A 460,920-nucleotide genomic window follows, 5' to 3' on the forward strand; every position below is an offset into this window, starting at 1 on the left:
GACATTCTAAAACAGCGTATTACATGAATAATATGCCGGGGGGGGGTGTTAAGTTTAATTTGTGGGAAATCACGGCCAACGCAGTATTTCCTGGCGATTGTGGACAATGTCATTTTTTTCAGTTTCCACAAAAACTGCCAAACCACATATTAAGTAGATCCCTATCTATAACCTTGTTATAGTGAAAATGCTCAGGGAAAGTTACAAATATTTGGACAGTTAGATAGGAAAAAGTATGGGAATCCCAGTGATAAACCATTTGTAGACACGTATAAGATAGGTCAAAGTCAGGCACAGGGACAGAAACCATTAAGTTGGTGTTAATATACTGATGATTCTCTGGTTATTATTATTCAGCACTAATTGTTGATCCCTGAATTATTAAGAGTAATATAGTAGTTTACCTGGTTAATGAGCTATAAATTAAGCTTAACAAAATCCCTAACCTAAGAACTCTTACATATGCCTCTGCAGCAACATGCATAATGAATTCTTCAGGTCAGATCAATGTAAATGGTCACAAGGATCAAAGAAAAATCTCCAGAATCCTGTCCCTCTGCTATCTGATTTTCAGGCGAGGGATTTAACAGTAATACCTAGCTCTTAGAGCTCTTTTCTTCAGCAGATTTCAAAGTACTTTACACAGGAGGTCAGCATTATTACACATAACACATTTTGTAGATGGGGAAACCACGGCCCTGAGAGGTTAAGTGAATTACCCAAAATGAACCAGGACTAATGGTAGGGCCAGAAATAGAATCCAGGTGTTTTGGGTTCCGGTCCAGTTCTCTCTCTGCAAGAGGACAGTTCTAATACCATCACTCTTTGGGGCCTCTTACACTACATGTAAAGAACTGTTAATCCTTTTTCATGACCTCATACACATCACAGTCTCAGCTGTGCTTACAGTCCAGTGCAGGACATCCTGTGGCTGTCCTTATAGGGAGAGAAGCTAGGGATGCCGTGAGATACAAGGAAGGCATCTCAGTGCTTCCCTGTGGTTTATAGGAGAAAAATATTACAAAATTAAGTAATTTCATAAACATAGATTGGGCTACCTTCCTGGATACACCCACCAGGGAGGTATTTGCCCCAGCCCTAGAATCCTTAGTTCTTCCCTGAAGCAATGTTTTCACAGTAACTGTACAAAACTACAGTCCAGCTTCAGCAACTGAAATCTTACATCCTGCTCCTTGGAATTTCTCCAGAACTTCTCTTCATCCTTCTTGCCCATGTATTCCCTGACCTTTTGATGTCCTCATCCTTTCAGCATGAGAATGTTTCTTATTGCTTCTACTACACACTGAAAAGAGAGTTTAATAATCAGGCCTTTTTCTATTCTATTCTAGCTATGATTCTAAATCAAACCCTGTTTCTCTATTGCTTAGTGTTACATCTTCTGCTTTTGCCCCAGGAGATGCCTCACAGATTAACATGTCACTATAAATTTTTTGGGTTTGTGGGCCACGATTCCCGGGTAGTGCTTGGGAAACGGCTGCAGTTGCGTGTTGAGTGGGGCACTGGGTAGCGACACTAACCCAGACACGCTCAGGGATGCCAGGTGTAAGAGAGAGGGAGAAAGAGCACGATACTGAGACAAATAGTATGTGAGGAAAATTTATAAGTTTACTTACAAGCCAACCAGATGATTAACGAGTTGAAGTAAGTTGATGAATACAGGAACTAATTACAAGGACTATTTACAGTAGCAGGCGGACACAGACGTGTTGCGAGTAGAAAAACGAACAAATGATGGGTAGCGGCAAGTGACAAGTAAGGCGTAGTCGTGAAAGTTGACTGCAGCCGAAAGTAATAACAATACAAGTATGATGCCTAGTTGGGCAACACACAGGGCGTTCCGGATTGCGTGCGGTCTAACTGTAAGTAAGCTATAGCAGCCTATGCTAGAAATCTAGCTAGAAGCCTAGGGGTCTGTCCAGGCAGCAAGACAGGTGATCAGGCTGTCTTTTTGATCTGATCCCAAGGACCGGAGTCTGGGAGCATCTGCGGACCCACGCCGAGGCATGCAGTCCCCTTTATAGACTCCCTAGCCAATCAGGTTCCCCCCCCCCGATAGGACACTCTGGAGGCCTCAGCATGCTGGTCCAGCCAGTCACGCTCTAGAGGTGACTCCTGACTGGTTAGGCTATAAGCGATCACGCACTGTCCGCATGATGGTGCATATTAAGGTCACATTCCTCTGCCACTGCGTCACCGAATGTCACTCACAGGTAGTCGTGTCACTTAACGCCTCAAACAACAATCTGGTGGAGTCACATCACCTCCAGACAGGGTTTTACTGTTTTTCCCCCATCTTTTGTATAATGTGTTTCTCCAATGATTAATACTGCTTGCCATTCCAAGTGGTCTCAGAGACTGAAAATGTCACTTGTAAGACAGTGACCTGTGGGACCTAAACGCCTCCAGCATTCCAGGAAGAGGAGGTTGTAGTAGAGATATCTATAGTGTGGATATGTGTTATAGTACTTAGCTGTAGTGGGAAGGGATGATATGTAAGAAGAGGGCAGGAGAGCTGATGCTGATAAGAAGATAGGAAGCTCAGTTTAAAGTATGGTAGATATGTATCAGCTATGACAGGATGGCAAATGAAACAGCATAGATCTGATGGCTAGTCACTGTCTACATAACCTGTTTACTGCAGTTGCCTAATTAGCTCCACAGTAAACCTCTCAGTGTCTACATGTACAGTGCTATTAGGACAGAGTAAACTAATTAACTCCACCCTAAGTTAGTGTGTATAAACACAAGTACTATCTTATGGCAGAGTTTTTTACTTGGCAGCAATGCTCATGTAGATGCTTACAGGGCTGGCTGGGGCACAAGGTTGCTTCAGTGCAGGGGCCACCTGCTGGCTAACGCCGCACTGAAGCACCCTCATGCCCCAGCCAGCCCCTCCACAGCACACTGAGCCAGGTCAGAGCAGCCCTCGGGTCCCCCTGCCAGCTGGGACTGCTCCAACTTGGCTCAATGTGCTGCAGTTCCAGGTGCACATTCTAATGTGGTGCCCAGGAGGAATAAACTCCAGCATGATATGCAGTGGAGTTTATTGCTGCACATTAATTGCATTTGTTGATGCACCCAGTGTCACTCATTGACTGTAATAGTGGCTGACATCATTGCTGCCTCAGTGGATCCCTTGGTTCACAGGAGTAATTTTGAACTAAGTTAACACACTGCAATGTTTTGGGGCAGTTGCACTCTTATTTCTGATGTCTCAGCCGCAAAGAAAATGGAATCTGCAGTTGCTGTGTGTATCTCTCTCCCCTCTAAGAGTGGAAATATTCAATTATGAGCCAAATTCAGCCCTGGAATTGAGTCACTGAAACCAAGAGGATCTGCACACCTTTGGCTTACTATGATCAGACAGAGAAAGAGCCTCAGACTTTGAAATGGTTTTATAAATGGCAAGAATTTTTCACAGGAAGAATTGCTGGTGCAAAGAGACCCAGAAAACTGTAGATGTATGATAGCGAGGAGTATCCTTGACTGTTCCACACTGCTAAAGAATTCTAAAAAACTTTGGAACATCGCTCTCTGTTGAGATAAAAAATAAAAGCAGCAAATAGGACAGTTGCAGCCTTCATTCAGAATAGTGAGGCAAACAGAATCCTCCTTGAACTTTTCTTTCTTTAACTTTCCTGACAAACAGGAGGAGATGGGACAGATCAAAAGAAACAGGAAATAGTGCAATATTTCTGTCTCTCCACAGTGCCCCTCTTATCTTCAGGCATTGCCCTGCTGGACAGCACCAACAGGGGTTGAAAAAACTGTTGTTTCAGATGCATCACAGGAGCCAGCGTTTAAAGTTCAATCACATGTTTGCTTATTCTGGGAAATGCCATCCTTGCAGGAAGTCTCTCTGCAAGTAGCCAAAAGGAGTGCAGTGTGTCAGTGTAGTGCATATTGATGGTAGTCACTCAGCATCCTGCCAGACAAACACTTCAGGTCATTGAGGAATTGAAGCAGCTGGCCCAGGATTTGTATGGCACAAAGCCCCACTCCATCAGCAAATCACTCTAAACAACAAACAACCTAATGAGATACTTCCACCCACACAGCTACTCGGTACATGGCTTATGATTGTAGAGATCAAAGAAGCACCAATGTGTTCTGAAGGTCATTAGCAGGGCAATCAATAGGTGGAAGGTGAGGCAGCTACAGACCCAGAGTGACACTGCCTCTTTCAGAAAAATTCCTTGTTGTTTTGCACATCCTGGAATACCTATGTAGCCCCTACTCCTTCTGACTTTCATTCTGGGGACAGAACTTTTTCATAGTGAAACTGATGTGATATGATATGATACAAGAGCCAGAATATAAAATAATAATCGGATAGGGGCAACTAACTCAGGAAATGATAGGAAGTAAGCATATATTAAAACTAGGGGAGTCTGACAAATGCTAAATCTAAGGAAAATGCAATTTTTTCCCGTGTTTTCCAATTAAATCAGAGAACACAGCTGAAAGGGATACTCTGTCACTGGAAAAAGAAGAGAGAAAGATTTCTGGTGAGAGAATGTTGATGTTTAAATTGAAAGAGATTCAGTGAAGTAAGGACCAATAGGTAAAATACCACATGACCTCTCTCAACTGCACTGGTACCAATTTGAAATAGACCATGAAGATAAGCTTCAAAGAGATTTTCTAGATATTCAGAAAAGATAACAAAAAGTTTGCAGAAAACTTCAATGGATGATATGCAGATTTGTGTACACAGAATGCTTTGATAAAGTAGCATGGGCTGGCAAATAAAGGTCACCCTTGAATCCAGGCTGATTTTAGATTAGACTGGTATGTTAGAGTCAAACATTCTATTCAGAGAATAGAAAACTAGAAAGGACACCGATTATTTAACCTGGCCTTCTGGTTAATACAGTCCAAGAGACTGCCCCAGCTTAATGTCTGTTTGAACAAGAGAATAGCTTTAAAAAAAAAACAACATTTGACTTAAAAGTTGCTGTTGATGAAGTACTCACTACAGCCCTTACTATATTGTTCTAATGGTTAATATGCCTCACTTAAAAACCTGCTCCTGATTTCTAGTCTGAATTTTTCTAGTTTCAGCTTCCACCTATTGTTATATCTCTGCTAGGTTGAAAAGCCTTCTAGTATCAAATTCCTAGTCCTCATTCAAGTACTTACAGAACAAGTCAACTCCTAACCTTCTGTTTGAATGTAAGAGTAGGGAAGCTCAATCAATTTAGTAGATCAAAGGCATATTTTTTAAATCAAGTAATCATTCTTTTGCCTCTTTTCTGAACCTTCTCCTGGCTGTCAACATCATTCTTGAATTGTGGACACTAGAACTGGACACAGTATTCCCCTAGTAGTTACAATTTTATTAAATAGACAGGCAGTACAACCTCCCAGCTCATACTTGATATTTTCCTGTTCATTCATACAAGGATCAGTTTAGCCCTTTGAGGCAAAATATTCCACTGGGAAGCAGTGATCAGCTAAATATGACCCCCAAGTCTTTTGCAGTCATTGTTTCCCAGGATAAACCATTGTGTAAGTGTAAATATGGCCCGCATTCTTTGTTTCTAAATGTATGCCTTTACATTTGGTAAGTGCTCGTGTCTAGCTTGCCAAGCAATCCACTCTATGCTAGCATTGTTTTCTTCATTCTTTACCGCTACCCTAAGTTGTGTGTCATCTGCAAGTCCTGTTCATTAATGTTTTTATGTTTTTTTCCAAAGATCATTAATCAAATGTTAAATAGTGGTCTCTGCACTACCCAATTAGAAACACGGGTGCTCGAAGATTACCAGTTTGCAATTATATTTTGAGACTTATCAGCAGGTCAAGTATTCATCTATTTAATGTGCACCAGGTTGACTTTGTATCATTCTGTTTTCATAATCAAAATGCTGTGTGGCACCATGTCAAATCCTTTGCAAAAGTCTATTAAACTGATGCTATGCTTTTATCAACCAAATGCATAATCTCATGAGAAAGACATATCAGGTTAATTTAGAAAGATCCATTTTCCATAAACCTATGACAGTTGGTATTAATTATATTACCCTCCTTTAATTCTTTATTATTTGAGCCCTATATCAGCTGTTCTGCTGTTTTGCCCACAATTGATAACAGGCTGATAGGCCTATAATTACACAGGTCATCCCATTTACTCTTTCACACAGCCATAGAAAGAAGAGACCTCAGACTTTTTTCTTTTTTTGACACAAGGAAAATGATACTGCAGTTGTGCTGCTTTGCTTCCCACTTTCTCAGCAGGATTCCCCCTCTGCCAAGAGGTTACTTATTATCCTTCAGGGTGAAATTTCCAGTATTGCCACTGGGAGACACTATTTCATTGAATTTGGACTGAACTTGTCCTTTCCTTGCTGCCACCAATAATAGAGTAGAATTGAACCTTTCAGCTGATGTGAACAAACTGCTTCCAGTTGCTTATAACAACACCAGAGCAATTTCTCCTTCAAAATAAACTAGAAACTAAATGTGGTTCTGTAATACAATAGAAAAAAAAGCCTTGCAGATCTCTTCAAGCATGGCAGGAGGGAATGAAAATACATGATTAGATGTTTAAAATTATTGAAGGCATAAAAGTAATTTATTTATTACAATCCCTCATTTTTACTGTTATGTACTTGATTTTTACATCCCTTTCTGCATCCTTTTGCCTTATTTTATGTATCTTTAGTTAGTTTATTCCAATGTTTCATTAATGTATTTACTGATTTTTTTTTTGACGTGTTGAATAAGTCAAATATTATTTTAAGAAAGAATGCAAGCCTTTGTTTTGCCCCCAATTTATAAACTTCAAGTGATTTACAGGTGTGTGTTAGCAACAGGTGATATTCATTTGGGGGATTTTACATCCCTTGTTTTATATCTAATAAAACAAGTGTAGATCTTATGGAAACTATTTATTTATTTCCAACCCTATCATCCATAATTGTGCAATTTTTTCTTGACATCAAGATGTGTTTGGTCTGTTTGGAACCTTTATATTCCACTGATACTCAAGGGAGCCTCCAAAACTTATGCCTCCTCTGTAAGGTTCACAGGATAATAGAAGTTGGAGATGGAAAAGACCTGTTAGGTCATCAAGTCCACCCTCTGACAAATTGGGATTTCTCCCTGTACTATATCTCGTCTAAGTTTGGGTCATTACTGTATAACTTTTCCCTCTAAGGGTTATTTATTTATAAACTGTAGTAAATAGAAGATAGAATGGCAAGCATGCCTTTTTTTGCCCATGCTTTCAAAATCTCAAGCAATAATTTCTAGGTGAAACTGATGAATTTCTTCTTACCTCTATCATGAGAAATTAAGTGAGGTGGCAATCGACCTCTATGGAACTCTTTCCAGTTGTCATTTGCTGTACAAATGAGATAGGAAGAGTTTTCCTTGAAGGCTCAGAGATGTGCACTGAAACTAAAGAAGAAAATACCGTGCATTTTTTTCCTCTCTCTGAAATGCTGAAAACCTGATCCCTCACACATTTTTGTGATCAGTCTGACTCTGATTTGAAGTCAAGAGAACTACTCATATCAGCAAGGATGGCTCACCTCTTAAGCTTTTGTAGGATCAGGCCTTGAGTCTCTGCAGCTGCCTTTCAGCTCAAGTAATCAAATCTTCCTATGCAAAGCTTCAGCCTTGAACCAGGAAGAGGGAGCTCAGGATTAGAGATATAAACCTGCGGTTCATTCTCACACTGATTTTGAAGATAGTGAGGAAGTTAGGTCTGTTTACATAAGTAAGGATGCAGAAACAGGCTTGGTGTTATTCACCTACCTTGCAAATTGCTATACATCTTGTGCCTATGAAAACAGGAGCATCTTATATTTGTGCACTTACTTAAGCTGTATACTCTTTATGCCAAGGACTGGCATTTTGTTCTATGTTTGTACAGGACCTAGCATGGTGGGATTCCAATCTAGGACTAGGGCTTCTAAGTACTATAGTAATAGGAATAACATCTACTAAGGTATTGATTATACTGATCAGTCATTTCCCTGCAATGATTTTCTTATTGTGATAGTTTAGAGAGTTTTTTCTAAGTAGTAGGTTGAGTAACAGACTCTAAATTTACATTTTTGAAGCATGCAATATTTTCATTGCAACACCACAGTATCCTGCATTGTCGCACTCAGACATATCCTTAAAGCATTGTGTTATTCTTTATGGAAAAGAGGACTATGAGTTGTCATGGGTTGTATTCCAAACTCTACCACTCACCTACTTTCATTATAGACAAAGTACTGGTACTTCCTCTACTTAAGATTACTATTTATCAGATATCTTTTATAGTAATTATTTGAAAAGTAACATTTCAAGAGACTTTGAGATCCTTTCATCAAAGGTGCTATAGACATGCAAATGAATTATTATTATTATTGAAACACTTCCTTAAAACATTGCTTTTCATGTACCCTTAGTTTAGGCCATAGTCATGCATCTTGGATTCAGAGTTTTCATCCTCTTAAGAGCATATTACTGGAGCTTTGTAATCATAACAATATGTTGGCTACCTCTTCAAGAATACTTTCTAAGAGATCTGGCAAATAATTCATATCAAACACTTCTAGGAATTTTGATTCTCTTTTTGTTTGTGAATAGTTTGCAAATAAAAATTGCAAACTTTTTAAAATGCATTCATTATTTAAAATTATTTGCAATTGTTTGCTGTGACTAAGTCTTGGTCTGCAGATCATTTGGGACAAGTTCATTTTACATATTCACATATTAACCTGTGTTGATTCATTCTATAACTCCTACAGTATTATTTCTGTTCTCTGATTGAATTATTTATAAAAGCAACCAACAGTGCAGATCTTGAAGTATAGAATTCAGTGTAAAATTCATAAATTGACATGTGTACTGTGGTTCATTGGTTGTACAACTTGAAGTTCACACTTGGCAAATGTTCAAATTTCAAATGTGTTTTTCATGATTATTCCCACTATTAAAGCTCATTCACTATTCATGGGAAGAGAGCAGAGAAGGCACTTAAACATTGTCAAAGGAAATTTGTTTAAAAATTGTAATGAATATCCAGGGAAACTGTGCTGCAGTACTCACCTGTATGCAGGGGTGCTCAGAGTCTTATTCATAGGCACCTTTCATTGCAAGTATTGAATAGTTCTGTTATGACTTCATATTACAGTTACTATGGGCATCTATACACATGGTCTGGGGTGGGGGGGATGTGCTTTAATTAGAATGGCTTTAAAAGCTGCTCTAATTAAAGCACCCTCAGTGTCACTTGTATTCAGCATCCTGTGCTTCAAAATGGCGGCAGGGTTGATCGTGAGCCACAGATTCTTTGACAGACTCCACAGGTGGTGGTTAAAGGAAGCATTCAATGAGCTATAGTTGAAGTGCCCTTGCCCTCATTTTGAATTGTGGGGACACTGAATACACATGATACGGAGGCTGCTGGAGCACACTAATTAGCACACTCCAGCAGACTTGCAGCAGACTTGATTAATCGAGTCTGCTCCAACACGTGCTAATTAGCACACGTCAGAGCAGAGTTCTATCACGTGTATAGGTGCCCTATACCACCTTTATTTGTGGCATCTCCCAATTGGTTCCGAGCGACTTGTGATAGGAGTTGGATCCCCACACAATTACCTCTTTGTCATTTGTGAGACTACTTGAGCATGGAAGTGTTGATTATTCAAGACCAGCTGCCGTGGACAGGGCATTGTGGGCACATGTCTGATGTACGTTTACCAAAACAACTGCTACGCTCCCAACTCAGCCAAGGAGAAAGAATATGTGAATGCCAAAGGAAACACTTCAAGAACGCACTCAAGACAAACTTTAAGAAATGTGTTATTGACACTGTAAATTGGGAAAAACTGGCCCAGGACAGGGCGACGTGGTGATGCCTTGTGAGAAAAGGTACATCTTACTTTGAGAAAAACTGTCTTGCCTAGGAGACAGAAAAATGATAGAAATCAAAGGAAAGAAAACAAGACTGAGACATCCATGGTTTGACCCTTCCTTTAACCACCACTTGTGGAATCTGTCAAAGAATCTGTGGCTCATGATGGACCTCCTTAGCCATCAACAGACTCATCCACAACTCCTCAACCGTGAGCGATTGCTGACAATTAATTGAAAGCACCTATTTGATGTGACAGCAGCTGCCAGTTTTAGATGTGGTAAAAGGGTGTTCAAGTGAGGGAGCTCAGCTCATCCTTCTGTACTACAGCAGACTGACTGCTGTCACACCTCCTGGCTCCAAGAAGCCTCACTACTCCCGCACCTATTGCCTCCAGAGATCAGACCCTCTACCTGGTGCTGAGAAGATCCCACATCATCATTAGGTGGGGAATAAAAAGAAGCAGCTATTTTATGTCCCATCTGCTTCCACTGGGACTCCTGGCCTTGTTCCTCCTCCTCCTCTACACATTTGACTGGGATCAAGGCATTTTTTCTCCCAGGCCTTTCATCCACTGAGATTTCAGAGTAGAGAGAAGATGATCAGTGCCTATTCCTTGTTAGTACTCTGGTCCCCAGTGATTTAACACAACCACCCAAGAACTGCTTAACAATAGCTACCAAAATGCTTAAGATCTTCTCCTCCCCTGACATATTTTAATCAATGGTAGCAGGCATTAGGGTGGAGTAACAACCATGACTAAGCAGTCCTCTGATTCTGCAGTTTGATGTATACCTATGACAGCTTTATGCAGCTTCTTTTCACAGGCCTTACTGGCCTTCCATAAGTGCTGTTCTTATACTTTAACCTACTTCCTGAGACAGCATGAAGGAGGAGCCTTTGAAATGGAGGTGAGAAAAGAAAAAAGTAGTTTCCGGACAACAGCCAGGACTTTATGCCTTAATTTACAGAGTTATATAAATGTAGACAGAAAATTGATTCTAGGGCCATTGGAAAAGAATAATATGAGTTGCAGCAGTTTTTCTAAAAGCAAGTTCCAGCAGCCATGGTATAAGTGCTCACAATATTACTCTTTGCTTACTACAGTTTCTGAATGAAGAAAAACTATTAAAATGCAGACTATAAACTTTGTGTTGTAGTTAAATGGCTCAGCACTTAATGTGTCATCTCTTATTATGCCAGTGCCTGGGAGTTAAAGTTATGTTAGCAGCTGCATGTTTTTGAGGAGATGATAACTCCAAAAAAGAATTTGCTGTGTCATTCAACTAGCATTTTTTAAAATCCATTTACTCATACAATCAGAGCTCAGATGCGAGTGCTTTTCAGCAAGGTCTTGCTTCTTAGCCAAGTTTACAACTGATCTGACTAAGGCAAAAGAAGGTCAAATGACTTGCCTGAGGTCACAGGCTGATGGAGTGGCTCAGCCAGGATTTGAGCCAAGAATCCATCTTCTTGGCTCATCATCCTTGGCTGTTAATATCGGACTTCATTTCCCTCTCTTGGTACCATGAACAGAAAGTGTAATGCCTTTATAGGATGTTGAAAGAATTTGATGCAGTCTGCAATCCAAAATAAAAGGTCTGATGGGTTAAGAAAGAGTTAAAAGAAGCCAAGCTATGAAGAGAGAAACTGACAAAAGGGAAGAAATGAAATCTCAAGAGTGACTCAGTTCCTAACTCATCTCCCTTGAATAAGGGCTTTTTGGGGCCTGACATCATTTGTGCAGTGCTGTATCCCTATAACGACAGGGGAAGATTTTTTCGCTTAAAAAAAAATAGAAAAAAATGAACCAGACCAACTCTTCATAACCATTCTCCCGTGTCCATGGAGGTGCCATTAACAAGTTTCATTACTAGGCATTCCACCTGGCAGTGCCTGCCCCCTGAATCCCACTACAAAGAAAACATGCTTGGGCACAATGTCACCCACACCATCACCACTCCTGTCTCTGGAGACCCAGATCTGCAGGGAGCAGGGGATGGGCAAAGTACCACAGACCTGGTTGAGTACCTAACAGGAGCCAGGAAAGCCCTTCCATGTATGCATCTCAGGGGAATGCTTTGATCTTATATTTTAACTTTAGAGGAGCCCACTGGTTGTAACCACAGTTCCCAAGATAGTGTATGGCAAGTGTAAGAGGTGAACAAGGTAGCAGTGCCTAGTGTCATACTGGGAATGGTTTCTTTGCAAGACCTGGAAATGGTGCTGCTTTTTAAATGGGAAGCTGATATGCCTGAGGAATTGATGGGCCCACCAAAGAAGTAGCCTCCAAGTACATCCCCCTACCCCTGACAAACAAGCCAATTGAGCATTCTTTGTTTTAGGATTTGTTGGGTAATCTCCTCTTTCATACTTGTTTTTTGGTCTTGCTTTCTTTTGCCTTGGCCTTACTTCCACTTTGTGGAAATGAGGGTTGTGCTGCTGGGGAAATGTTGAGCCAATCAATGGGTGTGATAGACAGTGGCCCAGGTGTTAGACTGGAACAATGAAGCTGCAGGTAAGATTTCTCCTTGGGGCTTGAGATATCAGGAAGATCTCTCCCATCCTCCTGATTGATCTCTTGTCTGGTCAGTTCCTCTTTGGAATTTAATATCCAAAGAGCCCTGGGGCTCTTCAGCCTGGAAAAGCGCAGGCTCAGGGGTGATCTGATGGCCACCTACAAGTTTATCAGGGGTGACCACCAGTATCTGGGGGAACGTTTGTTCACCAGAGCGCCCCAAGGGATGATGAGGTCGAATGGTCACAAACTACTACAAGACCATTTCAGGCTGGACATAAAGAAGAATTTCTTTACTGTCCGAGCCCCCAAGGTCTGGAACAGCCTGCCACCGGAGGTGGTTCAAGCGCCTTCATTGAACACCTTCAAGAGCAAACTGGATGCTTATGTTGCTGGGATCCTATGACCCCAGCTGACTTCCTGCCCTTTGGGCGGGGGGCTGGACTCGATGATCTTCCGAGGTCCCTTCCAGCCCTAATGTCTATGAAATCTATGAAATCTATGAAATATCCCTTTTCCATGTCTTCTGTTTCCCTTCTCCCTCCATCTATAGATTTCTGCTTCTCTGTTAGTTTCTTCCCCCTCCAGTCTCCCACTAATTTCTTCCCATATGTCAGATAACTTAACAAATATTACAATTACAAGATGCCAGACTGTGGAGGAAACTGGAAATCCATGGTTGTTGCAGCAGGTTGACTATAAAAATGGCTTTATTTGTACTGCATTTCAGATGCTGGGGTTGACAATTTCATTTCTAAAACTACTTATGCTCTGAAAAGTCAATAACAACTTTTCCATTATTTCCTTACTTGAATTTTTTCTTTTGGTCTGTATTTTTTCAAGTCAACATCTTCTTCTATTGGGTACTGATTTCAGGCAATGCAAGTGCAAAGTGCAAGGATTCTTCTTGTAAGGAGATGCTAATTTTCTGTTTATTAACACACATCTATTTTCCTGTTCCCACTGATAAATTCTTTCCTGCCAGGCCTATCTTTTCTCTTAGTTATCCATCAGTACGACCTGTAGCTGAACATTTTATCTGGGCACCAACTCACCTTGGGGGACCCCACTGAAAATGCATCTCAGGACTCTTGTCAGACCAAAGGATTGCTCACCTGGGAGCGGCTACTGCTCTGGATCCTGCTCTTGGAATGCACTCAGTAGCATCAGGGAAGAAGAACAGCCATCTACCCTGCTCCTGCAGCAGGAACAGGTGACATACTAACCTGGGACAGAGGTGAATGTATTTGACTGTAGCTTCATTTTGTTCATTTCCTTGACTGGGAAACTGCCCCAACTACTCCAGGGTTTGACCATATTGTGGCAAGTCCATTTTCTGAATTGCCACAACATGAAAAAAACAACCCAGATGTTCTTGAAAGCATCAAAATGTTAGAATATGTGGATATCTGTTGGATTCACTTTATCATTCCCCACCGCTGTAATAATGAAATACTAGACTAAGCTTCTTAGGGATGCACTGGAGTCTCTTTCAGTGGCTATTTATAAGAGGTAGGACAAACATCTGCTGTAAATATATTTGATCTTGCCTCAGAACAGCCTGTTGGACTCGATCTCTTGAGGTCCCGCCCAATTCTGGGTTGCTGTGATTCTATATTATTGCCACAATATTAAGCAATACTAGGAGAGGTTCGTGGTGATGTACAGTAACAACAACAAAAGAATGGCAGCATAAGTGTGGCCATTTGTGGGGAAAATGTGAAACTATAATACTCATAACTCAGATATCTGGGAAAGAAGATAAGCAGTTATATACTCCAGTGCTCTAGCCAGCAGCAAGTCCTGACACTCTTATTTCTTCATCTCCTCTGCACTCCTACTTACTTCTTTTGGGACTTTAAAGGACTTGTATGCTTACTTTTATGAACGTTGATCTTGCAAAGTCCGCATTCACACCTGCCCAAAAGGAGCATCAGAGGCTGTGGTTAACGATCAAGTCTACTCCACCTGCTAAGGTGTTGTTATTAATTCTACTTCTTAACAGAAGGAAACAAACCCATGCATGACATCTCCTGTGTTAGAATTCCCATCCTAACAGCCCAGGCCAGCTGCTTTGAATTATAGTATTTAATGCTATAATGTGTGCATCTCTGTAGGAAGAAACATAAGCGATCCAGACAAAGACAGATCACCCTTCCCGCTCTCTCTGAGCTAGAACCTGCCTGCATCTCAGCAAGTCCTTCTCCTAGAAGCCCAGCAGGTTATTTGTTTCTTGTTGGTTAATTGGCAAAGTAACAACCACACCTGCCCAGCAAGCACACTGATTTATCTCTTGCAGATCTTGCAAAAATTTGTGGAGAAAACAAAGCTTGAGGTTGGGTACTGTCAGTTTTAGGGGTTTCTCCCTTAAGTCTCAAAATGTCAGTACTATATGTGATGACTAAGCCTAGTTAAAACCTCTCTATTTACCCAACAGTTCATTTGGGGCAAAAGGCAAAATGTTGATCTCTCACCCCTGAGGATAGGTTGCATGGATGCAACAAAGACTAAGCATCTCTTTTCAGCCATTAAGATGAAGGTCATATACTGGTAATAAAGGTTAACCATCATTGTTCTCTCACTCCCTCTTACATAAAGCTACATTCTTTAAAAGAGCAGATTCTTCATCCACAGTTTGGGCATGCTTAGACCTAATGATTTTGGTTCAGAGTCCCATCTAGTAGATGTGTAATGTGAATACAGGAAAAAGAACTGTAATGACATTGTGTCAGCAGCCTTAATTATTTTATTATACAGTTAGAGTACTGAGCTACATAGACAGGGGCTTGTTGATATTTCCAATGGGTTACAATTTTTGCCCTTGTAAGATATTATTTCTTATTATTTTAATGGTCCTATTGATTTTAAGGCAATTGAGAACAACTTAGAGTTGGCTATTGGGATTGTGACATCAAAAGTTATCTAGATAGTTCTCATGGAGGGGACTTTGATTTATTTGCATTTTTCAACCTTATTGGTTAAAATGCTATAAAAGTCATCAAGTGTTCACTTATACTTTCAGAAGTCATATTTCACAGCAGAGATACAATCTTAATCAAATGAATGAAATATAGCCCTATGGTTTTACAAGGGATGTGATATATATATGACTGTTTTCTAATCCAAATGATATTTTTGCTAAATTTGTTAAACAGATACCCACTAGCTCTTATGGGGATAATTTTAGCTAAAGGGATGTTATTTTGGTACATATTTCACAGTTTATATAGAAGCAGATGATCACCTTCCCACAAGAACCTTCAAATGCCACATTCAGCACATCTCAGTGTAATTGCATGAAGTATTTAAGCAACTGACAATATGGAATATATTTCTCCCACTGACCATCTCACTAATGCCATCATCTGTGCTTTTTCTTATTTCTTTCTCCTCTGTGATATACAGTATAGGTTGTGATTGGTGGCAGTTATGACTGCAACAGCAACTGTCCTATAAGAAAGAGAGCTGTATAAATGTAGTTTCATAGTTGCTAGGGTCAGTAGGGACCTGAACAGATCATCTAACCTGACTCCCTGCCACAGGCAGGAATGAATGCTGGGTTCACAAGACCCCAGACAGGTGATCATCCAACCTCCTCTTGAATTTGCCCAAGGTAGGAGCGAGGACCACTTCCCTGGGAAGTTGGTTCCAGTTTTTGGCCACCCAAACTGTAAAATATTGCCTTCTGAATGGACTTAGGAGGAATGAGGAAGCTTTCCTAATGGGCAGTAGTCTTCCAGGTCTTCATTGCTCTGTAAGTACCTGGTCCAGCCTGTTGGACTCAATACAAAGACTCCTTCCATAGGGTTTGAAATAAGCCCTAAATGCAGAGTAAAGACACAGCTGCTTATTTTTAATTGAAAAGACTGAACAGACAAAAGCTCTAGTGCCTGGTTTCCATTATACCCAGTGAACCTTTTGAGTTTGTCTGTTCATTGGTGGGCAGTATTCACCAGGCCTGACTTGCTAATTATAAAGTGCCTCAGCTTCTCCCTTGCAGGGGTGTAGGTTGTAGCCGTGTTGGTCTAAGGACATAGGCAGGTGTAGTCAGCTTCACTCTAGCAGGGGTCAGCATATCATTACTGATTTACTGATTCTTCCCAATAATCCTTCATTTGACTTGTGATGGTCTTTAAGGGTTAGAGGACAAACTTTATTTGTTTCAACCAATCAGAAACTACTTTGGACATAGCAATACTTTAAAAAAGTGCTAGAACTTTCAGTATGTTGTCATCCTTGTTTTCTTCTGAGACTTTGTGCCTGTTTTCCATTTCTGTTCAATGTGCCCGTTTATCTCCTCCCTATAATAAAGGGCTATGTGTAAGGTATCCTTAGGATTTGCAGGATTTAATTAGAATGGATTTATGCTGATTAGAGTTGATGGGATTGAAATGCCGTGTAGTTATTAATTTCCTTGTTTTAATTTTGCTACTTAGTCATATGCTACCAAAAATATCCTAGGAAAGACTTTTCCCTTGTAGAATGGCAAAATTGATAAATAAATGCTTCACAGTATAGTTCATTTTAAAAACTATGTACAATAAACTATTGACTTTTCAAACTTTACATATGAATACCGATTAGTAAAACACAATTTTTTTTAAGCTGACTTTTAAAATAAAGCATTTTTGTGGGAGTTCCTATTAACATTTTCTTGTTTTTTCCATTACATTTTCAAAAATGTAATTTCACTAACATCTGAAAATTGTAAATTTTTTTTTAAATGTCCTGATTAGTGATTTGCCGTTCTGTAGCACCTGCAGGGCAGGCACATTTTCTGAAGTCCTATACAACAATTGATCAAACCACACAGTCCCTCTTTAGAGGAGATACAGATGTGTACAGCACATATGTAAAGGGGGCTTGTAGGCTTGTTTCTGCACAGCAGCCCCATGAATCTGTATCTGGTTTAATCCCAGTTTTAACTGGGGCATTTCTTTTCCTCTTGCTGGCACTAGGAAGTGTACATCATCATCACTTGGTCCCACTGTATGTGGTGAGAAGGAAGAGCTGACCATGGTACTAGTGTCTGCCTTCTTTTGTGGTTACTGTCTGAGGTGGCAGCTTCAAGTGTTGGGAACTTATGTACGTTTCTTATGGGGGACTGCTGAATCAGCATATCTCAGCCACATTAGCTCTGCCCCACTCAAAGACCAGTGCTTGCTGTGTCCTCTTGTGGCCTGTTACAGAATCATAGAAAATTAGGGTTGGAAGGGACTTCAGGAAATTATCTAGTCCAACCATCTAGCTCAAAGCAGGACTGCCCCAACTAGATCATTCCAGCCAAGGCTTTGTCCAGCTGGGTCTTAAAAACCTCCAAGGGCAGAGATTCCATCACCTCTCTGGGTAACCTGTTCCAGTGCTTTACTACCCTCCTAGTGAGAGAGTTTTCCCTAATTGTAACTTCAACTTCCCTTGCTGCAACTTGAGACCACTGCTCCTTGGTCTGTCATCTGCCACTCTTAAGATCAGTGTAGATCCATCCTCCATTACACTTCAGGTAGATAAAGGGTGCTATTATATACCCCTCAGTCTTCTCTTCTCCAAACTAAATAAGCCCAGTTCCATCAGAAGTCATGTGCCCCATCCCCCTAACCATTTTCATTGTCCTCTGCTGGACTCTCTCCAATTTGTTTACATCCTTTCTGTAGTGGGGACCCAAAACTGGACACAGGACTCCAGATGTGGCCTCCCCAGTGTCAGATAGAGGGGAAGAATCACTTCCCTCAATCTGCTGGTAACACTCCTACGAATGCAGCCCAGTATGCCATTAGCCTTCTTGGCAACAAGGACACGCTGCTGGCTCCTATTCAGCTTATTGTCCACTGTCGCCCCCAGTTCCTTTCTGCAGAGCTGCTGCTTAACCAGCCAGTCTCCACCCTCTACCAGTGCATTGGATTGTTCCTAAGCGCAGGACTTGCATCCTAAGTGTGGAGGGTAAGATGACTGGTATGTTCTGCAGACTGGCCAAAGACAGGCCTTGCCAAACAAACTGTCCTTTAAAGGTACTTCCAGGGTACAGGAAAGGTACAATGGGCATCACCCCACTTGTTCTGTTGTGAGAGAGAAACCTAGTTTTTAAAGCCATCAATACAGGAATTTTCAGTGGAAAAAATAGCTGCCATTGACCTATGTGACATTGCTATCAATTATGTGTCTCATGTGCTGCTTTTTATATATTTTTTTTTTATTAAAAGGGGGTTCTTCTCCTCTTAGTACACATGCATCTCCCTTGTTAATGTTAATAAGAACTTAGGCATGCCAGGTTGATTTTCCATCTATTTTGGTATCCTTCTCTGACACTGGCCAATGTCATACACTGCAAACAATGGCACAATTCCACTCTTCCTCTGCCAAAATGCACCTGGAAACACTAGCATCTTTTATGCAGATCTAGACTTTTTAAGAATCCCCTAATCACCAGTCCTACCTCAGTTGATTTTTAATGTCCCTCTAGAGCCCATAAAAGTTGCAGGCATGTGGGGGCAGACTATAAGCCTGATCCAAAGTCCATTAACATTAATGGAAATATTCCCATTTACATCAGTAGGCTTTGAAACAGACCATACCCTCTTGAACATCTATTCAAATTAGATTACTAGTTCCTGTACTGAATATGTATTAATATTTACATTTTTTCTAGCATTATGCTGAGTCGATATTTTTTTCTTTTTCCCTAGCTGTCTAGCATCTGTAAAGGGAAGAGACTGATAATTTAGCATACATCTCCCTGGGTACTGTAAGACCATGTTTAAAATAAAGGTAAGTGAACATTGTGTTTAGAGATGGACCTAAACCAGGAACAAATCTAGGCACCTTTATGCTTTGGGGAAATTCAGTGCTGCCTCCCTGTTTTGTAGGTTGAACACCACCTTGTCACTGAATCCTAGAAATGCTGGGTTTACAATTCCAAAGCAAGACACAATCCTGCTCACCCTTGTCAGGTAAATCTACCAGGGAAGTCAAGAATGGAGTGCGCAGGATCAGGATCTGATTAAGGATGGATTGTCTACAGTGCCTAAATCTAATATATTTTTATTTGATTTGGATGTTTTGTATCAGTAGAAGGTAGCTGGGCGTAAAAAGAGGCCAGCACTATTATTCAACATTATTAATGATGTTGTCTCCTGGTAGATTCTCAAAAACTAGAAAACTAATAAATTTTACATATTGAAAACAATCACAGATATATCAAACAAATATATAAATTCTTTAAAGTATTTAATATGTGTTAAGAGGACAGAATGATAAATTCAATATTGAAAACCAATATCAAGTTTACAATTACATGCCATTTATCATCACTGATTGCATAGACAGCATCTTATTGCGGGGAACAAAGTGATTCATAAACTGAAACCCTGAATAGTTCTATAAAAACAAGGAAAAATTCCTGCTTACATCTTGGAAGTCGTGTTTTTCTTTTCTACCATTATTGTTCAGAAAAATTGTACATGCTTAATTTCTTGAGTTTTAATGTTAAATATGCAATACTTTTGTGAGAGGTAAAGCTGTCTCTTACAAAAAAGAATATGATTCAATAGTATGTATTTTTTCTCAGACCTGATTCTCGTTTTCTGAAAAAAGAAATGGCATATGGAAAAAGTGGAAGTAGAAAAGAGGCTAGTTCTGAGTTGCACAGGTGGAAGCGAGCGAACAGAAGCATCAGTGTATTTAACTAAGGTGATTTGACTGAAGGAAAGTTTGTACTAAGGATGCCTTTTTATTTAGCAGGTCTGCTTCCTGGGAAAAATCTTGGACCCAATGAAGACAGCAGCACTGGGATTTCACTGCCTGTGTAGACTGTAAGTCAGCTATATTACTTCTAGCTCCTATAATCCTAGGAGAGCTCTGGAAGAGGGAACCGAATTCTTTTCTAGCTTGTATTTGATCAGCAGAATTATTAAGTAGTTTCCTGTTGCAAAACCACTGTTGCAACCTCATTTTCTTCAGATTCTGCTCTCAGTGACACCAACTTGAGGACTAGCCAGGCGTAACCAAGGCGTATTTCAGAACACCTATGACTGAGAACAGACCTTTGTAACTGGTTCTGATTCAGAGGTCAGAAAGAGCCTGACTTGACTTTCAGATCCTAGGTTGACTTCATAGGTGGGCTGTGTTGAGCCAGCACTAGAAGATGGAATTGCAGCATCATTTTTATTGTAAATTGTGCCTGTTTAATGTGGAGTATTGAAATGTAGTTAATGTGAGGCTGTACAGTGCTACTGTATTTCCACGTCCCTTTCTAGAGTAGTATTGCTCCCTGAGTAGGCTCTAACATAACGAGAGTTTAAACCGCGCCTAGTCAGAAGCACTGAAACTTACTAAAGCATGAGTGCCCAAAGTGTGGCCCATCGGCCAGATGCGGCCCACCACCCATGACTGCCCCTTTGAAATGGCCTCCCAGGCACGACACTTTGGAAACGCCCATACTAAACTCTCTAATTGTAGGCTTATCTCAGAAAGGGCAGAAGCTGACATTGAAAGAATAAAAGAATAACTCACAATAATAGATGAGTGGGATTTTGTCCCAGTAAGACCAGGACAGGCCTTTCCAGCATGGAAAAAAGAGAAAGCTATACATTTAGGGCGCAGTGTAATATCTGTTACTGATGCCAAGAATGCCACAGACTACTACAACTTCACAGAGTATCCCCAGCTACTTGCTGGAGTCAAAACACTGTGGAAACGACAATGGAGCACCACAGCTCTTTGTTGGCTACACAGATGAGAAGGCTTAAGACATCCACTTGCAAGTGTCTGGCCTAAATTATGTTCAGTAAACTTCAGGTGTTTCAGAGAAGTCAGCGGAATACAGAGCTGTTAATGTGGAAGATCTGGAAAGCCAGCTCTGTTCTGCTGCTGGGCAGCCATGGCAGTGAGCTGCTGGTCAAAGCCAGCGCAATCAGTCCAGAGCAGCTGGAGTTTTTAATACCCTTATGCAAATAATAATAATAAAAAAGGAATTAACTTGGATCTATTTGTTCAAGAAATTAAGTTCAAAACTTAATCGATATTCAATTGTATTAAATATTGAAAATAAGCTAACAGAGAAAGGTGGCAGCTGATGTATTATTGATGCTGCTGCTGTTGCTGAAGAAGTTTCTAAAAACTGGTGGAAGGAACAAGCAGGTGGGGGAAGTTCTCAGCCGCTCCCCCGGCTCCTGCCCCTGCCCCTGCCCATGTAAGCAGCGATAGGGAGGAAAGGAAAGTAGCCTAGAGCTGGGGGGGCAGCAGCAGTGCCTGCCAGCACCACCCTGGCCTGGGCTCGGCTGGGACGAGACACACGAGCCTCGGAGCCGGGAGGAGGTGGGAGCGCGGGGACCAGAAGTTGTGCGGTGGTGGGAGCTCGCAGCCAGCCCGGCCCGCTCCGCTCCGCTCCGCCGCCTCGTCCTTGCCGGGCGCTGGGCTCGCTCCCGGCGCAGGGCCAAGGGCGCCGGCAGCGAGTCCGCCGCGCCACAGCCCGCCCGGAGCCGCAAAGTCGCGGCCGAGCCCCGGGCTGCAGCGGGCAGGGCGGGCCCGATCCCGGTCCCGGGCGCCTGCTGCACGGCTGAGGCGGGCATCGGGCCCAGTGCTGCCCCCCGCCGCCCAGAACCGGACGGCGGGCGGGCAGCCAGGGTTGCGATTAGGAGACCGCGGGGTCACGGGGCGGATGACCCTTCCCGGCCCCTCGGAGAAGTTTGCAGGGGGAGGGGGCGGCCGAGCCGGGCCCGGCGCTGCTCCGAGGACCGCGAGGCTCCGCAGCCCCCGCCCCGTCCCTCCCCCGGGGCTGCGGGGAGGCGGGTTTAAGGCGGGTCGCGTGGCCGCGGCAACTTTCCCAACACAGCCGAAGAGGCGCCTGGAGTGCCCGGCAGCGGCTCCGGCTCCATCCCCGGCCCCGCCGCAGCTAGCGCTCGGCCGCCTCCTTCTCCGGCCGCTCCACGCTGGCTCCGCCGCAGCCCGGCCGCCGGCGGGAAGGCTCCGGCGCCCGAGGTAGGTAGGTAGGTAGATAGATGTCTTTTCCCCCCCGGGGACCCCTCTGCCTGCGCTCGCTGAGCTGCCTCCCGGCTCCTTCCCCGGCCGCGGGAGGCTCCCCCGGCTCCCGCCGCGCCCCTCGGGGGCTCGGCCCGGGCAGGGCACAGCCCTGGCACCTCCTCCCTGGTCCTGCAGCCCCCCGGCGCCGTCCCTCCGAGCAGCTCCCCTGCAGGGGGGAGCCCGCTACCCCTTCCCGGCGGCTGCGCCGCGGCGCCTTCTCCCTGTTCTGCTCGGCCGCGGGCTGCGGGAAGGCAGGGGCCAGTCCGCACGGCCGGCCGCGGACACGTTCACGCGCGGCTGCGGGATGCACTCCTTGTCCGCCGCCAACTTGCAGGGGATCCTGGAGGCTTCGGGCTGTTGCACTTGGTTCTCATTGGGTCTCTGTTCCGCAGGGGCAGCCGGGGAGCAGGTCACAAAGTCTGATGCTTAAACGTTTTCCGGGGACGTTGTGTTGAGAAAGTTTCTGGCCGTTCTTCCCAATAAAGCACCTGCCTTGCTCCTCCTCAGATCATTGGGAGGCAGCTCTTTTTGCTTATTCAAACTTTCATCCTTTTCATCCAGAAAACAGATGGCTGCAGCAGTTAATTGAGCTGTAGTGGAGATGTTTTATGCTGCGGTCCTCGAAAGCACTCAAACGAACTTGGCTTGTTTTACTCTAATAAAAACAAGTAGAACTTTAAAAAAAAAAAAAGAGAGACGTACAAACCAAGAAGCTGCTACTTCTTCCCATGGATGGTGCTTGGGGTGAGAGCAAGCTTTCCCACTTAGAAATGGCCAGCTGACCAGTGGTTGCTTTGCTTGAGTAATGTGTCATGCTTTAGATGTTTTCCACCAGACTTCATCATTAAGCAAATGGGTTAGGCAAAATTATAATCTGGCCATTATAATAGAAATGTGAATGCACCTCCAACCATTGCTTGTACAGACCATTTGTCTATACTGTGATCACAGTTCATTCAAGCCTTTTGAGTCTGTAAAATCATTCCTAATTCCATGCTACTACAGAGCATGTGCCTGGTTATTGTTTTCCAAACCATGTGATTTGAGCTACTATTTTAAATATAATATTTATGATCCTGCTCTGGTTGTTCAGCTTGGAGAAGTGCTGCAGACTATTGCATACTAAAATGCTGCTATATAATTACTACTTTTGGCAGTGCTGTTGTGGAAATCTCTGGGGCAGGGATTGTAATGGAGTGTTTATACAGTTCACAGTTACTTTATATGAAAGCTGTAAGCTCTTTTCTTGCAGAAGCAAGCAGGAAACCTGCAAAGGTGGTGGGGTGGGGGCACATTCGCACGCATTATACACACCTCATGAAGAGTTGCAGAGTGCTCTCAGCACCACAGTAAAGGTGGGGTTCTCTCCCCCAAGCTATCAGCCGTAACAGGTTGAGTTTAGACTGCTTCTGTCTGGTCTGCTGGGGATGGGGATAAACTTTTCTGCACAGGTGTGCTGATGGGAAAGCATGGGGCTCATGGCACTGTTTCCTTAATTTGTGCAGGCACACAGTAGCAGTCTTAGTCTGGTTCGGATCCAAAGCCCATTTCTGTTGCTGAGAGTTCAGTGCAGTCTGTGCATCAAACTTTGCCTCTGGCCCTGGGTGAATTTTGTGCCACGTGTAACTGACAAATGATCAGAACTAAATAGCATGAAACACCTGAAACCATGGAAATAGTCATTGCCATGAGCAAATGAGTTATCCCTTGGGGGAAGGACTGCTTGAATGTTAATGAAAAGCTTGAAAAAAGAACTAACGGGTTAACAGCACCAATGTCATACTTGGTGCTGCTCCTTGTACAGATCCGATAACCTCGCTAAATCCTATACGCTAAGAAGAGAAGCATGAAAGAGCTGGTAGAAAAGTGAAAGAGAACCTCTCAAAACAGACAAACTGCAAATAGAACCTGCTTTATAAAACGCAAGCCAAAACCTGCTCTGTGATGCTTCCATTGAACACAGCGCACCTTGTCAGCATGCATTGCCAGGAAGGGTTTAAAAAATGCGATGATGATTTTAGAAATTAAAGATTATGTGCCAGCCCTGTACAGCTACAGTGATTTACGGGAGCTGAGAATCTGGGCTAGCATCTCCAAAACAATGGCTGCAGTATAAAGAGAATCACAGTTACTCAGCCTAATGGACCAATACAAAATTCAGAATTCCGTGGGAGTTGTATGATGAAAATAAGTGCGTGCAAATGATAGACTCATGCACTACAGGCAGTTTCTCCTCTCTGGCTACTAGATGTATAGGGAGAGTATTGAAATGTACATGAATCCTTCTTCCTGGAACAAAGCAGTGCAAGAGTACTGTCAGCACTCTGCCTGTTCACAAAAAATGCAACAGGGAGGCAGCAAGAGCCTGTGCAACTCTCACAAGATTGCAAACAAGATCGAAGTCTAATTTGTGGCCCTAGCAATCTTTCTTTACTATTAGAATTAGCACCGAGAAAATGAACCTTAGATACAGCCAGAGCAGAGAGGCTGGCAGCTGAATGAGCAGCGAGGCTGAGCTGCACGTGTTACTAGACATGGGCCCTTTCAGAATAGAGGTGGGTCACAGGGGCTGGAAGTATGGAGGAGCTAGCTTTGGCCCTGCCGCCTCCTGAGCTTCATGCTTGAGGGCTGTCAACGGAATATGTTTTCCAAGTGCTAACCGTGACTCTGAAAACAGTTTCAAAGATTAAAAAAGGATTGCAGAATTTCTTCTGTCGGGAATATGACAGCCTGACGTTGGGTCAGATTTGAGAGTGGCGAAGCTTGACAAATCTCTCTCTCTAGCTCATTGATAAACCAAATTAGATTTGGGAGTGAGTTGCAAAGGTCAGATCTGGATTGGAATTCCCCTGAAGGGCAGCAATTCTTGGATTTCATGTTGGGATCTAGACTTTTGCCAACTCACAGCTTTATTGCAAGTCTTGTTCAATTTTGCGTTTTTCATAAATCTCCAACTTCTGCATTGCTGTGACTAAGTAAGAAGCACAGCTTGCATTTAAAAAAGGTCTTGTGGGGAAAAGCTGGAAAGCAGAAGCCCTTAAAAGGTTCAGAACCAGAAGGCAAATTGAAAGAACTCAAACTATATAGTCGGAAAGGTGAAGTATGCTTTTAAAGCCAATGCAGTCAGATAATTGTTGGAAACCAGGGAGTACTCCATAAAGTGACCAATAAAAACAAGGCATTCAAAATCATGAAAGATTTGGCATGCTCATTTTAATAAATCTCTTTTCGAATAGTAAATGCCAGAGTTTTTGATATTGCTTTTCCTTCCCCACCAGTGTAAATCAGGAGCACATGGTGCACTGATGTAAAACCCAAGCAAGTGAAAGTAGAGTCAGGCTCTATATCTCAGTTGTAAAATCTGCCAAGTGAAAGAAGCATGAATGATTTGGAAGTAGTCAACTGGCATATGGTACCATTATGATAACACCATGTACATGGTACCTTCCAGTTTGATATACAACTTTTCTAAAAGGATTTTAAAGAGAAAATATTGTAATGTCATTTAGGAGCCCACAAACAGTTGAATCAAGAGACTGATTTGCTCTAGAGCCCGGTAGTAGGCTATGGAACTGATGGGTGACTTTATTGGGCTGAAATGTAGAATGAGCTGTCCATCAATGCCTGAGGCCTAGGAGATGAGTGCTCATGCCCTTGCAGTTACGTTCTTTATCCAGAGCAGAGTGTTACCTCCTTTTGTACACCATGGAAGTCCAGTGAAGTCATGGGATTGCATGGGCTGTAGAATGTGGCCTCTGTAAAGAGTCCAGCATCAAGCCCTTTGTTAGCAGTCTCAGCAGAGAGGTTGAGGATGGTAGAGAGACAGAGACTGAATTATGATTTTGCTGTGTCGGGGAAACCTCTCAATTCAGACTGAAACAGACTCATTGACATGCAATCTCATTTGTGGTTCTCAAGTAGCAGTAAAATCATAAATACTCGTAGAAGCAGAAGACCTGTCAAGGCAGAATATGGCAGTATTTCAGTATTCAAAGGGTTTTATCTACTTGCTACAGCTCGCTTAGCTTCTATTAAAGAATTAAAACAATGGACCGGTATGTGGATTATTATACCATAAATTATACTTTTGTTTGCCTTCATTTAAATGTAAAAGCTATAAATATCACTTTAAAGAAGTGCTTGTGATTAATTTGCAACTGTATTTAACCTCTTCTTGTAGAAATGAGTAAGGCAAATCAAAATCATTAAAGTTTCAACACCTACCATTTTTCAAACTCAGTAAAAGTGTCTAATGTTGCACTATCCTTTTTTCCACTTTAATTTCCTTTTTTCTGTACATTTCAGATAGGCATTTTATCAAGCAAAAAAGGCCAATCACTCATTTTATAGATACACTTTAAGTATCACAAAAGTTACCTCTTGTAGAAAGCAATGCATAATAAATTCTCTAAAGCACCATGTGAACAGTCATCCATTGAAATTTTAGGGAAGAATGTGCTTTAAGGCAGCATTTCCTTTATAAAGGGTTTTATAGATTTCCCCCCCCCCGGCATAGATGCTTTTGGAATAACTTCTGTAGTGTGTGTATTTACACAGCAGTTGCCCATCAGTGTTTTTGTTTTGGAATGAAGAAGGGTGAGTGAGGCTTCTAAACTGCCACATAAGAAATAATCATTCATACGTTCCTAACAATTATCTCAAACTGAACTGTAGTTTAAACTGGATTGGTGTTGGCAAACTTTTGACATTAAGCTAGGTAGAACTTTGCACTTGCATGTATACTAGCTAAATGCCCATCAAGAATGTTGGGGGGGGCGGGGCTGGGGGACTGGGATGGAGTGCTGTCACCTGACACCCCATGCTGCCACTGTTTTGCCTCTTGCAAGGAGTGGTGAGGAGGCTCCCCCACCCTCTGTCCAGTCCTTGGTGTTGGTTGCAGGGAAAGGGGTGGGGGAGGCGAGGTCAGCAGCACCTCTGCCCAGTCCTCAGCGTGGCTTTGGAATGGTGGTGCTCCCTCATGCTTGGAGCACTCTGATTAGCTGTTTCCATCAGCCAATCAGAGTGCAAATAAAGCATTACAGACAGACAGACAGACTTAGGCATTTTATAATATTAGAATGCATGCGTTATATATATATATATAAGCTGTGAGTTGGCAGAAGTCTAGATGCCAACATGAAATCCAATATATTATATTATTTAAATTTTCAAGCATTTCAGTGTGCTTTAGTTTACAACTATGTAAAAGTTTACAACTATGTAAAAGCCAAAGAGCAGCAAAGAAAAAGTTAGCATGAAGGCTATGTTTGTTCACCCAGTTACTGTTAAAATTAATGTAATATGAAATTCTGCTGTAACATATACACTTAAAAGGAGATAGGCCTGTGAAAAAACTGTTTTACAGGTACATTCTCTTTATTGTTAAAATATGGATCTTCACTTAACAGATTCAGTAACTATTGTTTGCAGAGTGAGGTGTTTACACTTTTTAACTAAAGGCTTGAAGTCATTGTGCAGTTTCCCTGAATAAGGATACCAAGCTCTAACCTTAAGGACACTGTGTAAAGATAGGACTGTGGAACTTGTGTATCATTCAGACTTGTTATGTAAAATATTGTTTCGAGGGGAGAAGTACAGTATCAGCAGTTACTGATTAGAAATACTAGACATTGCTTTTTTCAGAAGGCTGCAAAAATCCTGAATAATAAGTACCCCAATAAACCAACCTTCTGTAGCTGGATAACTATAATTTATAGTGAGAGGCTCTTTTGGTTGGATTCTTCTGTGCCATTAGAACTATCATTAATTATGTATTAAGTGTTTGAAAGGAAAGACATCAGTAGCCTATAGGATATATTTGCATAGTAATTGAGGATTGATTAGACACAATATCTATAGTGAGGGCTACTGGGAATAAGTCTTGAGGAATTTACAGCAGTGGTAAATTATATTTACAAAACGGTGCCTGATGGTAAATAATGATGGTCAGAAATACAGAAAGAATTTTTATGTAAGAAGAGAATTACTGTAATGAGACCATTCTGCTGTAGGAGTAGATGCTGTTCCTTGTGTCTTAGTATTAGACTCTAAACTCTTGGTTGGGGGGGGAGGGGCGCAGAAATAATGTCTTCCCATAGACAATGAGGATCTCTGGGTGCATCTAACCACAAATGATAACAAACAGGCTGGATCCTCAATTGGGACCTGCTGAAAGTCTAGTCCAGTAGCAATATTTGCCATCAGGTGTTTGTTGTCCAGATATTAGCAAAAGGTTTACTTATTTACTTGAATACAAGATAAGGTTTTCCTTCCCAATTTGCATAGGGGAAAAAGTCCTCTATATTATAGTTACATGCAACAAAATCTCACTAAATACATTGTCTGCCATTAAACTGGTGCCAGAACGAGCATGTGCTCAGAAATGGAAACCAGCTATGAAGCTGATTTAAATGCAGTCAGTGGTGAGCAGGACTACAAAACGCGTGACCCACATTGGGCAAACCTGCTGGTGGAAACCCTACCACAAAAAAAAAAACAAACGAATAGAAATTTTTTGTGTTCCAAGCCAAATCAGCCAAATCAAGTCGAAATGTGTGAGTCAGTCCAGAACCACAAGTGGTCCTACAACTGGCAAACATCTTCCACCCCCACCAGGGGCTTCAGATATTTCTAAAATCGTTTGGCAGGCATCCTACGTGCAGGCCCAAGCCTGGAGGCTTGGATTCCTTCAAGTTTTGCCTGCCCTCAGCCATATGGGTGCAGGAGCAAATTAAGGAAGAGGCTCCCATTTCCATAAAATGGGCTTTAAGCCCTAATACCTCAGCGGGTACTAAATACCTACCACAATACCTACCACAAAAATGGGTTAGTATAGCCCATCTGAATAAGACATCTAGTACTGCTCATTAAGTGCAGTCCCCCCTCACTACCGAGTTTGTCAAGTCATGGTGAGCCACAGTATTGCATACAGTGTGCCCAGAATCCCTCTGTTGCCCCCTTTCAGCCTTTCACACATGATTTGTGTGGCCCTGCCTTCCATAAGGTGAAGCTGGACCAAGTTGCCTTATGCCTCATCTCCATATACGTTTTGGAGCATCCTAGAACTTGTGATAAGAACACATGATTCTAGTCATGAATGAGGGCTAATTAGCACATGGAGCCTTTGTTTGGGGGCAGGGGGGTATCTGAAGTACACGGTGGGGTCAGTGTGGCTTGAAATGCTGTTGACTCTGGTGGGGCCCAGCCCAATGAATTATGTGGTAAATCATGAGCCTTTGACTTTGGACTAATATGATGTATAGCTGGTATTACAGATAAGTAGGTGCTAGTGTGCTGCTCAAAACTGTTTATGCAGTACCTGTACTAAAACTTGCAGCCGTTTCAAAAAAGGTGACGTCTTAATTCTGGATGAGTAAGTGTATGGGTACAGTATGCAAATTGCTACAGCCATGTTTACTTTTAAGGTTATTGTTTTAAAATTTGCTCTTCATTTTGTGTGCTCGGGGAGAGGTAGGGTCTGACAGTAAAGAGAGAGGGAGGGGGCTGACAGGAGAAAAAGTTAGCAGGAAGCAGAGAGCAAAGGGGCTCCATGAGCCATGAGACTTATTTTCTCTGCTGTAGCAGTGGGAGTGGGACAAATTCAAGGCAAACCTCCAATGATTAGATTCTATACCTGGAAAATAATAACAAATTTATACATTTTCCATAGATAGAATCTAATTATTGGGAGGTCATCTTAAAATCATGGCTGTCTTCTATTTGAGTAAATATGATAGTAACAAAATCCTAGTGAGCTCTGGGGGCAATTTTAACAATGGACATGGAAAGATTTGTCCATGCTAATGTACAAAATTTGAAGCAGTCTTTCTTCTCTCTCTCCCATGCATGTTTTATCATTGTGATTAATAAAAAACCAGGGGAGAAAAGAGGATGAATAAATGGGATTTGATGTGTGATAAAGGGCAACCCAGAAGTTGCTGAGTAAAATAAGAATGGGGAAGGTGAAAAATCAGTTCTTTTCTGGCTGTTCAAAACCCTTTTGTCTGACACAGAGAGATATTTAGTTCGATGCTACATTGATTAACTTCCTGCATCTAATATTCAATGGTTTTGAGATAATCCAGGGATTTATCCTTTTCTTGGCTCCTGTGTTGTTCTCTGTTCTTCCTCATTTGGCTCTTTTCCTCTCTCAAGCTGCCCAACATTTCTAAGGGTGAAGTTTTCAAGCTGAAAGGTTTCATAATGTGGTGATCTCCAAGACCGCTTGAAGGCCTGTGTTCATTCTGTACTGTCTGAGGCTAAGTTTAGGCTACTCCTTCCTACATGGGAGTGCCAAGAAGAAGGGGACAGAGCAAGGAGCATGCACCTCTTTGTGTGAAGCTGTGCAGTTCCCAAAAGTCTGTAGCATTCAGCAGCTGCAGGATTTCTGCAGCCAGAGTGGTGCAGGAGGTTTCTGGGACGGGTCACGTGGTCAAGGAAGGGGGAAGGCAGAAGGTCAGTGCATTACAGTATAGATGCTGCTGCTGCTTACCCCTGCTGCCCTATGACTTGTTCAGTTTACTTCAGTTCCTGGTGGGAATAGGAGGCTCACTCATCATTGCCTTAAGTTCTGTGGCATGAATGTGCACGCATAGATACTCTGACATGGAATAGATCCTGAATTTAATTTGCTACCATCTGGGTTACAGGATATACTAAAGAAAATACTACGGAATTGGGCACTCAGGTTGAGGAAGGGGTGTTGCCCACTGGCTGCAGCAGAGGACTGAGGATCAGCAGTCCTGGGTTTTGTTCTCTGACCCTGCTGTGGCCTTGCTGTGACTATAAGCCCTTGAACAATCATATTGTTTGTCTACATGCCGTACTCCCGTTGCCTTCAATGGGTGCTTGAGGTACCTGCTGTACATAGGAGCTTTATATTAAGGTTTCATAGTTTGCAAAAATGCTTTGTCAGGAAAGATACTATATTTGAAGGGGCCCATTCTTGGGTCCAGCTGAGGTAGGTTTGAAGTAGCATCCAAGAAGGGGAAGAAGATGCATCCTGATGCTGCTGCTCCACTCCCTTGATTCTGAGACTGATAGCTTTGCTATAACTTGAAGTATCCTAAAGGGTTGCTCTGAGTTCCACCACCATGAACCATTACCTTGGTCCGGGGTAGTCTGAAAATACTGCTCTCTCCCTTTAGCCCCACCATTAATACAATTAACACTAGCCCTGTTACGATTGTTACAACTTGAGGATCTGGCTTTTAATGTACAGATCATTTACGTTTGAAACACTGGATGTGGGACTGGTTCTGGTGCCAAAGAAAGGTGTAGAATAAAGCAGCAAGAGTAATAGTGATTGGTCTCGGGAGCGTGAGTTATGAAACCAGTTAAAGGAGTTGGGCTTAATCCTGGAAGAGAGGAGTTTACAGAAGGACCCATAAAACTTTTGAAAGGATGATAAAGCTTGTCAGTAGAGATGCATCTTTATGCACTTCAAAACTAGAAGACAGCATCTAAAAATATACTGGGATAAATTAAGTACTTGAGCAGCACCATAATAGGGAAAAGGGAATAAACACATCCAGCATCTTTGTGAGCACTATATTCACTTAATGAAGTAATTAAAAAATAAAATCCTTCTGTCACTGCTGTTGTTTTGATTCTGTTGTCGAGAGGCAGCATTGCAGGGTTGTAGACATTGTGTTCACTTCAGCTGTCATCATATGACCCTTTCTTACAGGCGAGTCATTTCTGTACTTTAAAATAAGCATTCTGTATATTCTGGCTGGCTTGCATACCTCTTCCTTACTACAGTGCACTGAAGAAAATAGCAATAGTTTATGTCAACTGTTTAATTCCTGCATAAAAGTTCTGTAGGAGAAATCACATAAGCTTGGGTGTGCAAAAAATCACATTTAGTAGGCAATATTGTAAACTACAAGCTAAGCTTTGTGTGCACGAGAGTTGGAGCATCTGTTCCAATGAATTGTTCAGGGCTGCAGTGCAAGAAGAGTGCAGTCAAAAAAAAAAAAAAATCTGTCATTTCAGTTCAATTCTGAAGCCAGGGTGGGAGATATTTCATTACAAGTGCATCTGACACCAAATTAGAACAATTGATTCTCCCAAAGAGCAAGCAGGGCATGTAGAAATGCCCATATTTTACATTAGTTACCACTGCTACTTAATCGAGTACTTTATTTCATCCTGTTGTGGTATATCTCATTTCCTGGACATCCACATTGCAAGAACAAAAATGCAAAAAGCCCTCTATAATAGGTTTCCTGTCATCCCTGTCCACATCGAAGCAAGAAGTGTTACACAAACAAGTGCTCTCTGATGTTGTTGTTAGTTATCTGAAAGTTCGTTGTGGACAGTGAGAGCCTCCCTCTGCACCTCTAGCGTGAACCACTCCAGGACATGTTTCTTGGAACTGAGGTCAGGTAGTTTACCTCATGCCTTCATAATGTACCGCTGTTTATCTAACTTAGTGCCATGTTCCTGCAACTCTTGTGTCAATCTTCTACATCCTGACAGCCTTTGCAGAGACTAGGATGCTGTTCTGTGTTGACCACTAATGAAGAGTAGATAAACGATCCATGCAACATGCATTCTCAGCCTCACTGCATCAGAGATGCCACCTTTAACATTCCCAGGCTCTGTCTGCTATAGGAATCAAGTTTGAAGTGTGAGTGGTAGACGTCTGGGGCAAAGATGGTGTCTTTGTGTCTTTGCGCAGTACTTAATTCAGTGGGGCCCTGAGTCCGCTTCAGGCACCTTGGCACTCTGGTCATTTTAACACTAAATGGGCCAGTGCTTCATTGTGATCAATCTAGTACCAAAGAGGAAAGACGTTTATATGAGTCAGACACTTGACAGGGAAATGAGATGTGAGGGTTATTCTTGGCTCTGCCACCAGTTTCCTATATGATCTTAGGCATGTCCCTTGCTTCTTCCTATACCACTAAGATGTGACTGCTAATGGTACCTTATTTCATATGGCTGTTTCAAGTTTTACCTTACCTGTATAGTGCTCCATGATCCTATGAAAAGTGCTTATTAGTTCCATATATGTCCTGTGATTATTCAGTCTTATACTAATTGTAGACGAGTTTACTACTGCTCATTTCTCTTCAGGGTTTATGGAGCTGATTTTCCTGCTGGTTGCTAGTAAGTCGAGATCCAACTAGTTCCATTTCATTTTATTGCTATATTTTGTGCAATTGGATGATTATAGTTCCTCTGTAGATTTGATTATATATCAGCATTCTAATCCAATTGGTGTCTGCTTCAAAATAAAACCGAATGTATGAGCAAACTTTTATTGTTTGATGAACTCATATTGGACTTCTATTCCCATAGATATCATTTCTAATCAAGCAGAGTTCTGAGTAAAGATTGTTGGGAGCAGCAGAAACATCATTCAAAGAAGCTATTAAATGTTAGGTCATCCACGTCAGCATTGATTCAACCTGGATTTAAACCACAGTAAGTTATGAACACAAACACACATTATTTAATTATTCTTTATTTAAACTGCTGCTCACTGAGAGAGTTGTATATCTCTTTTTCGTGAGGGGCTTATGGAGTTTAATTTTTCAAATCTCAGTGTCTGAACTTGGGCATCTGAATATTGGGTTTAGTCCATTTTGCAAATGCTGATATAAGCAACCTGGTGAGGATTTAGATGCCTAACGGAATGATCAAAAGCCCATTGATGTCAAGTTATGGGAATCTCTCTGAGATTTAATAGGTTTTGGATCAAGCCTTAAAGGAGGATTTGTGTCTTAAGAGGGGCCCAAGTTTGTAAACTGGACTTGAGACTCTTATTCACTTGAACTTCAGTTCTTTAGGATTCAGTTTGGTGTCCTAAGTTTCCAAACCTGTTGATTTTAAAATGAAATGCATCACTTAAAGTCTTGCATGCATTTCTAAGTATGTAAAATTTGGAAGAGTCAGTGGTCTGTATTTCCTTAGTTTCACCACTTCCCAAAGGCATATGCCCAGGTAATCATTTTCAACATAGCAAGACATTGAACTTGCTGAGGTGCTCTTTGGACTTACCCACCTGCTCTCCTAAAGCTTCTTCTCAAATATAGTAGACAAGTCCTAAATAATTCAACTGCAAAATGGTGGGGAGCAGTAAAATATACAGCTGTTCTATGCCAAGATACAATAATGCATTAAAATTAATCAATTTTCCCCTGCTGAGGGACAATCATTTAGGAAACATTTTAATTGCCAAAACTGAATAATAGGATCAGTATTCTTGAGAAGGTTGGATTCACCCTACTGAGCACTGGAGAATCCTCTTTGCAGGAGCCTGCAAAAACATTGTTGTTTTCAAAGCACTACCTTCAATCATAATGCTTCTAGGGAGAAATTTGATTTTTCAGTGCAGCTCTTAAGTAAAATGTCGAGTGGACAGCAGGCAGATGCATTAACTCTTCTGGGCAGTAGGCAAGACTTTGCATGCAACCTGAAATTAGAAATGTTTCTTTTAGAAGTGATTTTTGTTCTGTGCTGCTTTTATAATCAAAACACTTAAGGTCAGATCTTCAAACTGCACTATTTGGCTGCAGCTACAGTATTTTGCCTCTGAATGGCTGGAAGAACATAGTAATTGCTGGACTGGCATACCAGTTTAGGCTAAAAGATGCACTGTCTAATCTTCAGTAGCTTCAAAAGATCCTATAAAGACCAAATGTGCCAATAGCAGAAGTTCCTTTCTAATCTCAGGAGCTGATTGGGTAACCTGTGCTCCAAAGCCTTTAGGTTTGCTCTGAAGCATATAGGTTTATATTGCTTGCTTTTTCCTACTTACTAGAACTGTGACTGTTCTGATAACCTGTAATTGCATGTCCATAACGCACACAAACCGGTATGAATAATCTGCCTGCATTTGTCTGTGGGATGGGGGGGCACACGGGTGCAGAATCATGCCTATTGATCTCTGTCTTAACTGGACTCCCCCCCAAGTTAAGTCATTAAAACACTGAACAGGGAGGAACAGAAGACTCCCAAGAACAGGACAGCAACAGGTTTTCTGGCATATATTTATGTGCATGGGCAGGTAGGTTTTAGACTTGAAATACACATTTATGATTGCACTCTTGTGTTCTAGTTTAGCTTTTTTCCCCACTCGATTGCAACAAGTGCAAAGATTATAGTAGAACAAGAGTGGTCCAGCTGTGTCATAGATTCATAGATGTTAGGGTCGGAAGGGACCTCAATAGATCATCGAGTCTGACCCCCTGCATAAGCAGGAAAGAGTACTGGGTCTAGATGACCCCAGCTAGATGCTCATCTAACCTCCTCTTGAAGACCCCCAGGGTAGGGGAGAGCACCACCTCCCTTGGGAGCCCGTTCCAGACCTTGGCCACTCGAACTGTGAAGAAGTTCTTCCTAATGTCCAGTCTAAATCTGCTCTCTGCTAGCTTGTGGCCATTGTTTCTTGTAACCCATGGGGGCGCCTTGGTGAATAAATACTCACCAATCCCCTTCTGTGCCCCCGTGATGAACTTATAGGCAGCCACAAGGTCGCCTCTCAGCCGTCTCTTGTGGAGGCTGAAAAGGTCCAGTTTCTCTAGTCTCTCCTCGTAGGGCTTGGTCTGTAGGCCCTTAACCATACGAGTGGCCCTTCTCTGGACCCTCTCCAGGTTATCCACATCCCTCTTGAATTGTGGCGCCCAGAATTGCACGCAGTACTCCAACTGCGGTCTGACCAGCGCCCGATAGAGGGGAAGTATCACCTCCTTGGACCTATTCGTCATGCATCTGCTGATGCACGATAAAGTGCCATTGGCTTTTCTGATGGCTTCGTCACACTGCTGACTCATGTTCATCTTGGAGTCCACTAGGACTCCAAGATCCCTCTCCACCTCTGTGCCACCCAGCAGGTCATTCCCTAAGCTGTAGGTGTGTTGGACATTTTTCCTCCCTAGGTGCAGCACTTTGCATTTCTCCTTGTTGAACTGCATCCTGTTGTTTTCTGCCCACTTGTCCAACCTGTCCAGGTCTGCTTGCAGCTGTTCCCTGCCCTTCGGCATGTCCACTTCTCCCCATAGCTTTGTGTCATCTGCAAACTTGGACAGAGTACACTTCACTCCCTCGTCCAAGTCGCTGATGAAGATGTTAAAGAGTATTGGTCCAAGGAGTGAGCCCTGCGGGACCCCACTGCCCACACCCTTCCAGGTCGAAACCGACCCATCCACCACAACTCTGGGTGCGACCCTCTAGCCAATTCGCCACCCACCAGACTGTGTAGTCATCCAAGTCACAGCCTCTTAACTTGTTCGCCAGTATGGGGTGGGATACCGTATCGAAGGCCTTCCTGAAGTCTAAGTATACGACATCCACCCCTCCTCCTGTGTCCAGGCATTTCGTAACCTGGTTATAAAAAGAGACTAGATTGGTCAGGCACGATCTGCCTGCCACGAACCCGTGCTGGTTTCTCCTCAGCATAATTTGTCCTGCCGGGCTCTCGCAAATGTGAGCCTTGATAATCTTTTTCAAAGACTTTGCCAAGGTTGGAGGCGAGACTGACTGGCCTATAGTTGCCCGGGTCCTCCTTCCTCCCCTTCTTGAAAATGGGGACTACATTGGCCCTTTTCCAGTCGTCTGGGACTTGGCCTGTGCGCCACGAGTGTTCAAATATTCCCGCCAGTGGCTCTGCAATGATGTTGGCCAGTGCCTTCAGCACCCTTGGATGGAGCTCATCCGGGCCTGCCGACTTAAAGGCATCCAGTTCTTCCAAGTGACTCTGCACCATCTCGGGGTCTACGCATGGAAGTCTGGCGCCTTGCTGCTGCCTCTCTACAACCCCAGTGAGAGACTTGTCGTGCCCCTCGCTTAGGAACACTGAGGCAAAGAACTCTTTGAGGAGTTCAGCCTTGTCCCCCCTGTCCGTCACCAGTTGTTTCTGCCCATTTAGCATGTGTGCCCCAAGTGGCAGACATGTATGTGGCACACAGCAGATGGGGGAGTGGACTAGCTGCGCAGCAGCAGAAAGCAGAGCAGCAAATTGGTCAGGGGAAAGGGATCAGAATGGCACTCGGGGATAGTGAAGGTCTAACTTGTGACATGCCTGCCAAAAAAAGGATGACCCCAATTGTACTGGAGAATTCCAGACGTACAATCGTAGCAGCCACACTGCATGTTTGCTTTCATATAGAAAGCAGAATCTGTCCAGAGATGTGTTCTTTTGTTGCCAAGGAAGGGGAGAAAAATCTCATGGTTTCCATGGATCTATTTTAACTTTCATTTCAAAACTGTGTCCGTGATTTGGTAAAGCACTTAGATAAGCCTTGAAATGTAAGCACGTGCTGAAATCCCCTTGAGGTCCGAGTTAAAGATAAGCATGTGCTTAAGTGCTTTGTTGACTCCAAGCCCAAGTACTAGATTCTGAACAAGTTTGTGTAGAGCATCCATTGATGTGGGGCTTTAACATTTGCTAAAAAGTGAGTCCCTCAGTGCTGTGCTGAATCAGCACTGCAGTTTAAAAAAAATAAAATAGATCCATTGAGAATGAGGTAAGGTGTTATGCTGACTAGAGCAAGGAAGACAAGTTGAACATCCTAATTTAAAAGTCTCTACAAACTTGTGGAGTGAACAAAGTACCTAGAATGAGTCTTACAGCCCTGTAGTTCCTGTTTTGGAGCTATTGAAGAAGAATTTCTGAAAAATTAAGCTACGTTAATAGACACATTCTTTTATACATTAGTAATTATTTTATCAGACACCTACATTATTTTTCTTTCTTGAAGCAGTTTTTATTGGTACTGAAAATCGCTGTAGGATAAGTGAAACCAAGCTAATTGAGATTCATAAATCCACTTTTTAACAAGCACAATTAGGAATAGTTATTAGAGACCAGCTTGAAAACATCAGGGATAAAAATTTATCATAGGAGGCTTTTTATACAGTTTGAAACATTGTTTGATACCAAAATCTAAATTAGATCACCAGAGAAATGAACCTGCTATTTAAAATCTAATTTGTACACAGAAAGTTAATTCTGAGTATTCCTGTTGATAAAATTTTTATTATTTGATCTTGTTAAGCTGCCTATTTTTTAATGAAAGCCTGATTTATACAGTGTTTCTCCTATCAATTAAAATATGAGAAGTAGCTACTTGAGTATACTGACTGTGTATTTGTGTCCAGTGACTGTGTAATAGACCTTAGCATGAGTCAATTCTATTATCTAAATTATGGTTTCAAATGTAGAGCAGCATATTGGGCCAGATTTAAAGAGAGGCTCATTAGGTTTAGTGAATTTTGGATCAGACCTGTTAGGCAATATTTTCCAAAATGCCTAAGTGACTTAGGAGCCTACATGTTAGATTTTCAATTCTACTAAAGCACCTAATGATGCAGATGGGCACCTGTGATTGTCTGTTACTTTTATGTGATTTTTTTTTTTTTCCCTAGTGCAGTTCTCACAATATGCAAGAAGAGTAAATACCTAACTCCCTAATGCTTAAGTTTTTGTATTAAAAAGAATTGACCTTTTTTGGTTATTTCTTTAATGGGGAAAAACTGTGATAGTTACCAAGAGATTATTCATATTTTTATTGCCCCAAAGAAACCACTCTAAGTTAAATTCTTATGTTAATGAAGTCTAATATTCTGTAGTGCTTTGCAAGAGTGGAAACCTTGCTATTTAATAATCCTTCAGAAATGTTTGGTAGATTTTTCACATTTACTTTGTTGCAATGCAGACTTTATTTTGGAAGTGCTGTTGCAACAATGAAAAAATGCTTTTAGCTTAATTGAACTGAGTGTCTTAAAAGAGCAGCTCATCAGTCAACTTTGAGTTTGTTCGTTTCAGTTATGGTTAATTGTATTTTCCTTCAGGGTTTAGCCAAATCAATGCAAATCATAGAAGGTATTTTTTAAGGACACAGATAAACAATTGTCAGCCGTAATAAACCAGCTGTGAACAATAAAAAGGTCTTATTTTGTAAACACATGCATCACTGAAGTCAGATGAGTTGCATCTGGGATGAATTTGTCCCCAAATGTAATTATCAAATTAGGCTGTGCATTCAGAGAACTAGCAACATACTTGGATATGGAAGTAGTCACGACTGCATTCCTGATTGATGTCAGCTGAATTTTGTTTCCTAATTTGTCTATTAGACCTAACAAAACATAGGTGAAATCAAAGGATGTGGTCCAGGGGTCAAACTCTTTTTTCAGTCGTATCCATGCAGTTTGTTTGGTTTGATGGGGTTGCATGGGTGAAAAAGGAGAGAATAGGTCATGAGCTCTTTTCTGCTGTGCCTTGGTTAGTAGTGAAGGCAAGGCAGCATAGTAGAACTGATAGGTGACAAAGTGGGGCTCTGTGTACCCCTTTATTTCAGAGCCTTGCCTTCTCAAACTGCAATGCCTAGTTAGAGGGCCTGTGGGATTGTTGATATTTATTAGAAAGAAAGGATGTGTGTTTTATCCCTTTTCCCCAGCCTTTGGATATTGCTTGTCATTGTGGAGCCTAATTCAGTGCCTGTCAGACTCCTGGGGAATCTTTCCACTGATGCCAGTGGGACTGAATAATGGTTTAGCTTGTGAGCTCCATGGGGCAGGGATTCCATCTGGTGGGCAATAGGCTGTATGAAGCTTCGGGTGATGATTCGATTTGGTGGCCAAATCTCAAAATCCAGATCAAATCGGGGGAACCAATTAAAAGGTCCAAATTGATTTGAAGCTCTTCAGATCCATTCGGAAAAGATTTGGAGAGCTTTGGTGATTTGGGCAGTCCCTGCCTGCTGCAGCAGGGAGCTGGACCCAGGCTTCAAGCTGGTAAGTAGGGGGCAGAGGAGGGGGGGCTGGAGAAAGGGGGGGAACCCCTGCCAGGCCCCATCGCCCGCCTGCCCCAGCTCCCAGCCCTTTTAAGGAAAAAAAAAACAAAAAACCCCACTCACTGGCTGCTGCCTGGTGGGGGGGGGGGTGATCCCTACTGCCCCACGCTGTATGGGGGGGCTCTGTCATGAACCCCCTGCTCTCCCAGCCCCCCTCATGGCTGCCCCATGTGCCCAAGATCCCAGCCCTTTAAGGAAAAAAACCCAACTTCCTCCTCACCCCTGACTCACTGGCTTCTGCAGTGGCCTTGGGGCTTCTGGGGGCTCATGGCAGAGCCCCCCCATGTGGCATGGGGCAGCAGGGATCACCTCCCTGCTGGGCAGGAGCCAGTGAGTAGGGAATTTTTTTGGTGTTTTTTTTTTTTTTAAGGGCTGGGACCTAGGGTTGGGCAGGGCAGCCATGGTGGGGGGGTTTGGAGAGCTGGGGGGTGGGGTGGGATTGGGAGACTCGTGACAGAGCTCCCCATGCAGCATGGGGCAGTGGGGAGCAGCGGGAATCGCCCCCCCCCAGTAGCCAGTGAGTGGGGAGCTGGGGGGGGCAGCCATTGCCAGGACTGGGAGAGTGGGTGGGGTTTGAGCCTGGGTGATTCGCAGATTCGGCTGAATTGATTCGGGACAGTGAATCGAATCACTGTCCCCCAAATCAGCCAAATCTGAATCCAAAGCGAATATTAGTCACTTTGCACAGGCCTAGTGGGCACCATTTTACTTCCCTGAAAAATAACAGGACGTTTAGGCAGGCTTTGTGACACAGCTTTATGCTCTGCAGTCTAAAAGTAAGTTGCCAAACCTTAAAAGGTAGAAAGCAGGGTAGACCTGTCACCTATGAAGGCTTATGCCTTTCTGAACAAGTTAGTCTCTAAGGTGCCAGCCTGCTCTGTCTTTTGCCTAACTTCAGACTAACATGGATAACTCTCTCTCTCAAACCCTTAAAAGACGCTATCTGTATTCCAGTTGGAAAGGTATCAGACTTGGTGCAGGAATCTCTGGGTGAAATGCTGAGGTCTGTGGTGTTCATGAGGCCAGAGCATGCTATCAGAAGAGCCATGAGAGAGAAGAGATCTACCAAACCCCTGGTGTGCTTGTGCTGAAGGGATGGACTCTATGAATTCTGTGGTGTATGCAGCATGTCTGTTGTATCGCTGGTCACTGCTTTCTCCACTTCCATCTTAGTACACAGGGAAGCAGTCTCCACTCTGTTAGTGTTTGTTCCTAAATGCCCCCGCCCCTGCAGCATTCAGCCAGTAATTAGTGGGCAGGAATAAAACTATCTCCACCTGCTGCCTCTTTCACTCTAGAGGATGAGGAAAGGAACAGAAAGAAAGCTTCCTCTGTGTCTCTTAGCAGCGCAGGCCAGTCAGCTCTAAGCTGCTCTCGTTTGGGCTTCTGGGACAGGAGTTGGTCTCCTCTTTATGCTGCATTTCTCCATCTCGTGTATAAATCAAGCAAACCCAGAGTGGATTGATGTACTCCGTCTGAGGCAGAGGTCAGGGCAGGGCATGGCACAGTAAAACTTTTTGGGTGACTTGCCAACTTCCTTAGGCCAAATCCTCCTCTTAGTGCCTAATAAACTGGGTCACCCAGGAATGGGCACGATATTTTTATTTGCCAGATATAATTAAACTGATGTTTAGTCAGGCCAAAGTGCTTTATTTGCAATTAATTATCTTTAGCTCTTATGTTTATATTAGCTGTTAGAAGAGACAGAGCTCCATGCAACCTGGGGGCATCTCGTACTAGCTGAAGAGGACCGATGTTCTGATGAGAACGGGGAGTTTGATGTTTCCTTGTGGAGTCCTGTGAACATAGAGAAGGATTGGGGTGGTTTATGTTTCAGTTTTTGTAGGAAGTCTGTTGTGTCTTGGACAAAACTTGGTCTTTGGGTGACAAGAGGTTTTAGGACAGATTTGATGAAACCTGATATTTTCTCAGTTAGGGTTCCATGGTTGGATATTATAGGTCTGCCTGGGTTCCGTTGTTTGTGGACTTTAGGGAGCGTGTAAAAAGTCCTTGGATTTGGTAGTGGCAGGATCAAGTTCTGTAGTTTTTCTTGTAGTTCAGATGGAAATGTGATGATGGTTTTGAGTTTTAAGGTGAAAAGGGGAGTTCCTCTAGTTTTTCATAGTAGGTGGTGTCAGAGTTGCCCGTTGGCTGCTTTTCTGTAGTCTTCATAGCTGAGGATAACTATAGCTCCTCCTCCTTTTATCTCCTGGTTTTATTACTATTTGGTGGTTGGATCTTGGAGAGTCTATGGCTCTTCTCTCAGAGAAGGAGAGGTTGTTATGGTGGTGTTCTGTTGATGATTTCATTGTTCATTCTTTCTCCAAAGCAGTGGACAAAATTCAAACCTCGACTGCTATATTGACTGAGAGGTGTCCAATCTGACATTTTTTTTTAATTTTTTGGTGTTAGTCTTTTCCTTGATGTTGTCACAGGGTGAAGTGGTGTTGAAAGTGGATTTGTTTTGGTTGTGGAAATACTCCTTGAGACGGAGGTGTCAGAAAAATTCTTCTAGTTCTCCACTTTGTAGTACCTTCTTAGGGTATTTTTCCAGACAGAAATTAAGGCCTTTAGAGAGGCCTTCCTTGGGAAGGCTGAATGAAAAACAGATCTTGCCCTAAGCCTGGCCGGGCAGGGGCTTGGGTATATTTTCAGCAGGTTGAATTCGAGGGGCATGGATCGCCATGCGAGTTCGTTCAAGGGTAAGCTGCGTTTGTTTGGGTGGATTAAAGTGGAAGGAGGGTGGACAGACTTGAATCAACAAGGCTTGGACCCTTTCAGCATTCATGACCAATATCCTGAATGTTGCCCAGAAGTGAACTAGCAGCAAGTGGATTGTGCAGAGCAAAGCATATGCACAACATAGTCTCCTTGTTCTGACCTCTCTGTACACAGCAGGTAGTCAGCGGCTGGTGTTTGAGGGGGCGGGGGGGCAGGCGGCTTTCCAGACATCCCCTTGGATAGCAGCAGCTGAATTTTGAGGTGCAAAGGAGGTAGCTTATACTAAGACGCATGGTCATTCCAGAGCTACTTCTGCCCACTGCCATTTTCTGTGCACCCAGGTGCAGTGAGGAGCTTAATGGGACTTCAAGATGGTGCACTGCTTTCATGAGTGTTCACAGAGCAGGCAGTCAGCATAACCTCTGCCATAAGTTAAAAAGCGTGTTTCCCTCTCGTGACCATCATTGTATCAGACTGAACTTGAAACGTATGGTTTACTTTCTAGTGCTTCTGCCGTTGAGAGCAGGAGGAAGAATCTTGGGGTTTGTTGAAAACTGCAGGGCTAGGTGTTGTTAACATAGAAGACGTTTCAGTTCATCCCAGTATATGCTCAGGAAGCTAAAAACGTCTCTCATGTACTGGTGTAGATCAGCCATGATCCTATTCAGTTTAATATATTTGCTCTGGATTACACTGCTGCTATTGAGAGCAGAATCCATCCCGTGATCAGATATTACTGATGCATTCTCAGTCTAGCTGAAATAAGTTGGTAATATGATGTTATCAGCTGTATTTTTAAATGCAAAAACTTTGCTAAATTAGATGGCTTCTAGCTAAATATCTGCCACAAGCATTCTCCCCTCCATTGCTGTGTTTCTATGTTTGGAGGGAGTCCTGTTGTTTCTATGTTTGGAGGGAGTCCTATGACCACTTGTATAGAATACAACTTCCCTGTCATTAGCCTGCTGTGTTGGTAATGGAACTTACAGCTTTGATTTCAACTATGTAGGCATATTTCCACAGAGCCAGCTGAGACCTCTTCCAGTTCACCCAGTGGAAGGAACTTGAGAGGGGCATGTATCTTGAGTATTTACACTGTTGCTGAAATACGGGCAAACAAGTAGATTTCTAAGACTGCTTCTATTGCCTAGTTCATGTCATACTAATGGGAATGGGTTCAAGGGGGCCCGTTTACTACTGGATTGCTTGCACTCCTAAGTACTGAGGGATCTATCAAACTTGCACTTGACTTGTTAAAAACATTTGCTTTCTTCCTTCTGAGGTTGTAGCAGAGTTGATAAAAATTAATAACCATCAGTTTATGTAGCACCTTTATATTCCCAATGAATCCCAAAGTGTACTACAGTTTATATCCTGATGACATACCTAGATTGCTCCATCTTTTCAGATTCCTTGGTGGAACAACTCTTCAACAGCATACAGCAGCAATGTGCAAGTAGCACAAGTAGAAGTGGTAGAGGATGAAACCACAGAGGACATTTAAATAGGTTAAATGTGTTTATTGTAGCAGGTAATGAGACTGCAGTGACTTGCAACTTCTCTTGTCTGTTTCCCAAACTTCTGCTGTGTATTTTGGTTAAAGATGATACAGGATATCCTGTCTCAAATGGATTATAAGGTCTGTGTGAGAAGTAGTTGTCCTCATCGTTCTTCTTGCAGCCTCTTTTCATGTTAGTAACATCTCGGTCCAAGGACTGGACAGACATAACTTTGCTTAGCTTAGAAGGCAACAGAGGCCGACTTCCCCTGTCATAGGACTGCAAGCTTGAGTGAGATGTGCTCAGCCTATCTGCCAGAAGATCCTGTCACTAAGGAGTGTACTTCCAAGAATATTCATCTTATTAATTGTTTAAAGCCTAGATCTGGCCTTTCTTTCTTCCCCGTGGCCTGTTCTCTTGCTTTTCATGTGCTAATGCCCTCATGCTGCCTGTCATTCACTTTTCTTTCTTGGTTTGTGCACAACTGAATGGATGCTCCCCCTTGTGACTTGAACCTGGTTTGGCAGCCCTGGAAGAATTAGCCCAGGGAAGGTGGTGGTGGACACCGTTTCTCAGTTTGCTCAGTTCATTTGAATGTCAGATTGCTGTTGCTTTCTGGCAGCAGAAAATGGGCACAGGAGACAAGAGCCCCCTTCAGGATTAGGGGCCTGGTTCTTTCAATTGAAATGTCTTTAAGCCAGCACGGTAGGGGAGAAGAGCAAAGTGAGCATTAATGCATCTGCTCTATTTATGAACTAGCTGGAGCTGCAGTTTATTGACCATTCAAATTGCTTTTGGTGTAAGATTTCAGGTGGAAACATTTCATTACTGAAGATCTTGCTTCTCTTTGGAGCTATGTTTTGGGGGGGGGGGGGGGGGTTTCCTGGTACTGCTTCCATTTTATTGTGAACTTCATCTGAATAATCAAATTCAGTGCAGTATAAGAAGTACAATCTCCTCTTGATGTGACCAAGTTTATATGTATAATTCCTTTTAATGCATTGGTACATCAGGAAGAAAATATGCCTCTTGGGGCTCTCAAAGCTTCAGCTTAAATACAAAAACTACATTTCTGCAGCAGATGTACACCCATGCAACCACTGAGAGGATACTGCAAGCCATGTTTTAAAGCCCTGCAAAATGGGGGATGTACCATGGATCATGAAAACCCTTATGTTGTGGTGCACCAGTAGTATAAATGTGGGGCTTTGACTTCACAAAGAGTGCACAAGCATTTGACACTCTCTACCTGTTGCATTGGCCTCTGAAAATAGGACATAACTTGCAGAGGCAATTTGCAATGAATTATCTTGTACTATCATCTGAAGCCTTGGGGGAACTTCGGAGAATTAAGAACCACTTCATAGTGAAATCCTCCATTGAGAACTATGTCAGGTGAAACTTGAAGAAAATTACATCCTCTGTTCACTTGACTCTGAACATGGGAGTTAAGATTGGGATGTATAGTTACTTTAAAGGCATTTCAAAGCAGACTTTTCATTATTTGATCAATTTCCCTAATGGCTTTGGAGATTATACATTTATTTTTTAAATTTTAATTTCTGTTTTCAAACTTGGAGAGAATCCTTTTTCTAACCAAATAAGAAAAAAAAAAGTTCAATTGCTCACTGTATGTTTGTGGATAAAAGCATTCATTATAAATGTAGTTCCACGTTCTATTTGTCTGTATAGAAAATGTAATTTTTTCTATGAGGACAATGAAATTTTCTGATGCATTTTATGCTGCTCTAATGGAAGTGAATTAATGTTTGTATTGTTGTGACAGTCTGTTTTGTTAAAAAGAAAATGGGTAAATTGAAGTTGAGCTGCTTTAAGAACATCTGGAATGTCGATGCTCAAATCAACTCTTTTTAGAGCTCTGGGACCATATTTAACATGCCAAGAGATAGAGGTAGTTGTGGGGGTTGCCATAAATTCATGGCTTTTGCTAAGAGTATAGCAAAATCAAAGAAAAAGCAAAGCACACAAGGGCCTATCTAAATAAAATTATGATATCAAGGGACCTTGCAATAAAACTGGGAAGTAACCAAGCTGTTTTCAGATGGCAAAAAAAAAGAAAAATGAAATTGGGGATACAAACATGGGATGAAATGGAATTCAGTCCATAAATATAATTAATTGATATAGGGTACTTTATGGTAGACATAAAACCAGAAAACGGGAATGACATGAGGGTTGCCAGAGGTTGCATTAGCCAACATATTTTAGGACATTTATAACTGTGATTGTTTTCTTCTCATATTGCCTATTAAGTGTGAGAAAATTGGGGGTCAGATCCTTAGCTGGTTAAAATCTAATTTACTGAAGCTGAAGATTGGGCCATTTGTTTATGGGGAAACAGATCTTGAGTGTAAGGAGCACGAGTGTTTAAAGGACACGGAGAGAAAGTGAATACAGGAGTTAGAATGTGTGGGTGGGTGAGGCATTTCCTGGCTTGAGCTGGCTTTGATTGCATAGTAACAGAAATCACTGGGGGGGTTAATTGTGGCAGCTCATCACAGCTAAAACTCTATCAGTCGGTATTTTCATTAAACAAATACTCACCTTTAATACATTTGAGTGGCACAGTGTGTTTACTTGCAGCAGTTTCCATCCATATCTTTATCAGCCTCTGTTTTTAGCTTCCTTGACTGCACACTGCAAGAGCCTCATTGTGTTCTGAGAAATGGGGGAGGATAATAAATGTTACTTTTGTGTAATTTACATGGAAGCAGGTGGTTTTGCAATTTTTCTGGTTAACTTGCATAAAACTCAAGGTTACATGGGGTGTAATTTGTTCATGAATAGAGACATTAGTCGCCTCATTGAAATGCTCAGGCAGAGAGAGTGGACTGCTTGCAAACTTTAGCTAATGTTAACTTTTATTAGAACTTTCCTCATTTCTCCTCTTTTTTTCTTTGGCAGCTACACTTTTTTTTTTATTGTATCTCACACTGCTTATGATTGTGGGCATTATAACTGACAACTTCTTTTTGTCAACTGATTTGCATAATGTACCATGTTGAACTACCACTAGCTCTTTTTTTATGGGTCTCTCCCCCCCGTTTTTAATTTCATGAATGGGTATTAGGTCATTTTATCTTCCTACAATATGCAGGGAGAAACTAACTTGATTAATTATATTAACCAATAATAACTTGTAGAGTATAATAACATTTATCTTGAAACTTCCACACTCATTTTTTTGTAATAAAGTGTCCTTTCACTGGCACCGTATTTTAGTAAAACAGAAAGAAAATGCAGAAAGTAATACAAATTAAATAGCTTTCTTATTCTTTTACTGCTTAAACATTATACAGTAGGGCTCACTAGTTAGAACAGGTGAAATCAATGTCACAAAGATCAATATTTTTCTATCACTTTAAAGGTCCCTCTGTTTAATATTTTAGCATAGGAATGAAGTGAGTGTATCTTAATGGCCATCTTGGGTATGAGATTGGGAATGCTAGTAGCATCTTTCATATACTAGGTGTGCATGGTGTTTACACTTTAAAGCTGCCTGCTGTGTATGAAGTGGGGGGGGGGGGGGGGGCGGGCTCCTAGCTGCTGGAAGAAAAAGCTCATCATAGCTCAGGATATATAGAGCAACTTGCATGATTGTATATGAACTTTGTTTAAATATCTGGTAAATTATATGGGTTTTTTGGAGTGCTGCATTTGCTTTGAATTTCCTCTGAATGAATATGTAAGCTCAGGTCCAAACATATCTGTGGTGTAACTCTCTTGACTTTACAAATATACAGCAGGGATGAATTTGGCTTGATATGTCTAAGTTTATCTAACTTAATTCTCACTGTTCTTGTATTGTACAACATCAGCATAAATGAATGCTTATTGGACGAAGCAAAAAGCTAGCATATATTTATTCATAGGCATTGCCTTAACCTGCTGCAGCATCTGTGATTTAGTCTCAAAATATTTCTAATATAATTGCCCTTGCAGGGTGAACATGTGCAAACCACAGGTAGATTTGCACTCGCATAAGGAAATGGTATTATTTTCATCCTCCTAATCTGATATGTTTATTAGCAAGAAGCTTTGAAAGTCATTGTCTTCAGTCAAGTCCTTCTTGTGGCTCCTCTATATTTTAGTTAAATATTTCATTGCAAAAGCACAAGGGTGTTAATAGAATGCAGCCAAGAAATTGCTTTCTAGCTTACTTAACAGTGTTTCTTTACTCTGACAATGTAGGCACATTATTTACCTTACTTTTAATCACCTATCTATTTGAAATCAAGTTCTGCAAACAGAGGACGTTAAGGGCCAGATTTTGAGGGATAAACTTCTGTTGTTCCAGGTACAGTTTACACGACAAATAATTTTGTGTGCACTGAATTACAAGTGCAGATACTAGTAGTGCAGATCAACCGTAACTAGCTTGTTGATGGATACAAATAGATATTACTTGTCTAATTATTAATATTTCCTGTGGCAAATTGCAGGTGGGAAGATACAAGTTTAGTTATTTCTCGGAACAACATACTTTTCATTAAAAGGGAAACCAATTTAAAACTCTGCCCTTTAAATTAGGCAGGTTGAAGAAGACTAAGTTTGATTTCCTGAGTCTGTCATGTACCACTTAGTAGAGAAAAAGGATATAAAAATTTTAGCTCGGGTTTTTCTGCACAGGAAAACTATATTAGAAGATTTATGTAATGTTCAAGGCTTGCTTGCATTTTGAGCCTTATGCAGAGATTGATAAATAACTAAAGGAAATGTGCAGACCAAGGTAAATTGAATGACTTGGTGCTGGGCTGCACATACCAAAATCTTTTGTAATTTGCAACTCCTATGTATTAAAAGAGAGAGAAATAAAAGCCTTTCCTCTTTTGTGTAATCATTTCTCTGAGGATGAGAAGTAACAAAAAAAAATGCCAGGTGGCTGGGACACCTTTTTCAAGTCATTGACTCTAAGACCGTAAATGATGATCTTTTGAAGAACTCTTCTCTGTTGCATTGGGGTATTGTTTCAAATCTGAAGTTGCCCCTATAGACCTTGTTAAATCATTTCAGATCAAGGCAAGAATATTTCTGAAGTGTATGTCACAGAGCTCTCTTCAAGTGCTGGTATGAGCTTGAAATGATGGTCTTGCTGCAGGCTGCTGTCAATGACTACTTTGTTTGAAGTAACTACCCATAAAATATCAACCTTTGGTCCTTTCCTGTGTACCAGGTTAATGTAGAGCAAAGTCTTCCAAGAGATACCTTTAAGGTTATAACTTTTCCTTTTTACCAGAGCCTCAAGCTTCCCAGTTATGTATGAAAAATGTATTTATAAAAACTCTGCAAAGAATTAAGCACCGAACACTGTACAGGCATACTGAGAGCCTGCTCCTGTCTTGGAGAACTTACACTCCTCTGATGGGCTTTGTTATTCTGTATCCCTGAGAAATGGATCCCTGGAACATAGCATAAGACATGTAGAACTTATTATGAAGGCTGAGCAGGATTTGCCTGGTTAAACTGGTCCTTTGCTTTTCATGCTCTTGATGGAATGTCATTCAATATCAGACCTTCATTCAGTTCACTGCACAGCAAAGATTGCACTAAGCCGCTTCCAAGCATCTTTTCTTCCCCAGGGCAAATGTACCACATTCTGTAGTGCTGGCAAAGGGACTTGCTTTATCTGCCCACCTTCCTAGCTAGCAGTCACTGCTTGTCTTACCCTCTGCTGGCTTCTGTTCTGTCTGAGTCATGGCCACTTCTCTCTTTACTTTTTGCGTTGGAGACACTGAAACAATATCCAAGGGCCAGCACCTCAGCTGCCATATGTTGGTGTAGATGCACTGGTTTCAATTTTCCCCAGCTGGAGCTCTGACTCCCTGACATCAAGGAAGCTGTCAACATCCAAAGGCTAAAGATCTGGCCCATTGACTTCAGTAGAGAGATGCTGAGGTCTGGTCCCAAATATGCCATGTTCCTTGATAGCTTACGTAACATCACACCAGGCTTTAGGCTGTCCCAAGCCAGTGTAGGAAGCTGCATCAGACCCTGAAGATTTCTTCGTGTAAATGTACAGCTGTTGGAGGACACTTTATTTGCAAGAGCTGACAGCTGAGTCACCTGAATACAACTTTTAGCCTTGGTCTCATTGCAGTCCCATTTCTGAATCGTCGCCCTTGTACTGTGAACACAGAAAACTTCTGGCCAGCCAGGCTCTACTTAGTGGCACTGTTGATTCCAAACTGCACACAGTTCCTGTGATCTGTTCCATGAGTAGGCTGAGACCTGCTGGGATTGCCTCATAGGTGACTATGGAGTGGGTGCTTCCATGTCACTGTGGAAGGCAAAGATGGCTCTGAAGGTTTGTCTCTTTCTAGGAAGAAGCAGAGGCCACCCAAGTGCAGTGCAACGTGTGATGTATGTTGGTATCTGTTGTAATGAGCTCTTTTTTTTTTTTTTTTGTTCTGATGGTGCTGCTCTGTTGGGTTGACACCTAGACTCCTGTGTACAGGAGAACCAGGGTGAAAAGGCCTCTTTCCTTTCATAAGCTGGTACAGTTCACTTTCCCCAGCAGTTCAGTGATTACATATTTCAGTAGTCTGGCCTCCTCCTCAAATCATTCCTTTTAACAGTTTAAGTTATTTGCCAGCTTCTTGGAAAATGCTCTGTACTTGGTCCTGGTCAACATTCAGCCGGTTACTCCCTGAGATGCATAATAAACTCTAGTTGAAATAGGTGTCTTGTCGCTTTCCACTATCCTCTCTGCAAAAATTGTTAAAGCTGCTGTGCGTGGCGCCCCCCCCCCCCCAAGGTTCTTGTACAAAAAGAGAGAAACTGATGATTTTCAGCTGCCAGAAAATCCAGTGGAAAGCCTTGATTTTTGGCTTGCCCATTAGAAGGGACCATGGACAGCTCCTCCAGTGTCCAGTTACACTCCAGTGCCTGGAAGGTAGACTTGTTGCACAGCACTGATCTTTCCCTTTTTGGAGAGGGAGGAGCCAGGTTATGCTTGAGAGACAATGAAAAATTATAGTTCAGTATTTGATGCACAACTCTGGTATTAATGGTGGCTTTAGCATTCAAGAGCTAGTGATAGCAGATTAAAAGCTTTCTGTTGCATCCCTGATGTAATCTTAATGAGCAAAGTATAATTGAAAAAATATACAAAGCTTATCAATGCCTTTCTCATGCTTTTAATTCTTTTAAAAATGTCAAGCATGGTGTCCTAGATTTTCCAACTTTGGTGGGGACTCTTGTTCATGAGTAACCTTGTCTGTCTTCTGATTAACTTTGCCCGTACACTTCAGTTCTAGCTTCCTACTATAGAGCTATAAATCCCCAGCCTTGCTTGTGGACAAGAACAGATGATTCAGTACCATCTAGTGAATTAATGTAAAATCAGGCACAACTTGCAATACAAAGGCAGCCTTGTTGATTATGCTGTCCAAAGACATGAGGCAGGAAATAGGAAGACACAGTGCTAGGCATTTACTTCCCAAATGAACAACTTTGATCTTGATAATCTTTTGTATGTTTTCTTTTATAAGTTGTCATTGGGCTTCTCTGACTGCCACGTCACCACGGAGTTGCTTTGTATGCACCATGCCCTCTGTGAACACTTCCTTGTTTAGATAGCTAAGCAAAGCCAGGGTGAGAAGCTTTGGAAAAGCTTCAGTGACTCACTCGCATCATGAGTTTGTTATTGCTTGAGTAAATCTTTTAGGATGGAACTCCAGAGAAAATTTTCCCTTATTTAAAATGCTCCCTGGTGTCACCTTCATGCCATCTGTAACTGGTTTCTCTTTAGGCCCTGGGAATGGATCCAAAAGTTTGCCAGATACAGAATTGTTCCTCAATGTATTTTGGCATTTGTTGTGATTTACCATGTTGTAGAATGTCCTCGGGTAGCATCCAGGAACCTAGCACTGGGCTGTGATATTGTACTTTTTGCCTGAGAACTCAAAGTGCTTTACAAAAAATCTCCATGTGAAAGGTGGAAGAAACAGAGGCAAACACAGGGGAGTGATTTGTATGAGTTTACATAGTGACTTAATCTCCTAACTAGGTCAAATGACCTGGCTGCTCTTACAAGAAGCTGAGGACACCTAGAGAAAGTGCTTGTTCCAGTCCAGTCCACTCCACACCCCTAACGCCAGTTCTGATCAACAGGCCACTAATGTAATGTACCTTGATTATGGATCGCTTGCATATTTGTGGGTCTCTTCCTCCATCAGTCCTCAATTTGCCCCATTGTAGCTTTTAAGTGGTACCTTAAAATGCACCCGAGTGCCATGAAAGTCTGTGCTCTTTTGCTGTATGAGCCTTTATAGCATTGCCTTACTGATGCCATGTGTTGATCCAACCATGCAGGCTAGTTTCACAGAACTGTCACTTGAATTCCTCTTCACCTTTGTTTGCTCTTCCTTGCTTGGATAGAATAGCTTCCAGGAATGAGTCTTCACTGCTCATTAATGTTGCAAGTCTGGCATTATCCCTTTCATAAGCATAGTAAGTTTTTAGGGCCAAGATACCTGTTGAGATGTTGCACAAAATCTCTCTTCAGTAAGGACTGACAGACCCACCACCCTAACTGCTTTCAAGTACTTCCTTAAAACATTCCTTTGCCATGATGCCTTCATATCACTGCCACATGGTACTGACTAGGCTGGTGGCCAGCTGTGACTGCTGAGACCATTGTGCAACTGCTCGCTTATACAGACATGCTTGTCTTTATTGTTCCCCTGTCCTCCCAAGTGTCGGCTTATCCAGCTGTTGCAGATTGTCAAAATCCGAGCTGGTGAGCAATCTGGGGCAGGGACTGTTTTTTGTGTTCCTCGTTTCTACAGAGCCTTTCACAGTCTTCCCTCAATACTGTTGGGAATGTAGTAATAATGGCAGCGAGTGTTGGGGTTTTATCATGTACATTTAAAGTGACAGAACCCATACAGAAATGGTGCATTTGTAAAAATACATTGCAGTCCACTGACTAGTAGCTACCCCTGTTGCTTTTTTCTGCCAGCAGCACAGTGCCTGTGTAACAAAAGGAATTGCAAACCAGGAAATTGCCAGCCTCTGAGACGTAACATCAGTTTCCTCTTTCCTTTTGTTAAGACGAGTTTGTCTTGCTAAGAAAGGGCTGATATTAGCACTTGGTTTTAGGCATAATATTATCATCCTGGCTTAAATGGGTTTTTTTTTTTTTGTTTTGTTTTTTTTTTTTGCTCCTTGTTACAAATCAGCTTCTATCCCATTTTTGCACTATATTTTTTTTAACAGTAAATGTGATGCTGTTTCTGGGATCCTTTGGGGTGTAAATCCAAGTGTTAAGAATCAATGAAGCTTAATTAGTAATGATTTATGAGTGAGTGATTGTTAGACTGTAGTCATTAGAATTACAAACAGTCAGAGTTGGCAGGAAGGTATAACCATTCAGTTTGCAAAGGCAATTTAGACCTGTTGCACTGTATATAGCTTTATTTAGTTTAACTGTAAAGTGAATCAAGTACCTCAAAACTAGTAATGCAAAATATTTCCCTTGCACAAATAATGTCTCTGTAGTCTCACATCTAGGCTAAATCTGCTTTCATTTGCCTGAAGGCAACCTGGAGTGGTGCAGCTGACTTCAAGAGAGTTAGTCTGGATTTACCCTCATGCAGTTGGAATCAGAAACTGGCCTCTTCTTACAGGCAGCAAACTCTTGAGTTTGCTATGCATCACATTCTGTCACATTCTGCTAATTTAATGACTAGTTCTCCTCTGGGGAGCACCAGATCACTCATTGTGAAGGAGGGTAGTAGTATCTGGCCCTTTATTTTTGACAGGCCAGAAAAGTGTATGTATGATATACATGCAATTACATGTTGTTATCTTATTTTAAGTGCATAACGCAGCCTCAGTGATGTAATAGTCACCCTACAAATAGTGTGTCTGCAGATAAAGCTTGATGATGGTACATAGCTATAAAACACAGCTCTTCCCTTTCATCATGTCATGAAGGAAGAAGAATGCACACTTCCAAAGAAAACCCCTTTCTTCCAGCATGACATAACCCCTTTCTTAGTTGAAAGTGTAGTGCCGCGAGTTGAATTGCATGCTATTTAATCTTTACTAGAAGCAGCACTATTTAGCCTTTGGCTCTCTTTAGGAGAGTAGGAACTAGCGAACAAAAACAAACAAAAATACATGAATGTCTTTCTAATACAGATAGCTATTAATGGGCTCCAACTCAGGCCAAGCTTTTACTCAATAGCACAGCAGTTTTTTATATACCAACAGAGGGCTTTTTGCTCTTTGTGGCATCATGCTTTCCTGCTTATAAACAAGAAAAGAAATAAAGCTTGTGTTCACTTGATGAAACCTAAAGTGACTCTCTTTAAACAGAGTACTCTTGCCCTCACAGTGGGTTGTGCAGCTAAGCCTTCCTAATTGAGTAGGGGTTGCCAAGTGGAGCCTTGTTTGAGAAAACTATAGGTTCCCCGAATGGGATATATATATATTCTTTTTCTTTCATCCTTTTGTCATGGAAATTGTCTGTATTCTTCATCAGAGATGTTCTGATGGAGGGTCATTTTCAATGCCCAGCTGTTCAGACCTTAGGATATAAATGGGTAGAAAGAAAAAAAGGCTGACCTTATTGTTAAAACACTGAACTGGGGCTTGGGAGGTTTCGGTATGGCTCAGCTGACACTGAGTTATTTGGGGGGGGGGGGAGTTGTGTGTTTTTTGTTTTTGTTTCGTGTTTTGTTTTGTTTTGTTTTTTTTGTCACAGCACCTATCCCTATGCAAACCCCAGACTGGACCCCTTAAGAGCCGTGTCAATAAATATTAATTTAGGACAGGAAGGTGATCCATTCCACAAGGTTTAGTAATTGTACCAAAAATTCAGGAAGTGAACATGGTTCAAGTATTTACTTTAATCAAAAGTCTGCAGCCTTCCCTGAGCTGCCTATGTGGAAAATGTGGCTAGTAAAGCGACCAAAACGCTGGCTTGCATCCATAGATGCTTCTCAAGCAAATCCCGGGACGTCATTCTCCCCCTGTACTCGGGTTTAGTGAGGCCGCAGCTGGAGTACTGCATCCAGTTTTGGGCTCCACAATTCAAAAAGGATGTGGAGAAGCTTGAGAGAGTCCAGAGAAGAGCCACGTGCATGATCAGAGGTCAGGGAAGCAGACCCTACGATGACAGGCTGAGAGCCCTGGGGCTCTTTAGCCTGGAAAAGCGCAGGCTCAGGGGTGATCTGATGGCCACCTACAAGTTTATCAGGGGTGACCACCAGTATCTGGGGGAACGTTTGTTCACCAGAGCGCCCCAAGGGATGACGAGGTCGAATGGTCATTAACTACTACAAGATCGTTTCAGGCTGGACATAAGGAAGAATTTCTTTACTGTCCGAGCCCCCAAGGTCTGGAACAGCCTGCCGCCGGAGGTGGTTCAAGCGCCTTCATTGAACACCTTCAAGATGAAACTGGATGCTTATCTTGCTGGGATCCTATGACCCCAGCTGACTTCCTGCCCTTTGGGCGGGGGGCTGGACTCGATGATCTTCCGAGGTCCCTTCCAGCCCTAATGTCTATGAAATCTATGAAAATTGGAAATGCCAGTTCTGCCATCTCTCTGATTGAATGTACTCTGTGACAGCTATGTAGCTCTCACCAGTCGGGAGAAGAGTAGCCCTTTCCAGTAGCTTAGTGAGGAACAGAGTTCTCACCTCTGCTCCTCCTACCTTCCAAAGAAAAAGAAGAGAGGTTATGAAATGAAAAGGGAGAATTTAGAATGATTTGTTTCTTTTTCTAAATAATAATAAAAACTGCAGGGAGAAAACTAGGGAGTTGATTCCAAGAAAAAAAGAATAGACAGTGCTGACAAAAAAGAAAAACAAAATTGAGATGACTCACAGACTCAAACATGCACATCATGTTTTTTAGTATTATCAATTAAGCTGTTTGTTGTGTACTGTACCTACAAGTATAGTATGTCATATGGAAAGAATTAGTTCAGTAAGAGATGCATTGACAATTTTAAAAGCTTCCTTTTGGCATTTCTGATTTCTCATATGTGTTGTGCAGCAGCAGAGAGCACTTTTTTGGGGAGGGGGGGGTGGTTGTTTTTTTTTTCACTGCTTTTGGCTCTGAAGAAGTAGATTATCAGTAAAATTTTTCGTACACACTGAAGTTGCTTTTGAAAATGGGACTTACACTGACAAATCATGTAGGCATTTCTGAAAATTACACACGTTTTGAAAACTTCTGTAATGTTTTCCTGTCTTGTCTCAAAAATAATTTGTCTTAAAGACTTCAAATGAAAGGTATTTGAGAGACATTCAGTACTGGGACACATTTGGGGCTGGATAAAGTATATCTACTAGCATGCTTTTCTCTGCTCTGTTCTGTTCAGGTTCTTTATTCTAGACCTTGCTTTGGTATTGAGGTCCACTGGGCTTTGATGCCAGACCACTTTCAAATATTTGAGTTTCTTTTAGCTTTCACCTGATCTCTGAACTTTCTGATTTCTAGTTTCTGGTATTTAATCCTCTTCTATTTGGAAACAGTTTTTCTAAGGCTTCATAACTAAATTGGTCATGTGTACTACTGAACTTAACTCCAACTTAAAGTTGTTTCCTTTTCTCTGGCACTTTTTTTGCTCCAAATCAAACTGGCTTTATATATGTATAGCTCAAATCTTGCAAAGTGATCACTCGATATTTGCACTGGTTTCTCTTTACTTGTCTTTCATTTTTTAAATCTTTCCACATGTTTGTATTGACATTGCTGCCAACAGGTGATTGGGGAACTAGCATAAGCTTAGAAACAGTGGGTTGGAAATTGCTGCTGCTTTTTGCCTAGATCTCCCATCCCAGTCCGTGAGAGTCGTGCCTGCAGGTAAAAGGAGGGCTACTGGACAGCTTCTTCCAGGTCTTGAATGGCTCTTGGCTAGCTGTGACCTTTTTCTTATTGTTGTGGTGTGATAGCTTCGTTCCTTGGAGCCCTCCAGGTGGTCAGGGAAGCAAGAGCTGAGGTTTCTTCTGAACCAGGAATGTTTAGCTTGCCAGGTCATATGTTAAACAAGATCTCCAGTAAGAGCTTAGTTGGTTACATAGTGAGGTTGGGGAATCATCATCCTTTAAAAAAAAAAATAAATCAAAAAACAAATCTAAAGATTAGGTTACACAAACACTTGAATGATTGAACGAGATGGCTTAGGCAGTAATGGTTCTGCCTTGAGCAGGGAGATGTATTTAGGTCACTTCCTGAGGTCCCTTCTAGCATTATTTTTCTATGATTTTTATGATGCCATGTGGTGGTGAACCTTAACCTTTACCTTTCCAAAGGGTTTTTTTTTGTTTTTTTTTTTACTTAAGATACCTTTACCCGCAAAAAGCTTGCCAGAAACATACTGGCCAGAGTCAACCTCGTTAGCTAAGGCTGATGGCAACCATGGATCCTTGCTGCATGTGTCTGAAGGGATCAGGCACTGGACTTACAGAGCCCATCTGTACTTAGATTGCTAGATTTTCTTTCCTTGAATGTTTAATATCTGGAGTTGCTTGGCTGGCAGGGAAGGCGCTGCCTTTTCTGCTGGTGCTGCTCTATGTGGATCTATTTTTACTTCCCGGTTACATCGTCCATCTAGCCAGGAGTGGTGCTGGTGTTGGAGTTTCACTTCCTCTCAGGTGCTGTGTTCATACTGTACTCAAAAACAAATTGAAATGAATGGCTGGCTGCTGGTGAGGCTGCTTCTGTGTGGCATGAGGGTGGGGATTTGCCACACGACCTATAATATTCTGAGGCACCCTTATGAATATCAGCTCTTGGTTTCCAACCATGAATCCCCTTCAGCGGTCTTTCCTTTGAAATCTGGTTCTGAACATTGTTGCTTGTCAGACGATGGCAAGAATTCATGCCTATTTCAGATGTTGTGAGGCAAAGTCAGGAAAACAGCAAGCCACTGAACATCAAAAGCTGCTAAACTTGTTTGTGGGGATTGTCTGGAGATTGGTGCATGTGTGGGTTATTTTAGAATTGGAGGTGGGCAAACTGTGTGTGCACGTCTAATCCTCTACGTAGGAGGTGTTGGGCCTCGGGTGCATTGGCACAGCTGCCATTAATATGCTCTCTTACTCCTCTTCAAAGCTTACCTGGACCTTGGCCCAGATGGGTAGGAACACATAGATATGGTCTGTCTCTCCAGGTAGTGAAGGCAAAAGGAGCAGGTGAGAAATAGGCAGAGCTAATCCTTCCAGACTAGCAGGTAAATTGGGGTAGGGGAGCACAGAGGAAAGGATTAATGTGGTTGTATGGATCAGCAGCAAATTATTCTCCTCCAAAGCATGGTGAAAAGCAGGGAGGACTTGTATTTCTTTGAAGCCAGATTCAGTCCGTGCAGCTCTCCTGGGGAAATGTACCTACTGCCGATCTCCAGTTCATTCCCCTTGCAAATAAGTGTGGCCCAGATCCTGCTAAGACCTTGTAAGATCTGGCCTGAAAACTCTGTGAACAGAGTCGTCTCAAAACCCTTACAAAGCGCACATAATTCAGTGTTGATGAGAAATGTATAAGACTGAATGCACACAATGCACCCTCCCCCCATGCTAGAGCTGGACGAGAGGAATCCAATTCTCCTTCACCACATCGACTAAAGTGGGCAGCGTTTTTTAAATGAACGGGTGGGTTTTTTCCCCCTAAGCCTTGTAAATAAATGACATTTAATCCTTGGTGCATTAGACCTTGTCTGAAGCTGTTCTATAAGCATTTATAATAAATTAATTAAAGTGGACATTTTTAAACCAATCAATTTTGATGTAATTATGGTGTTGGGGGTTGCTACTCAGCAGACAGAGCTATGAATTTTAAGCAGGTTTTGTTTTATTTAAATCAAATACCCCTACCTTAAGATGACATGGAGATCATCTTTGTGGTTTTCTTTATAAGGGAGAGAAATTCTTTTGAAATATTTCTTCTTCAGTCCCATTCAAGTTCTGTCTGTTTGGTGAAGAAGTGGGTACCAAGCTGTCTGCTAAATTTTCTATTGTGTGTTGTCCACGGGGTGTGGAACAGTACTTTTATCCTGTGGTTCTTTGGAGCTTTTCTTACAAGGTTAGGGGAGGTGGGATTCCTACTACAGCATCAGTCACTGCAATTCTACTCTTAACATTCTTACAATCAGCTCAGTAGCCTACAGGTTGAAGTAACCTCAAACTCTATTAAAGAGAATTGTGGGCTGCATTTTGCATATTGCTTTCCATTGTGTATAAAGAGTATCTTAAAGGCTTGATCGATAGCCAACTGAAGTCAATGGAAAAACTCCCACTGCTTTCAGTGGGCTTTGGATATGGTACTTAATGACTTATATTCTTCTCCTCCAAACCTTGATTATGTTGGATTGGGCATCAGAGAGGATTATCAGTCTGACACTATATGCATACAAGGCAAAATCTCATTACATTTGAAAACGGGTGTTCTTAGGTTAATGACTTTTCAGTAATTAGTCCCCCAAGTTTTTTGTTGTTGCTTTTTTTTGTGTGCAATTTTCTGTTTCATTTTTGTGTGTGCATGTGTGACCAGATTGCAAAAACGGCCATTGGCTAAACTGGCTAAGAAAAGATTACAGATTGTATGTCATAGTCAGCAGCAAAGTCTCCTGACACAAGACGACAGTCTGAAAACATCTGAAGGGCTAGGGCTCTTTCTGAGACGGGAGAAAAAGAGTACAACAGGACATCCTACTGTTTTGAGTTGAACTGGATCCTGCAGGGCTTGTGAAGGCTGAGCTGCTTGCTAGAGTCATCCAGATCTTTTCCAAAGGAAGTCAGTCTAAAGGGCACGAATGCTTCTTTGAAGGAGACTTGGGAAAGGAAATAGACCGACCAGTGATAAAAGAAAAATAGAGCTAAATCTGATAGATCGATACAAAATATTATTCAAATACCATTTAAAAATCCATTAAGTTCTGTTCTATTAAGCAGATAGTTAATATTATTATTTAAATGATTAACAAGTTGCTGCCCAGCATACGTACCAGATGTTGAATAATTTAGCTTTGTAAGGCTTGGTAGCTCGTCCTGCTACAGTCAGTGAAGGCGAAGAAAGAAAAGTGGGCAACGCATTCAGAATGATAAATTTCCTCAACACAGGCACCTGCTGCCCATACTCAGGACTATTGAATAGTGTACAAGCAGCGACCTAATTCCACTAATAAACTGTCAATGGAACTCATGCTGTGAAGTCCATTCAAGCATGCTGATGCCTTGACAGAGACCTCAGATGAGAGAGAGAGCAGTATAAAGACAGGAGGGATTTATTTTAGATTGTGACATTTTAGTAGAAAAACTTCAGGAAATGGAAAGGCTTTTCACATGCTCACTCTTTCTTACCCCCCTCCCCCTTATCCCCCCCATCTTTTCCTGGAACTTTGAATCACTTCAAACCTTTTCTTTCCTCCCCTCTTTACTTTACTTGAGGAAGGAAAAAAACTACCCCGTCCATTTCAGACAGTAGGGCTGTGTGGAGCTTTGGGTACTGATTCGATTCGGAAAAGATTTGGCCTGATTTGGCTGCCAAATCTCTGATCCTGAATGGAATTAGGAGACCAATAAAAAGGTCCGAATTAATTTGAAGCTCTCTGAATAGATTCGGAAAAGATTTGGAGATCTTCAGAGATCCAGGTAGTCCCCGTGCGCTGCCGCAGGGAGCTGGACCCAGACGCTATGCTGGTAAGTAGAGGGGGGGCTGGAGTAGGGGGAAGGGGGCCATGGGGGGATCCCTGCCAGGTCCCATTCCCTGCTTGCTCCTCCAGGCCCGCCACCCAGCCCCAGCTCCTGGTTCTTTAAATAAATAAATAAATAAATAAATAAATATTTTTAATAATAATAAAGCCCCCACTCACTGGCTGCTCCAGCAGCCTTGTGGCTTCTGGGGGCTCATGGCAGACCCCCCCCATGCACTTGGAGGCAGTGGGGATTGCCCCCTGCCTGACAGGAGCCGGTGAGTCTGGGGCTTAAGAGCTGGGGCCGGGCGGGGCAGCCATTGATGGGGCTGGGAGAGCAGGCAGAAGATGGGGCCTGTCCGATTTGGAGATTTGGCAGTGTCCAAGTCACCCAATCAGATTTGGCCAAATTGATTTGGGACAGTGATTCAAATCACTGAATTGAATCGCTGTCCCCTGAATCGGCTGAATCCAAAGCAAATACTAGCTGCCTTGCGCAGGCCTATCAGACAGCAATTTATGCACAGCTGGGATTTGTAGTTTTTCCCTCCTTTACAGGTCAGATTAAATATTTTCAAGTGCTTTGGGGGTGGGTGGGGAGAGAATGCCACTTGAAAGCAGGCATGTTGTTGCCACACAGGCTGCAGTGCTCTGAGGACCTGGCATTTAGGATCCCAGAAAGAGTAGCAAAGAACTTCCCTATAGGGAAAGATGCTCCCTTCTCTTGCTGAATAACAGTAAGTGGAGATGATGGATGCAGTCTTGGTCATGATGGAAATAGCTATATTTGTGTTCTCTTCTACTGGGACAGAACATGTGTTACAGGATACCCAGATCCCTCCTTCCTGGCAGCCTACTGGACAAACCAACCCCCCCACCCCCCATCTATGACATTGTGACAGAATTGGTCATACTATGGGACTCTTTCTTCCTGGCAGTGTGGGCCCAGGCAAAAGACTTTTTATTCCAAATGCAAAAAAAGTCCTGTTGGAGAGGATTTCTACTGTTCAGCCCTATTAAGAATTAGTTTAAACACCAAGCTGCTTTCTGCCAGGAGAACAGTGTTTTCAGATAACAAACCCTGCCCTCTTTCTTCTGCTTAAACCAGATCACTTCCTTGCTGAAGATCTCCCCTCCACCCCCAAACAACGTAGTGTTTTTAATCCACAGATTTCAAATTTAAATTCTTTTATTACAAATGACTGTCCCTTTCATTTGAAACAGCTTCTCGTATCCTGTCCTTACTATTCGTTTGGATCCCACTTCTCATCAAAACCCACTTCCTTTAGGAAGCATCCACTATGTGCTGTTTTACTTCTCTTTTTTTCTTGTATCATCTATCCATGTGTTCTTGGAAAGCAACACACATATAGTACTCAGTAAATATTTACTAACACTTTTATTAAATAGCTGTCTTGCTGAAGTTCATAAAACCGTGGCACTCATATTGGAGTTTATGGACCAATAATGGTCTACAAGGCCATTGTCAGTGGTCTGTTGATCACTGCTACCCATTAGAAGTTTGACGAGAAGAGAATGTGGTGGCTTGCAAGAAATGTTGAGAGTTGACAGTGGTCTCTTGGAATCTCTATGCTGCATGGACCAATCTTGGTGTTTGTGTGGAGTCCAGGGAAAGATCTAGCACAGCACAGCATCTTCTGTACAAATACTGCTCAAGCCCTTCCTTCCTTGAAACAAACCCTTGGTTAGACCAGGACTCTAAGAGTATGCATGCACTGAGTCTCATATCTTTCCAATTATCTGTGCGTGAACAGCTGCAGGTGGTGACATCACAGATGCAGCCAGAGCCCAGAAGAGCTGGGATTTCTGAAAGGAGAAATAAAAAGGGTCCGTTTCCAAGATTTGTTGACTACGTGGAGAATCTCACCGGCAGGACCTGGACCCTCATCCATAGGAGAGGAAGGGAGATGCTGCTGTGCCCTTTGAGTAATGGCTGTACCTATAACTAAGGGTATATCTATGCTGCTAGTTAGAGCTACTACCCTCAAGCTGATACAGGCTAACCATCTGTGCTGAAAACCTTATGTTCAGCTCCTAGCAGCAGTCCAGCTAAAGCTTTGCTCTGCTGAACCTCAAGGCCTGAGGTTGAGTTACTCCTTAGGCTGCCCCTGTCTGCAGTGTTTGGAACTCACCTGGGCATTGGATGCTTGAAGCATAGGCAGTCCAACAGCGGTGACCTCCCAAATCCCAGGTTCCTGACTCCTGGACGTTCTGCCTCCCATGTCACATCTTGGTTTTCTGTTATTAGAGTGGAGCATAGCAGGTGAGATGAGTAGTGGTCAAATTACAGATTAGGGACTATTTAGAGAAGCTGGACATGTACAAGTCCATTGGGCTAGATGAGATGCATCCAAGGGTGCTGAGGGATTTGGCCAATGAGATTGCCGAGCTGCTGGCCATTATCTTTGAACACTTGGCAATTGGGAGAGGTCCTGGATGATTGGAAAAGGGCAAATGTGCCCATCTTTCAGAAAGGGAAGGAGGAGGATCCAGGGAACTGCAGGCCAGTCAGCCTCACCTCAGTCCCTGGAAACATCATGGAGCAGATCTTCAAGGAAGGCATTTCTAAGCACTTGGAGGAAAAGGAGGTGATTTAGGAACAGTCAGCATGGATTCACCAAGGGCAAATCATGCCTGACCAACCTGATTGCCTTCTATGACAAGATGACTGGCTCTGTAGATGCAGAGAGAGTAGTGGATGTGATGTGCCTTGATTTTTAGCAAGGCTTTTGATACAGTCTCCCACAACCTCACAAACAAGCTAAGGAAGTATGGGTTGGATGAATGGACTGGAAGGTGAATAGAAAACTAGCTGGATTGTCAGGATTAAAGGGTAGTAATCAATGGCTTGATGTCTAGGCGGCAGCCAGTCTCAAATGGAGTGCCCCAGGGTTTGGTCCTGGGGCTGGTTTTGTTCAGTATATTCATCAACAACCTGGAACATTGGGATGGAGTGCACCCTCAGCAAGTTTGCAGATGACACCAAGCTGGGGGGGAGTAATTAATACACTGGAGGGTAGGACTAGGATGCACAGAGACCTAGACTAATTGGAGGATTGGACCAAAAGATATGAGGTTTGGTAAAGAGAAATGCAAAGTCCTGTGGTTAGGACAGAACAATCCCCTGCAATGGTACAGGCTGGGGGCTGACTGGCTGGGCAGCAGCTCTGCAGAAAAGGACCTGAGGGTTGCAGTGGACAGTAAACTGAATATGAGCCAGCAGTGTGCCCTTGTTGCCAGGAAGACTAATGGCATATTGGGCTGCATTAGTAGGAGCATTCCCAGAAGATTGAGGAAAGTGACTGTTCCCTTGTATTCAGTGCTGATGCGCCCACATCTGGAGTACCATCCCCTCCTCCCCTCCACTATGAAAAGGATGTGGACAAACTGGAGAGAGTCCAGCAGAAGGCAATGAAAATGGGTAGGGGGCTAGGGGACATGACTTCTGAGGAGAGGTTGAGAAACTGGGCTTATTTAATCTGGAGAAGGGAAGACTGAGGGGGGATTTAATCGCAGCCCTCAACTACCTGAAGGGGTGTTCAAAAGGAGATGGAGATGGACTCTTCTCAGCAGTGCCAGATGACAGAACAAGGAGCAATGGGTTCAAGTTGCAGCAAGGGAAACTGAGGTTAGATATTAGGGAAAACTCTCTCACATGGAGGGTAGTAAAGCACTGGAACAGGTTACTGGGAGAGGTGGTGGAATCTCCACCCTTGCAGGTTTTTAAGACCTGGCTAGATGACAAAGCCTTGGGTGGGATGATCTAGTTGGGGGTGATCCTGCTTTGAGCAGGGTGTTGGACTAGATGACCTCTGGAGGTCCCTTCCAACTCCAATTTTCTATGACTTGAACTGATTCCTAGAAGGGCTCTATAAGCATGTGGGTATGCCTGCCCCCCCTGCAGATAGGTTGTGTCCTCTTAGGAGCTCCTCAGTGAGTCCAGAACCCCACCATAGCACAAACAGGGCCCCTTGCCCAAACAGCTAAACAAATGAGCAAAATGAAAACCACTTGCCTTTTACAAGACAGCAGGTCCTTCCTAGAAGCAAGCTTATGTGGGTTCAGTCTGTCTCCTGGCCACAAATGCTCCTTCCCCATCTTGAGCTGCTTGTTCTTTCCTCCCCTTGAGCTTTCAACTCCCATCTAATCATCCACAGCTGGGCTTCTACCCCACGATTGTCTGCCTCCCTTAACAGGATGATCTAGCCCTTTACAGGCTCCACTCAAGGAACAGGAAGCAACATGTACAGTGGCCTCAAAGTAAAATATAAACAGGGAGGGGAATGGCTTGTGTAGGTCAGGATGGTGAAGGATGAGCCTCAAAGTTGACCCAAAATATCAATGTAGACGTATCCCATATGACATTTTAAAACCAAAAATGGTGAGAAACTGGAAAAACTCATTTTACTATGCAACATGCTAGAGGATAAAACAAGCCAAGATGGTCTGCAGATTTCAAAAGGAATGACTTTTGCTTGGGGTGGGAGACACGAATTGGAGCAAGGAGGGCAGAGTAACTGGTCTGCCTATAGCTCTGTTTCTCTTGGTGGAACAGTTTTACAATGATTCACTAATAAACTAAGGCTCAGTGATATTCAGCTCTGTGCAGTATTTTAGAACAGGCTTGGGCCTGTATGTAGGACCGAGGGCCCAGTCTTGCATTCCCTGCACCAACCAAACACACCAGTTACTTCAAGATCTACAGGCTGCCTGTCTAAGGATGTCTAAGATGCACTAAAAGGCACTTTGTGATTGGATTTTTCTAGGTCTGTTTTAAAACCCAGATTTTGAAGTTGTGAAGAGTGACAGGATCCCACCGCTATATAATCATTTATGGATCAGATAATGATTTTCTTCTGTGCCCCAATGACATCTCTGGACCCAGGGGAATCCAGGCGCTTTTGTCAAATATTGCTGATACACCCACTTATGTCTGCCAATGCTGATCAAAGAGCGCTGCCTTATTTATATGCAGTCTAATTGTTCCATGTGCAAAGGAGCTGAGCAAGAATCTTTGTTCAGGAGAACTTGCCTGAAAGTTCCTTGTCACCTGTTCTCAGCAACAATGAAGTGGGAAATAATGCACAATAAAGAGAAGCGGTTCAGTTCCTGGAGTTTTTTTAATTTCTATATGTTTCTACTGGGGCAGGACACTACAGAAAATCCATTTATATATAGGGATAAAGAAGTAGCCAGTTCTTGTTTGGTTGGGGGTTGAGAAATTTTCAAGTGCTTGTTAGAGAATCTTTTCAGATATTGTATTAAAATGTTGGGCATAAAGAAATTCTAGAAAGACATGTAACATTAGTTCATTTTTTTCTGTTTAGCAATCTAGTTCCTGTTTGCTACCTCATAAATTTTTTTAACTCCTCATGCATGCCTGAAAAGAGAGTACTTTTAGTTTTGAAAGTTAGATGCCCCATTCCCATCCTCCAAAGATGATTCAGGAATTGTGAACACAGAACTGTACACCAACCACATGCATACATAACAATGGCATTCTCTTACCATATTTAAGTGTCATAACATACGTAATTAAATTGTGGCCATTCAGACAGCTTAACTAGAGCATCTTCATGCAACGATGCCTAGAATTTAGTTTTCCAAATAAACTCAGTGTGTCATTGATGGCCAGAGAGGATCAATAGAATGGAAATTGCTTACAGTTTCCCCTAAAGTGTTGCAAATGATTACTGCTCTCACATTTTCACTCTGTAGTCTTTTCTCTGCCAGGGAAGGCACATGTCCATTCCAGGCACATACAGTTTTAGGAAGCAGAAAAATGAAAACTACAAACTCTGTTCAGAGATCAGACCTTCTCTTTCCTGTGTAATGCCTTGGGTCCCAGAACTCTAAAGTACTGGGCTGCTTTATTTCCAAAAAAGTCAGTGGACGCTCGGTACCTCCTTAGAGGTGTGCAGAACCTTGTAGGATCGGAACATTGCTCTTCAAGTATTGTTCAGCATTGTAAATTGTGCGCAGACTGCCTGCACCACACCAAAAGTGTATGTATGGGTAAGCCTGTATGCACATGCGCATATTTTGGTCTCTGATTGTGGAGCTGCCCTCCCACTTGGTTTCCTCAAATGTATCAGTACAGATTTAGGACTGCTGTAAACCAAACAAGCTGCCAGCAGCTTCTAGCTGCACAGTGTCCTGGATACTTCCTTTCCTTGGTCCCTGGGAAGAAGCAGATGTATGATGCCTTTACACTGATGGACAGTTCCCTGCACAATGAGAGCCCTCCCCAGGCTGATCTACTGGTTTTAAGGAAGCTGTAGGCTGGGATGGGTGCAAAGCTGTTCTCCCAGTTGCAAAAATGAGGACTGGAATATATGGGGCACTTCTTTGAGGGCTACTCTAGCCATAGTGTTGCACAGCCCATGCCAAATCAATGCTTGGCAGGTGCTAAGCAAGTCCAAATGGAGCAGAAGCAGGTGACAGTCAGTCATTCTGCTGCAGAGCACTAAGAGGTCCTGGCAGATGAGCGGGTCTTGGCGGGGCAGCAGCTAGCCTCTTGGGACATAGTCTCCTGGCAAAGCAGCCTGACTTGACTTAGCATTAATGGAAGTTACTCACTGGCTTCAAATGGAGATCATCCATTGCACATCACTTGGCAGTCTTTCCAGGCTTCCCTCCCCCAGGTTCTATTCCATATGCCACGCAGAGTTGTGTGGTGTTTGGTTTGTACCCACGCAAACTACAAACTCAACAAAGCTGTGAGTGATGATGCTTAGGCCAACACTGGTACCTTGCTTTGGAATAGAAGCTGCAGCACTAATCAAATAGATTATGCTTTCAAGGTTGAGTCACTCATTGTATTCACGTGATGCAAATGAGCAACTTCCATTAATGTTAGGCAAGTTGTATGCCCGTGGAGATGAAACTGGACTCCAGCATTTGATGACTCCATCCTACCGCAACCCATAAATGCACGCAGTTATTCCTGTATCCATCTAGGAGTGAAACCTCCTATTACCCTTCTCAAGTGGGTTTAGTTTAATTATTGTCAGGGTTTGAGTTCACTGGAGTTTTTATGTATTTAGAAAGTTTTCCTGTCCCTTTGGTCTGTGACAGTCTTCAGTCTCTCTCTGGTTTCCATTTGGTGGCCTATCTCTGTATCTGATCCATGGTTACTCACTTTCTAGCTCTAATGACTTGCTTTATGGAAGCTACATTTTGCGTGTTTCCATTCTGGGCTGTTGCTCTCTCCATCTAGCTGATTTAGATGCATCTACACTTCCCAGGTTCAGTCAGTAGCTTGAACTCAGAGTGGAATACTGTATACTTATGACCCATAATCCTTCCCAGGCTCTAGGATAGTCTCTTTTCAGTGAAACATAGGGGTGGAGAGTCTCACTGGTTGTCTCTTCCTTACGTAGGTCTTCATCCTGGTGAATTTCACCTTATCATCCTGCTGAAAGCACAGGGGAAAACTTCCAACGGCATATTATAGATCAGATTTGTTTGGCGCTTTCCTAGTATCAGCCTGTGTATGTAGAGTCCCTGTGGTTCCACCATCTGTGAGACCTTTTCAGCCCCTGAATGCTACCAGAGGGTTTAGTGAAGGATCCTGGATTTGGCTGGTCCAGTGCCCTGGCTGTAACATGTTGTGCTGCAAAGTACAAGACCTGAGGTCAGGAGCAGCCTCATTTCCCCAGAGTTGTGGAGTTCAGACCTATTGAAGAAGTGATGCTTTTGGGCACTGGGAGGGAAGCAGAGGCAAAGAGGTGCCAGCTGGCACTGTTCTTTCAATCTTCCTGCTGTCCAGCTAATGGAGCAGTATTTACACTGTTCCACCCTCTTGGCTGAAGATAATGCAGTGAAATAGTGCTGTGTGCATGTGTTTTGTGCATGTAATGTAGAACAGAAGAATGTGGTACTTGGGCCCTGGTGTTGGGAAGGTTATTCTCTTGCTTTCCTTTGTGGTGAAGAGAGTTTGCAATGAGACTCTAATGTGGGGTTATTTGACATAATAGGGAGACCTGGGTGCTTTGCTTTTACATTTTACAGATTCTTTGAGGACAGTCGGAGTACATGCTGTAGCAAAGTGTCTGAAGACATGAAAAAACATTATCATATAATTAGGCTGCCAGTGTCACAGCAATGTAATAAAAATCCTTAAGAAATGTAATGAATGCATGTGTACAATTACTATTTTTTTACGTCACAACATTTTAGCCATTTAAATGTAGGCTCTTTTAAATAACAAAAACAGTTAGCCTGCTGTAACTGATCTCTTGCCAACTCTTTTTTCCCGTTTAATTTATTTTTGAGTTATGCGCATAAAAAAAAAAAAAGTGAAAAAAATCCCTAAAAGTAACTATTCTTAGCAAGGAAAGCAGCATATGCAGTAATTGCCTTCCCTATGTTTAATTTTTTTTTCTTTCCTCCCACAGTCCTGAGGTTCATGAAGCCTTGAAATTTTTTTTATTCATTGCCTTCACAAGCATTGGCTGACTGGCTCCCTAATGTTTACTAATATCCCTTAAATTCAGATGGAGGCAGCCTTTGCTAAGTCGCATATCTCTTGATGAGGAGATTCGGTATTCTGACAGGCCCATCTTTTTGGTGAGTGACATCCTGGGCATGAAATGAAGCCCCTGTTATGTCTCCAGCATGGTAACATTCATCCTTAAGAAGGGAATTCAAGGTATCTGCTGTGAAAGCAGAAGCAGTAATCTCAGCCATAGCACTAACACAGCCATAGACCCTCAGCATTTAGGCCCTGTTCAATCAGGGGTTTAGCCACTTGCCTAAAATTTAAACATTTTACCAATCTCCCTGGCCTCAATTCTCTGCTGACGCACTTACAGTAAGATATGTCATAAAGGACCTGCCTTCGCTGTGGCTTTGTTTGGGGTTATGGTTATTCACAAAAGTTTGTGTAGATACAAATAACAGTTCCCATCTACCAGTTACTGGCTTGTGGCTAGATTCTTGCCCAAGGCTGGGTATTGGACTGGGAGCCTGTAAAGCCGAAGTGAAGCTCTGGGCATGTCTCCCTGGAAAGTGCTGAGCAGGCATATGGGGCCGCATACCCCAAACGTACGTGGACATCTCAGGCATGTCTGGTCCCCAGCTACTTGGCAAACAGGATGTTCTTGGCTGCAAACTTTGCTCGGGAGGTTCATTGCTTAGTTTCATTGTGTACCCTGCGGCATACCCTCTAGCTGGCAGGGTTCCTTCAGTAGAGGACATATCTGCTAACATTGCACCCGTCTTGTGCTACCCCAGGCAAAATCCAATTCTTACATTTTAAGAACCCATGGTAGAATTATTGACTATGTGACACAAGAGAAGAAGGATTGTTGTGCATATTAAACAGGGAATGAGTGATTGCTGAATGCATGATGTAAAAGGAGAATCTGCACAAAATTAAATACAAACTTTCACTGGAAAATAACTATTATCTATAACATATATTACAGGATTGACATATAGTAAATTGTATACCAGTGACTGCCTGTGCTTAATTTTCTTGTAATTTCTGGCCAACACATTAACTGTCTCCTCCTCAGCCTTGACTAAGTGGCAAAGCTTCCCCCACAATGTCAAGTATTTTGCTTCCCACTGATATGAGAGGAGAGAGAGATCCCCAAAAAATAATTAATTGTTTCGAGAAAAACATGAATAAACTCGTGAGATCCAGGATTTTCTTTCAGGCTCAAGGTTCTCTCACTGTTCATAAACCTCTTGAGCTTTGCTGTCATGGTTTATGACATCAGTCGAACTGCTGGGTTGAATTATAGTAGTGTTCCATTCGACGCTACTGGATTTACAAGGCACATATAGTAAGCAAAAAAAAAAAAATGTTTAAGCAGTGCTCCAAGTTAATTTAATGAAAACTTGTTGCTGATGTACAGCACAGGCCAAATTCTAGCCTCTGATACCTGTCAAACTCCCACTGGAGTCAGTGGAACTTGCGCACTTGAAGCTATGGGTAGAACTTGGCCATCAATGCTTTAGAAGACAGGAAACACTTTTAGGAACTGATTTTTTTTTTTTAGCCCAGCCCTTTGCAAAGGCCTATGGCAAGAGCTTTGAGAAGTGTGCTTAGTTCTAGAGGCAAATTATTTATTTTTCTTTTCCACACCAAGATTGTGCTTAGCACTGTACAAACAGCAAATAGAACTTTAAGGCTTGAATCACGTTGATACAGGAGTCCCTGTGCATTGGTCTGGCAGTGCAGCGGGGCTTGAAAGAGGAAGCGAACCTACTACTCGCATGGGGTCTCCTCGCAATGCTAGAGTGGTGTAAAGAGACCTTGGTGTCAATGAGAATTGCTCCTTCAGGGGCAATGCGGAATCAGACCAGGATGAACAAGGAGGCTGGTAGAGAGTAGGTAGCTTGGATTTAGAAGGGGCTGCTGATAGCGCTTGTACTGACATAGGTTTCACATTTGAGTGGCTCACGAATGAAATGTTTCCAGGAAGGATTTGAAAGAGGAGAGAGCTGACCTCTAGAATGCAGGTCATTGCTGATAAGGGACAGGGAGTGCATGGGAGCACAGTGCTGAGAGTGGGAGAAAGAAATCAAGGGAGCAGAGTGAGACGTGACCATGAACCAGAGCAGAAACTGAGATGGGAGAAGTTGTTAAAACAGAACAAAGCGGGAGGGAGGGAGCAGCTTGGGTAGCCAGGACCTTTATGTCAGAGAACCTGGAAATTTGCATCACGGCTTGTCATTATTACTTTGTGACCTTATGGATCTTAATGTTATCCATCTGTTATTGGTGAAGTCTCCTATGTGTCATGTCACTAATAGAGGAGCTTATTCAGCAAGAGTGCTTGACCTGTAATCAATGGCTGAGATTGGAGATTGTAAATTAAACAACATTTGACTAGCCCTTGGATCTAGTACTGTATAAGTGAGAATTCAAGCCATGGCATCTTATGAATAATGTAATAATAGCCAGGGACCAACGACCAAGCAGAAATGCACGGAATGGAAAGCAGTACAGTGGGCGGATTACTCCATGACATTACGAAGGGCATGGGATGGGCACGGTGGTGATGTCTGACAGATTGGAGGTTTCCTGAATGCTTGTAGTGGGATGCATGCTTTTTTATTAGAATTAGAAACATTGCTGGGTTCAGCAGTGCCAAAGAAGAAAGTGCATTTTATCTGTGGGGCTGATGGGGAGACTGAAAGCTGCAGAGGTCTGTTTCTGAGCAGTGTTAAATGTAAAGTTTGTCCCAGTTCCATGGATTTGCCCTGGACATTGAGTGCTAATGCAAGACAACAGCAAACAGGCGTGAGGACTCTCTGAGTTAACTGATTGCGGTGTTTTTAAAATCCTCCTAGGCTGTGTTACATCTTTGTGTCAATTTGAAAGTTAAAGGAGTGAGCACTGTAATTTAGACCAAGCATTTCACCTAATGTAACCTATATAGTGGGGAGTGTCTTCTAGAATCTAGATGTCTATTTTTTATGTTTTGAGACCTACATTTTCATTCAAAAAGAATGAACTGACCTGGTAGCCAGTCTTCATGCTGATGTGTGCTCAGCTTATGTTCTGCTGAGACACAATATAGGGGCTGGCAGGCAGACAGCAGAGGGAGCTAGCTCCAGGTAACAAACTGACCTCACCGTGTAGATAGAGGCTTAGACAAGCTTCCATAATTTGGGGGGGATGGGGAAGCAGTGCTGGTGGCCAGTGCATATAGGTGTGATCCATCTCCTAGGTATGGTCTATTCTTGTATATCAGAACCAGACCATTCTTAACACTTCTGGATGCCTGGGGATATTTTACAGAAAGAACTTCAGCTTTCCAAACTGTCAAGGCTGATCCCTAGATGGCTATAAGCTTTATCGTAGCCTCCGCAGCCCCTCCTGTGGATGATCCCGTGTCTCTAAGTGATTTAAAATCAAGACAAATAAAGCCCCTTGTTTGGGATCTAGTTTTAGAACTGCCATGTGTTTTACTCCAGAAGCAGCATCTGTTTAAGTTGGAACAAAACCTCTGCAAAGGGCATTGATTTACTGCCTGTATACTCTCAGCCTCCGCCCGTGCTTTTCTTGGTCCTGGTGAGTGCCCCCAACTTTAATTCATGGCTTTGGCTTTGTAAAAGCCTTTTTGGCAGAGGTTGCTGAGGGGATATGCTGAATTGTCACATGCCTTGAATGCTAAGGCCACCTCCCCTACACCACTTCTTAGCAAGTGCTAGCTTCCACAAAGCATTCCATGAGCACCAGGTTGCACGTTCTCACTCCACTGCCTCTGGCTTGTGGACTTTCTCAGGTGGGGTCTCTATACCTGCATCTTCCCTGGTATCACCAAACGCAGCAATATCACCTGGTATCTCCTTTGCCAGCTCTGTATGGTCAGACATCAAGAGTCTGGCCTTAGAAGCCATGAGCCTGGCCTGAAGTTGTAAGATTTTTATAAATAATGAAAATAGGGGTCTTTTTATAGGTCTCCTGCTGCTGGAAATGGCCAAGAGCCACATTTCTCAAGCTTTTTCTCAGGAATGACAAGGACTAGAAGTCACTTGTTCAAAAGTACACTCTGAGATTTTCATGCAGACCGTTAACTTTAGTTGGTGGCCTGTAGAGAAAAGCCTCAGCTACTGCTAGACTCTGGCTGGAAACATTACTGATTTATTTTAACATTATAAAAGTATAAAAAAATACGGTGTAATCCCCAAGCAGTCAGATAACATGATGCTGGGCATGGTATCCAACTGCAGGAGGACAGAATAGACTAGCACTGCTGCAGTAAGCAAAACTGGGAGGTGAACCACATGTAGTGACTTGGAGGTAGATGCCATCTGCAGTGAGGTATAGAGAGGAGCTGGTAGGACCGTCTATTGTTGCCCCACAGTGAAATATCCATCCCACTCATGCATCAGAATGAAATATCTCACTTTGCAACCACCTCCAACCCCTTTGGAATTGCTTTCTTGATAGCAAAACCTCCACATTTGCACAATAACTATTATAAAAGAATATAATGTACTGATATCAGGCAGTTGGTAGCAGATTTTATTAACTTTAATGTCACTTTTAAGACATTTTTCTAACTGAAATATAATGTATGTTTGAGAGGGTCAGAAGTCCACTGTCTTCCCACCCTTCCTGTAGGCAAGTGTTTTGGTTTTGTTTGTTTTTAATTTTGGGGTGTTTTTTTTTATCTTTTCACATTAATTATTAAATAATTGCTCCTAGGAGACTTAAAGAAACTATGTTGAGTATTTGCTACTTCAAGTAATAATACTTACTTAACCACCTCACAGGTATGTTATGAGGATTAATGAATGTTTGCACAGCACTAGGAAAATACTGTATAAATCACAGTATGTGGGCTAAACGGTATGATTATGTGGCAGTTTTCAATGCGCAGTGCCTACAGTCTGTGGTGTGAGTCTGTTGCTGCCTTTTGCTTTACGCTGGGTAACTAGCGGCACATTTTGACCAAATGCTGGAGCCAGGACTTCATCTTCACAGAAACACCACGTGCTGGAAAAACATAGCTACCTCTTGGTGCTGCAGAGCCTTATCATCTGTACCCTGCTTATCATCTGTCCCTTTTGCAAAACTTAAAACAATTATCTGTGGCTTTTGCACCCTGACATTAGATTACTACAGCATGCTCCGCAGGGGGAGACCATTTGGAAGCTGCAGAATGTTGATGGCCTGCTTAATAACTTGTTTCAGCCCCCTCTGTATCGGGCACCTGTAATCTGCACATTTCAAGGAGCACTCAAATGTTCATTTTAAATTGTAAACCTTGTGATGGGCCAGTGGCAAGCAGCACCTTTGATCTCATTCCTTCCAAGCTACAGGCCTTACCTGCACTCTTCCCAAAGAGCTCCATAGCTCACCCCACTATGGTCTGACTCAGCAGGTTGCAGTGCCTCCTATGCATGCTGTCCTGCCCCGGGTGGTTACAGGGTGATGGTGCTTCTTGTCTTTGGTAAGTCCCTTGTGAGTTCACCCAAGGTGACCAGTTTCAGTACGTTTTACCACTTTGCCAGCTGGAACCTCCTAGCTCAGTTGCTTCCAAGCATGCAAGCCTCCCTGTTTTTCCAGCTATGTTAATATGACTGGCCTATAGCAGCTGTTGACTCCAAGATCCTTCTTTTCAGGGCAGTGGCTGATATGAGTGACTCAACACAGACATGGTGTCTATTTGCAGCAAGCAGGGGAAGCTTATTAACTCCACCTCTGGGGCTGGCCTGCAGTTACAGCTGGTTGGGGGTAATCTGAAGAAACTCTTCTGGTTTTTTGGGGTGTTTTTTTTCTTTCAATTTGTCAAAAATTTTCTCAGGTCCCAAACTGAGTTCCTTGACCTGAGCAGACCGAGACCCCATAATATCCACTTACTGTACTCAGCTGGGATATGGCAGACCTGGGGTCAAATCCCTGATTCGGGTATCTCCCACCTTGTTGGTGAGTCCTGACCACTGGACTATGGAGCCAGGCTCTCTCTTGCTCTCGTACAATGGCTATCCATTTATGCGAAGTGGAACAGCTCCCACAAAGCAGGTTTAGAGTTGCACACACCAGAATAGACCCTGGGTTGTTGGTAATCCCTATGTCTCTGTCTGTCTCTCTATCTTGCTTGCTCTCTCTGGTTTCTTATAAGAAAATTCCAAAGATCACAGGACCTTTTTTTCTTTTTTTTTTTTTTTAATCTGGAAACTTTCATGGGCCAAGGAAACCATTTCTGGCCCAGCTCTGCATCCCCCAACCCTGTGAACCCCAAGTGAATTGTAACTGAGCCCTGCTCTTTCAGGCATGTGCTGCAGATCCTCTGCCTCTTGCTTCACAGTTGTGGTGCTTGCCCTGCCTGTTTTGGTATCTCTTCCCCAAAAGCAGTTGTCCTCTTTTTCCACTCTAGGCTAGGCATTTTTGTTGTTTATTTACAGCTTAGTGTTCACTGGTCTTCATCTCCAGTCTTGGAAAACGAGGCTCCTCACCCTGGCTGGAGATGGGCAGGCAAGGATTTCCCATGACCACTTCTCCCATTGTTTCTCTTATGGACCTTGGTGTTTCCCTGTGGGGTACAGGTTATCTCTGACTTGGTTTGTTCACATCTTGCTCCCCCTACCAGCTTCCTTTGATTTAACTCCACACAGTCATCCAGAATAGTATCAAGCTGCTAACATGGGACACAATTGGCTCGATGGTCGCACCCAGAGAGTGGTGGTGGATGGGTCATTTTTGACCTGGAGGGATGTAGGCAGTGGAGTTCCCCAGGGCTCAGTCCTTGGGCCTGTGCTATTCAACATCTTTATCAGCGACTTGGAGGTGGGCGTGGAAAGCATGCTGTCCAAATTCACTGATGACACAAAGATGTGGGGAGAAGTGGGCACACTGGAGGGGAGGGACAGAATCCAATTAGATCAAGACGGGTTACAGAGGTGGGTGGATGAGGATAGGATGGAATTCGATGCAGACAAGTGCAAGGTGCTGCATCTAGGGAGAAGGAACCTGCAACACAACTATAGGCAGGGGAGCACCCTTCTTAACAACACAGTGGCTGAAAGGGATCTTGTAGTCATTGTTGACTCCAGGATGGATATGAGCCGCCAATGCAAGGAAGCAGTCAGTAAGGCTAACTGCACCTTGTCATGCATCTACAGATGCATCACAAGTAGGTCCAGGGAGGTGATCCTTCCCCTCTATGGGCTCTGGTCAGGCTGCAGTTGGTGTACTGTGTCCAGTTCTGAGCACCGCACTTCAAGAGGGATGTGGCTAAACTTGAGAGGGTCCAGAGGAGGGCCACTCGCATGGTCAGGGGGCAGCAAGGCAGGCCCTATGAGGAGAGGCTAAAGGGCCACAAGAGAAGACTGAGAGGGCATCTGATGGCTGTCTATAAACTCACCAGAGGGGACCATGGGAAAATAGATGAGGCTCTGTTCCCCTGGACACCACCTGGGATAAGAAGGAATAATGGCCACAAATTGATTGAGAGTAGGTTCAGGCTGGACATCAGGAGACATTATTTTATGGTTAGGGCTGCCAGGCTCTGGAATGGGTTTCCAAGGGAGGTGGTGCTCTCCCCTACCCTGGGGGTCTTCAAGAGGAGGTTGGATAGATATCTGGCTGGGGTATTATGATCCCAGCACTCATTCCTGCCCAAGGGAGGGGGTCGGACTTGATAATCTGTTCAGGTCCCTTCTTACCCTAGAAATTATGAAACTATCTAATATTTATACAGGAGGATACAGATACCTCCCTTTGTTCTCCACAGCCTGAACTGGTCCAAGACCTAGGTACCTGAACAATTTGCTTTGTAGCACCACTGCAGATATGAATACCAGAGGAGTCTTGTTTTAGCCGAGGTAGAATTAGCTCCCCTTGCTTTGGTAGCCAGAGCTGGGAGTTGTAAGCCTTCCAGGCACGCTGCAAGGCCTGCATTTTTGGAAGCATTTGGTGAGTCTGAACTGGGGTGTAGAAGTTATTATATAGTGATTACTTGCATAGCTTGTGGTAATGTAATAATAGCAGTTCAATTAATAGGATAAGATCTTAATTGGTTGTGTAGAATATTGTCTTTTTAATCTATGCAAAGCACCAAGGGTAACTTGAGAGGTATATACAAATCTAAATGGTAATGCCTGGGCTAGCTGCAGACTTAGTCACAAATATCCAGCATGGCATCCACTTTTCAGCTAAGGGTGAGAGTGTTGGTGGTGCATGTTACCACCAAGGGGAGGTGGGAAAGGCCCAGTTTCCAAAAACAGAGGCACATAAAGCTGAAATTGCACATAAAGCTGAAAAGCACGTATTGCCAATGCGGCCAAGGCCAGGGACCTCCAGAGTTGAAAGCACAAGTTTCCCTAGCTTGCGTTGCAGAGCTGGGTTTTGTACAGAGCAGCAGTTAGGTTCACATTGTCTGACACAGAAGGGGACAAGAAACACGTACAGACCAAGGTATTTTGCTGCATGATTGCATGTGCAATTGCCACACACATGTGCACCACTCAGGTGTGCATGCTTTCAAATTAATTGAGTTTTAACTAATCGCTTGCAACATACCTAGACTCAATTTGCATGAGCAATTACAGTAATGCTGCAGGCTATCTGAGATGCCCTTTGGCACACAGTGCAAGCTTCTACCTTCTGAGAATGTGTTCCTTAAAGATGGCATTTTAGCTCATTTGGGGCCTCACTTTCCCAGGAAATAATTAAGCTTAATAAGCCTTAGAGTAGACAACTACAGGAAAATATAACATGACTCTATCCTTCATGACACCTTGTTTGGTTTTCCGCTTAGGTTGTGACATAATGGTGTGCTGAGGTGCTGGGATAATAAAAATGTACATGTTACATCAACACCAAAGTGACATCCCATAAGCAGAGGGGTATAGTAATATTTATTTTCCTAGTTTGGAGTGTCGTTATTCCCTTTTAGATTTGCATCAGCCAAATGCATTGGGGAGTGGTAATGAATTCTGCAGTAGGGCTTTCATGTGAGTTCTGGGTAGTTTTGCTATTCTTATCAGTAGTGCCTAATGCTAGGTATTGTACTAAGATGAAGGAAGGTGGAGCCTAGAAGACAAAATGAGTGCACAGAGAGGCAGCATTCAAGTGGATGTGGCCAGTGGAATATACAGCATTGGAGTCTCCAACTTCTTAACTGTTGTTGCTTTTTTGTTATTTTTGTATGATATATCCTTTGTCTCCAAGCACTGCTGCTGTCTCACTATAACTGGTCATTTAGTATGGTGTAGGGGCCCAAGTAGAACTGAGCCTTCCAGAGAAGCCTGCAAGAAAATAGAGCGGTAGTTTTGTAGATCAGCTCGGGACATCCTATGCATGAGGGCAACTTGGGGAAGGCCTGTGGTGGGAGAAGCAAATGAACTGGGCCAGGAGGCTGCTGGGATCAGGAATGGAGTTGTGGAGATGTTCTGTCACGAGAGCAAGGATAACAGGCTCAATGCTCTGAAGCTGGTAGAGGGATAATGTGGTTTAATGTTTCAGAGAGGGGTTTCACTAGGAAAATAAAATGGTGCTTCAGCGAGAGCCTGAATCCAACTTGTTGCTAATGAAATGGGTTTCCTGTTCCAGCTTGTTGTATCGAGGACATGATACTGTGAACAGCCAGCATGCTTCTCTCACCCAGCATTGCCTCTCCTGTCAAGCACAGCTCCTTTGCAGTGCTCCAGGGCTAAGCCAGCATGGATGTTTCTTTGTTCCCTTTCTTCAAACCTCTTGGGCTCTTCACTTCCCGCGTTGTATGTGGCCTAAGAATAAACAGAATACTGCAGTGTACAGAGGCAGAGAGCACTTATTTAATCGTCTTGAGCACATGTTCCCTGAGCTAGAGAAACATTCTGTCTTCATTCTGTTTTCCACCTCTGCCTTTTTATTAGGAAAGAGGACTGCTGCATCTTTAATGCACTACTTTACAACCTTTTATGTAGAAAGATTAACAAAAAGGAACCGCACTTAATTTAAGATGACAACTTAGGTTTGCTTCTGGATTCTTTTTTGGCAGGCGTTCTCTTAGTAAATTACATTTGACAACCTGAAATAAATTCTAACCAAGATTTATGCCTGCGTTTGCTCGCAGGGCTCCGGTTCATCAGATTGTGTGGTTAAAAAGCTATGAAAAGTAACAACTAATTTAAAAATTTATTTTTAGGCAACCTACACGGGATATTCATGCAAACACTTAGTTTAAGAGAAAATGGCTTTCTGATCATGGGGAAGTAATTTTTCAGTTGATGATACAGTTAGTTACAGGCATTTCTGTTGGGGGGGGGAAACAAAATGTTACAAAAAACTAAGAAATGAGTCATAATGATACACTTGTTGTTGTGACTTAAGAAAAAAGGTTTAAAAACACAACCAAGGACATAGCATCTTTGAAAGTTTTCCCAAAGGAGAAGTCAATGTTAGCCGAGATTGCCAGAATTTACTTTAGCTATTACTATGGATGAATAATTATGTTCAATTCAGCCAGTGATATGGGTTCACAGCAGGTTAATTGGTAATAATGGGTTTCATTCCAAACAGTGAGGAATGATATTTCAACAAAAAAAAGTGCTCTGAGAGCTGGAGATGTCCTTGCTTTCAGTGCTACATATTTATAGTATTGTGTGTAGGATAGCAATGTTCTTGTTTCTATGGAATTCAGTTGCTCTCAGTTGCTCATGGATATCGCGTGAGGACACCGCAGGCTCTAAAAGCATCTGTTTGTGCAGCCTGATCCTGTATTTTGCCATCAAAAAATAGGCTTCCGTAGACCTCGATAGTGATGGTAACACTAGGGGAAGTGCAGCGACGGTAATATCAGCAAAGGAGCAAGACCCTGACCCCTCAGTTCCATCAGTGTAAAACCCAAGTCAATCGTATTCACATTATTTGGTCTGGGGCAGGGACTGTCTGGGTGGGCATTTGCACGTGTGTGCCCAGTACCTTGCAAAATGGGGACACAATCCCCAACTAATGCACATATTCATTCATGCTGCCATGTTTATCATTTATTGCTGGAATCAAGAGGTGTGAGCTTGCGCTGGTATAGCTGAGAGCAGAGTTTGGTCCCTGAGCAAAGCATCTCCTAGGAAATTGGCATGCTAACCTGTTGGGTAGGAAATGGAAATCTCTGTGGGTGACGTTCTCCCTTACAGAGGGACCGTGCAGGGCCCCTGTGCCTGTTCAGTCCCATTTCAGTGTTGCATGGGCCTTGGCACAAGAGTGGATCTCAGCCTAAGGGAACCGGCATGTTTTCCCTTCCTCTCAGCATTCTAGTCTTGCTGCCTGGGGTCTCATTTCTGTACCGGGAGATGCTGATGGCTCTCTCTGTCAGGAGCTCTCCAGATTGCAATGTGTAAATCTTAAGGGTTTGTTTTTTTTTAAAACAATAATTTAGTCTTTTCATTGCACCTGTTCTTGAGGGGGAGGGGGCAGAAAAGAAATCCTGAACATGCAGAGCCAGAAGCAGCTCAATCCAGCTCATACCATCAGATTTATAGTAGAATCAGTCAATATGAAGAGAAGTTGGAAATGCATTAAAAGGGCATTGTCAAGGTTGACTGGGCCAGTTTTTTTTATCCTCCATCCTCCCCCAATTTTTTTTTTTTTTTTTGGTTGTTGTTTTGAAATATCTGGGAAAGTGAAGGGTTGTCAAGTGCCCAGATCCCCCTCCCCCATCTCGCTGACCCAGCCACAGCAGTCTGACAGGAGCAGGGTCTGTGATGGCCATGAAGGGTGGTGAATACACGCAGGCATGCATTGTTCTGTCCCTAGTAGACTTCAGACTTCTGACCCGATGGGGGATTGAAATGAATAGGGTTATTTGCATGTGTACTGCCACAGTTGCCATAAATCCAGTGCTCCTGGTTTGTTTGTTTGGTGAGTTGCCCAGATAAAGAGCTTGGGGCTTTTGTCCATCCATCTGTCAGACCTCTCTCTTTTTATAAAATACTCATCACCACATTTTGCTTTGCTGCAGCCCTTGTTTTATAGGCCTGGTAATTTTTTGTTCACAAGCAGGGGGTTTTAGAAGTGAATTTTAAAGCTTATTATAAAGAGCAACAGTAGAAGAAGGAAGTATAGCGACATCACTGTGATTTTTTTAACCAGTCCAGTTGATAAAATTTGGTCTCATTATATGAAAAGCAGGTAGGTGTTAGCTTCAGCTTGCATATAGCTGGATAGTGCCTGCTGGAGGGAGGTCCCAGAAGGGGTGTGACTTGTGGGTACTTCAAACAGCAGAGAACAATAATGCATCATCTAGTCTTACTTACTGGCCAAGGCAGGATTGGTTCCTAGGCTGCATTTTCCTGTGTGTTTGTCTACTGATTGTGGTTCTGCCGTCTCCCTTTGGGAGGTTGTCCCTCTGGGTCTCGGGAAGTTTTCTGTCTGAACTCTCCCTTCTGGAACTTCATCTAATTCCTCCCAGCTAGACCTCTGGCCGGCCACTGTGATTCCTCTCACTTCCTGGTATTTACATACTTCATACATGAATAGACTTTTATTAGCTATCCATAATATAACGTTAAGAAGACTGGCTTGGATAATTGACCATCTCCTCTTTGTTTTCTCTGCAGGTAGCACCAATGAAGCTCATGCTGATTGAGTCTTACAAGCACCAGGGTCTCTGCTGTCTCCTGCTAACAAGTGGACCCAATATACAGTGCAGGCTTTGCTTACTCAGGGGAACAGATTGTACCCATAGAAAGTCAGGGGCACAGAAGGGGCTAGACTTTCCTTTCCTGCTCCCTCCTTGTGGCACAGTGTAGTTTTTTGAGACCCGGGGGCAGTGTTGGGTGTTGTACAAAAGAGCCTGTTTGCCCTGGGCAGTTATTGGCTGTGTGGTGTGGGAGGAGCTAGTGCCAATGTTCTCAGGGGTCCTTTTGGACCAGGTGTCCATTACACAGTTACTGATTGCAGGGGACTGGCCTGGGTGAACCAGGTGACTACTTCCAGTTCTGTGCTTCTCTGATGCACATCTCTAGCTCAGCTCTGTGGACCTCAAAGGCTGTGGAGCACCTTAATGCTTGTGAGCAGAACTGGGCCCACAGACTTCAGGGTAATGGAGCTTTAGAAATCTTGTACATGCCATGCTGGAGCTGTCTTGGGTAGCAGCTCACAGTGTATCAGAACCAGTTCCTCCCATAGCGAGCATCTTGGGTAAAGTAGCTTCTGCTCCAGGGTCTGTCTCAAGCTGTACTGACCTGTGGCAACAGCTTCTGTCCCCTGAGCTTGTCACTTGTGTGACTATGTAGTACACACACTACATGACAGTTAGGTGGCTACAGCACTGTTTTTTGGGAGCAGCACATGCAAATTCAGACCTTCAAAATGGAGGGGCCCGATCCTGGTTTCACTCACACCCATGTCATTTCTGCTTTGGTGTCTGGGATGACTTGGGTCTCATAGTGGTGTAACCCGGAGCAGAAGGTGCCAAGCCTGGGTGGGCCACTGCTGCTGCCCACCTACGCCCAGTTAATTTCTCCCCAGATGCTTGCTTGGGGCCAGATCCTCTGCTGATAGAAAGCAGCATCATTCCCTTGAGGTCAGGTCAAGCTCAAATTGACTCAAGCAGTTTGTCTGCCTTTAATATTGATCAGGCTGTCCTGTGGCACTCTAAATTAGGGCTAAGCCTGGTCCTCTAAAAGCCACTTTTGAAATCACCAGTACCTCCTAAATTTGGCTTGGTTTTAAATTGAAAATTTTCTTTACCAAGTTGAAGTTTTTTCTTTTCAAGTTTTAAGTGTTTGCAATGAGTTTTTCAGCATTAGCTGCTGTGTGGAGTTGGATAAGGGTCAGAGACAAGAGACAAGAATGATTAGAAGCCTGGAAAAGCTCTCGTATTAAGAGATGCTTGAAAAGATTGGGATTGTTTACCTTGGAAGAGGTGACTGAAAGGGGACATGAAAAAGGTGGGCTCAATAATGAATGGTCTGGAGAATGTAGATCAGGAACTTCTGTTCTGTTTGAATTTTGCTGCTTGTTCCTTTGTTCTTGTGCTGAAAGACAAAAGCAGCAAGTTTGCAAGTGATGAAAGGAAATGTGTTTTCACCTAACGTACAGTTAGTCAGTGGAACTTGCTGCTGCAAAGTATGGCCGAGGCAACATGGGTAACAGGGTTCAAAAATGGATTGGGCCTTTATTTAAACTATGAGAATTTCCAGTGTTATGAAGGTATGAACTGACAAATGATGAGGGGACCGAAGGGCCTAACACTTGTATCGCTACCAGCAGGTAGGATATAAGCTGTTTCAGTGTAGCTGCTACATCCACATGCTTACTTGCATCACTATAGAGTCAGGCAGTTATCGTAACAGCTGATGTGTGCTCCTGTTTGACAGCTCCCCCTTCCCTTTTACAGCTGTTAGAATGTGCTGGTATGCATGTCCATCATCTAAGGCCAACTTGTGGCACATGGGCAGCCTCTGTGTGGAGCAGGAAGCAGATCAGGGAGGGGACAGGCAGCATGGCAGCAGAGATGGCAGGAAGCAGAAAGCAGAGCAGGAGATCAGAGCAGGAAGCAGAAAGAGCCCAATCAGATCAGTCAGGGGAAGGGGGGATTAGAGTGGCACTTGGGGGAGGAGCGCTAATCTGTGGCATGCTGCCTAAAAGGGTTGGCCTGCGCTGTTCAAAGATACTCTAAGATAGTCCTTCATAACATCCATCAAATCAAGCTAAATTAGAGAGGAACTTTACTTGTGGGCAGGGTCTTCCGTAACTGCTTTCTTCAAGCACACATGTTCATTAGTGGATCCAGGCACAGGGTGGGGATGGGTGCAGCCCCTTCCCCCCACTTCAGCTGTACAGGACACATGCAGTGATTTCTGAGCTCACTGTCTGGTCAGCATCGGCTCCTACCAGAGCTCTGTGTGAGCTCTGAGCTCGGCAGCTGATCAGGGCAGAGGAGAATGCTGCTGCTGTTTGCTCTTCTCCCTCCCTCCCTCCTTCCCCACTAAATTTGGTAGCGTGGGGAAGAGAGAGATGAGCAGTGGAAGCTGCTCTCTTCCCCTGGGTTTGAGAGCCAGCCAAAAGCAGGGGTTTGGGCCAGGCCCAGCATAGAGAGTTCACATGCAGCACAGCTGAAGAGGGGGCAGTCGCACCCTGCACCCCCTCTGGATCTACCCCTAGGCATGGCTGTTAGCCAGTATCTTCAAAAAGAGACCAGACAGACTTGGCCATTGGTCTCATCTGCTCTGGCAGTTCCTCTGTACTTGTGTTCACATGGCATTTGCAATATAGCAAATTCTCAAGTGCAATAATGAGCTGTTTATTTGGTTTCTCTGCAGCCATGTAATAAGTTTGGTGTATTAAGAAAAACTTCTGATGCTTCTGGGCATGGACCCCAGGAATTAGATTCTTGTGAATAGATTCCTAAAGTTAACCATGTACTTTTACCCAGACTCAAGGTGACGATGCATTAGTGTAAAATCAACTCGTTGATTTTTTTATTATGCTTAAAGTAGTGGAAATGGTATTGATTGATAAGATGTAATGATATTCATAGTATTAACTCCTGTTGCTTATATGTTTTCATGAGCATAACTCAGATAAATGAGGAGATGTATGTACAGTGGCAATATATTAATGCTGTAATAGTACAGATACCTGCTTCCCATTTGTGTAACCTTTATATGCCCCTTGAATTCCTCGAGTTGATCCTCATATGAGGGGTGGGGGAAAGCTGCAGGAACCTGAAAAAAACACTTCCCTGGTTACTGCTTGCTAAGTCTGTTCAATGATCCACATGTTTCATAAACCCTAGTTCAAGGATGTAATTTGCTCCTGTTGTCTGTCACCTAGGAAACTGAACCGCTGCCTGACACCAATAAGCTTTCTGGGTATTTTTTTTTTCATTCTAGGTAGGTTTTGCTACCACATCCCATCCCTTGTTCCCCCATCAGTGCAAGAATACTGCAGAGCCTGTCCCAAACAAGCAGTTTGTTTCTTCTCTGGCATCCCCTGCCCATGAAACGGGTCTTATTCACAGAGGGCTAGAATAGATTATGTGTGGCTAGAATTTGTTGCTCTGCTAACTTTGACTTCTGTGGAAGGGAGGTGGTGTGAACTCCCCTGCATCTGTCAGCCCGACCTTGTCACTTATGCTGGTGTACACCAGGAAGAGAGGAGCTCCATTGAAGTCAGTGCTGTATAACCAGTGGATGTGAGGCAGGGAGGAAGTGGGCCAGTAGGCTCCAGTGATTTAGGTAGCTAGTGTTCCTCATCAGCCATGGGCCACAGATGAAGCTAGCAAGAACTGAGGGTTGACTATAAAGTCATTCTTTGGGTAGTTCAGTGATTCTCCACCAGGGTGCCATGGCACCCTAGGGTCATTGAGATCCTTCAAGGGTGCTACAGGGTGCCACATAATGTTGGCAATGCTCTGTGTGCAAATAAGGTTACCTTCCAGCCATCTTTCACAAGACAAACCTGGAATTTTGAAACAGGAATAAAAACAGTCTGACCTGCTGTGGTCCTTTGGAGTTATTTGCAGTAGAAAAGTTGCACTATTATTTTTTTATAGTAAAAAAAAAAAAAGAAAAAAAGTGAAAACTAAGCTGGCATTTTCCAAGGGGTGTCTCAAGTCTGTGGAGGTGTGCCTAGAATCTATCAGGGGGTGTCTTGAGTATAAAAAGGTTGAGAACCACCCGCTCATATTGACACCAACCTGGCAAAAGTCTCTAGCGGATTCCTCCCATACAGTTTTACAGATGCTAGGGCTGCGTGTATGGCATGTAGTTCAGGAAATATACCTTGGGGAGGATGTTTTAAAACTGCAGGTTAGCTTTTAAAAACATGGTGGCAAGAAAGCAATCTGTAAACCAGAATACAGAAACATGAAATGCTTACTGTAACACCTACCTTTAATTTGAAAGGAATTAGTCTTCCTGCATTCTTGGGAAGTCTGCATCAGCCATCCCTATGGAGTATGTCTCTTGACCTCATGGTCAGCAGCATTTGTCAGAAGAATACTTGCATGCTACCAGAATGGTTAATCAGAACATTTTTTGGGGCCTTCAGAAACAGCTGGTGTCTGGTTGGACTTTTGGTGTCAGTGTTTCAAAGCTTGAGGGCCAAGATTTTCAAAAGTAGCAATTGATTTCAGATCCCTTGCCTTTTGGACTCCCAACTAAATACTTCTTCAGGGGACCTGATGTTTCAGAGGGTGGGTGGTCACCCCTTTCTGGAAACCCATCCTTGCAAAGATTTATCACATTAGGTATCAGACATCACTAGAGGGAATTTTGGCTCCATACTTCTGGAATGCATGGGGAGTGTGTGTGCACTTTGAGCATAGGAAATGGCAGTTTAATTTGAAATGTTTGCCATTTGTTGTCTTTTTTTTTCTTGGCACTAGTTAAGCAAATGCAGTGCTTACAAAGGCACAAGAAAAGTATGAAGAGAACATATGTTATACAGTACTTACAATTTGAAAGCTATTGAGAATTGCTGACCAGTAGACCTTTAATTTTAAAATAAAAATCCTACTGTGGTTTTCACATGAAAGTCATGAAAGCTGCATTTAGGACACTTTTGACACCTGGAGAAAAGTGTTTTTTGGCACGAGCCTGGTAATTTTTAGCTGTGTGCTTTTAGTCCGTATTTCCTTATTTTAGTCATTAGTGGTAGGCAGTACAAGTAATTATTTGGTTAAGATTGGTTTCCTGTGTTTTTGTGCAGGATCCCGTCTCTTTACCTGTGGCGTTAAAATTTTGTACCTCTTCCCATTTAAAAAAAAACAAAAAACCACACACACTTCAACCTTCCCTTATGAAATGCATCTGAAAGGTCGACACTGTTCCCACTGATTTCCCTGGCTCAGCTGGGAGCTGATTAAAGCTGCCAGCTATGGCTTGTCAGTTTTGTCAGAGACAACTATATAAACTCTTTGTTATTCACTTTGCTGTATATTATAAATATATTTATCTTCTTCTGTCAGGCATTGACAGGACAGGTGCTAGAGGAGCAGCGAGGCACTGGCGTTAAATGCTCTAACAATGTCATTAGTTAGTAAGTCACACCATAAAGCATGCACAGAATATTCAGGAAACTCCCTAAGGCTCTTCTCTGAGGAGCTGAGCTGAAGGGACTGAGGGGAAGTAATACTCACCGAGTCTCTTTTGCCCTGGCATTATTTATTTTTAAGAGAGTGAGCCCAGAGCTTGTCGTCAAAGCTTGTACAGGCTCTCCCTATTTCCTTGTAATGAGAGCCAGCCTTGGTGTTAACGCTCTTGCGAGGCTGCTGACATCGTTAGCAGTAGTGGATCCGGGAGACTCGGTGTGTAACACCCAACGGAGCAACTCTCGTGCTTGGTACAGTGCATACTAAGGTTTGGGCCTGTTCTGTGTGCTGGGATTCCTCATTCTGGCTCCTACTCCAGTATTAACCCAGAGTAACTTCTCCCATTTCAGGGGAGCTAGTCCTGATTTAGCGTTGTCACGAGCAAAGGATTCTGGCCCTCTAGCTCTTAGTTTGGTCAGGAATCCAAACTTTGCGGAGAGGCCTCTTGCTAAATGTGAGCAGCTGCTGGGCAAGGTGGGTGAAGGCTCCTAATATAAAACACGTTTGCTCGCAGCAAGGAGCCCGAGGGGAAAGCCATAAAATAGTGAGTGAAGGAGAAAGCTTGTCAAAAGCAATACTTTCTTCTACCATGGTGAGGGCAGATCCTGCTCCCCTTGAAGTTTTGCTGTTGACTTTTGTGGGAGTTGGATCAAGTCCCTAATGTGATAGGATAATTTACAGTCGGTTGCTAATTGGCAGAAAGGAGCAGCTTGAATTTGAGGTACTGTGAATGGCTTTGGTAACTGAGAGGGAAGCTGGGGTATGGGAATCTCACAGCAAATTAGCTAGAGGGGATATAAAATAAAACACTTTGATTTTATGTATAAATAAATGAAATAAAAAGTTTGAGGCATAAACTTTTGTAGCAGGCTTGCTTTTCAGAGTTTGGGTTGAGTCCCAGGCTTGAGATTTTGCTGTTTTGATTGGAGGAGCCCATCCGTCAATCAGGAGGCAGCAAGCCGAGGTAAGTCATGCCCCTTTCCTGAGGGGAGGGGGAGAGGAGCTCCTTCCTGGACCTGATTGTAGACTGCAACACTCAGGTCTGGAAGACTGCAGGGGTGGAGCCCTGAAGAGTGTAAAAGGAGCTGCGTGCCCAGCACCAGGAAGATGCATCTGGGACAGAGAAGAGTGGGGCTTAGAAGAGCTCAGGAGAGCTGCTCAGCAGGGCGAAGCGGTAGCCTGGAAGTGCCCCTGAAGACTTCCATTGGCAGGGAACAGTGGATGGCTCCAGCAGCTAGGCTGTCAGTGCTCAGGCTGGTGCATAGAGCAGGATCTTTGGAGTGCTTGGGCGGCTCATGTCCCCAACCCCCAGCATGAGGCTGGGAGCTTGGTGCAAGAGACACTGCACGGAGGGTCTGGGAGAGGACCGAGCCTGGGGCTGCGCGAGGTGGCCTGGGCCTCCAACCCATAGCACAATGTTTAGTCCAGGGAGCCAGACGGTGCTCGGGCTGCTGAGCCAGCAGACAGGGCTGAGCCAGAGGCCCCAGAAGCCCTGCATAGCAGAGCCCTGTTCCAGGGGACAGTGACTCCCAGAAGCCCACTGTAGGTGAGAGAGCAGCTTGGTGCAGAGGACGAGGGCCACCTTCCAGGCCTGGGTGCCATGAGTTGCAGAGGAAAAGGATTCCCAAAGGGGAGCGGGAGTCCTCCCTGGTTAGTTAAGGGCTCCTGAAAGTGGAGGTCCCACTGGGAGTCCCCCCCTGAAGTTACCAGCTTCCTTGAAGGGCTTGGGGAAGGCATTGGGGTTTCCCCTTGGAATTAAGTTTTTATCTTTGAGGTTTTTGTGCACAGCAGAACAGAGCTCTTGGAAAGTGTAGCCCAGGTGTACTCGGGTATATGCTCCCCTTCTCAATTGAAGGGAATTGTTAGCTGGCAGGTGTGCTGTGGGGGAACTGCAGACCGCTCAGTTTCCCTCTGTCCCTATAGAACCAGGCCAGGACAGTCAGGAGACTTAACTATAGACAAATTTATTTACATTAACTTATCGCAAGGAAAAGAAACATGGATACAAACGTGTACTATATCTATATGTATACATATGATATCTAAACAAATAACATAAACAGTACCCTCTGGGTAAATGCTATAAAACCTTATACCAGTGCTCCAGATACAAGTAAGTCGTAGGTAAGTATCTGATCTGAAATGGATAAACCCCAAAATAAACATAGATAGCCAACAGATAAACTATAGATAAGTATAGGTGAACAAAAGCCACAAATACAAATAAACAACAGGTGAAATAATAGCAACAGGGGGTCCCAGCAGAGCCCTAGGACTTTACTCATCTATTAATTTACAAACATGAGAGTTCACAAAATATGAGGCATGACATCACACCACTTACGGGAGGGTCTTTGAATACATAACTTGTTGGCAGTGCTGTTTTCACTCCCTTCAGATAAATTCAGGGTTTTTTTGCTAGGGAAGCAGATCATGAGGTGGTAGGTAGATTGCTTGTGCAGAGAAGAGTGAATCCTGCTCATTTCGCTCATGGGCGAATAAGACAGTGCCCCTCCTAGGTAAGCAGGGTTCAGCTAAAGAAATGCCTTTGCTCTGTGGTTCATGTGGGGACCTTTTAAATGGATCTTGCAAAAGCCAGTTGGAAGTGGTTGTTGTGTTGTGCAGAAGCTTGTGTTGTAAGGATGCTGATCCTTTAGCATCTGGATATTGAATGAAGATGACCTCTGTTAGACACCTAAGCACTAAGTGATTTCTGAACAGTGTCTAGCAGCTGGTGTAAAATGAACTAAAAAACTCACCTGAGTACGAGAGAAAAGCAGTAAGAGACCCCAGTACAATTTGGGAGGAAGTGTGAGCAAATTGCTGTTTACACCTTCTCTAGTCTCAGCAAACAAAGGGTGGCAGGCTGATGGAAGATGGTTGGAGGGTAACTTTATTTCTGACTGTAGCGGGTTTTGAAGCACTTGCTTTTGGTAGTTAACTCCACTCAGTGGACATTCGTGCAGCAGAAGGTGAATGGTCTATTAATCTAAAAGCAAATGGCACATTTAGTGATTTTAAGTTAGACACAGGTGCACGAGCTGTATGGTGCCAGGGACAGAGAGATTAGTTTGGAAATTAAAACCTCAAGATGTAGAAGGTAAACAAGTAAAATTCAGGGCTTACCATGGTCAGTTTGTCCCCGCTAAGAAACAAAAAGACAACTTTTCTAAGAAGTACTGGATTTTACTTTAGTAAACTTACCCTGGAATAAGGATGGACACATGACCAGCTTTCTTAAGCCAGCTGCCCAGGATAGGTGCCGTTATGGTGTCTGGCCTGTAGCTGCTGGGGAGCAGAATGTGCCTTGAACAAATGGCAAATTTGATTAAATTGACTAGGAAATAGATGAATTTGAGTAGTGGAGCTGATGTATAGCTGGCATGGCACTTACACCAGCATATAGTTACTTGTCACTTTCCAAGGGCCAATGTTACCGTAAAGTCCACTGGCTTACACTGTTCTAAGGCAGCGTACTTTGCTTTGTCTACTTTTACAATGGAATAGAGTCAGTTTACTCTGGAGTAACACTGCCATGTGTCTGCATCATAAATGTATGAATAAAGAACAGATTGGAAAAGATACGGTTTACATCGGGTTAAACACATGTCAAAAGCATGGACTCATTCAGAGGATGCTTTTGGTGGAAGGGCAAGGGACTAAAATAATTGGAGAAGAGCTTGTGGATGTTGTCCAGGGGATAGGGCATCTCTCAGATCTAAAAAAGCTCAGGTGTTTCAGGATTCATGTTCCTAAGGCTCTTATGCTGTAAGGAAGAGGCTAGTGATGGAGATGGATCAGCTCGTTGCTCTGAGAATGGTAGAGCAAGTAGAAGAACCATTAAACATGCACGTTTACTGGTCATTTTAGGGAAAAGAGGCAGATCCCTGCCATTAAATAAATATATTAAAAGGGAATGTTTTTCTTTGTAGACAAAGGAAGCCTTTTTGTTTCCAAGAGATGACAGATACCAAATTTTGTATATCTATCTGCTTGATAAGTCAATAGTGTTCCATTTTTCTTAGGAAAACACAAGCACTTCTGTGGACATTCAGCATATTCTTTGGGAGATCCTTCCCTTGGAGTCCCATTTGTATTGCATTCATGTCAAGATGTGTTGCAAAGATGTCCAGTAGAAGTAGGATGGAAATCTTAATAAATAATATGAGAAGCAGCAGAGGTTAATTAAAGAGGCCCTGATTTTGAGAACCTATGACAGTAAGAAATTAAAAGAGAACCTATGAAAACTAAGAGCAAAAAAATGCATCATCTTATGATGGAATAGTTAAAACTGGAGGCCAGTTGCTTATGCATGATGGGCACGAACCAAAATCTCTGCCATTTTACTCAATTAGAGAACAAGGCTTTCCCCTTTATCAATGTGTATAAAAATGTATGAAACTAATTAAAGCTGTTGGCACAGGGTGGCTAGGACAGCATCCTCTGTGGCAGATGGGCCCTGGGGCAGCTGTGGCACCCCTTAGGGCCACCCTAATCCTGCCTACACTCCCGGTCATCTGTGTTACCTACCAGCCATGCCTTGATGTTCCTTTGATGTTAATTAGAAGGCTGCCCCCAAGTCCCAGGGTGCCCTTATTTTGCCTGACCTGACTGGACCCCGTGGTTGTTAGGTCCTCTGCCCATTGGCCAAAACTACACAGTTCTCCATGGGTGCCTCTCTCTGCCCTGGTGGACCTACTGGTACCTGGCTGACACTGAGCCAGTAGGCTATACCTATGGCCCAAATGGCCCTAATTTAAGTGTTAGGGCTCTTAAACATGCCCTCCTGCTGCCCCTCAGCCACACCCAGGCGTCACATGTGTCACTTGGTCACCACTTGTCTTTCTGTATAGATTTTGGCTGCCTTAGCCTTGGCCTACTCTGCCTATCAACTGGTAGCCTAGGCTTGTTGGCTCTGGCTTGGCCGTTTCAGTCTCAACTTTTTGTTGGCCCCAACTTTTGTTGGCCTCTGGGCTCGGGCTCTGGCTCTCAGCCTCAGCCTGCTTCTACCTTGTGCCTCCTGCCCCTAGCAGGGCTCAAAACCTGGTATGCCCCCAGGCACCCCTGTGCTGTCCTTGCCACCCTTACAGCCGCATCTAGACCTCTGGTATAAAGTAGAACAAAAATGCAAGCAGCCACTTTAAACTCAAACTCCCAAAGTCCTCCCCTCTGGATCATCAGGCCATTGCCAAGCAACCTCCCTGCTCTCTGGCTCTCTCAGCCCTGGGAGTCCTTGCCATAACCTTCAGCTCCCACTTCCCATCAGCTTGTGCTGGCAGGAGTTCCTCTCCCTGGAGAGTTTAAGGCTGTACTGCCTGCTATGCCTCAGGGGCCCAGTCTTATATCCCCTGGGCTTCTCCCCTGCTGATCAGGTGCTCTCCTGACCGACCACAGGTGTGCCCCCTCGGCCTCCAGGGTAGCTTACTGTTATTCCTCTGGCTAAACTGTAGCAGGGCCCTTGCTACCTAACCAAGAGTGCTGCCCTATTGTCCTAGCTAGGCAGCTATCCCCACAATAGGCACTTGCACTTTATGGGCCCCTGGCTGCCTACTCCCCAGCAGCTAGCCCAGACCCTGCTATCTTACTCTCACCTGGGGATATTCCTGGTCTGGCTTCTCTCTTCAAGTAACAGGAGCCCCTGGCTCCCTGATCCACTTTCCAGACCTTGTTAGCAGTTTAGGGGGCTGGGGTGGCGTGGACGCTAAGGCACATGGTTGACAGCCCAGAGGCTGCACGTTCAAGACCATAGCAGAAGCACTCATGGCCAGGCCTGTCAGATGCCAACAAATCTGTGAATTCTGCTAAATACCTTGTCGCAAGGGCATGAAAAAGGAAACGTTATTGGTTTAAGGCAGAGCCCTGAATGCTAGGTGGGATTTTGTTTAAAAGTACCAGGCTAGCAATCCTTAAGGGGTTAAATAAACAGTGCTAAAAAGAATACATGCAGGTAATTTAGGAATGGAAAGATGTACGAGAAGGCCTGAAGGTGTTTTATATTGGCCTTAAATGAATGGTGACATTGACAGAGCTGTTAAGGCTTGTTGCATATGCCAAAAACACAGGCCACATCAAGCGGAAGAGCTTGTGTTGGTAACCAAGGAAAAATTGGCTCCCTGGAGCTAGGGGACAGATTTGCTTATATTAGGTGGGAAAAAAAGACCATTATGTATTTGTCCTAGAGACTATTAATCTTGCTTCTCTGAGTGTCTGTGTAGAACAGGGGTGGGTAGTTATTTGGGCTGGAAGGCCACTTAAGGAGTTTTGTTGAGCTGTTGCAGGTCGGGTTGGCACCTCTCCCCAGCCTGCAACAGCTCCCCAAAACTCCCCGGGCACTTTTACACATGCACTGGAATTCCGGTGCATTGGAGCAGCCTCTGCGCTCATATATAGGCACCCCCTAAAAATGTTAAATTACTAGACTGGTCTGGGGGTGCTGGATGGATCAGGTGGGCAAGGTCTTAATGGAGACTAGCTTGGGACCCTCACAGGCGGGGTGTGCTGAGCCGGGCTGATGGGATGGGGCTGCAGGCAGGTGGGGAAGCGGTGTCTGGGAGCGGGATGGGCAGGTGGGGCTGGGGCTGGGATTGTGGGGTGGTGACAATGCGGGGCTGGGGCAGAGCCATGATCTGCTCCTAGCGCAGCCCTGCACTGTTACTGCCCCGCAATCCTGGCCCTGCTCCCCATCCACTGATGGGCCCCATCCCATCCCACCCAGCTGAGTACACCCTGGTTGTGGGGGTCCTGGGCTGGTCTCCATGGAGACCCTGCCCGCCTGCTCCATCTGGCACCTCTGGCAGTGGGTACAGAATGGACAGGCCAGGGTTCCTGGGCAGCAGGGCCAGGGCTGGGATCGGCAGTGGCAATGACCTGGCATCAGCAGCCAGGAGACATTGCTGGGGCTGTTGGGAAGTGGAGTTCAGCCACTGTGCTCCCCAGCCCCACCATGTGCCCAGGGGCAGCAGGACCGGCTGCACATGTCGCAAACTGAGCTGCCCCCCTGTGCCTGGGCAGGGGCTGAGGGATATGCTGTGGGCTAGATAAAATCCCTTAGTGGGTCGGATGTGGCCTGTGGGCTGTATTTTGCCCACTCCTGGTGTAGAAGATATTCCAGCAAAACAGGCAATCCATGTATATTATATATATTTTTTGCACATGTTATAGAACTGTTAAATTACAGAATGTTGCCGATGAAGCATGGGCTTTCACGTGCTGGCATTGCATTCAACAGAAAACCAAGACAAGAATGCTGGCACTGTCAGAGTAACTGAGACTTGCAGAAATGTAGAGGGAGAGAGAAGGCAAGAAAACAAAACCAGCAAAGCAAACCTCAGTGTGCCTGGAGTCCTGGAAGCTGTGATAACTTAATGAAAGTGATGCAGTTCATATCTACAGTGGGCTCACAAGTGATGACTTGAAGTTGTCACTTCAGACAGAGGCATACAGTGAAGGATTTGGGAAAGGAGGAAGGCCTTTTCTTAGCTATGGAAGACCTCCATATCCTAGAAAAGAGGAACAGTGCTGTGTAACTAATTTACCAAGAGGGACCAGAGAGGTAACAGCCAGAGCAGGCTGAGATGGGTGAGAACATGGCACCACCATCAGCATAGCAGTGTGGGGATCCACAAGTTCATAAGGTACCTTGGAGATTAACCAGTTGCATGTTGTGGGCTGACATTTTGTATTCTGTTAAAGCCGATAACCATTGATTTGCTTGGCTCAGAAAGGAAGATGTGGGGAACTGTACCTAGAAGAGGCCTTAGCCTCTTAGTCAGACCCAGTTAAGTAACTCGGAAGCTCTTCTCATGATTGCATGGAGTTGAGACTTGAATGTAGCAGACCTTTCCAAGACGCTGTCATCACAGTGATGGAAAACGTAGCGTGCAGCTTGCTGGAATCCTCTGAAGGCAGGACATGATTGCTTTTTAGTAGTAGCTTGGGGAGTTTAAACCCTGCTGAGTCACTGTGGTCCTTCAAGTAAGGCCAGTAGGAGAGTTGATCATTAACTTTAATTCAGAGGCAATCAAAAATCCATAAGGGCTCTATCTTGATTTCACTGAAGTTGGCAATAGGCAGAGCAGTCCCTAAACATTAATATTGTATGTACAAATAGCATCCATTTACTTCCAGCCAGTGCCAGATATTTTGTGGCTAAAGCTATGGAGACAGCAGCCTGTCACTTCTTCTAAAGGGGCATTTTCTAGGCTTCAAGCCACAGTGTTCACATATTCTGAAAATACTGTAGTCCCATCAGAAAACCATTTGTGCGTGTACTTGCCAACCACCCCAAACACCTTTTGAAAAATGTACCAAATAAGTTGGCATGCACCTTGCTGTCAAAGCAACAATGAACAATTAGTGCCTGATGGACTCCCAAAAGAGAAACCTTCAGAGAGGCCCATTGTCAAGATGAGGGCAATTGTTGGACTCAAAACTTTGAGAGTCATTTCTGAAGTTGCTTTCTTTGAGTCATAAACTTTATTTCTGTTTGCTCCTAATATATGTGTTTACATGCACCTGTGGGGAGTTTGTGTATGTACAGACACTGGAAAATGCAGAAGTCTAAATAGACAGGCACCCTGTGAAGGTGAAGCATTGGCATCCATGTCACTACTCTGCTTGAATCAGGTCAGGGTCTTGGACCTGGATCCTCCAGATGACTCAAGGTCTTGGACCTGGATCCCCTAGATGATGGTCTTGACTGCCAGGTTGTTGGCAGGGATGAGTGGGGAGGTCTCCCTCTCCCTTTGCAAGCTCTTGGCTACCTTCCAGTATGGAATTGAAACGTTTTGAAAATTTTGAAATCTTTCACTGGAGAGATTTGCCTTTTCATGATCCATGAAGGAATAGGACATAAAGGATGCTGTAAAAGGAACAGGGACTCTGGTGAGTAGGTAACGACAAAATAGCAGATGTCCTACTACAGGGAGTTTTATCCTACAATTTAATTCCTCCTCTGCAGAATAATAGTCTGTAGACATTTGTCACTGGCTCCTTTCCTTTTATTTCTCACAGGCACTGGACAGACAGGACTATTTTAGGATTTTCTTTAGGTTTCCTGCCAAACTCTCCTACTTTTAGACTTGACTGGGATTCTTTTTTTTGTAATGTGCAATAAATTGAAACCAGTGTTGATATACAGTACTTCCACAGAGCCTATATTGTATTTTGCTTTCATAGTTTGAAGACATGGTTTTTAGTTATGCTTAGCCTCACAAGCAACATAAATTTAATGGTTTTAACAAATTCCCTCATGGACATTTTCATCAGCAAAACTGATGTTTACAAGTTTGAACATGCTGCTCAGTATAAAGACAATCTGTTGAAAGAAGAGGGAATTGGGAGATAGGAAGGCAAACAGAGGATTTCTTCCAGGTCATGTCTGAATGATGGTACAGATGCCTGCATATTTGTGGAAGACTTTCGTTTCCAGTTATAATCAATATTTGACATCAGTTTAATCATGGGGAAAAAATAAGCTGGGAAAGTCAAATTTCCCTTAGGAAAAAAACAAGTGGGAAAAGCAGTTCATCGGTGATCTGCATCTAATCCAAGCTAGTGCTTCAATTACCTCAACTGCCATTCATTTATTTGTCCCTGTTTCGTCTCTCTGGCATTATGCCTGATGATTTTGCTGTGTAATGTCTGCGTTAAGCCAAAGGAGCTCACGTGTGTGGATTTGGTACCTTCAGTTCAGTGCAGGGCTTTGGTTAGAGGGAGAGTTAACCTCGAGTCGCAGCCCCCAGAATTACCGTTATGTCTTCAGCAACGTAACACACAGGCATTTAAACACACTGGCGCTCCTGTCACTGAGATTTACTTGGGAGCATAGCTCCTTGCAGGCATATTTGGTTTGCTGCTTAGACAGGGTTTCACTCTAGGTAGATGCTGTGTTGGACCAAGCACCTAGTCCTATGGTGGAAGCTTGTATGTCTCACTGTGGGTCAGCCTTAAGCTTTGAGATGAATAACTGGACAAACACTTTCTCCACCTTTCTAATAGCCTGTGCTGCTACCAGTGCCTTTGCTAGGGCTTGTGTGTATGCAGAGGTGCCAGGACGCAAGACTCTGCCTCTCCTCTCTAGCCCCGTGGGAGCAGAGAGAGTTGTGTTCAGTGCTAGATCCTGCTCTCATTAAGGCTGCCTCCTGTCTGCTCCTCTGGCTTGGAGCCTGCCCAAGACTTGCTGGGACTGAAAGCAGAAGTTAGGTAGGTACTCCTTATCCTCCAGCTCCTTTTTAAGGTGCAGGACTCACCAGCAGTGTCTTTTATTTTGAATTTTGCTTATGCAAGGGTTTCTTTATACATATAAGAGGCCCCTGAAGGAGTGGTGGCCACACAGAGCAGCAGCATAGCACGGGGTGACAAGTGGAGCTATGTAGCCTGTTGTTCATGTTTGAAGCACACACCGTAAGCCTGTCATCCTCTCTGCTCTCCTACTTGGGTACTCTTGAACTAGCTGGGATGGACTTTATGGATGATCCTCATATGCAAAAATGGGAATTATGGCAGCACTAAATTAAAGTTAACAGCACACACCATCTTTATGATGATGAGTCAGAGGCAGCCTAATATAGTGCCTGTGAATCTGAGGATTACTTACAGCCCAGATGTTTACAGGAAATGCAACAGCAATGTGAGACAGCCAGTCTTTTCCCGATGAAGTCTCTGCCTTGGTGGAATGGTTGGGTCTTTCTTGGTGAGTGTCCTCTAGACCACGTCTCAGAACTGATCATTCAGCGTAGAACAGTCAGAAATTGGGAATAGTTCAGTTGCAAAAATAAGCAATAGTTCAGGTGTTAAACTACTGAGGTGGAAAATTGCTCTGACAGTTATGTTGTTGATCTATCTTTTAGTAGGACTTAAACTATCATTTACTTCAAATACATCAGCTGATAACTTGCTTCCTGGCACATGATAACCTATGTTGTAATCACTTACATTGCTCTATACGTGTGCTGTAAAACAACGAATTATGCAAACTACCTGGAGAGCTTTGTTCTGTGGTTATCACACTAATTGCATCTCAGTACAGGAGCTGTTCTCTGTCTATATATTGCAATCCCTTATATTTGCCATAGTATATAACGAACTTTGAAGACCTTCCTTTCAGTTGTATGCCTATATTTTTGCTTATACACTTGCCATCAGATAGAAAAATGGAAGAATAGGCTGAAAACCTTGTGGCTTCTGTCTTCATTTTCTGGATTTGGTGATGAAGGAAATTAAAATAGAACGTTTTGGTAGCTCAGACCTTCCAGTTCAGAACCTGCCTTTTAGTTATAGCTTGCCTTAGTCTGAGGTGAAGGGCTACTTTCAGGGCTGCTTTTGAAGTTATGGTAGTGCAAGAGTGATGTTGGAGCTGTGATGGTACAGAAATGATGAGAGGCAAGGGTTTCTTAGGGTGACCTCTTTTAGTGGACCACTAAGTAACTGAGATAAAGTTAGACATGCTTTCAAATGCAAGACGTTCTTTGTCATGTCTCTGTTTAACTTTAGAGTTACACGTATATTTGTAGCCTGGAACACTTTTGTTTCCTTTGAGATGGAAACATCAAGGAGAGCTTTGCAGAGCTAAAATTCTTATCTATCTGCTGCTATTTGTGGGACCTGATGCTCCAAATTTTAAGTCGACTAGTAAATTGTACTGTGTGCATCGGTGGTGTTCATTTTGGAATGTACAAACATGCCACCTGGTACACAGAAAAGGGCTTTAGGGCCTAGTTATTAAGCATTGTCAACTTGGATAGGTCATATGTGGGTCAACTTGGATAGGGTATGCGAGTGCAAAAAATGATGGTTCAGTTGCATACATGTAGTTCTCTGGTAGCCTAGGGAAATAGAATTAGATCGCTTTCCATATCTGCAGGAAATGCATCATTTTTTAGATTAGGAAAGGGGCTCTTTTTTCTTCCCTATTTGTGTTCAAGTCTCCTTAATCCATTAGGACAGGGGTTCCCAAAGTTCTTATGCTGTGGCCCAGCAAACTGCGTCCCAGGAGTCGCAGCCAACTGTGGCCAAAATTTCCGGCCAGAAGACGGGTAAGGATACCCCCAGCCCCTGGGTAGGCAGGGTTGACCAACCCCTGCGCTGCCATGGGCCATGCAGAAGGAACCGCGGCCTCTCCGCCCAGGTCTATGGGGCCGTGGTTTGCCACTCTGCAGCCGCTTCTGGTCCAGCAGTCGACCTGCCACGGCCCGGCACCAGGCCACAGCCCAGGGATTGAGAACCCTTGCATTAGGATGATTCGAGTCCATGATATTTTCCTAAGATCACGGTGGAGCTCAGGTGAAGTACCTGGCATTACCTGAAGATTGGAAGAAGGCCAGTGTGGTACCCATCTTCAAGAAAGGGCGGAAAGTAGATCCCGGGAATTACAGGCCAATCAGTTTGACCTCAATCCTTGGTAAGATTCTGGAGAAAATTATCAAGGAGACCCTTCTGGATAAGCTGGCTGAGGGCAACATCCTGAGGGATAGCCAGCACGGGTTTGTTACGGGTAGGTATTGCCTGACCAATCTCATCTCCTTCTGTGACCAGGGGACCTATCACCTGGACAAGGAAGAAGAGATTGACGTCATATATCCGGACTTTAAAAAAGCTTTTGATCTGGTGTCCCATGACCTCCTGATGGAAAAATTGGCCAACTGTGGCCTTGGCTTCACCACAGTCCGATGGCTGGATAAATGAGTCTGAGGTCAGACCCAGGGAGTAGTGGTCGATGGTAGCAAATCATCATGGCACTCCGTGACCAGTGGCGTCCCCCAAGGCTCTGTCCTTGGACCAGTTCTTTTTAACATCTTTATCAACGATGTGGACATTGGTGTCAGAAAAGCACTGGCTACGTTCACCAATGACACTAAACTTTGGGGCATAGCGTCCACACCTGAGAACAGGCTAGTGATCCAGGCTGACTTGGATAAACTTAGTAAGTGGGTGGATACAAACCTGATGATGTTCAATATTGATAAATGTAAGGTACTCCACCTCGGGGGGGGGGGGGGGGTGGCAGGGTAGGAACCTGCAGCACACTTATAGGCTCGGCAGTGCTATGCTTGCTAGCACCATGGCTGAAAGAGACTTAGTGGCCATGATTGACCACAAGATGAACATGAGCCACCAATGCGATGTTGCAGCTGGTAAAGCAAACAATACTCTGGCTTGCATCCATAGATGCTTCTCAGGTAAATCCCAGGATGTCATCCTCCCGCTGAACTCGGCTCTGGTGAGGCCGCAGCTGGAGTACTGCATCCAATTTTGGGCCGCACAATTCAAAAAGGATGCAGAAAAGCTTGAAAGAATCCAGAGGAGAACCATGTGCATGATCCGAGAGCAAGAGAACAGGCCTTATGAAGAGAGGCTGAGACCCATGGGACTCTTCAGCCTGGAAAAGCGCAGGCTCGTGTGGGACCTGGTGGCTGCTTATAAGGGGTGGGAGAATGTCTGGATCAGGATCTGGGAATGTCACCATCAGGATCTGGGGGAACGTCTGTTCACCAGAGTGCCCCAAGGAAAAACAAGGACCAATGGTCATAAATTCCTCCAAAACTGTTTTAGGCTGGACATAAGGAAAAAAATTATTTACTGTCCAAGCCCCCCAAGACCTGGAATAGATTCCCTCCAGAAGTGGTGCAGGTACCTACTCTGACTCCATTCAAGAAACATTTGGACACTTATCTTGTTGGGATTCTTTGACCCCAGCTGACTTCCTGCCCCTGGGGCAGGGGGCTGGACTTGATGCTCTTCGAGTTTCCTTCCAGCCCTAATGTCTATGAAATCTAAAGACATGACTCTTCCTCCCCAATTCTGGTGTGGTTAAATTTGCCTAAGCACTGGATAGCTGGTGATGGAAGGGAAGAAGAGTGCACAGAAAAATAAAAATTTGGGTATGAGGAATTAAACACCTCTCCTGATATGAGAATTTCTTTATTCATTAACATCATAAAATCCAGCATTTTTTATGAACACACTCAGACTGCCAAAAATGGTAGCCCGGGGAGAAATGTGTCCAAAAACAAGCATCAGCTGGGAGGCATTATGATGTCATAGAATCATTATGTCACTCAATGCCAATTGATTTTCAGGGCTGATTGCAAGCAATCATTAATCACTTTGTATTGAACGGCATGCCAGCTCCCTCACATCTGAGGCTAATACAAGTGGCACCTATTTAACCAACATCCTGCTCTCAGTGCTTTCACTCTTTGTCTTTCAAAGTAAACCAAATTGCTAGAGTTGCAACAAGGTTAAGTATTTTTCCTACCCCCCTGTCCCCCCCCCCCTTTTTTTTTTTGGCCAGAGATTCTAAATTGTTCAAATGAAAGCCTCGGCTTGCTAGAGAGCTCACTGCTTGTGGCCCCTGCTGATAGTGAGGTGTATCTGAGCAACTGGAAAATGTTCTAAGCAAAGTCAGTAGAGCTGCTGTACTAATAGTTGAGATTTCAGAATTATAGCACAATATTGTGATTTCCAGCAAAAAGTGGCATTTTGCTTGTGTGCAAGTCTCCAGGAGAGGAGGATGGGATGGGATGAGCTATGTAATAGCCTGGACTATTTATGACGGAAATTCTGGCCTCAGATCAAAGCCAAAAAGAAGACTTAGCTCCTGAACCTGTAATGTTTAGGCACATGTGTAATTTTATGCATGAAAGTAATTTTGCAGTGCTCAGTGGGGTTCCTCATCATGCATATGTATTATCGACCAAGCACCCTAATGTTCTGTAGATTGAAGGCCACAGCACGTTGTACATCAGTGCCCAGGTAAGGTTAGTTTTGTAAATGTCAGTCATGGAAGCAGTCTTAGTTCGTTATTATGAAATATTCTGTTCTTTCTTTTGCTCCATACTAAGGTGAAGTTGGGTTGTTTTTTATTTTATTTTGCTATCCAGGGAGAGCACTGAACCAGATAGCTCTAGAATGATATATTGCTATTCGGTAACCTTCTTGGCACCCACCACTTATTGGGTTAGAGATGCCAGAGGACACATCTCCAGTCATTCCATTCAATAGCCATTAGTAGATCTATCATCCATGAATTTATCCAGTTGGTTTTTGAACCTGGCTCTGCTGTCTGCCTCTACCTCCTTCTGTGACCCTGAATTCTAGAAGTTGACTACATGTTGTGTAAAAAAGATGCTTTCTTGTGTTAGTTTTAAACCTCTCACCTTCTACCTACCCACCTTCAGCAGGTACCCCCTCGTTCTAGTATTCTGGGACCTGGAGAACAACAGTTCTCTGTTCACTTGGTCATAGAATCATAGAACATGAGGGTTGGCAGGGACATCAGGAGGTCACGTCTAGTTCAACCCCTTGCTCAAAGCAGGACCATCCTGTGACATCAATTTGTGCCTGTCACTAAAAGGTGTGTGGGCAAGCAGCCTGCAGGTGGCTGCACTCCCACTCAGGCACATGACCAGCAGGAGACTGCCTGATTGGGAACAGGGCCCAGCTGTGAATGATAAGAATAGACCCTGAGCAGTGGAGCCATCAGTTTGCTGTGAATAGCCTAGGGGAGAACATCACCTGGCTAGAGCTGCTGCTCACATAACGTCTTGGAGGTACAGGGCAGGAGCTATGGGGATGGTGGAGGCTCCTGGTCGTGGGGCACAACCTAAAGCTACACTGTGCTGGGGCTGGATGGTATGGTTGGGCAGTCCTTAAGAAATGCCAGACTTGTGCCTCCCCAGTCAAGGGCCAGTATGGAGCACCAGAAAGCCTCAGCCCCTGCTGCCTTGTGGGTTACCCTGAGTAGGGGAAAGGCTAGGGGATCACACCCTGCAGTAAAAGCACAGGGCCCAGGTGCCTGAAGTGAGGCCTTAGGTGAGGTCCAAGCTGAAGAAGGGGGCCTGCAGTGAGGTCCAAGTGCACAGTGAAGCCTGAGGCTCAAATGAGGGTGGGATGAGTTTGGGATTGAGAATCCCCAGTGTGGGAGCATGTGAGATGATTGTTGGGATTATGAGCCCCAGTGTGAGGGCACGAGGATGAGTGTGGGATAGAAAACCCCAGTGTGGGGACATGTGGAATTGAGGCCCCAGTGTTGGGGGCATGGTATAGAGAACACCAGTGTGGGCATAGGATTGAATTTTGGACAGGTTACAGGGGTGTGCAAATGAAAATAGGATGGGATTCAATACTGACAAGTGCAGGGTGCTGCACTTGGGCAGTAGGAACCAGCAGCATGCCGATAGGCTGGGGAACTCCCTTCTCGGAAGCACGGTGGCAGAAAGAGATCTTGGAGTCATTATTGACTCCAAGATGACCATGGGCTGACAATGCGAGAACATGTTCAGTAGGGCTAACGGTACCTTGTCATGCATCCACAGATGCATCACAAGCAGGGCCAAGGTGGTGATCCTCCCCCTCTATGCGACACTGGTCAGGCCACAGCTGGTGTACTACATCCAGTTCTGGGCGCTGCACTTCAGGAGGGATGTGGACAGCATGGAGAGGGTCCAGAGGAGGGCCACTCACATGATCCCTATGAGGAGAGGCTATGGGACCTGAACCTGTTGAGCCTTCGCAAGAGGAGGCTGAGGGGGGACCTGGTGGCCGTCTATAAACTTACTAGCAGGGACCAGCGGGGTTTGGGAGATACCTTGTTCCCCCAAGCACCTCCCGGAGTAACAAGGAATAACGGCCATAAGCTGCTAGAGAGTAGGTTTAGACTAGACATTAGAAGACACTACTTCACAGTCAGGGCGGCTAGGATCTGGAACCAACTTCCAAGGGAAGTGGTGCTGGCTCCTACCTTGGGGGTCTTTAAGAGGAGGCTTGATGTTTACCTGGCTGGGGTCATTTGAGCCCAGTTTTCTCTCCTGCCCAGGGCAGGGGGTCGGACTAGAAGACTTACAAGGTCCCTTCCGACCCTACATCTATGAATGATGAGTTTGGGGTAGAAAGCCCCAGTGTGGGGGCATGTAGGATGGGGCATGGGATTTAGTATGGGATTATGAATCTCGGTGTGAAGGCACAGGGATCGAGAGTCCCGACATAAGGGCACAGGGATTATGAGCCCCAGCGTGAGGGCACAGGACTGCGGATCCCAGTGTGGGGCACTGGAGTGATACGGATGGCAGCTGCGAGGCATGAGACATGGTATAAGGAGAGGTTTGGAGCTGTGTATAGGCCCTTGGCATCAGGGCAATTAAATGGGCAGCCTCCCACCTGGTTAACAACTTCTTTCATCAGAGGCATGGCAGGCGAGGCAGGCGGGTGGCTAGCCCTAGACAAGTGGGCAGGGCAATGATTAGACCGGCCCCAGGAGCCCCACTTGTTACACATCCCCAACTAGATCATTCCAGCCAAGGCTTTGTCTAGCCACGTCTTAAAAACCTCCAAGGATGAAGATTGTACAGCTTCTCTAGATAGCCTGTTCCAGTGCTTTACTGCCCTCCTAAAGTTTTTCCTAATATCTAACCTCAACTTCCTTCACTGCAACTTGAGACCATTGTTCCTTGTTCTGTCTGTCACCACTGAGAACTGTCCAGCTCCATCCTCTTTGGAACCTCCCTTCACATAGTTGAAAGCTGCTATTAAATCCCTTCTGTCTTCTCTTCTGAAGATTAGATAAGCCCAGTTCCTTCAGCCTCTCCTCAGAAGTCCTGTCCCCCAGCCCCCTCACCATTTTCGTTGTCCTCCGCTGGACTCTCCAATTTGTCCACATACTTTCTGTAGTGGTGGGCCCAAAACTGGACACAGGACTCCAGATGTGGCTTCACTAGTGCCAAATACATTTCCTTCAATTTGCTGACAATGCTCCTACTAATGCAGCCCAGTATGCTGTTAGCCTTCTCTGCACACTGTTGGCTCATATTCAGCTTATTGTCCACTGTAATCCCCAGGTCCTTTTCTGCAGCCAGTGCTAGTGCATGGGATCTGTTCCATCCTAAGTGCAGGACTTTGCATTTATCCTTACTGAACCTCATCAGATTTCTTTTGGTCCAGTCTTCCAATTTGTCTAGGTCTCTCTGAATCCTAGCCCTACCCTCCAGTGTATCTGCTACTCCCACCAGCTTGATGTCATCTGCAAACTTGCTGAGGATGCGCTCCATCCCATCTTCTAGATTGCTGATGAAAATATTGAACAAAACTGGCTCCAGGAGCAACCCCTGGGGCCCTCCACTTGATAACGGCTGCCAACTAGACATTGAGCCATTGATTACTACACCTTGAGCCTGATGATCCAGCCCTTACTACCCTTTGAGCGCTTAGTGAATCCATGGTGATTGTTCCTAATCACCTGATCCTCCATGTGCTTAGAAATGGATTTCTTGAGGCCTTCTCCATTATCTTTCCAGGGACTGAGGTGAGGCTGACTGGTCTGTAGTTCCCTGGATCCTTCCTCCTTCCCTTTCTTTAAGATCGGCACTATTTTTGCCCCTTTCCAATCATCCAGGACCTCCCACAATCACCATGAGTTTTCAAAGGTAATGGTCAGGGGCTCTGTGATCACATAAGTTAACTCCTTCAGTACCCTCGGGTGCATCCTATCTGGCCCCAAGGACTTGTACACGTCCAGCTTTTCTAAGTAGTCCCTAACCTGTTCTTTCACCAGTGAGGGCTGCTCACCTCCTCCCCGAACTGTGCTGTCCAGTGCAGTTGTCTGGGAGCTGTCCTTGCCTGCAAAGACTTGAGGTGAAACAGGCATCGAGTACTTCAGCCTTTTCTGCATCAAGTAGATTGCCTTGCCCTTTCAGTAAGGGACCCACACTTTCCCTGATCTTCCTCTTGTTGCTAACATATGTGTAGAAACCCTCCTTGTTCCCCTTCACATCCCTTGCTAGCTGCAACTCCAGTTGTGCGTTGGCCTTCCTGACTTCATCCCTGTCTTCCTGAGCAATATCCTTAAGTTCCTCCCTAGTCATTTGTCCAATTTTTCACTTCTTTTAAACTTCCTTTTTGTGTTTAGGTCACTGAAGAGTTCTCTGCTATGCCAAGCTGGTCTGCTGCCATACTTGCTAGTCTTCCTGCACATTGAGATGGTTCATTCCTGTGCCCTCAGTAAGATTTCTTTAAAATACAACCAGCTCCCCTGGACTCCTTTCCCCCTCAGACTGGCTTCCCAGGGGATCTTGCCCATCAGCACCTTGAGTGAGTCAAAGTCTGCTTTACTGAAGTCCAGGGTCCTTATTCTGCTGCCCTCCTTCCTTCCTTTCCTCAGGATCTGGAATTCAGTTTGTTTGGTCCACACCTTTTATGATTTTGTAGACCTCTATCATATCCACCTCAGCCACCTCTCTTCCAAACTGAAAAACCTTAGCCTTTCTAAGTCTTTTTTGATATGATAGCTGCTCCAGGCCCCTGATCATTTTGGTTGCCGTTCTCTTTACCTTTTCTAATTCTACTATATCTTTTTCGAGATGTGGGGACCAGAACTCCACACAGTATTCAACTGTGGATTTGCATAATGGCACGATGATGCATGCCATGGATTTATATAATGGCGTGATGATGTTCTCTGTTTTGTTTTCAGTGCCCTTCTTAATGATGCCCAGTACCTTAGTGGCTTTTTTGTGTACAGTAATTCCAAGGTCTCTTTCCTGAGTCATACCAGCTAGTTCAGAGCCTAGCATTGTGTCTGTATAGTTGAGGTTATTTTTCCCCAGGTGAATTACCTTGCACTTGTTGACACTAAATTTCATCTGCCAGTTTTTTGTCTACTTATTTAGCTTGATGAGTTCTTTCTGCAGCTCCTCTCCATCACCTTGGGACTTGACAACCGGTAATAATTTGGTATCATCTGCAAACTTGGAGATTTCACTGCGCACCCCCGTTTCCAGCTTATTGATAAAACTTTTGAACAAAATATAGCCCAGCACAGATCCCTGCAGGATCTCTTTTTTAAATCTCCTTCCATCCTGAAAAATGACCATTCACTTAAGCTCTACCCTTTGCTTCCTATCTTTTAACCAGCTGTCAGTGCACAAAAGCACCTTTCCTCCTGTGGCAATTATTTTTTTTAAAGCCTTTGGTGAGGAACCTTGTTGGCTACTTTTTAAAAGCTCAGATATGTCAACAGGTTCTCCCTTGTCCATGTGCTTGTTGACACCCTCAAAGAACTTTAGGAGCTTGGGGAGGGAGGATTTCCCTTTACAAAAATGATGTTGACTCTTCTGTAGCAGATTGTATTTGTCCATGTAACTGCTGGTTTTATTCTTTATTATAGTTTCTAGCAACTTGTTAGGGATGGAAGTGAGACTCAGTGCTCTGTAGTTCCCAGGATTGCTTCTGCTGGAGCCCGTTTTGAAGATGGGTGTTAAGATGCCGGGTTTTTTTGTTTGTTTGTTTTTTGTTTTAATGGCCTCCTTACTTCTCCTATTGCACCATGAAGCAGTTTTATTGGACTGCTTGGTACCCTTTTTGATTTGTGGTATATACTTTTTCCGAGTCTCTAATGTATGGTATTTTTAAATAGCTTCCAAGCTGCCTTCAGGCTTTTTAAATGTTTTGACTGCTCCTTTCAACTTTTTCTAACCAACTTCCTCATTTTTGTGTAATATTCATTCCTAAAGTTGTGTATTAATGTGGTAGACTTCTCAGGCTTGCTCCCTCTTTATTAAACATTGAATGTGATTGTTAGGGTTGCTATTACAGAGTGGCTCACCAGCAGATACCTTTTGAACCAGGTCCCATGTGTTACTTGGAACGAGGTCTAGAATTGCTTCTCCTCTTGTCGGATCCACAATGAGTTGTCCTAGAAAGCAAAACTTGTTGCTTCATTTCTGCTTTTATAGTCCTTAATTGCATTGCCAATAATTTGGGTCACAATAGATTGATGTGTTGGTCAGATGACCATATAGAAAAGTTGCCTTTAGTTGGTGCTGTTCCATAATTTTGGACAAAACTCACCTGAAACTTGGGTACTTAAAGTGGGGCATAGCTCAATAGTAAAAAACAGTGTGACTGGGCATATGTATTCCAACTTCAGTCATTATTTTCTTAGGAATAAAAAAAGTTCATCTAGTGCTGGCTTGTAATCCTAACTTCTTCTCAGAGTTTTCTGAACAATAGTCATTTGAAATAAACCTTAAATTACAGATGCTTCGTATTTTATTTTTTTTATGAAGCATAATTAGAAAATTCTCCAAGGAACTTTTTATCACATGTGTTTTCCTTAATTAACATTAAGCATCATTAGCAGTCAGTCACCTTTGCTTGATCAAAGGCAACATAAGTTATAGCAAGATTTTGAGAAATAACATATCATTTACTAATTATATTATTGATTTTTATGGTCTGAAAAATCCTAATTATGTATGATGCAAGCTGGACCTCGCTGAGCCTGCTGGGGGTGCTTTGAACATGAATGGTTTCTGGCAGTTCCCAGTATCTCACTTGCATAAATCACTGCTGGGCCTGATTGTGCATCTGTTTTCAAAGGTGATGTTTTAATGGACTTTGAAATCTGAAAAAGTGCGTTCTGTCTGGATCCCACATGAAAGAGGGAAGAGATTTGGGATTTTTTAGTTTTGATTTTAATCGTTCTGAAAAAAAAAAGGTTTGAGATCTGTAGGCGGATACATTTGAACAGTAGAAGTGAGATGTGATAGTTGATTTTAATTAGCAGGCTATCCTAATTCAGAATTTCCCATGGCACCCAACACCTTTTTTTTAATTGGGTTTTAATACATTTTTCCAAGTTGATGATAGTTTCAAATGTTTAAAAGTTTAGTTTTGGGCAAAGGCAAAACATATCACTAAGGCACATTACCTGGTGATAGTTTGATTAGCACAAAGACAGTTATGAGAAGCAGGAGCTATCTTTAATCTGTTTTACAGATGGAGCATGCTCATTTCATGGGGACGTGGAAAGGAATTTAGATCTATGGCATAATTACAAAATGTTACTCTTTCCCTTAATTGCTTATACTTTACAAAATCAGGCTTTTCATAGTCTTGTGTGTGTGTGTGTGTGTGTGCGTGTGTGTAATTAACCTATGCTGTTGTGTGACATCGCAGTTTACACTCAATTTAGTGTAATAAGGGGGGCAAGAAGTTACTAGTATTTTTTTTTTTTTTTAACTGTAAAATTGAGTAGTGTTTTGGCTATAATCTGCTCTCCAGTTTTCTAGCAGGTACTCAAGGCTGCTCCTTTCCCAGTTTTTGCTGGGATGTTAGAAGGGTTGGTTGGGATACTACGCAGAAAATATCAGTGAGCATTTCAGGAGGATATGTACTGATATATACTTTCTCATGTTTAACAAAGGCTAGGAGTCTTGGTTGCAATAACAGGAAAGGATTTGTTAGAAGCTTTACAATAACAGTGCAATGGATTTATTGTTTTAAAAATGACTGAGGCTCCAAAACCATCGTTCTGGTTAAATCGATGGATGACCTCTCATTGGTTTCAATGGGCAGATGATTTTTGTGACCATCCGTAATAGAAAATGAATAGAACAGACATGGGCCTCATCCCCCTAGCTTTGTGTGAGAAATCCCAGTGCAAGTCAGCAGGATGGTGTGTGTATCTGTGGTGAGAAGGATTTGGCTTACATGAGCTAGTGTATCATGTAGGTACAACTAGGACTTCTCTGAGATCTGCGCTCCTAGGCTGGGCTTGCTTTCCTACTTTCTGGAGACTACAGGACAGAGTTGGCCTTTTCTAGGCAGGCTTGGTGGAGAGACTGCGTAGCTGAGAGGATCCTGGCTGTCCTTATGGATCCCAATTGCTACCGAGGGTGTTCACAGAAGGGCTCTCAGGGTGCAGGGAATGGTGCTGTGGAGCAACATCCATATCAGTCACCCCCATGCAGGAGAACAGCAAAGGCAGGAGGTAACTCTGCTGCTTTACGGGGAGTCTTTAGCCAACTGATGCTGCTGTGGGGAGACATTTAGCACAGAGGCCTAAAAAGTCAGCTGAGTACCCAAGGAAGCTGTGATTACCGAGGCAGTAGCCACTTTCAGCTGCTGCTGTGCTGCCAGTGCAATTGTACAGCAGCTGCTATTTCTTTTGCCCCCCCCCAAAGTCGGTCTGCGGGGCTGCTGCCCTGATCACCTTGCCTTAGTTACACTGTTGGCTTAGGAGGTGTCTAGACAAGTGTTGGTAGACCTTTTTGGTAAATGTGCCACAATGTATGTCCCACACCCCCTCCAAATGCGACTCCAATCCCCTTCCTTTGCCTGGTCTGTTGTCTGCTTCCTTCTCTGTGCTCCCTGTCTGATCTCCTGCTCTGCTTCCTGCTCCCTGCCCTGTACTCCCTGCATGATCTGTTGCTCTGCTTTTTTCCTTACTGCCCTGCCTGTTGCTGCGTTTCCTGTTCCCTCCCCAGTTTTCTGTGCACCCTACACAGAATTGCCCATGCCACTTGTGGTACCCATGCTGCAGGTTGGCTGCCGCTGGTCTATATCATCTCTTGAGTGAACCTGGCAGGACTGCTGAGAAATGAGCTCTGCCCACTCTCACGCACCCAGGTCTGCAAATTAGTTAGCATGGACAACTCAAGAAGCCTGAGCACTGTGCTCAAGCTCTGCTGAGCCGAAGTGGTGCTGGGGGAGGGTGTTTGGGGCTGCTTTGTGGGACACAACCCACTAACTGGCAAATGCTTATTAGATAAAAACACTGAATAAAGGCTGCAGCTCTGTTTTCAAGGTTTCTGAAGGGGCTGTTCAGGCAGCAGAAATCTTCCCTTGGGGAAGACAGAGTCATCAGACAGCCTGCAGGGTAAACAGGAGGGCAGTGCCTAAACCCTTGAGGTTTGCATGCAAGGAGCAAGCCCCATATTCCCTTGAACATCTTTTACATTTATCAGATCTCTCAGCTGGAGATGGGATTTTTTCCCTCCCTCATTACATCACCTTGGGGAGTCCAAATTGTTAAAAAAATAAAGGTTAATTAGACATTAGCTGCATGAGCTCAAAACAGCTTTCCCCCCCCCCCATCAAAAATTGTGCATAAGATTCATCTGTCCAGCTATCTAGATCTGGCATGATAATTAGGTTTCTCTCACTCTTTCCATCCAGTTTCTCTAGATAGCCATGTATGTCTCTATTAGTGGCATTTGTATAATGCCACCCTAGAACCTAGACTCTGCAGGGTATGCTGGCAGGACTGAGGAGAAAGTCAATTTGTCTGATCTGAAAGAAGAATGGACACGGGGGACTAGGAGGAACATAGGCCAATTAGTTAAGGGACTGTTTTGAACTCTTCTTCACTGTGTGGGAGAGGGAAATCAAGTGATAAAGGTTTTAGTCCTTCTTTTCAGACTGTTTGCTACATTTCTACCGAATGTCACAAAGCTTGGAGTTCTGCTTTTGTTCTCAATATGTAGCAGTAACCGGAGGGGGAAAACATCCTCAGAGAACTTTGCACGAGACAGAAAAGTTCAGGCTAAACTGAAAATGACTTGGGTAACTAACTGGAAGTCATGGAATTGCACAGTTGGGTTTCCTTAAACAGCTCTCTGCTATGCCTTCCTCTGCCTTCCAGGCCAGCAGAGAGACAGAGCACTAGCCTTGGAGCTGGGGTCTCCAGAGTTCAGTTCCCAGGTCTGCAGATGAAAGTACGCTTTCTCCAAGCACTTTGCAAATGGGAGTGAGGCCTCACAAGCCTCTCAATGGGATTGGGAAGAAATGCTTGCCATATTTTGCAAGTGGGGAAATTGGAAGAGAGAAGTTAAAATAGGTGTGTAAGCAATACTCCACTCAAGGTCAGACCGATGGTCACATTTTGAGGTCAGGAAGGAATTTTTTCCCAGGGTCAGACTGGTGCGGACTTGGGGGGGAATGCTTTCCTCTGTAGTGGGGGTCATAGCCCTCTTCCTGGGATCTCGTGCATGTGTTGTGACACTGTTGTTGTCCCCCTCCTTTATCTGTGGCAGGTTAGGTTGGATGACAAAGATGATTGTGTGGCTTTAGCAATAGGTTAGACAAGGATTTGTATAAGATGGTTTAGGGATGATCCTGCCTCAGGCAGGGGATTGGGCTAGATGACCTTCAGGGGTCCCTTCCAGCCTGACTTCTCTATTGACTGTATGGTGCGTGGGTGGGATGTTTGGATCACATGCAATTCTGTTTTATTCCTTCCTGTTCTACATAGATCCCCGTAGTGCCCTGTGATTCATAGCACCAAAGAATGCAGAGCAGTAAAGAACACGGTGTTAAAGGTCTGGGCAAACATCACATGCGTTTGCTTATCCATCTTACCTCTTCACGCAGAGGACATCCAATATAGGCCTAGGAAGACCAGGAGAAGATCATCCTTTAGGGAGGTTCAAGCTGTGCATTTTTTGGGTTTTTCTTGAGCGAGAATCGGAGAGAACAAAAGGTGGACTGACAAGCTATGCCCAGAGGTTTTGCTAACATTGCTTTACACAGCAGGAGGACTGTTAGCCTTGTGCTGCTTTTGTGGACGAGAATGTGGTTAGTGAAAGATGAGCACAATGCATGCTCCTGCCCAGGTACCCATTCGGATGAAAATGCAGAGGCGGCTGCAGGAAAAGTAGAGCCAGAGTGACTCATTCAGAGAGGGTGGGAGCCGCAGCTCAAGAATTATTTGAAGGATTGTGAAAAAAGGAATAAAAGAGGCTTTCAAATGGCTTGGTGCTGAATCTCTGTCCTTTCCCGTCTCAGTCTCTTTGTTGTCTGTTATTACCATTCGGATTGCTTTGGGCGGGCAACCCATCTCCTCCAGTCTATTAAATACCTTGTTCACTTGGCTGCCATGGAAATAACAGTAAATCGTGTAACTCGTTGGTTTTGGATGAGACGAGGTGCAGTTAGGGTTCCCCATGCCTGAAAGATAGGAATTGATACCGCACCTGATGAGAGACGGGAAGAGGAGGAGGCGATGGCTGGGAAGAGTGAATGAGTTACTAAGGTAACAAGCAGGATAATAAAACTCTGATGAGTGGCAAGGGGTAGAGATGTCACTCTTGCTTCTGCTGCTGGGATCATCTTTAACGTACACCTGCAAACTTTTTTGTGCACAGAGGAAAGTTGTTCCTGTCTTGGGAAGGGGCTGATCATGGTCTCAGAAGCTCTTGACCCTTTGCCCTACAACACAGATGGCATACCTGGAGGCCCAGCAGATGCTGGAAGTTGTAACCAAGAACCCGAGGGCTGCACAGGTCCTCCTGGAGACTAGCATAATTGAGTCTGAGCTCGCACAAGTGCAGGCTAAGGCACCTGAAGCGAATCCTGTGGAGGAGAGGCAGCATATGGCTGCTGCTATTTGAAAGACAGGTGCATGCGACTTTCAGGGGGATATTTCTGAGGGGTTTCTGGCCATCAGGGTGTGAGGGAGCAAGAGGCAGAAGAGTGCTCAGCAGGTCAGGTAAATGACTGTCCCAGGGTGGGAAGAAGCGGGAACAGACGGCAGGCATGCAGGGGAAGGGTGCTGGAGGTGGTGGTGCCATTTGAAGTGGGCTGGGGGAGCTGCATTCAGATTAGGTCACTGAGGGGAGGCACACTGAACACAGGATATTGCAACCACAGGATTTCCATTGGCCCCGTGTTAACTTGGAGTAGAGCTGGGGGTACCCACCTGCTCATACCGAGCTGGGACTTGTTCCTGAGCAGTGCTGGGGAGCAGCATGCGGTGATCCTGTCTAAAACCCTACGGTCTCTTCTGTTTCTTCTTTTTGGATCCACACGTACTGGCTTTGGATTGTTTTGTGGGGGGGGACCCATGTGGGAGTTGGCTGCTATGCTTCCCCCATTGGACAACTCCTTGATCGTGCCAACAAGGACTTGGGCTCTTTTTTGCTCTGAGCTGGGCATTGACTCCAACTCCTTTGTTCAAAACAGAAGAGAGTTTGAGATACGTGATGTAACAACAGTATGTTTTGCCCCGTCTGCATAAGCTGGTCCCACCGTGATCCCAGCTCTACAATTACTTCTGCAAAGGAGGAGTTCTGCTGAGCTTAGAGATCCCCTGAAGTTACTGGTGTGACTTTTTGCAAGATAGCAGTCCCTGTGATGACACCAGACTTTGACATATTTGGTTAACAAAGGCTTTACTTGAACATGACCACTGAATCAGGGCCTAGATAAGTGACCAGTGGCCTCTGTGTAACCTTATAACTGCTGTGGAAGTCCGGAAACCACTTCTGTTTCCTGAGGAACCAGAGCCCTTGCTAAGAATCAGCTCATGTGGCTGGTTTAGGAACTCTGCGGCCCCCACTTCTGCATCCTTGCACAGGGTTTGATGAAAATCCCACTGGCAGTGCTTCTTCATGCCATCCAGTGATGGTACGTTTACTATGACTTTTTTTTTTTTCTCAGCAGGAAAAATGCAGAGAGAAAAAAGAAGTTCTTAATTAATTGTGCTGGATACCTTAATTAATATGGCTGTTAAATGGTGTGGAATTCCTTTAAAACCTGAGGCCTGCTCACAACTTTGATCTGTTATAACCTTATTGTAACTGCTTTGAAGACAACAATAACTGCATGAAACCAGCCCTCAGGAAGGGTGAGAGGGTGAGGGAATGGGCTGCAACCAGGTACAGGAGCCGGGTATTCTTTTCTGCAGTCTGCTTCTTGGTGGATTTTCTAGTCACTCTTTTACCAGATGCAAAGCACTGACCACAACTTCTTGTAGCTCTCATGCCCTCCGCACTTGAAGCCTGCGCTGTCAGGTTCCTATTCTCTGCTGGTTCCAACGGGCTCGTTGAATTCCCCAGAGCTGCATCGTTTGTACCTGTCAAGAACATGGCTCTTGCTTTTTCTTTTCGTGTGTGCTGTGGATCCTGGTGCATGGTGGATTTGTCCTGCCTGATGTACGAATGAATGTTCCTCCCCTGCCTTTGACAGATTTTGTGCACAGTGCCGTGTTACTGTAACCCAGGTGCTTTTATCCACAATGACAATTTCTTGGGGGGAAAAAAAAGTACTAGTAGTAAAGAATAGATAAAAAGGGTCAGAAAAGATGGCAGAGTCGAGAGCTCTGCATAGTTATGTGAAATTAAGTAAGGGATGGGGTCATGTTCTCATTTGTCTCTCCAGTGATTATCATAACAAGCCAGAGCCTTGAAATGCTCCTTGGAAACTAAATGATGGTTCCTGGAAGGATGAAAATTAGGGATTCAGGCCAGATCCTCCTTTTGCCTACTCTGTAGCTTTGGAGGGCCACTGTTCTTAGCAGCATGGGAAGGTGAGACCGTGCCCCTGTCCAGCACGTGGATAATCCCCTGGTACGACTGTATGACAGTGTGGTGGGGGTTCCTGGTTTTAAAATCCCCGAGTGGCACAATTAGCAAAGGCGCAAGCGACCACAGACCTAGGAAAATGAACACAACTTCAACCATCGTGTCTTAACAGCGTCAGCGTGTCTCTCTCAGGAAGGGTAGACGTGAGCACTCACTGCTGGATCGTCAGTGAGTTTTCCCCACCCTGCCTGAGCAGAGAAACCCTCAGCCTCTGGATTTTGCTTGTGTATTTTGCTTTCAGGGTTGTAGCAGTTACGATTTAGTCCTGTCAAGGTGCTGACCCTGGACTTTCCACTTATTTTACCTCTTGCTAAGAAAGATCACAGTTCAAACCTGGGTACTTTGAAGCTAGGCACAAATCCTTGGGGTGGTTTGGACAGGGATGATCCTGCCTTGAGCACAGGGCTAGACTGGATGACCTTCTGAGAGCCCTGCCAGCCCTATTTTTTCCCCTATTATTCTGTATTTTAATGACCTAAAGAAGTGGTCTGGTTTTTGTTTTGTTTTTTTTTTTTCCAGAGGTGCTGGTCCTAGGAAGCAAAGGGGTTTATGAAAGTTCTGAAAAAACAGGCCAGTTAATTACTGATAGGTTCCTAAATACAAATTTAGGACCTAAACTTCAGGCTTCCAACTCTTTGACACTCTTGAGTCTCTTTGCCTAGCCATTCTGCATAGGAAGTGGATGGATCTACCACAAAGAGTCCTGCAGCTCCAGGAGTGTCCTCATGTATTTTAGTAAAAATGGGCATTTTTTCAAATGCTGTCACTACACTTCAGTTTTTATGGCACTGGAGATCTAGAATCTGATTTAACAACCATCTTGGATTTAACAAGGACTTGGCAGATGTTGATTTAAAAAAAAAAAGCTGCCAACAGCTTAGATTCCCTTTGGGCTTCCCATTAGTGTATTTAATGGATATGAATTTGGGAAACTTTTGGATTAAGATTTCAAGAGTCTGAGGGGAAAATGGTTTGTTTCCAAGGTTCGTCTTGCTCCTGTTGTAATGGAGAGCACCATGGAGGGTAAAGCACTGGAAGACAAAGTGATCAGGAGAGAGATCAGATGAAGACCGGCGCCGTTGGGCTAGGGAGGTTCCTCAGGATGTAGCAGCAGGGGAAACGGGCAATGTTTCCTCAGTGCATTATGAAGGAACTGGAGATGAACAGACCTGAGCCGCCTGCAGCATTTCATGAAAACCCCTGCTTTGTTCTGAGCATTCGGCAGTTTCATTTTATTTGGATTACAATCTCAAGTGTTGGAAGCATTAAAAAGCATTAAAACTAGACTGAGGGAACAGAGTCTGAACTCTCATCTCTGACTCCGGATTTACAGTCTGACCTTCTCCCATAGATGCTGCACTGTGTCTAGATTAGAAGAGAGATGGGCCTTGAAATGAAATATGAGCTGTAGGTATAGATCAACAGCCATCAATCTATTTTACTTAATTTGTCCCTTGCTCAGCTGTTCGTTGGACTTGGTGCTTTTTGTTTCCTGTTTCATTATATTTTCCTCAAAGATAAATGAAAACACAAAGAGGTGGCCGATTTACACTTGACAAATAGAAGCAATGTTCTGAAATGAAAATGTAGAGGATATTTTATGCTATCTAACAGAGGCTTCTGCCTGACTTCTGCTTTGCGCTAGAATGCCGTTATATCTGTTTCATTACGTATATTTGAAGGCATTTATATTTCAATTAGTGTCACTGCCTTTCTTAATTGACCTCGCCAATAGAAGAAGGGTACATGGGCTTGTAATTCAGGTCTGCTCTGCAGAGAATATCTGTACCAGTATTGATTTCTGTTGCAGGGGTGAGTAATTTTTTTTTCATTTATCAGAATAACTATACTGGTACATCTCCTAGCATGGGCAGAGCTTTCTCAGTATAAAGTTGCCTTGTATGGGTGTAAATTATTTCTCTTCCCATGGGTAAAGCAACAAACTCTCCTTGGTTTTCCAGGATGATCCTCAGTTTTGGGAAACTTAAAAAACTGGACTTTTGGCCCAAATTTAGATTTGAGAAACTGGTCCTGGATGGATATTAGATAGTGTCTGTCTTGCAGCATCTGCTGAGAGGGCATGGCACGAAGGTGCCTGGTGCTGTGGGAACAGAGCCCGACAGCTTCCGAGTTTGGAGGTAACAACACGGCATCTCCTGAACCAGAAATGACTTAGCCACATTCACACAGTGCTGAGCCCAGGCAAGGTAATTAGTGTTGCCTCAGCATCATGGGAACTGAGTTAAATTATTTAGTTCTGCTGAGGGGCTGAGCTAATTAGCCTGGGCGCTGTGTCATGTGAGTGCGACTGTACTGTGTCCAGTTCCTGAGGGAGCCATGGGCCACCTCTCAATGGGAAACAACATCGCTGCATTCCTGCAGCAGTGTCTGAGCCAAGTACTTCTGCCCTGGGACAGAGCTGATGAACCTTTCTTTGGCACTGCACTGTGGTGGCTGCCGTAACCAGAACCAGGAGTGGAGCAAGCCGCTTCCAGTTCTGGACTGCTGTGGAGCCTGTGGGACTGCCCTGGATTGCCTGCCTTGAAAGTTGGTTGCTATAGCCATACTAGTATAAAGCACCCTTATGCTAGTGTAAGTGTGCATGCTAGTGGATACTCTACCCTTTTACTAAACATGCCAGTACAGTGAATGCAGTGCACATTTTGAGTAGTTAAGATTCATGTATTTGCTTTTGCTATACAAGCTGACTTTCCTTGGCTTTCTATGAGAGATGAATCTTTGTAGTGTTAAGTGCAAGATAAAGTTCCTCTGTCAATTGTTGCACAGTATTTGTCCCTGTCTTATCCCTCTCTGGATCAGCCAGGGGTCTCTGGTATGAAGGGCAGCTGTAACGGCTGCACCTGATCCAGGCCTGCAAGAACCCTCAGGACATGCATAATCTGCCAGGGTGGGCAGGGAGATATTCTGAAGGGCTTTGGCTGGCCTAGAGTTGGGCTGTTGTGGGATACTTGAAAATTCACACCTGAGACATTCTTTTCACTTGCAGTGCATTTCAAGGCCAAGGGCAGACACTGCGTTTGAGTGAGGCTGGACTGAGAATCAGATCTGTTCTGCTCGCTCTTGTTTAATGGCCATGTTCACTACGAGTAGAAGTGGCTGGTATAGGTGTGATAGAATGGAGTAGAAATGGCTGGTATAGGTGCAATGGGCATGTAGACCCCGCACAACAGCAGCCCAGAAAGGACTAATGCATGCATAACTACCTCCCATAGCTGTGACCTGGAAGCCAGGTGGACCTAGCTGCTATAAAACCCTGCTGTCTGGGCAGAATGGACACAACAGGTGGAGCAGCTTCAGAGATGCAGGCTGAGGTGTGGAAAGAGCTGTGGGGAGAGGGACTGCCAAGCAGGAAAGGTAGGAAGCAGCCCAGAGAGGTAGTGAGAGAAAGGAAAGATCACCCTCTGTCATTAGCTGTGGCTTTGAGTTTTCTGTTCCCTTAGGGCACGGCTGCTCACCCTTTGGTCCATAGAGCCACGTTCTCTGGCCTGTGGGGCTCCCCACGGGTCCAGACATTTGGTGGTAGGGGAACAGTGCTACCACTCCCCCATCACCAAATTTCCAAGCCTTCATGTGGCTGGATGGGCCCCAGCCTGTACAGCTGCATCAGACCTTATGCACTGGGATTATGCCCCAGGCAGGCTGTTGCCATGGACCAGGATTGGGCCCTGGCCATGCCTGCTGTATGCACAAAATTTAGGTCCATGGACCAGATCCAGCACATGGACTGATCTGGTACTGCTCATTTGTTTCGCGTAGCAAAGAAGGTTGGGCACCACTGCCTTAGGAGGTGATGTAGATAAAAGGGTTATTGGGGGTCAAAACAACTGTTGCACTAAAATGTGGGGAGCCTTGGACAGCCTTTTATTAGAGATGCTCATTACAAATCCAGTTTGAACCCTGGGTATAGCTGGTTATTCACAGACTGATGAGAGCAGAAAGGAGCTTCTAGTAAATGCCTGCAAAAGTAAATGTGGACAGCAAATGGAGATTTATCAAGCCATGCGATGAAGGGCTAGTCCCAGGGTTTGTCTGCACTGCAGTCAGTGTTGTGACTGCACCTGGCATAGACCTACATGAGCTAGCTTTAAGCGATGCTAATTGCCTTGGGAACTGGTAGCAGTGTAACCAAGGCGGTGCTAGCTCAGAATGGCCCAGGAGCTGAGTGAATAATTGATTCTGGTTAGTCTGTGTGGCGCTCCCTGCCTGCCTGCCCGCCCGAGTTTGGCAATCCAGCTCAGGTCTGACTGCATGAGCTGAACTCAGAACAGCGCCTGGCAGCATGCACATATTGACAGATGCTCCACAAGTGCCCTGGGTCCCCTGGTGGGTGTATTAGTGCAGTGTTTTAGCTCTACCTGTTCTTCATGCTGAGGTCTTCATGAAGATATGTAGCTGTGGTGCTCAACCTTTTGGCCCTGTGGGCCAGATGAGTGGCACAGGGCTGGATTGGGGCCTGGCATAACCCACTCCCTGCTGTGCATACTAAGTTTGGGTCTTGATGGCCTGGCGCTGCCCTCTCCTGGCCCCTCACACCGGGATTGGCCTCTGGACCCCAGTGTTGCCTTATCCCAGTATGCAGGCCTGGGCATGGGCATCCCATCCAGTGTACAGCACCTGTGCCTTCCTATGGCTCTGGGGATTTGGCAGCAGGGGAGCGGTGCCACTGTCCTCCCCTTGCCAAATTTCTGGACCTGTAGGTAGGACTGCAGGCCTGGTGACACAGCCCTACAGGCCAGGTCTGGCCCATGGGCCAGGGTTTGAGCACCCCTGATATATAGCATGCAACTCCCATGCTGAAAGGGACATAAGGCCATGCTGGGTACCCAGGTGCTTTCCCTGCTTTGGTGTAATGTATATCTGCAACCCCTCTCTGCAGCTCGAAGCAGGAGCACCTGTTTAGCTCCACTCTGCATGGGTGCCACAGCTCTTGCAGGTGACTGGAGGAATCCACACCTTGCTCATGACAGGGTACAACGTAGACAGGGCTGAGTCCAGAGGTGCTGGCTCCCATCTTTCCCCTCTCCTTATGACATGGGTGTGTTGAGCCCCCTGAGGGGACATTGAATAGGCTTGGCTGTTATAGTCAGCAGGAGGCCTTAGCCTGTGAAGACACCTCTGGATGCCTGGTTTGTGCACCCTGATTTCACTTTGTCAGAGTTATTGTCAAAGCACTGGGCGTCTATTCCCTGCCTAATATAATGGGCAATGCTTGGGAAAGGACATCAGGTCTCCTACTGCCACTGCTCTGTGCCTAGAAGGAATAGAGTAGACTTGATTTGGGGACAATGACTTCAAGGGCCAGGTATTGAAAGTACTAGCTTCTAATTTTGTGCTAGAAGTTGATTTTTAAGTATGGAATTGCCAGCAAGCAGTCAGGGGCTGATATATATTTTGTTAATTGACTTATCTGAGCAAGAACCAACAATTATCTGGACTTTGGCACTGTTTCAGCGATATTTTTATGTGCTATTGATATAATGTTTGCATTATATCCTATTCTGGACTGTCTGTTGACTGTAATGCCTCGATTATTTAAGAAGAGAAAACTTTGATCCAAAATTATGTCTCAGTTTCCTAAAATATTGACATAGAGTTCAGTTTTCCTTATTTATCCACTCTAGGTATTCACACCTTATGCTGCAGTATCTGAACTCTTCACAGTCTCTTTAATGCGGTCATCTTCCCAGCTCCCCTGAGGTGGGCTACTGCTCTTGTTTCCAGGTAGGGAACTGAAGCAGGTATCACACAGGGAGTCTGGGACAGAGCAGTGACTTGAACCCAGGTCTCCGGAGCCCCTAGGTTCTCTCTAAAAACATGTTTCAGAGCCCTGTGCAGAGCTCGTGACTTAGATTCCATTTGCTCTCCTTCCCGAGAGATCTTTGAACAAAGGAAACTGATGATGGCCTTTGTATGGCACTCTGATCTCTCTCCCCTCCTTGAAGGCTTCAGTGTAAAAAACCCTACACTTCTACAAAACATCATCAGCAGATCAAGGAAAATTTAAATTGTTGTTCATTTTATGCTACAGGCCTGCTCCCGCAGCCCTCAATCCAGCCAAGCTTCTGATGGCTTCCGTGGAAGCTTGGCTTGCAAGAATGCTGCTGAGTGCTGAATCAGGCTTTTAGACTTCTCCAAAACATGTCCCATCTACTATTCTCAGTAACCATTTAAAGTGATTGATGCCGATATATTTTACAACTGAAAAGTTCAAAGCTGCTTAAGGGATCTGAGCATTCAGTTCCCATTAGAAATGGGCTTCCCAGACCCCTTGCCAATGTTGAAAAACTGAGCCAGCATCAGTCAAAAAAATAAAAATAATATATATTAGTCTATGACAACAGCAGGGCATTCGGTAATAGAGCCAGACTCACCCTCCTTAGGCCGTCTGAAGGCTCCCCTCCTCCAGTTTAAAAATAAAAATTTGGAAATGTATTGGTTCTTTTGATTTTGATCATCCAATCCAATCAAATATGGTACTCTTAATTTGAGTAGTTAATGAGGGGTAGTCTTGCTGAAGTGGGGATTGATCAGTTGGAGCAAGAGAATCAAGATCTGCTTCCCTCCGCCGCATGAAGTTTTCCTCACAATTTTCCAGTAAACCAGGAAACCTGAATCTCCCTTTTTTTTCTCTTCATTCCCTGCTCACCATGAATCCTATTAAATAGCACACAGTCACTGTTTAATTTATGTTTCGTTCCTAGCATTCACTTTAGCTCCTGCCATACATTGGCTGAGCAGGTGGGATGCAGGCCTGACTTCTCATAGAGTGGGTAGAGAGGCTCATTTAAGTTTCTGGCTTTGAATTTGTTGGCACCATCTCTCTGGCTAGGATACATTTGGGGTAAACATGTTTTCAGCCTTGTTCTCGTATATTAAGGGGAAAAGGATTCCAGGGCTGGATATCGTGGCCAGCTGCCCTCTCAGGAGGGACTGGGTGATTGTACACATGGGGATGTGTACTTGCAGGGATACACGTTTACTTACAGTTGTGGGACACTATCTTGGCTCCCCATTCTCCCTGGCACTACAGGTCCCATTCATGATTACTCCAGAGCCTCTTTACACTAGTGCTGAGCTGGATCTGGATCCACTCCAGGAGGAGCTCTGGATGCAGGAGTGCGGTTGGCAGCATTTGCAGAGAAGAGGGGCATTATCCTATACCACAGCCATTCCCATCCCAATTGCTGAACTTCCCTCTTGAAATTATAGGCAGAAACGCCCAAGTTAATGCAATCCTGGGGCACGTGGATGACCCCGGTGTGACTGACAGGAATGAGGAGATGAATTGAGATCGAGAGCATGACCCTTGTAGTGCAAATTAAGCCTGAACTCTCTGTGGCCCTTGTTGTGGGTCAGTCGCACATAGTCCTTGTCAAAGGCTCTTGGTGGGTGGGTCAGGGTCAGTATCATTTACAAGTCAGTAATGTCCTGCCAGGCAGGTGAAGAATAAAACTCTCTTGTCCATTAACCTTGTTGAAACCCAGAACATCATCTTCACAGGTTTGTGGGTCTGAGAGGCTGGAGGTGTGGGACTTGGACCATCACACTCCGTGGCGTCCCAGCCCAGGGCCCTGAGGTTGTAATTTTTCTCCAGTGAACTTAATTCTTTTCAGCCTCTCCTGGGCTGCTGCTTGTCTACACCCGTTTAGTCAGGTTGTTGCAAGGTCCTGCTGGGGTACGTCATCTGTCTTGCAGTTGCCTGCCCCTGCTACGTGGTGATTCCTCTCGCTTCCTTCGAGTTGTGTGTAGTCTGCTGTGCTTTTTTTAGCATTAGACTTCCCCCCTAAGACTCTTCTTCACCTTTGGAGCTGTCTTCACACTGCTCACATCTTCTTTTTATTGTTCTATGGTATGCTGTGCTTGCTTTGTGACTTGTTAGCTTGGAGACCTTGGCTACTGCACAATCCTAGTTTCCCCAGCATTCCTGTTATAGCAAGGAAAAGGTTATAGATCCGATCTTAGCCTCAGTAGCAGAACTGAGATGGCAAGGAACTCCAGCAGCTCCAAGGAGCCTCATTAACTGAAACATCATCCATTATTAACGGAAACCGTTCCTTGCCTGATGTTCTGTGTGTTCCTGGTAACACCTGAGATAATTCATGAAGGAAGACTCCAGAAATCCCATGTACAAACCAGTGTTTGTGGTGGTGATTTTTATCATTTGTATTTCTCCATGCAAGAACAATGAGAATTGGATTTGCTTTCCAGTTGTCAGTACTTTTATGCTGAGTAACAGACACTTCTGGGAAAAGCTTGAAGAAGCGCTTTCCACTGGAATAAAAAGTAATCGTGAGACTAGTATTGTCTGTCATGGCAAACATGTTTAGAAGTGACTTGTGCTTTTGAGTCCACTTATTTTTGGGTAGCCAACTCAAGACAACTTGTAGCACCTTAACTTTCAGAGGGAGTGCTCAATACTATACTATAACCCTGGTTTCATGTTAGTAACGGTCTTAGTTAATGCTTAAGGGATCTGAGCATTCAGTGCCCTGTGACGGTAGCCATAATCAGTTGTGAAGACCGTGGCTATGCTAAGCTTTTGTATCAAAGTTTGATGTGGAGCCAAATGGAATGTGCATTGAAGTGATCCCTTGCCTAAATTATGATGAAAGCCTCAGATAGGAGAGGCAGCGTCCTGAATGTTGGATTCTTGGTGATTAAAATGGTATACCCAACAAAGACTCATCGTTTGTTCTACATGCTTCCATGAAACTCATCTAGTTTGTCATCCAGCTTAATTAGAATGGACTGTTCTATTGCATCTTTCAAAACCACTCGTGTGTTTTTAAGAATACATATACCACAGTCCCTTTTAAAACTGATGCATATTGATTTTTTTCCTGTTATGATGCATGCATATGTATTTCTATTACAATTCACTTCTGTTCCCTCAAAACACTTAACTGACATATTTTTGTACCTATTGACTACTTAAAGTGCCCAAAGAGCTTCTGAAGATCCCTGCTCGTGCCTCCCCATCAATGTTGTGTGCATTGCTAATGCATTGATAGCCTGTAAACAGGACCCAGCAGGAGTCTTCAACGCATTGAGGTAAGACGGCTAACACGGTTCCCTCAGCATTTCCATAGGACTTTTTAGTAGGGAGAAATGTCTCCTGTTAAATGTATTGGATGAAATCAGTGAAAGTCCATGTTGAAAAATTGGCTAAATAAGTCATTTAGTCTACATTTAGGCCATGAGATTGTTTACAAAAGCATCAAATCCCAGCAAAACACTTGCCAAAAATAGAATTTTTGAGTTCCAAAAAAGCCCTCCAAAACCCCAGAGTTTTTGGTATTTGCTCATCTGTCAAAGATTCTAAAGATGTTTCCTGTTGAAAGCATCTGAGCAAAATGTTTTGTGTCAAATGACAAAAAGAAATATCACAATCATTTTGACAGTTGAACCTACTGTCATTTGGGTTTGAATTTTCCTAGCTGTTCAGGATGGGGTAGGGAGAGGAGACGGTTAGGTCTCCTGTACAGAGCAACATGTGGCAAGCTGGAAGCTCAATTCCCCCCCGCCCCCCCAGCCCCATGCTCACATGGAAAATGAAGAACAAAACCAAATAAAATACACAGTTTTGATTCATCAACCTCAACCTGATTTGCATAATTTTTTTTCTTAGAAATTGCATTTTTCAGCCATAAAACCATTTCCACTAGCAACTTGTGATTTTGATGTATCGTCTACCCACCGTGCCGCTAAAGTTGGTGGAAGCTGTGTGTGCCTGTCCCCTTTGGGAAGTTTAGGGAGATGTTCTTCCCACTTTGGTTTCCACCCAGGAGGGATTTGTTGGATTTCTTTTGCATCTGCGTTTAGGTCCCGATCCTGCAGCTTGTTTTTTGCTTTCGGCTCCTCCTGTGCAAATGGAGAGAGGCGAGCAGGATGTGGGGGTGGGGAATCCTGTTTTATCTGTGTTCTTGTGACACTTCATTCAGTTTAAATGATTATCTGCATCTTTCAATTTCTCTGCAAACTCAAGCTCAGTTTCACCAACAAAGCATTTTGCAAAATGAATCCACAGACAAATAAATCAATGACTTGCCACTTAGTGGTTTTTCTATAGCTAAGATTAGTGGGTTAACAGTGAGAATGCATTTCCATTCCGTTGTGATGAAACTAGTGGAGCAGATTTCAGGCCGCAGGATGAATAGTCCTGTGTCAATACTATAGCTGAGGTAATGAAATTAATTCTAAAAGGAACCTGAGTATGTGAAAACGGCTTGATGTATAACAGATATGCAGCTCAATCAGTTACAACTAACAGAGTGACGTGCTGAGAAGTTACAGGATGAAGAGTTTGGATCATCAGGGCCCCTATCCTCTGAGACTCTCCTGGACTTGATATTAGACTTCAGGTGATGGCACTGAAGTCACAAATTGTTTGGACAAGAATAGTCCATTCTCTGGAGAGAGCTTTCAATTGTTGTACTCAATACCAGTTTTAAGTACAAGACAAAGAAACAATCAAACTCTGCCTAGGTCAAGATGCACTAAGCCACAGAATAACAGAAACTGCCTACGTCCGAAGGCAACATAATGTGCCAAAGAGACAACAGAAAGCTTTGCATAGCTTGTACTTTAATCTCAAGGGCAGAGCGTCTCCTTGCAGCCAGGTGTTCAGAAGGGATCTGCAAATCTTCTGGGCAGGTGTGGTGGAGGTCCTTCAGCTCCCAGCATGCTTTGTGGGAGCCATTTTAGCTGCCAGTCAGAGCCCATTTATGTCAGGCGGCTTGTCTGATTGGCTGCCTCAATCATTCATGAAGGACCCTCTGGCCAATTTTGTGGGGTGGAGCCTTCAGGGAAAAGATTTTCAACCACACGAATGGGAGCCTTTGACATTTAGTCTGCAGTGTTCATCATTCTCCCTGGTAAAGATGATGGACATCCTTAGTTGTGGGTTTAGGGCATTCGAAACATTTGTATTGATGGTTATTAGCAGTCACCTGTTGTGTTTTCAGTAATGGGTGGAAGTGAACTGCTGTGTGGTGCCTGGGGAAACGGTCTCATTTCTACCACCATCCATTTCACGGATCACAGCTTTATCAGTTAAGAATAGGTAGTTTTCTCAGGAGGGCTAATTTCCAAGGGGCAGACTTTGTAGTAAGGCTGGAGTATTGTTATAGCCGTGATGATCCGGGAAATATGCAAGAAGCAAGGGTTTTTTGATAATATTTGTTTACTGGGCTAATAGTATAGTTGGGAGAGGTGCTTATTGCTTCTCTGTTACTTAGGTTAGGCTGTACAGGCTTCTTTTCCATGAAGGGCACTTGGTGCCCAAAATCTTGTCTAACATCTTTCCCAACTATTCAGTTGGTCCAATAAAAGACATCACAAAAAGACTCTTGCTTGTAGCAGACATTTTGCTTGGGCATGCAACCCCCCCTTTGGTTCTAATGTAGTCCCCACTTCCATGCCGGTCCTTTGGTTCAGGAGATGCAGGGACTCCTTGCTGCATCCTTCCAAGCAAGGACGGACGGTCAGGCCAAGGCTCTCACCCTTACCAGGGGAGAGCTGCACACCAGAACAGGGGTCCTTCTTCGCACTGAAAGCACAGTGCCCCCTGCGGTTCATGTGCCTCCAGCACAGCCCATGGCTCTAGACATGCTACTGCAACCAGAAAAAATGCTTGGATGAATATTACTGAAAGAGTCAGTCTTAGTGCGACTGTTTGTTTGTGAATTCAGTGAATAGGGACTTAGGGTTTTGGTTTCATGTTTTAAGTACAGTCCAAGTGTTTGGGATTGACATCCTTTGAAACAAAGTGTTTTAACTTTGTTTTGAAATGATATTGTCTTTGGAAAGTATTCAAACTTGCTTCGTTTAAAAGCAAAACATCTCAAACACGTGACATTTTTTCTTTTGGGTAGAATGAAGTGCTTACCTCAGACCCAAATGAATACATTAAAAAGAAAAAATGTGGGGTGGGGGGAAGGGGGTTATAATTCTATACATTTCTTCCTTCAGGCACTTTGAAGGCTTTGGTAGATAAGGTACTAAGTCTGGTGGGATATGGCTTGCATCCTAAGACAGCTGCTTGTATCCTTAGACAACAGCCTTCCCCTATCCCAGTGACTGCTAGATAGTGGCAGAGTTATCAGACATACTGGCCTGGAGCAGATGGTCAGGACTGGATGAACTGGAAGGCTGAGTCTGTCAAGGGACTGTACAAAGCATCTATGAATCATGTGCTGCTTTATTAAGCTCAAAGATTATCCAGGTTTCAGAGACTGACAGTGGGCTTTGGAGGTATTCATATTGTTTGGTTCTGGTTCTAGTAATGATACAGGGATGTGTCCCTTAGAACAGTGGTTCTCAACTTCTTTTTGTACCAGGACCCATTTGTAAACGTCAATGGCCAGTCCCAACTCAGCAAATAGTTTAAGTAGAAAACACACGAGTATTTTGGCCCCTAAATACTTATTACACACTACAAGTTAAAGCAGCTCACAAGTCTTAATTTTAATGACAGAAATCCATATCAACAGGAAAACATTAACAGCAATATCAGCATGTGGCCCTACAATACTCCCAAGTGACATTCATGTTTTTCCATGTTCTTCTGTGACTGTTTGCAACCCTTTGTTTGCAACCCTTTCAGATATTCTTGCGTCCCGCAGGTTGAGAAACACTGCTTTAGAAGATGGCCTTGTGCCCCCCGTAAGCAGTGTACTCACTGAATTAAAAGCAACACAAAATGGATTATGTGTTAACATGGAACAAGAAATTGCTAGTTAAAAGAATTGGAAGTCTCTGGCTAAGTCTTTTTTTTTTTTTGGTAATACTTTAAAATATATTTGCTTTAGAGTTTTTTCTGAATCTTGTAATATAAACTCCTTGGATTTAGTACGAGGTCTTTTCCATTAACTGTCATCAAGGTAAAATATTTCATTTGAATTGGGATAAGAGGCACTTTAGATAAATGAGGTTCTGCTGTATTTGGAAAGTTGGGTATTTCTGATATATGATCTGACTTAAGAGGTTGGGAAATTCTGCGCACAGCATGGTTCATTTATAAACAAACAAAAGTATTAAAATTAAAAGTTCAGGAAGAGGGTGTTTAATCTTTTTGAAAGGTGTTGTAAAAAAAACTCTGTGTTTTAAATGGGCTTATGCCTTATAAGGTAACTCTAGGTGGGTTTTTTTTTTTTTTTGAATTTCAAAAACTTTAGCACTTTATCATCTAATGAATTAAGGTCTGAGCATTATAATAGTTGTTGGATTAAGTGCAGGGTGGCTCTAGGTAAATTAGTGATTGTACTGTTGTCTGATTAGTGAGAAATCTAGATTTTTAATGCTTTTGAGAATTTAGCAAACCAGGCACTAAATTGTGCTTTGATTTAAAGACAACAGACACCTCCCTACCCCCCCCCCCCCCCAAATCCCTTACAGATTGTTCCAGCAGCTTTGCTTTGTACTTCCTTTGACCGTCTCGTTTGGTTGGAAGTAATTCCTTCTTTAGGACCATTTATGCAATATGACTTTGTCTCAAAGCTGAAGGAAATCAACATGGGGTAGATTGCAGCCCATAAAAGCAGTGATCACTGGAGCCTGTCTTCTGTTGTTCAGGATTTTTCTAAATGGTAGTTGATCAGTACAAGGTCCATTATTATAGATATACTAGTTAAAGAACAGTGCTGATGTTTTTGATACCTACCACTTTGTAGTTCACACCTGTCACTATGCACATGCCATTTAATAAGAGTTAAATGTTACAATTCAGAAAGAAACATGAGGCTCCCTACAAGTTTTTGGACACCAGCAGGAAAAGGGCCTTTGCCTTGAAAGCCCTTGCAGATGAGAACCTTGGTGTTCCTTCCATGTAGAGACAGTGCATACCTCATAATAGATATAATATAAATATTTCACTATATATTTATTGTGATATATATATGAGAGAGAGAGGTAATGAGTGATGTGGCTATTTGAATGCGTTTCCTCTGACTTCAGTGGACTTTAGCTCAGACTGTAATAACAGATTTGCTTTCCTTACCATCCATGTCCTGCTCATTTTAGTGTGTGTGCATACACTCAGCCATCAGAGTGACTCCTTCATGTTCCTTTGGCTAGTTCCTGGGGTGAAGTAGTATACAGAGAGTACACGTTTTCCAGACAGTGGCATGCAGATCAGTTCTGTTGCTAGGGCAATCCTCTTCTCAAGGACTAAGGTTAATTTATGGAACTGTATTGATTGGGATGCTGTATTATTTAAGGACGCACTTCTGTTTAATCCCTGGAATGGAAAATATAATGTTATTATTTTACTGAACAAAAACTTTGTTTCATTAACCAACTGATTCATATGATGTAGTATTTACATAACATTAGCCCCCACGTTTCCATCGAGATGAAGTTGTTTCCTAAGTCTTGACTGTCCAAGGGCTTGTTTTTGAATTTTTAAGCCTTCCTTAGAAGCATTGCGTGTTGGCTGTAGCCAAGGCTGGGGATTTTGGCTGTGGTATGCCAGTGCTTCTGCTGAGACTTAAGCCTGAAGATTCCTGGCTAGAGGGTCTTGTCCCTCCACTCGGGATCACACTGGTTGCCATATTTGAAGTCAGGAAGGAATTGTACCCAGTGGTCAGATTGGTATCTGGATGGATCTTTGTCTTCCTCTGCAGGAGGGGATGTGGCCTTTTCCTGGAATCTCAAGCTTATTTTAACAAACTTTGCAGCAGCAGGCTGTTGGCTGCTGTGGTCCCCCTGCTTTCTTGTGACAGGTTGGGGTGTTATGCCTTGTGGTTGTGTCAGTGTTGACCATGTAGTTTTGCTAAGAGGTTAGACAAGCATTTGTATAGGATGGTTTGGATAGGGATGCAGTTGGGCTAAATGACTTCTGGAGGTCCCTTCCAGCCCTATGATTCTGTGATAGTAACATCATTCTGGCCTCGATGTTAAAGTGTGTGAGCAGGATGTGAAGGAGCTTTGCAAAGGCTTTTATAAATCCTGTATGGATATAGACAGTTGACTCATGAAGAAAATGCATTCAATTCTCTGTGGCCATGTCCTACTTCCAATTCCCCCCTCTTCTCCCCAAACTTATCTCATTGAGGACTACTTCCAGGAGTAGCCCAAGGGGTGCTTGTCATTGGGAACTGCCCATTAACTCCAGTTGTCCTAGTGCCATCAAATAGAGTCTATTCAATTTGTATTTATAGACCTTTATACAGATCTGTCATGAGCAGGGCGCAGAGTCCGCCTGTAATTAAGCTTGCTCTACACTTCCGTGACAGAGGAGGCTAGATGAGCTGGATTCTAGCCTGTGGTCCTGTGGGGAGCACTTTGGGAGACTCAGCATGGGCAGGCTTTACTGTAAATAATGCCTGTAAATAATTGTCTATATAGGGCATCAATATGCTTGTTTTACCCCAGGGGTAGATGGCCGTCTGGGCCTGGCAGGTGGGCCCAGAGGCTATCCCCTGATTGGTTCCCCATGACTTAATGTTTCATTATACTGGGTGACTGTTGTCCCCAGCCTAAGACTGTAGTTTTATAACTCTGTTTAGCAAGTATGGCTGACTGAGCTCGGGGAGAAGGAGTGAAGTTCTGAGACAGCTGGAGGGGACAAAGTACCAGGCAAAACAAAGAGACGGTCTCAAGGTAGACAGGGAAAAGGAAGGGTCCCAGGGTGGGCAGACTAAAGTCCAAGCGAGGACAGAGGGAACTGGAGAGGCACAATAAAGACCGTTTTGAAGCAGCATTTGCTTAATGCTTGGGACTTCAGCAATCCAATAACCCTGTTGTAAAGAAAGAAACACCCTCCTTTCTTCCCAGGAGCTTACTGAAAAGAAGGAGCTCCCAGAGGTGGGGGGCTATCGATCACTGGAGAAGTTGGGGACTGAGAAGAGGCAGGGTGTCAAAGCCAGAGGCTTGCCCCTTGTGAAGGTGTGCCAGGGCTGGCTGCAGGGGGTCCTCTCGGGACAGGAAGACCGAGTAAAGCTGCTTCTTTGAGGAGTCCCAAAGAGGAGTGTTCCCCTTCCCGTCTGAAAAGGGTCAGACTCATCCTCCTTTGTCATGACCACTTCCTATTAGAAGACCATGATTTTCATTGGCCATCACTTCCATCCGTTAGGGGCCGAAATTCTCCAGATCAGGTGTCTGCCTTGACTGAATTCTTCACACATTTCTGCTGCAGTGGCTCAGGCATGTCTGAGAACAAGGCTAACAAGAAGAAGGAAAAAACCCACTGCTCTTCTAAATTAAAAGAAATTCTGGTAACCTTTTACTTTGGAAAGCTCTTGTGCCCCATTGCTTTGGAATAGGTACTTGAAATTTGGTGCAGAAGGGGCATTTGTGTTGTATCCATTTCTATCACTCTTCTTATGACAATCTGCCAAAATCTGGCCAGGTTAAAGCTGTTGAAAAACTGCAGTTTGCACATTCTCAGAGACCAAAATCTCTGGGGATTCTGCCCTCCCTGAGCATGTTCAGGTATCTCCTAGCACTAACCAGACTGCACATGAGACATCCCCACTAAGCAGCGCGGTGTGTTGTGTCCTCTCACGTCTCCTACGTGTGACCTGGTTCTGTGCACAGAATGCCCAATACTGCCCAATGCTACTATCCAATACTTGGCTTCCTCCTTGCCCACCCTCCTCTTTTACTTTGCATTATTCAAATTTTGCTTTTACTCGTTTCCATATTGGCTTCTCTGTGGTGTTTATCACTGCAGCATCCGAGTGGTTCACAAGCATTACTCCCCTTATTTTCTCAGCACCATTTGCCAGATGGCAAACTGAGACAGAAGTGAAGTGTTCAGTTATTTGGGGTGCACCCGGATTTCCTTTCTTTCTTCCAGTGGTTAGCGCTGCACATTGTTTCATGAGTGCGAAGTGCGGGTTCCATGACATCAGTTGCAGCTGCAAGTCAGTGCTCAGCCCTTCTGCAAATTGGACCTGAAAACACTAAGTCTCAGTAAAATGAAGAGTAGACACTTGTGACGAGTGTGGTTTGAGCAGCTTGTCCAGTGGTGCATAGGACCCCTTGGCAGAGGTTTAGGTAGAACTGGGTTCTCCAGGGCAGCATTCACCTTTCCTAACCACGAGGCTGTCCTTTGTCTTCTCTGATCCCCAGTCTCTTTCTCCACTTACTTCATTCCTTCATTAAATGAGGGTGGGGTGCTACAATCAATAGATTCCTGATTCATTCCCAGAGCAGGTCTGGGGGGTGGGCTGTGCAGTGAATGGACAGAAGGCCTGTGGAAGACTGTGTGTTGTCCTTAACGAATGTCTATCATAATGCATATGCCAAAAGGGGCCCAAGAGAGGTTGCCATTGGCAACCTTTTCCCTGGCATTTCTTAACTTGGTGAGTGCTTAATATTGCAGATGTAATGTTCTTTTAATATAGTTATTTGTGTGTAAACTATTTATAGACTTAACATCTTGTTCTTCTAACAGGTATTAGATGAGGAAACCAAACTCAATAAGTTCACACTTGTTTACTTCAGAGATTCAACATCACTTTTTTTTTTATTTCTTCATCTGCATTCTTTATAATATGGTGCAATAAGCTGACCTCTGTCACTCTAAATGGACTCCCCTTTATAAGAGTTGAAAAGTGAATTGATTTCCCTTCAGTCATGTAATAAGCATATGTCTCCGAGATGTAGCCTGCTCTATTGACACATGTAAACACCATTAAAATTAATGGGAATGGGTTTTGACCATGGGTTGATAGGAGAATAGATTATTTTAATGGCTCAGGTATTTATTTTGTCAGTGAAGGCAGCTTAAAAAGATCTTCAGTATCAAAAATGCTCCTAGGAAGAATCATTGGAACTATTGGTGTCTTGGGTAGCTTTGCCCTCAAATTTAAGCTCAAATAGACTAAAATCTATATGGAAGCCTTTGAGTCCCTTTAGGACATGGCTCTGAATTGTTTCCTTTGATATTTCAGCATTTAACCAATTGCCTGTATGCAGGTACCAGAGAGGGGCTGCCACACTCAAGGTTTTGTTGAGATTTGCGCATGTTCATGTGTGAGTAATATATTATTTCATTTTGCATTATATTATTCTAAGAATTATGTAAAGTGATATAATAATTTATTCTACACATTTACAGCAATAAATCTGACTAGAGGGTGAAGTCTTTGGAAAACTTTCCAGTAATCTGTAAATTAGAGGGTTTTTTTTTAAAATAGCTTCTTTAAAAGACCTTTTTAGCAAATAGATTGTGCTACATAGTAGAAGAGTTGGTATTCAAATCTCAAAGATAAAACATGCAAGGCGTAAACTACTTGCCAAGTTTATCAAGATGTCATGATAAATGGTACTGCTCATTATCACTTCACCCACATTATAGTAATAAATAATTGCCCCTTATACATTTGCTTTGCAGTTTCTTTGCAGTACCAAGATTGTGACTGCAACAAGAGTCAGTCTGATGCTGGGCTGAAGATCAGGTATATGGTTGGAAATATGCAAGTGCTCTCTTTATACATGCTGTTTTGTTCTCTTTATCTAGAAACAAGAATGGTGGTGTGCATACTCTTGTGGTGGAGTCTAAAAGTGCTTACCCTGTCTTTCCTACTGAAAACTACTCTGTCCTTAAATCCAGATGACCCCAACGTTTGCAGTCATTGGGAAAGGTAGTGTATACACAGTGTCATTTTTGTTTAACAGCTGGTTCTTACTTGTATACTTTAAAGGCAAAATTATAATTGCTGTGGGTCAAGTTCTGTCAGCATCCCCACAAGCTGTGTGGCGGATGGCATACAAGAGCGCCAAAAGGATCCATTCTAGGGCTACACCTGAGGGCCTTGTTTCATGAATATAGTACCCTACCACCTATCCCTGCTCTGAGATGCCTTTTCACAGGCCCTGCTAGAGGGGCTACAGAGGGAGTGTCTCAGCGCATTCTGGAGGAAGCCAGGGTTGGATGGACAACTTCTGTCTTGCTCCTTCATGTTTTTCAGTCAGGAAGCTGAATGAAATGGTCAGCTAGAGACCTGCCTTTGAGTACTGATGGAGCAACATGCAGGACTGTATTGGGTATCCAAAGCTCGGTGGTTTAATCTGCCAGATGCCCATTGGCATCGGTGAAAGTTCTGCCTGTGAAAGGATGAAGAAGCCTGATGGGCTAGAGGCCCTGCTCATGAAACAGAAAGGATAATTTTCCTCATAGTCCTGCCCTGTCCCTGGGCAAGCTGCTCAAATGTTCCTCATAGTCAGTCCCTCCCATAGTCCCCAGTACAGTGATAGGCCTGCTCTGAAAATTTCACCTGTGCAAGTGGGTTCTTCTGAGTAGTTCAGCCACTCTGCCCACGGGGGCCACATAAGTTCAGGGGTCCATGTAAGGACCATCCATAATAACACTGGTGTGAACTCCTTGAGTTCCTTCAGTTTGAACTCCTTGAGTTTCCTCCTCCAGGTTCTGTGGGTTATCCCAACAGAGGAGTGAATGTAGCTCATGTGTCCACCACCATAAATCCTTTCAGAAGAGTAAACGTGGATACAGAGCTGAGCAGCATTATGAAGCTCATTATGCTTTGATTTTGGACACACTAATTAGAGCATTACTTGGCTTATAGGTCAAATGCAGATGTAAAAAGAAGCATGCAGGAATGGTATTTTGCAGTCGCATGGCAAGGTGAGGTGCATGCAGAGCACAGGACTAAAATATTGATCTTTGTCTGGGGAAAGTCAGCAACCTCACGACCCAATCAAGGAGAAACAAAAATTAAATACCAAAATTGATTGGTTGTACTGACCAAGACGACTTTGTTAGTTAGATGTTAATAAATCAAAGGGAAAAGATTAAGTTAGGGTAAGGGGCTGGGTAACTAACAGGATCATAAAATAATAAGATTTTTGAATGCTATTGTTTTACATTAATAATGAGCCACGTAAATATTTTATGATTTGGCATCAACGTCAGTTAAACACGGCCCCCCCACTCCTGCAAGGTGCTCTACAAAGAGCATATGCAACTCTCTTTTGGAAGCCCGGTTGCCCAGAGAATTGCAGAGCGTGACAGGGAGATGAATGTGTTAATAGCCCTGTTGGCTGACTTTGGTGGAGGCCTTCCACTGAGACCCTCCAGACAAATATTTTTAATGGCACGATGCTGCAGGACCTTAAGCACATCAGCAATGCCATTGGCTAGAATGGGATCCCTTGTAGGATCTCATTCCTAAGTCCTGGTCCTGCAATGAACAAATTCAGCCTGGTTGTGTTCAGTGCAAAGGGATTTATATGGAGCTTGCAAGCCCTTCAGATCTGTATTTGTCTGGTACATACACCTATGATGATGCATCTCAGTCAAGGGTTTTCAACCTTTTTTAACAAGTGCACCCCTTCTGTTTCAGAGTTTCAGCTCATGTGCCCCTTTCTATTTTTTTTTCTGGTTTTTAATGTTACCATTAACAGGAGGGAGGGAAGGGGGGTGTGTGGGAGGGGTGCAGATCCGAGGGCCCAGCAGTGAGGGAAGGAGGGGGGCTGGGGCTGAGGCAGGTGCTGCTTGGGCGGGGCAAAGTGGAGCATGGGACGGAGCTGTGAGCAGCTCATTTCGGGGGCACTGGGGGGTGGGCGGGGGGTTTCTGCCACTACACGTGCCCAAGGAGGGCATGGGGGTCATGTACCCCCAGATTTGTGAGCAGGGCAGGGCAGGCTGCCACTGTGGGCTGGGGCCAGGGCAGCTCATAACCCTCCCTCCCAGCGCTGCTACTACCCTCTCCGAGCGCAGCCTGGCCCAGCCCCCACTGAGAAGAGCTTGGCGCCACTCCAGCCCCAGCCCGCAGTGGCAGACCGCCCTTGCCCTGCATGTAGATCCGGGAGCACACATCCCCCATGACTTCCTGGGGTGCGCACCATGGTGGGAGCTGCCCACCTCCCTGCACCCCCAGGATGAGCCACAGCTCTGTCCCATGCCCTGCCCCAGCTGTGCAGCCCCAGCCCCAGGCTCAGCCCTGCTCCTTCCCTCACCACTGGGACCTCTATATGACCCTCTACCCATGCCCCTTCCCTCACAACAGACTTACCAGCTGGACCCGACTGTTCTCCAAGCTGCCGAGCTGTGCTCCTGGCTGCCTGCGTGCTGTGCTGTGGCTGTGTGCGTGCACAGGACACTTATCGGCCATATTATTGGCCATGTCAGCCAAAAAAGCCAATTGCTGATGCAGTCAATTTTACTTGATATCAGTGCCGATTCGATATGGGACCGATGTATCGGTGCATCTCTATAAAACAGTAATTTTTTCTCATTTGTTCTGCGTACACCCTATGATCTCTTTAAGTACCCCTAGGGGTATGCGTACCTCCAATTGACAGCCACTGGAGAACAAATCAATGGCTCCCAAGTCATTTAGGCTTTCTTGAAAATTACAGCCCTCTATAAAACTGTACTTGTTGCATTGAGAAGTTAGTATATGAAAAGGTCTTGCCCGTATCTTAATTTTTAACCAGTTTCTTCAATTTCTGTACAGAGCAAAGTCTTCGGTTCTGTAAAAGGTATTGCCGCAGTCTGCCCAAATCTCAAATAGTCTCAAACCCAGTTACCACTTTACTCGTGATTTTATGATCTTCAATTACTTCCTATGTTGTTTCTGCTACAAATTAGAAAGGATTAAATTCATGAAGTATAAAAATAAACACCCTTGAGACCTTTCATAAATTTTCCCCTCTTTGATTGGTGCTCCCAATATTAGTTGAAGTAATGATGCTCCTTCATCATAAAATGAAGTGTGAGGATCCCGTCATGCTGGCGAAACTCAGCAGCATTAAGTTAATATGTGCTCTCATTAGCATTTTGGAATGCAAGCAAATATTAACAGTCCTTGTAGGAAGCCTCTGATATGATCTAAGAACACGGAGGTTTTGTACATTTTCTAGACTAAGCCATTTTCCCCTACATTGCAGTTTGCCAGTTCCCTGCCTCGGCTTCTAAAATTTGTCATTCATATTTGTTCTTAACTTAGAGAAATAGATTTTTAAATTTATGCCCCACGTGCAGCTAAACTGTGCCTTGTAGGCTCAAGTTGGGAGCAAAACCATACCCTTGGAGGAGCTCCAGGAAGTATCTGGCTTCAGACTCTGATTCTCTCCTGGGGAAAAAGTAAATGAAAAGGCTTCCTTAGCTCTGAATATGGCCAGAGTCCCCACCAAACTGATTGTTGTTGCATCTTAGGCTGAAGTTAGGTGTGGGAGCAAGTCAAGGAAATAAAAGCTTTATATGCTGTAACAAACAGGCTTTTCCTCTTTCTTTCCTTGCCTTTTCCTAGCTATGCTGTAACAGTACAGGAATCTTACGCTCATCCTTTTGATCAGATCTACTATACAAGATGTACTGACATACTGAACTGGTTCAAGTGCACTAGACACAGGTAAGTGCTGATCCCCAAGATATTTTAATCTCTTTGCCTTTTCATCTCCCCCTGTAGCTTTTTTTCTTTATCTAAGCTTCTGTGACACCCTGATACTGAAGGAAATATAGGCCTCGCTGCAAAAAAATCCTCAGAGTTGATCATGTTTTAGAAGTCTTGTGTGCCCATAAATCCTGGGCTCATGGGAGATCATCCAAGGGGCAGCAATTCTTGCATGAGCCTTCATCCAGCTATTTCAAGCAGTTCAGCTGCATAATTCAAGAGGGGACTGACTAGCTTGTTGTGTATCACAGTCTCTCTTTCTTTCTCTTCTAGTCCATTGGCTTGAGTATGAGTCAGGCTGGTGGTAACTGGAAATGGATCCAGGCTACAGAGACTGCTTCCAAACCAGAATGTAAATTTAGGGGCTTGAATGGAAAGTTGTTGCTACCTGATCATTTTTTTTCTGGACTGCATGGAATCAGCTGCTGTGCTCAGGGTAATTCCTACCACAAAAAAAAATTCAGATAAACACCCAACACAGTTGCTTCTCTGGAGACCTTGCAAGGGGTCTGATCCTGTCAGCTACTCAGTGTTCTCGAGCCTGTTGACTCGGTGGCAGCTGAAGGTGCTCAACATCTTGCCAGTTTGGCTTATTTTAGTTTGTCAGGCAGGGTCCAGGGCTGTAACAATGCCTGCTTACGGCATTGTTTCAGCTGAAGTAGAGGAGAGTAAGTGAGAGAGATTTGTCTAATGGGAAGGACCATTGATTTTCTGTCCTAGGATGGGACCAAGACCTAGGAGAAGGTTATTTCAGATGAATTAAAATGAAAGGATGCTTTCAAACGTTTGTCATTAAGTCCTTATTTTCCCAAGTGTCACCCTTTCTTGTGTTACAAATCAAGCTAAAAATCCGGCAGAAAGCTTTGTACTCTGGCACTTTTTTGGACAAGAGCCTGCTATTTTAGAAGCAGTCTTGAAGTGGTTTCTATGCAGGATGTTGCACCATCTTGCAAGACACTCAAGTCTTGGATAGGTTACCTTGTGGAGAGAATGCACTGTGGAGTTAATTTCCAGTCCCACCTAGCAAGTATTAAATGTGCATTACAATGATTCCTGTTGCAGTACCCTGAAAAATGGCCTCAATAGAGTGTTTTGTTGAGTCCAGTCCTGGTAGCTGACCTTACTGCTACACCTAGAAGAATTGTGTTTATTCCTGAAGATGTTTCATGCCCTCTCCTTAGGGCTGAGGCAATGCTTTAAGGTAGCAGTCCCAAGAAGACCTCTGTTAACTGGCTGCCGTGAATACTGTGTTTATAATCCATGTTATATTTCAAGTTTCAAAATAAGTATTGATTTTTTTTTATTGTGGTTTTTAATATCAAAAGCCTTCATGCATTTTAAAATAATTATTGAATGCTATCCTTGCTATAATTTAACACAAATATAATTCCAACAGTAGGCATTGATTTTCAATACTGTCAAACGGCTTTCTGTCTTGCAATTTAGAATAAGTTATAAAACAGCATATCGAAGAGGCCTAAGAACAATGTATCGGCGGAGATCTCAGTGCTGCCCTGGATATTATGAAAGTGGAGACTACTGCATACGTATGTATAGAGTTTTGATTAGTACATGACCATTACAATTAATTTTGCATTGAAGATGTAGAAAAATCCCCGATGCTAATTCAGTACCAATTAATAATATTAAGGCTTTATCTGCAGAGCTGCTGAGTACACACTGTTCTAACTGAGCTGCTGGCATGAGCTGGTCAGAAGCTCTGAAATTCAGACCCTTATGGTTTCCCAGTTCAGGAAATATGCTTACTTTGCCACATGCAAGGCTTTGAGTATATATTTAAATCCCATTGAAGTCAGTAGGGTGGATTTAAGAAAGTGCTTTCCTGTATCAAACCTTGATTCTGAGGGCAACTTATCTAAAACAATGTGCTAATGTGAAGGCTTGGGGTTGGGGGAGATGGGAGCAGTTACAGGACTGAAGTATTCCATAATTTCAAGGCAGAAGTATCCGAAAAGTTTGCACCTCTTAAACTTGAGGGCACAAAAACCGCCCCCAATTTTTATGAGGTCTAGGTAAGTCAATGCAAAGGAAGGATGGTCAGAGGTATGATGTGCTTGTAACAAGGTTATGTCCAATCATTTTACCCGTCAATGCATCACGCTTGTCAGGAAGGCTGTTCTAATAGCACCATGCAAACAAACGCAAAGCATTTAAGTGAGTCTGTTCAGTGTGAGGGCCCAGTTAATTAACCATGTCATGTGTTTGGATGTCAGGGACTTTCAGCCGTGGGTTCTTTAAGGTGTACTATTCCATCTGTTTGCTACACTGGGCTCAGGGGAGTGATGAGTTAAGTGAGAGCCCCCCCAGCCTCTGAGCAGAAGCATGGCCCAAGAGGGATCCAGATTTTATTGACAGAGAGGGAGTCACAGAATGCTATAGAAGTATAAATGCTGCCACCCTCCCCGCCCCCCACCCCTTCGGCTGTTAAAGCCCCCAGTTAAACAGGGTTTTTAAGGTAATACCTAGTTGTGTTTAGATTAGTGGAACTCATATAGCCCTAGCACTCTTGTGTCTGGGCACCTCCAAAAACATAAATGACCCTAATTGTTATTGATGCTCTTCACTTCCTTTATGCTGCTCTGTGAGAATAAAGGGCCTTGAAGTATGCAAAGCTGCTTTAGGGTCCGATCTACAAAATATTTAGGTGCTTAACTTCTGTGCTGGTGCCTAAACCCCCATTAAAATCAGGTGGAGTATAGATGCCTGAATCTGGCCCATGGTATACAAGAGGAAGAAGCAGGGCTGGTGCTTCTCTTCTCCCTGCAAGCCTTTGAAGTAAGGACGTAGAATTAGCCTCCTTTTACCGAGACACAGAGAGATCATAGAGAAGATGGGCTGGAACAGGCCTCCAGAAGTCATCTAATCCAACCCCCTCCCGAGGTAGGATCATCCCTATCCAAACCATCCTATGCAAATCCACTGTCTGACCTCTTAGCAAAACTACATAGTCAACTCTGAGATTAATGGTTCAATCCTTCAAGGTGCTGAGTGCTCTGAACCCAGTCCAGTGAAACATTGAGCAGATCTTCTGACTTCCCTGGAATGACTTGTGCTTAACATTAATTACTTGCTTTGGATGACAAAAACGTTTTGGTGGCTGATGTATATATGAGTACATGGTCGTATTATTGCTAGCATGAGCTCTGTGGCTCAGAATGCCCCTCTGGTGCACCGCCCTGTTCATTTTCACTTTTATCTCTAGAATGTATTGATTTTCTTTCTTCCTTTTAATTTTTTGCTGTCTATGAGGAGACAATGGGGAAATTTGCTTTTCCAGTGGTTCGGAAGTGGTGCAGAAAGTGTCTGCTTTGCACAGGACATTAACATTTATTTTTAAATCAGTTCATCTTAGCATTAATAGTCAGAGTTATGCTCTTAACATTCTCTGGTAAGTTTTGTCTTTTTGTTGCTGATAAGGACCTGTATATACTTCAGGCTGAAAGATTGCGCTAATGCAGCACAGTCATTGTGTATCTGATCAGAACAGGAGTTTTGTGTTTGACTTTAATATGTGTCAAATTATGTGTAGGCAATACCTAACATCTGTCCAGAAGATGCACATCCACAGGTCAGATCCTTGCATTACCTATATATTAATGAAATGCTTATGGATTCATGCATGAATGGGAACTTCTGCACTTTCTTCTTCCCGGATTCTGGTAGAAGAGGAAAATCATTGCTGACTCCTAATCTGCATTCAGTTTGTCTTTGGGGACAAGGAGTAGGACTGTGTGGCCAGAGATAGGGAAGGAAAGAATATGTTTGGGGGGTAGAGGGAATAGGATCCCAAACTATGCTAGCTCTTCTAGCCCCTCTCATCCCTGAGGATCCTGTAGGGCTGCAGTAGCCAGGAGAGGAATTGTGTGACATGAGGAATTCTCTGTGGTATTTGCTTTGTTTGTAGGTACCAGATGTGACCAGGTTACTTTCTACCCCAGGGCACAGGGGTATCATGTATCCTACCATAGTAATGCTTTTCTTACCAGTATCTTTTTTTCTACTGTATCAGCTCCCACTTTAGTTTTCAGCTGTATCACTTTTTTCAAGACCGTTTTTTGTTTCGTGTTTCTCTTGACCCTTCACAGCAGTTGTTGCTGAACTACCAAAGGGAGTTTCCCCTATGTGCCTGTGAGAACGACTTGGGTGGCCTAGACTGTGTGTCCTACCAGTAACCATCTCTGCCTCTTTCATCTCCCGTTTTCCCGCTTTTCTATCTTTAAATGTCCTGGCATGTTCTGTTAACCTTTGCATGGATCTAGTGTTGCTGCACCACATTTTCCCCAGAGATGCACACATCCCTTGTTCCCTCTGCACATCACCTCATTGCTGTCCCTGGCAGTGCTGCCTTGATGGAGCTGGTCTGGAGTGTTCTAGTCTGCAATGGTCCTGGAGCAAGGAAGCTCTCTCCCTGCAGCAGGGATGCTCCTCTCTGCAGCCTCACTCAGCCAGGCTTGTAAAATTTATTCCATTCGCAATAGGGGGAGCTGCTAGTGTGTGTGGAGGGGAGACTGCATCCCACAGTGCGTATGATGATCAAAAGAAAGTTTGATTAAAAAACAGTGTGTAGATTAAAGGCTAATTGGTTCTTCTTTCATTAATAGCAGCCTTTATTTCTTCCAAAAGTTAAATAGCTTTGTAATTAACAGTGACATGTTTAGACTAGCGAAGGCTGAGTTTAAATCTCTATTAATGACTCTTTCTTGGATTAAAAGCCAAGGAGAAGGCTTTGGGGTTATTATTTTGATCCTTTCCCCTCTCATTTACTGCCGTTTCAAAGGAGCATCAGGTGTATTTTTCTTTCCTTGGCTCTGGTGCTGGTATTTGAAAAGCAGTAGAGCACTGATAGAGTCACGCCTGCTTTGCCTTCACAGCTCAGGGAATCCAGGATTCTTGGCTCTGCCTCTCAGTCCATGATGTCTTCTTCATCCTTCTTATATCCATTTAAGCTAATGCATGTTTTCAGCGTGGTGGGTGAGCAAGGGGAAAAGCCATTTTCGTTTTTGAATAGTAAATCCACCCAGGCCTTCATTATCTGGAGTGAAAAGCTTTTTGGCATTGGAACTATCTCCTTAGGTGCTTGCAAAGTGCCTAATACATTTTGGGATGCTGATAATAAGAACCAATCATCCGATATTCTCTCTCTGCTATGGGAGCAGCTATTAATTTAAGTTTGATCCTTAGGCCCTGGAAAGTCAACAGCAAAATTCATATCGACTTCGGTGGGAACAGGCGCAGAATTCATTTTGTTGTTAAAGTGATGAATTTTGTCTGTAATAAATCAAAGGATTAATACTGCTGATTAGATACTGAACTAACATTTGCAGCCACTCTGTGACATTCCTTTCCACAAAGCACTGGCAGAATCTTTTGGTTGTAACTCTCAGCGCCCTGTTCCAGTTCAGTCCAGGTGATTTTTCAGGAGACCGCCAGTGGTGCTGAATTGGATTGAACAGCACGCTGGTTTTGCGTCATGGCTGAATGTTCGATTAGAATTGCACTGAGACCATCAATCTCATTTTACTGGTGACCTAAGATGGATGTGAGTTCCTGTCCAGAGGTGAAAGGGTTAGCAAAATTAACCTACTCAGCACCTCGCCATATAGATTTGGGAACTTTGAGAGAGGGCTTTGTCTCTGTGGTGTTTTGCTTCTGTGTTGCCTCCCCAGGAGAGATTTTTAAATGAAAGCAGAGCAAAGGAACATGAAAAATTCAATGAACACATACATGCATTTCTTTCCAGTAATGTCCTATGAGTGGTTCCTACCATTCTGGTAGTTGTGCAAGATGATTTCCCCCTCTCTGAATATGTTTATACATGACATAGCTTTCTGCTGGGCTGTCTCTGAAAATAAACTGCACCATCTAGGTAGTAAATCAGAGCAACTATGATTTACTATACTTTGTTTGCTAAGGTAAGCTTTTGGCAAAGCAAATGCATAAGCTGTAGAAGATCTTCTTGTTGTTTTGTTTTTTTTTAAACAACCACAGGGTTCAAATGCCCTTCAGGCCCATCATAAAGGATTTTAAAATTATACTGACCAGATTAGTATCTGTTAGAGAGAGCAGCTTTGAATCCTTCCTCTCTGCTTTGAAAAAAAGAAAATATTCCCCAGGCCCTTTGTGGTTTTTTCCTTTGAATTGATGCTAATTGAAGATTTCCCCTTTAAAAAAAAAAAAAAAAAAAAAGTATCAGGTGGAAAGAACCTCTCATTTGCTAAATGGCTGGCGTTTTGTCCGGGAGCCCACTGCTTTGTTCAGTCTTCCCTTTTTCATCTTTTCATCCTTAAAGATTTGTTTGAAAGGAAAAGTTTGTCCAAGGTAATGAAGGGACAAAGATTTGGGCTTTAGAAGAAAGGATAGTGGGAGTAGAAAACGGTACTCCCTACCTTCCTTCTGCATTCATTTCTGACAGAAGAAAAGGACAGGCGCATGGCCATTTGGGGACTCAGCATCTCTTGATTTCCAACAGTTTATTTCTGTTTTCAAATCTAGCAATTGCAGTTTACTGACGACTGGATGGTCCAGTACAGGGAGCTACTTACCCCCTCGCATAGTTGGCTGAAAGTTTTGTGGTGTTCGAAACCCAGTTAAGCGGGTGCTGTCTGGAAATGATGTTGCTGATGTCTTCCAACTTCCCACCATACAGTCCTTCACGTTGTAGTAAATTCCATCATTCTTGGAATTACTTGGACCCCTTTTCTAAGAGACACCATGGATCTCTTAGGTGGGATCTCTGCTGGGTATGCCAGGCAGGTTGGATTCTAGGCATATTACTGGGGGAGGGGGCAGGGTGCTGAAAGTTTTCACTTCTGCCAGTTCTGTCAATAAAAGAAAAACATCTGACCCCCCTGCCAGCACATGCCAATTTGACTTCTTTCATTATCTTTCGATTCGCTTTTAAAACAACGAAGGTGAATATTGTTACAGTAGTTGGCCATGCTGGTATTGTGCAGGTTTTATAGATGCATAGAAGTAGGGTTGGAAGGGACCTTGTAGATCTTCTAGTCTGACCCCCTGCCTTGGGCAGGAGAGAAACTAGGCTCCAATTACCCCAGCCAGGTAAACATCAAGCCTCCTCTTAAAGACCCCCAAGGTAGGAGCCAGCACCACTTCCCTTGGAAGCTGGTCCCAGATCCTAGCCGCCCTGACTGTGAAGTAGTGTCTTCTAATGTCTAGTCTAAACCTACCCTCTAACAACTTATGGCCATTATTCCTTGTTACTCTGGGAGGCGCTCGGGGGAACAAGGTCTCTCCCAATCCCCACTGGAACCCACTAGTAAGTTTATAGATGGCCACCAGGTCCCCGCTCAGCCTCCTCTTGCGAAGGCTGAACAGGTTCAGGTCCCGTAGCCTCTCCTTATATGGTCTGCCCTGCTGTCCCCTGATCATGCGGGTGGCCTCCTCTGGACCCTCTCCATGTTGTCCACATCCCTCCTGAAGTGCGGCACCCAGAACTGGATGTAGTACTCCAGCTGCGGCCTGACCAGTGTCACATAGAGGGGGAGGATCACCTCCTTGGCCCTGCTTGTGATGCATCTGTGGATGCATGACAAGGTACGGTTAGCCCTGCCGACCGTGATCTCGCATTGTTGGCCCATGTTCATCTTGTAGTCAATAATGACTCCAAGATCTCTTTCTGCCACTGTGCTTTCAAGAAGGGAGTTCCCCAGCCTATAGGCATGCTGCTGGTTACTACTGCCCAAGAGCAGCACCCTGCACTTGTCAGTATTGAATCCCATCCTATTTTCATTTGCCTACCCCTGTAACCTGTCCAGATCCTGCTGTAATATGTCCTTCCCTTCCAGCGTGTCCACCTCACCCCAAATCTTGGTGTAATGATTTCTATCATGTTTCTTAAATGACATGTTCCACATCTGTTTTTATTTACATATGGAGTTTTGCACAAACTCCATTTTTCTTTTTTTCCTTTTTTGTTACTTAACCTTGGTGGTACTTGCTTCTCTCCTACACCTGAGGAAGGGTGCTTTGTATCCAAAAGCTTGTCTAAAATCTCTGCCAACTATTCAGTTGGTCCAAAAAAAGCTATCACAGCCCAAAGTATCCTTCTCGCACAAGTATTCCATGGCTAATAGTTTAAGTAATAATAACTCTTAATAGCTACACAAGCTACATGCTATAGCATATAATTTTATATTCATTGAGTATGGCCATTCGTACCTTACCACTGCACTGAATTTTACCTGGTAGCCTATATAGTGTAGTGTTTGTTTGTTGGTGGTGGGTTTTTTTTTAATCTTTCAAAATACTTTTTCATTGGAGCCATATGGCTAGATTATTAAACATCTGTACCATACAAGTAACAATTCCAAAGCTTCCTGCCATCTGGATGAATTACAATACTTGCAATGCAATGCATATGTTGCAACAACACACCGACACAGCAGTCAAGTATACTTATGATGAAAAGAAAAATAATAGCTTCTGTGATCAGTGTAAAAGTTGTATACTCCTAGAAATCATTGAATCAGCACTTTAAACTTCCTGAATATTCATAGCATTTGTTCATATCATGTCAGAAGATTTGATTTTTTTTTTTTTTTATTTTCTCTCCACATCCCTTTTTCAAATGCCAGTGGATCATTAAAATCTTCAAAGAAATGTTGCCCCCCCCGTTTTAAATTTCCCTTTGCCAGCATTCCTGTATCTTTTTTAAAATAAATTTTCTAAGTCTTAACAGATTTCAAACAATATATTATTCTTATCTTTATAGAAGCATACATTAAAGCTGGTGCTAGTGCTTTGTGTAAGAGCCTGTGTATTACATTATTCAAATATACAGTATTCTGAACATCAATAATGCAACATAAATTAAGGGAAACAATATAAGAATACAGAGATACTCCGTGCCAAGGGACATATGTTCTGTCTCTCTCCCTCCCTGTCCTTTATTTTAAATCGGTATACAGTGAGAAACAGTGTGTGAGGTCCTTGTTCCTTGGGTCCATTGACTATGGAATTGAAATGGGAAAGGCATTGGTTTGGAATTTCTCCTTTTTATACCCCTTTTGGGTGCTTCCAGATCATTTTCCTGATGCATAGTGCTACCTGTTCCCATTCAACTCTCTGAATTCCTCCCCCAGTGCTGTGTTTTGAGGAGTTTTAGCTCTCCCTTCACAGACATGGAAAGCTAATGAGAAAGGACCAGACAGACTGCAGCAGAGCTGCTTAGTTCCGACTGCTCTTCTGCCACACTTGGCTACCTTATAGCAAAGAGAGTAGCTCGCAACTAATATTTAGAGCCTACTAAGCATATAGTGCAGCACTGTAGATCCAAGCAGCATTTGACAGAATGTGACCCTTCATTGGATATGCTGACCACATAACCCAGATTGCCTTCAGGCCTGTGTCCTCCATCTGCAGCTCCCCAGTAATGTCACAAGGGTCCTCCCATGTCAGACTCCTTGTTGTTCTGCTTGTTAACCTGAGATTCAAAAAGAAACATGAACTCCCCTCAAAGCTTCCTCACTGACTCCTACGTCCATCAGGCTGGCTTGTCCCTAGGCCCTCTGGATGTGCACTCTTTCAGGAGAGATTCCTTTGAGGGTGCTGATACAAGTGATTATTTTGTCACATGACTGGCCCCCTGAAGTGCTTTACAGCTGTGCCCTTACAGAAGTGCATGGCTGCAGATCTCTTTAAAAGGGCCTATCCCCTGACTATCTAATCCCTCATTACACGATGCAGAGCACTGTCATTAACTTGTGTAAGCACGTGCTGGGAGTGGACACAGCCCAGCCCTACTCATGGCACTGCCTTCAGAATGGGAGAGGGGAAGGGAGTGGAGGGAGTTCCCCCAAGGTGGGAGGTCTCCAATCTGTCTGCCCCATCCTCTAGCCCAGGCTGGGCAACCCCCAGACCAAGCTCCCTCTGCTTTCTTCCCCCTACTTCCCATTCTGAAGACATCACTGGGACTGGGAAGGGGGAGGGGCAGGGTTAGGAGAGAGCAGCTGCAGATTTGCAGCTGTGCCAAACTGCAGCTTGAGTCCCTAACCCCAAGACCCAGCAGCAAATGTCTGTTGGGTCCAAGGGATCCCTGTAATAAATGGCACTTCTTGTCCTTTCCATTTTCCAGTCTACCTCATTCTGAGCCCATCAAGCAGACCACTGCCCTTGCCCATTGCCTTCTCCCTGGGAGGCAGGCTATACCAGAGAGGGGCTGAGCACTGACCCTTAGAAGCTTTTGCTGTTTGGTGTGGTGCAGACAAGACAGGGTCCAAGGCAGCTATTCAGGTAAGGTACTATGTAGAGGTCTCTGGTGGAGGCAGTGAAGGGCTTCATTCTCTTCTCTCAGATGTCATTCAAGCTCTGAAATAGTCCTTGAGGTTAGTGATGTTACACTGATGAAAAACAGGGCCACAAGGTGGTGGGAGAGGGGGTTCTGAAGGAGAAGTACCACACTCCATGGAGAGGAGGAGGAGAACTGAGGAGCAGAAAGAAGGGTTGGGTGAGGTGCTTTGATGCATTGAGTCACCATAGTTATCTGGGAAGAAGACTTAGAGACCCTGGCGATCTCTATAGAGCAACAACGGAAATGCTTTCCTGGATGCTCTGGCCTCTTTGCGCCTAGTTAGTGGATGGGGATGTTAGATTTGAGGTGGATGCCACAGGAGGGACTGTGGCTCAAGTATGCTCAATTATGCTGGTACTAGGAGGAATGAAACCTGAAAGAGCCACAGAGCCCATCCGATGTGGATTCATGTTTGAATTCAAGCAAGTCTCTGTGGAAATTTTTTCCTGTAAGCTCACTTCACTGTAGAGATGCTCGGGAAGTGCAAACCAGTGTAGCCCATGAAAGTTGACAGGGTCTTTATGGATTCCCCTGAGGCCTTCACCCCTACAGATACTGTAGTGCCGTTGCTTCCCATCTTCTGTGAGCTTCTCTCTTTCTCCTCTGACTGCTTGTCAGTGTTGTGGTGCCTCGCTAAGGCTCCAGCCTGAATTGGACAGGTCCTGGTGTATAACACCTGCCAAGTGATTATTAAACAATCATCTTAAGAGAGAGTTGCCATCTGTACGATCAATTCGGATGTATTATGGGCTTGTCAATCTTCAGTAAAGAACTTAATCCAGCCCGTGTCAGCTTTCCACTTCTGGTTCTCCTGCCTGGGTAAGAGCTGGTATGGATCCAATTTGATGCAAAGAAATGGCAAGCTGTACTGGTGTCTTTTGCTGCCAGAGCCAATGTGGTGTGTGCTGCTGGAGGAACAGTGGCCTTGCATTGCTTTCTAAGTGCTACCTTGGCCAGTCTCTACTCATGGTCAGGATTTTGGCAAGCTTACATGGATAGGTTTGCCTGGCTGACAGCCTCTGAGCATTTGTGCACCAACAGTGGGCCCAGGACATTTGCAAACAGTCCAAACAAGGCCTGGGAACTTCATTAATAGTCCAGGAGTGTAAGAAGCCAGGTTGACATCTTCAAATCAATAAAGTCAAAAACCGAAAGGACGGGCAAAGTGAAACACATGTTGAAAATTAAAGTTGTTTTCTTAAGTCCTCCTTTTCCTCCCTCCCCACTGTAATGGATTCATTTTCCTTCTCCTCTGTTGCAGTTTCAGAGCATGGGAGAGAAAAAGAGAGCCAACTAAATCAAGATGACCTTTAGAAAGGGCTCCTAGTGTACATACAGATTCTGAGATAGCATCTTTTCACTCTTTTCTATTGTAGTCTCCTCCAACTGTGACCCTCCCCTTGTTACTTGTCACACAATAGCTCTAAACATCAGGGAGGCTCTCAAAAGTTGGGAGGTAATTCTCTGGCAGAGTCCTTGTTGATTCAGAAAGTGCTACTTGTCAGTTTTTAGCTTTCCCTTCCCCCTTTATTCGTTACCCTATGACTTCTAAACTGTACAGGAAAATGAATCAGTCTTACTCTGCAGATGCCTGAAGTTTACATAATGCACAAAAATAGAAGCAGCCTCCCCCTGTGCCATATTTGAGAAGAAAAGGCTCATCAGTGAGACTCTCATTAAACTTCCATACCTCTGGCATTAATGGCAACCAAAGTCTATCCAGAAAGCTGGTGTGAAACCGTCGTTATTTTCCAAGATGATTATTTTAATAATGTAGATATGCCACTGCGTTCACCGTGTGAGGTAGAATCAGACAAAGAACAAACAGCCTTTCCTTTTCGCATTTAGGAACCTGTGCACTAAAAGCAGTTACTTTTGTCTTATCTGTCCTTTTGAATTACTTAGCACAGGTCATGCTTATGTTAAGTTAGCTACAAAGCAACAATGCCAGGCAAGTCTGTCACATCAGATACTGGATGAAAATAGTTGCATAACTCAACAACATTACTTTCCTGTTTGTTTATATAATATACTGCATGGCGCCTGAAAAACAATCCAGCTACCGTACAGCTGGACGTACGAAGTCTGCATTTTATTACTTGATAGGTTTTTAAAATGTATAGGAAATAACCTATCATGTAAGGTTTTCAAAAATGCCTGTGACTTAAGGGGTTAAAGAGAGACTAGAGGCACAGATTTTTAAAAGTGCCTAATGATACAGATGGGTACCTAAGGGAAGGATTTAAAAGGACTTAGGTGCTTGCCTCCTACTGAAACCATGCTTTTGCAATTATGAGCCTGAATTTCAAAAGCACTGAACACTGCAAGTCCTTAAAAGTTGCTGGGAATCAAAGGTGTTCAACCTCTCCAAAATTAGGCCTTATATTAAGTAATCAACAATAATATTAAAGTGTCATTGGTAGCATTCAAAGTTACCAGCCTAACTGCAGCTTGCAGCAGTGTTGTCGTGTGATTGAGCCAGTTGCTAATTTATTCAGATATTGCCTTGACCTGTGAGTTCAGCATCAGAGGAGCAAGAATTCAAGAGGATGCTTGAGTAGCCAGCAAGTAAGTTGAAAAGCATGCCATGGGGCAAAAAGGCTGAGCTTATAGCAGGAAAAGGGCTTGTAAGTGGCAATGGAGCTATTCCTAAAAACACACATGAGGCTATTCTTGAAATCATTGCTCCTTTTTGTTCCCTAATTGTTTTCAATGAGGGAACAGGATGAAATTGGCTGATTGCTTGAAAAGCATCTGTTAACACTTCATAATCCAGCATGAAAGAATTCATCAGACATCAAACAAGGCTAATTAGAAGAGTGCTCCTCTTTCTACTGTGTTGTTTTTTTTTTTGCTGTAGCTGTTACCAGGACCAACCATGAGAAATCTGCATTTTCTGCAGGACCACCCTGAGTACAAGCTGTTCTCTTTGGTTATGCACATAGACGCTCTCAGTCTTTCCCTTTTACTGTTTTTTCTGCATTTCACTTTTGTTTGGTATATGGTGGTTTATAGCATGGCACATTCTTGTCCCTTTAATAAACATTTCTTAATGTGCCCTGGGGAAAGTTTTGTATGCAACTGCAGACCATTAGAGATTTCATCACAAAACATTCTTTTCTGAATCAGTATTTTTCAGAGAGATTTTTCAATTTACGAACTTTACTTCTTTTGAGATAGTGGGCAAAGAGATGCTTTCAGCCTGTTTTTAGGTCCAACGTTTATTTTGCTTTAAGAAAGGAAAATTCCATTTAGCAATCCTGCTGCTTTTATTGATTTGTATTACGGTAGCACCCTGAAACCCATTTTGCTAGGTAGCATATGAACCTGTGAACAGAAAGATGGGCTGTGTCCCAGTGATGAATAAGAAAGTAAGCATCTTGGGATCTGCATGTTATGGAAACTGTCTTGAAAAAAAGACTAATTTCTTTTTAAAGCAGATCAAATATCCTACATACATCTTAGCACAGATATAGCACATAAGCAGGCAAAATCTGCTCTCAGCTACAACCTAGTAACCTAACCAACACACTAGGTCTGCTGACATGGAAAGACTTCCTGAGAGAGGCTGAGATAACACCAGATTCACAGTTTGGCCTATCTTCGTACATGCACAAGTTTCAGATTCCCAGGTTGTTTGCAACCTGAGTGCAGTTACTTAACTATTTATCAAAATGATATATAAATATTATACTGTACAAATACTACAGAAGGGTCACCTGTGTCGAAGGAGACTAGGCATGTTGCCCAACTATATTACGGGGGTCAGCAATGTTTTTGGGAAGAGTGCCAAAAACACTTGCACCCTTGACTTGTAAGAGGTTGGTGTGCCAAGGGCGGATGGTGGGGGAGCCATGAGGGACCCAATCCTTGCTGTAGCAGCGCAGCCCTGGTCCCTTCCCTAAAGTGCAAGTGCCAAGCAAAATGCCCTTGCATGCCACAGAGACATGTGTGCCAGAGGTTGCCTACCCCTGCTATATTATATATGTACTGGTATATATTTATGTATACATTATATATAATATAGTATATACTATATTGTGTGTGTGTGTGATTGGAGATATATATATATAAGAGGCTGCTGAGAACCTGTTCACTCTTCCTAAAATCCGACCCCCACCCGCCAACTACTTTCTGGTTTGAAGTGAATGTATGAATTGTGGGCATTGTGTAGCAGCATATCTGATCAGAAGTCAGATTCTGTCAGTAGTACGATGTTTTCCCTAACAATTAAATGTATAGGCTAGACAGCAAGCCTGGTTCTTTAGTTACCCATACTCTCACAAATTAAAGGAAATTAGCAGAAATCGGTGGGATTACCCGTGTTATATTTACGCCCTGAGATCAGTATCATTCCCAGAAGTTGTACAATAATTTATTTCTTGGATCTCTTTTCTGGCCCTATTCAGTAAGTTACTTTGAAATGCAGCTGATACATTGCCATGGTTCTATCTAAGGGTGAGAATACCATATGTATATAAATATTGCATCCCCACTAAGGTTAGTATAGCTCACCCAAAAGACTAGAGCGTGATCTTCAAACAGAATGCCCTTCTCTCCCTGGTCTCATCAGTATGACCTCCATTTGCAGGGTATGGATTGATCTGAAATGAAATCTGAAAGGCACCGGCCCTTCAGGACCTGAGCCATATAATAGCCCGGCTTCAATGACAGCGTTGCCTTAGAAATGTGTCCATATTCATCCTGTTTTGGGGGTGAAATAAATAAACAATGTTTGTTGTTAGATTAGGCTGATGAAAGTGGGAATCATCATGAATGGGGGTCTCATTTGGAAAATCAGTATTTTCCTCAAGGTGCTGCAGTACTAAAAGTCACTGAGAGGAATCAGTGGTAGTAAGGTTTTATTATGTCTTGTGTTGCAGCGCAGAGAAGCCAAGAAGCATAGTGCAGCTGGGAGTTCTTGATTTGTCTTCTTCTGATCTTTGCACTTGTGACAACATTTCTCCATTCACCCATCCTCCCTTACATGCACAGTGGTCCACATACTGTGGACCTGTGAAAATCAACTGTAGCCAAGCCGTGTCATTTACTGATAGAAAACAAGATTGTCATGGTATGATGGCCATAATTCATGGCTAGCCATCAGTGGGGGAATTATAGACATGTGGTAATGCTGTTGATTCAAAAAAACAACATTTCATGGGAGCTGGCATGTGATGGATAGAGTTTGTGCCGCAAGGGAATTCGCTTAATATCGTGGGTGGATAACCTTTAGCAGAATGTGCAAATGCTGCAATTCTGAAGTGATTTCCCAAGAACAAAGGCTTCATTGCTGTGATATTGTATTAAAGTGTTTAAGGTCAAGACCTCCTTTCCTCTTTGACACCAGGGCTCCAGTTGTACATCTGAGGGCAGAATCTAGCCTGGTAATCGATGTTGTAATTGCTTTTTTGATAATAGTCCTTTGCTTTGGTGTCATCCCGCATGCTGCAGTTATTGCAGTTAAAATTGGGCAGGGACTCGACCAATGTTGGAATCTCTGAATTGTCCACATTATTTCATAGGGAAAAACTAGGGCTATTCATAAATCAAAGCCAGGTGATTCGGCTAGTGAAAAGCACCACTGGAAATGCACTGCTGCAGCAGAGTTCCATGTGGGCTGAGACATGATGGAGGTACTTACCTCTGCCTGGACAGGAGCTCCTGGGACACATGAAAGCTGCTGTCTGTTGCTCTCCGTCTGTGCTGGAAGAACCATGCATCGATACCATGGAGATGCAGAACGCAGATAATTCTGCCTGAGGGGGGCATCTCTTGAACAGAAAACAGAGGTGGGATTTGATAACTGTTCAGATACCTGAAGAGCACTTACAGAGAAGACAGAGATGGGCTTTTCTCAGTGACTCCAGGGAACCAGACTAGGAACAATGGCTTCAGGGCTGCAGCAGGGGAAAGTTAACTTGGAGATTAGTAGGAACTTTCTGACTCTGAGGGTGGTCAGACATTGGACCAGGTTACCTCGAGTGGTTGTGGAATCTCCATCCCTGGACGTTTTCAAGAGAAGCTTGGGAAGACGGTTGTTTGGGGCAGTTTAGTTGGGCATGATCCTGCCTTGAGCAGAGGGCTGGACTAGATGACCTTATGAGATTCCTTCCAGACCTATTTTCCTATAATCCTGTGATCTAATGATCTCTTCTTCCCCATTACCTACTAGCATTGTACAGCAGGGACATCTTAGGTAGGCACCTGTTTTTCCCAGTTGAGATTTCCCAGCCCAGCAAGACCTCCCTTCTTAGGACAAGAAAGCAAGAGAGCTGAATCCCCCCTGTTGTTAGGAACAGGAAGGATAAAAAGCAGGAAGAAATGCTTTCCCCTCCTGTTCTCTTTTCTTAAACCTTGAGTTTCACAATACCAAATCTTATTGACTCCAGTGAGGTCTGGGGGATCAAATCCATCAAAATTAATAGTGTGGAGCAGCAGAGGAAGAGGGAAAGTGTTAAATATTTCTATCTCCTGCAGAAAATCCCATTAGTTATCTTAGAGACATCACACAAGACCGTTCAGAGGTAAAATCACATTAACTTTGCAGGTAGTAAGATCAATTTCCCAAAGAAAATTAGTTAGTGGAAATGTGTCTCCCAGAAATTGTGGTGGTTGGTGAATTTAACCAAAAATGAAAGGGGGGAGGGGGGAGGATTTTCCCAGGTCATGGGCTCTGCTCCGCTGATTCAGCATATGGTTTAACCTCATTAACAAGTTGAACAAGCATGCTATTTCTCACAAAGTGCACTAATGGTTGTTTTGAACCTCACGGTTGGGGGTGGAAAATCCTTTATCAGAAAATGTTAAATGCTGAGAATAATCCCAATGAATATTATTGTACTATAACATTGATTACCCAAATTGATTGAAGCCACACGCTTTCACTCTGTGCAGTAAAGGGAAATTATTGTTTTTAGCTGCAACAGCAGTAACTTTATGAAATCAGTCACTGGCTTTAAATGATCCACAATTTATTAATATTTTAACTGTTCCCAAAGAGTATCTTTGGGCCCAGCATTATTTGCCTTGATGGCAATGGGAGCAAGACTGGGCCCTGAAAGGGGTAGCCCCTTTGCGAGTCCTTCTGATTTCCACAAGCCTAGGATTTCACCCAGAGTTGCTCTTCAGTGAGAGTTGAGGACCGATTGTGGGTCTACCTCCTTCATTCCTGCAGAGCCTTGGAGGCCAAGCCATCCATGTCAAGGCTGCAGTCGTGGTCCCTGGTAACGTATGAGGCTCCCCTCTATGCTTGACTATGTTCTTAGGCCTGCTGAAGATGGACGTTAAGGGTATGTCCTCATTACAGCATTCACTTGAGCTTTTACCCATCACCCACCTTCTGGCAATGCACAAACTCTCTTATCTGAGTTTTTAGCAGTAATTTAAATCCAGGCTAGTTCATCTGGTTGGGGATGGAGATTGAAGCTCAAGTGCTATCTTTAAGGGTTATCTGCCTTTGTAAGCTGAATGACTCGTGCTGATAAGTCACCAGTGCTTTTCCACAATTCCCCCTCTGTGCCAAGGCAGACAGAAACTTTCTCCTACTGCTCTGTGCAAAAATCATAGTTCAGTCCATCTTAGTGAAACCTCAGTCTTGTTCCTCTGACAGCTCCTGCTACCTTCTGCCCCAGGGAAAGGGCACATTTACAGCCCTTCTCAGAAACCGTTGAAAGCATCCTCACATCCTCTCTGTCTTTCTCTCAAAGCCGATAAGAGGAACATTGGCATGATGGTAATACAGACAGCTGATTTCAAGTGAATGGATGTATGATACCGTGAGCTCTTCCCAGCCCATTATTACTGTTGTTATTATTTCTATTGCTGCTATGTCATCAACATTCCTATGCACACACCATTGCTGTTCCAGGAAAGCAGTCCTCCACTTCTGCCCAGATTCAGTCCTGGAATTATCCAAGAGATCTTCCTTTCCTATGGCAAAGATGACTGCTGTTCCTCCATTCTAACTATTCTCACCCATGAAACCCTTTGCTAGTGTTTATGTTGGGAAGAAATGTTAATGGAAAGAGACCAGTAGAACAGATGCAGTAAACCACATACCTAATGCTGCTTGGGATGACCACCTAACTATGAGCTAGAAGCAGTCACTGAAATGTGACATGGACTAAAACTGATGCTGATCAATGTAAGATTTACAGCCTCCTTGGTAACAAAGCACCTGATTTATAGTTTGCATCATAAAAACCTGGCCAGATGACGCATCCAGTACTGCACATGTCCACAGCATACTGGTAGGAGTCTTGTCCTGTTTGGAGATCTGGTGGGCCAAGAAGGTAGGTGCCACTGTGTTCAGCATCTTACCAAGCGTTAGATCCATGGATTATTATTCATGTGATAACAGACACCAGAGTCCAAGCTGATGCAGATGTAATTCTGCTTATTAATAAATCATCACATACTAAGGATTCATAAAAGAGTGTATTGGTCCTTTGTGATTCCAGTGGAATACTCTGAGTTTGACCCGGATGGTTTTAGCATGCATGTTGACACAGCTGAAGATGCAAAAGTCCACAAGCTCCTCTCCTCATTTCTGGTGCAACTCATATTGCTGACCATGCCCTTGGACCTGATCTTTGGCTTAGATGGAAAGATTAAGAATAATACATGACCACCACTTCCGTACCAAAGCAGTATTAAAAAATCTTCTATCTTTGAGGTGGCAAAAAACACCTGTGTTCCTGATTTTGCCCAGACTCACTTATGGACTCCAGCAAAATAGAGTACACTGCACTTCCAAAGCAAGGTGTCAAGTGCCCAAGACTTGACCATTAATAATTTTTCTATTGCCCCTACAGATCTCTTTGGTTGTCTGACACCTGGAGCTAGATCAATAAAAGGTTGGAAAATAGTGGTTGACTAAGGTGGGATGAAAAAATAGTTCTGCAGAGCCAATGCTGAGGCTATATCTCATGCCAGGGAAACCCCAAGGAGCTGTCCAAGGTGATAATGGCTCCACGCACTGAGCACCAAGCACTGTAAAGACGTATCATACTACTGCATTGACAAGATCATACGTACTGGGGTAGTTTTTTCAAGTGGTATGAATCCTAACCAAAATAGCTAGCATATCGGAGAAGAGACTTTACTTTCCTCCTTGTGGTGGGAAATAGCCTGACTGACTAACAGTGAAGAAACTTGCCCTGGGTACATTTGCTCTAGGCAACTACCTCTCGGTGTCAAGTTTGCATTCCTGAGAAAACATGCTAAGGAACTTGCCACAAACCAGTGCATGCTGGCTTGTGGCAAGGCCTAGCCCAGGTCTAGCCCAGTCTGGATTCAGATCAGGACATGGTGGTGAAACCACCATAATGGCACTAATACATGACTTCTTCCTGTCAGTGAGAAGGACCATGTAACCTTTCTTATCTTCCAAAACTGTAATGCAGAATTGGCCTTACTGACCATGCAGCCCCACTGACTTGCCTGTGAGGGAGCAAGAGAAATTTGTTCAAGTGGTTTAAGTCCTTCTTAGAGGGATACACCCTCCTCCACTGTACCCCAGATTGCAGAGTTCCACAAGGATCAGTTCTCTGTCTCTCTCTTTTTTCCTGCAGCCATTAGTTGAACTGGTCGCATGACCTGTTGCTGACTCAAGTACCAGCAACAGGCTAATGACAGAAAGGTCTGTCTGCCATTCACTGCATACAACCAGTGCTTGGATGAGATCAGTACATGAATGGAAAGCAGCTGTCCAGAGCCCAAGTGAAACATGAGCAAGGCAATGCTGATAAACAGAGGACAGTATTTCAAAGAGTCTGTAACCATGATGTACTCTTATTTGATGTACAGCCATGACCAGTCAATGCAGCCTGTTAGTTGAGGCAACACTCTTTGATTCCTCACTAATGCCAGTGTCTTGCGAAGGAATGCTTGTTATCATTTCCACGTGGCTTGGAGAATCTGTCCCATCCTTGAAGATTATGCCCTGGCTTCACATATTCGTGCCTTTGTTGCTTCTTGGTTGGGCTACGGTCATGCAGTACACCTAGGCAGGAAGCCTGCGGTATTTAGGAAACTCCAGCTCAGCAGCATAGGCTGCTGTCAGCACTTCAGATCTATCCTTGGTACTCAGTTCCCATAGAATTGTGAATCAAGATCAAAGTGTTGGTCATTAGTCATTACCTCCCTGGTCTGGGCCCAGGATACCTAAAGGACACTGTAGGGTTTTGGGATTAGGGTCAATACCTTCACCCCTCTGGCACAAAGGGGATCTCTATCATAAGAAAAAAAGCTCTTCAGTGAAGGAAACAGAACGTTTTTAGGGATGTTTCATGACTTTTTGGAATGAGCCTGTCCAGAAACTAAGGATCACTGTAACCTCACCCTCAACTCCTAAGCGCACAACATGTTTCTTTTACCTTGCTTGCTCTAATATGCATACAGACCAGTATGTATATTTAGAAGGAAGAAAAAGAGCTTTCACCTTCGCTCCTTAATTCCCAGATGAAATACTGCTGTGCATGTAAATCTCCTCCTGGGAGGAGGAGGAGAGAACAAAAAAGGCCAGGTGACAGATTAGTCTCATTGCTTACTGCCCTGCTGACAGGTCCTTAGATATTAGAGAGTTAACATGATATAAGAAACTATATAGGGTATAAAAGTGCAGCACAAAGCACCATAGGATATGCCCCCCAAATTCTTAGCAACACGTGCAGAAGGAAGCAGCACCAGTGAGGACAGAGGAACTCGCACTGAATTCAGTGCGATTGCCCCATGTGGGCTGGTTAACCTGGCTCCCAATCCCCCTGAGTTAACTCCAACTGCAGAAATTACCATAGGTAGCATTGCACTGCTCATGATGACAAACACTTTGTGGCTGCTCTGTATCCTGCAGCCAGAAAACCTGGATGATTTTCCAGCACCTCAGATAAAACAGTTGTTTTCCAACCTGTTATTTGTATCTTTAGAGCCCCAAATGGCTATAGTGATTAAAAATAAACAGTAACATTTAAAGAAAGCTGAATAATAATTTAAAGACTGGGAAGAATGAATCTGTATGTCTGTTTCAGCAAGGATTGATCTTATATGTTGAGTAAATCAGCATTTGCAATTATAAAGCAAATAAGTGATAAGCATCAAATGGATTGTTTTAGGACTCCCTTTGTTGACTTTATTCCATGATAAGGAGCAGTTTCTTTGTGACCTTGAATATGGTGAAATAACTCATGCTAAACGCGTCGCTACAAAGTTGGCATTTTGGCAGGACTTTGATGTAGGTCACTTTATTACCAGGCTGAATCAAACTACAAACTGATCTTATGCTCATGCCAAGAATGCTAATAATAAACTGATCAATGAGGTGCTGGATTGTTCAGAGTGGTCGGGGGAAAAGCAGACATAAAACCAGTGGAATTCCAAAGGTTGAAATGCTAGTGCCATTGTGCCGGTAAGAATTATATGACTTGCATTAGCCTGATTTGTCTTTACTCCAGGGGACTATAGCTGCGTGTCAAGCTGGACAGTGTCAGAAAGTATATACTTATCTTTATTTTTTTTGACCTTTCTGTGCAAGTAATTTTTATAGTTTCATTAACTAGTAAGATCATTTGCAAACCATTGTACAAAGTATATTATGAAGAACGCCTTGGGGACCACAGCATCCTATTATATGGAATGTTAATAGAAAGAAAAATTAATTTAAACTCTAAAGATTATAGCAAGACAAGACTTCCCCATTATATTGGGGAATTTGAAATTTTTACTTGCAATGGTTATACTTCAGAGAAATGCCATAACCTGACCTTTTACGTGGACATTATAGATCTGATTCAAATCAAAGACAGTAGCAGGGTTCCTGATTAGTTGCCTCCTCAAATAAACTGACTCTTGGCAAATTAACCTTCCATTTAGGAAAAGGGCTTTCTGTGTCATCTGAGGGGGGTCCAGGCCAGTGTAATTCCATTGGTTTCAATTGATTTGCTCCAGTGAGGTCAGAATCGAGCCCTGCCATATTATTTCGCCAAATTAAAAGATCGCAGAGTACAGTGTGGCTTTCTACAGTGCTCTTAGTACTTGATCTATTCGAAACGGCTTTAAAACAAGTACCACTATGGTTACTATGTAAGTGCTGATAGCAGAGGGCCCAGTTTTGGCATGGCTCTTCCCCACCCTGGGTTGCGCAGTAAACTCTCAAACTGATGTGCCCGTTTGCCCTGCTCGTGGGGTGTGAGCGTACACAGCACCTGAGTAGTTTTGGATGGAAGAATGTGTCTTCCTCCTGATGTTGAATTGAGGGTCGAGAGTGACTGCCAGGCAGGCTGCTGTGTGCAGAGGTAGAGTGCCGTGTGCAACAGAAAGGTACTGCATGCGCAGGCGTGTGATTGGTCAGTGTGAGAACAATGCCCATTGTTGGGCTGGCAGCACGTAGCCCACCTGAGAGTGAGCATGAGAGAGACCGCCAGGGAAGAGACTACTGAGTGTGTGAGACATCTGGGTGCTGGGGTCCTTCAGTACGTGGAAGGTCCCAAGAGCTGGGAACCAGCTAAAGGATTGTTGGCATCTGTGGGCCAGGTCTCCAGAAAGAGCCAAAATCCTGCAGGGTGGTAAGGGTGGGAGCGGCCGCAGACAGCATCCCCTTTAGCCTAGCAGAGAGAGGCCATACGAATGCTTCCAATCTCTGATCTGGGAGTGGGGCCGGCTGAAGGCGTGCAATGTTGAATAAGAGTGCCCAAGAGGCTGGGGCGCCTGAGGGGGGGGGGGGGGGGTGAAGGGTCCGTGTGAGGACCGAGTGTTTCTCCGTGGGTGAAGCTACAGGGCAGCGTGCCTTGCACCCTTGGAGGCAGCTTGAGGAACAGGGTGAGTGGAGGACCTGGGAGGCCGCTGGCTAATCCTGAAACTTTAATTAGCACAACATTGATTGTGGTTATTATTGTTGTTGATTAATTGGCTATTGTTGTTATTCGTATTGTTGCTTTGTTGTTGTCCCTACTAATAAATATCTCTTTCTCCCCTTGGAAGCGGGTTTTATTTAGGGATTTAACCAAGTCTTATTAGGGTCTGATAGATGGCCTGCGCCCTTACCTGCCCCAATCATAATTTTAATTGTTGGTTGGTCTTTCAGTCAACAGTTTGGTGACCCAGGTGGGACCCAGTTGGCATGATCTGACTAGCCACCCAGCACTTGTACCTCTGATACACTTTGTCCATCATGTTTTTTACATCACAGCAGCATGCTGTCCAAATGCTTTTAATGAAGTTGAGCATCCAAGTTTATTAAGGCAGAAGTTGTCGCAGGGGTTACAGAGAGAGGTAATTTTCTTCTGCACTGGGTAAACTGCTGTGCAGCAAGGCACGCAGGGTCAGTGGATTCTGCAGATGGGACATTGATGGTTAGGAATAGGCATGAGACTTTCCGGATCTTTGTGTTTTCATTTTTCCTAGTCTTGCAAGAAGACTGTGATGTGCTTCATTTTTCTGTTTTGTGGCAAAGTTATAAATGGAAAAACGACTTCTGCCTGTTAACATTCTTTTGTCATGGGGGAAAAAGTACATGAAAATAGGCTTTTCTTGTTTTGCAGTCAGGAGAAATCTTTTTTTTAACCTGCTTTGTGTGGCATAAAATAATCTGCAACATACTTTTATAGCTGTTTCCACCCAAATTTAAATGGACACTTGGCTGGAATGGTTTAGTCAGGGATGTTCCTACCTTGAGCGGCGGGCTGGACTAGATGACCTCATCTGGTCCCTTCCAGCCTGGCTTTCCTATGATCTTAATAAACCAGTATTACACCAGAAATGCCAGTCAGTTTGACACTGCTTAGGGGCTGAAGTACTTCTTGTAATGTGGAGAGAGAAAAACAATCACTCAGTCAGCCTTCTGGCTCACAGCATAGCCAGGAACTATGATCACCTTGTGGAAACAACAAAAAGTGCTACAGAGCTTTATAGAGAGGAGAGGACTGACTTGTTTTAAACATAAATAAAGAAATGTAAGAATTGAAAGTGTGCCAAATTTCAGGACCAAATTCGTTGATCACATTTACCATTGTAAATCAGGCATAGCTCTGCCAAATGCGATACCATAACACTAGTAAGAATAGGATCTTGTTGTAGACTTGAGCTGTGCATAGCACAGGCTGTTTACAGTACCTCATACAGATCGCCCAGCATATTGTGCCTTTATATTTATTTGCAGCTCCATTGCCGTTCCTGATCTGAGTTGACCAACAGCTCTGAAATGTCTGCAAAAATAGGTGGTGGCTCATATGTCTATATGAACAAATCCTGTTTTTCTAATGCCTCAGCCTAGATTTGGTCCCATACCTGCAACCCAAAGTCAAGTCACAAAGCAATGAGTTTAGAGTATTAGCTGTCAGTATTTCGTATCTCCTGCAGTACTATCGGAACACAAGATCTGAGTAATGAATCAGTTGCAGTTTTGCCAGCCAGACTGAACCCAGAAAGGAATCCATTGATACAGACTGCTCTTGCCGTCCTGGCAGCGAGTCAGAACTCCCACTGATGTAGAAGTCCAGTTGATGAACCGTTCGGTAGGCTAAAGACTACAAGATTTGTCCCATCTTTGGGATAACGAGAATACCATTTACAAACTGGTGCTGGGTCTAAATCTGTATAGTTTCCTGAAACAGGTTTCTGGGTTCAGCCTCAGATGGTCCAAATTCAGAACACTAACTTGAGCATCCAGACCAAAAGGAAAGATTCAAGAAGGGAGCAAATCTTGTGCTTCAAACAGTCCAATAAGAACACCCTACTATCAGTGTTCAGGTACATGAGTAACCTGATATCCCACTAAAGGTAAAGGGGAGGAAAGTACAAGGGTTTCAGGTTTGGTACCAGCCCTAATAATCAGTTTTCATGTGATTGTTTGTTGGCTGAAGTGAAACGAGTTTGATTGTCTTAGTCTAGTTCCTGCTGCAACATCTTAAAAAAGATATTCTCAAAATGCTTTCCTTGTGACCTTGTTTTACAAGGCAAAAATAGGGTTTTGCTATGGTGTCTGGATTCCTCCCTCTTGGAGCGGCTCCTTCCTAAGCCAGCTTCAGCAGCCCCTGGGATAAGCAGGCCCAACAGCTGTGACTTCCAGGCAGCTCTTAATGGTGCAGCAGTAAAGAACACTTGTGAACCAGTGCTCACACTATTACCTGTGACATCCTGGTATAGACAAGCGTAAGGTGTGTGCAGCTGAGCACCAACAGTCACTAGCCTTGCAGGACTTTCACTGATACTCTGTAGGCCAAGCCAGAAGCCACTTAGTGGGCTCAAGTGTCTGAATTTGTTTTTAAGCATTTTCTACATTTTCCCTATGTGATGGGAATGCCAACGTGTACTGTAAAATAGGTCAGCAGTCGAAGGGGCATGGGAGAAGAAATGTCTTCAAACAAAGAACTGTTCTTATTAAGGAAGAAGAAAAGGAGCTTCTCTTAAGTAGATTTCTAGCCAATTGACAAGTGAGACAGGAAATGCAGCTAGTTTTTCATAGCTGGAGACTGGGGGAGATTGAACTCTCAGTAATCCACCTCTGGACAAATAAGATATGGGGCATTTTTAGTTATGGAAAACTTGATGACCTTGAAAAGACAGGGCTGTGACTTCAGTATTATGTAGTAAAACGATTTCTTTTCCTCTGGCTATTTTTACAAATCTATTTTGGATCTTAATACACTATTAAGACTCAGTTCCTTTTTTGGTTATGAGCTGTAGCCACTTTGAGTGCATTATAAGAAGCTGGCATTCACCAAGAATAATCGTCCTAAATGTCAATTTGGTAAAAGTTTTATTATGAGGAAAAATTGCTATCCAAAGTAATTTCTGGTGTTAGATTTTTTTTTCCATTACAAAAACCAGATGAGGATATGAACTTATGTCCAAAAGGGACCCACACAGTTAGTTTGGTCACCTAATATATTTTTTCTGCAAGTAGGATTTTGCTTTGTTTGAAACAAAATATTGATCTTTCAGGAACAATGACAGCCTGTGCTTGCTGCTCCCCATATATGTTTTACATTGCTTTATTTGCTTTCTTAACAGCTCTTTGCACAGAGGAGTGCGTGCACGGACGATGTGTATCTCCTGACACTTGTCACTGTGAGCCAGGCTGGGGAGGTGCTGACTGCTCCAGTGGTGAGTACAGGCTTAGAAGAAAGTATTAAAGACACATATGTTCCTTTTACAAACAAAAGAAATTAGTCGCTTAGGAACATGGCTGATTTAAATGGAAAATAAGGTGTACTGGTTAATTTGCAAGTTAATTAATTTGGGCCATCATCTTACCTCTGCTAATAGAGTGGTGATGATTTTCCATGTTCTTTGTTGCTTTTGTTTTTATGAAGTTCTATTAAATGCAATGGCGAATGCTTTTAACTCTTTCTTTCTCATCAGTAAAGCATTAATGATAGATGTTTGTATAAAGCTATCTCTGGTGTGATACTTTTTTGCCTCATCTACTAGCTAGGCTGCAGTTCTTGCCAAAATGCTTCCTGTGATGGATGACCATTCCGGATGAAAACATGAGCCTGTTGAAGTCAATGGGATTTTTTTCTATTGATTTGAATTGAGAACGAGATTTTACCTTCTGATTTAAAACTCTCAGTCTGTGTTCTCTGAGAGGAAGGGTGATGGCGCAGGGTGGGAGTTCTGTGTATTTTAGATATTTTCATTAGGAGATTCATTCTCACTTTCGGGCTCTAAAACACACAGGCTTTCCAACTGAGAGTATCTCAGGCTCTTCTTAATTGGTAAAAATAAGTTTTTTTGCACGATTAGTTCATGCTAGAATGAAACTGCTAGCATGATTTCCAGGGTACACATTGGAGAGTTACGCAATGTAGGCTCCATCCATTACTGACAATGGAAATAAGCTTGTTAAGTGAAGTCTATTTGTGAAGCAGGGAAGCAAATAAAGCTGCATCTGGAAAGATTCTTCAAGTCATTTACCGAGTGAACATTTCATTTTAGTTTTTGTTCCTCCCCCTCTTCCCTAGATTGATTGGTAGCTTGAAAAAAAACCCATTCTTGCCAAGCACGAAGATAATAGAAAGGGTAACTATAGAGGAAGACGCATTAGAAATATTGACAGGCTCAAAGGGCAGCAGCAGTTAAATAGGACCCGGGGTAAAAACAGCTCCTGTGATTGAAGCCAATGGGATGGAACCCTGGCTGGCCAAGTCAGTCATCAGTGCTCTGTCTCCAGCCCTGCTCCAGGGAGGGTGGGTGCAAGAGGACATAGGAATTATTCTGTTTGTGGAGAAGGGACCCCACACATCCCCTGATAAGCAGTCTGGGGAAACGAGAGGCTGTGTATAATATTGAATAGCTATTTATAGTCTTTTTATTTTCCCCCTCAAAGCCCTTGGTAAAAATAGTTCCTTCCATTGTGAAGTATTGCCCAGAATCTCAGGAACTAATTTTGCCGTTTAGTTATTTCTCAAACTGAATATGCCTGTCCTGAGAGCTGGTCAGTATTTATGCAATATATAACAATTAAGAGATGTTAAAATAACAAAGCTGGGAGGGAAAAACCTTGCAATAGCATGCACGCACAAAGTAATAAAAGTTCCATTCTGTGCGATAATGAAGACGAAAGGATGAGATGTCAGCCTACGGATAGGCCTTGTGGACTCAAACTATCCAGTGACTCTTATTAAATTGCACTAATTTTGCAAGTGAAGATAAAAAGAAAAAAAGGTTTTTCCTATATTGAATATTTAGCTTTTTAAAGTAATTAGGAATATTAAAGCCCTGACAATGATTGAGATAGAAACATTATTCATAACTTTTATTTCCGTGCTGGGCAGCGATCCAGTATATTTCATTTATGAGGTTTCAGCTGTGGAGAGAGGAGCGTTAGCCAATTCCTAAATTAAATATGCCCTGTTAACTTTTATAAATGATACCCCAGGATTAGCTTCAAAATTTAAGCTTTCATTTTATTAATATAATTACTGTATTCGCTGGACTATAGTGTCCATTGTCCCTCGTACCATTTGTTATGTGCAGTGCAACAAGCATTCTTGTCTTAAGGTCTGATCTAACAAGCACTTACTACTACGAAGTGCAGTGCTTATAACTGTGAATGGTCTCATGGAAGTCAGCAGTTATTGAAGTCAGTGGTGCTATGCCCAATACTAAGTGCCGTGCTGGACAGTAAGTGTTTGGAGGTCAAGGTTAAATGTCTTTTAGTGTGTCCATTAGTCTAGGAACACACTAGTTTCTGTAGCAAACAGCACGTAAGGGAATTTTGTGGTTAGTATCACATCTGGTACCTTTGAGTTCCCACTCAAATGATTAGATACCCATAATGTAGGGGTACTGACTGCCGCATCTTTACTGTGGGGCCGGCTTTATGTAGATTCACGTGTATGTGAATAGAGTACTCAAGATCTCATGGGCCCCTGCTACATGTTACATAGAATCATAGAAGTCGTGTCGGAAGAGACCTTGTAGATCTTCAAGTCTGACCCCCTGCCTGGGCAGGAGGGAAACTGGGCTCGAGTGACCCCAGCCAGGTAGGCATCGAGCCGCTTCTTAAAGACCCCCAGGGTGGGAGCCAGCACCACTTCCCTTGGAAGTTGGTTCCAGATCCTAGCCGCCCTGACTGTGAAGTAGTTCCTATGGATGTCTAATCTAAACCTACTCTCCAACAACTTGTGGCCATTATTCCTTGTTATCCCGGGGGCTCTAGGGGAAACAAGGTCTCCCCCAAACCCTTCTGGTCCCCCCTAGTGAGTTTATAGATGGTCACAAGGTCCCCCCTCAGCCTTCTCTTGTGAAGGCTGAACAGGTTCAAGTCCCATAGCCTCTCATTGTAGGGTCTGCCCTGCTGTCCCCGGATCATGTGGGTGGCCTCCTCTGGACCCCCTCCATGTTGTCCACATCCCTCTTGAAGTGGGGTGCCCAGAACTGGACACAGTACTCCAGCTGGGGCCTGACCAGTGTCGTGTAGAGGGGGAGGATCACCTCCTTGGCCCTACTTGAGATGCACTTGTGGATGCACGATAGGGTCCAGTTGGCCCTGCTGACCGTGACCTCGCATTGTTGGCCCATGTTCATCTTGGAGTCAGTGATGACTCCACGATCCCTTTCTGCCTCCGTGCTCTCAAGAAGGGAGTTTCCCATCTTATAAGTATGCTGCCGGTTACTACTGCCTAAGTGCAGCACCCTGCACTTGTCAGTATTGAAACATGTATTATGCAATTAACTGGTTGATCACACGGTAAATTTAGATCGGCCCCACATGCAAAGCAAGACTGGCCACACATGCAAAGCAATTATCTTGCAATCAATTGGTTAATTGCGTAATAAATTTAGACTATTTTTAGACATTTTTACCATGCCATAAAAATGTCAATCCAGTTATTTAAAAAAATCAGCCAGCTCCAAAGTTAGCGCTTGAAAATGTATAACAGCTTTATAGCTGGTTTCTGTCCAGCTTTAATTTGAATTTTTGGCAGGGCTAACAGAAAGCTTTCTTATTATAAGTTATGTGTTGGTAACTTTGGAGGCAAAGACATCAGCCCTTATGTTTAGTGTAGGCTATTTTAACCTGTTTTCTGGGAGTAGGATCTCCTGCCATCCTCTTTTGAGTTCAAAACAGATTATCGACTCTTTACCTACTACCTGGCCGGTCTCACCTGAAGACCAGATTTAGGATTAGAACCAACTTTATGCTGGGTGTCTCCCACTACTGTTAATGCTTACCCCGGTGGGGCTGAGAGCCTTGTAGACCTGGGTCCTCTTGGCACCCAAACAACATGCTACACTAGGAGAAATACCAACTGGGAAAGCCTCAACGTGAGGCCTAGGCAACATGTTGAAATTGTCCGCTTGTGGCCACAGCAGGACTTAGGTGGGATTTAAGCCTGCCTTTCCTATCAGGGTGAGTGTCACCCTGTCAGGAGTGGGGACAAATCGAGGTCCTGACACAAACCTTGAGCGCAAACCTTATTGGCTTCTTCCTCTGTGGTGAGGTTTTGATGTTTAGTTTTAGTTCCCCACCATAAGCCGTTGGAATATATGCAGCTAAATATTTGGAATAGTTACATCTCCAGTCTTCAAATTTCCCAGGCAATTTAAGTATCTTTCTCAGACTCTTTAAGTTTCACCTTGACCAACTTATCCTGTAAAGACAGTGTTTGAGGAGCTTACAATTCTCTGCAACTCTTCCATGACTGTTCAGAAGAAATATTGAAGTTCAACAGTTGTCAAGGTTTAAATAACTTTAGATGAACTGCTAAACAGTTACAGAAAAGACCCCCCCCCCCAAAAAAAAACAACAAAAAAACAACCTGTGCCATATTCAACTCTGCATGCTTTTATACCTGTGTTTTACTTCATGCTGTTGTACATCTGTTGATGCCTGGAGGCCTAGCCTTGATTTCACACTATAAAGTTGCAATATATTAAGCCTTGATTACCACAACAATAAAAAGAGAAGTAATGAGGTATTAACTAAAGAAACTGTTGAATAAAATGTTTTCAAGGTTTTAACAATGCTGAAAGAAAGAGTTCTCATTCATTAAAAGAAAAAATCATTAAAAATAAGATTTCTTGTCCCCCCTTTTAACTTACTGATTAAACCATGTTTATTTTGACTGTGCAACCTGTTCTGGGTTTTATAGATGCAAGTGCTCACTGTGAACTTTCCTGCTCACCTGTTCAATCATTTCAAAGCAATTAACTTTCAGCAGCATGATGCAGTGTTTTGGAGTTCTTGTAGGGAGGTGATTGAATGTTGAGGTTACTTGGTCTCTTCCAGTTCTGAGTAATAGCCATCCATATTTGTGAGCCCTTACATTCCAATCCAGCCAAGCACATGCTCACTTTCTTAACTTGAAACACCTGGATGTCAACGGGACTTTTCACATGCTTAAAGTTAAGCTCATGCTTAAGTGCTTTGCTCAATCAGATCTTAAAGCAAAGCCCAGTGGAAAATGTCTATCGAATTCCACATGCTTTTGGATCAGGCCTTAGAAGAGGGTAAGATCTTCTTTTCTAAACAAGGACTGCTGCTCCTCGGGCCAGACTGACAAGATAAGTATTTTTTATCCTGGGGAAAGCTAACACTCCCACAGCTTTCTGGTTTGTGACCATATGTAAGGCAGTCCTTATGGCTGGGGATGGGCGTGATAAATGAAGTTCAGAGCAAGAGCTGACTTCCCCCAAAGTTTGGGTGTCAAGAAAAGGGAATTTAAATCTGAATTTATCAGATTAGAAATGAAAAAATAAAGGAGATGTTCAAGCTGTTTGCTGCTCAGGTTGTTAACAAAGCAAATATGAAGCTTGATCAGACTGCTGTTTTAAGGAGTTCTTTGCATATTCCTACTACTGGAGTAAAACCTTGTTTTTTTCATGTTATCCCCTTTGAAAGGGGGAGAACACGATTATAGCAGTCCTCTCTAATGACATGCTGGTCATTAATACGAGTGTATATACACAGTGTCATTTCCATCAGGATTTCTTTAAAGAAACTGTCATTTGAGCAAGACCCTCTTTCATCTTTATCTCCATGTCAGAAAATAGCCAAGGTCAGAATGACAGGCAAGTATAACATCTCAGCAAGATCACATTTAAGGGTATAGCCCTGGAGCAGCTGGAATGCTCTGGTTCTGAGGTTCGTGATGAATGAGAACGGCAGCTGCTTTGCTAAATCGGAAGGTGGTTTGCTTTACAAACTACGAAAGCCACAGCACAAATCAGAGGAGACAAGTGGAGCACTTTAACAGGAGCCCGTGCCATTTCCCAGGCTTGGATTTTTGCTCAAATGTTCGCAAAATGCTTTGGGCAATTGGAGCAGATAAAAGATGTCTGAAGGAGCCACTGCTGATTTCTGTATACGAGGCAAACTCCAAGCAGTGCTGATTTCAGGGACGTTATCTGCTGGAGTCAAGCTGTTCTGACCTCTGCTTGAAGGGAAAGGGGCAGTTAGTCTGGGGCAACAGGTGACTGGGGTCTGGAGCGCACGTACAAAATAGACCGTGAGGGGCAGATTTTCAACTTGCGTAAATTGTCCCAGCTCAACTGAACTCTGTTTATATTCGCTCTGGATTGGCTCCTGAAAGTGAATCCATCCTCATAAAAGAGTCTAGACATTTCTTTTCATCCTAGGAAAATTCGGAATGTCATCCAGGTGAATGTAGCTCTGACCTCTGCGGGGCATCTCAGAGCAGGCTTGTGAGTAGGCTGCCTGCCTGCCTGAGTTTCCACTGTGTCCCGTAATACGTTACCAGCCCTCAGCCTTGTTGATGTGAAGAAGGGTTCCCTTGTGAGGGGGAGCAGAGCCCACCACATGGATGAGATTTATTGCAGGCTATTTATACAGAGCGCTGAAATCCGGTCTTGGTCTTCTTCAATGAGTTAGTTCTCTCTTCACTTGATTTTAACATAAGACTCTAAAGTGTCAAAGAGCCCAGACTTAGGACTTCCCAAGCCAATTGAAAGAGACATCCATCCCCAGGGAAATGCTTCATATATTGTCCTGGATTCAAGCCAAAGCTCAATTGCACCGTCTCGGTAGGACCTGGCTTTAGTGTGCAGAGATCCCGTTGCAGCAGTACAGCCTTCTCTTTTGAGTCCTTTACAGGGGTCTCCGCAGGTTCTGACTTTTAAGTAGCCCTCTTAGCTGTTTTGCTCGTTAGGCGGGAAGGCAAAAGCGTGGGAATCCCTAATCAGCTCTGTCCCTGACCTCTGAGTTGATCCTGTTTTTTGTTTAACACTGGATTTAACTCCTATGCTCAGCTCTGAATTAAACTTTAATAAGACAGTGGTTATATCAACTTTGTCTTTCAGTGCCTTTGTCGCTCCCATGCCAGAGTTCTTCCACAGACTGTCCGCCTGCTGTACAGAGCTACATCCTTCTAGGTCAGGATATTTCCATCAATATGGTGGAGAGGAGGCATAGGAAAGCATTACCTGCTGGCTTATCATAAGCAGTATGTTTCCCTTCACTTCCTTCCCCCGAGAGGAATTCTTGTCTTGTTTGCTTAGCTCTGAAAGACTTTTATTGAAGGACGGTGCAAAGTGGACCAGGCAAATGCTGGCAGTGACTGAGGACCCTGCTACACATTACATATATTACACAGTTAACTGGTTAATTGTGCAATACATTTAGCCTGGCCCCACATGCAAAGTAAGACTGGCCACAATGCAAAATAATTATCGCACAATTAACAAGTTAATCGCACAATAAGTTTAGATCACATGCAAAGTAATTATCATACCATACAATGACTGTCCAGCTATTAAAAAAAAGCCAACCAACTCCAAAGTTAGTGCTTTAAAATGTTGACAACTCTATAGTTGGTTTCTATCCAGCTTTAATTTGAATGTGTGGCAAAGCCCTGAGACATGTTGAGACTGTCAGCTCTTGGGGGACAGTCCTGTCCTTTTGTTCTGTATTTGTACAGCTCCCAGCACTTTGGAGTTCTGGGCTGTGACTGGTACTGCTGGGCACTGCTGCAATACTAACTAGCAAGCAAGAAGACACCTCTCCACGTATTCTCATCTGAGAGTGTGTAACATTATTGATGAAGGATGTGGGAGGAAGAAGGGCTCCAGTGGTCACATCACTGAAACACCTATTGAATGACATTTTACCTTTGTAAACGACCACATAATGTAAAGTTGGTCACAAGCGTTGAGACCGAGCTACACAGTTAACACAGTGACTGCATGGCCCGATGCACTGAAGAACTTTTTCTTTACTGTCCCACTTCTTTTCTAACCAATTGTCCCCGTGCAGAGAGACCATAAAACAGTTCCTCAGAGGAGTAGTATTCAGTACTTGTTTCATGCCCAAGGTGCAGGGAATTGTAGATGCCAGTGGGCCTCCTCCTTCTGAGTCTCTGTCTGTCTTGGACCCAATCCTGTGCCCCTTACTTACCCAACTAGTCCCATGACCTCAGAACAGGGTGTGACCTCTCCAGATGTGGCAGTTTTATATTGCAGGAGAAAAGCCTGGTAGCTTCTTTGTCTCTTAGCCTACCACTTCCCCTGGAAACCACTTGTTCTCACACTGTGAAGGTTTATAACAATATTAGGTATTAAAATCAGTATTACAGAAAACTGTTGCATTGCACAGACTTGCATTATGAAATCTGTTCTTGAATATTCAGGCCATTTATTGTTGTCTGGTTCAATTGTGTTCACGTTCAAGTGATTGCACATTGTTTCTGCTCTGTGAGAAGGCAAAACAGAATAAAGATAAGTGGATAGGTGGGATTTATTAGGTAGACCCAATACAGTACAAGGAAAACAAAGTCACTGCCCAAAGGATTTAGAGTTGCATGTTTATAAGGACTAATTTCTTATGAAGGCAGCAGTGCCTCTGTCTAGTCCAGTAGGGGTTGAATGAGAGTGTATCCAGTTGTGGTATATGCTGTGCTCTGTCGGATGTGAAACTTGCACGTCCTCATTGATGAGAGTAAGGTCCGGGACATACTACATTGCCATTGTTTAACCCTTTACCTTGGGGGCCAGTGGTCTTGATATTTTCCTTAAAATCAGAAGAGCTGTATTAGAGGCATGTGGCACGGCACTGTTGGTTCCTGCCACTTTAAGACCTGGGGCCAAGCAGCCAGCAGGTGCTTAATTGCAGCGGACATTTCAGAGCTCTGGCCACCCATATAAATAGGGCATTTTGCTGCTGGCTGGGGAGGCAGCAACATCGCTTGGTTGTGAGGCTCCATAACAACGTGGAGGTAAGGGAGGGGCTGTAGGGGACGGTTAGGAGGCTCTTGGTCCTGGGCATGACTTAAAACTTCACCCTGCCGGGAGTGGGTGGCCTTGTGGGGCTCTCAATGGTGCGGGAGTCCCCAGGAAATGCCAGGCCAGTTACCATCCCGGTGAAAGGTGGGTCAGGGCACCTTAATAAGCCCAGCTCCCACAACTGGGCGGGTTACCCCCTTGTAGGGTCCGGGAGGTGGACCCCGGAGTGCGAGTGGGGCCGTAGACTCGGGATCCTGTCTTGAAATCCCCTGACTGGTCAATGCTGGGGCCAGGACTGGAAGGGTCAAAGGGCCGTGAGGGACGCCCAGAGCTGAGGGCCTGATGTTCTGACTGGCCTGGAGGTGAGGCCAGGGCCAGTGTAGCCAAAGGTCCTGGGGGGACCACACCTGTACGGGGGAGCAGCTCAGGGAGCTATGCAGCCTGGAATGAAGGCGGAGTAGGCCGCCTGAGCGGAGGAATCCAGGTGGGGTTCAAATAGTAGGATTCTGGGGCCCAGAGTGGGGCTGGTGATGTTGACAACAGAGGATGCCATCTGCGAGGCATGGGCTGCGGTGTAGGGGAGGTACAGAGCCACAGATAGCATCCTCTGGCACTGGGGAAGAAATGGGCAGCCTCCTGCTCCATAACAACAATTAATTAATTATCATCAAGGCATGGTGGGAGAGAAGGCAGGCAGTTAGCCCAGAAACAGGCGGGCGGGCCACAGGGAAATCGGCCCAGAGAAGGCCTTCTGTTATGAGGCACTAATGTACTGGTGTCTTGAGAGTCCATAAAAGTTCTGTGTATCCGATCCTCTCCAAGCTCTGTGTGTTCTGGGTAGAGCTAAGAAGAAATTGTGTTTTTTTTCTTTATGGAAAAGAGAGAGCCTTAATTTTGTATGCAACTTTTCATGTTGCCTCACCTTTCAATGAGAAAATTCTAAAAGACATTTTAAAGCAATTACATCTTTGTTTTCTTGTAAAACTTTCACCGTGTATAAAGTTTTGATTGTTTTCTCTTCCTTTTTTCCCATTGTTTTCTGTTTGGAGAAGGGAAAAAAGGGTTCTTCTTCCCACGGTCTGTCTATATTAGAACCCTTTGCCCACTCCTTTCACAATTGTACAAGGTAAAAGAGGAAGGGAAAACTCGAAACAAGAAAATGGGGACTCCCCCATGATTTCAAAACAAAAATTCTTAAAAATTCTCAAAAGTGAACATTTTCACAAATTTTGATGATTTTTTTAACAAAACATTTTGTTGTTGGTAGACACCCATTTTCGCAAAATGTATTTAACAAGCTCTGACTTCTGTGGTGCACTAGCCTCCCTGAAGAACAAGGATTTGTGGCCAATCTGAGTGACCACTGGATACTTTTCTTCTTCTTTTGTTCTGGCCTCCCTGTCCCCATCCCGCTCTGATTCCATTCACTCCTCCACCCTCTCGTCCGATAGAAATATGGATGAAGAGATTTTCTAGAGGTCTGAAGCTTAGCATATTTTACATGATTTAGGAGCAAATATTGATTTCTGTAGGTTGCTGCAGAGGACATGTTCCTGATAATCCCTTTCTCTTAGCTATTTAGTCCATGGGGTTTGGTCTATTTTTCAAATTTTAGCTAGATATTGCTTTGTCAACTGTCGTATCTAAGCACCAGTTAAGAAAAATCTGTGTCAGATTTTTCCAGAGTCTGAGATTTCCTGAAACTTGGCCTGGGTTTGGCTTTCATCACAAAAGGTCAGTCCATCAGCAGTAAATCAAGATTCCCTACAGTTCCTGAAATCTGTCAGATGTGGGCCCAGGTTTGAGTGAAGCTGGGACCGATTTGTAGCTTCCTTTCCGAAGTGTGTGGACCTTGTAGCTCTGTTAGTCCTCAGTGAAACCAAGTCCAATGTTGAGCTGATAATTCAAAGTGAGAATTGCATCATGCAAATGACTGTAAGTGCATGTAGATTAAAATAGAAGCAAATGCTCGCACAAAGCCCTGCTAAGCAAAGCACTGTCTAAAGAACCTTGGGAGACCTTTACAAGGCCGTATTTATCATCCACCAGAAACAAAATTGCTTCCTGTACCAATTAAAGACCAGAATTGATTTCTGTCCGCTTCAGTCCTGACAATCTGCGCTTTCTTGAAGAGTACTTAAAAACCTCTACAACACCCCACCCCTTCCAGCTGCTGCCGAATCTGAGTAATCGCACCAAGGTGAACAGCTTGTGTTTACATTCTTCCTCTGCTGGATGTTGGGCCCACGCAGATAGGCTTCTGCACCCAGTTTGCGTGTGAACCGGTCTCCGTGCCAGCATGTATGCCCGAGCCCAGCCTACGCAGAGTAGTCTGTGTCCAGGGAAGTGAAAATGTAAACACAAGCTGCTTTTTCTTGTGGGCAGCAGCACATCAGGTTTTCCTTGTATATTTTTAAACAACTTCCTTGGCTGGATTAAGCTAGGCTGGTTTTACTCTTTCTTCTTCCATGCAGCTCCCCAAATCCTTTTGCTTGCTGGTTAGGTATTAAAATCTGCCTATTAGATTTTTCACACCCTGCCTAGGGGTTTGGGATAGTCCTCCGCCTTGCAGCTTCTATAACATGGCCTTATCAGAGGGGCTACAATCCTCATTGTGTTTAGCGCAAGCTGCCAGGCTCACCTTCTGAGGCCAGCAGAAGAATAATAGCTGCTTTTGATGAAAAGAAGGGTGAGAGAGTTTAGGAGTTAACTTTGGGCTGAACTAACTGGGCCCCTTCGTGATGTAATCTGTGTACTAGGAAAAAGCTAGTCCATGTGGTCAAATCCCAGATGCTTTTAGGAGACAAAAAAATCAAAACTCAGATCCCTCTATGCTTCTCCTTTCCAAATAGTGATTTGCATCTTTGCCATCAGAGAAGCTGGGAAAGAACTTCCTCCTGAGTGTGGCTACAATGTGCCTGGTATCCATGCTGGATCTAAGTCCCAGCCAACTGCAAATCATTGTCTCCTCCCAACAGCAGCTTCTCACCGAGGCTGCTCTCTTTCAGTGCTTTTGCAGATTTAGATGCAGGTGCCCAGACTCCTCAGGGGCCTATACACGAGCAGTGAGACTGCTCTGACACGCTGTAATTACCGCATGTCAGAGCAGACTCGATTAATTGAGACTGCTGGAGCGTGGTAATTACCGTGCTCCAGCAGCCTCCAGCATCTTGTGTATCAATGTCCCTGCACTTCAAAATGGCAGTGGAAGTGCTTTATCTAAAGCTCATTCGACAAGTGCCCCGCCATCATTTATATGAAGTGCCCCGCCATCATTTTGAAGTGCGGAGACACTGATACATAAGACACTTCAATTAGAGTGGCTCTCGGAGCTGCTCTAATTAAAGCCTCCCCCCAACACACACACGCACTCCCAGAGCATGTGTATAAAAGCCTGAGGGGTCCAGCACTGAAGGGAACTCCCCTGAGTTCTTCCTTCCAGAATATTGCAATGATCTTAAGACCCGGTCTGACTACTTACGTGCTTAGTTGGGCGTAGATTCAAGTGCCTGGCTGAATTTGGCTCTAGGGTTCTGGGATATGCGGGTACACGAGGAGGAGGTTGGGTTGCAAAGACCTTTACTGCTCGTCACTGAGGCACTGTTGAGCAAAGCAAGGCACACACACTCCAGGGACTTAGCAGCATTCTCAGGCCGTATGAATTTAGAGAGTGGGAGGCTGGGGCTGACGGGGGGGCTGCCCTGCATAACCGCACAGCTGGTGAGCCAGTGAACTGAACCTACTCATTACATTCAAAGAGAGATGTTATTCTAACCTACCAAGTTAACTGGAGGGAGAGAAAAAATGATGGAAGCCTTGTTAATAGGATTGCAGTTGTATAATTAATAAAGGTTTCACAATAATTGTAATATATTATTGGAATAATTCAGCACAATTATAAGCAATTATTTTAGTGTTAAAACAGTCACCTCTTTTATGAAAGCAACCAATTATTTCCATGTTCGGCTGCTTTGGTTTAAGGAGGTGAGCTGGTAATGAGTTACACACTGAAGTGAATATTCATGTATAATTTAGATAATCTATTAAAAAAAAAACAACCCTTTTTCTATTTGTTTCCCGTCAGAGTGACAAAGGCTGGAGATCCTTAGCAATAACAGCGCATGCTGGAGTATCGGGCCTTGCTGTCTCACTGCATTGTGTTGGGGTCCTGTAGGCTCTTGGACATACTGATGTGGGCTCGGGGTGGACCAGGAATAAACTGGGCCTTCAAAGAATAGCTCAGTGCTTCAGGTGTTCAGGGAGGCTTGCCTGGGCTGGCATCAAAGTTATGCTTTCGAAAGTATGGTGGTGGAAGGTTGCTGTGCTCTTGGAGGTGCTGAGCGAGGATTTCAATGACCATATCTGCTCACAGACAACATACCTTGGAATATAATACGTACCTTGTTTGTGAAAGGCAGAACGAAGGAAAATCTATCTTTCCTTGTAGTAAGGAATTGCGTAGCAACAGCTATAGAGCCAAGCCCGCTCGTTGTTCTGCTCCCTGTGAGCCTTGCGGAGATTTTAGTTTCACTTTTCCCTACAATGGCAAAAACTGTTCTTACTATATTTCTTGCATATAGTGCACACTGAAATTTCCAACTGCTGTTTTTTGGGGAAAAAAGTGTGTTATAGGTAAGCAAACATGACATCCAGGGGATTTAGATACCCCTTCCTTGTTTATTTCTTATGAACACTGAGGGTCTCTGAATCATAACCTGCTTAGCTTATCAGATAGAGGTGCTGCATGCTTTAGAGTAGTTCTGTTGACTTAAGTGGAAGTGTTCATGTATCAAACAAGAGAAGAGATTTGCTGGATCACGGCCTTAAGGATCTTCAGGTTTCGATCTTCAAGTTTCGACACATGCATGCTACTCCTGACTAGAGGGGTTTCACTCGGATGGTATAGACATGGGCAGATCTAGATTTTGAAAAGGGAGCTGCAGATTATGAGGTGCATTGTCACACATAAAACAGTATATATTTTTCCCCTGTTAAAATTTAATTTATTTTTATAAAAATAAAAATTATTTTTATAAAACCATTATATTTATAAAATACAGCCTAGGTCTGTATTATTCATTTTAAAGTTGAAGCAAAAACAAATATAACTTTATTGGAATGGGTTAAAAGCGATCTGCAGGGCTGTGCAACAGGAGCTTCATTACCAGGAGCAGTGGACAGCAGCAGAATTGCAGAACAAAGGTTAGCTTAATTGGTGGCCATCAAGACCATTAAAAAGAAGAGAAAGTTGTTAACACATGTGGAACAAAGAGTTTAGAAGGCATCAGATAGATGACAAAGAGCCATGAAGTCAATTGACTCGCTAAGCACTGCCTGATTAGAAATACTGCTGCCCATTGCCAGGCAGTTCGTTTTAAACTTTGGTTGGAGCAAGAATCAAAAAGCAAGTGCACCAGTACAGCTCACCTGGCTCTGCCCCAAAGTAGAGACTTCTTTTGTATAATTAATAAATCATCTTAAATGTATAAACAGCTGATAGTCTCTGCATCAATAGAAGATATTTATTACCATCATCAGTATTAATTGTAATATTATAAAAGCCTAAGGTTGTCTGTCCCTAATGCTACTGGGTATTTGGGGGGGGGGGAGGGGCACACGGGACTGGAGGTGGAACAGCAGCACCACAGGGGGCTGGGTGGCAGTGCTCCATCCCTGCCCGCCCCCCTGTCATTCATGACTGAGGGCCCAGAGTGGGTCCCCCCGCACTGGCCATGCTCCTTGGAGGCGGCAGCGCAGGGTGCTGGTGGCGCAGCACTGGCCTTATCCTCCCAGCTCCGGCCTTGCTGCTGCTGGGCCCCAACAAAAGCTGGCAGGCAGGGGGAGGCGGTGGAGAGGAGTGGGGTAGGGAAGTAGGAAGAAGAATGGGGGCACAGTGGCAACACCCTGCCACTGCTGGTGGACCCTGAGAAAGGTCGGGCAGGAGGGGAGCTGCAGGGGAAGGGAGGGGGTTGCACATGGCTGGATGCACAATGGTGGCAGTGCAGGGTGGCGAGTGGTGGCTGCAGCTGCCACGTGCAAGTTTACCCCCACCGCAGTACCAGTGCAGGAGGGGCACACAGTGCTGAGGGTTGGGGGCACACAGGACCAGAAGCAGAGCGGCAGCAGCGCAGAGTGGTGGATGTCGGCACTCCGTCCCTGCCTGCCCCTCATCATTCTTGACAGGCAGTTGGCTAGTACAAGAACAATGTTATCTATAGCTATATGTATATCTGTGCAGATAACTTTGGTCGGGGGGGGAGAAAGATTATGCCAGATGCAACATTTTTCTTCTTTAGCCTATTTACTAAAACATGGTAAAGGGAAATAAAAGCCATAAAAGGCAATAAAAGCAAACAAAACTGATCACATTTCAGCTCTGATGAACTAAATGATATACTAAAATTAAAAACACCTACTATAATATATTTTAATTTTATAAATACATATTTTTGTCATGATTTGTGTTTGTATTCTGTATATAGAAGTGATTGCATAATAACTCAAAAATAAATTCCTAGTGTATATTGTGTGTCTGATGGGGCATGGACATGTGTGTGTTTGTCTGATGGGGTGTGGATGTGGGCGTGTGTGTGTCTGATGGGGTGTGGGTGTCTGGGGTGTGGGGGGGTGGATGTGTGCGTCTGATGGGCGTGTGTGTATGTGTCTGATGGGGGCGTGTCTGATGGGGTGTGGGCAGGGGTGTGTGTGTGTGTGTCTGGGGTGTGGGTGTGTCTCTGGGGCGTGGGCGTGTGTCGGGGGTGTGTGTGTGTCTGATGGGGTGTGGGCGGGGGCGTGTGTGTGTGTCTGATGGGGTGTGGGCATCTGTATGGTGGGGTGTGTGCGCGCATATGGTAAGGTGTGATCGGGTGCATGTGTAGGATGGGATGTGGGGGGGGTATAGGGTATGTTGGGAATGCTGGTTGGGGAGCAGGTCCCTGGTGGCTGCATCAATAGCGGGGGAGAAAGAAGCTGTGTGCTGGCCAGGCCACAAGGGGGGGAGCGAGACACAATAAGGTATGTTGGGGGCGTGTGCATATGTGGGCATCTCGCTCCCACCCTCGTCGGTGGAAGGGCTGGGCAGGTACAATTTGTTGGTGGGCGCCGCAGGCCAGAAGGAAGTGTCCGGCAGGCCAGCTCCAGCCCACAAACTATATTTTTCCTGCCCTGGATTTAGGAACTAAACAATGACTGCAACTGAATATGCAAGATGACAACAGGATGTTTTGGTGACTGTGCAGGCAGACTGGGTGACTCCACTGCTAAAAGGCTATGTGAGTGCCTTGTTGCACATATGCTCATGCCCCATTCCCTGACCCTGGCACAGCTATGGGACTAGTGTACTGCTGCAGTTGTGCACTCACCTTTCTTTAGAGACGTGTGGTCTGATTCAAGGAATGACAGAGATGTCAGGATCCTGCAGCTGCTGAGTAGTCCTGGAAATCAGCCTTTTGGGTCCACCAATTACATCTGAGTTTTATATTATTTTGTAAAGCAGAGATCAGAGGACTGTGAGCAAAACATTACCTACATTAACTGAGAAGCAGAGCTAGAATTCCTAACAGGGCTATAGGACAAGGACTGATGGAATAGGAGGTAGGGTGGGGGGAAAGGAGATGCAGTTAGCTCTAGAAGATATTCAAATTGGTAACAACAGCAACATGGGAGTAGAAAGATTCTTTTGGAAGGAGCGTCTTCATCATTGTAGTTGTGTATCTAAGCTGTATGGTATTTTATGGAGGCTCTAGCTGGGCCCCCACCCCAAAAAGAGAATGCCTCCCAGGCTTGGGGAATGCTGAGACCTGATCTGAGCTTCCATGAGTTGAATGTTTCCATTTGTGACGTACATAATCTGGATCTGCAATGTCACACGATATAACTGTTAGGGGTGTGCAAAATTTCGCCGGCCATTTCGTTCCGACACTGTTTTGAACAATTTTGAGGTTGAAACAGCAAAATCGGAACAAAACAAAGGCGGAAACTCGAAACAGCCTTTCTGTTTTGGCGGAACAGAACGGAACAGCTGTTTCAACAAAATGAAATTCGAGATGAAACACTGTTCCGTCAAAACTCAAGGTGAAACGGAACGGTGCCGTTTCACACAGCCCTAATAACTGTATCCTGGTATCACTGGTGGTACTCACACAGCCCATGGCATTTTCAGCTTTGTTCATGCATTTTGACAGCCTCAGTAGTGAAAGGTCAGGATTTCTGGTCGAAAAGCAGGAGGTTAATTATTAACTTGTTTCATTTATTTGTTAAGGAAAAAAAACCCATTGGATAGGCCAGTGTCTGGGAAAGAAAGAAGCCTCTAGATTATCTTCTTTAATGATCTGAAAAGTTGAAAGAATTCCATTGCTGGAGCTTCTGATGCTAATATGTGTTTAAATACTCACCAGGTAAATGAATAGATGAGATCAATTTGTACGATTGGTTGTAATTTACAGGCTGATGTCTGTAAAGATCTACAATTTAGAGACCTACTCATTCCTCCGAAGGGCAGACACTCATCCTGAATTTAAGCTTCTGATTAAAAATGCTGCTGCACTTTAATTTGGTTTTTGCTTGCAAAGAAAGAATATAGCACACATTCTCAGCTCCCAAAAAGGCATCTGGGGATTCCCTTTGCAAAGGGGATTCCCTCTAACATATAAAGCAGGCTCAGCAAGCTCTTACCTGTCAGCCTTCCTAGGAGTACTTGGAGAAGAGTGTGGCCAGGATGCTCTGATGATCTCTGGGTGGTGCCACAGCCACTGGGAATTATTCCTGGCAGCACAAGTTAGAACAACTTCAGGGCTGCTATAATTTGACCTGAGGTCAGAACTGGTTGCCTACTAGGAATATGAGGAAAGACGCCCCTGCCTCCTTCCCTGCTCCATGGGAGTAAGAGATTCTATTCTTCTACACAGCTACTATATTATTTTATAAACTGTGATTAAAGGTTATGGTTGAAAAGGAAAACTGAAAGCTTGCTCTCAACGCGCACACTTGAAATTCCCTGTACTATTTTCCGGTAAATTTTACCTGCTGGAGGCCTGGTCGTTCATTGTGAGCATTAGATGCTTTGAGCAGCTGGTTCCTTGAAAGTACAGAAAGCTAATAGGATCCAAGTGCAACCAAATAGCACTCACTTTCCGAACCCCAAGGTGAGTGCCTCTCGATTTGTTCTGCTACTTTCTAGTAAATCTAAATCTTCTAAAATAGTTCCCCGTGACCTTCATAGTAACTTGAGGATTTTGTTACAAATAGGCTGCAGCTGACTAACTCTTAAGGTTTCAACTCTTCATTTTAAATGAAGAGATGAATTTAAATTCCACTGACCTCAAGTGGCCTAGTTCAGCCTCCACCAGTGATTTAGATCTGAATCCTTTTGCATGCTAAGGAACCAGGAAATGTTTGGGGATGGGGAGCATGGATTTAGCTGAGTGGCATATTCCACTAGCGTACCCTTTTCTGGCTTCCTGTCAGACTGTAGTTTCCAGTATATACCTGCAAAGACATTGTGGTATTTTATTTCTGAAAATAGCAGCTTCAATTCCACTCACTCCACTGTCATTTGTAGCAGCTTTGCTGACCTGAACTGTCTGAAAGGCTAGTCCCTGTCATTCCCATCCACTCTACTTCCACCTTGCCCTGAAGCTTTGCTAATAGGGACTGCTTCATGTATAGAAGTCTTGCCCTGAAACCTTCTCCTTGATATTGGGTGGGGTCTGTATAAGCTTCCAGAAGGTGGTAAGGACCTCTAGTTCCTGCGAACTTTAGTGGGAGTAGTGTGGTTGGCCCTGACAGTGAGATACCATACCAGATCCAGAACGCAATCATAAATGAGCAACATTTATCAACAGTGAGTTGATAGGAATCCTATGTATTTAAGAAGGATTCCTTGTTGCCATTGGTGAAAATTATTTGTGAAAGCTAAATGAAGGTAGAATGTGGCATAAAGAATTGATATTGGGGGTTGGTTGCGTTTTTCTATGCAGTCTGAAAGTAGATTTGCTAACTTTAATTACACATAGATCATATTTTTATACCTGCAAAAGGCTGCGCTGAAATTATGGATCATGACAGTTTAAAGTGAGCGAATTATAAATGCAGTTTGCTCCTTTGCTTAATGGATATACAACAATACATAAAACCCATTCCTCGACTAAGTGTTTCTGTGAGAGTTATTTCCATGTCAACAAAAATGTTTGAGTGAATGAGAACGCTTTTTAAGAGACTAGTAATAAATATTTCGCAGTACAACAGGTAAATTTAGGGCAACCTCTTCCCTGGAGTTTTGAAAGGCTGATTATGTTTTACAATAGCACATCTATTGCATGTGTTTGTAATAGGTTTGCAAAGCCCAAAGTAATTTTCCTGGATCCTTCATTGTGCTTCTGAAAATAACTGATTGTAACATTCGGAGTCTTCAGTGGATCTTCACACCTGGTCTGCACGTGCATTGTTGTAAAACTAGAGAGTACACTCAGGCAGACATAGACATGCTCTATTTACAATGTTTCAAGGCTTAATTTGCCATTATGGGTACACTGATCCTTCAACATTGTGTTGGTGGGTGGCCCTAGTCAAAAATTAGAACTCTTTGGAAAATTGATTTTTTTTCCCCCATAGGAAGCGTTGCTATCTTGCAGCTTGTTTCCATTCAAAGGAATGAAGTCAAAATGCCAACTTTTACCAGTCAAAACATTCCAAAAACTTTCAGAGAGATGATGCTGAAACAAAAACTTTTCAATCAAAATAAAATGATTCGGCATTTGGAAATGATGGTTTTTCATTTTGGTTTTCACCGATTGGAAAACCAAAACATTTCTTTCATTTTTCCTTCCCCCAAAATGTCAATTTTGATGAATTTTTTTGGTTAAGAAAGGTTTTCTCTCTCTCTCTCTCTCTCTCTCTCTCTCTCATTCAACAGCTTCTGTTAAAGCAGAAGAGTTATGCCATGGAAACAAAACCCAGGCCACAATTTAAGCCCAATTGTATAACCTGCTTTGATATCTCCTTTGGAGTCTCTCCCTTCCAGATTCTGTGGCACCTCTCTTTGAAGGCCAGCTGCAGTAGCAGTTGGCCTGAGCAAATTTGTGACTTCAACCCTGGGCAGGGGCAGCTCTGGTCAGCTCCAAGAGGCTAAAATCTGTTTAGGCAGCTGTTTCTGGAGAAGTCACCCCCTGAATACCAAGCAGCATCCATGGCTAGCATAGATGGTTCTCGGTGCTTTTGTGGGCTTAGCAGCAATGGAGGAAACTCCTGTTGAGAGAGAGTGCTAGTAACTCCCTCATACATAAAGATAAGACTGCTCCTTCTGTCTTCAAGAAGGCAGCCTTTCTTTGCGTTCTTTCTCTTCTCCGGCAATGCACATCCAGGCTGTTAGTGGAAACCACATTCTGTACAGGCAAACTTTTATCAAATGTATATGGTTCCAATAATTTCTTATTTGTTTTAAATGCAAAATATTTGCTCCCAGTTGTACCTGGAGGACACTTTAAGCAAACTTTAATATGTTTCTAGACTCCCTTTCCAAATTTAAACAGGATCTGATCTTAGAAATGGAGCTTACTGTCAGAAAACTAAACAAAACCAAAACAAATGGTGGTTATCCAGTTGCTGGGCTGAACATGGTGGTGGATGATTCCTTCTCGGCCTGGAGGGAGGTGGGCAGTGGGGTCCCGCAGGGTTCGGTCCTTGGACCGATATTATTTAATATCTTCATCAGCAATTTGGATGAGGGCGTGGGGAGCACCCTCTCTAAGTTCGCTGATGATACCAAGTTATGGGGCAAAGTTAGTACACCGGAGGGCAGGGAGCAGATTCAGGCTGACCTGGACAGGTTGGATCAATGGGCAGAGAGAAATAGGATGCAATTTATTAAAGATAAATGTAAGGTACTCTACCTGGGAAGGAGGAACCCCCAACACACCTATAGGTTGGGGAGTGTCCTTCTCAGCAGCTCGGAGGCAGAGAGGGATCTTGGAGTCATAGTTGACTCCAAGATGAATGTGAGCCGGCAATGTAACGAGGCCATCAACAAGGCCAATCGCACCTTGTCGCGCATTAGCAGGTGCATGACTAGTAGAACAAAGGAGGCGATGCTCCCCCTCTATGCGGCACTGGTCAGGCCGTAGTTGGAGTACTGTGTCCAGTTTTGGGTGCCGCACTTCAAGAGGGACACGGGGAATCTCGAGAGGGTCCAGAGGAGGGCCGCTTGTATGATTAGTGGCCTCCGTGATAGACCCTACAGGGGGAGGCTGAGAGAGCTGAATCTCTTCAGCCTTCACAAGAGATGGCTGAGGGGAGATCTTGTGGCCGCCTATAAATTTATTAGGGGAGGTCAACAGGGAATAGGGGAAGCGCTGTTTACTAAGGTGCCCCAGGGAGTGACTAGGAATAACGGGTGTAAACTAGTTGAGAGTGGATTTAGTTTAGATATTAGGAAGAAATTTTTCCCAGTAAGGGTGGCCAGGATCTGGAATGGGCTTCCAAGAGAGGTGGTGCTATCACCTAGCTTGGAGATCTTCAAGAGGAGGCTAGATAGTCACCTGGCTGGGGTTGCCTGACCTCAGTCCTCTTTCCTGCCAGGGGCAGGGGGTTGGACACGATGATCCATTGTGGTCCCTTCCAACTCTACAATCTATGAATCTATGAACATAACCCTGGGTTGTGTGTGTGTGTGCGCGCACATGCAATTCTCATCAGAACTGAGTGCTTTCAAACTAGGAGCATGTCTGATTAGTTGTGCGAGCCCCAGGAGAGGCATAAGTTGATATATTGACATTATGCACAATGATGAAAATAGACAGGTTCCTCCCGCTCTGAGAGTGGAGGGATACACACCTTGGGGTTGATAGAGCTTCCTCTCTTAAATCATTTTGAACATCCCACCCAGAGCCTTCAAATTTTGCCCACCTGCTTATATGGAGCTTTGTGAGAGGTGGACCAGAAAGTTTGCCACAGCTGAGGGCAATTTCCACTCCAAGTGATAGAAGCACATGTGGAGTAGATTGCCCCACTTCCTCGGTGACCAGGAACTTGTTAAAAGGCAGAGAACATTTGTAAATGCAGATCTGCCTTTAAATCCCAGACTTGGCAGTACAGCAGCTCCGCTCCGGGAGCCTACAGGTGAGCATTTTGCTCTGCTCGCTAATCTAGCTTTGGCAGGGAACACAGAAGGGCTTTTTGGGTTATCTACAGGGAAAAGCATCCAAAATGAGGGAAGGTGTTTTGACCAAAGCAAATAAATGAGCAGATGGTGTGCTAGAAGCATCCCTAACACTTTCCAGAGGAGACTGTGGTGGCAAAGCTACAGATTATAAAATATACTGGAGAACATTGACCTGACCTAAGAAAAGTGCAGGGCAATATGTATGGGAAAATGAGACCAGAAGCTATGAGAGGTAAAGTGAGACATGACAGGGAGGAAAGGGTAGGGGGAAAGAAAACAGACAAATCAGAGCAAGCAAACAGGTGAGCTGACAGCAAGAAACAATTTGGAATGGGAAAGGAGCTTAGTGGACAGATGACTGGAGACAGTAAATTGCCAGGTTTCAGCATGTGGAGAGATGAGTAGCATGCTGCGTACGAGGCAACAGGAGTTATGCAGGTTTGAGAGCAGTCGGTGGCTGGCCGAGGCCGGCAAATGTAAATTACTAATGTAATCAGAGTACGAGGGGAGGTGGAGAGGAGAGAAAGAGATGGTGGGGAAATACCAGCACCAGGCAATGATGATGGAAGGGGTAATGAGAGAGGGAGAACAAGCAGAGAGGCAGATAAAAGGAAGACAGACCTCAGGATCACCAGGAGCGGTCTGAACTGGGGGAAGCAGAGGTGTCTTTTTATCATCCAAAAAATGTAGTGAAGTGCGAAAGGACCTTATGATTGTAAACTAGCAGTAATAACCCGACAGCAGAAGGAGTCAGAGATGAGTGTTCCGGCGAAAGTGGCATTCATCTCTTTGTGGATCCTGCAAAGGTATCTGTTAAAGTGTTTATGAAGGGGTGTAAAGATCTATTTTATGGTAGTCATCGCCACTATAGCCTCAATAAACATTGTTTAATGTTTAAACACGATGTATTGAAGTGGGATGCTGGAAGTTATGGTGCATTCAACTGCCAAAACTGCTTTTTCTGTCTTGGAAGAGTGGTGTAGGCAGAAAATGCAGTTTTCAGTTGTCAGTTTTTATTTTGTTGCTGGCAAAAGCACTGGATAAAATACCAGAAATTTTGCTCTTTAGGGAGGATTTCTGCAATGAAGAAGTTCACTGGTGGTGTTTTGCTTGTGAAGCATTTTTTTTATGCCTGCAACCTGACTCCTCCCTTCTACCACTTGATTATTACAGATTTGTTTTCTTTATCGTCTACAAGTAGCATTTCCTCCAGTCATTTCCTTACAGTTCAGTGCAGAGAAATTCTGGCTTGTTATTCATTCCTCAGGCCTGTGGTAAATCCAGGAAAATACTAGAAAGTTTTAGGATGAGTGCCCGAAAACGGTCTGAATCGTGCTGAAGATAGTACAGGGAAGACAGTTTGTCAGGGGATCTGCTAAAGGGCCTGGGAGCTGTAGATATGGGTGTCATTATCTTTGTAACAGCAAGGAGGCTTGATGGAGAAAAGTGTAAAAAATGAAAAGGACCAGATAATCGGAGCGAATGCAGCATTTCTGGGCTTGCGAGGTGGGTGGAGAGGAAGAGAGGGAGACCTTTTGCTGCACGGAGAATCAGGTTCAGTGAACTATGGGAACAGCTCTGGAGAAGGATGTGTGAAAAGAGCAAGCATGGAAGTAGTGCCTAGCCACAGTTGCTGCATGATACAAAGCACTGGCCACCAGTGAAAAAACAGATTTGCTGCACTGCTTTGTCATATACTGGTCAAGGAGGAGTTAGGCCCCACTGGGAATGGCATCAGCTGCCAGGTGGAAGTGATCTGCGTACTATCTCTGAGAACATTTCATATCAAGAAGGCTGTGGTGGACATCGCCCATGAAGAGAGAAGATAAGCTCATTTGCTGCCCTGGGACGATGGGCATTTCATCGCAGCATTGGAGGCTCCTCAGTTCAGGGTTTTGCATTAGCTTTCCCGTCTGTCTTGCAGAGCTCACTCATGTTCTAAAGGTCAGACACTTCGACCATGCCAGGCTATAGAGGAAAAGCAGAGGAGGGAAAAAAAAATTGTCAAATGTAGTGTATATCGATTTGGTGAAACTCCTGCAGGGTTCAGGTTCTAGCAGATATTGCTATAAACCAGTGTGGTGGACAACAGTACTCATAATGATTGGGGGGGGACTCTGGATGACTTCTCGAGCAATCCTCTTGCTGAACTCTGTGCACACGGGATGAGGCTTGTGTATTATTCCTTCTTCCCCAGCAGTGACGGAAACTGAGTCCAGGAGAGCTAACAGCGGTGGAGCAGACCCTACAACCCTCACTCACTTGGGACTTAAAACAGTGGCTTCCTTGAGTAAAAACCAGTCATTTCCCCCCATGTTTACAGGGCAGGAGGAGGAATAGTGCTGGGAGAGAATGCACAGGAGAATGTCTTTGTGAAAATCCTCTCATCTCCCCATCAGGGCTGCAGGATGTGCCTCTCACGGGAGAGATTGCAGGAACTGTCTGAAAATTTAGTGGTTCTCTGGGGAGCCAAAGAGACCCTTTGCCTTTCCACTTACTGAGGGATCCCCAGCTCCATGGCTCCTCAGTCAGTTGGGACTGTCCTGGCAGAACGTCCTCTTGGATTCCTTAAGGGGACAGCAAGGAAAGGTCCTTCGCTTGGAGCTGTGACTACCCTCTCTGAGTAAGATGCGTGGGGCAGAGAGGGAATCCCATGCACCTCTGCTGATCTGGCACATCCATACCATAGTTTGCCCTGTGTCATGCCCTAGCCCCCAAGTCCAGTACAGCCCCCAGGAAGAGAGCGTGTATGATGCAGCCCAGGGTATGGACCTTCAGACTTGGCTCAGCGACTGCTTAAGGCATCAGGATCAGCAGCAATTGGTTGTGTATCCCAAGAGACTCAAAAACACATCAGTGTGTGAGGGCCAGTTGAATTGGGCCAGCCCTAGAGAGGGATGGAGCCAATCCAGTGTCAGGACATTGACGGGATGACAGTTCTGCCCTGGAAGAACATCGCAGTGAAGTTTTGTCTTCAACAATTGAACCCTACTTGTCTTCTGTGGGCCCAATCTGAAGTTCACGGAAGTAATTTGGACTCTTGACTTCAGTGGTCTTTCAGTCAGTCCAACACGTTCTTCCTTTATCTTCCATTAATTTATGATGAATTATGCATAAAGCATGTAAGCAGTAGTTTACGGCCGAGTTAGAAGCTAGAGGAGAGCTTTTGCACGTGAGAGCAGAATTTGACTCTGAGGCTTATAAGGCAAAGTCTTTGTAGTCATACCCACAAAGCGCTTGGTAAATAGATGGTTGTGGGAATGTGTGCTGTAGTCCAGACGGTAACAGGTTTAGGTCATGTGACTGCCCACTGGCTGGGATTCCTACTCACGCCTAAGTGATTAGGGTCCTGGACTCGGTTCTATTTCCAGGTCTGCCTGTCATCTGCTGAGTGACCTTGGACTTGTCATTTGCCTCCCTGTTTTTGCTTTTTCTCACTTTTACAATAGGAATGATAATACTGAATTCCTTTGTGTTGTGCATTGAGATGTATGGATGGATGCTAAGCATTATTGTAGTAATTAGATTAAAGAATTTAAATATTGACTAGCAAATGTATGGTATAGAACATATAGCGGAAGTGGATTTTAATTGCGGTGAAATACACAGGGCAGCACCCTGGTGGTATTATAGATGACCAGATGTTGCGTAGTTCCTCAAGGGCCGAATGCTTGCAATGTATTAGGAAGTAGATTTTTTCCTCTTTGTGTATGACTATGACAAATTGAAGCACATCCAAGCTGCTAACTTGCTTAAAGGCATCTTTCACACTTCATCCATTATATGAATGATGGACTGTGTGAAAGCAGCTCTTCTTTGTTTGTGAAGAAAAACGTGTTGTGGATAATGGAAAGGAAATCATCGACACCAATATTTCTTCTGACTTTGTTTTGTGCCTGCAAGATCAATATTTTTTTTTTCATTCATAGAAATAAATGCCTTTTTGTCCTCTGTTTCCTCATTGTAAACGCAGAGAAGCATGCTGCTCCCCGAGAAGGCATATGATCACATTCTGATCTCCATTACACTCATTTAAAGGGAAGCAAATGGAATTACTCTAGATTTATGGAGATGTAGTTCATATCAAAACCTGGCACATTATTAGACCTTTAACTTAACCTTCCTCAAATTCATTTCTTCTAGTGATTATGTCTCCTGCTCATGAATAGCCTTTTTTTTTTTCCCCTCCCTTCCTTGCCTTGTAGCTCCCCTCCCCCTAGTTCCATCCTTTTGCTGTGACAGGGCAGGAGAAAGTAACTCCTCCTTGTATAACAAATGACAGCAGGACAAATCTCCTTAAAATCATTTCAGGCACAGTTTCAATTTTTAACCTATTGACTGTGGTTTTGCAAACTTCATCTTACTCATGACACTGCCATCTCAGTGATGTTGTCATGTAGCGGAGCAGCGTTAGGCTAGAAGGCTGATTCCTTTGGGTGCTATGCTGTGACTTCTTTTGGTCTCTCTTCTTCTTCCCTTATCCTGTTGGTGCTGCTGTTTGCTTAGATGGGTTGAGATGAACCAGCAGAGCTGAGATGAGAGCTGGTATCTCAATTCAGGGAGATTTATTCTCTTCTCTTGCCATAGTTTCTCTGAAGGTGGAAGGTGCACTTTTTTCAAGAGCTTGGTTGGATCAAAATATCAGCAGCTGTCATCTTTGTATTGACTCAGCACCTTCATGGGATGATGTTGGAAGCATATCCGGCTCATGAATATGCAGTGTACAAATGCATATGCAATAGGGGTGTAACTCTTCCTCACATTCATGATTATATTCATGATCTTTGTATAGGTAATTTCTCAGAATATCTTTAAAGTTGGAGTTTTAGTTCTTTCACTCACTTGATTTTTTGAGAAAACCCCAGTAGGGCTATTAGGAATTAAAATTCTGTCAGAAGACTTGAGGCCCTCCAATTTTCTATGGAAAAGACTTTCACTTTGTAAATAGTGTGGCAGAAGGCCACTTCAGTTTCTCCCCAAAAACTCTGCTCTGTGACAGTTTGGTTAAGATGGGCCCTGCAGAGGGTACACACTCTAGGTAACCTGAGCTGCATACATTCCTGAGGGAGAGGGGAAACCTGCTCCCTCTGCCTACGTGACTGGCATCACATACCTGGGTGAGGGGCTTGGGCTCTCTAGTGGGCTAGAGACTGCCAGTCTGCCCAGCAAACAGTGATGCATTTCAAATTGGTGGGCTGGCAGCCAACAGGTGCTGGCTTCAATTGGACCAGGTAAATGAGGTCATAAGGGCTATATAAGTTAAGAACTGCCCAGGGGGAGGGGCAGTAGCCATGATGAAAACTCAGAGAGAAGAGCTGGACCATCTGAAACTTGCTGTCTCAGGAAACCCTTGATCAAGGAACCGCCTGCCTCCAGAGGGAATCTCCACTTGCCTCTGGATGATACTTGTGAGTAAGCTACCTGAGATCTAACTAGATATATATAGTTTGCAGTAATTCCGATGCATGATCAAAGGCTACCCCAGCCACCCTGTTTGCTCTATGGGATTTCTCGGATACTACTCAACTCTGTACCCTATTCCAACCCTACCCCTTGTAACCAATAAAGTTCTCCTTTGTACCTAGCATGGGAGACTTATTGGGAGTAGGTCCAGATTTTGCCTTGGGGTCCCCTTGGTTCGACTGACTTAGGGAGACCACTACTTGTGCTTCCCACTGAGGTAAGCATCCCAAGTTCTTGAAGTGAGTCAAATACCCTTGGGGGCTACTAGGCCTGTTTCCCAGGGGACACCATGCCAGGATCAAGCCTGTCCCTGGGTGGTGGCAGCAATACCCCCAGGCTAGCAGGTGTGCTCCAGGAAGGTGGTCGACTAGATGCGAGGCACCCGCAAGGAGGCACTTAGAGCCTGGAAGGTGGTCAGGTGCGGTGAGGTGGGTGGCTCAGCACAGGAGCACCCCCTACTGCCCCGCCACAAATAGTACTTCTTAACTTAAATCGCCATTGAAACAGGTCTTGCTTTTTCTTCTTATAAGTCCTTGAAGAGTCCCTTAAGCATTACCTGGCAACTAAATGATATAAATATTTGTATATACTTATTACATTAGTAACTAGTTATGAAATGGTTATTCATTTTTTCATCTATTGGTATATAACAATTATATATGTAATGATATTATATTTTATAGGATATTAGATGCTTTTGTTTAGATTCAGATAATTTGCAACAAATATCCAGTCTGAAACTTAGACCATTTCAAGTTTTTTAAGGTATAAACTAAAAGTCTATGCTCTTAAATGGAATTGTGAGTTTAAGAGTAAAGCGTTAAAACATCACACGCATTTTCCTTCGGGTTTTAACAATGCTTAAGAGTGATTATAAATTTCAATACCAATAGTTCTAGTATTCTTGGTGAGGTTTTAGCACTAAGATTTTCCTCTTTGAAGACAGGAGCCTTTTCTCTCCTTTTTGGCTTAGCTTTTATCATCTTGATAACCAGGTAATGCACCTCACCTCTCTTTGAAATCTAGAAAAAGAATAGTTTCACATCCTTTAATAAAGGGGATCTGTTCTGATCTTTGAGAAGACTCTCCTGACACTCCTATTAGTTTTTCTCTTTTAACCAGAAGGTGCCTAAGATTACAGTGTGCCATAACTTCACCCACTACTTGTGCTCAAAGGCACCAAATGAAACACACTTTTGCCATGAAAGCAAAAGTTAGCATAATTCATTTTCCTAGACACCTTTTAAATAGCGTCACCAACACAATAACAAATTATGGAGTTTCACTTCAGAACATGGGCCAGCAGACCCAGTGGTGCTGTGTCCAGTAGGATGCATGGCTAAGCAGTTGACCCTTATTGTGCCTCCCACCTGTAGAAATGGGGGTGGGGAAGAGAGAGAGATTTCCTCTGGTTTCTTTACTTAAGTTTTCCTTCAAGAAAATAGGCTACTGCAAGCACTACTTGGTGGGCTACCATTCGTCTAGCATCTTGTGTATTCAAGGAACTGAAAGCATTTGCTAAAGTTCAGTGAAGACTAGTTTTTAATAATTCAAGACTATCATAATACATTAGAATTGGATTAATAGCCATTTTGTTCCACTGTTGAGATCTTTCGCTTCTACGCCAACTGAAGCAGGTTTTGGAAAGAAGGAAAATATATGTTTAATTATTCTGATGGGGAGACGTAAATATTTCCCAAGGGACAGTCTATGCCTTGACCATTTCAGGTGAAATTTGCCACTGGGCATGGGGACAGTGTTGAGACCTATGAACCATTTAACTTCTGTTTAGGATCTCAAAATTTCACCTGGTAGCTCATGGTCCATCTGCAGCAAGGTCTGAGTGAGACTGAAGTAATTCGGTAGTCTTGTGCGATTTCTGTGGAGGGTTAAGGTTGCTGTCATAAAACACAGTGTATTGGTAACATCTCCAAAGCTTTGTCATTACCGTGCACTGGTACCTCTCCGACATTCAAGTGTGTATTTACCTCCCTCTCGGTGTCTTCCTTTGGAGACACGCCCACTCATAGACTCGGTCTAGTAACCAAAATTAAATTTCTACCTGGCCTCAACTGTTTTTGGGAAGCCAGGCTTGTGAAAATCATTAATGTGGGCAAAAGGAATCTGGGCCCAAACCTGAAATAAGCTTGTTTCTGGCTGAGTCTCTCTGTGCAGCGGCTGGGTGTAATTGCTTTTTAAGTAAGTAACAGACTGGCCTCCATTGTGGGATTGTTTGTTTTACTGTAATTAGGTAAATTAATCACTACATTAACTTTCTAATACAGAGTGCAGTGCTTCTGAAAAGAATCGCAAATGGCAAATCCAGATATTCCCTGCCTTGATGAAGCTTAAATACAAAGATCAGAGGCAGATGAAACTTGCAAAAGCTCGTAGGACTCTGTAAATGAAAAAAAAGCTTTTATGCTGGACATAAGAGAACATGAAGTACAGAAGTGGTTCAAGAGCTATGCGACGTGGGTAGAAATTTTGGAGAAGTCAAGAAACATGGCTTTTCTTGTGAGTGCATCACGCTCTCATCACTGGATATTAAGCTAACCTCTACTCTTGGCCTGAACTTGCTAATGCAGCTGCATTCCACCCCAGGGGCTGCATCCGTTGGTTCCTTTTCTCTCTGTTCACAATACTGCCACTGACATCGTCAATACAGACGCATGAATGTACCTGCCTCACAGCCTGGATGCTTTTTGAGCTCTGCTTTAAGGGTGAATTATGTAATGAATGGATGGATAAAGCTGCTGGCCCTTTCAAAATCCAGTCTTTGTAGCCAGAGTACTTTAGGTAGAGCCCCCTGATGGTAACAAAGAGATATTTGACAATTAATGGTAAATAGAGTGGCACCATAAATGAAGCTTTTTGCCTTTTATGTAGGTTAGTATTTCTAGCATGCTGTTTCTCTGGGCACATTAAACACGAATCAGTCCTTTGTTTTAGTAGTTGAAGGAGTGCAGCCCCAACACGGTTGCAGTGACCAGTGTCATCTTTCTAGAACTTTGTTTCTAGAATTTAAAGAGGAAAAAACATGATGTTCAGTCTTTGGTTTCAGAGAGGTCCTGGAGCTGCTTAGATTCCTCCTGACAAACTCCCTAGGACAAAGATTGTAATTTAAAACCAGGGGTATTTATATTGGGGGGTTCCCAAACTTTTCCAGTCCTTTCTTTTTTTCTCCTGTCCTTGTGACAAGGTATTTAGCAGAATTCACACATTTGTTGGAGTCTGACAGGGCTGTGCGTGCTAGGAGCGCTTCTGCTGTGGCCTCGAACATGTGACCTCAGGGCTCTCAGTTGTGCGCCTTAGTGCCCTCGCCACTCCAGCCCCTGCTTTCCCAGTTGGAGACTGGAAAAGTTGCAGTTGGGAGTAGGTGGGTCAGAGACCACCTACCCTCTTGTCTCAAGGCTCAGGCCATAGCTTTGTGTGTCTGTCTGCTCACTCCTTGTCTCCTAGCAGCCCTTTTCTCTTCTTTATTTTCCCTTTTACTTTCTCTTCCTTCCCTCTCTTTCCCTCTCAGCTGCCATCCCTGCTTCCTGTAGTACCAAATTACAGAGCAGTGCATTGGTAGCTCTGTGGTGCTGAGTATATTGTTCTCGCAATTGAGCTGCAGTGAGGGAGAAGATGGATGCAAAGCTGGTGCAGTGAATTGGTGCCTGCACTTGTAGCTCAGTGTGGGTGAAACATTCCCATGCTTAGGGGCAGGAAGTCAAGTGGGCTTCAGGGAGCTTTCAGTTGTTGCACCAGCTGCTCTTCCCTTGTTCCTTTGCTCCCTAGACAAGCCTGCTTCTCTTTAGGGAGCCTTCCCCACATCCTGTGAAACCATCTTATATCACAGGAGGTAGCCTAAAAGAATTTCAAAACAACACAGTTTCTTTTCAAGCTGTTAAGCCGAACAACATCTCTTCAATGTGGCTGCCTTCTTAGTCGAGTCGCTGCTTAAGTGGGATCTGTTAGCATGCTACCACCATGCCATTGTACTTGTGGTCTCCCTGGCAGACCACTGTGGATTTGTCTATCGTATGTGGGTAAGAGAGGTGGGCAGGAGGAAGCACTTATTTAATATAATTTGCGATAAGGAAATGTAATGCTTGCACAGGAGGCCAGGTTGACAGCCCTGGACACTCAAGTAGTCTGTTTATATACTTTAATTGCAGACAAGTGGGAAGACATATAAGCATCCAGAAGCCTTTTTTTAGAGCTTAGGAAAGAGGAGCATTCGGTCTATGAAAGCACAACAGAAGTCACTGAACTGGTTTCACTGTATGGCCTCTAATTGGCACAAGCTTGTTTCTGCTGGATCAAAGGCTAAGAAGCAGCAGAGCTGCCATGTTAGACCGCTCTCTGAGTGCAGAGGCAAAAGCACCATTTCTTTACAAACTGAACCCAAACCAATCTAGATGCTGGCACACTCGGAGAGCAGGTGGAGACAATTACGTTTCTGGGTTTGGCCAGAGACTGCGTTAACTCTCTTGGCAAATGGGCATTTACTTGGCACTTTTGTTTACTTAACAATCATTAAAAAGTAATTAGCAGAATTAGTGAGTTCTTCCCATGGCAGCACAGTAACCATTTGAGAGCGGGGGGGCAGAGCTTGCTCTTGTTTATTTTATTTCCTTGCGAAGCGGCTTGCACTGGAGCTCGGAGGTTGTGCTGTGCTGACACAAGCTCCCGTGCTTGCAGTGCACGGAGTAAATGTATAGGGCCGAATGGAGCCTTCCAATGAGTAGGTGCCAGCAGCTTCCTCTTCCTGAATTCACAGAGCCCATGTGAAAATGAGGCACCATGATAGCTCTGAAGGGCCTACTTCCCTCCTGGCCCTTTGGGTAAAACTGTTCCACAAGGCAGGGCCCCACTCAGTTGAACTGAGCCCTGCAGGATGGCCATACTGAAAGCCTAGTCTGCATCATCCAAAGGAACAGAGGAGCCTGAGAAAGCGTTGTGTGGTGGGAGGTACCAGGAGGCAGGCTCAGAGCACAGCTGCTTTAGTCTCAGGGCTGAGATTTAAGACACTTTTACAGTCTAAACCAGTGCTTCTCAACCATTTTGGACTCTAGACCTACTGCATTAAACTTAAGGCAGCCCTTGGGTAATGCCAGCTCCCATCTTTGTCTTCATTGGCGACTGTCCTTCGTGGCCGAGGATGACCATTCCCGCAGGTCAAGAAAGGGTTGTAGATGAGTTCACTGATGGCTAAGAAGGCTGATCCTAGAGCTGCAGACTGGCAAATGCCACAGGTGATAGTTAAGGGGAGGGTTGGACCATGGATTTCTTGGTCTTGTTTCCTTTCCTTCCATTTCTGTTGCTTTTCGGCCTCCAAGGTAAGACAGTTTTCCTCCAAATAAGATGTGCCTTCTCTGAAAGTGTTGCTATGTAGCCCTGTCCTGGCCTAGTTTTTCCCAAGTTGTGGTGTCAATACCATACTTCTTAATGTTTGCCTTGAGGGTCTTTGAAGCATTTCCTCTGGCTCCTGCATGTCCTTTGTCCTTGGCTGAGTTGGGAGTATAGCAGTTGTTTCGGTACATGTATGTCAGACATGTGCACACAATGCCTTGACCCCACTGCAAGTTTTAAGCTCAAGGCACATCTTGGGAAATGCCAGCTCTTGCCTTCACTCACTTCTTGACTATGAAAAAAACTAGAGCAGTTGTTTTGTTACAAAACTCAGAAAGCCTACAACAAGTCTGAATCTTGTGGACACTGGATTCCTATTAATAATATCTGGGTTTATGCTGTGAATCATGTGTAGGTGTTTGTCCACCTAATAGTGCTAATGTTGAAAGGTACCCTGCAACACCCTTAAAAGATCCCACAGTTGAAAATCATGGCCTAGACCCTGGAGGGAGGAAATGATAGTAGCTTCCATTTACATAGCACCTTCCATGCCTTCTCCAAGAATCCCATGTCAGGACCTTAAACTGTGCTATCCAAATTGCTGCCTTAACGGGCAAATCAGATATTAACTGCAATCCTATGCTCGCTATGTCATTAATATTATTTAAAAAAAAGACCTCAGCCAAAATTAGCTCATTAGCCGTAGCTGGAGAAAAAGGTGACTATGCAAATATCCTTTTGACTTGTGGTAAGTTGAATTATTTGTTTCCAACATAATTTTTATGCACCCTTTTGTATGGCAATTAATGTTTAACATCATCTTAAATAAAACTGTCACACAATATGGTCTTTGCAATACAGTATTAAAATATCTACCTATTCCTTATAAACCATTACAATAAAACATTGCGACGACTATACAGAATGATGGTTTAATTCAGTTATATTATTTCAGATACAATGGTGGGTTTTAGTAACCCTTTTCATCTCATTCCATTTAATTTTTTATATTTACGCAAGAGAAATTTTTTAAAATGCCAATGAATAGGAACTTTAATGATTTTAAAGTATCCTCTCAGTGGTTTTTCTCTCACGCTCATTTTGCAGGCTTTCTGGAAATATATTTCAACTTAATTCTCTAGTTATAAGCAATTTGCAACTTGAGCAATAATCTTCATAACCTTTGCTGCAATTGTGTCCTTGATGTAATACGGAAGGTAACGCATTAGTAGTCGCTTGCTGAGCTCTGGCTGTACCTGAGATTTGATGATATTTAACTCTGGACTTAATTTGAGTTTACAAGAGATTACATGCTATCCTCTGGGACATTGCGGCAAAAGAATTTCCAAATAAGTTGCGAAACAGTGACGAATTAACTTGTAGTCCTGTCAAAATCAATTATCTTGCATGACAACTCAACTGCATTTTTCTATTTGTTGCAATGCAGCATGATAAACCCAGCCAGAACATAGATATCAAGTCACTTGTATGTCAGACTCTGTCATAGAGTTAGTGAGCTTGAGCTTGCTTTTTTTCCTTGTATACAAGGTTCCTGTTGACTTCAATAAGAATTTTTCTGTGTATGTGCAACTAATTCATGTTCATGCTTATCAGGTGCATAATGAGGATTCCACTGTGCAGTCTGACACAGTGACATAGCTACATTTTTATTGAATTCTGGGCACTGTCATCAGCCAGTATCAGTTGGATCAGTATGAGTATCAGACTGAATGAATATCCTTGGGGCTGCAGTGAACTTAGAGCTGCCTTCTTCCCCCTTGGTTCTATGCTGAGTATAGCTTGCATGGTCCCACGGTTTGTTTTAGAGCACTTGACACCACTCAGACATTGTTTTAAGCCATCTGCAGACTCAGAAAGGCAAGATTACATCAGCTCATTGTACTGGTGTATTTTAAGGTTTTTCTCCCAACCATGCTTCTTAGAAACTTTTTTTTTTTAAACTATGAATGCATAGGCAGTGAAGCACCATCCTGTACCTCTGGAATTGCAAAATAAAAGGATCTCCATTTAAAAATGTCAGGTGTATTCAAGGTGTCGGGGCCTGTTGTTGAGGGATTCTTCAGGGGCTGTAAGTGACTGGAGTTACATTGCCGGCTGACGGAATTATGTAAAGGTTCTTTTGCCATGAAGTAAATGCATCAAGTCTTTAGGGATCTTTTACACAAGTAATTTGTTCTTTTCAACCTCTAGATTGATTTTTCTCCTCTTGGTAGGTGATCAGCAGTGCATCCCCTTGCTGTGTCTCATGGGAGTGCATTGTGGTCCCAACAGTAGTGCAAGTTTAAAACCCTGTAAGTTTTCAATATATCTGAAGGGATTTGGGATCAGGACCATCAATCTGAGGAGCACAATCTGAACTCGGGTGTTGACAAGTCTCTGCACAGTGAGTTTGTCTGAGTCTGTTTGCTACTTGTTCACACGGTACAAGGTAGCATCCGAGATGAAGCTTCCTTTATTCTACTATGCCCATCTTTGGAAGTAGGGCTCAAGTATAGGGTGAAGCAAACTGCTGCTTCCGGTCCCAGATGATAGTTGTCCAATATGGGTGCTCTCGTTTACTGAACTGCCTGTAGTTCACATAGTGCACATATCTTCCTGCTGGAAGGATAGACAGGAAGGGGCAAAGGTGAGGGACATGTGTATGTAACTCCACCAAGGCAGAATAGAGGCCTTAGTCTTTTGGAGAGGATGTTGCAGAAGTTTTAAATATGCCAGTGGCAAAGAACTTTCTGAAAGAACATCTGTGCTTTTTAATGAAAGCTCCCATTTACCATGTCATCATTACTTTTTAACTACTAAGTCATCCACAGAAGTGACCTGCATGGACAGTCTGAGAATCTGCGGTTCACAAGCAGGATGTCCCATTATGAACACTTCTCTTATGAATGCAGAAGCTGTTTTCATTCCTCAAGTGTTCTCCACAGGGCAACCACTTCCTCATCCTTTTTGACAATTCTCCTCCTTATCCTTTTCGATAAATTCTCTTAACATTCATTGTTGTCAAATGATATTTCGGTTTTCAATACTCTCTCTCTCTCCATATTATTGGATGGAGTAATTATTTTTTAGCTGTTCTTTTGCATATGCTTTTTGTTAGAGTAAAACTTTCCTATCTCTGTACACTGCAATTTTTGGATTTCCCATGAAGCAGTTTTTGACAAATGAAACCCTTACTATTCTTTTCATTACAGTAGCATGTAGAGACCACAAACCAAAATCAGGGCCCTATTGTCATAGGCACTTGTTTAAATATCTGGGCAAGAGGGGCATACTAAAAGCTGCTGGGTGCCAAGTGCTCCTGAGAATCTGTCCTATATATGGCTTGAAAATCCATCTCTTGACAGGTGAAAAGACGTGCCAAAGTAGCATGTCAGGAGCAGGAAAAAGAATAGAGTTCTGTTCGAGTTCTTGCCCATTGTCCTAACCACTTACTCATCCATGCCCAACGTTTTCTAGCACCATTCACTTTAAAAGATTTAATTGCAAGTTTTTGTCTTTAGTGGATATGCTGCATGTTTTATTCAGAGATCCGTGGTGTATAATGCTGTTGGTATTAGCCTAATTTTTCAAAACTCTCCTTTTTCATAAGGAAGACAGTTAGGGATCCATTTATGAACCACGTAAAGCAAAGGAGTTTTCTCATTGACTTTGGTAGAGGTAGGTGGACGCATTACATGGGCTGATGTTATTTGCACTGGTTTTTACACCTGTGTAAGCTGTACTGGTTTCTGGAGTGGACAAATGGCCAGCTCTCTGGAGGGAGCTGCCTGCAGCACCTTTCCTACCTCTTCATGGTGGAGAGCTCCTAATAGCCTGTTTGTGATGAGCAGATGGCTACCAGGATGGCATTGACTTTGGTTGTGGACATACAACCTGTACATCAGTGTATCCTGCACTGGTAAATTTTTACTCCTGCCAGGTACCTGAGAGTGGAATGACTTACATTGGCACAGGATGGTGTGATGTGTGTCTGCTCCACCTGTTCACTAGTACAAATGTGTTGTGTGTCTGCACACTATGACTAGGATTTTCCTCATGATATTCTTCCCCTTTTTCAGGATTGCTCAAGACTGCTGTAATGTAAATATCACCAGTGAAAGTTATCCAACGGCAATTACTCTGTGCATTACATCCTAAATATCTACTTGTACATGACATTTACTAAAGAAAAACACTTGCAAATTACATGTTTGATTAACATTACATCTTTCACGGTTTAAAAAGGGTATGGTAATTGGAAGCAGCACTACTTAGAAATCATGAACTTTATTTGAGCCACTCTAGGACTGCAAATCTTTGCATTCCATTGTTGAATATTTGGATTTATCACCATGTAATATGGATTTATCAACATGTAGTATGGGTGGAAGAAAAGCCCACTTAATGCAAACATCCCAGAAGTGAAAGATGAGTATTTCCTGGTTTGTCACTCAGCTGAACAGTGAAGAGGAAGTTGCAATTAAAATTTAAATGTAGGAAAATATATGGGATGAAACACTGATACCACTGAAGTCTGTGAACATTTTACACCAAATCCCATCATGGTTCCGGTGGCCACAGCTCTATAGATTTCAGTGGAATTGGACCTGTATATTCAGCTGGTGAATTTGGCCTTGCAGTTTGTCACCAACCTGGTGGATACCAGGCAGTTTTTCCCTTTCCTGCAAAGAACCTCTATGGAAATTCTACCTTTAAAATGGACAAGGTGAGAAAGGTGGAGAAGTTTAATAAACAGAATAAAATGTCTACTATATTTTCTTTGTGAAATGGGTATCTGAGGTATTGTCCCCCAAGCTCTGCAGGCCGGATCCTTAGCTCCCGTGAGCTGGCAAAGCTTCATTGACTTCTGTGCCATTACATTATTTTATACCAGTCCAGCATCTGTCCTGCCTTTCTCCAGAGGCTGTTACATAACTTCCTACACAGCAATCTTGAATGATGGCCTTTAGTCATGTGCAATACACTTTCTAAACATCTTAGATGGGAGATATTAGGAATACTACAGTGTTCCCAGGGGAATTCTTCTGCACTGTCCTCCAATTTCAAAAACCACAAACAAGGCTGAAGGAATATGACTATTTGCATCTGCATTTCCTGTTGATTTTGACAAGAGTGCATGGTGCTCAGCCTCTTGGAAAATCAGGTTGCTAATTTTCCTATTTGGGGAAACAGTGTTCATCTGAAAGCAAATATGATGAATGCAAGTGCTAACCCCATATAAATCTTACCTGTGCTCTTTTGTTGCCTTCTCATGATGCATGTATGATATAAATTCTCAAAATCTATTTTTGCGCTATTGCCAGCAGCTTGGAAGTCAAGTAAATAAGAGTTATAGCACCCATAATGGCATCACTTATGAAGAAATAAAAAACGGCAAACATGTCCATACAGTACTTATAAATCTATTATAAACTGGGATCTAAAGTTTGCTAGGAAATGTTAATTTAACTTCCACAGCACCACACAGTTGATACAGCAGAAAGATTTACAGTGCATTAAAGTTGCAAACAGATGATCTTTTTTTGAATATTGAAATTTAGTTTAAAAAATCCTAATAGGTTTTAAATGTCTGAGCATTCTTATAAGGATAAGATTTGGAAAGTCAGTTCACTGGTGATTTGACAGTGTTGTTCATCAGTAATTGCAACTGGATGCTCAGAAGCATCCTCACACAGCATTTAGCGTTCAGGGCCAGATTCCAACATCGGCTGTACATTACGCGTTGGAACTGACGTTGAGAAAGCCATTATGGCACTTGCATGCAGCTGCTGTCAATAGAAATCCCACGTCTTGCTCAAGGGCAGGACATGGCACTAGAATTTAAATCAGACCTCAGAAAACCATAACCTGTGTCACGTGTTCATGAGTTAGGCATTCTGGCACTGGACACATTAGCTTCTAATTATGGGGCTAGATCGTGACTTCAGGTGCAGCCAGCAAAGTATACTGTTCCACCTCTCTCCCTGAAGTAGCCTGGGAGGTACAATTCCTTCCTGACAGAGACAATAGTTTGATGTTGACTTTATATATGAGCCACAGTAGGTTTTTTACTCCCTGCATGGTGGCTCAGCTCCTGTGAGCAGGAAATGATGGCAGGTTGGGGGGGGAGGGGGCGAGGGATGTAGGAAAAGTGCTACTTTGAAATTTGGAAAGGGAATTAGGCTGCATTGGTTGACAGCGGCACGCTGTGTGGGAGTTTGGTTTCCAGACGGGTCAGCACTCTGGAAATCAGGCCTCTCTTCCAAAAATTCTCCTCTCCCTCTCTCCCCCATCCCAATCCCCCTTGCCCTTTGATCTTCAACCCTCCCAGCGTGCATATTTCCTCCATACCACTCGGTTTGGATCCAGCTCCGGACTCTCTCCTGGGACGCACTGGTGTAGGGCTGCCCTGTCTAGCTGTACCCCTTCATACAGAACATGGCACAGCCCTCACGGGGGCCATTCGCTGTAAAGGAACAGGAGAGCTGAATGGAAGCAAGTGGAACGTTGTGACTTGGTAGAGGTACGAAGTTGCAGTTCAAGCCTCTGGAAATTTCCACTCCAACCAGGTTTTTACAGTGTTTGAACCCACTGGGCCACCCATACCTCATGCATTTTATCTTCTCTCATTATGCCAGGGCTTTGCCACATGGCTCCCAGCGGCATTCCCAGAAATGTCATGCCTTTTCTCTCCCTTTGGGTTCCGCTCTGTGCAGCGTGCTCGTTTTCAGTAAGCAGCGATGATTAATACTTTTATTTCTACCCATTTTATTTCCAAAGTGGCCCTTGCCCCTGCTGGAGCAGCCAGGTCATCTTGCAATGGAATTAAAAATGTAACCGTGTGCAATCAAAGTGCTGCAGTTCAAAAAAAAAAAAAAAATACCGCTCGCCCTCGAACTGAAAGCACTGAATAAACTGAGTCCATGGAAGGCACTGTACTTGCACGGCTCGGGCCTTTGAAATCCCATTGTGTCATGTATTATTTACCATGAATCCGTGCCTGCCCCAATAGCAGTTAATAAGGAAGGATATTTTAGTTGTTACTTAAGAACGTGAAAGAACACAAAATTGCCTGTGTGACTGCTGCTCCTTCCACTTGAGGTAACGGAGCTCTTCCATGGCTGGGTAAATGTGGAAAGAGTTGGAGTTTTGTGCCCAAAAAGGAAAATGGTCTGTCCGAGACCTGACTTGATTTTTTCACAAGATGAACGAAGAGCAGGACAGGAAAGCACCTGGGACCAAGCTCTGAAGAAGGGCAAGAGGTGTTTCCATTGGCACATTCTTGAGACTTGCCAACAGTGAGCATAAGGCTCCAATTTGAAAAAACCCTTAATCGTATTGCTCTCCCATTGATTTCTGCCAGGAGCTGTACATCAACGGGGGATTGACGCTAGGCACTCTCTCCCATCCGTTCATAGTCTGCTGAAGGAAGTGTGGGATCTGGCTTTGCCTGCTGGGCTGCCCCCCTCCATCCTGCTTGAATCTTGGTGGGGGTCTCTAAAGAGCTCCCCAGTCCCATTCCACCCTTGCACTGTGAGGAGGAGGTTGGATCAAGGTTGAGGATCTGCCTGTCAGCTTAGATTCCACTATAGCACCTTGGCAAGCAAGGGAGGAGGCTCTGCTCTGGCTGGGGTGTCTTTGCTCCTCTTGGAGTCTGCGTCCCCACACAGGTGTGTGCTTGTCTGGGGAGAAACTGTGTCTTGTAGTTGGAGCAAAGCACTGGGAATAAAGCGATATAGAAAAGGCCTTGTATCCGTTGGCTCTAAACCTAGTCCTAGAGTTGTTGTGTGACCTAGGATCTGCCCCATTGCCTCTCTGTGCCTTGGTCTTTCCTCCTGCATCTGCAGATACAAATACTCGCCTGACTCAGGTGTATTGTAAAGTTTGATGTTGATGTACTTTGGGACTCTCAGATTGCTGTGCAAGTGAAAAGCATTATTATGATCCTATAAATGCCCTGATAAAGATTGTTTGGGTGCAACATTAGTTTTGCAGCTGGTAAATATCTATACTAAATATATGTTTACGTGAAAATTTCATAATCTTTCTTTGCTTGCTGCTGCACATGAATTCGGGAGGATTCTCTCATGGAATTCTTATATTTGCCAATGATCGCTTATCTACATTATATAAATCATCTCTAGAGCATCCAATTTAGTCCTATTAGAGTCCAGATGAAATATTTATGCAATTTCCCTTCTTTTGATATAGACTTCAGTTATAGGGAGAAAATTGACTGTAAAAATGACATTGTAGGGCTCCATATTTATCTTCTCTCAATGATTTCCATAGCAAATTCACTTCGTTTACAAGTTAAAGGTTTTATTTTTTTTTCCCTTGCCTAGTTATAAGCATGACAAACTGAGCATGAAATTGTAACATCATGGTGTATTTCTCCAAATCACTGTTGTCACACTTGTTGGTAATCTCAGCAGAGGCAAAAGATTGATTTGGCATGCAGCTAACCCTCTAGCAGCTATCCCTCTCAATCCAGCAGAGGCTGTCCGAGGGAACAATGCTACGCCTCTGCTATCCCTGTTGTGTGAGCGCCTTGCTGTCGTAGAATTGTAGAAGTGCAGGGCGGGAAAGGATGTCAAGAGATCCTCAGAAGTGCCAAGTGCAGAGTTCTGTAAGTCTGAATACTCCATATATTTTGCATCCCATGTATAACCCATGCTGGACATGAACAGGAACATGAATATGGTACAAGTTGGCATCTGTGGCTACCTTCCCCCTAAGCTAACATCCAATAAAAGAGGATTGCTGAAGAAGACAAGGGAGTAGTAGTGCCTGTGGGCGAAACTGCTGGTTCCCTGCTGGTCCACTGAATATACTCAGCCTAAAAGATAAAAGTGCAAGAGAGAGAGCCAAATTAATTTCTAATTGCATGGTCACAAGTAATTGTTGCAGTAAAAGGCAGCTGTTTAAAAAGGGATGATATTCCTACTTCAGTTGATTTCTCTGGCTTTATTTTGTCAATAGTAATGCATCTGACACACTGAATCTAACACACAACTTTTCAACTGCTGTGCTTAATATCTTGTTTTCCTGCCCAAGGAAGGAAAAAGTGTGGATATTAAGTGTTTAATGCTACTGTGGGGATGGGGGGGAAGAGTTACAACCATTGAACATACATTTTAATATGATCTTTGGCAAGGTATTTTACGCAAAATCATATTTGTGATCACTTACTTGAGCTAGAATATTATTTCTTACATGTGACATTTATTTTAAAAAAAGAAAAGAAAAAAGCCCTTCATTTGGAGCTTGCATTTTCTTGTCAGGCATTAATTGGTTATTGTTCAAGTCTCTGAGAAAAACAGGGAACAATCTGTAAACACGAGTTCTACCTAGGGGCTTTTGTCCATTTTAATTTCAAAGAGTCTTTTCTTAATAATCTATTAGAGAATATCCTTTAAAGTCAAAGGAGGCACCTTCTTATTGAATTCATTTCCTGTGAAGATCATGAGCTAATACAAAGTATGCCTCTGTACGTTCCAGATTGTACTGCAAGACTTAAAATTACAGAGTTCATGCGTCTCATTGCTGAAAAAAGAATGGTGTGTTCATAACTCTAATTTACTGATGGCAATTAGCTTCCTAAAACCACCAACCTTTCAACCTCCTTCCTCTTCTCACTGGGAATAATATTGACATTTAGAATCTGCTAGCAAATGCCGCAGTAAGAAAGTGAATGTTTTTTTAATGGGGACTTCTGTCGTGTGTGTGTGTGTGTGTGTGTGTGTGTGTGTGTGTGTGTGTGTGTGTACACACACACACACACTGCATACATTTCAGTGCATCTTTCTTACTGAATTTCAAAGGGCTGTTTTCCTTTGAGGAAAATACAGCCGACATAGTAGCCAGGATTGAATGAGTATGACTTTAAAGATAGCTAGTGTGGATGAAAAACACTCTTTGCAACATGCCTGAATGAGGCTTCTCTCCAGGGAAATCCCAGTTCAGTCCTGAAATAGGGATGCCAAGACCTTTTGGTGGCCACTTGCATAGAGAGAATTCCTACAAAGAGCTTGACAACTGGTGGGCAATTGGTGTTCTGACACCTCTGCCTGCCATGCTGTCCAGGATCAGTTGTTTCATTTGGCTCTTCCTGGCTGTCTTTATCCACTGGTTGTTTCTTAAGGGTAGGCCTACACAGCAGTCGAGAGGCACAACTCAAGTAGACAGACCAGGATTAGGCTAAACCAGGCACCTTGGCCATAGTTAGCAACGTTCTGCAGTAGTGTATGCAGCAGCATAGGTTAAATAAACCTGCCCAGAGTGCCAGCCAAGTACCTGGCTCCAATGTCAGGATACCACAGTGACATGAATTTTAGTGTCCACACTAGATAGTTTCAAGCTAGCTCAGATATGTCAACGAGTGCTGCGATCCCACCTCAAGACTGCAGTGTGGACACACCTATCAAATATTGGCTCTTGAGGCAGGGACTACTTTCTTGCCCTGTATTTCTACTACGCTTAGTAGAAGTTTAGGTGCTATCATAAATAATAATGGGGTCAATATCTTCTCTTCAGTAATCCTTCAAAGTCTAGGATGATTGTCTTATCTATGGGTTCGAAGATAGCTGACACGGCCGATCCAGGATCGATAGACTATGTTGCAACTCATGCATGTGTTTCCACACAGGATGGGTCGCTCTAGATTCTTGATTTGGTCCACAACACACTGTTTGTGTGGCTCCTGCTTTTCTGTCTCCTCTTGTCATCATAAGATTTCAAAGTACTGATATCTTTGCAGCAGACTTTTCCTCCATTTGGGTTGATCCTGGATGATAGTCTCCCATGAGTTGATGTTGTATTTGTTCAAGTTGGCCTTAAGGATATCCTTGAAGTGCTTTCTCTATCCTCCTGTTGAGTGTACACCTTGACTGAGCTGGGAGAATGAAACTTGCTTTAGGAGTCTGGAGTTGGACACCCAAATTATGTGGCTGGCTCAGCAAAGTTGATGTTGGATGATCATCATCTTGATGCTCATGGTGTCTGCTTGCAAGAGGACATAATCTGGTGCATGTGTCTTCCCACTGGATTTGAAGGATCTTCTGCAGGCTGCATTGATGGTACCTCTGACTTGTCTCCTGTACTTTGTCTACATCTCACTCCATACAGCAAAGTGGGGATCACAGCTGCTTGATAAACCAGGAGCTTGGTTTCAGATGATGTTCTGATCTTTGAACACCCATTTCCTCAGGCATCCAAAGGCTGCGCTTGCACATTTGAGGCAATGTTGGATTTCTTTGTCTATGTCACCTAGGGGCATGTGAAGCGGGCCCTGTTCAATTCGGATTCAGCCTAAATTGGGGACAGTGATTTGATCTGTTGATTCGGATTACTGTTCCCAATTCGGTTCAGCTGAATCTGAATCTGAAGATTCGATGCTGATTCAGAGAATCGGTGATTTGGACATAGACACAGCTTTAAATGTTTTTTCTACATACCTCAAAGTACCAGTGCAGCTCGTGAATGTTGCGATGCTGGGGCGGATGGAGTGTCCCACAGGAGCACAGGCCCGCCTGCCCCCCCCCCCCCCCCCCGGGCATACTGGGCGGCAAATCCACAAATAGACCAGAAGCACTTCCAGTTCACTTCTGGGTCCGCCGGGGAGTGTGCGGTGAGTGAGGGGTGCCCCCTCCCCCCCAGCTCGGCAATCAGCCGCGGGGAAACCCTGGGTGCTCCCCCAGACCCAGGAGGCACCAGTCACCAAGCCAGGGGGGCGTGGGGCAGCCCCCCCATGTGCGCTCCGGCAGACCTGGAAGTGGACCGGAAGTGCTTCGGATCCACTTCTGGGTCTGCTGCCAAGCGCACTGGGGAGCGCCCCCATGCTTCTGTGGGACACACCATGCTCCTCACCATTGCAGCATTCATGAGCCGCCTGCTACCTAGAGGTATGTAGAAAAAACATTTAAAGCTGTGTCTATGTCCGAATCGCCAAATCTTTCCGAATCTCTCTGAATCTGTTTGGAGGGTTCCAATTCAATTTGGAGAGATAAAAGGGTCCTCTTGATTTGATTTGGATTTGGAGATTCGGCCACTGAATCATGCTGAATCTCCATCGAATCAAATCAGGGACCGAAGCTTTGCACAGCCCTAATGTCGACCTTTTGCAAATATGGCTGCTGAAGTATGAGAAATAATCTAAGTTCTGCAGTGTCTCACTGTGAATGTGCATTACCAGAGCTGGAGACTCCTTATTAGGAGCTTAGTCTTCTGAATATTGTCAGCAACATTTTCTTGCATGCCTTGGTAAAGATGTCAACAATTGCCTGAAGGTCTGCTTCTGACTGAGCACATGGTACAGTATCATCAGCATGCTGGAGCTTGATGATTGAGGTCCGGGTGGTCTTGGTTTTGGCTCGTAGATGGCTAAGATTGAACAGTTTACGATCCACTTGGTAGTTTAGCTCCATTCCTACTGGAAGATTATTGGTGATCAGATGTAGCATCATGGTAAGGAATATCAAGAAGAGCGTTGGAGCAATGAGACAGCCTTGCTTAACTCCCATCTTAGGGGTGAATATTACCCCAAAGCTTTTCCCCTTCCTCATTTTTCTTTTTCTGTGTTAGTGGTGGGGATGGTAGGAGTGATCATCCACAGTAGCATACAGATTCTGAGCCAAGGACTCTTCTAAACTAAGGGTTTACTCCCCCCTGAATACATCTTTGCCTCATATTTCCCTTCTGTTCAATCTTTGCTGGACGTCCTCCAGTTAGAGACTTCTCTGCCTGAGAGGGAAGACACAAAGGTCTTTCAGAGGTCGGATTTAGTCGCATTCTGTCACTGGATGGGGCTGATATAGTCACCTCACCATTGTTTTCTTTTACCCTAGCTGAGCATCAGGACTTCTTTTCTTTGTAGTATTATCCCAACAATTTTACAGGCCTCAGAAATAGATCTGTCATGTATGGATGTTCACCATTAGACAGCCATTGAGCTGAAACCCAGTCTGTTGAAGGATATATAGCCAGAGGGTATTCTCTAGCCATCAGCTCAGTGTTGTATTAACAAAACAGCATGACTACTGTGTGTGACCTTAGCTGTGGACATTAGACCTTGCTAGGCTTAGGTTGGTTGATAAATACATGCATATGTTAAAGGGATGCTGGCAGTTTAAAAATCTTGCTTTTTCGCAGTTGTTTTTTTTTTTTTTGCCAACTACTGCTACAAGATGTACTAAAATTTATGCAAACAAGAGAAGTTAGAGGAGCAAATGTTCCTTTCCTCAGATTGTGTAATGTATAGTGCGCTTTTCTGGGTACTTCATAGGTAGCTAGGTTTATTGGTTCCCTGTTGGTTATGGGGGTTTCTCCTGGAGCAACCGGAGTGGTAAAATCAGTTAAAAAGTATGTAGGACCTGAAACAACTTTTAACTCTGGCTTTGAAATGGACTAGATTTCAACCTAATGATGTGCCAGTTCCATTGAAAATATGCATGAAAGCACACAGATTGAAATAACTGCATTAGATACGTTTCCAGATTTGCATTTACTGCCTGGAGGTTTATTCACCCTGGCTTGTTCAAAGTAAGCACCTGGGTTATTTAATGATGGTAATAGCGCCACAATACCTTTTTATATAATTTTTTTGAGCCTGGGTCTGCAGGTTAGCAGTTGGCTTTCCCAAGGTCTTTAGTATGAGCAGACTCTTAAGAACACAAGAAAACTGGTATGAGGTGGAACAGAAACAATGAGCATTAAGCACATACTAATATGATGGCAGCTGGAATAGCTGTTTAGAATAGCTTTCTTTGGTTCTAGACCCAGCCACCTACGCATACATTGGCACAAATGAGATGTGAGGCGGAAAGGGTGGTGCTGACAGGAGTGGCGGGGGGGTAGGGGGAGTGTGAAACAAGATCAAATTTGCATTATTAATGAACCATTAATCTATGTTTAGTAAAGGCAAATCTTTACAAAAGGCACAAACTAATTTAATTTAATTCCATGGACCCATAAAATTGCTTTGGATATGAAGAACCAGCATGATCTACCTGGACTGTTTACTTGTCTCAGGACTGAAAGGAAATCTCTAGCCCACAAATGATCAAGATTAGTATTTGCATTGCTTTCGTGAAAGGTTACCTGTGGAGTGGCTTACATTCATTGTGAAATTTATTTCCTGATGAATCCAATTTACATTAATGCGGGCTCATTAAAAGATAATTATTATACTGAGGAGAGGACCACAGCATGCATCAATAGAACATCTGTAATTGTTTTAGTCGTATGATAAAGAGATAATCCTGAGTTCAGCTTTTCATAATGCCACTCTTATAAATGTCAAAACTGGATTCTTACTTTAACAGCTATGACAAAACTTAATTGTCTCATTACTCTAATAATTATTATCAAGCAGTGGATGTCTGGCACCAGATCACCTCCTCAGTGCTGCACAGAACGAAAATCTTTAACATTTCATAAAATCGGGATTTAAAGAGTGGCTATTAGAACCATAAATACCGTAACATCCGAAACAGCTGAATTTTGCTCAAAGGAAAAGGTTGCTTTGTAAGTGATCCTTTGGAAGATACTGTTTTAATAATGATCCAGCCTCAGAAACTTCATATATGATTTCCCAATGTAGCGAACGGTTGGATCGATTCAGTAACTATGAATTTAGAGCTTTGTTTATTACTTAGAAATTTGCCCAAATATTTGGAAATATACAAAGAACCGCATCTCTTTTTTATTAGCTGTCTTCCTGTGTGACACAATCATAATAATAATAATAATTGATGAACAGTTAGCTGTCACTAAGTTCTTTTTGTGAGCAAAGTATTTTACAAACATTTACTAGTTAATACTTCCAACAACTGCATGAGCTAAGAAAATCTATTGTAGGTAAAAATTTGTGTTCTTTGTTTCTAGCATTGCAGGATGGCATCTTAATTTCTTCACAGTGTGCACAAATAAGTGCCTTATTAAATGGAGGGAGGCATACAGAGAAGAGCAGATGAAGAAACCAGAAGAGGCCAATTTGGAGTCAATGGGAGCAATTGTAATGACGGTGCTCTATGTCTGCATATATGTGAAGAGTTAAATAATACCCAGTGTGCCAGGAGATTGTGATTAAGAATATGCTGCATTGTTTGAGTTCAGTGAAATCACAAAAGTTTGTCGTCATTGCTGCACACTGCAGATGGCTTCTTTTGTGATGCTCTTTACAAAAGATCTGAGCTATGCCTCTGTGGACTTCTCTGCACATTCAGCTGGGTGTGAACTTGAGCCTCTTCTAAAAAGAAAGGTGGCTCTCACTTGCATGTGGCACCTGGGGACAAGGGGAATAACAACATCATGAACAGTGGAGAGGAAGGCTTCTCCATGTTCATGCAGGGGTAGACAGTAGACACTTGTCTGGTGACACAGTTGAAGATCAGGTGCAGACTCATTTTTTATTGGGTGCCTTCCTCACAGCACCAAACTATGGGGTTTAGTAAACACACTAGAGGGTAGGGAGTGAATTCAGGCGGATTTAGATAGACTGGGGAAGCGGGCGGATTGGAATAGGATGCAATTTAACAAAGGTAAGTGCAAAGAGCTGCACCTGGGGAGAAAGAATCACCAATACACCTATAGAGTGGGAAGTACTGTTCTACGTAGCACAGCAGTGGAAAGGGATCTCGGGGTCATAGTCGACACAAAAATGAACTCGAGTCACCAATGTGACGAGGTAATAAGTAACGCTAACCACGCTCTTTCCTGCATTAGTAGGTGCATTGTGAGCATGTCTAGGGAGATGATACTCCCCTCTATGTGATGCCGGTCAGGCCACAGCTGGAGTACTCCATCCAGTTTTGGGCGCCGCACTTCAAGAGGGATGTGGATAACTTGGAAAGGGTTCAGAGGAGGGCTACCCATATGGTTGAGGGCCCGCAGGTAAGATCTCATGAAGACAGAGTGAGGGACCAGAATCTCTTCAGCCTCCATAGGAGAAGGCTGAGAGGTGATCTTGTGGCTGTCTACAAACTCTCTGGGGGTGGGGGGTCAACAGGGAATAAGAGATACTCTGTTTACCACAGCGCCTCTTGGGGTTACTAGAAACAACGGCCATAAACCGAAGGAGAGTAGATTTAGATTGGACATCAGGAAGAAATTCTTTATGGTGAGGGTTGCCAAAATATGAAATGGGCTCCCAAGGGAGGTGGTGCTCTCCCTTACCTTGGAGGTGTTCAAAAGGAGATTAGACATGCACCTGGCTGGGGTAACTTGACCCCAGCGCTCTTTCCTGCCCAGAGCACGGGGTTGGACTCGATGAGCTAATAGGTCCCTTCTGACCCTAGAAATCTGTAAAATCCATTAAATCATTAAAAATAAAGTAGGGCATTCTTTGTGATCCCATTTCTATAGCAGAGTTGAACTGTGGGTTCACAGATTCACATAGCAAAGATGTTTAGGAAGAATGCTCATACTTACACTATAGAAAATGTCCAGGAAGATTTAGTGTGCAGTGATGGAAAATCCCACAGCATTCCTCAGACCTACAAGATATAAAGCTAAAAGTGAAACAGAAGACACAAACTGAGCCATGTATATAATACAGATGCATCAGTATCAGTAGCATCATGGCAACTGCCGTCTACGTCTCTCCCAATGGTCAGTGAGAAAGATGTGGTTCTGTGCCCCACTGAGCAACTTGTGCGTAGAACAAAAACCTATTTGTCACTAAACCTAAACAGGAACAAGTGAATTTAGTCAACACACTCTCAACATGTTCATCAAATATCCACACGGTACTACCAAGCCCTGAGAGAATCAGATGCTCAGATGCAGATGAAAGGTACAAGGGGGGGTAAGTCCTGGTATTTTTAATTTTCATTAAAAAAAAGTGTCTTTTCTCAGTTACTATACTTATCAAAGGCATTTGCCATATGATTTGGACCTTTTTCACCATGAAAGGTTGCTCAGTTGTTTAAAGAACATACTGTCAAAATCTTACTGTTTGAGCAGATTAGACTAGACATTAGGAAGAACTTCTTCACAGTTCAAGTGGCCAAGGTCTGGAATGGGCTCCCAAGGGAGGTGGTGCTCTCCCCTACCCTGGGGGTCTTCAAGAGTGTGCGCGCCAGGTCTGACCCCTGACCCCTGAGCTTACGTCGCTCTGCACGCGGGCTGTGGCCAGCAGCCCGGGCAGGCCGGGTCGGAGAGGGCGGGTGCCGAGCTAGAATTAGGCACAGACACGTAACGGTTGATTTTAAGATTATTTTACTTGCACCGAGATGGTCGTGGTGTAGGCTGAGAACTTGCTTGAGTTGCGGTTACAACAAAAAACACGAACACACGTGGAGGTTGCAAGGCTCCACGCAGACAGAACACGACAAACTCCGGATGTCCAGGACAAGCGCGCATTAAACTCGTCGTTACGTCCTATAGTAGGCTCCGTTCGAGGACGGGAAGAGGTGGGCGGTGGATCAGGCCGCCAAACTCCTCTGAGCGACACACAGGGTTTCTATTACCCTGCCGCGCACACCCAGAGTCCCCACGAGATGGATGCGGAGTCCTCTTCGGCTTGGGCGGAAACTGCTCAAGACTCTTATACGGCTAGCAGGCCAATCGCTAGCCGCCACGTGTGAATAATTTAGCACTAGCCAATTGCGGGGCACAAATTTGCATACAACGAGTGGGAAACCTTTGCACCGTGCATTTCTGTGCTGCAAAGGAAATGCACCCTGCAAAGATCCCTGCAAAGTGGTGGGAAAACTTCTTTGCACGCGGGTTCTCTGCGCAGCAGAACTCCTCCGTACAACGAAGTTGTATACCCACGGGGATAATTCTTAGTGCCGAAGCACACACAAAAAAAATCAGACCTTTGGGTCATGACAAAGAGGAGGTTAGATAACCATCTAGCTGGTGTCATCTAAACCCAGCACTCTTTCCTGCCTATGCAGGGGGTCGGACTCAATGATCTATTGAGGTTCCTTCTGACCCTAACATCTATGAATCTATGAATTTGGGCATTCAGCATTAGGAAATCATTTTTTTTTACTGCTCATAATTTCTTCTCTGGCTTGCCCTTGTTGAGTGGTTGACAAAGTTAATTAATGCTAAAGCAGTGATATGCACTTACTTTTGTATGGTTGCTGCAAAGTGTGTTTGATTTAAATATAAAAATGCAAATATATTTTGTAAAAAATTGATCTTAAAATAATCCTTTCCAATGAATGGTGCTGCTGTTCCCCTGAAGCGGGCAGGAAAGAAGGGAAAGTGATGACAGGCAGGCAAGGGGCAAGTGGGATGGCAGTGAAAGCGGGGCAGGAGCATGGGGCCCATGCCAGTGTCCCGGAGCCACAGCTGGCAGGGCCCAGAGCAGGGCATCATGTGGTTCCCAGCTGCATCTCCAGACTGCAGGAGCATGGGGCCCATGCCAGTACCCCGGGGCCAGGAGCAGGAGGGGGGGTTCATGTGTGGGTGTGCACATCCCTGCAATGAGGGAGAGGGAGGGAGAGACAGAGCGAGAAATGAGGGAGGGACAGAGAGTATGTGTGTGTGTGCAATGGGGAGGGGAGGGAGAGAGAGAGAGAGAGCGCATGTGTGTGTGTATGTCTGTGGGACTTGCTCTACGAACACATACACATGCACCCATGCCCCCCCTGCACTGCCATACATGCAGACTCACAACAAAGCCACCCTCCCCCCACACACATCCTCCCACAAACCCCACATCCACACACACACCCACATGCTCCCTCACCCCACATCTCACACACCCACAGCTCCCAACAAACCTATACCTTCCCCCAAACCCCCTCCGCCCCACAATATACAAGAGCAAGACTTAATTTTAAGCTATTGTGCAGTCACCTCTATGTACGCTACACAAACAAGTGTAAATTGGGACAAAAATATTTTTTGAAGTCAAATTAATGAATGTTGCAGGCATTCGATTTTTAGAATATGATTTGGTGTTTTTCTGGTTCCGAGATGGCAAAACCCCTTACTGAAAGGAGTACGTCCGGGGGCAGGGGAGGGGCTTCTGGTGGCAAAGGTCAGGGGTTCGGGGTGGGACTTCCAGTCACAAGATGGCAACCAGAGGGCAGGGCACCTTTCAAGGGGCAGGGATACCCATGCAGCCCTCGACAGCTTGCCAAAACTTGGCAAGCGGCCCTCCAGTTAAAATGATTGTCCACCCCTGCCTTACAACATCTTCCATAGACAGCACCATATATGTGGACAATATTTTTCCTACTGTATTTCTTACTCCATTGCAGAGTGATTCACCTTTTACTGTCTTTATATGTTATAAAAGGAGGGGGGGGACTGTATGTGCCTCTGTTCACTTCCCGATTGAGCATTTCATCCATGCTTAAGAAAGCATTTTAGTACATGCTAAAATCCCATAGACATGTGCTTACTACAGAGTGTGCTTGAAGGTTTTGCTTAACTGTTGGGAGAAGGAACACACTATTGTGTCATATGGTCTGAAGATGGCATCAACATGTTGGGGTGGCTTCACTGCCTGCAAAATCCCGTATGTTCCAGCAAGGAGTTGCTTGGCTATCTCAAATGACTGTTGGTTACTGCTTTTATACCACCCTGCCCCTGTGGGTGCTTTGTATATGCTGCTGAAGGAAGGTATTTTACATGCAGGTTTCTGAGAGTCATTGAGACATTTTACTGGAATCACTGTTTGCACCTAAGTCCCGTAAATCCATTTCTCCAGAGCCCCAAGCCATGTGTGAACACCTGCTTGAAACAATTCCTGTTTGCTCTAGCGTGCCTAAAAAATCACCATGGTGAAGGCTGGGTTTCTTTCACCATTTCCTACCTGGAAGGCAGTTCTGTGTCTCCCACTGGAATTCTAAGGACTCTCCAGCTCCATGGAAAGCATTGTATGGATATGTCCCCCGCCTATGCGATACAGGGGTGTGGGTACCTGCCTTTCTGTCAGTGGATGAAAATAGATAAAGATATGGTATATGGGCACAATTAAAGTAGTCCATAAAGATGTTTTCATATCCAGGACACACATCTGAAATATCACAACGCACCGCATTGATTTCTGAAATAAAACCCAACCAAGTACACTCGCAGGAACTGGGGGAGATTGATTTGCCTACTGAATTACCCTTAGGGAAAGCTGTTGTTAAAAGTTAAAGCAATTACAAAGAATGGAAAGCATTTGGGTCCAAATCTACATTCTTTTTATTATTATTAATTTTTGATGCCACTGCTTCATTCAGGTTCTTTGACAGCTACGGTGGTGCAGGTGTCTATACTCGTGGGAAGGTAGCAAATGCAAAAAACCCCCATGATCTCTGTGATGAGCCAGTGCTCTACTGTGTGGAAAATAGATCTATAATTTCTTTCTTTTCTCTTTCACTCAGTTTAGTAACTGTCCTAAAGGGACTCATTGCAAAAGATTTGTAAAGTTGCTTCAACTTAGATAAAAACTGAAGATAAAGTGGAAAATTCTTCCCTTAGTTCCACCTGAGCTACGCTAATAGAATCAATCATCCCCCTCCCCCCAGTACAAGCTTTTGTGAGATGAAGCTCACCATAGTTGTACTTGGAATCAGCAGAATTATGCTGATTTACACCAACTGAGTATCTGAGCCACTGCTGCTTGTCCCTGGGCAACGTCTGTGCACATGCGCTCTGGTGTGCAGCACGTTGCCCCAGGTCGGGTAGGGGAGGCTGGAGCCAGCACCTGGACTGGCACCATCAGACTTACCTGGGGTCCCGAGGGCCTCTGGGGGCTGCAGCAATCTGGCAGCATGGAGGTTGGCCACTAACTGGAGCCTGGCTCCTGCTGGCCAGGCCCTGGTTTCTGGCAGTGCATGCTGCTGCTTCATGTGCCCACCCCATTTTTTTAAGGTGTGGGTTTTTTTGACACCAGGATCTCCCAGTATCAAAAAGCACCTGCACTGCAAATTAGCAGCGCGGGGAACACCTGCATGTGCGGCATTTGCAGTGTCTCACACACTTGTGCACACACACACACTTTGAGTCTATACGGTTCACATCTACCCTGCTATCTGCTTAGTTTATGTTATCAACCAAGGATCTGAGCCATTCTCTCTGCAGATTTGCTAGCAACGGTTGAATTTGCCCTGTTCTGCTAGAAACAAACTTCTAAGGGAGAGAACAATTATATTTGGGCTGATCATTCCAATTTACCTCTATTTTGGATGAAAGTGATTTGTATTTTAATTAGGGTCCCTGCCTTCCAATCCCTGTCTTGGCCCTGGTATGAAGTGGATCCTCAGTTAGTGACAGCCCACGCAGCTCCAGCTACGTCAACAGAACAGCCCCCGTTTAAGTAGAAAGGGTGGTGCCTGTAGCTCGTCACAGTCCCTAGTAAACAAGGGCAGAACAACCACAGAAGGAAAGGTGAAGGGAAGGAGAACAGCTCGTTGCTGGAGGCATATACAGTTTCTGAAACTTGCCCAGTGTAGAAGTCTCTTTGCTTTTTTTTAACACTAATACAGCTTTGCTGCTTTCTCTCTTCTCGATCAAAAAACCATGAAAACTCTTCTGCATTCAGAATTATCTTTCATTTCTTTGTAATCCCTCATCACAATCATTCTGGTACTTTGGAGTTTAGATTATGTGAAACATCTATCAATTCTGTCCAATTATCTGTGTCTGAATACAAATACACAAACAATTATCACAGCTAATTATAATGATTGATAGTCAGCCAGATCCACTTGAATTGAAAAGAACCACCTGTGATGCTCTCTCAACTGAAAAAGGGTTAAAAAGCCCTGTCCGCTTTGTCACCTTTTATTGTGACAATGTTCTTCCCCCCCTCCCCTCCCCCCCATGCATCTTAACACCAATTGTGACTCTGACAGAAGCCAGCAAGAATCTGAAAGCTGGAGCAAGTCAATTTGGTCAGACAGTTAATCCATCTTCTCTCAGCTGCAATATGTGAGGGGAGTTAGCAAGCACCCAGTTCTGCTGATTTGGAACGCGCTGGCCGGGATTCTTTGCCTCGGAGAGGCTTGGCAGACCTTGAATAAGCAACAGCGGCATCGGTGCTATTTTTAGAAAGGATCTGACCTTCCGTTGTCCTCATCATTGATTTGTGATCAGTAAAAAATGAAGAGTGGAATTCGATAGGTGGCCCCTGACCTGAAGGAATGCAGCACGTTACACACTGTGTACGCACACGCACGCCACGCACGCACGCATGAGCGCGTGCTGCTGGTAAAGAAAAGCAGCCATATGCTTCTTGCTTTAATTGTCCTTCTCATTCCTTTCTCTCTCAACCCCTCTCAGAAGAAAGAGGATAGTAAAGAAGTTTTATTACACATAAAATTAGCTTCAGTAAGTGCTGTCATTAACTAGATAATAAAAAGACTTGTCTGAATGTTGCGAAAGAATTGGGTTTTTTTAAATGTCATTTCATTACTAATTGGCTCCAATATCCATCCATTCATCCACTCTCTGCAACTGAACATAAGCCCCTCTGCCCCAAAGCTGGTCTCAACAAAAATGTACATGAAATAGACCTTTGCCAATTGCATAGAAGTAATTTTGACTATTAGCGGGGCAAAATAGAGGCCCGGTCCCTTACTTTTCCCTGGCTGGCTGATTTGCTTTTGTAGCTGAAACGTTCGCTGTAGTCTGCCAGGCCTCCACGCAGCCCTTGTATCTTCTGGACTTTCCACACTGGGCTGTGATTGTCACAGATGCGTTCCGTGGCAAATCCTGGGAGGGAAGATCTACAGCATGAATGAGAGTCCCACAAACCTGACTCAACATATTTGTTTCTGTGCAAGCTCAGGAAAACTGTTACACAACACAGTAAAGGACAGGGGGATGCGCTCAACATGGCACAAAACCGACATTGTAACCATTCTGCTACAGCATGTTTATTGCTCTTGCTGACGAATGCCTGAGACTATTTGCAATATGGAAGCACCGTCTGAAAAGCAGCTGGTCATATTAAGTCAGAACATTAAACTAACAGATTGTAAAATCTCATTGCTATAGAGCCATTTATGTAAAAAATGAGGCTGTGTTGATGTTGGGGGTGGTTTTGGTTAGCTGGTGCCCCATTCCCCAAGGCCTTTTAGGTCTGGCTTCTGTTTTGCTCTGTGTGGCTTTGGATTTTGACTGAGATGGGCTAAAGCTCTCTTCTGTATTAATTCTGAGGAATGTTTTTCTTTCTGTTCATGCTGCCTGCTGATTTACGTCCTGATTCAACAAAACTCTTAAGCATGTGCTTAAAGCTAAGCATATGCTTAAGTGCTTTGTTAAAGAGGCATGGTTCTGAGCACAGCTTTAAATTTAAGTATATGGATAAGTGCCTGACTGCGTTAGGACCTTTTTCATGAGCAACATCTTTAAACCTTGACAATTATGTGCCCTCTCTTTAACTTTGTACATCTTAAGTTCCCATTTACTTTAGCAAGGGTGTCATGACTGTGATAAAGACTCATAGATAGAAAATAAAATTAGATGATGAAGGCTTATCACAGTCCAATAAGAAGTAATCATCTACATTTAATGTCTGGTACTGTCCTGTCTTGAATATTCATTTCTTCCATGTATTTCTGATTATTTAACTTGCTGTGTAGAATGCAAGAAACAAGTTTTACAGCTTCAGAGAGGCACTTCTGGGCTTGTGTACAATAACATCTTATTGGTGTGCCATGCTACTGATGTTGTATATGAAGCTCACTCTCAGTTGGATCCTGCCATTTTCTCTATGTTCTTCCATGGACAAAACACCCATTGCCTCAAATCTCAGGATTTGTCCATATATTAGAAAAAACCATGTAGGCAGATTCCCCCCTGCTCCCCAGCAAGCTCACACCGCTAAACTGAGGCCAGACTATAGGTCAAATTTTAATGGGGAGCTCAGGGAATTAATTAGGTATGTAAAACTTGTCAACAGAAAGTAGAGCTTACGCCTGTCACTGAAAAATGTAACCTCTGGTTAAAGAGAAGTTATCACCTGGGGACATACCCTGACACTGATTTTTATGCAAGCTCCTATTGACTTCAATGGGGACTCAGTGCATGGTAGGTTAGTGGAGTAGGCATCCAGGTTATTGTTCCTTGACGTGTCTTTAGAATATCTGCTTGCCAACAAGTGAGCTAGACAGCAATGCGTACTGGGGGCAAAGGAGGAAGGTTTTGGTGACATGAATTTGGTATGATTGCATGACTCAGGAGTGGTAGTCCCAAAGGCAACTTCTCTGTCATCCACTGCTAGCATCTCTTTTCTGTGCAGACCAGGTCAGCTTCAGAGAATCTAGTTTACAAATGCATTGCAGAGCTTAAGGGGTGTACTTGCAGAGCTTAATACTTTTTCTGTACTTTTTAAATATCCTTGCATTTGTAAAGCCAGGTAGCTTTATAACGTGACAGGTCCTGGTCTGTAAAGATCGATACGAGTAACACAGCAAGCCCTCTGGGTGCTCTTATACTTTTTCTGTGTACAAAATATCATGGCTTTAAAGTCCATTGCCTTGGGACCTTCTGGGGTTAGGAGCAAACACATGGTCTGAGCCTTTGAGGAGCTGTGAACTGTTGCCCTTCCAAGTGGAATCACATTTCTTGTGTATAGACAAACTGTCAGTGTTGCAGAATCTTCTCCTTCCTGGGTTTGGGCAGTCAGAGGTAGTTCTGGGAAGGCAAGGGAGTTGAAGACAGGTGATTTCATAGTTGGGATGGAAGGCAGGAAATGTTTGGTAGCGTGTTAAACTTTGTTTAAAATGGTGCCAGCTGGAAACTGATTAGGGGTTTGGAAAGCTGAAATCAGTCATTTCATGAGAACATGGATTAGTTGGTAGATCTCAGATAAGATGGATAAAGCTGTTTGATGATAAGATTTTATGATAAAGATGTGTCAAAATGGATTTGCATTCTCTCTCCCTTTCTCTCTCCTTCCTTTTCTCCCCCATATGTGTGCATATGTACAGATCTGGAGATAAAACTTGGAGGCGTATGGTGATAAAAGGTTTAGGAGTTGGTGCTTGTCAAAAGCAATACACTGCAAAAAAAATTACTTATAGGCTATAAATAATAATCTGTACACTTTATTCCCTACCAGAAATTATGATCACAGTAGTAATGAGATGTTATTGGCAAGGAAAGCAGAGATATAAGATAGACAAGCCCCAAGTGCCTGCACAAGTCAATGGTACTTGGAATCCTAAGTGCCTAAATCACTTTTGAAAATGAGAGGTAGGCTTTAGACACAGGGCTGGTTTATAAAAGAAAAAAAAAAAGAGGTGATCTATGGCAGACAGCCCTACACTGGTATAACTCACTTCTATCTTGTGTAGAATTACTCTGGGGAAAAAAAATCAAAAGTAAAACTACTTTATTATAAGTTACACTAGCATTGGGGTAGTGTGCCAGTGTGGGCACTAGGTTAAGCCTTGCATTTTTACCATGGGTTGACCTGGTGACTGGGAGGGGTAGCTGGGTGCCAGGTCAACCCCTGGAATAGTTGTTTGCTCAGACCATGCAAGCTAGTACCTGCTTTCTTGCCAAATGTGGATACGGACAAATGTCACAACTGAATCATTCCCAGATGTCACTGATTGGGATCCAGTTTACAATTGTGTGTGAAGTGCTGTGGCTCTTGCAGCAGTGCAGTTGCAGCAGTGGGGGATGGTGAAGGAGTGATGCAATATGGGATACCTGGAGGACTGACAAGACCCATGACATGGAAAACTTGATGCCCACACATAACATGGAATCTGTGCACATGCATCAGCTCAGAAGAATACCTGATTTTCCAGCTGCGCTTTTGAGCCATTCCAAGATGCTTCAAATGACTTCAATGGGCTTGTATGTCTGTCCATTTCAGATTTAAACCGGTCTACATGTTGTGTGTCCATGTCCATAGTAACTACTGCATGGCTCTACGCTGGGAGAATGGGTCATCTTTCCACTTCAGATTCTGGTATGACTTATGTCGGTGTACAAAACTGATGAAAATTACAGTGACATTTATACCACTGTAATTTTCATCAGTTTGATCAAATGTGTTGCATGCCCATGACTCCTAAGGCATAAACACTTAGGCACTTTTCAAAATGTTACTCTTTTTTTTTTTACTATAAAAATAAGCAGTCAGCTATTTAAAGTGCTATCTGTGCTGTTCTTTACTGCGACTAGGATAGAGATTCTCTTTGTGTTTGTGACTTTAGGTTGTTAAAAGGTGTTCAACCAGGAGTTATCAAGGAGGTAAGTTTAGTGTTGCTGTTTTCTCTGATATCTTAGCTACTAGGTCCCCCAAATTTATAGGGGACTTCTAAAACATCAGTTTTTAAAGCGATTAGATTGGCTTAGTACTGAACCCTTCATGTGCCAGAAGTTGGGTTTTTAACACTTTTTGCAATATCTGAAAAGTGTTTAGAAGACTCCAATATGTGAAGAGACAACCACTTTGCATATTAATATGATGTATTTTCCAGGCTCTGAAGCTGTTACTAAGATGTTTCATTGAAAAAGTCATTCCATCCAGAACACATTATCAGTTAATGCAAACACAGGATTTTAAAAAAGCTATTACATTCTTTGTTGGTGCTCACAGCAAGGAAATAATAAAACGAACACAATCTCATCAGTTCACATTTGTGACCTCATGTGGGGTGACAGTGCTTCATGGTGCTCTCTGTAAAGTTATCAATAACTTACTATATCACTCGATGTTCTCTGCTAGACACTTAACTCTCTCTGGAAAATGAAGATGGCTGGGGACTTCAATGGGATTGTGACTCTAATTATGAGACAATAGGCTGTCACAGCTCCAAAAGCTTCAAACAGGGTCAAGAAAACCTTTTGATCAACTAATAGAAGCATCTTAGAATAGAAGTCACAAATGTTAAAAACCCATTTCAAAGCAGTCTTGGAATAGAATAAGCAATGCTCTGAGCAGCTGAGATCAAACAATCAATTGTTTAGTGACTCCATGATCAAAGGCACAATAGCTACCTGATGGCAACAAACCTGAATCAACAAGCTGGCAGTGGAAGCGGGTGAAATTAGAATCAGAGATCTGGATGCGTGTCCAAAACGAAACAGGTCACTTGACACCGAATGGAGCCCCGCACCATGGACAGTTCACACTCACAACACACAACAGGACTTCAAGACTAACTGGTTCAGAGAGGCATAAGCGTTCATAGCTGTCAACCTACTTTGTCAAATGCTGTGAGTGGACTTGCAGAAGGCAGGGGTTCTAAACAGAAAGGACTTTACAGAAGATGGAAGGACAGGGCACTGATGATGGAGGCAAAAATGGGCTGAATAACTTAATAGGGATAAACAAACCAGTTAACCCACTGAGGAGCATAGCAGTATAAAAGCTAGTCCAGGTAATGGGATAAGAATCCGTAGTCTCTGTTGAGACCATCCTTAGCACAGTCAAGTCTGTGGATGATTTCTTGTTCTGTAATTTCATGCCTACATTGGTTTTTACTGGTTAAGAACAGGCACAGCTACTGAGGTGAGCAATGGGCTGTCCAGGGAGGTTAAAACGTTCTGCCAGGGGCTTCTGTGTATTTCTGGAATTGATGTCAAATTGGTGCCTGTTCATTCTTCCATGGAGGGATCCCCTTATCTGTCCAGTGTAGACAGCAGAGGAGCACTGCAAGAGGGCAATGGCATATATGAGTGTACTAGAGGAGCTGGTTAATGAACCCCCAATGTTATACACAAATACACAAAATGAGCCAATACACAATATACAAATGCACACAAGCCTGTGGTAGACCACTTGAACGTCCCTGGGCATTGCAGGGCACTGGTAGGGAGGATGGGGCGTACTGTGTTCTAGTGTGCACGTTCTAGTCCCTCAGCTCGAGGGCATAATTTAGGCCCATGTAGCAGTACACTAAGATTCTCATCCAACAAAGCTTTTCCACCGGCGTGCTTAACTTGAAGCATTTGAGCGGTGCAATTAACTAAATATCATGAACAAATGGCCTATAATGTTTTAAAAATTGTTATTTCACATATGTGCAAGTTTAATGGTGCACTGGATAAATGGCTTTATATGAACAGTATAAATAATTTAACCAACTAATTATCTTTCGGTTGGCCAAATAATTGTCTCTCTCTGGATAACGCTGGCTTGACCCCCCCCCCCCCCCCCCCCCCGAAGATCTTTTCTTGATTTCCTTATAGTTTCCTGGCAGTTTCCTTACCCTAATGAACTGTGCTATTCCTAGTCGGTTTGGAGATTTCTACAGTTAAGTATTTACTCTGCTTCTTCACACACAGGAGAATCCATAAAAGTCACTTGATTTCTTTGTTAAAATACAGTCAGTGTTGTTGTCGGTAGTAATAAGAGAGTCTCTGTAACAAATTGATTAGAAATAGCTGGTGGCTTTGCCACATGCAGTCGTGTCTACGCCAGATTGTGTTACCTTTGATCTTCACTATGTATAACACTTAGCTTCCTGAATGGCATATAGCTCCTGTTTTTTGCTCCCTCTCAAATTCTGGTGAGTGTATAATTTATGCACAATGGCCTGTTGTCTCCCAGTAGATTCCATTACTTGCTTCCTTTACTTGCTTTATAAGAAATAAGTAGGTCCCGTTATTAAGGGATCAAAATGTTTCTCTGAAAAATTAAAGCAGATGGTGTCTGATCTGTGTTGCTGTGCAGCTTGTTTCTGCACCTCAAGAAATCACCCATTTCTTTCTTAATGCTTTTTTCCTGACTTGTGGCTCTGTGAGGCTCCACTTAACCTTTGCACAAACCATCTAGCAAGTTCACTGCTGTGTAGATAGGAGCAGGCAGTTTTTGGGTATGTGAGTCTGTGCAACATTATGAAGTCCTGACAATACCAAGTTAGAAAATTGAGTACTGATATCACTGATACTTTACTCCATGATACCAGGTTTTACAAACAGAGTCACATCCTGAATAGGCATAACCTTGACCTAATGGAGCTCTGCCAGCTCATCTCTGTTGAAGGCCTGGCTCAGTCTTCACAGTGGTTGAATGGTGCATGCTGATGAACACCTCTGACTGTTTTTGGATAGTCACAAATCAAAACCCAGTCTGCATGGTCTTGGAAAGGTTTCCTGAAATCTGCTTGCAGCTCTGGGGTGGCTTGGGCCTCATTGTACATTGTGTATCCATTGATTCACTGAAAACGCTTTGGCCACTGTCAATTTGTCTCTCACTGTTTGGCCACCAAATACAGCTTCCTTCCAAAGCTTTCATTCCACCCACCTCCAGAGGATCTGAATACAACTTGTCCATAGCTTGCACTAGCTTCTTGCTGATGGCTGTTGCAATGTCCACTAGAGCAAATGCTTCTCATGGATGAAATAATGGGGAGAGTATATACTGGCCTTCAGCCCTTTGTTCTTGTCTGGTAGTCTAATGTATGCATGCTGAGAGAGGATCACTCTGTCATTCTCCCATCCACACCGCACGGGAGGCATTGAGGTTTCTATTTGAGATCTACAAATCTTATCTGCCAGGTATACAAGATGAACAGCTCTCATCTTAAAAGCAAATGTTGCTCCTGAGTGCCAGTGTCAGTTTTGATGCAGTAAAAGCGCAAGTAGAAATGAGAGCAGGGAGAAGAGAGTTTGGCTTTGTTTGCAATGGGGGTCTCAGGGCTGCACTTGGAGAAGGCACACGGTGCATAAGAGACCACAGCAGCCAGCAGAAGACATGGTCTTGTCAACACACGTGTCTGCTGGGGATCCAGGGGTGCAAGAAGCCAAGAGATGGTGTTACTCAACCAGCAGAAAAAAGTTTGACCACTGTAGAGCAGTCTTGAGCGTAGACAAGTTCATAATTCTGTTGGTGTAAGCCAGGCTGTAGATGCATCCCAATGCATGTTGAATTCAGCAAAGGATTTCACCAGAAAGATCAAGATGCTTTGCAAAGAACCTACTGCAAATGTGTCCAATGCCATTTGAGTGCATACATTTCAATTGGTGGCCCCTTGCACCGAGCATCTTCTTATTTTGGATGCTTTTGCTCTCATTACGTGCACTACGTTCCTATCCATTTAATATAGAACCGAGCTGAAGTTTGGTGCAGATGTGATAGGCCCTTAAGTCAGGGGATTGAATTAGTTTAATACATTTTGCATACTAATTACATTCCTGTAATCAAGAAAAGATGGGGTAAACCAGGTGGAACATCGCATATACAAGACCTGAAATCAAGAATGGACCTGGAATTTATAACCAGGAGTTTATAATTGCTGAGAAATTATAGTACATGCAGACATGGCTTTTCTTCTTTTTTTCTTGGGCTGCTGTCCAAATTTTGCATCTTTGAGTTGGAAGGGGGAGTTGGACTTGGCACTAGTACAAATTCCATAGTCACTGGACTACATTCTTCATTTAGTTAACACTCTTCCTGAGCAACACTGGATTGCATTCATCTTTATTATACAGCAGTGGGAATCACTGCATGGTAAGCTTTGGTCTTGAGCACTGAATAAAATGATAGTTTACAGATGTTTTTATCGTGCAGACTGTTAATACAGTAGGCTTGAAATCAAAGTATAGATAGGTGTCTGTCACATAATTTACCATACCTACTGGCCAGGAGTGATGAACTTTAATATACCAGCATTGCTGAGCTGGGATGTCACCCTCTTATTTAGAAGTACAAAATGTCCATCACTACTACTGGTACATACTCAAATAATTGTAAATGTACTGTGAGAAATAATTCAGTATCAAGACAATTTCTGAAACACAGTGGGCAACTTTTAAAACATCTTATGATGCTGATATTACACTCTGAATGATTTTTTAAAAAGCAATTTACCATGCTAATGTTAATGCAGTGCTAAGATTAATGGTTCCTTTTTAAAGCTGCTCAAAGTAATGTGCATCCAATAATTCACTGTATCTTTACTTTTAAAAGACTACATGGACATGGAAAAGCTTTTGAAACTGTAGTGTGAAGAAAAAGTACACATGATACAGTAACTTAGGAGAGAAGGAAACCTGCATGATGAATTTGAAGAGGGCTACAGAAAGACTGAGTATAAAGCAGAACTGAGTAATGGATCGTACACAATACATGCTGTTGACTAGAGAAGGGAGCATAGTGTAACATAAAGAGATGTCTTTTGCATGCTAATAAAGAAACTCCATAAGTATGTGCAAAGATAATTATTAAACAATCTCCAAAGGCGTTTTTTGCCTGCAAGTCTAGAAATACCAAAAGCTAGCCAATGTTGTATGATATACAGAAATATGAGTGCACTTACGTGCAGTTTTCCCTCAGTAATGCAGTTTTCTTCTTTTAACTGACATAGCATTGGACTTTAAGGAGGTGGAGATTTTTATTAGGTTATTGTTGAGATTTACCTGTGCTTATGGACATGTTAATAAAAGTTTATGCATAAATCTATAACCCCAGTAGTTTGGGAGGGTTGCCTTAATGGAGCTCTCTAAACTATCTCCTGGTTTGTTGCTAAGCAGGTAAAATTATGCATGACAGCAACTTTCTTGCCATAGTTTAGAGATGGCAGTGAGAATCAGAGCTAGAATGGAAGTGACCTGACAATGTAGAGTTGCTGCAGTAGCCTGAGCAGTATAAAGTTAAAGTTAATTATCTCAATTTTTGCTGGATAACATGAGTAGAAAGAAAAGACTCAGTATTACTTATTTTTTCACATCTTTCCTAGTTACTACCTCTTCTTGCTCTTCTCCGTGTAGATTAGGCTATATAACGGTAGGCATGCTTCAGCCCAGAAATGTCTTTGTTACAGATAGACCTTAATGACATGAATTAATATTTTTAAAACAGTAATGTAATTTAAATTATGATTTTAGAAACCTAATACGTATATGATGCCTCTCCAGACTATGTACAGCATAGACTGTGAATGCATTTATTTATTTAGTAAAGCTACTGGTCTGTGTTCTTCTTGGTGTCTCGTATATCTCTGTGTTTTTGAATAGGATCAATAACACATTTAAGGAATACTCAGATAAAATGCTGTGATCAAGGCTTTTTCTTTTTTTATTATACTAGAAGGTTTTGATAGTTGGAAGGGAAGATTGAACTCTGACAGTGAAGTTTATGAACAGCAAATGAGAATCAACGAAGCCTCTCTTCACCTACTCTGAGCTATTGAAGGCCCCCTGACCTTGTGTGGATATTGGATAGTTTGCTGAAATTTCCCCAGTTCCTATTTTTTTGATGCAAGAAAGAAGTTTCTTTAACTAGGACACCCATAAATGATTTATCACTGTTATCCTCTGTTGCTGGATCTAAAATACTTTTCTTCATATCCAAAAGATACGTCTCCTATTTCTACTTGATTATCAATCTAGGCAATTTTATTAGTTCCAGTATCTAATTTAACATCAAAGGAATCAAGCTACCTCTCGAGTGCATGTAGGATTTGAGTCAGTGGAGACACTGTGCCTGGTAAGCAGCTCACGGGAAACAGGGTTTCTGTCTGCAAGCTTAACTGTCTCGCAGTGACAGCTAAGGGAGAGCATGGTGGGAACCTGAGGACAAGATGGGAACCCGAGGACAAGAGAAGGCCTTTTTGTGCAAGATACCATAAGAGAGCATCTGTGAAAATGTTTCCAAGGGCAGTTCTCGCTCCACCGTTTCATTAAGCATTCCAAGCCTTGTGTAATCTTGAAGCTCTTACTCAGACAGATAGGCCCATTAGCGTGAACGGTGCCAGTCCCAGGAGCGAGGACTGGTCGGTCACTGGAAAGGTAGTGGGATTTATTTGTCGTGCCTTGTTATTGTAACTGTATTGCAAAGGACAATGGAACATACATTGGAGCAATTAGCCAGTAGCAGCAGAAATGATAAGCACTGCACTATTGCTTCAGCATAGCACACTGTGCAATGCAGCCTATTGATTTAGCGGTAGCTTTTCATTTTCCCTTCTCACTCTCTAGTAAAAAACAACATTTAGATTTATGCAACTACTGTCTTAGAATACAGATCAGGTCTGTGAAACACCGATGAGCATCTTCCTATTTAGAATAGAACAGTCTCAGTTAATTCATAAAGTGCTTTACAAAATAGGATAAATGCCATGTATTCCACAGTAGGGTTCCTTGGCTTTTTTCCTCACACCTGACTGCCTATTAATCTGCCTTTTAACTGTGCCTGCATGCAGCCACACATGGCTAAAATCACCAGCCATGTATCTCTCTCCAGGCCTTTCCAAACTGGGTCACCCTTTCGCTATTGGTTAGCATTAAATTATTCCCTTTGAGATAACCAAGACACTCCATGGCGCTATCTATTGTCAAGTTCTGGCACTGAGATCTTATAACAGATTATGGGCAATCTGTCGTTTCAGGCTGTTCAAGGATGTATGAAAAATTAGACACATGTTGCTCTGTCACGTTGAGGAATTTTAACAGCAACAAAAAATGACGGCTTTCTTCCCTTTTTTAAATGCATGTTCCATTATTATGGCCCTTTGAAATCTTCATGATAAAAACCATGAAGTGTTGTTCAAATGGAAGGCTTTACTAGTCCTTAGTGAATTACAGTGGTTGAGATAATAAAGACATGCTTATGGGCCTCCAGGAGGAGGAATTTCTGCGCTCTGCTGTCAGCCTCTGTATGGGGTTACTCCCAAGCATTGTGAAAAACCCAGGCTCCCATCTCACAGGGGAGCTCTGTGTTAGCACAAGGATACACGTCTGGTTCTGATTGTCAGGGCAGGAGCTGATTGCTACCATGGCCACAAAATGAATGACTGCACTTGCAAGTCAGTGCTTATTCTGTAATTACCATCCCCATGTGTTACTTTGGATGTTTGCTTCTTTTCCTTGGTTAATGAAAAGCCAATAGGTTTCCAATGCCAATGTTATGATTTGAGACTGAGGGCTTTAATTTGGACCCAAAAGATACCTCTAGTAGACAGCCTATGGCCCCCATTCAGCAGAGCAGGTTCGCACATGAATAATAGTATTGTTAAATCTCATTATTGATTTAAATGCTACTTTAGGCCTTTTTACCAGTATAGAAAGTTTCCCTCCTTCAGAAAAGCCCTTACACATGCGCTTAAGAGGTGACGCCAAGCACACACTTAACTCCTTTCCCAAGTCTCCCTATAGGATAGGCCCTGATCCAACAGCCACTGAAATTAGTGAAAAAAATTACATTGGTTTTAGTGGATTTGATCTAGGCACTGTAACAATATCTGAATGCCCTTAGACACATGTGAATCTGCACATAGATAAATGTGAGCATGTACATATATAGACACAGTGGATTAATGTACGTGTGTGTGTGTGTGTGTATAGCTGCATATATTTTTATATGTTATACATATTGTATATCTATACCTACATTTAGGGATGCACATGCCACAAAGATGTGTATACGTGTACATACACATGTATACGCGTACAATACATCTTTCTCTGTGGCACCTCGTCTCTGGTGGAATGGCGAGTGAACATGTCTCTCACTCAGTAATGGTAACTCTAGACTGCCTGTAGTCTCATAATGTGCAATGAAGACTAGGATCTTATATGTATTTGGTAAAATAAAATCAGCCCTGCTGATTTATTTTGCCAGAGCTTGGCAATATTGGTTTTCATTCCAGTTTGTTTTATTCACCTCTATTTCTTCTGTATTGTCTTTTTTATATTTAGGCAGGGGCACCTGGTTCCCTTTAGGCTGCTGTATCTGCTCTTGTCTGCAAGGGTTCCCTCTTGTTTTTCCTGCCTAGAAGGGCTTTTAAAATAGTCTAAAAATGTCTTGGCTTCCCCCCGCCCACCTGAATATGACCTTGAAGGCTGCTCCCTTTCTCACTGACATACTCTTGAAGTGCCTCACTTCCAAGTCCAGGTATCCTTTCAACTCTGGCTTATGTCCATACCCACTACTGAAATTGTTCTTGCCAGTCTCTAATAGTTTCTTCTCAGCCATCTCTCCAAACCAGCACTGTAACCTTCTCCCCCTCAGCCTGTCAGCTGCCTTAAACACTCCCGACTGTGCTCTTCTTGAAATCGTGTCCTCCCTTGGCTTCTGTGTTTCCATTTTGGCCTGGTTCTCCTCCTTACTTCCTAATAGCTCATCTTTCAGGGACCCCTTCTGCCACCCTTCAGCTCTTGCGCTTTTGGAAAGGATGTAGTTTCCAAAGGTCTATGTCCTTGGTCTCCATTTCTTCTCCCCCAATAGCTTATATGATCTACAATCTCCAACTCAACCACCATCTCTTTGTGGAAGGGTCTCAGATCTGCTGTTTTAGAGCTGTCTCTGTCCAAAGGAAAACTTTGGCTTGTCTGTCTGACATCTCAGCTCAAGATCACTGTGGTTAAAGTAAAGCTCTTAGGCTGCCTCTCTTCCTTCATGGCTGTACCATGGCAATACCACTTTCTGCCTGTCATCTCACCTGGTAACTTGGGTGTCACTTTTGGCTTGGACCTCCCTTTGGGTCCTTGCATCCTGACTAGGGTTTAAGTACTGCAATTTCTTTTGACATACATCTCTAAAGCCCCTGACACACATTACACTTAAGACATGATTAACTGGTTCATCACATCTTAAGTGAATGACCTGGCCACAAGTTCATTCAACTAATGGCATGGTAAAACCAGGAATAAGTGGCAAAGTTATTACACTGCTCTCCTGCAGCTTAAAGCCCTGTCAGCTGGTGGGGCTGCCTGCCACAGGAATGAAGATTGCTGGTGCAGGGGAAACCTGGATCATGATCCTTGGCTCCCCCTACACTGGCCGTATGGTGGGATGGGATCTGATGCTCGAGCCCACAGTCACGCCTCCTGCCCTGCAGGTGTGGTGTGGCAGGAGCACAATCGTTGGGATCATGCTTCAGATCCCATCGTGCGTTCTTTTGAACGTCTGTCAGTGGCCTAAGACCCAGCCTTTCCTGTCTATCCGCACAGCTTAAACTGTTGTCCAGGCTGTCCCTGTCTCGTGTTGCTTTCTGCAACATCCTCATTACCCTCCATAATGCTCTCCTTTGCAGTGGTGCCAGAACAACACTCGACAAGGGGGGAGGTCTCTGGTATGCGGCCTGTCATGCTGAACAGTACTGCCTTGATGTTTCCCTGCACGTCCCTGTCAGGCTCTCTGTCTCTACCAATTACTGTGTGCTGATAGTGCAAACTGACAGGCCTCAACCAGCGATGGGTGATGCCAGGGAAGGTGTGGCAGGTGATGGATTACACTAGAAATGTCCTGTACATATACTTTTCCTCTGAAGCAGTGGGGGCCACAAATTAGTCCTGCACCCTCTCTGGGTATCACTCCAATCCCTTTCCATTACCTGATCTGCTGCTCTGCTTTCTGCTCCCTGCCCTGTACTTCCTGCCTGATCTGAAGGTCTGCTTTATGCTCCTGCCCTGTCTGCCACTGGGCCACATGTCCCCTCACTGATCTGCTGCATTGTTGGAGCAAGTGTAGTACGTTCAGGCGCTAGCTGGATCAGTGTGTGAACAACAAAATGCACAGCACCCTGAGCATGTCTGTGGGAAGGTAAAGCGAGATACTTCAAGACCAGCCCAAATAAAGTCGATGAGACTGCCCACAGGCTTGAAGTGAGGTGTATGCTTAAGCACCTGACTAAATGCAGTTCTGATCCTTGTAAACTCTGGGAAGGAAATAATCCGGGAGGCAGAAACATTGCCTGCCGGTGGCCATGTGGAATAGCTCTACCTACTACGCTGTGAGAAGAAGAGCATTATATTGCAGAATTTAATTCTGAAGAACAAGCATTAAAATGATAAACGCTGGGAAAACATAACAATTCCAGTCCTTGCAATGCTTAATGCTTTCCAGGGCGCCATATGACTTTATATCAGTGTTTCCAATTACCATTACGACAACAGAACAAACATGTAGAAATAATTAAAACATATAAGCAAATAGAGTTATTGAATAAATATTTTAAAGTGGTTTATGGAGCGTTTAAAATAATCAAACCTACAGTGTTAGAACATTATGGAAACCTATTTCTTATTTTATCTTAGAGCAGTGTTTCCCAAACTTTTGATGCCTGGAGCACACTTTTTTCTGCCTTAAAATTGGTAGCACCCTTCACTCTTACACTTAAAAAGCTCTGTATATAGACATACGCGCACACAAACATTTCCCCAAAACATATAACATAGTCCATTCCCTTGCCAAAGGAAATCATACCAACGTTGAGATGCACCATTAAAAAAAGATACCAAATACATCTTTCTTTAAGCAAAGGATTAGTCTGTATACCAGTGGTTCTCAAGCTTTTTAGCCTCAAGGCCCCTCAGTAACTTTTATGAATTTCACAGCACCCAAGCTGATAATCGCGGAGATGGATCTAAATTCAGAAAAGATCTGGAGGGGGCCTTGAGGCTAAAAATAAAAGTGAGAATCACTGATGTAGCTGGTGCCTCTTAAAGGTGGTGGATTAGGACCTGACCTGACTGTGCCCTGCTATTTCCACCATCTACCCTCTATTGACCCCTGCTCTGTACCTCGGGGTAGGGGCAGCCTCTGCTGCCAAGGCTGCTCCTGCAGGGTCTCATGCCACTGACCACCCCTGCAGCTCTTCCTGCGTGGGAAGGGATGAGCTGGGCCACAAAGCATGGCTCCATCTGTGTGTCTGCCCACCTTCAGCAGAGCACACTGGAGGGAGCAAGGTGGGGGCTGCCACGGGGCTGCTTGGGACCAGGGAAGGGTGGGAAAAGACAGCAGTAGAGGTAGCAGTCCCCAGAGGAGCAGCTGCAGGCGCCATTGGAGTACCTGGGACGGGTGCAGGATGCTGGATAGGAGAGGAGGGCGTTTACTTCCTCATACAGGAGCATCTTGTGGCACATTTCCCTTGCTTTCTTGGCACACCCATGTACTATGGCATGCCTTTTGAGAATCACTGCTCTAGAGTGACTACCCAAAAACAGGTTGGATGGCAACTTTGCTACAGGCCCAGAGGCAAGGGCTGGTGAGGAGTTGTGATGCCTTAGGGTCAGCTCTGATGAGGGAGTAGTTACTTCCCAGGGAAATTCCCAATGCTGTATCCAGCTCAGATCCCTTCTGCTGGGTCCGCTCAGCCCTGCTGGCTGGCACGTTAGATGGACGGAGCTGCGGTTCTGCCCACTCCTTGCCTCTTTGCCTGGGAAGGGAAGATAGTAGATGCTGCTGTCCTGCTCAGCCTGGCGACATCAGAGGAGGTGGTGAGCAGAGGGCACTTAGCAGTCCATTGTGCTTCCTTATATCATGAAGCCAGGGATGGATCATGCAGCCAGTCCCAGTGCTAAAACCTTGTCATCCCTACCTAGGCAAAGCTTGCCATTGAGTGTTCGCAGGAATTTTGTGGCTGCATAAGGTTTGTGTGATGAAGCCCAGTGACCCGAAACTGTAGGGCACGCACTCTAATATCACAGAGCTGTCGTGTCACTTCAGGCAAGACAAAATATTGTGTCGGAAGTGAGTCGCTTCGTATGTCTCCCCAGATCAGGCTGGTGTCTTGCGTCTGGACTGGTTAACAACCTGTCTTCACTGAATAGCTTTTCGTTTGTGTTATGACTTCTCCTGCAAGTAGAACCATAGGAATTTCCCACAAGTAGTTTATACCTTCTGCCTGTGGGTATCACGAGTGCCAGAGATGGTGCGTTGAGGTGACGTGGTCAGTACTTGTCAGACTGACGTGCTTTGCCAGTCTAGGCATCAGAAACCAAAGCTTAAGCTGCTCTTCTGGTTGATTGCTCATGCAATCCGAGGTCTTTTCAGTCCATTTTGCATCTCTCCTCCATCTGTCAAAGTCCTCAGGTCCAAAGATTCACCTCAAGTCCAAACATTATTTTTAAACTGTGTCACAACAATTGTCTTCTGGACATTTAGCCCCAGAGCTTTCAAATGGCAAGTACAGCCAGAGCCAGGGCCAAGGTATAAGTTAAATCGTGTTGCTGCTGGTCATGGCATCTGACTGATTCTCACTTATTCATGAGCCAGTACCTTTATCTGGCAGCTTGAACTCTGAGCAGGGAGCATTTGAAATTGGGAAAAAAAAATTACAGTTCAGGAGCTGACTTAGTATTGCCTGTCCAGTTTCATTTTCTAATCTACAAGTACAGTTACCACAATTATGCAATCAAGTGAACAATTAAATGCACCAACAGCCATGTGGGTGTATAAAAAAACCCAAGTGGCCAGGTAAAAAAAAATTAGGCACACGTGCTTTCTTGAAAAATTACACTTTAAAAAATGAGACCTTTAGCATACCTGTCAGTTCAGTGAGGTTGAAATAAGTGAAGCACATTATATCAACTTGATCTCTGATTCCATCAATGCTAGCAATATAAACTGGTGCGTATTCTGGCAATACAAACTGGTAGGGGAAAGGATCTTGAAAATCAACAGATACAACAGCTCAAGTTTTAACCCCGTGGTTCAAGCACAACAAGGCAATGAAGACCAAAGAGCTAGCTTTACTCAGCCTCAAGATATGCTCTAAAATATGGCTTGGGGGACTGGGGCTGGGTTGAAGGCCTTTGAATTTTGTAAAGGCCAATAATCCAACTCCGGCTGCACAGCATGCTGCACTTCTGTGTCTGAGCATAAGTACGTGTTAAAACTGAGGCAGACAAGGTTCCTTGAGTGAATCTGATATCTTTTATTAGACCAACCCAAATGGTTGGAGAATAGTTATTAAGCAAGCTTTCGGGTTCAAAAACCCTTCGTCAGGCTAAGGAAGTTTCAGCAGTTGGTGTGTGCTCTTCCTGGATGGAATGACAAGTAAAGAAGCCAGGAGCTGGGCTGGTATGCATACAAGACAGGTAGTCAGTGAAAATGTAGATTGAGGAGTCAATGGGTGAGACACAGGCGGGGGGAGGGGTGGGGGGGGGAGAAGGGGGATGACGAAGGGTTTTTGAACTCGAAAGCTTGCTTAATACTATTCTCCAACTATAATAAAAGATATCAGATTCACCCAAGGAACCTTGTCTGCCTATGTCCTTAGACCAACACGGCTACAACCTGCACCCCTGTTAAAACTGAGCGCAGGGTGCAGTTACACGTATGTTAACACACCTTTGCTACTGCATGTTAAGTTTAGTACCTCTAATATGAGGTGCTACATAAATTCACAGTGGCCAGCACTAATGCACAGCACCAAAGGCACACAGTCTTTTTGTGACTAAGTGTGCAGTAGACTAAATCTGCTGTGCATTAGCATGGTTTTTGCTAAGACATGCTAATGCACAGTAGAAGTAGTCTGCTGCGCATTAAGTGTCTCATGTAGATGTGCCTCTAGAGTCGCCAAGAAAGCTATCCTCAGCGTTCTGCTCCAATCACATAACAGGGACTTGAGTAGAGCATGGATTACTGCCTCAGTATCAGACCGAGACATATCTATATGGAGATATTTACAATCAAATATAGATTTATATAGTACCTGTCATGCAGAGTATTACAACAATTTCTTAGGTGACAGAAAAATGCTCCGAGTACAGACAGTATACGACACTGAGAGGAATGTGTGTGTCAAGAACAGAATCCAAATTCCGAGCAACACCTGCAGAGGTAATATAGCTATGTCAGAGCCCGAGCTGTCTTCCAACGGCAGGCTGCAGGCCCCCTGTTTAATAACAGATGACAGACGCAATAAAAACCAACAGTTGCAACTAAAAGAATCTGCTGATGCAGCGAGATGGAACTGATTAATACTCAACACAGCGATGATTGTCTTGGTTTATTGTAAAATTGGGATCCCCACTACACTGATTCATTCATGTCCCCAGAGCGCATGGAGGGGATGAAGGACTTGACGCAAGGTGTTGCAGGAACCCCTAGAAGGGAAGCAGGTGCCAGTGCCCTCTTCTGTAGTTTTACCCATCCTGGCACCATCCTACAAATGCCCAGGTAGTGCAAGCCAAGCTTGGAGCTTGTGCACTCCATGCCCTGCACTGTACCACGGGGATAGGAGCCTTGTACCTTCTTTTTGCCCGCTGCACATCTGCACAGACCCAGGCCTTGTCTGCTACAAAGCATATCTGTCCTCCTCCTACGCCTGCGCTCAGTTTTAACACACACTTATGCTCAGACACAAAAATGCAGCATGCCGTGCAGCCGGAGTTAGATTCTTCTCCCAAGCAATTTGGTAACAAATTATACATTCTGATGGATTTGTGACACACATGGAGCGCAGCGCTGATGTTCTCGGAGTGAGTTAATGAACGGTGGGTGCGTTGTTATCTAATGGGATCTGTCACTGAGATTTCCGATTGGCTTTCCCCTTTCGCTGATTGCTAGATTTCTGTGCTCAGGAAGTTTTCAACCCATCAGCACAGCAGCTCTCCAGCTCTTTGCTTATGACAGGAGGCTGCACCTGGATTCATCAAAGGGCTGATTGTTCTAGTTTGGGGAAGGTTCCAGTTGCCTCTAGTGGCAGTTTTACATGCAGCGCAAAGGCAGGGTCTGGTTGGTACCTGCTTCTCCTCAGTCTCCCAGGGAAGGAAGAAATACGTGGAGTGTTAAATGCTGCAGAAAGAAAAAAAGAACTAGAAACTATTCACCCCTCAGGAGAAAACCATAATGAATATTCATTCTCTTTGCCAAAAATATGCATCGCATTTATTAAATCAGGCTTTAGTGAAAATAAACTTGTTAATCCGGGGGGAGGCTTGCCGTCATGCAGAAAGCTGTGCAAGGGCAATTTGGATGATCAAATCTTTATAGAAAGGTCTGTCATTCAGTACACATTTGTGTTGCATCCAGTGTATCAGAGAGGTCCTGAAGCCCCGGACTGGGAAACGGGAGACCTGGGTTCTGTTCTCAGCTCTGCTACTGGTCTGTCATTTTGAGGGTCTGTGCCTCAGTTACCTCATCTGTAGAATGGGGCTAATCAGATTGACCTCACTCGTAAAGCACCTTGAGCTCTATTCAAGAAAAGCAGTACAGAAGAGCTGCGCACACTATAAAGTAAAGATTTTATTAAAATAACAGTAATTTGCCACATAGGTGAATTCTTCAACTTAGGATTTAAGTAGCATAGAAGCAACGTGGTGGCTTTGTGCTGGTTGTCTGCACAGGAGTGACTATCAGCCACAGGGAATACTTGAATTCCCCCAGTCCTGTGGCTTTTAGGACTCCTACAGCATAATGGAGTAGATTCTTCCAAAACAAAACAGCCTGGCCACTGGGGTTATTTTTAAGCTTGTCAGTTGGTTAAATGCTGAATTCTGTTTTTTCTGGTTATTCGCAGTCTCTTTCCGCATATTGATATAGATCTGCAGTCTCATTAATATCCATATGGCAGGGTGTCGATACTAAAGACTTGTGCGGATTGCAAACAAGCGTGGTCTGGGTGACGTTCCAGACGAGCCTCCGCGCACTGTCAGGCTGCCGACTGCAAGGAGGTTGTGCAGCGTGGAAAATCTCTGCTGAAACAGGGCCCTTTTCTTGGCCTGGTATTTTCCCTCAGGTATATTACTAGGGCTCATTACAAATTTCCACCTTGACTGCGTTTTAATCGAAAATTGAATTTTGAGCAGAAAGTTTGACTTTGAAAAACCCAAAAAATAAATGTTTCTAATAAAAAAAACTTTATAGGTTTTTTGGGGGGAAGGTTGTCCATTTGACAAAAAGTTGAAATATTCCACTGAAAATTTTGAGGATATTTTTTTTCCCCCATTTTTATCAAAACTTCCCACAGGAAAAGAAATATGTCAACCTGTCTCTATAACCACAGAGTAAAATGGGAGATAAAGAACCTTATCTTGGGGTGTCTTTGCCAGAGTCTTCACACAAACCTGCCTTTGTATCAAATGGCTGCTTTGCTGTGATTATCATCACCACCAGAATTTACTCTCCTAAGGCCTGAACTGAAGCCAATTAAAGCCAATAGAAAGTCTCCTATTGACTTCAATGGGCTTGGGGCCAGGTCTCCGAGTATTCTTGCTATATGTGTATAATGACGCTGTCAGAAGAGTTCAGTTACAGATGCTCCCTTTCCCTTCTTTTACCATCTTTTGCTTTCCCATGCCCACTCTTCTCCCCTTCCTCCCTTTCTTTTCTTTTCCTCCTCCCCTTTTTCTTTTCCCATTCGCTGTCAGGAAAGGCCACCTCTGATGGGCCAGTTGAACCCAGCACCGCACCGAGAGAGACTAGTGGAAACCTCAGCTACAACAGTGAGTGGTTTCAAAAACATCCGGTGTCTGATATGAGGGTGATTGGGGCGGCGGGGATTAGGGTGGCTTGATCTAGGCTATCCTTTAACTTTGGCACTGACATTCAGCAGTGCTGTTTAGCTTCACTGTAGTGTCACGTGGAGGCACTTACACTGCTTCTGGTTCAGGATGTAACCTGTTGAGGGCAGTGGGGCATGTTTATAGTGCCACTGATGGGCACAGTAAGTCCAAAGATCCCCTGGTGTTACCGTAGGGCTGTTAACTGCCCATCCTGGCCAAATTTCAACTTCGGCAGTGGCATTGAATCAAACCCCAAGGTCCTCTCTGGTTTTCACTTGCTCTTTACTCAGACAAAGACCCTGTCAGACCAAAGCTCCCCACTTGCAGAAGGTCTTTTCCCCTGGCTGCCCTCCTCCTCTTCTGCTGTGTCAGTGCGCATAGCTGAACAAGTGCTGTGTCTCGCCCCAGTGGTTAAAAAGAGCTTTGTGCCACTTGCAGATTAGGTTACATAACCCGGTGGTATGACAAGCAGTGGATGACTGGGAGACATCACTGCAAGGATTATATTATTATTTTCAAGTCCAGTTTGGGGCCCAAACGAGGGCCAGGCTCACAGGTGGGCACCATCTGCTTTGCGCTGCTGTAACAATGCTAGCTCAGCGGCTGTGAAGGGTTCGCAGCTGCCTTGCATCACCAGAGCAGCGTCAAGCAGCTGGAGTGTACTGGTGAAGCTGGTGCTTACTGTTTTACTTGATCTGCCCTGTATTTTGACGGCTGTTAGTAACCAGCCGTGGGATTTGGTGTTAATGGAACGATGATGTGCAATCAACATCCTGAGGCCTGTATTGGCCGGTCTAAATAGAATGACTTCAGGAAAATTGCACCCACTTCCTCCTGTAATGAATTTGATCTTGTTTCCTTATGAAAGTATCTTTATGTGAACTCACGCCTTCCTTCCGACTAAGCTCTGTGAGCATAGTATCTATAAGATATGGTGTGTGTGCTGTTATAGACACTTGGGTTTATTTTTTATGCCTGTTTGTGTCAAACATACGTACACTGTATGTATGCTTCAGTGCCACTGAAAATTATATGTAAGAAATCAATTAAGAGAGAGTTTTACAAAGGAGAAATTGTAAAAATGGAATTTGCAGTTATAACCAGGCTGAAGATATGGCATTTACTCTCGCTGCTCCAAACTGTGATTCCTTCATTAGCTGTACATGAGTGACAAGGTGCTCCCTTACCTCCTACATATACATTTCAGTCCCCTTGTTACTGCTTGGACAAATAAATATATACGTCGAGACTTTTTGCTTTGCCAAGTAACACTGACTGATTTAAATCAGACAATTGTTTTTTACTCGGATTTAGGCTTAATGCCGAAAATATCACATACCATAAAGGGACTGAATTGGCTCTTGTGCACACTTGATTAATTGAGTGTAGCCCAGTGATGCTGTTCCAAGTGTAATGAAACTATCTTTGAAATATTGTCATTTCCCTTATGAAATCCAGGCACAATTACAAACAAGGTTGTAACAGAACTGGAATAGAACATAATCCAAAATTAGATGATACATTTGTATGCCAGAGATCGGGTTGTGTTTTAGGTGATGTCAAATATCTACATCTGGGAAGGTATCTACAAGTCATATAGTGGTGAGAGTCCCTAGAACAAATGTTGGATCTCTCACACACACAACAGGGGCAGATATGGGGGGGAGCGGGGGTGGCTGCATCCCCACAAAATCAATCAGAACAGATACATGTGTGTAACCCACCTTCACAGAGTGTAGTTCATTCTAGTGGCTGCGCCACACACAGGTTTCTGACACTGAGCTAGTAGACTGGAGTCCTTTGAGCTCAGGTAGGAGAGGTTTATCTTCCCCTTTGGAAATCAGGTCCTTTCCCATACTCACTTTTTTCACCTCTGGGGCAATAGAGTCTCACAGTATTGCTCTCGCTGTGCCTTTCTGTCTTTTATAATACAGATGTGTGTAGGTGGCAGACCTAATGAGCAGTACACGTGTATATTATTTTAAAGACTTGCCTCTTTCTTGATGAGATAGAGGGAATATACATAGGGCATTACCTATGCCATTCTTACACGAGCCTGGAAAACCAAGAAACATGTAGTTGTCCTAACATTACATTTCTCTCTGTGGAACAGATTATATTTGCCAATGACAGGGCTGAATTTGCACCCTTTGTGTTTGAACATGAATCTCTGCCTTAAAGACCAGGAGCAAATTAAACTGTTCAGCCTTTTTTTTCCTTCTTTTTCTCTACACTGCACAATTGCTTCATATATTCTGTGGCTTTTCAGCTGCCATTTCAAGAACAGTAAATATTAAAAAATGAATTTAAATAATTCAGGTCCTAAATTAGGTGTCTGTCTTTGGGAAAGAAGCATGGAATGACAATGAGCAGGGAGGCAGAAGCTGGATGTAACTGGAGTGGAAGAGCATCGCTAGACCTCTGTCTTCCAAGTGGCAGAGCCCTGTCTGCCCCTCCTTCCTTGCCATTGCACAAAGCGATAGGCCTGGGCACCATCCTGCAGGTTGAAATCAATCCTTGCCTGTGTAAAGGCAGCAAGCAGGTAGTTCACCCTTAATGTCTCATTTGTCATGACTCAGATATTCTTCCTTCTTCCTGTGCAGGCTTGATGTTTCAATCTAGCACATAGGACACCGCTCCATAATACCTCTGCTGCTGCTGCTGTTTTCTGCTGCCTCCATCTTTCTCCTTTCCCTGCTCCTTTCTTTATCTCATGAAATGCTCTTTTTTTTTAATTGTGTATTTCACAATCCTGGGGCATGTCTGGACAAGACAGTGATAATTACTGGAGGGAACAGTCTCATTTAGAGGACTGATATGAGATTCAATTGATGAAAAGTTAAAGGATAGGTATATTATTAATGTTCAACAGCATGGTTTGTGGGAAATGGGTCCTGTCAAACAGAGCTGATTTCATTCTTTGATGAGATTACACATTTGGTTGATAAAGGTAACTCTGTAGGTGTAGCAGATTTTTGTAAGGCTCCATACCACAGGGTATTCTGATTAAAAAGTTAGCACTCTGCAATATCAGTAAAACCTATTGTTAAGTAGATTAAAAACTGGTTAAATGACAGATCTGAAAAAGTAGTTGTCAGTGAAAAATCATCCTCAGATGTGGGACTTTCTCCTGGTGTTCTGCAGGGGTCAGAATTAGACCTGAATCAGTTAATATCTGCATCACTGATCTGGCAATAGACATAAGAACAAGGCTGATAATATTGCGGATGACAAAAACTGGTTGAGGACAGCAGTGACGATGAGGGTATGAACTACTGAATGGGAGATGGTCCTCTGGAAAGCAGCTAGGGGTCATAGTTGACAACCAGCTCATCGTGTTCTCCCTCTGTAATGCTGAGGGGAAAAGGACTAACGCAGTCCTGGGATATACCGAGGGGTGCAGTGAACGAAAGTAGGGAAGTCATTTAATCTCTGTATACTGCATTGCTGGGACTCATCCAGGAATGCTCTGTGCAGTTCTGGTGTCCTCGGATTTGGAAAAGGACACAGAAAAATGAGTGATCAGTCAGAACAGAGCCACTGAAATGATCTGAGGGCAGGAGGTTATATGGCATTGTAACAGAGCGCAGGGTGCTCTGTTACACGCAGGGGTCAGAGTGACAGCCAGGCAGCCTGCAGCTGGCCGCAGTGCCAATTAGGCAGGGTTGCCCGATTGGGGGTAGGGCCCAGCCATGCTCCATAAGAGTTGAGCCCTGAACTGCAAAGCAGGCAGCACTTTGCTGCTAGCAGCCAAGGAGGCAACATCTGGCCGAGTTGCTTCTCGGAACATCTTGGAGATAAGGGCTGGGGCTGTGGGGAAGAAGGAGACCGCACAGTCCTGGGTATGACTGAAAACTGCATCCTGCCGGGTATGGTTGGCCTGATGGGACTGTCTGTGGCAGGACAGTTGCCCAGACACGCCAGGCCAGTTACCACCCCGGTGAAAGGCAAGTATGAGTCGTCTTCTAACCCCAGCCCCCACATCCCTGGTGGGTATGAGAGCAAGCAGGGGGAGCCCAGGCTCACGGGAGTCCTGAAGTAGGGCCCAAGTCAGCGGAGGGACGTGGAGCACTACCCAGGCTCACCGTGAGCCCTGAGGCTGCTGTACAGAGCTGTGTTGCTTCAGAAGGTAGGGCCCTGAGCCTTGGGGAGCTCTAGCAAAGCTCCTGGGTGAAGGGGTAAGGGTAGCCCAGGAGGGCAGGGGGATAGGGCTTGAAGCCCTGATCCCGTAGCGTGTGCTCAGAGCCCCGGTATGGGGCTTGGAGCCCAGAATGGGTCCTGGGGCCCAGGGTGGGGCTTAGAGCCCAGAATTGGTAGGGGCTGGGAGCCCTGAGTGGTCGGGTGGGTGGGTGGGTGATAGGCCAGATGAGTAGACTGGGTGATAGGCCATGGAACATCAGCGAGCCACTGGGACTACGAGCTCCAGTGGGGGGGAGAGTCCCATGTAAGACTCTGGAGCTTGAGTCCCAGTGTGAGCCACTGGAGAAACATCTGCAAGGCATGGGATACAATAAGGAAAGGTCCTAGTCATGTGTATATATAGGCCCTTGTCATCAGGGCAGATAAATGGGCAGCCTGCTGCCTGAGTAACGTCCTTGTAAATATTAACATCAAGGTGTGACAGGTGAGGTGGGTGGGTGGTTAGTCCTAAGACAAGTGGGCAGGCCTACATTTGAGACCGGGAGGCCAACATGTTTACAGGCATGGTGACAGACCTGGGGAGCTCAATCTGTCTAGCTGAACAGAAGGCAGATCAAGAGATGACTTGATTGTAAGATCTGAGGACTTCCCCAGGTACTAAAAGGCTCTTTGATCTACCAAAGACAGACATGACAAAAACCAGTGGCAGGAAGGTGAAAGAAAACAAATTCAAATTGGAAATTAGGCACATATTTTTAACAGTGAGGATTAACCACTGGGGAAACTGCCAAGGGAAATGGTGGTTTCTTTGTCTTTTCCTGTCTTCCAGTCATGATTGGATACCTTTCTGGATGGAATGCTTCAACCAGACACACACCAGTGGGGTCAGTATGGGGCTGACTGGTGAAATATGATGACCTGTGTTATACCGGATAGGGCTGTATGAAGCTTTGATAGCCGATTCGATTTGGAGAAGATTCATCCCGATTTGGCAACCAAATCTCGGAATCCAGATCGAATCAGAAGACCAATTAAAAGGCCTGAATCGAATCAGAAGCCTCAGGAGGGAATTGGTGAGGTTTTATTCACCAAGGCGCCTCCATGGGTTACAAGAAATAATGGCCACAAGCTAGCAGAGATTTAGACTGGACATTAGGAAGAACTTCTTCGCAGTTCGAGTGGCCAAGGTCTGGAACGGGCTCCCAAGGGAGGTGGTGCTCTCCCCTACCCTGGGGGTCTTCAAGAGGAGGTTAGATGTGCATCTAGCTGAGGTCATTTAGACCCAGCACTCTTTTCTGCCTATGCAGGGGGTCGGACTCAATGGTCTGTTGGGGTCCCTTCCAACCCTAGCATCTATCTATGAATATTACTAGTACTAATAGCAATACCAACAACAATAATGTATTCAAATCTGGCCAGAGACATTATGCATATGCTGATATTCTATTCGAGGGCTCCCCAACTGGTGGCCTCCCAAGGTTTAGCACATGATCCGCAGGCTCCCAGCATGGCCACCACTGCCCACTTTGCTGCTGTAGCAGCTGGATTCTTCAGACCACCGCCTTCCTCCAGCTTCTATTTCTTGCCCCTGCCCTTGAGTGGGACTTGTATGCAGCTGGGGAAGGGGCTGGGCTGCTCATGCTGCATGCAAGAAAGTCAGGAGCTGAGCTGCCTGCACTGCAGGTGAGTACGTGGCTAAGAGGGAGCCAGGCTTCTTGCACAAGGGAAGCGGGCTTCTTGCACAAGATGTAGCTGGAAAGCGAGGGAGCTGGTGTGTGCTTGGTGCAGGGACACATGGTGGAGGAGAGCTGGGGGGGCTGCCCACAAAGGTTCATAGATGTAGGGTTGGAAGGGACCTGAGCAGATCATCAAGTCCGACCCCCTGCCCTGGGCAGGAATGAATACTGGGCTCATATGACCCCAGCTAGGTAGTTATCAAGCCTCCTTTTAAAGATCCCTAAGGTAGGAGCCAGCACCACTTCCCTTGGAAGCGTTGTTGTTGCTGTGGTTGCAGTTTTTGTTGTTGTTCTGTCACAATCTCACGGACTGGTGTCTCTGTCTCTGAGTTGACAATCTTTCTTGGGCACCCCTAGGGTCAGACAGATCCTTGAAGTCCAAGAAGTAGTTGCACTCTGGATAATGCTGTCAAATATCAGCTTATTGGAGACTCTTGAGCCCAGATGGGAATGTGCAAGTTGCTGAGGTGGCCATGCAGTATCTTGGGTCAATTTTTGAAGGCACCAACGGCAATTGGAATGACTTTTTCCTTTCCTGGCTGTGTTCTTTCTAATTCAGTTCTTAGGGACTGGGATTTGGAGATCTCTTCCTCCTCTGCCAGATGTCCACCTCAAGGACAACCACTGCTTGCAACAGTGACTTTTTCATGGATTCAGTTCTGAGGCCCTCTGACACAATGAGTTTATTACTTGGGCAGTGGTGCCAGCACACTGGCAGTCTCCTCCTAGTCCAGTTCTTTCTGTTTTGCTGGCCTCGTGGCAAAGTAGAGTTTGAGAGAAAGCAACAAGGTGGCTTTGTAGATGTAGATAGGGGGCCCCTCCCAAGCAGGAGAGGCATGAAGAAGCACACTGGCATGTAGCAGGACTTCTCAAAGAACCAAGCAGTCCCATGGATTTCATAGATTCATAGATGCTAGGGTCGGAAGGGACCTCAATAGATCATCGAGTCCGACCCCCTGCATAGGCAGGAAAGAGTGCTGGGTCTAGATGACCCCAGCTAGATGCGAATCCAGCCTCCTCTTGAAGACCCCCAGGGTAGGGGAGAGCACCACCTCCCTTGGGAGCCCGTTCCAGACCTTGGCCACTAGAACTGTGAAGAAGTTCTTCCTAATGATTTCGTATGGCTGCACTTAGCCCAGCTCTTATGGCTTCACCTAAAAGCTACTGTAGTCAGTGGCAAAACTCCCACTGATGTCAGTGAGCTCAGGCCTCTATAGTACTCAGAGGCCCACTGGACAACGGTACCCATGTTCAAAGCCTGAGCAGAGGGACTAAGATGCAATGGGCCCTCCTGGCACCCTAAGAGAGGGTTTTCTTCCATCACATAGTGAGAGACCCATGAGGCTTCTCTATTTCCATTTCTATTTCCATGCTAGCTTGTTTTCAGGGATAACTTAGAAGCTCCTGTTCTAGTCCCCTTTCACCAATGCTAAATACACTGAAAAAAGGAGGAAATAAAAAAATGGGGGGAAAGCCTCATATTCTTACCCTGTCTTCTTACCCTGATTTTAGTGGGCAGCACTATAAATTACTTAAGGTTATGGACTTTCTGTGGTGTAAGAAGCCATCTGCTATAACCACATTTATCTTAATTGGAGCGTGCTGCACTATTATTGGAGACGTGAGAGCCTTGGCAGTGGTGGGCACAAATAGCCCCTGTGAAAGTCTTATCTCATGGTAGGATCAGTAGGATCTGTTGGAGGTGGGGGACATCACACTTTTTGAATATTATGGTCCAGTAAACATCTGTGGTTTTACTAAAGAGCTCATAATCTCTGCGTCCCTCAAGCTTCAGTAGAACAGTAGAGAACACCTATGTTTCTCCATGTTAAGAGAGAATTAAATAGTGACTCTAAATCACTGGTAATGCTGGGACCTTAGCTGAGGCAGCGGTAGAGGATCTTGGAGGAACATGAGCCCCTGCCACTTGAAAGACTTGCCTCTGGGTACTTGGGATTGTGGCAGGCTCAGCTAACTGGAGAGGCAGCAGAGCCCTTGCTGAGTGAGTGCCCACTACACTCAGGTTTAGCACCAGTAGTTTCAGCTCACACCAGTTAAAAACACCTCTCTCTCATTCCACTTATCCCCCTTGATTTCTCATTACATCATCGTCTTCTGAGGTGTCTTGCTTTTCAGAAGCTGGTTAGATCTAGCCTGAAACTTCCCTACTAGCTGACCTTATTTTTCTCAAAGCACAAAGCCACTTTCTACATTCCCTGTTTACCTTCAGTCCACTCTTGGTGTGGTTTCCTAGATGTACTGGAGCCAGGTGGTGTCACACCCATCTTCTTGCCATTACGTATCACCTTACCTCCTGTGTTAACCTGTCTAGAGCAGGTCCCTTCCTTCGTCGCAATTCTTAGCACCTTCTGCACTGACATTAGCACCTCAGTTGCCCCTTTCTCTCTTGTCTTTCTTTCTCTTTGCTAAAACCACTAGATTCCTGGCAGTTACATCCATGCTTGTACCTAAGAGTATAATCAAACATCCCGTTTTCTGTAACACAACTACATTACATTTTTGTAGCATGATTGCTACGCACAGTGGGGAGCTGAACTTGTGCTGAGCCCCCTGCTCCCTGTTCTGGGCTCTGTCTTTTAACGAGCCTCCTTCTATGGGCTCATGAAAATAATAAGAGTTTGTGCAGGCCAGCTGTTACTATAAACTCTATGCAATGTCCCAACAGTGGGGATGAGGTTGCTGAAAGGAGTAGTGGTGTTTCCCTACCATACCATTTCCCTTTGTAGTCCAGGAAGGATGTTAGGCCCAACAGCCATCTCTTTTTTTCTTCTTGGCTGACCAGCACGAAGCTATCGCCTGGCACGACACCAGTTATAAGGATGTTAAGCATCTTTGGGTCATACCACCTCGTTACAAATATCCCCAGGCTTATTAGTTCCTTCTACTTCTAGTCATTGTGGGTAGCTGTATAATGCCTCCACCAATACTGCACAACTGCTCCCGGGGATGTAGAACAGCGAGGAGCCCTAAGGCTGGGTAGCCCGGGGGGTAAGAGAGGGCTACATAGCTTGTGGGCTACAGCATATGCTGCAGAGACTGCTTTTCCCCTCAGCTTGTAATATCCTAAGATTTATTTTGAGATCTGATCAGCAATTCACTGTGGAATGTGCTCTGTTGAACAAAATCCATCCGTCAATCTACATCTGCGGCCACATTCCCACCTACGCAGAGGTGACAGTTCGGTTGTACTAATGATCATCCGCACATATGAATTCCCCTCTTGGTCTGATTCTTTTTCTCTTATGATGATTTAATTGATTGTGCACACTGGCTTCTACTCAAGAAGCTCTTCTCAGCTTAACTCGCTCTTAAAAAAAATCATTGCTCAACATCCCTATAATTAGAGTTTGTTGCTAAACCCCATATCCAGGTGATTGCTGGAGTGCAAGAGAGATGTGTCTCAAACTCACCGAATTGGGGATTTCAAGAAAAAAAAAATGCCCTTGATCCATTTTTCACAATGTATTGGTGTATTTTGCCGTTGGAATATCGTTTCCTCCCTGCCCCCACCCCCATTCAGTTGACTAAATGAGAGAGAGCTGGGAGGCTCTTGTAGAATTAGGAGGGCTAATTTTCTGATCCTATCCCTGTTATTGTTTGGGGATTATTTTTAAACGTGTCAGATGCTGTGAATGGTTCATTAATACCAAAGTTATGATGGAAAGGGATTTGGATACAAAATGTTTCAATTGCATTCTGAGACACTGCAGTCATCTAGTGAATAAAAAGCCTTCCCTCCTATTATTCTGCTGTGCAGGTTTTTCATGATAAAAACTCGGATCAAATGAACTAATGAACTTGTTTGGGTTTTTCTGACAATTCCCCTGTCTAGAACCAGGTTCACCGAGTGGATCGCTAGCTAGCACAAATCTTACGGGATGAAATCTGCCTCTGTGCAGGAGCCTTGGCCAAGCCTGTGTACTACTGAGGTCCTACTTGTGTTGTGATGCAGCCAGACCTCATCTGAGGGAAGTTCATGCTGGGTTGTCCACAAACTTGGAATGACTTTTAGCATTTGGTGGATATGATGATGAACTCTTTTCTGAACAGGCTGTTTTGTAATCAGGTGAAACGTGGGAGATTGGACTGAGTTTCCCTTTCTGTTTCTGGGTTTGTGTGGACCACAAAGCCAAACTCAGGAGATGAATTCCCACTCAGAACAGAAACGAGGAGGTGTGAATAAACCCACGCTGTCCTGAGCTGCCTAACTTGGCTATCCATCTGTATTTCGCCAAGAACAGGATTGCTCCTTAACACATAAGAGGCCAGTGATTTTCCTCTTGTGCTGTTTGATTGGAGCAATTCAGTCTGTGGTATATATGATTCGTATCAACTTCTAACTTTGTTTTGTCCTATAGGACACACCAAGGTAGCATCGTGACTTACTGGATTTGTAGTTCCATCAGTCGGTTTTCAGTCATCACTTTATGACCTTCTGTGAAACTTGGTATAATTGTCCAAAGACTGTTTCATAGATTCATAGATTCATAGACATTAGGGCTGGAAAGGACCTTGGAAAATCATCGAGTCCAGCCCCCTGCCCAAAGGGCAGGAAGTCAGCTGGGGTCATAGGATCCCAGCAAGATAAGCATCCAGTTTGCTCTTGAAGGTGTTCGATGTAGGTGCTTGAACCACCTCCGGTGGCAGGCTGTTCCAGACCTTGGGGGCTCGGACAGTGAAGAAATTCTTCCTTATGTCCAGCCTGAAACGGTCTTGTAGTAGTTTGTGACCGTTCGACCTAGTCGTCATCCCTAGGGGCGCTCTGGTGAACAGACGTTCCCCCAGATACTGGTGGTCACCCCTGATAAACTTGTAGGTGGCCATCAGATCACCCCTGAGCCTGCGCTTTTCCAGGCTAAAGAGCCCCAGGGCTCTCAGCCTGTCATCGTAGGGTCTGCTTCCCTGACCTCTGATCATGCGCGTGGCTCTTCTCTGGACTCTCTCAAGCTTCTCCACATCCTTTTTGAATTGTGGAGCCCAAAACTGGATGCAGTACTCCAGCTGCAGCCTCACCAAGGCCGAGTACAAGGGGAGAGTGACGTCCCGGGATTTGCTTGAGAAGCATCTATGGATGCAAGCCAGCGTTTTGGTTGCTTTACATCCATAGATTCTGGGTTGACTGTTACAGTACACCTCTTACCTAGTATACGGGAGTGTGTCATCTGAAATGCTATAAATGCAAGAACGAAATTATGGCCCACAATGGTCTTGATCGCTCTAGCATTTTGAGGCATTTCACCCTTAGAGGCAACTCTTGGATACTTATTTTGAGATGGGCAAAGTATTTCTAAGGAAAATGATGTATCAGTAGATTCTGTGGCTGAACTATTTTCTGATTTCTCTTTTCCACAGAAGAGACTTAGCTCTAATAGGACCATTGCAGTTGGCTGTTCTTCACCCTTCGGATCTCTTACTCTGTAATGGTTTCTTCAAGCCTTATTGCCTGGTTAGTTTTCTGGAAAGTCCAATGTGGATGTGACAGAGAGAGCAAGCACATTTTAACATTCTGGTAGGGCATCACTTTGTAGCTGGGGAAGAAGGGAAGCATGGTGCTAGCATCCAACTTCCAGAACTACTTTGCCCTCCCCTTAGGTATAATGATTATTAAGAATGTATATAGCTCTTCATTCTGTTTAATAATGAACAGAAAATGTTTTTGCACTCTTAACCTTTGCTGTTACATAAAAATAAAGAAGAAAAAGTGGTGACAACAATAAGATATTCTAAATCCATAGCAGAATACTTATTGGCACTGTTTGCACTCAGGGAGACAATGAGTTTATGCTGTATCATGCCTGTGCTTCTTTATGGCAAAAAAATAATTGGTTAATGTTTTTCATTATGTATTTGCAAAATAGATCAATTTATCACATAAATGAAATCACCCAACATTCCATATACATTCTGGGGATGGGGGGGTTTCAATTAAATATTGCTCTTATATAGGCATAAGAATTGCCCCAAAAAGTTGTATTCATATTTTGCAAACCAAAGTGCGGTTCATTGTCTTATTAAAATTTAAATAGCCATTATATACATGACAGATATTTTTGTTGTAGTTTGTAAGGTGGCATAACAATAATTACCAGAGTGCATCAATCATTTTTCATTGCCTAGTTTATATTACTGGAATACATAGCTCCAATTAAAATCCCATTTTACATAAATAGATATGGTTTGTATCCAACCACAGTCTGTTCCCCCTTCACAAATACCATGCCATACAAAATCTTCCTCATTATTCAAAATGTATGCTGTGCGTCGCTTATCTGTTTGTGCTTAAAAAGATATAACTCTGCAAGCAGGCATGCCTCGCTACAGGTTTGGCAGGAAACAAATAGCTGTTACTGTAATTATCTATCAGTTTACTGTTCTGAGTATTTTTAGCCAAAATCCCATCTAATACAATCACATGTTTATGACTGACACATCATAGTTTGAGTAAGCAGAAATAGAGGCTGTTTCATATGCATTAACTGCCATCAGAATAATTGTATTCTCTGTATTATTAGTGATTTGATCGGGGTGGATTCAGGATTTTGTATAGGGGGTGGCAAGAGCAGCAGCTGGAGGGGTGCATGCACCCCTGCTCCCCGCTGGGTGGGCAGATTGCACTGTGGGAACAGCAGTTGGGGTTTTTTTTTTTATCAGGTAACAGTCTTCTCTCCCCCTTGTCTTCCCCTCCATGCATATCACATGTCCCTTCCCCTCCCCTCATCCCGCCACTGTCCCGGGTACTCTGAGGGTGAGGGGGAGGCTCCAGAACTGCTCTTCCGCTGCTCCAGCTGGGCTGCAAATGGAGTCAGGCTCCGCCAGAGACAGCAGCAGTGGCAGGTAGGTTCCCTTCCCCTGCGCCTGCTCCTGGGCTGGCAGGGAATGCCTGCAGGGACCAGTCAGGGAAGGAGAACTGCAGAGGAGTCTGGCTGGAGCAGCTCTGGAGCCTTTGCCCACCTCCACCCCTGGAACAGCCAGAGATAGTGGTAGGGGTGGATGGGAGAGGTGAGGGGAGGTACTGCTGAGCACAGAGAGGAAGGTGTGGGGGGAATATTCTTACCTGATTTGGGGGACTCAGATGCATCAACCAAAAGTGGAGGTGCATCTGCACCACCTTCCCCTGCCCAAGGATCTGTGTCTGGCTCTGATCTCTGTCAGACAAGCTTTGAGCTGGGACTGCTTGTGTTGCCACGTGGCATGCTGTGAGCAGCGGGGCACGAGGGAACGGGGAGGGCGTGATCAGGGGTAACACCCATTCTTCGCTGCCTTGTAGAGCTTGAGCTTTGTCCATACTCACTGCATCACTGGCCCCTTCTGGAAGGTACTGCGGCTTCACTGAATAGCTCTGCTGCCTTGAAGTACCAGCTGGTGAATGGACTGCAGCAGCCACCTGAAGGCATGGGAGTATGTACACCTATCTGGTAGATGGCAGTAGATGCCTACCTCCCTCTGTAGAGATGGCTAAACTCTGCCAACAGAAGGGAGGGTCCTGTGCTGCAGCAGAGGTGCTTGGCATATGAATGCAAGAGCTCAGCCTGCAAGAATTTGCGGGATGGAGAAGACCTGAGTCAGCTTGAAGGAAATATAGGAACCCTTGTGCAGAAGTGTCTCTGGCTCATGCCCCTGTCATAGCTGGGGACAGAATGCCTGTCTGCCAACGCATTGCATGCAGACAGTGGCTTACATGGTGCACCCTCATTCTCACTGTGTAGGAGAGATTAGCCTGGAGGTCAGCTCTTGTTACACACATGCATACCAAGTGTGGAACTGCTCGGATCCCAGGATTCAGCTCAGGTCTGTCTATGCTACGGGTGCATGCAATTCTGTGGATATACTCAGCACTGTCTGCCAAAGGGGGAAGCACTCCACCTTTCTCAGGGTTTCAGTGCTTGTGATTGCTGTGCTGTGAATTGCTTGCTAAGTGATATAGCTGAAAGCTATGATCAGGCTAATACCCAGAGTATAGGATCAACCACTTAATGGCAAGCATTTCAAAATGTCATGCCCATCCCCTTTGACATTTTTCCAGTGAAAGTCGATCTTGCCAAAAATCTGAGAGGAAAGGAGAGAGATGTACAGAGGACACATGGGAGAGGAAATTTGCTGGAGAGGTGTTGTGTGTTTTATTGTACAAACTATTCAAAGCAGTTCAAATGGTTAAAATTTTCTGGCATTTTTGGTTGTAGCCGTGTTGGTCTGAGGACATAGGCAGGCAAGGTTCTGTGGGTAGATATAATATCTTCATTAAACCAACTGAATAGTTGGAACAAAGCTCTTTCCAAGCTTTCAGGCACAAGTACCCTTCTTCAGCCATAGGGAGACTCTGTTGTTGTTCGGAGATCTGAGAACAGCAGTCTCCCTGTGCCTGAAGAAGGGTACTTGTGCCCAAAAGCTTGCAAAGAACTTTGTTCCAGCTGCTCAGTTGGCCTAAACTTGTCTGTGCATTTTCCCAGGGATATCACAGAAGATACTGTAGAACCTGGAGGCTGGCGAGCAAAGAAGTTACCCAGACGTTTCAGCAGTTTCTAGTAGCTCTAGCAGTGGGGCTGTGTAATGTGCTCCATCCTCGCTACCACCAATTCTAGCCTCCAGTGCCAGCAGTGAGGGAGTATTAGTGTAGACAAATCATTCACTGCATCGTCTAGCAGAGTTTAACTGACTGCCTGTTTGTAGCCTGTCTACCCTACTGCTTCACCCTCTAATACTACCACATTTATACCAACGATGAAAAAAATGCTGGATCCTGATTTAGAAAGGACACTTAAGTGCATGTTTAAATCCTACTGACTTCAATGGGACTTAACCATGTTGTTACAGTTAAGCACATGCTTAAAGTACTGTCTTGAGTAGGCATGCTTTGGTGAAACAGTCTTACGGCAGATTCTGCTGCAGTGCTCATTGTTGAGAAGTTTCTCCTGACATCTGTCTTAAAGTTTTCTTTCTCTTCCATGCACAGCATCTGCCAGCTTCACTTTCCCCCCTTGCTATCATTGTTACTAAAATCCCCTATTTATATCATAACTGAAGTGCCAAATTCAATCTCTGAAGTGCTGAAGCAGTAGATAATGCCTGTGTTTTCATTTGTAAGGTCAGGCACACCAATTCATAGCTTAGGGATCATCAGTGCAGTTAGCTGACAACGGAGTCAGTCCAGCCTCTGTTTTCTTATACTCTCTCAACAGGAAATCAATGATGTCAGGAACATTGGGATAATTCTACTGTTCCGATCAATAAGCACTGATTAAACCAGTTGTGTCTGTTGGGTAAATTTGCTGCATCATAATTAGAATTATTAATTAAAAATAGGAAATCAATTGACACAAATTAAGCAAAAAAGAAATTTGTTTTATTTCTTTGACATTATCTCCAGAGGCCCCGATAACTGTGACAACACGGACGTGACCGAGCTCATTTGTCAGTTTTTAGAAAGCTGCTCTGGTTTTTAAGAGCTGCCTAGCAAAGCATAGCCAGGGCATCTTAGGAGAAATCAGCAGCTCTGGCATCGGGTGCCGCGTGTGTGAGAAGCCGTCGTTTGTTTTATTGAATTCAGTCATCGTTCCCCGCCCAGCCAAGGCTGAGAAGCAAGTTTAGTTGGTGTAGCAGTGAGGAAAGGAAAAGGGTAGGGTCCGTACCCAGCCAGGGACAGACTGGAGCTCACCCATTTGTGTTTCCTGGCTGTGCTGGTTTTGGTTAATGAGGGTAAACACAGTGGTTTGTCTCCGGGGGGTTGTGACCTGCTGGCGCTTATTGCTGCGCGATGCAGAACTACATTATTTTCATGGTCCGTATTATATTGGGCGCTCACCGAGAATCTGTGATAACCCTCTTTACAAGTCCAACTGATCTATAAGCTATCCTGAATGTGTACTCAATCTGTCTTTCTCCCTTGGTCTTAGTTCTCTGTTTTGGGCATGGTCTCTCTTTTCTTCTTTTCCTTCCTTTCTTATTTCCTTGGGAGCTTTTTTTCTCTTTGGCTTTGCTTTGATTTTCTTTTTTCCTATCTAATCCTCCTATCTCACTCCCTTACATTTTATTTCTCCTCCATTTGCAGCAGACCCCATAGAGAAAGACCAAAGTGCCAGGACTACTTTGGACTTGGAAAATGACCTGGTTTGCTCAGTCCAGAGCCAGAAATCCTTTTGAGCTCTTGAAGCCTGCCACTAGATGGTTTGCAATAATCTCCAATAATAATTGGGGTCGGACTGGATGATCTATTGAGGTCCCTTCTGACCCTAACATCTATGAATCTGCCACTCAGAGTCTGTCTAGAAAAGTTGTGGGGTGGCAGTCGGACACAGTAGCGGGACTGGGGAGGGAAAGGGGTGGAGGGTCAAGGAGGTAGCTCTGGACGTCACCTTTGTGGGGGGGGCACAAGAGCAGCTGTTGCTGCAGCAGCAGCTGATCAGGCCACTGCAACCGGGAGAATCAGCACTGCCCCAGGCGCGGAGAGGCGCTGCTGCACCTCTGATCAGACATGATGCCAGAAAAAAGTTGTATTGAAAACCATTGATCTTAAGCATTTCTCACTTTAGTGTTTAATTTCTGAGTGACGGCTGAGTGAGTTCTGCTGTACAAATGGGGATGGGATTTGGTGAGGCATCAGCAGCATGTACAAGCTCGTAGTCATGCCGTCTGTGATTCTGAACGGGTAAATCCCAAGGTATTCGGAGCATCTGATGAAGTGTGCTGGAGCCTATGAAAACTCGTGCCTCTCTGAACAAATTAGTCTTTGTCAGGTGCCACCTTGCCCTGCCGTCTGCCTGACTTCTGACTAACATGGCTAACTAGTAACTACCTCTCTGTATACATTTAACTGATAAGAAGAAGATGGATGGGATTTTCAATGTGGTCTAAAACACTGAGGGGCCTATTTCCACTGATTTGCAGTTAGCCACCACCTGACTCCCTTAGTTCAGATGAGAATTTCAGCTGAGTTTGTTCATCTGCATGTGTATTAAGTGGTGATGCCAGAGGTGAAGTTGCATCATGAACTGGTATTTAAAAGGATTATTTCAAAATCTGTTGTCAATTCTGTTGAAGTCAAATTTTGGTAACTCTGTTAAGGGCTCTAGAGGTGTATTGCACTGCGATAACAGAGACCAGGCAGCTCTGTTGGTCTGATTGCATCTGGGCCTGGGAGCTGAGCAGGCCTGAGCCTGGCTGGAACTTGGGACACTGGATGAGTGACCAGACTTGTTTTAGCCCCATCTTTGCTACTGAGCTGACAGATGGGTGTAAAAGGAAGGAAGGAACTTAATGCAGACTCTGTCATAGTTATCCTAGATTTTGTAAAATGGTAGCTGTAAGTAATATCTTCCTGAAAATTATCCTTGCTAATGGATATAAATCTGCAGTTCAGATAGCCCTAAAGGCACAAACTGCCAGTCACTTTGTAGGCAAGCCATTAAGCACCTGATCCCGTAGTCCCCATTGAGACAAAACTCCCATTGACTTAAAAGCCTGAGGCAGGACAAGAAGGTCATGCCTAGAGACAAACAGGAGTATGAGACTCGGATCTGAACCCTGCACATGTGTCAGAGGAGCGGGCTTTGGGATTTAGATTCCTAGAAGTGAATCCGCCCCAGAGGATTGTGTTTCTGGATCGGATCCCAAATCGGAACAGGTCTGTTTCAGCCCAACAGTATCTCAGGCTGCTGGCAATCTCACAAGATGCCTACCGCTTGGGGCTGAAATCTTCCAAGGCTTCGGCTTTCTCCAACCTCAAACCACAGCTCCAAACCCCAGCATCACGCAGCATCTCATCCGGGTCTGTATCTGCATCCAAACATCACCACCTCTAGACACACGGCGCTGCACAAAGAATTTGGCCCTATGTAGGTTGACAGATTAGTCCTGAGCTGTAGCAGGGCAGCTCCGCGCCCGAGGCAGCTACAGCACCAGGGGCTGTTGGTGGGTCAGCCACCACCGCGCAGTCACCCCGCCTGGTTACACTAGCCAGCATACGATCGGCTTTATGTCACAGCCACGAGGTGTTCAAACACCGAAGGTAACTGCCTGATCTTTACTGGATACCCTCAGCACTAGGGTGCTTTGCTGAAAGAGAGAGACAGTAGAAGAGAACTTGTCCTAGAAAAGAGAGGTAGACGCAAGAATTATCTGGAAGCAGAGAGAATGACTGACTGTTCGGAGGAGCCCGTGTGACTGGATACGTGGGTGGCAGAGCATAATGCAATGTGTATTTACTAATCATTAGCGGTATGATTAGTTTCCTAATTATATCAACTTGATTACTTATGTGCTATAAAAGTCTTGGTCACCTGAAGCATTAAATCAGCAACAGAGAAAAATACTTAATGCAATCTGAGGTAGTTACCTTGGAAATAATCCATAAGCATGAGCGGCAGAAGCTGTTTGTGCGCACCAAAGTTAACTTTGCCCTTCTTACTGCTCAGTAATCTATTTTTGGCTTTTATGGACTTTGACTAATGAGAGGCAAATATTAAGGAGCATTTACATGAGATGAATGGTCCTAAGCCTTAATTGATAACTCGCAGACAACGTGACGGTTCAGGAATGAAATAAACAACGATTCCGCTGCGAAAACCGTTACTCCTTGATTTCTATATTAAGATGCCAGGGTACTTCCTAACGTCTCCACGTGCTTTCCGAGCGCTCCACAATGGCCTTTCATTAGCCCGCTGTGAATTGTAGTGGACATTATTTTTACAGGTTGTGGCATTTTTATTTTTATGTTTTCATCTTATTTTTCTAAAGAAGAGGCCTTTCTATTTTAGACTGTACTAAGTAGCTGATGACCTGAATTGTTTTTCTGGGTAAAAATTGTTCATTTTTAGCCTTCACACAACAAAAAATCTAAAGCCAGCAAAAAAATCTAATCTGTTCAGTTGTGCCAGGTTTTAAATATCTAGGAAATCAAGTCTTAAATATGTTTGCTTGTGACCAGTTCAGAGTTAATTTTGCCTGGTATCTTGAACAAAATAATGGAAGGAAGTATTTTCTATTCTTCAATATGTTGAGCAGATGCTAATAAGTGGTTTTTGAAGTTATAATTAATGGGCTTCTTTCTCAGTTACTATTTAACACTCAGATTTCACTGGAGTAATAGTTTAAATCGTTTGTAATTGCTCTTCTACAATTGTACAGTGTAATAGAGGACAAGAAGAAGAGGAGGTTGCATTTATATAGCTGTCCTCACCCATGGTTTCTCAGGTGTTTTACAATAACAATATTTCCATTTCATCCAAGTATATTTCCAGAACCGTTGAAAGCAGCAGCAGATAAAAATGTCTTTAGTTTAAATGCTGAGACAGATTGAGCGGTTTGCACAAGAATCAGGGAAAGCATAGTTGTTAAAAGCTCTAATTCCAAAGACTTATGGTTATATCTCAAGCAGACAGAGCAAGCTGCCAGCTTTGACCTCACAGACAATTGAGAACATATGGATTCCAGGGAAGATATTTCAGATATGTTCAAGCACAACTGTTGAGTGCCTTAAAATTAAGCTGTAAAACCTTGGCATCGATAAAGAATTTTACAGGGAGCAAGTATAAATAGTGTAAAATAAGGTAGATGTGTTCAGGCAATGCTGGCAGCCACACTCCGTGAGAGCTGTGTCCTCAATGGGATGTAATAAAGAACTCCCACAAGGAAAAGGTTGCTAACATTGAGCTGCAAGAAAACAAGGACTTGGATCAAGTTTCAGATCTTCCTTGCTAAGTAAGGGCCTCAACCTAGCAATATTGCGTAGGTGCTAGCCAGACATTCTGTGACTAGACACCATCCAGGGATAAACTGGGTAATAATAATAAGGCAGCTCTCAGGCTGACGGTCAGCTGGAGTCGGCCCATTGGTTTCAGCAGGCTTTAGAAGCTCCTCCAAGCATGCACCATGCTTTTGGTACACGTGTGTATACAGTGCCTACTGCCAGAGCTGGCCTTAGGGGTGCACAACTTGAGCGACCACCCAGGGCACCATGGTCAGGTGGATGCCAAGCACACACACAGATGCACACACATACGAGCAGCCCACGCTCACAGCAGTGCTCTCCCCGCCCCAGCTGATCACCGCTCCAGGCAGGAGGAGCGGTGCCCAGCCCAGCCTGCCCCGTGTGTCCCGCTGCTCCTCAAGCAGAGCTGGGCTGGGCACGCATGGGAGTGGAGTGAGGCCTGCTCCAATCCACCTGCCTTGCTCCCGCATGGCAGCAGTCGTGCCTGCCTGGCGCACCGGGCTGCTCCATCTCCCCGTCAGACTGTGCTCCTGCCCGCCTGCCTCTGCCTGCAGCAGCAGCACTGACTGGCGGGGAGGGAGAATACAAGTTCAGCCAAGGTGCCATTTTCCCTAAGGCCAGTTTTGCCTCCTGCAGTGGACACCGGTCCCCAACAGGGTCCGTTACCAGCAGTGCAACACCAATACTCATAATAGTAGTTAGACTTGATTTTCTGATAGACTGAAGTCAATTACACAATTGTTACTAATAACTAGAAATAAGTATACATAATATATTACATTATGTATAATAATCATTGTCAGCAGTCCCTTGGTACAAGGATGACCGATAATAATATAATATTACATGTGCAATTATGTAGATAGCACTGAGATATATATCCATTTTCCAGAAGTCTGTGGAATAAAATTTGTTCCTTAATTTGGACATAAATTGCTCCTGTTTTTTCTTGGCAACAAAGTAGTGTGCTATCTTTCAATGGCATCCACAGTACATACATTATGAGATTATAATAGTTTAAAGTTTCCCTCTTTGGTCAACACTTGGGCATAAGCCACTTGCTGGGGGAAGTGAAAATAGCTCCACAGAGACCTGCTCGTTCTCATGTTTTTGGATGTCTTGTGGAGCTTAGATTCTTTTAATGTTTTACTCTAGTGCCTTCTGTATTTAGTTGATTATAAAGCCCTGCATTTCAAGTAAATACATAAAATAAATACGTGTCCTACCCCTGTCCTTTTAGAAGTCCTAGAATGAGGAGCAGAGGACAAGATCTTGTGGTTTTAATAATGCCTGTGAACAGTGACAGGTATCCCGTTAGAACCAACTACTGCACTAAGCTTTGCCTTAAAATCCGTCAGAGCTTCCATGTTATAGACAGCATGAGATATGGGCTCATTAGTATTTGGAAGCCTTTCCGAGTCATTAGGCATAAAACCTGTAATAGAACCACCTTTGCATTGAATTTAAAAGAGATTTTGTTATGCAGTTACTAACAAAGTAATCCTGAGTTGCTTTTCAACTCCATTCAGCTCTTTTATTTAGTTATCTACCAATAGCAGAGAGCCTGCCCAGATCGAGTGACCTGCTCATGGTGGAGAATTAGAGAATTTTGAGATGCATTTCAGAGACACCTGCTTGCATTGCTCTTTACTGTTTTTTTCTGCTTGTTGGTTGATTTAAGATGTTGAAAAAATATTTTGGAAATTCCGCCTGGCCTCCCATCTTTTCAGACTTGTCTGTGGCAGTATCCTCTTGTATTTTTTTTTTTTAAACTGTACAGACGCAGGCATTTCCCTCACTTTAATGCCAATACCAGAAGGTAATTTCTGCCCACTATCAAAGCGGAAGGGATAATTCTTGAACTTGCGATCTTACTTCTAAGTCTTTCTTATTTCAGATCTGCAGCAAGTCAGAGAAATTAAGTCAACAGTCAAGTATTTAAGCTTCAGTCAGGATTTACAGCAGCTTTATGAGTGAGAACGTTAAAATCCTTTTTTCATGCCAGAAATTACAGATGTGCTGAACAGAGGAGCCTGCCTATCTGTGGATTTTTTATAAATAAGGGGTTTAAACATCTCTAGGTATGAAGTGTGTAAGGAATAAGGAAGGCTGCCTTGTTACAATGAGAATTTAATTCCTTTTATACTTACTAGGCCTTAATTAAAAAATACGTGAAAGTGAAAATCTGAGTACTTGCTCCTGCTGTATCTAAATGCAAAGTTTTTCTTTGGAATTCTGTGGCTTGCAGAAATTGTAATTCTCCCAGTCTGGCAATCAATAACCAAGCAAACACAAATGTCCCAATGTAATTTGTAGGAAGTGGTAGCAAATACCGAGTCATTGCTCTTGGATTCTGTTTTTGTTAGAGCTAAAAAGAAATAGAGAAATAATAAGGAGGAAATCGACACAGTTTGGAGAAAACCAATATAAATGAAAATGCTGATGGGCAAAAATATAAAGAGAGAATGGAGACCGAGTGTCCTTGGTCCATGTAAAACAAACGCCTGAACTTGGGGTTGTAAACCTGGGTAGGGAGCAGAGTCACGGGATTTGGGAACTTTATATTGAATTTCTGAACTGCATTTGCTGTTAGTGGCAAACTGGCCTTGCAGATTTCTGCAAGTTGCCTGCCTTTATTGAAATGTTTTGTGAAACGTAAGGTGTTTGCTGCCCAAGGCCATGCTACGGTTGGCAGTGCGACTGCAAGACCTATAGGAAGATCCACACTAGCTTTAATCAAGCTAGTTTGATACCAGTGGTACTGAAGCCATGGCAGTGGTCACATCAGTATGGGGCAGCTGTCCACGTAAGTGCCTGGAGTCCTAGACAGGCTTCTCCCTGAGCTAAGTAGAATAGGGCTGTTGTCCTTGTGTATGTGTGTGGCAGTCCTGTCTCTGACTGCAGGGTAGACACACATTTTTATGAACAAAAACAGGAATTTATTTTCATTTTCACTTATTTTTCTGTGAAGCCCCATTTTCTAACCCATCCTAATACTTGCCCCCCATCTGTGGATCAGTCATAACCATCACCTGGTTTGCAGTCCTGCTTTTTTGGCATGTGAATGTGAATGGGAGGAGGGAGGACCCGGGCAACTATAGGCCCGTTAGTCTTACTTCAGTCCCGGGGAAGCTCTTTGAGAAAATTATCCAGGAGCACATCTGTGGGGGGCCAGCAGGGGGGACGATGCTCAAGCATGGGTTCATTAGGGGCAAGTCCTGTCAGACCAACCTGGTTGCCTTCTACGATCAGGTCACAAAATCCTTGGATGCAGGTGTCACGGTGGATGTAGTCTTTCTGGACTTCAAAAAGGCTTTCAACACTATCTCTCACCCCATTCTCATTAAAAAGCTAGGCGACTGTGACATTGATACCTACACAGTCAGATGGGTCGCAAATTGGCTAGGGGACCGCACCCAGAGGGTGGTGGTGGATGGGTCATATTCGACCAGGAGGGATGTGGGCAATGGAGTCCCCCAGGGCTCGGTCCTCGGGCCCGCACCGTTCAATTTCTTTATTAGCGACTTGGACGAGGGGGTGAAAAGCACCCTGTTTAAATTCACTGATGACACCAAGATTTGGGGTGAGGTGGGCAGGCTAGAAGGGAGGGATAGGATACAACTGGACCTGGACAGGTTACAGGGGTGGGCGAATGTGAATAGGATGGGATTCAATACTGACAAGTGCAGGGTGCTGCATTTGGGCAGGAAGAACTAGCAGCATACTTACAGGCTGGGGAAATCCCTTCTCGAAAGCACAGAGGCAGAAAGAGATTTTGGAATCATTATCTATTTTAAAATGAGCATGGGCAGCCAATGTGAGGATGCGGTCAGCAAGGCCAACCGCACCTTGTCGTGCATCCACAGATGCATCTCAAGCAGGTCCAAGGAGGTGATCCTCCCCCTCTCTGCAACACTGGTCAGACCGCAGTTGGAGTACTGCGTCCAGTTCTGGGCACCGCGCTTCAGGAGGGATGTGGACAGCATGGAGAGGGTCCGGAGGAGGCCACCTGCATGATCAGGGGGCAGCAGGGCAGGCCCTACGAGGAGAGGCTATGGGACCTGAACCTGTTCAGCCTTCTCAAGAGGAGGCTGAGGGGGGACCTGGTGGCTGTCTATAAACTTACCAGAGGGGACCAGCAGGGAATGAGAGACACCCTTTTCGCCCGAGCACCTCCCGGAGTAACAAGGAATAACGGTCATAAGTTGTTTGAGAGTAGGTTCAGGCTGGACATCAGGAGGCGCTACTGCACAGTCAGGGTGGCTAGGATCTGGAACCAGCTTCCATGGGAAGTGGTGCTGGCTGGGTCTTCAAAGAAGGCTTGATAATTACCTAGCTGGGGTCATATGAGCTTAAACTTACCAGGGGTCATATGAGCCCAGTATTCATTCCTGCCCAGGGCAGGGGGTCGGACTTGATGATCTGCTCAGGTCCCCTCCGACCCTACATCTATGAATCTATGAGCCGAAGAACGAGTTTCTTCCTTTGCAATTGACTCGCACTTCTCGAAGCACAGGGACAAGTGAATGCCTCTATGCGTTGTGCTACTTGTTGTGTGTTTCTGCTTCCATTTTGATTGGTATAAGTTATGTCTCACTGGGGACTGTGCTGTTTTCATAGCCAAATACATCTTCTTCGTTACTGTTTGAAAAGGATTGAACAAGTCAATTATTTAACAATTAAATATCTTTAAAACTATTCAGCAAATTAGAAGTGACAGCTGGGGTCAATATATCTTATCTAATGAAACTGCTATAGTCAGGAAATGAAATAGTGTAGATAAAAATACTACATACGCTGTTGCAGTTATAGGCTTGGTTATTTAATTTTTTTTAACCATCAGGTGGTGAGCTACAGGAAAATTTTACACTGCAGATGCCATCTTTGTATGAATCAGAGAGGCACCTGTCTTATGTTTAGTACAAATTGGAACTAGGAATGTAACAGAAAACTGAATTATACCATATTTATAAGGTGCAATAGATATATTTTTTTCTGCAGTCTATGGACATGCAATCAATTTACTTCAAGGTAAAAGAGTACCAAGCTTTAGCACGCTTGGGCTGCTCTGTGGTAACTGCCCCTGTACGTGTTCTTGTTCCAGGGTAAGTGGGAGCTATATTGCAGTGACTCAGTAAGAGGAGCAACTTATCATGGGTTGGCTTTCCCTTCCTGTGGGGAAAAGCATGCATACATGCAGTAACTGTGGAGCAGCTGGCATGCAGTAGAAGCCCCATCCCCTTTAGCTCCAGGATAAATTGATCATATGTTCACACTCTAAATCTATTTCACTGTGGCCACCAACTGTCTAGGTAGCCTAGGGCAAGTCATTTATTGTAATCTGGTTTAGCAGGTTTCCCATCTGTAAATGATGGTGATATTTACTTTCCAGGTTCACAAAGGTGCCAATGGAGTTGGCTCGTGTTTGTACAGTGCTCTGGAATAAAGGCCCCAGTGCAGCAGCAGAGACTTCAGTCCTTGGGTATCAAGCCTGATGTGAAACTGGGACCCTGCACTATTGCATGCCATCATCATTATTGCTTCTGAGCTATAAAGCAAATAGATCCAATGTAGTAATTTGTTTTGAAAATCTGACAGAAAAATCAAAACCAAAATGGCCTTGACAACTGAGTCTTGTAGATGGACATTCAGCCAGCAAGGCTCAGTAAAGAAAAACTTCTTAACAACAGCATGCTGCTGATCAGCCTAAATGCCGGTAGGACAAGCTGTGCTTGGAAAGGCCTCCACAAAAGAAAGGTGTGCTAATGTCCTGTCTTGTCACATTTGAGTACATGCATCAGCAACATTTCTGAATCGCCCTTGTGCTGATTAGTGCTTAGTGTTTCCCTCAATGTCTCTTGTCGAACACCAAGAAGAACGGTCTAGTTTTGTGCCACGGTCACTTTCCTCGCATTGGTTATTCAATATGTGGTACGTGCAAACGGGTTTGCTCTTCCTGTTTCCCATCAGCCAGTGAGAAGCTTGTTATGCAAACCAAGGAAATAAGCTTTTTTTTTTTCCACTCGGTGGTAAAGCTACCCAGTGCTGTCTGATCCCCAGACCAGTAGGCAGTGGAAAGGTCCCATTAGGGCCCTGCCCAGGGAAGGAGGGTTCCTGGGTTCTGGTCTCTGCTGCCAGGCTTCTTTAATTTTTGAGTCAATGACTGTCTAATGTAAAATGTAGAAACAATGCTGGGAAGCAGGGACAAGAGTCCCAGGCACCACCGCCACTCCCCCCACCAGGAGAGGGTCATGATTCATGACCACTGGACCCCCTTTGCTTGTTCTCCTTCTTGTCCCATGAGCCAGTATTTTTGTCTGCCTACAGCCCAGTTTCAACAAAAAAGAGGGAGATTGCCCTCATGGAACCTATTCTATAGCCCAGTGCTTAGTGGGAACACAGGGATCTGAGTTCAGATATCTTTGAGGTGTGGGGGGAGCCTTAGACCCCAAGTCTCCCATGTCCTTGGCAAGTGTCCTGGCTTCTAGGCGATTAGATGAGAAATTGTCTCTACCAGTGGCAGTGAACTGAATGCAGTGCTGTTGATATGTGTTAATCGGGGCTTTTATCTGCCTAATGTGTAGCCCTCTCTTGGAACTGAAGAGGAGCTGGTCTGCCTGCCAGGCCCTATCGAAATCACTCCAGAGCTCAGGATGCAGTTAGCCGTGGAAGGGCAGGCTCCACATCACTGCAGGTGGTCTGAGGCCAAGCCACTAGGTTAAAGGCTACTGAGCGTCATCGCGGCCGATGCAAGTGATGCAGAGGAGCTGGAGCAGCATTGCAGGCTGAAGTGGCTGTGCTAGGAGCACTGGTTCTACAGCAAGTTGTTGGGTTTGCAACGAGGGAGTTTGCCTCTGCGCTTACGCCCTCGGGTGCAGACGGTAGAAAGCTCAGGGCAAGGCAGGATTGGGACCTGGCAGTGACTCTTAACCTGTTCAGCCTCAAGGCCCCCCCTCCATATCTTTTCTGAATTTAGATGGTAGATCAGTGATTTTCAACTGGGGTTCAGTGGAATTCAGAACAGCTACAAAGGGGCCTTGAGACTAATAAGTTTGAAAACCATTTATTTAGTGACTTGTATTTGCCCCTTCCTTTCTCTCTGTGTTTCCCCTCCCTTGTCAGTGTGGCCTCTTTCATGCCCCTCGGTATTTTTCCACAGCTTCCCAATGCCGACTACCGGATGCTGCTTCCAGTAGGCTGCATTTAACTCTACACTTTTTACTAGGTTGTAGAGCACACTGACCAAGACTTTAAAAAAAAAGTATACTTCTTTTTATGTGTCTAAAAAGGACATTAGTGTTAATAGTTTATTGTCAGAGAAAGGCAGCAGCATATTTAAGGTATCTTGAAGATTTTATGTAACATTAAAGAAACATGTGAAGATTTAAATATGCCTAGAAGAAAAGAGAACAGCAAGTAGCCATATGTAGTATCTGCGTATAGATTTTTACAAGCCTTTGAACTCCTTCAGATATGAAAGATCCCTGTATTTCAAAGGCCACTGGATTGTCTGCTGCCCCATTTTCTTCTGAAATCCTTAGGGAATGCCATTCACTTCAGACAATCTGAGATTCCCTGTAAGCTAGTCACTGGGGCACTGCACCCTTATACCTAACGGTGCATCATTAGGGAGCTGCACGCAGGCATAGTCACCACCCTCTTGGGGCTGTGGCGAATGGGAAGAAACAGTCCTTTTAACTTTACAATGGCGTTATCACATATAAAAGCAAATCCCACAGCCCACAGTGTTTACTTTGCTTTTAAATAGAGTGGCAGTAAAATAAATTGCTTATTGACCACATTAAAAATGAATGATGCGTCAGTATTGTGTGATGTTATGGGTGAGGGACATATTTCTTCGTCCCCCTGAAGGTGAAGCTTTATAGGACCATGCAAAGGGAGCTAACTAGCTCTGGCATCTCTGATATTCCTTGGCACCGTTTTGCCCATGGGTCACCGGCAAGCTTAACCTGCCTTACTTAGCAGTAGAAAGAGAAGGCACCAATATGTCTTGGAGGCAAAGCACCCAAGCTGAGACACTGCAGTGTGAAAAGACACCCCCCCCTTCCCCTTTTAGCCTTTGCTAATTAAATATAGGTATACCTTTGTCAGCACATCATCAGGGTGACCTGGCTTTGCACCACCGATGCTGTATTTAAGTGCTGTTCACAACAAGCACTGCTGAAATGCTGGGTGCTGGGCATGCCTCTTGAGGAATTACACGGTACCGGCTCATCCTGTCTGGCTTTTCTCTGGTTTGTATCCATCTTTCAGCACCCAGGGGAAGAAAGCTGTCTTTGCTGGCAGTTTAGGATTGCCCTTTGGGTGGGGAAAACCTCCTGCAGTATTTACCATCCTGCTTCTTGGCACCAGGAGTGTGATGAGGACACCGGTGAGGGACATTGAATATAGCTGGTGTGCGTCAGGATTCCTGCAGTCCTTAGCTGCAGAAACAGGCATTTGGCCCCTGCTCGCAATTGTATCAGTGGCTCAAGTCACCCTCATAGCCCTGGAAAGGGGACAGGGTCTACATCTGTCACTTACCCCTGGCATTGCCAGACAGGACAATGGAAGATGTGAAGATCCAGCTCTGTTTGTCTTGTGATATAAAAAGACTCTGCAGAGTATGTTAGTTAGGCCTCCTTGGTACTGTACGGGGCTGAGATGTGGTGACAGTAGGCCACTACAGCTCTCCTTGAGGCAGTGGTAGCAATCACTCCTCTGACCCTTGGGCACCCCTTCATTGATGGACTTTGCCATGTGGCTCTTCTTTCCATCCATGTATAATTTCTTATGTTATCTCAGACATGCCAATGGCCACTTTAAACTCTATAATTTGGCAGTCCCAGCTCCATTGTTCTTTTAAAAAAACACGGTGTATATGGAAAATCAGTGTAAACTTACAGAAATACAGGACTGGAAGGGATCTCTAGGCATCGCATAATCCAAGGGTGGTCAACCGGTAACACACATACTACAAGTGGCACAGGGCAGATTGGGGAGGGGACAAGCGGCACAGTGGCATGGATAAGTGTGGCATTCAGGAAGAATTAGGGGCTCATTGGTGCCACCCCTGCTAAAAAGTTTGTCCCCTCCTGATACAGTCCATCCTCTGCACTGAGCCAAGATAAGTCTAACCAGCCCATCCCCAGCAGAGGTTGGTCTAACCTGTTATTAAAATACTCCAATGAAGGAGGTTCTGCAACCTCCCTTGGTGGCCTGTGCCAGTCCTTCACTAGCTTTATAGTTCGAATGCATGTCCTAATATCAAATAAAAAAACTCTGCTTCAAATGAATCCTCTTTCATGTCCTGTCCCCAGTAAACGTGGAGAACAATTGACGGTTGTGCCCTTTATCAAAGTCCTTCAACACATAGGAATGCATGGCATGTTTCCTCTTCAGTCTCCTTATTTCTAGACCAAATGAACCCCATTCCTTCAGTCTTCCCTCATTAGCCTTGTTTTCCAAATCTTTTACCTTGTTGCCCTTCTTGGGATTCTCTTCAGTTTGTCCATATGTGTTGAACTGTGATGCCCACAGGTGGACTCAGTAGTCTGAGTCTCACCAGCACTGAGCACCATGGAATAATTACATCCCCGTGCCCTGCTAAACACACCAGAATGGGATTTGCCTTTTTTATTTTTTACAACAGCATCATGTTGTTGATCCCTGTTTAGTTTGTGACCCACTCTTCCCCTTTTATTCAGTACCGGTGCATAGTCACTTATCCACTATTAGTGCACTTGTACATTTGCTTTCTCCTTTCCAATCGTAGTACCATGCACTTGTCCTTCTGAAATTCCACCTTGTTTCTTTCAGAACATCTCTCCGGTGTTGTCAAGATCACGTTGAATTCGGCTTTAGTTCCCTGAAGTACTTGTGACCCCTCCTAGCTCAGTGTTATCCACAAATTTTAAGTGTAAGCTAAATTGCATCCTGCCAGTCATGAATGAAAATACAGACTAGAACTGGGCCCAGGACAGACCTAAGGGAACCCGTTTGAGATGCCTTGTTAACTTGACAGTAAACTCTTTATAGCTACTCTTTGGGTGCAGTTTTTCAACCAGCTGTACAGTTATAGTACTTTCTAATAACTTCTTCTAGACACAATTTCCTTAGCTTGCTTATAAGAATGCCAGGTGGGACACAGTCAAAAGCCTTAGTAAAACCAAGATATATTGCATCTATTGCTTCCTTCTAAGTGAGTAGGCCAGTTAGCCTGTCAAAGAAGGAAATTAGATTGGTTTGATACAATTAGTTTGTGACAAATCCATGTTGGCTGTTTTAATCACCTTATTATCCTCTGGTTGCGTATAAATTGATTGCTCAATAATTTGTTCTACTATCTTTCTGGTTACTGAAGTCAGGATGACTGGTCAATCAGTCCCTAGGTCCTACCTGCTCCCCTTTTGCCCTTCTCTAATCCTCTGGGGCCCAGTCTTTCTGCCATGAAGATCTGAACACAATTGTTAATGAATCAGATATTGCTTTGTTAGTTCCTTAAGTCCTCTAGGGGAAATTTCAGCAGGCCCTGCTGATCTGACTACATCTAACTTAACCAAATGTTCTTTAACCTATTGTCCTTATTCTGGCAAATGGTCCTTCCCCCTTGTTTAAAATAATTTTGTGAAGTCTTGATTCAAAATGTACCTTTTTTCTGTAAAGATTAAAGCAAAGCAAGGTGTCGAATTCTTCGCTCTTCTCTGTTGCCTCCTTTTTAGCTCTCCTTCTCTGTTAAAAATGGACCTATACTTCCTTTTATTTTCTTTTATCTTCTGAAGTATTTATAGACCCTTTTCTTGTTGCCTTTTTTGTCCCTTGCTAGTTGTAAGTCATTCTGTGCCTCCATCTTTCTGATCTCTTTGCTACACGCCTTTGCTATACCTTGATAGTCATCCTGAGTCTTGTGCCCTTGTTTCCATATTTTGAACAGTTCTTTTTTATTATTGTTATTTTAGGCCCTTAAAGAGTTCCTGACACAACCATGCCAGTCTCTTACCAAGCTTCCTGTCTTTCTTCCACCTGAAAGTAGTTTGCTGCTGTGCCTATAATACAGTCGCTTTCAGTAAGTGCCAACTCTTCTGCACTCCTTTATCCCTTAGTTTATCTTCCTCAGGGAGAGAGAGATGGAAACGAAGACCCTGTGTGCATTACAAAGGTCTGGTGAGCTGGGGTCTGAAAAGGTCACTCCTGTAACAACTTAGCTGTCAGCAACTTGCTCCCCACCCCACCTCCAGTGTGGGTGCTGCTCCTATTTGGAAGAGCTGGTGTAGCACTAGTGACAGAGAAACCTCCTTTTCAGGGATAACTAAAGCAGCAGAAAGCCTCTGTTGAGTAGATTTCATAGACACTAGGGGTAGAAGGGACCTCGGAAGATCATTGAGTCCAGCCTCCTGCCCCAGGGGCAAGAAGTCAGCTGGGGTCAAAGGATCCCAGCAAGATAAGCATCCAAATGTTTCGTAAAAAGTCCAGAGTAGGTGCTTGCACCACCTCTGGAGGCAGTTTATTCCAGGCATTGGGGGTTTGGACAGTAAAGAAGTTTTTCCTTATGTCCAGCCTGAAATGGTCTTGGAGGAGTTTGTGACCATTGGACCTTGTCATCCCTTGGGGTGCTCTGGTGAACAGGCGTTCCCCCAGATCCTGATGCACACCCCTCATGTACTTATAGGCTGCCACCAGGTCCTCCTGAGCCTGCGCTTTTCCAAGCTGAAGAGTCCCATAGCTCTCAGCCTGTCTTCAGAAGGCCTATTCTCTTGCATTCTGATCATGCGTGTGGGATACTGTCTGACACATGGGTTTCCTTTTATTCTCGTGGAGATGCAGTTATGGGAAGTTCTGATCTTGCAGGTCAGAGATAATGAAATGTCCATTGGTACCACTCTGACCCGGGAATGACAAGCTCCTCCTCCTCCTTCATGGGCAGTCTCGAGACCTGATCTGAAATGCTCATTGAGGTCAACAGGAGTCTTTCAGTTGTCATCAGTGAGATTTTGTTTAGGCCACTGTGGAGAGAAGCTGACCCCGTTGTTAGTTTTCCTTGTGCTCCTTTCAATGTATTGCTGCAGTGCTATAGGTACACCCAAACTTGTTTCTTCTCCTTGGAAGGGACGGGTTTTCTTCCTGTAGATCAGTGATTCCCAACCAGAGTGTCGTGAGATCCTTTTAAAGGCGATGCAGGGTGCTGTGCGGTCTTAACACTTGGTAGGTGTGCAAACACCTACACTCGATTCACAAAATAAATCCAGAGATTTCAAATAGGAATCCAGGATGTCCCTGTGGCCCTGCTGAGTTCTTTGCAACAGAAGAATTGCTTTATTGTGTTTCCAGAGTCAAGAAGCAAGTGACAGCTAAGAGCTGGCATTTTCTGTGTAGTGCCATGAGTCTAAAAAGGTCAAAAACCAGTGCCATAAAGACATCCTGTAATGCTTCCCTGCTGAGTCAGTACCACAGATTTCATGAGCCTATCCACAGGCATGCCGGGGTAAGCGCTCGCTACAGATGTGTAGGAAGGCATTGGATTATGAAGGAACGGAATGGGGAGGAGTTACTCTGGGGCCTTCGTCTTGCAGTCATCGCTCAGACAAAACTCCCAGTGAAAGAGTGAAACCCTGCTGGAAGTCCTGCCAAGCAAGGGCTGCAGGGTGTGGTACAGAGGAAAGACGGCCCCTCCATCTGCTTCTTTTTTTGGTGCCCGTGTATTCTACCTGCAGCACAGTAACATCCTGATTAAAGAATAGACCCTACCTTCCATTAATGTGACTCAGAAGAAGCATTGTAAAGAAAGCATCATCTTATTTTTAAAAAAATCATATGAGGAAAAGAGAAGCAGCCAGTGTTCTGTGGCATGTTGTCACTTCCTTATGAAGCATTTCATGATTTTAAGCTTCTTGTAATGTCTGGAGTATCAGAAGATGTAAAGGCTCATTTAACTGAACAACCATTTCTACAAAAAGAAATAGCAGGCTTTCTTCCAAAAAAAAGGCAAAATTTCAGTTCTTTTCAATCCTCCCCAAAATAGCCCTCAATAAAAGAAAAAGTATACATTTTAGAACAGGAGTAGATCTCATTTGCTTATTTTAGTGCTTCCAAAATAGAGTGAGATCATAGGATTTGACCAGCCAGACTTGCACTCTGACTTTCTCACTGGTTAGTTTGATTTTGGTTTTATTTGAACACGGAATAAAATGTACAAGAACTGCTGTGCGGATGTTTTAACCATTTCCCTGAATACACTGCGAATGTTCATTAAACAAAGATTAGTTTGAGGAGAAAATCTTTCTCCGAGGAGTACTAAAGACACGGTGGGGCCTCAAACATACCACGATTGAATTAGGTACTGCATCTTGGAGAGTCAACTAATGAGATCATCATCCGAGATTAAATCATGACCTATATTAACCACACTGTTATCAGATGTCGATGATGAATTTAAGGAAGAATCAGTACAATCTTTCCCTGAAGGATGCAAGGACAATCTTGTGTCCATTTAAAAAATGAAGATTAGATCAATCTCCTCTTGTGACTAATGATCCATCTATTCTGGGGAAATCACAAAGCTGTTGACGTTCCCTTCTTTTCTTTGCCTTTCTCGCAAACAAAGGAGTAACCCCAGTGTTGAAAAATGTAGAGGCAGCCTTAGGGGTGAGTGACATGGGAGACTGCCCAGGGCGCTGTCATCAGGGGCATGCCAAACACGCGCACACATGAGAGCAGCCTATGCTCACAACGGTGCTCTACTCCCGCACCGCCCCGTCCCACCCCAGCCAGTCCCTGCCCCAGACAAGAGGAGTGGTGCCCAGCTCAGCCTGCCCCTCTCCTTCATCCACTGCTCAGGAGGAGCTGGGCCGGGCTCGTGTGGGTGGGGTGGCACCCACTCCAGTCTGCCTGCCTTGCTGTCGCACAGCAGCAGAGGTGCCTGCCTGGCAAACCATGCCAGACTGTGCCCTGCACCCCTACCTGCCTGCCTTTGCCTCTGCCTGCAGCAGCAGCACTGGCTGAGGGTCACAAGGGAAGGGCCCAAAATACAAGTTCACCCCTGGTGCCATTTTCCATAAGACCAACTCTGGAAAAATGGGTCTCACTTCCAGCTGGCCTCCAGTTCTGTGTCCACTCAGGCTCGCACGTGCAGCTTGAGCAGATGATCAGCCACAGGCCTGTTTACATGTGCAAAATGTGATCACATCATTAAAGACTATTGTAATGCCCATCACAGGGACTGAATGAAGGTTGCACAAGAAATCTTGAATCTGGTGTGTACTATCTTTTGATCGCTCAACTTTGCAGTTTGTAATGTTCTTCTTACGTCCCTGGTAGCAAGCTGTTTCCTATTTTTTCTCTGTCAGCTAAACTCAAGTTGACACTCACAAGGTTTGTCAGTAGGGATCAACACAGACCTCTACCTTGAGCTAATGGAGTAACAGAAGGAAATCGTCTCCTGTGTGGACAAGTCAGTAAAAGGAGGACATGTCGATACTGCAGACTTACTGTGCTAGGCAGCAGTGCCCTTAGACACACCACAGTGTGCCTGGTGGGTTTGTCTCCTGAGCTAGGAGCAGTGCAGCCACGTTCCTGGGGCTCTCTGTGGGTGAGCTAATGAACCCTGCCAGAGATAGGGCTAATTAGCTTGCCTGCAATACTGTGTGAACATGGCTTCAGTAGCATAACTAGGGGTGGGCGCCCTCTTAAAAGGGGCACCAAAATGGTGGCTCTCCAGGGTGTCCACGAGACAGCAACAGCAGTCATGCACCATAACTATAGCATCTGCAACTCAGTGCCGCACCAGCAGCACCGGGGATTTGAGACCCCAGCACAGGTAGTGCTGACCCTCACTTCCACAGTCTGGTTTAGCTTTGGTCTCAGCACCTGCCCCGCTCTGCTGGGTTTTGCCTAGGTTACAAAACGTGCTAGTTATGCCTCTGCCTGCCCTCCCTGTTAAGGTCTAGGAAGTTCTGATTCAGAGGCTGTCCCATGCTGAATAGCTACTGATGCACCTGTCCTTCGACAATTTGTCCAATCCCTTTTTGAATCTGGCTAAACTGTCAGCGTCCACAGCATCTGGTGGCAGTGAGTCCCACACTTGATTACAAGGTGTTTGAAAAAGAAAATTCCTGTTGTTAGTTTTAAACTGAGCTACTAGTTTCATGTTGTGACCCCTAGTTCTTAGTTTTAGTTGTAGGCTCCCAATGCATTTCTCTCTCCACTTGCAGAAACTCTACATATTCTTTTTTCTTGATGATTGTAGCATCTTTTTCAGCCTGTAGGGACAGAGCAATGAGCCTGACCATGTGATCTTGTCTTCACCGTCTTGGTGGGGCTGGGAGTAACTCATTGAACCGGGAGTGCCGTTCCTTAGAAAGCCTGGCATGTAGACAGAGTTTGCTGTTATTTTGCAGTCACATGGCTTGGCTGTTTCTGTCACTGTGCATTTGTGCAAAACTTTGTGAAAGGATTTCCCTCTGCTGGGATTACTTTGACGACAGCCCTGATTTATGAGGCGTGCGTGGAGCACTGTTGGCATAGAGAGTCTGACAGGTTGAGCTTCGAGCAGATCAGAAAGCGATTTTGTAACCTGCTGGCTCAGCTCTTTGAAAAAAATCTTGGGGCAACTTCTGATGCTTATGAACGTGGGGGATGAAAAGGGCGGGTGACAGCCAGGTGTACCGGGGTGTCATCGGCCACTGGGAAAGGGTTTCTGCTTTGTGAATCTAGCTTCTTGCCCTCCTGGGCTTCTCCTGTTGAATTGTGCCAGACAAGGAACTGGTGATAAAGGGGGTAGAGGACAGTTAGATACGAAGATGCAGTGTTGGCTGATTTTTGCTCTTGGACATCATGTAGGACTTGAAAAGGTAGTTGATTAATTCTTCACGCCTGATGTGCTGGCGTCTTTTTTGTTCCTGTTTCTCAGTGCCTTGAGCCAAGTATTCCCAGCCCAATGCACTCGAGAAATGTGCAGTTGTGCTCCAAAGCTGAGGTAGAAAATAGATGGAGCACTAAATTCCTTCCTAAATTATACTCGGGCAGTCCCATTAACTTTAGCGGTGTGACAGATGAACAGTTATATTAAGTACGAGAAGTGACCCTGGTTTCAAAATATCTACTAAATCACACATGGTTAAACCTTCTTTACAAGCGGCTTCTCCTCTCAGGTTCAAGCAGTTTAATCTAACTTGTTATCTCTTTTCCTAACCAAACTAGTGTTTTATTTTCAAACTGCATGTAGAAACAGCCCCAGAGGCAGATCTTGGGCTCAATTCTGCTCTCAGTCGTCTGGATGTCAGCGAAGAGTAATTCCCATGAAGTCTACACGTGCCCCCGACTGTGCGTTTGGTATTGCACAGTCCCAATGGCACATGGTTATTTTTAAATACTACAGTGCCATAGTGATGAGGTACAGTGTTGTAGTGTTGGCATCACGGTTTGTGCCTGCTGGCACTACGTTGCTGTAGCATGTCATGTAGACACACCCGGAGTAACTCCAGATTGGCAGCAGTGTAACCCTTGGCTGAATTTGGCCCTGGGCTCTTCAATTTGCCTTTGAACGCTTGTCTATACAATCCCATTAACTGTAGCAATGTAGTGTGGTCACTGCCCTGTACAAAGAGACACGGCCAAGGTTACGGTAGTGAGGGCAAATAAACATGGCGCTTGAGGCAGGGGTTGTGGTGCTGCTGAGGGATAGGTTGCTGCTTTCATGTTAAGAGTATGTCTGCAGGGTGATGATGATGGATCGTAAGAACGCTCTGGACTTCCTCTCACTGGAGTAAGTTATTTGATGGATGGCAGAGCTGGGAAATCATTATATTCACTTGTTACATTTTTAGATCTGTATGTTTGCATCCTCTTTGTCCAACATGTGCCGCTACAATTGTCATCAGCAGGCCCTCAATTTGAAGATGATCTCTACCATGGCTCATTGATGGGTCTTGTGGCTGCTTAAGAGTCCCATTCTTGAGCCACAAACCTGACCACAGAAGTTGCCGGTTGTCCCGCATGGGAGGGTAGGCTGTAGACCATCATTTCTCTCCCTTTCCTTCCTCTGCACTATCTTCTCTGCTTTGAGGGTGAGACATTTTACCTCAAAAGGGCAGCCAGTTGGTTGAGTTTGTAGTGCCATTGGAGTTGGTTAGCAGCCAGCTCCTCCCTTGACATCAGCTTCCATTTTCTTGAGGTCTGCCTTCAGTGTGTCCTTGTAGCATTTTCTCTGGCCACCATGAGGTCTCGGGCCATTACTAAGCTGGGAGCAGAGCACTTGTTTTGGAAGTCGAGAGTCAGGCGTCCGCACGGTGTCTGGCCCAGAGAATTTGGTGCTTGAGGATTGCTGACTCAATGCTTGATAACAGCGGCTTCAGCAAGGAAGCTGCCATGTGTATGGCGACCTTCCCATTTGATGTGGAGGATTTTCTGGAGGATGCTGCACTGAATTTGGGTGGATCTATTGACCCTGGACACAGTCGCTCACCAGTTGTTCCTGGAAGAGAATATACCCAAGTTTGGGAGTGGATGGGTTTCTCAAACATCTCTCTATGCTGTGCTGTGAAACTAAACTGGCAGTGAGAGCAGACAGGGTAACAATGATGCGCGCCACGGCAGCTCTCCGTACATAGTGCACATCACAATTATCAGCCTCTTAACAAGGTAATGAAGTTTTTGAGAGGGAAGTATCCTGCACTGTACTGAGCCATGTTTTCCTAAAGACATGAATCACTCCCCCATTGTGCTATCATATGCAGACAACTGTGATTATACTTATGCACCCAGCATCATCCTTTACAAAGCTATATTCATTTTTATGGGTGGCAATTAATCTATGGTGATATTTTTGAAGGAGAGTAAGTGAGTGCATTTGGTAGGGGATGTTAGTATGTGACCTGAAATATGGCAGCTTCTATTAATGCAGTATTTCCCAAGAGAGCGCTAGCCTTCCAGGCTCATCCTTCACGGTATTGACACACACGCGTGCAGTCTGAAGGAAGCATTTGTACCTCCCCGACACTACTGCTCTTGGGTTGCCTCTCATTGATGCTGCGGTTAAGGTCCCTGCATTGTCTTGAAGCTTTTAATGGCATGTGCATTTACAGTCCAGCTCTTGCATAAGCTTTGATCAGCTTTCTTATTCACACATTGTTGCTGTTGTTATTTATCTCTATTTCAATAGCACATAGAGGTGGCAGCCAAGGCTAAGGCTGGGTTGTGCGAGGTTCACACAATACTTTACAGATACAGTTTACAATGGCCAAACAGCTCACAGCACAGAGGTGTAATCCTGTAAAGTGCAGAGTATCCTGGATTCCTAAGACCCTGCTATCACAGGGAGATGACTTTGGGGTTTCTACTGGGGCATTTATTGGGCTTTTATAGCCTAAATTCCATGTAGAAAGGTCCTTCTTTGTTTTTGTTTTTTTTACTTAAGCCGTCATTTGCCCCTCTTGTTTTATTCTCAGCCTTGAATGGCAGGTCCTCCTGCAACCAATGATGCACCTGAGCAATCAGACACACAAGTAGTCCAGCTGAGCTGGATGGAGCTCCTCACGTGTTTGCAGTGATCTGGGCTTCAGGTTACAAATTCTCTGCAGGCTTGGACTCTGTCTGTCTCTGTCTGTGGACCGGTCAGCTCAACAGGAGGCCAAGAGTATAAATATGACATGTCATGAGGTTAGAGGCAGCTGCCAGTGGGACAGATGGAAGTTGAGAACGGCTGGCTTTGAATCAGATACGTGGATGCCACAGGAAGCTGAGTCTGGTTTACAACAATCCTTCTAGTGGCTCCATTGTATGACATGGCAGGTCTGCCTCTCGGTAAGGAGCAAACAACAGCAGCAGAGTCACTTTTGAGGTACCAGGATTTTGTTGTTGAACTGCCCAGATATTAAACTTGCAAGGACACGATCCCTCTATCACCAGTTTCAAACCAGTTCATCTGCAGGAGGCCTTCCGCCAACTTCCACTGAAACCAGTCAGTAGTCAATGAACTGATGCTGAGTGAAATGACCCTGCTGCTTGGGTGAGAGATAGGGATTGAACTGGAAACCAGTGGATGTAAAAGCTTGAGCCTTTACTATATGACATGAAGGAGTAGGCTAGCAAACCCAGAGACAGCAGCAAACTCAGATATAGAGGTGAGACTCAGCCACTGGAGAGTGACAGAGAACCACATAGTTAGCCTGGGATAATCCTTGGCAGGTTTTATCACCATTTCTGAAACTCTGGTTAAAACCGGCTGGTAGTTTTATAATGCAGAAAAGGTTCCCTCAACCTCCAAAACAGTTGGATCAGGCTCTTACAGCTCTGTAAATAAAAAACAGTCCAGGCCGGTCTCTCTCCCCTTCGGTGTTTTCCATGAAGAGTCAGCTGCTTTTTAATTCCTATTTTTATGCCATCTCCTCAATAAGTTCCAATGAAATTCACATTCTCCATATCTATCTCGTGTGCCAAGCTGTTTTATTTCATAGATAATTAAAGCATTTTGGCCGGCTACCCCAAGCTAGACGTACGGAGTGATGCAATGTGTGATCATTGATGCATTGTGTTTAAAAGCCTTTGGAGAATGTATCTAGCTGCCAGCTGGTTTCCTGGCCACTACAGGCTTTCTTTATTATCACAGTTTTTAAAAAAATATATATTGCACCTTCTTAGAGAAATAGCTAACCCTCCCCTGTGCACCTTGGTGAGCAAAGCATGGAGTGTGATCAGAGGAAGCAGAAAGGAAGGAAGAAAGAAAGGCATGATAAATATATGGATAATTAAAGTTTGATGTGTACATAAAGCTTAAATAATACTACAATGGTATTTAGAGGACCGATTTGGACTAGACACTGTATAAACACAGCAATAGGCACGACAGCTAGTTTTCCAGTCCTGCAAAGGTTTCCAGAATGTTTCCCTCTCCTCCTCATTTCCCTTTCCACCTCGAAACATAAGAAAGAGTATGAGAGAATTGCCAAAATATAAGAAAGGAATATGAGGTCGCTCCCTAGCTAATGGCAGTGACACCTACCTGGGCTGTGGGACACCCTGCTCTAGTAAATGTTGAATTATATTCAAATATTGAATTATATATATGAAGTGGAAAGAGGTCTGATTCCAGGAGGAGTGGCTCCTGCAGAGCCCTGTGGTCCAGGCATTCATCAGAAGACTGATGGTCGAGCCTCAGAATGAGGCAGAACAGGGCCCAGACCCTGGCTCTGCTGTTCCAGGGGCGGTCTCTCCCCCCTGGGCTATTTGCCCTTCTGGAGCAGATTGGGTCTCCTCTTCCACCCCCACCCTGCACGTGTATGTGTGTGCTTGTCTGTGTGCATGCACTGTCGGAGGAGCTGTCTTTGTCAAAACTGGTCCATATGTACCAGTCTCAATTTTAGTTTCAATGAATTGGCATTTTATGGCAAGAAGCCATCCCAGGGAGATTCCCGATCTGTGGTAACAGACAGGCTCTCTGCCCTTGTGCAGCAGTGCCTGGAAGGTTTTCTGAAACCATGTATGAAATAGAAACATAGCCACATTGCACACAGGTTCTTTGTAATAACTGATGACACATAAATGGAGCTTTAGTTTTCTGGGTGCTCAGCTATGAATCTCTCCCCCTGTAGTGCATAGGGCTCTGGTTACCCAGCCCGGTGCATGCCTGGGATAGACAGCAGCAGCCCCTTTTGAAGTCAGTGGAGTTGTGTCTTCTCTCAGGTTGATTTTGACCTGCTGTGCTTCTGCTCAAAAAGTGCATTTTTTAAGATCATTAATGCTGGCTGAATACTTGCCTTCCTCTGCTCCCTTTGCTGGAGTTCCTCACATCAAGCAGTTAATATCCCACTTTCCTGGAAGCAAAAAGAGAAAAAGTAGGAGAAGCCACATAGCTGCGTGGAAAAGGCACGGAGGGCCTAAGGCTGTTTCGAGAAGGGCTTCCAGTGACTGGGCTTTACATGAGAAGTCATGAGCCTTCAGTACTTTGCACGTGTTGCTTGTGTGAGAGGAGTCATGAATGTCATTTGTGGTTTAGCATGTGCGAATGGCTTGCAGTCTGTTATAACAGCTATACAGCCAGGACCACACCAACAAGCCCTGCTAGTGAAGACAGCACAAAAATGCTGGCTGGGGCAGCTTCAACCAGTTCCCCAAACAGAATAGCCAGCTTAGGGTAGTCTCTCTCCTCGGGCATCTGCCGGCAGAGCTATGCCAGTCAGAGGGTGATTTCTTCCGCCTCGCCACCTAGCATCGCTTTGCTGGCAGAACATGGAAGTGCAGATCATGTTGCAGAGCTAAACTTGTTCTTAGAAATCCAAGAAACTGGAGGCAGAAAAATGGTTAGATCCATCTGCTCCTCCCTTGGCGAAGGCAGGAGAGTTTCCTGCAGCCCCAGCCCCAGGACAGTCCATGTCAAACCAAATCCGGTGTCTTAATGACTTTAAATAAGTAGTAGGGGTGGGATCCTGGCTCCACTGAAGCTGATGCCAGTTTGCCAGTTACTTCCGTGGAGTCAGGATTTCACCTTCCACTGCATGTTTGCTCCTTCCAGCTTTCTCAGGCTCACCAGGAGACAGGATATTAAAAGATGGGGGACCTGATCCAATAAAGCACTTAAGCACATGCTTAACTTAAAGCATGTGACTTGTGTTATGGTCATATGCTGAAGTATGTTGTTGGAGCAGGGTCATAACTAGAAGGACGTTTGAGAAAGGTCCTGCTCTTCACCAAGCCTTTTTCCTTTGCTTACCAGCCAGAGTGCGAGAGGTTGGAACGAGACTATATAAATGCACTTACCTAATCATCTCAGTAAATGAATGCATCTTTTACAGGTTGTGATAGCGATCACTGGGGACCCCATTGCAGCAACCGCTGTCAGTGTCAGAACGAGGCTCTCTGCAATCCCATAACTGGCGCCTGTGTCTGTGCAGATGGGTACAAAGGATGGCGCTGCGAAGAGCTCTGTGACTCTGGGACTTATGGAAAGGGCTGCCAGCTTAAATGCCAATGTCAAAACGGAGCTACCTGTGACCATAAAACAGGAGAATGTCATTGTGCTCCCGGATACACAGGGGTATTGTAAGTTCAATGACAGGCATATTTTACTTTGCATCACTTAATGGCCTGGTTTTGACTTTTTAGTACAATGGGTATTTGATAAAATGTACACATTTGATTTATTCGCCTTTTTCCCCTCTCTTTCTAGAATTCAGGTAACAGGATTTAAGGGAGAGTGAGCAAGGGAGTGGTGCTTTTCACTGCTAATTGCTGCTGTCGAGTATGTCAAAATCAAATATTGGTCAAAAGAGGGATTAAAAATTCAGGAGACTTTCCAGCTAGTAAAACTGCTGTAGCTGTTCCTAATTTCAGTGTAAAGCAGGCACCAAAGCAGAGTTCTGTGCTTACAAGCAATTGGATGTACTTGTTAGTGACCCAAGGCAGTGCCAGACGTGACTCCCCTTCCTCATCTTATATGACTTTCCATCTAACTGAGGCAGCATTAAAGCTAACTAGATCAGCTTGCTGTCTGGGGGCGGGAATTGTTAGTGTGGCAAACAGGGATTTAGCTGTGTGACTCCCATTAACTTTAACGAGAATCATGTTGCTAAATCCCTGTATACCACGCTCAAAGTTTACCAGGAGGAGTCACAAAATCTGCATATTAATTTTAGAACAGCCGAGCAATAGCTTCTTGTTCAAAATTGCCCTCAGTGTAACATCAGTGCTCATTAGAGATCTTGCCATCATTTCAGAAGTAATTATGCTCTTCAAAATTATTTAAAGGAAATAAAAAATAATAATTTTGTAGAGGGAAGTCTATTTTGTTTTCTGAACCACTTTGGAAAGCTGTTACAAATGTCTGGCTTCTTTTGCAGTCTAGCCTTTGTTGGCCAGAGCAAAGGAAAGAACATGTATGCCAGAATAAGCATATAGAAAAAAATTGATAAATTAACCTGAAAAATTAGCTCTGTATCTTTCAATATCTTCTTATGCATCTAATTTCCTTGTGACCTTATGACTTCAATCTGGTAAGCCCTTAGCGCCGAGGGGTCTGTTTGTATCTCAGTAGTCTCGGTGACTTCGACACAGCTACTCAAAGTACTAAGTTTCTCCAGAGGCAGGCAATAACATGCTTTATTATGAGTATCTCTGTTTGGAGGCCTAATTTGTTATTTGCTTGCGAAGAACCTGTAATCTGTTAAAACTGACAGTACAAGGAAGAAGCAATCAGCATAAAGCCCATGAACCACTTAAGTTTTATGGAAGCCAGGGAGTCTTTGCATTGACTTGAGTGGCCAATGGATGAGATCTTAAGGGTCACTTAAATGGTGTGTGGCTTTTTGTCAGTCCTTTATCAAGGGATGAATTTCACCCCTGAATGCTGACATTTTGTAGCAGCATTGGACAAATGTGATACTTCAGCCATTCAGCATTTTAATTCTGCCAGTTTATTTTATGAGAAATGAATGAGATGGGTATATCTCATCATCAAGCTTCAGAGTCTTGAACTTGCCACACTACCTCTTTACTCACATGAGTAGTCCACTTGAAGCCACTGAGACTTGGTGCATGAATAAAGATTACACACTTGAGTTAGTCTTGCTGGCCTCATTCTGCAGAACACAAACACAGCATCCTGGAGAAGCTCAAATGTTGCAAATCTTGACTAATTGATTTTTACAGTTGATATTGCCCTTTGGAGCTCCTCAAGCCTTGGATGATTTGCTTGAGCACACCCAGGATGCCCTGTGTTGTGGACTCGCCTCATTTGCAGCTTCCTGTTTGCTTGAAAAATGCTCATTTGCTTTTGCTTCTTCCCTACAACACAGCTGTGAGGAGCGTTGCCCTCCTGGCAGCCATGGAGCTCAGTGTGAACTGCGCTGCCCGTGCCAGAACGGAGGGATCTGTCACCATATCACTGGAGAGTGCTCCTGCCCCGCTGGATGGATGGTATGTAACAAGTGCCCCGTCGCCACGCGTGTAGATCTAGGGGGTGGAGTTAGGTGGAAAGTATGTGCTGATATGCTGACCTGGCTGTGCTTATGTTGTCATACATGCCTGCTGTCTCTTGTCATACATAACTGTATGTATGTATGACACTTTGGGGCAGGGACACCATCTTTTTGTTATGTGCAGGCACATAACATAACCCATGATGGAGGCCCTTTGGTACCGTGACAATACAAGCAAAAAAATAACAGATGGCCAGCCTGCAGCATGTGTGCACTAGTGGCAGGGACAGCCTCTGTGTGTGGCATGTGGAAGATCAGGAAGGGGACAGTGGCAGATAAAGCAAGGAGCAGAGAGAGCAGCAGATCAGGCAGGGGACTGGAATCCACTTACCCTTTAGTGAGGGTGTGGGGTTAATTAGTGGCGTGCATACTAAAAAGTTGGCCCCCACTGAAATAAATGATGGGAAGAAACTGTGACTAGCCCCTAATGTGCCTGTGCATGGGAGGAGGATGCCCTTGGCCTCATGTAGCCTCCCAGCCTCCCAGCTCAGGCTGTGGAAGAGAGAGCAGGGGCTGCAGGCCCAGCACTACCACACCTGAGCAATGCAGAGAGGAGTGAGCAGAACCTCCAGTCTCCCACACCATCACAGCTGAACCAACATGAAGGGCGCTCTGCCAAGCACTATGGCTTCATGTCCCCCTCCTTGTCCCCACCCCCGCCTCCCAGATTCCCATGAGCAAAGGAGGGGAGCAGTAGGGAATCTGAGCTCTTTGAGTTATGGGCCATCCTTGGGTTGTCTCCTGTGTTCTGGCACTACACGTGGCCTTTACTCAGGGCAGAGAGCAAAAGCTCAGCTGAACACAGTCTGCATGCTGCATTGTTTCCATGGCTGGAAGGGAAGAGAGCAGGGGGAAGCAAAGGGAAAGCCAATGGCTCTAGCCAGCTATAGCGCAGAGAGAGTGTACACAGGGATCCAGAGGTCAGGTCAGTGCTCTAGTCCTGACTCAAGCATAATTCCCATTGATTTGAATAGGAGTTTTGCTTGCCTAAGGAGCTGGCTTAGAGAAAACCTAACCTTTACTCGTGGCAGGAAAGCAAGGCCAAACATTTAAAAAATCCCCAACTTTACAAGTGATGTGATAATTAACTCTCTGGGTTTGCCAAGTCTCCTGGCCCACACACCATTCAGCTTTGCAAAGTTTCCTGGTACTTTTCCAGTATTTAACAATTAGTTCCTTGACAATTCTGCTGGAATGCAATGGAAACAATGCCAGGCATTTTGCAAAATACCTAGAAGATCCTCAAGATCTTCACATGTGACAGCAGGTGCTGAGGCCTGATCACCTTTCAGATGTCCGGGAGCTGAGGGATGTTTGTGTAATACTGTCTCTGTAAGGTATGTTGTGTGTCCTAGTGCGCTTGGGGGAAAGCGGTCTTGTACGGCAGACGCTGTGTTTAGAGTGCTGCCATAGAGGAGGGCGATACAGTTCCGTCCTCTGAGACACAAATGAGCATCCTTGCCTCATTTTCCTAGATGCATCACAATACTCTGATTCCCTGCAGCCATAATACAGATCACTGTCCTCATTGGCAATAGTCACAAGCCTGTAGGGGGAAAAAAAACTTGTGTTTTGGTTGAAAGACAATAGCCCTAAATGTCCTCCCAGAGTCAGTGAAATAGAGTCAGGGGAAGGATGGATATAGCCCAGGAGGTTATGTCTCCTCCTCTCCCTACCACAGTGGTCGGCTGATAGACTGAGGGCAAATTTCCTTCTTGTGTAAAGCAGTTCACCTTCATTGATTTCAGTGGAGCTGTGCCAGCTTCTGCCATAGGGAAATTGGACCCAAAGAGGTAGGGAAGAGCCAGATGTTACCTAGAAGACAACTTGAGGTCCAGAACCACTTGCACGCTTTGCTTCTGTTTAGCTTCTCAAGGACATTTTGCTCAAGGAGCCAGTTCAGGGTAAAAGTTGCTTTCCAGATGATTCTGGGGGCAAGTTATAAGGTAGCACAGGGTAGGGACACAAGAGAACCAGCCTTTGACAAACTCTTCAGCCTGAGCTATTCTGTAGGGAAGACATCTCAGGGATCTCTCTGCTAGGCCTCTCATGGCCAAAGTGATTGGAGAGATAAATGATGGTGCAGGTGGAAACCAGTCAAAAAAAAAGGGCAAAGTGTTATTACAGGGAAATGTACCCTGATCTGGCAATCACTGAGTGGGCAAAATATGTTCTGTCCTAAGGGGTGGTGTAGCTAACAGAGAAAACAGGCAACACTGCTGTTTTTCTCAGGCTGGCAAGCAGTGCTGCCATATCACAGTTCCCCTGAAGGTTGATCAATAAATGGATAAGCATCAATCTGTCAGCCAGTGGGGGATTTTTAATTTATTTTTATGTCCTTAGTGCTCCCCTAATATCTGTATTCAACATGGTGGGGTTTTTGAGAGTCTGAATTGATTCCCCCTGGCTGCTGGTGGCAGACTTTTCTTTGTGGGGTTAAAATATTATTCAAGAAATAAGAGAAGGTAGGGAAGGATCAGATAGTTTTAGAAACCTTGAAAGGGGGAAGATGGACCCTAGAGGAGCAGGACACTGATGCTGCAGACCTGATACAGCCATTTTTACTACCCGGTTTGTGCCTGGCCACTTGCAGCTCAGAATTTTCCTCACAGTAGTTAGCAGCCTGGAGACACTATCGTGAAAACTCGATTGCTGGTAGCTCTGTCCCCTGAGAAAAACTGGGAGTGAAGAATTGATGTGTTTGAACCAAGCATAACTGAAAATTGAAGAGAGAGATCAAGTATTCTGGGAGAAGAAACTGAAATTATAAGTAGAAACACTCAACTTGTAAATGTTAAGATTTTAAGTTTAAAGGGTTTCTCCAGGGTTTTAATGAAAGGCTGGAAATTCAGTAGACAGAGAGAGAGGAAAAACTAATTTTTTTTCTTTATGGAGTTTTAACTCGTGGCGTTTGGGATGGTTTGTTCAGCCGGACGCCAGTGGGCTATAAATGAGCAGGAGAGATGGGAATGCTAGATTGTGTTCAGTTTATTTTATACTGTTGATCGTCTTCCTTTGACATCAGGAATTTTACTTGCAGATTATACAGCTTCAGACGCTGCGTATATGTACCATATATACTCAGCACATAGGAGAGAGAGAATTCTCCCTGGATTTACGCAGGTTATTGCTCCCGGACCAGTCACAGCTCTGTGCCTTTCATGGTCCCCCGGGATGCAGACATGGGAGTGATTAATGACAGCGTAGCTCCCTGAGGAGCTGTGGTACCTGGATGTGGGAGGGTAGGCAGCGAGTTGGCTGGGAGATGTTCCAGGGAGAGAGTGTCTGGCTTCCTCTTGGATCTGCCTCCCTCAAAGGCCGGTGTTTCTACCTCATGGGCTGCCCTCCACTCTACAGCAATCATCAGCGAGAAACATAAGGATTTACAGTAACTCAGTGCATCCTGCAGGTTATTCACCTTCCCGTGGGTTTTTTACTAGGGCAATATGTAGCCCATATCATAAAGCTAGTCAAGAACGCGTGGTTTCTAGTGCTTGTGTGTACTGGGCATTGCATGCTCTCATGTCTGTGGGTTTGGGCGTTGGGTCCCTCTTGGCACCATGTAGGTTTAGGTCCACAGGCAGGGCTCTTTGGATTGCCCCGCCACGTCAGAGAAGACCTGAAAATGGCACCCTGCAGGGCCTTCGAGACCACTCATGAATGCATTAGAAAGGTTAGATCACTGCAGAGCTAATGAAAGGAGATTTTTTGCTTTGAGTGTCTGAGTGTGCATCATCCGCAGTAATCCGCAGTGAGGAACTGAGCCCCACTTCCAGTCTCAGCCCTTCTGCCTAGTGGTGTAATGTTAGCTTTCATGCAGCATAGCAACATCCTAATTTATTTATTTTTCTTGTTCCCTTAAATGTCTGGGCTTTAGGAGGAAACTGGTTTTTTTTTTGGGGGGGGGGGGAGGGTTCGGGGTTCTAGCTGTCTTGCTGGTTTGTGTGGCTTTAAAAAAAAAATGAAATAATAAACAGCAAAGGGAAAAAAAAACCCAAAAACCTCTTTTCTCTACTGCAATGTGGTAATAATCCTAGGAAACAATGTCAAGAGCAGAAGCCAGAGAGTTTGGGGTCTTAAAAAAGGTGCTGATGGAATGAACTTTTCTGATTAGATGCATAAACAGCAGGAAACTTCGGTCTGACATTTGATCCTCCAGAGAGGGAAGGTTTGGATTCCCTGAGCACATATTAATGCAAAAAGTATGCCTAAAGATTCATTCGGCTCCAGGGGGATGCCTCTCAGTGCATTGCTTTCTCATCATTTGCTGATAGAAATCCTGTTCTTTTTGAGACATGGAGAGAAAATGCATTTATTATCAAGATAAATGGATACCTACCTTTCTAGATATATAGTGTTGCTTATTACTCACGTCAAGAGACACAAGTTTGTTACACTCGGATCTGAATGCTCTTGAATTGAGGCCAACCTGTCTCTTTTACAGCCAGGGAGCCACCTATCACCAGGTGAGGAGGGCTTGAGGTGTCTGTTTTATGATTACAGGGAAGAGCGGCCTCTCTGTAGCTCATGTTTGTTGAAACTGCAGAACTTCTGAAGCCGCTGAGAGGGGGACCCGGAGGAGTGAGGTTGGCCATTAATATTCTCATTTGTGAGGCACTGGTTTTCATCTTTGTGTAAGATGTATTTAATATGTGCGTTGTTCCAAGCTTAAAGCCCCTGGCACTTACCTGGAGAAATGAGACTTCATGGAGATAAAAACATTGAAGGAAAATCCCAGTGTTTCCCCCCCAGGTGTTGTGTATTTTGCACAGCAGAGCTAGTGAGGACAGTTGCGTCGGTCTCACATTGCTTTCCATTATCAGATCTTGCCTTCAGTTGCTTATAACTTTGCAAGCCTTTGCTGCCTTGGCTGGAACTATCCATGCTGGATCTCCACCTGGAACAGCACTTTGGGAAATGTCTGTGCTTTTGCCTATGTTACAGACTTCTTACAGAAGTGTTACGGAGAAGCTTAAGTGCCTCCATGCATTAGGGCAGGGCTTTGGTCAGGTGCAGCTGGAGGATTTGGGGGCTGGGACATGTGGTTAAGGGATCCAGAGGAGATCAGGGCTGGGGCCAAGGGTCAGAGAGTACTGGGGAGTGGGGACAGTAGCTGTGAGGAGGGTTGTGAGTCTTGTGGGGTGGTGCTTAAGGTGGTGTTTGAGGGCATCAGAGACCGGATCAGAGCTATGAAGGTGACAGGGATGGGGAGGAGTTGGGGGTGAGACCTGGAGCTGAAGGGGGGATATTGGGACTGGAGTGTGGAGGGCTCTGTAGGGTGCAAGGGGTGCCTAGGCCTCATGCTGGCCCTCTGCCCCCAGGGTATCTCACCTCTTGCATTCACTGAACTGTGGGTTTCTGTGTTGATTCAGGTAGGGAAACATTCTAATGTCAAAGTTTTAATGTTTGAATCTTCCAGGAAGAGCATGAGGGAGAGCAGCTTTGTGTTAAATGAACCCATCTGAGTTAATATTTCTAAGCAGAGGGGGCTTGGCAGCAGGCTCTCAGTGCTGCCTACTGCTCCACAGGCAGGTGCTGAGCGCTGCAGTGAAGTGATGGGTTCAGCAGTCAGTGACTGTAGATGTCGCTTCTAAGGGATTGTCCTCTGCAGGGGGAAAGGCTTGAGGCTGCACGTAAGGAGATGGGGCCTGGCCCTGCAGTGACGCGGATGAGCACCACTGAGGATGGCCATTCCAGCTCTACAGATCTGGGTGTACCTGTACAGAGCACCTCCTCGCACGCCCAGACAAGATGTGGTGGCAGCGCAGGCAGTGTTTCTGCCAGCACTCCACCACGCTGGAGAGCAATGCAAGCTGGATGCGGCAGGGGCGGCACAGTGGCCAGGGGCGGGAGAGAGGGACCTGATTCGGTGCAACGGGAGAATGAAGTGACACAAGCAGGATATGGGTGCCTGAATGGGAGGGCTCTCCTAGAGCCTCCCCCGCCTCCAGTGGGCTCCACACTCCTCTTGCCCAGCCAATAACCCATAACCCTTGTCCTGGGATGTCGCCCATAGCAGTTTCCCCTGGCTCATTCCAGTAACCCCAATAGGCTCCACATCCCCCTCACATGCCGTTATCACCTCCTCAGGCTGCCCCACACCTCCTGCCTCCACTTACAAAGGTTTCGAGTTGAGTTCCTGTCCCCCACGCACCTACTGCCATTGCTTGAGGAAGCCCTGCGAAGGTCATCAGCACGAGTCATCACCAGGGAGGGAAATCATGGCTGATGAAGTAGAAGGTGGGAGTTAGCCCCGCCGGCAGGGATTTGTCCACAGCAAGGAACTCTGCCAGCACGCTTAGATGGCGTCTTGACACAACAGACAGGTGTACGTGGTGCATGGTGGAGTTCACCGCATTGCAACTGTTCACTGATGTGGCTCTTTGTATTCCTCCCCAGGGTTTTGTATGTGCCCAGCCATGCCCTTCTGGGACCTTTGGAATTAATTGCAGCCAGGACTGCCCGTGCCATAATGGGGGACTGTGCGATCACGTGACAGGGAGATGCCTGTGTACAGCTGGATATATGGGAGACAGGTAAAAAAGAATCCCCAGACCAATTACTCTTCGGTATTATGCATAGACTTACCTCTTTTATGCTCCTTCTAAGACAATCTTGCTCTCTGAAACACAGTGTGTTATATTTCTATTGCTACAATTAGATGCATCCTTCCAGAGCAGTTCAGGCATTATAAATGTGACAATGTTATTACTTTTTATTGGCAATGTTCTCCATTTACAGTTTATTTTCTTTTTTTTTAATGCAACTTTTAAAATTTAATGGATTAAATTTAATTTAGATATTTACAGCGATAAATTTAATAGAGAGCATTACATGTTTACAAGATATGTAAATGAACCATATTTGTACAAATTAATATCCTCAAGAGTAAGCAATGCAGTAGTTTAATATGTTTCTCCTGGCCTGTCTGTGTTGCCGCAGTACCGATGTTTCTTAGACACCGGCAAAAGGTAATAAATCCTCAAAATCATAAACTAGAGGCTCACCCTTAAACTGATCAAATATTGTTTTACAAGGCAGTCTTGGATTTAGCAAAGTGTCTATACAGCAAAGTAAATGTGGGCTGTGAAATGTGCTAGTGAACCTGTGCAGATTAATTTAGCTAGCAGGGGTGATGCCAGCAGTGAAGATATTGTGGCCCGAGCTTAAGCAAATGTTAATAAGCAGAGTGTATACCACAGTCTCTGGAGACTTTGTCCTCTAGTTTCCTAAGATGCCATGTCCTCAACCCTGTTTTTACTTATGCTAGCACAGATACCAGGCCCCTGTTGCACCAATTCCCAGATGTCTTTCCCTTCTCTGCGTAACTGTCAGCCTTATAGAAACCATGAATGAACCAGCCCAGTTCAGGAGGTTTCCTTCTGCTCTGTTGCAACCATCACTGAAATCAGACAGTTTCCTTGTAATTAGGTACAGGCAGAAGTGCCATTTCTCGCCCGATCTGACCCCTGAAAGCATTGTACAGCCGTAACCAAACACAATTTTAAAGCAGAATGCTTTAAAAGGGCCCAATCCTGTGACAATCTGAACCCTCGTTGCAAAAGGGTTTAAATGAAGACGCTCCGAAATGGAGCACCTTCAGTAACTTGTGTCTGCACATGCTGGGAGCAGGGCTGGGCTGATGCAGCTCAGCCCTGCTCCCAGCATTGTCTTCAGAGTGGGAGCAGGGGAAAGGAACGGAGGAAGTTCAGTCTGAGTTTTTTTCAGCTGATGCTGAAGGGTAGGGTGGGTGTATTGGATCCCCCCTGAGGTTGCGGGGGGGGGGGGGGGGGGGGCGGGCGCTTCAGTCCACCTACCCCACCCTCCAACACCAGCCAGGCAACATCCAGAACGAGCTTCCTCTTTCCCCCATCCCGTTCTGAAAACAGCGCTGGGGCTGGGAGGGTAGAGGAGCATTGCTAGGGGAGAGTGGCTACAGGGTTGCAGCCACTCTAAACAGCAGCTGGATCCCCAGGACCCAACAGTGAACATCTGTTGGGTCTGGGATATCATTGCAACTCATGGTGCTTCCTGCGAAGTGCCATGAGTTACAATAGGGAGCTGCTCTTCTGTTGGCACCTTAACTGGCAGCAGTATTTTTCCCAGAATGATTTGAGATCCAGTCAAGGAGAAGATGGAACGTAGAACTAGAAATCCAGCGCGCTACAGTCATCGCAAACCAGCAACAGAGGTCTGTCCAAGGGGTTCCACAAAAACATCCGCTCCAGCCTCTCCAACACATCACAGCCACAAGGCACCCAATAACTGCCCACGGCTGACTGAGGGTGCCACAGGAAGAGAGCGGGAGAGACTAGGGCACTGTGGGCCCCTGGAACGGCTGGTACTTGTTCAGTGACTCAGCTCTGATGATCCTAGGAAGTGAATGTACCCCAGGCTGCAGAGGAGGACAGCTCTGCTTCCACCCCTACCCCTGCTGTTCTTGCCAGGATGACTTGGAGGAGTTATTGCGAAGGGTTCAATTTTGAAGAGAAACTTGTGTCATTATAGCTGCCTCATGGACAGGGCAGACAGTTGGGATCCCTGAGGCACAACTCAGTGCCGCTTTGGTGCTGGAAACCCTCTAAACCATCACATATGGCAGTTTTCACCTTGTTTCCTGTCTGGAGATGGCTGTCAAAGCACCAAAGGGTGGCTTCAGCTCAACACCCAGTTGTGGAGACTGGGCTGAAATTGCAGGCTGTTTGCATTCCTGGCCATGGCCAAGGGCTGGCCTCTTGCTCCCATGAAACCTCTGGCTCTCGGTCCACTGGTTTATTTGTTGCAGGCTGAGATCGCTTTGTAGCTGTGGGAGAACCCACTGGGTTAGAGCTGCTGCTAGCTCCCAGCCAGCAGCCTACAGCCAGACCAGTTCTTTTGCTCTGCTGCCAAAGCAGCCGTGAGGGGTGACATGCAGCAGAGGACCTGGCTCACCTACAGGAGTCTGGCAGGAAGGAGAAGAAAGAAAGGAACCTGCCCCCTCTCGCCCTGCAGCTCACGCACTAGTGACAGCAGGAAGAGAAACAGTCCTGGGGGACTGGGGAGAGGACAGGGCAAGTGAAGGGCACTGGAGTGAGGGATCCAGCCTCCCTTGTTCTTAGCCCCAGAGGCAACAACCCCTTGAGCTGCCTCGGAGAGGGGGAAGCCCCTGGGAAGGGAGATGGCAGGAGGAGACATGCCCACAGGGAGCTCTGTAGAGGAGTGAGCACTGCAGCACATGGTGGGGAGAATGGCAAAGTACACAGGCCTCATAGGGTAGAGATAAAACGGATGTGGTCCCTCAAAGGGTGAGAATTTACAGAGGAGAAAGAGACAGAAAGAAAAAGAGGGGATGACTGGGAGAGGCAATGGAAAGAAGGGGGATATGTAGGGGGATGTATGTGGGACCCAATCCAAGCCAAACCATGAGAAGCGAGTAGGCTCCATTGGTACTACTCACCTAGTGATGGACTTTGATGGGCTGGGGCTGTGAGGAGCAAAGGAGGCATGAGGGATAGGGAATGGGATCAAGATGGGATGAGGGGTTCCCAAAGGGCCACACAGACTAGGAAAAACATGAGATCAAAAGGGAATTGAGCTGTGGTAAAGGCCGATTTGCACCGAGCCCCATCTCGTCTTCTCTGACCACTGGTCTCAACCTGGAGACCTACCTTCTCTTAGTGGAAATGGTCCTAGCTGTTTAAATGGACACCAGAGAGTTTATGAGGAGCCTAGAGAATCGACTTACCAGCTTTAAAGGACAAAGGTGAAATATGGGCCCCATTAAGCCAGTGTGACTTTTGCCATTAACTTCAACAGGGTGGGGGAGGGGTGCAGCAGGATATCAACTGTAACGATTTGTTCTTAGGACGAGTACATTTCTTTACCTATTGTTAACCACAGATAGTTAATAGTAAATCTCCCATTGATTTCCATGACAGCAGAAACAGGCACAAGATTTAAAAAGTTCGGATTGCTTTCCCTGCTATTGCTGTGCTTTTCATTCAGCTTGGACAATGGGGAAGGTTAGCCGGGCTCATTTTGGAGTACGGTCTGTTTTGCTGTCTGGGTCTCGAGCATTATCTCAATGCTGCAAATATAAATTACAGCCAGAGCCAGCAGAATGCTATTTCCAAACAAAACAATGCTTTCTTTGACATTTTAAAAAATATCAGCATACTCTGCTGTTAGTAATAGGTTGTGTTAAAAAAAAAAAAAAATAGTAACATACCCTTATTATCTGTCGGTATCCGTTTTTAATTGCCAGTAAATATCTTGACAAACCTGCAGGCTCTGGTCCTGCAAGAAAGATAGTGACATCTATTTAGATAAATATTTGTGGAAGTAGTATATTCACAAAGACCCGTGGAAGTATAATTGTCACTTTTTGTTCGCTACCTGCTTGCTGGGAAGTGCCACAGCATGACATATCTGCAGTAAATTGACAAGCGCTGTTGATAGCTCCCGATAGCTTTGTGCTGAACTAAAATGCCTTCAGCTCCCATGTAAATATAGGCATTGTAAATTCTTTGAATGGAATAATAGCAACTGCGCACCTGGAAGCTGGGGGGGAAAGGTATGAAAATTCTCGGTCTGACAAGTAAAGTGAGCGTACTGTTTCAGCTGGGTTTTCCGTCTTGCCAGCAAGCCTAGAGATTGGCTCTTAATAGGGTAAATACAACATTTGTTATGATAAAATAAGCAGACCTAGTCTCTAGCTTTTTCATTTGTATAAATATTTCATAGCTATGAAAACAGTGATACCCACAGTTTTAAAGTGTACTCGGGATGGCATGCAATTTTCATCTATTGTACAAAAATATGTTCAGTATAAAGAAAATGGTGACAACATTATTCTTCTATGAAAAGCATTCCTGGAAATAATGTAGGTGCATGTAATATGTTCATCTGTTAAACAGGCTGTCTTATGTTTAATATTTTGTGAAATTGCTTCCATTAATTCTACAGGTGACAGCCGTATTATCCTATCTCAACCCAAATAATTGTAGTACATATTAAAGTTCAGTAGATATTATAATCCAAGTCTCCCCAGATAGGCAGAAAGCAATGTAAATTAAACAAGAAACATATCTAGGGCGTAGCAGCTCATTTTGTAATTTAATTGAACAATGTATCTGGTTGTTAATGGTGTTATGGACACATTAGATTGATATGTTGCGAAGGAAGGATGTTTAAGTAGAAAGCTAATTCCTGCTGTGATTATTCTTATGTTCCAGAGGAGTCGTTATTAGTATTCTTTGTATAAAATTCATTAGCAGTAGCTGCTTGATCTCCAAATAAATAAGTTGGTTAAATTGTTAGTAGAAAAAAAGGCTAATTATGTAAATGGATTAGGTCGTCAATATTTCATTTCCAGATGCTTTTTCCCCTGCTATGTAATGCTTCATCTTCTATAAATATAGAATGATATAGTACACTATTGACTAAGTATTCATCTTGTTGAGTACAGTACTCTCCTGCTAACTAGTAGAGCTGCATGTGGTAATGGAGACATAAGATATCTTAATATGTTCTTCATTGCATTTCATTTGCTTTAAGTGTTTCAGTTGCTTTCCTTTGCATTCCTTGTTGGCTACTGCATTTGCAGTTGGACCACTGAGGATAGCAGGGCTAGAACCCAATGCCATGCTCAGAGTGACTCTGGGCTCATTCACTGCCATTTCTGACATGCTCCTCTATCTTTGGATCCCCAGTGAACTCCTGAACTTGAATTATGCAACTGGCAGCCATGCTGATGTCTGCTGCAATTAAGTCGCTAGCTTATGCCTTTGACTTTATTTATTTATTTTTGGGGAAACGTATTCATCTGAGGTTGCAACAGTAATTTCTCCTCTTATGTACTGAGCATTTTCCTTGCAATTCACCAGGCTTGCATCGCACATTAATCTTTTATTACTGAGCATCGTACTAACTCTCACCTGCCAGCTGTGAAATGACCTGCAAAAAGACATTTAACAATTGGTTCTATCCGCTGCATTTACAGTATACACTTTAATCAATGTGTGGGATTAAATTAATGCTGATAGGCAATTTCCAATATCTGGTAGCTAGGAGATAAGGGTGTTGTTTTTTTTTTTCCAACTGGAAAAGCATAGCTGTTCTCCGTGGTGGATCATGTAAACTGAGGTAGTGACACCTGGCAGGATTCGGAAGCCGGAGAATTGTGCAACAGTTCCATTCTTTGGGACTTTAGTTGGCCTCTTCCGTTGGGAGATACTCCGATCACTTAGGGCATGTGTAGACCAAATGGGGGCCCTAAATTGATACGGTGGGTTTTTAAAAACACTGCTTCCATTTAGGGCCTATTAAACCCCCGTGTCATGCACACACCCGACTTACCTGCCTCTCTGGCGGCAGGGAAAGGAGGGCGAGCTGCCAGTGGGACGAGTGGTCCCTGGGCTGTGGGGAGTGGGGGGTGCTGGTGCTTCCCTCTGCGGCAGTGGCAGCCTTCACTCAGGCGGCACCCACCTGCAGACACCTGGCTCTGGCAGTCCCAGGGGGCACCACAGCCGTGGAGGGAAGCACCGGGCCCTGCGCAGCTTAGGCAGGCAGGCAGGCTATGGGGGAAAAAAAGATCATGCTTGCTGCTTTTTTTTTTCCTCTCTTGGGTGGAGTCTGCCTTTCTGGGCTGCTGCCAGGCTGCCTGCATGGGCTTCCTGCAGAGCCCTTGAGCTGCATGGAGCCTGGTGCTTCGCTCCACAGCTGTAGGGCAACAAACTAAAACTCCTTGGAGTTTTTGCGCATTACACCACCGAATTTGCTACAGTGGCTGTAATTAATGTGCAATATGCCACCAATGTGTGCAAATGCTGACACTGTTAAAGCAGTGCAAAAGGATTTAGCCCACTCTAAAGTTTCGTGCACATATGCCTGTTGTTTCGTCTACACACAGCCTTAAACTGCTTTTACAGAAAAAGGGAATGGACCATTTGGAATATATTTCACCAAGATTCCATTGAAGAGGGGAAAATTTTAAATATTGTGATTAAGATGTGGTGAAAAAAAATCCATCTCCCATTCCATTTGTCTGTGTATGATAAGTGTTTGTAGTTCTGGAGACAGAAATACACAAATTAGGGTAGAAACTACCTATCCTAAGATTTTGTACTGGTGACCATCAGTCTAGTAGTAAAAGGACAGTTCTGCATTTACCCAGAATGTATGTAATGAGACAAGGAGCCAGTTTTCCTACTGGCATAAAAGAGATGCAACTATAGCATTAAGGGAAAGAAAAATCATTCTTTGTCACAGATCATCTTATTTAATATTGTTTAATTGCGTGCAGTTCTCTTTTAACCACCAGAAGGTAGGGTATTCATCTAAGGTCCTTCTACAATGAGGCAAAAAGTAATCTGAACAAGTGTCTTTCGAAATACATATGTGAAATTATTTAGGGAGTGACACTGCAGTCACTTTGTTAACTAATATAATTTTGACTAATGGAAATATTGCAGATGTAATTGGACAGAGATTAATACACTTTGGGTTAAGAGAAATGTACATGCCTAAGATAACACATCACCTCCATGATTTCATCAGTTTGGTACATTACTTAAATAAATGACCTATGATTTTTTGCTTAATACATCAGCAAAAGCATTCCCAGGAAAAGTCATAAACTGACTAGACTATATTTAGCATTTGACTTCATTGTGCCGCCCATATTTCTTTGCAGGTGTCAGGAGGAGTGTCCCGTCGGGATGTATGGCTTTCAGTGCACTCAAAAATGCAACTGTCAAAATGGGGCAAAGTGTTACCATATAAATGGAGCATGTATGTGTGACCCTGGATTTAGAGGGATTCATTGCCAGGAAAGGATGTGTCCAGAAGGGCTTTATGGCCTGAAATGCAGCAAGAAATGTCCTTGTCACATAACCAACACTCTCAGGTAAGTACATCATATTTTATACCAGTACAGGAACTGGTACACACAAGTGAAAAAGCACAGGGAAAATTTGCATATGAGCCCACCCCTTTCTCCTTGTAATTTTAATTAAGGCCTAGTCCATGTCCTTTGAATTATTGCCTTTCATTTAAATGATGATACAGTTGGAACCAGTTCAGCAAACTACTTCAGTATGTATCTAAGTTTAAACATGTGAGTAATTCCATTGAAGTCTTGCACACACACACCTATGGCCTGGCCCTATAACCTTTACTCACGTAAGCAAGGATTGCTCTCAAAAAAGGGTCATAATGCGAGGCCTTGTATGTACATACCTACCCCTTCTGACCTACATAGCATGTGACAAAGTAGGCGTCACCTACTAAAACTCATGGCCCTCTGAAGGGATCAGTCTCTAAGGTGCCACCCTGATCTCTGCCTGACTTCATACTAACGTGCCATACTGCTTCTCTCTACCCCTTACAGTAGTCATTTCACTTTTAGATTATTTCAAAAAACATATATAGTCTTGTTTAAAAAACAGTTACCGACTAAAGTTAAAAAATATGGATATATTACTAGCCTCCATCTCTCTGAATCTTTTTTACGACATGGAATTTCATGTTGAATCTATGGACTTCAAGCAGACTTTCAAAATGAAACCTAATTTGCTTCAGTTTATGTCTCATGGCAAATTACCTTGTTGAAAACACTTGAGGCAGATGTATAAATAGACTGAAATCAATATCCCCAAGTCAGTATACAGCTCTGCAGCGAAGTCAACATTGTCAAAATAGACATATCTCCTCTTCTCGTAGGGGCCTATTTTTGCTCTTCATTCAGTATGTGCATGCGTAAAATATTCAGGAAAATAAATATCAGGGAAGTGTACCTAAAACGGAATAAGCCTCACTGGAAAGGTCAGATCTCAATATTTTATTCCCTTTTGCTTCTTTCACGAACCAATCTGGCAAGGTTCCAGTCACTAGGGGCTAGATCCACAAAAGGGTAGGCTCCATTTAGGCACCAGAAAGCGTGGACACACAAGCGACATGATGCTTGTATTAAAGGGAATTATTTAACTGAATCCCAGAATGTTTGCCCACATCAAAACCTCAAGGCAAAGTCAATTGCATTCATTTCAAACAAAGAGCTAAAAGGAAGTGGGGCTTTACTGCATGGGAGCTGCTCCATGATAACTACCTGGGGGTGCAAGTAGGAGGCTTAGCCCATAATGGAAGAGGTAAGATACCATGAGTTAGCTTCCATGGATTGTGGAGTGAGTGAGTGCACACAGGCAGTACCATAGAGCAGCTCACGCACAGTTGTGCCATTTCATCCTGCAGTAAACTGTAAATCTATCCAGATGTGCAATCCTCAGCGCTGCTGCACAAACCCTGCTCACGCCTAAGTTTTCACATTATAAAATTCCCCTGAAGCCTTAAATTCTGCTTTTTCACGTGCCCAACAGCACAGGCCAGAGGGCTGGGGGCCTGAGCACCACAATGCACTGATGAGGCCTGCAGCCAGGGAGCTGGGAGCGTGGGCCAGGGAGCAGCCTAGGTGGTGTGGTGCTCTGGGAGAGCACCCACACAGCATGCTGTCCTTGCAATGTGCACCCCAACCACTTAGAAGTTGGCCAGACCAGCCACAGGTGATTGCCCAGGCAGCCTACTGACTGTTGGGAACCCCTTTCTGGGGTGCCTCACCCTCGCCATGCATGGCATTGAGAGCTAAGAGACTGTGGACTCCACTCTGGGGCCAAGGCCTTTGAGCAGCTAGGTGCTATACTGCTCACCACTGCAGTGCCCAAGCCCTGAGCTCCTGTTTGAAGGAAATGCTTGTCACGATCCAGCATTGGGCTCTTCCTTTATCCCACCAATCCCTTTCTTGCCATTTAACCAAAGACTGCTGTGAGCTGATCCCTTTCAGCCAGGAAAAGACAGAGTAGGAGGATGCTGGGGTTCACACTACTAAATGAAAGGGCTTTTTTCACTCTCCTTCCTGCTCTGATTCCTGTTTTCCTGTCTGTGCCTGTTCAACATTCACAGCTAATCCAGGGTTTCGTAGCCTTCACAGAGAGGTGGGGATAATTGATGCCCAAGCAAATATGCCCTTGATGCGGACATTCTTCAATTTAAACCAGACTAGTAGGGACCTGACTGTCTTGCTGATGATGACAGACCTACCTCGCCTGTCTTGCAGCCTGCTAACATATAAATGCAAGCTGCCCAATTAGGCATGCAAGTGGCACCACTTAATTCCTGCAGAAAAAAATACTTCAGGCAAAATCTGCTACTGTGTCTGAGATAGACTCTATCCATCTCAGTCTGGAAAACAAACAGGTGATCTTTCATCTGGAATAGCCGGCTTCAAGTTTCACAGAGAGCGCTAAGATTTCACTTCTCTGAAATTCAGCTCGCTTCAGGAGCTACAGGTTACGATTGTGATGACAGCCAGAGTTATAGGTCTGCTGTCCAGTAACAGCGCTGGACTCTTTCTGCTGCCATGTTGCACCGTGCCCATGTGGGGATATTCACCACTCCATTACAGTGCCACCCAGCAGCCCAGCTTTAGTGGGGCTTTTTTGGCACTTTTATTTCATAGCTGATAGGATCAGCTTTAGCCAAAAGTGACAAAAAGCCCTACTGAAGCATTACAGTCTTTACAGATGCTGCAGAGCCGGGTTGAAGTAATGCACTGCTTCAAGTTTTTGGGGGTTTGTTTTTTTAATGTTTGCAATTGTGGCTCTGTGTGTGCTGAGCACCCTTTAACTTTTTTTGGTGGGTGCGTGAGTCAGCACCTATGCCAACTGGACTGCACGCAGAGCCAGGCCAGAGACAGCGGCAGCAGTGGTCAGGTTCCCTTCTCCTGCGCCTGCTCCTAGGCCAGCAGAGAACACAGAAGGCCAGGCAGGGAGGGGGAACGCACCTGCCGCGGCTGCTATCCCTGCCTGTGCCTGACTCTGCACTGAGCCTGGCCGAAGCAGGCAGGGGTGGTTGGGGAGTTCCCCCGGCTCCTGCCTCCAGGTCAGCCAGAGACAGCGGCAGCAGTGGTTGGGTGTTGGAGGGAGGGAAGGGAAAGGGAAGGGACTTGCCTCTGAGCATGGAGGGGAAGACGCGGGGAATTCTTACTGTACCACACTGAGGGCGATGCTGCTTCCCGTTTGGGAAGTAGCTTCCAAAGAGCAGCACGGTGCATTTTGGTATGGTGCTACCCGATGCTGCAGTTGAATATTATAGACACAGCCAAAGGTGGGCAGCACCTCTGCAAGGGCTCTCAGCCCCTGGTAGGATGAGGCTCCTGCAGCTCCCTGGTACTTTGTATGTCCTAATGGAGACTATCACACTCAGCAGCAGAGCTAAGACGTGAGCTGAGAGCTAACGCGTGAGCTGAGTTCCACGTTGCAGGGTAAGGCTGGAATCTCAATCAGGAGGGGCCTGAGGATAGCTGTGATGCAGAGCAGCAGGCACATGTGCATAACCTGACTGGATAGCACTTGGCCAGTGGCCTGCTGGCATCATTGGGGCTTCTCTCCTGGGAGAAAAATTAAAGATCCGGCCATATAGGAAAGAAGAGCTCATTTTGAGGGACAAGAAAGATGGTTTTTTGAGGGAGGGAGGTGGGTTGAACTGGCTAGAAGTTCCAGTTTTGAGGGGACAAACTAGCATGAACAGTTTGGAGAGGAGGATGACATGCTTTCAGACAGACTCAAAGTGTTAGTGAACCCAGGCATCTTTCAGCTTTCATCCTCTCGTGTTTGCTTACACTGCGTATAGCTGATCCGCTCTAGGGTGCTGTCCAGCCAGTGCTTCCTCTGCTTTCTCTTCCATCTCTGCTCCATCAGCTCACTGCCAGCATCCTCTGCTAAGATGGTATCTCACAGTCCTTAATAAATGAGACCAGTCTCTCCATTGATAAAATCTGTCTTTTACTTGCATCTTATCGTGGCTGTTATGGAACAAAGAGATATCAGGAAGCTGTAGATCTGTAAATGCTCTTTCATTCATCTGTGGTATTTCAGCCTTCCACTTTTCAATGAATTCATCAGAGCCCTATCCATTTCTGCACTGAGGAAAGTCAGAGTTGATAGAAAATGACCTTCTTCAAAGGCACTTCATGTTCCAACAGATCTTTTTCCAGATTTTCTACCTGGTCCCACATAGCACAGTTTCCCCTGTTTTATTTTTTATCTTTTCTGGGACCATTGCTTTCCAATGGGATTTGCTTTCTGACAGCTACCTAGTTCCAAAAAAAAAAAAAAAAAAAAGCCCATCCACGTCAGTGGCTTGTTGTTTTGATTCTTTAAACGTCTGGGATAATATTGTAAATCATCCAAGGGAAGGGGTGGGAGAGGCTGCTGCTTGGGCATGTGGTAGCGGTGTCATCTCATTCAGTCCTGTTCTTGGACAGTGAGCTTGAGCTGTAGGGCTTTTCTTATGAGGGCAGGATGATGAGACAATATGAAGTACAAGGTCAGCTTTTACATAGACTCTTTTGCAGAGACTTTAAAGCCTGAAGAGACTGGTGTGATGATCTACTCCAGCTTCATGCAGAGCCAAAAAACATCCCCCAGTGACTCCTGCATCAACACACCCTGAAGGCACTTTTGTACAGGGCTTTCACCAGTCACAGAACAGCTAGATTGTGACTTGGCTGCCTAGAGGGGTTACAGGGTAGTAAGAAACCCCTTCTGGTCGTGGTGGCCCCCTGGACACTGGGACCAGATGTGCAGTAGGCAGGGAATGAGTGGAAATTTGGCCTGAGCTCCCAGACTTGCAGAGCACTGGAGCTCTGGGCAGTGGAGCAGCAGTTACGTCCCCCTGGAAGCACAAGGAGAGCAAGGAGAGACCTGGAACTTGTTGAGCTGCAATTCCTCCGCATTGCACAGTGGCTATGGACCGTCTCTTGGAGCTGTGCTGTGGTGGCCACTTGGGAACAGGTGAGACCAACAAAGGGAAACCTTTTTGCCCCACCTGTGAAAAATGTCAATCCTAATCTCCATGGGATTTGTCCTATAACATTTTCCCTTGAACCACATTGCACTGCAATGGGCCTGGGAGTCAGGGTAATGGCTGGAATACTAGCACAATGGTCTTGCGAACTCCCACTGTGCCTCATTAAAAGCAGAAGGACATTTCTTAAAGGGCACCTGGGAGGGATAAGGGGCATCAAGAAGAGAAAAAAAATTACATAATTAATAGGATTGGGGCTAATGCTCACTATAGCAAAATAATTAGAGCTGGGCATTTTTTCCCCAGCAAACAGTCAGTTGACACAAGAAATCGATTTCAGCTGACAAAAAAAAAATAAAGAGAGTTTCAGAAAAGTCAGACATTTGTTTCAGTATGTCTAGAACAAAATGTTCTGATACTTTAGTGTCTAAATAGAATGAAATTTAAAAAAGCAGGACTTAAACAGATACTCGTCGAGTATCTAGCTGGGGTCATCTAGACCCAGCACTCTTTCCTGCTTATGCAGGGGGTCGGACTCGATGATCTATTGAGGTCCCTTCCGACCCTAACATCTATGAATCTATGAACAGGGTTAAAAATAAAACCCTAAAAACAAATTTAAAAATTCATTTGGAGTCAAGCTGCAATGATTTTTGTTTTTGTTTTCCCTGAAAAAAAACCCACAGAGAAATTCTGTTTCAGATCCACCCACCTCATTTCCTTGTTCAGTTTGTCAATACAATCCTTTATTACAACCCCCTAAAGCAGTGATTCTGAATCAGGCTGCTCTGGCACTCTGGGGTGCCCTATGATCCTTTCAAGGGCATTAGGGGTGTCACACAATCTTAGCAGTGGTAGGTGTGCAAACAGGACTCACAAGATAAACCCAGAGATTTCAAACAGGATCCAGAGTCCCCAAAACATTCTTCCCTGTTGTGGGCTTTCCGAGTTGTTTGCAACTGAAGAATCGCTCTCGTGTTTTTCTGTAGTCAAAAAAAAGTGAAAACTGAGAGATGGCATTTTTCAAAGGGCCTCAGAAGTTTGGGAGTGTCCACTCTAAAATGTTGATGGGTGAAATATGGGCACTGGAGCACAGAAGACTCCCAGAACTTCCAGATGACAGTAACAGGCACCGATCAGCATTGATACCATGCCGTGGTTGTGTATGGGAGACAACTTGCAGTTTACATCATCCTTTCTCCCCACGTGGCTCCTTGGCCCTGGCTCCAGAATGCCTTTTGGCCCATTCTTTCTTTTCCACATCTCTTTCTAAATGTGCGGGACCATGTTAAGTAATAACATTTGAAACAACTCAGCTTAGAATACTAAGCAGCACCAAAAATAATGCAAGAGCATAAAGTGTTGCTTTTTCAGTAACAGTAGGAGCCTGAAAAGCAGATGTTAGTAAGTTTGCCTTCTGTGGCTTGTTCAAAGGTCTCACAATTTCTTACCAATCCAGGAGGGGCATTTGTACATAGGAATGGTTTCTTCATTTCCACTTGGCGGCTGGCAGAGAGAAATTCCTTGCATGTAATTCCCCAAGTCTGGCAGGGCCAAGTCCCGGAGGACTGGAAAAGGGCCAATGTGGTCCCCATTTTCAAGAAGGGGAGGAAGGAGGACCCGGGCAACTATAGGCCAGTCAGTCTCACCTCCATCCTTGGCAAAATCTTTGAAAAAATTATCAAGGCTCACATGTGCGAGAGCCCGGCCGGACAAATTATGCTGAGGGGAAACCAGCACGGGTTCGTAGCAGGTAGATCATGCCTGACTAATCTAGTCTCTTTTTATGACCAGGTTACGAAACGCCTGGACACAGGAGGAGGGGTGGATGTCGTATACTTAGACTTCAGGAAGGCCTTTGATATGGTATCCCACCCCATACTGGTGAACAAGTTAAGAGGCTGTGACGTGGATGACTACACAGTCCGGTGGGTGGCGAATTGGCTAGAGGGTCGCACCCAGAGAGTCGTGGTGGATGGGTCGGTTTCGACCTGGAAGGGTGTGGGCAGTGGGGTCCCGCAGGGCTCGGTCTTTGGACCGATACTCTTTAATGACTTCATCAGCGACTTGGACGAGGGAGTGAAGTGTACTCTGTCCAAGTTTGCAGATGACACAAAGCTATGGGGAGAAGTGGACACGCCGGAGGTCAGGGAACAGCTGCAAGCAGACCTGGACAGGTTGGACAAGTGGGCAGAAAACAACAGGATGCAGTTCAACAAGGAGAAATGCAAAGTGCTGCACCTAGGGAGGAAAAATGTCCAGCACACCTACAGCCTAGGGAATGACCTGCTGGGTGGCACGGAAGTGGAAAGGGATCTCAGAGTCCTAGTGGACTCCAAGATGAACATGAGACAGCAGTGTGACAAAGCCATCAGAAAAGCTAATGGCACTTTATCGTGCATCAGCAGATGCATGACGAATAGGTCCAAGGAGGTGATACTTCCCCTCTATCGGGCGCTGGTCAGACCGCAGTTGGAGTACTGCATGCAATTCTGGGCACTGCAATTCAAGAGGGATGCGGATAACCTGGAGAGGGTCCAGAGAAGGGCCACTCGTATGGTTAAGGGCCTGCAGACCAAGCCCTACGAGGAGAGACTAGACAAACTGGACCTTTTCAGCCTCCGCAAGAGAAGGTTGAGAGGTGACCTTGTGGCTGCCTATAAGTTCATCACGGGGGCACAGAAGGGAATTGGTGACGATTTACTCACCAAGGCGCCCCCGGGGGTTACAAGAAATAATGGCCACAAGCTAGCAGACAGCAGATTTAGATTGGACATTAGGAAGAACTTCTTCACAGTTCGAGTGGCCAAGGTCTGGAACGGGCTCCCAAGGGAGGTGGTGCTCTCCCCTACCCTGGGGGTCTTCAAGAGGAGGTTAGATAAGCATCTAGCTGGGGTCATCTAAACCCAGCACTCTTTCCTGCCTATGCAGGGGGTCGGACTCGATGATCTATTGAGGTCCCTTCCGACCCTAACATCTATGAATCTATGAATTGGTAATCTTGAAGGATACATTCAAACTGAGAAGGGGGAACTGTGCCCATCACTCTGACTGTGAGTGGAGTTTATTATTCATTACTTTGAAACTAAAACGTTTAAAATTGAAACTAAAGAGTCTAAAGTTGTATCATTTTGAACTGCTTGGTGCAGGGGGCTGGACCCAATGATCTTGTATTTTAGCAAGGCCTTTGATACGGTATCTCACCCCATTCTCATAAATAAATTAAGAGGCTGTGACACAGATGGTTACACGGTCCGGTGGGTGGCAAATTGGCTTAGCGGTCACACCCAGAGAGTGGTAGGAGATGTGTCGGTATTGACCTGGAAGGGTGTGGGCAGTGGGGTCCCGCAGGGTTCGGTCCTTGGACCTGTAATCTTCAATATCTTCATCAGTGACTTGGACGTGGGTGTGAAGTGTACTTTGTCCACGTTTGCGGATGATACTAAATTGTGGGGTGAAGTGCACACACCAGAGGGTAGAGAGTGATTGCAGGCAGACCTGGACAGGTTAGAAAAGTGGGCAGTACACAATAGGATGCAGTACATCGAGGACAAGTGCAGAGTGCTGCACCTAGGGTGTAAAAATATCCAGTATGTCTACTGGCTGGGAAGTGACCCTCTCAGCAGCACAGAAGTGGAAAGGGGTCTCAGAGTCGTAGTGGACTCCAAGATGAACATGAGTCGTCAGTGTGACGAAGTCATCAGCAAAGCTAACCGCGCTTTATCGTGCATCAGCAGATGCATGATGAATAGATCCAAGGAGGTGATGCTTCCTCTTATGCGGCATTGGTCAGACTGCAGTTGGAGTATTGCATCCAGTTTTGATAGACTTGAGAGGGTCCAGAGGAGGTTGCTCATATGGTTAGGCCATTAGGGGCTTACAGGACAAGCCCTATGAGGAGAGATGGAGGGACCTGGATCTCTTCAGCCTCCGCAAGAGAAGGCTGAGAGGTGATCTTGCGGCCGCCTACAAATTCATTAGGGGGACACAGCAAGGGATTGGAGATGCTCTGTTCGCCAGGGCGCCTCTTGGGGTAACAAGGAACAATGGTCACAAACTGACAGAGAGCAGATTTAGGCTAGATATCAGGAAAAACTTCTTCACAGTAAGGATGGCCAAAATTTGGAACGGGCTCCCAAGGGAGGTGATGCTCTCCCCTACTTCGGGGGTCTTCACGAGAAGGCTGGATAGGCATCTGGCTGGGGTCACCTCTTTCCTGCCTATGCAGGGGGTCAAACTCGATGATCTGTTGAGGTCCCTTGTGACCCTAGCATCTATGAAACTTCTGAGGTCCCTTCCGGCCTTACAATCTCTGAATCTATGAACTACTGCTATATGTGGCAAATTAAATTACATATGTGTAAATGTCTGTAGCCTGGAAATTTATTGGAGTCTTACAGAATGCAAAAAAAGAAGGGAAGGACAAAAGGAGATTCCTAACATACCCTGACACCACACATGCAACAAGTACTTGATTTACATGCAACTCCATTGACCTTAGACTCCCTGGGGATAGATCACAGGCTCTAGTGCCTCAATAGTAATATGAATGTGATAATGATAAACATCCTCATATTTTATGGTGCTATTAACTATATATCTCAATGAAAGAAGGGCAGGCATCATTATCTCCATTTACTGAAGAAGAAATGGAAATACACAGGGGATAAGTGAGTTGGCCAAAGTTATGTAATGTCAGACAGAATCAGAAAGAGACCTCTGGTTCTTTGACTTTCGGTGCAGGGCCTATCTAAATCTCCAACTCATCCACAAATTGAAGGCGTGCACCAGTGCAACAGGGGTATCAAACATTAATGCTCTAGCTCAGTGCACGGTATTCCCTGTAGGACATTCACCTACTGTTCTTGCTGCCGCAGAACGAAAGATGAATACTGTAAACCCTGAGATTTTATTTAGAGTGTTTTTCCCAGTTTTGTGTTAGTGGTTCTCTTTGATAGAACATGAGAGCGAGACCTTTAGAAGCATCTTTAGCAGTACATGTTCCTGGCCTGAGGAAAAAATAATCTGCTCTGATATACTTGGACTTTGGCAGTTGAGGGGCGGACATTTTTGCTCCACTGGGAAGATAATGTGAAGCCAGGAGCCATAAACCTCTGTGCAGGGCACAGCCAAGGTCATGGCCCCTCGTCTAGGTTAGTAATGGAGGAGTCAGAGAGCATAAACAGGGCTGCCCCACCCCCTGCTCATAGCCCTCGGGGCTGGATTTTGTTCCCTTGACTCTCTTACAGGTCCTGGAAAAGGGCAGCTTACCTTTTGGGATGTTATTGTCCTTAATAAATAGCCTGCATCCTATGCAAAAAAGCTGTCCTTTTTGATAAAAGAGCCAACCTCGACATAGAAATGCTTACTGAGTATGGTATTTTCAATTGAATTGTCATAGACTGATTCCAGCTGCCGCAATCATATATTACTTTTGAAAGATTTAATTTAGCCAACAGATGCCGCACTCGTGAAACCTTATAATATGTGCAGTAGGAACAAAAACAGAGAAACCAAAAATCCACTCCAAAAAATGTTTCTTTAATGTTTAGCTTTCTGGTCTCATTAGGTAATGATTAATAGATGCAAGGGGAGAAAAAATAAGATTTTATTATTTTCATCTAAATGTTAAGAGGTGCTGTGTGAACAACCATAATTTCAGGGAATGCTTTGTCAGAAGAATTTCATGAACAGCGGTTTGTTATCCTGATGAATTGTTTTAATTAGTCAGTAAAGCACTATTTATGATGAAACACATGACAGTGGCAACATTTGATAATTCTTAGTCACAACAATATGTGACTAATCTTTTCTACTGATGACTGCATAAAAAATTCTCAGGACCCTGCTTTATGAGGTTACCTTGAAAATTAACATCCAGGATATTAATTGTACAGGTTTAAGGAATCTCATTCGATCAAATCCACAAAATAGAGACAGGCTAACAAATAACGATAAAGAAATGATAAGCAGAGCTTTTGACGGTGGGAACCAGGAGGGGGACTCATAGTATGGTCCCACCTTCTGGAGTGTGCACTGCCAGTGGTGTACACTGTACAGCCCCAGGGGCAACCCGTGCTTGGCAACTGATGCTCTAAGAGGATCTAAAGAGAACCAGTAGGTGAGAAGTACAAGGGTGTGCCCCTGGCTTCTGCATGGTGGCAGGGGCAAAGAAGTGAAGGATACATGTACTTTGGCCACCTGATTCCCTTTAAGGCCCGATTCTCATCTAGACTTCAGCCCCTTTGTATTGCCAGGTTAGTGCAAAGGCTCCGTCATGAGCATGAGACTCGGGTGCTCCGTGGAAACATGCGCTGCTCAGTGCTCCCCACAGTTTCCTTTTTAAACCCCTCAAAGTGTTTTGAAGTGTTATATCCCCCAAGCTCAGAGGGCCCATGTCATGGCTCTGCACAGGATTGCCATGTGCTCCAGCCCTACACCCCTTCAGGACCTTTGCTCTGCCAAGCGCCAGGTGACATGGCTGAGGATCCTGTGAAGTCTTTGCTGAAAAGTTTGTCCCAAATACTTTCCTCCCCAGCTGGCCTTGCTGCAAGGCTCTGCCCTTTCTAGTCATTCCCCTTCACATCAGGGCATTTAGAGATCTCCCTTCCTTCCTGATCACTGCACAGGAGCATGACTTGCTCTCTTCATCCCCTGTAGTCTTGTTACCTTCAAATTGTTCCCAGTCCTTCCCATTCTTAACTGACCACGGCTTGCTGAAATACTGTGGGATATATTGAGCTCCAGTCCTGTTCCAATTCATATTCATGATATTACTTGTATTGCAAGCCCCATGGTATGTAAAATCGCTGGCTTCTGAATTCCTCTGCATAACACCACCAGTCAACATTAAGTGTCACCTTCCTCTGTCTATCCCGTGGCTTTTATTCACTGCTCTTGGTCCTTTTCAGCCTTCTTGAGGTTATAACACAACTCCTGCAGATGGTTTACTCAGAGCTTGCTACTAAGATATCCCTGCTTTCTACACCAAGGAACTTTTTTTTCACATGTACCTCTCATTAATATCTGTCTTTCTTCATTAGCTGCCATCCATTGTCTGGCGAATGTAGCTGCAAAGCTGGCTGGGCAGGACTGTACTGCAATGAAACCTGTCCTCCTGGATACTATGGTGAAGACTGCCAGCTGACCTGCCTCTGCCAGAACGGTGCAGATTGTGATAGCATTACAGGCAAATGCACCTGTGCTCCAGGATATATGGTAAGAGCTGGAAATCACCAGGTGTAAACACAAGGTGCCTGCAAACAAAAATTATAGAAGAGTTTAATCTCTCTGCAAATATTTTATGCACAAAGATGACAGTAGGTATATTATTTTCCCCAGTTCTTGGGTACGTCAGCACAATTCTCCTGTGAACAATGCCTATTTCTCTTCTGTTGTCATTTATTGAACATTAGGGCTAGTCATTTGATTGTTATTATTGTTGGTTTTAGTTAAGGACAAAGGCATGGGCCCCTGCCCCACAGTGCTTGCATTTTGAAGCAAGATGTAACAAAAAAGACAAACAGCCTGTGGTCTGTCAGCAAGCACCGAAAGAACTGTACATTGGCCATTCGGCAAATTCCTCCTTAGTTACAATGTGATAGGTTATTTTTAATAGATGAAGAATTTAAATAACTATGAATAATAATCAAGTATATACCCCTTTTGAATATGTATCCCAGTGTCTTTCATCTGAGGATCAGAAAGTACTTTAAACGCTTTCATCATTTTAGCCTCGTAACACCCTGGTGGGGTAAACAAGTGTGGTTCTCCGCATCTTGCGGAAGGGAAGATTGAGGGAGAAGGAATCAGACAAAGTGACAGGCAGAAAGAGAGACAGAAGCCAGAGCAAGACTCAACTCCAGGCTCCAGTGCCTGGCTGAACCTGGGCTGTAAATACCGAACACAAACAACCTGCTCCAGCTGTCGCTATAATTAATGGGAGTTCTGTGACGGCCTTTAATGGGACTAGGATCTGGCCCAAAATAAAATCTACCAGCTCAGATGTAAAAAACCATTTCCTCCTTCACTCACGGCAGCACGTGGTAGAAATCACCCCCACGCAGTTGCAGCTTGGTAATTGTTAAGGAGAAGATTGGTGTTAAAATTATCCTCCGTGCTACTCTGTTCCACAGACTCCTGTACCTGAGGTTTGAATAACCTTGAGAGCCGGCCACCCTTGCATTCATTCCACAAGTTGCCTTTCTTACTCCATTGGGACCTATCCCAACTGGGACTAGCTTTCAGTTTTTTCACAATAATTAGCACTGAAGCCAAGCCTTCGGACTCACAGGGGGGTTATGCTAATTATGCCCATGTTTGTTACAACTGTGTGATGGCAACTAACTCTATTCCTAGACATATTAATGTCTGATGCGTCAGGTTGAGATGAAGAAATATTTTGGCATATCAGGGAGCCTAAAGCTGACTGCTCATGCCTGCCACAACCCCTTTGCTTCGATCTTGTGGGGATCAGGGAACATAACACCAATTTAACTGTATGTCTATAGTTGAAGCTTAAGGAGATTCCAGGTATAACACCTGACAGACTGGTGGCCAGCAGCTATGCAAGGCCCTACCTGGGCTTTAAAGGAGATGGCTGGAGAAAAGGTGGTGGTGGGGGAGGGATTATAGGGCTCGTAGGGTCTGAAGATATTCAGGCGTCATCTTCGTGGTTAAGGGGGCCACTCTTGGCTCCCTCGGCTGTCTGCTCCTGAGCTGGCCTTGAAGACTGGAGTGCTCTGTCTGCTTTGTAGATACGTTCTCAGTGAAATATGTGTGTGTGCATGTGTATGACGTGGGGTAAGCCTTTCACAAGTATGTGCATGCCAATTAGGTGCCTGGCTCTCTTTGGCTGTGTCTGCACGAGACGCTGATTGTGCAGTTGTTACTACGCAATTCCTAGTGACACTGAGTGCACGGTAGCTCGTTACTGCTGCACAGTAGTGTTGTGTCACGGTTTGTGCCCCGCAGTGCTATTGCACAGTATTAATGAGCTACTGCGCAGTACTAACGAACTACTGCTCAGTAAGCGTCTTGTGTAGATGCAGCCACTCAGAATTAGTGGTTGTTGCGGACCTGACTTGGTCAAGTATCTTAGAGTTTATCATTTTTGGAGCCTGATTCTTTACACTGATAGAAATCAGGAGCCAATCCACTCAAACAGTGGAGGGATACCACCATTAAACCCATATAAAATAGAGGAAGAAATCAAGTCTTCAGCATGCTAATAGAAACTGTAAAATCAAGATATACCAAGAGCTTCCTTCTTGCCAGGAATACTATTCAAATTTACAACATGAAAATATTTTGGGACCCTTTTACTGTATCTATTATTAAAATATATATATAGCTTGTGCAATATATATAGTGCTCTGAGACAGCATTACTGCAGTGGTGAAGCCTCGCAAGTTCCTATTGCATTGCTTCAAAATAATATTTAATCTCATAATAAAGAGCCTTCTTGCATTGGCATTTAAACAGCTTAGTTATTGAGGACAGCTCTATAATCACTGAAGCATATTTAGGCATTAGTATTATTGCTCTCTCATAATATACTATAATCTTTAGCAATTAGTCCATGAGGGGATGTAAAGCTTTGAAATTGCTAATTTATTGCCTCTGAAGTATATTTGTCATTCATGTACATGCCAGATGAATTGAGTTGCAATAGTTTCTTCAGATGCAAGAAAATTCTGGACATAAAGGAGGGTAGATAAGAATCTGTCACCTTAGCTTCCTGCCCTGGATCCTCTTCTGCCCTGCTGAGCTGGCTTCGCAGCACACTCCAGTGTTGGGGCAGGGGGGACACAAGAGTGTTTGCAATGTGGATGCATGCGGTGGATCCCAGAAGTGGGGCCAGAACCCTCTCCAGACATGAAGTAGCTCATCTGGGTCCAATCCAATTAGAGATGCTCCCGTGACTCTTATTGAGGCCATGGGGATTGGTGCATGAGAATAGACCTTTGCTTTGGGATTCTTCCAGACCTGGGTGTGCAGGGCATGGCTATTCCTGAATAGAGGGTGTCTCTTTTGGCAGCACAAACAATGGAGTGCTGCTCTTATGGACCCAGGCAAAGCTAATTATTTGGAGATGGCATAAATTAATTGTTTCTTGGGTGGGGTTTCTAATGTGGAGCTTGGCTGCCTGAATGAAAGGGTCAGCAATTGTGACATGTAATTGCACAGGATTAAAGTGAGATAAAAACCATACATTATACAGAAGTGTTTGACCTACGTGGATGCTTATAAGGCAGAGCAAGGGAAAGGGTTGCAGATAAGGTAGGAAGATAAATAACATGGAGTGGTAGCAAAAGAAAATAGATTGAGCCCAGAAAGGTTTAGTGTGTTGGATGACTAAAAAGCCAAGTGACCAAGAAGTGGCAGAGCCTTTTCCTGACAAAGCACTCCCTTGGCCCACTTCTTTTGCACAGATGGCTTGTTTTTTTGACTGTGCCCTGTCTTGGCTGTGTCAGGGCAGCTGGGCAGGGTTTCAGAATGAATCATCTGCAACTGCAGCCAAAACAGGGACATTTTATTGGGATGCAGAACAAGCAGTTAGAAACACAAAGCATCTGGTCACCTTTATTAAATGTATTTAAATGAAAATGTAGCCACTCCAGAAGCTGAAATATATTTTCATGGTTCCTCAGTTTTTATTTTTACTTTTGTGGAAATGGAGCAGATACAAGTTTTGAAATAAAACTTCCCATTGCTGCTTTGAAAATAATCAATGATTTAGTGGCTGTGACATTTCCAAAATGCAAATACCAAACCAGAATATTGGCAAGCTCAAATTTCCTGGATTCAGAAAATTTCAGGGTTTCAGATCCTTTTATGTCTTAGTTTCTTTGATGAACATTTTGGGTGAAATTCAGCTGCCAGGTCTGCACATACATGGCTCTAAAAAAGACTAATACTGGTTTAAAGGCCCTTTTATGGCTATAGCTCATTTCTGTGAATTTACAGTTTAGCTGTGTCCACACTGGGGTATTGTTCAATTTTAACTCTATTGGTTTCTAGGCTGATATAAAGTGATATAGAAACTATGCATGGGCTGGCTGCAAGGGATGCCTGAGGAATGTAAGTGATGCATGGGATTGTGTTGAATAATGTCTTGACCTTCGGAGCAATTTCACTTCAGTAAATTGCTTCCCTCACTTATTGTGGATTTGCACTGGGGAAGCAGGGTTCAGATTTACATTACTGGAAACAAGACTAGAATTTGTCCCACTGTCTTCAGAAAAATCTATCATGTGTATATGAAGTATGTCTCACAGCTGGGCTGCATGGAAGATAACAGCCTACTACTGCTGTAACCAAAGGAGTGACTCTACCTCAGATGCTAGAAGCTGAGGCTGTAATGCTGAAGCTGGGAGGTTTAAGCCCGGCCGATGACCTGTGGTTTACTAAGGATGCTCCTGTGTCCCTATATTTACACACACCTGCTAATATAAGTGTCATGCTGGCTCTTTGAGCATTTAGGAAGGTTGTCTGAGTCTGAGCACCGGCACTTTTTCTTTTCTGTGACAGTTTAACTGCACGTGGCTACGAGCATTTGGGAACTGGAAACAAGGAGAGCAGTGTTGTTTGAACAGTGTGAGGGATTGCAGGAGGAAGGGCTGCCTTCGATGGCGAAGGAAGAATGGAGAGGTAGAAGGACGCTGTGGATGTGATGGGGTGGCAGCTAGTGGCAGAAGGATACGTACGGTGTGTATGTGCTGAAGGGGTGAAGAAGGTGCCTGCTCTGTACTACAAGAAGAGACAAACATTTCTGTGCGTCTTTGTATTGCTCATATCTACGCACAGTAGCAGCGTGGTTAAGGCATCTCACCACAGTTCCAGAGTTGGACCTTGTTTCAGACCCACGTGAAAAGCTTCCCTCAGCCGTAAATGGACACACGGCCATTTGGGCTGGGGAGCCGAAGGTGGCTGGACATAAGGCTAACTGCATCAGTCCCCTGCATACTGTGTGCTGCAGGAACTCGTGTGCCTCAGCCACCTTGGCCATATAGGCGGTTTAGCTTAGGTAAAGCTATGACCTTGATGTCTAATTAGTGGAACCCTTGTGTAGAGGAGACAACTGCTTCTTAATACATTTTATCCCACATCACAGATGCGGGGTCCAGCAGAGGGAAATGGGATGTGCAAGGGGGAGGGCCATGGGAGTGAAAGGGGTGAGTGGCAGAGTCTTCTTCCCCAGACCATGGAACAGCTCTATTCATATCAGGCCTGTGGTAGACCACGTGGCCACTGTGCTTCGCCTGTATGGGCGAGGGGTAGGGTTGTGCATTCCTGTAGATGATTGTGAAATGACACCGCAACTAGCAACTCCACTGGGCTGCCAGCTCGATCGCTGCTGAGGTTCACCCCGATCATAGATCCTGCTTGACTGCCAGCCAGCCATTCCTAACACTGGACTTGAAAAGCCTTCCCACAGCTACATCTGCATACCAGGAATATAAAGCAGTAATGAGGGAGAATCTGATAAATGCACATAAGAAACCACCATCTACTGGGAATGAAAACACAGGAAGCCTCCGACAGGTAGAAAGCCTACCCTCCCTCTTCTCCCCTCTTCAGAAAGACACTCTTCATTTATTACAATAAACAACTTGGATATAATTATGGAGGTGGCAGCAGGGGTTGCACTAACTTGCAGTGTTGTCCCTTCCTTAGCTCTTAATGCTTTTACTGTTTTCCAAGAGGCTAAAGGCCAATTCTCCCCTTCATTTACTGTAGTACAAGTTTGCTCAAGCCCGTGATGCAACGCGGGTATAAATGAAGTCAGGATTTGCCCTGACCCTTCTTCCTTTGTTTTTGGTTCACTGAATTTTATTCCTGTAATTTAATAAACGTGGCAAAGCGGGCCAGAGGATATAAATTAAATATGACAGGAGACCACAGGAATCCTGACCTCCTGTCTCAAAAGGAAATCTTGAAACCAACCCCCTGTACATACCTATCAGCTTTCCAGTTGCTTAAATCATTATATATGCTGTTGAAAGTAGGGTAAGCTCACCCTTTTCATTGCACAACTAATTACAACTTTCTTAGAAGCAGCAGCTAATGAGAAGCTGTGATCTCGTTCTGGGATGCATCTTTGTTTCTATAGGGTTTCTTTTTTTTTTCCCTTTTGAAAAATGTGGTTGACTTCAGTTTCTTTATTACTCTCTGGTTTTGCAAGGAGATATTCAGTTTGGGAACATTTCTCAGGTCAAGACACTTCCAGAAACTTTAACACTTGTAGATGGAGCGTTCGGTCAGCTCTTGCTTTGGCGGGTGCTTAACTCTATATTTCACATCCAGATGACAGAACTTATATTACTTTAAGGGGTTCATCTATTTATGCTGCCATTTTTTGAAGACCTGTCTACTTTTATTGAACCCTGCATACCGGCAAGCAAAGCTAGCACTTCATCACCAAAATGAGAGAATTTATTCTGACATTTCTCTTTTTCTTGCCTGTATTGGTAGATCCCATACAGGCCCATCCCTGTACTGTGCAGTAAAGAAAGGGATGGAAGCTATAAAAATAAGCACCTCTCCCTAATAGATTACTTTTCTCTTTATGGGACATCTCTTGAAGGCCCTCCAGCTGTGTCCCTGCATTGTGTGTCTATGATGACTTGCATCTTCTGTTGTTATTGTATCAAAACTGGAATTTAAAAGTATTAATAAACCACAGTGTTATCCTTTTTTTAAGCCCTAGGTATCGATATCTCCCATGGAGCTTAATGGGGATTTGCATGCAGAAGGCGTTCAGGAATCAGGCCCTAAGTTTGCATGCTAAGCAAGTCTCTAACTACAGTACTTAGTCCACCACTGAGGAACAAATTTTGCCTTCAGGTTTCTCTATGTGGTTCTCTACAACACACTACAAACAACAGGGCACTACAGAACAATAAATAGAAATCTACTTAAAGATATGAAGTAAATATTATAATGAAGAATCCACCAATTCATTGATTTTCTTTCTTTCTTTATCTATTTGATTTATGTGCCACTCTCCCCAAAAAAGTCTTGGGGAAGCTTACAAGATAAATAATAAAAATAGGTAAAATATGAAAATAGTAAGTGATCAGCCAATTCCCCAAGCAATACCCCAGGATTTAACCATGCATGAAGTTCGACACACATACTCACAAAACATCTGGCCGGAAAGAAGAAAGTTCATTCTTCATGGTCCGCTCTGAATTTAATGAAACCACTCGCTCCGGAGGTCTTCGGCGCCTCTTTCTTTGTTCCACCGTGTAGACGTGTAGTGTACGGTGTTGTGGGACTGACGTGGCAGGTCTGTTGGGTTGTCCCAGGTAGACCCATTCCCTCTGGTCGGCACACGACTTGTGTCCTAGAATTCGTGAAGAATATCCACCAGGAAGACAGGCACTTGCTCTTTTTTCCAGATTGATAAATACAAATTTGTCAGAGGATTCCTCCTCTGCTCTGTATTTGTTTTTACTTTTATTACCACGGTACTTTTTTCACCACCTGAGGAGCAATTGACGTCAATGAATGAGACTTCATTGTTTTATAAAGCCTTGATTTAGTAGGAAAGGCATTTATAAACTTCACAGAATTCTTGATGTGAAAAATGGGCCTGGGATTGAGATAGTGGATCTGTTTTGGGGGCTCTAACTCATTTAAATGTTCAGCTTCTCTTTGTGGTAATTCTGACAGTACTTCAGTGGAAGCTCATCTCAGAGCAACGGGGCACCTCATCAAATGGCTTAAAGAGAAAAAATGAGAGGAAAAGATCTTCAATAGAGTCTGTGTCCTTTTATCCTTGATTTACCGAGCATATCAGTTACCCCCCTTTGTTAACAGCCCTTTTCATTTATAAGTATAAAATAAATTCTACTATTTTATCTTGGTGTTCTTGTTACCAATCACCAGCATAAATTTTTCTTGCTGTAGGAGGGGGGAAAGGTTTTCTAGCACAGCAGTTGTCCAATTAAATGGAGTATTACAGGCAACAAAAATAGTTTGTCCAGTCTCATTTTAGGAATTTCCCAACAGCACAAGGAAGATACATTTTCAGCTCGCTGATATCTTATTTGTATTCATAATCCATTGCTTCAGAATTAATATCAATGGCTAGAACTAGTGGCAACACAGGAAAAAAAGCATCCATATTACTCTAGTGAAGTTTAGCATAGGTGCTGGGAAGGCGTCATTAGTATTGATTGTTATCATTATCTGTATTACTGCATCGATAATCAGTAACGAGCAAAAAGGCAACCTGGGTCATGAGGTCCTAAATTTAAAAAGCAGTGTTTGGTCAAGGCCTGACTTGGAGATGTGTGAAAGAAGGCATCTGTCTCTGTTCAACAAGCCTTGGCCTAAGTGGCACTAGAAAATATTCTTTGGGGGAGCTGGGCAGTATGGAGCGCGCCCGCCCGCCCTCCCCTGCCTCTCCCTCCTGCAGGGCCGTCTGGGACCAGTGTGCGCTGGTGCTGCACGCATGGCAGTGGAGGAGCACGCGGCTGGGCGCTGTCACCAGCCCAGTTTGCGGCTGCTAAACCCCATTAGCCCTGGCCTTCCATAGTTTCATAGTTGGTAGGGTTGGAAGGGACCTGAGCAGCTCATCAAGTCCGACCCCCTGCCATGGCAGGAAAGGATGCTGGGGTCAAACGACTCTGGCTAGGTGATTGCGACCCGGGCTAGGTGATTACGACCTCGGCTAGGTGATTGCGACCCGGGCTAGGTGATTAGTCCGCCACCTGTGGGACTCCTAGGCTTTCTTCCCTGCTCTTCAGTTTTTCAGTAGCCTGTTTATTGTCCCTACCTTTAGTTATGGAAAGGTTGTTAAGTATCTTAACTGTGTGAGATATAAACCCTAGACCACTACCTCAGCTATCTGTGAAGTTAAGAGTCAGAGGTGAAAAGGAGAATGAAGCTAAGCCATGAAAGACAAGTAGTCTGAACTTGCGTTGGTGAAAGAGGAGCCTGAATACAAAGAGAGAGGAGTTATGTGCCTGAGGCAATGGGCCCGCCTGAGTAATGGACTGGAATGGAAGTGCAACCTTGAATGGATTTGTCAGGAGCAAGGTTGCTTTTATGAAGGCCAAGATCAAGAAAGAGGAGCTTGCAATAGTTGAAAGGCCTGAAATGTAATGAAAACCTGGTTTGGGAGTTTTAGGTCAGTGCGCAGAGCGGCAGCATGGATCTCAGGAGTGTGGGACTGGAAGAAGCAGAAGATCAGAAGATTAAGCGCTCCTGGAAGGCCAGGATGGACCAGGCCAAAGATGATACCTGGGTTATGGAGGATAATAGGACTGTCCACTTATGAGCCCTCTAACCTTGTCTGAGAGTTCATTCCTAGCCACGTCCCCTCTGCCAGGAATCTTTTGTCCCCAGCTCTGACATCCGGAGTTCTGGGCTTTGCATTTTGTCTTACCCAAAGAACCGCTATTATCTTGGTGGCTCACAGACAGAGATCCAAGCCTAGCTGGAGCCTGGTGACTGAGATTCCTGCACAAGTACACAGAGAACCACTGAGCTCATGGCAGCCTAAACCCTGAAGGAGGCAGGCTGCCTTTTGCACCAGCTGAGTCTTCATCCAGGATGATCTTCTAGTAGCTGAAAGTGAAAGAACATGTCTTGGTCACTGATGCTGTCTAGACATGCAGGAGGTGCCTCAGTCCGTTCAGCCGCACCCCAAAAGAGCAGAATCCCGTGGCAACCAAGATCCCTCGGTGGTAAGTCCCAGCATTACCACAAGGATCCAGTTCCCTGGTTTTCGCTATTTGTCATCTTGAAGCAGCTGTCGAAGGACTGCCCACCTTTTACAAGCCGTCAAGAATCAGGCATTTAATCTTCCCCAGTTGCTGTGTTCGTATGCAGAAACCCTTGAATGGTCACTTTTGACTTTTTCAAAGCCCAGGTTGCCTCCTATAAACAGCCTTGAGCAGCCAGGTGACAGACAAGTCAATACCTGCGAACACTGGGAGTCCTCCCCTGTGTGCTCAAAGACCAATACTAGGTCCACCTTGGTGTCCCTGCAAAATGTTGACCTCTGAATTGGTTATGCACAAAATGACTGACCCCATGCCTCTGCAACCAGGGACTGTAGAGGGCTATAAAGCCCTAGCAGACCCAGAGCAGGTCAGCACAGCTTGAAAACGGTCCCCTTACTGACTGCACATGGCACAGTCCAGCTCCCAGTGAACACATCTGCCTCACAAATCCCATCCCTATTAGCACTCATTGGGTAACTGGCTTCCAGACTTTCACCTTCCCAAGCAGTCGTTTCAGTCAGGCATCGCAGTGGCACCATACGGCCAAGCGTCTGATTCCCCCACCTACCCTGAACATGCTCGGTGGATTTGCAAAGGACTCCAGTCCTTGGAGCTGTCGGCTTGGTGACTTTCACAGCGCAGAATTCAGCCCAAATGCTATTTTATCTCTGTTCAATTGTAGGCTCCTTTTTGAAAACTTGGTCCCCTGTGGTACAGCCCTGCCACATCTAGAGCAGTGAAAAACGGCGCTGGCACAAAGGGGATTTAACTGCAGGTTATTCAGTAACTGATCACAAGAGGGGAAGCATTTCTCAGAGCCCCAGAATGCAGCAGGGGAAAGCGTCCTGCAAACCTATAGACTCCAAGTTAGGGTCATTATGGGGAGACCACCTATCTGTCTGCTGGCTTTCAGACTCAGCCACTTTTCCTGCTGCCTTTTATATCAACAGACCAGGTGCTTGCTGCCTATTAAGCCTGTCAGCACATTCCCCCTGGTGCTTCTATTGACCAATTAGACTTTTCTGCCGGATCACTGGTAGCAACAGTGTCTGGGAGCCCGTGTGTCTCTGAACCCCAGCAGTGTTCACATCAGCATCTGGCGGCTTGGGACATAATGAAGGGTCTCATCACACCCTGGGGTATTTGTTGTGTGCTTCTGAACAGGTGAACTATTGTGCTGGGGTATTCAGCAAGGTCACCGGGTGCACAGCACACAGTGGCTCTACACAGTCTGCAGAAATTGCAGCCCTTTCTTTGAACTCCTCACAATTTTTCTCAGCTTTTTTATGAATTGCTTGTATTTCTTTGTGTTTTGCCTCCCTTCTATGGCCCATCACTTTGCCTCTCTGCTTAGGAGGGCAGATTCTGCTGTTAGGCCAGGCACAGCCACTGGCTTCAGTGAAGTTGCCCCGCATTTAGCTAAGAGCCAAATTAGTCCCAGTGCCCAGCTTCCTCTATTAATGAGGCACGTCTGTTGTCCCTTTATAATACCTGGTCCATTACACACAGTGTGTATAATTTGATAAGACCGGTACTCAGGTCTCAGCTCTCTCCCTCTTTCTTATGATTTCCTTTTTTCCTCAGAGCTCTGCTGCTGTTTTATTTACTTCAATACTCCAAAGTTTTGTAAGTGGGTCCAGAGGAACCAGATTCATATAGGAACCCTGAATACCTCTGTCTTTTTTGCCAGTTGACATATTGCCTGTATTTTACCCTTAATTGGCAATGTGGCTATGTCAAATTGCATTTCCGTTTCAGTTGCCTCTTTCAGTACCAGAGGGGCTCGATAGCTAACTTCCAGCTGAGTTATTTGATCTGAATTTTGCAGGGAAATATACCGTTGTCCAATAGGGCTGCTTCCACTTCATCTATTAAGCTTCTAACCATATATATGTTCATCTGTACTATCTGTGTATCTGTGGACAACTCTTTGCATAAAGGCAGAAGTAGTCATTTCTTTTTGTAGGTCACACCCCATGTTGAAAACCTAGGAATTGCTTAAACAGCAATAGAATAGAATTGAAGTCGTTAGCTAATTTTCATTTCATTTTCTATTGACCTTTGTTCCCAGAGGGCTAGATTTGTGTCTGTCTTAGTTCACTTAGGCCCCTGGCAGAAATTCAGTTAAAGGTGTGATGGGATCTGTATCATGGGGTCCCAGTAATCACATCTCCTACTATGCCACATGCATATGACAGGAAGTGAGATTCTGGGATCAGGGATTAGATCCCAATACTGCCATATTGCCAGTGTAGGGGGAGCCTGGGATCATGATCGCAGGCTTTCCCTGCACGAGCAAGCTGAGTGCCCACTGCCATCATGACTGGGAGCGCCAGTTATCTACCTGGGGCTCCCAGCTGCAGGAACACATGGAGCCCTTGGCTCAGATGCTTTCCTGCAACTGGGAGGCCCATCAGCGGACCAGGCTCCCAGCTGCAGGACAAGCATCCAAGCCATTGAAGCTATCCACATGTTAAATGTATTGTGTCATGTTGGCCTCTTGAAGGCTGAGATCAAACGTAGTGGCTTCTTAACCTGGCAGGGGAAATACCATGTTTCTTGTCCAAGAAGGCAGTTTTCCTGAAGTGCCTTGTAGGAGAACTGCTCGTCTGGCGTGGTTCAGTGCCCACTGAGGTGCAGCGGCTTTAGACCCAGTTTATGAAAACGGGAGTCTCCTCCCTTGCTTACTCCAAGGGCCGTATGACTAAGGGCAAGCAGAACTTGGGGGCATCCAAACCCCAAGCCTCCGGGCTTGGGCCTGCAAGTAGATTGCCCACCAAAGGTTTTGGAAACATCTGAAGCCCCAGGTGCAGGTGGAGGATGTAGGGCCACTTATGGTTCTGGACTCTTGGATGTGGAATTAGTTTTGGCTAATTTGGCCTTGGATACAAATTTTAAAAAAAAAGTGAACCAGCCACAAAGCTATCACATTTTTTGCATGAACATGTGGCTGGGTTACTACTTACAATGTAATCAACTGATTAGTCACATCTTAAATACCAGGGCATTTAAATACAACATCCCAGCAGAGCTTTGCGGGCTCTAAGGGCAGTAGACCTTCCACCAGGTCGTATGCTCTGAGTTTTCAGAGAACTTGTGTGTGTTCTCTGGGGGGGAAAGAGGAGCATCCATCTGTCTGTCTGACCATGGCCTGGGTTCTGCACTGCTGTTAAATGTAATGTCATGCTTACTCTGCATATGCACATGCATACGTGTCTGCATGCATGCATAGTCCTAACTGTGCAGTTATCATGATTGTGTTTCCATAGTGTGCATGTGCCTTCAGTATTCTTTTTTTTCAATCCAGAGGGGAGCCCCAGTCTTTCTGTTTCTGAACATCAGGATAGCAAATGTAATCAGAGTTATATTAAGAGGCGCCATACACATATAGCCTTATTTGGACCTTGGCCGTCCATAAATGTAGACAGCTGAAAAACATGCTGATGCAAGCCCATTGCAATGAGTAGACTCACGAGGACATATATTGTCAGATTTTGCCGAAGGGGCATAGATTTAATTGAAAGCCATCTTCTACACCAACAAAAGGGCCATACCTCAGCTTAAAGGTGATACTGGATGTGTTGTTCAGTTTGTGCCATAAAATGCCCTTTCTCACCTCTCTCTATAAGCAATTTTCTTTCTACTGTATTCTCTCACATATGGTTTCTTCAAACAGTTGTCTGAGATGGGGAGTGCTGTCAATTCTACAGCATTTTTATCTCTAGCAGATATTAGAAAGTGTATATATGTGAAACAAGGGTATCCAGGCACTGGTTTTTTGGATCCTCCACCTCATCAAGGGAGTGTCACAGACCCACAGAATGGCCTGGTTACCATGCACTGTATTTAGGTCTCTCTTTTTTTATAGCACCCCATCCCACTACAGTGGCCAGATTTTGACAGTCAGGGGTGCGGATGGGGAGAAGGGGAAGTGAGCGTATTCAACCCTGGCATTTCCCCCACGTGGAGAATCCCACAGCAGATGTCAAGTCAGCACCTTCCCTCTCCTCTCTCAAGGCAAAGATGGGGCAGGCTGGAGTGCTGTGAACCCAGGTTATTCCCAAATTCATAGATTCATAGATGTTAGGGGCCTTACAAGATCATTGGATCCAGCCTCCCTGCACAGGAAAGACATTGGATAGCCCCTTAGGGCAGCCAGGAATTCAGCACTATACCCGAACTGGGTAACCTGCTGGGGGGCTGAGGTGCAAGACAAGGGAGCCATGACTTTGTTGGCTTCAGACTCTAGTCTCAAGCATTTCCCTGAGCGCCCTGAGTGGCGATATTAGGAAAGCAAGCTGTCCTTTGCTTGATATTCCCAATGCCTGGCAGGAAAGCAGCTGACAGAGCAGCCACTTCTCCCCCCTTGGTGATGTGACAGGAGGGAAGAGGAGCTGCAGCGGGCCAGGAACAGCAATTGCTCTGCATTCTCCTGACTTCTCCTGGGTCCAAGGAGAGAGGCAGGGAGAGAGCACAAGGCTAGCTGTAACCACTCCCTTTCACTGAGCTCATGAACCTGGTTCAAACTTTTCCATTTAAAAGGGGACGGTGCTCCTTGATCCAGAATGAAAGGCAATCTTTCTATTTAGCCACTGCCTCTGATGGCCAGAACTAAGACCCAGTCAGGTATTATGGCAGTCCTTCTCCCCAATATAGCCACAGTTTCCACGCCTTTGCATACGGAAGACAGACATTTGCCCATAGATCAAGTCCGTGCCTGAGGACTGTAGCTGTCTTGTCTATGCCAACACAAACAACTCACCATCCTCCTGTGTGAAGAGCATTGGGAGTTTGTTTTAGCATCTTGGTCGTAAACAGCAAAATAATTGTACATGGTCAGGGCTTTGAAGAATGATTTGATTTAGTTGAGCACTTGACCTCCATCATGGTTTTTTGAACTGTGTATCAATATGTGGTTTGTAGTCCATTAGATCATAGACAGCCAGTGGGAGGACTTCCTTTCAGGTATGAAGCACCATCTCCCTGGAAATATCTGTCCAGAGAAAATGATGTAGGAGTCGTTTTACCATGTCTAAATCCAATCTCTTTTTTGGAGGGGTTCTTTATGGAGCAAGATGTAACGTGACATTTTAATACCTGATGAGTACCAACAATACATATAATAAAACTCTGAGTAGTGTCCATCTCTTTCATTCTCCACAGTCTCCATTACCTTTGTATGAAAATTTTTTGTTAGATGAAGCTATACAGCATATCTCTCTGATGCCAACGCTCCTTACAATTTAATGCTACTTAATTCTGCAAGCAGTTTTTCAAATAATCACAGACCAGATCCTCAACATGTATAAATTAATTTAGTTCCACTGAAGTCACCATCTTCCTCAGATGGGTGATTTCTAGTAGTTCTGAATCTGACTTGCTAGTTGTGATAAATGCTACATATCTTTGTTTAATGTCCCCATCTAAGTAATCTGTATAGTTGGTACTGGGTTTGTGCCTATTTCTGGTGTAAATTAGAATACATCTACTGAGATCAGAGGGATTACACTGTGAAATCAGTGTTCAAGAAAGCAGAATCAGGTGCATTCAGGTGTCTTCCACAACACTCTTGGAAGCAAGCTAAGGAAGCATGGGTTGGATGAATGGACTGTAAGGTGCATCCAAAAGTGGCTGGATCGTTGGGCTCAATGGGCAGTAATCAATGTCTCAATGTCTAGTTGGCATCTGGTATCAAGTGGAGTGTCTCAGTGGTCGGTCCCAGGGCCGGTTCAATATCATGTTCAACAGCCTGGAAGATGGGATGGAGTGCACCCACAGCAACTTTGCAGCTGACACAAAGTTGAGGGGGGAGGGTAGTATACGCTGAAGTGTAGGTAGCATACGCTGAAGTGTAGGGCTAGGATTCAGAGAGACCTCGACAAATTGGAGGATTGGGTCAAAAGAAATCTCATGAAGTTCAACAAGGACAAGTGTAAAGTCTTGCACTTAGGGTGGAAGAATCCCCTGCACCGGTACAGGCTGGGAATCAACTGGCTAAGCAGCAGCTCCTCAGAAAAGCACCTGCGGGTGACAGTGGACAATAAACTGAATATAAGCCAGCAGTGCGCCCTTTTTGCAAAGAAAGCTAATGGTATACTGGGCTTCATTAGTAGGAATATTGCCAGCTGATGGAGGGAAGTGATTCTTCCCCTCTATTCAGCACTGGTGAGGCCACATTTGGAATATTATGTCCAGTTTTGCCCCCCGCTCTACAGAAAGGATGTGGACAAATTGGAGAGAGTCCACCAGAGGCAACAAAAATGGTTTGGGGGCTAAGGGACATGACTGGTTAGGAGAGGCTGAGTGAACTGGGCTTATTTAGTGTGCAGAAGAGAAAACTGGGAGGAGGTGGGGGTGGAATTTAATAGCAACCTTCAACTCCCAGCCGGATGGTTCCAAAGAGGATGGAGCTGGATTGTTTTGAGTGGTGGCAGGGAAAGTTGAGATTCGATATTGGGAAATCTTTCTCACGAGGAGGGTAGTAAAGCACTGGAACAGGTCACCCAGAGAGGTGGTGAAATAGCCATTCTTGGAGGTTTTTGAGACCTGGCTAGACAAAGCCTTGGCTGGGATGGTCCTGCTGGGGGTTGGCTTAGATGACCTTCTGAGGTCTGTTTCAATCCTAATTTTCTATTATTATAAGACCGCACTAAAAAGTTTGGAAATCCCCAAAAATGTATAGTTTGTTTTGATTTCCACGTTTGCTTTCCTCCATATTCAAGTCTCTTTCCTTCAGTTCAACATAACAAGGATAACGACTGTAGCTTGCGGGGCTGGAGAGGCACTGGTGCTAAGGCACATAGTTGACAACCCAGAGGTGGCGAGTTTGGAGGCCACAACAGAAGTGCTCGTAGTGTGGCCTGTCAGATTCCAACGAAGTCTGTGAATTCTGCTAAATACCTTGTCATAAGGGCATGAAAAAGGGAAGAAAAGGACTGTATCACCAGTAAAACTGCTGCTGATTTGTGGGATTTATGCTCACTTGCCTCAGACCTCATTGCATCTTTTCTAGCAGGATTCAAAAATACATTTTATTTTACTTACTAACACTTTTGCAATACATCAAACATTGTTTGCTTGTGACTTCGTAACTCTATAACCCCTTTATCATGTACGTAACTTCAGGATTATTGCCAGGAAGGCTAATTTAGGCATTTATGATGTTTACTGTATAATTATAGTGCAAATAACATATTAGGACAAATTCAGAGATGAAGTACACACCGTTACGTAATCAGTAATCAGCGTAAGTGGGTGTAATTTACTTGGTGAGATTTTAGAAGAAAAAGCAACATGTCATGGCCATATCTGAAGGTGTTGCTAATACCCAGAGCGCTAACTGGCATTGTGGTGGTTGGGTGGAAACAACAGAAGTTGTTTCTAGAGATGGTCATTTCAAAGAGATATGGTGTCAGTGGAAATACAGCTTTCAGTGATACCAGATGGAAACCAATACATGACTAAATGGAGGACCTGAGAGTTGGATTAGAAGACCCTTGAGGCCCCTTTCAACCCTATAATTCTATGACTTCAATCACCAGAACTGTCAATATTTATATCTTTTGTGAACACTAACTTCCTTCTTTTAACTAACAACCTCCTTCATGTCTTTCACCCTCCCATTCCCACCTCCCACCCCAAAGCAAAGCAAAGCCTGAAGTAAGGAAGTGAGATGATCATTAGAAGAGGGTTCACAGTAAGCAATGCAGCATCTGTGTACACTTAAATGCCTGGCACAGCTACATCGTATAGCCTAACAAAATGAGTAAAGGAAAACGTGTCAGTTCTCAGTAACAATGAGCATCTGCAAAGTTAAATCCTAGCTTATATCCGTTACAAGCTCCTTGTGGCTGTTTCCCCAACCTTTTTTCTTCATTTTATCATTAGTACCAATAATAGCATCTGCAGGGAGTAATTAGTAACACCCAGAGGGGAAAGGAATTCTGCCAGAGGACATCATTATGTCTGGAAAACTAAAGATGTTGTATAGTAAGGTCATGAATAAATTGCTTGAGTCTGGGTTGGGGGAGAAGACTGATAGAAAGTTCAAAGTTTCATATTGCTGTTAATATGCCGAGGAAGAGCACGCTAATTTCCACGGGAACGCCATTAGGGAAATTAGCCTGTTCTGCCAGTTCACGTTGCTGGATACCATATGTTTACCTGGAGGGAATGTTAGGAGAGAACCACTTTGGGTTAATTGTAAATGTCACAATTAAATAAGTAAATATACAGAACCATATCTGTGATCTGCACCAGTGCACAGATGCTGTGTACCAGCACATTGGTGTGCCATATTAGGTATGTATGTTTAAATATGTACTTTGATAGAGTAAATCTGTAGCCATCAGCTTATCTGCACACACAGATGTCAACAACAAACAGCACCCATATTTTCCTTTCTGATCTGGTTATCTTTACATACATATTGCTCTGCACATGCCCTTCTGCCTAAATCCAGGTATTTCATGCCTGTACTGTACACTCTGAGGCCGCAAACTTCCCCTAATGCTGTTGGCAGGAGTCGCACATATATACGTGGTGCAAAGGAAGAAAAAAGGACTTCTACATATCTGTTTATTTAAAAAATGCCTAATTAGTTAGATGGGGGACAGTTTCACCCAGGATCTAAGATGTAGATATCACACATCCTGAGTTCCTGTTGACTTGAGCAGGGGTACAGGAATTGAAGACTCTTAGCACCTTGTGGGATTAGACTTTAAGAACACTTACACAAGCCAGTCACATAGGTTTTTGTAATGCAAACTTAAAGCCAAGTTCAATAACAACTCCGTTAGCCTTCTGCATTGCGGAAGCCATGAAAAATTGATTTTCTGTTTTGCCAGTGACTTCAATGGAACCAGGATTTGGCCGTACGGTGCAAATGTCTCCCAATAGATTTCCTCCACCTTTCAAAGTTTTAATTTCCTCTCTTCAACATTCACAGTTCAAAAGAGATCCATTATGGCCACAGCCTCTCCTTCCTGCCCCTTGCTGGAATCACAGTTCATATCAGAATGCCCAGTACAGTTTCCAGTATGTTTCGTCTTTGAAAGAGCTGTATTTTAGCGATCTCAGAGCTTGAGCCAAAGGGCAGTGAAGACAGCCAAAGTCTTGCTACTGAGCTTTGGAACAAGACTTTAAAATGAGACAGCCATTATTTAACGTATAGCAAGATCACGCATCTAACAGAAACCAACATGCTTATTCACACTGCTCAGGCTAGCTGTAATCCAGGAAAAATGCTTACTTTTTTAAGGATCCAGAGCTTGATAATAGAACACCAGGCACTGAAGGCCTTGGCGTGCTTTTAATCTCTCCTTACATTTCACAGTAACTGTTTTGTGGGGAAGGAAATCTCCACCTCACCAGTGAACAGAAAACAAGACATATTATTGAACTGCCATCTGGGAAGATAAATGCTGGGGCCCTTGTGAGTCTATTAATATTTGATGCTGATGGATGCGAAGTGGTAGCTTTAGTTATTAATGGAATTTGGTTCCTTGGACCTAACCTCTCAATACTTAGGGGAGAATTAGCAATAATGAGAATTGCATGCCCAACTCTCTGCCCACTGCTGTAAACACCAGTCGTTAGTTTTAGCAACAGTTAGTTAATGCTTGCAATGCGCTTTGAAGATGAAAGGCTGAATAGATGGCTTTGGTTATATTATTGTTGCTAATATTATTTTATCCGCTTTGATTAAAAGCCAGCTCTTTGGGGGCACTGGGGCCAAACATCCCATGCTTGTGTTCTTGGTCGACTGTAACATTCCCATCCTACTGAGATTTGGCCTGATTCTTCTACCAGCTGAGCACCTCCTGGTAGAGTGACCTCACTTCTCATTGAGTTGAGGTGCTCAGTATCTTGTGGGCTGAGTCTAAAAGGTGTCTGTTTTCCCAGCAGAAAACAAGAGGAAATGAGTCAGGCAGATGCTGTTTTACATGCGGAGATGGACTTCAATTCCACAGTTTCCCAAACTGGGGCTTGGTCCAACTTCCCATTAAAGCCGGTTATTCCACTGACTAACTGAGACTTGGATTTGACCCGTTAAACAATGAGATACTTATTTGGATGGGGAGCAGGGAATGGAGTTTGATAAACTGAGCTTTCATGTTTGAAATACTAGATCAAACAAATTAAGTGCTTTTGAAAGTTTGTGATGTCCATATGGACCATTATGATATGGAACGGAGGTGTTAAATATCAGGTTATTAATAGGTACGTTTCTTAATATAGCTGTAACATTTTCAGGGGTATGCAGTTGATTGAATTAGCTGTTCCTTCCCATCTTATATACCAGATTCAGGCTTTTCAATGCACTCATTAACCTCCTGAACTTAATAGAGAAAAAGAATAATCAACATAAGGGGCACAGCTGTTGATTAATTTTACTAAATAGGATAAAAATATAAAGTACCATATTGCAAGAAGAATGATTCAATAAACAGCATTTGATACCAGCTTAATAGAACATATAACTCATTAACAACTGGACTGAAATATACTTCAACATTATCCGGCACGGCAGGTAGGAGGGGGTAGATGGTATTTACATATCTTTACAGTACCTGCATGTATTTAATTTCATAGGTCATTCTCCCAAATCAAGTTCAAAATGTTAATAACTGGTTCTGCATTTATAATTAATAATATCTTGGAGCCGGTGCTACAGTTCAAGTGCATCTTCCTATTATATAATTAAGAAGTTAAGCATATTTGGCAGTTGTCACTCAGACAGAGTTGCGAAGGTCTAGCTAGTTATAACCAGGGATATAAATCTCATTAAGACAGCTAGGGATTCTTTATTTTAAATCAGGGCTGTTCAGACAATAAGCACATGAGAGGTGGAAGGAATGAATGGCCAACTCTGTTAAGCCAGAGAATACAGTAGATTTAAAATAAATCCCATTTTGATGTCTCTTCCCAAAGACATTCTGAGTAAAGGCTGAAATGTCATAATTTGGTTCTTATACAGCACTTGTCTTTTGAGGACCTGAAAGTGCTTGATAAACACTATGCCCCTGTTCCTAGGGTGAGGAAATGCTATCAAGGCAGACTCTCGGTGCTGCAAACTGATGAAAGTACGGGGAATTTGCACCCATGAAGTATCTGCCCTGTAGTATCCAGTGAACTGTTGGAGCAAAGAGATAGAGGTTGCATGCACTTAGGCCCAGTGGCGGAGCCATCTCTATGCCATCCTCTTGTCTTTGTTGTTGTACCCTGCAAGGTAACATCTTAGATACCAGCTCTGTGTAGCCAGCATGGGCTGAGCAAATGCTGGACTATAAAGAACTCCAAGTTCCCAGCTTTTGAAAGGAAACTGCTTTTTTAACTTCTTGATCACTAGTTCAAATCCAACCCAGGGCAGCAGTCATCAGAAATGATTAGTGACCACTGGCTGTTCCACGGCCCATGTCAGATGAGTTCGAAGTCTCTTTCGGGCTTCCAGCACACACACAAAGAGCTCCCTGAGTGGCACTAATTGGCTGTCTCGTTGTCACACTTGACTGAAAGGTCAAGGTTTGATTAAGCATGGAGACTGAATGTCTCACTAATGTCCAGATCAGTTCCTGGTTTTCCCAGGTTAGTTTGAAGAGACCCTGGCAGGGCAGTGGTGGTAAACTGCGTACCTTAAGCTCTTTTAATAACCGAGGCAGCACCTTTCACAGCCGCGCCTTCTGGGGAGGCCTTGCCTATTTCTCTGCTGAGGTCAAAGCCAACATTTCTTACAAATGCCACATTCACTCAAAATTCAGAAAACTGTAGGGTTGCTTCTTAACAGAATGGTTGGAGATGTGTCCTCTGGCTTCTCTAATTCAATAAATGGTGAATGCTAGGGAGGATACTGGATAGTGGGTAGATCACTCAAGAGATCCTTGGTTCAATGCTCTCCTTGTATAGCATCCACTTCTGCCAGTGTCGGAGACAGGGCACTGGGTTAGGTGGACCATTGGTCTGACCCAGTCTGGCACGTCTTATGTTCTGGACTGAGCCACATTCTTGTGGCTTACGTTAGCATCACTTGCAAACAAGGTTTTCACTGAATAATACGATGGAAAACCTTACACTGGTGCTCACCAGTGCTGCTGCAACCCCCAGGTGTGAATTTGGAGTTCTGAGCACATTCCCTTTGACTGCCTTATTTGTTGCTTAGCAGTGCAATACACAGTCTTCCTGAGGGAGCTGGTACTTTGTATGATGTTGGAGAGCCGACAGTTTGTACACTGGTATCTGCTGATAAATGAATGGTACCATCAAAGATGATGTTTTCCACCTGTGCCTTCCACCTCAAAATAAGCTATGGGTGACAGCATAGTTTGTGGTCAGGGTTGAAGTCTTTCAGATGATGGCTTTCGTTGACCTAGAGCTAAATATTCTAATACAGTTTGCTGAAAAAGTGATGTCTAGGAGTGAGGGAGTGACTTGGACGAAAGGCATGCATGTTGGAGTGAAAGGGTGGAAGTGTTCCTCTTATGCACCTACAGGGGCAACCCAGACCTTGGGGCTCGGTATATGGGAGAAGGTGGGACCTGGTCACCATTGCACTTCATTCCCTCACCATCTGAGAAGGGACAGGGCAGAGCCACTCCTAGGTGGCAGTGTAGCTGGAGCCCAGGTACCATAATTTGGATCTGGCATGGGGCCATATTACTTGCTATGATTCTCCCGCTTTCTCTGGAGGGCTAAGGGGATACAGAGGCAGTATTGTGCCCAGGAGGGGCCTCTGTGAATCCCACTGCCTCCCTATCCAGTTTGTGTGTCACTTCTTCTTCAGGCTCTGCCTAAAGTCACCACCTCACCCTAACTTTACTAACAAGGACGGCGAGTGACAGATAGGCTAGCCACTGGTGCATCGAGAAGGAAGTCCCAAGCACTTTGCTACCATATTTTCTGGTGTAGAACATGAGTTTCTTCTCCCTGAGAAAGGAGATCTAAGATTAAAGTGCATCTTGTACACTGAAGCTTTGTAACAGAAAACAACTAAAATCACTGTAATAAAAGCTGACCAAATTCAATTATTTTATTTCTTAAAAACTTTCTCTCCTCAATTTTATCCATTTTGTGGAGGGGGGGGTGGGGGGGAGGGTCTTCAACACAGGTGCATCTTATACACTGGAAGATACAGCATTAACATTTTTACACAAGAAAGCCTTTTGGTTCCAGCTGCTGAGAAAACCTTTGCTTTTTTGTTTTCCTCCCCAGCTCGGATGCGACCCAGCTTTGTGCAGTTTCTGACTCGGTCTATTTTGTGATTAGTGTTTTGTAAGTGATGTTTTGCTTAATGATCTAACATCTGTTCTAGGAGGTTTGTTTTTGTAACTTCCACACCTCCCGCTGAACGGCTGCCAAAACCGGGTCCCTTTCCTCCGAGTCAATCAAAGCTCTAATTGCATCATAATCATAGGAAGCAATGGTAGCTGTTCAAGCGCTGAAGACTAAGCTATCAAATCTTAGTACACTATGTACCTTCGGAAAGTGGAAGCTGCTTTATGAAGAGAGAATTTCCTGCTCTCCGTACTGCTCTAGCTGACTGTGATTTCATTGTGGTTTGCAGGGAGATGACTGCTCTATTACTTGCCTGGCTGGAACCTACGGAGCCAACTGCTCTTCAGTTTGTAATTGCAAAAACGATGGTGCCTGTTCCCCCGTGGATGGCTTGTGCATTTGCAAAGAAGGTAAACAAAATTCAGTCATAGCGGTTGGCAGCAGTTTGCTTTGGGTGGCTTCAGCGCTCCTTTCTCTTCTAGGCAGCAGCAGCGCAGCTACTGCAAGTTGCAGTTTGCTTTGCAAGTATGCAGAGGGGTACAATCAGCATCCCAGAGCTGCGCCCGTTGTAAATCCATGAAGTGCCCCCTGTGTGTTTCTGAAAGCGTTTGAACTGCCATGGTGTACTACAGGCTAGATTGTATCTTCACAGTCTGTCCCAAGTGAGAACCCACGAACAGAGATGTGGCCTCAGGAGCAGCCCCGAGCATAGATTGCCATTCAGAGCACCACACCCCTTCCTTGGCTGGCAAAGGAGAAGGGGCCAAGCCAGGACTCCTCACACCCCCTACTCCTACCTACCCCTCCTACCAACCCAGGAGGTGGCTCTGCTGTGCCCTAACGGCTAGAAGAGCCAGGGAGTGAAGGCGCCTTCTTCCCTCGCATTACTCCATTGGGCAGTTGAGTGAGGCCTGTGACAGTCTTGTGCTATGCCAAGACTGTTGGTTCTCAACCATTTTAAACAGAAGACATCACTTGATTAGTCTCTTGGCATCTCTCAGAAAATGCCGGCTCTCAGCTTTCAATCATTTTTTGACTACAGAAAAATACTAGAGCAATTCTTCTGTTGCATTTTGCTCAGCAAAGCCATGACGGAGCAGAATGGTTTTGACAGTATGGATTCCTGTTTGAAATCTTTGGGTTTGTATTGTGAATCGTGTAGATGTTTGCCCACTCAGCAGAGCTTATGTTGTGGGGCACCCTTAAAAGGATCTTGCGGCACCCTGGTTGAGGATCACTGCTCTGTGCAGTGTGTAGCAGGTGCCCACACGCGGTTCTCTGCATGCTGAGGCTGCTGCCATTGCAAGCCTGGTGCTTCCCTGAGCATGGGACGGGTGTGATGTGCTTGACCCCTCCTGTACGCCCATCCCTCCACATGCTGCTGCACCTCCTCTGCATGCACACACACCTGGGCTCTGGGAGCCTGCATGGGGACCGCTCTGCCTCAGCAAGGTAAGAACCCCTAGAATCTCTCTGCTGGGGTGGGGGGCTGGCATCTCCTTATTGTCCTGGCAGGCAGCTGGGGCTGTGTTTCCTGCTTGAGCCCTAAAACAGCACTGTAGCAAATAACAATAAAATCTGGCATTTCAAACATGAATTAATTAATCACTGTATAACTCCATTTAACGACAGTGCATAAACTATGAGTTACTGCTAAACTCCATTACATGCAGCTGCAGTGTAATGAATGTCAGGGTGCGCCTGGTAGTTAAGATCTGAGCCTTAATGGCTAGGTTTCAGTCTTTTTTTTTTACCTTTGGTGTAACAGCTTCTGTATATTAAAGAGCATCTCCACAGAAGTAAGCTGTAAAGATCAGGCAGTCACACAGTGGCTCATGAGTTGATGCTGTGTAGCAGCTATTCTAGAGGCCAGAGAGCCTCACTATTGTATATTCTCACCCCACTCCAGCTCCTTAGTTCTGGGTCCAGAAAGGTGTTAGACCAGTTAGAGCTGTCTCCTGTGTCCGTTCCCACCCCGCACACACACACCTACAACTCCTAGCATAGACCCTTGGGTCATACCCAGAAAGCCCACTTTAACCCAGACATCTGTAACATATACTAGGGGCTGCACAGAACTCATCCCGGACTCGGAGAACTGTTACTGATGTGCCCTCCTCCCTGGGATCTTCCCCCGTCATGGCGACCTACAAAAATGGGTCCTTAGGCTTGCCTACAAAACAGGTTAAAACTGGGCACTTTGCAACAGATTCATAGGATCGGTGCCTTCCTCTTGCTCCACACTCCTTTTCCCAGAAGTGCCAGTGGAGGAAATGTTGCACACAGTGCTGCTTTTCCATGTTCCTTCAGGATGGCAGGGGGTCGACTGCTCCATTCCATGTTCAAGTGGAACTTGGGGTCTGAACTGTAACCAGACGTGTTCCTGTGCCAATGGAGCAGCTTGCAACCCAGTGGATGGCTTTTGTCTTTGTTCACCTGGATGGCAGGGGGAATACTGTGACCAGCCATGCCCTGTAAGTGTTCTTGTAATATATCTACATTGCTTTTCACTAGCGAGCCCAGATGATATATTTTCTTGCATACAGCATACAATTTTTCCTTCAAAAAACAGCTGTTGGAAACTGGAGTGAGCATCACATGTGAGAAATACGGTAAGAGCAGATTCTGCTGCTTATCAGCTGAAGCCAAAAGTAAAATCTTTAGCGACCTACAGGGAACAGAACAAGGAGCAGGCTCCGACCGCTCCATAGCTGCTGCTACTCAGTTACCTACTACAAGGAAAGATCTTTCATCCTTCGTTCTGCCGTTCACAAATAAGGCGTTTTTGAAAATTCAGTACAGTAGATTGATATTGCATCAGTTCATGGAGTCAAGAAAGTAACAAGGGAAGTTTTCTGTAAATAAAAGACTGAAGTGCTTATCAGTCAAGGAGATGAGTTCTGCTTTGCACTCCATGCTCCCAATGTACCAGAGGATCATGTAATCTACATTGTCTTAAGCCTCTGGGTTTTTTTGTTCTTACTTTAGTTCTGTGTAGAAATGCTAGCTATTGAGTTTTTCTACTCTGATGGTAGCATGCTACTTTAAAAAGTGTGACATTGCATTAAAATGGACATGATAGATGACTGTGCACATTTTAGGACCAAAATCTGATTACTCAGAGACTTTCTTTTATTTATGTTTTTGGAAGGATGGAACATATGGTCTTAATTGCAGCGAGCGCTGTGACTGTAGCCATGCAGATGGGTGCGATCCTGTCACTGGTTATTGCTGCTGTCTTGCTGGCTGGACAGGTAAAATTACTAAGCTACTGTATGAAATGTGTGTGGTTTAAAGTTGCATTATTGATCTAGATGTTTCCTTTCTCAGGGGAGATTTCTTGGGAAGGAGGCAGAGTTGTTATGAAACTGCTTTCTCCATTGGGAGATATTTGTCATCTTGGGATCCTGGGACCTGCATACCTAAGGAAGCCCAGAGCAAATGCATGGATTCAGAAATTAAGGTTGTCCCATCATAAGCAGGTGAAATTGCTATGGACTGTTTTCTGTCTGCAGTCAAGTCTCCTGAGTGCATGGAAGCAGAGGAGGGACAGCTGTAAGGCCCTAGCACAGGGGTGGGCAAAATGTGGCCTGTGGGCCGGATGCAGCCCGCCAGGCCATTCTATCTGGCCCGCAGGGCCCCTAAAAAATTTAGAAAATTAATATTTTTCTGCCCGTGACTGCCTGTCATGCAGTCCCTGATGGCTTGCCAAAACTCAAGGAGCCCTCCGCCCGAAATAATTACCCACCCCTGCCCTAGAGGTTGCTGGTCATCTTGATGATCCGATGGGACTGAGGTCCCAACCTGTGCCAGTGAGACTCCAGTGTCAGTGGAAAGTCAGCTGCCCTCCTAAGAAGTTGAAGTAGAACGAAGGCTTGGAGAAAGGGGGGACCTGAAAATAACCAGCACACTCGGGATCCCAAAACTCTAGTACTTCATTAGTGACTTAAACCAGTGCCTCTCTTATGCTCCCATTGAGTAAAACCATCAGCGCAGTGGCTTAGTCTCCATAGGAAAAGCCAATGAAGCCTCAATTACAAGTTCTGAGGGTTTCATTCCTCAGTCAGCCTCCTAAATATCTGCAAATGGAGGCCTTCAGCTTCCACTGAGCCTTTGCACTATCAGTGAATCCATATATCAAGCTGATAAACCCATTGTGCATTATTGCTGGTTATCAGATGTGTCATTCCTATAGGGGTTTTGGCTAAAGTTTCCTAAAGGCAACAAATATTTTAAGAAAGTACATCAAAGTACAGAAATGGGTACAATTTTAGAGGTAGCTGGAAAGAGAATTTACCATTTTATTGCACGTCTGCTGTACACCGTTCCTTGTATAGCATTCCACAGAAACATGTTTCTCATCCTCATTTGTTGTATACTCTGGGATTAATGGCAGAGGAACTTGCAACAGGTGCTTCATACCCATCTTTACAATCACATGCATTGCATCCATGTCTCAAAGTACCACCAATACAGATGCAAAGCACCCCTGTGAAAGGTAAGGGTAATATCTGTAGTACTCCCTTGACTTATTTTTTCTTTTACTAGTAGTCAATGCACTTGCTACCTGGCTGTAACCTGGCATTACACAGTAAGGCCTTGAATCCTGCAAGCTTCCCATGTGTGGAACTCCCATTGATTTCAAGGGTGTTAGGGCAACACTCAAAGAAGAAAATATTAGGTTAAAATTTCAGACCGGGTTGAAACTGATATCTAGACACTGGTGTTGGGTATGCTGGAAATATTGATCGACAGCCAGAGCCAACATGTATTTTGCTAATTCTGCTGCCAGTATCTTTCCGTATGGCTTAGCACCAAACACTAGGATAAATTCTACTTGTATCAGTTTGAAAGTATGTAATTTAAGAAACTCTTCAGCTAGATAATTATATTTTCACGTTGATGAGTATGGCATCAGAAAAGATTAATTTTTATCATATTGTTTGAAGTTGTCATGAGCTATGCCATGATGTGCGTTTCAGTGCGTTTTATAAACATGACGTGATAAATAATTCAGGATCAAATTTGTGCTTTCAGAATTTGGCACTAATTAGGGCTGCCCTGAAAGAGATCAGAAAAGTTCAGGAACATGGAACATCTGAAGAATATACTACCCATTCACAGTGGGCAGAGCAGTTCACATGACTTTTTAATCCTAATAGCCTCAAAACGTCCTCTGAAAGAGTATATTCTGTATGTTCATTCCACAAACGGACTCCCCATTGATGTCAGCGTTCTGTGCAAAGATCAAGAAGAAGGTATAACCCTTTTTCCTTAAAGTAAGTTTTTGAAATATTACTGCTGTAAACTTGCAGAGCACGCAGAAAAAAAAACAGGGAGAGAAAACTCAAATTGAAAAGGCCCAGGCAGTTTACTTACAACATCAGGTAACAGTGGTCACCCAGCCTGTATTATATTATGATAGCACCCATCAAGACTCAATGATTGAGGGCATTATATAAGGTGGGGGCAGTCCCTACCCTTCAGTGTTTACAGTCTAGATGTGGTTGGCAACCTTTAAGAGTAATCCAGCTCCAGTTGTTCCAACCTGGCTGTCACCGCAGCTTTTGCTTGCCATGGTTTCTTGCTTCTGTGCGGGCCAGGAGCGAGCCGGGCCCGTCTTTGCGCACGCGGGCTGTGGCCAGCAGCCCGGGCACGCGGGGTCGGAGGAGACCGTGCGGCGGAAAGGCACGCACGGGCTAGAATTAGTCACAGAGGCGTAATGGTTGATTTAAAGATTATTTACTTACACCGAAGATGGTCGCGGTGTAGGCTGGACAGTTTCCAGGTGCAGCTCCGCTTAAATCCTCGTTGGAGGACTACGACAAATTTGGTTCTTTGGCCCCGGAGTTGTTAAGGCTCCGTGGGTTCGGCAATTTTTTTCCCACAGAGTTGTCGAAGCTCTGTGGGCTCTGTTCGGTTCTCAGGCCCCAGTGGGTTCGAAAATTGAGTATATAGGAAAGGGATACATCTAGGATTGTGCTCGGCGATAGGGAGAGGCCAGAGGCTGTTTAGACCTCTGTTGCCTGCTTAAGAAATGCGTTGGGTCCGTGAGGATCCGCAGCGCTTAGAGATCTTCACACTCTTCAAGTGATTTCTCTCCAAGTGATTTCTCTCCAACTTGGGCAGAAGCCACCCAAGCACTTTATACGGCTAGCAAGCCAATCGCTAGCCGTTATGTGTGCATATATTAGAGTCAGCCAATAATGTGGCATGAACTCTCATACAAATGGCGGGAACTCCTTTGCACCGTGCATTTTTGAGATGCAAAAGAAATGCACCATGCAAAGAAAGCTACAGATTGGCGGGAAATTCCCCTTTGCACCGGAGTTCTCTTCCGCAGCAGAGAACTCCGCCATGCAAGGAAGCTGCAATTTAGCGGGAACATAATTTAGCGATGCCGAAGCACACACAAACAAAAACTCATAACTTTGGGTTGTGACAGCTTCCAGGCTGTGAGGCGGGCACAAGTCCTTGGTGCCTGTCCCCAGCACTGGTGTGTACAAAGCTCCCTGCTGCCAACTCACTGCTGAAGCCCCTCCAGCTCCACAGGCTGCATCCCATGGCTCTGCAGACTGCATATTGCCAATCCCTGGTCTAGGTGAAGATGTGATGCAGTAGGTGGGTGTGACAGCACAGGATGGTGCTGGAAAGAGTGACAAGCAGTGACAGCCATAATACCACTAAGCTGCACAGACCACCTTTGTGCATAAAAAACATTTTGCTCCGTTGCCAACATGCCAAAATGTTCACTTTGGACTAGACCCCCAGAGGTATGAGCACAGTTTCTGTTGTCTTCTGTGAGAATTGCACACATGCAACCAGGGCAGGACTTTGACTCAAAGAAACAGAGGGTTGAGGTGGTTATTGTTACTGAAAACTAATCCCAAACGCCACCTTGGCTAGAGGCACATGCATGGAAGGTTTGTGGATCCATCAGAAGCTGGGCACCTGTGCTTGAAAGACCAAAAAAGTTGGCAAAGGCTATTGAGATGGCACACGCCAAGAACAACCAGTTCAGCAGGGCCAAAATCAGCTCTCCAACATGTGTTCATGCTCCAACATTGCATTTCAGCATATGCTTCACTTCAAGCATATGGTTACCATGTTGAAGCCAAACAAAAGCACATGCCAGGGGGCCAGTGTGCTCAGTGCCCAGCAGGACCTGCGTGGGAGTTTTTAAGGCTCATTAAGGGCCCCTGTCATTCTCCTGTATGTTTCATACATCAGTACTAGGGGTGCACCAATAAAGATTTTCTTGGCCAATACTGATAGCTGATTCTTAACTAGCCATATTGGCTGATACCGATCCGATAGTCGATTTACAGGAATGCAGGCTGCCGGTTTGGAGCAGCTTCCGGCCAGTAAGTCTGTGGGGAGTGAACGGGCAGGAGCAGGGATCGAGGCCCCCATGGTGAGGGAGGGAGAGGGGCAAGGGCAGGGGCAGGCACTGCCCAGCCAGGGTGGTGAATGTGACCCTACCAGGAGTAGGGGTGCTCAGGCAGGTGGGAACAGGGGATGGCTCCCTGCAGCTGCATGCACCCCCAGGGGAGGCATGGGAGGCATGTGCCCCTCCAGGTTTGTGTGTGGGCCAAAGGCAGGCTGCCTGCTGCGGGCTTGGAGCTTGCCCTGAGTGCAGCCCTGGGCCAGCCCCAGCCCCCTGCCTGGAAGAGGCTGGCACAGCCTCTGGCCCCAAGCCCACAGTGGGCAGCCTGCCCTCGCCCCAAGAACAAATCCAGGGGGGATATGCCCCCCCATTCCTCCCCCAGGGGTGTGTGCAGCAGCAGGGTGTTGTGTCCCCTCCCCGCCCTCCCACACATCTCTGGACAAGCTGCCCACAGCTCCATTCCGCTTCTGGCCTGGCAGGGTCTCATTTACTGCCCTGGCTGGACAGTGCCTGCCCCTCCCCCTGCCCCAGCCCCACTCCCTCTCTCACCGTGGGGGCCTGAATCTGCCCCTCTCCCCCCCTACAAACTTACCAGCCAGATGCTACTCTCCAAGCTGCTAGGCTGCATTCCTGGCCGTGTGTATGGGGGCTGTGCATATGCATGCGGCATTTATTGGTGACATTATCGGCTACAACGGCCAAAAATGCCGATTGCCGATAATATTAAATTTCCTATTATCGGTGCTGATCTGATATGCAACTGATGTATCGGCGCACCTCTAGTCAGTACCCATTGCTTTTGTACCTGCTTTGTAAATCTGCACCTGCAGCTAAGTGTGTGTGTGCAGATGCCTTGGACCTGCCAGCAAGCTCGTCATTTGCCAGCCATCTGCCCTTGTTTGCACATTCGGGTTAAAATGAAAACCCATGAATAGAGAGCACTTGGACACTAATTGCAGTAGGTTAATTAGAGACACCACATACATTGTGTTCTCAGAGAGCGTTGAAAGTAAACGGTGGAGAATAACGGTGTGGAGGAATATGAGCTTGTTTATTACACGGTAGTTTGCAAACAAACTGATCAAAGAGAAGCAAGAAAGGTTCCCAGATCTCCCTATAGAAACCTCCTCCCCCCGGGGACCCAGTGCTCTGCTGCAGGCAAGAATTCAGGGCAGGGTCTTCTTGTGCTTTTAGACATCCTCAGAAATTAGAAACAAAGAACTTGGTTGTTGTGATGGCCCATTGCTGTAGCGGTGGAGGGGTGGGGGGTGAGGGGGAGGGTGCACCCAAGGGTAGGTCACCTTTGGGAATGGTTGCCCATCAAGTGGGCCCAGTACCAGTTGGAGATCCTCTGAAGTTCAGCCAGTCTCATCACTCTTCTAGAAGAGGCTGGGTGAGCTCCATGCTAAGCCCTCCAGAACTAGTGACACCAATAGTCTTTTCACCCAGGGACTCATGGACTGTGTTTGTGTTCAACTCATACACAGAGGCACAACAGCAGGGGAAGCTTCTTCTGTCTACTTCCCCTGTAGTGCATCTTTGCAGGGGATAGCCCCAATTTGGTCCAGTGAGCCTGCTGTTTGCAACCCAGTTCATCTTTAGAAATGACCTTGGTGACCAGCAACCCATCGGCAGACACAATAGAGAGGTCAACCACTGAATCAGTCATGGACCCTGACCACTAAAGGTAGCGCCTCCAGGCTGGGAAAAAGGCATGTTGATAGGACTGTGTCAGCTAACACATGCTGCTGTTGCCCCTACCATGTCTCCAAGACCTTTCCTGATCAGACATCATACTCACAAACAGAATTAAAGAAAGCCAGTAATCTGTGCAGCCCCACACATGAGCGCACACATACTCACGCTCCATTGTGCCCATTTCCTCTCTGCTCTGACCGACGACTCTTGGAGGTAATCGTGGTAGCATACATTTTGTTAACCTCTTAGATATTGCAGTGGGATTAAATAGGAAGCTGTCTCCAGTGGGTTCCTTTAAACGTTAAGGTCAGTCAAACCCTGTTTATCTGAATTGCTTTAATCTGAAAAGTTCTCTTATCTGAATCTTAGTTACGTCTTTCATTTTCTCTGTCTAGCTCTGGTTTTCATAGAAAAGTCAGTCACAATAGCACCTACACTCTCCCAATGTGACTGGTTTAGGTTGTAGCTTCTCCAATCATCTGAAGGCTCAGTTATCCAGATAAATTTGATGTTCCAGAATGTGCGGAAAAGTGGGGTTGTGCTGCAAGCGTAAGATGGAAACTATCCATCAGAGCGCATCCCTTGGCTAATTATGAAAGGGCCCATAATTGTTTACCTTTAATTAATCGAGGTGGAAAATCCAGTTGGGAAAATGATGGGGCTGTTAAAGAAAAGGTCCATTTTTATTGCACTGGTGCCTCCGAACACATCAAACTTTTGTTCGTGTTTCACAAGGCAAAGCTGTCTCTCCCGCAGAACGAATATGAAGGCAAAATGCATATTGCTAGTCATCCATTATCTCAATCACTTCCATAAGTTGCTAGCAACATAAAACCTAATTGTGTCTTATCGTGTCCAGAAATATCATGCAGTCCTTGTGGCAGTTTCAAGTTGTAGGGATTTCCACGTTTGGTTGTGTAAGTGAGTTAATGGGGTCAGGAAATGCAGGCTGGTCACAGATAAGGTTAGCTCTGAGGAATGAGACTTCGCACTGGAAAGAATTTGCAGACTGCGAGTGACATCTGCACTGTCACTCAAACACAAAAACATGTTTCTTCTCTCCTGTGGACACATTAATTCAGCAGAAGTGATAAGGCTTTTCCTCAAGGGACGGCCTCTTTGAATTTTAAAGAAACAGTGTCCACTTTGACGGGGAACTCTAAGGTATTTTTAGCTTCACTCTATTTGAGTTCTTTGTGAGAAGATGAGGGGCTTTGAAGGAAAAAAGGAAGGAAGAATAACTTTCCCATCTACAAAAAAAAAAAAGCCATTTTAAATGCATTCGGGTTATATTGCATTTTCTCTTTTTTTTTGTATTAATTGATTGCTTTCTCCAGTTGTTGGACTCTAGAGGCATCACATAATTTCAGGGCCAGATTCTGCCCTTGGTTACATTGTGGAACCGAAGTAATTCCACCGGCACAGCTGGAGGTGCTCCAGGCAGACCCTAGCATAATTGAGGGCAACCCCCTGCCCTCCAGCTTTAAAACCAAGGGGAAATCTGTGACGCGTTTTAAGTAACTAGAGGTTTTAAGCCAGTCGATGCAGAACTCCAGCATGCTTTGCACTGTGCTATGAATACTCTCTTTTTTTCCTTTTTAAATCAGTCTGTTTCACACTCTCTTAGTTTGTGATACTAAGCCTAAAATATTAGAATGGAGCAATACCAAGTTCCTATTAAGCATACATTTTCTAGATGTCTAGTCCCATTATCCAAGCCATATTTTGCACTTATCATTTTTGGCAGTCTTATCCCAGATTTTTAAATTAATAATTTATTTCTGTGATTATTCTGTATCCTTACATTAGCTCTAACCAAGCAGGAAAACCAGAAATTTCAGCAGTCATTTGAAAACGGTCCATTTTATTCTCTCTCTCTCTCTCTCCTCTGGCCTGTGGCTTTCAAATGTAAAAACCTGCTTCATATGAAAAGGTATGCTTACTCTTCGGGTGCCACAAGTGCCCTTTAGTCTATAAATGTAACATAAGCCTATTGGAAATTAGCTTTAATTTTTCATTGATTTAATTCAAGTGAGTTGATAAGATTTTAATGTCTTTCTGTGCTTAAAAATTCTCTCTTTGACGGGAACCTTTAAGTATGGCTCCTGCTGATATAAGGCTAATTTTCAAAAATATGAATTATGAAGTTATATCAAAGACTTCATTGATGTCCTGCTATTAATTATGCCAGTGGCATTCCTTGACAGATATCAAGGGGGCTCCAGAGTCTCATCTGAGGCAAGTTTAGATGTGTTTGTCTTAAGCCAAATTTGAACCAAATAGAAGGCGTGTTGCAGCTCCTCTCCAAGTCAGTGGGAGTTTCTCCACACACTGCAGTGGGTATAGCAGCAGACCCCGTGAGCACGTGCATTGACTTCAGTGGGACTATTCATGTTCTTAAAGTTATGCAGGATTGCAGGAACAGGGATATAAGTAGGAAAAGTGCGAGTGCAATTTAGAAAACTTGATTTCCTTTGATTTTCATGTATTAGGGGCCAGATTCTTAGCTGCTATAAAAAGATGTTGCTTCATCGGCTTCTTTATACCTGGGCTGATTTAATCTGGCAGAGCCTTGAGACCAAAAAGTGTAACTTGATGCTAGGTATGTACAGCTACATGGAAGTATGTTAAATACAGCATGGGTATGTATGCAGCATATTAAGTTGCAGGTAGCATTGGGTGAGTGTCACTGAAAATGAATTGTGAATGGAGTAAATTGAATATTAAACCATGATGTGCTGACCATGAAAGAAAGGAGCAAAAACTGCTTGCAAACTACCCACATTTTAACATGTTTCATGAACACTCTTAGTGAAAATACTTTCAAATTAAAAATGTAAATATCTATCCTCCAACCCACACCACAAGATAAAATGACTGATTCTCACTCAGCTTTAGTCAGCACAGGTACCTGACCCAATCCTAATTGTAGCCTAAGCTCTTAGAGCCAGATCCAAAAAAGGAAAAGTGCTCAGACATGTTAGATGGAATTTAGGAGCCTAAGTATAAGTGAGCCATCCACAAATGGCCCATCTCACTGTGTAGGCCATGCCCAGACGTGCTGCCTTCTTGGCTGAGCTGAATATCTCAGGCTTGTCTTGCACGTAAACCCCTGTGCGGATGTAGGATTTTGTAAAGAGGGGTAGGGGGTGCATCATCCCATATAACAATACACATTTTTCTCCAGTTAAAGAGAAACTAGAAGACTTACTAATATTCTAGGGACCCCATGCTATATTCTTTAGTTTAAGAGCAAAGGAAAAACAAATATAACTTTATTGGAATGTGTACTAATTTGCTATCTTATATGTCAGGTTTAGAAAACACAACCAACTAGGCAAAAATAGTCCAAGATATTGTTTTGGTAGTCTTGTAGTCATTATAGTTAAATGTACGTTTCTTACTCAGATTCGTAAAATGAAACCTAGCCTTTTTGAGCATCTTGGCAATGCATCCAACGATTCACTATCAACCATTTCCACACTTGAGTTAATATTCACCTGTATTAATTTTACCACACTTGAGGTAAGGTTTTTAGCTAGAAGTAAAAACAGTCTGCCGGGCTGTGAATTAGAATAGAGGTGTTAACCAGGAGTAGCTAACAGGCAGCAAAATTGCAGGAGAAAGGAGAATTTGATTAATGGAACATCAAGACCATTAAAAAGGAGAGAGAGCTGTTGACACCTGTGCAATAAAGAGATTAGCAGGAATCAGGGAGATTATACGAGCCTAAAGGCTCCCTCACCACTGCCTGAACAGAAACACTGCTGCCTCTCCCAGTTGGTTTTACAGTTTTGGGTGAAGCAGGAATCAAAGCAGGGTGCAACTGCACCTCTGCCCCATCCTGGATCTGCCCTATGCAATAGCCTAATGGTTAGGGTACTGCCCAGGACATAGGGGATTTGGATTCAAGGCTGTCCTCAGCCTTAGTGGTTTCAGTCCCACAGTTTCTGCCTCCCAGGATAGCACTCTAGTGACCAGAATAGAGGCTAGGATGTGGTGGGGGCATTCTCCGCCCCTCCTGGCAAAGTGGAGCCACTGTGTGAAAAGGGTGCAGGAGTCAGGGAGCTTGCAAAAGACCAAACCGAAGGGAGTGTGAGTCTGGCCCTGGCTGAGCGCTCTGAGTTTGCTGTATGAAGGCTGAGTTACGGCCCACCACAGTCTTCCGACTGCGTTTGAGAAGCGAGCAAGCTATCCACGCGGGAATGACTGAGTGCTAGAGGGGGCCTCATTCTGCAACTCCCAGCCTCAGGCAGGCACCTGGCTCAGGGTGGCAGGTTGGTGCCTGAGTCCAGGAGATCCATAGGATTACACACACAACCCTGCCTGTTGTGCCTCCTCTAGGCTGCCATATGCATCCCCCTACTGAGCCTGCTGGCTGTTGCGGACCCCGTTCCAAGGTGCCTAACCCTCCTCGTTCACTGCACAGGAGAAAGAGGCGCCTGACTCAGATTTGGGAATTCTGCTCCCAGAAACAGGCACCCGAGAGTTAGGTGTGAAAACACGCAAGTGTCACCTTGCATAAGCCCCTTGTAGGTCTGGCCCTTGCTAGCTACCTTCCTCGGAGTGATTTGGGAGTGTTTCATCTATTAAAAAGACTGGATAGCAGTCAAACTCTACACCTATAAAAAGTGCCCTGTTTGCCAGCTGGTGGACAACTTGTTCTTTCCCAACCTGTGGCACCTCCTGACCTGAAACCACATCAAGAGTGTGGGACAAGGTAGGAAGGAAGGTGCCTGGAAGGATTAAAGAGGATTAGGTTGCACTTGACTCCTCCCAGCAACACCTCACTCACAACTAGTCCCTCCTCGTGGTGACCACAGCCTCCTTCCTTCCTGACACGTGATATCAAAAATGTGGCTCCTACCTGGAAAACAGCAATCCTGACAGCAGAAAGCATTTTGGACTATCCAGTTGCCTGGGGGTTAAAGCTACTGCCTGAGCAAAGAAATCTTTGAAGTTCTCATTGCAAAAATTCTCTGCCTTACATGCTTCATATCAGAATTGTTCTATAGATAATTAAAAATGGGGCCCGGATTAGTACTCCATGGAGGTGCATTAGGCTGTAAATGTATTACATTCAGAATAACACTTACATTAATGGGTGCATAAATTCCCCATGCATCGATGAGAGAAAAGACAATTTAGAGTCTTTCACCGGCTGCCCGAGCAAGGCTTGTACTTCATTATTCAGGGTCAGATTATGGAGCTTTCACTCAGACTGATTAGCTGCTACTCACCGGAGTAGCCTCATTGAAATCCCCAGGACTTCCCGGGTGAGTAAATATTCACCAGCATAAGTAAGGGTTCCAGAATGTGTTCCTTTAAGTGGTTTCATGGTTAGAAGAGCACTTTGAAGGCTACAGCGAATGTGACTGCCATTACCCCAGGAAAAAAGCATTCATTACATAAAAACATAAATAGCTTCTTTGCAGATTGGTTGAGCAGCCATCAGTTGCTTGCCTTCTCCTGCTTTCTGTCTGAGCCACAAACAGAAGACTTTCCTGACTCCACCGCATCCCAGAATCTGAACCATCATGAATTTTGCTCTGGGATTTCTGACTGGTTCTGAGTCGACTACCTGAGGCAAGTCTAGAAACAGGAATTAATGTGAAGAAGGGAAAGCATCAAGGATTCCCTATGAAATCCTGCTTGTGTGCTATCATAATCCCTTCTGAACAGCCGATCCAGAGCTAATCTGACATAGTTCTTGTGTTCTTATTGAATTTTGCTTTACCCGATACAAATTGAAGGAGCAACATATTTAGTACGTAGCGAAGGGCCGTTATCTGATCTCTAGTAAAAAATAGATTTAAACAAGTGTAATATCTCAAACAAGAATGAAAGCACACTAAGAGAACAGGGAAAGGGGAAAAAGGAAGAGGGAAGGGAGGGTAAAGTATTAGGAAGATGAGTATCTCAAACAAATGGTCCAGTTACTTCATTCCTGAAAAAATAGCCTTCCCAGATGTTGATAAACCCCTTTTCCATTATTCCGATTGCATCTTCCTAGGATTTATTGTGTGCTAATGGGTGACATTGTGTGCTGTCTCTTCCCCCTGAAGTCAACAGGCTGGCAAAGAATGTAACCCAGCCATTGCAGACCTTCCTGCCCTGACGCCACGGATCAAATTTGAGCCCTTTGCTTAGGCTCCTAGTTCTGCATTTGAGTGGTCTGCCTGGCACTGCAGCACTCAAAGCCTCTTCCAAAGCCTGTTAAAGCCTTCCATTGAACTTCAGTGGGCTTTATAGGATCTAGGCTCTGGGACACACATTTGAAAACTGGTGAGGCCCTACCTACAGCGCTGAATTCAGTTTGGGAGCTACACTTCCAGAAAGCTGTAGGCAAGAGCCACAAAAATATAAGAAATCAAGAAAATACAGCATCTGAGATGTGGTTGGAAGAACAGGGATTATTTAGTCTGGAGAAGTGAAAATTGAGGGGGAATTAGATAACAGACTTCAACTACCAACAGGTTGTTATAATGAGGATAGTGGTTTTCCACAGGGGACAGGTCAGGAAGTAATGGGGCTTATATGGTCACATGTGGGGTTTAAGATGGATGTGAGCCATCTCCATCCTTGTTAGTTTGAAGCACAGGTTGGACAGACATCTGTCATGAATCCTGCCAGCCCTCCCCCCGGGATCCTGCACTGTGGAACAAGGAGGACAAATGGCAGCTTGCTAAAGGTAGCGGCGTGAGCATCCTCCCTCTGCCCGCTAGAAACAGGAGCAGTTACCTTTCGCTGAGGAGCACCCCGCCGCTGCATACAGCTCCCTCAGCAGCAGTGCAGTTTCAGACCATTTCCAAGACAAGCCAGTGCCTGCCGCGTCCTCCCTGGTATTCCATAAAGTCTGTGCATGTCTGAAATAGTCTTTCAGCCTCCGGTCATTGGGACATCATCTTTAAATGACCTGTTGTTGCAGTCGGTGTGTATCTGTTGTGGTGGTCTTGTGGTTTCAAGGTGCATCACCAGGTAGACAAACTGTCATAGGTGACTTGTGGCCGGGGGGGGGGGGGGGGGGGGCACATTCCCCCCCCCCCCCGAGATTGGATGCTGCCGCCAGCTTCTGTGCATGGTTCACCGCTTGCCAGCCCCCCGCTGCCGCCACCGACTTCTGCAGGCGGTCGCCACCCCCTCACCCCACGCCGTCAACGTTGGCGGCTTCTGTGAGCGGTCGCCGCTCGCCACCCCGCCACCGATGCTGCCACCCACAAATCATGTCCCCCCAGTTTCAGGAGGCACCAGCCACCCATGCAAACTGTTGTTTTGTTACTGCAGGAGGGAAAAGTTAGCAGGCACCCCAAATCCAAGTCATGCATGAAGCCCCAAACTTCAGGCTTCCACAGTATTGCCCACATAAATCTGATGCCTATTTATGCATAAAAAGCAGTTCTTTCCAAAGCTATTCAAATGCCAGAGATAAGAGATTATTATGACTTCATGTCATATTGAGAGACAGGTGGAGGAGAGCAAAATGTTTGTGTTGGATCCAAAATGTCTATTGAAATCACTCCTGTCATTGCTAATTTATGTTGCATCTGTCTTTAGATTGTGATTATTGAAAAAAAAGATGAAGATCTCATTCAGAGAAATAATTACAGTTGTACATCGTTAGATACATAGTTAAAGTACATAGGGGAAAAGCTACATCCTATAATTTATCAAATTCCTACATCCCTGAAAAATAATTAGACTGTGTGCAGCTCATGGACCCTGTTACAGAGACTAATGTCAAGGGGATAGATTGGTCAGAAAATAGGCCACTGGCTCTCATTTATTCTGTCTATTTTTTCTCTCCTATTGTGTTTGGAGTAATAGTATCAAATTGTCTGGAGACAAGGCAGAAAAACAACAGCAGGCTTTATTAAGAGCTAGAGATCTAATCACGGAGCATGAGTGAAACTGCACGAGCGGACCGGAGAGAAAAAGGGAATTCCATTTCTCTCCAGCTCTCAAGGAATTTCGTCCACTGATGTCCTTCAGCAGGATATACCCACAAGCAATACGAACTGGTGACAAACTCCTACTGCCTCACGGGAGGACATGGCATTATGGCTAACAACGGAAGCGTTATACAGCCTAACTCTTTCACAGATGCCATAGACACTAGGTCCCCATCTGCCTGTTTTCTCCCTCTTTCTTGCTCCATATTCCTCATGGTCATTTATATAATATTTTTATGACCTGGCTTCTGATATTGAAGGCAAACAGCCATAATTTCAGTGGCTGTAAATCAGTGTCGCTCCACTGAAGTCAGATTTACAACAGCTGAAAAACTGCAGCCATAAAAGGACTCCCCTTCCATCTTCACTAACTACCCCAGCCCCCAAAATGAGACATGGTCCTTGGACCGTTGTCATACCATAGTCCTCTGGGGGATCAGACAAATTTGCTTCCCATCGGCAGTTAACCCTGCCCAGACCTCCCCTTCCCTCTCCCTCCATCTGACCTGCTTCTCTTGCTCGGTGTGCTGCTTTTCTTTCTCATGAATGTAACTTCCACTCTCTCATGGGGGATCCGGTGTCAGACAAAGGATCCCTTGTCAGACTAAGTGTTGACACCGGAAGGTTTTCTGGAACAGGGTTAACATTGTGGTTAAATGCACTGAACTTTCCCTTTTCAGAGATCTAGGCTTGAATACACCCAATTGCAGAGTGAGCTCTTCAATCCCACTGGCCTGCCCAGGAATTATTCTCCCATCTCCCCTGTTTAGGGGCTTTTATCCAAGGTTGAGCCAAGCACCGGCAAGGACCAAATGGCCAGTTGTTTTCCCACTCAGAACGAAGGTGCCCTGAGAGCGCGCTTGAGGGAAGACTCCTTGACCCAAAGCTGCCCTGGTGTGGGGTAGGGGCTGCCTCTTGGGACTTCCCCCATCCTTGCCTTTTTTAACTAGAGATAAACTGACCCCAAATACAATTTGTAAATGTTTATACAGCATTTCACAGACTGGGCTCAGTTTCTGCAGAGCAGGATCTGCTTATGGGATATAAACACCTCTTGCAGCATGTACGTGGTGAAATAGCCACTGTCAAAAGAGTCACACCACATCCCCAGACATGCAGGAGGACAACTTGAAGGACAGCAATGGAAACGGGCCATGGGATCGGTGCAGTTCCCATTGCCTATACACCACAGCACCTCACAGTGGAGAGGGATTGGCACCAAGACTTCAGTTTGCAGCTTGGATTAAGGGCCACCAGGGATCACAGCTCTCTCCGTAGCCTGCAGTTTCTGTCTGTGGTTTTGCCCTTGTACAACAGATGACTAGCTTTATGCAAGTTCCCTGAATTCCTTTTATAATCCCAGCCCGCACAAAAAATCTTTGGAGGAGCTCCTGGTAACAAGAGCCTCATGAGACAAGATCATTCCCCAGCATGGAGGCAAGGGGGTATGCACATATGGAACTGCTTCTTCCAGCTTTGAGAACATACTCTTCTGATAGTTGTCTTCCTAATTTGTACATAAGGCATGTAAAATGAGGGATTTGTTCATAAATCATGAACCTTTGGTTGCAATTTGAGATTATGCTGAAATATGTAAACTTCAGCATTTTCTATATTTCTGGGAATTACATATTGAACACTAATTGCTTATCAAAAATGTTCATCAGCAAGTTTTTAAGTAAAGATTAAAGTTTTGCATTAAGGAAGCTTAATGCTCCACTAGCTCTGATTGTAAAGTAGCTGGGAGTGGTACACTCACCCTCACTATACTGTCAAATGAGGGAATTGTAAATTAAGGTGCTTCTTCAGCAAAATATACATGCCCAGATGCAACTTAAACTGCTTGTTTTTATTTGCAAAGCAGCATGGGCGCGGGCATCCAAAAAAGCAACTTTTCTAAGGATTCCTTTGGAAATAATATAAAGCCTGTTCTGCAAAAATGAATCCTTCAGTCATCTTCTGAATATTAATAAATAAAATAAGAACTGTAAGGGGTGGAAGTGTCTCACAGAAGGTTTTCTTTCTTTTCCCCTTTACATTTTGTTAGAACAATCGGCCTCACAATGACTCATTGCCTTAGTTAGAAAAGGGAAGACATCCCTCATTATTCATTACTTAGGGAGAGGTTTTGCTACTGCAGAGAACAGCCATGCATTTTAATTCAGCTACCTTTCAAAGGAGAGGAGTCAATGTCATCATTTCCCAAACTTTGGAAAAAGAAGCAAGAAAGAATGCTACTTGTCTCCATTTCTAAATAGTCCATCTGCAATAAAAAATTTGCATTTTTAATACAGCAGTCGGGAGGAAAAGACACTTATTCTTCTAAATGTATATCTAAGTTTAATTTCTGGAGCCTGAATGGGGCACTTAAAAGTATAAACGTGCCTATGTATGTACATATAATAGGCCTGCTTTTTCATTATAGTATTTCTTAATGCTTATCCTACATTATATACCAGCACTCGCATTCATAGAATATGTAACCTAAATGTGCCAAAGGCTTCTTTTATTTCAGTAGTGATTTTTTATTATTTTTCTCTCAGGTAATTTTGCTTACATCAACTCTTCCTTGGGGGGTTTTTTGTTTGTTTTTTTGAGTCTTTTTTGTTTGGCTTTGTGTGCTTAAATATAAAGGGGGTGAGTTTTATTATATTTTTATTGTATTTTAATTTGTTTTTTATTAAGTTGTACAGCTGTGGCTCTTTGTGAATAAAGCTATGATTGTGTATTACTAGAAATCCCATTTCAAACTGTACTTTTTGCCAGCCTTGGTTAAGATTTCCTAGGAAGGGTCACCATAATTGTGTGATTAATCTTCAGAAAAAGGAAATTTCAGCTCTGCGGTATTTTTAGTCTATTAACTTCAGAGATTTATAAAACCGCCTTGAAACTGCACTGTAAGTGTGTTTATAATGACTTTTAGCTGATTTAATAATCCTCAAAGTTTGGTAACTGTACAGATTGCAGCTTCACAAATACAGTACATTACCTGTAGCATCCAGATGAAGTTATCAGAGGTGTAGGAAATGACTTGGGATTGTATTTATCCTTCGTAGTGCATTAATCCAACCTCTGGCTGAGGCTGGATCTTTCAGAATCCTTGTCTGCATTTATCCCATTATGCAGCGGGAACATGTGCATGGATGATAAAGAACCTCTTCATGTTGAAAGCGTGGCTAGGGCACGTGTATGCCATCAAATCTGGGTGAAGCAGTTGTAAGGCACCTGGTGAGGTAACGTTGTTAGGAAAATTTTCAAGGCACCGTCTGTATTTTTTTTGTGTTATCAGTTTCTACAATGTGCCAAAGCTAATGCCACTTCCTGCTGCTGCCAGCTTTTTATGTCTCCCTTAGTTCCCAGCCCTACAAACCTTTACTCCTCTGAGAAGCCCTTAATCACGTGAGGAGCTCTGCTGAACTCAGCTGTGGGTCCTAACTTACTCACAGAAGGAAGAGCTTCTCTGGTGGGTAACAGTTTGTAGGCTCAAATCCCACAGTTGATACAGGTGTCTAGAGACACCAGGCTGGTGTTTAAAAGTCACCAATTAAAACAGCACAAGAGAGCGATGCTTTGAAGTTGGGCAGCAGAGCTTTTCTGCACTTCTGAAGCTTTGATTTTCATCACAATAAATGTCAAACAATTGCTTTGGGAACATGGGGGCTGGAGTTGCCGCTCTTGGTCTCCTCTTGTTCACCTGCAAAACAGAGAAGTGGCGCCCATGCGTTGCTGCTTGCAGGATTGGGGCCTGAAGGCATTAACGCGCAGACGCTCTGCTGGAAGCTCACCGTGTGATGACCCAGGCCCACGTGACGCGACGGGGTTGAGACAGGACGTGGACAGCGTCCCCCCCGTAGAACTAAACCACAGACATTAGAGACTTGGAGAAGGGAAGACTTTTCTACAGAGCTCAGCTCTGATTCAGGCTTTTTCATTCTCCCATTTCACAGCGAGGGGCTTGGAAGCAGAATTGAACTGGCTGCTCAGTTCTAGCCCTGTGTCCTCTGATCTTTTTTAAAAAAGACACTTGCTGCCCTGACAATACTTAGGGGTCAGTCCTATGTGGTACTGCGTTCTGCAGGGGAGATCCAAGGCAGAAGAGGATCCAGGATGCTATGGGGGGGCTGCAGGAGCAGTGGCCAGCACTGCAGGGGTGGCTGCAGCCCGGCTCCCAGCCTCCTCCCTTCTCTTCTCTCTGGTTGGGAATTTTAAATCCTGAAGAAAGTCAGCATTTCCCACCTCCCTTCCCCTCCCTGCTTAGAGGCACATCCTCTCCCTTTCTCTCTCCAGGCCTTCCCTGTTCTGCACCCCCTCACCCATTGCCAGTATCCATGCTGTCCCTGCTGACCCAGGGGTGAGGGGAGCTCCTGTCCTGCTCCAGCCAGGCTATGCAGGGTTGGGCTCAGCCCAGGATGGTGGCAGTGGGCAGGTGGATTTCCCTTCCCTGTGCCTGCTTCCACGCTGGTGGGAAACACCCAGGCTGGTGGGAGCTGCCTGCATGGCTGCCACCATCACCAGTGTCCTGGGCCGAGTCCAGCCCCTGTGCAGCCCAGCTGGAGTCGGGCAGGAGCCCCCAAGACAACTCAGACACTGGCAGTGGTGGCAAGGGATCGGGGAAGGGGAGGGGACATGTCTCTGAGCATGGACAAGGGAGTGGGTAATGCTTACCTTCATTGGGACTTTAAAAAGTCTCACGCTGCTGCTCCTGCCATGTGATCTGAGGGGGTGCGGACACACCACTGCACCCCCCTGGCCCTACACACCCTGCAGGATTCAGCCCTTGTGCATGGTGCACTGTCCATGCATGAAGCAGTTGTTATGAGCAGAGAAGATATTTCTTAGCCAGGCTGTCTGGTTTGTTCCGTAATGTGCTCCAACTCTGCAGTGCACTCACACACCTGCGTGATCCCTGAATAGAACGAGCTGTGTTGAAACCTATTCCATGTATTTATGTTCTTCAGGCATCCGCTGTGATAACATGTGCACCCAGGGCCGCTGGGGGCCAAACTGCTCCATCTCTTGCAACTGTGAGAACGGAGGATCCTGCTCACCAGAGGATGGGACCTGTGACTGTGCTCCAGGATACAGAGGACCAATGTGCCAGAGAAGTAAGACTTACTGTCCTGATAAAAGCAAGTGTTTACTTGGGGCTCCATGCAGCACAACAGAGGCACAGGTCTCTGAGCTGAACGAACCAACGGCAGGCTCGGGGTCTCGGGGGAGAGAGTAGCTCAGGAAACGCTCCTTTGTCAGTCAACCGAGGCATCCTGAAAGAAAGCAATCTCATAGTGCGCTCCTGCCGCAGCCTTCCTGCTACTCCAGGTCCATTTGCCCCTTGGGGACTGCCCAACATAGAAGAGTTATTGCAGCTTTTTAATTCAGTCCCTGGAGGACAGGTGTATTGTGAGAATACCAAATGTTGCACTGTAAATGGTTCTGGAGAATAAGGAAGGAAGACAGAGCAACACGTCCTGGTTTAACAAGCAGTTCAGATAGCAGACACAAGCACCATCCTGAATCAGTGATCATCCTCAGGACTTCCATTCTCACAGAGAAGTGTCCAGTCAGGCCTCCACCCCTGGGAGGGGCATTTATTGCTGCAAAGCCGGAAAAGCATCACTGTTAATCAACCTCAGAAAGGTTTGGGGCAAAAAGAAAGTAAAAGCACCGTGAGGGTAACTGCAGGATGTGCGTGTGCTGGGATTCAGGGACAGGGCACAGGTTGCACGCACAATTCAAAAGTGGGAGTGATGTGCAGGAAGAGGTACCTTTTGTGCTTGCTGTTTTTGTTTGCTTGAGTTTCACACAAGGTCCAGGCTTCGCACATAGCAGCCGGTGAAAATGGAGATCAGAGTTCATCCACCACGTAGATGCAGGCAAGAGTCATCTGCAACCCCTTACGCAGTGAAGAGTGGCTGTGCACCGGCTCGCAGGGTCACGGGCTGATAGCAGGCTCATGTAGAAGTCTTGCTTTCTAGAAGGGGAAGCAGAGGAGCCTTGATGCCCACCTGGGATTGCTGCAGTAATGGTGATCTCCATCCCCGTATTAAAATGCACTAAGGAAATAAAATCTTCTCATTCACTTTCCCTGGAAAACTGCTTCTCCTTCCTCTCCTTAATCCTCAGGACCTTTCCATGCCCATTTCAAGACCTTCTGCAGCTTTCTGCCTATCCACACACACACACACACACACACGGCTGAGTGTGAATTAGAGTCTAAGTGTCTAGAGTCTAACACCCCCCCCCCCAAAGTAGCACCTGGAACTGGGTAGAAAAGTTTGTATAATATTCTGACCTCAGTCCATAAGCTGAACTCTAGTGTCAGACTGAAGCTTATATGACCTGTATGGCAGCACTGGAGAGCTCTCTTATGGTCTGCTACAGTGTGTGAGCGTGCGCCCACACACACATGCACACACTACACACACACCTTCTGATTTTCTAGGTTTCACTTGACACTTGCGCACACTCGTCTCCAAAAAATAATTTGTAGCTGACACATTTTATTTAAAGTCATTATGGCAATGACCTCTAGCACTGCTGCGCTTAATGGCCTATAAGCATTTCCATTATAAACCCCAATTTCCAGGTGCTTCAGCATATCTATGGAGCTGTAAAACTTCTTTGCAAGGCTAAAACATGGCACTCAAAGCAGTCAGGAGCCAGAGAAGAAATTGTTTTATAAGTCTGAAGCCCTGTAAGCGCTAAAACGTAGGGAAGTTAATCGTTTCTGGCCTTCCTGAGCTGAAAAAGGGCTTAGTTTTATCAGCTGAAGACGTGTAGGCCACAAGGGGCAAATCATGTCCCCAGCACGCAGCTCCCATAAGCAGGTTGTGCCCTGAGGAGATCCACTGAGTCTTCGTGGCAGGAGGAAAGCTTCCCCAAGCCTGAGACCACAGAGATGCCCTGCAGCTGGTTCTGCAATAGCCCCCATGGCTGCCGAAATCCTTTTCTGTGACAATGTAGCCAGAGGATGTACCTCACATCCACCCGACTGTTCCCCAGGCTCTGGAGGGCACGGACTCCAGAGGCGTACAACTCTGCTGAGCCACGTGGGTTTGGACTCCCCAGGCAGGTTCTCAGGAAATTCAGCACTAGGAATGGAGGCAAGCATGGTACCTTTTGACTCAGCCGCTTTCCTTCCTCTGCGTCACCCGAGTTACTTCATTGGGACACATGCGTCACCACTGCTAGCCTTGCAGAACTATCTGGACGAGTGAGCTGGATTGGTGATGCACTCACCATGAAACGACACAACCTTCAGCCGAGTGCCAGCTGCAGCGTCTGGAGCAGTGTAAGAGCCCAGCTTTCACTGTGAGTCTACAGGGCTGGCAGAGAAATTTTCATTCAGCTAAAAAACAAGAGCAAATTGGACGTGGCAACTCTTGAGTCAGCTTCACATACTAGGGAATCACAGGAGGATGGAGGGAAACACATGAAGTCATTTCCACTGTCGCTTTTCTTAGTGAGCTTTAGCCACGCATTGCACCTACCTGTGGCAGTGAATCTGGTCAGTGGAGTTTCCCAACTACATTCGCTTAGGAACAAGGGCAGTGTTAGAAGAGATGCTGAGCCCTTATTCTCTGACTTCTGGCTTTTATTCACGGTGGGCAAACCCTGCGGTATTTTCAGTCTACATTAATCCTGCAATTGCCTGGGTAATGTCCACAGGTGCCTTGTGGGATTACCCAGTGCACATCTGGCAGTCTTGCATGCGATTGCCATAATTACCCTTTTAGACACACTGTGAGCCATGGACAGCTGCCACTGCTACAAGTGCACGTACAAAGTAGCTGCCCAGTCGCACATGTGTTTGGTGTCTAGTTTATGTAGAAATCAGGCACTTAGCATGGCGGTGTGATCTTAAGTGCTGGAGGTGATTCCAGATGTGTCGTATATGACTGGTTTTAGAAACGACATGGGGTCCTTTGCTATAGACAAATGCACAGACCAAGAGCATCAGTAATCCTGATTACCATGAGTCGTCTGAGCGCCACTGACTAATGATCTTTGCTTTTTCTCTAGTTTGTTCACCTGGCTTTTATGGGCACCACTGCAGTCAAGCCTGCCCTCAGTGTGTGCACAGCAGCGGGCCATGTCACCACGTGACGGGACATTGTGATTGCTTGCCTGGTTTTTTTGGTCCACTCTGCAACCAAGGTACTGACCCCCAAAATACCAGCTGGTTTCTTAAGTTTTATGTGCATGCGATCTGCAGTAAGAATGTGTATTGGCTGATTGCAAGCTTTCTGCTTTGTTTTTTTTTTTTAGCTTCAGCAGTTTAGGTCAGGAGGAACAGTATTTCACTTCACAGGCAAAATGCAAATAGATACTTAGTCATCTTTTTGTAAATACGTTGTACTCCAACATGCATAAATAAAACAGTTCTGCAGCTCTGTATTTAAGTGCGTGTAAAATGTGATGCGTGCTGTAAATATATCAGCTATTCAGTGCTTTCATTTTTCCTTCTGTTAATCTAGTGTGTCCTAAATGTGCAATGGCACTTTCATGGGTTCCTTTTAAGCATGCGGGGCACACACATCGGGTAATATAATGACCTGCATTTTCAAAGGCGGCCACTTCAACCCAAATGAACAGCTAAGTAATGCACGCCAGCCTCATTTGCAATGAATAGGACCTTGCCCTATGAAAAGTTCCATTGCAATCAGGCCTGGACTGCTAGGGGGGTACAGAAAATTTGGCACTTGAGCAGCTAAATAAAACTGGCTTGATTGTCAGAGGTGTGGAGCAACCCCGGCTCACACTAAAATCTACCTCTGACTCCCCAATGCCTTTGAAAATTGGACCTCTCTTAGTTAGCTGCTGAACTTATACACCCATGTCTTAAATGTTGGGCTCAGCTTTTCAGTCACATCCTAAGCCACCTGTGAAATCATGACAGTATTATGCAGAACCTGATTTATTGCCTGCTGCTATGAGTATTTTCTACATATAGATTTAATAGAGATTACTCTTAATGGCCACTGCCCTGGATAAGTCACAGGCCTTGTAAAAAATTGAACTGACACTTTCTAATGACCTGCTTTTCAGTGTGTTACAAATTACAGACAGGATGTATGCAAAATCATTAAATGTAGATTAAATATAACCATATGTTTTCTTTTCCCTATGCTCTCTACTCCAGTAAGCAGTATACCAATTAATGTATTAGAATGAGCATGTTTCAGCGAATTTGTCCATCTTATGTGAAAAGTTAGCCAGATTTCAAAATGCAGAGCTGGGCTAATTATCCTGTTAAGAAAGCTCTATTTTATTTTTGTTCAGCTGTTGAGTACTTCTGGTTTTACTTTGAAATGTTGATCTATCCAGCAGAATCACTTTAAAATATTCATGTCCTAATTAAAATCAATTTGTGTTGCCATTTGTCATAACCAGTTAGCATGTATTTTTTTTTGAGAAAGAAGAATGCTAATTAATGTTTTGCCTTAGAAGAAGGTGAAGCAAAGAATGCACTTTGTTCTGCCACTCGTCTCGTATTGACCCTGTTTTAGCTATAGGAGCGTTTTTCCATTGCTAGCATGCTCCCAGGGTACGCTCTGCAACATCAGAAGTTCCATGCATTGGGACTAGTTTATCTCAGAATTCAAAGCAGCAAACAACTAAGCAGCTGTTTTTTATAAATATCTTTCACAATCAGGTAGCAAATTGGGTTGATAATATGTTAGGGCTGCCAGAACACACCTGATGTCCCAGCGGGACTCACTGAGTCCCACTTCAGAGCTTTTATAACTAATTAACATCACAATCAGAGTTGTACAATCAAAGCCTCACTCGTATAGAAAGTATTATTAGCTCTCATTTTATAGAGGGATTTCAAACATGTCTTGACGCTTTTAAGAAGTGCTAGTGCTTGGTGCTCACAGCTTTAAAGGCAAGTCATCATGTTAGAGCACAACCAGGTTGCTAAAACTAATGAGAACAACCATCTCTGCAGAATAGTTCTTCTAATCTTTCTGTGTTAACATCCCCTAGTACATCATACCATTTCTCCAAGCTGGAGCAAAGACAACAGGTGATCACACAGTAGAAATCCCCCATTAGCCTCCATGCCTTTTAGCTGAAAGCGTTGCCTCTGCCTTTGTCAGCATCTGGATTAGGATCACAAGCCCATCCATGGACATTATCATTGTGTATTGCAGAGTAAATCCGAGATGTATTTTAAGTTAGACTTCTGAGAACTATTTTTTTTGTAAATAAATCCTGTTTTCACATAAGTGTTGCTATCTATTTCCATCTTAAAGATGCAGTGAAAATATTGCATTGAAGCATCCTGAATAGGAAGCATTAGGATTGAATAATGACACAGTGTATGCAAGAACACAGGTTGACAGATCATTTTAGTTTTTGTTCTTTCTCTGGTTCTTCCTTCCTATTTTTTTCTTTTGTGTTCTCTTTAGTTTTATCTCTTTTCAGTTAGAGCACTATTCTGTTTAGTGCATAATTTGAAAGTCAACTTTATCCACTCCTGGAGATAAGTCTGTAGCTAGACTGTACGCTATTGTCCTCTTTGCATTCTTAGGTTTCCGTCAGAGTAAGAGTAGAAGATGGCATATTGTATAAAAGCAAATGAATCACAGCTCAGGATTTCAATCTGCGACTGATTCACATTCAGAATAGATTGAGGTCATCTGCAGTGAATTCATATGAGAAAGTGAGAATAGTCGAAATGGCAAAAGAGTTGAATAATTCAGAGAAGTGCCTTAATCACTTTTTTGACATCACTATTATTTACAAGGATACAAGTCCAGTTCCGTCTGTTACATTCCTCACGGAGACGGACTGTGTGTTTTATCTTGTTTTGAAGAGACATCTGTTTTTGTCAAGGAGCAGAGCCAATAAGAGCCCAGCAATTCAACAGTTCATCCGTTGTGGAGAATAATACAATTACTGAGTATTACCGAGCAGAGCTTTCCATCAATTTTAATGTTAAAGATTTCCTATAATTTGGTGGGAGGTTGAAGATATACCTATCTATTAGTTTTATGCCACTGTGCCTATACTGTTATGAGATTTCCCCAGAGAACATTCAGACATAGCCTTTTACACCATCACGGGGCAAGACTCAGGAATAGTTTTGTTTGTTTTAAATTGCACAGTATCTGTTTTAGTAAAGCACATGCGTGCATATATAATACTTCTATTACAGCCCATTGATAGACATGGTTGTTATTTTTTGGTTTTAGTGCAATGGTAGCTCTCAGTTATTACAGTGATGGATGAATCAGTAGGTGGGTGCTGATTGAGAGGAGCTTAATTTTCAGCAGCAGGGCATGTACTTCATCATAGCAGTTGTCTTTCTCTAGGGCTAGGCTTATATGATGCAAATATTTGGGCTCAAAGAAGTCGCCATCTCTTTCCATTATGCACCTAGGACCTGATTCTGCAGGTTCCTGGGAGCTTTCCCCCACCCCATGTTGAACTGAGTCACTGAGGAGAGATTTTCAAATGTGTCTAAAAGATTTCGGAGCGTGGCTCACAACATCCCTGTCCAGATCACCACGTGGGATCAGATCTCTGAGCAGAATTTGCTAGTGCTATCGCATAGTTACTACTGATATCATGTTGAGGTTTGCAGGGTCTAATGCAACATTATTGTCACGTCAAACTTATATACCCTGGAAAGAACTTTAGATTTTTTCATGTGCCTAAATTAGCTCTGTGGCCAGGATCTGGGTAAAGGAGGATAGCATGTTCTAGACAAGATGCTTGCAAGCTGTCATGGCCCCAGTACGAGATGCTGGCATTCTGAGGGATAATGACTGTGTGTATTACCCTTTTACCTTAACATAAATGACAAGGTATAAAAAAGTTATCATAGGCCTCGTTTTGGTAGGATATCCCATTCTTGGGCTTGTTAAGCAGACAAGCACAGAAAATTGATGGACCAATGTACCAGGGAGTCAGAGGCTCCTGTTACTTTTTGGCAGAGGCAGCAGTAGCGATGCCCCCCAGAAAAGAGAGTGGGGAGACTGCATATTATGGACTAGCTGCAGAGGAGTAGGCAGCCAGGGACCCATAGGCTGCTAGTGTCTATTGCAGGGCTAGCTGCCCAGCAACAGTATGGTAGGGCAGAGCCCTGCTTGAGCAGTAAGGACACAGCTAAGGCAGCAAGCGTAGCAGCCACAAGCTGCCCTGGGGCTAGCTGTCAGGCACAAAAGGGAAACCCCTGTGGGTGGCTGGGGAGCCACCTAACCGGAAGAGGCAGGGCTTAGGAGGCACATACAGTCAGTGCCTGAGGGAAGATGGTCAGTTTGGCCCTGCAGGCAGCACGGAGAGGAGCTCCTGAGCAGGAGGGCTATGGGAGAACAACTGACTGATACCTGAGCTGCCCTGGAAACTGCAAGTAAGGAACTTATGGCCTGCAGGAAAGCTAAGACCTAGAATGGGGAAGAGTTTTGTTATCTAGCCAGTGGGCTTGGGTGTACGTTCTAGTTTATACCGGTGGACCGGCTGTGGCTAGAAGGGGTGATGAGGAGACCACTTTGGTGCCCAAGGGGCCCATGTCATTTCCAGTCCTGCAAGGGACCAGGCTTAAGAGACAGGCAAGCAGAAGCCTAGAGTGTTAAAGCCTAGACTAAGAAAGCCAATAGAAATGGCCTCAAGCTGAGAGGCTAGGGCCATAGCCCAACAGAGGCAGAAACCACAGCCAGGGTCCCAAAGCCCAGGAGGAGCAGGAGCTAGAGCTAAGGGCCCAGAGCCCAAGAGGGATGAGACAGAGGCTCAGTCCCAGGATCTGAAGTTCAGAACAGTGGGCTTGGGCTGTGGACCTGGGGAGAGGGAAGGGGTGGAAGCCAGGAAGCCCGAGGCCTCAACAAGGGTGTGGAGGCCTGGAGAGGCCTGACAGTAACATCTGCAAGGCATGGGCCTTACTGAATGTGTGGAAGCAGGCAGCTAATTCAGCCCTTAAGGCAACAAGTGCCCCGGGCATACTAACAGGCCAAGAAGACCCACTTAACACTTGAGGGCAGGATTGGGACCAGTGCGATCCAGGAAGGGACTGCTAGCTGAAGGAAGGACGAGGGCCCATGCTAGGACCCTTGGGCATCCTCTCTTTTCATAATCCAATTATTACAACAAAGGCGTGGCAGGAAGGAGGAAAGGGAGGGCACCCTAGGATCTGTAGCAGAGCAGGAGTCACATAGCTGCCCCTAAGGCCCGATCCTGTTACAGTCAGTAACTTCAAGTGCTCTGTGTAAGATGCGTCCTGTTGCTCTTCTTCCAGCCCTACTTTCCTATGATCCAATGTTAGACAGACCCTTGGCTGGGCTGGCTTAGTCACGGATGATCCTGCCTTGAGCAAAGGGCTGCACTGGATGACCCTTCCAGCCTACTTTCCTGTGGTGCTATGCTCCTTTTTGGTGTTCCATCACAGAACACTTGCAGCAGATGCAGGGGAGGTGTGGTTAGCTCCTTAACATGGCTTCCAGCGATCCTTACTCCATGTTCTCGGATATCAGTGCAAATAAGTATAGTCATCTCCTTGGCTGCTTCCCACTGTTTTGCTACCCACCACCAGGAAGGATGTTATTTTCTGCTAAAACGTTCCTGCCTTTATCTTTGTCCCTTGATCTTCTAAGTTATCCACTTCACACCTCACATATCTCCTCACACCTTGCAGCACCATTCAAGCAATTGAATAAGCACCCTATTTGAGAATCATTGTGCTATATGCTGCCCTGCTCTGAGCTCCTTCAACTTATTGTCCTGGTACCAACATGCCTCAGGCTGCTTCCTTCCCATTCTTCCTCTAACTTTCAGTTACTGTGATCTTAGCAATTACTTGTAACTGTACCAGGTACCATATTTTCAATCAGAAACATTTATCTCCTTGAATGTTTTACAATGAAAATGTTACCAACCAAAATGGATTCAGAATCACAGGGAAGTGGGATGGGAAGGGGCCTTGGGAGGTCATCTAGGCCAGCCCCCTACTCAAGGAGAGATCATCCCTATCTAAGCCATCAGTGACAAGTGTCCATTTAACCTATTTGCTTTTCTGCCTTTTAGGTTTTTCAAGTATGAGTTGTACCCATGTGGCTCAAGCTGTTTGTCATGTAGGAAAAATATTATTATAGATGCCAATTCCTGTCACTTCCTAATGCTCATAATGAACAGGTTGTGTCAACTGTCTTGTATTTCCACAGTGTGTCCCAGTGGAAAATATGGGAAGAACTGTGCTGAAATCTGTCAGTGTACCAACAACGGGACTTGCAACCCTATCGATGGATCTTGTCAGTGCTTTCCGGGCTGGATAGGCAAAGACTGCTCTCAGAGTAAGCAAGATATTCTCCACTGTTACATTTGCAATTGAAAATACCATTTTTTTTCCTTTTGAGCCTTCTAATGCTTTAAAATTAAGGACAAAATGATCAATTTCCAGGGAATTCCCTTAAGTGTTAGTGCAGCCAGTGCTTCACTCTCTTTATAGCTTATTTCTTTTAATTAATCTATGTTAGCTTTGGCCTGAATTAGTTTCTGCATTTGGAATTTGCACAGGCGGTTACTATCTTCTATTACAGTAAAGTGAGGTCACCAGCTTTTATCCGAGAAGAAAGATCTGCACTGCCTTTTAATTTCTAGTTGAAGTTCTTTTTTTTTTTAATCACTTTCTTTCAGTTCTTACATTAGAAATTATTAACCAGTAAATGTTTTCCTGGCCCAGACACATAGAGTTGAGAAATTAAGAAGATGATATATTTCTATTAAATTTAATTTAATTGTATAAGTCAGTGTGGGTTTGGAGGGATACATGGTATCTTTTTGAAAATTGCCCAGGTAAAAAGATTGGCATTGGCAATCCCAACGTGTCGTTTCCTGAAAGCGTTCCTTAATTGAAGATAGATCACAGAGGGAAGCAATATCCTATCATTCAGAAATGTTACTTCATATTCAGGATACAACTAGCATATTAGATGGCATTCATAGTAAAATATATTAAACTTGCAGTGATAAAGTAGGAATCGGATAAAAACAGACAGCTGTAATTTTGCTTTTATTGTGTGTCTTCCACAGACAGAATATTGCTGTCACTCAAAAAAAATTTTTTTAAAGCATCCAATTCCACCAATTGCTCATTATGTTTAGCCATGTAATTGGGAAATTACTGTTTGTTTCTGTTAACCTTGGGGAAAAAATGGAGTTCTCACTGGCTGCCAGGAAGACTGACCAGTTCTGTAGCAACAAGTTCCTGTAGAGGCAGAAGGAAGATGGTCCGAGCTACTTCATGCTTTGGACTGACAAAGCATATTGAAGTAAACTTGGGTTCACAAAAGTTTGTACTCCCTGTATATATCACGTTTAGTTAATCTATAAAAGTGTGTATCTACCCTGCCTTCTGACTGACTTCAGACTAGCGTGGCTAGCTACCTCTCAAAGCATACTGTCATGATTCTGACAGTCTCCCCAGGGTTGCCCCTTCCTGGAGAAAGTGTGAGGGCTACTGATGTGACCGGAGCCTAGTGCCAACCAGTGCTGGATAGACAGTAGGGACAGTATTTGATTCAGATTCGGATTTGGCCCGATTTGGGGGACAGTGATTCTATTTGCTGATTCAGATCAGTGTCCTGATTCAATTAGGCTGAATCTGAAGATTCGATTCTGATTCAGAGAATCAGCGATTTGGCCATAGACACAGCTTTATATGTTTTGTCTACCTACCTTGAGGTAGCAGGTGCGGCTCGTGAATGTTGAGTGGGGCAGATGGAGTGTCCCACGGGAGCATGGGAGTGTCCCCTGTGCGCTCAGTGGCGGACTCAGAAGTGGACCAGAAGTATTTCCAGGTCCGCCGCCAAGCGTGCAGGGGACCCCCACCGCCTGCACCCCCTGGCTCGGTGATCGGCCACGGAGAGGACCCCGGGTGCTCCACCAGACCCAGAAGGCACTAGTAGCTGAGCCAGGGGGTGGGGGGATCCCTGCACACTCAGCGATGGATCCGGAAGTGGACCAGAAGTACTTCCAGTTCACTTCTGGGTCCGCCGCCAAGCATGCGGGGGAGCCCCCTGCGCTCCCGTGGGACGCTCCGTCCACCCCACCATCTCAGCATTCATGAGCCATGGCTGGTACCTCGAGGTATGTAGAAAAAACATATAAAGCTGTGTCTACAGCCGAATCATTGAATCTCTCCGAATCGATTTGGAGGCTTCCGATTCGATTTGGAGAGATTAATGAGTGTCCCGATTCGATTAGGATTCAGAGATTCAGCCACCAAATTACGCTGAATCGCCTCTGAATTAAATCAGAGACTGAAGCTTCACACAGCCCTAGTAGACACATGTTCCAGGGCCTGTATTGCTTTCCCTAGATTGGCCCTGCCAAACACCAAGGGTCCTGTAGGTGAGAGGGGGAGCTACAAAGGAGATGACTGGGGCTTCTTGATGCCAGCTCTAGAGAAGTTAGGGAATCCTGTTAATACCCTTGTGCAGTCAGTGTAGCCAGAAGGGCTCACCTCTGGTTCTAGGGTGCCTGCTTTGGACCTAATCCCATCTGAACTCACATCTACAAGCTCCATGACCTTTCCTGGGATTCAGCCCATGGCAAAGATTTCTCTGCGTGTCTGGACTGACTTACATCTGTCACATGCTAGGAATGAGCATTTACCTACAGAGCTGGAGCCAAAGGTATTTCATACTTCAGCTAGCACACAAAGATTTATGTACAGGATATGTGGCTTACTTCATATACCCATATATCAAGTTTATTCCTAGAATCTACTTACAAAAGCTCATGCTTTTCTGAACTGGTTAGTCTCTGAGGTGCCACACTTCCCTACCTTCTGCCTCACTTTAAACTAAAATAGCTAATGAGCTCTGTCTATACCCTGAAACATCTACCAGGTCCTCTGGTCACAAACTGAGCACCCCAAACATTAAAAGGGACTGTATTCCCTGCTCATACAAGTCCAAATGGAAATATTCACTCTCTATATTTAGGTTTCCTATGAACTATGTTTTGCCTTATGAATTGATATGTTCAACATGAAATCATAGAAAGTGATTATTTTTTAAAAACCGTCCAGAATATAGGTGCTTCACTGATACGCTGTATCATTTAGGATGCTCACACCTGGCACTAACAATTGTGGAAGTTAGTCCAGCAATATCCTGGACATGAGAACTTTGTCTGCTTTGAAAGAACTATTAAGATAGCACCTGTTGAAATATGTACCAGACCTGAAGATCTTAATTCAGCTATGAGTCCTCATCAATGTAAATAATCTGATTGTGTGGTTTTAAATTTGCAGTGATATTAAAGGTCCTTTGCATTATTTTCACAATGCGAATAGTGCTCTCTAGTTCAAACTACTTCAGTAAGGAAAATTAAATTACTTTCATGTCTTAAAAACCCATCTAAATTGACTCTGCAGATAATGCCACCACGCAGTAAGATTGAATAGAACAATCAGGGCAATTGACTAGTTAGCTCAGGTGCCTGCACACGAATGCACTGAGCCTGGGAAACAAGCAGGAGGAACTGGAAGTCCTTGCACAATCACGGAGCTATGACACGATTGGAATAACAGAGGCTTGGTGGGAGCTCGCATGACTGGAGCACTGTCATGGATGGGCACAAACGGTTCAGGAAGGACAGGCAGGAGAGAAGAGGAGGAGGAGTTGCATATGATTTTGCATTTTGACACAAAACTGTGGGGAGAAGTGGACGTGCCGGAGGGCATGGAACAGCTACAAGCAGACCTGGACAGGTTGGACACTTGGGCAGAAAACAGTCCTAGTGGACTCCAAGATGAACATGAGTCGGCAGTGTGATGAAGCTAATGGCACTTTATCGTGCATCAGCAGATGCATGACAAACAGATCCAAGGAGGTGATACTTCCCCTCTGTCGGGCGCTGGTCAGACCGCAGTTGGAGTACTGTGTGCATTTCTGGGCGCCACACTTCAAGAGGGATGTGAATAACCTGGAGAGGGTCCAGAGAAGGGCCACTCGTATGGTCAAGGGCCTGCAGGCCAAGCCCTACGAGGAGAGACTGGGGCACCTGGACCTTTTCAGCCTCCGCAAGAGAAGGTTGAGAGGCGACCTTGTGGCTGCCTATAAGTTCATCACGGGGGCACAGAAGGGAATTGGTGAGGATTTATTCACCAAGGCGCCCCCGGGGGTTACAAGAAACAATGGCCACAAGCTAGCAGAGAGCAGATTCAGACTGGACATTAGGAAGAACTTCTTCACAGTTTGAGTGGCCAGGGTCTGGAACGGGCTCCCAAGGGAGGTGGTGCTCTCCCCTACCCTGGGGGTCTTCAAGAGGAAGTTAGATAGGCATCTAGCTGGGGTCATCTAAACCCAGCACTCTTTCCTGCCTATGCAGGGGGTCGGACTCGATGATCTATTGAGGTCCCTTCTGACCCTAACATCTATGAATCTATGATCACTCAGAGTTGCAGTAAGAAATTAGAGATAGGCCTGTTGAGAGTCTCGGTTAGGGTCAGAGGGGAGAGCAACAAGGGTGATGTCGTGGCAGGGTCTGCTGTAGACCACCAGACCAGGAGGAAGTGGTGGATGAGGCTTTCTTCAAACAGCTAGTGGAAGTTTCCTGATCGCAGGCCCTGGTTCTCATGTGGGATCTCAGTCCCCCTGACATCTGCTGGGAGGGCAATACAGCAGTGTGCAGGCGATCCAGGAAGGTTTTGGAGAGTGTGCGGGACAACGTCCTGGTGCAAGTGCTGGAGCGGCCAACAAGGGGCCATGCTCTCCTCACCTCCTGCTCACAAACAGGGAAGAATTGGTGGGGAATGTAGGAGTAGATGGCAACTTGGGCAGCAGCGACCATGATATGACTGAGTTCAGGATCCTGAAGAAAGGAAGGAAGAGAGCAGCAGAGTAAGGACCGTGGACTTCAGAAAAGCAGAGTTCGCCTCGCTCAGGGAACTCATGGGCAGGATCCCCTGGGAAGCCAGAGTCGTCCAGGAGAGCTGGTTGTACTTCACAGAAGTCTTACTGAGAGTAACAACCATCCCGATGCGCAGGAAGACTAGCAAGTATGGCAGAAGACCAGCTTGGCTGATCAGGGAACTCTTCAGTAAACTAAATCACAAAAAGGAAGCTTATAAAAAGTGGAAACTTGGACAAATAACTAGGGAAGAATATAAGAACATTGCTGGGGCATGCAGGGATGAAGTCAGTAAGGCCAAAGCGCAATTGGAGTTGCAGCTAGCAAGGGATGTGAAGGGGAACAAGAAGGGCTATACAAGTATGTCGGTAGCAAGAGGAGGATCAGGGGAAGTGTGGGTCCCTTACTGAATGGGGAGACAGCTTGGTGACAGAGGATGTAGAAAAGGCTGAAGTGCTCAGTGCCTTTTTTGCCTCAGCCTTCGCAGGCAAGGGCAGCTCCCAGATACTGCACTGGGCAGCACAGTTCGGGGAGGAGGAGAGCAGCCCTCAGTGGTGAAAGAACAGGTTAGGGACTACTTAGAAAAGCTGGACATGTACAAGTCCATGGGGCCGAATGGGATGCCCCCAAGGGTGCTGATGGAGTTGACTGATGTGATTGCAGAGCTATTGATCATCATCTTTGAAAACTCGTGGCTATCAGAAGAGGTCCCAGATGGTTGGAAAAGGGCAAACACAGTGCCCATATTTAAGAAAGGGAAAAAGGAGAATTGAGGGAACTACAGACCAGTCAGCCTCACCTCAGTCCCTGGAAAAATCATGGAGCAGATCTTCAAGGAATCCATTTGTAAGCACTTGGAGGAGAAGAAGGTGATTAGGAGCAGTCAGCATGGATTCACCAGGGGCAAGTCATGCCTGACCAACCTGATCGCCTTCTAGGATGAGGTGACTGGCTCTGTGGATGTGGGGAGACCAGTGGATGTGATGTACCTCCATTTTAGCAAGGTGTTTGATACAGTGTCTCGCAACATTGTCACAGGCAAGCTAAGGAAGTACGGGCTGGATGAATGGACTGTAAAGTGGATAGAAAACTGGCTGCAGCATCGGGCTCAGAGGGTAGTAATCAATAGCTCGATGTTTAGTTGGCAGCCAGTATCAAGTGGAGTGCCCCAGGGTCAGTCCTGGGGCTGGTTTTGTTCAATGTCTTCATCAACGATGTGGAAGATGGCACAGAGCGCATCTGCAGCAAGTTGGCAGATGACACCAACCTGGGGGGAGTAGTAGATAGGCTGGAGGGCAGGGCTAGGATTCAGAGTGAGCTAGACAAATCGGAGGATTGGGCCAAAAGAAGTCTGATGAGGACAGGGACAAGTGCAAAGTCCTGCACTTAGGATGGAACAGTCCCATGCACAAGTACAGGCTGGGGGCTGTTGGGCTGGGCAGCAGCTCTGCAAAAAAGGACCTGGGGGTTACAATAGACAGTAAAGTGAATAGGAGCCAGCAGCGTGTCCTTGTTGCCAAGAAGGCTAATGGCATCCTGGGCTGCATAGGTAGGAGCGTTCCCAGCAGGTCGAGGGCAGCGACTCTTCCCCGCTATTCAGCACTGGGGAGGCCACATCTGGAGTCCTGTGTCCAGTTTTGTGTGCCCCACTATAGAACAGATGTGGACACATTGGAGAGAGTCCAGCGGAGGGCAATGAAAATGGTTGGGGGCTGGGGGACAGGACTGGTGAGGAGAGGCTGAGGGAACTGGGCTGATTGAGTCTGGGGAAGAGAAGACCAAGAAGGGATTTAACAGCAGCCTTCACCTCCCTGCAGGGGGTTTCAAAAGAGGATGGATCTGGACCGTTCTCAGTGGTGGCAGATGACAGAACAAAGAGCAATGGTTTCAAGTTGCAGCAAGGGAAGTGTAGGTTAGATATTAGGAAAAATGTTATCACAAGGAGGGTAGTAAACACTGGAACGAGTTACCCAGAGAGGTGGTGGAAGCTCCATCCTTGGAGGTTTTCAAAACCTGGGTAGGCAAAGCCTTGGCTGGGATGATGTAGTTGGGGCTGGGCCTGCTTCGAGTAGGGGGTTGGACTAGATGTGACCTCTTGATGTCCCTTCCAACCCTCATTTTCTATGATTCTGTGATTTAATGCTGTCTGGGTTACTACATAGACAGCCCACCTATGAGTCAAAGACCCAGTCCTGTATAGTAATCTTCATGGGCGAAGTATGGCACTGCAGTGGTGTCAGGGGACTCTCTACACAGGTATAGAGTCCCCCTGACAGTACAGATGATTGCAGGACCCTGTATAAAGCTGGCAAGCACTGCCGTTGTCACTGCTTAACAAAACTAACAAGCTTCTGTTTGGTTGAGGTGTTGATTATGATCTCTCTTTGTTTTGTAGCGTGTCCCGTTGGGTTTTGGGGTCCAGATTGCTTTCACACATGCAGCTGCCACAATGGAGCAATGTGCAGTCCTCATGATGGAGAATGTAGATGTACTCACGGTTGGACTGGACTCTACTGTACTCAGCGTAAGCCGTTTAGAAACTTTATTCTACAGTGGGTGAGTCTGTCAAAGTGTGTGCTGCTACCTTGTGCGTGTTCATGGTATTGCAGCCCTGTGTAGAGAATCACTTTACTATGGAGAAATCGGTCCTGAAGATACTGGAGGCGCTTATTGAAAGGGAACCAACCACGTAGGGTTTTTTATTCCTTTTCATATTTGTACAAGTTGTACATAAACCTCTACACCTCAGCATCAAGGGCTTGGTCTAGAAAAAGCACAGGAGGTTTCTTTTCCTTCTGAGACCACATTTTCTGGCCTTGTGCAGGGCCCTACAAAAAAGAATGCAGAACTGTGGAATACACTCAGGAAGACCCTTTTTTCCCCAATAATTCATTGCCCTGCCACCTTTAAGACAGTTTTTTTTTCTGTAACCATAATCTCTGGCTCCTTGAAAGTACAGCTTATATAGGCAGGTCAGGTGTTTCCTTTCAGACAATTAAGAGGCCATTTAGAAAGATGTGAGAAAAGCTTCTTCAAGGAAGTTGTAGAATCTTTTCTGCATTTTGATCATCAAATAAAAAATGAATGTACAGAGGCTGAGGGCACGTATAACTTGAAGTCTTCTATGTTTTGTATTTTTAATGCTGCTGCGATAAGGTTCCAGTGTATCTCCTAGCCTTTCCTTGTTCTGATTTGTGACAGGTTGTCCAGCAGCCTTTTATGGAAAAAACTGTGCCAATGTCTGCCAGTGCCAGAATGGAGCGGATTGTGACCACATCACTGGGCAGTGCACTTGCAGAACTGGATTTACTGGCAAACAGTGTGAGCAAAGTAAGTAGCTGCATTTCTCCATTTACCGTTTTGTCTTTCATTTCCTTGGCAATTCCTGGTGGAAACAGACATCCGCTGGTAACAATTCAGCTTCAAGGAGGTTTCCTAGAATGGGCGTAGTCTGTAAATGCCTTTGAAGCTGGCAATGATTCAGGCTGATCGCTCATCTTCTCTTCAACGTGTGCTGTTGTGTGTCTGGTCTAAAGGGACAGGACCCATGTTTGCCACCCAGGTAGACGTTCACACTAAATGCATCGTGAGCTAGGAATTCATCAATGCCAGTGCAGGATGGAGTGTGTTCCCAGTGAGAGGATGCTCAGAAATTACAACAGGTGCTGCACTTGAACCAGTCAGACATTTCAACCTGACTTGAGCGAGTTCCTTTACTTTACTGGAACTCTTCAGACCATTCAGTGTAAAGGTGGGAACAGCGGCATGGAAAAAGGGTGTGTTGGAGAAGGGCTGGCAGAATCGTGCCCAGGAAGCAGCTATGGGCATTTCCTTACAACCATGTTGTATATGTTTGCAGCCTTGCAGCCAGCTAGACATGGTTTTCAACTGAGTACCCAGAGCAGAATGCTGCACACCTGTTAACACAAATGAAACTGGTGGGGCACATTGTCAAAGGCCCAAGCAGCAGCGGCATCTGTGTTTGAGTAGGCAAATTGGCTGGTCAGGCAGGCCATCAGGAAGCTACGTGTACAGACATGGGGTGCTGCGTGTCCAGTAGCTCTGCACTGGTTGTGCTTGGTATTTCCTGACCTTTTGGGCACGTGCAGCATGCTGCAGTTCATAGCCCCGATTTCCAAGGCACATCAGGATGTCAGAACAAAGTCCTGTTAATAAACCTTGGTCAGAAGCTTTCTACACTGTTGCTAATGCCCTCAGGGCACCAAAATCACATTAAAATACCTTAAGAAACAGGAGGAAATTGTTTTCCATTTATCTCCCTGTCTGACTTCCCAGGGGATTCCTGGAACTCACAGCCCCTTCCCATTGAAACATTTCACCCACCAGGCTTAGGACCACAGAACCGTGGGACTGGCAGAGACTTCAAGGGGAATCTCATCCATGGTCTTGCCTACATGCAGTCTTCTCTGTCTCTGGAAGTGCAGGGAGTTTTTTGAAAGGCAAAAATAGTGCAGCACCAGCTTCACATGGCTGGTTGGTGGGAACTAGGCCCCTTGTGCCTTTCTAGGCTTTTGAAGGTCTTCCCTACCTCATCAGCCACCAGTGCTGCCGTTGGGGTCGGGATGTACCTTATAGACTAGTTTAATCAGAGATGCACAAGCTTTCAGGAGCAACAGCTAGCTCACCTAGCATCTGATGAAATGAGCACTTGCTCACGAAAGCTTATGCACCTCTGGTTCAGTTAGTCTACAAGGTGTATCTCTACCCTGCCTTCTGCCTGACTTCACACTAACAGGGCTAACTACCTCTGCAGTTATGGTGTGTTCTTTTTTCACTGCTAGGGGGGACCTCATACCACGTCAGTACTGCCCAGGGGTGGGGGCCTCAGCCCTGCCATGAGCTCAGTCCCTTGAGGTTCCCCTCAGACTTGCAGAATTGATATGGTATCACCAGGCAGAGCCTTTAGGGGCCAGAACCACAGACACAGCCTTCAGAAAGAGGTGATGTGTGACCTGCACCACCCCACAAGTAACCTTTGGTGGAGGCGTAGCTCAGAAGCCCCCCCTACTTCCAAGAGTTAGTCATTAGCTCCCAGTGCATATTTTACCGCACAATTACTGCAGCCAAGAACACGGTGTAGAGACCAGAGCTGGCGCTCTGCCCATTCTCTGCCCACGTGCTCCAGGGGGGGGAGCAAGGAGTCTTCAAGCCTGGCTGCAAGGTCTGAGCTGCCCACAGAAGGGGCATAGGGGACCTTTGCTCCTTAGCCCGGGTCAGGACATCACCTGCAGTGATGTGCTGCTGCTGTTTTTGCTGTGCAACGTGTCAGGCTTTTCACTGCAAATGGATCAGCAGGCAAGAACTTAGCATCAGCGAAGGGGGTGGAGGGCACGGCATTTGGGGAAAGATGTGCATTTAACTGGCATTGTGAGGGATTGTTTAACAACGGACTCCAATTACCTCGCAAGGAGACTGGCAGACGTTATTGTGAGTGCTGTCAGGTGCCTGCTGGCATATTTAACACCCTGTGCTAAACAGCTTCTTGGAGCAGCAAACAATCGGCTGCTGGAAACTGGAAGGGTTGGAGCTGAATAATTACCCACTTGTCTAATACAGTAAATCAGGAGAGAATTCCCTCACGTTTATTTGAATTGCAGCTCACCTTCTCGCAGCATTGGCCCCCGTGGTTTTCTCTGCTTGCACCCGGGTGAAGCCATAATATGTCATATTATTCTCAAATTGGGAGTCCCCTCCATCTCAGGCTCCTCAGTATGTCTGAGCCCTCTTCAGCCTTTTGGATGTTTGCATGGATATTCATGAGATGCAGGACCCCACGCTCTGAATGCGCAGACAGGGACTGGTCCTGGCTGTGTGTCCATGGGCCTGGCTTGCGTGCTCAGTTCTGGACAGTGCATGCAGTCATCGTAACTGTATACAAATGACTGATTAATACATTAGCTGTTCATTTGTACACACACTTATGGCAACTGCCCACTTAATAGGACATTTTCTCCTGGAATAGACTAACAGGCTGTTAGCCCAGTATCTTTTCCCCAGTATGGCCTAGTACCAGGTTTTGCACAGGAAGGTATAGGAGGCATTTAGGATGTCTATATCTGTGCTCCGGGGGTGGGGGAGGGAAGGACATTTTAATTACAGTAGCTCCTGGACAGCTGCTCTAATTCAAATGCCACAGCATCACACATATTCAGCATCCTGCATTTCAAAATGGCCATGGGGGCGCTTAATGAGTTTTAGTTAAAGCTCCCCCATCACCATTTTGACACGTGGGAGGCTGGGTACACACGATGCTGCAGCACGGTGGGGCGTTCTAATTAGAACGTTCCAGTGGACTCAGTTAATTAGAACACGTCGAAGCATGGGCATAGGCACCCGTAGACAATAACCTGCTTTCACATTAGCGTTTCACCTGTCTATGTCAAGTAGAGCAGGGTTGGCCAACCTGTGGCATGCACAGCCTGTGTGTGGCATGTGGCAAATCAAGAAGGGGACAGGCAAGACATAGCACATAGGGCAGGGAGCCCAGGGCAAGGTGCAAAAAGAGCAGCAGATTGGACAGAGGAAGGGGATCGGAGTGGCGCTTGGGGTGGGTGTGAAGTCAGGTTTTGGCATGCCTACCAAAAAGATTGGCCCCCTAAATCATTAGAGCATGTGTATGCCCTGAAACCTAAGGGTTCTTGTCCCTTCCAAAGCCCTCTTGTTAGTTAGTTCTGCTATACACTGTTATGACTCTGGGGCTCTCCTTTATCCATGCAGAGGTCTAAATCTCTGAATCCTGCTTGGGCCAGTCATCAAAGCTGTGTGTGAAGGTGAAGCACACAAATGCTACTACTTTTCTAGTGATGAAATGCTGAAAACTGAGGCCACAAATGTCCCGTGTTTTAAATTGACTGCAGGTTAATATAAGCATGAGTGCTAATTAGCACCATTTTATTATTTCTCATTGAGGAAATGGCATGCATAATGAGAGAGAGAGACAGTTTTATAACTTACTGAAAGTATTGCAAATCATTGTACAGATGCTGGTTAAAATGAGTTACTTAATATGAACACTTGACTACTGGAAGTTACTTATTGAAGGTTGGCATTGGGTGGGTATTACCATGCTATGCAAACCCTCTGTAATAAAATACAGGAAGTCGCATCTTCAAACCAGCAACATTTATTATGAAGAAACGTAGCAAGTGAGTCTGCATTCAATAACGCGCTTTCCCTATAGAAAGTGGTAAGAAATGCCAGAACTTGTTTATGGCTTTTCTTTCAATTTGTTATTGAATGTTGCCCGAGGAAGCATAATAAGCTGCCTACAGATTTATTGTAATAGGCCATCATGGTAATTGTATGAATAAATTTTTCAGTTGGACATTCAATCATTTTGTCTGTGATAGAAATACAGGAAGCCTGATATTGTATAAGCCAAGCAAACCAAGCCATTCAGATGCTCAATTTTGTAATTCCATCTACATTATTATGTTCATCTTTTGGTATTAGTGAGGATAATTATAAATACATGTGCTCTCTGTTTAGTAAAAATCCATTGGGTCCCTCTAAATATACACTAAAAATTACATTTGCAACCCGTATGGAAAGGTTCTGCAGAATTAATGAAGAGTGATAACCTCTCTTTAGAAGACACAAAACATCTTCTGAAAGTCTGTGGAATGGACCTCAGTCTCTATTAAATCCTGTAGCCTATTACGATAATTGCCTGGGATCATTTTTAATTCCTGTAGAACCAGATTGGTTTCATCCATATAAAGTCCTACAAGACTTTTCCAGAAGGGACATTACAACCCAAAGAGCACACCCACAATTAATACAAGCATGTTTAACATGTTCAGGTGAACATTCTGGATAAAATCCTGCCCCCTGCTGAAGTCAAGGAGAATGTTGCCATTGACTTTAACAGAACAAGGATTTCATCTTCTCTTGATAAAAGTTGTAAGAAGTTCTCCAACTCCTTGGTTTGCCTTTGCAGAGTGCCCACCTGGAACGTTTGGCTATGGTTGCAAACAGCTGTGCGAATGTATGAACAATGCGACGTGTGATCACGTCACAGGAACCTGCTACTGCAGCCCAGGCTTCAAAGGGATCAGGTGTGATCAAGGTACGGGGAAATTCTGTGTGCTTTAGAGGGGGGTTTCCCCCCCTTTACAATGATGTTCTTGCTGAAAAGAAATCTTTGAAAGATGAATTGTGCCATTCAATTTACAGTGTGTTATGAATTACTTTTAACAGCGGCTCTTATGATGGAAGAATTAAATCCCTATACTAAAATTAGCCCTGCTCTTGGATCAGAGAGGCATTCAGTGGGAGCAATCATTGGAATTATTATTCTCCTTCTAATTATTATGGTCTTGCTGGCACTGTTTGTGTGGTATCGACGGAAACAGAAGGAGAAGGGGCATGAAATGCCAAGTGTATCTTACACTCCAGCCATGAGGATGACTAATACAGATTACTCACTTTCTGGTAAGGGTCTTTTTATGTTAATCGAATGTGCATTCACATCACTGCATGTAGGGAAAAGAATGAGCTTCTGTTATGTATAATGTGCAACATTTAGCTACAGAAAAAATTACACCTACATTCTTCCCCCAAATGTGGTGGTCTTCAGCCGGGATTGGGAATGCAAACCTAACACAAAGCTGATATAACCTGCCCTGTGCATGGGAGATCAAGTACCATATTCTGCCAGATGGCTTTGGGATCTGTGCTGTGTTTATTACATGAGGCCCAGTCCTTGCATTGAGGCCAATAAGAGTTTTCCCTACATAGGGACAGTAGGATCAGGTTTTTAGTCGGGGAACATCAAGGAGTGTGGTGATCCTTGGATTGTACCTGGCAGTTGTGCCTTCTGTTGCAGATAGCTCCCTCCCATTAGGAGTTGCCTTTGTCCCTGCAGGAACCATCCTCCAAAACCACTATAGATAAGGCCAGATAACCAACACAATGTCTTCTGATGTTATCAAGTGGGGTTTAATAGCAGCTAGGTGGTGCCACTCACATCCATCTTCTCCTCCTGTAACTGGGGGGGGGGCACTCTTCTTGATGGCTTGTTTAGGCATTAGTGACTTTTCACCCTCTCCCTTCTTCCCTAACTAATGAAGAGTAGGATACTCCATAGCAGGTGGTTTTCTTTCTTTTCTTTGCTGGGTTGTGCCCATCAATGCTAGCCTTCTAGTTTGAGCTTGTTCTGCTTTCCTGTAAATGAATAACAGGCTGGTACTTTGGGTCCTAGGGTGAACAGAGGCTCCCAGACCAGGGAGAGGCTCATCTAGTGTGCATTTTCAACAATCCTGCATTGCCTCCCTTCCCTATCTATAGTCAGAAGATGCTTGGATCCCAGCAGGTTGTTGCTGTGTCCTGTGATGACCTGGCTCCCAGAGTAAGCCAGGCCCTTACAGGGGGAGATGGGAGGGATTAGGGAAGGTGCTGTAATTCCTTGGGAGTAATTGGCTGCCATTTCTTGACCATTCCTGAACAGGTTATGTGTTGGAGGAAATCTGTCTCTGCAGAAGAGAGAGCATGAGCTCATCAGCCTCTGTTACTGCTTGGGTTTCTTCAGGGTCTGGGTCCTGTGATGGCCCTAGGACCTTGGTCCATCTGCTGTGGACATGTTTGCCCGTGGTGGCCTACCCCACTTCAGCTGTCTATGCCTTCATCAGCTCAGCCTAAACTCTTGCCTGTTCCACCTAGTAGTTACAGGAAATCCACCTTAGATCCCCTCTCTAACTGGCTTTAAGTCATGACAGAGATCACTGTGGCACATAGGTGCACGGGTGGGTTTCATAGGACATGGTGTAAAGTCCACACTAGGAAGCTGTGCTCTAGGCAGAGAGGAACATTCTGAATGCCCCAGCCATTCATTGAGTTCAGGTTGGCCAGCCACCAACTTCTGTACAAGGCTTTCACAATTTAATTTATCTGCATTGATTTACAATGAAGGTGTATGGTACCCACGGTCTGGGAGAGGCACAATTTGCAAATTAGAAAATAAAGAGAGGAATGTTGCTGAGGTTCTGCATTGCTGGATAGATTAGCTGCCCATCCGGCCAGGAGAGTATGGACCACACCAGCTGGCTGGCTTTTTGATTTACTGCTCATGGAGAGCTTCCCAGTTCACCTGATGGCATCCCCATCTGACATTCTTCATCCAGGCAAAATGCCTGCTAGTGTTGGGGGTTTGATGCTTTCTCATCCTTAAACAGAACTAGTCTCACTGGCCACATAGGTAGATTCATAAAACGAAAGATTACGGTAGCCCAGGTTTAGCCAGGGAAGCCTTCCTTCCCTGAGCTGGTGACTCCATTTATGCCACATCCAGGGTTGCCAACTGTCTATAAATGTATGGACAGTTCATCAAAAATAAGGTTAAAAATGCCAGTCCATGAAGTCCATGAAAAATGGAGCCACCTTTAAAAAAAAAACTAAGCAACTAGGAGCTTTATTAAAGCTCTGTTATCAGAAAGAAGCTGGAGGCAAGCAATGAAGGGCAGACAGAGCAGAGTAGCCTCAACTGGTATCTGAGCAGGACCACAGCATCTTACACAGAGCTCTTGTGAAAGCTTTGTAGTTCACGGGAGCTTCCATAGCTTCCTTCCCCATCACCAGCCATGTGCTGCTGCTGCTGTGTCCCATCTGGTAGTAACACGTGTTGCCTTATAGGTAGGCAGATACTAGTCCTTCTTTTGGGGTCCATACTTGGAGGGGGTGGCAGGACTAGTGAGGGGATGGGATGGTGGGGAGCAGCATGGGGTGGAGTGCTGTCTGGGGCATCAGGGTGTGGGGATGAGTAGGAAGCCCTGAGGTGGGGACAGCAGGGTATAAAGCCACTGCCCAAGCAGGCTTGCCAACCCAAGAAACAAAAATTAATCATGTCAATCTGCAAGCTTTAATTAATCTGCAAACTTTTTACTGACACCCAAACATTTTTACTGTGGTTGGTGTTAAACCCCTAAATTTGTCTAGGGTCTGGCAGAAGGTTTACATTTGCATTATGTAAAATGTATATCAGTAAAAAAGTTTGGGTGTCAGTAAAAAGTGCAGACTGTTAGTTTAAAAAAAAAAAAAAAGTCTTTGGTTGGCAACCCTAGCCATATCCTTCCTCTGAACTGCAGACTTGCAGCCGAGAGCACATTGTACCCCAAGAAGCCCAGTCACTTCCGGGTGTCAGGCTAGTTCTCAAGCTACTGCTGGTGCAGAAGAAGCAATTTCCAGGGTGTTGACTAACCATTTTCTGCATGCAGAAGAACTGGTGACTTCTGTGTCCAGTGCAAAGGCAGAATGTTAAATCCTTTCAGTGCCCTGTTCGGGATGGATTAGACAAAGGCTGAAATGCCCTCTTCTTGGCTTTTTGAGCAGTGCTTATTAGGGTTGGGTATCATTGTCTGAGCTTCCCTAGAGGAACACTGGATAATTTGATCACTCCAGACCCATCTCACATCTAATCCTCTGGTGGAAAGCTGAGACCATCTTTTCCAGATCTTTTTCCTCAGATCAGTTCTCCTAACAATAGAATTGGATTGCTCAGGAACCTGTTGTGGAGCTAGAGCAGCCATCACTTTTTACAGCAGTCACCAAAACAGAGCTTTTCCCTTGCCCACAGGGGCTGGTCAAAAGATATACTGTGCTGTTAGAGGTAGCAGAAAAGGACCAACAAAGGACAAGCCACTCTGTCTTTAGATCAGAAAGCCTGGAGACAGAGCCCACACAGCTTCCTCAGCAGGGAATTGGGGAAGAGAGGCTGAGACAGGAGCATAGTTGGGAAATAACAGCTGGTAGTCTGACTAGATGACTACGAGTGTGTATGTGTGTGCATGTGTGTGTACATGCGCATACACATGCTGTAGTGGACCATGAGAGAGAACTCCAGTGCTGCCTACGGGTCACATAGACTTCAGACTGACATTGGAGTTTGGCTTGTGAACTGATGCCAGAATATTATATGAACATTTCTACCCAGTTCCAGGAGCTATTGGGGTTCTCTTAATTCACTTTCAGACATATGGAGCAGCCTTTTAACTAGCCGTAGCTGTTCTGCCAGTGGGCAGGAAGGACAGAGCTTCATCAGCTATAGACTCCAGTGTGCATTTTGCCTGAATAAGGACAGCACAGAGTCCCGTGAGGTTAAGGGATGTGCAGGGCCTTGTGAATGTTTTCATCCCAGATATGAATTCCACACTAAGACTCCCTGGGAAAGCAGAGCGCTTCATGGACACAAGAAGTGACATGGCTCCCACCAAGAAGAGCTCACTGTCAAATTAGGACAGTGATGGACATGACCGGCTCAGAGTCAGCTCTGCCTAGGTGGGCTCTGTAGCCATATAGACTCCACCTGCTCTGCAGAGCCTGTGCCCGGGGTAGTAGAGCCCATCCTGGGATTGTGACGGGGAAGGAGGTAGAAAACAACATGCAGCTGCATTGTTTGGGCGGGTTTGTATTTAAGGTGTTTGAGTCCTTACAGATCTCCTCCTGTTGTGACTTGACCCCAGGCCCCACTGCCACTTCCTCATTTCAAATTCACTGTCCTGATCCCACCAGGTGACAGGTGTGTGCAAATCCTTGTGTCTTCACTGTTCCCTCCTGATCCCTGACTCCTATTCAGGGTCCAGTTGAAGGCAGTGGGAATTTGACCTTGCAGTGGGCTGAGCAGTCTGGGCCTCATCCAAGCCTTAGTGGACCTCCTCTCCACTGGCAGGCCCACATGTCATTGCTTCCTGGTTCTGAGCCAGGAGGGTTTTGCACTTGGAGAACTGAGCCCTGAGGTTCAAGTGTGGCCCTACCACAGCAGACTCATCCTAGCTTATTATCATTGCTTGTTCCTGGTATTTTAAGCCTTGCCCCTTATGGTATCTTTAAATATAAATCCCTTGCTTACAGCTCAGAGTAGAGTACAAGTCTAGTTGTAAAGAGAGTGTTTTTGAACCGGGGTGGCAGTGCTCCGGCACTGGAGTTTTTAAGCAGCGCTTGTGAGTGCTTTGTGACAATGAAAATGGACAGTGCTATCAGGGTAAATCATCCTGAGTCAAACAGAATTGCATGGAAGTAATCCTGGGTGCATGAGGCTGCATGCAGCGAAAGATTACAAGGTTGTTGGTGATTCAGGTTTGTGTACGAGTCAGATTCATTCATCCAGGAAACAGGGCAGCGTGGTCACTTTTTCTTACAGCTGTTTTTCACAGCTCGTTCTTCTCCAGATGTGAGAAAGGACATCACAGATGACGCATAATTCGACTCGGAGATTAGCAGTCACCTCCCGGCCAGGAGGTTACGGGTTTGATTTTTTGTATTCAGCTAAGATCCCACACAACACTGACAGATACCTGAGTGAAGCTGTAGGTCCGTGGTTCCCCAACCCATGACTCATAGGCAGCATGTTGCCTGCAGGACCCTCTGGCATTGCTTGAAGCCACAGAAAATGAAAGAGTTTGAACTAAGCTTGACAAGGGAGCAAAGCACAGTGCTGCCTTCTAGCTTGGTGGTGTCGTTTAGGGGCCAGTGAAGTTGGGTACCACTGCCCTACAGCATACCACTGCTCTGCATGGGACCAACCCAGTCTGGGCTGGTGAGGTTGAAACTAAAGCTCCCTTGTCTTTAGGAGCATGGAGGACCTGGGCTAGTCTAGCGAACATTTATTCTCCCTCTAAAGCAGGTCCAAGGCTGTGAGTGAGCTACTGCATTTCTGATGAGCCCATAATGGTTGTTCAGTTGGTGTTCTGGTCTCAGGTCTCATTTACAGTCACAGAGTGGTGGCTGTTGCCTGTTATTCTATTGTTAGTGTCACATAATTATAGTTATAAGAGATGGCGAGGTCCTGGCAGACAATCCCGTCTCTGTGGCCCCAGCACTGTGCAGAATTGCCTGTGCTGAATGTTTACTCCATATCCGTGACAGTCCAGAGGGATTTATCCTGCCCCTCACACCATGGCACCTGACCACGCAAACACAAGTTTGGTCCCTGGGATGCTATGGGACGCAGCCGTGCTCCAGCTGAAAGAGTTGGGTACAAAGACCTGTAAGCCAGCTGTGTTAGACATGACCAGAATACAGAGCACTGGCCTCGGTCTTTCCAGGCCCTGGATCCCAATATTCTGACGTTAGCACAAAATTTGCTGATGTACCTGGAGCTAAAAGCTGAAGTTGGAGTTCCTGCACTGTAGAGCCAGCCTCTGGAAGTCAAGCTCTGCTGGCCGCCAGGCAAGTCTTGCCAAAAGGGCTCTGGTAACCCAGGATGGAGCATGAAGCAATCGATCAGCCTGTCTGGTCATAGGGGTGTTTGCAAGGGCAGCTTCTTCATGCTGCGTCCTACAGGCTCACCTCGATCCTGGCCCCGCCTGGGGGAACCAGTTATTGAAAGAGGTGACACTACAGTCTGTTTAACTGACCCGAGATCTCCACGAGATGTCAGCAGAGCAGCAGTAACGCATTAATCCCTTGCTTGTATGCAAGGCCTGGCTTGGTTAAATGCGCTGGTTCATTTTTTAACAGTTCATCTTTGCTGCTTCTATTCAAAGGCAAATTTTAACAATTTCTTGTCAAACCTAAACAAAAAAAAAAAAAGTCAGGATTGGTGCTGCTAACTAAAATGGCAATGTAGAATAAATGCTTTCCCTGGTACATTATTTGGTACAATAAGTGTATTCATAGCTAACAAAAGCAGTATGTAGCAGGGCCTTCTACTTACCAGTACAACTATCACTGTTTGCATTTCAGTGGTACAGCATTTCCTTTCTTATGTCTTTGATCAGCTGGCAGTAGTAAATGTGCTAACCTCATCGGTAAAAATACTTGTCAGACCTAATGTTACTTGCACTTCCTGTATTAAAAAGTTATAATTAAAACGTTCTTAAATATATGATTATTTTCATTAAGTGACCATTAGCTGGTTTTCAGCTGTAGGAGGAATTTGTGATAGATTTACCACTCTCTGGGGTTTGCATTTTTTCCACTAAATATAATGCAATTTGATAACCAGCAAATACTTTTATTTTTAATGAGCATCTTCCAGATGATAAAACTCAATGCTGTTTTACTTTTGTAACTGATTTGCAGTGGTTCTTCTCATAATAGTAACAGTAAAAAATTCCACGCTGGGCTCAGGCAATCCAAGATAGTTTAACTGCTCTGGAGATATATGCCGTGTAACAAAATGCTTATCAGTTTTTTTGGAATCTGGTCTCTTAAGGTATTTTACCCAAAGTACCGTTATGGCTTCCAGAGTCTTTTGTGATGACTTGTTTTCTTCCCAGATGTATCTCAAGGTAGCGGCAGTGTACACTGTTTTTCCAATCCAAGCTACCATACTCTGTCATGTGGTGTGACTTCACGCTTCTTTACCAATAATCTGGATGGGAACAGCTCCAGTAAGGTAGATATGATCACACCCCACTGTAGCAATGTTCTTATCAGTTCAAGGAAATGTACCAAAGTAATGTCCGTCAGCTCCTAGTTTCTGCCAGCCTCATCTTAAAACTCTGGCAATGGAGAACTCTAATACGTTAGCCTAAATTATGGAAAAAATGGTCTGCTCTCCTATACAGCCTATACATGTATCTGCATAGCTTCTATGCTGGATACTGGAGTTTCAACCCAAGCAACTCTGGGACAGTTGGCTCCAGTTTCTCCAAATGATGTTCCTTTTTTGGAAAACACTAACAACCCCTCTCTGGAGAGATAGATCATGTAACTCCTATTCATGCTGTGCGGTATCTTGTTCAATGCTTGTTCCTGTTGACTTCAATGGGACTATTCACAGAGTACTACTCCGTGTAAGTAAGGGCTTCACAGCCTTTGGCATGTGATGGAGATACCATTCAATAATGAGAATAACTCTTCATGTGGGGCTATAACAAGCACTGTACTTTTTTAGCAGAACATCATAAATTGATTTCTTGGGGGGTATCTGCTTAAAAAATGATGCTCCCCTGTCATCCGTGTCATTTCAGTCCAGATGTAGCTTTTCTAACCAGGAAGTCACCAGAGCAATTTTAGAACAAAAAAATCTTTATACTGTCTGAAAGGATTGAGTAGGGGTTCCTTGCATCCTCCTTTTAACAAAGTTACTGATATTAAAAGAAAGTTTAATTGAATTGTAATATGAAGGTTCGCTCCAGAGATTTGTCAGAGAAGAGTTAAGGCAGATGTGGAAAGCTGGGACCTGGCTTATCAGTGGGTTTAGTTCAGTATCCTTTCCCACACCAGTGGTTCCCCTTCATTGTGCACTTTTCCTTCCCAAATGGAGAGAGCAAGTGCTGGGGACTGTCAACCATGGGCTGAGCTGCAGGGGGGGATCCTACCCTCCTAATCCTTCTGCGGTCACTGACGTGGATTCAGAAGAGGCCAAAGCAGGTGCCTAGCTCAGCAACCTGAACAGCCCAGAGGAAGCCTTCTTCCAGCCAGTTGAAAAGTTGCCCTTTGGGTTTAAAATGGGAAAACAATGGGTTTTTTATTATTTTGAGTGCACTTAGATGGCCTGACTTTCCTTCTAGGTCTCCCATGATCTTACTTATTCATAAGAATGCTGTCCAGCAGGGGTGTCAAATATATGACCAGGGCTGGAACTGGCCCTCTGAACTGTGTCACGTAGCCCATGGGGATCCTGGATCAACTGGGATTTTGACAGCGGAGTAAGCAGTGGGGGGATTAACGCAGCAGCTCAGGCAGCTGCAGGTGTTTCAGCCCGACTACCACTAGCCCTGCTGCCAGAGGTGGGTCTGGCTCCAGCCTGCGAGGCACCCTGCAGTCCCAATCTGACCTCTGGGACCTGTTGACTTTGACACTTGTGCTCTACAGCATGGTCTGGCCCAGGACAACTTCTAGCATTTGGCTTCTCTCTGTGCTTCTCCAGCCAAGTAAGAGAGAAGAGCAGATAAATCCCTAACAGCCACTATAGCAAGTTTCATCTCCCAGTGCGTTGCCCGGTGCTGCCTCCGCTGCACAAGCTGGCTCGGAGGCCGTGTTCATTCACGGGCCAGCCAGGCTCAGGAGGAACCAGGGCCAGAGGGAAGAGGAGGAGAAAATGGCAAGGGAGTTCTCCGCAGTGCTGAGACTGACTAAACCACAGGCCACTGGATTTATCACCATCCCCGGGGTGCAGGAGACAGCAGGCTGGCAAGGCCCAGCACTCTTGTTTCCTAACTGGGGAGGCACAGAAGGAGCCCGGGGAGTCAATGCAAGCCTCATTGGAGAGCCCCTGTCCTCCTCAGGGTCAGTGCCGGATTTAGGATTACGCTACTTAAGATACAGCTTAGGGTCTCACAATATGAGGGGCCTCTAAAGAAAACCCCTCCTGGACACTGTCATTCTAATGACAAAAATATACATATAGATGGATCTACAGTTATTACTCATACTGAGTTCATCAATTTGTTCAGAAATAACAAGAATTAATCTTAAAATTTCCTGAAAATCTGATTTTGTGGATTATTTTTATCGTCTGGGGCATCTTCAACTGGACATAGCTTCGGGCCTCAGCATGTCATCGTGCAGCAGTGCTCCAGGTGGTCTCTGCTTCCCCTCCCGCTGTCATTTCCCCTCCCTTCCAGCATTTTCATTGCATCCCTTCTCATGCATCTCTCCCCATCTCCATCCCTCCACTTGCTCTAAGCCCGCTCCTCTCCCCTCGCGGCTGCCTGCTCTGTGCAGCTCCTGCAGAAAGTCACTTTGTCACATTCATGTCAGGATGCGGTGGAGGGGAAGGTGCTGCCTAGGCTGGCTGGTGCAGTCACTGCAGGCAGCGAGGAGCATTCGTTAGGGAAATAGGGTCGTTGGGGATGGCTCGACACAGAGGCAAAGTAAACAGCCACTAGTAAGTTGTGTCTGGTAGGAGAGTCGCACACGGCATGGCAGGACTCCAGCATGAGGCAAATCTGTCCTCTTTCCCAGCACTGAGGCTAGAAGGAGAGGAAATACAGTGGGTCTCCATCCTTTTCAAACACTCAAACCAGGAGAGGAGGCATCTTATGTTCAGGTGACTCCTTCTGTCAGGACCTTGACAGCTGCCTGCTGGGGCCTAAAGACTGTAAGTCCAGTCCTGGAGGTCAAAGCTTGAGGTCAATAAGAGAGATGATAGAAAAGTAGGACTCATGAGGTTACTTAGTCCAGTCCTCCGGTCAAGGTTGGATCATCCCTGACGAAACCATCCCAGCCCTGTGTCCACCTAACCAGCTCTTGAACATTTTCAAGGATGGAGAGTCCACGGCTTCTCGAGGCAGCCTGTTCCCATGCTTGGCCACCTCCTTGTTCAAATCTTCCTCCTAATCTCCAACCTCAATTTCCCCTGCTGCAGCTTGAGGCCGTTGCTCCTAGTCCCGTCCCCTTCAGCCGCAGAGAGAAGCCCATCTCCATCCTCTCTGTAATCGCCCTTCGGGTATTTCAAGACCATGATCAAACCCCCCTCAGTCATCTCTCCTCCAGACCAAATACCCCTGGTTCTTTCAGCCTTTCCTCAGAAGTCCTGCCTCCCAGGCCTGTAATCGTGCTTGTTGCTCTCTGCTGTTCCCTCTTCTTTCCATACAAGGTGAAATCCCTGAGTGAAATCCTGGCCCAGATGAAATCGGTGGGAATCAGTGGGAATTTGAACATTGATTTTGGTGGGGACAGAATGTCTCCCTTTCTTTACTTGTTCCTTATGGCTTGGGCAGATGACCTGTTTGTACCTGTGTAACCAGCCTTGGCAGGGATGCAAACAAGGAAGCACACAGGTGATGTCAGTGCTTGCATTGTAATGTCTGGCGTGGCGTAACCCAGGGGAAAAGCAGGAGTAAAACGGTAGCTGTGTGAGTTACGTACGTGTGGTTCCAGCCGTCACCTCCCATCCCGGGACAGCCCTTTGCCCAGCGCAGACAGGCTAGTACCCTCCCTGCCACCTCGTGGCAAGACTTCGTAACAGTGCCTCTGTGAACAGTGCCCTGGAATAGCTACTTGTCTGTCCACTCTGGATCCCAGTGCAAGATGCATCGTGGGCAAAACTGATGTAGATCATACTGGTGTAAATGTGTTGTCCCTCCAGGGCCTTAGACTGGTATCCTCCACCTAGGGATTGCCTTTATCTTGTATCTTGTGCAGCAGCATGCACATTGCTGGTACGTACCCACTTGAAATTTTCCAGCGTAAGGGAAAGACGTTCAGCATGTAACTCTGTATCTCCATTGTGTAGCTCAGTCCTCTAGCCACTGATGTAAGAGGACGAGCGCACAGGTTCCCACAGGTGCTGAGAACCTGTAGCCCCCACTGAGTTTCATGGAGACATTCCCGTAAGGACTCTGTGTGGCTACATGCTGCAGAGCCAGCCCCATCTCTCTAGTCAGCCGGGCGTGGAGCAAAAACATTTCACTGTGTTTTCACTAGTCTTAGGGTCATTTGTCAGAAAAATGGATTTCAGATGTGTGACAGCAGGGCTGATCAGAGAGAGCATTCCCACCTCGTTCTCTCCGAACGATTAACCCTTCTCCCCCCACCCCTCCCACATACCGGCGGAGAAGAGCAGCACAGTGCCGGAGCCCTAGTGATGCCTGCTACAGGTATTGTAAAAATCAATTGCTGTTGGGGGTCCTGTCCTGAATCTTGAAAGCCTGAAGATCTGCAGCCATTAAAGTGGGTTCTAAATTCCACCAAAAGCTTTGCATAAAATGAGAAATGTCACTGGAAATAAGCTGGCTGGCTCGCACCCAGCTCATAAAAAGGAATTTGACCACAAAAAAATTCATGAAAGTAGCTTTGACTTCAACTTACCAAAGAAAGGGAAGGAGGCTGCGAATACGGAATAGCTGTTCCGTGTTCAGCCAGCCTCCGAGACAGGCTAGACTCTGATTGTCATCCCCATGAACTCCGTGGCAAAACTCTCATTGACTTCTGTGGCACAACTGCAAGATGGATGAAGTACCTAACTCCTTCAGGCCTCTGAAAATTCAAGGTTTGCCAAACTGATCAAGACATCACTGCCCAGGTGTCTCTTGAAGGAGGCATATATAGTGACATTTTTGTGCAGGCAGTGCTCTCATTGATCTCTGTGGAGATTTTGCCAAGTGTGGAGTGCTGTAGCTTTCACTCGTAGCTGTTCAATTTATGTTATATGATTTTTCAGCGGCAAAATTCACTATGAAAGAAAAAAAAGCCAGAAGCAATTTCTCCACAGTAAAGATTAAAAGAATCCTCCATCTTGGAGAACATTAACAAATTAAAGGAGCACAAAGCGACAGCTGGAATCACACAGTCATAATTATTGCTTTCTAAAAACTCAGAAATGGCTCAAAATCATTTCATTAAAAGAAGAAATCAGCTCTGGCCCCGAGCGTTTCTTACCAAGTCTTGAGGCTGGTGAGCTGTTGTCATAATCCTGGAACTATAAAGCTGTTAATGGAAACTTTTAAGACCTTAACAGATGTAACCTAAAGGTGCAGCTGAAATGAAAAATGGCATTTGTGCTACTAATTCAGACTCTTATGGATGAGGATGGGGCCATCAGCCCAGCTGGTGTAAACTAACCATGGAGTCCATGGAGCTGCACCGATTTACATCCTCTGCACATGGCCAAAGATGTGCGTTTCCTCGCTGTGTGAATACGTTACAGTGCTGCCCACTTCTCGTGGGTTCGGCGCTGCCTGTGTGTGTCTGCTTTGACCACGCTCTCTCTCCAGGTAGCATGTGATCACTGCCACCAATGCTGACTTTCCTTGATGGCAGACAGCAAGGTAGAGATGCACTTTATAGACTAACTGAATCAGAGCTGCGTAAGCTTTCATGAGCCAGCGCTCACCTCATTGGAGGCTATGAAAAGACATGCAGAGAGAGTAGGAGGAAATGCTGAGTTAAACTGAGGAGTGGCTCCTGTCTCATCTGCTACAGCAATCCAAACATAGCCCAGGGCAAGGAGCAGGGGTACAGTCCTCGGCCTCTGTGCACAGTGAGTTGAACTGAAGATGCCCCAGGCAATCAGTCAGCTCTGCCTCTGCTTCTGGTCTGTCCCTGGGGAATGCAGGAATTAGGGGAGAGGTGGTTATGGAGCTGACTAATGAGCTGATAACGCCCTGTTTTTACTGACAGAGGTAGGGGGAGAGAGTTGAGGAACTAGGAATACAGCACCAGAAACAGCAGTTCTGTGCCCCGGTGCCAGCCTGTGATGGAGTCCCAGACCTTAGCCCAGAAGGGACCCTTGAGATGGTGTAGCCTCACCTCCTGCACCCCAGGCCAGAGGACTAGTGCATCTCTTGCAGGCAGATTAGCAGCACTGGAGACACTGTCCCTCAGAGCCACCGCTGCAGCCCTGCTCCAGCGTGTCTGCACATAGCAGGTGTCGTTCGCACGCCTGGCCTCCGGACCCTCATTACTGTGTGCAAACCATGGCGTGGTGATCCAAGCACCCAGCTGCACACAATCCCCACTGCACATGCAGTGATGGGCTTGCACGTGTAGTGTGTGCTCCCACGAGCCGTTTCCGGGAAGCAGTCAGAGACCTAGAGGCTATCCGTTTGCTGGCAGAGACCTGACTCTGCCTGTGTTGGGGTGCCACAGAAACAATGCCTCTTTTGGGGGGCACGGGGAGCTCTGCCTCGGGACTCCACAGGAAGAAGCCTTATCCCTCTTCAGAGAGGAGCAGCTGAAGTCAGCCCACATGTGGCTACACAAGGGGAAGTCTCTGGCTTTGAGACCCTGGCTCATCTCAGCCTCTGGCTTCCCTGGTGATCTGTAACACTACCACCTCCTATTTTGGTCAGGTCCCAGGAAGGTGGGTGTTTTCTTCTTTAAGGAGAAGGGGTATGTGCTTATAAAACCATTTACAAGAATAATTCACAGCAAAGCCTGCTCCCACTGAGCCCTGCTTCCCTCTCCTCCCCACCGCAAAGTGTTCCCAACGAGACCCGCAGGCTTGATCTCAGCCCACTGAGCTGCTTTCATCCCAGTGTGCAGTATGTTGGACACAGAGTGTGCTCTGGTTTTTCTGGCTCACGGTGCAGGGGACAGGTCCTCGGGGCTTCCCCCTTCATTTTGAGACTCTTTGTGTTGTCCCTTGAGCCACACTGTTCTCACGCACACGTGGCTGGATTTGCCCTGTCACACCCAAGCCAAGGCTGTGCCCAGTCCTGTGCATGCTGTACCCACCTGCTTCAAGGCACCCAGCACCCTGCACACTGGGGCCCAGGTCCCGGAAGCTAGAAGCCTGCACACGCAGTGGTCTTGCTGCCCATAGAGGCAAACCCATGTATTTTTGTCGTATTACTGCACTGTCTGTCACCGCCCCATGCTGCTAGACAGCTTGTCACACAGGCATTGCCAGTGAGGATGCAGCCAGCGGTTCTCTTTGTAGCTATTCATTGCTGTTACAGTTAGAGAGAGAGCTTCTGCAGAGAGAGTGATGGTAGAGAGAAGGGACCAGCTGCTTCTCATGCCTTCAGGATGTGCCCAAACTGACCCTGGGGCCCACGGGGCCTCCCCAGCTTTTGCCTCTGTGCAGTCCTTGCCCTCTTGGAGCCCAAAGATTCTCCGAGGCTTGAACCTGCAGTGAAGCTGGCCTCCCTCCATGGAATAAGCCCATTGCCCTGCTTCTCTGCCCCAGCCATGCCTAGCTGAGCGGTTGCACTCAGCTGCTTGCCTTTAGCAGCTTGTCCAACGGCATCACTATGTCTCCGTGGGGCACCGTGTATTCTACAGGCACTCTTACTAGCTCCAAACAGCTCAAGACTTCCTTATTCCCATGTCCTTGTTTTAAATGTATCGTATGCACAGTCCCAACCACAAGCCAGGAAGTGTTACTGGGATAAACCTAAGTCTCACCTGTAAAATCCCAGGCGCATGTTGCAAGAGGAGAGGGCCCATACGGAGCTGTTTGTAATGCTAGTAAGTTTGCCCAGCCACCAAGAATCTTCCTGGCCCTGCGTGCTGTTCCTACCTTGTAACTCAGCCCTGATTTGCCCAAAAATTCATGAGTCCTTCACCCTCTTTAAGATGCCCCATTAGATCTGATGGCTTTGCATGTCTTATCACAGAGACAGCAGTTTTCAGGTAGGATTCACACCCAGGCCACACAAGATTCAAACCCAGAACAGCTCAAAATTCTGACATTTTGAATGTCTGGACTTGAAACCCAGTGGCAGGTTGAACGAACTTCATAATCGCTGACCTGATATGCTCAAGGCATTGAAAGCATGAGTGTGGTACTGCATGAAGTTTGGTCTGACAACAGTGAATATCAAATTGTCCGGCTAAAGTGCCACCTGATGTTCATTACCCGAGTGTAACATATTAGCCTTAAGCACGCTGTGCACTGTTCATGCTGATGCTACGTGGAGGATTGCATCTGCAGGTAGCTTTTATCCTAAGACTGAAATACAAGTGGATGTTGCATTCAGTACCTGCACCTGGAAATTCCCCAGAGCATTTTCCCTTCTAACTCTAATAAATGGCAGAAGCACAGGGGTCGTCACATACTGTAGCATGGGAAATGCCAATGTTTGCGAGACAGTGACCACAGTAACTCGAGCAGATCAGGACCCAGGTTTGCCATCTTGCAAGAGCATTCAAAATTGCACAGCTTTTTCCTAGCCCAAGGACCTGTCCCAAGTCGGGTTGAAAAGTCAACTTCTTGAAAATTTTTGAGAGCCAAAAACTGCGAGGAAAAATTAGATCATTTCAACAACAGCCTTTTGTTTTGATCATTTTGAAACATTTTGTTTCCATTTCAACCTTTAATTTTTGCCCTTGATGTTAGAAATTCCCAGAGCAGTTCAAACAGGGCAGTAACTTTGAAACCAGAAAAAGGAAGCTTTTCATTTTGGAAACTTTGAAATGAGAAAATACTGAAAATTCCAGCGCTTCCTGTCTGCAGAAAAAGCTCCGAGTAGGGAGATTCATTCAAATCAACTCTTTGAGGTAAACAGGGTTGTTTGCAGCAAGTCATGATTTTCCGATGAAACATGTTTTGCTGGAAAATCCTGAACCAGCTCCAGCGACTACAGCAAATCACAGGCCCTTTCACAGAGCTGATTTTCCATAGCGATCTTTGCTCTGAACTGCAAGCAGATACTCAGTAAAGCCAACCAGACCATGAGCAAGACCTGGACAAGAACATGCTCCCTCCTTTTCTGAGCCATGCAGGAGCAGCTTGCAGTTGAAGGACTCCCGGGACTGCTTGCTTACACTTCACTTAATGCAGGGACATAATCCTGCCCCTTCTGAGGAGTGTTTTGCACCAGTGTAATAATTAGCCCAGCCTTCCACCGCCTATGTGCAGAATGCCCACCCAGAGCAGTCCTGGGAGATCGTGCCTCCAGCAGCCCAAGTCTTTCTGGGGCGCCTCTTAGGGTGTTACAGCTTTGCTGTTTCTGCTAGCCAGGGCTTCTAGCTAACTGCTTCAGTCTAGCTCGGGGGGGGGAAATTCCCCAAATGACAGCAAACTCAAGAACATATTGACAAGCGTGCTTAATACAAAAGTGGCCTTCACCAGACACTGTCGATCTGTTGCTGGCAACGTGGGCTGTTTTCCTATCCGACTGTCTCTATCTGCTCCAGCACAGAAGCCAGCTGCTGTCTCAGCCTTGCTGCTTGGCATGACCCAGGCTCTAAAATGAATCTTTCCAGCAGTGGCATCTGCATGGGAGCCCTGGCCTGCTTTCTGATTTTGCTGGCAGATCTGCCTGTGCCTTGTTCTTCGTGTTATTGTCCTTGAATTGTGAGGAATCGTGTACCCATTCCGTCTCTGTTAACTGAATACATGGATGCATAAGCAAACCCCCCTTATTCCAAACAGCTGGTGTCTGCATGCTCACATGGGCTTTTTTTTTTTTTTTTGATACATTCGTCTTCATCAGTTGGGTTGAAGCTGCCAGCGTGTCTCTCCGTGCGCACAAATATTTGATGCATAATTACCGGTTGCCCAAGGAAGTCTGTCTTTTTCCAGCATGCTTGTGTTCATTGCTTAGTGAAGTGACCTTCCTTTGTAATTTTCCCTTGTGCTAGCTAAAAGCTGTCAAGCTATTGCCAGATAAATAACTGAATCGATGAGGCAGAAGTAATATTTTCCTACCTTTTTGATTTATGGTGCAGTTGGGTTGAGGTCTTGGGTTGGGAGGGGCGTTTGTTTATCTCAGCATTAACCCATTATCATACTTTTTGAACAGCTCAGTAACAAAATCCTTGACAGAGAAACTGCAGACTGGAGACGGTACAGCTTTCTGAATGAACTAGGTTAGTAATTTTAAGAAATTTAATCATTTAAGTAGAATTTAGAGCCATTCCAAAGCCAGATCTGTTGTCCATAAAGACAGTAACAATAAAGGAATATTGGTACTGTCTTTATTTCACTAACAGAATAACCTGTAGTGACAGTTTAAACCTTAAAGAGTTTGCTTTACCAGACGTTGCACCTTAAAGAAACTGAGCCAATAATTGCTTCAGTCTCCCTTTCTGTGTTGGCCAAATGATCCACATTGATCTGTTCTGTGAATGGGATATTTCTTAGGACACTGAAATTCATTCACATTCAGGTTTTGTTTTCTTCCTTCCTGTATGACCAGTGTAATTTGAGGGTCTAGTGTAATTTGAGGGTCTAATCCTGCAGTCCTTCCTTAGTAAAGCTCCCTGTGAACCCCATGGCTGGAAAGGAGGGAAGGGGTAGAAGCTGCTAATCCCTAACTCATCCTTGGAAGGGTCTCAGAGCTGCTTTGCACACTTGAGCAGAGCAAGGCAACCTAAATGAGTAAGAAATCAAGCTCAGGTTCCCTTTCCTCTCCCCACATACAGGCCTGGCATGATTTTAGCAGCTAGTATCTCCAAGGACCTAAAATGCAGGGTTTATATGCTATTCAAGTGTTCTCTCGAGCACCTGAAACTTAGCTTGTCAGTGAGACAAAGCATTCGCCTCTACCTTCACTAACTTGTGGGATATTGGCCACAACACTCTTCTGGGAAATAACGTGAGAGAAAGGACAGTGGTAATTATAAGTAAAGCTTTGTGATTTCAAGACTGAATTTCTTACAGCTTGCCACGCAGAGGGATGAGTACAAAATGCCCCAGGGCTCATCCCTGTCACTGCTCTCTTGGTTCCAACAGTTGCTTTGTTGGCAATAGTGTGATTTTCAGGACAATCACGAACCTGTAAAGCTTCAATACAATGCTTTTGGCATCATTCTCACCCACTGGTGCAATCTTCATGGTTATCCATAGGGCTGCTGAAGACATCCTGATGAATTTGCCTACAATATATAGAGACTGAAGGGGAGAAAATCAAATGCAGCTTACCCAAGATTTGCTTTAACCTTTCGTTTCCTCTGCTGCTTCCTCAGGCTTTATTTGCAGGCAGTAGTTGTATTTCCTTGCATCTCACACCTGCTGTGTGCTATACTTGTCTTCCATTCCTGAATTACCCTAGTATTTTTACCAGCAGAATCTGGTACCTTTGCAATGGCAGAAGGATGTGCAAAAAAATTGAACACATTGAAGCAGATATCTCAAGAGAATATCATCACAATTTCTTTGCCAAGCATCTTGCACCCTGGAGATTTTGTTTTAGGGGAATCTTTTTTTACAAAATATTCTCTCGCACATGGAAACATAAAGGATGTGACTTTGCTCCAGTGCTTGTCCAAACTCATTTTCAGGGAGTGAAGGCTTTTGTTCAAAACAAGCCAATGTTGGTATGAAAAATGAGCAGATTCTCATTTGAAACTTGGCGCTCTTTTTGAGCACTTAAATGTGAAAACTTCCAGTTTTGAATGGCAAACATTTCCATGGAGGAACATTTAAGTGGAATTCCTCCTAATGGGTCTGATTCCTGGTTCCCAAAACCACAGCCTAGTCAGAAGAGCAGGAGACAATTCCTCCTCTATTCATCCTCTGAACAGTAAAGTAGAGTGGGGGAAGACAAATCCATGGGTGCTCAAAGGATGCACCAAAGAGGGAAGCCCCTGTCTACTTACATTGTGCCACTGGCTCCTTCACTAGCCACTCCCCTCACCGCTTGCTCTCTTGCTGTGAATGCACTTTTTAAAGGAACAGGGTGAGCAGATGAATCTGATCATAGATCAGACACTGCAAATGCTATAGCCACAAACTCCAGAATGCACCACTAAATTTCAAAACACCCCTTTGGTGACCAACCCAGAAGTACCCAGATTTCTAAACCCTGCTCTGTTCAGAGAGATTTTTCCAGTATTCAGTTCTTGTTTGGATGTCTGACCTGTGGTGCTCAGTCCTGCTCACATACTAGGAGGGTAGAGAGGTAGATACATAAAATGAACATGCCTATAATAGGCTACAAACACTGCAGATGTCCGTGTGTATTGTCCTGGAACAAACCCTAAAAAAGATTCGTGGGATGAGAAGTGCTGACAGTTTGTCCTGGGACACTGGGAAGTGCATCTGAATGGTTGTCCTGGGCTTGAATCATTGGCAGAAAAGTGTCAGTGCATTCAGTCGCTCACTAAACCCCGATCAGAAAGGCAGTGTGTGTACACAACAGTCCCAGGATGTTTCTGTTCCAGGACAAACACAGGTGCAACTTGTTCAGGGACAAATGCAACATCTGTTCCTAGCCATAGAGAGAGGGGGCTCTTAAAGGACTTAAGTGATTCACTGGGGCCAGGCCATGTGTACTGGTAGGCTTTTCTTCTGTGCTCTTCTACCACCTTATAGCAGTGTAGCTTATAAAGGGAATTGCAAGTAGAGATGGCAAAACAAAGTCCAAAGTAACCTTTCCTCCTTTTCTTTCTCATCAAAAGAAGCAGTGTCCAATGAATCTTGCCTACCTCTGCGCTTTCTCTTGCTCTGGCAGGTTAGCATTGCTTGTACACCTTTGGGAAACATCGTTCTTCTCAATTGCTTGTTTGCAGCAGCGTCAGGCTGTGCTGAGTCAGGGAGTCATTGCCAGTTCTTCTAAGTGGCAAAGAGCAAGAGAAGTTCTCTTTGAGGAATATGGTTCAAATGTCCCATGACAGCGAAAGAGTGGGCAGAGGAACAGACCATTTCAGACCTCTTCAGGATTCTTTACATTCTTAAAATCACACTCCAATCATGATAATGGTGTAGATAATAGAAGATATATCAGCTTTGGGTGGGAAGGTCTAGCAATAGCTTAACCAGTGGTGACTGAACACATACCAAGAGACTAAGAAAGTGAGGGCAGATGGGTTCAGACCACTAACCCCAGCAACTCTCAGAGACCATGCCTATCATCCACTGAAGTCAGTGCAAGTCTTTCCACTGATTGTAATGGGCTCTGCGTTGACCCCAAAAGAGGGAAACAGTTCAGGAGTGATGAATTAGACATCTGTTCAGGGTCCAAAGGATTGCACAAAATTTGGCCCCAAACCTTTGTAGACGTCCACATCTTTAGCCTTAGATTACAAGACCCTCGTGGTCCCTTCTAGCCCTGTGATTCTGATTGGAAATTAGCCAAGTGCACCAGCATTTTCTGCCCTTTTTTCTTCCTTTCTTATTTTTCACCCCTTGGATTCCTGCTGGAAAGTGAACTAGCTGTAAAAAGAATAGAGATCGTTGGCTTTGTAGTGCCTACAAAGCCCTCATGGTCAGATGTGTAGGCCTTTTAAACTCAGTTAAATTTCACTGTCAGACTTCAGTAACACACCTGGCTCGTTTCCCTCCCAGCTTCTAATACTGGGTTGTCAGACCTCGTGCACTGAGATAACCCTACTTTTTTAGATCAGATCGGAGCAGCCTTGATGGAGACAGGCATACATCAGACAGATAAATCCCCATGCAGAACTCGTTCTCCTGCATGTGCTGCAGAGCGGGCAATGTCTGAGGAGCGTGAGGTCCCAAGGAAGGCTCGTCTGCTTTGTCTTTGTTGTGGGATATATTATTTTGCTGCTTTACCTCTACATCAGTCTGAAACCTAGCCCTGTCGGCTTCAGACAGTGGCTTGTCTTTGCATTTTTCTACTGCTTGGCTCCCATGACAGAATTGGAATTGGTAGGCATGTGGCTCGTCTGTCTTTAGGACTCATATTCTGGTGCACGTAGCAATCCTGCAACAAAAAGCTAGCCTGTCATCACAAACAAGAACAACTGGTAAGTGCAAAGTGTTTGGCTTCCAGGTCCCATGCCAAGCAGGTTTAGGATTCTTAAGCCGCACCACGAGTTTAGAAAACAACATTTGCCTAATAACTCGTGTCTCAGAAGGAGGCGGCTACAAACAGGAATGGCTGGCTCACTCTGCTCCGGGGTTTGCATAGCGGAGGTCCTCCGTGCAGTGCCTGAGCACCTGGTTTGGGGTATGTCGGGAGTGGCTAAGTAGCCACCGCAAGTACAGGTGTGCGGTTTGTGTTCGAGTCACAGAGTTTGGATCCAGACCTGGTTCCGTTTCCCCGAAGACCAGGCTGCCTGAGAAAGCGCTTCCCTCTGGGAGTCTGATCTAGCCCATTCCTAAAGGCGCCGGAGGCATAGTTTGAATTTAGATCCAAACCAAATTTCCCCCGATTCAGAGACCAGCATGTGTTTTTAGCCCACTCCCACACTTCTCTCTTTGCCAGCTTACGAGGACGTGCACTAAGCACACAGGTTTCAACTTTTGGGGGCTTTTCAGGGACAGTTTTGAGATGTGTAAATACCAATATCAAGAGTGGGTGATGAAAGTAGAAAGCTGTAACAGCGCTAAACTATGGCAAAATACAGTGTCTTGCTTATAGGGCTTTGAAAATGAGGTTGAGCTACGTCAATATTGCTCAGTGTCATTTTCCTTTTGTCTCCTACCGCTTGAGAAGAGACTTGCTACTAAAGAAACCCACATCTAGAGCATGAACACAGCATCGGTGGGGCCAGCTACCGGGCTCTTGGCTCAGTGGGAGGCGATCTGATATACTCTTCAATAATGAACTAGCAGTTTATATTGTCTTTGGCAGCTGCCTTATCGCAGGGGACACACCGGTGTGTCTGGAAAACTTTAGTCACGGTAGCCCTGTCACTTGTAATGCATATATGGTTCATAGTCCTTTGTGGTCCCACAACCTTTCTGTTCCACTGCTTGTGCCTATTTTGTTTCATGTTACTCTTATTAGGTGACAAAGTGAGGAGACTTGGAAAACACCTGAGTGTGCGAGAAGGTTATATTGTGCAGAGACTTACTGGGTGATAGCAAAACAGTTGACGCTGTTGGTTGAGGGAAACCCAGTTCTGGACGGAGTGTCCCTCGGTCGGTGCCTTGTGGGCAAACAGCAGCTTTCCTCATGTCCTTGCAGCGTGCTGCATTCTTGTTTTCAGCTCACTACATCGTGTTAATCAGCGTGCATTTCTGGGCTTTCCATTTCAACTGCCCAACAATGCACAATGTATAAAACCCCAGCAATCCAGCAGGATCTAGAGAAGGTACAGCACGGCTACAGCCTGGGCCTTGCAGAAACAACCCCTTTGGCAAGGGGGTCTCGCATGAATAGCTCCATGTGCACTGGGCAAGTAAGGTCTGCTCACTGGGTTGGCAAGGTGAGGTCCTGTGTGCGGTCAGAGAAGTTGTATTTAATGAGCAGTTGCAGCCTCTAGCTGATGCAGCTTTCAGAGGTAGGCCCCTCGTGGGAAATCCAGGTTTATCCCCCTAGTGCCATAAATGCACAAGGTGCTTTGCAGACACACAGAATAGGAGCTGACCATCTGCAGGCCCAACTCCGTTCCCCGTTACACTGGTGTGAGTCGGATGAAACCGAGGCTGAGGGAATTGAGCTCAGACTGTCCCGCCGTAGTCACCCCGATGCTTCCCTGCTGAACTGCCCTACTGCAGGTTCAGCTTGACAGCAGTCACTGTTAGTTTAATCCAGGCTCCTTTCATCTTCGGGTTTACAACTTCACACCCGTTCTGTGGAGATTACTATCCACGTCTCGCAAGGAGACTCAAACTAGACGTAACCATGTGGTCCGCAGACTGACTTCACGTTTCAGTGGACCTGACTCATTGTTCCCTAGTGTTTGATAAGTCGCTAAATGTTGACGTTCCTCTCTCCATACATCAGTATCTGCCCACTGATCCCTAATGGCCCCTGGGATATTGCTCTAAAACATCACTCCAGTTTTATTTGGTGCTTCTTCCAGCTCTAACTCGGCTGCCTCCGGCTGGCATTGTTCAAGTCGCTTGCAAGGACCTGGACACGTTCTGAAGCTCATGAGCCACCAGACATTCCCTGTTGTTTGTCCCTGCCCCTTTCCTGCTTTCCGGGATGCTGCTACGCTGTGTTAGCAGTGCTTCTCCCTGTGGTCCTAATTGCCTATCATGTGCCGAGAGTCCCCTTTGTCCCTGCTGGTGCTGTTCTTCTCTACCTCGCTAGCCCCAAACAGAAGTGCCTGTCACCTTCCCTTTCCCACGTGTGCCAAACTTCTTATCTCTGCCCCTGTCGCCCTGTTATTACTGTCCGGGCTTCTCTTCCTTGCTCAACCCTCCATCAGTATGTCACCTCCCATCCTTCATGCTCGCTGCTGCATCCCGTGGGCCCCACCTCTCTCCTCCTCCTCCTGATGCTCTGAACGGTTCCTCTCTCTCATTGTCTGAAGCTCTGCAAAGGGTCTCAGGACCCCTTATAGTCCTGGGAGGTTGGTCAAACACTCCAGCTCAAGAGGACTCCAGGAGAGGCCACAGGCCTCAGAGGGGGGGGACCGCCCAACTTCTACCTCCATAGGCATATGCAGATAGGGCTCTGATACAAGGAGATGCCACAATAAGCAAGTAGCACGTTGACACCATTATTGTCCCCTCCAGTGACATTAGGACCTGTTCTGCATTGCACTCAGGCTTGTCTCTGGGACTCTGGAAAAATAAAAGGACCTTGACTAGGGTAAGAAATAACCCCAGGGACTATCCTGGCTGAGAGCTGGCAACCGGCAGTGTCCTCCTGCTCCCAGCCCCTGGAGGGTATAAATGAATGGCGAGGGGAAGGAGGGGACAGGGAGGGGGTTGATAGGGGACCAGGGGAACCAGTCTGGGAAGCTCATTTCACTGTGGCCCCAGGCCCTGCCAGCCCTGTGATGGTTTACTCCTACTTTTGCCCTGCTTCTCCACTCCCCTTTCCTGTATTTACCCCAGAGAGGGAGCGAGGGGGAATTAGGGGCAACGGTTGTTAGCGCTGGACTGTGAGAAACTCCAGGAGAATGGTCTTCTTTAATGAAAAAGCAGAGCTGTCAGGAAGGAGCTGGGGGGGCCCCACGGGTCACTGCCAGAGGTGGTGACAGATCTGTGGAGAGCAGAGGACATGGCGGGAGGAAGGATTGAGAGACTCCTTGGATGTTTTATTTGCGGGACTTCTTTAATAACGTATCTCGCTTACTCGATTGTGAACTGCGAGGCACGCGGGCAAGGCGCTGCTTCGGTGACTGAGTTTGTGTCCATGTCATGCTAAAATATGCCAGGCCGCGGAGTTCAAAAGAATTTGGGAGCAGCCGTCGGCTTTTTCCTAAACCTGGTTATAATCTAGGGGGATTGTCAGCAGTTAATCAACTGGAATAGACTCCCCCTCCCTCGGCCTTGCGGGTTGAGTGGCAGGTTCCCCTGGAATTTCATAAGCAAACTCGCTTGCTATCGACCCCCCGCTGTAAACTGCTGCCCCGTGGAGCAGCTGGGGAGCCGCGGAGGGACAATTGCCATGGCTGTTGATTGAATTACATGCGGATTTGGAAAGCGAAGGCACGTAAACGTAGCCGGAACGAACACGGGCAACGCCTTTGAACCAAGTCTTGTGACGCAATTAACTTTCAGACCCACAAAGGAGACACAGTCGTAAATGAGTTGCCAGGCCATATAATGGAGCTCGTTGTCTGAAACACTTAGTGTCAGGGTTCCCCCTCCATCCCTCTAAACCAGCTGATTCAGTAGGGAGTGTAAGAGATTTGTTCCTGGGTTTCTTCTGGGCAGTGACCCTGGGTAAGGTGTTGGTGCCTGATTCAGGGAAACAGTCCTTGTCAGGAAAGGATGCACTTAAGCCCCATTCAAGTCAATGGGACTCCAGCACATGCTCAAAGCTAAGCTTAGGCTTAAGTACAGTTCTGTATAGGGGCCTTGAGATCAAACCAGGGAAAAGAATATATGCTACACATTAGTCAAAGCAATCCAATTTTACATCAATATTTATTTCTTTTCCATTATATATCATTTTTATGCAGGTGCTTGTGGGATGGATAGACGTCAGAACACATACATAATGGAAAAAAGCTTCAAAGGTATAGTATCAAATGCTTGCAGTCCCCCTAGCAAAGCGTTTGACAGGAGGGGTGGCGTAGGGGAGGCGAGATAGGACCTCTGAGCCCCCAGCAGTGATTCTGCATGGAAAGCAGGGACAGGGAAGCGGCATACAGCTGGACTCTGAGCCCACGCTCTGTAAATTATGGATGCAGGTCTCTGAAAGGCCATAGGCTCATGGCGAGGTGCTGGCACTGGAGCAAGACTAGGAGGCACTAGGATATTCGGATGAGCTGCTCTACCAAGCTGCTGCCCAGCCAGGTAGAAAGCTAAAAGTCCCTGGCACTTTTAGATGCTCTGAATTTCCTAAGCCAACATCCTCCCAGGGCTCGGTGGGAGCAGTCGCTGAGCTCTGCTCAGTACCACTAGCACTTGGCATCCTGCTTTCTAAAGCTCCTTCGGGCACCCTGAGCAGGAACAGGGCCTTTAAAACCACCTGCCTTCTGTTTTACCAGGTACCCTCCCCAGAGAGCATTTCTACCCTAGACAGGGACTAAAAGATGAACCGGGCTCCTCATTCCACCACAGTAGCTTTGATCCGTTGCCGCAACACTGAATAATTAAACACACACTGAATTAGATAGAGCAGCTGTGAAAGGTGAGCACTCAGGGCTCGCAGGGATGCAGCTCAGACGTAAGCCCAGCTGCCTTCTTATGTCAGAGCCTCACAGTCCCTTGGATTAGACAGGATCTGAAGGCACAAACCCAGTGCAGAGTCAGGCCCCAACCCAGCCCTTCAAGTGACTTAGGTACCTACTTCCCATGAAGTTCAGCAGGGCTGAGGCAACTCTGAACAGAACAGGGAGCCCATTTCCATGTAGAAGATGCACATTTCTGTGGTCAGGTCCTCAACTGATGTTGCATTTGCACCAGAATTTGACCCTAGATGTTGACTGGGGAAAGGCTTCCTTAGAGAGCAGATTTGATTCGCCTTTGTTCTGCCATCCAAAGCTGGGCTGCTTGTCCTTACTTAGGTAATTAGTGCCACAAACCCACTAGTTCAGGGGAGTGAGGTCCCAGGACCCCACCGTCTAACTCATCTGAGGAAAGGCGGCCAACCAGCATGAGGGCGCTCCATGTCCATAGCAATGATGGGGTCAGGGAAGCGGAGTAGACCCTGTCTGCACTGGGCACTTACCATGCCCAGGAGCTGGGTCCTCAGGCAGGCTGAGCTCTTCCACGCAGGCTGCCTCCTAAACCAGAAGCAGAGCAGCTGCATCCAGCTGGGGCTTCAGGCAGAATAATTAGCCCCACTGAGTGATGGGGCCAGTGCATCTGCCTCTGTGCCCCTGGAGCATCATTTGAGCACGGCCTCACTGCCTCCTGCCTACAGTCAGCCTACGCAGAGCAGCATGGGGGGTCTGAGCATGGTTAGTTCACGGTAGTGACAGAGCCTCTACCCGCTCTCAGCCCTGCCTCAGTAAGGCTAATATTGCACCCCCATGATGCGTAGATGACACAAACACGGAGAGGAACATTTGGGCTGTTTCATGCTCTTCTTTGCTTCTTGGCGGGAGGGGTTTTCCAGCCACTGACCTCCCATGTCAGCAAAAGCCCTTTGTCTTCTCTTTGCATTAAGCCAACTGTTTTCCATTCAGCACTTGAGGTTTCCACCGTAGAAACATCCAACACAAAAGAGGATTAAAATAGACCCTCATTCTCCAGAAAGTGAAATTAAGGCTAAAGCACCCACAGCATGCCTCTCTGGAGGTACAGCCGCATAGGCCTGACCCGTATATAGATGTAAAAAAAGGGAAAGACACATGGACAATGTGGGCACCGAAAAACAATTCCCTGTTATTACATAATCCATTACTGACTTCAGAGCTGAGCCTCTGGATTTTCCAAGGGGTTTGATCACAGTCAAGGAGTTCAGTCCTAAGTAGAGATGGGCTGGGGGGACAAACCCAAGGTATTTAAGGCCCTGAGGTGATAGATGATTTAGGCTCCTGCAGGTGCTTGTGGGATGGCTGGGCAAGGCAAAGTGTCCCATTAGGGGCCTTGTTAAATCTGTAGGCACAGAAAGTCTTTGGCAGTGTGGCCCACAGGTCGCATCCTGGTCCAGGCTTCTCCAGGGTTCAGCAGTGCCCCTGGGTTCAGCATTTGATCTCCCCCCAAGTCTCCTAGGGTTTGTTTCTCCAACTACCGCTCGCTTGTGTCTTTAATACACACGCGGGGTTTTGTTTTATTTTTCCCTTGTTTAAACCAGTCGTCCCAACTCCATGAGGATGCCACTGCAGCTGCCCCATTCACGGCTGCTCTAAAAACAGCTTTGCGCGAGTTTTCCAGGTGGATTCCACTAAGCACAGCACCGTGGTACCGAGCATTGTCTCTGGGAACGGCTGCAGCGGTTTGCAGACCGCTGCAGAGCCTTTCCCTTCTCTTGTACAGGCCCTTTCTGTGGCTGTAGCCTCTGCTGCTGCTTTGCTGGCCACGGGAGCTAGTGGCAGTGGAAATCCAGAACAGATGCAGGGAGGGGATGTGATGGGATTTTGCAGGAGAACTTTTTTTTTCCAGAGGACAGATGGAACTGGTCGGTTTGACTAGCGAGAGCCCAGTGAGCTTCACAGTTCTCCCCCCTTGCAACAGCAGTGTATGCAGGGTATAATATTGCATCTGTGGTTGCATTTGGGGCATGCAGTCGCTCCTGCTAGGGTAGCCTTGGCCATTTACCACACGTGAAGCTTTGTATCCCGGCACAGACCTCGTGGTGCCTTTTCCCCTAAAATGCTGTCAGTAATTCAATTCATAAATCAGCTATTCAGGCCAAGAAGCTTCCTGCAGGGACCAGCAGTTTAAATGACATGCATCCTGTTAAATATATGCATCCTATCTAGAATCCGAGTGTCCAGTACTATAGGTCACTGATACCGCTTGTGAGCCAGGGAAGCACTTTAGCAGAAAGCGTGTGCAAGAGGCCCGTCGTGTTCGGTTCTGCAGCAAGGTCTCCTCGCAGTCCCCAGGCCACTGAACTCCTGCCCCCAAGAAACAGAACAGATCCTCAGATCTGAGTCACTCAGATCACAGACGCTCCCCGCTCCCGGCCATCTGGGTCCCGCAGCAGGAAGCCTTGGCCTGTATCCACGTTGTCACGTGCATATGCCAAGGTTGATCCCAGGGCAGTTTGACTTGCACTCCAGCCTCAGGTCACAGTAGAAATGCAGGGTGCTCAGTGGGAACAAGCTGCAGCCTACGGTCCATGCCGGCTGCATGGGCACACAGAGGTCAGGAGGGAAACAGAGGATCTCAGTGCAGGCCCCTGGCCTCTGTAGGGCTTCAGGTCTTCAGACTGCCCCATTGCCTGCCGTGGGCTGACTCCAGGTGCACGGGTTGCCTGATTAGGTCTTTGAGGCCCAGTTAATGAACATAAGGTGGGTCAGACCGCAGATCCCTCCAGCCCAGTGTCTGGTCTCTCCCCATGGTACAGAGTAGATACGAAGGGGGTGAGTACTCAAGCAGAATGAGTGGTCTTCTGGTCCCTCTCCTCCGGCTGCGTCCTGCAGTGACCCCCAGTGGGGATCGGGCCGCCGGAGACCTGGAAACGGGGGGGTTTGCTAAATAAGAAGCGGGCTGTCCTTTTCTATGCTCCCTGAGCCCATAGCAACACCAGTCCTGCTCAGAGCCCGTCAGTGCCAGCCTCACCGTTAGAGGCGGCCTGGCAGCACTTGCAGCACAGATGCACAGACCCCCATCAGAGCTGTAGGTGCCTGAAGAGGCGTGGGGGGAACTAGGCAGCCTGTATCACCAACAGCGATGCAGGTTAGCCCAGCTGCAGCAACCATGACCCCCCTGAGGTGCCTTCATGCATGGGGCACCTCCATTTTGGCCCTAGACACTCTCCAACGCATCCTGAAGGGCTCCAGATTGAGCAGCAAGGAGCCAACACCTGCATGAACTCTCCTGCACCCCACAGAGCCGGCCTAGCACCTGCTGAGCTCAGAGCACGGTGCAGCTCAGCGAGCCTGCTGGTGGTGGGCCTGCCTGCGGCATGGGGCCCTGGGAAGAGGGATGCCAACCCACACCTACCTGCTTGGAGAGGCTAGTCGGGGTGAGTGCATCCTTCCCCCCAGCTGAGAGTGCGAGACGCATGGGACCAGGAGGAAGGCAAACACTCCTGGCTCTAGCCGGGAAGATGGGTGCCTTGAGGGCTAGTCTCTGCTGCCAGGGATATTTCTGGATCTTTTTATGCAACGGCTTCGAACAGAAACTGAGCCGGGTGCTCTGTCCTGGGGCCAGTATCGCTGAGCTCTGACTGGAGGGAAGACCACCCTGCTTTGCTGTTTTCCAATTACTGCTCATCAACAGACGAGCTCCAAGCTGCAGATGGGGTTGGGGGGAGTGAGAATCGCACAGTTAGGGGTTTAGTTGGGCCCTTTCCCATCCTCCCAGCCCCTTCCTGCTTTCCTGGCTGCGCTCTGAGCCCTCACTAAAGCCGGTCCTACTTGGACGGCGCTCAGGGCAGGTAGCAGGGTCCGGGGCCAGCTCCCACTGGGATTTGCTCATCCTTGTGGGCCGGGCAGGGGCATGGCCACAGTTTGCATTGCCACCACCTGGGAGTTTCCTATGTCACTGGGCCAGTGGAGCGCTGCCCGTCCCTCAGCATCCTCAGCCTTCCTGCACCTGCAGCGTGCCTTTCTGCTCTCTCTGGTCCAGCGGGAGCTAGACTCGCTTCTCCCTTGCTGGCTTCTTGCTGCTCGCCGAGTCCTGTCTCTGTCTGGCCTCTGCAAGAGTGCCCGACCCCTCGGGAGGCAGGTGTGCAGCGGCTTGTCATGGCGGTGCCGGAGCGTGCTCAGCAAATGCGTGACACAAGGGCAGGGCGGACACACCAGGGAGGCTCTGGCAGCAAAATCACTCTCAGTCTCAGCTGTGGCCAGGCAGCGTGCAGGGCCCTTGGGGGGCAAGGCATTCAAACACTGAGGGTCATCGTCTCCCGAGTGCTAGCCTCCTCCTTCTTTCAAATAAATCATTTGACTATACTTGGCTATAAACTACAGACCTTGTGCTTTCAAGGCCCTAGCTGCAGGTCAGCTGTGCACTTACCAGCTTCCTCCATACAAAGAAAAAATAGTCTAGAGTCCCGAAAATTACAGCCCCTACCCTTGGTGCACAGAACGGGTGTGGGGGTTTCTTTGAGAATTTCGAAGTAACGTGGTTAATGAATTACAAGTTCAAAGCAATGTGTAACAGTAAGGGACTTAGCACTTCGGGTCAGCCTTTCCCCCCCAAGCGAGCTCAGTAACAAAGCAGCATGGACCCATCCCCTTCCCCCACCGTGACCGCGAGCTCGTGCATTGTGCCTCATTGGCGACGGGCTGCCACGGGCATATATATCCCTTTTACCAAGTGTGTGCTGGATCTGTAAGTGATACACCGCTCAGGGCGCAGGGTCTTAGCCGCTACCCAGGCACACGCCTCCCATTAGCGTCAGCAGGACTCAGCCCTTTGGGGTACTGGTTCTCCAGGCCCTACCCCTGCAAACGGCAAACACCCAGAAGGCTCAGAGTGAATGCCGATGGCCTGAGTGACACTTCCCCAGCACGGCCACGCGTGGCTCTGCTGGTCTCCTGGGCGGTCCTCGTGGTTTACAGAGCTTGGCGGAAGCCCTGCTTGTCCCCTTGGCTGCGGCTCCTGCCGCAGCTCTGTTTTGGTTGGGGGGCAGCTCCGAGCTGGGTTAAATCATGTATACTGTGAGGTGGGAACTTAGCGGGGGACACAACCGATGTGCCTGCATTCAAGCAATAGGGCTGTTCAGTGCTCCAGTGCAGACAACTAGCCAGCTTCTAGCTCCTGTCCCCCCCCGCCCAGCCCTGAAGAGCCAGACTTGTTCAGCTTCGGGCCCGCCTGCAAGGAGCTCTGCCTGGGGGACTCTCGGGGAGCTCGCAGCTCCCGGTTACCTGTCCAGCTTGCTTTGAGGTAGATGGTTTCTCTGTTTCTTGCTCAAAGCTGCAGGGCCCTATCCACAACTGCCTCTCCACTAACCCTGCTCCTTCCTCTCCAGCACCTGGTGTTTCAGCAGCACGGATGGGGCTAGGCCAGCCGGCCCCTTTATCTGATTAGAGTTTCTATTTCCACAGAATTTATAGCCGTTTTATTACCCACTATCCAGGAATTCCTCCCAGAGGGCTATTTGCTGAGCGAACAGTCTTTGCGGTGAATATTTACTAGCCACCGGAGGCCGTCCCGCACTGCCTGTGAGCTGGGACCACGTTTGCTAGCACGGCACGTGAGCTTTGTGACGTTCAGTGCAGGCCTTAAAGTGCTGAGCACTGATTTCCTCACCAATACAAACACAGAAAGCACTCAGCCCCTCGCAGAGTCGGCCTCCCAACCCTCCATCGGACAAAATGCCCGTGGAGTCAATGGGAGGTTTGCCCTTGGAAGAGACTGTGGCATGAGGCTTTGTACATATAGCAAAGGGTTTTCCATTTCATACCATCCCTTTTCTTTGCAGGGAGCCATGGGTATTGTCCTGCAGCTTGCTGGGAGGCTCACGGACACAGGGCTGCCTGGCAGGCCTTTATTTTAACTCTGTAAATACAGTGATCAAGTGATAACCCCTGAAGTTGCTGGCTCCGGGGGCCCTCGGTCATCACCCAGCAAAGCAGGTGGAAAGAGTCCCACAGGCTCTTGGGTTAGGTCCTTCAGGACAGAGGGGCACTTTCTGTTTCAGCGCGGGTCACGCGGGCGTTGTGTTTCTCGTGGTCAGCAATTCGCAGCTCCCACAGCAGTAACAGCCTAATCACCTGGTGTGCGAGCAAGGGCAGGCTCGAGCCGCCCCACCCTGCCATGCTGTAGCCACAGGAGAGTCCGAATCCTACCATTGTAAATGTGGCACTGATGTCCCAGGGCCCTGTCGCAGGCACAGCTTGGGCTGGTGTCAGATGAGGGCCTGATGTCCTTAGCTGCATGCCAGGACACCAGCCTGCCACCTGCTTCAGCGTGACAGTTGCTGCTTTTTCTCCGTGTTGGTTATGTGCATAAACTGGGCAGGTGCGGACCCTCTTCAGCCCCGCCGCAAGCTGCTTTGCAAGTGAACTGTGCTCCTGTCGCTACGTACCATTCCTTACTCCTCGGTAACGAGTTGTACTCATGCAAGGAGCAGCCAGCCAGGCTGAGAGCTGTGGCAGGCACAGTAGGAGTTACCAGGCGCCTCCTGGTATGGGCTGCCAGTCCCTTGGGGTAGGGCCGCAGTTCATTTCTTCCAGGTGGCCTTTGCTGTGCCCCAGGCCTCCAGAGCGCAGAAGAAGGCAGATGCTGGTGGGCAACATGCCCTGAATGCATCTGAGCTTCTCCAGAGCCTGAGCTGAGCATTAGCCCCACAACAACACGGGGCCAAGAGCTGGAGAGGCCTCCCGTGACTTGCGTGCCCAGGGCTATTGCACCGAGAACTTCTCCCCCACGCAGGGGCCAGCTGAGGTTGGCTGAGCCACTTGGGCCAGCGGCAGAGCTCAGGAGACCTCCTCCATAATGAGAATCGCCCCACAGTTGCCCACAGACCCCAGGGCAGGGCACACATCAGGCTGGACCACTCGATCCATCTCGCACACATCTGTCTGGGCAAAGGGAAGACTTCCTCCTGGGGGCTTCCCGTAGGAAGGGGAGATGGGGCCCTGCCTTTGGCTTTCCCCAAGAGACTGCTCTGGGAGGAAAGAGGGAGGGGAGAGGGTTTACCCCTTTCTCCCCTCACCGAGGCACTGATCCTGCACGTGCTGGCTGTCCTCCCCGCCTTCAAGGAGGAGGCAGGAGCCCTTTGTCCCTCGGCCCAGTCAGTGCCAGCATTAGCCTAGGAGTCCGCGCTGGCACTGCTCATACATGGCAACTCCTGGCACCACCTCCCAAAGTCGACGTGGTGGTCGTTAAACCGCAGACTGGTGGAAACATTGCAAATCACCCAGTGGCGATGGGGGAAACAGCAGCAACAAGATACTGTTCAGAGGAAAGAAGAGTTTTGTTGGTGGGTTCTTCTCCTTGCTCGCGCTCTGCCTTTCGTAGCAGAGGCCAGGGCCCGTGGGGAATTCACACAGCTTGCAAGGGCACTGCTGCTCCAGGCACGCTTCATCGGTCTCCAGGCTCCGTGTTGAACAGGGGTATTGCGCACCGGCATTACTGACAGGCAGCGGTCACACTCATTCTCCCACGTTGCAGCAGGCGAGGCTGGGGCTGTAATTTGGAGAGGGCCGAAATCTTCACCCCAGGTGCCCAAGGGGGCAGATCCAGTTTGTGCACATAGCTCATGCCACCCCTTTCCCCCCTCTTCACCTTTTGCCCGCATGATGATGTAACATATTCCTTTCCTATGATGCACAATGAGCTGTAGGTGTTTCTATGGCATCAGATGAAAGACATAGAAGATGAGCTTCCCCTGCTGCAAAGGCTGAAGAATCACTCTGCAGAGTTTAACATCAGACAGGAATATGAGGATGAAACCAGGCCTGCCCGTGCTGGAAAGCCCCTGAAAATAGATCTGTCAGGGAACCCGCTAGCCACCTCGATGTGGTGTTAGGCCTGCTGCAGCCCTCCTGCTCGCCCCCCCTAAAATACACGTTTGATGGCAGCTGAAGCACCTGGAAAACTAAGCCAAGGGGCTTGTCTAGCAGAACAAGTGCAAGCTCAGAGCAAACCCGGGGACTTGTAAGGAAAGGCTGGCATTAATCCTACCTGAGGAAGGTTGCCACCCAAAATTAAATACTGTAACCAATGACTTAGTCCCTTTCACAGATAAAGCCTTAGTCCCGAGCAGGCTTTTTCTGGTAAATGCTGGGTGCCGAATTGCGGATTGTTTGCAAATAGGTTTCTATGCTGGATGCTAACAGGATTAAAGTTCCTCTGTCCCTTGTCTGCACCGCCGCTGCTGCGCGTGACCCTTGTAAGCAACCACCTGTGTTCTTGTCTTACAGACTATATGAAGGAATCCGTGTGTAGTTCTAGCACGTGTTCCCTGAACAGCAGCGAAAACCCCTATGCCACCATTAAGGATCCACCCATCTTAACATGCAAACACTCCGAGAGTAGTTATGTCGAAATGAAATCACCCGTCCACCGGGAGTCTCCATATTCAGACATGCCAACCTCATCAACGGCTAATAAAAATATATATGAAGTTGGTAAGTGTCTCAGCCAGGGGAGGCAGCACTTGAAGAGAAGCCAGAACTAGCTTTGCAAGGATCAGCTGCGCTGGTCGGCGGCCGTCCTGCGGTTTATGCTGTCAGGTGGCCACGGCTGGCAAAAGCAATCCAGACGTAGCAGACCTCATACCGCGTGGGCTAGGGACTGGCCCGGTGAGCCTGGTGGTTTGCTGTCTTGGGGCTGAGGGGACGTCTACACAGCAGTCCCAGAGAAGCAGTCCATGAGCTAGTTTTAGCATAGGCGGGTTGAGTACCCAAACGAGCCCGTTACCAGCAGCCCAGAGCCACGCAGGCTAATTCACCTTGCTGCTTCCCATCCCTCATGCAGCTCAGGCCAGGCATTAACAGAAACAAGGTACTGAGGGCCTCCTGTGCTAGACGTGGGCAGAAGACATGACTAGCTGGACTGTCCCAGGGCAGAGAGATTTCATCTCAGCCCACGGGTTCCCACACTCCTGTTTGCAGCTTTTGAGTTTCAAATCCCAGGCTCTGGGAACCAGCCTTCCTCCCATTATCTCGCACAGTCCTACTCTCCCGGTAACTGGCTTTACACAACACGCTGCCGTGTCCTTTTGTACCTTGCCTGGGACCGGCCGACGGCCAGTGCGATCTCATGTGTTTACTATAAAACTCTTAGCTGATAAATCTGTAAGTTTTTGACCTCACCTGTGCACATAACTGCTCAGAACCAGCAGCCTGGTCGCTCCTGTAACCCGGTTCTCATTGTGTCCTCAGAGCCCACAGTCAGCGTGGTTCAAGACGCACGTGGCCGTACTGCTAGTTACATCCAGAACCCGTACGACCTGCCACGTAACAGCCACATTCCTAGTCACTACGACCTCCTTCCCGTAAGACACAGCCCTACACACGGGACACCTTGGGACAAGCAGTCCTAAAGAGATAAGCGTCGCTGTCGCAACGTGCTGCAAACGTTGGCGCCGAGACAGACAAGACGACAATCCTTTTTTGTTCCACGGTTGCTGACGGGACTTGAACTAGCATTTCACAAGGAACCTAACCTGAGCAGAACATCCGTTTGGGCCAACTACTGCTGCATGATATTATTTAAACAGACATTTTTCTACGGATCACAGACAACTGAAGAGCCTCCCTCCACCTATGACTGGAATCATCAACCAAGGAAGCTGTTTACATAGCCCAGTCAAAAACTCTACATTCGCTGCATTTTTAACTTGATTTTGCTGTAAGATAAAACAAAATCATGAGCTGTAAAGTACTTAAACCTTCAGCTGTACATTTTGGCCACCTCCATAGAGACCTTTACTGTTAGAAGCAAGATGTCTAGAAAGATGCTGGAATATATATTTTACATATTCTCCCTGGAAAAGGACACACTCTCAAAGATGCTAGGAAAGAATGTGGATTAAATCAGCTGGACTAGTTTTTGAACCTTGGTTAATGCCATCACCATAGTCATTCCACATACGAGATGCTTTTATTCTGGGGAATAACTTCTGTAATATAGTCCTGTTTGTACTGGCTGCGAAGATAGCTTAGTAGAGAATTATTATGTATAGACAGCCTGTGGTTACTCTCAGTGCCTCATGCACATTTTTTTCTTTTAAGGATGCGACATCTTCACAGATATCCAGTGGTCTGTAACGATGGAGTCCATTTACAGTGAGTCTCGTGTCCAACGTATGCATTCTGGCACCGTACAATCCTTTGATGGGTCTTAGTTTCCCCTGTACGGCCACTATTTTATTAGATATGTTGGACCAGATTATAAAACAGGTGCAAAACGGCATATCTTTCCATTGATTTCACTGGAGCTACGCAGGTTCTCAGCAGCTGAGGATCTAAGATATTGTCCACATTTCAAAAAAATCTGAGATTTTTTTTTTGTCTACGCCCATGACAGTATAAAGCTACAAGGGGTTTGCTAAATCATCTTTACAAAACCATTCCATCAGGGCTAAATTAATTGCATGCCATTTAGACTACAGAACCGTAAACTTTTTAATCTGCATCAACATGTAGGGCAACCTCCAGTGATTCTATCTGAAACGTCATTACACTGAGCTGTAACTAGATTTCCTTCTTAAACAGCTGTTTGTGGAATAATTAACACATGGTTAGCCTGTGGTATGGCTTTGGAAGAAGCCTCCCTGACCATCTTTTGTAACCCTTAATCGACATAGAGATTAGAATACTTGCTGTTAAGCAGTTCCTTGTAGATCTTGAGCATGAAGTAGTATTGATTCTAAATATGTAACTTTATTAGGCAAATGCAGGAGTAGCAAGTTGATTGCTTCTTAAATATAAAAAAGTCTGTTGTGCATTCGCTAGTCTGATGGAAACGCAAGAGAAATAAAATGCACTGGGACTGGTTTGTCAAGGCAGGAAACGATGGCCTACAAGACTAGGAGGAAGGTCCAGAGCCGGGGTTTGAATCTGGCTCTGGCAAGGAGTCATTGCCATTTGATGACCAGCTTATGTGAAATAAAGCAGTGGTGGCCACTGTCTAGTTCCTGCTAACAGGGGTTTATCGTCCCATCAGCCGGTACCCTGGGACGCGCTCGCCAGCAGGCCAGCAACTGGATGCACTGTGGAGACTCCCCCTTCCTCGCTGGGGTTGAGGCATATGGGCAGGGTGAGCAACTCTGCACTGACACAGCCTATGCTATGTTTCTGTGACTGCTAGTTGGTTCAATCAAACACCACGCATCGAATTTACTTGCGACAGGGCGGGGAGAAGCACTGGTGAGACTGCATGAAAGATTGGAAGCTTTCCTGGGTGGAGGCAGGTACAAGTTCCAGACCCCTTTGTGCAATTCGACAACTTCTGCAGTTCAGGCAATGAACTCCAGAGATCTTCCCCCATGAAGTGAGAGAGAAGCAGGTTTTCATGTTGCAGGACAATGCATCACTATTTACATGAATGCTGCATGCATGCATGGGGGCAACTGATTGATCAGCAATAGTTAATTTTACTTTCCAGAGAAGCCTTATTCGAGATGCAACAATTATTTTGTAGGACCAGGTAGGGATATATTTTACTTACACATAGAGAAAGACTTACCTCAGAAATAACAATGAAAGGCAGTTCAATTAAAGGCAGGCTTGCTAGAGACCTATCGTCGATCTAGCACTAGCACAAGCAGTCTCCATTGCAAGCCTAAGCAACGTATGTGTTTGCATTTCTGTTCAGTTTGAGACGAGACTCTGGAGAGCAGAAAGATGCTCGACTTTCAAAAGCTGGATTTTCAAACCAAATGACGTGATGTGCATAGAGCTTAACCAGGAGAAAATAAAGCAAATCCATTCTTGTATATTAGCATTAGTTTAGACACCAAAATGGCAATACTTTTTTAAAGCAAGACAGATTTGTAATATATTTGTTCACTGTGCTAAGGAACCACCTTGTACAAAATAAACTGAATTTCTCTCAACGTGCATTTCTCAAACGTGCTCATTCGCAGCCTAAAACCTCACAGACAAACAGCACCGTGCCACAGGACAGGTTAGCAAAGCGTTTGTGCATGCCCAGCTCCCCCCGGACACACGCTGCTAGTATCTGAAAAGCAAAAGTGGACTCCGATGTTTCTGAGAAGGAGCGAGTGAGAAACAGATGAAGTCATTCAGAGAGCAATCCCGGAGCTGACGGTAAGTGACAGGGTAAGTACCTCCTCCTCATTTTTCCAGGCAATTCTTACTCACCTATGATCATTAAACATGTACAAAAACCCTGAAGCATTATACCAGAACAACACCCCCCCTCCCCTCCGCAAGCTCACATTCACCTGTAAGAACAGGAGAGCAAGGGGCATTTTGTAAAAAAGTGGCCATACAAGCACCGGCCCCCGTAGGTTTCCATGTCGAGGGCACTGCAACCCCGCACACATTGTGCAGGCACACAGCTGTACCCGAGCGGAGCACCACTGATTTTGGCAAGTCCACCCTGCAGAATCAGGGCCTCAGTGATCATCCTATTATAGTCAGCACTAGCAAGAACATTGCTGGTGCAGCTAGCTAGCTGGCAGATTTTTGATACACTCCTGGGAAACCTAATCAATAAATTATAAATTATAAGCACAGTGTTACAGCACCAGCAGTGACAGAATTAATATCTCCATGCAATGAACTGCTCTGTTTTGATGCTTTTTCAATATTTGTACTTCTGTCTGGAAAGCTTGTTAACCAAAGCCTGGCATGTAATCCTCTTATTTGAGGCATCACACTCAATAAGCCATTTAACTCTGGAAGTACATCAGGTTTTGAGAGAGATGGACTTGAAATAAGTCCTTCTAGCTTAATAAAACATAAAAAAAAAAAAAAGAACAAATGTTGTGCCCGTCCAGCATGAGAATCAAGAGCTTTACCACAAGTGAAGGCAGAAACTAATGATGCTTGCTAAACAGTTTTTGTATTGGTAAGGTTTGGGCTTTCAAAATAATAGGCAAGTGAGAGGGAAGGATTTGGGCAGGTGCAGCCAATTTTGTGATTCAGCGCACAACGGGGAGGGTCTAGCAGAGCTCATTCAGATACTTGAGTTACGTACTGGCAGGGAAAGTAAGAGTTGCCTTGCTGTGGAATTGCACTTTCAAGTGACTAATCCAGGACTGAAGCAACATCCTGCTACGATACTGCTCATGCCCGGCTGAGAAGGAAGACCCCTACTGAATCACTGAGAGCACTTGAGAGGCATCTGCAGTCTTTGGAAGCTTACTCAGAAGCACTAGTTACTTGCGTATCGTCTACACTCCTCCGCCCCCTCAAAATTAGCCATCCAAGGTTGGGGTGCATGTCTTAAGCAAAGATGATGAGGTCTGCCCCGGAATAGAAGCACAGAGACACAGTCATGGCTGCCTTCTTTCCAGGGCTCTACTTCTTTCCAACCAGCAGTCATCAGGGCAGAGTTGTTTTAACCCTCTCACAGCCACTGCCAATTTGGTAGCTGCTGAGAAGATTAAAACTAGCTTTTGTCCGAAGCGTCCAGTGAGCTGGCTGAGAGCGAGCGAGCTGCTCCATGCAGTCAGCTTCCCACCGTGACTCTGGATAAGTCTCTTTCTCTCCATTCTGCTGTCTCAGTACAAGGTGTGCGATTTATTTGGGGAGCGTCATATGCCAGACATCGTAACAACCAAGACATTTTATAGCAGGAGGGTAGATACTATCACAGCATAATATGGCAGTATGTATGGGTGAAAAGGAGGGTGGTATTTTAATCCTACAACACCCCCCCCCTTTTTTTTTCCTTTTTTTTTTTAAACACGAAATGCCTTTTTTGCTTAAGATGCCTTGCAAAGCTTTGCTACACAAGCTTTTAAATCTCCACGCACAAACCTATTGCCAAGATGGAAAACCGTAGCACAAGAAGGGGTGGGGCGGAGGCTTCACTGTTGAAGCTACAGGGTCAGGACACTGGTGCCAATGTAATTTGATAACCTCCAGGTTACTCAAGCCCTGCAAAAAGAACCTTTGGGGACCACAAAAAAAAGCCAGTCTCAGTGTTATGTCTCATCAAAAGGCCACGCAGGCACTGTCAGAGGATCTGAACCACCCGTTCAGAGGCCACTTGAAAGGAATGCATCACCTATCAAATGCCAGCAGGCTGTTTTCCCTGGGCATTTTCCATCCCTTCTAACCACACCGGAGCCTGCTTAGAAGAGCGCTCCCCAGCCCCTAGCAACAGCAGAGGCGACGGAGAACCCCATCCCAGCTCACATACTCCCAAACACACTTGGAGGGCACCAAGGAAACAAAGATGGAAGAACCATTTGCAGCATAAGGAAGGTAGTCCACTCACCAGCACAGCTGCTAGCATTTCTTACCCGCTCCACAGCCACTGCCAGATGAAAGGGTACAAACTGGAGGATGCACTGCAGAAGGAGGACAGGAGCAGCCTTCAGAGCTCCAAAGCCTCTTGAAGCTACCAGACTACGTGTACCACATACGCGGATTTAGATCATTACTTGTGTTGAGCAAGATGCCGTGTGACCCCCTCCTTGGTTGCTTTAGGAGTGTGTTGTACTACAAATACTTCCACATCTGGTGAACAACACCTGCACTCCAGTTCCCGAAGCCTTCAAAATGCAACCAGTTCCCAAAGAAGAGAACCTAACAACATGGCAAATAGTCCCCCGTATTCTTTATTAGAATAATGAGTGAATATATTTTAAATCAATCTAAAAAAAAAAAGAAATAACGAAATCAAGTTACAGTACATGCATAAAATACAAAGTAATTTACAAACAGATCAAGTGACATCTCCCAAACCCAGAGATTAGAAGGAGAAATGGATTTAAAACAAATGACTGACTACAGCAATGCCTTCCGTGTGCCTTACACATCATGAGCACCGCAGGACAGGAGAGTTGGCTAGAGAAGTGCAGCAGCGTGGGCCTGCCCTTACAGAGGTTCCAAGTGGGTTATATCAGCATCTGAGCAACTCCCTTCCCCATGCAGTCATTTCCCCCTATTGCTTTACGCAGTGTTTTATTAAACACTGCAGGAGTTTTAAGTGCCAATAACCAAACCACCTGGATATTTTTGTGGAGAATTTTGGGATGAGACACTAATTTATGCAGCGCTTTCAAGATATAGTGGCAGAAGGCACAATTCACACATTCTTGAACAGTCTAGGCAAATTATTTGTAGAGAAGCGTGGTCTAGTGAAAAAATGTGCCCAGTGAGGAAGCTATCCTAGACAATCAGACCAAAGAATAGGTACTAATAGGAAAGCCTCAGCAATCCCTTTGCACCACGTGTTTGCAAACAGTGGGATCAAACCGTGGGTCCATGATAGAAACTTTGAGGGATGTTGTATCTAGTACAGAAGGAAAGTGTATTCCCAAATTCTGATACCGTTACCACTGTGGAGGCCAGCTCCTGGGCAAGCAACACAGCTGCTGCAAACCGCAATACTAGAGTGAAGCCCTTCGGCTGTTGAGCTCATGTTGCTTTGTCTTGTATTTTCAAAGAGGCACCGTGAATAGGCTTCCACCACTTTCTCCTGCTTCAGTCTCGCAGCAGCATTCGCCAACCTGACGACCTCATTTGCACAAAGCCACCGCAACTCAAGTGCCTTTGCAGATAGCCAAATGCCTGCTGCCTACTGGACAGGGTTTTTTAGCCATAACATTGGACTAAACAAACCGTGTAGCATGATGACTGAGGTTGGAGCAATGGGCATTTCTTTGAACGCAAGACGGCAGCTTGAGGCAGGGAAAATTATGCCATTTGTCCTGCCCAGAGATATTCACTTGGTTAACATGCCAACAATTATTTAGGAAGGACAAGAATGACCCTTTTCGAGTCCGATTACCAAATAACACTCTCAAACTCCAACCGGTGGCCGTCGTGTTGGAAAAGTGATCTATTCCAAACAATTTTTAAGCCAAGACTTACATACTGGCATTGTAAAAAAATGCTGCAGCCACTTGAAGCAACGGATGATTTTTTTAAACACTGAAATCAACACATTTAAGACATGGAGAAATTCAGGAGGAATAAAGAAAAAGTAACTGAACACAACAAAAAAAAAAAGTAACCACAAGAATTACAAATATATTTAAATCTTGGACCTGGGGAATATACACAGCCTTTTAGGAAAGAACAAACAATTCTTATATATTCTGACAGCACTGCATCTTTGGTTTGTTTTCAGTGGTCGGTGGGACATGGATGGGAACCACGTTGTTGCTTGGAGACATGTCGTTTTCACGTCTGTCTGACATTTGCTTCTGAGAAACGATGCGGTAGATCTCTGGAAGAGGAGAAGGAACAAGTCAGCGTGTGCATACCTCTGTCACTGCACCACCAGCATGCTGACCTCCGACCCTCTCAGTGTAAGCGTCCAGGGCGAGCAAAGCTTGCCAGTGGCTTTTGTAATAAATTAAAGATGGCATCGGTAACAACACTTGCACAAGCTCCTCAGAACCACTGCAGCTCTCTACCCAGGAACTGAGCAGATAGTCTACTTTTTTGCAAAGATACTAGGAACGTACTGAATGGCTGCTGCTCCCGCTTCCTTTGGAAAGGGCTACCCATCCACCGGAACCAGCCCCAAATCTCTTGCTGGCACAGGCCCTTCATGGTCTCCTGCTGTTATGTCCTTTAGCTGTTCACAGACAATAGTGGGGCTAAACAGAGCTTCTTGACTACCTGCACTGACACCCATCAGAAGGGGCTTACGGGACATTTGCTCCTCTACCCCCAAAACCCTGATGTCCATGTCCAATGTACTTCTGCTCATGGGACAAATAGCCTCTTTAAATTGTGTAAAATTACATAAAGTCAAGTCCATGGCTAGATTCCCATGACACGATACAGGGATGTTGATTCCAGAAGACTGTTTAGAGAGCAGAGATGAGAGTTTGAATCTATACATGAGGAGGGCTTGGAGGCCAGATAATGGGGTGGGGGACCCCAAGACTTGACGCAGGGGGGCTGGGGTCAGACTCCTAGCACACTAGAGCATGGTCTCTGGGAGCTGAGTTCTGCCTCGGCTCCCAAGTAAATGAGGACAAAACGAATGAGGCAAGTGAGGACTAAACACTAGTGACTAAACTCTGCTCAGACCTTTCACAAGAAATGGCTCAGCGCACAGACAGACATCATCATTTCAACACAGGGAAGTTGAGCAACCTCTTGCAGATAAGCCAGTAATGCCGCTTTGTATCTGCTTCTACAATGAACAGGCAGCTGGCATCAAGGAACTATGGCAGCTCACAACAAGCTAGGCTGGGAGAAGAGGCAAGGGTTTTAAAACAAGCCCGCCAAATGCAGACAAGTTGGACTCTATTCTCTGGCAGGATAAAGAGGCCAGCTGCACACAGCCACGTGACTGCCGACTAGCCTGCCTGGCAAATGCAGGGAGGCAGGCTTGTGGCTCATCAACAGGCAACTGTTCAAAAAGCAGCAAGCTGGGAATTCAGAGCTGCGACGCTCCCAGCTCAGCTACAGGAGGAGCCGCTGGGACCAGGCGAGTTTATGGTCAGGCTGCACCAGGTAGTTGAGCACTGTCCCCATTTGGCGACAGGCCAGAACCTTCCCCTGGATCCCTGGGAGCTGGTGCACCCCATGTACAAGCTCCTGCGCCCACTCAGCAGGTGGAGGAAAGGGTGTTCCCCACCCACAGCTCCGACAGCACGCTTGGATGAACTGGCATGGCAGCAGGAGACCTGGCCTTCCTGAGCTCCAAAACCGCTGGGGAAACTGGCCTGGAAGAGGCTGGGGATGAGCTGAAGTTCTAGGCAGGTGCTGACGAGCCAGGACAGGATTTCACGGGTCCTTCCCCAGTCGCCCCCACGGATGGGAGTGGGGACGGGGTGGGAATCACTCACTTCAAGCTGTGCTACTACAGCCAGGCCCAGTTCCACTCCAGCTGGGCGAGCCCTGGTCAGAGTCCCATTACTAATCGCCAGCAGTACTTTCAGACACCACGGCACACAACACCGCTCACCACAAGTCTTTCACATCAGGTGACTAATACCAACAGCAGCCACTAACCCCTGACCCGTCCACAATGCGGCTAACCCTGGCATCACCGAACCAAGACCAACTGCCCCTTCTTGTGCTCGGTCTTATTAGCCTACGGCTTCATCTCACTTGCCTTATGGTGGTGGGGGGGAAGCATTTCCACCCTCCAAACAGCTGTTCCTGGAGGTTCCCTTAGAAAAACCAGGTATTAGGCTGAACTTTCATCAGGCTGCAGCACCAGCTGGAACTGCCTGCCTGAGGTGGCTCTGAAAATCAGCAGTAGCTTTTGGCTAAAGCAAGACAGTTGTAGGGAGTGCTATCGAGATGTCCCCCAGCCCTTTGCATATCGGCAGCAGTATGGATGGAGGCAGCTTGCCAGCATAGCATTATTTACTGCAGTTTTTATCTCCCCGAAACAGGAGCCCACATCTGGAGCGAGCCACGTGCCCTCCAATAGGCAACAGCGTTCCCTCCAACACAGCCGCCCCGCTCCCGAACAGGAGCATGGCCTGCAGGCCCAAGAGCTGCTTAGCTAACGTGTCACAGTGACACGCAGGGAGTGACACCTTGCAGACAAGCCCGAGTCCCAGCCATGTGCCAGGTAGGGCAGTGGTCCAATCGCTTGATTTTCCTGCTTGCTGCATAGTCCATTGTCAGGGAACAAGCAATAGACCCAGATTTCCCCTAATCAGAATCCAAAATCACCTCGGGAATCAAAAAGTACTCTCCCGGGCATGGTAGCGAGATCATTTAGGCTGCTACAAAACAGCCTCCACTCATCTAGCCAGGGCTGAGAGGTAAATTGCTTCCCCATGGCAACAGCAGTATATTAGTCTGAGTGTCGCTTAGCTCTATGGATGGAAGACAGCAGCCTGGCGTGAATGAAGTCCTGTCTCTTCTGCAGCCAAATCCATTAGGGAACAGCACCGTGCAGCAACGAACTAAGGGCAATTTGCTGACTAGCTTCAGAAAGAGCCGATGTGCCGTTCGAGCAGGTGGACTGCCCGATTCATTTTCTTGAAGTACCAGTGCTAGCCTGGTCAGCGTGGCTAGAGTCCTTGCACCGCCCAACAGCAGAGCTGGGGACTGAAGGAGCTCTGAAAAGGGCCCAGGAGCAGCTAATACCAGAGCGCACTGGCTAATTCGGAGCAGCTAGAGCCTGGAGAGGGCAGCCAGGAAGTGCTTCTCCCAGCACCTTCTTGCTCGCAGACTCAGCCCTTCCCAGGAGATAAGGAAAACAGGAAATCCAGCCAGCAGGTTTTTTGACACTATCTGCCTATTACCATTCAGTCACTGCCCATGCTACATCCCAAGCCGAAGCAGTTACTCAGCAAGGAGATAAGGAACATAAGTCTGCCTTTTTTGTTGTTGTTATTAGAAAGGACCATAAATAGTGGCTAGCGCACAAAATGGGAGTCAGGACCCCTAAGGTCAAGTCCCAGCTCTGTCACCAAACATCAGTGTGAACATGGGGGAAGTTAATGTCCCCATGCCTCAGGTTACCAGGCTGCAAAATGGGTACAGTTCATTATCTGCACCCCAGCCACACAACAGGATACACCTCTGTACAAACAGAACAAAGGTAGTCTCTGTTCCAAAAGTGTCATCATTTGAAAAGAAGGAAGATGGCTACAGACAGAGAATACAGCCAGGATAGAGGATGGTCTCATCGCTACAACACTAACAACTAATCCACCCAACCCAAGTGGTGAGAAAGTTGGCATTGATAAAGTACTTCAAAACCAACCTCATGCAATGCGAGAGAAAATAATCCTTTACAATAGTAAGTGTTTTAGTACATGGGAAACAATTCTGTTCATGATTGCCCAAGTGCTATCGTCTTCAATAAGCTGGACCAGATCGGCATGCATCACCCATGGGTAAGGAAGTCTCCAAGGTACCCTCTGTTTGTCCTGAATCCTAGGTGGCCCATTACCCCAAGGACTGCTCCTCTTGCATGCAACAGATTTAAGTGCAAGCAAAGCCAGTTTCAGCAAGTCGTGGCCCTGCCTCGTCGCAAATCTCCAAGATAAACCATGAATGTAGGAAGATGGCATGAGGTGCCTCCTCCTCCATACGCTCATTCTAATATAGCTGCTGACAGTGGTCTCCTGCCCAGTGAGTTTCTACAGACCCTGCCCATATTAAATTCTCTGGCCCATACAATGCAATTTTCAAGGTAAGAGAACATTTAAACATAAAACAGTGTAATAGGAGGGGAGAAGACTGAATAATATGGACAAGCATGTTTTTAGAATGGAAGCAAACTCCTACAGGAGTACATTTAATTGACTTAGGCTAATCAGCTTGGGTGAAGTGCCAGACCAAAGCAACTATGCTGCTTCCTGCCCTGGCCCCAGCTGGGATATTTGTGGGGCTCTCCCCTATGCTACAGAGAGAGGCACCTTCCAAGATGCATTTTCCAGCCCCCAGCACCACTGAGAACCTTAACCATTTCAAGATCCATGTTATTAACGCCCTCCATCCTACATGAAATGGGAAAACAATGCGTTTCCCTCATTTTTACAAAAGGGGGAGAGAGAGAGTGCTGTCAGTGAGTGGCAAAACTGCCAACTGGATCTGAATCTCCCAAGCTTGAAGTATCTAGCCCTTAATTTCCATGCGTAGAAAGAGCTGTGTTATTCAAAGGCGCAGACAGGATGGAGTCTCCCCTCCCCCCATCCCAAGCACTCAAGGGCTCACCTGTCAGAATGGTCTGGAAAGCAGCCTCCACATTTGTTGAGTCCAAAGCAGATGTCTCAATAAATGACAAGCCATTCTTTTCTGCATGATCAGAGAGACAATGTAAGTTGAAGGACGACAGCTGTGTTCTTGTTTCCTACCTTGCTGTCTGTTTGGGCCAAAGAGTGGATCTGCTGCAGCTCGTGTGGAAAAGTGCATACTGATAGAACATAGCTGTAAAAACTTCAGGCCCCTCCGTGTCTTCCTCCTGCCCAGGGGAAAAACTAACCAATACCAGCAATGACCTTTACGCTAGGACCTTTAGGTTTTAGGCACCTGGTTTCATTAAAAAGTCATGTGAGAGCCCTAAGGAGACTTTGATGCTTTCACAGAGTAGAGATTAGAAGTGTTCTGAATTTTCTCACGCAGTCCTGTACTTCTACCCCTGCCATGTCTAAAACTCTCCCCCACAGCAGCACTGCACCAGGACTTAGGAGGCCTCAGGAGCAGCACTGACTGCTAGAAGGTGGCTCAGGCAGCCTGAGAAAAGGGAACTGTTCCAGGGTCAGGTACACAGTACCTTGCCTCCTCCGTACCCAAACTAACATCAGGTGACAAAGCACCACCGCAGTACTAGGCTGCTAGGGAATGAGATAGAGGAGATAAAGGATCTGATTTTAGCTTCTTTTTTTTTTTTTTTTTTTTAAACTAGCTGCATTTCTTCCAGTCTTGTCTCGACAATCGTGAACATAAAATGAAAGGGCGAGATCTCGATGCTGCCCCTCTGACATTCGTTTGATACCTCTACCCGTGTTGGAGAGGAAGAGGTATCTGAGCCCTCAAAAATCCTGTTTCTCCGATATCCAAGTGCAGACACAAGTTCTCATTCAGCCACACATGCAAGCAGCCCAAATTAGGAATTCTTATTCATGCAAGGAACCCAAAGCCACATTCAAGCGTGGAAGGAGCTGAGCTTACGTTAATTTATGACGATTACAGTAATTGCTGGAGTCCTCTTTTGTCATCTGAACTAAATTATACTCGACTGAGGGATAGCTCTCATTTAATCAATAGGCCTCCTCAGCTAAACTATGGTATAAGCTGGGTGGCTTTAAACAAATCATTAGGCAAACAGCTCATGTCCACCTATTTCCCTCTTCAATGCTGTGTCTGTAGCAGCAAAGCCACATGAAGGCCAACAGCAGTGCTACTACACAAGGGACCCAGGATCTAGCATTACATGGCATCTCCACTTTCCATGAGCTTTGGAGCTCGGGGACACAAGAGATTTTGCATCTGGACTCACACTGATATGCTGATTGCTCAAAACTCTCTGGCTGAACCGTGGACTGGCAGCAGGGTTAACGTGATGGCTTTTCAACTTAAAAGCACCATGACCACTTCTGTGTACCGAGGCAGAGAGGAGTTCAGTGAACTTAAGGGAAACAGCAGCTCATTGCTTCGTTCCCGAAAGCTCTATTTATAGAAAGGCTACATGAAAGACAAAGGCCATCAAATCCACAGGGAGTTTTCATCAACTAACCTGCAAAAGCTCTAGCCTCATCCGTTGGGACTGCTCTCAGGTGACGCAAGTCGCTCTTGTTCCCCACGAGCATAATGACGATGTTGCTGTCAGCATGGTCTCGCAGTTCTTTCAACCATCGCTCCACGTTTTCGTACGTAAGGTGCTTGGCAATATCATAAACCAACAAAGCCCCAACAGCCCCACGGTAGTACCTGCGGACAGAAAAGCACATTAGTGAATCAGAAACAGGCACTACAGTTAGCAGAGAACGCTATGTCCTGCTGAAAGGACAAATCAGAGGCGACTACCTTGTTACTAGATGGCAGTCCTTTCCCTACATGAATTACCAGAACTGGCCTTCTATTAGGGCTAAAGCAACTTGCACATTTGTTCTGCAACAAGCAAACCAGATTCTACCATTTTTGTCTCCCTTACTGTCGGCCAGCTTCCCCCAGACTCCTTTTCTGACTAGCCACAGATGCAGCATAACCAACGTGTTCTGCTACTGCGTCCCAGGGGTGTCTTTTTAGGTTAAAGCTGACAAAACCCCAGTGGAGTTAAATCTTACAAGTGGGTTAAAAATAGTTTCTACTTAAATGGGTCTCTCAGAGCTGCTTCTACACAGTAGGCAGGTAGTATCCAACTGACAAAGAAACAGGCTAGTGACTTGCCGGGGTCGTTCTACCTGGCAAACTGGAATCTGTATGTCCCAGTTCCAGTCCTTTTCCTTTTAAAAGAAAAGAAACTGACTGCCAGACAGGCCTCCTCCATACTTACATTGTGGGTGTTATAGATGATTTATAATGCATGGATGTCCCATATTCCCTATATTAAGATTAATTGTAATGAAGATTTTCACTTTCCCCAGAAACACAAGGCATCTGGAAGGGGCCACACTTACCAGGACTTCATAAATAGACAAAAAAGTTACTCCTAAAAAACGGGAGTCGGGTAATTGTAACATCCTCCCACCATACTTACAGGCCAAGGATATTACAACCCATTAAGATAAGCCAGAAAATACCAGTGCTTATATGTTACTTAGATGGAGTTTGTTTGTTTTTTAGCATTCATTAGCCCAAAGTGGACTTTTAAACCTAATCTGTCTCAAACTCAGGAATACTCAACAAGTGAAACCAAGTGGCCTTGTTCTGACACGCTGGAGAATAAAGAAGTTCTAGATGCACATTGGTTTGGGCCACAAAGGATTTGCATAGTCTTAACACTTACGCGGACGTTATGGCTCGGTATCGTTCCTGTCCCGCTGTGTCCCATATCTGTGCCTTTATTGTCTTCCCATCGACCTGAATACTTCTTGTGGCAAACTCCACTCCAATAGTGCTTTTGCTTTCCAAGTTAAACTCATTGCGGGTAAATCGTGACAAAAGGTTACTCTTGCCTACTCCAGAGTCTCCAATCAGGACAACTAAAAAAAAAAGACATAAAAAAGAGACCAGAATCAGACTCAGAGTACTCTGGAAGTTGTCTGCAATGCACTTAATTCAGGTACCTTATTCCTCTTCAAAACAACATGCTGGCAAAACCACACTCAGTAGCTTGGTTTTACTTCTCCACTTTGTTCCAGGAGCAGAGGTGCCAAATCCACCATTTGGAAAGGATCTGGCTTCACATTTTACCCTGCACTCAGGCAAAGCAGGGAAAAAAACCATAGGTTTCCCCAGAGAAAATGGCTCTTGCTACAGCAGCCGGAGGACCTCACAGAAGGTCACCACTTCGATTTCTTCTTAAAACAAGGCGGCTGGAGCCCACTGTTCCTGTGCGAGATGTAGCAGAAGTCCACAAGGGCCAGTCTCTGCTCTCCCACCCCCACAACACCTTTCGTGCCTTCTGATAAGGCAAAAGGACCGAAAGCCCTCCAACAGCAAAGCCTCAGAAATCTCAGGGTGGCAAGACGCAATGTGGTCAGCCTCACATCACCCTCTTGGACCCGGGGGCAAAGCCGCAGCAGGCTGCAGTTCAGCCAGACTCTGCAGCGGACCAGTGCCCGGCAGAACTGAGTGCAGGCCTGGAAGTTAGATTGAGGGCCGGTCTGGCCTTTGCCCAGCTCCAGAATCAGCGGAGCAGGAAGATAGCTTCGAGCTGGCATTTTCTCCACTCCCTGAAACCTCCGATAAGGCCAGCGCTCAGCTGAGCTGGCTTGGAGATTCAGCTGTGGTCGTGCCTACGACGGAAAGCAGATAGACGAGCAAAGAGCCAAAATCCAACTCTGAGGAATGAGCAGTCTTGGGAGGGCAATTTGGAGCATGCTATATTGTCAAGTTTAAACGTATTGATTTAACTATAACCAGAAGGCTCGCACCCGGGATAAGGAAGCGGCACATTCATACCGCACCTTTGATTCACAGCAGCGACAATGGCCCGGCTGGAGGATCACATGCCCTGTCAGAGATAAGGTACCGGACTGATAACAGGGAAAATAAATGGAGGATACATGAGAGCCAAAAGAGGAAGGCCGATAACCTTTACAGAGCTGGCAGCAAGTCAGGGGCAGTCGCAGCAAAGGAGAGCTCACGCTTAAATGTCAAAAATTATATTGTTAGCATCTTTCTAAAAAAGGCATATTTGCTCTCAGTGCCACAGATTTAGCTGTCCTGCAGCAAGAAGCTGGGATGCGGCAGCAGAAGCAAGGCTGAGAAAGCCTTCAGAAGCACAGCAGCACTGTCCCAAGACAAAGATCCGGGTGAAACGGTTTTATTAAACAAGGCTTTGATCCCGCCCACCCCCCCAAAAAATCCCTGCTGAGTCTTAGGTTTGCGAAGGGGGGAAAAGAATTCACTACTGCTGTAGATTAACACAGCCGTCACCCTGCACAGTCTTCTGTGCGTTTAAATAATGCATAGCAACTCTGGCAAGTAGAAGTCATCAAAAGGCTACCCCACCAACAAAGCACCTTCCAAACTACCCCCTTGCCACAAAAATCAAAGCCAATGTTCGCCTGAAGAATCGGCTTAGTGGGAGAACTTCAGCAAAACTAATATCCTTCTGACTTCCTTTGCCAGCTGACTCAGCAAGAAGCCTGCCAAGCTGCAGAAGTTGTATGCAGCACACAGAGTGGCTCTGCACAAACGTACCTGGTGTCTGTTGACCATTTGCAAACTGGTGATACACAGGTACATTTGATCCAGAAAAAAAATGTGTCGTTTAGTCAAACTGACAGCTCGATCCTGTTGAGTTTTCAGTTGTGCTTACACAGCTAAATGTGAGGAGATGCAGGACTATAACAACGTAAGTGCAAAGCACAAGTTGTTTAATTGCATGGGTATCACCCAGCAATTTGCCAGCAGGTTTCCCTTTTGATGGCAAAACTCACTTGTATCAAAATTGCCTTGAAGTGTTTGGGACCCACCTGTCAGCCAGGAAATTATGAAGCCACCAGGAGATCTCACACCTCCAAGAGGAGACAGGGAAGGAGAACCTTTCAATCCCTCCTAAGCGAAGTCTCACATAGCATCTGGTACAAAGTAAAGTTAGACGAGAACCCCAGGATACCCAAATGTCCAAATGCCTAGGTATCCAAATGTTGGCTGCTCAGCCCTTGTGAGAGCCAGTCACACTGATGTCTAACTGGTACCCCATCAAAACTCTGTAGGCTGTTTCACTATTAAATAGGCAGACTCAGGTTTTTCCATAAACTCTGGCTACATCAATTCCTGACACCTTCTCCATGTAACCGGGCCAATCCAGCACCACTTCGGGGAGGCCATAGGAACTCCTCAAGGTCAGCACGAACCCAAGGTCGCTCTGACAGAGGCACAGTAAAAGCAAAATTATTAACTTTTGAAAATAAATTGTGCAATTAGGCCAACTTTTTTTTATCCGTGGCATAAAAAGGAATAAATGCAACACTTCAGTAAGTTGCTGCCCTTCCTCACACAACCACGACAGTTCTCCTTCCCTCCCCGAGCATCCAATACTCTCACAAATCCACTGGGTTGCACAGGACACAGTAGAAGCCCCTGCTACCAAGGGAATCAGTTTCTGAAAGGGAAACGGTTCTCCACGTTGTGATCTCGGAGTCTCTTAACACTAACTTTATTCCCCATCCCCCCCCCCCCCCCCCCCCCCCCCCAATATCCTTTGTGACTGGAAGGCTGTGGAAGAACACTGCTAGTCAGAGATGTTCTTCCGATTTCCAGCTCGTGTCAACTTACTCTTGTGCCGACACTGTCCCTAGGCATCCTTAGTTTTCTCCCTGGTGCTCGTCGGTTGTGGACATGGCTTGTTAGCACCAGCATGGACATGGACTGGGCACACAACAGAAACCCCCACACCGGTGACACCCCCTGGAACCTGTGCTAAAATATACCCCCGGGGGGGGGGGGGGGGGCAGTACCCAGAGTAAGCTTCATAGGCACAGGGGGACACGTGTCCTTGTCCATCTCCAGGGTATTTGTTTGCTCAACATAAGCAAACTATTGACTGTCTAATAGTGACTACTGCAAACACTGACTCCCGGCTAGCTGGTCAGCTGTCCACTTGGGGGCATTTACACCTGCATACAAAACCAACCGAAGTTACTCTGGCAGACTTCAGTCCAGTCCCTGCCTGCTACAGACCCAGCAGTCACAACCATCTGCTCACCTTTTGCATGCCCAGGGCAGTACACAATACTTCAGAGGAGCTCTCACTATTGCCTTGTGCAGCTGACGCTGCCCGACTGCTACCGCCACTGGCCTGCTTGATGGAGTATCAGAATCACACCTGCCTTTTTCATGGAGGCAACCCATCAGCGACTCGGCATCTGTGGTCAAGGAGCAGAGCCAGGTCTTTCTTTCCCTCTGGTGTTTTTAACTAAATAGAGATTGAGTAGCACAAAAGGCAAAGTCACGTGCTTCACAACTCGTAGCAGGGATTTCTCCTGTAAGCGGGAATCCAACTAAAACATGGCCACATGCTTAGCCAGAGCCAAGTGCTCATCCCAGCTTACTGGGAAACAATACTCATTAAGAGTACAGCACAGTCCGTGCCGTGGTAGTTTAGCCCCCAAGCTGCTCAGCACCCCCCCTTCTCAAAGCTTCTTTCTGGACAAGTTAAGAAGAGTACATTCAACTGTAAGTTGGGCAAACACCATGAATACACAGTTACCTGGAGAACAATTAAGCTACAAAGCAGGCTCTGGGCCTGAAGGACGCCGTGCACTTACCAGATATGCACAGAACCAGTTTGTTACGAAGCAAGTGACAAGCAGCACTGGGCCCCACAACGCGTTCTGCAGGGAACTGATTTATGCACTTTCCCAGTAGGTCTCTACATTGTGTACTGTTTTCCCAACCTCAAATTTGTCCAGTTCTTCCTACATGCTCCTGTCAGCCCTTGTTTTGATGATGCATCAAAACATATCATCAGCAAATTGTCATTAGCTACTCCTTTAATTTGTGTGCCAGGGTCATAAAAATCAAGAGAGCGAACAAGACCAGTTTCAAGATCCCCGAGGAACATAACCTTGAGCCGCTCAGTGCTTCCCTTTCAGCACTACCCACTGTTACCTCTTTTACAGCCAATACCTTCACAATTCTTCTACCAATTCCTTCCTCTCCAGTTTCAGAAATAATATCCCATTTTGCACCATCTAAAAACATGTTAGTAAAATTCAGACAGGTCACAACTAATGCACTTCCTCCATCCTTCTCTCAGAAAAAGATAATCAGGATAGTCTGGCACAGCCTACCTTTGACAAACTAGAGATGAACACACCGCTGGATTTCAAGCTTTCTGGTAACAGACTGTATGCTTCTAGCTTCAACATTTATTAGATACTGGCCACTACAACTCTAGTCAGGACTGAAGTATAGAGAAAAGACAATGGTCATCCAGTGAAATGTAAATGCCTGAAAGCACCAGGGCTGGACAGCAATGCCATATGCAGCACTAAAAAGTTGGTGTTTGCAATTTACTTCCCCCTAACACTTCTTGCCAAGCTTGAGCTCACTACAAAGACATTAAGAATAGTCATAGGTTCTGCCCTGACTGACCAGTTAACACAGCAAGTTCCACCCCTTGAATCAGCCTGCATTTGCACACACAGCACCTGGTATCTGAGCAGCTCTGAGATAAAGGAGCAAATTGAGAAAGTGAAAAATAGTAGCAGCAAGAGAGAGGGGCTTAGACAACTAAAGTAATACATAAATCCAGTCTCAGATGTATGCATTACTTTAGTTAGCAGGAAGCCCAACATCATTAGAAGGAAAGAGTAATTTTCTTCTCAAACAGTTTGACTCCCCATTTTTGTTGGCTAGCTAATATAGCAAGTCAATTAGCATTTTGCTAACTAGTATTTTAAGAGTGTTAGCAATCATTTCCTCACCTTCCAGGTTGAAACTTCCCATTTTTAGTCACCCTGTTAGACTGCAAATGATTTTTCCTTCATGAGTTCATTTTTGCCTGCTGCACCTCTGGATTGAACCTAACTCTTGCTATTTTTACCTAATCTCTGAAAGCAATACTAGTGATCTGGTCTTTGGGAATATTTGGCTAACTGCTATTCAAAACAGCAGAGAATAACTGGGATTTGTTAAACTGTACAAAAGTCTATTTTAATAACAGACCTGTCACTACCCCAAATCTGTTTATTTTAGGAAACAGTCACTGTCTCATGAGGGGCAATTAAAGAGTTTAAAAAACTTAAACATGGTCCTTTAAATGCAAGAACACTGAACCCTACCTTGTCCCAAAACCTGTAAGAGCTAATAAATTCACATAAGTGAATTTCTATTCTCCAATAGTTGGCCATTCTTCTAGAAGGGAGCTTTTAACGGTTTTAATGATTTGTTAATGCAGTTAGCTTCAGTGAACTACTTGGCATTCAGACCATGCTTTACACCAATGGCAATTAGCTAAGGATTAGGGAGGTTTTGGGGATTAAAAAACAAAACAAAGCAAAACAAAAAACACAACTGCAAACACCACTATTTGTGCACAATGACATGTCAGAGGTACGGAATGAAAACCCAGCAGAGCCTGAACTAGAACAAGAGATGTCCAAAACATGACCATATAACTCTGCTCCTTACATTGCATGAAAACCAAACTCTTAAGAGGAAAAAAAAATGACAGACAAAAGTTAAACTACCCAACTTTTCTTCTTTCTTATAAACCTGAATTAAAAATCAAACATTTGATATTAAAATAAAAGTCATGAGCTAGCTTAAATTACATTCAGGTTCCAGTTAAATTAACTAAACTGGTACTACAAGACTGCACTGTCTACAAGTATCAATCATAAATGGTACACCTCCTTCATCTAGAACATCAAACCCATCTAACTGAAGCCCTGTACCTACACATTTTTATCCCTCTGAAACATGGGAGGAGCCCTCCAAGAGTATGCAAGAAGGAAAGATACTGGAATACAAATGCTGGAAAGATACTGCTACTAATCTATTTCTCCAAGCTTAAATCCAAAGGAGACAGTAATTAAACTACATCAGAGGGAAATACCTTAATTTGTAATGGAAAAAGAGCCTCTGATCTAGGGCTTACTAGCAGGCTAAAAAACCCAGAAGCTTTTAGGAGATGGGTTTTTCCTATAAACAGAGCAAATATGAGACAACAGTGCATTGTGTGAAATCCAGACCAGCGAGTTTGTCCAGTTTCAGAGGAGTTTTTTTGATTTAGTAATAAAGCTGGAAAAATGAGTAAGATGCAAAGAAGGAAGGAAGTACAACTCCTCTGGCCTGGCATATTTAAATCAGTTGATTGTCAGAAATGAGAAGCGAGTTTGTTGGTTCACTTGTCTCAAATTTGGAGTTTCGCAGAAGGTGTAACCAACACTGCAGCCAAACCTTCTAACGATTACATAATATCCAAAACACAAGGGAAAAAAAAAAGACACAAACAAGTTAAAGCCAGTTGAGATTGTCTAGGGTACCTCCTTGATATTTTAGATTACATCAGGTTCTATAATCCAGGTCAGAAAGCGACATTACGAAATTCAGAAGCCACCCTGAATTAGTGTATTAGTTATGCCACCATGTTTTTTTTAACCTCACTTTTCTGGGGAAAAATATTTGTGATGTGACACAGACAGACAAGGGTACATAGACCATGTCTGTTTTTTGGGATTCACGCTCCAAGTCCCTGGGACATCACTGCCTTTCCTACAGCCCACTGTGTAGTACAGCATTGTCATGGGGACAAACCGCATGTCCTAGGCATTCAACAGTCAGGGGATAGCCGTTTTGCTATAAATCCTCCGATTCAGTTGGAACTGTAGCATGTGGGGCTCATACCATAAGAACCACCATTTTCAACCCGATTTGCCTCTAATTTTATGTCCAACAGCTACCTTAAGCCAACTATCATCGGTCTTATGTAAACAGAAGATGTAAAGATGACACGTTTTCATATGTCCACTTTACACATCATTTTGTAGAAGTTGGTGATTTCCCAGTGTAAATGGGAATGCACCAAAAGCAAATCTACCTTAATGACGAGAAAAGACTTATCTATAGGCATGTTGCAACTTGGGCTGTAAGACTGACATGGGACAACTGTTGAAATCAGGCCCCCTGGCTTTGTTTCAAATGTAATTAACATCTACTAATAAAATTCAATCTGGATTAGCACCATCAAAGGCTGGGGGGGGGGTAAGGAAAGCCATTTTCCAAATGAAAATGAACCAAATGAATAATGACAATTTTCATTTGCTGGGTTTCAAGCAGGTAAAAACAAACACGCACAGCAAAGAACTCTGTACTCCCCCTTTGCCATACGGCATCTGCTCCAACTAACATCCCCTTCGCTACACAGGGGATAAAATAATATTCTAGATATAGCTGCTTGCAGTTAATAGTCTCCTGAAAATCTGCTTCTAACTCCACACTGGTCTTAAAATATTTTTCAAGCTACTGATTTTTCAATGCTAGCTGAAGCAGTAAGTAACCTCAAACTTATCTTCAACTGCATGCTTTTACAGCGTTTCTGGCGAACATTTGCAACAGATTGCTGATTTTTTTTTTACGTGATGGAAAGTGGAACTTGAAGTAGAGCATTTATATTACGCTGTGATAAAGTTCAAGCGAACTACCAAAAAAAGAAGTTGCATAGCTCCTGGGCAGCGCTGCCCTGCTCTCCTGGGAGCCGCGCGAAGCGAGACGACAGGAAGTGAGATCGGTGGGTGTGCAAGTGCAGAAAGGCAGTGCCAGGTAAGTAACACAACGTACTCTACTGCACCGAGATACATGTGTCACACCAGTACCGGACCCAAACAGGAGTTTAGCCAGGCTCAGGGACGCACCGTTTAACTGTGCAAGACCCTGTCCACCATCACCACCAATCTTTGCTCATCCTAACGTTTTCACAGCGGCCCCCGCACTTTGGGAACAGACCAGCAGCCTTGCAAAAGAAGCCATAAAATACAAGCTCGTGATAACTCTTTTGCCTTAAAAAGTGAGTCATTCCTTGTTTCTAATCATCCTGCTTGGAAGCAAGAAGCATCTGCTGCAAGGCCTGCGCAGGGGTAACTAGTCTTACCCCGCGGCCCGGCTCCACGCGGGAGGCACCCTCGCGCCTGGACGGACAGGGCTCTTGGGTCTAATAGACGACATCACATCTACCCAACTAAGCAGCTGCAAAAGTTGTTCTTCGCAAGTTTTCGGGCACAAACGCCCTTCTTCAGGCAGAGGGGGACTCTACCCTTGGTCCTACAGGTCTGAGGGTTGTCTGTCCAGGCCCAGCCCCTTCCCTCCCCTCCCCCCTTCTCTGTCCCCACCTAGTCTAATTTCTCTCCTCGCACTCTGCTTTTTACCCACCCTTTTGCAGCAGCTGGTGAAATAAGCTGCAGCTCACAACAGCTTGCGAATATATATGTGTAATAAAAAAAGTGGGCTGGGTGTGTGTGTACACACGTATATAGGTCCAAAAAGGGGGGGGGGTAGACAGGCAGCCCGCCCAGGGAGTGCAGGAGGAGGCCGGGGAGACTTACCCTGGGGGTGCGTGTGTCTACCCCTGTGTGTGCAGGTAGGTAGGTAGGTGGGTGGGTGGGTGGGTAGGTAGGTAGAGGGACCCCACCCCATCCCGCCGCCGCCAGCGCAGGGCCCAGCCCAGGCCCTGGGAGCCGCCTTTGCCGGCGCCGCCCCGCGCCCGGTGCGGGGAGCCGGGCCCGCAGGCCGGGCGGGAGGGGACATGCCCCCCGGCGCGGCCCTTACCTTTGAAGAGATAGTCGTACTCGTCGTCGCGGGTGCCCATGGTGCCGAGGGGGAGCGGAGCCAAGCCGAGCTGAGCCGAGCCGAGCCGCCGCCGCCGGGGACTGAGGAGCCGGACGCGGGGCCCCGCCCTGGCGCTGCGGCACTTCCGCTCTGAGCCCCCCCACACCCGCCTCCTCCTCCACAGGCGCTTCTGGGGTCACCGGGCCGGCGAGGGGGCGTGGCTGCCGGTACTGCTTCCGGGGCGCCTGCCCCCGCCCCCCCAGGCTGCCCGTGCAGGGTGGGGGGCGGGGCAGACGCTACTACGCGTGTGCAGGGAGCCGGCGCGGGAAGCTCTAGAGGCGGGCGGGGCGCGCCTGCGTCAGGCGGTTCCATGGTGTAATGGTTAGCACTCTGGACTCTGAATCCAGCGATCCGAGTTCAAATCTCGGTGGAACCTGATCTTTTTCCCTCGATTCCCCCCCCACCCCCCCCCCCAGCCGGTCCGACGGGGCCGCTGCGCGCCCTCACCTCGGCGGGGCAGCGCGGGGCGGGGGAGGGAAACCCCAGTGCACGGCACTGCACTACACTGCATTGCCCCGCGCGCGGCACTCAACCTTTCACTTCACTCCCAGACACGTGCAGCTTACTGCTGATACCCACGCGCCCCCCCCCCGCTGTGGCAGGCAGACCCCGCCCCCGGGCCCCCACGCACCCCCGTCGGTGGTAGCGACATCCCCTGGACCCCCACACCCCCCCCCCCCCCCCGGCAGTGGCAGCCGGACCCCCCACACCCCCTGTCGGTGGCAGCCACACACCCCCCCGTCGGTGGTAGCGACATCCCCCTGGACCCCCACACCCCCCCATCGGTGGCAGCCAGACCCCCCCCCAGACCCCCCACACCCCCCTGTCAGTGGTAGCAACATCCCCCTGGACCCCCACACCCCCCCATCAGTGGCAGCCAGACCCCCCCCCCCAGACCCCCCACACCCCCCGTCGGTGGCAGCCAGACCCCCCCCAGACCCCACACACCCCCTGTCGGTGGCAGCCAGACCCCCCTCCCAGACCCCCACACCCCACCGGCAGTGGCAGCCGGACCCCCACACCCGCCGTCGGTGGCAGCCAGACCCCCCCGGACCCCCACACCCCCCCGTGGGTGGCAGCGACACCCCCTGGACTCGGCGCCGTGTGAACAAGAGCTGCTGCGTTTTCAGCTGAGCGCGTGCTCCTCCGCGCAGCGCCCGGCTCCGGTCTGGTCCGGTAAGGGGCGTCAACGGTCAGTCCCCACGGACTGTCCCTTCGCCACCAAGCGCCTTGTCGGCCCGCTCGGTGCCACGGATCCTCCTCCTCGCCCTCCTCCGCACCTTCTCCAGGTCTGGGCCTAGAGCTGAGCGCAGCAGCCAGGGCGTGGACGCACCGTGGGTTTAGGAAGGGGCAGCATGATGTGCTTGGCAGAGGGGCCGCGCGTGTGGAGAAAGGGAAGGTCACGGAGCAGGAGGGAGCAGACGACACCAGCATCAGGCTGGGCTAAAGTAAGCCCAGAAGAAGAATGGAGGTAGGGCAGAGGACAGTCTATCGTGGTCCCTTTTCCTTATTATTTAGGATAAGTGTAGCCCGGAGGAGCTGGGCCCGTACAGGCGGGACACCCGCTATTCCAGCTCGGCCCCTCCGGAGACGTGTGAAGCAGAGACGGGATGGGACGGGGCAGCCGGCTGCAGCCCAGCAAGGAGCGCAGCGCTCTGGGGTAACGCTGGGGGCTCCTCTGGGCGCGCGGGGCTGAGGCTGAAGAGCAGTGGCCGTGGCTGGCGGCCCAGCAGCTGTCCAGGCTGGGAGTGGTGGGTATGGAAGTTGCCCAGGGAATCGCTGCCTTGAGTGGCGTCAAATTTTTCTGTAGTCAAAACAGAGTGCAAACGAAGAGCTGGTGTTGTCCCGGGGATGCCTGGAGTCTGCCTCGTGTCTGAAAAGGCTGGGAACCACTGGCCTAAAGTGTTACCCTCTCACGAGTGGGACGGCTGAGGCCTCAGGGAGGTGGTGTGAGCACGCGGGGAGAGCGAGCGGCCCCGTGTCGGGCTGAGCTGCAGGGCAGCCGTGCAAGCGAGCTCTGCGAGGATGGGAGACTCCCTCCTGCAAGACAGAGCAGCAGGGTGCGGTAGGGGAGATTAGACCCTTTTGCTACCGACAGATAAGGCTACACAAAAGGCAAACCATGTAGGGCATGAGCTCTGCCTAAAGCAAACACGCCTGCCTGGATATGGTCCCACGTGTGCTTGTTCTGTAGGGCAGTGTGTCTCAACCCATGGGTCGCCACCCAAACGTGAGTCGCAAGAATATGTGAAAAAGTTAAAAATGGGTTCTCTTTTAAAGGAGAAAAAGGTGGGAAACCGTGGCTTTTCCCTTGCAGGCTGGCAAAGTGCCAGCCTCCAATGGGGTGCTTGTCATAATGTTCATTTTGTCATGCATGTGATTGTAAGGATTGTGGTCTTCAGTATAGAATATATAGATCATGTTTTTATAATATATATTTTATATATATTTTATATTTAAGAGCATAAAAGACGTGCTTTTAAAATAGATGTAGTTGAGCAAACGATGAGTTTATTTATGGTCAGCTCTGGTGCTGGACCTAGGGATTAAGGACTGCACCATTGTGATGAACCCCTGGACTTGCCGTGGGGTGACCAAGAGTTTGTGGGGCTCTCTTTGTAACTTGGTCGTTACGAAGACTCGTCTCTTAACTTGGAACTTCAGAAACTTAATTTCACGCTTTAAAAGACTGTCATTGCTATGGAAAGCTAGATGAGCTCTCCTACTCAAGAGAAGTTTTTCCTGTGTGGGTTTCTTTATTAATGGCGTTCTTATTTACCAGTTGATCTCAAAAGTACCTTGTATGTACATTTTCCACGTGCTGTAATGCATCCCTTCACTGCACCAAAACGTCGGCGTTCCTGTGGGGGGAGGCCTGGTAACACAGTCCACTTGCATGGGACGGGTGGTGCAAGCCAAGGAGAGGGTGCAGCAGTGCGGCACTGGGCGACCCAGGGGTGGGTTATCTGGGCTCCAGTGTGTTAGCAATGAGGTACACTCACAGCCCCGGGGCATGTATGCTCCGAGCTGCAATCACAGAGGCTTCTGCAGGTCAGGGATTGGGAGCATGTGGGGGGGATGACTCAGTACCCTTCCCTATGTTGCTGTACCCAGTTAGTGCCACGAGCTTCAGTCTTGTGCAAGTGCTACAGGGGAAAACCCCCAGCTGCACCCAGGTTCACATTCCTTGCTGAGACAGAAACATGCTTCTCTGCAATGAGCAGCTGAGAGACACCCCACATGTCTGGAGCGCAGACAAGGGTTGGGGTTCAGATAGGTCTCAAGTGTCTGATGCGGGAGAGAAGCAGGGGGCATAGTCATAGCTATGTTTACAGCCATTTCTGGAAACTCAGCCGCTAGCTGCTGAAACAGGCAACTGCAGCAGCACTATTCATGTGTACATGCATGAGCTATGTGTACAGGCATGACCCTATCATGCAAATGAGACGTATTAGGAGCATAAATAACATGGAAGGGGCATTTGATGCTGGACTTGGTGCCCGCATTTTTTACTATATGCCCTAAAAGAGGGCCCAAAGCCCAGGCTTTCAGGTAGGTTCCTAGCTCCATTAAACCAAACGGGAGCTTTGCCATTGACCTAAGCAGGGCCCCGATTTGATCGTCAGGCTCCCGGGGGTGTGCAGAGTGACTCGAGGTGGGAGCTGAAGGAACTGGAATGGACGTCGGCAACTCAGTACTGCTGTTGTTGGCTGCAGGTTTTCTGGCTCTACATTTCCAATCCATGCAAAACGCATCAGAGAGCAGTTCAGAGAATGATCTGGAGCAGCAAGTGACAATAATTCACCATTGTCCTTGCCTGGCTGCTGACCCAAATTCCTGTTTCTCAGATCAGAGACCACAGGCTTCCTCTATTAACAAGCAGGAAAGACAAAAGCAGAGCAAAGGCAACCTACCCTGCTCTTCCAGAGGAGAAATATTTCCTAGGGGGGAAATCCAATCAATACTTTCCAATTTTCTAACAAGCAATGAATCATTGCAATTATGCAGAGATAATTCACTGAGCTTTCCAATCAAGGCTGTAAATTATAAAAGAGAAGGAGTCACTTTCGGCATCACCAGCCCCAGCCCAACATTAGTCACTCTGGAGAGAGTATAAAACCCGACAGTTTAAATAACAGACTTCCCTTTTTAAGCAGACCTTACTGAATTTAAAGGACTGCAATGTACTTGAAGTCCTTCCCTTCATGGTGTTTCCTGGTTGAAGTGGGCATTATAAAAAAAGCACAGAGCAGGGAGAGATTTTTCTACTGAAAGTCTATCTGAATTGCTATAAACTCTCTTCCCGTCCTGCTTCTACTGTTCATATAACAAGAGATGGATCTGATCCAGGACATTAGATCAGCCTACTTCTACCCAAGTTGTGGGGTTTTGACAACATGGGACTCGAATCTGATATTATCCTACGACCATTTTCCCCTTACCAAATATATCTACTGTATTTTCTGACCAACAAGATACATTTTCCCGTGAAATGGAGACCTATAATGAAGGTGTCTTATACCTTAAAGCTATGCAATGAAAATTAATTAAAATTATTGTATTAAAGGTTGATAGATTCAAGCTGATGTAAGTAAAAACAAAATGTTTCTGCAATACTCTCTGCAACAATCCCTTTGAGGAATGTATCTTATACACCAAAAAATGTAGTATACATCCCAGCTGGAGAAAGCTTGGAGGGAGTGGTCCAGAAAGTGTTGGCTCTCTAGATTAATTGTTTCCCTGAATCCGGGGTGTTGAACTCATCAGGCCCTGCAGGCTGGAGGAATGGTGCGAGGCTGATAGGGCCTGCAGTCCAGCCCTGCGTGCTAGATCCAGTGCACATCCAGTGCAGCACTCATCCTGGACTGAGGTGCCATGTGCGGAGCACATCCTGGCCCAGGCCTGCACAGGCAGTGAATGCAGCGTGCGACCTGGCCTGGCCTGGCCTGGCCTGGCCTGGAAGCGGGGGCGCCTCATGCAGAGTGCATCCCAGACCAGTGTGGTGTGGGCTGCTTGTGCAGAGCACATCCCAAACCAGCTCCACGCACCATGTGCAGCACATGGGCCGACCCAGCGCACATCGTATGCAACGTGTGGGTCAACTCTGAGTTCTACAGGCAACACTAGAGGCCAGATGATAGGGCTCTGCAGGCTGGATCCTGACCACAGGCCGTATCTTTGACACCCTCTACTCTTGATCATCATCTTTCTGGTAAATGAGAACCAGGAGATGTTGTCACCACTCTGCAGGAATCAGCTGCCCAAATGACTTGACACTTGAGGAAATGAAGTCACTGTTTTCCTGCCTCTACTGTAGTCTTGCAAGTGCACTTGTGTGGCCTGAGTCTGCTCCACGCTTGTAAGATAACACTGGCCAGTGGTCACCCCTGCTTCTTTACTGCCCTCTCACATCCCCCTCCTCTGATCTCAGTTTGGAGCTAAAGGCAATCCACAGGGCAGCAGCTGAACAAGCATCCCCACCCTGCTCACCCCGCGGGATACCTGCGTTTTGATCCAAAGGGACCAGTTCCAGGGCACGGAGAAGACAGTATAGGCTCTTGGCTAACCAAAGCTCTGCTTTTGCTGCTGAAACAAGATTGGTGGTTGTTGCCCTGTGTGTTATTTCTTGTGAAGAAGCACCTGTCTGCTGAAACTATCAACCTCAGCTCACTTAGAGCACTGTACAGCTGTCAAAGTGTGCATGTGTCTGTCGCTGCTGAACTAGGCTGGCTGTGTTTTACTAGAGGTCGGGGAGACTTGTACTTCATAAACTAACCAAAGTAGGTAGGTAGATAGATAGATAGATAGATAGATAGATAGATAGATAGATAGATAGATAGATAGATAGATAGATAGATAGATAGATAGATAGATAGCAGGCACAAACTTTCATATATGACTGTGTTTTACTGAACAGCCCTCTATCCTGACTCGAATGAATGGGCCATCCAGTCCTCCGTAATGCTGCTGCTTTTTTTTGCCACTGAAATGTTAGTAATGGTTTTTTAATACAGTATATTGATATTGATTGGAAACCACAACTCAACTTACTCCGTGAAGACCTTAATTTTCTTGTGTGTCCTCTACAAACATACATGGGGTTTATTATTCCAAAAGAATAGAAAATGCTCTGGAAGACCTTGTACAGGCAACCGTCAATCCTCTGGATTGTGGTATATGTGTAAGAGGTCTCGTCAGGCGCCCGATGAATCCTCTTGTGGCTGACAAGCCCAATTCGAGAGTGACACAGCTTGTTACAAATTTCACAGATCCATATGTTGTCTGAGTCGGAGTCCAAGTCGACAGCACACTGCTTCCTTCTGTCTTGCTTTGCTTCCATCCTCTGGATCAAAGCTGCTTCATGTTGGACTGCACCCAGCGCCAGATGTTCCCTCCAGATTGGATAGGATTCTGCACATTCCTTCCAGCTTTCTACATTGATGTTGAAAGACTTCATATCATTTTTGCGCACATCGTGGCACTGCCGTAGAGGCCAACCCCACTTTCTAGGGCCGTCTTGAATCTCACTGTACAAGATATTCTTGGGGATACAGTCTCCTCCCGTTCCCCTGACATGGCCAAGCCATTGCAACCTCCTCTTCTTGCCAGTGATTTCAGTCCTGCATGCTCCAGCACCTCTGCGTACGGTATTTTGTCTTCCCACTTTATTTTCAGAATCGTGTGCAGGCATCTCATGCAGAAGCTGTTCAGTCTCCGGATGTGCCTAACATATGTAGTCCGCGGTTCTGGACCAGAAAGCAGGGATGACAGCATACAAGTCTCCCAGAGTCGCATCTTTCAGATGTCGATAGTTTGTTCTTATTCCTTGTACATTTCTGTAACAACCTGAAATTCTTCGCTGGTTTTCCGATTCTGTTAGTTCAGTCTGAAGGGCAATATTCCTGCCGATCGTAGAACCCAAGGAGCAAAAGCTGTCGACGATGCCAAGAGACTTACCCTCCAGAGCGATGTCAGGCACTGGTTCTTCCACCTCCTTGGTACGTGATTACAGTCTTCCTGAAATGAATTGTTAACCCAAAGCTCTTGCATGATGCAGAAAATTTGACCGAGAGATTTCACAGGGAAGATTCCCTGTGGCCAACCAAGGCCACATCATCCGCAAACAGGAAATCGCTCAGAACCAGCTCTCTCACCTTGGTTTTCATGCTAAACCTTGCAATGTTGAACAAGCCTCCATCTACGAAGATAAATGCCATCACTGCTGTCCTTGAATGCATAAAGAAGCAGGACTGAAAAGCAGATGTTAAATAAAGAGCATGGGGGCTAAGACACACCCCTCTTCCACCCCATTACTGATGTCAAAGGCATTTGAGTCTTTATTTTCATACACTACAGTTGCCTTTGTATCTTGATGTAATGAGGAACTGATGTTCAGCAGTTTGGGGGGGACAACCCATTTTCTTCAGAACAATAAAAAGGCCCTGTCAACCCTATTGAAGGCCTTCATCAGCTCGATGGAGGCCATGTCCAGTGGTATTCATTTTTCTGTACACTTCTCTCAAAGTTGCTTGACTGAAAATATTGTATTTCCTGAGCGAAAACTGCATAATGGGTTTTGAATAAAGTATATTCATAATAGCAGGAGACTCGCAAGGTAGATGGGAAGCCATGAGTCAATTTATTCAGTGAAGACCCTAATTTTCTTGTGCCTCTTCTACTGATATACTTGGGGTTTACAGCTCCAGAAGAATAGCAGAATGCTCTGCAGACACGTACCTGCTCAGTCCACTAGGTGTCCTACTGCATTCAAGTAATAATTAGGCTCCAGGCTGTTTCGCTAGGTCACAAGGTTGGGATTAGTGTTTCTCTTCAGCAAACACTCTCGGATGAAAGCTGGGGCTCTTCCTCTCGCCCCTGGCAGAGCTAGTCTTCGGCACTACGCTTGGCTCCTTCTGGGAGCTATTCTGGCACCCACGAGTGCTTCCCACAAAAGCCTGATCCAGGATGGAGATTTTCTTCAAGAATCTTCCTCCTTCCCAAGGGAACGTTAAACGAGATTTCCCAGAGCCAAACTCTTGCCCTGCTCGGCTTCAGCTATTTATAGGACTTTTCTAGCGAGTTCAGGGCTGACTGGGAGGTGGTGATGACGGACATCCTTAATCACCGCAGATTGGCATGCCCTGCTGCTCTGACGAGACGCCGGGTCCCTGACGTTTGCACATGATGCTCGGGCTGGTTCTCTGGCTCCCCAGCACTCAGGCCTGTCTGTGACAGCTGTCAGAGTAGCCGCTCGGTACGTGTCCTGTTGCCTTCCCTGCGGGGCGGGTGTCAAACACGGGGGAAGGAGGGCAGCCTGCAGAGCCACAGGAGGAGGCGTCGCTGGTTTGCAGAGTGCTGGCTCGCTTTGCTGGGTTTCCACTGTGAAATCAGAGCCTCTAGGTCAGGGGGGGTCAAACTTGTGGCTCACGGGCGGGATTTATTTAATCTGGCCAGCCAGTTGTCCAGGGGACTACTGGAAATGGGGGGATATGGCTTGCTGCAGAATTCGGGTCCTTGGACCCCAATGGACATGGCCATCGGTGGCAGCTGCCAGCTGTCACTGCCACCTAAATGCGACACGCCACTGCCACGCACACCTCCAGACCTGTGCTCTGCACCCCTGCTCTGTGCTGCTGCCCAACCCAAGGCCCACACTGCCAGATGCCCCCTGCCCTGTGCCACGGCGTGCCCCCAGCTCCACGCGTGCCCTGGCTCTGCACTGATGCCTGGCCAAAGCCCCATGCTGCTGTTCATTCAACAGCCTGATGAATAGTTCTTTAAAATAAGAACTCTTCGTTATCATTTAATGACTGCCTTGAGGAATATATGGTTTACAATGCATGCAAACAACCCTAGCACAGGTCATGACATGGAAACTGGGAGGTGTATGCATTGCTTTTTAAATTGTACATGCCGCCTGCTCAGCCCGTTTCTTTCGGGGCTCCAAGGTGGGTCTGTGTAACTCAATGAGGCAAGATTCGGAGCAACTCCTCTGTAGTTGTCTGGCTGAAGTACGAACTGTGCTGCTTCACAGCTCTCGCATTGTGTGTCCTTCTGCCAAGGAACCTTTGCTGGTACAGACTGTGTTACAGGCCTGATTATCCCTTCACTTTATACTGGTGACACTCTTTTGAATTTAATGGAGTGAGTGCTAGTAAATGCCAACCTGCCAGAAGAATTCAGGAGGCAGGTGTGCTGTCAAATAGTGAGCTATTACCTTCTCCCTGCTGTGGCTGAGATGTGTTGTGGCCCCCAGGTCCCACTTGGCTGCCGGCTGCACAAATGGGCACCAAGCAAGGTGACTGCAACAGCTTATGAACCAGCTGCAAGGGGAGCAGAGGGAGGGGGAACAATAGCTTTGTGTCCTTGAACCATCAGGAGTCTGCTGTCAGCTGCTTTGCATCACGGGAAATGCCTAGCATCTGTCTCGTGCCGTGTGTTTCAGTAGCGGGTGTGCGATGATCGTTTTCTCAACGTGCTGCGAGAGGCTGAGACGGTCGAGTTTGGGGTCTGCACATACGTCATCCAGAGGTACCTGCTGTGGTGCTCTCCATATGGGAGACATCACTTATTCTGAAAAGGAATACACTCGCAAATCAAAACTGGTCCAGCACATGTGTTTGCTGCTACACTTAACACATACTGCAAGCCTTGCCATGATTCAGTGCATTATGCATGGGAGCCATCTGGTCCGGTGTCTTAAGAAGCAAACTGAAACAGTCTGCATGTCTCAGTGGTGAAAGCACAAACAGCGGAGGTGAGGGAGACGAGAAAGATCAGTTGACATCCTACCCAAGAGCCTCCCTCTAGGGGATTGGTTTCATGGCCCGTTTCGTTCCTCCTGCTCTTCCTGTAGCTGGAGGATCAGTTGGACAGGCTGCGCTGTCAGGTCTCTCGGCTCGCACGCCTTGTGGGATGCTAAAGAATGCGTTTCATGCGCCGGGACAAACTCCCAGGGAACAGCTTTTTTCTTGCTAACCAGCTGTGCAGCCACAAGCTGTGCACAGCCTGTAAAGCACTGCTGGAGCACCAGCAGTTAGTGTGCTGGAGCACACTGTTAATCTGCTTGCATGATTAGCCATTAATATCTGCTCAGCACTGGGCCCTCCGGTTTTGTCAGGCAGAAAAGAGGCTATGAGTAGCTTGTTTAGATGCTCACGTACAGAGGATGGAGACAGACGATCCTCTGTGGCTGAAGGGAACAAGAGGCAATAGCCTCAAGATGCAGCTGAGGACATTTAGGTTGAAGATTAGGAAGAACTTGCTCGCTCTGCGGGTGGGTGAATACTAGAACAGGCTACCGAAAGAGCTGGTGGAATATCCATCCTTGGACCTTTTTAACAAGTCAGACACTTGGTTGAGATAGTTTATCCAGAGATGATCCTGTCCTGAGGTCTCTCCCAGCCCTACTGTTCTGTGATTTTATAACTAGAGGATCAGGCACGTGGAAGAGCCCCAGAAAAGTGTAAGGGATGGCCCATTAGAATATGCAGTAATGGTGCAGCGATCATCGCTTGCTGCAATTCACCATCCAGCACAGGGTGACAAGGGCCTGCAGCAAGGCGGTAGCCCTAGACTTCAAGAGGGCCAACTTCAACGAGTTGAGGAGATTGGTGCGAGAGGCGCTGGGGTTCGAGGGCAGGGGAACTCAGTGCCCAAGATGAGTGGTCGTTCCTTAAGGAGACGATACTCAGGGCCCAAGGGGTGACGATCCCAACAAGAAGCAAGGGGGGCAAGAGTGCCCAAAAGCCTCCCTGGCTCACCAAGCACGTCCGGGAATGCCTGGTTGCCAAAAAGGCAGCGTGCACCCGGTGGAAGGGGGCGGCTATCTCCAAAGAAGAGTATACCTCCACTGCTCGGGCCTGTAGAGGGGCTGTTAGGAAAGCTAAGGCAGACATAGAGCTAGGACTAGCGTCCAAGATCAAAGATAATAAAAAGTCCATTTTCAAATATATAGGAGGATGAAGAAGGCACCGGGAAACGTGGGGCCCCTGCAAGACACGCTGGGCAATCTGGTGGTTGCGCCAGAGGAGAAGGCAGACCTCTTTAACAAATTTTTCACCTCCGTTTTCTTGTTCAGGAACCGGGACTCCCCCACCGTGATTCAAGACGGACTCGAGGGGAACACCTCCAGACCTAAGGTTGAGGAGGACTGGGTTAGAGAGCTTCTGGAGAGGCTGGACGTGTTCAAGTCAGCAGGTCCAGATGCTCTCCACCCCAGGGTGCTGAGGGAGCTAGCAGCGGTTATTGCTGGGCCCTTGGCACAGCTTTATGAGCACTCGTGGTGCTCGGGGCCAGGTGCCAGATGATTGGAAGATAGCCAATGTGGTCCCCATCTTTAAGAAAGGGAGGAGGGAGGACCCGGGCAACTATAGGCCCGTCAGTCTTACCTCAATCCTGGGGAAACTCTTTGAGAAGATCATCAAGGAGCACATCCGTGATGGGCTGGCATCAGGGATGATGCTCAGGGGCAACCAGCACGCTTTCATTAGGGGCAGGTCATGTCAGACCAACCTGATTGCCTTTTACGATCAGGTCACAAAAGCATTGGATGCAGGTGTTGCTGTGGACGTAGTCTTTCTGGACTTCAGCAAGGCCTTCGACACTGTCTCCCACCCCATCCTTGTTAAAAAACTAGGTGACTGTGGCATCGATGCCTACACGGTCAGATGGATTGCTAATTGGCTGAAGGGTCGTACTCAGAGGGTAGTGGTGGACGGGTCATATTCGACCTGGGGGGAAGTGGGCAGTGGAGTCCCCCAGGGCTCGGTCCTGGGGCCCGCGCTGTTCAATTTCTTTATCAGCGATTTGGATGATGGGGTGAAAAGCAACCTGTTCAAATTTGCTGATGATACCAAAATTTGGGGTGAGGTGGGCATGCTAGTAGGGGGGGAAAGACTGCAGAAAGACCTGCATAGGTTGCAGGGGTGGGCTAACAAAAACAGGATGCGTTTCAATACGGACAAGTGCAGGGTGCTGCACATGGGCAGTAGTAACCGGCAGCACACCTACAAGATGGGAAACTCCCTTCTTGAGAGCACGGAGGCAGAAAGGGATCGTGGAGTCACAATTGACTCCAAGATGAACATGGGCCGACAATCTGAGGTCACAGTCGGCAGGGCTAATCGGACCCTATCGTGCATGCACAGGTGCATCTCAAGTAGGGCCAAGGAGGTGATCTTCCCCCTCTACGCGACACTGGTCAGGCCCCAGCTGGAGTACTGTGTCCAGTTCTGGGCACCCCACTTCAAGAGGGATGTGGACAACATGGAGGGGGTCCAGAGGAGGCCACCCGCATGATCCGGGGACAGCGGGGCAGACCCTACAACGAGAGGCTACAGGACCTGAACCTGTTCAGCCTTCACAAGAGAAGGCTGAGGGGGGACCTGGTGACTGTCTATAAACTCACTAGGGGGGACCAGAAGGGTTTGGGGGAGACCTTGTTTCCCCTAGCACCTCCCGGGATGACAGGGAATAACGGCCACAAGTTGTTGGAGAGTAGGTTTAGATTAGACATCCGTAGGAACTACTTCACTGTCAGGGCGGCTAGGATCTGGAACCAACTTCCAAGGGAAGTGGTGCTGGCTCCTACCCTGGGGGTCTTTAAGAAGCGGCTCGATGCCTACCTGGCTGGGGTCATTTGAGCCCAGTTTCCCTCCTGCCCAGGCAGGGGGTCAGACCTGAAGATCTACAAGGTCCCTTCCCACCCGACTTCTATGATTCTATGATTCTATGAACACAGTCCACATAGTGGGTGCCAACGCCTGCTCCTGATATGATTTTCTGAAGGTTTCACATACATCCCGAGTTGGTGTAAAACTGGTTCATCTTAACTGTACAGCAACAGCAACTTACCCCAGCTCAGAATGTGATTTCTAATGGCTTGCAAGCATCTTGGAGGCAGGCATACAGACTATGTCCTCATTTGGGTGTCTGTGCTTGAAAGCACACACATGAGGTGAGTGCAACTTCTTCCCCCAGATGCTGAGCAAATAGATCAGTAGGTGATAGGTTTGTTCTTCCATGACAGCGAGTCTAATGAAGGTTGTTTCATGGTTTGGCCTATTTCCAACAGGGCTGGATACAATACGCAGATGAAGCCAGATTGCCTTTCCTGGTGTCAAACGTTCTTCAAGAAAGATGTCTGATTATTCTTCCATGAATACATTTGACGAGGCAATTCTCTGGGAAATTGAAGAAATAATAAAGAATGTTCTGGTTATGCAAATAATACAGCACTTCCAGTTTTCTGCAGTTTAGCTTCACGCCCAGATCTACATATCTGGTTAGTTCAAACAAACAAAAAAAAATCTTGTGAAACTAAAACAACACTTGTTACCGTTGCATTGTTCACTGTCTTAAAGTCAGCACAGGGGTCGTTATCCATGTTAGTCTGAAGTCTGGCACAAGGTGGGGCTGGGGGTGCCTTGAGCTCCATACCAGCCATCTGGTGTAGTAGGTTGACTACAAAAGCTCATGCCCCTCTGAAACAGTCTCTAAGACGTGCTGCAAGGCTGCAGATGTGCTGCAAGGCTGCTCCGACACGCTGCGAGTTGCAACAGCGCTTTAATTAGAGCGGATCTTAGAGCCACTCTAATTAAAGCACTTCTCCACCCCTGAAGTATGTGTAAAAGTGCCCGAAGGTGCCACCTTGCCCTGCCTTCTAGCTGCGTATGTCTTACACCTCGTTCCCCTATCCATTTTGATCTTTTGTCTTGTCTGAAGAAACCTCAGGGCAGGGATTGTCTACTGCTCTGTTTGTACATAGAGCAAATGGAGCAATCCTTCTTGATTTACCTTAAGGCACTACAGTAATAATAATATATCCACGTCACTGACAAAATAATAAATGCTTCTGTTCATTATTTCCCAGTCTTCAGAGATTAAAGTCATATAATAGTCAGTGCACTTTCCCATACAAATTATTTAAACTGTAATTGTCCAATGTAGCATGAGTAGGCAATGCTCACCACCAAAGTATTATATTATATTTCCCTAGACCCCATCACAGGTAAACTCCTGGTTCTAGATAGAAGCGTGTCTTATAGTAGGGATTGAGCGACACGCATTCATTTCCTCACTTTGATCAGCATGCTTCTTTCAGGATCATCTCAGGGGGAAAGTATGATTTTTAGTTTGGAATGAATGTCAGGGATGTAGCTGTTTTCCAAATTAAGGCCCTGGTTTCTAAAAGTATTTGAAGTCAACCTCCTAATTATTTTTTGACAAAACGGCACCTACCTGTAGGGTAAGAATACAGCATGCAAACAACTGCTTAAGACTCACAATTTTATAATGTTCTTCTCTGTTACACAAGTGTGAATCTGAAGGAATTCCTTTGCCTTCACTAGTATCACGGAGATGCACTTCCACTTTGCTTGTGTTGGATCCAAAAGATCAGCCATAAACAGATAAATGTGATGCCATCCTAACTGTCAAATTTTCCTTGGGAAAGTTACAATTCCAAAGGAGGCACATAAAAATACATTTACCATAGAGGAACCAACATCCTGGATCCACATGCTGCTCTCAGTTGCTCTTAGTTAATATTCAAACTAAAAGTCAGGCCAAATTCTCTGCTAGCGTAAGTAAAGTGCTGCTCCAGTGACTGCAACAGAGGTTTGTATGAGAGGGAGAATTGGCCTGTAGGAATTATTTTATTTTTCAGATGTCTACAAGTGCTTGTTGATCTTGTACAAGGACATGGCACGTGTTGAACTGCTCACTCCAGTTGCACATAAAAATAAAATGTTGTATTTTGTTCTCCTACTTGTCTGTGTTTGGAGAGGAGGGCTAAAGGCGTGCCTAGCTCCGTTTTTCCAACTATCGCTTGATTGAGATTTGTATTTTTAATTCCTTCTCTTTAGCTGTCACTGCTGTGCAGCTGTGGCCATAAGGGTCGGGATTAGCAGCAATGTTAAGCCACAACGGGGCACATGAATCCTGACTGAGGAGAGGGCATCAGCACGGGGTTGCTTGAGAAGTGTTATAAAATGCTGTGCTGGATAAACTGAAAGTGTTTGGTGAATTTAAAAAAAAATCGACACTTGCAAAATGACAACTTTGGTGGGCAAAAATCTCCCCCCTATTTCCTCTCCCTGCCTGTCCCCGATTCCTCGTGGGCATTGCAGGCAATGGAAAGAAAAATATTAACATAAAAAACTTCTAAAGGACTTAAATAGTACTGCCGTTTTGGAAGAGGGTTTACATATTTTCCTCCAGATAGACTTGTGCACATATTCTACTACCAGCTGTTGGCGTCACAAGCCAAGCAGAGTACCTGGAATGCAGGCGCACAACTTTTCAGCAATTGCTGAAGGCAAAATCTCCTAAGATTGTAACAGATGTTGGCTCACTTCCTGTACGCTTATCATCAACCACTGTAATGATCTTTCTCCTTTGTAGTTGTTATTGTGAGCATCGCTATGGAGACCCAACACAATGTCTGCAACAGTGACACCATGAAGAATCTGCCACATATTTGGTTTAGAATAATCAAGTAAAATATCTTACTAAGAAGCCCTAGGACTTCTGCAGGAGGGACATTAGTCACCACGCTACATGTCTAACCACCACAAAATGACAGTACAGGAAATCAGTTAAAATATGCTGCATTACTATGGATCCATAACAACGAATGTCAATATTATGTGGCTCACTACTCCTAACCTGGACTCCTCTTCAGTCAAGACCGGCTAAGTGATCTGCCCGTTTAATTGAGACAGTTGTCAGATCAGACTCAGCAGAATGGATTTGAGCTAGACTACACAATGGGTAAATGACATGGCTAATTCATGTAGTGTTTGGTATTAATTGCAAGTTTGTGGATAAATTATGTGAAATGCCCTGCTGTGTGATCCTTTCGCTTCAGCCTGCTATGGCTACTGAACGCGCTTGGCCTTTGTAGGTTAATGCTTCGTGTGTGGAGCTTGTAGTAGTCCATAACATGCAGAGCAATACACCATAGCCGAATGTATTCCTCTGATGCTTTGGATATATTAGAAAAGGTCATCAAGTCTGCATCAATGTAGTAACTCAAGGCTAGTCCTTAATGTAGATACACTTCAACCATTTTTTCTTGCTTTTATCAATTTAGTTTGTATTAGCAAATTACAAATATAATCTAAATTAATGTGAGCAAGGGCTAAACCAGCTTTAGGATATCTACATCAGGGGGTTGCACCCATTTAACAACTTTGATTTTAAATTGATGGATTTAAACTGATGCATCTACCGAATGCAGGTAAGGCTGCTGATAAGCAGGGTCACTGGCAGAAACAATTATTTTTCCCTGGTGAAGCACAAGTAAAGAGATTTTGTCTGGCCTCTTGGTTACTGCCCTTTTTGCTGGGAGGTTTTGAAAGTTATAAACAGAGCTAGATTTGGAGTGGTTTCTACTGCCCTGTGGACCGTGGCTGATGCTGGAAACCAAAATAACATCTTGGGTCTGGCATGATAGCCTGGTGTATGTGGTTATATACGGCCCCAAGGGAAATTAAAACTTTCAAAACAACTGCAGCTTCTCTGGAGTTTGTAATGTCGCACATGAAGTTAGGGGCTGATGCATTACACTGCAGCCTCTGTAAAGATTCCTCGTGCTCACAGTCGCAGTAGGAGTGTAGGCATCTATTATTTATTTAATCTCTATAGCACTATAAATCTACGTGGTAGTTTGCAAACACAAGATCACGTATGTCCTAGAAACGCTGATGGCAGGGATAGATTTTACTGTCTTGAACAGTTCCACTGTAGCTAACGGAGCTACCTATAATGGTAAGCATTAAGCCCCAGGTCCTCTGTTTAACACCAGTTTATTTCAATGAGAGTTAGGCACTTTGGCTCAAATCCTTAAAGGAATTGAAGTGTTTATACCATCAGACATGTAGAGCTAGAAATAATTCACATTTTTTGCCTTGAAGAAACCAGAGAAGTATATACAAGACATGAGGCTAGCATTGAGAAGATGGGGGTATGGAAATTATCAGTGATGAACGAGAGAAATGAGGGACTGGTTGAAGAGGGGATTTTCAGGAGTTCTCGGTGCACGTGGTCAGGGACATTGTTTGAGAGACATGGGGAAACACCCACAAAACATACTTAGCTAGAGTGGGAAAAGAAGGAACATAGGAGCTGGCAAGTACAGGGGGGGGGGGGGGTGCAAAATTCCATCCAAGTCTTTTTTAAGAGAGGAATGGGAGCTTGAATGTGACGCAGAAGCAGAAAGAAAAGCTTTTAAGAGGTCAGTGACCAGCAGTAACTGGTATTACAGACAAACTGGAAGGGGTGAAAGGAGAAGCTTACGGTAATCAGGATAGGAGATGACTAACACAGAGTCAAGGGTCTTAACGGCAGCACAGGACCCAGAGAGGAAGGAGTAAGTTTGGGGCTAGGACTGTGATAGCTGCTCTGGCAGTAGGGATGGCGGTCTCCTGCAGAAGCATGCTCAGTTCAGCAGTGGTGGTGAATACCACGCACAGGGCACTAGGATGTCCTGCTCCATTTAAGGGCTGGACCTGCTAGGGAGAGAGCCGTAGCAGTGAGTTGGGAGCCCCAGCTGCTGGTTACCAGGGCAGCCAGAACGAGCTAGTGAGCTCACACCTGCCAGCGGTCAGCTGACCAGAAGGGGCAGGGCCTGGCTCGTATATAAATCCCAGGCCAGATGCCAGTTCTCTGCCAGCAGCCAAGGGGGAAGGAGCTCTCCCAGGGGAAGCAAAGGGGAGAGGCCTGACTGCAAGTGCAGCTTCTGGCTCTGTTGAGGGACAGAGGATGCCCTATGTAGCTTGAATTACGTTATAGCTGGGCAGCTTAAGTTATGTTATAGCCTTGGGGCTTGCAGGTTGATTTCTGTTTATAAGACTGGTGGTTTGGGTGAGCCTATTTGGGGAAGGAGGAGGCCTTATTGGGGGCCCACTGCAGTGTGGGGGGCCAGCAAGGGCGCGGCATTCGGGCTGCGGAGAGCCCCGGCACCAGCGAGGCAGGGACCGATTCATAGCAAGGCCCAGACCAGACAATGTCAATGCCACCTGCGAGGCTTGGGGCGTGGTAAATGGGCAGTTGGAGCCACGCACATAGCCCATAAGGCTGGGGTGTCCTGTGACATCTGTTTTGGAACAGGACCCACAAGGGGTCCTGTTCCCCACAGGGTCAAGGAAATTCATCAGGACTGTGTTCAATGGGATGTGAAGGCAGCCTCCCTATAGCATAAATCCATCAAGACATGGCAGATGAGAATAGAGGGTGCCCATTGGGCCGAACTGGCATGGTCAAGGGGCCTTGGGGGTAACACGGCCATCCTTAGGGACCCCATCCCATGACAGCCACCAAGGGGGGTGGTGTTCACATAAGGGTGTGAGGGCAGAGTTGATACTTTTACTAGACTAGTTGTGCCACCAAAACCTGGATTCCAAGGTGTGCATAAAGGGAGCAGAGGGACTCTGTGATGTAATCACAATGAAGCTGCTGAGTTCAAAGATTGGGCCTGAAGAGGAATGTTTTAATAATCAGGTGGCCTATGTATATGTCACGGCAGGGTCCTCGTGGAGGGCCGTGATCTCCTTGAGGCCCTCTCACCGCGCTACTCCGGCCCAAGGGCACCCTCCATTCTCGCCCGCCACGTCTTGATGGAATATATAATAGGGAGGCTGCCTTGTGTTTCCTCGGGCCTGTCAGCTCCTGGACCCCTCGTGGGTCTCCCCGTACAATGGGCACTACCCAAGCGCCCTAGCCTTATGGGCTATGCGTGGCTCCTACCAGCCCCTAATACCACGCCCCAAGCCTCGCAGATGTAAAGGACGTTGTCCGGTCTGTCTCTCTACTGTGGCCCACCCTGGGCTCCCTCTCTTACGCCCGGCCTCTTGCTGGGACTCTCCTCTGGCCCACTCTGGGCCTCCCCTGCCAGTGTGGTTCCACTCTGGGACTCTCTAGCGGGCCTCCGGTCCTATGGGCCAACCGCACGGATACCCTCCCTGACTCTGGCTCCCCGCGCTGCTACTCCCTGTCTTCTCAGGGGCAACCGCAGCGGCCTGCCTTGGTCTGAGGGGGATTGCCGCACTAGCCTGCAGCCGGGCTCGCTATGCCCGTGCGCCCACACTGGGCTACTCAATAAAACACAATGGCGTTCCCCCTCTCTGGGGCTCGCCGCACCCACGCTGGGCTACTCAATAAAACACAATGGCGTTCCCCCTCTCTGGGGCTCGCCGCACCCACGCTGGGCTACTCAATAAAACACAATGGCGTTCCCCCTCTCTGGGGGCTCGCCGCGCCCACACTGGGCTACTCAATAACATACAATGGCGTTCCCCCCTCTCTGGGGCTCGCCGCGCCCACACTGGGCTCCTCAGTAATACCGCCCCTTTCCTGGGGCCGGGGGCTATGTTCCCCCACACGCAATCCGGGGTCTCGGTCCCCGTCTGCAACCTACGGGTTGCGCCCGTGACCCACTGGCCACGCTCCTCGCTGCCAGCTGCTCGCGCAGTGGAGTGCAAGCTGTGCCTTCCCTGGCGCTATACCGGGGCTATGCTCCCCCACACGCAATCCAGGGGTCTCGGTCCCCGTCTGCAACCTACGGGTTGCGCCCGCGACCTACTGGCCGCGCTCCTCGCCGCCAGTTGCTCATACACTGGCGTGCGAGCTGCGCCTTCCCTGGCGCTATGTAGATAATGCGCCCTCTTGGCGCTAGGGCACCCCACACTCTCTGGGGTCCCTATAGTTGAGGCCTCCTCCAACTCCTACAGCCTCACCCAAGCCTCCGGGTGTAATAACACAAACACAAAGCAAAACCACAAGCCCCTAGGCTGTAACACAAGTGCAAGCTGCCTGGCCATAACTCCTCATCATAGCTCAAGCCTCCAGGGCTATCCTGAGCTGTACTTGCAACTTAGGCTCCTTCCCATATCTCCGCCGAGGGAGCTCCTGCCTCTCCAGCTGCTGGCAGGGAACTGCCAGCCTGGCCTCAGCCCTGGGCTTTATAAGGGCCAGGCCCTGCCCCCTACAGGCAGCTGGCTCCGCTTGGTTGCTCCGGCAACCCACAGCTGTGCTCACTTGGTTCTGCCAGGGCTCTCTCCCTGGCAGTTTCTCCTCTCTTAGGAGCAGGCACTAAGGTGCCCTGCGACAGTATACTTTTTTGCTTTTGGGAATAAAAAGTGACCTATGGTGCCCTCTAATAGCTTTCTTCTTTGACTGGTTACAGGGTCCCTGCTCTAAGTGAATGGAGAGTACAGCTAACTCACATGGGACTCGGACCTGCCTAGGCATGATCCTAAAAATCACTTAAGCACTTGCTTAACTTAAATCATGCAAATTCTTTATTGAGCTCATGCTGCAGTAATTTCCTGGCTCCAAGCACAGCACCAAGCATGGTAGCACCCTGCTTAAGGCAGAGGGGTTGTGTCCAGGGGACGCTCCTGGCTCTTGCTCTGCAGCTGACTTTGTTCTTGGCTTTCTGCATCGCTTTTGTTAGCAACCCTATGCCTCAGTTTAATCCTTTTGGGAAATGGAAAATGATGACACCCATTTTGCATAGATGTGAGCCTTGAAGCTGAAATCATCTGTGCATGTATGAAGTGCACGGGCAGGCAAGGTTCTTTGGGTAGATGTGATATCTTTTATTAGACCAACTGAGTAGTTGGGAAAAAAGCTCTTAGCAAGCTTTTGAATGCAGTTGCCCTTTGTCAGGCACTGGGAGTGTGAAGTGCAAGAAACTTTGGATTCAAGGCATGATCTGATACAATATATTGTTATAGATGGTAGTGCTTATGACTGTCCATGTGTTACTAATAATTAAATGAAATATCAATAAGTAGAACTAGGCGGGACCACTAATGAATATATGACAAAGGACCATTTTGTATGGAGATGTACTACATGACCTAGCAGAGCTTCATTTTCCTTTAAAAAATATATAGATTTAATATTTAATTCTATTTTAAATGGACTTTGAATGCTCTGAACTTTAAGATAAGCTGTTACTTCTCTGCTTCTTGGTGAGTGTTTTAGCAGCTGTTTTCCATTGTTTTCTCAGTAAAGAAAAAAACCCATGTCACTAACAGGAACCATCAGCAGCATAGAACAAATTGACTTGCCAAGAACATTTCCTCCACTAATGTTATTTATAGTCAAAGTTCATTTTTGCACTGCAAATCAACAGGATAGGTTTGTGCCACAAAATGGCCATTGAACATCCATGAGCCACAGCACTTCACTAACCTTCCTCAAGATAGAAGATGTTATGTAGCTTGTTTGCATTCACAAAAACCTGAGGTTCTTTATGGACCAGGTTCAGGAAAGCGCTCGTGTTTGGAAGAGCACCTAATAAGCTCACGTGTTTTGCTGAAAGGAGCATATAACACACTCACCGTTTACATCTGGCTAAATGGGCCAGATGAGTCTGTCTTGAACAGGGGGGTGGACTAAATGATCTCTGAATGTCCCTTCCAGGCTCCAGCCCTACTATTCTGATTCTACGATTTGTTGCACAACCAGTCACTAATTAATCTGCAGCATCCCTGACTATCTGTAGTGTGATATGGCCCGTGGTGATATCTGAGTTCCTTCCCAAACTGTGTTGATTTATATTTCTCTCCCACTCCTGCAGTTAACAGGGGCTGGACTTTGAGGCTGCTTGGATTTGGTTTTGGGGGGGCAAGATGGAAGAGATCATGCTGTTTTTTGTCCTAGGCTTGGTTGGAGACATGGGTTTGGCATTTTACTCTGAAGAAGCTGAAGTTCCTGCTCATGATCTGTTCTGTGAATCCCAGTCCATGGGCCAGATGCGAAGAAAGCTGTCTGTCCTTAACAGGTTTCACTCTTGGCCACGACTATGCCATTGTGCTAGTGAAATGCAAGTGTCAAATACCATAGGAGGTTCATATCTGAGATGCTGAGGAGGTCTCTCTATGGTAAGATGAGCCACACTCAAGGAGAACTTGGATGAGCAGGATGAAAGACTTTAATTTGACCTGGTGTTTGGGGGGAGAGTGCAACAAAGTAAGCAGAACAGGTGGGTGATATCACTTTGCTTTGCTGAGCATTTTATCCCAGTTCAGCAAAGAAATGAAGTACATGCTTGACTGCAAGCACAAGGGAAATTAAAATAAAATTTTAAGTGACAAATATCCTTTTCCACATGGTACAAAAATAAATTGTAGAGAAGCTATTGCTGAGGCTAAGAGCTAGAACAAGTCAAGAAGTTATTGAAAGGGAAAGGAGTATTTATTTAAATAAGTGTTTGAAGAGAAACAAACCTCCTCTTCTAGGGCATAAGCTGATCTTTAACAGCTGGGGTAGACTTCCCTAGAGACAGATAGCTCCACATCTGTTTACTGCAGGGACTCCCAATTAGAAGTATCCGATGCCAGGCTCTGTGGGACACAAGATACTAGCCTGGGTAGTCCACAGAACTGACTCGGCAGGATAGGTGTTATATTTATTTATTTTTGATGTGTCCTAAACCAAGTGCAGCATGTTAAGGTTGGTGTTTTAATTCCTAAGTACAGAGAACTGCAGAAATGAAAACTTTCAAGGTCTTGAAAGAGGGGGATCATTAGCAGGTTTGCCTGATGGCAGCAGGTGAGGTGCAGCTGTTTCCTTAGCCAGGGCACACATTTGGCACCTGCAGCTGGTTGGATATGGAGTGACGTCAGTAGAATTACTCCAGTGATGAATCTGGCCCCAGGTGAATGAGGTCTTGAAGAACATTTTTCTTTTGTTTGCTTCTCCATCAGGTATTTTTATAGCTGAATACAGTATGTTTCAGAAGATTTTTAAATCCTCTAAGTTTTCAGAACAGCAGAACTATATTACAAGGGTATCATCCAAATAAATCAGCTACAATTTGGGTCAGACTTTTGGCAGGGATGCATCAAGTATTTTCTTGGAAATCTCCATGACAATTTGTCAAAAGAAGCATCCAGTGTTTTCTCAGCATACAAAGTAGCTGTTATGCTTACTGATGTCATTTGGATGGAACGTTGTTTGTATTTCTAGTGAGGTGTCCTGTTGAAGCTTGTTTAGAAGAAAAGAAAGAGCTTTTTCTGTTGGACCACTTCTGAGCAGTGATCCCACATCAAAACCCACCAGCAAATCTCCTTATGTTACCTCAACAGTTCCCAGTTCAGTCGGTAAGTGTCCTGAGTTCATAATTGTCAGGTTTTATCTCCAGATAATGGTCATGTATGGAAATGAGATGCTCTGTAACTGAATGTGGAAGTGATCCCATGATGCTCATTACAGGCTTTGTAGCCTGTTTCATAAATTAGAGACAGGTGGTGGTGTGGGTTGTTTTGGAGTTGATTTAGGTATTTCATTTGGCATGCTTATTTTAACATGCTTTGCATGTGCTGGAGACATTTTATTCATTATAGAAAAGATAAGTTGTTTATATGCATGGAAGGTGACCATTATTGTGTACCAGGTAGTGGTATTAATGAACGAAGGCCTGTTCCTGAGCATAGTTCTGTCTGAGCAATCATAACATTATTTTTTCGTGGAACATCTTACTCTTCCTGTTGTTATTCCGTCTCTCAGAAATGTGACAATTCTGAATTAATTACAGCACTTTATGTTTCTCTGTCAGCTTCCTCTGGAGGCTTTTAATGTGTTCTGCATGCATTACCTATTTCTTAGGGGAATTACTTAAGCAATAGATATGGTTTAGTTACCCATGTGTGACATGTAGGGATATCTAGAATTAAGTGCGGCATCTTAGGATGGGATGTGAGTGTCTCAACCAATGGAAACTTCTTGGGAAGATTAGACATGTGGAACATAATTACTAGATCTGGGATCTGGCCATCATTCTGGGGAGAAAAAGGAAAATGGAAGGTAAAGGCCTCAGATGTCTTGTGTCCAACAGTGACTGGAACCTTGATTTTTATATCAGACTAGTAAGATGGCGCATCCACTACTCCTATATTTCACAGCACAAGTCTGGAACTTGACCTTCTTTAGTGCTTCAGAAGAACGAGCGCCACATGCTGAAATCGCCTACAGATGGACCAAGCAACTGAATCAGAATCCAGTCCTCGGGAAGTATGCACACACATAATTGGTGACTGCAGCAGAGCTGATACTTGCCCTTTGGGGGATAGATGGAGTGGGTAGGGGCAACTGGCATTATTCATCTGTCAAAGAGCATTGTCTTACATATTTAGGCTCTGGAAACTGAGGATATAGTATCCTTGCTGGGGAGTGTGCAAGTATAACTTCTAGTCTGCTATTACCCTGCTAACATGGGCTGAGGGCTTGCCTTGCTTTATGGCTGACTGCAGCGTGCAGAGGAGGATGCTGGTCATGGACAAGAGTTGGTCTTCAGTGTGAGGGGCAGGGCCTGGGATCTCCTCATCCTGTAGGAGAGTACTGCCAATATTTTTTTTTTCCAGTAGCTTTGGTTTCCTCTGGTTTGACACACGACTGCAATCCAGAGGTCTGGTCTAACTGCATGCATTTAGAAGGAGAGATGCACAGCATCCAAATCTGCTCAATGTTACATAGACCAAATGTCCAAGTCATGGCCACAAAGCCAGGCACAATGGCAAAATTGGCTCTTGGGTTCCCCCTGGTTTGTGCCATCAAATGTATTTCAGTCTCTTGACACGTGCTTGGGGATAAAGAAAAAAGGAAGGAATTTGTCTCCTAAGTCAGTTTGTCAAAGATCATAGAGGTTTCTGCCTCCCTCTGCAGCCTGGGGTATGGTCCTTCTCTTGGGATCTTCTGAGCATACATTCATCAACCATTTCCCTCTTACTGCAGTGGGAGGCATTGGCAGTGCCCTTGGCTCCCCTACTGTTACTTATAGCATGTAATAGGGTGTTTGTGATGCCTAGGATATTGTTTCTTGTGGTTGTGGGCAGGAGTTTGCAATATCAATTTCAGGGGAATTGCCTGGGTTAAGGATTGCCAGTGAATGCAGGGGACTGGACATGATGGCCCAGGATGTCCTCTGCAATACTATATACTCCTTTGTTTAGGAGTTCAAGTGCTTCTAGCTGCCAAAGGACTGCATAAACCTTCCATGGAAGGCCTGGGCTAGGAAATATACTCGGGATGGACAAATTTGTTCATTGTACTCATGCAGACTGTTCAAAGATGGAGACTCGCACCCTAGTAAACTGCAGCGTGATCAGGCCTTGTATGATCCCTTTGCACTGGCACAGATTTCATCCTTGCTCGTTTTGGGGGTTGAATTCTGCAATCAAGAAGCAGAAGGGGCCTTTTATGAATCCCTTGGTTATGACATATAGCAGTCTCAGTCCTGTGGGCAAGATTTCAATTGATTTCAGCAACTTTTGGATCAATCCCTCCATTTATTTTCTCATATTTTTAGCTCCTTTTTGCAAGCTCTACATCTAGATGAGTGTTTGAAATTCGAGGCATTTTTTTTCCATGCATGATATTCTGTTGCCTGTTTTATAATTTATAAAGCTGTGAGTTTCCCCGGAGTATAAAAGCCTTTCAAAAAGACTGCACTGGAAGCAGCAAAGGGAAGGGTGACTGCACCATTATACTGCTGCATCATAATATTTAAATACTCTATTTCTTAATCCTTTCTGAAACCTTAATCATTCCAACCAAGAATAGTCTCTTTATGTCAAAAGGGATCGATGCCAAATTTTTAAGCATGCATATTTTAAAGAAGTCCTCCTGAAAATGCTGCTTATTTTTGGTGGGATAATCACCAGCCAAAACCTCCATTTCATTGCATAACTCTCAAGATGTAGATACATTATCGTACTGTAAGTGGGTTACTGGAGAGAGCACAGCAGTCTATCATTTGAAATGCAGAGTGTTGTTTTGTCGGTTACAAGTTTTTATAATTATCCATTATCATGATCTTTGCAGTAATTTTTCCCAAAGTTATAGGTGTGTTACACCTTTTAACAAGATATTCTGCCAGGTTCTTTTGGAACCTGATTCCTCCTCTCTTACACTGGAGCCAATTTAATGAATCGGGAAGATAACTGGTGCAAACGTAGCCAGAATAAAGCCAAAAGCGCTAGGTCAAAAAACTACAGCAGTCTTGCCAGTGACATCCATTTGTAGAGGCAATAATAATGGTAATTTGTATTTTTAGTCATATTTAAGCTCTTTGCATATACTGGGTGCATCTACACAAGACATTTACTGGAGAGTTGCCTAATTAATCCACAGTAAATGTCTCTGTCTACATCTGCGACCCTATTATGCTGCAGGACACTAATAAACTCCGTAAACACAAGTACTACCCTGCTGTGGAGTTTTTTAATGTGCAGCAATCTATCTGTAGACATTGA

At 45.2% G+C, this 460,920-nt stretch overlaps 2 protein-coding genes and 1 non-coding gene across 8 annotated transcripts; 2 read left to right on the forward strand and 1 right to left on the reverse strand.

The window, feature by feature from the left end:
* Positions 1–21,851: 21,851 nt before the first annotated feature.
* On the forward strand, positions 21,852–414,189 carry MEGF11 (multiple EGF like domains 11). 6 transcript variants are annotated; one of them, XM_059714543.1, is made up of 28 exons: positions 21,852–22,373; positions 33,723–33,848; positions 134,245–134,368; positions 137,999–138,100; positions 139,589–139,689; positions 164,481–164,573; positions 281,589–281,835; positions 283,587–283,707; positions 290,169–290,305; positions 297,442–297,654; positions 309,650–309,824; positions 332,904–333,024; positions 334,925–335,088; positions 335,766–335,868; positions 354,607–354,753; positions 357,671–357,805; positions 363,811–363,939; positions 370,902–371,030; positions 371,708–371,836; positions 376,467–376,595; positions 376,727–376,960; positions 383,740–383,858; positions 393,604–393,670; positions 395,137–395,167; positions 401,182–401,192; positions 401,519–401,632; positions 410,549–410,755; positions 411,512–414,189. In XM_059714543.1, the coding sequence occupies exons 3-28, from the start codon at positions 134,253–134,255 to the stop codon at positions 411,670–411,672; spliced, it is 3,435 nt and encodes a 1,144-aa protein (XP_059570526.1). In that variant the 5' UTR covers positions 21,852–22,373; positions 33,723–33,848; positions 134,245–134,252; the 3' UTR covers positions 411,673–414,189. The 6 variants fall into 6 exon arrangements, with proteins under 6 accessions (XP_059570526.1, XP_059570525.1, XP_059570521.1 ...); XM_059714538.1 differs by lacking the exons at positions 383,740–383,858; positions 393,604–393,670; positions 395,137–395,167; positions 401,182–401,192 and having other exon boundaries at positions 21,857–22,373; positions 401,576–401,632; XM_059714542.1 differs by lacking the exons at positions 383,740–383,858; positions 393,604–393,670; positions 395,137–395,167; positions 401,182–401,192; positions 410,549–410,755 and having other exon boundaries at positions 21,856–22,373; positions 401,576–401,632.
* Positions 414,190–416,871: 2,682 nt separating this feature from the next.
* On the reverse strand, positions 416,872–434,752 carry RAB11A (RAB11A, member RAS oncogene family). The gene is made up of 5 exons (XM_006269761.4): positions 434,594–434,752; positions 425,658–425,853; positions 424,446–424,639; positions 422,924–423,004; positions 416,872–418,505 (listed from the first exon to the last, which is right to left on the reverse strand). The coding sequence occupies exons 1-5, from the start codon at positions 434,631–434,633 to the stop codon at positions 418,366–418,368; spliced, it is 651 nt and encodes a 216-aa protein (XP_006269823.1). The 5' UTR covers positions 434,634–434,752; the 3' UTR covers positions 416,872–418,365.
* A 205-nt stretch (positions 434,753–434,957) lies between these two features.
* On the forward strand, positions 434,958–435,029 carry TRNAQ-CUG (transfer RNA glutamine (anticodon CUG)). The gene has a single exon. It is a non-coding gene; the product is annotated as a tRNA-Gln (tRNA).
* Positions 435,030–460,920: the final 25,891 nt, after the last annotated feature.

This window comes from Alligator mississippiensis, chromosome 11 (genome assembly GCF_030867095.1).
Source record: "Alligator mississippiensis isolate rAllMis1 chromosome 11, rAllMis1, whole genome shotgun sequence".
NCBI lineage: Eukaryota > Metazoa > Chordata > Crocodylia > Alligatoridae > Alligator > Alligator mississippiensis.

What these genes read in the sequence shown, in the direction of transcription:
- MEGF11 (XM_059714543.1), top strand. Translation starts at nt 134,253, where the DNA reads ATGGTGGTGTGCATACTCTTGTGGTGGAGTCTAAAAGTGCTTACCCTG. An exon ending in CCCGGATACACAGGGGTATT is followed by an intron (nt 281,836 to 283,586) that starts GTAAGTTCAATG and finishes CCTACAACACAG; the next exon opens with CTGTGAGGAGCGTTGCCCTC. An exon ending in CACATAACCAACACTCTCAG is followed by an intron (nt 297,655 to 309,649) that starts GTAAGTACATCA and finishes TTTCTTCATTAG; the next exon opens with CTGCCATCCATTGTCTGGCG.
- RAB11A (XM_006269761.4), bottom strand. Translation starts at nt 434,633, where the DNA reads ATGGGCACCCGCGACGACGAGTACGACTATCTCTTCAAAG. An exon ending in TACCGAGCCATAACGTCCGC is followed by an intron (nt 424,640 to 425,657) that starts GTAAGTGTTAAG and finishes TTCTGTCCGCAG; the next exon opens with GTACTACCGTGGGGCTGTTG. An exon ending in TTTCCAGACCATTCTGACAG is followed by an intron (nt 418,506 to 422,923) that starts GTGAGCCCTTGA and finishes CTCCTCTTCCAG; the next exon opens with AGATCTACCGCATCGTTTCT.